The sequence below is a fragment of the Heterodontus francisci genome, chromosome 3 (assembly GCF_036365525.1).
Source record: "Heterodontus francisci isolate sHetFra1 chromosome 3, sHetFra1.hap1, whole genome shotgun sequence".
In the NCBI taxonomy this organism is placed as follows: Eukaryota; Metazoa; Chordata; class Chondrichthyes; order Heterodontiformes; family Heterodontidae; genus Heterodontus; species Heterodontus francisci.
In genome coordinates, this window is record NC_090373.1 from 67,001,670 (window position 1) to 67,578,385 (window position 576,716).

General features: G+C 43.4%; 1 protein-coding gene across 7 annotated transcripts; it reads right to left on the minus strand.

The window, feature by feature from the left end:
- Positions 1 to 54,644: 54,644 nt before the first annotated feature.
- Positions 54,645 to 320,538, minus strand: LOC137356928 (CYFIP-related Rac1 interactor A). 7 transcript variants are annotated; one of them, XM_068022795.1, is made up of 16 exons: positions 320,356 to 320,538; positions 206,832 to 206,920; positions 165,904 to 165,968; positions 160,252 to 160,297; positions 144,893 to 144,965; positions 141,918 to 142,027; positions 80,565 to 80,643; positions 76,303 to 76,424; positions 75,610 to 75,715; positions 74,498 to 74,634; positions 74,331 to 74,408; positions 74,119 to 74,235; positions 67,731 to 67,810; positions 63,780 to 63,906; positions 62,058 to 62,128; positions 54,645 to 57,537 (listed from the first exon to the last, which is right to left on the minus strand). In XM_068022795.1, exons 7-16 carry the CDS (start codon positions 80,632 to 80,634, stop codon positions 57,468 to 57,470), a joined length of 978 nt encoding a protein of 325 aa, XP_067878896.1. In that variant the 5' UTR covers positions 80,635 to 80,643; positions 141,918 to 142,027; positions 144,893 to 144,965; positions 160,252 to 160,297; positions 165,904 to 165,968; positions 206,832 to 206,920; positions 320,356 to 320,538; the 3' UTR covers positions 54,645 to 57,467. The 7 variants fall into 7 exon arrangements, with proteins under 7 accessions (XP_067878896.1, XP_067878886.1, XP_067878914.1 ...); XM_068022785.1 differs by lacking the exon at positions 160,252 to 160,297; XM_068022813.1 differs by lacking the exons at positions 160,252 to 160,297; positions 206,832 to 206,920.
- Between the last annotated feature and the right edge of the window lie 256,178 nt (positions 320,539 to 576,716).

Consider the following 576,716-nt stretch of genomic DNA (forward strand, 5'->3'; position numbering starts at 1 on the left):
CATTGTCCTGGCTGGGCTTCTTGTTAGACTTGTGACTCCGGTTGGTTCTTGGAATGTACAAAGGTGTTTCAGATGCAAATTGCAGTGGCCATCTTGGCTGCGTTTTTTTTTTAAGTTAACTGTAGGAATTTCCGCAGTAAAAGTCTAATGTAAGTTTCCAACCGATTAATTAATATTTCTCATTTGGCATATAGTATTTTCTTGACGCATAGAAAATTCTTACAGGGCTCAACAGAGTGGATGCAGGAAGATGTTTCCCCTGGCTGGAGGGTCTAGAACCAGGGAACACAGTCTCAAAGAGGTCGGCCATTTAGGACTGAGATGAGGAGGAATTTCCTCACATAGAGGGTGGTGAATCTTTGGAATTCTCTACCCGAGAAGGCTGTGGATGCTCAGTCACTGAGTATATTCAAGACAGAGATCGATACATTTCTAAATATTAAAGATATCAAGGGATATGGGGATAGTGCGGGAAGATGACATTGAGCTAGATCAGCTATGATCTAGTTGAATAACGGAGCAGGCTCGAGGGGCCGAATAGCCTATTCCAGCTCCTATTTTCTATGTTCCTGTGTTTATATGCCACAGGCTTAAACTGCTTTTGGAGCTTTGCTGCCATTGAAGAAAGGCAACTAAGGTCAAAGTATTCTTTGTCCCTTCTCAATGTAGCCCTGAAAGTCAATTGATCTACAGTGGTTTCACCAACAATGCAATGTCACTGCAAAAAGGAGGGCTACAGTTCTTTCAGCAATGCTTGGAATAGGCTATGTGGGGCCATCCAACACATCACTGATGAATATACTGAATAGGATGAGTGGCAGTAGACTATTTTGCTTCATGCCGAGAGAGGTTCAATTGAGACTCCTTTCCACTTTTATACTGATGTTGGAGCTGGTATACACACCTAAAGATAAAATTCAAGATTTGGCCATGTACTCCCATAGCTTCCAGCTTTTTTCTGAGACATCAAGTTGCAGAATTAGCTACAGCAGCCTTACAAAAGGCAATGAAAGCAATGCAAGTGTTTTTTTTTTAAAACCATGTTCCACAATCATCCTCACATATCAAAATATAACCTGTTCGTTTCTGATTTTTCCAATAGGCCTCCAAGCATGAAGGAAGAGATGCTTCAGGCACAGACTAGGTATATTCCAACAAGGGCGAAAGGTAGGGGAACCAAACACAGATGATGAAGAGAGAGATTATGATGAAACAAAAAAAGGGTGCATGATGCATGCCAGGTGAATTATTCAAGTGAGAACCAGGCCAAATACAATAAGTTGAGGAGGGAGGTGAGGAGGAAAATAAGACTGGCAAAGAGAGAATATGAGAATAGAATGGCAGTCAACATAAAAGGGAACCCAGAAGTCTCCACTGGCTTGCAGATAGTAAGAGGTGGATTGGGGACTATCAGGGACAGAAAGAGACAGTATGCTTAGAGGCGCAGGGCAAGGCTAGAATACTTAAGGAGTACTCTGTATCAGTGTTTACGAAGAAAGAGGAATCTGACAAAATATTGGTAGGAGAGAGAGTAGAGGCAAAGGATAGGGTAAAAATTGAGAGGGAGGAGGTACTGGAAAGACTGGCTATGCTTAGGGTAGATAGGTCACCTGGGCTGGTTGGCTTGTATCCCAGGTTGCTAAAGGAATTGGGGATGGAGATAGTGGAAGGGCTTGCCATAATCTTCTATAGATATAAGGGAACTGCCAGGAGACTGGCAAATGTGACCCCATTTTTCAAGAAAGGGTTTAAGGAGAGTCTTAGCAACTATAGGCCAGTTACTTTTTCATCAATGGCGGGTAAGGTTTTAGAAACAATAATCAGGGAAAAGAATCAACAGGCAGTTGAAGAGGTTTCAGCTAATTAAATTTAGCCAGCACAGATTTGTAAAAGGCAGATCATGCTTGACTAATTGAATTTTTTGATGAAGTAACAGAGAAGGTTGATGAAGGGAATGCAGCGGATGTTGTCGATATGGATTTTAAGAAAGCATTTGATAAATTACCACATAAAAGGCTGGTTAATAAAATTGAGGGCTCACAAAATAGGAGGGTCAGTGTCCAATTGGATAAAAAAATTGGCTCAGGGACAGAAAACAGCAAGTCATGGTAAATGGTTGTTTTTCAGACTGGAGTATGGTAGACAGTGCAGTTTACCAAGATTCAGTGCTAGAACCACTGCTTTTTTCTCGCTATATGCAAATGATTTGGATCTTGGAATACAGAGTAGAATTTCAAAATTTGCCAATGGTACTAAACTTGGAGGCGTGACAAACAGTGAGAATAATACCAACTGCCTGCAACAGGACATAGATAGTCTAGCAGAATGGGCAGGCAATTAGTAGATGGAATTTAATACAGACACATGTGAGCTGATGCATTTTGACAGAAGGGATAGGGTGAGGCAATATAGACTTAATGGTGCCGTTCTAAAGAGCGTATAGGGACAGAGGGACCTAGGAGTGCATGTGCATTGATTTTTGAAGGCGACAGGACATATTGAGAGAGTGGTTAGCTAAGGATATGGGATCTTGAGCTTCATAAATAGAGGCATTGAGTACAAAAGCAGGGAATTTATTCTGAACGTTATAAAGCTCTGGTTAGTCCTCAACTACAGTATTGTGTCCACTTCTAATCACCACACTTTAGGAAGGATGTGAGAGTCCTTGAGAGGCTGCAGAGGAGATTTACCAGAATGGTTCCAGGGATGAGGGATTTTAGATACAAGGTTAGGTTGGAAAAGCTGGGGTTGTTCTCCTTGGAGCAAAGGAGATTGAGGGGAGATTTGATAAAGCTATCCAAGATTATGACAGGCTAAGATAAGTTAGACAAGGAAAAACTGTTCCCATTAACTGATGGTACAAGGACTGGGGAACACAGATTGAAGGTTTTGGGCAAGAGATGCAGGGGGAATGTGAAGAAGAACCTTTATTTTATGCAGCGAGTGGCAGTGACCTGGAAATAGCAGCCCACAAGGGTTGTGGAAGCAGAGACAATCATTTCAAAAGGTAATTGGATGGGCATTTGAAGGAAATAAACTTGCAGGTCTACAGGGATCGAGTGGGGGAGTGAGACTGACTGGATTGCTCACTGGAGGGCTGGCATGCACTTGATGGTTTGAATGGCCTCCTTCTATGCTGTAAATGACTCCATGACTCTCTTTTTATTTATATATATATATATATATATATATGTCACACAATCCAAACTATTACTTTAAGAGCACTTGATATCAGTGATTGCTCAGCAGTTTTTAGGATACTAATTACGCCCCCACCCCCTTCTTGCAGACAGAATCTACAGCTTTACACTTTACCATCAAGGATGTGCATGTCACAAAAAGAATCCCAGTCACAAGCCTCAGAAGTGAAGCTCCAAGCCAAGTTGGTGGTTTTTGCCACTGAAAAGCTAAGGGCAAGTCTGACTAGACAAGAAAAACCCTCTACTTGTACAAAGTTTCCATTGAGGAAATCTCCAACAGTTTCCGTGCAATTAAATTCAACAAGTGCATTCCTGACATTAATTAGAAGTTAGTAAACCCTTAACAAGCTTTTTTTCCCCTCTTAAACCACTTTCATTATTTACATCCCAATAGTCAAAACATCTCTGTGATAATAGTGCATTGCACTACTCTTTTATATAAAGATCAATCTTAATTATCAGTTTGTGCACTTGACGTTTTTATTCGGTTTGGGAGGAATATAGATAGATATCCACGATAACAGCCTGCATACATCCTTTCCTTGACTGGGAGAAGCATCTTGGCTCAGCTCTTCAAGATGGCCTTATTGAAATCGGAAAACACTGAGACAATTGTGTACTTTACTGTTCTGCGAAATGGTGAGTTGCCATTGCTACAAACTGGACTACAACAACTTGCCTTTATATAGCACCTTCAACCAGGCCTGTTCTAAGCAAACAAGAATACTTTTCAATGATATGCTGACCAGATGTAACTTCCAACGGTCTGGAATTTATAATTTGGCCAACAGAGGGGACCGTTAATACTTATATTTTGTAAAAGATAAACCAATGATTGTCCTCGTAGTCATTACTTACCTCAACGTTAAAAGGGGCAGAAAATGGTTCAATGACATCAGGGGCACTTTCTTTTATGGTCCACACTTGAAATGCTTTTTATAAGGTGTTGGGCAGTTCTCTGTGCAAGCACAAGTAATTTTTACATGAGCTTTTCACCATTCCTAGTTTTATTTTCCTCCTTGGTCCCAAACAGGAAGTGGCTGGGCCTCACATGACTACCTACAAGTTACTGAAGCACAGTTTTTATGATCCACAGGAATTTGCCATGACATCAACAGTTGTTAGGCCACGCTTGTGTCTTTAAATGGTCCTTTATAAGCTATTTGGTTAGAAGTAGCCATAGTCTTCATTATAAACAATGTGGTTAACCCTGTTAACTTCAAAAGTTAAGTAATGACTGCCAGAACATTGGCCAATTTGGTTTACCAGTAAATACATTGTACCACGGATACTGGGTCTGGGCTTTTACTCTGCTTGGTAATTAGGATTACAAGTGCTTCCAGATTGGAAAGTATTAGATGCTGTGTCTGCCAACCAACCCACTCCCACAAATATTTCAGAAACTATTACACTGGCTGTCAGTGCAAATGAACAGAGACATCAGAATATTAAAACAATCTTCATGGGAATTGCAGCTTAGCTGTCAACTTTACATTCATCAACAGAGTTCAGATCATTTCAAACGATCAACTGCAGTATACAGTTTAAAACCGAAGCTACCTTATTTTTAATTCTGCTGTTTCCTTAATTCCCGGAACCTCAGCCAGTTTTACATGTTTCACTTCCCCAGCCACTAATCTTTGTGGCTGACAATTTTCATAGTGTTCAACTTTTTGTTTGGCTTGTAGTTCTCTCTCCTTGCTCTTCTGTTTCTCAGTGTGGCCACTCATGCTGCATTAGAATTCCACAGGCACCAACAACCCTCTGGTATTAAAAAGTATTAACGGTACAGAAACAGCCCAAAAAGTCCACGTCAGTGTTTATGCTCCACACGAGCCTCCTCCTACTTTCCTTCATTTAAACCTATCAACATACCCTTTTATTTCTTTTTCCTCATGTGCTTATCCAGCTTCCCCTTGAATTCATCAGTGCTAGTCGCCTCAACTATTCCTTGTGGTAGTGAGTTCCACATTCTTTGCACTCTCTGGCGAAATAAGTTTCTCCTGAATTCCCTTTTGTACTTATTAGTGACTTTCTTATATTTATGGCCCCTATTTCTGGTCTCACCCGCAAGTGGAAACATTTTCTCTAGGTCTACCCTATTAAACCCTTTCATTACTTTGAAGGCCTCTATCAGGACATACTTCAGTCTTTTCTTTTCTAGAACATACGAACATAAGAAATAGGAGCAGGAGTAGATCATCGGCCTGTTGAGCCTGCTCCGCCATTCCTTTTTTAAATTCATTCATGGGATGTGGGCGTCGCTGGCCAGGCCAGCATATATTGCCCATCCCTAATTGCCCTTGAGAAGGTGGTGGTGAGCTGCCTTCTTGAACCGCTGCAGTCCATGTGGTGTAGGTAGACCCACAGTGCTGTTAGGAAGGGAGTTCCAGGATCTTGACCCAGCGACAGTGAAGGAACGGTGATATAGTTCCAAGTCAGGATGGTGTGTGACTTGGATGGAAACTTGCAGATGGTGGTGTTCCCATGCACCTGCTACACTTGTCCTTCTAGTTGGTAGAGGTCGTGGGTTTGGAAGGTGCTGTCTAAGGAGCCTTGGTGCATTGCTGCAGTGCATCTTGTAGATGGTACACACTGCTGCCACTGTGCGTCGGTGGTGTAGGGAGTGAATGTTTGTAGATGGGGTGCCAATCAAGCGGGCTGCTTTGTCCTGGATGGTGTCGAGCTTCTTGAGTGTTGTTGGAGCTGCACCCATCCAGGCAAGTGGAGAGTATTCCATCACACTCCTGACTTGTGCCTTGTAGATGGTGGATAGGCTTTGGGGAGTCAGGAGGTGAGTTACCGGCCGGATTCCTAGCCTCTGACCTGCTCTTGTAGCCACAGTATTTATATGGCTACTTCAGTTCAGTTTCTGGTTAATAGTAGACCCTATGATGTTGATAGTGGGGGATTCAGCGATGGTAATGCCATTGAATGTCAAGGGGAGATGGTTAGATTCTCTCTTGTTGGAGATGGTCATTGCCTGGCACTTGTGTGGTGCAAATGTTACTTGCCACTTATCAGCCCAAGCCTGGATATTGTCCAAGTCTTGCTGCATTTCTACATGGACTGCTTCAGTATCTGAGGAGTCATGAATGGTGCTGAACATTGTGCAATCCCCACTTCTGACCTTATGATTGAAGGAAGGTCATTGATGAAGCAGCTGAAGAGGGTTGGGGCCTAGGACACTACCCTGAGGAACTCCTGCAGTGACGTCCTGGAGCTCAGATGATCATCTTCCTTTGTGCTAGGTATGACTCCAGCCAGCAGAGGGTTTCCCCCCTGATTCCATTGACCTTAGTTTTGCTAGGGCTCCTTGATGCCATACTCGGTCAAATGCAGCCTTGATGTCAAGAGCAGTCACTCTCACCTCTTGAGTTCAGCTCTTCAATACGATCATGACTGACCTTCGGCTGCAACTCCATTTTTCCACCAGCTCCCCATATCCCTCGATTCCCTGAGAGATCAAAAATATAAATATCCAGCATTAAATATAGTCAATGATGGAGCATCCACAACCCTCTGGGGTAGAGAATTCCAAGATTCTTTGAGTGAAGAAATTTCTCCTCATCTCAGTCCTAAATGATTGATCCCTTATCCTAAGATTGTGTCCCCATGTTCTAGATTCTCCAACCAGCGGAAACAATCTCTCAGTGTCTACCCTATCAAACCCTTTCAGAAGCTTGTATGTTTCAATGAGATCATCTCTCATTCTTCTAAACTCAAGAATACAGACCCAATTTACTCAGCCTCTCATCATAGGACAACCCTCTCATCCAGGGGCTAATCTAGTGAATTTTCGCTGTACCACCGCCAATGCAAGTATATGCAATGTAGTGAGACCAGCGAAGAGGATAAAAGAGCTCTTTGGGAGCGTGGTGGGGGGGGCGGGGGGGGGGGTGGGGGTGGTAGTCATATGACTTTATGACTCCATCCTTCCTTAAATATGAAAACCAAAACTGCATGCAGTACTTCAAATGTGGTCTCACCCAAGCCCCGTACAAGTGTAGCAAGATCTCTTCATTCTTGTACTCCAATCCCCTTGCAATAAAGGCCAACATGCCATTTGCCTTTCTAATTGCTTGCTATACCTGCATGCTAACTTTGTGTTCCTTGTACAAGCACATCCAAATCCCTCTAAAAATCAACATTTACAAGTTTCATGCCTTTTAAAAAATATTCTGCTGTTCTATTCTTACGACCAAAGTGAATAACTTCACAAATAAAAACAGCAAGTGCTGGAAATACTCAGCAGGTCAGGCAGCATCTATGGAGAGAGAAGCAGAGTCAACATTTCAGGTCTGTGAACCTGAAATGTTAGCTCTGCTACTCTCTCCACAGATGCTGCTAGACCTGCTGACTATTTCCAGCACTTTCTGCTTTTGTTTCAGATTTCCAGCATCTGCAGTATTTTGCTTTTATTGAATAATTTCACATTTCCCTACATTATACTCAACCTGCCACATTGTTGCCCAGACACTTAACCTATCTGTATCTCTGTGCAACCTCTTTGTATCCTTCTCACAGCTTGCATTCCTATCTAGCTTCGTATAATCAGCAAACGTAGATACATTACTGTCTGTCGCTTCGTCTAAATCATTCATATAGATTGTAAAAAGCTTAGGACCCAACACCGATCCTTGCAGCACTCCATCAGTTAAAGCCTGCTAACTTGAAAATACCCTGTTTATCTCTATTCTTTGCATCCTGTCCATTAACCAATCTTCTATCCATGCTAGTATATTACCCCCAACTGCATGAGTCCTTACCTTGTATATTATCAAATTCCTTTTGGAAATCCAAATATACTCGAGTTATAAGAGTTATTTACAGCACAGGAGGTCGTCATTTGGTCCAACGAGTCCATGCCGGCTCTCCGCAGAGCAATCCAGTCAGTCCCACTTCCCCACTCGATCCCTGTAGCCCTGCACGTTTATTTCCTTCAATTGCCCATTCAATCTCCTTTCAAAATCATTGATTGTCTCTGCTTCCACAACCCCTGTGGGCAACAAGTTCCAGGTCATTACCACTCACTGCATAAAAAGGTTCCTCCTCACATTCCCCCTGCATCTCTTGCTCAAAACCTTAAATCTCAGTCCTCTATTCCTTGTACCATCAGTTAATGGGAACAGTTTTTCCTTGTCTAACTTATATGAGCATGTCATAATCTTATACACCTCTATCAAATCTCCCCTCAATCTCCTTTGCTCCAGGGAGAACACCACTAGCTTTTCCAACCTAACCTTGGAACTAAAATCCCCCATCACTGGAAGCATTCTGGTAAATCTCCTCTGCACCCTCTCAAGGACCCTCACATCCTTCTTAAAGTGCGATTAGAACTGGATGCAATACTCTAGTTGGGGCCTAACCAGTGCTTTATAAAGGTTCAGAATAAATTCCCTGCTTTTGTACCCAATGCTTCTACTTATGAAGCTCAAGATCCCATATGCTTTGCTAACCACTCTCTCAATATGTCCTCCCAGCCGCAAAGATCGATGCACATGCACCCCTAGGTCTCTCTATTCCTGCACACTCTTCAGAACTGTGCCATTAAATCTATATTGCCTCACCCTATCCCTTCTGTCAAAATGCATCAGCTCACACTTGTCTGTATTAAATTCCGTCTGCCACTTGTCTGCCCATTCTGCTAGCATGTCTATGTCCTGTTACAGGTGATTCATATCATCCTCACTGTTTGGCGCTCCTCCAAGTTTGGTATCATCGGCAAATTTTGAAATTCGACTCTGTATTCCAAATTATTTGTATATAGCAAAAAAAAGTAGTGGTCCTACCACTGATCCTTGGGGAACACCATTGTCTACCACCCTCCAGTCTAAAAAATGCCGACTTGCTGTTTTCTGTCCTTGAGCCAATTTTTTTATCCAATTGGACACTGACCCTCCTATTTCACGAGCCTCAATTTTGTTCACCAGCCTTTTATGTGGTACTTTATCAAATGCTTTCTTAAAATCCAGATGGACAACATCCACCGCATTCCCTTCATCAACATTCTCTGTTACTTCATCAAAAAATTCAATTAGATTAGTAAAGTATGATCTGCCTATTACAAATCCATGCTGGCTATCCTTAATTAACTCATACCTCTCCAAATGCCTGTTGATTTTTTTCCCTGATATTGGCCGTAATTTTACTTTCACATGGTTACCCCGCCCCACTGGCTAAAATGTCAGAGCAGAGCCCTCCTCCACCAGGCCTGGAGGCCACACTGCAATTTTGCATAGCCCTTAACTGGCCTCGGTTGTGACTTCCGCCCCTCTGAGGTAGTAAGTACTGCCTCCAAGAGCTGCCAGCCAATCAGAGAGCTGGAGCTCCTCAGTCTCAGCAGTGGCCACTGCTGGGACTGCAACCAACAAGAAGAGGACGATGGACGTCGCCCTTCAGGAAGGAAAGTGGGGTTCAGGCCTCACTGGGGATGATTGGCTGCGTCCTGGCGAGTGAGTTGTGGAGTTGGGGTCTATGGTGGGTGGGTAGTTACAGCTGGCATGGCTCGTGCTGCTGGGGTGGTCCTCTATAGGGCACAGGGTGCCCGATCAGTACTGTCGCCCTGGCCCGCAAGGATGCCACCATGTATTACTGGGCAGCCTCCTCAGGTGAAGTGCCGTCCGCCGATGGTAAGGTACCAGCGGCAGTAAGAGGAAGCCCTTAAGTGACAATTAATTGGCCTCTTAAGGGCTTCAATTGGCCTTGGCAGTTGGGCTGTTTGCCACCTCCCCATCTCTAGTAAAATAGCAGCGGGAGCAGGTAGGTGACAGAAATGGTGCCTCCACCTCCCACTCGATTTTACGGACCCCTCACTCCTAGCTTGCTCCTGGGGCGTACAATTCTGGCCATTGTTTCTAAAACCTTACCCACCATTGTAGTGTTTGTCGTGGTTTGAAATTGCCATTGCATCATTGCATTGCACATTGTGTACTCCAGAGGCTGCTGTATAACACACAGGCTAGCAAAGAGAAAGTGAAACTGAGACATAATAAAAGGAGAAGCCTTTATGTTCAGTTGCTGCAGTCTTTGTCTCTCTGTCTTTGCCTCATATTCTATCCCAAACTCGGCTAAACCTCACTCAATTCCTGAGGCCATCACAATGGCGATGTGGTAAACAGAAAAAGGATTTATAAAAAACGGAGACATTGCTTTCAGGTATGAAAATTTGGGAAGGTTTTTGTCTACTTTTACAGACAGCATTTTAACTTGGAGACTGTTAGGCACACACAGAAAGCTAATACAGTATATACTTACACACTGATCTCTCCAAAATAAGCATCCAATCAAAACAAAAATCTCGGATCATTACAGAGAAGTTTTCTCTGAAAGGTACGTGATCCCGGATCCTTTATCACTGCATTGCTGATCAATATGGCGTTGTCTATGCCCAATCTACCACCTTTTGATGTGCATTCAGAATCATCATCCATATGCCCATGTTAGCAAAAGTGGCTACAAAATTTTGAAGGCGCAATGGCACGTTTCACAATCACAGATGACACAAGGAAATTGCCTTTCTCCTAATTATGGAGGTGAAGAATTAGAGGATATCTTTGAGACACTTATGCCTGAGCAGAATGACTACAACGCAGCAAAAAATGCACTGACAACCTACTTCACACCCGAGAAAAATACCACATATGAAACCATTGTCTTCCGATGCACTAAGCAAGAAACAAATGAGACAACTGACCAATATTGCATGCGTTTAAGGCAGCTAGCAACTAAATGTGACTTCGATAATGCTGAACCTGTCAAACGGGAAATCAAAACACAAATAATGGAAGGCTATCTCTCCACTCAACTACTTCGAAAAGCATTCGAGAAAGACAGAAAGCTATCGGAGCTGCTGGAGTTAGCAAAATCACTATTGTGCTCAGAGTCCAGAGCTACTGAAGTTGAGGCTACTAACAGTAGCTACCACAGTATAAGTTCAATTCATTGCTCATGTGCCAGGAAATCACCTGCAACGCAACAATAGCCATCTCACAAACAGATTTGCGACTTATCCAAAGAATGTTTCCATTGTGGTGGTGCTTTCCCACACGAGACAGAATGTCCTGTGTTACGACCAGGTGAGCAATGTGTCTAGGGGTCTCTTGCTATCTTCACCTAGTCTTATTGTAAGAGGGTTTAATTTTAAACACACTGTGTTTTGAGCTTCCCTTTTTGTGAATCCGTGTTCACAGTTTCCAATTATCAGGCAATTAAATGAGCACAAACAGGCTTTCTTTGGTTTAAAGCAAAAAGAGGAAATTTATTAAAACCTTAAAATTAATTATAATATGGTTCATGCCTACGGATATACGACGCGCTCACGCTAGCACGCATATGCGATATTAACATGCAGATAGGAATAGAAAAGAACAGAAGAAAAGATAAGTAGAACAGTTTGAAGCAATATCTTGTTACTGTTTCGCGGGCTTGCTATAGTCCTTGATTGAAGATATGGTCTTGCGTTTCATTGGGGCCCAGTATTAGTCTTGTTCACGTAGGAAATCTTTTCTCTCTCTGAGTTTACGTGTCTTCAGTGGTTTCAGTACCCTGATAGATGAGCAGGAAAGCAGGAGAGGAGATGTTCTTGCTTCAGTTCCAGGAGCACATGGTGTTCTCTCAGTTCAAATCTCTTTGATGGGAGTTCAAATTCAAAAAATTTGGTTGCCCTGCAGGTTAGTCATGTGACTAGTTCCTTAAATGGAACAGTCTCTTCACATTCTTGGTTGGAAGTTCAAATCCAAAAGCTGCAGCCAGCTGGACATGTGACTAGAACTAGTTTGACCACTTCTGTGTATTGGAGGGACAGGGACTGCTAGATCCCCATTGTTTCAACATTGTTTGTTACCATGGAAATGTCTTTCCGGTCAGGGCTTGCAATTTTAAGTTTTAATGTTCATGTGGCGAAATAATGTGTGCCTCAGTCTTGGCAAGTGGGGTTTGCTTGACACCTGGTACCGGTAAACAGTGCAAAGCCTGTGGCAAACCTAACCACTTTGCTCGTGTTTGTTGCTCATCAGAAAAATCAACCACTGAGACCAAAACCAACAGAAAGGAGTCACACATGCGTACCACAGCAATATGTCGAGAGAATGTAGCCAAAGTAGAGGTGGATAACCCTGAACATACTTGTGAGCTCTCTCTCAGACACAGCAAACAGCCACGTGTGACAGTGACAACTGGCTGCTCGGGTGTAAATGCTCTCATAGATACAGCAGCATCTGTCAATGTCATGGGAGACAAAACATTCAACAAACTTCAAGATTGCCCCGCTCTCTGCAAGCCACAGATATCATAATTTTCCCTTCCAACAGTGACAAACTGCTGAAAATCCTCAGAACTTTTGAAATGCCAGTCTCATTCAAAGACAATAGAACAAAAGCTGCCTTCTACGTCATATCTGGAGGTGTCATGTCATGACATGCTTATCAGTTTCCGCATCGCAACAGATCTATACATGATTGCGGTCACATACACGATTCCAGAAATCAACCGCAAGGTAGAGCATAAAATCAATCAGTGTTTGCCATGTCAAGCAACTACAATGTCAAATCTTCATGATCCGATCAACATGTCCGAACTACCTCCAGGACCATGGATTGAATTTAGCATAGATTTTGCAGATTTGCCAAAAGGTGAATACCTACTTGTTGTCACTGACGACTACAACAGATTCCCAATCAAGGAATTAGTTATGTCAACTTCAACGAATTTGGAATCCCTCAAACGGTGAAAACTGACAATGGATCCCCATTCAACAGCAATGAGTTCAGCAAATTCACGAACTGCCTAGGGTTCACTCATAGGAAAATCATACCCTATTGGCCGAGAGCTAATGGAGAAGTTGAGAGATTTATGCGAACCTGAGAGCAAGTCATGGAAGCAAGAGCTATATCACTTTCTTTGTAAGTACAGAGCGACAACTCACTCAACTACTGGAAAACCTCCTGCTACACTCATCTTTGCACATCATATGTATCTACCTGAGCTACCCTGTGGAGCTAATGATCAACGCGTACGCGTTCGAGAACAGAAAGATCGAATGAAAGTACATGCATAGCGAATCATGAAACTTAAGAGCTACATCGCTTAAGTCAGGAGATAAAGTACTTGTGAAACATGATGGTGATAGTGGAAAACAAACAACTCCTTATGACATCCAACCATTTATTGTGACCAACACGAAAGGATTAATGATCACTGCTAAGTGCAATTCACAAAAGGAACTCGCCATTCTTAGAAGCACTGAAAACACCACTCACAAGCCTTGAATCTGATTCCGACATCAACACCTCAGATGAAGAACAAGTCAAATGAGACCACATCTGATGTCAGACGATATCCTACTCATGAGAAAACGTCCACCATACTTAAGTGACTATGTTACAAAATGAACTATTTATGTTTGAGTTTATTGTTTACATTTTTAGAAACGAACCATTGAAACATGCTATATCTCTCATTTACTAATGGGAGGGATGTAATGTAGTGTTTTGAAATTGCCATTGCATTGTGTACTCTGGAGGTTGCTGCACAACACACATGCTAGCAAGGTGAAGGTGAAACTAAGAAATAATAAAAGGGGAAGCCTTTATGTTCATCTGCTGCAGGCTTTGTGTCTCTGTCTTTGCCTCATATCCTATACCAAACTTGGCTAAACCTCACTCAATTCCCGAGGCCATCACAACCACTGATATTAAACTAAGTGGCCTGTAGTTGCTAGGACTCTCCTTACACCCTTTCTTGAATAAGGGTGTCACATTTGCCATTCTCCAATCCTCTGGCACCTCCCCCATATCGAGGGAAGGTTGGAGGATTATGGCAAGCCCTTTCTCTATCTCTACCCCCAGTTCCTTTAGCAACCTGGGATGCAAGCCATCTGGACCAGGCAACTCCTACACTAAGAAAAGCCAGCCATTCCAGTACCTCATCCCACTCAGTTTTTACCCTATTCACTGACTTTACTCTCTGAGCTTCTGGCAATATTTTGTCAGATTCCGCTTCCTTAGTAAACACTAATACAAAGTACTTATTAAGTGTTCTAGCCTTGCCCTGCACCTCAAAAACCCCTCAGTCCCCGCTCCACCTCTTAACTACCTGCTTACTATTTACATGCCGTAGAAGACTTCTGAGTTCCCTTTTATGTTGACTGTGTTATGACTGAGGTGGGAGGAGTGCACTGTCTTTGTCTAGTTCCACTTTTCTACAGGTCACAACATATATTTAAATGTGTACCCAGTTATGAATGCCATCTACTGGTTCCTCTTTATCTACCCTATTAGCTCATCCTCAAAAATCTCTAATAAATTTGCCAAACACATTTCCCTTTCGTAAAACCATGTTGACTTTGTCTGAGCATACTATGATTTTCTAAGTGCATTTTCTAAGACCCCCTTAATAATTGATTCCAGCACTTTCCCGATGCCTGATGTCAGGCTAACTGGCCTGTTGTTCCCCATTTTCTCTTTCCTTCCTTTCTTGAATGGTGGTATTACATTTGCTAACTTCCAATCCACCAGGACCATTCTAGAATCGGGAATTTTGGAAAATCATGACCTCCGCATCCACGATCTCTGTAGCTACCTCTTTTAGAAACCTAGGAGGTAGGCCATCGGGTTGGGGGATTTGTTGGATTTTAGTCCCTTAAGTTTCTCCAGTACTTTTTCTCTGTTGATATCAATTACCTTAATTTCCTCACTCTTATTAGCCCTAGGTTACCCTCTATTTCTGTTAAGTAATTTGTGTCTTCTACTGTGAGCACAGATGCAAAATATTTGTCCAACGTCTCTGCCATTTCCTCATTTCCCATGATAATTTCTCCAGTCTCTAAGGGACCAATATTTACCTTAGCTACTCTGCTTTTTGTATACTTGCAAAATTTATTTATTTATTTAGAGATACAGCCCTTTCGGCCCACCGAGTCTGTGCCGACCAACAACCACCCATTTATACTAACTGTACAGTAATCCCATATTCCCTACCACCTACCTACACTAGGGGCAATTTACAACAGCCAATTTACCTATCACCTGCAAGTCTTTGGCTGTGGGAGGAAACCGGAGCACCCAGTGAAAACCCACGCGGTCACAGGGAGAACTTGCAAACTCCGCACAGGCAGTACCCAGAATTGAACCCGGGTCCCTGGAGCTGTGAGACTGCAGTGCTAACCACTGTGCCGCTCTTATAATCTGTTTTTACATTCCTGGATAGTTTACTCTCAGATTCTATTTCTTCCCTTTTTATCAACTTTTTGGTGGCTCTTTGCTGGTTTCTAAAACACTCCCAATCCTCAGACTTGCTACTATTTTTTGCAACATTGTAAGCCTCTTCTTTTAGTCTAATGCTATCCTTAACCTCCTTAGTAAGCCATGGATAGATCTTTCTTGCTGAGTTTTTGTTATTATTAATGGAATTTTTTCTATTCGTTCATGGGATGTGGGCGTCGCTGGCTATGCCAGCATTTATTGCCATCCCTAATTGCTCTTGAAATGGTAGTGGTGAGCTGCTTTCTTGAACTGCTGCAGTCCTTGGGGTGTAGGTACACCCACAGTACTTAAGTTGAACATTTTAAATTATTTCTTTAAATGTTTCCCACTGTTTATTTACCACCATACCTTTTAGTCTATTTGCCCAATCAACCTTGGCCCAGCTCTCCCCTCATACCCAAGTAATTGGTTTTGTTTAAGTTTAAATTTGTGTTTTGGACTGGAGTATGTCGCTTTCAAACTTAATGTGGAATTTAATTGTATCATCACTTTTTCCCAGAGGATCTTTCACTATGAGATTACTAATTAACCATGTCTCACTGCACAAAACTAGATCTAAAATAGCTTTATCCTTGGTTCCACAACATATTGTTCCAGGAAACTGACACAAAAGCATTCCAGAAGCATTCTAGAGAAAAGAGGCCCAACCTGTTCAATCTTCCAGTACTGTCTGTTCAGGTTTACACATGTAACCTCGCAGCTCTGGTATTTTAGTAAATCATTTTTGCGCCTTCTTCAGTGCCTCTATATCCTTTTTATAATATGGAGGCCAGAACTGTTCATTACTCCAAATGGTGGTGTCTCACCAAGGTTTAATATTACTTCTCTGCTTTTCAATTCTATCCCTCTAGAAAAGAACACCAGTACTTAGTTTGCTTTCTTTAAAGAAAGGTATTATTAACCTGCTTCACTATTTTTAGTGATTTATATATCTGTACCCCCAGATCCCTCTACTCCATTTGGATACTTATTTTCCAAGGAGTATGCAGCCTCCTGATTCATCCTACCAATGTATCTCAGCACAAAGCAATTCTTCACGTGTAAACCTGAACAGACAGTACTGGAAGTCTATTTGATCAAGGAGGGGGAAGGGACATCACGATCAAACCCACCCTACTTGCAGCCAACATGCACACTCCTACCAAGAGCCATTGCATAACATTCACTAGTGGGAATCCTTTGCTGATTTTTTTTAACCTTAGTTCAACGATGCTGAGGCCCAACGTAGGCCCTGCACTGTAAGCCAGCTGGGCTTAGTTGACTTTGGATAAAGTAGGAATCAAAAATGGGGACCTTCCTGGTTGATAGTTTCCTGACGCAGCTCAACCTCCCCACAAAATCTCTCCTACAGGCACCAATTCGTAATAGGATATACTTCAATAGATTCTGGCAGTACACCAGTACCTCTCCTAAATGATCACATAAAGCTATACAGAGAATCTTCAGCTATTCAACCTTGACTGGCATCGCAACTGAGCCTAATCTGATAATCACATGATATGATAGTTGCATACAGGCACATTCCAGCAAGGCCCTGAATGATGACTGGAAAGGGAAACTCTGGCTTTTTTTCTCTTTGCCAGTTTGAGGTTTCTGCCGTCGATTATAATGCCATACCATTGCTCCGGCTGAGATCAGCCAATTGAGCACATTCTGTTAAAGCAGTTCATTAGTAATTAGTTCAAGTTATTGCAAATTTTTTGACAGCTGTTTTACAATGAGAATTTTCGCCCATTCTGTTGTATGCAGATTGTTTGGACAAGACTTCAACATGTTTTTTTAAAAACACAAATCCAAAGGAGTGCAACTCAGCAAACTGACCATGGAATGCTCCCAGGAATAAGGGTCTAGTATTGGCAACCACATTTTCAATACTACCGCCTTTTACTCACAATCAAAACGCACAACCAAAACAATTTTAACGACTTGCATTTATATAGCATTTTTCACGACCTCATGGCATCCCTAAGTGCCTTACAGTCAATGAAGTACTTCAGAAGCATTCTTTTGGGCCTCCTTATCTCGAGAGACAATGGATACGCGCCTGGAGGTGGTCAGTGGTTTGTGAAGCAGCGCCTGGAGTGGCTATAAAGGCCAATTCTGGAGTGACAGGCTCTTCCACAGGTGCTGCAGAGAAATTTGTTTGTTGGGGCTGTTGCACAGTTGGCTCTCCCCTTGCGCCTCTGTCTTTTTTCCTGCCAACTACTAAGTCTCTTCGACTCGCCACAATTTAGCCCTGTCTTTATGGCTGCCCGCCAGCTCTGGCGAATGCTGGCAACTGACTCCCACGACTTCAGAAGCATAGTCACTTGTAATGTAGGAATAGGTTTAAGCAGAGAAAAAGGCGAACAACATTTGCAGATATGGTCATGGTCAGATGGCTAGGCTGATTGGCATGGATGATTTCTTTATAAAAAAGGACTGCTAACAAGTTTTTCAATACAACTTCTAAACTGACTACACAAGTGATGCTCATGCTGGGGATAGGTTCTTATCCACAATGGAGAGGGAGCATCGCTCCCACATGCCTAGTTTCTGTGTCAATAAAGCTATATTCTCCTTCCAGTTTTTGGCACACGCCCCACTCCCTCTGAACCACATCCCCAGCACCCCTCTTATGTCCACATCCTTCCTGATGGACTCGGCAAAAGGCTCAATACACCAAACGAACAAGACAGGGGAGAGAGGACAGCCCTGCCTGACTCCAGATTTGATCGGAAAACTTTCCAATTCCCACCCATTGATTGAAATTGTACTACCGATGCTTATGTAGAGCAGTTGGATCCAATTGCAGATTCCCTCCACAAATCCCATTTTGGACAGCATGTCAGCCATGTAGGTGTGCGATATTCTGTCAAAGGCCTAATCTTGCTCCAAGCTGATGAGGCAGGTGTCTACTCCCCTGTCTCATACATAGGTGATCATAACCCTGATTAACGCGAGGCTGTCAGAGACCTTCCTGTCGGTTACAGTGCAGGTCTGATCAGGGTGAATCACCAACTCCAGAGCATAGAGTTATAGAGTTATACAGCACAGAAACAGGCCCTTCGGTCCATCGTGTCTGTGCCGGCCATCAAGCACCAAACTATTCTAATCCCATTTTCCAGCACTTGACCGCAGCCTTGTATGCTACGGCGTTTCAAGTGCTCATCTAAATACTTCTTAAATGTTGAGGGTTCCTGCCTCTACCATCTCTTCAGGCAGTGCGTTCCAGATTCCAACCACCCTCTGGGTGAAAAAGTTTTCCTCAAATCCCCTCTAAACCTCCTGCACCTTACCTTAAATCTATGCCCCCTGGTTATTGACCCCTCTGCTAAGGGAAAAAGTTTCTTCCTATCTAACCTATCAATACCCCTCATAATTTTGTATACCTCAATCATATCTCCCCTCAGCGTTCTCTGCTCTAAGGAAAACAACCCCAGCCTTTTCAGTTGCTCTTCATAGCTGAAATGCTCCAGCCCAGGCAACATCCTGGTGAATCTCCTCTGTACCCACTCCGTGCAATCACATCCTTCCTATAGTGTGGTGCCCAGAACTGTACACAGTACTCCAGCTGTGGCCTAACTAGTGTTTTATATAGCTCCATCATAACCTCCCTGCTCTTATATTCTATGCCTCGGCTAATAAAGGCAAGTATCCCATATGCTTTCCTAACCACTTTATCTACCTGTGCTGCTGTCTTCAGTGATCTATGGACAAGTACACCAAGGTCCCTCTGACCCTCTGTACTTCCTAGGGTCCTACCATCCATTGTATATTCCCTTGCCTTGTTAGTCCTCCTAAAATGTATCACCTCACACTTCTCAGGATTAAATTCCATTTGCCACAGCTCCACCCATCTATATTGTACTGCAATCTAAGGCTTTCCTCCTCACTATTTATGACACCACCAATTTTCGTGTCATCTGCGAACTTACTGATCATACCTCCTATATTCGCGTCTAAATCATTAATGTACACTACAAACAACAAGGGTCCCAGCACCGATCCCTGTGGTACACCACTGGTCACAGGTTTCCACTCGCAAAAACAACCCTCGACCATTACCCTCTGCCTCCTGCCACGAAGCCAATTTTGGATCCAATTTGCCAAATTGCCCTGGATCCCATGGGCTCTTACCTTCTTAACCAATCTCCCATGCGGGACCTTATCAAAAGCCTTACTGAAGTTCATATAGACTACATCAACTGCTTTACCCTCATCTACCCATTTCGTCACCTCCTCAAAAAATTCAATCAAGTTAGTCAGACATGATCTCCCCCTGACAAAGCCACGCTGACTATCCCTGATTAATCCCTGCCTCTCCAAGTGGAGATTAATCCTGTCCCTCAGAATTTTTTCCAATACTTTCCCTTCCACTGATGTTAGACTCACCGGCCTGTAATTACGTGGTTTATCCCTGCTACGCTTCTTAAATAATGGTACCACATTCGCTGTCCTCCAGTCCTCTGTTACCTCTCCTGTGGCGAGAGCGGATTTGAAAATTTGTTTCAGAGCCCCTGCAATCTCCTCCATTGCCTCACATAACAGCCTGGGATACATCTCATCTGGGTTTGGGGATTTATTCACTTTTAAGCCCGCTAAAACAGCTAATACTTCCTCCCTTTCAATGCTAATAAGTTCAACTATATCACAATCCCCCTCCCTGATCTCTACGCCTACATCGTCCTTCTCCATAGTGAACACACATGAAAAGTGATAATTTAAAACCTCACCTATGTCCTCCGGCTCCACACACAGATTGCCACTTTGGTCCCTAATGGGCCCTACTCTTTCCCTGGTTATCCTCTTGCCCTTAATATACTTATAAAATGCCTTAGGATTTTCCTTTACCTTGCCCGCCAGTGTTTTTTCATGTCCCCTCTTCGCTCTCCTAATTACTTTATTAAGTTCCCCCCCCCCGCCCCCCCCCCCATGCTTTCTATCCTCCTGTAGTGCCTCCACTGTTTTCAGCATTCTGAATTTGCCATAAGACTCCTTTTTTTTTACTGATCTAATCCTCTATATCCCTTAACATCCAGGGTTCCCTGGACTTGTTGGTCCTACTCTTCACCTTTAAGGGAACATGGTGGCCCTGAACTCTCACTATTTCCTCTTTGAATGACTCCCACTGATCTGATGTCGACTTTCCTACAAGTAGCTGATCCCAGTCCACTTTGGCCAGATCCTGTTTTATCATCTTAAAATCGGCCTTCCCCCCCAATTCAGTATATTTATTTCCAGTCCATCTTTGTCCTTTTCCATAACTACCATAAATCTTACAGAGTTATGGTCACTATCCACGAACTGTTCCCCCACTGACACTTCTACCACTTGTCCAGCTTCATTCCCTAGGATTAGGTCCAGTACTGCCCCTTCTCTTGTAGGACTTTCTACGTACCGCCTCAAAAAGCTCTCCTGTATGCATTTTAAGAATTCCACCCCCTTTAAGCCTTTTGCACTAAGACTATCCCAGTTCATATTGGGGAAGTTGAAATCCCCTATTATTTTCCTATTATTTTTACACCTCTCTGAGATTTGCCTACATATCTGCTCGTCTATCTCTCCCTAACTGTTTGGCAGCCTATAGTACACTGCCAGCCAAGTGAATGCCCCCTTTTTGTTTTTAAGTGCTACCCATATGGCCTCATTTGAAGAACCTTCTAAGATATCATCCCTCCTTACTGCAGTAATTGACCCCTTGATCAACAGTGCAATGCCACCTCCTCTTTTACCTCCCCCTGTCATTCCTGAAGATTCTATACCCTGGAATATTGAGCTGTCAGTCCTCCCTCAGCCATGTCTCTGTGATAGCAATAATATCATAATGCCATGTGCTAATCAATGCCCTCAATTCATCTGCCATACTAGTAAGACTCCTTGCATTAAAATAAATGCAATCCAGCATTACATTTTTCACTTGTGCCTTAACAGGTCTATATTTGCTCTGCCTTTCAGACTGACTCAGTTTTTCTTCTTTATTTGACTGTTCATCACCCCCTACTGTACCTCCACTCTGTATCCCATCCCCCACCAAATTAGTTTAACCCCCCCCCCACCAACAGCACTAGCAAACCTCCCAGCAAGGATGTTGATCCCGTTCCAGTTCAGGTGCAACCCGTCCAACTTGTACAGGTCCCACCTTTGCCAGAAACGGACCCAGTGATCGAGGAAACTAAAGCCTTTCCTCCTGCATCACCTCCTCAGCCACGCATTCATCTGCTCTATCCTCCTATTCCTATACTCACTAGCACGTGGCACTGGGAGTAATACAGAGATTAGAACCTTTGAGGTCCTGTTTTTTAATCTGCTACCTAGCTCTCTAAATTCTTGTTGCAGGACTTCATCCCTCTTTCTACCTATGTCGTTGGTACCAATGTGTACCACGACCTCTGACTGTTCACCCTCTCCCTTCAGAATGTCCTGCAGCCGCTCCGAGACATGCTTGACCCTAGCACCAGGGAGGCAACATACCATCCTGGAGTCTCGTTTGCGGCCACTGAAACATCTGTCTGTTCCCCTTACGATTGAATCCCCTATCAGTATGACTCTCCCACTCTTTTTCAACCCCTCCTGAGCAGCAGAGCCATCCACGGTGCCACGAACTTGGCTGTTGCTGCTTTCCCCTGGGAGGCCATCCCCCCCCTACAGTATCCAAAGCAATATATCTGTTTGAGAGAGGAATGACCACAGGGGGCCCCTGCACTACCTGCCTGCACCTACTACTCCTCCTGGTGGTCACCCATCCCTTTTCTGCCTCTGCAGCCATTACCTGCAGTGTGACCACCTCGCTAAACGTGCTATCCACGACGTCCTCAGCATCACAGATGCTCCACAGTGAGTCCATCAGCAGCTCTAGCTGCACAATGCGGTCAGCTAGTAGCTGCAGCCGGACACACTTTCTGCACACATGGTCGCCAGGGGCACTGGAAGTGTTCCTGATTTCCCACATAGCACAGGAGGAGCATGCCACGGGGCTGAGCTCTCCCGCCATGACTTAGCCTTAGATTAAGCTCCTTAGTTACTCCCTTTAATTTTGAGTACTAATGACAATAGGTACCTTATTTTACTCCAAACACCACCTACTACAATCTAAATTCCCTACCTTTACTTTTACCACAGCAATTGATAGTAGTAAAAAAGGGTAGAAATACTCACCTGTTCCTACTCACCAATCAGCTGCCTCCCCTTGCAATGTGTCACTTTCTGAACTATGACGTCAGTCCTGAAACTCTCCCGCTGTCGCTGTGAAAATATGCGAGAGTATGCCTCTTTTAAGTTGCGGGAACTCCCACTCGCCTGTGCCTGTCTCCTCGCAGGTCCGTTCGGTCTCCAGCTGTTTCCCTGGCAGACTTGACCTGATTGGCGATGACCTTGGACAGAATTTTGTAGTCCACGTTAAGCAGCGAAATGGGCCGCTAATTTCTGATTTCCTTCCTCTCCCCCTTCCATTTGTAGTGAGGGTAACGATGCCTTTCCACATGGATTCTGTCATGCTGTTGGCAGAAGCAAACTCTCATACACTTCCAGCAGGTCTGGGCCAATCCAGTCCCACAGAGTAAAATACAACTCGACTGGTAAGCCGTCGCTTCCGGGAGTTTTACCTGTCCAGTGTCTTGACTGCAGATCTAATCCAGTCACCCCGTATAGAATTTCAGGCCATCATCTTACCTTATTTGGTCAGACGTAAACACTACCTTAGCAGTCTTTAATCCAAATAAAATAGCTTTCTACCATATCAGTTTAGCAACAAGTGTGAGGTTAGCATTATTACCTTCATACTATCACGAGTAAATTGCTCATGGTGTGGTCACAATCAGTAGATGAATACAAGTTTTGTTCAAATACAAAAATGGAAATTCAAACTCGATCCACACCACCACCTATTGGCCATAACTTGTAATTATATTGTTAAAGGCAACAAGGTGATTATGTATGTAATTTCAATATTAAATGTTGAAATAAAAGTGTGACCATAACTCGACCAGAGGAAGTGTGCAAATACATATTTTTAATAACATTACAATCATCTTATTTGCTGATGACACAAAAATTGGCCGTGTAGTTAATAGTGAGGAGGAGAGTCATGGACTCCAGAATGTTATCAATGGTTTGGTTGAGTGGGCGGAGAAGTGGCAAATGGAATTCAATCCTGAGACGTGTGAGGTGATGCATTTGGGGAGGGCAAATAAAGCGAGGGAATACACAATAAACGGGAGGATATTGAGAGGGGTAGAAGAAGCGAGAGACCTTAGAGTGCATATCCACAGGTCCCTGAAGGTGGCAGGACAGGTAGATAGAGTAGTGAAGAAGGAATATGGAATGCTTTCTTTTATTGACCGACGTATAGAATACAAAAGTATAAAACGCTGATTAGGCCACAGCTGGAGTCTTGCATACAGTTCTGGTCACCACATTACAGGAAGGACATAATTGCTCTGGAGAGAGTACAGAGGAGATTTACAAGAATTTTGCCAGGGTTTGAAGGTTGCAGCTATGAGGAAAGACTGGATAAGTTGGGGTTGTTTTCCCTGGAATTGAGGAGGCTGAGAGGTGACTTGATTGAGGTGTACAAAATTATGAGGGGCCGAGATAGAGTAGATAGTAAGGACCTGTTTCCCTGGTGGGGAGGTCAGTTACCAGGGGACACAGATTTAAGGTGATTGGTAGAAGGATTAGAGGGAACATGAGGAAAACCTTTTTCACCCAGAAGGTGGTGGGTGTCTGGAATTCACTGCCAGGAACAGTGGTGGAGGCAGAAACCCTCAATTCTTTTGAAAGGTACCTGGACATGTACCTGAAGTGCTGTAACCTGCGGGGCTATGGACCAGGTGCTGAAAGGTGGGATTAGTTTTGGGCGGATAGCTTATTCGGCCGGCTTGGACATGATGGGCTAAATGGCCTCCTTCTGTGCTGTATTTTGTTCTATGTTCCATCTGTGGCATTGCACACGGAAAGCCAAGCGATATCTCCCTAAACCTCTTTGCCTCTCTCTCTTCCATTAAGATTCTCCTTAAAAACTTTGACTAAGCTTTTGTAGCTGAGTAGCATTAATTTTGCTCCTGTGAAATGCCTGAAGATGCTTTTACTATGTTAAAGGAGCTATATAAATGTAAGTTGTTGTTACATTGTTTGCTAATAACAGGAGTCTTAAATGGTACTATTGAAAATGTTTCCATTGTAGTCCAATATAGGAATTATAAAAAGTAAAACAGATAAAATACAATATTGGAAAGTTTTCATACAATTGTAGAAGTTTCAACAAACGAAAATCAGTGCAAAAAAAATGTTAAATATATAAACTGTATAGGAAGATGTATTCTGCATTTAGACATTAAAGTATGTGTATAAATGATTGTAGAATATTTTTTCTATAATGTGCATAAAGTATTGAATACAATCTGAATATAAATGATCCAATAAAAGTATCGATGAATGTTACATTTGCTTGATTGTAAGTTTCATCGTTGTTTTCTACCCAAGTGTGAAGTTGGATACTTGGTGGTTGCAGCGGCAGGTTGGGAGTAACACTTCAGTGATGGAGAGGTATGAAACATCAGCGAAGGAAAAGGAGGAAACGGTAGACTTAAACAGTTAGTAGTAAGTGGAATAAAGGTTGTAACAGTGAGTGCGTAGTAAAAACTGAGTGACAAGAAGTGTTGAAAATTTTCAGAAGGAAAGATGGCATGTTCCAGAGAATTTGGTGCTGGTGAGTATATGTTCGTGGCATGAGATCGAGTAGGTTGCTACAATGAAGAGAATGGTGAGTGAAATCATAGTGAGGAAGGAAAAGTGTCATACATAAATTTAAGAATTTGGGACAAGAGTCATGGGAGCGTTCTTTTTTAAAAGCCAAGAAGACAGACATAAAAAGAACAGGGCAGTAGCAATTTAAAAAAATCAGGAGTGGAAATTACAATAAAGCACCAGACGGGAAGCAAAACTACAAGAAACAGAAAAGCTGGGAATGGGGCTTCAAAATAGGAGCAATGTGGTTCCAAACAAAAATACTGGGAGTGGCTCTAAACAAACACAAGTACTGGGAGTGACAGTAAATAAATAGCTCGACTGCCAGTTAAAAAGAAACCACACAGTTAGGCTAAAAATGAATAACAGCGTTGTAGTTTGAAAAAACCCAGAGAGCAGGAATTAAGCAAGAGTAGAGCTCTGCATAAAAGCAGAAACATTGGGAGCAATACTACATACAAGAGTGAGATAGAAACCCCCCTACCCCCACAAATACCAAGAGGAAAGAGAACAAAAAAACAATTAAAGAACATGGGGGAAAAAGGCAAAAATATGCCTTTGTGGCATGCTGTACAAGATGTGGATGTCATCAATCAGACATAGAGTTATATCTGAAATACATAAACATTATTATTAAAATCAAGTCCAGGAACTGAGCCATGTAACGCACAACCCTGCAGAGGTCGGTTTTGGCTTCGACTTGCATACAGAATCAGATAATGTTATGCCTTTTTAGAAGTATTGCAATATTAGCTGTTTGAACAACATTGGATAAATGAAAAAAACATGTCTGACTCATATTTTGCATAGTATGAAAATAGGACTGAAGTAAATGATACCGTTACCTGTTGATACAATTATGTAATGGAGTAAAATTAACTGAAGATTTCCTGGTGAAAAGCTGTTATGAATATTTCAATAGGTCACTTAATAAAGTGCATATAGGGACATATCAGTAGAAGAGTTCTGATTGTGGTTGAGCCCTTGGCTCTGATGTGGTGTCCTAGATTTAGTATGAATCACACATTGAAGGATAGATTATTTCAGAGGGGTAATTTTGAAGAGTGCTGCAAATTCATACTTTTCCTTAAAAACAGAACACAAAATGCTCACACCACAGCAGAAAAAGTGTTTGTATTCTAAAAGTTCAGTAACATATAGATCTGTAAGCTCCTCATCCTCAATCACTTGTCCAACTTTAAAAAAAAAAATTATTTATGGAATCAGCTTCCATCACCTTTTCAGGTTGAGCATTCCATATCCTGACAACACAACATGTGAAAATAATTCTCATCTCCCCTCTAGATCTTTTGCCAACGACTTTCAATCTATGACCTCTGGTTATTGACCCATCTGCCAAAAGGGATAGTTTTTCTCTATCTACTCTATCAAAACCTCTATTAGGTCACCTCTTAACCTTCTCTTTTGCAAGGAGAACAGTCTGATCTTTTCCAATTTCTCCTGACAGGAGTCCCACAACCCTGATAACCCTGGTAAGCCTCCTCTGTACCCTTTCTAAAGTCTTTACATTTTTGCGGAAGTGTGGTGCACAGAATTGTCCACAATTCTCCAGCTGAGGCCTAACCAGTGATTTATAAATATCTAGCATTGTCTCTTTGCTTTCATATTCTATTCCTCTATTTATAAACATAAGTAGCCGATATGGCTTTTTAACCGCTTATCAACTTACCCTGACATCTTTAAGGATTTCTACCATTTATAGTATACTGTCTTTCAATATTAGTTCTGCCAAAGTGCATCACCTCACACTTCTCCACATTGAACTCCATCTGCCATGCTTCTGCCCATTACACTTTCCTATCTACGTCATCCTGAAGCCTGTAACTATCCCCATCACTATCTACTACTTTGCCAAGTCTCATATCATCTGTAAACTTTATAATTCTGCCCCCTACACCCGAGTCTAGATCATTTATAAAAATTTCAGAGTAATGGACCCAAAAATTGGCCATTGGAAAACACCAATGCAAACAACTTCCTGGTCTGAAAAATATCCATCCACCATCACCCTTTGCTTCCTGTCACTTTTGAATCCATACTACCAATTCCCCCTTGATTCCATGGGCTTCCATCTTCTTAATAAGCCTCCTGTGTGGCATTTTATTGAATGCCTTCCAAAAGTCCACATATGCAACATTTACTGCACTACCTTGGTCAATCTTCTCTGTTGCCTTATCAAAGAATTAAATCAAGTTAGTCAGACACAATTTGCCCTCAACAAATCCATGCTGGCTCTCCTTGATTAATAAATGGCTTTCCAAATGGAAGTTTATTTTGTCCCTGATAACAATTACCAATAACCTCCCCACCACTGATGTTAGGCTGACTGGCCTGTAGTTTCTTGAATAGTGGCATAACATTAGCAACTCTCGGCACTACTCCTGTATGCCTCTGCCATTTCTACGTTTGCTTCTTTCAACAATCTAGGTTGCATTCCTTCCAGACAAGGTAACTTACCAACTTTCAGTAATGATAATCTTTTTATCTTTTTAGTACATCTTTTCTATCTATTATTTTGTCCATAACTTCCCTCTCCACCTTTAGTGTAACCTGCACATCATCCATTTCCTTTGTGAAGACAAATTCAACAAATTCAAAGTACTCATTTAATACTTTTGCCATTCCTTCTGCCTCTCACTAAATCAACGTCCAATATAGTCAATAAATTAATCTTCTCATTTAAAGCTTCTTCACAAAAATGTACATTTTTGCTGTTTTGATTAATAGTAAGCTAAGTTTTTAATGCCTTTATCTTTCCAAAACTGTCTCACTGCAGTGCTCCCCCCACCCCAATGTAAGACAAAAACTGTAATGTGCCCCTGCCCCCCCCCCAATGCAACAAGGTTGGACAATCCCACTCTACATGAAGATTTCCGTTTGGGTCTTAATATGGCCAAATTCTTCACTAGATAACAACTTAAATTTTATATGTTTATAAAATGTTTTTGGGTTGAATTCAATGTTTGCTGATAATCTTTTCTTGCAACCTCTTTACCTCTTGTATTAATCTTTCCAATTCCTTCCTGTACTTTCCATAATCTTCCTATTTATTAACTGAATTTTGCTCCTGACATCTGACATAAGCTTCATTTTTCTTTTTAACTTGTACTTTCTGTCATCCAGGCCGTATTAGCTTTGGATGCTCTACCTTTTCCCTTCAAAGGAATATACCTAGTTTGTATCTGAACTAATATAATAGCAAAATACAGTAGATGCTGGAAATCTGAAATAAAAACAGAAAATGCTGGAAATATTCAACCGGACCGGCAGCATCTGTGGAGAGAAAAACATAGTTAATGTTGCAGAGCTATGACCTATTCAGGCTACTGACCTGAAACACTAACTTTGCTTTTCTCTCCACAGATGCTGCCAGACCTGCTGCGTATTTCCAACATTCACTATTTTTATTTGTACCTGAACTATCTCTTTCCTGAATGCCCTCCAATGCTCCGTTACTGCTTTAACTGGCAATCGCTTTTTCCAATCTACCTGTGCTAGCTCCCTTTATAAATCACTGCAATTAGCTCTTTTCCAGTTCAGCATTTTTACCTTTGATATTTTCTGGTATCTTTCCATAATTATTTTAAACCAAATTATGTTCTGTTTTTTTTTTAACATTCGTTCATGGAATGTGAACACTTTTTAATACTTCGCGTTGTTTTATCTGGAATGCACTCAAAGGGTGGTGCAAGCAGATTTGATAGTAATGCTCAAGAAGGAATTGGATATATACTTGAGAAGGAAAAGAATTGCAGGGCTATGGGGATGGAACAGGAATGTGGGATTCAACTCAACTTGGGAAAACGAACTTAACAGAAGAATGATATCTACCGTTCTTTGAAGTCTTCACTATACAACCTAATAAAAATCAAATAACAAAAGAATAAGATCTTCTCATGTTTGGTGTTGTTTTTATTTATATTGGATTGCAGAATGAATGATTAGAAGTGTGAAAAACAATCTGCAATTTTACTTCCACTATTCAAATCCTGATCTACGGATCATCATGACCCAAACATTCTATTTTCTGACAGACATATCTTTACCAGGATTTGACTACAGACATAGGAAATAGTCATTTAGGTAGACTGGTTGTGTCTGTGTTTGAGAGGCTTGGTTCAACTCAGCTGATGGCAATGTTGCTCCATTACTCAGTCCAGATTTATGTCTAATAATGGTGGACTGCAGAAAAAACTTCAAAAGCAATAGACAATATTACATTTGCAAAGGAACCAGTTTAAATGACCAAACTGACACTTTAAAAAAGACTAACATATGTTCCCTGTGACTACAGAATGACTTGGGAACAAAAATAGCCCAAGAAATTGCCGTAGGAGAGAATTCCTAGCTGATTGCATAAGCTCAACTTACATTGAATTTAAAAAAGAGCATATGAAACAGTTTAGTTTGCTTACCTCGGGGCTCAAAACCACATCTGTGAAACAGTCCAAATTCTTCAGGATCTAGATCTTCTGTACAGGATCCTTGTCCCAAAATTGTCAAATAATTTTGTTTTTTGTATCTTGTGAAAGTTGTTAACTTGCTAAGATGCTCTGGAAACAACCTATTTTGCAAAGACCAAAGCCAAGCCATCAACAGTTGCTGAAGAATGGTCAAGGACACCATCTGCTTACTTTAGCACTGCTTTGATTTCCATTTACTGGTTCAACAGCTCATTCTTATTATGAATGCAAAATTTAGGTAAATGAAGTATGGTCCCCCTGTCCAGTAGTTACAGCAAATTATCAATAATGTGTAGTTCTGCATAATTTTGGAAGAAAATCAGAAAATGTCTGAAATCACTTGTAATGTGCTGATGATACAAAATTTGATACCACTCAATGCTTTTGCTGCATTGTCACATTAAGACTTTAATGCAATCTCTACTTCACATGCACATTATTCAACTTTTACTCAGCCAGCATGAGTTCAAATTCTAGTCTTAGGTGACACATGGGGATGAATTTTTGCCACAGAGGCGGGGTGCCGGATTTGTTTTCGTGACAGAAACCTGCGTCGGGTGGGAAACTGATTAAACTTAAGATTTTTATGGGGGTGAGCCCCTAATTGCCATGGAGACGAGTTTCCTGGCCATTAGAACCCTTGGAGACAGGATCAGATGTGGTCAGATGAAGTGATTTAGACACCCCACGGCAGCCATCACTGAGGCTATTGATTGTGCCAAAGCCTTCCACAGCACCAGAGGGAAGCGAGATGTCACAGAAGATCCGGAAGCCTGGCACCCGGGACAAGGCTGCCCCTCGCTTCATCGATGCTGACTTGGATCTAATATTGGAGGCTGTGAGGGACAGGAAGGAGGTCCTCATCCCAGAGGGTGGCAGGAGGCAGCCTCCACATTGTGCAGAGCAGTGAGTGAGATATTGGATGTGTTCTTACTGTCTCGTCTACTGTTTTCCTCAGCTTGCACTGTATAAAAAAAAAACGACACTTTAAGCCATACGTCTGGGACTCCTTTCATTGCTGCCATTACAGGAAAAGTGGTATGAGGTGGTGAAAGAGGAAATGGGATCCTCCACAGTGAGGGCAAAGACTCTGAGCAGATGTGCTTCCTTCATTGGTAGTAAGTGATTTAATAGTCCAGGCTGCATCTGCCACGCATATGTTAGCACAGGTATCTCAGACTGCCTTCCATGCCATGTACCTCAACCTGGGTCAGTGGGGCTGTGTTGAAATGTTCCTGAATGAGGAGTTGCCTGACATTCATGCATCCTTACGAGCTCTTCGCGCCCAGAGCCATGCCCAGTCACCTCCTTGTGTAGTCGGAGCACCTCTCTGTACAGCATCATCTCCCACCGCCTCCTCTTCCTCCTCCACTCTCACCTCCTGCTCCTGCTCTTCCCCAATTAGCTGTCTTCTTTAGGACCTTACTGTCCTCAAGGTCCACACCTCTCTGGAGGGCCATATTATGGAGAATGCAACAGACCACCATGATGACCAAGACCCTTTCAGGAGGGTATTGGAGGTGTTATGGACAAGTGGGAAATGATGGGGAAGATTTCCATTTTTTAACCTCTCAAGTGACCAAAGACAGTGTGTTTTTATTAGAACTGTATTTTAACCCTTGAGCATTTAAATGGTCAATGAACAGAGAAATAACAGGTTTTCTTGTAGGTTTAAAGATAAATGTTTATTAAACAATACCTGAACATATTCACAACTTCATCCACTCACACACACAACCATGTACACATACAAGAAAAGATGGAGATTAAAAGATAGCATGCATTTAGGTCTGATGGTGTTAACAAGGAGTTTGTTGTGAAACCTTGTTTGTTTCCCCAGGAGGAAGATTTAAAAACGATGCAGGCCTGTTTTTCCTTTTTTCTGGTTCACTGATGTCAAACTTTTGAACGTTTTAGGAGGCCAAATGCTTGTCGGCAGTCACAATACGATGGTAAAAATCCCGTTACAATTGCTCAGGTAGGGAGTTTCAAAGTAACCTTTCGTCTCTACCTCTAGGCAGTTTAAAGATGGCATTCTGCAGGGTTTTTCTTGCTGGGATGGATCTCTTTTTCTTCTGGCTTTCTGGCTGTCTTCATAGAAAATGACTTATTAAAACTCCTTATTAAAGACTTGGTTTCTGTCAGGTGACCAAAGTTTCTCTCCCATTGTGGTTTCATAACTGGTGGTTGATGGTGTGGCCATTGTTAGACAATGGGTTTGGATGTTGCTCATCTCTATGCCATCTTGATAAAGTGGCGTTTTTCACACCCATTATCCTGAGTTTGAGTCTGGAGTCTCTATGTCTGCTAAGTCAGTGTTAGCCCAACCTGTTGAAGAGAGGTAGCCATTAACATTGACATTTCTAATGCTTTCTTCAACACTTGACCAAACATGACAATTGCTTCAGGGTTCCAGCAGTTACCATGTGTATTTGCAGTACAGGAGAGGTCACCTAACCTTTTACTTCATCTTGTTTTGCAACAAAAGGTGTCCATTGAGAGTTCAACTCATCAGTTCATTTAATAGTTCATAATTTCTCCTTACGTGAGCGTGACAGAGGGAACCACCTGACTGGTTCAGGCACCAGAAGCAAATCTTCAGAAGCCTGATGGCCTGCTCAGTGGTTGTCCTACTGAGCAGGTGACATTGATAGTATTGACTGGGGATCCCGTAGAGGGTGAGTAGCCATGTCTTCAAGAGATAACCCTGGTCTCCTACAACTTATCCACGAACCTGGGGGGGGGTTGGAGTGAAGATCTGAGGCAGCCTGAACTGGTAGAGGATGAAGTGGTGCCAGAAAATGAGCAAATACATGGCGGAAACTCTTGTTGTGGTCAGAGACCAGTTGGATGTTGAGGGAGTGGAGGCCCTTGCTGTTGATGGATCTCACTGGCCGGTGACTGGGTGCCTTGATAGCCACATGGGTGCAATCAATGATACTCTGCATCTGGGGGAATCCAGCAATGGCGATGAACCCAATGCCCTCTGTCCCTGCAACGCAGTGTCTATTGTGAAATGAATGTAATGTCCAGCCCTGGAAAAGAGGGCAGTAGTGACCAGCGAGAGGCAGTAGCGTGCAGCTATTTGTGAAATGCCACTAAGATCCGCAATTGATTCTTAGAAGAAGCCAGAAGTGAAGACATCCAAGGTGACAGTGACTTTGACAGCTACTGGCAGGACATGCTGACCAGTGCTGTGAGATGCAAGGTCTTTGGCGATGAGATCTCTGTGACCATCTGCCTGGAGAGTCACAATCTCCTGCGGCACTGAGTCTCCAGCAACTCCAGGTAGCTCCGTCTTTGGCAGTAGATCCTATCTTAAGAGTATGGCCTCTGTGCCTTCCTGCCAGTTTCTTCTCCCGTGTCCTCCTGCTGCTTGAAGATCTCCCCTTTTTGCAGGGGGTGCTGCCCTTCATTGCCTCAATATCCAACAGCCAGCTGCAGCTTTCCTTGTGGACAGGTGGCCACCCCTATTGTGATTGGCAGCCTTGCCCCCTGCTCTTGTGCCCTGCGATGCCAGGGAGGCGACGACCCTGTTCAATGTCCGAGCGCTGACTGGCCACTCTACCAGTCATCTGTGCACCTCCTTTACAAATTCTGAGTCCCCCTTTGCCTGCTGACCTTCTTATGGGGCCGGGGTGATGTCCTAGTGCAGCCATGACTGGTTCCCCACTCTGTACCCGCCTCCCTTCAGCTGATCAAAAACCGACAGCTCCTGAAACCCGTGCGCCCACTTCAAAATGTCATCCTCCCCCTCCAACATGCTCTTAACCAGCTTTTAACTACTTTAATTGGCCCCAATGGGGAGCTGAGCGGGATTGCTGTCCCACCCTCCCGCCACCCTGGTGAACATTGCCAGTGCCAGCAATAGCGTCTTGAAACTGACACGCCCGCCAGCAACAGTATTTTCACTGCCCCAGCCCGCCTCCGTACCCGACCTCGAGGAAGGGGGGAGGCCGAAAAATTTGGCTCATAGCTTCAGCTATAAGAGGACTGTGATGGTTCAAAGCTGAGCCATTATATAAAAGCGCATGGGGCAGTACACTCATTTTTGGCAAGGAGAAAAACAATCAGCCCTGCATGAAACTGACATTGTGTCCAACACTGAGACACTCTGATGTGGTCAAGATGTCGTCTATGGCCAGATCATCTAACCCTTCCAGCAACAGGACAGCATGGAGGAAGAACTGCATTAGAAAGGAATATAATGTTGACCAACAGAATTTCTGACTATTGCTTTTACTTAGAGCAAATGTAAACCAAGGTGGGAGAAGGTGAAGTGCACTAATTAAGGTCAACTATGCTTCCCCATGCAATAAGGCAGCATTACCTCCCTCATTGAAAGCAAAATGCTTCTCATACACAGCATATGTCAGCACTGATAATAACCTACAAATAGCTTAAGTAAAGCAAATGAAATTACTGTTGGTTGTATCAGATTACAGTAACGATAGCTACGTATGTAAATAGATCTGGAAAGTAAGCATGTCTCACTTTCTAGTTATCGACACAGTGTAACATTAGACTATGAAATACATCAATAAACACTCAGGCAAGTGGCTGTGAAGCATTGTGTACGGTCTTTGGTTATCATCAATCAGGTAACACACTTCATTCAACTGTTCTGAGGGTTCATTATTGCTTGCAATCAAGTACAGTGCTTGCAAGCAAACTGTTGATATTTTCCCCTCCTTGTGGTTCAGTTTGGCTGGATAGAATGCAAGGGTGAATATTAACTTTCTATTTAATTATTGTTGTAAATTAATAGCTTAAAATGCCTACAGATGTGTAAAACTGAACAAAATAGCCTATTAACACAAAAACATATTTGTTTTGTGCTATGTCAGAGTGAATTATGGGCATTTAATTAAATCAGGAAAGGTTATTTACCCCCTGTGTAACTCAAGAGTTGAGACCACATTTGGAATATTGTTTGCTATTTTGGCCACCCTATATATTTGAAAATGCATATTAGCGAATTCGAAGAAGGGTAATTCCAATGATTTTGGGACTTATGGAGAATCAGAGCTGAGCTTGTTTTCATGGAGAGAAGATTAATGAGAGACTGCAAAATCACCTTTTATGAGCCAACGAAAGGTTGAGAGGTGTGTCTCAATAGAGCAGCATCTTAATTTGGAAATACCATCAGTCCTCTGTCCTGTTCAACAATGCTGTCTTGAGGTAGGAGATCTCCTGGGGATTCTCACTATAGCATTCAGCAAGGCAATTCTCCAGTTCTCTTCCAACACCTCCGAATCCGAACTCCCCAGCTTGAGCCTGGGCCCAGGCCTTACTCAAAACAGAAACCACCCTGGCTCTTGCCTGCCTCTGCCTGAATCCAGCTCCTCCCAAAGCCAAATGCTTTCAATCAACTGACTGGCTGTAACCAAGCATAGAGATTTGAAAAAAATCACCTGACCAAAAGGCATCCCCCTGCATCATTTATCTCCACAGCAAAGTAGTACACGTGGGATATCCCAGATAGCAATTTAAGCTAATTACTTCCAACTCCAAAACATCTCTTTGATTTCTGATACCCACATAAATCTATATTTATAACAATGACAGAGCAATTCCTCCCAGACTTTCTGGCTACAATTCCCAACTAAATGAGCCCGCCTGCTGTTTTATGGCTTTCACCTCTCTAACTTTGTCCTTGCAAGTACACATAGAAAGATCTTTGAAATGTAAATCTTGCGTGGTCCTGCAGCCCTTTTTAAATTATTACAGCTATATATCTACTTCCCCCCCAAACTAAAAAAATGAGCTCTAAAATATTAATACAAAGATGAATTAGGTGATCGTGACAATGTGGAAAGATACACTTTCACTGAGCAAACACTGACTTATGCTCCTACACTGCAAATACTGAAACTGCAGGATCCTAGTGATCAGCATAAGTGACATTGATAGCTTTGGGAAAAGTATAAATTGCAAGTCCAGGTTTTAGAGATAGATTAAGCTGATATATTAAGACTATTCATTGTAATACTGAAAGGCATATGCTGTGACATATGTATTTTACATATTATTATGCTAGAAAACTTATTTTACCTCTTTGCAGGCTGAGGAGAAAAAATGTATTTTGGAGAAGCTAATTTGTTTTCTATTTTCTATTAGTGATGTTATCCAGACTGGTCATTCAGCATTCATAAATACTTATTTGTTTCTCATTCATACTTTTTGAGCTATTTTACTTTCAACTGATACATTCCCACCTTCTCCATTCTGATTTGTTGTTGTTCAACTTCCAGCCAATCAAATTGCAATGTCAGAGTGTGAAACAGGAGACAGGAACTGTGTGCAGATGCACCAATTTTATAATCTGAATAAATTATAAACCAATGGCCATGACCCTTTTCTACTTGAAGTCATTTGAATGATACATTGACAGTGCTTGTAGTAATAATGAATGTGAACCTTTCCCATTATATATGGATGCATTTCATTGATTTGAATTTCATAATTCAGAGAATGAAGTGCATGATAAATATTTCATCCATTTCATCAATTATTAAAATGCTGTAATGTTTAAAAACCTCTTGAAATACATATAAAATTCTTAAAAATAATGCAAACATTTAAAATACACCAAGCATGGCCAACCTCCCAAATCAGGTGAACAGAACTTTGTACATGACAACTTATATTTATATAGCGCCTTTAACATAATAAAATGGTCCACGATGCTTCAATGGAGCATTATAAAACAAAGTATGACACTGAACCGCAAATGAAGATACTAGGTCAGATAATCAAAAACTTGGTCAAGGAGGTAGGTTTTAAGGAGTGTCTTAAATGAGGAAAGTGAGGTAGAGCGGCAGAGAGGGAATTTCAGAGCTTAGGACCGAGGCATATGAAGGCACGGCCACCAAAGATGGAACGATTAAAATCAGGGATGCACAAGAGGCCAGAGTTAGAAGAGCACAGAGAATCATGGAGGGTTGTGGGGCTGGAGATTAGAGATATGGTTACACATTCCAAAGCTACACTTTAAAACTTGACTTTAGCTCGGATCATCATTTTCCCACTCCTTCCCCCCAGCGAATACGAAGAATAATCGATGAGTGTTCAAACATCACATTTCAACACCAAGGCTTGCACGTCGTAATAAACATTTTTTAAACTTACTTTTTCCAGGAATACTTGAAGATAAGGCCACTGAATCCTATCCTGGATTTAATGAATAAACATTTGTTAGAAGTCTATTTTCAACAGCCCACCAAGCGTGCAAACTCCAATGTAGTTCATGGACACAAATTAATGCTCCTCCACCCTTCACATTGTGATTTCTAAACCTGAGGAACCATTAAACAAAGAAGTAACTGGGAGGAAAAGAAAATATGTCCCTCAAAATTTAACAAAATGGATGAATACGTGTTACATATAATAACAATGTTTGTTGAAGTGGTAGTAGTCCAATCTCCAAATTCTGATAACTGCAGAAACTGCTCAGATAGGATCAGTTTTAAGATTGTGCTACATCCCAATTACATATTCAGCCAACTGTTTTTAGAAGGTTTTAACAAAGTGACCACACATCTAAACACACATCAAATTCATTTAGTCAAAGTGCAATTACATTTAATTCTCCAGGAATTGATATTAAGAAATGACATCAGAGAATAAATGATTGAAATCAATTGAAAAAGATTTGTGCTTTTATTAGAAGTGGTAACAAGTGAATCATAAAAATACAATGGAATTAATATGCTAAGATTCCAGTTGTCTCAATTTATTTGACATTTTTTTAGTGATGTAACCTTTTTGCTGTTTTATTTGCAGTGGCTAAATAAAGGTCAGCTGCAGTTTCACAACTATCAAGTTTCTTTATCGAAACATTGGCTTGTCAACACACAAGAGTGTGCATACTTCATTCCATAGGTTGCAGTGTAGAAGTGCTACTTGACTGTGGGATTTGCAGACTGGCACTTTTCAATGGCACTATAACACTCTTATATTGAAACTAAATAGTTATTTGTCACATGTTTCTGAAGACCTGCTCAAATATTAGTACTGGCAGCATGAGCAAAGCTTGGCTTTTCATGCAACACAGGCCCCAATAATGCTAAGGGAATGTTGAAGGTGATCATTGCTCTGTGACTACAAGGGATCTCTGAATATTAAATTGAAAGGTAATTGGCATTGTTGATGATGGAGTGGCTAAAACATAAGATCCAGACCAGCTTAAATATGCAAGCTGGACTCCAACGACACCGACTATTTTAAAACTATCATTCTCAGGATATGGGCATCGCTGGCAAGGCCAACATTTATCACCCATCTCTTCTCTGATTGCTATGGTCTATGTACTGAGGATACTCTCACAGTGCTATTAGATAGTGAGATCCAGAATTTGGACCCAGTAATGAAGAAGGAATGACAATATATGTCTACATTGGGATGTGTGATTTGGAGGGGAACTTGGCAATGATGGTATTCCCATGCACCTGCTGCCCTTATCCTTCTAGGTTGTGGAGATCAAGGATTTGGGAGGTGCTGAAGCAGCAGCTTTGGCAAGATGCTGCAGTATATCGTGTAGATAGGATACACTGCAATCAAACTGCGCCAGTGATGGAGGGAGTGGTTTATTACACTAGTGGATGGATGTGTCCTAGATGGTAGGAGGATTGTAGCCTCTTCAGTCATGCAGGAAAATGGACAGAATTGCATCACAGCCCTGACTTGTACCTTGTAGGTGGTGGAGAGCATTTGGGGAGTCAGATGAGCCACTCACCACAGAATAATACCCAGCTTTGACCTTTATGTTCAACATGAGTTTTTGGTCAACAGTGACCTGAAGGGTGTTGATGATGAGCGATTTAGCAATAGAACTGCCATTAAATGTCATGGAGAGATGTTTAAGTTTTCGCTTGTTGGAGAAGGCCATTTGCTTTGCACTTGTGTGGCATGAATATTACTTGCCAGTTATCAGCCCGAGCCTGAATGTTATTCAGGTTTTGCTGCATGTGGGCACAGACTGCTTCATTATCTAAAGAGTTACAAATGGGACTGAACACTGTGCAATCATCAGCAAATATCCTAACGTCTGACCTTAATTTTGAAATATGGCTGTAATGAGGTCTGGAGCCCAAACTGAGCATTGGTGAACAGGTTATCAGTGATTAAGTGTCCCTTGTCATGAGAGTTCTTTTTTAATTAAGAGGTCTGTGTGCCTTTAAGACTGAAAAAAAGACTGAGCATTGAATGTTGACTTGGTGTTTGAAGTATGCAGGCTGTAAACTCGTATCCAAGCAACAGAAAGATTTACAACTGTCTTGTGACTTGGTCACTGTGGAAAGCTTTTAGTTTCAGTTCTGCAGTGGGAACGAGACCAGGGAGCTATGATCAGCTAAAAGCCAGTTGCTGTTGGAGACCTGGATTTGCAGACCAGAAAAAGAACCCTCCATGTGAGGAAGACTTGCCTCTTGTAAAAAAAAAAGAATCTTATATTTCAGCTGGGGCTGTGTTCTGCCTGGAGAGAAAGAGGAGTTGCTGCTCTCTGTGGAGAAAGGCTCCTTTGCTGAGAGGAAGCCTACATTGTTAAAGGTAGCAAAATTTCTATTGTCTCCAGTGTCTGGAAAATATCTGCCTCAAGAGTGAGTACTGTTGCTGTTGTGTTTTGGAAGTTCCTGAAATCTCAGGAAAGTTTCTACTGTTAGACTGCTACTTTAAAATTTAAGCAGACCTGTTGCGACAAACTGTTGCTGTAAGATCTGTGTGATACCTGCTGAAGACAAATTGCCTTGAATGCATACACATCACAGACTGTTTATAGAACTTGCCTGGAGAGACTTCGAGTGATATCAGACTATTTAACTCTGGGACACGTCATGATCCGGAAATATCCTACTAGATGTTACCCAGACATTTTATTATTTCTAAGAGACAGTCATAATTTAAAATATTTTTAAAAATAGTTAACCATTGGTTTTTGAATGTATGTGTGTGCATGAGGGTTAGGAAAATTAAGGAATTGTGAAATCTTTTCATACATATTGATTTATCTCATTATCATTTAAAACTTGGTTTATTAATAAATAGTTTTTTTTGTTGTTTAAAGGAACCTGGTTTGGCATGCTTTATTCTGGGGGATAAAGAAAGTGTTTAATTCATCTGGTTTCCAGTAGGTGAGAAACTTTACTAATATGCTGTGACCTGTGGAGTAGTGGGACTGAATTAACAGTGTATTACTCCCGCCTTGGTCATAACATATTAATTGAGGGCTCCTACATGATTCAAATCCAATGCTAATTAAGAGCTGAACTCAAGAGTGAGGTGAGAGTGACTGCCCTTGACATCAAGGCAGCATTTGATCGAGTATGACATCAAGGAGCCCTAGCAAAACTGGGGTTAATGGGAATCAGGGGAAAAACTCTCTGCTGGTTAGAGTCATACCTAGCGCAAAGGAAGATGGCTGTGGTTGTTGGAGGCCAATCATCTGAGCTCCAGGACATCACTGCAGGAGTTCCTCAGGGTAGTGTCCTAGGCCCAACCATCTTCAGCTGCTTCCTCAATGACATTCCTTCAATTATAAGGTCAGAAGTGGGTATGTTCGCTGATGATTGCACAATGTTCAGCACCATTCGTGACGATTCAAATACTGAAGCAGTCCATGTAGAAATGCAGCAAGACCTGGACAATATCCAGACTTGGGCTGATAAGTGGCAAGTAACATTTCTGCCACACAAATGCCAAGCAATGACCATCTCCAACAAGAGAGAATCTAACCATCTCCCCTTGGCATTACCATTGCTGAATCCCCCACTATCAACATCCTAGGGGCTACCATTGACCAGAAACTGAACTGGTGTAGCCACATAAATGCCGTGGCTACAAGTGCAGGTCAGACGCTAGGAATCCTGCGGCGAGTAACTCACCTCCTGACTCCCCAAAGCCTGTCCACCATCTACAAGGCACAAGTCAGGAGTGTGATGGAATACTATCCACTTGCCTGGGTGGGTGCAGCTCCAGCAACACTCAAGAAGCTCGACACCATCCAGGACAAAGCAGCCCGTTTGATTGGCACACCATCCACACCCTCCACCACTGACGCACAGTGGCAGCAGTGTGTACCATCTACAAGATGCACTGCAGCAACACACCACGGCTCCTTAGGCAGCACCTTCCAAACCCGCGACCTCTACCAACTAGAAGGACAAGGGCAGCAAATGCATGGGAACACCACCACCTGCAAGATCCCCTCCAAGCCACACACCATCCTGACTTGGAACTATATCGCCGTTCCTTCACTGTCGCTGGGCCAAAATCCTGGAACTCCCTTCCTAACAGCACTGTGGGTGTACCTACCTCACATGGACTGCAGCAGTTCAAGAAGGCAGCTCACCACAACCTTCTCAATGGCAATTAGGGATGGACAATAAATGCTGGCATAGCCAGTGACGCCCACTTCCCATGAATGAATTAAAAAAAAAACATTAATTGTGAGGGGAGTAATATTTGAAAGACAAAATAAAATAACCAGGTTTCCTGTATAATAGGGTAAAGGCTATACCATCAGAATTGCAGTTGCAGCAGCTTTTCTGGGAAAGGAGAATGTGTCCCTTAGTGAGTTGAAAACTTTAACCAAGGATAAATTGATAGAATTGGCAGCAAAATTGGAGTTAGAATTGAAATCAGATGCTAAAAAAGCAGAGATATTTGATGTAATAGCCCAATATTTAAAATTAGAAGATAGTGGCCGGAATTTTACACCACCCCAACGAGCCGGATGGCGGTGGTGGGTGGGGGGTGGTGGAGTAGAATGGAGCGGGAGGCTCTGGGTGGCTTTTACGACCCGCTCCTGCCTCCGCCCCTCTGCCCTTTACGTAGGGCAGAGGTGAGGGCGAAGAACAGTCTGCCTCCCCCAGGCCAATCAAGGCCCTTAAGTGGCCACTTAACGGCCACCAAAAGGCCTTCGCTTGCCTCCATGTGGATTTTGCACATGGCAAGTGGGCGTCCTGGAGCCGGGGAAAGCCGCCTGTGAAAACCAGGCAGCTGCGATCGTCCCAGGGGGGGTGTTGCTGATTGGGTAGAGGGTGCCCGATGGAGCGCTGCCCCCGCTACCCCAACCACCCCAGGTCCCAATACGTCCCCGTTCCCCTCAAGTGGGTGGAAGTCCCACCTCGGAACAAATAAAGACTGGGGACCTGTAAAATATGGAACGGATCCCCAAGTGTGGCAAAGCAGGTTCGCCACCCACTTTTCAGTCGGTGGCCAGCTCCCGTCCGCCCAACGTGAAATCCCAGCCTGTAAGTCAGAGAGTGATGCAGTGGAATTGGCTAGAATTCAGTTAAAAATAAAAAATCTTGAGCAGGAACAAGAAATGAAAAACTTAGGCTTCAACAGAAAACAGAGAAAGAAATAATAGTAAGAAAACTTGAACTTCTGAGAGAAAGTGAGGAGAGGGGATTTAGGTTAAAAGAGATGGAACTAAGATAAAGAGGTAGTCTTGACTCCAAGGAAAATTCTGGCCAGGAAGTATCTAAATCCAGCCCAGGACCCAACGAAAAGGGACGTAGAGGCATTTTAAATTTCTTTTGAAAAAATAAGCAAACAAATGAAATGGCCAAAGGAAAGCAGGTTGATGGGCACAGCTCATGAAGCTTATGCCATGCTTCCTGAAGAGAATTCTGCAGATTATCAGATGGCAAAAAAAGACTATTCTCGCTGCGTATGCATTAGTCCCTGAAGCTTACCATCAAAGGTTTTGGAACTTATGGAGATTGACTGGGCAGACTGATGTAGAATTTGAGTGGAGAAAGCAAATTAATTTTGATTGTTGGATACGGGCATTAAAGATGGAAGCCACATATGAGAACCTTATAGAACTGATTCTCTTGGAAGAGTTTAAAAATTCAATCCCTTCAGTAGCAATAACTCATATAGATAACCGAAACATTTTAAAAGCCAGGCAAGCAGCAGAAATTGCTGATGATTTTGAGCTTGTGAATAAGCCAAAACCTTTTGTCCATCACCCCCACAAACCCGAGAAGGGTAGAAGGTGGGAGAGTGAAAGGAAGGTGAGTAGCCGGGGACAAGAAGGAACATCTAGGAATGCCCCAGGATCCCCAAGCCAGAAAAGAAGGTGCTGAGGGTAGAAGTGAGGGCCACAAGCCAAAATGTTATCATTGCCACAAGGTGGGACATCTTCGTTCAGAATGCTGGAAGTTGCGAGGTAAACCCATGGGATTTAGATTAGATTAGATTAGAGATACAGCACTGAAACAGGCCCTTCGGCCCACCGAGTCTGTGCCGAACATCAACCACCCATTTATACTAATCCTACACTAATCCCACACTCCTACCAAACATCCCTACCTGCCCCTATATTTCCCTACCACCTACCGAAACTAGTGACAATTTATAATGGCCAATTTGCCTATCAACCTGCAGGTCTTTTGGCTTGTGGGAGGAAACCGGAGCACCCGGCGAAAACCCACGCAGACACAGGGAGAACTTGCAAACTCCACACAGGCAGTACCCGGAATCGAACCCTGGTCCCTGGAGCTGTGAGGCTGCGGTGCTAACCACTGCGCCACTGTGCCGCCCCATTTGTTGGGGTACACAAAACTAATGCAGAGAAAGAGGCTCTGAGTGAGAGTACAGCAGACCAGGCTGTAGCTTTAAAGGCAGCTGTAAAACCAGACACAAAAATTAAAGTGAGTGTCGGGGTTAAGAATAAGATACCTGAAAGTTATAGTCAATTCTTGTCAAAAGGAAAAGTAACTCCACATCTCTCAAGTGAGGCAGGAAAATCTATTATACTTAGGGATACAGGAACAACCCAAACTCTGTTGCTGGGGACAGGTATAACATTTCCACCAGAGCGTGCACTGAAAGCGAAAGTTTTAGTTAATGGTATTGGTGGGCAGTATATACCATACCTTTATATAGAGTGCACTGGAATGTGACCTGATATCTGGGATGGTAACTGTAGGAGTTATCCATAGTTTTCCAGTAGAAGAAATTGACCTACTCCAAGGGAATTGTTACGGCCAGGTGACAAAGGTGCCTAGGGGTCCCTCTCAGCCTTCACCTGGTCTTACCTTAACAGGGTTAATTTTAAACACATCATGTTTTTAGCTCCCCCTTGGTGAATCCTTGTTCACTGCTTTCCAATTTAAGGCAAAGAAACCAGCAGAAACAGGTTTCCTTAGGTTTAAAGAAGAAAAGTTGAAATTTATTAAACTTGAACTTAAACTCTAATTCGGTTGATGCCTACGGATACACGGCACGTCCCCACTAGCATGCATATGCGATACACACATGCAAATAGAGACAGAAAAGTGAAGAAAAATAAAGTGGAAAAGTTTGAGGCAAAATTTGAAGAGTTTTTGTTACGGTTCTTCAAACTCACTGTGGAGTCCTTGATTGTAGGTAGATCTTGCTTTTCGTTGGGGCCCAGTATTCTTCTTAAACCTTGTTCGCTGTAGGAGACTTTTCTTTCTTGGGGTTCATGTGTCTTCAGTGGATTCAGAGGCTTGTGCGAGATAGATGGGAGCAGACAGGAGAGATCTTCAGTCCAGGAGCAAACAGAACAGTCTTTCTGAGTTCAAACTGTTCGTACCAGTCAGAAAATCCCAGGTTGCCAAGCAGGTTAGTCATGTGACTAACTGGTTTGACCACGTCTTGGCTCTGTGCATTGTATCATCTTAGCAGGGCCTGGAATGTGCTTCCCTGCCTTCAATGTCTGGTGCTCAAAGTCCATTGTGGGCTAAATGTTTAAGGGAAGTAACCTCGCTTGTCCCTATTGTTAGGTACACATCTTGCAGTCAAGCGTCTGGCAGCCTTGTAACAGGCCTTCTCTTCTTCCCAGCAACAATTTGAAATTTAATGCCCATATGGTGAAATTAATATGCCTCATTATTGGCAGGTGGGGGTCTAGCATGACAGAATGATTTGGCCGGATCAAGAGTATCAGTTTCTCTCGTAGTCACAGGGAAACCAAGTGAAGTTAAAGAAACAGAACAATTACAGGAACAAGTTCCAGGAATATTTCCTGCGTGTGTAGTAACCCAAGCAATGGCTAAGCATGTTCCATCGTCGGAGGTAAAATTGACACCATTGATAGCCGAGTATCTGCAACTATCCTTGGGGATTTGGATAATCCAAATGAGATGTTTAACAAATCTTCTATATTTGCAGCACAGCAAGCTGATCCAGAGTTACATAGAATAGCACAGTCGGCTCTGACAGAAGCTGAGGCGAAAGGAGTTCCAGAAGGCTACTATGTTAAAAAGAGGGTTTTGGGGAGGAAATGGAGACCGCCTCATAGACCTGCAGACAAAGACTGGACAGTTGTTCAACAGATAGTGGTACTACCCAAATATCACCAGGAATTATTAAGGTTAGTACATGACATTCCTCTAGCAGGACATATGGGAATTCAGAAGACCAAATAACGTATAAGTCAACATTATTACTGGCCAGCCTCACAAAGGACATGAAGCAGTTTTGTAGGAAATACCATACATGCCAAATGGTGGGAAAACCGCAACCTACCATAAAATCGGCAGCACTAATTCCCATACCAGTTATCGAGGAACGCAGTGGTAGACTGTGTAGGACCCTTGGAAAAATAAAAACAGCACTTCAATATATATTTACCGTCATGGATATGGCTACTCTATTTCCAGAGGCTATTCCTTTGAGGACAATTACTGCTAAAGTAGTAGTAGAGAAGTTAACCCAATTCTTTACAAGATATGGATTACTACTTGAAGTTCAATCAGATCAAGGTTCAAATTTCATGCCTAAAATATTTCAAGAAGTCATGGGTAATTTGAGTATCAAAAAGTTAAAATCTTCAGCTTATCACCCACAGTCACAGCAAGCTTTAGAGAGGTATCATCAAACTCTCAAAACAATGATTAGAGCATACTGTCACAAATATCCGTATGATTGGGATAAAGGGCTAGACTTTCTTTGATTTGCCACTGGAGATTCACCGAATGAGTCTACGGACATTAAATAAGAGGTCCTCTAAAACTCATCAAAGATAGATTCTTAGAACAAAGGAATGAATCTTCGATAGTAGGCTATGTATCTGTGTTCCGGGAAAGGCTCACAAAAGCTTGCAATGTGGCTCAGGAACACCTCAAAGTATTTCAAGTTAATATGAAAAAATGGGCAGACAAAAACGCAAAGACCCGAAATTTTCAACCAGGGGATGCAGTATTAGTATTGTTACCATTACCGGGTGAACCATTAATAGCATGGCTCAGTGGTCCATATAAAGTGATCAAAAGAGTGGGTAAGGTAAATTACTTGATTGACACCCCGATCATCGGAAAAAGAATCGGTTGTGTCATATCAATCTGTTAAAGCAATATTATTGCAGGGAGGATAAGCCAGTGCAGGTATGTCAGGCAACAGGGACTGTTGAGAAGGAAAAGGATAGTAAGGATGAGGCAGAAGGAAGCCTATACAATTCTCAGATTGAACCTCCAACTCTCTGGTTAGCAAATAGATTGGCTAGAAAAATTGGACAACATGCTTTTGTACTTAAATGCAGAAATATGTGAAGACCTAAAAAGGCTACTCACAACATTTAAAAGGGTCTTTAGGCATATGCCAGGATGTACAACCTTAACCACACATGATGTGGATATAGGGGATTTCCATTCCTTTAAAACAGCATCCTTACTGCTTAAGTCCAGACAAACAGGCCCAAGTAAAAGCAGAAATTCAATACATGCTGGAAAACAATTTAATCGAACCTCGTCAAAGCAGCTGGAGTTCACCAATAGTATTAGTGCCTAAACCTGAGGTCAACTCAACTTTGCATAGACTACAGAAAAGTCAATGCAGTAACGAAGGCAGACTCCTATCCAATTCTTCGCATAGAAGACTGTATTGACAGAGTAGGCAGTGCCACGTTTCTTACCAAGATAAAAGGATACTGGCAAGTTCCTTTGACACCTCGAGCTAAAAAAAAATCATCTTTTGTCAGACCAGACAGTCGTTATCAGTGCTGGATGATGCCATTCGGGCTAAAAATTGCCCCAGCAACTTTTGAGAGATTAATGAATCAGGTGGTAGCCAGTGTTCCCAACTGTGTAGTGTATCTTGATGATGTAATAATCTACAGTACACTTGCAAAGAACACTTAAAACAACTGGAAACTGTTTAAAAAGTTGCAAGCCGCTTATTTAGTGGTAAATCTGGCAAAAAGCAAATTCAGAAAAGCATAAGTGACCTACCTCTGACACATAGTGGGACAAGGACAAGTATTGCCAAAAACAGCAAAAGTACAAGCCTTAGTGGAGTTCCCTATCCTTAAGACTAAACGTGACATCATGAGATTTTTGGGGATGTGTGGTTTCTAAAGAAAGTTTGTACCGAATTTTAGTGCTGTAGCTGCTCCAACTGAAAAAGTAGTATGGTCAGAAAAATGCCAGGCAGTTTTTGAAAATCTAAAGGCAATATTAACTAATGAACCAGTTTTGGCTGCTCCAAATTTTGCTCAGCCCTTCAAGGTAGTGATTGATGCTAGTGAACTGGGGGTTGGTACAGTCCTATTGCAGGATGATGAATCGGGCACAGAAAACCCAGTAGGATACTTCTCAAGAAAATTGAATCACCACCAAAAGAAATATTCCACCGTAGAAAAAGAAACTTTTGCTGGCTTTTAAACATTTCGAATTATATGTCCAAGACTACAAAGAAACACAGATATACACTGACCATAACCCATTAACATTTGTGAAAAAATGTAAAAACCAAACTGCCAGAATATTCAGATGGAGTTTATTGTTGCAGCCTTATCATTTGAAGATTGCACACATTTCAGGAGAAAAACGTTATCGCAAAAGCTTTGTCATGAGTTTAACCTGTTGAATTAGATGAGCAACAATGGTACAAAGAAAAATTGTGTTAATTACCAGTAGAGTGAATGGGCATGAATGCGGAAATATGTCAAAATGTTTTTTCTATTTTTGTTTTACATTGTAATGAAACACATTCAAGAATGGTGTTTCATTTCACCAAGGGCAGAGGTATCATGAGAGTTTTGTCTTTTTTTAAAAAGAACTGTGTGCGCCTAAGACTGAAAAAAGACTTTCTGTGAACATTGATATTGACTTGGTGTTTGAAGTATGCGGGCTGTAAACTCATATCCAAGCAATAGAAAGATTTACAACTGTCTTGTGACTTGGTCACTGTGGAAAGCTTTTAGTTTCAGTTCTGCAGTGTGAAAGAAACCAGGGAGCTGTGAGCAGCTAAAAGCCTGTTGCTGTTGGAGACCTAGTTTGCAGACCAGAAAAAGAACTCCCTCTGTGAGGAAGAATTGTCTCTTGCAAAAACAAAAAGGAATCTTATATTTGAGTTGGGGCTGTGTTCTGCCTGGAGATAGGAAGACCAGAGAAAGAGGAATTGCTGCTTTCCATGGAGAAAGGCTCCTTTGCTGAGAGGAAGCCTGCATTATTAAAGGTAGCAAAATTCCTATTGTGTCCAGTCTCTGGAAAATCTCTGCCTCAAGAGTCCTGTTGCTTTTGTGTTTTTTGGAAGTTCCTGAAATCTCAAGAAAGTTTCCACCGTTCGACTGCAACTTTAAAATTTAAGTAGACCTGTTGCTACAACCTGTTGCTGAAAGACCTGTGTGACACCTGCTGCAGACGAATTGCCTTGAATGCCTACCCATCACAGACTGTTTAAAGAACTTGCCTGAAGAGACTTTGAGTGGCATCTGATGATTCGACTCTGGGACACCTCACCATTCCAGAAATATCCTACCAGACATTACCCAGTTATTTTATTATTTTTAAGAAACAGTTATAATTTAAAACATCATTTTAAAAACTGGTTAACCATTGGTTTTTGAATGTATGTGTCTGCATGAGGGTTGGGAAGATTAAGGAGTTGTAAAATCTTTTCATACATATTATTTATCTCTATCATTTAAAACTTGGTTTATTAATAAATAGCTTTTTTTGGTTGTTTAAAGAAACCTGGTTTAGCATATTATACTCTGGGGATAAATGAAGTGTTTAATTCGGCTAGTTTCCAGTAGGTGAGAAACTTTACTAATATGCTGTGACCTGTGGCGTAGTGGGACTAAATTAACAGTGTACTACTCCCACCTTGGTCATAATACCTTTGATAGCACTGTCAATGATATCTTCCATCCTTTGCTGCTGATTGACAGTAGGCCGATAGGGGAGTAATTAGTTGGACTGGCTTTGTCCTGCTTTTTGTGGTCAGAACATATCTGGCCAATTTTCCACATTGTTGGTCAGATGTTGGTGGTGTAGCTAACTTGAACAGCTAGTTCTAAAGCACAGATCTTCTGCACCACAGCCAGGTTATTGTTAGGGCCTGCAGCCTTCAGTGTTCCCAGTGCATTCAGCCATTTCTTACTCCCATGTGGAGTGAATTGAATTAGCGGAAGACTGACATTTGTGATGCTGGGGACCTCAGGAGGAGGCCAAAATGGATCATCCGCTTAATATTTCTGCGAACGCTTTAGCCTTGTCTTTAGCACTCACATGCTGGGCCCCATCACATTGTCGATAACTTTCTGCTTCCGCTGTTCAGCGTGCATATTCAGGTATGCCTGCTGCTACTCCTGGTATGCTCTTCTGTACTCATTGAGCTGGATTTTATGCTCCGTTAGAACCAAAGAATTGACATGGAGTTGTCCGCCACAGAACCGGACGCCATAATGCTAGTTTCCAATTTTCTGAGAGGCAGCCAAGTTCTGCCGCACCGCAACAGAATTGTAATTTAAATCTGTTACATATTGTTTTGCATGAATTTTTATCTAATTCACCACAATCCTACCAGGTATTCGCAATCCTATGCATGATGCGTGTCACTTAGGTGCCTTCACTTTCCCGTCTTTGAAAAGCTGGTACCACCAAGGCAAGAGTCATTGATGCCTGCAAAGCTTAGGTAAGTTTTCCGTGCGTATCTTGTGGAAATTTTTTTTCACATCAGACATTGCCACTGAGCTCGATCTGCAGATGTGAGGGAAGGAGGGACCTCTGCAAGTGGATACTGTTTGTAGGGAGCCAGGAGGTGGAACTCTGCAATCCAACATCAAGAGATGCTGTTAATGGCGTCGCCAATACCGACCCCGCCATGTGATTGGGGGGAGTGAATGGTCACCGTCATTATGTTAAATGGCTTCCCGTCGCGTAATCGTGGCGGCACGGCCGCTAATTTCAGAGGCAGGACCCACCACCACCCTTGGTGGCAGGATAATAAAATCCAGCCCATTGAACTAGAGTTTGGTCGACTTACTTGATTATGATAGGAAATTGAGAGATGTGTCAGGCCATGAAGTTCCAGACTGTTGTGGCAAACAAATCTGTTTCTGCAGACAGTACACAGCACCTCATGGATGCTCAGGTTAGAGTTACTAGATCTCATGGCACAATGGATGTTCTCCACAAAGACTGCATGCTTGTCACCGTTGTATGTTTGGTTAAACTAGCTAGGAGAGATTACCAGGTCTTCAGTAAGTTTTAATAATTAGTTTATTACAGATTAAAGAACTATATACAGCCTTACATATGTATCTCTAACTACATTGATGCCATGCTACTTCTCCTTCAAGTCTCTCATGTGATCTCTTACATCATCATAGTGAGAAGTATTACTCACTGTCCCAGACATTAACCCTTTCAAACCTTTAAACTACATTCACTCCACCCCCCCCCCCCACCCACTTCCAGTCTTTGTCCATATTTTGGGACATTCATTTTGATTTTTACATACTACCATCTCCCAAGTCTCTGACATCACAGATTCAATCTGTCAGGAGGTTTCACAACTCTGCCTGATTGTGTTGTTGTCAGACTCAGAAAATCAGTAGTCTTTCTCTGAACTCTTGTTTGTTGACTTGGATGGCCTTCATTGAGGTTTGTAGTATCTGGTGCTTTCTGAATTTCAGGTTCAATATTTGGTTCATCCAAATGTAAGACTGATTGACGTCTTTGATTAATAGAAATAATATTTCTCCTGTTTCTTCTTATGGTACCTTCTGAAGTATCTACTAAATAAGATCTCTGTTGATCATCATCTCTCTGGTTGACTACTCCTTCTCTGCCTTGGTCTCGTACCCATACCTGTTCCCCTTCCATCAACTTGGGTAGGTTCCTGCTATGATATCTCTTGTTATAGTTATAAGTTTGTTGTTTTCGCTAATACATTTGTCTGTCCTGAACTATCTGATAATCCTGGATTTCAAGCCCTGGAAGTAATTTTTTGGGTAGAAGGGAAGTTGTGTTTGAGCGTCCATCCCATCAACAATTCTAATGGTGTTAATCCACATTGGACCTTCCTAGGTGTTAAAAGACATACAGATTTAGCATCTTTTTGCAAAGTAATACCATATTTCTGATGGAAATTGTTGGATGCCAGGACATGGAGTAAATTTAAGGAAGAGATAGACAGATTTTTAATCAGTAAAGGGTTGAAGGGTTATGGAGAACAGGCAGGAACGTGGAGCTGAGACCGAGATGAGATCAGCCATGATTGTATTGAATAGCAGAGCAGGCTCGAGGGGCTGAATTGCCTACTCCTGTTCCTAGTTCTTATGTTCTTATATTCGGTCTTAAGTCTTTCAAGACCAGTAAATAATTTCAGAAAGTATTCTTGGAAGAGCCACCTGGATTCTTGCTGCTTAACTTCTTCCACTTGCCTGATAAGATTAAGGTCTATTCAAGCTCTTCTACTTAAAAGAGAAAATTCTTGATTCTGTAGAACATAGTGTTTTCAACACCTGCTTTCCATTGTACTGAGTGTTGCCTGTAGCTTTCCCTTGACTTTCAGTTCAATCCGTCCTCTATCGTGTAACTGAGTATCTGTCAGTTGCAGACAATGCATTGATAATCACAGTTTGGTGTCTGATAAAACTGCTGCACCTGCTCTAGTGACCAGTTAAAGTTGGTGATCACAGAATCATACAATTGTTACAGTGCAGAAGGAGGCCATTCAGCCCATCGCGTCCGCACTGGCTCTCTGAAAGAGAAATTCCCTCAGTGCCATTCCCCTGCCTTCTCCCCATAAGCCTGCACATTCTTCCTTACAGAAATGTGATATGTCCGTTGACATATATATCTGCATTCCAGAATGCATGATTAGGGTCATTGCTCTCACCAAGTAAGTTTTTTTGATTTCTCTTCTGATGGAAATTGTTCAACTTCATTAATATCTCAATGCATAAAGATTTTTCCATTAGAACTTGTGAAAGTAGAGATTTCACTTTGCCACAGCTTCCCAAAATGGCCAAATTTCTTGCAATTAATGCATTTTGCTTTGTTTGCAGGACCCTATTCATGCCTGTGGGTCTTATTTGCATCTTCAACTTTCCCTCCTCCCCAGTGTACCTTCTTTTCTGGTGCTTCTTTTACAGTCCTGTGCTTAAGCAACTGTATGGTCACTGAAAGTTTCCTGAATCAAGGTTTTTCTTCACTTCTCAGGATTGCTCTGTTCTCACAGACCTCTGCTTGTCTCACCAGCTATATTGCTTTGTCTAAGGTGAGGTCTTCCCAAGACTGCAATAAATCTGATAAAGATTCATCAGCAATACGTACTACAATGAAGTTTCATATTAATTCTGCTTTTATGTCTCCATATTCGCACCCTTCAACTAGCCTATAAAGAAAAACACCTACCAGTTCATCTGGTTTCTGGAGCCTTCTGTTGAATTTGGCCCTTGCTAGAATCTTGTTGCTCCTCAGGTTGAAATAATTATCAAAGGCTTTTAAGACCTCTTCAAATTTATCATTCATGCCTTGTCCTGCAATAACATCGTCTGCTATTGTTCCTATGGAATAATGTACTGTGTTGACTTGTTCTGCTTCAGACTTGCTGTCTAATTTTGAAGCAATTCTGTACCTCAAAAATCTTTCTCTCCAAAGTGATCAGTTTGATTTTGATTTGGTCCTTCCATGTGTCCAATCGTCTCTGATAGCATACATTTAAAATTACATATTAAAGAACTATATACAGCCTTACCAAAGTATGTCAAACTCCACTGATGCCATGCTGCTTCGCCTTCAAGTCTCCCTCATGTGATCTCTTACATCATCATAATAGGAGGTATTACTCACACTGTCCTAGACATTAACCCTTCCAAACCCTTATGCGACAGTCACCAATTTTGCCTTTAAAATTTTGTTGTGTGTGGCTAGTTTTTCCTCAGTGTGTGGTCACTTTAAATTTTTATGTGCGGTATTTAACACGGAATGAGGCCTATATGGGTACCTTCCAGGCTGCTGTGCATGCACACAGTTTAGCGGGAACACAGGTGGTCATCCTGCCAATAGTATCATGGACAGATACACCTGCGACAGGAAGGCTGATGAGGATGAGGTCGATTAGGTTAGCTCTCCTGCCAGTGAGACAGGACATATGCAGGGATGGTGATGAGAAGTCTGGCACGTTAACAGCTATGATTCTGCGTGCATGACTTTTGTCAGCTCCATCAACTTTGGCAGCAGTCCCACGTTGTTACGAACTTTGCAGCGTCCACTGGCCTGGGTGCGTCTTTGTGAACGAATTTGATGTCTAGGTCGCAGCCGAGTGATCCATCATTTTTCCATCATCTTATTCTTTTTGTTTGCAAAATTCAGGTGAAGTAGGAGGAGCATATGTAGACGAGGCACTGCCTAACCAGCTGCCCCATCAGCTCCTGGGATACCCTTCTTCCAATTTTTCTCTAATCGAGCAACCCCCATCGAACTTAATCCTTTACTTCTTGTCCATTAACCAACTTTCTTGCCAAATTGCAACATTTCCTCTTGTAATATGTACCTGAATGTTTGTTACAAGGCTCTTGAGACACCTTGCTGAACACCATTTTGGGCAGATAAACGAAGACGCGTACCCAAACTGAGATACCCAAGGCTCATTCATAAAGAGGCCTCAGGTCTGTGTGCCTCAGAGGTGGTTGAACCATTGTAAGGTTTTAATCTAGGTCTATCTGCTTTGCAGGCAGAAGCCCTAAGGCAAGTCCTGGAAGGGGGAATGGAACGGGGTGGGGGGTGGGGAAGGACAGCTGGAATTGAGCCGATCGCAGGGCAGCTGCAGCCCAGGAGTACTTCTTTCAAACAAGAAAAAGAAAAATGATGGTTTTTGGTGGCTGCTGCTGCAACCTGAGGGGAGCAGGCTTCAGCAAGTTCTGCTCATCGCCAAACAATTTAGTGCAGGGTTCTGAAACTGGTGTTAGATCACTCATTTACACATGTCAGGTGCTTAATGCCTGTTGCAGGCAGGCACCAAAGTTGCTTGGGCATATGCCTGTGCCAGTATGGCGTCACTGGTACCACGGTGCTTGGTAGGTTGGGGGGGGGGGGGGGGGGGGGTGGGAAGCTGCTCACCAAAATTGTCTGTTGCTTTGCCCATTTTAAGATGTGAAGATTCATTTCTGCCCTTTTATCTGTGTAAGATTTGCTTAAAATATATTCAGTTACATTCATGATTTTAATTTTTCTTTCTCTTACAGCTGTTGACCTGCCGGCTGTTCAATTCAAACTTTTGTTTTTCTTGACAGATTAGCAAGTATTTCACAGTGGTTTTAGAATCAGTATGTCAGATTACTGCTGCAATTATAAACCAATATTCCTTCTGCCAGTGCAGGTAACACCAATCACTTTTTATTTCATATAGAACACAAATGCACTTAATAGTTTTATTTTCACTTCACACATACATAAGGTACAAAACAAAGCAAATAGCTGGTTTTGGCTAGAATATGGAAATTGTCTCAGCAAAAAAGGAAAAAAAAAATCCACAGGAAGAATTAAAACAATCCAGTCTGTCAAATCAGTGTTTTAGTAGTTGGTTAAATTCTGAATTAGCAAGTTTCCTGCACAATAGTGGCTTTTAAAGAAGAATGTCCATCTACTGTGGTACTTGTAATACTGCTTTAAGGAACAGCAGCAGTAACAGATCAATTAACTTTTCATTGTTTTTAATCCGTTTTAAGTTAGAATTCAAAATACAGATCAATATACAACGTGTCACAAACAATATCAAAGCTTTTAATACTCATATTAAATTGCAACAATAAATCATAGTGGAATAAAATAGCAAATCTCACACAGGATGAACACTGTTTTAGTAATATGAAATTGAAGTGTCTTGCCACCATTTAAAAGGCCTGACTTCTAGCCCAATAGCCCAACTTTACACACAAGTTTAAAGTGGCAGTATTACTTCTTTGGGGAATGCATATAAGCCACATATCCATTTTCCAGTGCATTCAAAATACCATTCACAAACAGAACTTTGCAAAATAATTCTTCTATTATTATGTGATATTCATGGATTCACAAAAGATGCTGACTTTCTAACACAGTGCCCTCAACTCTGCAACTTTAATGAAAGGCCGCACTACAAAAGAAATGCTATGATAGCTGTATTTCATTAGTACTGGAATTGAGACTGTATGGGCTTACAAGTAAAATATTTGTCTATTTAAAAGGGACTTTCTTGAATCTGACATCACAGTTAAACCCACGCTAATGTGCTACTACAAAGTACAATATGCTTGGGTCCTTTTTGACATCTTATTTGCAGTAGCAGATTCACCGGGCTCAAATCAGTCATTGTGTTAAACTGTATTAAGTTGTAATGGGAGAGCTCTCAAGGCACCTAATGTGGTTTTGACAAGCTTTGGCAAATGTATGCAATCAGATTTAATTTGCTGGCCACTTTGTTACTGAATTCTGTCGGCTATTTATACAAGTGTTCACTTGTACCAGAGGTTGGTAATAATCCATGAAAATATTTTCACATTTCCACAGGTATGCAACATTAACTGCAAGGACTGGAACTACTATCCTACCCATCTTGGTCCAGGCAACTCTTTGCTGTTTTCCCAATAAAATACTTATTGCCATGGAGGTAACGAAACAGTTCTAGATTTGCAACTCAATACTCTAGTTGTGTTTTAAAAAAGTCAAAATCTTATAAAATTTTAATACACAACTAACTTCAACCTTATACTCTTTGCAAGATACTCCATATGTAATGGAGAGGTTTCATACGCATACAATGCTTCACAATAATAGACTTTAGATTGCCAATAAAAATCAAATTTGTGAACTTTAACTTTGCTCATATTTTAAAATTATATTCAGTAGAACAAAGGGCCATTGAGTTAGAATCTCAAATGTATACCAAGCAAGTAAAATATAATGCTTGAAGTGGGGTATCTGTACCTGCCCCAAGGATATTTTCCTCAGTTCATGATGGTGGCTAGTCACCTCTTCAAGGAGATGAGAGCCAGCTTGCATGACCAAATAGGCAGCCTTAGAAATCCCTACTACCACCGTTACCCTCATAAGAGAAGATAAAATTACTTTTTAAATTTAACAATGGTTAATCTGTGGTATAAATAGAATGCATTGTTGGTACGCATGTATTATAATTTACACCTTGACACATGATGCTGACCATTCATGACTTCATCAATTGAGGATGATTCACTCAGCCACATTTATGGAAACAAATATTACGATATGGGTTGCTGTGACCTATCCCCTATTTGCAGAATGCAGGTATGATAGATTTTGTTATAATTCTTAATAAATTGCACTTAATTTATGTGCACTTCATTCACAGAATGCAACACGTGAAATTTTATTGCTTGTATAAAAAATATGTTGAAATAGAAATATAACTTTGCACCAGTGAAGGAGTTAAAGACCCTCTTTTTATAGGCCTATATATTTTTCCTCAACTTTTTTGTTCCTTCTCCCTTCCCTTCATTTTGCTTCCCCTTCCTTAGTTATTTTTGCAGATATTTATTCCAGATTTAATATTGGCCCTCAATCATTAAAATTATGTTTGTTAATACTTTGTGGCATTACACTCTTCTATATAACAAAATTTGGACAGAAGATTGATTTATCAGTTTGTAGTATATATTTGGCAATTACTGAAATTACATTCATCTAAGAGCATGTAACTTTGTACCAATGTTGCCTGTTGCTTACGAGGTACATTTATCTTTTTGCATGTGTATTGTATTCCCTTTTCTTTTAGCTGAAAGTGCATATAATGAGAAATGCACAACATAACATATTTAAAATGCCCATCAAGTCCGGACCAGACTTACAATCTTATTTATACGCTGTGAGGCTTAGAAAAGAAAATCATCTGTAATTCTTTAATGGTCTGATTTGAAATGTTAGCACAGAAATGGTGCAGTTAAAACGGTATGGCTTTTTAATGTTACGGCCTTTTTGACATTTCAGTGTAAAAGCGATTCTTAAATTCCTTGCTGCAGACTAGTAAAAGAGATGCTTTCTCTTCAAAGCTCAAAAGCATGTTTCCAACCAAACATGAGCATCAGATGGAAGTAGGTGCAGATCTCAATGATCTATGCCATAGTAGCTGACTGACCAAACGTGTAAGACAATTTGAAAAATCAGCAAGCTTGTGTGTTGATCTTTGTCACAGTAAGAACTATTTCCCTGAATGCTAAGACACGAAAACACTAGTAAAATTTACAATGAAATTTGCAGAAGTACTGGGTCTTATAGTTATATAGAGAAATTCATGCTGGAGCAAAACAGCATTGTACATCAATTCTGCCAAAAACAAACTGCACTTTGCAACATCAAATATAAGGCTGCAAGTATGTTCCATATTATGCAATGTAAAAAAAAAAAAATTGCCATTCATCAATATTATAAAGGTCTTTCTTCATACGTTAAGTGATGAGGAGGGAATGGTTATGGTAAATAAGACAAATAAGTATTAACACCAACTTGTATTAAATTATGTAAACATGTACATCTTCTGAGGTCAGGACAGGGATCCTCTTGCCCAAGGAGTTACTGAACCTGAAGCATGGTTCGAATCTGTTTGGATGCTGATTCATCATTCAGGTGTCTTGTGGTGTACCTATGAAATATTCAGTAATATATTCATATTATTGAACAAACCAACCAACCATGGTAAACAAGACAATTGTGTGGCTTGCCAAAGTTTTCAGTTGTTAAGTTTGAGAGGATGTGCCCGTTTTTTGGGGCCTGGGAAACCAACATTTTTAAACGTAGCTTTTCCTCTTCTTCCTATGGGAAATATTGTCCCACATTAAATAAAACAGTAGCATATAACAATGCAATGGAGTTTAATGCGGAGAAGTGTGAGGTGATTCACTTTGGAAGGAGTAACAGCAATGCAGAGTACTGGGCTAATGGGAAGATTCTTGGTAGTGTAGATGAGCAGAGAGATCTTGGTATCCAGGTACATAAATCCCTGAAAGTTGCTACCCAGGTTAATAGGGCTGTTAAGAAGGCATATGGTGTGTTAGCCTTTATTAGTAGGGGGATCGAGTTTCAGAGCCACGGGGTCATGATGCAGCTGTACAAAACTCTGGTGAGGCCGCACCTGGAGTATTGCGTGCAGTTCTGGTCACCGCATTATAGGAAGGATGTCGAAGCTTTGGAAAGGGTGCAGAGGAGATTTACTAGGATGTTGCCTGGTATGGAAGGAAGGTCTTACGAGGAAAGGCTGAGGGACTTGGGGTTGTTTTCGTTAGAGAGAAGGAGGAGGAGAGGTGACTTAATAGAGACATACAAGATAATCAGAGGGTTAGATAGGGTGGATAGTGAGAGTCTTTTTCCTCGGATGAGGATGGCAAACACGAGGGGACATAGCTTTAAGTTGAGGGGTGAAAGATATAGGACAGATGTCAGAGGTAGTTTCTTTACGCAGAGAGTAGTAGGGGCATGGAACGCCCTGCCTGCAACAGTTGTAGACTCGCCAACTTTAAGGGCATTTAAGTGGTCATTGGATAGACATATGGATGTAAATGGAATAGTGTAGGTCAGATGATCGGCGCAACATCGAGGGCCGAAGGGCCTGTACTGCGCTGTAATATTCTAATTCTAATTCTAATATAGTTCTCACAGATTTTATTTTATTTAGAGAGATACAGCACTGAAACAGGCCCTTCCGCCCACCGAGTCTGTGCCGACCAACAACCACCCATTTATACTAACCCTGCAGTACTCCCATATTCCCTACCACCTACCTACACGAGGGGCAATTTACAATGGCCAATTTACCTATCAACCTGCAAGTCTTTGGCTGTGGGAGTAAACCGGAGCACCCGGCAAAAACCCACATGGTCACAGGGAGAACTTGCAAACTCCGCACAGGCAGTACCCAGAATTGAACCCGGGTCCCTGGAGCTGTGAGGCTGAGAGTGGCTAACCACTGCGCCACTCTGCCGCCCTTAATCTGGAGACACTTCATTTTCATCATTAAAGGTTTTTCCACGTGTTACAGAATTTCTTGTTACATCTATAAACACCTTCTCCAAAGTTTAAATAAACTTTGGTTATATATTAGAGGCAAGTACACTTAAACATAAATATAAAATTATTCTAAAATAAGCAACCAGCAAAGACACATTGGACTACCAGAATGTTCTTTCATCTCAAGAGCCTGGCTTTAAAACAAACACAAAACTGTTTGTAATCTCATTTAAATGGGATACCAAAGAATTGGCTGTTCTGGACAATAACATACTATACAGCAGGGATGTCCCCCGAGATCAGGGCTGAGGAACATAAGAACTGGTAAGGTGGTACAACCATACTATTAAATCATGGTTGATCGGTACCTCAACTCCACTTCCCGGCCTTTGCTCCAGCAGTCTTGATACATCCTAACCTAACTGTCATGCAGACCCCCACCTGCCAAGAATGAGGCATATTAATTTTGTCATATGAACATTGATTTTAAACTGTTGCTGGTGTGAGGTAATGACTTGTTAAACAGATCAGCCGTGGCTGGAAAAAACATTTACATACTAACGGCCAGTGCTTGTGGAGACAAAGGACCATTCTCTGACACATTCAACCCACAATAGACTTTGATCACCAGACATTGATGGGGAGGAAGCCCACATTACAGGATGACTGCTAAGATGGCTGAATCCACAAACAGACGTGGTCAAACCAGCTAGTCACATGACTAACCTGCTGGGCAACCTGAGTTTTTTTGAATTGTACAGACAGTTTGAGACAGAGCGACTGTTTGCTCCTGGACTGAGAAGACCTCTCCTGCCTGCTCCCATCTCTTTCTCAAGGAACTCGAAATACACGGAAGACATGAACCTCAAGAGAGAAAAGTCTTCTACATCGAACAAGGTTTAGGAAGAATACTGGGCCCCAACGTAAAGCACGATCTACAGCAAGCTCGAAGAACATTAACCAAAACCATTTTCAGATATTGCTTCAAACTTTTCCACTTCATTTCTTCTGCACTTTTCTGCCTCTATCTGCCATGTGTGTTTATCGCGTATGCATACTAGCGTGGGCGCGTTGTCTATCAGTAGGCGTTAACCGAATTAGAGTTTTAAGTTTAATAAAGTTTAACCCTTCTTCTTTAAACCTAAGAAAACTTGTTTGGCTGGTTTCTTTGCCTTACAATTGGAAAGCAGTGAACAAGGATTCACTAATGGGGAGCTAAAAAAAAAAAGTGTGTTTAAAATTAAACACGGTTACGGTAAGACCAGGTGAAAGCGGAGAGGGAATCCTTCTCATCTGGTTGTAACACTAACAAAAATCTAGCCGACCCTTTCCTCAACATTCTAAACTCAAGGCAAAATAAACAAAGGAACATTGTTAGGTCAAAGTACTGGGAATTCTGAATTCTATTCTGCATTTAACATGTGTTATACCTGACCTGAGAGTAAATAATGCTGCCCACTGGTACCTAAATTAAGAAAGTGCTCCACTGTCCACTGGATGAGCAGAAAAATCCAGAAGTACCTACTACATTTAAAACTGGATGTATGTTGGGACAACTTGCCTCATAATCTGACGAAAGTCTGCAATTTGCCTACCTCACAATACATTCATTGTTTTCCTCAATATAGCACATCACTGAAATCCAACAGACTTGGTCTTCAAGTGGGCTCAAAATTTGATATGAGAAATGCATCACAGAACATCACTAATTGCTAGAAATGGATCAAGCCACATCCTTTCTAACAAGTACTAGCTCATCCAGTAAGATGTGTCCTGCCATCCTTGAAACTGCAATTTCTTCTGGAACTCTTGACATACCTCAAAAATGGAGAGTCACTCCTCAACTTTGCAACCACCAAAATACACCACATGACTGCACAATGTTTTCCTCAGTATGTTCCTAACCATGGAAAGCCTTAAGGAGACCTTGGATTGCACCCAATACTGCCCTTTAGAGATGAAGAAACAGAAAAGGGGAAAGATATGGAGACATTCTGAAACCTTGGGCTGCATGTTGTCGGGATAGTGATGGCCCCCGACAACGGGCCTGAAAACCGGGTGGGCAACCCGCCTTGGCCGTTTTCGGGACCGCTAACTGCATTTTGTTCCATCCAGCAACTAATTAGTTGCCGCCGGGGCGCCCATCCTTTTAAGCGATGAGAGCCTGCCTCCAAAAACTGATTAATTGGGGGGCCAGCAGCTCTTCAGTCTTAGCAGCGCCATCTGAAGTGGTGGTCACTGCTGGGACTGCAACCAGCTGAAAGTGATGGATGGCGCCCTCGCAACAACGTGAGTGGAATGGGGAGTCACTGGGGCCAGTCAGGCAGGCCCCGGCAATTGTGGGGGGTGTGCTGAATGGGGTGGGGTGGTGGCCACAGAATGCCCGATTAGGAGCTCCTCCACTCCTGCCCACCAAGCCCACAGGGAGGCCGCCAGGGTTCACCAGGTGGTGTCCTTATGCTGCACAGCTCCCACCCGCTGCTGATAAAATGTCAGCGGCAGCAGGAAGGGACCCTTAATTGGCCTTTGGGCCAAAGGGCCATGCTTCATCACCCCCGCCACTGGTAAAATGCCATGGCCACGGGAAGGCAATGGGAACTCCACCCCCCCACCCTCCCTCAACATTTTAGGGCCCCCCACCACCACCCACCTACAGGGCTGGGAAAATCCAGCCCACTGTGTACAGCTCTAATATATTAAGCTAGAATGCATTGTATGAATGATTTTAAGAATCTGTTGAAAGGAAGATACAGTTACTACAAAAGAGTTCTATGTAATGGCGTGGAATGAACAATTACTTTGCTTGCAATTATAATTGAGTTTCACAGGATAAACGTATTAGTATTTATTATATATGATGGAAAAATTGAGACCTGGTCATTTCCATGCCTCAGGGCTAAAACTGTATGGAATTGGCTAGAGATTAGATACGAGCTATTAAGAAACTAAAGATGAAGCAACCCGCACTCATTTTGCAGTGAGGAATTTCAGGCGTGTGTCCTAATGTTGGAGTCATAGAGTCATACAGCACAGAAACAGGCCTTTTGGCCCATCGTGTCCGTGCCGGCCATTGATTATATTGATTGTTAATATTGATTCTAAAACAGCAATGAGACATAACTATAACATTTCTGGTTGATTGGGAAAAATAGATCTTACCTGAGTGCATTCAGAAGACCTTCCACATTGTTTGGTGGCTGCTCTTTCAAAACTTTTATGCATCCTTTCATCTGAGATACAACAGAAGCAGTCATTAAGTTTCATTAATGATCACAATAAGGAGTACAGACATTTATTATATTTCTCTGGTGAAGTTTGATAGTATTATCTCTTTAAGCTGCTGCTGTACTTTAATGTAATGCCCTATTGTGGTCTTTAATATGCTGGAAGAATTTAAATAATCCATCTCTTCAAAATGTACTCTATTAGAATCCCATTAAAATGCCATAACATGAAGCTCAGAATTCACCTAAATCTGCAATGGGAATCACCCATTCTCTTAACGATCTGGATTTCCATTTGATGATCTAAATGTCTGCAAGCAATATTTACTGTAAATTTATCAAATAAAATTTGGGTTGACAAATCTACATAAGTGCTCAGCAAGTGTAGCATCAGAAATCTGTTGACATTAGTGCCTAAGTATCTGTCATATTGCATGTTGTCTGATACTAACTAAATGTATCTATCTGGCAAGATACCGGGAGCAACAATACCACTGAATCATCTCATTAGAAAAGGGTCGAGGAACATTTCTGATGTTGAATTCAGTCTTTATCTTTTGCTGCCCCACAATATGTTCTAGGTTAATAAAAACAAGAAATGCTGGACAAGAAATGCTGGAAATACTCAGCAGGTCTGGCAGCCTCTGTGGAGAGAGAAGTAGAGTTAACGTTTCAGGTCAGTGACCTTTCATCAGAACTATGTTCTAGGTTGTTGCTTTTCCTCCTCTTCCCCATTTAAGTTACATTTCCTTTTTGTAGAGTGTACTGATAGTGTTACTTTATAGCTAGAAATTCATGGTTATGCTTCTGGCTCTCTTTCCTTTACAGTTTATTTTGATTCATCATTTTACAATCCACCAGCACCGATGTTTAATGCAAAATAATGATATATTGCTGTCTGATCTGGTGTTGATTTAGAAGCAGAACGTCAAGCAGTAAATAAGAGAAGCATTTTTCTCCCAAAATAGTTGCAACTGGTAACTGATCAGTAACGTAGGCCTGGCAACAGGCTGTTCCTATCCACAGAGTACTTACACCACTACCCGCTCACAAATTGGAATAGAGTTTCTTGATATGGCTGTTTAATGTGAGGGCACAGACAGAAGCAAACTATATCACTCAAACACTCAAAAATTGTAAAGGTGCCTGAATTAGGAAAAAAGGGATCTTCTATTCACTCCCCACAACTTGAATGTTCCTGGTTTGTTTTGCATTCCAGAGAGTGGGCTATGGGGAAAATGGACAAGTCACAATGTGATTAGGTGAGAACATTTCCAAAATGTCATCAATGGATATATTTGTATTGGTTTCTTAATAAATAGTAAAAGATATCAATGAACAAAATTGTTTATTTCGGGACTGAGGAGAACAAGTGGAAATGATCATGAATATTAGAGAATATGAAACAGGGATATGGTCGAGGTTGTTGTCAGGAACTGATCACTAATTATCAGGTATCTGGGGTTTGACAGGATGCAAACCAGCATTTTCCAATCTCACAGCAAAGAAGGTAGCTGGTGTCAATAAAAATCAACACTGAATACTATAGTGTATTTAAGACCTAATGAAACACAACAGTCTTTGCATAGCACTCCTATTTTGCATTCTTAATCAGCACAATAGTGATGCTTATTTTCTCCCATATATATTTCCTTACATCAATTTTTGATGTTTTTGCAAATGCTCCCACAGGGTGTACATGATCATAAAGTATGATGACGCCCACCATCACTCTCATACAGAACAGCAGAGTTTCGTCATTAGTGAATCTGCTCTTGTACTCCCTAGTTAAAAGGAAAAAGATAAAAATACAACTTGAAAGTAATATTCAAAAATTACATTTACAATATTGAATAATAAACTGCTTTCCAGTACTTTTCTGCTGTTACCAATAGAAGTGGGCTACTTATGAGTTACACAGGAGACCATTTTAAGTTTCTTCGGTTTTCATGATGATGTTATTTAGTTGACAAAAAATTACTCACCATCAGCAAGTGAAAGAAAGGATCACCAGCATTTATTAAGCATCTAAGGTCATCAAAATATCTTAACACACTGCACACACAGATTTTTTTTAAAAACTGGTAGATTAAGATATATAACGCTACTCATTATGAAAGACTATTTTTCTGTAATCCACTGCATTTCATCACAGCTCTACACAGCCCACATGCTATTAGTACACTCCTGGAATATACAGAACAAAATAGTCAAAAAGGCTAGAATAATTATCTGTACATGTCGCTGCACTTCAGGTCCTCTCTGTGAGATGATTTTTGGGAGATGTATAAAATATCTGTCAGTCATCAGTGCACAGCTATTCACATAGTTTCTCTTTTAGTGATCTCACGTCTATTAGGAAGATGAATCAACAGAGATGCCACAATAATTTGAAAATATAAAATATATCCTAGCCTGAATTTAGTGAGCCCGCTGCAAGTCCCAGTGGTGGACCCAGAAATTTCAGAGGCCAGTTAAGAGTCAACTACATAGCTGTGAATCTAGAGTTACATGTAGGCCAGACCAGGTAAGGAAGGCTGATTTCCTTCCCGAAAGGCATTAGCGAATCGGGTGGGTTTTTACGACAATCGAAGATAGTTTCAAGGTACCATTACTGAGACTAGCTTTCAATTTCTTTTATTACCAAAAGAATTTATTAATTAGTTGAATTCAAATTCCACCAACTGCCGTGTATTACTGTATTATTAGTTTAGCAACATTACGACTACGCCAACATCTCCCCATGTGCTGCATCATCTAGTTCTTTTGTTCAAGCCATTAACCTTCATTGTGTAAAAGTGATTTTTACCATGCATTAATCGTGAGATGCTGACTTCACCTTTCCCCCATAGTGAAATGCCAATGTAGGCACAGCCCTCATTTAAATATGATCTCCCATGGGCACTAGCGGTTGGTTCAGCTGGGCAGAAGGCATGGAACACAAATAGAAAGGAGGCGACAGACTGCATGCTTTTAAGTGAGTCTTTATTGTTTTTTCTCTGGGTGGACATCAGGGCGGCTGGAAGCGGGTAAGTATGAGATTGTCTCTTGCCTCCATGGCCCATTGCTCAATCTGCCTGGACTCCTGCGAGGGCTTCAATATCCAGTGCTACCTGCTCATCTCCCTCCTCCACATCCTCCTGGTCATTGGGGAGTGTCGCTCAGACATCTCATGATCATGCAAGGCCTCCCCCCTCCTCAATCTAGATTGTGTAGAGTACAGCAGACCACCAAGGTACACGAGACCTTCGCTGAGAAATACTGCAGGGCTCCGCCGGATCGATCAAGGCACCAGAATCTCACCTTCAGCAGCCCAATGGGCCAGCTCGATGGGGACTTGGGTGGAGCCATGGCAAGTGTTGTACCTGTCCTCCATTGCATAGGGAGGGTTCCTCACAGGTGTGAGTAGCCAAGTCTTCAATTAGCAGCCCTTGTCCCCGTGAATCCATCCCTGAAGGTGAGCACGGGCTGGAAAAGCTGCTACACATGGGACTGTCAAAGTATGTAGATGTCGTGGCTAATTCCCGGGAAGTGGGCACACACCTGCAGGAAATGTTTACAGTGGTCGCAGACCAATTGAACACTGATGGAACGAAAGCCCTTCTTGTTGATGAAGGCGGCTGGCTGGTCCATTGGAGTCTTGATGGCCACATGTACAGTCTTTCACACCTTGCACCTGGAGGAATACAGCATTTTTCCCAAATCCAATGGCCCTCTCTGCCAGACTATCACGGCCGGTTGGGTGGCGCACATTGTTGCCAGTCCTCTTGAACAGAGCATTGGTCACCTCCTTGATGCAGCGGTGGGCTGCTGCCTGGGAGACTCCACACATGTCCCCAGTGGATCCCTATAAAAATCCAGATGTGTAGTAGTTTAGCGCCACTCTGATCTTCAGTGCCAGTGGCATTGGGCAACCCTCAAATCCCGTAGGTTGCAACTCATCCTGCAGCAGGGCGCATAAGTCAGTGATGGTCAGCCTGGAAAGCCGCAGTCTTTGCTGATAATGCTGCTTGGACATTTGGAGTGAACTGATTCAAGTCCGGTACACACACTGGGGTATGTGGGCCTTTCTGGGCCTCGCTGGTTGCTGCTGCTGTCATTGTGGAGCTTCACAGGCAGGCACAGCTGCCTCTTGGTAATCCCTCTGTCTGAGATGCCGTATCACGCCTATGGGGGAATTTTATGGAGGCGACGGGGATCTCGGCCATTGGCAGGAAAGCCGGTGAGAGACCCGTGCTGCTTTTTTTGGTGAAGACCTATTGTATCATGAGCCAATCTGGCACTTGAGAGGTCACCAGGGGGCCTTTCCTGCGATCAGGACCCCGGGGACAGGGGTTCGCCCGCCGACAGCTGCCAACCAATCAGAAGCCAGCAGCTCTTTTGCTCAGCAGCACCACTGGGTAGATGGTGGCTGCTGCCGCAATGGCACACACTGGAGGCCCAGTTACGCGGAGTGACCGAGGCCAGAAGTAAGTGATGGCAGGAAAGGTTTCGCAGGGTGTGGGTCTTGGGGAGGAGGGTGTAGGGGGGGCCACAGCAAGGGCAGGGTGGCTCTCAGTGGGCCTTCCCTTCCCAATACTGGTCCCTCAGTCAGGCACTGAGTGTCTTTGAATGAGAGAACACCACCACCCCCATCCCCCCCCGCAAGATTCCCAAGAGACCACGAACAACCCCGCACGTGTTTGCATGTCCTGCTCGGCGTGGAAATGGGCCTGCCTGACGCTCGGTTAATACCTTAATTGGGCATTAATCACCCCTTAAGGGCCTCATTTGGTGGCGAGGCGGGAAGACCATCCGTGGACCATTCCACCATGGACCTCCCCACCTCCTGGGGGAGAGCATAAAATACTGCCCCTGTTTATTAGACACATGCCAGGTGACCTGTGGACCGACAGAGCTCTATCAGTGCAGAGATGACCCTGCCTTGGCAACTGAGCTTTTGCCACTCCTCCCAGCTGACTCCCTTCCCTGTTGGCCCTCAGTGCCCACCCTTGCTGACAGCCAACTCTCTCATCCAGCAGTATGGGCAACCAAACATCTCATCCAACAGTTTGGTCACCCAATACAGCCACCCAAACCGAAGCCCCTTCCCCTTGCAAAGTACCTAAATCCTAACCACTCCCTGCAGAGCGCACGAAACCCAGTGCCGCCAGCTTTTAACCACTGGGAGTCGAAGTCACGTGATGGCTGCTTGCTGTCTTCTTAATCCCAAGTCCGTCAGGGAATCAGGGGACATGGCAAGTGGACGGGCAAATGGAGTTGAATCCTAAGATCAGCCATGATCGTTCTGAATGGCAGAGCAGGCTCAATGGGCCATATGGTTTACTCCGACTCCTAGTTATTGTGTTCCTTTTTGAATCGCGATGTATTAAATGCAAATGTATTAAAAGTAAGCATTCAGTAATTTAAATTACATTCCTGCTGTACTGGGGCGGTAATGCTGCCTTGGTGCTTTCCCACCTCTAACTGAGGCCGGAACCGACATCACGACACCAGATTTCTGGGCGAATGCTTCAGACGTGATTCTCTGCCCCACCCCCCCCACGCTATCATTCCCACTCCAAACGGCCGCACTAAATTCAGCCCCCTATTTCTGGATCATACTTACGGTGTTTCCAGCATGACTTTGCATACGCTAGCCATTGTACTTAAACAATCAGTTGTATTTTCTATAGGCAGAGTCTTGTTCTAAAATATAGAAAAATAAACAATTACATTTTAAAACACAAGAGTCCACCTACAGTCCTGAATATTGTGCAATATTAAGAGAAGCATCCACTGACCATTGTGGAACTCAGCTTTCCATATTACTTTATCAACAGCTACAGACAGCCAAAATAATTAATTCTCCATTACGTTGAGTCAGACGGAATCATTATAGATACCCAACATTTTGATTTTATCCATTTTGGGGGACAGCAGGTGCAGTTTTGACTTTGGTCCAATATACCCTGAGCACATGTTGAACAGCTATGGCTAAGATTTTCAATTTTCTATTTTCAACTGAGACCTAACAGACATAAGAAAAATGACAGATGTGATGGACTAAAATAAATTTATGATTTTCACTGGAAGATAGAAATTCTACCAGGATGGAATGGAAACAAACAAACAGTGGATATACTGAAATTCTAGTTCTGATTTAAAAAGTAGTCCAATGCTGGTCATTAAGATCAAACAAACAGAACCTGTCTTTATTGTAATGAGTCTGACAAGTCCTTCATATGTGTAATTCTCTCAGCTACAAATAACCTCTTACAAACATGCAGCCGATAATGTTAACATTAGATAACATCATTAAGTTAATTTTATCCAAAGCAGTACTTTGATGACATATCAAAGCTTTGCAAGTGCTGCCCATGTTCTGATTGATGGGGAAATTATTACAATCCAGGGGCATGTGTAAGGAAGAAGATTTCCAGCATGGCAATCTTCACAGTATTCTATGTCTATACCAAGTCTCGGCAAGGTACTGGTGTACTGAAGTTGTGGAGGAGCAGGGAATTAGGACATCAACTGCTTGATTTGCATGTTTAATTGCACATTTGTCAATGCCCAAAGTTGTTGTATCAATTTATCTCCAATAATGGCGAGTGCCTCACCATTATCTTTACTGCAAAATCCAGACCAATATCTTTCCTACTTCTTTACACTGGAGATTTAATGAGGATTAAAATACAATAGAAGAATCTGACCAAAAAGCAGCCAGTAAAAGATCTAGCAGGCCTGAAATTATCTGTGGGTTCTTTGTATGATGCTTGAAAGTGATTTACAAAGAGAGCGGACACACAGAAAAGCATTGGCGATAACAAATTAAGCTTATTGCCACCTAGGCTCAAGGGTAATACTCCTGACTGGCTCAGAGGGCTGTAGATTCAAGCTCCACTCTAGAAGTTTAGTGTGTAATTTAGGCCGACACTTAGGGGCAGTACTGTTGACGGTGCTATTGTATGGATGTTAAAACAAAGACCTACCTGGCTGCTCAGGTGGATGCAAAAGAAATACAGGGGAGCTCTTCTGGCCGAGAGTAATCCCTCAACCATCACTATGGCTAAAAATTGATGATCTGATGGTCTAACTCACTGCTGCGTGTTGGCTCTGCTGTGTGCAATCCAACTGCTTTGTTTTCCTACATAACAATGAATACACTATAAAAGTACTTGATTGGCTGTGAGGCATTTTTGGGCATCCTGAGCATGTGAACAGTGCTTTTTAACTGTAAGCACTTTCTTTTTCATTGACATATGTCAATTCCCACAGACAGGCGCCTGTGCACTACAGCCTTGTAGGATACACAGAAACATATAACACAGGGCAGCACAGTGGCGCAGTGGTTAGCACCGCAGCCTCACAGCTCCAGCGACCCGGGTTCAATTCTGGGTACTGCCTGTGTGGAGTTTGCAAGTTCTCCCTGTGTCTGCGTGGGTTTTCTCCGGGTGCTCCAGTTTCCTCCGACAAGCCAAAAGACTTGCAGGCTGGTAGGTAAATTGGCCATTATAAATTACCCCTAGTATAGATAGGTGGTAGGGAAATATAGGGACAGGTGGGGATGTGGTAGCAATATGGGATTAGTGTAGGATTAGTACAAATGGGTGGTTGATGGTCGGCACAGACTTGGTGGGCCGAAGGGCCTGTTTCAGTGCTGTATCTCGAAACTAAACTAAACTAACAGTAGAAAATAGCATTACCTCTCTAAGTAACTAGAATTTAGAATAGATACAGCTAAAAATACTAGGAATGTTAACTCGAATGAACATCCAGGTTACATAAATGTATTGCAGTTTAACAGATTTTTTTTTTTAAGTAGATTTACAAATTTAAAAAAAGTTTATTTATGCAGTTATACTAATTGAATTTGTATCTTTTAAACTATTATAAGTAATATCGAGTTTGGGGAGTACCATACATTCTCAACACTTTCATTTATATTCCCCATTGAGGTTCCTTCACACCCTACAATGTTTCCTGGGTGAGTGATCTTCTATACCATTTTGTTATTGACGACCGAAAAGTTCTGAAGAGCAAACTTAAATAGCTTATCCATGAATTCACTCTTTATTCCTCTTTCTGGGAATTATCTCGATTGTTTCTCTTGCTTTCCTACACATGAAAAACTTTCACTCAACTACACCCTGGTGCAGCAATCTAGTGTGCCACCTGGAGGTATGGTGCCTTAATGTTATCTGACGTTCAGAATAGTTGCATAGTTCCTCTTCCTGTGGATAAAAAAACTCATTCCCCTACACCTACCAAAGCACTGTTAATTTCAGATGAGATAATGATCTAAAATAAGATAATTATTACTAAATTTGAAAACAAATGAACTTATTAGCGAGAGGCAGCATGGTTTTGTGAAGGGGAGATCGTGTCTCACTAACTTGATTGAGTTTTTTGAGGAAGTGATGAAGGTGACTGATGAAGGAAGGGCAGTGGATGTTATCTATATGGACTTCAGTAAAGCCTTTGACAAGGTCCCTCATGGCAGACTGGTAAAAAAGTTGAAGTCACATGGGATCAGAGATGAGCTGGCAAGATGGATACAGAACTGGCTCGGTCATAGAAGACAGAGGGTATCAGTGAAAGGGTGCTTTTCTGAATGGAGATATGTGACTAGTGGTGTTCCACAGGGATCAGTGCTGGGACTTTGCCGTTTGTAGTATATATAAATGATTTGGAGGAAAATGTAGCTGGTCTGATTAGTAAGTTTGCAGACGACACAAAGGTTGGTGGAGTTGCGGATAGTGATGAGGATTGTCAGAGGATACAGCAGGATATAGATCGGTTGGAGATTTGGGCGGAGAAATGGCAGATGGAGTTTAATCCGGACAAATGTGAGGTAATGCATTTTGGAAGATCTAATACAGGTGGGAAGTATACAGTAAATTGCAGAACCCTTAGGAGTATTGACAGGCAGAGAGATCTGGGCATCCAGGTCCGCAGGTCACTGAAAGTGTCAACACATGTGGATAAGGTAGTCAAGAAGGCATACGGCATGCTTGCCTTCATCGGTTGGGGCAGAGAGTATAAAAATTGGCAAGTCATGCTGCAGCTGTACAGAACCTTAGTTAGGCCACACTTGGAATATTGCGTGCAATTCTGGTCGCCACACTACCAGAAGGACGTGGAGGCTTTGGAGAGGGTACAGAAGAGGTCAACCAGGATGTTGCCTGGTCTGGAGGGCATTGGCTATGAGGTGAGGCTGGATAAACACGGATTGTTTTCACTGGAACGACGGAGGTGGAGGGGCGACATGATACAGGTTTACAAAGTTATGAGTGGCATGGACAGAGTGGATAGTCAGAAGCTTTTTCCCAGGGTGGAAGAGTCAGTTACTAGGGGACATAGGTTTAAGGTGCGAGGGGCAAAGTTTAGAGGGGATGTGCGAGGCAAACTCTTTACACAGAGGGTGGTGAGTGCCTGGAACTTGCTGCCGGGGGAGGTGGTGGAAGCAGGTACGATAATGGTGTTTAAGAGGCATCTTGACAAATACATGAATAGGATGGGAATAGAAGGATACGGTCCCCGGAAGTGCAGAAGGTTTTAGTTTAGACAGGCATCAAGATCGGCGCAGGCTTGGATGGCCGAATGGCCTGTTCCTGTGCTGTACTGTTCTTTGTAAATCACAAATAAGTCCAGTTTTCTGACACAGTATGTAGACAGGCCAACCAGGGGCGATGCCACATTGAATTTGGTACTGGGTAATGAACCCGGCCAGGTGTTAGATTTAGATGTAGGTGAGCACTTTGGTGATAGTGATCACAATTCGGTTAGGTTTACCTTAGCGATGGGCAGGGACAGGTATATACCGCAGGGCAAGAATTATAGCTGGGGGAAAGGAAATTATGATGCGATTAGGCAAGATTTAGGATGCGTAGGATGGGGAAGGAAACTGCAGGGGATGGGCACAATCGAAATGTGGAGCTTATTCAAGGAGCAGCTACTGCGTGTCCTTGATAAGTATGTACCTGTCAGGCAGGGAGGAAGTTGTCGAGCGAGGGAGCCGTGGTTTACTAAAGAAGTTGAAGCGCTTGTCAAGAGGAAGGCAGCGGCTTATGTTAGGATGAGACGTGAAGGCTCAGTTAGGGCGCTTGAGAGTTACAAGCTAGCCAGGAAGGATCTAAAGGGAGAGCTAAGAAGAGCAAGGAGAGGACACGAGAAGTCATTGGCGGATAGGATCAAGGAAAACCCTAAGGCTTTCTATAGGTATATCAGGAATAAAAGAATGACTAGAGTTAGATTAGGGCCAATCAAGGATAGTAGTGGGAAGTTGTGTGTGGAATCAGAGGAGATAAGGGAAGCGTTAAATGAATATTTTTCGTCAGTATTTACAGTAGAGAAAGAAAATGTTGTCGAGGAGAATACTGAGATTCAGACTACTAGGCTAGATGGGATTGAGGTTCACAAGGAGGAGGTGTTAGCAATTTTGGAAAGTGTGAAAATAGATAAGTCCCCTGGGCCAGATGGGATTTATCCTAGGATTCTCTGGGAAGCCAGGGAGGAGATTGCAGAGCCTTTGTCCTTGATCTTTATGTCGTCATTGTCGACAGGAATAGTGCCGGAAGACTGGAGGAGAGCAAATGTTGTCCCCTTGTTCAAGAAGGGGAGTAGAGACAGCCCTGGTAATTATAGACCTGTGAGCCTTACTTCGGTTGTAGGTAAAATGTTGGAAAAGGTTATAAGAGACAGGATTTATAATCATCTTGAAAAGAATAAGTTCATTAGCGATAGTCAGCACGGTTTTGTGAAGGGTAGGTCATGCCTCACAAACCTTATTGAGTTTTTCGAGAAGGTGACCAAACAGGTGGATGAGGGTAAAGCTGCGGATGTGGTGTATATGGATTTCAGTAAGGCGTTTGATAAGGTTCCCCACGGTAGGCTATTGCAGAAAATACGGAAGTATGGGGTTGAAGGTGATTTAGAGCTTTGGATCAGAAATTGGCTAGCTGAAGGAAGACAGAGGGTGGTGGTTGATGGCAAATGTTCATCCTGGAGTTTAGTTACTAGTGGTGTACCGCAAGGATCTGTTTTGGGGCCACTGCTGTTTGTCATTTTTATAAATGACCTGGAAGAGGGTGTAGAAGGGTGGGTTAGTAAATTTGCGGATGACACGAAGGTCGGTGGAGTTGTGGATAGTGCCGAAGGATGTTGTAGGGTGCAGAGGGACATAGATAGGCTGCAGAGCTGGGCTGAGAGATGGCAAATGGAGTTTAATGCAGAAAAGTGTGAGGTGATTCACTTTGGAAGGAGTAACAGGAATGCAGAGTACTGGGCTAATGGGAAGATTCTTGGTAGTGTAGATGAACAGAGAGATCTTGGTGTCCAGGTACATAAATCCCTGAAAGTTGCTACCCAGGTTAATAGGGCTGTTCAGAAGGCATATGGTGTGTTAGCTTTTCTTAGTAGGGGGATCGAGTTTCGGAGCCACGAGGTCATGCTGCAGCTGTACAAAACTCTGGTGAGGCCGCACCTGGAGTATTGCGTGCAGTTCTGGTCACCGCATTATCGGAAGGATGTGGAAGCTTTGGAAAGGGTGCAGAGGAGATTTACTAGGATGTTGCCTGGTATGGAGGGAAGGTCTTACGAGGAAAGGCTGAGGGACTTGAGGTTGTTTTCGTTGGAGAGAAGGAGGAGGAGAGGTGACTTAATAGAGACATATAAGATAATCAGAGGGTTAGATAGGGTGGATAGTGAGTCTTTTTCCTCGGATGGTGATGGCAAACACGAGGGGACATAGCTTTAAGTTGAGGGGTGTTAGATATAGGACAGATGTTACAGGTAGTTTCTTTACTCAGAGAGTAGTCGGGGTGTGGAACGCCCTGCCTGCAACAGTAGTAGACTCGCCAACTTTAAGGGCATTTAAGTGGTCATTGGATAGACATATGGATGAAAATGGAATAGTGTAGGTCAGATGGTTTCACAGGTCGGTGCAACATCGAGGGCCGAAGGGCCTGTACTGCGCTGTAATGTTCTAATTCTAATTGATCAGGCATACATACCTCTGATACAAACTTGGTTGTTGCATCACTTAATGTTTTTAGCATTGGCGTAGCTTCTGCGTAAAATAAGGACATTCTGTTGGCCATTTCATTGTTTACTTCATTCTCAGCATCTAACTGTTCAAAGCAGAAAAAAAGAGCATAGATTAAATTTAAAGTCCTGTAAACCTATTTAACTAATTACATCTTGGCCTATAAGAGACTCTACTCACATGCATATTGTTAATTCTGTTACGACTAATTGTCCGTCTGTAATAACTAAAGTCATTCTGGATGGCTGGATTTTTCATCTAGGACAGAAAGCAAAACGGTGTTGTAATTTAACATTATTTTTGCACTTAGTAAAAAAGAAAATCACAGGTAAATTTGAGTTTCTGACCTTCAGCTCATCAAAGCGGAGTGTAAAATGCAGAATTTCTGCAAATTGTTTGGCTAGAGCTTGCTCGCGTTCCAGATGTTGCGTTGGTGTGTAAGGCGGATAGGTCAAAGACTCCAAAAGACTTTGCAACGCTTTTTCTGTATTGAGAACATAAAAAAGTAATAAAAGGAGATGGCATTTTCTAACTACAAACTAAAACTAAGCAATTATAATGAAATGAGTTTCAGCAATTGCCATGATTTGCAGAAACCAGGTAATCCAAAGCTCCAGTTTGGACAGATCTAGCAACAATGAAACACTGCATTGACACGAGATTGGTTCATCTGAAGATTTTTTAAATTTATTTTTATTTATTTAGAGATACAGCACTGAAACAGGCCCTCAGGCCCACCGAGTCTGTGCCGACCAACAACCACCCATTTATACTAATCCTACATTAATCCCATATTCTCTACCACATCCCCACCATTCTCCCACCACCTACCTACACTAGGGGCAATTTACAATGGCCAATTTACCTATCAACCTGCAAGTCTTTGGCTGTGGGAGGAAACCGGAGCACCCAGCGGAAGCCCACGCGGTCACAGGGAGAACTTGCAAACTCCGCACAGGCAGGACCCAGAACTGAACCCAGGTCGCTGGAGCTGTGAGGCTGCGGTGCTAACCACTGCGCCCCTGGCTGGGTCAGCAAAATGTTAAGTCAGCAAAACAATTTTAAATCAACGATACATGTGAACCTCAGGCGCAGCTTAATTGTGAATTTGGTTAGGAATTCCCCTGCTTTCAGGAATAAGACTCGTACAGACTAGCAACTTGAAAGTTTATTGTTGGCTTGTATAGGTGAACTGAGAGATCTGCCTGCAGACTCAAGATGGAAACCTGACTCAAGTGCGACTAGTGTCAGCTTTCCAGGCGAGTTCCGGAGTATCTAATAGCAGCGTTGTTACTTAGTTTGGTTTATAGGGTTGTGTCTGATGACATGTTTTCAAACGGAGGCAACTCTGCAAAGTAAATGCGATATTCTAGGTAGCATCAGATAAATAAAGTAGGTAACGCTGAGCTTCCCTCCCTAACTGGTATAGACAAAAAAAATAGAAAATTCAAAAGCTTACCCAATCTTATAGAGAATTCATAGAATCTCTTAAGCCTCCCAACTAGTGGACATACCGAATTCCATGCTCTGTCCTGCAGCTGACCATCACCAGGGTTTTGAATTGCCTGTGGTAGGGTGGGGATAGAAAAAGTTATATCGCACAACATTACACTTTGGGACTTGTAGCTATTAAAACTTGCGACAACACTTTATAAGATGTGTACCTTGAAATGCCAGATGATAGTACCAGCTTTACAGAACATTTACTGTTTTTCATGTCAACATTAAATTTTCATATTAAATTGAAAATCTGGGCCATATTACCATTTTATTCCCAACAATAGAACTTTAGTTCATTATAAAGCATTAAACTAAACATTAGATGCCTGAAAAGAACACTGCCAGTTTAAAGTACTTGAAATGTTTTTCTATGATGCACATCATTGATAAACAATTCTAATCACATTTCTCTGTGGAGCCATAGTACTTCAGATGTTTCATATTACATGATGAGTATTTTTAAACAGGCTGCATAACTTTCTAAAGTCAGTCAAATAAAAAGCCAATTCATTCTATAACTTTCTGTAGAAATGCAGATCTATATATGAATGCAGAATGGTGCAATTAATCTGCAGAAATCAAAATCAACATTCTGCACTTTCACCCTCAAAGTTGAATGAACACTTAAATGAATGACGGTCTGTTGGCATACATCTCTTATCTCTTGTCCAGCTCCTTTATAAGCTTGCAGCTCAGTTAGAATGCTTTCAGAATCCTGCAGCACAGCATTCACTTGGTTCCAAATCTCTCGCTCTCCATCTGTAGGTTGCGCATCTATGAAAAATGAAAAGTAGCAACTGTCAAATGAAGCAAGTTTCCTTATACATTTAATTTCACACTAAGATAAATTTATAAAGAGTAAGATTCACTCAGATTCCAACAAGAATGCTTTAGTGATTTTTGAATTAAATGCTGTTATGCTACAGCATGCATTTAGTAAAAGAGTAATCTAGCCTGGAGTATACATGGCTGCTACCTAATTTTAAATACTTACATTATGCACATTTGTATAAAATAAATGCAAATCTACCTCTCTGGATCTTTCAGTTAATGAGGATATGCAGGTAATGCAAATTATTAGTTTCTCGTAACATTAAGTATCAACGTTCCCTCACATGAATTTAGACGAATTAATCACTATTCATTACTGACACCAATGTCGGAAAGAAAAAAAGATACACCTTTGATATTTCATTTCCTTATAAATATATATCAAATAGATGCAGTTTTTCTCTAGGTCTAGATTACTGAAACTGCACGGTAGAACTTTTGTTCAATCAAAGGTATGTAGCTGTCAGTAGACACCTCTACTTGTCAGAAATTATTCCCATTAAGTTTTCACAAAATGTCTTATTCCTCTCAGTCAACAGTGTGTATGTTAACGTTTTTATTACATTCACTTCAAAATTTGTAAAAATTTAAATAATTAAAGTACACATTTTCGCACTAAAGTTATGCAACAAGATCCAAGCCATATTTGTGGCAGAAGTAACTAATTATACTAATTATATTTTTACTGGATTGAATTCAGCAGAGTGTTTAAATGGTGTGCCTTGTTTTGCAGCAGCTGATGACTGCACACGGGCCTGAAACTTTACTGTAAAATCTTGTTATAAGAGGTAACCATGTACAGTTGTGTGGAGTTAACCAGCTAATATAATTTAGAATTTTTCCAACTGGAAGCTAACATTGCCCTTCATTGTAACTCTTTGGTCAATATTTAGCATATATTATACATAGGGTAGTTTCAGTAATGTTCCACTTGAAAAACTATCAAATGTTTGGAGATAATGAATGGTGCTAATTATTTTAGTCCCTAGACTGACAACTCACACCAGTGAGAAAGAATGCCAGCTGTGTGCAAATTACCACAAAGTAATCCATAGCACATTTTCCCCAACCCATGCCCACCTCATTTGAGGGCAGGATAGTCAAGCCTGCAGAAATGGCATCAGTATAGCTCTCCAGCCACAATCCACATTTGAACAGTCCTTTCACAGTTTTACCACCCTTATAGAAAGTTAGAAATGGATACTAAATCGTTAGAATTAGTTACTATAAATATGTATTACCAAGCCACTTAAATACCTTAGAAGACTTTTTTTTCCATGAATGCCACATCATCTTTTAACATGTTAAAAGGGGAAATTTTTCAGATCACAAGCAACATTGACAGGAAGGAAATATTCAGGAAATATGTTGGATGCCAGCTCAGATTTTTGCTGTCTGCAGTATGTAATAGTGTACAGTATGTGGTGATAACTCTGAATATAAATAGAGCAGTAACTTAATCTAATAAAACAAAATGGTAGCATTTTTAACTAATTTTAAAAATCCCCATTAAAAATGTTGTGCCTAGGTCTGTAATTTCCAACGCTTTTACTAGTCATCTTAACTGCCTCATGTCACCAATTACATTATTAATTTTTTCTGACTTATTAAACCTACCAGATTTGATAAAACAAGCAAATTTGTTTTCAATTAGGTGAGACTGGGAACTGTAATCAATTAAATACCACAAAGAAAGTTCAGCTACCATGACAGTTCCTGTCAATTACATCTGCTAGCCCAAGATAACATTAGAAGGTAAGTGACTGATATAAAACACCTCAATTGCCACCTTGCGCAAACTCTTCCTTTCCCCAATCTCTGGTCACCACTTCCTCCCACCATCCCCTTGGACACAGACTGTGTAACACCTACTCCATGTGTGGCTCAGAACCATCATCCAACCCAGCATGCATTTTTTCCTACCATACCCTTGGCCTGTCCTAGGAACAAACCTGCACCCTTATGGTAGATAAAAAGCAATAACCTCATCAGTAACTTGTCATTAACTTATACCAGAATATCAAGCTTCCTGCAAAGTCTTCAATGTTGTGTTGATTAATTCATTTTTATTTTGTTAATCCATATCAAAAATTGTATTTTTAAAGCCAATTTCAGGAAGTAGCCCAACCCTTACAAATCTACCAGTAATGCAACTCAGCATGTGTTAGTATACGGATTTATATTTAAATAATCAATGTTATGTCACCCATAAAACATTAAAAAGTTGACTTGAGGTTTAAGTGGAATTTTCATTGTGCCAAGTAGCAGGCAGGAAGACTCGATAAGTCATTCCAATAACACCTTTCTGCTTTTTTTATCCAATTTGAACAAATGCTACATGCAATGAGGTTTAAAAAGTAAGCTTTGCAAATATTGAAAGAAATTGATCATTGTATTAGAATTGCTTTAGAGACCAGTAAAGTGTATCAATGGATGTGGCTTACAAGTGAATAAGCAAAATATGTGCAAATACAATTTCAATACAAAATGGGGCAACATGCTCTAAAATTTGAGAAGTTTATTGGGTTAGTACAGAGCAGTTAGATTCCTGTTAAGTATATGTACATTTATAAGCTGTACATTTCCCTATCAAAGTATGAGCCCTCTACATTGTATAGAGCATCAAGCCACAAATGCTGTGATGAGTAATTTCTGCAAAGTATCACCATATACTGTACGTAGCTAACAAAGTTTATTAAAATCATGCAGGAATATTCAATCACTAGCAGGTTCACATAATCAGAGTGGAAAAATTAATAGGAATCTAAATTTTACATCCAAACCTGTTGCAAATAAGTACTGACAAATAGCACAACTAAATTGAAATGTATATTTACTGAGTGATATCGAAACTGTATATTAAAAACCTCATCTAATAGGTTTTCACAAAGCTTCAATTAAATTGATATGCATCATCCCTAAAATAATTTGATTAATTATATAATAGTAAATGGTGAAGAACCACAGATCCATATGTTGAACACATTTTTCCACGCTGATATTAGATATTTTGGCTTTTTTTTTTAAAGGGACATATTCTAAGAAGTCAACCCAAGTTATATAATGCAGTACTGTAAGAGTTAGAAATTAGTTGAAAAATCATGCATTGCATAGTGTCATCCAAGGGGCATGCAAGGAACTAAATGTTACTACCACTACTTCTATGACCTATTTACTATATATTTAAAAAAATCTGACTAATGTACATCAACAAACCATTATCCAATTTATAAGCTGCAGTGACCTGTGTGTACATACAAAACTTTTCCACATATAAATCGTCATACTAATTTAAAGTGTGCAGAATTTCACAAAATCAGTTAGATTATGAAACACACCTGTCTTTGAGTTAAGCAACAGATTAGCATTTTGAATTACTATGGGATCCACTACATAGCAAGCTATTTAATGGGGGTGAAAGACATAAACTGTTTAAAATGGCATGTCCAATCAATGGGGAAAACATGCCTAAATTAATGAAGGAAGCGACTTTTAATTGGCTACAACCAACTGGTAGTTTTAGCAAAACAGAGTAGGATTAACTTCCCAGATCAAATGACCATAACCACAATCACACCTTCACTAAACTTTGCGTTTTGTGTTCCTTTTATATTAGAAGCTCGATTACTGTCCTTGGTTGGAGCGCCAAGAGATAGTGAAGCAAATGCCAAATATGAGAACAGATTTAGGGAAGGTGCAGTATTGTAGACACCCACACCATTTTAGTTCCTTTCACACCCCAATTCCACAGGCACATGCAGAGTGGTTTTATGGTAAAAGTCAAGCAAGAGTCTATTCTCACTTTCAAAGTCAAGAAAAAAATTTGGCCCTTGATCAAACTCTGTGCAAGTGAGAACTTTTAGAAGATTCCCCATTTGGTTCCTGAAAGAGAAGAAAGGGAAGAGAAAGATGCACTATGTGGTGAATATTAAAGACTTTTGAGGGGAAATATGCCATCAACTTTGCTCTGTTGGGAGAAGTGAATGATTTTATTCCTCAACCACATTTTGTGTGAAGGGTTTGATTTAAAACAGCTGAAGCTTAGGCTTATAGAGTCCTTTGCTGCCCGGCAGTACAACTTACTTTCAAAATCCAGGAAAAAATGTGGATAGTTTTCAATCTCCCTGGTTAGGACCTTAAGCAGATTACCCATCCCAGCAACCTGATTAAAATGGAACACATAGTTTAAATGAACATTAAATAATGTAGAACATTTAATAAGTGTAGCTGTGAATTAAATTTAAAAAGTGAAAACATTATACAGTTAAAACACATGTTAAATATCCTTCATACAGAAACTAATCTTATATTAGTAGCTTCCCACAAACAGAGTTTATAGTATACAATTAGAACAGTTTCTATATTTATCACCAATTAAAAAACAATCATATTGATCAGAATCATTTTGTACTTTGTTAGAAATAGCAGCCAAATTTTTTAAAATATCATGGAAAGTGCTGTGAAGAAAAAAAAAATCAAAGAGTGTATAATGAAGGATGTGATTCTGTCTTTAGTATGTTTTGCGGAAAACTATGGGGCAGAATTTTCCCGTGGATTTCGAAACCACGAAGTCGGGACTTCATGGAGTTCCTCAGCCCACGCTTGCAGGCAGTGAGACTGGCATCGCAATCTTCTGGGAGGCAGCCTCCTCAATGGCTGCCTCCATGCTCGCTGTCCTTGTGGGGTCCCAATACTGTGGGCCCAACCAGAGAGCCGGCAGCTTTGGAGCCTTGGCAGCCCCACCAGGAGAGGTGGACGCTGCTGCGGCAGGTCGAGGAATATGAGGGCACATCACTAAATAACTGGGATCTAGACAGGTAGGTGAATCAGGATGGGCCCCTTCTTTTGGATCAGTTCCAGTCGCAGCCCCCCCCACTTAGCGACCTACAGCCTCCGGCTCCGATGGTCCCTCAGCCTCCACTGAACCGGCTTCCTCCACAGGTGGCCGGGGCTGCTCGGCTGGTAGGAAAATGCCAGTGAGGCTGCCAAATTGCCCCTAATAGGGGCCTTAACAATTTTAATTGGCTGCCCAGCTCTGCAGAAGGGGCAGCTAATCCGCTTCTCAGCCCACCCCGAGGAAAGCTCCCTGGTGGCAGGAATGCCTGGGGGAGCTGTCCCAATGTGGCACCCACCCCCCCCCCCCCCCCCTATTTTTCCAGCCATGAATTAGTCATGGCAAAAATCAGGAAAATTATAGTGAACAAAATCATGAATATTCATCAACATGCTTTGTGTGGCTGTTACCACTAATGCCATTAAACCTAAAGCACTGGGTGCTGTTTCCGCTTATGGTCAGAATGGCAGCACAGGAAGAGACAGCAAGGTGTGATCCCTACTGGACATGGGGAATTTTGAGTGGCAGATGTTAAAGCAGACTGCCACGCATGCAGAAGTGCCCGCAACTGAAATTACATGAGCTCAGGAGCACAAAGCAGAGGTGGAGATAATCCCACACATTAAGGATGGAGAGGGGTCCTGGGCACAAAAGGTTTCAAAGTTGGTCTCCTGCTGTGAGACAGGGAGCTGACAGTGGTAGATGAAGTAGTAGTAATTATCTACAGGTCATGGAAAGCAACAGCAGGAGCATTCAGAGCAAGTGATCCTTTCCAACAAATCTGAAGCACTGGTTTCCTGTGGGGAGTATGAGGACTCAAGTCAATGCCATCAATTGAATTACAATGGCATCAAAAAACAAGCTGGCTGGGAGTGGGGAAAATCAGCAATTAACAGAGGTATTTAAAATTATAAAGAAATGGATGCAGTGACTAGAAACAGAATGCTTTCAATGACTGAAGGGTCCAGAAAGCCTTACATGCCCTTGCGGTGTCCTAAAGAACTTAACAGCTGGTGAAGAACTTTAGGAATCTAGTCATTCTTGTAATTTAAGGAAACATGGCAGCCAAGGAACCACAAACAGTAATGAGATAAATTAATCAGAAAATTGTGTTTATATCATGTTGGTCAGGGGATAAATACTGACCCAAACACCAGGAGAACTCCCCAGTCATTTTTAAATTGTACCATGGAATCTTGTACGTACACCTGAAAAGGCAGATGGAGCCCCAGCTTATCGTCTCACTCAAACATCTGCATCTCCAACAGTACAGCACTCCAAGTACCCGAGTGGCGTGTCAGCCTAGGTTTTGTGCTCATGTCACTGAGGTGGGTGTGAATGAGAGGACACTGATACAAGATTAAATGAGAAATTTAGGAAATAGCAGGAGAAACACTTTTACACAGTGGGTTTTGAGGCTTAGGAATGCACCACTGGAGTTAGTGAGTGAAGCAGAAACCATATGAACTTTTAATAATAGGTTAGACAAGTGGTCGAAGAAAAGGGGGGATAATGGGATATGGAAACAAGCCAGGATTGGGACTACTGCTCATGTGGAGGAAAAATATCAACCTGGATTTGCTGGGCTGCACTGCCTGTTTCTGTATTGTGAGTTCTATGAAATCCTTTCTGAAGCTGACCATATGAGGCCACTTCAGATGTTTAGGAGTAGGCAATCCAACACTGCTCCAGATATTGGGTGATGCCAACTTGTGTAGTAGGGGCAAGGATGTGCCTTAGTTCAGGAGCCCTTTGTGAACTTTGTCCAGGGCTGCGTTAGTAGTTGGTTTATTGGTGATGCCAAGCTTAGCAGTTAAGGTCCCAGTTAAGGAAAGGGCAAAGACTGCAGTAGTTAGAGGCTGTTTACTTGACACATTCATTCCCTTACTGTTGCGAGATTTACTTGCTGCCTGGCAGATCTGGAATAGGCAAGATTCCAGGCAGAAAAATATTTTTGCATTGAATCCGTTACTTGGAATTTATGAAATGAACCAGTCCCATTTGAGCACTCAGCTGAGCCTTGTATTTCAATTCCTATGTCAAACATAGAATATCTGAGTGAATACCAATTACAAATGCACCCAAAGCAAGTAATTCCAAACTCGATTCCATACATACTATGCCAACCTAGAAAATGTGGGAAAGCTAATCAAAACATCTATAAACCAAAAAAGTCCTAAATAAGGTCCATGATCAAGGCCACTATTTTAAAGAATATATTGTACCTTTCACGGCTTCAGGTTGTCCACAAGTGCGTTACAGCCAATGAAGTGTTCTTAACATCATCAACATCACTGTTGTGATGTAAGAAACTCAGCTGCCAATTTTTCGTAGAGCAAAGTCCAACAATCAACAATATGACAATGACTAGATGATCTGTTTATAGTAATGTTGGCTGAAGGATGAACATTTCCATCCTGACTTGGAAATATATCGTCGTTCCTTCACTGCCGCTTGGTCAAAATCTTGGAACTCCCTTCCTAACAGCACTGTTGGTATACCTACTCCCCAAGGACGGCAGCGGTTCTAGAAGGCAGCTCACCACCACATTCTCAAGGGCAAATAGGGATGGGCAACAAATGTTGGCCTTGCCAGTGAAGCCCACATCCCATGAAAGAATTTTTTTTAAAAGGTCAGGATACGGTGGGGTGGGAGGGGGGGGGGGGGAATCATTGGGGGATGGGAGAGAGGATTCAAAGTGCTATCAAAATTTTACTTTTTGCTGACTGAGACCTCTAAAAAATTTAAATGGCCCTGAAGGGCTTGAAGCCTTTAAAAATGGTGCTGGCGGTGCGCAATGGCACCGGACACCATTGCCGGGGAAGGAACGCCCGCCCCCTCCATGTAAATGAGCCATCGCGCTAAATATTGTGGCGGCTCAGCGGTGCACATCTCGCCATTTTTGAAGCTTGTCGCCGAGCTGTAAAAATTCAGCCCTATGTCTCTCTTCGAAGATCTTGCTTCTGACATCTTTAATACTCTCTATACTGTTAAAATATGGAAGTTACTCAGGGTGTGCCAAATATTTAGGAGATTGGGTGGTGCATTAGGTTTACACACTACCTTTCCCTATTAGCTAGAAAACTGTTCAGATTGGAATTGAATAGTTGTTCTAAATTTCCCAGTACAGTTGTGAGGCTGAACCAGTTTTATACTACGAGCTCACAAAGAACTGGACGGCACAGTGGCGCAGTGGTTAGCACCGCAGCCTCACAGCTCCAGGGACCCGGGTTCGATTCTGGGTACTGCCTGTGTGGAGTTTACAAGTTCTCCCTGTGTCTGCGTGGGTTTTCCCCGGGTGCTCCGGTTTCCTCCCACAGCCAAAGACTTGCAGGTGATAGGTAAATTGGCCATTGTAAATTGCCCCTAGTGTAGGTAGGTGATAGGGAATAAGGGATTACTGTAGGGTTAGTATAAATGGGTGGTTGTTGGTCGGCACAGACTCGGTGGGCCGAAGGGCCTGTTTCAGTGCTGTATCTCTAAATAAAAAAAAATAAATAAAAAATAAAATAAAAACCACTGATTAAAAATAAAAATTCACACCAATTGAAGGGTGATCAGTAATTTGTGATTTAATTCTGTCTACCCTCCTAGACAGACTTCACCAAAAACCCTGAAGGGAATCATGTTATGCGCAGGTAAATGTGAACAGCCTGTAATATTTGAGTTTTGTGAAGTACAAATGGTTATAAATGAGGCAGATGGTATCTGACTACAATTTGTGAAGACAGAACTCAATGTTTCAAAAATTTTCACTGCACAGATTACAACAACGAAGGAGATCCATGAATAGTTCAGCAATTCCCAGTAGATAGTTCGAAGGACAATTTTATATTTATTTTAAAAATGATTATGATATTCTGATGCAGGACATGCAATCTCTTTTCTAATGGGTCCAGTCTTCATTGTGTTTTATACCTGGTTTAGTCTCTTTTTACATCCTGTTGATTAATATGCTGTGGTAAGAATAAAATTTGGCACAATTATCTTAATTAGATGAGACTTTAGTGAGAAAATTTGCTTTCCAGATTCTATTTCTTCTTGTCCCCTTTCTAGGAGCATTACTTAAAAACACAACATTCTTGTCTAATAAAGCAGTTCAGGTCATGTCTTCTGCACATGCTCCAAGACATTGTGGACAATGTCTTTTACACATGTGCAATGTTTGGTTGAGATAATGCAAATGGCTCAGAATAAATGGACATGTGGGTCCCAGCTTGAGCAAGAGTGTGACCTGGGAGCAAAAATGCTAACTCCTTGTGACACCTCTTGTAACTAATAGTTTACTTTCTCCTTGATAGAGGACAAATGGAAAGAGGAGAACAAACATCACAAGAGATAAAGTGGATAAACCAAAGCATCCATGGCTCCTGGAACAAAGTTACAGGTTATCTATAGCAGATGGATTGGTAGTTTTGCACTGCATTTTTCTCCTCTACTTTGCTTTGATCCACTGTGCCACGAATATGCACCATCTGAGAATGAAAGAGAAGGTGAACAACCTACTCTCACTCAGGCATTCAACACTGCCTCCCTGAAGCAGACTAGTCAGAAACATATGACTTAGGCTGAGTACATCCTCATGCCCCAGCACTATATGTCACAATGCATTACTGCATCATTAGCTGCTATTCCACTGGCTTGTCAATATCTGTTCTTCAATTAAGTTAGATTTATGCCCATTGGATTTACCTGGCTCTGCATTATGCATAAGCGCCATCCCTCATGTGTGCTTTGGCCCACAGCCAGAATGCCAGCAGAGAGACTATCTGCTGTAAGTGATCGGTCACGCACATCAGAAGTGCGATGATGCAATATTCACGGACTAACCCTGAAGCGTTATGAAAAAACGGACTATACCTTTCAAAAATGAACCTTCATTTTAAAAAGTGAACAATGGTACAAAATGGCCAGCGAAGAAAAAGGGGATTTGCCTTTTGTGTATTGAAGCAGTCTGACAAAGACAAAGGACAAATCTTCGAAGCCAAAAGATGTTAATGAAACCCATCTTACACCTACCCGAAAAACATTCCGCATTGAATGTCTTCTTCTAAAACAAAGGAGTTGTGAAGTAGCCACATCCTGGGCCACTGTGTGATCACCATGGGTGAGAAACTAGAGTGACTCCTAACAGGAGGGCAGAGATGATATAATTTCACCTTAAAAACAAAGACAGCCAGAGAGACAGACAGAGAGACTGAGCTAGAAGGTGAAGCTATTTGTAATAGCTGGCATTCCAGCAGGCCAGAAAGCACCTGTCAGGCTGAAAAATTCCAACAACTACATTATACATCAGAAAGAACTGGAAGTGGCTCACCATCTTCAACAGAACCTTCAATCAAGGGAGAAATCTACAATCATCTCAGGCTGCAACTATCTAGAACTCAGCCTGCATCTTACATTGCCGCCACCAATAAATTATTGTCGCAGAGCCGCTGCGATATTAAACCCGGTAGCCCGCACCACCACCATCCCCCACCCTCCCATCCGATGACCTCGAAGGGGGCGGGCGGTCTGTCCCTAGCAACAGCATCAGGTGCCACTGCGCAGGCACCGCCATTTTTAAAGGGCCCCGAGCCTTTCAGTTTAGTTTACATTTTTAAATAGCAATATTAAATTTAATTTTAAAAATTAAAATATTTCTAGCCCCTCTCGGAGCAGACTCGGAGGGCGGAGTTCCAGACCGGTAAGTATAAAAACCTTACCTCGGGGATTCTCGGCTTACATTCTCGGAGCAGACTCGGAGGGCAGAGTTCCGGACCGGTAAGTATAAAAAACTTACCTCGGGGATTCTCGGAGAAGACTCGGAGGGCAGAGTTCCAGAGCGGTAAGTTACCTCGGGTGGGGAAAAAAAAACTGAAAAAGTGACGTCACAGGAAAGCTGTGACCTGATTGGTTGGTAGGGAATCTGTACCGAATTTGAAAATGAAACTGATAAAAATTGATTAAAACACGAATTAACTCATTAATAAGTAGAGTAACTAAACCAGAGGGAGGAGATTACTGTATTTAGACAGCATTTAATATCTATAGTAGGAATCTAGCACGACGGACCACATAGTTAAGTGTATCATAATCCAGGACCAGCATGTTCCTCTGAGGAAGAAAGACAAGTTTGGCAAGTTTCGGGAAGCTTGGATAACACGGGATATTGTGAGCCTAGTCAAAAAGAAAAAGGAAGTATTTGTAAGGGCTGGAAGGCTAGGAACAGATGAAGCACTTGAGGAATATAAAGACAGTAGGAAGGAACTTAAGCAAGGAGTTAGGAGGGCTAAAAGGGGTCATGAAAAGTCATTGGCAAACAGGATTAAGGAAAATCCCAAGGCTTTTTATACGTATATGAAGAGCAAGAGGGTAACCAGGGAAAGGGTTGGCCCACTCAAGGACAGAGATGGGAATCCATGTGTGGAGCCAGAGGAAATGGGCGAGGTGCTAAATGAGTACTTTGCATCAGTATTCACCAAAGAGAAGGACTTGGTGGATGACGAGCCTAGGGAAGGGAGTGCAGATAGTCTCAGTCATCTCATTATCAAAAAGGAGGAGGTGTTGGGTGTCTTGCAAAGCATTAAGGTAGATAAGTCCCCAGGGCCTGATGGGATCTACCCTAGAATACTGAGGGAGGCAAGGGAAGAAATTGCTGGGGCCTTGACAGAAATCTTTGCATCCTCATTAGCTACAGGTGAGGTCCCAGAGGACTGGAGAATAGCCAATGTTGTGCCTTTGTTGAAGAAGGGTGGCAAGGATAATCCAGGAAATTACAGGCCGGTGAGCCTTACGTCAGTGGTAGGGAAACTATTAGAGAGGATTATTCGGGACAGGATTTACTCCCATTTGGAAACAAACAAACTTATTAGCGAGAGGCAGCATGGTTTTGTGAAGGGGAGGTCGTGTCTTACTAATTTGATTGAGATTTTTTGAGGAAGTGACGAAGATGATTGATGAAGGAAGGGCAGTGGATGTTATCTATATGGACTTTAGTAAAGCCTTTGACAAGGTCCCGCATGGCAGACTGATACAAAAGGTGAAGTCACACGGGATCAGAGGTGAGCTGGCAAGATGGATACAGAACTGGCTCGGTCATAGAAGACAGAGGGTATCAGCGGATGGGTGTTTTTCTGAATGGAGGAATGTGACTAGTGGTGTTCCGCAGGGATCAGTGCTGGGACCTTTGCTGTTTGTAGTATATATAAATGATTTGGAGGAAAATGTAGCTGGTCTGATTAGTAAGTTTGCGGACGACACAAAGGTTGGTGGAGTTGCGGATAATGATGAGGATTGTAGGAGGATACACAGCAGGATATAGATCGGTTGGAGACTTGGGCGGAGAAATGGCAGATGGAGTTTAATCCGGACAAATGTGAGGTAATGCATTTTGGAAGGTCTAATGCAGGTGGGAAGTATACAGTAAATGGCAGTACCCTTAGGAGTATTGACAGGCAGAGAGATCTGGGCATACAGGTCCACAGGTCACTGAAAGTGGTAACGCAGGTGGATAAGGTAGTCAAGAAGGCATACGGCATGCTTGCCTTCATCGGTCGGGGCATAGAGTATAAAAATTGGCAAGTCATGTTGCAGCTGTACAGAACCTTAGTTAGGCCACACTTGGAATATTGCGTGCAATTCTGGTCGCCACACTACCAGAAGGACGTGGAGGCTTTGGAGAGGGTACAAAGGAGGTTTACCAGGATGTTGCCTGGTCTGGAGGGCATTAGCTATGAGGAGAGGTTGGAAAAACCTGGATTGTTTTCACTGGAACGACGAGGGGGAGGGGCGACATGATAGAGGTTTACAAAGTTATGAGCGGCATGGACAGAGTGGATAGTCAGAAGCTTTTTCCCAGGGTGGAAGAGTCAGTTACTAGGAGACATAGGTTTAAGGTGCGAGGGGCAAAGTTTAGAGGGGATGTGCGAGGCAAGTTCTTTACACAGAGGGTGGCGAGTGCCTGGAACTTGCTGCCAGGGGAGGTGGTGGAAGCAGATATGATAGCAACGTTTAAGAGACATCTTGACAAATACATGAATAGGAAGGGAATAGAGGGATACGGTCCCCGGAAGTGCAGAAGGTTTTAGTTTAGTCAGGCATCAAGATCGGCGCAGGCTTGGAGGACCGAATGGCCTGTTCCTGTGCTGTACTGTTCTTTGTTTTCTCCCATCCCCCTCCAATAACCATACAGTTCATTTCTTGCCCTCTCCCCACAAAATATTTACCTCGTGTACCTGACCTCCCCCCGCCGCGAAGTTTATAAACTTTTACCTTCAACCCCTTCCCACCATCCCCTAGTTTGAACCCACTCCCCCCACTGTACTGAAATACTGAAATTCCCCCTTTCCCCAACAGTGTCCCACATCAGACCTCCGAACGGAGATCCGATGGCACTGCAGTAATATGGCACCGGAACAGACAGTGGGAGTGGGTAAGTACTTAATTCATTAATTTAACTAAATTACCATATTTAAGTTTGTCCCATTACCGAGCGGCGGGGGGTCACCACCAGCTGGGCCTTCCTGGTGTCCAGGCCCATGGCAGGCCTCTCCCGGCCGCATTTCCAAACAAACCCACCCTGCCATGACCCCCGCGTCATGGGGGGAGGGGGGGGGGCGGGTGCTGTAAAATTCAGCCCCTTGAGTCTTAACAGAATTCAACAGGTTTATTGCAACCCTTCTCTCCCACTAAAACTCACCCATCACTTTCCCTTCTCTATATGTTTCTTCTTGTGTGCACCTGCAAGCGAATGTGAGTGGATGTGGTTGCGACAATTTTGGGATAAGGCATATTGATCAATAAATAATTGACTGACTGTTTTTAAAACCTGCAAGAAAACCTGGTTATTTGAAAAATACAACACCAAGAGGCTAAACTCTAATACAAATACACTTGCTGTGGTCTGGTGGGGAGTTGAATGGTGGGAATCACCCACTTCGCACTATGTGGCCGTAATCGAACCAAGTGAAAAGGAAAAACATAGGAGCAGAGGAAGAAAAAAAATCTGATCACCGCCTTTAACTGTTTTCATCATTATTTAGTTTGTTCTTGGAATGTAGAGGACACTGGCAAAGCCACATTTACTGCCCAGTCGACAGACCCTGCAGGCATTGAGAGTCAACCATGTAGTCTGAGCCTGGAGTCACCTTAAGCCAGGTGAGGCAAGGATTGCAGGCTCCCTTCCTTGAAGGTCTTTGGAGCAGCAGTTGGGTTTTTACCACAAGCTTATTTTTCTGCTGGCAGCACACAACGGAGAGGGAGACATGAAAATGTTTTTTTTTCTTGAAGACAACCCTGTGTATGCACCAACACCCTATGTTGGCATATGTGCAGATTTTGTTAAAACAAAAATACCTTTTCCAACAATGCTAACTTGGCCAGAATGACAATTTAAAGTAAGAGCTGCTGAAATTCTGCTCAGGATGGCCAGGCTGCTGCAGCAGAGGAGGAAGCAAATTTCTATCCCATCGACAATTTGGTAGCTGAAGTTGATGTATTCTGGCAGGCACTGTGGACCTGAAGGTAGAAATTACTGTTGACAATAGGCCCATTTGATCACTTAAAGTACTTGGATATCATGCTTCTCTCCAATTTCTTTGAACTTAATGTGATATTGTGACAGTTAAAACAGCAAACAGAAACATGATAGACGTTTGACACAAGCAATAATGCAACCAGCAGTAATTTCTGCCCTTTCATTAAAATGCAAAAAAAGCTATTGATGGAACGTGTAATGAAATAAAGTAAAAACTCAAATTACTATCATTGTTCTCTGAAGAAATGTAGGCTGATGTATACATGCAGGTAAAGCTTTCGGCAGACAGAATTCCTACTCCATGATGCCTATTGTATACAGTTATACAATTAGTTTCACCAAGTTTCTATGCTGAACAAATTTCAAGTTTCATATTTACTTGCATATAGGCTACACCTTGAATTTTGACTTTTTGTGCGCAGGGCGGCACAGTGGCGCAGTGGTTAGCACCGCAGCCTCACAGCTCCAGGGACCCGGGTTCAATTCTGGGTACTGCCTGTGCGGAGTTTGCAAGTTCTCCCTGTGACCACGTGGGTTTTCGCCGGGTGCTCCAGTTTCCTCCCACCGCCAAAGACTTGCAGGTGATAGGTAAATTGGCCATTGTAAATTGCCCCTAGTGTAGGTAAGTGGGAGGGAACATGGGATTATTACAGGGTTAGTATAAATGGGTGGTTCTTGGTCAGCACAGACTCGGTGGGCCGAAGGGCCTGTTTCAGTGCTATATCTTTAAATAAATAAATAAATAAATAAAATGTGGCCTATATTTAAGTAGGTGTGATATATCAGAAAGGTTAGCAAAAAGCTCCCCATCATCGAGGTTTGTATTACAGTCAGGGTACATGATCACTGACCAATGCAAGCAAATGGACTGCTGGGTGAAGCACTACCTAGAACTGTACTCCAGGGAAAATGTTGTCACTGAGACCGCCCTCAATGCAGCCCAGTCTCTGCCAGTCATGGATGAGCTGGACGAACAGTCAACAAAATCAGAACTCAGTGATGCCATTTATTCTCTAGCCAGTGGAAAAGCCCCTGCGAAGGACGGCATTACCCCTGAAATAATCAAGAGTGCCAAGCCTGCTATACTCTCAGCACTCCATGAACTGCTTTGCCTGTGCTGGGATGAGGGAGCAGTACCACAGGACATGCGCAATGCCAATATCATCACCCTCTATAAGAACAAGGGTGACCGCGGTGACTGCAACAACTACCGTGGAATCTCCCTGCTCAGCATAGTGGGGAAAGTCTTCGCTCGAGTCATTTTAAACGACTCCAGAAGCTGGCTGAGCGTGTCTACCCTGAGGCACAGTGTGGCTTTCGAGCAAAGAGATCCACCTTGACATGCAGTTCTCCCTTCGCCTGCTATAGGAGAAATGCCGCGAACAACAGATGCCCCTCTACATTGCTTTCATAGATCTCACCAAAGCCTTTGACCTCGTAAGCAGACATGGTCTCTTCAGACTACTAGAAAAGATCGGATGTCCACCAAAAGCTACTAAGTATTATCACCTCATTCCATGACAATATGAAAGGCACAATTCAGCATAGCGGTGCCTCATCAGACCCCTTTCCTATCCTGAGTGGCGTGAAACAGGGCTGTGTTCTCACACCTACACTGTTTGGAATCTTCTTCTCACTGCTGCTCTGACATGCGTGCAAGTCTTCAGAAGAAGGAATTTTCCTCCACACAAGATCAGGTGGCAGGTTGTTCAACCTTGCCCATCTAAGAGCGAAGACCAAAGTATGGAAGGTCCTCATCAGGGAACTTCTCTTTGCTGACGATGCTGCATTAACATCCCACACAGAAGAGTGTCTGCAGAGACTATCGACAGGATTGCAGCTGCTTGCAACGAATTTGGCCTAACCATCAGCCTCAAGAAAACGAACATCATGGGACAGGACGTCAGAAATGCTTCATCCATCAATATCAGTGACCACGCTCTGGAAGTGGTTCAAGAGTTCACCTACCTAGGCTCAACTATCACCAGTAACCTGTCTTTCGATACAGAAATCAACAAGCGCATGGGAAAGGCATCCGCTGCTATGTCCAGACTGGCCAAGAGAGTGTGGGAAAATGACGCACTGACACGGAAGACAAAAGTCCGAGTGCATCAAGCCTGTGTCCTCAGTACCTTGCTCTATGGCAGCGAGGCCTGGACAACGTATGTCAGCCAAGAACAACGTCTCAATTCATTCCATCTTCGCTGTCTCTGGAGAATCCTTGGCATCAGGTGGCAGGACTGTATCTCCAACGCAGATGTCGAGGCAGCCAACATCCCCAGCATATACACCCCACTGAGCCAGCGGCGCTTGAGATGGCTTGGCTATTTAAGCCGCATGGAAGATGGCAGGATCCCAAAGGACACATTGTACAGTGAGCTCGTCACTGGTATCAGACACACCGGCCGTCCATGTCTCTGCTTTAAAGATGTCTGCAAACGCGACATGAAGTCCTGTGACATTGATCACAAGTCGTGGCAGTCAGTTGCCAGCGATCGCCAGAGCTGGCGGACAGCCATAAAGGTGGGGGCAAAGGGTGGCGAGTCGAAAAGACTTAGCTTTTGGCAGGAAAAAAGACAGAAGCGCAAGGAGAGAGCCAACTGTGTAACAGCCCCGACAACCAATTTTATCTGCAGCGCCTGTGGAAGAGTCTGTCACTCTAGAATTGGCCTTTATAGCCACTCCAGGTGCTGCTTCACAAACCAATGACCACCTCCAGGTGCTTACCCATTGTCTGTCGAGACAAGGAGGCCAAAGAAAAAGGTACTGCATCTTTTGCAGCATAAACTTTTCTACTTGCTGATATTGTGTCTCAAGACATTTTTCTATAACATGTTGTTCCAGAAGCTGAACATACTCCAAAAACTCGAAGGAGCAACAATGGTCTTTTAAATGTAGTCAACGTGATAGCTGACCTTTATGTTGATATGGCATTTGTTGCTATATAGCAACTTCATCAAATAGCTCCTTATGACACTAACAGCAGTAATAAAACTGTATTAACCAGGGTCTAATGAACACAATGATGGTAAGAGTTGCTGCACATCAGTTTTTCAATCTCCCAAACCTCTCTCCAGCTGTATGTTGTGAAAACGCAGCACTGCACAAAAAAAATGCTTGCGTATAATGAGCTTGTCAGGGAAGAGGACAAAATAACGTTCAACATTTTCTTACAACTTTACTTTGGTACCATGAACATTATAAAATTCTCGTCATTTAAAAAATAAATTCAATTCACATAAGCAACAGAGGAAGAAGAAACTTAGTTTCATTGGTTAACATTTCAGGTCCGTGTGACCTATCACGAGAACATATTTTGGTCGGATAAAAGGTCACATGGGCCTGAAACGTTAACTCTGTTTCTCTCTCCACAGATGCCGCCTGACCTGCTGAACGTTTCCAGCATTTACAGTGTTTTGCTTTTGCATTAGTTTCACTGGAATTCGCTGGTGTTTCAGTATTCGTGGTTTAAACTTTAGGATGCCAATTAATTCTCCTTCTTTCTCCCCTATGCAGAAAAAGCTGGAAAGCACTGTTCCATTTCTGTTTTTCCAGCCCACTTGCAGAGTCAGGAAATATTCTTGCTTTCAGTTATGTGCAAATAAACCCATTAGCTTTGGAATGGATATGCATTTGGAATAGGGGATAATGTAAAAGCTCCTATGCATAAATCTGGCCAGGAATTAAGATACTTACTGTTCACAATTGCTCACTATTGCACAGGGTTTGAGCTAAAATAGACAGTGACTTAAAATAGTAAAAATAAAGATTGATTTTTTCCAACCACAATCAAATTGCATTAGCTTGCGATACCAGGCCAGTCAAGTATCAGCCACTGTAAATGACGCACCAGAGGTTATGTTATGGGAGGAGCACAACCATGCCAAGAAACCTTAATATGTCAAAGCACTGATCCTGTAAGTCTTGAGATCAAAATGTTATTTTATTTGCATTTTCAAGAGTTTAAATTAACATTTTGATCTATGCTGCTCTCAAAGATTAGATAAAATCAAACAAGCTGTAACAAGCAACATGGATAAAGGGAAACCTGTGGACGTGGTGTATTTGGATTTCCAGAAGGCATCTGACAAGATGCTGCATCAAAGGTTACTAAACAAAATAAGACCCCATGGTATAGTGGGTAACATATTAGCATGGATAGACGATTGCTTAGCTAACAGGAAACAGAAAGTAGTGTTATGACTGGGTGAGAAAGGTATCTAAGGGGTCTGTTATTATCTTCACCTGATCTTATTGCAACAGGGTATTATTTTTTAAATACACTGTGTTTTGAGCTCCCCCTTCGGTGAATCCTTGTTCACCACTTTCCAATTCTAAGGCAATGAAATGAGCCTAAACAGGCTTTCTTAGGTTTAAAGAAGAAAAGTGAAATTTGTTGAACCTTAAACATAAACTCTAATACGGTTAATGCCTATGCATATACGACACGCCCACGCAAGCATACACACGCAATACACACACGCAAATAGGGACAGAAAAGAGAAGAAAAATAAAATGGAGAGGTTTGAGGCAGGCTCTAAAGGGGATTTCTTGTTACTGTTTCTGTGTTTCCAGCTTGCCGTAGAGTCCTTGATTGTAGACAGCTCTTACTTTTTGTTGGGCCCAGGATTCTTCTTAAACCTTGTTCACTGTAGGAGACTTTTCTCTCTTGGAGTTCATATGTCTTCAATGGTTTCCAAAGCTGGTGAGAGCGAGATGAGAGCAGACAGGAGAGAGATGTTCTCAGTCCAGCAGAAAACAGCTTTTTGATTTTCAATTTTCTGTTGGAAGTTCAAATTCAAAAAACTCCAACAGTCAGCCAGCCATGTGACCAAACTGGTCCGACCATGTCTGTTTGTGTATTTGGCCTTCTCAGCAGTTAACCTGGAATGCTAGCCTTTCCACCTTCAACGTCTGGTAATCAAAAGTTCATTGTGAATTAAATTGGCGCAGGGCATAGCCCCTTTGTCCTTTGAATTACTGTCGATGGACATGCTAATGTCTCTCTCCAGCCAAAGTTTCCAATTGTTTTTTAAAGCAAGTTCTTTCTTCACCATCAGCAGTTTAAAATCATTGTTCATGTGGCAAAATTAATTTTCCTCATTCTTGGCAGGTGGGGGGGGGGCTTGCCTGACAGTAGGCATAAATGGATTGTTTTCGGGTTGGCAATCTTTAACTAGTGGAGTGCCACAGGAATCAGTGCTGGGGCCTCAACTATTTATAATTTATATCAATGACTCGGATGAAGGGACAGAATGTATGGTTGCTAAATTTGCTGATGACACCAAGATAGGAAGGAAAGTAAGTTATGAAGAGGACATAAAGGAGTCTGCAAAGGGATACAGACAGGTTAAGTAAGCGGGCAAAGATCTGGCAGATGGAGTTTAATCTGGGAAAGCATGAACTTGTCCACTCCAGCCAGAAGAATAGAAAAGCAGTATATTATTTAAATGGAGAGAGATTGCAGAACTCTGAGATGCAAAGGGATCTGGGTGTCCTAGTACATGAAACACAAATAGTATGCAGGTACAGCAAGTGATTAAGGCGGCAAATGCAATGTTGTCATTTATTGCAAGGGGAATGGAATACATAAGGAGAAATGTTTTGCTACAGTTGTACAGGTGGCTGGTGAGACCACATCTCGAGAACTGTGTAGAGTTTTGGTCTCCCTACTTAAGAAAGGACATAATTGCATTGGAAGCAGCTCACAGAAGGTTCACACGACTGACATCTGGGATGAGGGGGTTATCTTGTGAGGAAAGGTTGGACAGGTTGGGTCTGTATTCACTGGAGTTTAGAAGGATGAGAGGTGCTCTGATTGAAACATGCAAGATCCTGAAGGGATTTGACAGGGTGGATGTTGAAAGGATGTTTCCGCTTGTGGGAGAGACTAAAACTAGGGGGCACGGTTTAAAAATAAGGGGCCTCCTCTTTAAGACAGCGACGAGGAGAAATGTTTTCTCTCATAGCGTCGTGAATCTTTGGAACTCTCTTCCCCAGAGACTAGTGGAGGCAGGGTCATTGAATGTTTTCAAGGCAGAAGTAGACAAATTCTTGACAAACAAGGAGTCAAGGGGATTCAGGGGTTGGCAAGAAAGTGGAGTTGAGTCCAAAAACAGATCAGCCATGATCTTATGGAATGGCGGAGTAGGCTTGAGGGGCTGAATGGCCTACTCCTACTCCTAGTTTGTATGTTTGTAAATAAATGTGTGTGTTGTAGATAGCTTTGTAGCTTGAGCCAATCTGAAACTGTTCCTGAATCTCACTCCTAACATTTCCCCAATACTGTCAACAAAGACCTACTTGTGCTTCCAAGCTGCAAGTTGGCAGCATAACTTCTGAAATTTTAACTTTATAATGCAGAGGTCACTGGCTCATATTTCACTAAATGGCAGATAGAGGAAGAACATGAAATTATCTGGCACCTTTCACACCACTTCAATATGTCTCAAAGCACTTTACAGCCAATTAAGTACTTTTCAAGAATAGTCACTATTGTAATATAGGGAAATGAGGCTGCCAATTTGTGCACAGCAAGGATCCCACGAACAGTAAAGAGAGAACACCCAGATGTGGTGCTGGTTAAGGGATAAATATTGGCCTGGACACCAGGGAGAACTCCCTGTTCTTCTTTGAGCAGTGCCATGGAATCATTAACGTCCACCTGAGGGCAGATGAGGGAGGCCTTGGTTCAAGATCGCTTCCAAAAGACAGCACCTCTATCAACACTGAAATGAAAGCCTAGATTATTTGCTCAAGTCTTTGGAGTGGGATATGAACCCAGAACCTTCTGATTTAGAGCCAAGAGTTTTACCATTAACCCATGACTGACACATTCATTCACAAGCAAATGGGTGAAGTTTCCCCAATTTTTCACCTTGACTTCATCAACCAGGCAAGCTCAACGTAGGAGAAAAAAGCTGAAACACAATTAAATCCAATCCTTCTCTTCCTGCTGCAAATTCTTCTTTAACCCTAAAACTAAGATAAATGAAAATTTTAGTTTGAACTCTATTTTGCTGCAGAATATATGGCTTACACTACACCAGTACCTACATACATCAGTAGATACAGAGAACTACCCACAAAGCAAATGTTATTACAACTGTGCCAGAAACAGTAGAAAGCAGCAGCTATGCATCAATCTGGAGATGAACAGAACATGCTGCATAATATGCCAGTTGATGCATTTGCAACTACTGGTACAATGAGAATTACATTCAATTACCGCAGGAACTGAACATAAAATATACTGAGAACTGTTTTTGTTTCGACACCTGGTGCTTCATTTAACTCTGCTACAGTAAAGGCCTGCGACCCGACCCGAACTCGACGACATGTGTTGGGTTGGGTTAGGTTGCACTTCCGGGTCCAGCATTTGGGCTCAGGTCAGGTCAGGCCGGATTGGACATGCTCTATCACAACCGCAGGTATGTGACTTTAATGATAATTTACTTTTTGGACTTTAAAGGTGGTTCTGCTACAGTTATTTTAAGCTTGTGCAGGTAAGGAACAAAGTGAAAAATGGAAGGAAGGTTAACTGATGGTTGGGTCGGGTTGGGCGCGGGAAAAAATGGAAGGTCTCAGGCCGGGTTGGGCTCGAGCTCGGGTCTCATTTGCAGACCCGAGCAGGCCTTTATGCTACAGTAACAATAATAATGGCTTAAGAGAGCCACGAATGCAACAATTTATCTTCAAAGGCAAAATGTCTCCACAATAATTTCAAATATGTACTAAATCAAGGTAGAAATTCAAAGATTCAGCCACAAAAGTTGAAATAGAGTGTCCTAATTTGCTATTGTTGAGTCCATTAATGTCTGGCCACAGAATGAATCTGCAGGATGAAGGAGATTACCAGTGATAAGCTTTATCATTGATGAAAGAGACAAAAGGATTTGTTTTACTTTCTTTTGGTACCTCTACTAGTACCTTTTCTTTTGTGAAACAATATATTTCAGAAGTTACTTAAGCTTTCCATTATGTGTGGGTTTATAATTCCTATTTCTTTTGTACTGATTTTAACTCGAGAACAGCGAGTTTTGTACAATACGAATGACAAAATGTATGAACAATGCCAAAAAAAAGATACTCAGGTAGCATAGTAACAGAGTTTCCAATGGCAACAAGATGCCATTCCGCTGCCTTTCACTGCTGCTTAGAGCATAATTACCAAGTGGAGTCTGCCAGCTGCCAGAGATCATCGCCAAATACATCGTTTGAATTTCAGGATTAGTAAAAGGCAGTCAGAACATCTCTTTTGCTAAAGTTACAGCTAAAGATAATGACAGTAGATTAGGCAAAATGCTAATTCAGCAGCAGGTCAATGCTCTTTCTCTGCAAATTAAAGCATACTATGGCAGATAAAGTAAGCTATAACAAAAAGCCAAGATTTGATCTGTACAGGCAAGATTTTGAAGGAATGCTTTTTAATTGTTGGAACAGCAAGAGATGCTTGGGTCATTTGTTATCATATATTCAGAATATAACAAGACTGCAGCCAGAAGTAGAAATGGGGTAACGTTTGAGAGTGAATCCTACTAAAATATTTTTGGGACTTCTCTTGCCAAGTCACACTTAGAAGACAGTCTTCACCCAGCTTATTTAGTACTTACTGCTTTCATCCAGGAGAGAGAGATGAGTTTTCCTGTGCATACAGTCATCACTGGCTGTATTTAAAACACACGAAAGGCCACATAGTGGTTTCATTTCTTGACTAGTAATCCAGAGGCCTGAACTCTGGGGAATTTAAATTCAATTAATTAAATAAATTTGGAATTAAAAAGTGAGTCACCATGAAATTACCAGATTGTCATAAAAACTCACCTTGTTCACTGATCTCCTTTAGTGAAGGAAATCTGCCTTCCTTACCCCATCTGGCAAAGTCATCCTCTCGAAATGTTTAGGGACATGCACCAAGGTCAAGGAGCTAAGGCTCCTTCGACAGCACCATCCAAACCCATGACCTCGACCACCGAGAAGGACAAGGGCAGCAGATGCATGGGAACACCACCACCTACAAGTTACCCTCCAAGCCATACACCATCCTGACTTGGAATTATATCCCATTCCTTCACTGTTGTTGGGTCAAAATCTTGGAACTCCATCCCTAACAGCACTGCGGGTGTACCTATCCCACATGGACTGCAGCAGTTGAAGCAGTGGCTCACCACCACCTTCTCGAGGGCAATTAAGGATGGGCAACAAATGCCAGCAATGCCCACATCCCATGAATAAACAAACAATTGGGACAGTTGTCCACAGTCTAGTTGCAGTCTGACATAATAACTATACTCACAGAATCACACCTTTCAGCCAATGTTGTCGTCTCCTCCATCACCCAACAGGACAGACCCACCAGAGGTGGCAGGACAATGGTATCCAGTCAGGCGGGAGTGGCCCTGGGAGTCCTCAACATTAACTCTGGATCCCATGAAGTCACATGGCATCAGGTCAAACACGGGCAAGAAAACTTCCTGCTGTTGACCACCTACTGCTCTCCCTCAGCTGATGAAGCAGTTCTCCTCCACGTTGAACACCATTTGAAAGAAGCATTGAGGGTAGCAAGGCACCAAAATGTATGCTGGGTGGGAGACCTCATTGTCCATCACCAGGAGTAGCTCTGTAGAACCTCTATTGACCAAGGTGGCAGAGCCCTGAAGGACAAAACTGCAATTGGGGCCTACAGCAGGTGATGAGAGAACCAAGAGGGAAAAACCTTCTTGATCTTTTCCATGCAAACCTGTCACAGATGCATCTGTTGACAACAGTACTGGGATGAATGACCACCACACAGTCTTTGTGGAGACAGTACTATCTTCACACTGAGGGCACCCTCCATCGTGTTGTGTGGCACTACCACCATGCTAAATGGGATAGATTCAGAACAGATCTGACAGCTCAAAACTGGGCATCCATGAGGTGCTGTGGACCATAATTAGCAGCAGACTTGTATTCCATCACAATCTGTAACCTCATGGCCCAGCATATCCCTCAGTCTACCATCATCATCAAGCCAGGGAATCAACCCAGTGAGGAGTATAGGAGAGCATGCCAGGAGCAGCACCAGGCATATCTAAAAATGAGGCACCAACCTGGTGAAACTACAACACATATTAAACAGTGGAAGCAGCATGTTATAGAAAGAGCTAAGCGAACCCACAACCAACAGATCAGATCAAAGTTCTGCAGTCTTGCCGCATCCAGTCGTGAATGGTGGTGCACAATTAAACAACTAACCGGAGAAGGAGGCTCCAAAAACAGCCCATCCTCGATGATGGGAGAGCCCTGCACATCAGTGCAAAAGACAAGGCTGAAGAATTTGCAAGCATTTTCAACCACAAGTGCCAAGTGCATGATCCATCACAGCCTCCTCCTGAGGTCCCTATCATCACAGATTCCCATCTTCATCCAACTTGATTCACTCTACTTGATATCAAAAATGGCTGAAGGCACTGGATACAGCAAAGGCTATGGGTCTGGACACCATCCCGGCAGTAGTACTAAAGACTTGTGCTCCAGAACTAGTTACAGCCCAAGCCAAGCTGTTCCTGTACAGCTACAACACTGCCATCTACCCAACAATGTGAGAGATTGTCCAGATATGTCCCCTACACAGAAAGTAGGACAATCACAATCCGGCCAATTATTGCCCCATCAGTCTACTCGCGATCATTAGCAAAGTGACGGAAGGCGTTGTCGACATTGCTATAAAGTGGCAGTTACTCACCAATGCTCAGCTTGTGCTCTGACAGGACCCTTGGCTTCTGACCTCAATACAGCCTTGATCCAACATCGACAAAAGAACTGAATTTCAAAGGTGAGGTGTGAGAGTGACTGCCCTTGACATCATTTGAGAGAGTCCAGCATCAAGGAGCCTGAGTAAAATTGAAGTTAATGGGGATCAAGGGGAAAACGGTCTAATAGCTGAGGTCATACCTAGCACAAAGGAATATGGTTGTGGTTGTTGGAGGTCAATCATCTCAGTCCCAGGACATCACTGCAGGAGTTCCTCAGGGTAGTGTCCTAGGCCCAACCATCTTCAACTGCTTTATCAATGACTTTCCTGCATCATAAAGTCAGAAGTGGGGATGTTCACTGATGATTGCACAATGTTCAGCACCATTCGCCACTCCTCAGACACTGAAGCAGTCCTTGCTCCCATGCACCAAAATCTGGACAACATTCAGGCTTGTGCTAATAAGTGGCAAGTAACATTTGGGCCACACAAGTGCCAGGCAATGACGATCTCCAATAAGAGAGAATCTAACTATCTCACCTTGACATTCAATGGAATTACCATTGCTGAATCCCCCACTATCAACATCCTGGGGGTTACCATTGACCAGAAACTTAAATACTGTGGCTACAAGAGCAGGCCAGCGATGCAGACATCCCATGACCAAATAAAAAAATGGCATATGGGTTTGCCAACTATGATATGCAGATCAGAGTTTACTTGAGAATTGCTGTTTCTGTATGTGGTTTCTCAATCATGGTAATTATCATCTATTTGCCACAGTAGTGATGACCAAGCTGAGGTGTTGTATGGATTTAACAGAACAGTCTTGTATGCTTGTAAGTGAGTGGGTCAAATTACGATCATATTTTCTTGACTTAGTCCTCAATGCAAAAGGTGAAATAAAATGTTTCAGTTCACTGTCTAATTCAGTTTGTATTTGGCAGCAAAAAGAACAATGATTTGAAAGGGCGCACGGAGAGAAGACTTCGGCTGAGTGAGATGTAGTCAGAGCATGAAGGGGGGACAAAAACAAGAAATGCTGGATTCACTCAGCAGGTCTGGCAGCATCTGTGGAAAGAGAAGCAGAGTTAACGTTTCGGGTCAGTGACCCTTCTTCATGAAGGGGGGAATTTGGTTCACATGGGAATTCGGTGCAGAGGAGGAAAGCGGTGCTCCTTTTTCAGCCTCCAGTAGCTGTAGAAGACGCAAGTTGCTTTCCGGAAATAGTGGGTAACCTAGAAACAGCAGCGAGAGCTTGACGAGTTAGGGTGGTGAGTCTATGGTTCAGAGCATTCCAAAGAAAACCGATGTGACACGTTACAGCAAAGGTGGTAAGTGATTGTTTGGTGAACATTTTCTCTTCCTCTCTTATCTAAACTAAGGAATTTTAATTGGGATTAGTATGACATCAATTGAAGGAATAAGAACAAGAATCTTCTGAGACTCAGATAACTTATTAGTAAGGTTTTATTAGTAAGCTTTACTACTAATAAAGCTTACTAATAAAACCTTGCTAAAAACTTACTAGTAGTAAAGCTTATTAGTCGTTGTGGGGCTTAGTAGTAGTGGGATGTATTAATTATAAATTAAGAAAAATAAATTAATTAACCCATAATAAAGATGGCAGGGCAAGTGATGTGTTGTGGCTCTAGTATGTGGGAGCTATTGGACGCCAGTGTGATCCACGGCAAACAAGTCGACAGTAAGTGTCTGTGATTCGAGGAGCTTTCAGCTCAGAGTCAATGAGCTGGAGGCGGAGCTACAGACACTGCAACGCATCAGGAAGGGGGAAAGTTACCTGGACACTTTGTTCCAGAAGCAGTCACACCGCTTAGGATAGGGGCTTCTGATTTGGTCGGTGGTCAGGGACAAGAAGGTGTGTCTGCAAGTGAGACAGGTAAGGGAATCGAAAGGCAGAAGTGGAGGATCCTCAGCCCTTGCAATTATCCAACAGGTATAAGGTTCTTTCAGCTTGTTTGGATGAGAGTGTAGGCTGCAGGTTGGATGAGCAAGCTGACCACGGCACCACGGTACAGGACACCATTCAAGCGGAAAGTATATAGGAATGTAGTGGTAATAGGAGATAGTACAATCAGGGCATACACACAGTTCTCTGCAGCCAAGGGCGAGAGTTCAGAAGGCTGTGTTGCCTGCCCGGTGCTAGGGTTTGAGACGTGTTCAGGCTGGAGAGGAACTTGCAGTGGGAGGGGGAGGATCCAGCTGTTGTGGTTCATGTGGGTAGCAACGTCATAAATAGGACTAGAATGAAATTTTGCATAGGGAGTATGAACAGCTGGGGGCTAAATTAAAAAGCAGAACTTCAAAGGTAGCACTGTTAATAAAGGATGAGATCAGTACATTAGTGACAGAGGGTCTTAGACCGAAAGATCAAGATGTAGAATCAGTTTGGGTAGAGCTAAGAAACAGCAAGGGGAAGCAAACATTGGTGGGAGTTGTTTATAAGCCACCAAACAGTAGCGGTAATGTAGGGCATGGTACAAATCAGAAATTAGAGGTGCATGTAACAAAGGTAATTCAGCAATCTGGGGCAACTTCATTCTACAGATAAACTGGGTAAACCTAATTAGCAATAATGTTGTGGAGGATGAATTCCTGGAATGTATGAGATGGTTTTCTAAAACAGTATGTTGAGGAACCAATTAGAGAGTGGGCTATTTTAGATCTGGTATTGTGCAATGAGAAAGGGCTAATTTATAATCTCTTTGTAAAGGAGCCTTTAAGGAAAAGTGATCATAATATGATAGAATTTTACTTTAAGTTTGAAAATGATGGAGTTCAATCCAAATCTAGGGTCTTAAATCTAAACTACGAAGGTATGAGGTGCACGTTGGCTGTGGTAGATTGGGAAATTACATTAAAAGGTATGATGGCAGACAGGCAGTGGCTAACATTTAAAGAATTAATACATGGTTTACAACAAATTTACATTCCTTTGAGGCACAAAAACTCAGCAGGAAAAGTGATCCAACCATGGCTAACAAAAGAAGTTAAAGATTGTATTCGATAAAAAGAAGAGGCTTATAAAGTTGCCAAAGAAAAAGTAGTAAACCTGAGGATTGGGAGCATTTTAGAATTCAGCAAAGGAAGACCATGAAATTGATGAAGAGGAAATAGAATGCGAAAGTAAACCAGCGAGAAACATAAAAATGGACTGTAAAAGCTTCTATTAGTTATGTAAAAAGGAAAAGATTAGCAAAGACAAATGTAAGCACATTAGTGACAGAGACTGGGAAATTTTTAATGGGGAATAAGGAAATGGCAGAGAAGCAAAATAAATATTTTGCATCTGTCTTCACGGAGGAAGGTACAAAAAAAACCTCCCAGAATCAAGGGACTAGCGAGAATGAGGAACTGAAAAAAATTAGTATCAGTAAAAAAAAAGTACTGGAGAAATTAATAGGCCTGAAAGTTGATACATCCCCTGGATCTACATCCCAGAGTGTTGAAAGAGGTGGCTGTAGAGATAGTGGATACATTGGTAATCATCTTCCAAAATTTTATAGATTCTGGAGCAATTCCTGAAGATTGGAAGGTAGCAAAACCCCACTACTTAAGAAAGGAGGGGAGAGAGAAAAAGGGTAACTACAGACTGTTAGCCTGACATCAGTAGTAGGGAAAATGCTAGAATCTTTTATAAAAGATGTGATAACTAGACACTTAGGAAATAATGGTAGGATTGGGCAGAATCAACATGGATTTATGAAAGGGAAATCATGTTCAACAAACTTGCTGGAGTTCTTTGAGGATGTAACTAGCAGAATAGATAAGGAGGAACCAGTGGATGTGGTGTATCTGGAATTTCAGAAGGCTTTCGATAAGGTCCCACACAGGAGGTTAGGTAGCAAAATTACAGCATATGGGACTGAGGGTAATATACTGGCATGGATAGAGAATTGGTTAACCAACAAAAAACAGAGTAGGAATAAACGGGTCACTATCAGGTTGGCAGGCTGTGACTAGTGGGGTACCACAAGGATCAGTGCTGGGGCCCACAGCTATTCACAATCTATGTAAATGATTTGGGTGTGGGGACCAAATTTCCAAGTTTGTTGATGACACAAAACTAGATGGGAAGGATGCTTAGAGGCTTCAAGGGGATTTAGACAGGTTATGTGAATGGTCAAGAACATGGCAGATGGACTATAATGTGGAAAAATGTGAAGTTATCCACTTTGATAGGAAAAGCAGAAATGCAGAGTAATTCTTAAATGGAGAGAGATTGGGAAGTGTTGATGTCCAAAGGGACCTGGGTGCCCTTGTTCATAAGTCACTGCAAGCTAATATGCAGGTGCAACAAGCAATTGGGAAGGCAAATGGTATGTTGGCCTTCATTGCAAGGGGATTAGAGTACAGGAGTAAAGATGTCTTGCTGCAATTGTATAGAGCCTTGGTGAGACTGCACCTGGAGTATTATGCATAGTTTTGGTCTCCTTTCCTAAGGAAGGATATACTTGCCATAGAGGGAGTGCAACGAACATTCACCAGATTAATCCCTGGGATGGTAGAATTGTCCTATGAGGAGAGATTAAGGAGACTGGGCCTGTATTCTCTGGAGTTTAAAAGAATGATAGGTGAACTCACTGAAGCATACAAAATTATTATTGGGCTCGACTGGGTTGATGCAGGAAGAATGTTTCCCCTGGCTGAGGGAGTCTAGAATCAGGGGACACAGTCTCAGAATAAGGGGTAGTCCTTTTAGGACTGAGATGAGAGGAGTTTCTTCACTCAGTGAGTACTGAATCTTTGGAAATCTCTACCCCAGAGGGCGGAGGAGGTGCAGTCATTGAATATGTTCAACAGAGATCAATTGATTTCTAGATATTAAAGATATCAAGGGCTATGGGGATAGTGCAGGAGAATGGCGTTGAGGCAGAAGATCAGCCATGATCTAGTTTAATGGCAGAGCAGGGTTGAGGGGTCAAGGGATCTTGGATCGGTGAGATTTTTCTGCAATTAACTGAATTGGGACAAACCTCTGTACTTGCTTTTGTGTGTAAGGAGAGTGCAAGAAAAAAAAAGGCAGCAAAATAAAGGACTTGCTTCTATTTACTATCCATTGATCCATACTGGAAAGTATGAATGCGCACACACGTACATTGCTTAAAGATAAGTTCAGAGATTGCTTGTGATAATCCACACAGTTAAATAGTCTGCTGATATTATCCAAGCTCGTACCTGAAGAATGGTTATTCTGGTAAGGTAACTCCAAGCTTGTCAGTTCTAGTGGAACCATACCATAGCCTGAGGCTGTCGTCAAAAGAAGAACTTTTTTTTTTATTAGTTTGTGGGATGTAGGCGGCTTTGGCTACATTGCCCTTGAACTGAGTGGCTTGCCATGCCATTTCGGAGGGCATTTTATGAGTCAACCACCTTGCTGTGGGTCTGCAGCCACATATAGACCAGACCAGGTAATGACATCAGATTTACTTCCCTAAAGAACATTAGTGAACCAGATGGGTTTTTACAATAGTTTCATGGTCATTAGACTAGCTTCTTAAATCCAGATTTATTAATTGAATTCAAAATTCACCATCTGCCATGGTGGGTTTACGGTCTGTGGGGTTGGTGATTCGGATGACTTTAGCTGAATTCGGTGGCCCTGAGGCTTTGAGTTTGAAAAAGGTAGATGACTGGTTCAGTGAGTCTCTTGGAAACAGCGACGCGGATGACTTCCTCCAACGGGGTTTCTGATTGTAGCCAGAGTATGCAAGTTGGTCAGTCAACAGGCAGGATTTGAAGCTTGTAAACTGGAATGGAGAAAGGGCTCCCCACTTGGGTCTGAGACCAGATGCTTCTCCATGCTGCTGCAGAGTAAACACAAGCTTAAGACCACAGATGGGGAGGGGCTTGTCACATGACAGTCACTCAGTGATTCAAGCATAGTAGCTAGCAGTATTTCTTCCAGATAAAAGAAACAGAACAAGCAGTTTCCTTAAAGGTCCTGGTTCTTGCTGGGATGAGCAGACATTTAATCTCCCTCCTCACAGGCTTTGCAGTGTAGGATACAGTGTTGCAAATTAGGTAGCCATATTAAGCAGCTAGCAAAGTCATGTTTTATCTGTTCTTTTATAAATTTCTTTAAAAAATTAAAGAAAATCATTCAGCAAAGCAAGTTGGCGTGACAACTGGTACAACGAACAAAAAACTACAGAACTAGAGGAAACTTTAACCAGACCAACCACAATAAATAAAGCATGCATGAAAACCTATAATCAATTAAGATTTTAAGGCCATCAGGACAGTACAGAATAAAAATTACAGACACAAAATAACAGGAATTATATAAAGTTTAATCAAGACATACAACCAGATCATATTGTTCAAAAGTAACAAATATAAGCAACAGGATTTAAAAATAAATACCCGGGGATGTGGGCAATGCTGGCAAGCCACTTTTATTACCATTTCTCATTGCCCTGAAAAATGGTAGCAGGATCTTCTCCTTGAACCACTAATCCTTGTGCTGATGATTCTCCCAATTAGGTAGGCAATTCCCAATTTTGACCCAGTGACAATGAAGCAATAAGTCCAAGCCAGAACATTATGGAAATCTTGCTGTTTGGTGGTAAAGGCGAGAGGTCTAGGAAATGTTGTCAAAGTAATCTTGGTGAGTTGCAGCAGTAAATGGTGCACACTGCAGCCACACAGTACTGGCGATGGCTACCAAGTTCAGTGGTGGGGTGTTGATCAAGCTGACTGCTGTGTCCTGAATGGTGTTGAGTTTTTGAATATTACTGAAGCTTTAGCATCCAGGCGAGTGGTGAGCATTCCATCGCACTCCTGACTTATGCCTTTTGGATGATATAGAGGCTTTAAGGGTGTCACAAAGTGGGTCACTTGTCAAAGTACGCAACCTCGGCTCTCCTCTAACAGCCATTGTGAAGAGGGCTGGCCCAATTAAGCTTCTGACCAACAGTGATCCTCAAGATGAGACTCGATGATGGTAGTGCTATTGATGGCCAGGAGGAGATATTTAGGTTTTTCTGCTGGAGAAAACCATTGCCTGTCATGAATATGACAAACGTGACCTGCTGTTCATCAATCCATGTCTGAAAATTGGCCATGTCTTGCTTTCGGGTGATATGGGCTAATTCTTTATTGGAGTCAGTTTGATTGGAGCTGAGCACCATAGAGTAGTCACCAAACAGCCCTACAACTAACCTTACAAAAGCAGGAAGATCAAATGAAGCAGCTGTATGTGGTTGGGCCAAAGACACTGCCCTAAGAAACACCTGCAGCTATGTCCTTGGACTGCTTTAGTCCTAATATTTAAGCCTTGTCCAATGAGACTAAACTGGAAATGACAGATATTTATTTTGAAGTATTGACAATTTCAAAAAATGAGAGAAACAGTTACATTCATACAGCACCTTTCACAATCTCAGACTTTCCCAAAGTACTTTACAGCCAATGAAGTATGTTAACTAGTCATTGTTGTAATGTAGGAATTGGGGAGCCAATTTGCACACAGCAAGCTACCACAAATAGCAACAGAATAATGACCAGATAATCAGTTTTCTTGATGTTGGTTGAGGGATAAATATTGACTAAAACACCAAGGAGAGCTCCCCTGCTCTTCTTCAAAATAGTACACTGGGATCTTTTATGTCCACCTGAGCACAGACGAGATTTAACATCTCGTCTGAAAGATGGCACTATACAGCTGCCATTGACCCAGAACAATTTTGCCTTCATAATGATGCTACACAATCCTGCTTTTCCACCAGTAGCAGTTCCTAACAAAATGAAGTGATATGTGAAGAGCACCATTTATCATGTCGTTGCATTGGTCTGTACTTCATGCTGACATACACATTAACACTTTCAATCATTAGACCATGAGCAGAATATTTTGTTAAGAGCAACTTGTATTTATATAGCACATGTAACATAGTAAAATGTCTCAAGGTGTTTCACAGGAATGTTATAAAACAGAATTTGACACCGAGCCACATAAGGAGTAGATGGCCAAAAGCTTGGTCAAATAGGTAGGTTTCAAGGAGCAACTTTACAGCAGAAATTCCAGAGCTTAGGGCCTTCGCAGCTAAAAACACAGCTGCCAATGTTGGAGCGATTACTATCGGGATGCTCAAGAGGCCTGATATCTATGGAGCTGGAGGAGATTATAGAGATAGGGAGGAGCAAGGCCTTGGAGGGATTTGAAAATAAGAATGAGAATTTTAAAACTCAGATGCCAGCATAGGTCAGTAAGCATAGGGGTGATGGATGAACAGGATTTGGTGCGAGTTAGGACACAGGCAGCAGAGTTTTCAATAACCTCAAGTTTACGGAGGATGAAATGTGGAAGGATGGCCAAGAGTGTGTTGGAATAGTCAAGTCTGGAGGTGATAAAGGCATGAACGAGGGTTTCAGCAGCAGATGAGCTGAGGCAGTGCGGAGTCGGTGATGTTACAGAGGTGGAAGTAGGCAGCCTGGGTATTTAGCAGATATGTGGTTGAAAGCTCATCTCGGGGTCATATATGACACTGCGGTTGTGAACAGTCTGGGTCAGCCTCAGACCATTGCCTGGAAGAGGGATAGAGTCGATGGCTAGGGAATGGAGTTGGTGGCGGGTATCAAAGGCAATGGCTTTGGTCTTCCAAATATTTATTTGGAGGAAATTTTTGCTCATCCATTACTGGATGTCAATTAAGCCGTCGGATAATTTAAAGACAGTGGAGGCATCGAGAGAGGTGGTGGGGAGGTCGAGCTGGGGATCATCAGGATACATGTGAAAACTAATGCCATGCTTTCAGATGATGTCACTGAGGAGCAGCATGTAGATGAGAAACACGAAGGGGTCAAGGATAGAGCCTTGGGAGACACCAGAGTAATGGTGCTGAGCAGGAAGAGAAGCCATTGTAGGTGATTCTCTGGATGCAATTAGATGGACAGTGGAAAGGCGTCAGAGAAGCATGGTGTGGTCAACCATGTCAAAGGCTGCAGACAAGTAGAGAAGGACTAGGAAGGATAGTCTACTGTCATAGTCACCTAGGATGTGGTTTATGACCTTAGTAAGAACTGTTTTGGTATTTTGGCAGGGGCCGAAATCTGATTGGAGAGAGTCAAACAAGTTGTTCGGGGAAGTACAGGTTTGGATTTAGGAGGTGACAACATGTTCAAGGACTTGAGAGGAAAGTGAGGTTGGAGTTGGAGCAGAAGTTTGCAAGGACAGAGAGGTCAAGAGTTTATTTTGGCGATGGGACGATGAGAGTAGATTTAAAGGAAAGAGGAACAGTACCTGAGGAGAGAGAACCGTTTATAATATCGGCTAACATGGGAGCCAGAAAGTTGGGTGATCAGCAGTTAAGTGGGAATAGGGGCGAGGGATCAGGAAGTGGGTCTCATCGACAAGATGAGCTTGGAGAGGGCATTAGAGAATGATGTGAGCTTAGGGCTATGTGGGCGAAACTTTAGTGTGTTACAGCCACATGGTGAGGGGTGCGGATTGTTCCCGCTGTTCAACTACCACTTGACTGCAGCAAGTGTTTTTTGTTAACACCTTGGCGTTTTATTTGTCAAATAAACAGACAGGGACAGGTTTTCTTGTAGGTTTAAAACAGAAGATCAACTATTTATTGATCAATGCGCCTTATCCCGAAATTGTCGCAATCCCATCCATACACACACACACACACACACACACACACACACACACACACACACACACACAAAGAGACAGTCAGGGAGGAAAGTGGTTTCCAGGTGAGGTAGGGTTTCGGGGTTCAGGGTAAACCTGTTGAATTCTCTCGGAAGTCAAGTTCTCATTGGTTGCAGGTTTGTAGATTTCTCTCTTGGTTGAAAATTCAGTTTGAAGACAGAGGACCATTTCCAATTCTCCGCTGCATAAGTTTTTACAGCAGGGCATCTCCTTCATGGCTTGCTGGATCTTCTCCCAGCCCTTAGCTGGACAAGCTGTTTGGAGATGCTTCTTTCTGGGTATGTCTCTCTCTTCGAGGGCTTCCTTTTTAAGGTAAAAAGTTTTTCACATCATTTTCAGGTAGGAGATGCTCTGGTCTCTCCCCCATGGTGATCACACAATGATCCAGGATGAGAATAATCTGGTTAGGATATTTGCACTTCACTTCCCATGTTCTTGTATAGCACAGCAAATTCACCCCACCTTTCACTCAGTGATTCAACAACATTCATGCTGTGCTTTTGTTCCACAGGCACTGGCAGGCTCCAGTACCTTTCCTAAATTACCATTCTTCATGTTTGAGCCTCAGCAGCGAGCATTGGCAGACAAAAAGGTTCCATTGCATAATTTTCCCATTTTTTATTTAAGCAAGGCATTCTGCAGCTTCATTTCTAGCTTACTCTTTCATTACATTACAATCAGGGTTCATGGTACAGAGAGGCCTCCAACTTACTCAAGAGTTGTACTGTACTGTTCCCAGATGGACTGTTTCATAAGATGGGCAAGATCCTTGGCGGAGGAAACATAATGGCGCAGTATCTTAATCTGTTAATTGTGTATCAATTGTTTGATTATATGCAGGTGGAAGCTGTTAATTGGGGTCTTGAGCACTTATAAGGAGACACTGACTGAGACTGGTGGAGTGTTTGAGTGAGGAACTATATGTTAGTAATCTTTTTACTCTGTACAATAAATATGAAATTGAATAAAGATAAGCTCTAGCATTATCCTTCTATAACAAGCTTTCTGGAGTTTAACATGGTAACAGAAGATGGTTGTCTAAAGCTGAAGGTTGGAAACTAGGACTTTTCTCACATAGAAAACTAAAATCTCACTAGCTATTGTGGAAGTATGGTGAAAAGAAAGTGTAAATTTTCAGGGTCTGATTACCCTCTGATGTTCTGAGTCTGAACCACATGACCAGTGGAAGAATGAAGTGGATATGCGGACATGGGTTACATCTCTACCAAAAAGGAAACAAGGTATGGCCTTGGCATTATCACTTCCCAGCAAAAGTAAAATCAGAAGTAAAATGTTCTGTGAACTAGATGCTCATCAGTTGGATACTGATCAAGGGTTGGATCTTCTGTAAGAACTATTGGATGAAATTTACAAGAAAGATGACCTATTGAATGTGTATGAGCAATGGCCAGACTTTGATAGATTTCGGAAAACAGATGGTTATTCAATGGAGGAATATATCATAGACTTTCACAGACTGTATAGAAGATTGAGGAATTTCAATTTGGAGATCCCTGATTCAGTGCTAGCATTTAAATTGCTAGATTGTGCTCGGGTGTAGCATATGGATAGGCTCCCTGTACTAACTGGGGCTCAATTCTTGGACAAAGACTCCCTGTTGGGTCAAATATCTGCTGCCTTAAAGAAATTCCTGGGGAAAGTCATTTCCTGCAGCCTTGGTAGAACAAACAGGGCATTCTGCAGCGACACAAAGAATGGAGGACTCAATGTTTACTAGATTTCAAAATGGTCCAGCTACTGGAAGTAGGCATAAGAACAATGTAAGAGTTAAAGACAGGAGGAATGAGGATGAAAGCACCTTTAGCAGGTCTGACTATTACAGTGCAAGACAGCATTTGAACAGCAATTATAGGCAAATGTATCCCAGGAATGCCCAAGGAACAGTAAATAGGTGCTTCAAATGTGACTCAAAGTATCATTATTCAATGAACTGCCCCCTTTGCAGAGGGGCAGAGTCCTCGAAATAACACATGACGCAGAGAATTCTAAGGCCGAAGAGTAAGTTACTGATGAATCTGAACGAATTGTACTAGTCACAAGGAGTTTTAGTCCTGTGATAAATATATTAGTTGCAAATTCATTCAATGGTGCTGTATTAGATAGTGCTTGCACGTTGACAATATGTGGAACCGATTGGTTACAATGTTATCTGGATTCGCTCAGTAGTGAGGATCGACACAAGGTTAAGGAATGTAAAAGTACTACCAGTTTTAGGTTTGGTGATAACAACACATTGAAGTCACTGAAGAGAGTAGCAATTCCATATAAAATAGTTGAAGTAAGCCACTTAATCAGTACTGTTGCAGTCTCAAGTGTCTGAACTGTTCAGTAAACCTTCAATGAAAAAGGCACAAAGGGAACTTGATATGGAGCATAATAAGGCAATTGTTTTTGGAAAGTCAGTGAATTTACAGTTTACCCAGTCAGGGCATTATTGTATCCAGTTAACAAAACCTGACGTTTCTCGTCAGTGTTAAAGTATTAATGACATCAGGTGTAAAGAATCAGAGATAAAAAGCAAATTGCCTTAAAGTTACAGACAATTTGCTCACCCTTCTTGTCAGAGTTGAAAAACCCTGCTATAGGATGCAGGTGTGATTGATGAAGAGTATATGAGGATAATAGAAGAGATTAGCGAAAAGTGTGCAATCTGTAAAAAGTGTTGGAGGACACCATCACATCCTATTGTCAGCCTTCCATTGGCACGAGGCTTTAACGAAGTAGTTGCCATTGTTTTAAAGGGGTGGGACAAAAAATACTATTTTCATTCTACAACTTACAGACCTAGCAACTAGATATAGTCTTTCTACAATAATAAATAGCAAGGAAAAAAGGGTGATTATAGACAAAATTATGGAAAAATGGATAGGGCCAACCAAGTTTCTGACTGATAGTGGAGGGGAATTTACCAATAATGAGTTCAGAGTCATGTGTGAAAACATGATTATTATTGTTATGAACACTGCAGCTGGAAGACCTTTCAGCAATGGGCTCTGTGAAAGGAATCATGCAGTGGTTGATGAAATGTTACATAAAATCTTAGCTGACCAGCCAAACTGCAAGTTGACAATTACCCTGCCATGGGTGGTTCATGCGAAGAATTTGCTTCAGATGGTTGGAGGATTATAGTCCCTATCAATTGGTCCATGGGGCAGAATCCCAAATTGCCTTCTGTACTGTGCAACAGTCCTCCTCCTCAAGAAGGTACTACAATTTGTTCCATTTTTTCTGCACACTTGAATGCTTTACATGCAGGGAGACAGGAATTCAACAAGGCTGAGGTCTCTGAGAAAATTCCGAGTGCTCTGAGGCATCGTATAAGGCCATCTGAGGCAGAATTTAATTCAGGAGACTTGATGTATTATAAAAGAGAGGATCGTAGGGAATGGAAGGGTCCTGGTAAGGTAATCAGTTGTGATGGTAAGACAGTAGTTATCAAACATGGAAATCAAACTGTTACGGTTCATTCCTTGTGATTGATCGGGGTTGATTACAAAATCTCAGAATCTGAGCAGTTGATAGAGGGAAACGATGCACCTTGAACTTCAAATACTCATGTGTTTTGTGATGAAGGTCCTGAGGAACAGAATGAGGTAGATCAAGGGTTGGATAGTATCAGGATCATGACTCTCAAGAAAGAGCTATCGCATCCAAAGGACAATTTCCCTCAGTAGGTACTTGGGTGACATATATTCCAGAGGGGTCTAATAAATGGAGGAATGCAACAATTGTGGGACGTGCAGAAAAATCTACAGGCGAGTTTAAATATTGGGTAAATGTTTAAGATGATGGCCAAGAAGCCAGAGCCATGGACTGGCAGAATGGGGTGAAAGAGTGGAGGGTAAGGAACGTACAAATTAGGAGCAGGAATAGGCCACTCAGCCCCTCGAGCCTGCTCCGCCATTCAATAAGTTCATGGCTGAACTAATTACTCCACATATCCACCTATCCCTGATAACCTTTCACCCCCTTATCAAGCAAAATGCAGCGCAAGTTCTGGTTGGTCTGGAAGTAACTCTTGCATAAGGAAGTGATCACGTACTGGAGAAAGAGTCTCCGATAATGTGCAAGGGAGATTTTCTAGCAGTAGTCCCGAAAGACATCAAAGTGCTAATAGAGGCCATAGTTTGAGCAGATTCCACAATCAAACGAAGGCTAGAGAGCAGTCTCAGAATAGAACTAGAAGTCCTCATGACAGTGAAGTTTAAGTGGCTGCCAATAAACTTGAGGATAAATTAATAAGAGAATCAAAACATAAGGAATTAGAGAGTTGGAGAGAGTTTGGAGTTGATTCTGAGATACTGGATAGGGGACAGCCAGCCTTGTCTCACAGATGGATTTGTACTGAAAAAGTCCTTCCCGATGGAACTTATAAGGCTAAAGCGAGGCTAGTTGCGAGGGGTTTTGAAGAGCGACTGGGTGATACCGATGTTAGAGTGGACTCTCCCACAGCTGGAAAAGTAATCTTGAAAATCTTTTTAGCTCTTTTGGCCACATATTCATGGGACTGTAGAAACATTGACATAAAAGCCACATTTCTGCAGGGTGATGCTTTTCAGAGAGATGTGTATCTGAAACCATCTAAAGAGGCAGCAGATGCAGAAGGAAAATTATGGAAACTGAACAAATAAGTCTATGGCCTTAATGATGCTTCCAGGGTGAGGTATTTCTTGGTGAGATCTATGTTGTTGAAAATTGGTTGTATTCAACTAAAAGCAGATTCAGCAACGTTTTATTGGTATCATAAAGAGAAACTTTCAGGCATCTTCATGATGCACCTTTATGATTTCCGATGGGTTGGTACTGCAGATTTTGAGAAATATGTTATTAGAAGGATTAGAGGGGACAGGAGGTAAAGCTTTCACCCAGAGGGTGGGGGGTGTCTGGAATTCACTGCCAGGAATGGTGGTGGAGGCAGAAACCCTCAATTCTTTTAAAAGGTACCTGGACATGCACCTGAAGTGCTGTAACCTTGCAAGGCTACGGGCCAGGTGCTGGAAGGTGGGAATGGATTGGGCAGCTAGTTTTTTTGGCCGTGCAGACATGATAGGCTGAATGGCCTCCTTCTGTGGCGTAATTTAGATTAGGGCAGAATTTAAGATTGGGAGTCAGGCTTGTGTTGGCCTTTAAATATATTGGTTTAGTTATGAAGCAGACTAAGTCTGGAATCACTTTAAATCAACACTCCTATTTAGAGAGTGTTATTCCCATCCCAGTAAATCATGTTAGGTAATCACAAAAAGATGATACATCTAAAGCACAGACTGAGCAATTGTGAAGCTTGGTCAGTCAATTAAACTGGTTGTCACTCAGACCAGGTCTGATGCTAGTTTTGATGTGCTGGAGTTAAGCATGATGATGAAACATCTGTAAGTTGAGAATGTTTTAAGGGCAAATAAAACATTTAAAAAACTAAATCTGGAAAAATGCGTACTGAAGTTCTCATCCATAGGTGACCCAAAGAACATGAAGCTAATAATTTTTAGTGATGCTCACATGCTAATCTTGCTGATGGGTATTCGAGTGATGTGACTAGTGGTGTTCCGCAGGGATCAGTGCTGGGACCTTTGCCGTTTGTAGTATATATAAATGATTTGGAGGAAAATGTAGCTGGTCTGATTAGTAAGTTTGCGGACGACACAAAAGTTGGTGGAGTTGCAGACAGTGATGAGGATTGTCAGAGGATACAGCTGGATATAGATCGGTTGGAGACTTGGGCGGAGAAATGGCAGATGGAGTTTAATTCGGACAAATGTGAGGTCATTTTGGAAGGTCTAATGCAGGTGGGAAGTATACAGTAAATGGCAGAACCCTTAGGCGTATTGACAGGCAGCGAGATCTGGGCGTACAGGTCCACAGCTCACTGAAAGTGGTAACGCAGGTGGATAAGGTAGTCAAGAAGGCAAACGGCATGCTTGCCTTCATCGGTCGGGGCATAGAGTATAAAAATAGTCAAGTCATGCTGCAGCTGGACAGAACTTTAGTTAGGCCACACTTAGAATATTGCATGCAATTCTGGTCGCCACACTACCAGAAGGACATGGAGGCTTTGGAGAGGATACAGAAGAGGTTTACCAGAATGTTGCCTGGTCTGGAGGGCATTAGCTATGAGGAGAGGTTGAATAAACTCGGATTGTTTTCACTGGAACGACGGAGGTGGAGGGGCGACATGATAGAGGTTTACAAAGTTATAAGCGGCATGGATAGAGTGGATAGTCAGAAGCTTTTTCCCAGGGTGGAAGAGTCAGTTACTAGGGGACATGGGTTTAAGGTGAGAGGGGAAAAGTTTAGAGGGGATGTGCGAGGCAAGTTCTTTACACAGAGGGTGGTGAGTGCATGGAACTTGTTGCCGGGGGAGGTGGTGGAAGCAGGTACCATAGAAACGTTTAAGAGGCATCTTGACAAATACATGAATAGGATGGGAATCGAGGGATACGGACCCCGGAAGTGCAGAAGGTTTTAGTTTAGGCAGGCATCAAGATCGGCACAGGCTTGGAGGGCCGAATGGCCTGTTCCTGTGCTGTACTGTTCTTTGTTTGTTCTTTGAGTGCAGCTGGTTTCATAATAGTTCAGATGGGTGAAATGGGAAATATTGTTCTTTAGCTTGGAGGGCTAAGAAAATAAAGCGGGTCGTTAAAAGCACTTTAGCTACGGAAACACAGTCTTGTGGAGGCAGTGGATACGGGATTCTATTTGTCAAATATTTTGGGTGAAATTCTGAAGAAGGGTTATACTGAAGATAGGATACCCATTGAATGATAGGTGGATAATCGTTCTTTGTGGGACAATGTACACTCTACAAAAAGTGTGAGTAAGAAAAGACGACGTATTGACCTTGCTGGATTGAAACAAATGCTGGAGAAATTAAATCTTCAAACTTAAATGGCAAGTCATCAGCTATATGACTGTTTCACAAAAAGAAATGCTAGTACAAAGAAATAGTTAAGGGTGCTACAGGAGGGGTGTCTCATAATGTAATACTTTTTATTCAATATGGAATTTATTTTGATTTATTTTGAAATGTTCTTTGAGCCTGTTAATATTTTGTACGTTATATGGAATTTATTTTTGAAATGTTGTTTGAGCATGTTAACCTACATTGTATTATAAAAGTAAGAAGGGAATCTGTTAATTGTGTATCAATTGTTTGATTATATGCAGGTGGAGGGTGTTAATTGGGGTCTTACTTGAGCACTTATAAGCAGACACTCACTGAGACTGGTGGAGGGTTTGAGTGAGGAGCTACATGTTTGTAATCCTTTCACTGTGTACAATAAAAGTAAAACTGAATAAAGAGAGGCTCCAGCTTTATCCTTCCATAAGCAGCTTTCTGGAGTTTAACACAGTACTTGCTTTAGACTCGAACTGGCCAATATGGGGGGATGGACCACTTGGTCACTTCCAGTCATAACTGTGCTTCATGTCTGCTAAGTTGCAAAGTTGTACTGCTAGCAAGCCAATGAGTCACCAACAGTCCATGTGCCAACACTGAAAACAAAAACAATTCAGCACTCATTAATCATCTGAACTTATACAGAGCAGTTTTTAAACTGGGATGCTTGGACCTTACAGGAGGCAGGAGAGAATCCTAGCAGTCCCATCATATTTCTGTATTGTCCCAGATTTGTTGATTTTGCAGCACGTTATTTCTGTTACTGCTGTACAAATAAAACACATTTTCCACAAAGGTGGTACCATTACACATTGTCTTCTGGCAATGAGAACGGATGGGGGTATTTGGAGGGAGCTCATGACAGCATGTCAATATCGCCAAAAGGGACCACCCACACTCAAAAGTCTCAAAACCACTGCAGTATTCACGCACCATCCCTACTCCTGAAATGATACTGCCATTAAGGCCAAGATTTTCATGTATGACATCAAAAAGCAGCCATTAGAAGGGGAGAACAAGCTGTTCACACACAAAGTTTTCCAAGCAAGGTCACCAAATAGCACACTATCAGAAAGGCTTCAGTTTGATATTGGCCTTGTAATTTGTTGAAAAGGATCCAGGATTTTCCATCTATTTGGAAGAATCACATTAGCTGGTTAACAGGATTTAAATTATTAGGTATCTACACCAAGTCTAGCAAACAACTTGATGTCACCAAGGCTTTCTTTTCCAATAAAATGCAGTTTTTCTGCCATTGCACTCACTGCGATCAGCTGGTAAGAGGACTCGGGTCTATATGCATTAGCACATCACTTCGTGCATTTATCCACTCAACCTAAAAAAAAAACTTATATATATTCTGATGAAAGATCATCGACCTGAAACAGTAACTCTGTTTTTCTCAAATGAATTTTAGATATATTCGTTTGTGGCGTATGGGCATCGCCGGCAAAGCCAGCTTTTATAGCGCATCCTTAATTAGCCTTGAATCGTTGCAGTCCATGTCATGTAGGTACACCCACAGTACTGTTAGGGAGTTCCAGGATTTTGACCCAGCAACAATGAAGGAATGGTGATATAGTTCCAAGTCAGGATGGAGTGTGGCTTGGAGGAGAACTTGCAGGTGTGCTGCTACCTCTTCTAGGTGGTAGAGGTCACACACTTGGCAGATGTTGTTGAAAAAGCCTTGGTGAGTTGCTGCAATGTACCTTGTATATGGTACACACTGCTGCCATGGGATGCCAATAGTGGAGGGACTGAATGCTTAAATGGTAGATGGGGTGCCAATCATGTGAGCTGCTTTGTCCTGGATGGTGTTGAGCTTCTTGATGTTGCACTTATCCAGGCAAGTGGAGAGTATTCCATCACCTTCCTGACTTGTGCCTTGTAGATGGTTGACAGGCTTTAGGAAGTCACAAAGGGAGTTACTTGCTGCAGAATTCTCAGCCTCTGACATGCTCTTGTAACCACATTATTTATGTGGCTGCTCCAGTTGAGTTTCTAGTCATTGGTGACACACCACCCCAACCACCCTCCACACCCCCTGCCACCCCCACCAAAGGTGTTTCGGCAATGGTAATGCTATTGAATATTAAGAGGAGGTGGTTAGATTCTCACTCGTTGGTCATTGCCTGGCACTTAAGTGGCAAGTAATATTCATGCTGAACATGAGTCCAACAATCAACGTATGCTCTAATTTCTTTTTGCAGCTTCATTTATTTAAGTGCATGTGTCCTCTAATTATTTTTTGTACAGCCTCACACGCACACGAACTTAAAGGGGTCAACTTGTGCATGACCTGCATGCAAACTTTTGCAGTTCTGCACAGCTTAGAGGTTTGGTTTGAATATTGTCCAGGTCTTGCTGCATGCGGACAGAGACTGTTTCATTATCTGAGGAGTTGCGAATGGAACTGAACACTGTGCAATCCAATATCGAATGTCCCCAATTCTGACCTTTTGATGGAAGGTAGGTCATTGATGAAGCAACTGAAAATAGTTGGACCTAAGACACTGCCCCAAGCAAGTCCAGCAGTGACATCCTGGGGCTGAGATGATTGGCCTCCACCCACAACAATCTTCCTTTTTGCTGGGTATGGCTCCAACCAGTGGAGAGTTTTCCCCCACCGATTCCAAAAGTGGCTCGGTAGCACCACTACTGACGGAGCTGGCTGAGTCCGAAAGGACACAGCTGCTAGACTGGGTGTGCGGCAGGTGGTGACGGAACCAAGAGGGAAAAACATACTTGACCTCATCTTCACCAATATGCCTGCGCAGATACATCTGTCCATGACAGTAATAGTAGGAGTGACCACCGCATAGTCCTTGTGGAGACGAAGTTCCGCCTTCACATTGAGGATACCCTCCATTGTGTTGTGTTGCACCACCACTGTGCTAAATGGGATAGATGTTGAACAGATCTAGCAATGCAAAACTGGGCATCCATGAGGCACTGTGGGCCATCAGCAGAATTGTACTCAACCACAATCTGTAACCTCATGGCACGGCATATCCCCCACTCTACCATTTCCATCAAGCTGGGAGCCCAACCCTGGTTCAATGAAGAGTGCAGGAGCAGCACCAGGCATACCTCAAAATGAGGTCAACCTGGTGAAGCTGCAACCCAGGACTACTTGCGTGCCAAACTGTGTAAGTAGCATGCGATAGACAGAGCTAAGCGATCCCATAAGCAATGGATCAGATCTAAGCTCAGCAGTCTTGCCACATCCAGTCCTGACTGGTGATGGACAATTAAACAACTAACTGGAGGAGGTGGCTCCACAACTATCCCCATCCTCAATGATGGGGGAGCCTAGCACATCAATGCAAAAGATAAGGCGGAGGCATTTGCAACAATCTTCAGCCAGAAGTGCTGAGTTGATGATCCATCTAGGCCTCCTGCTGAAGTTCCCAGCATCACAGATGTTAGTCTTCAGCCAATTAGATTCACTCTGCATGGTATCAAGAAATGACTGAAGGCACTGGATACTGCAAAGGCTATGGGCCTGACAATATTCCAACACTAATACTGAAGACCTGTGCTCCACAACTTGCCTCGCCCTTAGCCAAACTGTTCCAGTTGAGCTACAACACTGGCATCTACCCTGCAATGTGGAAAATTGCCCAGGTATGTCCTGTACACAAAAAGCAGGACAAGTCCAACCCAGCCAATTACCACCCCATCAGTCTAGTCTCAATCATCAGTAAAGTGATGGAAGGTGTATTGGACAATGCTATGAAGCGGCACTTGCTTAACAATAACCTGTTTTGTGATGCTCAGTTTGGGTTCAGTCAGGGCCACTCAGCTCCTGACCTCATTACAGCCTTTGTTCAAACATGGACAAAAGAGCTGAACTCAAGAAATGAGGTGAGAGTGACTGTCCTTGACATCAAGGCAGCATTTGACCGAGTATAGCATCAAGAAGCCCCAGCAAAACTAGAGTCAATGGGAATCAGAGGGAAAACACTCTGCTGGTTGGAGTCATACCTAGCGCAAAGGAAAATGCTTGTGGTTGTTGGAGGTCAATCATCTCAGCTTCAGGACATCACTGCAGGAGTTCCTCAGGGTAGTATCCTAGGCCAACCATCTGCAGCTGCTTCATCAATGACCTTCCTTCAATCATAAGGTCAGAAGTGGGGATGTTCGCTGATGATTGCACAATGTTCAGCACCATTCGTGACTCCTCAGATACTGACGCAGTCAGTGTAGAAATGCAGCAAGACCTGGACAATATCCAGGCTTGGGCTGATAAGTGGCAAGTAACATTCGCATCACACAAGTGCCAGGCAATTGCCATCTCCAACGAGAGAATCTAACCATCTCCCCATGACATTCAATGGCATTACCATCACTGAATCCCCCACTATCAACATCCTGGGGGTTACCGTTGACCAGAAGCTGAACTGGAGTAGCCATATAAATACCTTGGCTACAAGAGCAGGTCAGAGGCTAGGAATCCTGCGGCGAGTAACTCACCTCCTGTCTCCCCAGAGCCTGTCCACCATCTACAAGGCACAAGTCAGGAGTGTGATGGAATACTCTCCACCTGTTTGGATGGGTGCAGCTCCAACACTCAAGAAGCTCAACACCATCCAGGATAAAGCAGCCTGCTTGATTGGCACCCCATCCACAAACATTCATTCCCTCCACCACCAACGCACAGTGTCAGCAGGGTGTACCATCTACAAGATGCACTGCAGCAACGCACCAAGGCTCCTTCGACAGCATCTTCCAAACCCGTGACCTCTACCACCTAGAAGGATAAGGGTAGCAAATGCATGGGAACACCACCACCTGCAAGTTCCCGTTCAAGCCACACACCATCCTGACTTGGAACTATATCGCCGTTCCTTCAGTGTCGCTGGGTCAAAATCCAGGAACTCCCTTCCTAACAGCACTGTGGGTGTACCTATCTCACATGTGCTGCAGCTGTTCAAGAAGGCAGCTCACCATCACCTTCTCAAGGGCAATTATGGATGGGCAATAAATGCTGGCCTATCCAGCAATGCCCACATCCCAAGAATGAATAATAAAAAAACTATTTCCATTGACTTCAATTTTCGTTGGGTTCCCTGATGCCACACTTGGTCAAATTCTGCCTTGACATCAAGAGCAATCACTCTCACCTCACCTCTGGAATTCAGCTCTTCTGTCCATGTTCATGGAGGATCCTCCTCCTCCCATTGTTTAAATTGTCCACTACTATTCAGAACTGATTGTGGCAAGACTGCCGAGCTTTGTTCTGATCCATTCATTGTGGGATTGCTTAGCTCTGCCTACAGCATGCTATTTCTGCTGCTTAGTACACATGTAGTCCTGTGTTGCAGCTTCACCAGGTTAACATCCCATTTTAGGTATGTCAGGTGCTGTTCCCGGCATGCTCTTCATTGAACCAGGATTGATCCACTGGCTTGATGATAATGGTAGGGTGAGCGATATGCCAGGCCACAAGGTTATAGATTGTGGTGGAATACTGTTCTGGTGCTGATGGCCCATAGCACTTCATGGATACCCAGTTTTGAGCTGCTTGTTAGTTCTGAATCAATCCCATTTAGCACAGCAGTAGTGCCACACAATACAATGGAGGGTGTCCTCAGTGTGAAGACAGGACGTCATCTCCACGAGGACTGTGTGATGGTCACCTCTACCAATACCGTCATGGAAAGGGACTGCTTGACCTGCTGAGTTTTGCCAATATTTTCTAATTTTCAGGTGTCCTGCATTTGCAGCATATTGCTTTAGTTTGTTTCTCTGTTTGGCTCAAGCTATACAATTTACATGGTGGGTGAACAACCGACGAAAAGATACCAAATGCCCTACATGCTGACATAATGCTACCATTCTGTCGTTTACCAAAATGATTTGCAGGTCAGATTGCACCAGAGCAGTTTTCATGCCATCAGGATTCAACGTTCTGTTGAGGACACTGGTTTTAAATGGCCCTGAGAACAGAAAAAGTATGTGTACTGATTGAGCAAAAAGCCAGGATTCAGGGAGTCACCCAGCCAGGCCCACAGCACCGACATGAAAATATGTGCTCAGTATTTATCATACTCAGTTTTTTTAAAAATCCTTCTTCAAAATGTGATATACAACATTCTTGCTCAAGACTGCTAAATTCAATTTGATATGCAAAGGACTTCTTTAACTTCCACAAGTTATTGAGTGCTGATATTTTGTTTTGCAGTAGCTCAGCTATTTATGCCCAAAGATGGGATGAATTCCAATGTCAGTTTGCTTGGGATATTTAACCACATTGCAGGATTAAGTGAACAAAATAAAGCTCCAGACTATGCAGAAGTGCAGTTGGAAGATTACAGTATTCTAGCTTTACAACTTCAGCGCTACATTCACTGTGTGAGGCCATTCCACCATCTAAGTAACACAGCTTCTTTAAAAAACACTGCATAATAAGAAACAAAAGAGCAGGCTGAGTAGATTATTCCCCTGTCTCTCCTGTAAATACTACCTCATGCTTCAGTATAGTTAAACAGGTGCTGGCAGAGCTCCAATACCTCACCCAAGTGGTTATTCTTCAGGTGTGAGGCATATAAATCAGTATTAGGAGGCTCTTTGACACCCTTGAGGAGGGGTGGGTGGAAAAATCAACAAGAACTAGCATTTATATAGCACCTTTAATTAGTAAAACAGTCCAAAGCACCTCACAGGAGCGTTACTTAACAAAATTTAACACTGTGCTGCCACGTAAGGAGATACTAGGGCAGGGTGACCAAAAGATTGGTCGAAGAGGTAGCTTTTAAGAAATGTCTTAAAAGGAAGAGACAGACAGAGGTAGAGAGGACATGGCAGAATCCTAAGGAAGGGCACTAGGGCCTGACCTGGTCTCACCCAGTATTCAGATGCAAACACTTTTCAGCAGACAGTCATTGGATGCTAATCAGGTTCAAGAGTTCTGGCCAATTTCTCACTTCACTATAGCCCAGTGGTGCTGATGCCATAGGCCGGAATATTTCCAAAAAGGGGCCGAAAGCGGGACCCAAACCCGGGAAAGTGGGCAGTAAGACCCTGGGTGGCATTTCACCAGCAGCAGCCAATTAAGAGGCTCCCACCAGGACCACCATCCAATTGAGGGCAGTGGCCCGTCTTCCAGAGCTGCCAACTGGCAACACAACTGATAAAGTTGGCCGCTTCTGAGGATACAGGAAGAAGACGGCACTTCAGCATGGAGGTGTCTTCGAAGGCAAGTAGTTTTTTTTTTAAAAAACAGAACCGGGGCCAAGCAGACAGGCCCCAGCGATTGGGGAATGCAACCTCCAGCAGCAGCACCATAGCGACGGGCGTGGCCATTGCCACCGGGGAACTCCTTTGAACCCTCCTCCCCCTTCCTTGGAACCCACTGGTTTTCCCACGTGGCGGCAGCCCCTCCCGTCACTGGCAAAACACGGGCGGGGGCGGGAAATGGTCGATATTGGCCAATTAATTGGTCAGCCGCCTCCGCTGAGGTTCCTGCCGCTGGTAATGCCCCTTGGCAGTGGGAGCCCGCGCTTTCCATCACCATCTTACGAGGCCTCCCAGCCTCTTCCAGAGTGCTGGCAAAACCCAGCCCTTAATGTCACTACTGCTCCCCAGCTGCCATCAATTAACTTGGCACAGAACATGCACCAAACGTGGGGCATTCTTGGTGTGTATGTGCTCAGCACCAGTCTGCCTATTTATCCACTACACCATTAGGGATGCTGGTTATTCAACTTCAAACTTGACTATAGAGGACGGTGGAAAGAACAGTTCAGGCGCATGGATTCTTAACTTTAACAGTGATGTCCAATAATACAGCCTGTGGACCATATCCGTTTTGTGAGCCAATCCAGCACATACAGCCCAGGCAACTTGTTCCCATTTGTGTTTATTTTTTACTCGCTGGCTTGCCCAGTTTGAACTTCCTGAACCCAGAGCTTTTCAAGGGATGTTCTTAAGGCTGTTTCATCATTGGTGGATGACTAGAATACAAAGATCTGTTATCACCCGCAGCTGGATATTTGGAAATTAATAAGAATGTTGATTTAAACTTGCTATGCACCTCGCATGGGTATACGGTACACACTTAAGCTTAATACAAAGGCAAAAAGCATGGGCACTCAGATGCTATAGCTCAGGAAAAATACCAAATTAGTTTTCAAGTACTCCTCGGCACTAACTTAGTTATTAATTGCTTTTTAAAAATGTATGCCAGACTCGGAGAACAGACCTTAACTCGTACTTGGATATACAAGTATATGGCAGACTTTTCAGCACAACACTGTACCTCTCTTCCATTGACACAGGAAACTTGAGACAACAATCATTTTGAACCCCTCCCCCCCCCCCCATCCCACCCTTCCCCCCCTTAACAGCTCAGTAGGTAAATGCATCAAGTGTGGTACTGGGTCATATGGATAGTCAAGGACAAGATTAAATCTTTGAACTGTGGGGAGTTAGATGACAATAGCTGGGGCACTGGTTAGGCACTGCAATTAGCTAGGGGAAAGACTTGAGGAAATCAGCCACAAGAAAATAAAGACTTGCATTTATTCATATAGCACCTTTCAAGGCCTCAAGACATCCAAAAGTGCTTTACAGTCAATGGAGTACTTCTGAAATGTAGTCACACTTGTAATGTCAAATACCCAGCAGCCAATTTGTGCACAGCAAGCTCCCACAGACAGAAACATGCTAATGACCAAACAAACAATCTGTTTTTTGTGATGTTGATTGAGGGATAAGTAATGACTAGGACACCAGGATAACTTTGAAATAGTACCATGGGATCTTTTACATCCACCTGAGGAGGCTCAATTTAATGTCTCATCCGAAAGATGGCACCTCTGACAGTGCAGCACTCCCTCAGTACTGCAGAGGTGTCAGCCTAGCTGTTTGTGCTCAAGTCCTGGAGTGGGACTTGAACACACAACCTTCTGACTCAAGGCGAGAGTGCTACCAACTGAGCCATGACGGACATCATGGTTCCTGCACTTGATCACTATCCTATATGAAAACTGGAAAATCTGACTGTAAGAATGTTGGGAGAGAATAGAAATAAATACATGGCTTTGATGTTCTTTCATGGTCATTTCGCTTGCCAACACCCACCATTTAGTCTTGTGTGTGAAGAATAACCTTTTTTACAAGGTACCAGAGGGTTATTGTCACCCATGGAACCATATCAAAAAATTAAATACTGTTTTGGGGGTGGGGAAAGTTATGGGGGTGGGTCGGGGGGGGGGGGGGGAGAACACATGGTGGTGGAGCAGAAAGCAATTGAATCCAGTAGGAATACAGCTCCTTCACAGCACAACTTGGCCTGCACAAGCATGATGGACCAAATGGGTTCCTTCCGTCATTTTGACAATTTCCAGTTTCCTGGCCCCAACCGCCTCCTCTTCACTATGAATGTCCAATCTCTCTACACCTCCATCCCCCACTAGGACGGTTTGAGGGCTCTCCGCTTCTTCCTTGAAGAGAGGCCCAACCAGTCCCCATCCACCACCACCCTCCTCCGCCTGGCTGAACTTGTTCTCACATTGAACAACTTCTCCTTCAACTCCACTCACTTCCTTCAAGTAAAAGGTGTTGCTATGGGTACCCGCATGCCTGTCTTTTTGTGGGATATGTTGAACATTCCTTGTTCCAGTCCTACTCAGGCCCCCTCCTCCAACTCTTTTTCCGGTACATTGATGACTGTATCGATGCCGTTTCCTGCTCTCACCCGGAACTAGAAAACTTTATCAACTTTGCTTCCAATTTCCACCCTTCTCTCACCATTACTTGGTCCATCTCCGGCACTTCCCTCTCCTTCCTCGATTCCTGTCGCCATCTCTGGGGATAGGCTGTCTACTAATTTTCATGATAAGCCCACCGACTCCCACAGCTACCTCGACTACACTTCTTCACACCCTACCTCCTGTAAGGACTCCATTCCATTCTCCCAGTTTCTTCATCTCCGACGCATCTGCTCTGATGATGCAATCTTCCATGACAGAGCTTCTGATATGTCTTCCTTTTTCCTCAACTGAGGATTCCCCCCCACTGTGGTTGACAGGTCCCTCAACCGTGTCCGGCCCATTTCCCGCACCTCTACCCTCACCCCTTCCCCTCCCTCCCAGAACCGTGACAGGGTTCCCCTTGTCCTCACTTTCCACCCCATCAGCCTCCATATCCAAAGGATCATCCTCCGCCATTTCCGCCACCTCCAGCGTGATGCCACTACCAAACGCATCTTCCCCTCCCTTCCCCTGTCAGCATTCCGAAGGAATCATTCCCTCCATGACACCCTGGTCCACTCCTCCATTACCCCCACCACCTCGTCCCCGTCCCATGGCACCTTCCCCTGCAATCGCAGGAGATGTAATACCTGCCCATTTACCTCCTCTCTCCTCACTATCCAAGTCCCCAAACACTCCTTTCAGGTGAAGCAGTGATTTACTTGTACTTCTTTCAATGTAGTATACTGTATTCGCTGCTCACAACGTGGTCTCCTCTACATTGGGGAGACCAAACGCAGATTGGGTGACTGCTTTACTGAACACCTCCGCTCAGTCCATATGCATGACCCCGAGCTTCCAGTGCTGGCCATTTCAACACTTCCCCACCGCCACCACCCACCCACCCCCCCCACCCCGCCCTGCTCTCATCTCTGTCCTGGGATTGCTGCAGTGTTCCAGCGAACGTCAATTCAAGCTCGAGGAACAGCATCTCATTTACCGATTAGGCACACAACAGCCTGCCGAACTGAACATTGAGTTCCATAATTTCAGAGCATGACGGGCCCCCCTTTTTATGTTTAGTTCTTTTTTTCTTTTTTATTTGGTTATTATATTTTAGGTTTTAAGTTTGATTAGTTTGTTTCTACGGTGCCTACCCACTGTTTCTATTTTAAAAAATTTTTTTTAATGTTTGTGCTTGGAGTGCTTTACAGTCAATTCACACCTTCTCTGTACTAACGCTTTGTCTTTCAGCACACCATTAACATACCATTTGCCTTTGTTCCATGACCTTCTGGTCAGTTATTCTCTGTGACCTTGTCCTATCAACACCTTCTCTTTTGTGATCTCTTGCCCCACCCCCCACTTTACTTGCTTAAAATCTTTTACATTTCTATTATTTGTCAGTTCTGATGAAGGGTCACTGACCTGAAACATTAACTCTGCTTCTCTCTCCACAGATGCTGCCAGACCTGCTGAGTATTGCCAACATTTCTTGTTTTTATTTCAGATTTCCAGCATCTGCACTATTTTGCTTTTATTTCGGGCTCCTTCTATGGTTATTTAGAATTATAGAATGATAAGCAAACATATAGCACCACTGGGGATAGAGGATGTCGAAGGTGCTGGTTGACAAATCCTGTAATTTTCACCTGATTGAACTACTTTGAACAACTTTTCCTGCCAGTTTCTGTATTTAGTGACATTTTAGTCAGGAGTCTGTCTCTCCCAGCTCAAAAAGTGCGAACAGTTTCCATCCAGTAAATATAACAGCTATTCGCAGTCATCACGTACTGTGCTTACCGACACTTGAATTCACACTCTAAAATGGTGTATTGAGCTTTGCTTGCTTACTGCAAGAACAGCTGTTACAGTAACCAGCTGGGAACTTCCTGTTAGGGAGGCAGAATGCTTCAAAACACGCTGTTTAAAATTGAAGTGCAGATGAAAGGAACAATTGAACGTGCAGGACAAATATTGCTTGCAACTGCCTGCCCTTAAAACCATTTGCCCCAAGCTGGCCCATGATTTTTGTCAATTTTACCATATCATATCACTTGTCCTACTGATACGTAAAAAAGGTAATGGGCTGCTCCAAGCCAAAACCACTGAAACCCAAAATACGTTTTTAAACATTTTCTACTATATTCTTTCTTTTTTTCTTTTGGGCCTCCTTATCTCGAGAGACAATGGATACGCGCCTGGAGGTGGTCAGTGGTTTGTGAAGCAGCGCCTGGAGTGGCTATAAAGGCCAATTCTGGAGTGACAGGCTCTTCCACAGGTGCTGCAGAGAAATTTGTTTGTTGGGGCTGTTGCACAGTTGGCTCTCCCCTTGCGCCTCTGTCTTTTTTCCTGCCAACTACTAAGTCTCTTCGACTCGCCACAATTTAGCCCTGTCTTTATGGCTGCCCGCCAGCTCTGGCGAATGCTGGCAACTGACTCCCACGACTTGTGATCAATGTCACACGATTTCATGTCGCGTTTGCAGACGTCTTTATAATGGAGACATGGACGGCCGGTGGGTCTGATACCAGTGGCGAGCTCGCTGTACAATGTGTCTTTGGGGATCCTGCCATCTTCCATGCGGCTCACATGGCCAAGCCATCTCAAGCGCCGCTGACTCAGTAGTGTGTATAAGCTGGGGATGTTGGCCGCTTCAAGGACTTCTGTGTTGGAGATATAGTCCTGCCACCTGATGCCAAGTATTCTCCGAAGGCAGCGAAGATGGAATGAATTGAGACGTCGCTCTTGGCTGGCATACGTTGTCCAGGCCTCGCTGCCGTAGAGCAAGGTACTGAGGACACAGGCCTGATACACTCGGACTTTTGTGTTCCGTGTCAGTGCGCCATTTTCCCACACTCTCTTGGCCAGTCTGAACATAGCAGTGGAAGCCTTACCCATGCGCTTGTTGATTTCTGCATCTAGAGACAGGTTACTGGTGATAGTTGAGCCTAGGTAGGTGAACTCTTGAACCACTTCCAGAGCGTGGTCGCCAATATTGATGGATGGAGCATTTCTGACATCCTGCCCCATGATGTTCGTTTTCTTGAGGCTGATGGTTAGGCCAAATTCATTGCAGGCAGACGCAAACCTGTCGATGAGACTCTGCAGGCATTCTTCAGTGTGAGATGTTAAAGCAGCATCGTCAGCAAAGAGGAGTTCTCTGATGAGGACTTTCCGTACTTTGGACTTCGCTCTTAGACGGGCAAGGTTGAACAACCTGCCCCCTGATCTTGTGTGGAGGAAAATTCCTTCTTCAGAGGATTTGAACGCATGTGAAAGCAGCAGGGAGAAGAAAATCCCAAAAAGTGTGGTTTATATATGGTTACTTAATTTTCTTAGGCTTACATTACTGAAAATAGCTTAGTACAAAAACCACTCAGATTAAGCAACAATTATTACATGTCTCTTCCCTAAATATTTTATGAAAAGCTGAATTGTCAATATTGATGCCAAACAGAAGTTAATGCAATCATAACTGAAGAATGCACTTGGCTACAAAAGCCACATTCTTACAAATGAAGCTCATCGGGGAAAGCGGATAAAGCTAAATAAATACATGAAAGTGAACAGTGAGCAATGTGTTTTACTGCAGCACAGCAAGGTTACTCAGTTGACTTCCTCTGTAGCAGTCGCAGGCCAACAGCTCAGACATTTGTTCACAAATGTAATTACTTGTTCCGGTGGCGTTACGTTTTATCAAGTTGTGCACCTAATAACAGTCCAACAGTGCCATCTACAGGACATTGTAATATGCACACAAACCCCATGACAGGACAGCATGCATGCACAGAGCCCCAAAGTGTTCAGCTGTCTCACAACAGTCGACGACTCTGAACCAATGAGGCTGATTTTCCATGCTGCTGACATACAGCCTGCGATTATCTCTCTAATGGACAGAAACTCGCAAGCAGTGCATCCATGACATCCTGACATATGTGGCCAGTAGGCAAGGCTCCTCGCTTGCAGTGTATACTTGGAAAATCCTCAAGAATTATTTTGAAAGCAATGCTCATTGCATAAGTTTTTACAATTTTGTACACCTGTAAATCTCAAATTTATGAACAGTAAGACAGCAAAAAGGTGCAATTACATAGTACTCCTCGCAAGTAGGAAGATGACTCAAGAGTGCTTCACAGTAAAGGAAAGACGTGCAGTGGACACAGTATTTGGGGAAAGGAGAGAATGGAGAAGCCAGACCGCAGCAAACAAAGGCATGTTCAAAGATGACTGCTTGAGGACAGTAACCAAATAATGGGAGAGATTAAATGTATCTGAAGTGATTTCTCAAAATTTATATTATATTTTAGAGCAGTATCAAATGAGGAATAAGTGTGCTGCTCTCAGGAGCACGATGATAGGTGAGGGTGCTCCTCACATTTCTTGTAGTTGCCTATCAAGCATAGTATAAACCTAAGCTGGGAACTACTTCATGCTCAGAGATACCATTTCAATCATTGAGTGCAACCACAACCCTTTTGCACACACACTTTCATTGTGCCTAATCTGCATGATGCACTTTTCTCTAAAGCGGAAGTGGAAACTGAGAAACTGTAAACAGATTTTGATGCATCCAGGTCGAGGTACTCCTCCGCTGTTGGAGGATTTCTTAGTGGTGTTAGCCGACATGAATACAAAGGACTTTCTTCCTCAAGAGACATCCGCCAAGCGTTTCTTCCTTTTAAATAGCGCGAACACTATGAAATGCTGCACAATGAAAGCATCTTGGTTAACAACCACCTAACATGCACAAAGGTGATCCTATGGTCAAATACCATCTGAACATTAATTGAGCATAAATCATTGCTCTTTATAAAGAGCAGTGAAGCCCAATGGGTACCACATCTGACTCTTTGCACTTGAAGGATCCCTGCCACTCAATGAAAGTTATGCACCCTATCCAGCTGATGTCTCCTTTCCAAAGGAAAATGTAACAAAGCTTCTGTCCCTGACAAATGTAGCAGCTATCACTTGATTGATATTCCTGCATGTTGCAAACTGTAATGTGACATGTTTCCTGTAACAGATTGGTAGAAGTTGGTCACATGATGTGTCGTTTCTATATTTTACTTCTTCAGGAAGATCCAACCCTGATCCAGGTATTGTGTGCATTTCATTGTGCAGTTGACAATAGCATTTTGTGCAGCCTCTCTTGTAATGCAGAGGCAATGAGAACAGGTCTCCTCTGACATGTCTGGGTACAGGTCCCATGGTAATAACAGGTGTGGCCAAGATGGCTGAAGGTCATTGCACCTGCAACTGTTGGCTCCTCCACATTTACAAAGGCAGCTGCTTCAGGAAAACGTTAGAAAATATGGAGCTGATTTTCCTGTTCTACTCTAAAGTTGCACCCAGAGAATAAAAATCCTTTACTCCATTTCTGCTCCTGTACAGCACTGCACGCAAACTTCCTGGACAGTTTTTCTGAAGGCTGTACTTTTCTGACGCAGATTGGGTGACTGCTTTGCTCAACACCTCCGCTCAGTCCGAAAGCATGACCCCAAGCTTCCGGTTGCTGGCCATTTCAACACTCCTCTCCCCCACTCCATCCCCCACCCTGCTCTCATGCCAACATGACAGCTGTCTTTGGCCTGCTCCAGTGTTCCAGTGAACATCAAGGCAAGCTCGAGGAGCAGCACCTGATCTTTCGATTAGGCACTCTGCAGCCTTGTGGACTGAACATTGAATTCAATAACTTCAGAGCATGACTGGCCTTGTTTTAATATTTTATTTTTTAATCATGTGCCTGCTTTTCACGTGGTCATGTAGCTGTTCATTATTCTGCTATTAACACTCTCTCTGGACTAGATTTAGATTTAGATTTAGAGATACAGCACTGAAACAGGCCCTTCGGCCCACCGAGTCTGTGCCGACCATTAACCACCCATTTATACTAATCCTACATTAATCCCATATTCCTACCACATCCTCACCTGTCCCTATATTCCCCTACCACCTACCTATACTAAGGGCAATTTATAATGGCCAATTTACCTATCAACCTGCAAGTCTTTTGGCTGTGGGAGGAAACCGGAGCACCCGGAGGAAACCCACACAGACACAGGGAGAACTTGCAAACTCCACACAGGCAGTACCCAGAATTGAACCCGGGTCGCTGGAGCTGTGAGGCTGCGGTGCTAACCACTGCGCCACTAATGCTTTGTCTTTCACCAGAAGTATTAACACACGATTTGCCTTTGTCCCAGGACAACTTTGTTATTTAACCTTCCTCTGCCCAATCAAACACCTTCCCTTTTGTTCTCTCCCCCACCTCCCCGCCACCCCTTCACTTGCTTAAAACCTAATTCTTTTCTAACCGTTGCCAGTTCTGATGAAGGGTCACTGACCTGAAACGTTAACTCTACTTCTCTCTCCACAGATGCTGCCAGACCTGCTGAGTATTTCCAACACTTTTTGTTTTTGTTTCAGATTCCAGCGTCTGCAGTATTTTACTTTTATTGATAGAGATTTGTTAGGCAAGGGTATTAAAGGCTATGGAACCAAGGTGGGTAGCTGGAGTTAAGCTGCAGATCAGCCATGACCTAAGCGAAATGGCAGAACCATATGGATTCATGAATTAGAAACTGGACTGAAATAGCAACACTCGAGCTATATATAGTTTTAAAATGTTCTTTGCACTTTTTAATTTGCACTATGGGTAGGGAGAGGTTTTTTTTGATCACTATTGAACAGCCCACTCCTGTTTAATTTTCCTATGTTCTATTTGTCAATTGCAAAGTTTCTGGTTATAGCATCTTAAGTGCTCAGTTTATTGTGGGCAGTAACAGCTGTGTTTACTCACGTTTGCACTGAGCATAATAAAAGAGCCTCTGGCAGTCTTTAATAAAGTATATTCTTTGAAAAAAGAAATTGTTTTCATCCCATTGAAATTATGGTTGATATAATTTTAAATTAATAATGGACATACACATTTCTCAAAGTATTAAAAGTGACAATTAACTGCTGAATCATCTCACAAAGACTCCACAGAACTTTGCATAAAACTGCTGTACATATTAAGGGTTGATCAATTGGTTATTCTTGCATACAATCTTTTACAGGAAATCTTTTAAAAACTTAATTGATAATTTATCAAACAGAGCATGTCTCAGTGAAATGTTATTCCTCTTATTTTCGGTCCACTTTTTGGAGCTCGTATGACAGAGTTTAAAAGAATTTTTGGCAAATGTTTAGGTTAACGAGTGTTTAGTCTAGACTTTGTCTTGCTATCAATGTTGCTCGTCAATGATTTTTTAACTGCCGAGTTATACCAACTATTGCGTATAGTGAGAAAATCAGGTTCACATGAACATGTCCGCTGTACACAGGGAGGTCTGTAACAGTGCTTAGTAATTTATTCCAAAGTTTTTCTTGCATTGGGCCAAGACTTGGATATGCCCATCATTAAGCAGAACATCTTGCTGTTACTTCCTTCTGGTCAGGAGCCCCAAAGTCAAATCACAGTAGTCGTTTCCTAAGGAAATTTTGAAAAACAGTGTTGGCTATATACAGTAAAAATGGCAAAAAACATGGGAGGTGGACGGGGGGGGGGGGGAGGGGGCGTGGAAAGACATAAAATACCAAAGGAAGGCAGGGGGTGGAGTACCCATCACCTTCCTGACACCATTCAATTTTGTTGGGGCGGGGAAAGCTGAGGATGGCCTTCCTGCCCAGAGGCCAACTGATACCCTTAAGGGGGAAACCACCCAGTAACATCAGACGGACTCTCTGTGGGCTGGGAGCAGGGGGGGGCACCTTCCTGTTTGGGAAATCTATGGCCCACGGAGGGCCTTCGACGGCAAAGGCCACCTCTGCGCCAATCCCCAGAATTCTGCCCTCCATCACAGTGCCCCCCACATCGCCGGGGTCTGCCTGGCTGGCACCAGTAAGCCCACTTACTTGCACTCCAGGGCTCCAGCCCTGTTCCTGGTCCCACTGCAGTACCAGAAGTGGTCACCACTCCCCGTGATTGGCTGGCAGCTCTTGGGGGCAAGATCCCTGCCCTTACAGGCCCGAGTGCTGTAAAATGCAGCCAGGGGTTCCCTAGAATGGCAGAGGTTGGGCTCCCTCCACCGCCACCTGCATAAAATTCAGCCCACAGTGTCAAGACACAAACTCCATACATTGGCAATTGAAGTAGTTATAGAATGAATAGAATTGTCTCTAACTCTCAGATTTCAAAGCCTGGCCATCTATAAAAGGTCATCAGCCATTTTTCTGGGCTATGCACACTTCATGTTGTGGGAATTCTCTTTCTAGACAATCCAGTATATCACGACTTGTTATTTCTGTTCTATACTAAAATGTCTGCCATTTTTACTGTGTACAGCCAACACTGTTTTTCAAAATTTCCTCAGGATTGTCAATAGTTGCAGGGGATCCTCCATACGGGAAGCTTCAAAAACCACTACTGTAATTTGACTTTGGGGCTCTTGAACGGAAAGGAATAACACAGGCGTATCCAAGTCTTGGCCCAATACAAGAAAAAAACGTTGTAGACCAGTGGAAATCTTTTGCTCTACTTATGTGCAACACTATGATCCGCGCACATCCATACAATATATATATATATTTTTTTTAAGAGATACAGCACTGAAACAGGCCCTTCGGCCCACCGAGTCAGTACCGATCAACAACCACCCATTTATACTAATCCTACATAAACCCCATATTCCCTACCACATCCCCACCATTCTCCTACCACCTATACTAGGGGCAATTTACAATGGCCAATTTACCTATCAACCTGCAAGTCTTTGGCTGTGGGAAGAAACCAGAGCACCCGACGGAAACCCACACGGTCACAGGGAGAACTTGCAAACTCCGCACAGGCAGTACCCAGAACTGAACCCGGGTCGCTGGAGCTGTGAGGCTGCGGTGCTAACCGTTGCGCCACTGTGCCGCCCATTTGCAAATGAAATTTCCACTCAGACACAATTTTAGACAAAAGCAACTGCACCGTCTTACGAGTACCCACAGCAGATCACCAAAGCATGAAGTTCATTAACTCAATGTGCAGAAACCATATCAACTTCCTTTTCATTTATAAGTTTACTGAAAGCTGTTAGTCAGGCATTTTATCATTTGCGTTACAATCTCAGTAATCATTTATTCAGAAGCGGAGAGAATATAGGAATTGTAAAGTTCATAAATCATGTGCGGGGTTAAAACAGACTTGCATTTATACAGCACCTTTCATCGCCACCAGATGTCCCAAAGCGCTTTACAGCCAATGATGTACTTTTGTAGTGTAGTCACTATTGTAATGTAGAATGTGGGGTTGGTGTTGAGGCTCATCCTTTCCTTCATCGTGATGGTCCCTTAAAGGCATATACTTCCGAATCCAAAAAGCTTTGGGCTCTCATCAACTGTCTATGTGATGCCAACATGCTCTGTTTTGTTTACTTTTGTTTCAGTATTTCGTTGGTGTATTAAAAATTAAAACCCCACCATTTCAAAATGTTAAATTGTCTTTTGGACCCATCAGTTCAACATTAGTGGAAAACTAAAACTATTTTTATAATTACGTTGCGGCACTGCAGATGATAATACTGGCAGTTGTGAAAAATGTCTCATTCAGACTGATATTCTGATAAATAATTGATGGGAATTTAATTTTTTTCACCCAAGGACTTTGACCTAAATAGCAATAGAAATAAGCTGCTTGTCTGAACTGTGAGGGTCTCAACACCACTCAACTTTTGCTTCTAATCCGGTAGCTTGTTGAATAAACAAAAGATCGGTGGAGCTACAAGCACAAAGGTCCAGATCTAGTGTGCTAAATAGAACTACGTGTCGTGGATGATTGAACAGTCAAGAGGTAGAAATTAAAAAGTCAATTCATTCACAGTATGGGACCAACAGAAAATAATGTTGCAATTTTTCTAACAATAATGGAGACTAAAGGTAAATGTAGCTGCAGGTGGGCTGCGGGGAACTTACTAACTACATAACTGTTTCTTTCATAAAATAAAAGCTAAACAAGCCACAGAAAGAAAAAAAAAAATGACAGTATAAACTCTTGACCTAATGCAATTAGGCAACAGTGGTTCACAGTAATCACAGGAGGAAAAGAAAAAGGTTATTTACTATTGAATATGGCCATTACAAATTGTGCACAGGTCATCTGAACGTTAACACGCTGAATTTAGATAAAACTTTAAATGAAGGAGCATGACCTTTGGATTTCCTCTCATGTTTCCCTGTTCGTATATCCTTTAGGACCAAGTCTCTGCCAATGAAAGGCCGATAAGTGACCTGATTTGAGATCACTACCAATCCTACTCTTTGTCCTGCTGCCAAAAGGCTTGCAGTAGCTTGCTAGTAGCTTGATTTTTTTCCCTCCTGCAGGAAACAGCTTGGACTCCATTCAGCAGCTCCCTACCCAAGCAGTTCACATTGGTAACCAAGGCCCTCAAAATCAGCACAGGTGCCCAATGCTGGGAAGTCAGCAATCAGTTGTCACAACCAGACTGCCAAGAGGCATCAGAAGACCTCAAAATCATATTTTCTCCTCTATCAACTCCAGTAACTGTCTGCCTTTAGTCACTCTTTTGTTTAGGTTTTCCTGGACACAATCACAGCATCTTAGTTTTGGCCTTCCAATTGGGACCTACTGCATCATTTTTGAGGCTAATGATCTTCAAGCAGATATCTTACCTAGCAAAACTTATTCCTGCAACACATTCTCAATTGCAACGTCTTCTCTTCCTACTCCTGCACTGTTACCTCTGGTGTCCCCCAAAGATCTATCCTTGGTCCCCTCCTATTTCCCATCTACATGCTGCCCCTCGCAATATCGTCCAAAAGCATGGCATTAGTTTTCACATGTATCCTGATGACACCGAGCCTACCTCACTATCACTTCCTTCAACTCCTCCACTGTTGCTAAATTATCAGGCTGCTTATCTGATGACCAGTACTGAATGAGAAGTTTCCTCCAATTAAATATGGGGAAGACTGAAGCCATTGTTTTCGGTTCCCGCTCCAAACTCTGTTCTCTAGCTACTGACTCCATTCCTCTCCCTGGCAACGGTTTGAGATTAAGCTAATGTGTTCGCAAGTTTGGTGTCACATTTGACCCTGAAATGAACCCCCGCCCTCACATTCATGCCATCAGTATTTCCTCCTCCACCCGACTTGACCTCTGTCTCAGCTCATCTGCTGCTGAAATCCTCATTCATGCATTTGTTACCTCTAGACTTGACTATTCCATTGCACTCCTAGTTGCTCTCCTGCATTCTACTCTCCAGAAACTTGAGGTGACCCAAAGCTCTGCTGCCTGTGTCTCAATTCGCACCAAGTCGCGTTCCCCTATCACCCTGTACTCGCTAACCTACATTAACACACACCAAGTCCCGTTCCCCTATCACCCTGTACTCACTCACCTACATTAACACACACCAAGTCCCATTCCCCTATCACCCTGTACTCACTCACCTACATTAACACACACCAAGTCCTGTTTTCCGATCACCCTGTACTCGCTGACACACACTAGCTCCTGGTCAGGCAATGTCTTAGAACATAGAACATTACAGCGCAGTACAGGCCCTTTGGCCCTCGATGTTTTTAAAATTCTCATCCTTGTTTTCAAATCCCTCCATGGCCTCGCCCCTCCCTATCTCTGTAATCTCCTTCAACCCCACAACCCTCTGAGATATCTGTGTTCCTCTAATTCTGGCCTCTTGTGCATTCCTGATTTTAATCACTTTACCATTGCCTAGGCCCTAAACTCTGGAATACCCTCCCTCCACCTCTCTGTCTTGCTTTCCTCCTTTAAGACAGTCCTTGAAACTTACCTTTTTGACCAAGCTTTTGGTCATCTGACCTAATATCTCCTTTTGTGGCTCGGTGTCATACTTTGTTTTATAATGCTCCTGTGAAGCGCCTTGGGTCATTTTTATTACATTAAAGGTGCTATATAAATATAAGTTGTTGTTGTTGTATATAGGCCATTGATCCTTGCTTATCCAGTGTTGGTCACTGTTCTCCCAGTTGAACGTCAGCACCCACCTTGTACAGTGCATTCCAAACACATCCAACACCTCCTTTGTGCCATTCTCATGATCCAACTCTCAGCAGAACATAGAACCGTCAAATAAATCTCCACCCTTTTCACAATGATTGATTTCTCATCAGAATCCATAATTGAGAAATCATGATTGTGTTCCTCATGATCTTCTGATTAAAACTGATGGGTGATAAATTGTAGGGAGCATGCACATGATTTCCCAACATCTGCATCCAGCAAATAGGACTCTCTGCCTGGAGTGCAATTTCATACACCTATTTTAACTCTGGAAGGAATAGGCTTGATGTTTCCTCAACACATTTTATCATGGCTCCAGCAACTTAATTTAAAAAGGTGATTCTTGTTTGTAAATTGATAATTTGCAAGCTAATAAAGTACATTACTAAATCACTGAAGTAAACACAAATTGAGAGATGACTATAAAGGAAATAATGTATATTTAATAATAGCATGCAAATTTGGGGCATGTAGTACAAAAGTGCTGGGCAAAAAGCTACTCATTAGTTTCATATACATATTACAGCATTACACAAGAGGAAACAGAGCTCCCCGGGAAAGGGCAATTTGACACATTTCACTTGCACACTTTAGAGAAAATAACTGTCGATCTAAGTTTGAACCATACAAAGAAACAAGTATTTCTGCATTTAAGAGGAAAAAGCCAAAAGGTAGTCGATGATCCCTGTTTCTGAGTTACATGAACACGGGCACAGCATCTTTTAACCTGCTAGATACCAAGTGGAAGTTAATTATCAGAGCACTATAGAAACAAGACAATAATCTGGTCACAGCAGGAGGCCGCAAAGCACTGAAAGCAAGTTTAACATGACTCTCTTTCACCTCTGAAACTGAAGAGCCTCTGTAGCACTGACAGCTGCAATATCGATTGGATTAAGCCTCAAGTAAGGGTTTGACTGGCTTTGAACAGTTGCAAAATGCATGGCAGATGCAGTTTCACTCAGACGATGAGATCTCATTGTTCTGCATCACAACCATTGCTAACAAGGAGGTTCACAACAGAAAATACAGTACACCTTAAACAACACCACATCTTATATGGCCTAGTTACAAATAACTATGCCATTGCTATCGGAACCTAAAATTCTTTCAGGTTTATATCAGAAAAATCAATATTAGGTCATATGTCGTGCAGCATTATTTTTTCAAATGGCATCCGAACACCTTCAATGTCAAATATAACAGTCTGCAGCACAAGAGTATGATAACTGTCATACAAATAGATACTTCTAAATTAATTTAAGGCACATGTCTAACCCGAAAGTTCAGATGATGTTCACACTTGACTCTCAAAATTTATAGCATCATCAGAGCATTAAGTACATTACTGTCTTGTAATTTACTTACACTATCTGTTATCCTTTACTTAATGGCAATCACAAACTTAAAGGTGTACTTGTTTCCATTCTAATCACACCACACAATGGGGATAATGATTCTATCCACTAGTTTGAGTAATAATGCAAAGTGACTACACTAACAATGATTCAGAGATAGTCTGGATTGCAAACAATTGTTTCAATTTTGTTTAATGGAATCAGAAGATTAGGGCTGAAGACAAACTTTGCACTTTGGCAACTTTTCAAAGTCCGCCCTTCTGAATATTAACAATCTGATATAATTCAAACATGTTCAAATTGATTTTCATAATCTGATGCCTTGTTACAGATGAATTTTATGATAGAATGTTATCCTGTTTCATGCCATCTACAAGTCCACATGTCCTAAATTTAAAAAAACTAAAGGGCTATCTATAACGAACAGTGCACATTAACAATAAACATATTTTTCATACTGTCATTCAACCCATTCCTTGTTTTTCTTCAAAAAAAAAAGTTAAAAACACTTTAAAGGCAACACAATGAGCAAACTCAATGAAGGACAAATACACCGCGCCACAAAACAATGGGACAGAGATAGCATTTATTCTGCTGAGATATTGATTCAGCTGCCCCACTTTGACAGATGGCAGCAAAGCTTCCCTGAATGCTCATTTACCTACCAGCAGCTGGCCAGAGCAACAGTGGTGAAGGAATGGGTGAACTGTAACCTGCTTGTCCTCAGTTGGTCTGCTGCAGTAGGGTGGGCGGGCAGGTGGGAAGATAACAGGGACTAAGGAGAAAAAGAAGAGGAAAAACCTCAAGCAAATGTATAATACTTCGTAAGAACATTTCATAAAAACAAATGCATTTAAAATTATTGCCTTGTAAGTAAAATCCAATTTAATCTACAAGTTTCTCAGTAAAATAAAGTCAGCCATTCACATTCAATTTACTCTCTAAATGTTTCTCAGACAGGCTGCGGTACCAAACCTGACTACCAGAGGTCAGTATAGATTTATGTACCAATTCTTGGTAACCAAATTTAATATCTTGGTGCTGACCTTTTCTGATAAGAATTGTCAATTAACATAGTTAGAATTGTACTAAGGTTGTTTTTGTAGCAAGCCAGTGAGTAATTTTTAATGGGATACAAAGAACTTTATTTGTGTAACACATCACCTTCAAGCACTTCTGCATTTTTATGTGCAGGCAATCACCTTAATAATATAATTGAGTTCTGAACAAATGTGTACGTCCATAAAGGTCTTTGAACTGATACCTAGAATTGTTCTACTGGTAAAGTGGCTTCACTTTGAATCACATATTTGCATTTTTTTCATAAATTTATGTAGAAAAGTATAACCAAGTATTGTGTACAGCTCCCCGGTGGTCCAGAGTGTTAGCCACTCGATTAGTTGAGACATACATATCAGTTCTGAGCCAGTCATGGTAAAAGCACCGCTCTACCACATACGCAACCCTGAGCTGGTCTCATGGTTCCAGAGTTGAGAAGGAAAAAAGAAAATAGCTTGGACTCCTGCTCCTAACTACTCTCCTGAGACCCTTATTTGAAATGTGTATGTTACAGACCTCAGGTGAGGTCACAGTCAGGTTTAGCGGTGATGCACTCTGCACCATCAAGAGTCATATCTGAATAATGGCCACTTGTCAATCCTAGAGAGCAACTTTTCCCATAACCCAACAACGTATTCAACAAAGGAGACACGTGGAGAAAATTGATAAAACAGTGTATATATTTAAGAAAACGTATAAATATATCAACCCTTTCAGAACTACCAAACCACTCGAAGCAACAACAAAATGTGCAGATTTATTGTTCATCCTTTGACATAATCAGCTACCTGGGCTTTGTACGAATGATCTTCTCGAGCATGCGTAGTGTAAAATGTTAGCTGTGAAGCCACTGTGCGCTCTCATGAAGCCAACAGATCAAACCTGCATGGTTGTGGTTTTTATTGCTGGTTTTATTGCCTGAAAAAGGTTTTGGTAAGCAGGTTCGGCCAATGACTTTTGACTGATGTGGGCCCCCTGCACCACAATGAAAACCAGGACACTGGGTGTGAAGAAAGAATGAAAGACCTTTCATTTAGTGAGAAAAAAAATGTGAAATAAATGCCTAAATATGGAAATCAGACACGAAATGATGAAGGAAGATCCAACAAGGGAAGGAAAAAAGTTAAAAATAATTTTAAAATGTGTGTACAACATCAAAATAAAAGCACAGAACCAGGTAATTTGGTCCACTCAGCATTTACCAGTGGTGATTCTTCAATTAGAGCAATCCATTCAACTCTTATTTCCCTGCTCCCCTTTTCTCTCTCTCTCTCCTTTTCAAATACTAAGCCAATTCCCTTTTAAGTGATGTTACAGTCGTCTTCTCAACGGACTTTTGTAGTAAAGCATTTCTTCTAACATTCCCCTATGTTTTTCTAGTGAATACGCTGAGTCCATGCCCTCTTATTATGCTCTGCCGAACAATGGGATCAATCTTTCGCGTTTGCTCTCTAAAAATAATTGAAACCCCCGATTAGAAGTCCTTTAGCTTTAGCCATTCTAGTTAAAACAATTCCAGTCTTTCCTCATAACTATAACCACCTCTCATGCCTGGTACCATTCCAGTGGATTTTCACTGTAACATTTCCATAGCTCAATTATCCTTCCTATAATAGGGTGCTCAGAACCCTAAGATATATTTTAACATTCCAAAATAGGAATAAGACTTTTAATATTTCAGGGGCATTATCACTGTAATAATAGAAGAGCAACCAGAATTTCAAAATAATTTTCAGATGTGAGCTTTTCCTTTCCTTAAACAGAATTTCAAAAACAAAAATGACGGCACTTCACTAAAAGTTATGCTGCATTCAGTGATACAAGGAATGAGAGTTCCAATGTTACTAAAGACTGGAGGCATTGTTCAATTTCAAAATGTTCTGTCACTACAAAACTGCATGTTTCTCACATCGTCAGCAGTACTGCTGCCTGCAGTCACACTGCAGCACCAATATAACGAACAGGGAAAGTATTGTATTTATTCAGAATAACTGCACATGCTAATTGCTCGAGCACCGTTTTGTTTGTAAATTCTCATCGTAAATAAAGTCTTCTAGTATTTTGTCTCAGAAATTGCAGTTTGTCAGTCACTGTAAAGTAACAGAGTTATCTTTTTTTAAAAAAACATGAATGAAACAAGCTCTTCAAACTTGTGGAAAAATAGAGGCATTTCTGAAAAAAAAAGATGACTGCGAATCACAGTTTACGGAAAGTGCAAAGCAGCCCCATTTAGGGGAAGGGAAGCTGTAGAACAAAAGACTTACTCAACCACCCGTTTCTAGACAATAGTTGCAGATAACAGCTGAGGTTCACAAATGGGTAAGCAGGTGGCAAAAGCATTGCTGTTAGAGTGCTGTGCGCATCCTTGAGTACAGGATTGGAGTTGAGATGGTAATTATGTACATCGCATGCCAGATAGGCATCTGTTATTTCAGGCAACCGAGTATTCTATAAATCACAAGGTAGATATGTGCAACAGACATTCGCTGCGACCAACAGCTGTAACTCAAAATGAAACTAGCATGCTCTAATGTTGTGCTTAATAGTAATTAGCTCATACAAAAAATAACATTTCACCTACCTAGCAACAGCTTTGGAGAAAGTGGCTTTTTTTTTGTCACCCAGCTATGTGTTATGGCTTAATGCATCGGAATCTAAAAATATAAACGCAAGAATTTTAATTAGAGTAAAAATAAGGTGTTTATAGTGGATAAATTGAACAATACTTTCCTGTAGACTAACTCTTTCATACAGACCAATAATAGGTGTTTATCAATTAAAAGAGGTATTAAGTTCCCCCTTCTCAAAGGGGCACCACTAATAAACTAAAACAGAAAATTTAAAGGAAATTAAAATCTGGTTCTGATTATCAATGATGTATTGCAGTCCTGACCGGTCGCGGAAGGCCTCAAGCATACTGGCAATCACCGTGTGCTCCCTCCCCAGGAAAACCCAGGCACAGTTGTAGCCATAGAGGCAGGCAGTTAGGCTGAACGACCCCTCAACTGCCTGGACCTGTTGATGGCTACCTTAGCCAGGCCCAGGAGCAGTCCCACGACCTGCCCGCTCCCCTCCGCACCAGGTGACTAAAGGTCAGAGAGCGGCTTTCTGTAAGCTAACAACCATCTTGAACTCTGCTGATTGAAAAAGGAAAACTGATGTAGAATAGCAAAGAGCTCCTGCTTTCCTGCAAAATATGCAACTAAAAGCTCCTGACATCAGCTGGTGAAAGTCAGTTAATAATCTCCCCAAAACAAAATATAGCTGTTAATGTCAGTAGCTTTTTAGCTTTTGTAGGTTTTGCTACTGTTACGCCAATATGTTTTGTTGAAAGATAATTTTCTTTAATCCACTGACTGGAGATCTGAATTTATATATTTTTTTTTTAAAAAAGATTTTTTTTTTTAAAAAGACAAACTGCCAGCAAAGTCCACCTATGAAAACCTTAAAGAAGTGATCGTCCTCGAGGAGTTCAAAAACTCACTTCCCCTTTCTATAAGAAACACGTGGAAGAACAAAAGGTTCCAAGAGCCAGGCAGGCAGCAATCCTGGCTGATGATTATACACTTATTCACAAGCCCTTTCCCCAAGGGAAACTCTTCCCTCGTCATCTCCGAAAACCTGACAAGGATAGAATGTGGGAGGATGATAGGAGAATGAACAGCCATGATTGAGAAAGGAGAGCTGAAAACAGAGGGGGTCCTGATCAGGCCAAAAAGGAAGATGCTGACAACCGGAGTGACACCTGGAAGCCTGTGGGCTGAATTTTACTGGCCCCTCGACGCCACGGGTCGTGGGCCAGTAAAATGTTGCAGGGAGAGGCCCGCCTCGACCCGCAACGTCAAGACGGCGGGGGGGCTTCGGTGCAGCCCCCCACCCCTCGCCACCTGGCGGTGGGCCCTTCATCTGCATATTAAAATCGGCAGTTATTATATTCAAATTAACTTACCTGCCATCCCACGCCGATTTTACGGCCTCCATTTGGCCTTCGCGCGCCTTTGGAACTCCGCACAGAGTTCCGAGGCGAGAACCTGGTGAGGAGGGGGGGGAGGAATACAAATTTCAGGGTGGGAGGGGTGGAGGATTGGGGAAATCAATTTTTGTTGGATGTGGGGATGGTGGGGAGGGGTTATAGGCCAAATGTTATAAGTTTAGGGGGTAAAGTTCGGGTAAGGAAAAGGGGATGTGTTGGTCATTTTGGCCACTGAAATGACCACTGGCAGGTTGGGGAAGGGGCATCCACATATTTCTCATTGTTTACTAAAAATTTCATACCGATGCTCGTTTAAAAATCTGAAGTAAACCTAAGGGCTTAAAGTCCTTTAAAAATGGCACTGGTGCCTGCGCGGACAATGCCGCTACATGTCATCGGGGCGGGTGCTCAGCCCCCACTATTTAAATGAGCCCCCGCACAAAATATCGCGGGGCCTCTGCAGCGGCCGCTGAATGCTGGCACCCCGCCAAGTTTAGAAACAAAGAAGCATAGAAAAATAGGAGGAGTAGGTCATTCGGGCCTTCGAGCCTGCTCCGCCATTCAATACGATTATGGCTGATCATCCGCTGAGTGGCTAAAATTCAGCCCTGTATGTTTCCATTGTAATAAGGTAGGTCAGCTTCGAACTGACTGCTGGAAGTTATGGGGAAAACATAGATTTAGTCAGGGTACACCAGATCAGTGCGGGAAAAGGGGTCCTGATGGAAAACATAGCAGACCACGCTGTGGCTTTAAATGCAGCCATAAACCCAGTAAACCTACCACTGAGAGTGCGGGAAAACGTAACAAAATCCCTAAGAGTTACCAGGATTTTGCGTCCAGAGGAAAAGTGACCCTATACTCAAGTGAGGCAAGTAAAGTTCATAGTACTTAGGGATACAGGGGGCCCCAGCAAAAGGCATGACCTTTCCCCCAGAGAGTGCATTGAATGCTAGAGCGCTAGTGAATGGTATCAGAGGAAACTACATGCCCATACCTTTATATTGGGTGCACCTGGAGTGCCGCCTTGTTTCAGGACCAGTAACTGTGGGGATTGTCTCTAATTTACCTGTGAACTGGATTGACCTGCTCCTGGGTAATGACCTGACGGGGGCGAAGGTGGTAGCTTCCCCAGTGGTTTGAGAGAGACCGAAAGAGGTCAGGGAGACAGAGCAGTTATAGGAAAAGGTCCCTGGCAATTTTCCTGACTGTGTGACCCAGTCCATGGGCAAACAAACTCCATCAGAGGAGGCTGAACTGGCACTGCAGACAAATGACCCTACTGTCTGGTTTTGATGTATGGTTACCTGAAAGCTTCTTTGAGAAGTTAGAGGACCAAAAGGATGGGTTAAACAGATCAAAGCTCAGCAAGTCAACCCAAGGGTAAAAAAGTTAGCAAAGACTGCCCAAACTGAAGCTGAAGGAGAAGGAGTCCCAGAGTTCTACTACCTAAAAGGTGAGGTGCTAATGATGAAGTGGAGACCGCCTCACAGACCTGTGGAAGAAGAGTGGACAATGGTTCAATAGGTAGTAGTGCTGCCAAGGTACCATAGGGAAATACTAAAAATAGCCCACAAACTTCCAATGGCTAGACATGTCGGTATCAGAAAAACCCAAGCCCACATCAGACAGCATTTTCACTGCCACAACACCACAAGGGTGTGGTGGAGTTCTGTAAGACTTGCCACACATGCTAGGTTGTGGGTAGCCTCAACCTGCAATGAAACCTGCACCCCTAATTCCCATTCCGGCTGTTGGGGGAACTGTTCAGCAGAGTGCTGGTAGATTGTGTGGAGCCTCTGCCGAAAACAAAAGGGGGTTACTAGTATCTTCTCACCATTATGGATGGAGCTACCTGATTTCCAGAAGCTATTCCCCTAAGAACTATCTCTGTCAAGGTAGCGGTGGAGGGGCTAACCCAATTCTTCACCTGATATGGGCTGCCTGCTGAGATCCAGACAGATCAGGGCACAGCTTTTATGTCCAGTATATTTCAAAAGGTCATGGGTAATCTGGGCATAACCCAGCTAAAGTCCTCAGCCTACCACCCACAGTCACAAGGGGCTTTGGAGCAGTAACACCAGATCCTAAAGACAATGATCAGGGCATACTGCTCTGAGTACCCCCATAACTGGGACAAAGGGCTGGGATTTCTTCTGTTTGCTACCAGGTACTCACCCAATGAGTACACTGGCTTTAGTCCCTTTGAATTAGTTCATAGACACGAGGTGAGAGGTCCTCGAAAATTAATCAAGGAGAGGTTTTTGGGACAACACAGGGAAAACCATTGAAAGCCTGGTGCAGTGGCTCATACAGAGTAGTAAAGAGAATTAGCCAGATGAATTATATAACTGACACCCCAGATCGTAGGAAAAGGAGAGTCTGTGCCACATCAATAAGTTAAAATGGTATAAGTTAAAACGGGAAGGGGACAAACAAGACAAGTCTGTCAGGCAGTCAGGAAAGAGAAGGGCGAAAGGGACAGTGAGGACGAGTTAGAGGAAGGCCTGGAGAATTCCCAAATCAAACCCCCTACTGTTTGGTTAACTAACACTGAAATGTTAGGGAAATTAGAGACCGTACCCCCCAATTAAAATGCAGGAGAGAGGAGACCTAACAAGGCTGCTCAGCACATTTAAAAGGGATCTGCAGGAACAAACCAGGGTGCACAACATTAACCCTACACCATGTGGATATAGGGGAGACCCCTCCCATAAAACAAAATCACTATTGCCTAGGTCCCAGAAAACTGACCCAGGTTTGGGAGGAATTTCAGAATGATGATCTCGAAATTAAAGATTTAAATACTGATGGGAGACACAGTTAAAGCTCAAAAGCGCAAAAAAGGTTTTTGTGGCAGATCTGGAGGGTGGTGATGACTGCAAATCAGGTATCCAAACTGAGGAGGAATTGTGGTCCAGGCTGGTGGAGCACAGGAAATACCATGTACAAAAAGCACTGGATGATTTTCACAAAGTTATGAACACCTTTGAGTGCAGGGTTGAGTTCACTCATATAGAGAAACTGGAAAAGGAAGATACTGTAGAAATATACAATATTTCTCCAGTGTATGCTGGAGTTCCCCAGTTGTGCTCATGCCCAAACCAGATGAGAAAAGAAACTACAGCATAGTTATGCCAGTAAGACTGATGAGTGTGTGTATACAGTTTTTATTTTAAATTTGTGACCTCATAATGAAATGTTCCTATTGTCATGTTTCATTTTGCGTGTGGGGAGGTGTTACGCCAAAAGGTTTTGTTGAATGATAATTTTCTTTAATCCACTGACTGGAGATCTGAATTTATATATTTTTTTAAAGACAAGCTGCCAGCAAAGTCATCCTTTAAGCTCATGATCACCTAGTTTGCTACACTGTATCCTACATTGCAAAGGACTGTGAAGAGAGACACAAAATGTCTGCTCAGTCCCAAGCAAGACTAGAAACCCAGGAAGTTTAAAAGAACTACCCGTTCTCTCAGCAAGCAGAGAAACTAACTGCTAGATTTGAATGACTGAGTGACTGTCATGTGACAAACCCCTCCCCATCTATGGTTTTAATCTGGTGTTCTTCCCTGCAGCAGAGAAGCATCTGGACTCTGACATGAGCAGATCCTAAGTGGGGGTCCCTCTCTCTCCATTCCAGCTGGAAAGCTTTAAAATCCTGCTTGTTGACTGACCACCTTTGCGTACTCCGGCTACAATCAGAAACCCCATTGGAGAAAATAAGCTGCATCGCTGTCTCCAAAGAGACCTGCTGAGCCAGTCATCTACCTCTTCAAACTAAAAGTCTCAGGACCACTGAATTCAGCTAGAAGCCAGCGAAATCACCAAACAACACAGACTGTATACTTTTTCTTATGGACTCCAACTCAACCAATCCACCTTTCCCCACTCTGTAACCTATTTGTGTGTGTGTAAACCTCCAGTGTGTGAGAATGAAAGTTGGTGGCGTTGTTTATTTTATTAGTTCAGTTTAGGTACAATAAAGTTAATCTCTCTTTGTTAACTCAAGAAAACGTGTCCGATAACTTGCTTGCTATGATCATAACAAGAATTAATCGAACACCATCTGAATTGGCCAGTACATCCACTTTAAGAATAAAACCCGCCATGGTCAAACAAGGAGAGGAGAAGAGGAAAATCCTTCAACCCCCTCCTCACTTGATCATTACACAACAAAAATAGCTTGTGTGAAAGTCAAGCATTAGACTGCAATATAAATGTTTTTGGAGCCTGAAAGTTTGGCATTGCAGCACACAAAATTGATTTTTCAAATCATTTTCACAGCTTTCGCTCCACACAATCCTTAAGTAATAACAGGCTTCAACTACTATTCGTGTGGCAAAAATGACAGACTTTTGTCAGTGGTAATATTATCTATTAGATTTTCTCTTGTTATAATTGGTTACTACTTGCATTATTGCTAGCCGAAAATATACACATCTCAGACTGATGTCAGCCAGTGGCTCAATGCGTCACACTCTCGCCTCTGAATCACAAGATTCCAGGCTCAAGTCCCACTCCAGAACCTCAGCACAAAAATCAAGGCTAGCACTCCAGTACAGTAGTAAGGCAGCGCTGCACTGTTGGAGGTGCCGCCTTTTGAATCAGATGTTAAACTGAGGCCCCATCTACCTGCTAAGGTGGATGTAAAAGCTGCCATGGTACTATTTTGAAGAAGAGCAGGGAAGTTATCTCTGGTATCCTGGCCAATATTTATCCCTCAAGCAACATATCTGGTCATCATCACACCTCAGTATGTGGCAGTATGCTGTGCAAAAATTGGCTGCCACGTTTCGTACATTACAACAGTGATTACATTGTACTTCATTGGCTGCAAAGCCCTTTGAGACATTCGGTGGTTGTGAAAGGCACTCTCTAAAATTAAGTCCTTCTCTCTTTTACTAATATATGCACTTCAGGCACACAGACATAATCAAGGCCTTCTTGAACAATATGAGTATATTGATTGCTGATTGATGATACAAGCCATTCCATTCAAATACAAACATGCTGTGGAGCTGTTTATAGTAGATGTTTGCTCGGCAGATGTACTTGGGTGGACAAACAGTTTTGAATCCTGTGTGCAGTTGCCCATCTAAATGGTGTTGAGAAATACATTTTTTGATCAACATAAACTTGAGAATTATATCTTAGCTGAATTGCAACCAGACAGTAGTCAGTTTGAAGGTAGAGGCAAAAGGGTTGGTCAGAAGCTTCTGTGATAGCACGTTAATCTATTCCAATAAATGCAAGCACAAGGGTTCTCTGTTTAAATCCTGGGTCTCGCTACATTCATCTAGATATAGGGTAGGTATCCATGAGGTCTGCTCACAGGAGAGGACAGTGATGCTGAACTGAAGGAACTATCTTGCATTAAAATACCAAAATGTGTTCACGAAAGCATTTGGAGTCTGGAAATTTCCTTCAGCACTGCAAACGTTAGCACACATGCAAGGCTGTGCTTCACATGTACTTGTAACATGCTATCCTTCTGCCAGAGTTGACTTCATCCACTATGTAAGCGACTACTTCTCCATTAGCTGAACATTGATTAATACCGCTGAAATAATGAGGTCCAAAGAAATAATCCAGGCTTAGTATTATGAATGTGCATGGGAAGATTAAATGCAGCTTCCCGGATTATTATTTCAAGCTATCAACGGATAAATTCAATTACAAAAAAAATCACTTTTCTCTTCAGGGGTAAACAATTTTTCATCAAAATGTCACAAGACAGGGAGCAAAATCATAAAGAAAATAGATTTAATTGTTGCATTTTAAAAATGGAGCGGAAAAAGATAGTTTCACGTCTGCTGTCAGATTATATTGGCAGTACAATTAAGTTTCAACAAGCAGTTTTTCCACTTGCTTAATCATGATTATTGACTGCTTTGGGGAGATTGTTAACTGCCTTTTGCCATCCAATAAAGACAGAAATCTTCAGCTGTTGTATATTATACATGACTCCAAGAGTTCTTTGCTATTCCAGATCTGGGGCTTTTCCTCCCAGTAAGATTCAAAATGGCTGTTTAACAGAGAAAATCCTTCCTCTAATTCACCATTAAAATTCTGTTGTTATGCCTGAATATGAAACCCGTCTCTGACATGAAATGCATAAAATGAGCTTGAGTAGACAATATTTTAGATGCTGAATTCCAGCTATCAAGTCTGACACAACTTCCAGAAACTCTGGCAGCAGTTAACCAACCCGACTTAATTCTTTAAGTATTGAATTACTTTGCTGCCTTCCTGTTACACAATTTTCATTGCTCTGAGGTTAAGAACCTGCTGTTTTGAGTTTGAAACATCTAAAAACGTTCCTTAAAATCTGACAAGACAGAAAAGGTGTACGAATATATTATCTCAAACTCTTAATATTGCACCAACAAAGAGTACAGAGCCCCTAAATGACCTGAGGACGTAGAGACTGTTGTAAGCCATCAAGTAAAAAGGCACTTTTTTTACTGCCATTAAACATTTTAATTTATTTTTATTCAGAAATTAGAAAAGCTCTGGGGGTATCTAATGCCAGCCTTACTCATCAGCACAGCTCATGTTTTCACTTCTATGTGCAACTAATGCTCACAAATGCAAGCTACTGCTTTCTTATTCATTTGTGGGATGTGGGCGTCGCTGGCAAGGCCAGCATTTATTGCACATCCCTAAATGCCCTTACAAAAGTCAGTCAGCTGCCTTCTAATACCACTGCTGTCCATGTGGTGCGGGTACACCCACAGTGCTGTTAGGCAGGGAGTTCCCTAATTTTGACCCTGTAGCAATGAAGGAACGACGATAGATTTCCAAAATGGGATAGTGAGTGACTTGGAGGAGAACTTGCAGGTAGTGAGTATTCCCATGCACCTGCTGTCCTTTTCTTAGAGGTTGTGGGTTTGGAAGGTGCCTTGGTGAGTTGCTGCGGTGCATCTTGTAGATGATGCACACTGCTGCCACTGCATGCCAAAGTGGAGGGAATGAAAGTTTAAGGTGGTAGATGGGGGTGTTAATCAAGCAGAGTCCTTTGTCCAGGATGGTGTTGAGCAGCTCGAGTGTTGTTGGAGCTGCACCCATCCAAGCAAGTGGAGAGTATTCCATCACACTCCTGATTTGTGCCTTGTAGATGGTGGACAGGCTTTGGGGAGTCAGGAGGTGAGTTACCCACCACAGAATTCCCAGCCTCTGACCTGTTCTTATAGGTACAGTATTTATGTGGCTGGTCCAGTTATGATTCTGATAAATGATAACCCCATGCTGATAGTGAGGAATTCAGTGATGGTAATGCTGTTGAATGTCTAGGGGAGATAGTTAGATTCTCTCTTGTTGGAGATGGTCATTGCCTGACACTTGTGTGGTGTGAATATTACTTGCCACTTAGCAGCCCAAGCCTGAATGTTGTCCAGGTCGTGCCACATATGGGCACAAACTGCTTCAGCATCTGAGCAGTTTGGAATGAAACAGAATATTGTGCAATCATGCCCACTTCTGGTCTTATGAGGGAAGGTCTCTGATGAAGCAGATGGTTGAGCGCAGTTACAGCCCTGAGGAACTCCTGCAGTGATGTCCTGGGGCGGAGATGATTGATCTCCAACAACCACAACATCTTCCTTTGTACTAGGTTTGACTCCAGCCAGTGGAAAGTTATCTCAGATTCCCACTGATTTCAAATTTGCTAGGGCTCCTCGATGCCACACTATCTCAAATGCTGCCTTGATGTCATGGGCAGCCTAGCCTCTCTCACCTCACCTCTGGAACTCAGCTCTTTTGTCCATGTCTGGAGGTGAGTGGTCCTGTGGAACATAAACTGAATATTGGTGAGCAGGTTATTGGTGAGTAGGTGGTGTTTGATAGCACTGTTCACAACACCTTCTGTCACTTTGTTGATGATTGAGAGTAGACTGATTGGGCGGTAATTGGCTGGGTTGGATTTGTCCTGTTTTGTGAGGACAGGACATAGCTGGACAATTTTCCACATTGCTAGGTAGATGCCAGTGTTGTAGCTGTACTAGAACAGCTTAGCTAAAGGGGCTGACAGTTCTGGAGCACAAGTCTTCAGCACTACAGCCGGGATGTTATCAGGGCCAGTCGCCTTTGCTGTATCCAGTGCGCTCAACCTTTTCTTGATATCACGTGGAGTGAATCAAATTGGCCAGTGACTGGCATCTGTGATGGTGGGGACCTTAGGAGGAGGCTGAGGAGGATCATCCACTCATCACTTCTGGCTGAAGATTACTGCAAATGCCTCAGCCTCATCTTTTGCACTAACATGCTGAGCTCCCCCATCATTGAGGATGGAGATGTTTGTGTAGCCTCCTCCTCGGGTTAGTTGTTTAATTGTCCGCCACCACTCACGACTGGACGTGGCAGGACTGCAGAACTTTGATTTGATCCGTGGTTGTGTGATTGCTTTACTCTGTCTATGGCATGGTAGTTCCGCTGTTTAGTGGATATATAGTCCTGTGCTGCAGCTTTGCACCTCATTTTTAGGTATGCCTGATGCTATTTCCGTCATGTTGGTTTTCTCACCACTTGCCGCAGGCAGCTACATCATTCAGGACTCAGCCAGCTCAGTCAGAAGTGGTGCCACTGAGCCACAAAGGTGATGCACATTAAAGTCCCCCACCCAGAGTAGATTCTGTAATCTTGCTTCTTAACCAGGAGGAGTTGATTCATCAGAAGGTGGTTGGCGATAATCAGCAGGAGGTTTCCTTGTCCATGTTTGACTTTATGGAGTCCGGAATCAATGTTGAGAGCTCCCAGGGTCACCCCCTCCCAACTATATACCACTGTGCTGGGACTGTCCTGCCGGTGGGATAGGACACATGCAGGGATGGCGATAGGGGAGACTGGAATGTTGCCTGTAAGGTATGATTCTATGAGTTTGACCAGTCTGCAGAACAGCTCTCCTAATTTTAGCACAAGTCTCCAGATGTTGGATGAGGAGGACTGGGCTGGTTGTGCATTTGTCATGTCCAGTGCCGAGGTTGATGCTGGTCTGTCCAGTTTTATTCTCATTAGTTGTATCCATAGGCTATGAAAATGTCTGAGTGGTTGACTAGGCCATTTCGGAGGACAGTTAAGAATCAACCACACTGTTGTAGATCTGGAGTCACATATAAGCCAACAGATTCCCTTCCCTAAAAGACATTAGGGTGCCAGATGCATTTTTACAACAATCCGGTAGTTTCATGGTCACCATTACTGACACAAGCTTTTTATCCCAGATTTGTTTAATTATCTAAAGTTAAATTCCCCAGCTGCCATGGTGGGATTTGAACTCACATCTTTGGATCATCTGTCCAGTAACATAATCACTGTGCTGCTGTTATGCAGAGAGTCAAGACTAAAGTTGCTATTACATTGCACCCGCTCACGCTGGCTCTCAACAGTAGGAATTGAGCAGCTGGCAATAAAACCAAGGTAAACCTGTCAGCATCACGAACACCATTTAAAAAAATAATAAACTGTGTCTTCCTAGCTTTAGCAAATATGACAACCTTTACTTTGTTGCTGTTGCCGTCTGCATGAGGCCCATGTGTAGAAAGCCAGTAGCATTGGCACAAAATGAGAGCAATATAGAACCAGTTTTTAGTTGCTTGATATGCTTCCACAAAGTAAGGAACCAAAGAAAATTTGCTAATGATGAACAGGATTGGAGGATGGGGGGAGAGGATGAAATAGTCCAATAAGTGTACCCAAAGTAAAGTATAAGTCACAGTTAATATATACTTGATGTACATATAGCATGCGCAGAGCCATAATGACTTAAAGGAATAGAGACCTTGCCAATTACTTCTTTTTTTTTATTCATTCATGGGATGTAGGCGTCTCTGGTTAGGCCAGCATTTATTGCCCATCCCTAATTGTCCTTGAGGAGGTGGTGGTGAGCTGCCTTCTTGAACCGCTGCAGTCCATGTGGGGTAGGTATACCCACCGTGCTGTTAGGAAGGGAGTTCCAGGATTTTGACCCAGCGACACTGAAGGAACGGTGATATAGTTCCAAGTCAGGATGGTGTGTGACTTGGAGGGGAACTTGCAGGTGGTGGTGTTCCCATGTATTTGCTGCCCTTGTCCTTCTAGTTGGTAGAGGTCGCGGGTTTGGAAGGTGCTGTCTGAGGAGCCTTGGTTCATTGCTGCAGTGCATCGTGTAGATGGTACACACTGCTGCCACTGTGCGTTGGTGGTGGAGGGAGTCAATGTTTGTAGATGGGGTGCCAATCAAGCGGGCTGCTTTGTCCTGGATGGTGTCGAGCTTCTTGAGTGTTGTTGGAGCTGCACCCATCCAGGCAAGTGTTCCATCACACTCCTGACTTGTGCCTTGTAGATGGTGGACAGGCTTTGGGGAGTCAGGAGGTGAGTTACTCGCCTCAGGATTCCTAGCCTCTGACCTGCTCTTGTAGCCACGGTATTTATATGACTACTCCATTTCATTTTCTGGTCAATGGTAGCCCCTAGGATGTTGATAGTGGGGAATTCAGTGATGGTAATGCCGTTGAATGTCAAGGGGAGATGTTTAGATTCTCTCTTGTTGGAGATGGTCATTGCCTGGCACTTGCGTGGCGTGAATGTTACTTGCCACTTATCAGCCCAAGCCTGGATATTGTCCAGGTCTTGCTGCATTTCTACACGGACTGCTTCAGTATCTGAGGAGTCACGAATGGTGCCGAACATTGTGCAATCATCAGCGAACATCCCCACTTCTGACTTATGATTGAAGGAAGGTCATTGATGAAGCAGCTGAAGATGGTTGGGCCTAGGACACTACCCTGAGGAACTCCTGCAGTGATGTCCTGGAGCTCAGATGATTGACCTCCAACAACCACAACCATCTTCCTTTGTGCTAGGTATGACTCCAGCCAGCGGAGAGTTTTTCCCCTGTTTCCCATTGACCTCAGTTTTGCTTGGGCTCCTTGATGCCATACTCGGTCAAATGCTGCCTTGATGTCAAGGGCAGTCACTCTCACCTCTTGAGTTCAGCTCTTTTGTCCATGTTTGAACCAAGGCTGTAATGAGGTCAGGAGCTGAGTGGTCCTGGCGGAACCCAAACTGAGCGTCACTGAGCAGGTTATTGCTAAATAAGTGCCGCTTGATGGCACTGTTGATGACACCTTCCATCACTTTACTGATGATTGAGAGCAGGCTGATGGGGCGGTAATTGGCCGGGTTGGACTTGTCCTGCTTTTTGTGTACAGGACATACCTGGGCAATTTTCCACATTGCCGGGTAGATGCCAGTGTTGCAGCTCTACTGGAACAGCTTGGCTAGGGGCGCAGCAAGTTCTAGAGCACAGGTCTTCAGTACTATTGCCGGAATATTGTCAGGGCCCATTGCTTTTGCAGCATCCAGTGCCTTCAGTCGTTTCTTGATATCACGCGGAGTGAATCGAATTGGCTGAAGTCTGGCATCTGTGATGTATCATCAACTCGGCACTTCTGGCTGAAGATTGTTGCAAATGCTTCAGCCTTATCTTTCGCACTAATGTGCTGGGCTCCCCCATCATTGAGGATGGGGATATTTGTGGAGCCACCTCCTCCAGTTAGTCGTTTAATTGTCCACCACCATTCACGGCTGGATGTGGCAGGACTGCAGAGCTTAGATCTGATCCATTGATTATGGGATCGCTTAGCTCTGTCTATCGCATGCTGCTTACGCAGTTTGGCATGCTAGTCCTGGGTTGTGGCTTCACCAGGTTGACACCTCATTTGAGGTATGCCTGGTGCTGCTCCTGGCATGCCCTCCTGCACTCTTCATTGAACCAGGGTTGGTCTCCTGGCTTGATGGTAATGGTAGAGGGGGGGAATATGCCGGGCCATGAGGTTACAGATTGTGGTTGAGTACAATTCTGCTGCCGTTGATGGCCCACAGCGCCTCATGGATGCCCAGTTTTGCATTGCTAGATCTGTTCGAAATCTATCCCATTTAGCACGGTGATAGTGCCACACAACACGATGGACGGTATCCTCAATGTGAATGTTAATGACTTAAGGCTAATGTACGAACTAATATATAAAATGTACCAAATTAAGTGTGTCTATTACATTTATCAATCTTTACATTTAAAGTTTTAGTAATAGTGAATAGGGTGCATTTTAGAATCTGAAGATTGAGGCCTTGAATGTGCAGTCAGAGCCGTAATGGGAGGTGGAGTTGCTGTCACTGGAACATATTTGGTTTGCTGAGTTCCAGTGGAAAAACATTGCAACCAAGAAGACTGGGGTACTCTGTCTGAACAGGGTCCTACAATATCACAACTAAAATTTGGGAATTTATAATGGAACAAAACTCGACACACAAGAAGCCGATATGAGCCAGGAACAGTAGTAATCACTTAAATGAAGAAAGGTATTAAAAATAAATATTTTGAAGTCTAAGTAGGGGCTAAATACTGAAAAGGTTACCACAGTCTTCTTCAAAAATGTTTTTCGGACCTTCAGCTTTTAAGCTGTGATTGTTCAGCTCTCAGACTTCTCCAAATATTGAACACTGCAATCGGTGTCAAGACACCAACTCACAGGACAGATGTCTGGTATTAACAGCTTAAATCCAACAGCTGACATGTGTCTGTTCAGCTTACTGACTAAATCCATGCTTCACTTATGAAATCTCAAATCTGTACTGAATTAGTACACCAAACATCAGATAGATTCTTTAAACTAACATCTCAATGAATTGATCTCTGATATGCTTTTTAAATTACAAATATATTCAAGCCAAGTTTCAATATCTTCATTCTAACCCAATATAACATTTCAAGTAACTGATGCAGATTGCTTCCACCAGGCAAAACCAAGCCCTGTTTTCCTCTTGTGTTTTTTTACTATCTGGTGTATTCTGAAATTATGTTTCTTGAATAGTTTAGTTGTCAATGATAAGATTTACTTCATAAAATGCTTTGTCCTCTCACCAGGAGTATCAAATCATGAGGACAGTAGATGGCATGTCACACATTCCTGTGTAGCGATTGTCAATACACGGCAATCATTCAATTCCATTTAAACGGGGATGTGCCAATATAAAAGACTTGTTTTAAAGTAGATTTATGGAATATATAATTTTACTTAAATAAAAGACAACAAATTCAGACAGCAGCTTTCTGTTCAAATTGACTCCAGCCCACAAGATAGTGGGTTGGATTTTACCTTAGGCTGACGGGAATTTTACTTTTACGTCGGTGGCGAACCCGCTTTCGCCTAGCCCCCAGAGATCTGACCCGTATTTTATGGGTCCCCGGGCTTTAATTGTCCCGAGGTGGGACTTCCACCCACTTGAGGGAGAAGGTCCTGCCTCAGTGAGCTGCCGGCTATTCAGCGGGCTGGCAGCTCCTAGTCCCAGCAGCGCCACCAGGAGTGGTGGCCACTGCTGGGACTGCAGCCCAGCCGACCAGATGGAGCCAGGAGTCCAGGTCAGTTTTGCATGCCTCGCCAGGGATATCGGGCCTGCCCTGGCGCGGCTGAAGTGGTCGTTTGGGGGGAGGGGAGGGACATCTTAGGTCCCAGAGGTGGGTTGGGAGGCAGGGGCAGCACTCAATCGGGCACCCTGTGCCCGACTGTCATGGGCCCCCCCACCGCGTGCGGAAAGGCCAGCAGCTATCAAATGGCGGCTTTTCACGTTCCCAGCACGCCCGCTTGCCACCGGTAAAATACCCGTGGAGGCGGGCATGGGCCCTTAAGTGGTTGTTGTGGCCACTTAAAGGCCTTGATTGGCCTCAGGCGGACGGGCTGTTTCGCAACCTCCCCCCCCCCTTTCCAAACGCTGTAAAGTTGACCGGAGATGGGAGTGGGGCGGATAGGGCTCCCGCTCAATTTTACGCCGCCCCCACGCCACCATCCGACCCGCTGGGGCGGCATAAAACTCAGCTCAGTATCTGCAGGTATGGTATAATAGTTAAAAATCAGAGCAACAAGTTATCCTTCAAATAAAAACAACTTCTTATTGTAATATAAAAACAGAAAGTGCTGGAAATACTCAACAGGTCTGGCAGCATCTGTGGAGAGAGGAAGCAGAGTATTGTACGTGCTGGAAAAAGAGAAGATACTACTTCAATAGATCAGATAATGCTATTGAATCACCGTGCTAATCACAAATGTATATTGTACATTATAATTCAGTAAATCATTAGGTGTGCACAGTGCTAACATTGCTACATGCAAACTTGACATAGTGAGTATATCACATGCAGATCACATTTGCAATCTGTACTGCAGCAACGTTTCTGCACCAATATGATTACACAAGGGATACATTTTTCACCATCGTACTTCACAGCTAAGGTAAAATAGAATACAATCCTCCAGTGTGATGCCACCAAACGCATCTTACCCTCCCCTGTCAGCATTCCGAAGGGATCATTCCCACCGCAACACCCTGGCCCACTCCTCCATTACCCCCAATACCTCAACCCCTTCCCACGGCACCTTCCCATGCAATCACAAGAGGTGTAATACCTGCCCTTTTACCTCCTCTCTTCACACCATCCAAGTCCCCAAACATTCCTTCCAGGTGAAGCAGTGATTTATTTGTACTTCTTTCAATTTAGTATACAGTATTCGCTGCTCACAATGCGGTCGCCTCTACATTGGGGAGACCAAATGCAGATTGGGTGGCCGCTTGGCAGAATACCTCCACTCAGTCCACAAGCATGACCCCGAGCTTCTGTATGTTTGCCATTTCAATTCACCAACCTGCCCACATTTCTGTCCTTGACCTGCTGCAGTGTTCCAATGAAAAACAATGCAAGCTCGAGGAACGGCACCTCATTTTCCTATTACACATTCTACAGCCTTCCGGACTGAACGTTCGCTGAGTTCAATAATTTCAGAGCATGACTGGTCCGTTTTTATTATTATTTTATTTTGTTTATCTTTTTTTTTTAACCATGTGCCTGCCTTAAACTTGGTTTTTCATGTTTGTGCTTTTGGCTACAGCTGTTCATTATTCTGTCATTAACACTCTCTCTGCACTAATGCTTTGTCTTTCACCACACCATTAGCACACTCCCTTTGCCCCATAACCTCCTTGTTAGTTAATCTCTCCTGCCCTCTGTCCTATCACACAGCTTCCCCATTCCCCCACTTCACTTGCTTAAAATCTATTACAATTCTAACCTTTGCCAGTTCTGATGAAAGGTCACAGACCTGAAACATTAACACTGCTTCTCTCTCCACAGATGCTGAAAGACCTGCTGAGCATTTCCAGCACTTTGTTTTTATTTCAAATTTCCAGCATCTGCAGTATTTTGCTTTTATTTTATATATCTAAATATGGATTGTTTTATACACGCCTCTGATTTGAAAAATGTCATTAATGTTTACAGTTTCCCCAGAAATCATAATCTAATCTAATTGTAGCCAGATATTCATTTGCAATGGCTTCTCTTCCTGTTCCTGTATCATTACCTCTTGTGTCTCCCAAGGATCTACCCTTGGCTCCCTCCTATTTCTCATCTACATGCTGCCCCTCAACGACATCATCTGAAAGCGTGGCCTTAGTTTACACATGCATGCTGATGACAATCAGCTTTACCTCAACACCACTTCTCTTGACTCCTCCACTGTTGCTAAATTATCAGACTGCTTATCCAACATCCAGTACCGAATGTGCAGAAATTTCCTTCAACTAAAGGGCAGCACAGTGGCGCAGTGGTTAGCACAGCAACTCACAGCTTCATGGACCCGGGTTAGGTTCTGGGTACTGCCTGTGTGGAGTTTGCAAGTTCTCCCTGTGACCGTGTGGGTTTCTACTGGGTGCTCCGGTTTCCTCCCACAGCCAAAGACTTGCAGGTTGCTAGGTAATTTGGCCATTGTAAATTGCCCCTAGTGTAGGTAGGTGGTAGGATAATTGAGGGAAGGTGGGGATGTGGTAGGGAATATGGGGTTAATGTAGGATTAGTATAAATGGGTGGCTGTTGGTCGGCACAGACTCTGTGGGCCGAAGGGCCTGTTTCAGTGCTTGTATTTCTCTACGACTCTAAATATTGGGAAGACTGAAGTCATTGTTTTCATTGCCCACTCAAAACTCTGTTCTCTAGCTACCGACTCCATCCCTCCCCCTGGCAATAGTCTGAGATTAAACTAGTCTGTTTGCAACCATTATGTTACATTTGACCCCAAGATGAGCTCCCGACCTCATATCCATGTCATCACTAAGACCACCTGTTTCCACCTCCCTAACATCACCTGACTTTGCACCGGTCTCAGCTCATCTGCTGCTGAAATCCTCATTCATGCCTTCATTACCTCTAGACTTGACTATTCCAATGCACTCCTAGCAGGTCTCCAACATTCTACTCTCCGTAAACTTGAGGTCATCGAAAACTCTGTGGCCCGTGTCTTAACTCGCACCAAGTCCCATTCCCCTATCAGCCCTGTGCTCACTGACATGCACTGCCTGCCAGTCAAGCACCGTCTTGATTTTTAAAATTCTCATCCTTGTTTTCAAATCCCTCCGTGGCCCCGCCCCTCCCTATCTCTTTAATCTTCTCCAGCCCCACAATCCTTCAAGAAATCTGCGCTCCGTTAATTCTGGCCTCTTTGCTGTGGGAAGAAACCGGAGCACCCAGTGGAAACCCACACGGTCACAGGGAGAACTTGCAAACTCCGCACAGGCAGTACCCAGAAGCGAACCCGGGTCCCTGGAGCTGTGAGTTGCCGTGCTAACCACTGTGCATCCATGATTTTAATTGCTCCACCATTGGTGGCCGCACCTCAGCCCCAAGCTCTGAAATACACTCCTTACACCTCTCTATCTTGCTTTTCGCCTTTAAGACACTTCTTAAAACCGACCTCTTTACCAAGCTTCTGGCCATATGACCTAATATTTCCTTTTGTAGCTCAGTGTCATACTTTGTTTCATAATGCTCCTGTGAAGCGCTTGGAATGTTTTATTACGTTTAAGATGCTAAACAAATATAAGTTGTTGATGTATGCTGACATCCCTCACCTTGAACATACACAGGCATGTGAAAAAAACATTATTTTTATTTGTCTTCCAGATACCTAACTAGAAACATATTTCAAATTGTTGCACGTTCGGCACCTTTATGAGCTGTGCTTTGTCCTTTTTGTATATCAGTTATTTCTGCCAAACTAAATGGGCTGCATTGTATTGTGGCGATGGGGGTCCCGGCAGCAGGCCAGAAGGCTGGGGGGGAGAAAGAGACCCCACCTTGGCCCTCCATCCGACCCCCGAAGCCGTTCCATGGCAGGCAGCCAATTAACTGCCTGGCCCTTTAGGGGACGAGCTCCAACCGCTGAGAGCTGCCGGCCAACCGGAAGGCCAGTGCCCTACTGGAAGCAGTGGCCCTGCAGTTCCAAGGGCATTGGAGACCTCGGGACAGGTGAGTGGGGTCAGGAATGCCCGGGCCACTCAGGCAGGTCCCAGAGGCCGGGGAAGGGGGGGGGGGGGGGGGCTTGTTCCCAGGTAAGCAGCAATCGCCATAGGGGGCCCTGGATTGCCCTTGAATGTCACCAAGGTCCCGCTGCCGCCAGTAATGTGCAGCGGGCCCTTCTCAACATAGTGGGTCGAGGCAGGTCTCTCCCCGCAGAATTCGACGGGGCCCTCCGCCGCAACCCATACGTCGAGGGGCTTGTACAATTAAGCCCTTACTCTCCAAATTATTACAGTGCCACATTCCACCATATTAGCTAACTCTATAATATTACTGTTACATTCTGCTCACTAGGATATTAATGCTACTCTGTGCCCACCTCCACGGGCTAAAGAAAATTCTGCCCAATGTCTTCAACCTAATTGCATATTTTTGCACAATCTTAAAAAAAGGGTGTACCACTTTCTATCACTTGTCATGTTGCATGTCATGTTTAGTAGCTGGCTCTTAACCAGTTGGCGAAGAAGCTCAGCTTTTGTTTGCAACAGCAGCAGTTGCTTGTACAATGTAAAAAAAAATTACAAACTAAAATAAAAACAATGACTAACAGATTTGGCAAGTGGCAGAACGCGTGTTTCGGAGTAAGGATCGTTTACTGAGAATTCTACATTATAGTTTAATAAAGGCGAAATAATTGAGAAACAATTTTAGCACCGAACACACCTGTTGCACAACAATCAACTGCCGTACTAAATCCATTTGAGACGCTTGGAGTCTTACATGGTCTATTACACTATGTATTTATTAACTGCATCACAGTTATAGCCTGCTCACTGGATAATTAATGTTTGCCAAAGCTAAAATTCTTTCCAATTCCTAGCAAAGCTTAAATTCCCTCTAATTAATTTCTGTTCCTACAATTGATGAAAAATGAGGGTCATTTTGATTGAACATGTGGATTTGCTGTTTGCGTTGTCTTTAGACATTTACAACTGCTATTGCCAATCTCCCAAGGCACTGCTCATAGATTTATATAGACTGGCCTCTCTCTTATTGTTACTAGTGGTAACTTCAGTCGTGCAGTCCTTGCTTTACACCAGTTTACTGGTTCTTCATTTTTTTTTCTCCTGCTGTCTTAGCTTGTGCCGATAAGCACATTACTTTTTCCATTTCACTGATACCTTAATTTATGCAACTCGTTCTCATCATTTCACAGTAGTGTCATGATTTGATTTGCTGTATATTTGCACATCTTCTGAATAAATTGCTATCCAGCACCACTTTCTGTTTGCTCCTCTCAATTATGCACTTGGAAATTAAGCTCGTAGGCAATTCAATTAGATTTACTATGTACTTACTCCTCCACTATTTTCGTCAGCAAATCCCTTCCTTTAATTAGTTGTTTTGCATCAAGAAATAACTTGAAGACGCAAAGTCCAACTTGGCTGCTTTGTATGTTTTTGTGGACTTTTAATTGGTTTGTTGTGGTATGTAGTTAGCATGGTCCCATTCTGGGATCTGGTTGGTCTCCAGTAACCAAGTGACATAACAGAACCCAGCACAGGTCTGTATTAATCATGCAACCATTAACATACAATATTGCTCAATATTATGTTGGTATTACTCTCCAAATTATTACACTGCCACTTTCCACCATATCAGTTAACTCTATAATATTACTGTTACACTCTGCTCACTGGGATATTAGCATTACTGTCTACTCACTACAATATCAGGGTTACTCCTCTCTACAATATTAGTATTACTCGCAACAACACTGTAGAATAACACTTTTATATGTTACTAATTTATATTATTCTACATTATTGTCATTCTCTAGAATACTAGAGTTTTATTTTCACTCGTACATAAAACCTAGCTTTGATTAAAAAGAAAAAACATTATAAAATTACTTTAGAATAATATAACTTCTTGGCAGTGACCGTAAACTCTAAATAAATAGACTTAGCATTGAAACATGCCCTAATTTATTGTATTATCTACTAAAATGAACTCTCAATTTGTGTATGAAACTATAAAATTAGCAACACCCTCAAACGGAAATAGGCTGTTTCTGGAATCCAGTGAAGCCTGTGGATAGTTTCAAATTAATGAAGTTCAGATAGCTGTGCAATTTTGCACAGTTACAAATGTAAGTCCCAGGCCCCGAGATTCGTGAACCTTCATTTCATACATGAGTAAAGGTTAATTACAAATAAAAACAGCTATCACACTGAAAAATGAAGTAAAAAACCATCTGTACAAACCACAGACAACCTACAAAATGGATTTTTACCTTTTTACTCATCAGTGAAGGACTTCCAAAGGCAGCTAAATTCTATTTAATTCACTGGCTGAAATCTGTAAAAAAAAACAATGATCGATGTTACTCAGTTAAACCCGAGCTGAGTGAATTATCAACAGCACTCTGCAATTGTGTAAAATGCGCAGATCTTTTGTGACTTATGAACACTTCCATTAGGAAATGTTATTTTCCTGCAACTCATAACTACCAAGTAACATTGGGTAATTTTTTTTTTTAAATATAGATTTTAAACGTACTGTTTAACTTTTGAAGTGGAAAGAGTTCCAAAAGAAATGGCACCCTACACAGATCAAACTGAGAGGCCTTCAGAAAAGCTGGCTGCTCAATGGGGCTAACTACAGGCATATCCTAAAGGATAATTCTTTAATTACTTCAGTCTAACATGAACAATAGCTCAATATGCACAGAAATCACACTATGTTTATGGGCATTATGTAGTTTAAAAATTCCATCCTAAGGATATATTCCAAATTGAGTGAAACATGCATAAATGTGTGCACTTGAAAATAACAGATTGCTTTGCCATATGGCCTGTTTTGTACTTTCATTCAGTCATGTTCTCAATATTATTCACAGGTGTGAACAGAATTGTGGAATTAAGTAAAATGAATATCTCCTGGATTTTAAAAACAGTATAGTGTAAATCACTTGCTTTAGTTTCAGATATGTGAATTAAACTGTCACATTCATTTGCTGCTGAGAGTTTTTGTGCCCAGCATTTTTCTTTGCTGAGTGCGCACATACTTTTGAAGTCACCTTATAAAAGTATAGCATACTGCAGGATATCAAACTGATGACAGTGTGTTGCTCTTTCATTTACTTTCAAAATGCGTCTTCCTGTTGACCAAAGAACTCTGGACTCTAAGCAGTGGTGCCTGAGCCAATAATAATTAAAGGCTGCCAAATGGCAGTGACAGAAGTCATTATTATGTGGCCCACACAGCCAGCACAAAGAACTGAAGATCAGGGGCAAATAAGCAGCACTGGTGATCGCTTTAGACTGCCAATTAAAAGAGTCAAGAAATGCAAGTTTTCCGAACTTCACCGGATGAATTTTATTAGCTTTCAGTTCGATGAGGGTTGGCAAATTATAAATCCAGTCTAGCCCAATCCTGTCCCCACTCTACATATTACAGTTTTAAATAGGGGTGATGGGGTAGCAAGCAAGAATTCAACCATTGGATGATTGATTTCCTTCATAGCTCAGCATCGACAAGGTTACTTGTAATGTCCCTGTCAGCAGTGCAGCTGAAATCCACAAACTCAGCATAATGATCACACTCTGGCACCTTTCTGATTTGTATGGTTGAGTATTACAAAATGTGATGTCCTGTGCCATCAATCACCACTAACCTTTGTTGCCCCAAGCCTTCCTTTATCTGGTAATAAAAGGTGGTTATCCAGATTGGAGGAAGGTAGGAAGTTCCACAAGGATCAGTGTTGGGACCACTGTTATTCACACTTTAATGATTTGGACTTAGGAACAAGTAACTAACATTAAAATTTTCAGATGATACCAAACTGGTAGCTAACACTGATGAAGAATGCAACATAAAACAAGTTGAGATTAGAAAACTTACAGACTGGGCAGTTAGGTGGCAAATAAACATTAACATAATTAAACGTGAGGTGATGCACTTTAGCAGGAATATTTTAAAAAATTATTTACCCAGATTGTTTCGGATTTGGAACTCACTATCACAGAAAGTGGCTGAGACAAATAGTTGAGATGTTTTCGAACGGAAACTAAACGAGTACATGAGAGAAAAGGTAATGGAAAGATATGCTGTCAGATTTTCTCTCAAACCACAATGGATCTAAACCTTTCAATAAGTTTCAAGGAGTCTCTTATTTGGTAAAACTATTCCTTCCTCAATCTTATCTCTGGAGTTCCAGCTATCCATTCTAAACATTTTAACCCAGCTATATGAAATTAATATTGATCTTCTCATCTCAGCTGTGGTTAATAAGCCAACACTATTTACCTTGTAATTCCATTCACCCCTCAGGTACATTACTTTGTTTCTTACATTAATGTAAAAAAAATTCAGTCATGCTATTTTTACTCTTATTAAATGCTCCTTTATCATTATCTCTTCTATTCCCAAGATCAGATTCTTCATAAGACAAGAGTCTAGAGTTTTCATGCAGCTGCGCTGGTATTTCCAATACAATTTGCCCCTCCCCCCACCCCCCCCCAAAAAAAAAATCAGCAATAACAGTTTAAAAGATCCTGGAAATTCAAACCCAAATTAAGTCCAGTGCAAATCGAGTTTCCACAATCTTTTGAGCAAGTTTTAAAAAACCATGTACTTAAAGATGGCCCTGCCCACAAAATCGGCCACGCCTCTCGATCAAATTAATCACCATTGGTAAGCTTCTGTCAATTGCACCTGTTTGTGGGCCTCCAAAGAGGCTTGTAAAATTAAGTTTTTTTGGATGCAAAAACACTAACGGGCACCTATTAAGTATTATTTAATTTGAGGAACTGACTACTATATGCCACTGTAACCAGTAAATGGTTCTGTATTGTTTTTTAAAGTGACTTTCAGTTGTTTAAAATCAAGCTATTCACGGGTGGTGAACTAGCCACTGATTAGAAATGCTCTTTTTTTTTTTTGCAATAAATCAATTTTCAGCTATCTGAATAAAACTGCACCAGGTTACCACTCTCAAATATATCAATGTTTTATTTAAAATTACATTCTATGATACTCAATTGCAATAGTTTATGGGTGATTTTATGTTTGGCAACAAACAAATGAGCTTGAGCGGAACCTTGAGCAAAAAGTTCTTTTTCAAAGCTAGTACAATTTTCAGTGCAAGTTGCACCTGGATCATCAACTGCGCCCAAAGCAGAAAATCTTGGCAAAGCTCTCCGCAGAACTTGCCTGACCACTAATTTCAATAAATGTAGATTTTAATGCTCTCCCTCATTTCCATGTCCATTTTCCCCAATCACCTTACAACTTCATCCCATCCAATTTAGACAGCGCATTTTTCTCATGCTTTTCCAGTAACATACTTAGCTATCTTCATACGTTTGTTGTTTTAATGCTTTTTCAGTGCATCACTCTAATCTTTCAAAAGAAACCCAGTGATTGGCTGGTTCTTGTTTTTCCTGCCCATCCCCTTCTATCTTTAATTTTATTAGTACTATAATGAAACTTGCTTATCTCTTAGTTCCCAGTTCTGACAAAGGGTTTCTCTTTTCAATTGCTGATGTGGACTTGCAGTACTTTGTTTTTATAATCAACATGGGTACTATTTTTCAGTCCCTGCATACTCTAGCATAGTCCACTACTAGCTTCTCAAAGAATCAGCTCAATTTTAAACATAATGAACTCCTTCTCTACTAAACTTCTTCAACTAAAAGATTACTTAGTTTTACAAAAATTATTGACCGAGCACCCCGACAGCATTCACTTTATTTATTTATTTATTTTTATTTAGAGATACAGCACTGAAACAGGCCCTTCGGCCCAACGAGTCTGTGCCGACCAGCAACCACCCATTTATACTAATCCTACATTAGTCCCATATTCTCTACCACATCCCCACCATTCTCCTACCACCGACCTACACTAGGGGCAATTTACAATAGCCAATTTACCTATCAACCTGCAAGTCTTTGGCTGTGGGAGGAAACTGGAGCACCCAGCAGAAATCCACGCGGTCACAGAGAGAACTTGCAAACTCTGCACAGGCAGTACCCAGAACTGAACCTGGGTTGCTGGAGCTGTGAGGCTGCGGTGCTAACCACTGCGCCGCCATTTGCTACTTTTATCTTGCCATCTCTTAACAGTTTCCCTGTTGGACCTTGGTGTGCCTCTTGCCTATATTATTCATTCCAAAATATAAAACACTGACATGGTAGCTCAGTGCAATGAAATTTTCAAAAGAAATCAGATCAGTCTGCATTCCTGAAGTTCACATTTAGAGAGTAAGTGTTATAAGTTACATCCTTCCAACTCATTCCATTTTGTAGTAAATGGAGTTAATAATGTACAAGGCATCATCACATAAAGCTGTGAAACCTGGGTTTTGCATTTCTGCCATTTTGTGTTTAGTATTACAAAGTGTGGAGAACTACAACAAAGAGGTGAATATTTTGATAGCTGAAGAGAACAGTCTGTACTCAAGGACTTGAAACCACAACAGACTGACTTATAAATGGACAGTATCCGTAATCCACAGATAAGAGTCCAACAGTTGATAAAATATAGCTTTAACAGCTGGTGTTTCGCTTAACATATTTATGGCAGACATTCAAGTTTTCCCAGAGGTTACTTACGCAATGAGTACGAGAGTTGCACATACTCCATCAACATGTTATGTACTGTGTTTTCCATTTACAACTTAATAGGGGTGGTGGTGGTGGAGAAGGGGACTTAATGATTAATTATATAAGCTCAAAATTAAGTCATTAATGGAGACAGCAGCAGCCAAAATTTGTCCATTATGCCAATGAAACCATGGGCTTATATGAAGTAATATTGTGCGATGGTTTATGCATTGGGCTGTGAATAATGAATGGCCATATTTGAAGAACTGCAATGTACACTGTCAGGGCTTCCAATACACATTGATCAGTGTGCCAAAATAAAGGCAAGGGCCAGTCCTAATGAATGTGGGCTGATGATTGCACAATGTTCAGCACCATTCGTGACTCCTCAGATACTGAAGCAGTCCATGTGGAAATACAACAAGACTTGGACAATATCCAGGCTTGGGCTGATAAGTGGCAAGTAACATGCGCGCCACACAAGTGCCAGGCAATGACCATCTCCAACAAGAGAGAATCTAACCATCTCCCCATGACATTCAATGGCATTACCAGCGCTGAATCCCCCATTATGAACATTCTAGGGGTTACCATTGACCAGAAACTGGACTGGAGTAGCCATATAAATACTATGGCTACACGAGCAGGTCAGAGGCTAGGAATCCTGCGGCGAGTAACTCACCTCCTGACTCCCCAAAGCCTGTCCACCATCTACAAGGCACACGTCAGGAGTGTGATGGAATACTCTCCACTTGCCTGGATGGGCAACACTCAAGACACCATCCAGGACAAAGCAGCCCGCTTGATTGTTTGTAGATGAGGTGCCATTCATTCCCTCCACCACCGACGCACAGTGGCAGCAGTGTGTACCATCTACAAGATGCACTGCAGCAATGTACCAAGGCTCCTTAGGCAGCACCTTGGAAACCTGTGACCTCTACCAACTAGAAGGACAAGGGCAACAAATGCATGGGAACACCACCACCTGCAAGTTCCCCTCCAAGTCACACACCATCCTGACTTGGAACTATATCGCCGTTCCTTCACTGGCACTGGGTCAAAATTCTGGAACTCCATTCCTAACAGCACTGTGGGTGTATCTACCCCACATGGACTGCAGCGGTTCAAGAAGGCAGCTCACCACCACCCACTCAAGGGCAATTAGGGATGGGCAATAAATGCTGGCCTGGCCAGCGATGCCCACATCCTATGAATGAATTAAAAAAGGTGTCAGGAAAGAAATCTGCAAAACAAATGGGGGAAACACAAGATCAGATTACATTAACCCTTCATGCACTGATTTGCAAACTTCTCTGTGTGAGGGAAACACCTGGACGCATTGTCACATTACCAGGGAATTCCATCTTAACTTCCGAAACATAGTCAGTTGCCCAAAAGAAATGTAATGCTGTAACTGCAGAATCTAAAATGCTTTTATTAGTATAAAGCCAGGTGCTAGTGAGTCAACCAATCCAGGAAAATACAGAAAAAAGATTATAAAATACAAAATTCACAAGGCAATATACTTGCAGCATGCCAAGCCCTAGAAGAAAAATTCCTTCACGGACTCACTTGGGTACCTTTGGGTTGCAATTTAAAAACTTATGACCTAATAAAACGAGTTGCAACAGTTGCTGTGCTAAGTATATGGAGCATCTGATTATACTGGAGATCAAGGTCAAGTCAAATTATTCCAGATTTGTTCGTTTTCAATCCATTATTAGTGCTAGTTGATCCAGCTCTAAACATATTGACTAATGACAACACTGTTTTTTGACGTTATGTTGCCATAGAGTAATGCCTGCATAGCTAAATATTGGGAGTATTAGTCACAGGACACAATAAATGAGTGGGCCTGACACTGTGAGCAGGTTACCAGTGTACTTTATTTGCATTTACAAGAAATTTTACAAACCTTTACTCTCCTATGGCTTGACAGAATTTTCCAATATAAATCATTTCTAGTGATTCAATTTGAAGTAGCTTCAATCTCAAAAATGTCCGACGGTACTCCTTCTGTTAAACATTTACACTAAAAGTACTTTGAAAATGTAAATATTGAGCTTTCCAGGTGGTTCAGGAGGGGATAAAGCACAAAATTGTACAGCATGAAGTGGACTGAGTTGTAGAAAGCAAAAGGTTTCAATTTTGATCCTTAAACTTGGTGATGAATTAACTAATTTCAGCCACAGTGGTATTGAGGGTACAGTGGCAACAAGAATTTGGAATTGATATTTTGACTTAACAAAAGCGAAGAAAGTAGCACCAGAAGACTTAAATGAAAATGAACAAAAAACAAATTTGGAACCAAATGACATGAAAGCTTCTCCCCCACCCCACGGTGTTTGGTGTTTACAATAGTTACCAATGAAAGTAATAAAGGCAAAAATGTTGAGATTATTCAAAATACAGTTCAATACCAAGAGGAAATATTCATGTATCAATAAGCCAAACAGCTTTTCCCCCTCCTGACTTCCATTATATTCTCAACAAATAATGAGGTGTCATCTCAGCGATGTTGTCAATGGCAGGGCAAAAAACACACAGAAAGCATTTCCCAACGAGAACATTGTCAAAAATTGGAAGACAAGTAAAGCTGGGCTAATCTTTCACACTTCCCAAATTTCAGTTGCAGAAAAGCACTGGCAGCATTTGGGAAAAGGTCACTTGCTCACCCTCACAGAGGAGCCAGGATTTAAAGGTGGAAAAAAATTACAGGCCCGTGGAAGGTAAGAAAAATGCAATGAATGCAGTTTGTAAAGATACATCAAGTATAAAAAGAATAATCAGACATGGTAATATATCTTGGATGTTTTAACCAACCTACAATTCAGAGCAGGATAATTTTAAGCAAGCTGCTTCTATCCTGGTGTGCAGACTATATGCTGGATTTTGCCCATCCTGTACAAAAGTAATTTCAGTGCAGTAGCACAGCAAGGTTGTTGCTGAAATAATAACACAGCTTCACCGCCATTCTATTACATTTCATTCTTCCCTCCCACATGCTGCTCTAGTGTTCAGGAGGCTAACCTGAAGAAACTTCCATGGAAAATATCAATTCACTGGAAGGTGCATTTGAGGAATGCCGGAATCCCCTTTTCCAAATCAGTTTCTCCTCATTCCATTGGATGAGCAATCAACATCTGGAAACAAATGCTCTTAGAACCATAGAGAAGTTACAGCACAGAAAAAGGCCATTCAGCTCATCGTGTCTGCACCGGCTGAAAAAATTAGCCACCCTATCTAATCCCACGTTCCAGCACCTGCAGATTACAGCAATTCAGGTGCATGTCCAGGTACCTTTTAAATGAGTTTAGGGCTTCTGCCTCCACCACCAATCCAGGCAGTGAATTCCAGACACCCCCCCACCCTCTGGGTGAAAATGTTTTTCCTCAAGTCCCCTCTAATCCTTCTACCAACCACCTTAAATCTGTGCCCCCTGGTAAAGCCTGGCTCAGGTATAAAATTAAAATCCGACCCAGGCCTGACCCGACAACAGCCAACTTGAACCCGACCCAGGCCCAAGTCCTTTAATTTTTTTAAATGCCCAACCCAATCCGAACCCGACAAATGTAGTCGGGTTTGGTCGGGTAGCCAGGCTTTACTGCAGAGTGCAGAGTCTGGACTGCACGTTTCCTGCCTTGACGTCCTGTATGTTCATTTGAAAATTACTTCCTGCAGCAAGGCAGCACTGTCCACGTCCAGTCAGACCTGACCCGAGCCCCAATGCTGGACCTGGAAGAGAGACCCGACCCGAACCCGACACGACATCAGGTCTCATCGGGTTCGAGTTGGGTAGCCACGCTTTACCCCCTGGTAAATGATATCTCAGCTAGGGAACCAGGTCCTTCCTGTCTACTCTAGCTAGGCTCCTCATAATTTTGTACACCTCTATTAAGTCACCCCTCAGCCTCCTCTGTTCTAAGGAAATAAAACCTAGCCTATCCAATCTTTCCTCAAAGCTGCAATTTTCCAGCCCTGGCAACATACTTGTAAATCTCTGTCCTCTCTCCAGAGCAATTATGTCCTTCCTGTAATGTGGTGACCAGAATGGTACGCAATACTCCAGCTGTAGCCTAACCTACACAGTTCCAGCATTACATCCCTGCTTTTGTATTCTATACCTCAGCCAATAAGGAAAAGCATTCCATATTCCTTCTTCATCACTCTATCTACCTGTCCTGACACCTTCAGGGACTGTGGGCATGCACTCCAAGTTCTCTCACTTCTTCTACCCCTCTCAATATCCTCCCGTTTATTGTGTATTTCCTTGCTTTATTTGCCCTCCCCAAATGCATTACCTTGCACTTCTCCGGATTGAATTCCATTTGCCACTTTTCCGCCCACTCAACCAAACCATTGATATAATTCTGGCGCCTATGGCTATCATCTTCACTATCAACTACACAGCCAATTTTTGTGTAATTTGCAAATTTCCCAATCCATTACTTGGCCACTTAAAGGCCTCAATTGATCTGGGGTGGCCTGTGCAAAATGGCAGGGGACCTGGGCGACGTCAGGAACAGCATCCCCTGCCTCCGTGCCCATCTCCAAGGGCAGAACAAAATTCAGCCTTCTGTGTTTCAGCTCATGACTGATTGAACTATATCCACAGAAAGCGCTATCAGGCAGGAAAGCAAAGTCAAAAGCTGCATCTTCTGCCACTGACTTTTGCAAACACAGCAATTTGCACTTGTCGGGTTTTGTTGAACCATGTTATTTACACTGATAAATGATAGCTGAACACTGATCCCTCTTCATGCACTGATGAAATCGAAGAGATGATGTTCAATGGCTGGATGTCAGAGAACTATTTGTTTGCAGGTCCAGTTGTGGAGTCAGTAGTATTATCTTTCCTCACACTCGAATCTTCTGAATAATCCTTACTATCAGAGCAAAGGAAATGCATACAGATTTCGGTTTCCAGATCAATTAATTTGCAATAACATACATCTCTATGGTGCTCATGTGGAGAAAAACTACTTCTCTGAGGAACACACCTCATGTTAAATGGTCGTTGAGCAGGAGGCAAAAACAGGATAAGACTGTAGGAGTTGGAAGCACAGCTGAAGAGGTGGTTTTCTTGAAGGCATTTGAATGAAGGGAGGGGACTGGAAAGGTTGAGGGGGGGGGGGGGGATATGGGATTTGGAAGACGAGTTTGAGAATACAGGAGTGCAATAGCTGAAAGACAAGCTGCCAACAGCGATGGAAAAAAAAAGGTGAGGACCAAGGTATACACATCAGGTTATAGATCAACAAAGATGAGGGCAGCCAGACAGCCCCTATAGCTTGTCCTTCCATAGAAAGCTAAGCTGTCCCATCAGAGACAGCTAGGCAGTGGCAGCAATTGATTTGAAAGATTTAAAAATCAATTTATTGGAGCATGGGGAGTCAATGGAGCTCAGCATGGACAGGAGGAATGGAAGCATGGGGCTGTATTTTGATATGGAATTTTGAATGTGTTATTAATTTGCAGAAAATAGAGGAGTTACAAGGGCATTTGAGAAATCAAACCTTGTGGTAACCCAGCAGTGGATTAATATGGTTCTTCAGCATTGAAAAAGAGGCACAGTGCCAGAGATGGACCATGTAAAGGTGAGAGAAGGGTGAAAATTAGAAGAATGGTCCATCTCCGAAACTTCCCTTCCTCGACTTTGCTGTCTCCATTTCCGGGGATAGGCTGTCCACTAATATTCATAATAAGCCCACCGCCTCTCACAGCTACCTCGACTACACTTCTTCACACACTGCCTCCTGTAAGGACCCCATTCCATTCTCCCAGTTTCTCCGTCTCCGACGCATCTGCTCTGATGATGCTATCTTCCACGACAGCGCTTCTGATATGTCTTCCTTTTTCCTCAACCGAGGATTCTTCCCCACTATGGTTGACAGGGCCCTCAACCGTGTCCGGCCCATTTCCCGCATCTCTACCCTCACCCCTTCCCCTCCCTCCCAGAACCGTGACAGGGTTCCCCTTCTCCTCACTTTCCACCCTACCAGCCTCCACATCCAAAGGATCATCCTCCGCCATGTCCAACGTGATGCCACTACCAAACGCATCTTCCCCTCCCCTCAGCATTCCAAAGGGATCATTCCCTCCATGACACCCTGGTCCACTCCTCCATTTTCCCCACAACATCGTTCCCTTCCCACGGCACCTTCCTCTGCAATCGCAGGAGGTGTAACACCTGCCTATTTACCTCCTCTCTCCTCACTATCCATGGCCCCAAACACTCCTTTCAGATGAAGCAGCGATCTATTTGTACTACTTTCAATTTAATCTCCTGTATTCGCTGCTCACAATGTGGTCTCCTCTACACTAAGGAGACCAAACGCAGATTGGCTGACCGCTTAGTGGAACACCTCCACTCAGTCTGAAAGCATGGCTCCAAGCTTACTTTTGCTTGCCATTTCAACACCCGCGCCCCCCCCACCCCCCCCTCACATATCTGTCCTGGGATTGCTGCAGTGTTCCAGTGAACATCAATGCAAGCTTGAGGAACAACATCTCATTTACCGATTAGGCACACTACAGCCTGCCAGACTGAACATTGAGTTCAACAATTTCAGAGCATGACGGGCCCCCCTTTTATTTTCTTTTTTTATTATTTTTTTTTTTGATTTGCTTATTTTATTTTAATTTGTTTCATCATTCAGTTTTTTTTTACCATGTGCCAACCCACTGTTTTTTTTTCATGTTTGTGCTTTGGGCCAGGGCTGTTCGTTTTTCTGTCAATTAACACCCTCTCTGCACTAAAGCTTTGTCTTTCAGCACACCATTAACATACCGTTTGCTTTTGCACCATGACCTTCTGGTCAGTTATTCTTTGTGACCCTCTGTCCCAATAACACCTTGCCTTTTGTCATCTCTTGCCCCACCCCCACTTTATTTGCTTAATACCCATTACATTTCTAACATTTGCCAGTTCTGATGAAGGGTCACTGACCTGAAACGTTACCTCTGCTTCTCTTTCCACAGATGCTGAGTATTTCCAGCATTTTTTTTATTTCAGATTTCCAGCATCTGCAGTATTTTGCTTTTATTTTATGATAATTTCACATTTGGTTTGAGGGAGAGAAATGTGGGTCCATAACTAGTGTCTTAAACTTAAATAAAGGTAATAACAAGGGTATGAGGACAGAGTTGGTTCAAGTGGACTGGGAAAATAGGTTAAAAGATAAGCACTTGCGCTGACATTTAAAGGAGACATTTCATAACTCTCAACAAAGATGTATTCCACTAAAGAAGAAAGACTCTACCAGAAGGATACACCATCTGTAGCTAAGGAAGGAAGTTAAGGGTTGTATCAAATGGAGAGAAAAGACGTACAATGCTGCGAAGATTAGTGGTTGACCAGAGGATTGGGAGAATTTAAGAAACCAGCACAGGATGACTAAACAAAAAGGAGAAATTGGAGTATGAGAGAAAATTAGCAAGAAATATAAAAACAAACTGTAAAAGCTTCTAAAGATATATAAAAAGGAAAAGGGTAGCTAATGTGAGCACTGGTCCCCTAGAGGGTGAGACTGGGGAATTAATAATGGGGAACGAGGATATGGCAGAGGCTTTGAACAAGTATTTTGTATCTGTCTTCACAGTAGAAGACACAAAAAGCATCCCAAGAATAGTAGAAAATCAGGAGGCAAAAGGGAGGGAGGAATTTAAAACAATCACTATCACTCGAGAAAAAGTAATGGGAATACTAATGGGACTAAAGGCTGACAAGTCCCTTGGACCTGATGGCCTGCATCTGAGGAACAGGCTGCAGTGATAGTAGATGCATTGGTGGTAATCTTCCAAAATTCCCTAGAACTTGGATAGGTCCCTGCAAATTGGGAAACCACAAATGTAACACCTCTGTTCAAGAATGGAGGGAGACAGAAAGCAAGAAAACTATAGGCCAGTTAGCCTAATGTCTGTTTTTGGGAAAATGCTAGAATCCATTATTAGAAAGGTAATAGCAGGACATCCAGAAAGTCACAATACAATCAGGCAGAGTCAACATGGTTTTATGAAAGGGAAATCATGTTTGACAAATTGGAAATTGTGCTCGACACATTTATTAGCGTTCTTTGAGGATGTAACAAGCAGGGTGGATAAAGGGAAACCAGAAGATGTAGTGTATTCATATTTCCAAAAGGCATTTGATAAGGTGCTACAGAAAAGGTCATTACACAAGGTATGGTGTTGGGGGTGATATATTAGCATGGACAGAGGACTGGCTAACTAACAGGAAACAAAGAGTCGGGATAAATGAGTCATTTTCAGCATACTAATGACTTGGATGAAGGGACCAACTGTATTGTAGGCAAATTTGCTGATGATACAAAGATAGGTAGGAAAATAAGCTGTGAGGAGGATACAAAGAGCCTGCAAAAGGATGTAGATAGGTTAAGTGAGTGGGCAAAAATTTGGCAGATGGAATATAATATGGGAAAATGTGAGGTTGTCCACTTTGGCAGGAAGAATAGAAAAGCAGAGTATTTAAATAGAGAAAGCCTGCAGAATGCTGCGGTACAGAGGGACCTGGGTGCCTTTGTACATGAATCACAAAAAATCATCATGCAGGTGCAGCAAATAATTAGGAAGGCAAATGGAATGTTGGCATTTATTGCACAGAGGATGGAGTACGAAAGTAGGGAAGTCTTGCTGCAACTGTACAGGGCATTGGTGAGACTGCACATACAGTACTGCATACAATTTTGGTCACCTTATTTAAGGAGAGACATACTTTAATTGGAAACCATTCAGAGAAGATTCACTAGGCTGATTCCTGGGATGAAGGGGATGTCTTACAGAATATTTCCTGACAATACAGAGCATGCGCAGAGCGATTGCCAAAGTTACCAGTGCATCTGCCTGCTTGCCAGTATGGGTCTCCGCATGCGTCCGTCAACGTCACCATGTAATGACATCTGAGTATTGCTTCACCCTTCAATAGCCTCAATCACCCCCTCCATCCGTACCCCGCTCCCTCCTGCAATCGGCACCTCAATCGCCGCTATTCTCTCCCACGCCTGCCTGTTCGTGCTCCATCCTACCGCTCGCTTCCCGCCTCATCACTAGAACCCCACTCACTTGCTCGCCGCCCCCCCACCCCCCTGCCCCGCCCACTGCTTCTCCGGGCGCGAAGCAGGAAGTGAGGGGCGGGATGGAACAGCAAGCAGTCGGGAGCAGCGAGGAGTAGCAGTGATCGTGGGAGGGAGCGGGAAACTGAATGCAGCGATTGAGGCAGCGATCGCAGGAGGGAGTGGGGAAGAGAAGCAGTGAGAGGGAGCAGCGTACCGTTGGGGGAGTGTGCAATCGTGGCCATTGAGGGGTGAGGGATTTGGGTTCAATTCGTTTGTTGCGTCCAATTGAACAGTGCCATTTTTATTACTGGGAGCTGCCCAATATGTTGCAGACAGTAATGTTTCAGTCGATGAGGCTACATTTGCACATGTGCCAGCACTATGCCATCTTGTGGTCGCGTTGTCAACAACCGCAGCCTTTGTTTTATGGGGAAAGGTTGAGCAGGTTGGGCCTATACTCATTGCAGTTTAGAAGATTGAGAGATGATCTTATTGGAACATATAAGATCCTGAGAGAGCTTGACTGGGTAGATGCTGAGACGATGTTTCCCCTCATGGGGGAATACAGAACAAGGAGGCACAGGTTAGGGGTCTCCCATTTAAGACAAAGATGAGGAGCTTCTTGTCTCAGAGGGTTGTTAATCTTTGGAATTCTCTACCCCAGAGAGCAATGGAGGCTGGGTCACTGGATATATTCAAGGCTGAATTAAACAGATTTTTGATTGACAAGTGAGTCAAGGGTTATTGAAGGAGCAGGCAGGACAGTGGAGTTAATGCCACAATCAGATCAGCCATGATCTTACTAAAGAGCAGTCTCAAGCCACATTCAATACTCACCGAATACATTGGAAAGTAAAATCTGGCAAGATGTAAAATGGGGTGGCTATCTGAACCCCTATGTTAGGCAGTTTAGATTAAAATTACACTTTTAATCATGCTGTGAGCCTTGGAATGTTTCAAGTCACCCAATACAGCACACAGTTAGGGCTAGAGTCATTTTCACGTGCCGACAATGCTGTTGTAGAATCACTGCCAGTAACACTAATCGCCAGAGTTCCTGTTGCTAATTGTTATCCAGTGACCCCTTGTGCAACTGCTTGTATGTGGACAGAATTATTTTCTGCTGTGATGTCCCCTGTTGACAAAATGTCAACACTCATTGTCAGGGAAAAGACAAGAATAATAGCACTGAGGCAAGGTACTAGAGATTGTCTGTGAATCTGTAACCCAGCAAGGAGTCAATACCTTCAGGCAAAGCAGAAATAACATTTGATGAGGATACTGAAAAGTTTCAAATGTTCATTTTCTTACCATTATAGTCATCACGTTGTACACAGCTGAAGCGATAAAAAAAAGAGGACATCCAGAACTTTAGCTGATGTGCACAGTGGGCCTCAAGATGTACAATAAGTATTAAAGATGTCTGGAAGTATATTACATTGCCAAATTGAAAGATACTGAAACTCAAGTAGTTTACACGAGCAAAGCCTCTAGTGTTTCCCCTACTCTGTGCTTCCCTTCGATCTCTTAGGAAAAATTTGCAGTCAGAGCTCTGCTTTCATATTCCTACCTTCAATTATTGCCACCAAATGTAATGTTCAGTATTTTTCATGCAAATGTGCCTCATCTCTGACGAGCAGCTGAACATTTTACAGCAAAGTAAAATATTCACTATTTTCACTATACTCTATTTCATATATAAAAATATTTAATTAAAATAAAATGTTATAAAAATACTCAGTTTAGAATTTAAAAGACTCTTATTTAACCCTGTAACAGAGTATGAGAATGATCCACGAGAGTCATACTGTACTATATAGTAAAGCATGTTAACAAGAATCTGCAACGTTACAATGGTTCCTAACACTGTCAATTTCATCAGTCACAGGAACAATAACAGGATGCCATTTTGACAATAAAATTGTCAGTGCTTAGCACCGCAGCCTCACAGCTCCAGGGACCCGGGTTCGATTCTGGGTACTGCCTGTGCGGAGTTTGCAAGTTCTCCCTGTGACCGCGTGGGTTTTCGCCGGGTGCTCCGGTTTCCTCCCACAGCCAAAGACTTGCAGGTGATAGGTAAATTGGCCATTGTAAATTGCCCCTAGTGTAGGTAGGTGATAGGGAATATGGGATTGCTGTAGGGTTAGTATAAATGGGTGGTTGTGGGTCGGCACAGACTCGGTGGGCCAAAGGGCCTGTTTCAGTGCTGTATCTCTAAATAAATAAATAAAGACATAATAACATGAATAGAGGATTGGTTAGCTAACAGGAAGCAGAGAGTAGGGATAAATGGGTCACTTTCGGGTTGGCAAGCTGTAACTAGTGGAGTACCACAAGGATCAGTGCTGTAGCTCAACTATTTACAATCTATATCAATAACTTGGATCAAGGTACCAAATGTATGGTTACTAAGTTTGCTGGTGACACAAAGATAGATGGGAGAGTAAGTTGTGAGGATATAAGGAGTCTGCAAAGGGATATCGATAGATTAAGTGAGTGGGCAAAAAACTGGCAGATGGAGTATAATGTGGGAAAATGTGAACTTGTCCACGTCGATGGGAAGCATAGAAAAGCTGTATATTATTTAAATAGAGAGAGATTGCAGAACTGCAGTACAGAGGGATCTGGGTGCCCTGGTACATCAATCACAAAATGTTAAAATGCAGGTACAGCAAGTAATCAGGAAGGCAAATGGAATGTTGTTGTTTATTGCAAGGGGAATCGAGTATAAAAGTAAGGAAGTTTTGCTACAACTGTACAAGACCTTGGTGAGATCACATCTGTGTAGTTTTGGTCTCCTTACTTAAGAATATGATTGCATTAGAAACAGTTCAGAGAAGGTTCACTTGACTGATGCCTGGGAATTAAGGGGTTATCTTATAAGGAAAGATTGAACAGGTTGAGCCTATATCCATTAGAATTTAGAAGAATGAGAGGTGATCTTAAACATATAAGATCTTGAGGGAACATGACAGGGTGGATGCTGAGAGGATGTTTCCCCTTATAAGAGAGACTGGAACCTGGGGACAGAGTTTAAAAATAAGGGCTCTCCCATTTAAGATGGAGATGAGGAGATTTTTTTTCTCTGAGGCTTGTTAGTCTGTGGAAGTCTCTTCCCCAGAGAGCAGTGGAGGCAGGGTCATTGAATATTTTTAAGGCTGAGTTAGACATATTCTTGATTGGCGAGGGAGTCAAAGATGTTAGACAGGAAAGTAAAGTTGAGACTGCAATCAGATCAGCCACGATCTTTTCAAGTGGCAGAGCAGGCTTGAGGAGCCAAATGGCCTACTCATGCAACTGAAAAAAAAAATTGCGCAAACGCCAAAATAAGCACGGCGGTTAGGCCTTTCCTTGCCAAAGATGATCAATGTCTGGCACTTATGAGATGCAAATGTTACCTGCCACTTATCAGCCTGTACTCCGATTCTCTAACTGGGTAAGTGTGCACTCTATACTGAGCAAAAGGAAACAATGCAGGTGGGCATAGATTTTCTTAGTAACTTGTTGGAGACTGAAACAGGGTGACAGATTACAGCAGGTGCAGTCACCCAGCTGGCTAACAAAAAAACTGCAACAAGGAAACTAATATGTGCTCTGTATGCTGTCTTTGCACAAGAACCTTTATGAAAAAGCTGTTGGCAAGAAGTAATAGACTGAAGTATTTTTAAATGAATTACAAAAGGGCAGGATGCATCAAACACAACAGATTCTAGGACAGGATTTATAATCATCAGATTTATAATCACCAAAAATGTTTATAATCTGTTCTGACAGGCCTGCTTATTAAAAGGTAAGTATGAGGTGTTACACATTGGAAGGAAATATGAGGGATATATTTTCTCAGTATAAGACATGCATTTATACAGCATCATTCATGATCACAGCATGTCCCAAAGCTCTTAACAGCCAGTTATGTCATTTACAAGTGTAGTCACTGTTTAATGCAGCCAATCTGCACACAGCAAGCTCCCACAAACAGCAACGTGACAAAGGCCAGATTTTTTTTTTTTACGATTTGATCAAGAGATAAATATTGGCAAGAACACTAGCGATAATTCTCCTGCTCTATTTTGAAATAGTGCCATGGGATCTTTTACGTCCACCTCAGACAGCAGACACAGCCTTAGTTTTAACGCCTCATCTGAAAGACGGTACCTCCAACAGTGCAGCACTTCCTCATTCCTGCGTTGCAGCTAGTCTTGATTTTTGTACTCAAATCTCTGAAATGGGTCTTGAACCCACAACCTTCAGACTCAGATCAGAGTGCTACCAACTGAGGCACAGTTGACATGGTGAGACTAGTCAGGGAAGAGGCCAGGAGAGATCTGGGGATGTTAATACACTCAGCACTTATCTTGCCCAGTTCACTGCAGAGTAGCAAACAGGATACGGATACTTAATCCATCCCTGATAATTCAAAGCTATTTTGTGTGCTACAAACATTTGAAATATCTAATCTGAATTAAACAATGTAAAACAAAGCAAAGAATTTAGTGCTAAAATGTAAATTATTAGATCATTTGAATGAAGCAACTTTGAATTAAGGCAGCAATAGCCATATTAATGAATTGGCAGCTGTACAGTGCTGTGATCAGAATGTACTCTGAATACTGCAGTGCACAGAAGTGGTCACAAGACTGCTCCCTTAAATCAGAAGACCTAGTTACAAGAAATAATTAGAAAAATGCAAGTGTTTCACCTTGAAATAAGACTTGATATTATTATAGAATTCCAACATGTATTAAAATATTTGTACAGTGAATTCAACCAGTCAATTCTTCTGAAATAAGCATCAACCAGTGTTCTGCTGACAATGATTAATACTTTCAAAAATGGCACTTTTCATTTCTAGATCAATACTAATACCTTTCAAAATGAATCTGCATAGAATACAATCTACACTTATTACAGTATAGTGATGAATGAAAGAAAATCAGATTTTTTTTTCCTGTTATGTGCAAGATTTCAGTTACTCTTTATAAAGCCCTTCAGAGTCATTACTATACAATACAATTTCAACTGGGCCCTAACAATACTGGACTGTCAAAACTAAATAACTTCTAAATACTCTATAAATCCCTCTGAATGACTCAGACTTTAGGCATAGGTCAACTTTACTTTCACAGGCATCTCAATTTATTATTTTCTTTAAGTAGCATTAACTCACAGTACTCATACAAACAATCTTCAAAGGCACTGAGACGCTTTTTTTTTAAGTGCAGTTTTCTGCAATTGATCAGGCATTCTGGACACTCTTACTACAAAAGTAAGAAGCTTCTTTTGCAGCTCTGGAGAAGGTGGCTTTATTAAATCCAAGAATGCATCAAATTACACCAACAGTACGATATTAGAAGAAATGGCTCTGGGGCCTTTAACATCAAATATATACAGCCCATAAGTTACTTTCCTGAAAGTGTTCTAGCTCTGGAGCACTTTAAAAAAAATGTTTTATTGGCAACCTACCTATGAACTTACTGAAGGGCTGAATCTTAGCATGCAACTGACTGTCATTTTAAATATTTGCTTCTGTATAAACAATCAGTAACAGGCTATTTGTAATGAACCACATCTGGTTTGTTGCATTACCAGCTGTATGTTCTTTCACACTTGGTTCACATGAGGCTTAACTCAATCTTTTCTCACATCTCACTCTAACTTCTGAGTCAGAAGGTTGTGGAATCAAACTCCATGTCAGGACACGAGCACATAATCTAGACTAACACTTCAACATAACTGACAAAGTGCCACGTTGCCTTCCCTCATCTGCCTGTGCTGATGATTTAGGTGGGCATTAAAGAGCCCATGTAACCACCCGAAGAGCAGATAGCTCTTCCGATCTAGCTAATCAGAAGAATTTAAACTGGTTGCTTGCAGGATTTGCAAAACAGTTGCTTGTTTGATTACTTAACATTCACAGTGCTTTAAAATAACTCACTGTATGTGAAGTTCTTCTGAGACATTTCTGTTAGACATAATAAGGTGCTATATAAATACAAGCCTTTCAGATACAGAAAGAGGGATGGCCTTGAGGTGATACATGCAGTCCCACAGTGCTATTAAAGGCACCTTATAAATGTGCTGCTGAAAAAACAACAGAGGAACTCAAGTCAGTCAGGAAGTAGCTTGGGTCAGTGATGTCAAGGAACATTGCTCTGGCCCAGCACCCTATAAAAAGTAGTAAGAAATCATCCATCACATACAATCAGTCAAACATGTACTCAACTTGGATTTGAGATCCAAGACAAGTACATGATTATATAAACCATCTTCTGGAAATACAGTTATAATATGACTTGGGTTTAAAATGCAATGATTACTTTTACTTTTGAAGATGGCTTCAAACGGGAAAGCAAATGCTTTTAGCCTAAATATTACAAACATGTGCACTAATCAGGAAATCCCTACATTTTAGTCAGCTGGTCAATCAAAGGGCCAAGGTTTATTGAGGCATGTAATAAAACACAGAAATTCAGCAAATTAAGAGATGGTACAGGGCTTGGCAAGCAGATTATCAGGTTATGCTTTTTTAAAAATTGGTGATGCAAGCAACAAAATTGCCAATTTTTTACTGCTCCTCACCAGATAAAAATTATGAACATTCAGAAACTCCAAGTAATAACCCCTTCAGGCTTTAAATAGCCACATATGATGGTATTATCAGACTATGGGATTTGCAGGCAACATTCTTGTTATATGGACTTACATGTGTATAAAAATTACTTTCAACTAAATCAAATTTAAAGACTAGATTATTGTTCCAGGTATTAATTTGTGCTGCCTGAAAAAGTCAGATTCTGTTTTTATTACATTACATTGATTCTAGAATCTTCACCATTAATGTGAGGATTGAATTCTGATTGCAATTCGATGGCCTTGATTGCTGCCTAACAGAGAACACCATTATGCTTTATATGGTAAGCCTTTGGCTTTCATTTGGACAGCAGATGTGCAGTAGCATCAAGTACCTTGGGTAACCAAATAAATTGAAAACACATTCTCTGACTACATAATAAGCTGTCTATTACTCTAATTTGTAACCTTTGTGCTGTATCATACTTGGAAGAAAAGGCAATAAAACACATTTTCTTCTTTCCCCACCCTTACTTGTCCCTCACATCTCAGGTAGGATTATTGTCCAACTCACTAGAAGGCATTCTCTGCATGAAGCTTGATGTGTTCTTTGAGGATTATTTCACATGTGGTCTCCATAATAAGATGACTGTTACAACAAAGCCATACAAGATTTTACTGGCTCACTCAAAGACGACATGATTAATGGCAGATGTGCGCCACTGTTTTACTACATCAACACAATGACCGAAGCCTTTTGAAGGTACAAAATGTAATATGGGCCTGAAGAAGCAGATGCAACATTGTGGTGTTACCTCACTGATGGACTTCAAGCCACCAGCAATAAAAATCTTCACATTTTCTATATCTACAGACTGAAAAAATTAAAAACTCTTCCAACCGACAATACTATTAAACGTTAAAATGCAGATCTCCCCTCAAAAGCACCTGCATGGAGTCTTTTTATTTAAAACTGCTTTCTGCTGGTCAAGTTTAATTTCTCCATTATTGCACAGATAGATGGAGACTCAGAGTTAAGATGACACAAGAGGGAACAAAAACATCAAGAGCCTGGGTACAATTTTTCACAGGCTTTAATACATTTGGCAACATGTTCAAGATCTCTCCAGAGGGGTTTCAGTTTCCATGCCAGTATTCCTTTCAAATATCTCCCTGAATATTTGAGAATGTTTTTGTCATGGTAAGGAATTTCTAATGTTTACTTCAGCACAGCAAATCCACATTACACATGCCCCAGTTTATAGATAAGGTTCAATTTTATAAAACTTGGAAAATTGTGGGCAGTGCTTGCCCAAATTTACGACACGTAACATCGACAGGTGAGGCTCTCCATCAGGGGCACCATGATGGAAAATTGGTCCTAAGGTACTGTCATTGCACGTGCAATGTATTAAATACATATATTCACTGTACAGCTAAAAGGGTATGTTACTGTCCAAAGCATTCTGAGCAATTACACAAAAGCAAATTCATTCAAATAATCAAATTGTGCTGGTTGTGGTGCCAAGAGTTAGTTGATATTGCATGGGTAATGGCGAGAGCGGGGGCAGAATAACAATGAGTTTCATCTTTTATTACCTATTGACATTTCACTGTAAATCATGTTGACATAAATCACATTGTCAGGCTCTATAGCACGGTCATCAACCTTGGAAACACAAGACAACAAACAGCATGAGAGGCCAAGGTAATATGTTCCATAACCAACATGCTCAACAGCTTTACATCATAAGCAAATCCACAAGTGAGGCGGTGTGGTTAATACATGTGATGGTCAAGATTCACAAAGGAAGCTATTTCTCAGGAAATACTCTAAAAATTTCCACATTTCTAAATTTCCAGCACCTGCAGTATTTTGCTTTTACTCTAAAATGTGCAATAGGTTTTCAAAGTGGGAAATACAAAAAAAACAAATTTGAGTATGGCTTTTTTATGCCTCCCCAAAAATACTAAAGTGGTTTTATAAAGCCAAAAGAGTGAAAACATTCAGTTCTTGCATGCATGTCTGGATAAAAGCTGACATCTGGAGCATAATGGTTCTTCTCAAACTGAGCATCAACGAGGTGCTTATTGATGGATACTGGTCAATTGAAGACATAAGAATTTAGGGAGCTAGGTAGCAGTTTAAAAAGCAGGACCTCAAAGGTCGTAATCTCTGGATTACTCCCGGTGCCACGTGCTAGTGAGTAGAGGAATAGGAGGATACAGCAAATAAATGCGCGGCTGAAGAGATGGTGCAGGAGGGAGGGCTTTAGTTCTCCCGGATCACTGGGTCTGTTTCTGACCAAGGTGGGACCTGTACAAGTTGGATGGGTTGCACCTGAACCGAACAGGACCAACACCCTTGCTGGGAGATTTGCTAGTGCTGTTGCAGTGGGGGGGGGGGGGGGGGGGGCGGGGGTTAAACTAATTTGGCAGGGGGTTGGGATACAGAGTAGAGGTAGAGTAGGGGAAGATGCACAGCCAAATATAGAAGAGAAACTAAGTCAGTCTGGAAGGCAAATATAGAGCTGTTAAGGCACAAGCAAATAATGCAAGGCTGGATGCATCTATTTTAACGCAAGGAGTCTTACAAGTAAGGCAGATGAATTGAGGGTGTTGATTAACACAAGGAAATATGATATTATTGCTATCACAGAGACATTGTTGAGGGAGAGGCAGGACTGTCAGCTCAATATTCCAGGGCGTAGAATCTTCAGGCGTGACGATGGGGTGGGGGAGTGTAAAACAGGAGGTGGCATTGCACTGTTGATCAAGGAGTCAATTACTGCAGTAAGGAGCGATGATATCTTAGAAGGTTCTTGAAATGAGGCCATATGGGTAGAACTTAAAAACAGAAATGAGGCAATCACTTTGCCAGGAGTGTACTGCAGGCCTCCAAACAGTCAGGGAGAGATAGAGGAGCAGATATGTAGGCAAATATCAGAGATGTGTACAAATAATAGGGTTATAATAGTAGGGGATTTCAACTTCCCCAATATTAACTGGGATAGTCTTAGTGCAAAAGGCTTAAAGGGGGTGGAATTTTTAAAGTGCATACAGGAGAGCTTTTTGAGCCAGTACGTAGAAAGTCCGACAAGAGATGGGGCGGTACTGGACCTAATCCTAGGGAATGAAGCCAGACAAGTGGTAGAAGTGTCAGTAGGGGAGCATTGCGGGGATAGTGGCCATAACTCTAAGATTTAAGGTAGTTATGGAAAAGGACAAAGAGGGACTGGAAATAAAGGTACTGACTTTGGGGAAGGACAATTTCAATATGATAAAACAGGATCTGGCCAAAGTGGACTGGGAGCAGCTAACTGTAGGAAAGTCTACATCAGACCAGTGGGAGACATTCAAAAAGGAAATAGTGAGAGTTCAGAGCCAACATGTTCCCATAAAGGTGAAGGGTAGGATCAACAAGTCCAGGGAACCCTGGATGTCAAGGGATATAGAGGATTGGATAAGGGGAAAAAAGGAGTCTTATGGCAGATTCAGAGCGCCGACAACAGCGGAGGCACTAGAGGAGTACAGAAAGTGTAGGGGGGTACTTAAAAAAGTAATTAGGAGAGCGAAGAGGGGGCATGAAAAAGTACTGGCGGGCAAGATAAAGGAAAATCCCAAGGCGTTTTATAAGTATATTAAAGGGAAAGAGGATAACCAGGGAAAGAGTAGGGCCCATTAGGGACCAAAGTGGCAATGTGCGTGTGGAGCCGGAGGATGTAGGTGAGGTTTTAAATGATTACTTTTCATCTGTGTTCACTAGGGAAAAGGACAATGTAGGTGTAGAGATCAGGGAGGGGGATTGTGATATAGTTGAACATATTAGCATTGAAAGGGAGGAAGTATTAGCTGTTTTAGCGGGCTTAAAAGTGGATAAATCCACAGGCCCAGATGAGATGTATCCCAGGCTGTTATGTGAGGCAAGGGAGGAGATTGCAGGGGCTCTGACACAAATTTTCAAATCCTCTCTGGCCACAGGAGAGGTGCCAGAGGACTGGAGGACAGCTAATGCAGTACCATTATTCAAGAGGGGTAGCAGGGATAAACCAGGTAATTACAGGCCAGTGAGTCTAACATCAGTGGTAGGGAAACTACTGGAAAAAATTCTGAGGGACAGGATTAATCTCCACTTGGAGAGGCAGAGATTAATCAAGGATAGTCAGCATGTCTTTGCCAGGGGGAGATCATGTCTAACAAACTTGATTGAATTTTTTTGAGGAGGTGACTCGATGTGTAGATGAGGGTAAAGCAGTTGATGTGGTCTACATGGAGTTCACTAAGGCTTTTGATAAGGTCCCGCATGGGAGATTGGTTAAAAAGCTAAGAGCCCATGGGATCCAGGGCAATTTTGCAAATTGGATTCAAAATTGGTTTAGTGGCAGAAGGCAGAGGGTGATGGTCGAGGGTTGTTTTTGCAATTGGAAGTCCGTTGCCAGTGGTGTACCACAGGGATCGGTGCTGGGACCCTTGCTGTTTGTAGTGTGCATTAATGATTTAGACGTGAATATAGGAGGTATGATCAGTAAGTTCGCAGGTGACACAAAAATTGTTGGTGTTGTAAATAGTGAGGAGGAAAGCCTTAGATTACAGGACGATATAGATGGGCTGGTAAGATGGGCAGAGCAGTGGCAAATGGAATTTAATCCTGAAAAGTGTGAGGTGATGCATTTTGGGAGGACTAACAAGGCAAGAGAATATATAATGGATGGTAAGACCCTAGGAAGTACAGAGGGTCAGAGGGACCTTGGTGTACTTGTCCATAGATCACTGAAGGCAGCAGCACAGGTAGATAAGGTGGTTAGGAAGGCATATGGGATACTTGCCTTTATTACCCGGGGCACAGAATAAAAGAGCAGGGAGATTATGGAGCTGTATAAAACACTAGTTAGGCCAGAACTGGAATACTGTGTACAGTTCTGGGCGCCACACGATAGGAAGGACGTGATTGCACTGGAGATGGTGCAGAGGAGATTCACCAGGATGTTGCCTGTGCTGGAGCATTTCAGCTATGAAGAGAGACTGGATAGGGTAGGGTTAATTTCCTTAGAGCAGAGAAGGCTGAGGGGGGACCTGATTGAGGCATATAAAATTATGAGGGGCATTGATAGGATGGATAGAAAGAAACTTTTTCCCTTAGCGGAAGGGTCAATAACCAGGGGGGATAGATTTAAGGTAATGGGCAGGAGGTTTATAGGGGATTTGAGAAAAGAAAATTTCATCCAGAGGGTGGTTGGAATCTGGAACACATTGCCTGAAGGGGTGGTAGATTCGGGAACCCTCACAACATTTAAGAAGTATTTAGCTGAGCACTTGAAATGCCACAGCATACAAGCTACGGGTCAAGTGCTGGAAAATAGGATTAGAATAGATAGGTGCTTGATGGCCGGCACGGACACAATGGGCCTGTTTCTGTGCTGTACGACTCTATGACTCTAATTGTGGATTTCTTATATTGTTTTTCTGATTGTAGAAGAGATTGATAGGGTGCTAAAAAGCCAGATTAGATTTGTATTTTGGCCTGTATATTGATGATGAACTTTCCACATTTTTGAGTAGATGCCAGTGCCCCAGTTCAGCAAGGCAGCTGACTTGATCTGATGTCCAGTACTTCAGTACTACGGATTCTCTGACCTAGAAGAGAAGTATCCATGTTTTTTGATGTGGGCACATATTAATTGAAATGTACGTGAATCTGGGTGCCAGATCAGGAAGAAGAAAAAAAACCAACATCCAGGACATCTCCCAGTTTTCCAGCCCTATGCCCCCTCATGTCAGAAAATTGACTTCACTGATTGCAGTCCTGACGAAAGCCTGGCTACCCGAATGAACCTGACTAGACCTGACTCCATGTGTCAGGTTCGGCTCTATACTCCGAGTCCAGCATTTGGGCTCGGGTCGGGTCCGGCTTGACAATGCTTCCTCCGGGAACTCACAGTATCAGGCTCACCCATGATTCCCCACAACTCCATCTGCAGGAATAGCCTGCTGCCAGAACGGATGAACAGGATCACTAATACCACCATTTGGACAAGGGAGAGCACAATAACATGTTTGATATCATTAAATTTATTGCAATATCCGTGTCGGGTCGGGCACGAAAAAAAATGAAAGGACTCGGGTCCCGGGTCGGGTTGGCTGTGGTCAGGTTGGGCCCGGGTCGGGTTTCAATTTTATACCCGAGCAGGCCTTTAGTCCTGACACTCTCAGAATCTCATTAGCAATGTGCACAGAGCACTACAAAAGTACACAAATGAGGTGACCTCAAAATATCTGGTCAGCAGTGCTGTATGCAGGGAACAGTATCAGTTCCATGGAGGTTAAATACATATTCCCATTAATAGACAAATATCTGAAGCTGCTGATACAAACAGATTTAGGTGTTCTGATTCAGCACTTGATCACCAATGAGGCAAGGATGCCAAAAACAACTTTTTCAAAACCTCTTGGCTGACAAAATTGAAAGTGTTGAAACCAAAGATAACTGCAAATAGAATCGATTTGACTGGCTTCCAGAAGCAGACTGCCTAACCTCGGGCAACGAGTGCAGTTTAAACATCGTCACGACACCAATCTAGAATTTTTTTTTACTGCAAAATATCACAAAGAAACTTACTTAAAATGTATACTGAAAGAATATGACAATACAGGGTAGAACCTCGCCAAGTCATCTACCCAAGAAATTGGTCAAAATGGTTGGCTTAGGGAATACAAGACTGGAGGACACAATCTAAGCTGATAGTTCAGCATAGTGCTAGTGAGCACAACGTTGTTGGAATTACCATCTTTTGGATGGAACATTAACTAAGTCTTTGTTTTCCTGTTCAGGTGGATTTAAAAGATTGCAAAGCATTATCCAAAGAGAAGGAGAGTTCTTGCAGTCCCCTGCCAACACTTAACCTTCAATCAAATCCATGAAAACAGATGAACTGGTCATTTATCTCATTTGCTGTTTATGGGGCCTTGTTAGGTGCAAACTGGCTGTTGGATTTGCTTCCAAACTGTGACTATATTTCAAAAGCAATTAATTAGCTGTGAAGCATTTTGGGGCCTCCTGAGGAGATAAAAATCATTCTCTCAATGCAGGTTGTTTCTTCTCTTCATACAGCTCACCTGTACACCAATTTCAGCTGCAGATGATGTTATTGACTACTACAACAGGGCCAGGTTGCACAAATGCAGGATAAGAAACAAAGTGTTTTTGTAGCTGCTTTGGTCTAGCATTAGGACACAGTAGCATGTAAATTGGGCTGGATTTTGTGGTAGAAATGTACATCAGACAGTAACCAGCAACAAGCCCACATCCTATTAAATGCAGAAATCCAGAAGTTGTTGTCCTAGATTTCCTGGGCATCCAAAAACCACATTAACAAGGTATTGCACCAACTCACGATTGACGTCAAGGCCTTGGAGAGGGTGCAGAGGAAATCTACCAGAATGATACTAACAATGAGGGACTTCAGATATGTGGAGGAAAGAGAAGCTGGGATTGTGCTCCTTAAAGAGAACATGAAGAAGAGATTTAATAAAAGGTGTTCAAAGTTATGAGGGAGTTTTGATCGATTAAATAAGGAGAAATTGTTTCTACTTGCAGGAGGGTTGGTAACCAGAGGACACAGATTTGAGGTAATCAGCAAAAGAACCAGAGGCTAGTTGAGTTTTTTTTTAAACACAGCCAGTTATGATGACCTGAAATGTACTGCCTGAAGGGGTGGTGGAAGTAGATTCAATCATAACTTTCAAAAGGGAATTGCATATATACTTGAAAAGAAAATATTTTCAAGGTTATGTGTAAACAGCAGCTAGTGGGACTAATTGAATAGCCTTTTTTTTAAATAAAAGAGTCAGCACAGACACAATGGGCAAAATAGTCTCCTTCTGTGCTTCTACTTTTTGTCACATTACAATGAATCCCACTGTTCTGACCCATTAGAGGTTCAGAAAACAAATGGTTCCTGGGGCTCTCATGTTTCTAAAACCAACAATGTGAAGTTGCACGAGAGAGAGTTTGAATTTTACTTGAGAATTTTTCTGGGAAAGTTTCTCACCTCCACTGGGCCTTACCTGTGTGTCACACCTAAGGCTAAAATACTGGGGAAAGGAATCGTTGATGAGTACCCATTTAAACATTTTAACTCAATCTTATACAAAGCAGTTGCACTCACTACTTCTTGTACATTTTACTGTAATTAATCTGTTCTAATCCACCTACAATGCCACATTCTAAAAGTGATCCATCAATAAACCCCTTCAGCTGTTTAACATTGAGGTTAATTTGAATTTCATGAGTTAGCATCTGCAAGATGTGGCTTTCAGCAATAATCATCCTTTCCAATATAATAGCATTTACTGACATAGATATGAAAGCATCAACTCCAAGCTGTCTTGTTTTATTATGGTGTGCATAATGTAAAAAAAGAGATCTTTCGTCATAGTTAATGTGCCACTTAGTTTTCAAGCTTAAATGCTCATTATTTTTGCGTGAAAAATTCTTTGCCATTCAAAATGCTAAATTTTAATTCACCAAGTCTTGAAGAGTATTGTAAGCGAAAACATTACCAGAAAGGTTGAGTGTACCTTTTTACAGCAAGTCAATTCCTCCCCATTACACCAATGGTTGATATATAGGCAAGAACTGTGCAAAAGCTAGAGAGCTGTTTAATTCATTGATTTTAAGGTTTGGTGGGACAATTTATAGTTGACGTTTTACATCACTGGAAAGCAAGTACCTGAAAGTGAGAGATTGGATGCCATCGTGATTTAACAAACTGATGTTTTACCTCTAGGATCAGTGTTTCATTTCACTTAGATGAATGAGATGAAATCTGTCACTCATGGATAAAAAATTCCAATGTTAAACGAGTTTTCCCGAACTCATGACCGTCTCCAGTGGGTCAGGAATTGAACACAAAACTGCCTCTAATTTGGTAATAACCAGCAATCACACTCAGTAGGATAGCTGGTCAAATAAAGGACATTCTCCTGAAGTCAGGGTCAAATATTTTGCTGGAACAGAACTGAAAGAGCTTTACTCTAACGGTCATGTGGACTATTGTGGGCGGCACAGTGGCGCAGTGGTTAGCACTGCAGCCTCACAGCTCCAGGGACCCGGGTTCGATTCTGGGTACTGCCTGTGCGGAGTTTGCAAGTTCTCCCTGTGTCTGCGTGGGTTTCCTCCGGGTGCTCCGGTTTCCTCCCACATGCCAAAGACTTGCAGGTTGATAGGTTAATTGGCCATTATAAATTGACCCTAGTATAGGTAGGTGGTAGGGAAATATACAGGGACAGGTGGGGATGTGATAGGAATACGGGATTAGTGTAGGATTAGTATAAATGGGTGGTTGATGGTCGGCACAGACTCGGTGGGCCGAAGGGCCTGTTTCAGTGCTGTATCTCTAAAACTAAAAAAAAAACTAAAACTATAACTTAATGTCACCAACATCCACACAACACAGTTAGCAAAGGCTTCCTTTTCTACTTCTGCAAAGTCATGTCTGTGGTTTGCAACAGATCTATTTTTAAGTCACCTCTTCATGCTCTTTTCTGCCTTTGTGCAGTCAAGACTGCCTATCTAGCATCTTGTGATGGATCAAGCCTCCCACTAAACACTAGGAAGACCAAAGCCATCATCTTCAGGCCCTGGCACAAATTCTGTCCCTTCGTGAATGATTCCCGAGTCACAATCTTAGGCTGAACAACAGTGCTTGCACCTCAGCATCCTGTTTGACTTAGCCCAATTTCTGACCCCCATATCCACTCCATCATAAAGACCCTACTTCTACAACATTTCTACCTCTACTCAATTCATATACCACTGAAACCCTATACATGCCTTTTCCACCTATGGGGTCAATTACTCCAATGCTTTTCTTACTGTCTTCCCATCATCCATAGCCTACAACTTGTGTAAAACACTGATGCTCCTACACCACTCCCCTCACCCATCATCCTTCATAGGACAACCTTCATAATATCATTTAGAGCACAGAAAGAGAACATTCGGCCATTGAGTCCATGCCAGCAAGCAGGATGGAGTGGGACTTGAACCCGGAACCTTGTGACTCAGAGGCGAGAGTCCTACCAACTGATCCACGGCTGACACTAGTCCAAGTATTCAAATTTAAAATTCGTGCCCTTGGCTTTAAATCCTTCCAAGGCCTTCGCCCCATTCCTGCAACCTTTTCCAACACGCCAAGCCTCCCTTGTTCCTATGACTCCAGTCTCTTGTGCACATCTTCCGCCAAGCTTTTGACTACCCCTCCTAATATAACAAGATGTCAATTTTTCCTTATGCCTCTGTGATGTACCTAGACATTTTTCTGTGCTAAAGGTGGTAAATAAATGCAGGTGGTTGCTATGTGAAATGAGTTTGACATTTTTATCTAGTTCCCAGTGGGCATGGATCTACTGCACAAAACTGTTCCTAATTCAACAATAAATGGCACTCTCATTCAGGCTTAAGATGGCTGGTGCAGGATATGTACAAAATGTCAAACTGGTGCAGTAAGGGTTCTTTACCAAGGTTGGGTCTCAGGCGCCTTCTTCGGGCAGAGAAGACAGAGCTTTACAGTGCATCTGCCTGTATCACAGCTGACTTGGGAGCATTTGATGCTGCCACTGGGGGCCTGAAACAGAAAGCATTCCATTTTCAACACTAACATTCTTCACCTTGATGCGCAAAGAACAAAATGGAAATGCAGAACTGTACAATAGTGGTGCACAATTGCACAGTGGCACTAGAACTGCAGTGTTTCTGAATAATGGGATAGTCCTAAAATGAAAAGAAAATATCTATAATATGCAGGAGAACTTCAAAATGCTTATTAAAATGTGTACACTCTGGAGAGAAGCTTTTTCTTTATTTTGGAAGAGCAGATTGCCAAAATAGGTCAAATACTTTCAAATAGCTATTGTTTGGAAATGTGAATTACTGAACGTCAGAGCTTTAAGCAGGTTACAGCATTCGAGATTAAAAGTTGCTTAATAAAAACAAATGATTAAGATTGGAAACAAATTTTTTAAAAATCAGAGATAGATGAACAGACAGCAGGTCTGCATGGTTTGCACATCTTGCATAAGTCACAGTGAAACCTTGTTACACGGCCATGAATGCAATACTGATCTCCTTAACACTTGCTACAAACACACAGCCTTATCAAATACAAATAATTTTCTGCAGTAAATGTATTGGAATATTATTTAGTACAAGGAAAAAAAATTCAAAAGCTGGAAATTGGAAATAAAAACAAAATCCTGGAAGTACACAGCACGTCTGTCCTGGTAAACTGATTAGTGGAACAAGAGCAGACTGAAACCAACTATTTTCCTGTTATCTGTACTCCATCCTTACCCTCTTGTCCATTCTTTACCCTTCCTACAGTCGATCTTTATCTGCCAATTCTTAAACCATTTTCACAATTTCAGATTCTCCATCTCTAATTGTCTCCTTTTTGCCCACGGATGTACAGTCAATCTATATTTCCGACTCTCACCAGGACTGTCTCTGGACTAAAGTAAAAACAGAAAATGCTGGAAATACTCAGCAGATCTGGCAGGATCTGTGGAGAGAGAGAGAGAGAGACAGAGATAACATTTCAAGTTGATGACCTTTCATCAGACCGAGTCTCTTCCACTTCTTGTGTACAAAATCATGAGAGGTATAGACAGGGTGGATAGCAAGAAGCTTTTTCCCCAGAGTGGGGGATTCAATTACTAGGGGTCACGAATTCAAAGTGAGAGGGGAAAAGTTTAGGGGGGATATGCGTGGAAAGTTCTTTACGCAGAGGGTGGTGGGTGCCTGGAACGCATTGCCAGCGGAGGTGGTAGACGCGGGCACGATAGCGTCTTTTAAGATGTATCTAGACAGATACATGAATGGGCAGGAAGCAAAGAGATACAGACCCTTAGAAAATAGGCGACATGTTTAGATAGAGGATCTGGATCGGCGCAGGCTTGGAGGGCCGAAGGGCCTGTTCCTGTGCTGTAATTTTCTTTGTTCTTTGTTCTTTCTTGAACAGCAGCCTGAACAATTTTCATCCTTCATCAGGCCAAACTTGTTCTCATCCTGAATAACTTCTGTTAACTTTTCTCACTTCCTCCAGATAAAAGGTGTCATTACAGCTTTCAGCCCACCCACCCTCCTCCCACTGCCTCCCGAGTCCTAGTCTTTTTTTCTCTGAAGCACGCTTTTTTCTCTGAACCTATTCAGCCCCTCAACCTGACTTCTGCCTCCATTACAATGATGACTGTGTTGTTATCACTTCCTACTCTTACACTCAGCTTGAAATTTAACTATAATTCCAGTTCCCACCATCCAGCCATCACTCTTATATAATCCCTCACCTGAATGTTTCACCCCTTGCTTTCCTGAACTTCTCTCTGCAGCATTGGCAATGGAATTTCTTTATAAACTAACTGACTCGCATACCAGCCACCCCCACCCTTATTCTCCTTTCCATCCGCATTTCCTTTGCCAAACACTTCGATTCCATCCTTAAGCATCGCCCTGAGCTTCCAGTGGCTCGACACTTTAATTCTCCCTCTAACCTCTCTGCAGTCTGTTGCTGCTGAATTGGCAAATTTGCATTCTGTCTGCGCCATTAAGGTGTACTATTCCAGAAATTCTCTCTGGTGCCATTTGATGGCATATAATAGCTTGATCATACATAATATTTCACAAAGGTTGGGGTGATAGGGACAGTGGGAGTTGCCTGTTGGAACATAAAATTCTCAGGCTATTATCACAAATTTAGGAATCTGTTCAGCAGATCCCTGTCCTAATCTCAACTCAGAATTACAGAAATATTTAATATTTACCATTGGGCTGCTGAGACAGAAAAAAAGACTTCTCCCTGTTGTAATGAGTCTACTTTTGAGTTTGAAACATCAGTGGCCATGTTGAGCAGGTATATTCCTTTTAATTCAATTCAATTAGCCAAATGGAATTCTATATCATAGCAACAAAGTGGAGCTGAAGTGCCCGTATCAGTTCCATTTAAGATCCAGTACAGGAATCTAAAGAACATACAGAAGCATTGGACAGGAAAAGCCTGCCCCATACAGTCATCATGCTCTCTACAACAGAGCTATACAACCTTCTGGGTGAGGCAGAAAAGTTAAAACCCAGGCTAATCAGGGGAGCAAACAAAAAATCTGGAAAATTCCTCTCCAACCGTTTTGTGACCGAAACTAGCCCAGGAGGGCACACTGTCCCATTCATGTATTATATGTCTCAGTGGGCAGACAGCATTACGACTATATGTGACAGGCTTTTCATGTCCAACATTTCTCTATGTTCTTTGGATTCCTGCATTGGAGCTTCAATGGAACTGATATGGGCACTTCAGCTCTTCGAGGATGGAGTGATCTCTTATCCAGTCAGAAGCTAGGCCAGCTTTCTCTTGAAAGTATGCAACAAAAAAAAAATCAGTGTTCACTGCACAAGCCAGCAAGCATTCTCTAAGAAACCTAAATACTGTATTACTCTGCTTTGATTCTGTTTAAACTCAACCCTTACAATAAAAAATATTTATAGTTCAGCTTGAAATATATTTGTCAGGGTGCTGCTTTTCTGTCTATCGGAATTGTCATTCCTAGTGCACACTAACCCATTCACTCCGCACGAGGCGTACAAGTTTCAATTCACAGCAGGTGTGGGCCTGCTGCCGCCTTGCTGTAAGAATGAACAAAGAGTTTTGGGAGGAAGCCCAAATTCTAATAATACTTGGCAGGTAAAGTGAGATAACTATCATCTACAAACTGAAAACATGCTGCTCTAAGTCTAAATTTATCACACATTATCAAAAGCAAACAACTGTAAAAATGAGATCTCACAATTTTGGGGACCAAGAGTTAGAGCTGGCTTGTCTGATTGTGAAACTAAAGGATAGGGACCATGCACAGCTGTAAGAAGAGCCAGGCAAACAAAAAGGCGGTTATAAACTTACATAACAATTTCTTGCTGGAAGAAACCAAAGACCTGTTTGCAGGTATTAATAGGTGCACCTGTAAGGTGTATGATTACAAGACAGAATACTGTTGCGGCCTTTACATGCATTTTATTTTCACAGCAACCCAGTGGAATTCATACATGCCAAAATAACACTCATACATACGAATCCCAGGATGATTCAACAAGCTTATTGGGCGACTGAGGTACATGGACCAAAAAGGCTGCATGTTTGATTGCTGCTCTGAGTTAAGTTAGCAGATCTCAGAAGCAGCAACAGCAAGGGCTCTGAAATTATCAGTGGTCAAGAATTGGGGAGGTGGAAAAATGGTTTGCATTGCTTTTTATTAATCATTATCCTGTTGGAGGTGAGTGTATGTGAAGGTTAAACCTGCAGGATCATTGCAGATGAGAGAGTTGGTCCAAAGAAAGGCTGTAGGGCAGCACGGAGCACACAGCAGCAGGAACAGCAGCGTGAGTAAGCGCAACCTAGTGCGGAGACAGTTGATAGAGTTCTGAAGGACAAGTGCAGCAGAGCAGAAGTTATTCAGCAGCATAAAAGCAGCAACAGCAGCAGGATGGAAACCAGCAAAAGCAGATCAAAGATTGCCCAAGTCTAAAGGTCCATTAGAAGAACAGAAATCGAGTCCACAGTGCAAAGCTTGCATTTATATCGCACGTTTATCATAGTAAAGCATCCCAAAGCACTTTGTAGGAACAGAGCGGGGGCTCTGACACAAATTTTCAAATCCTCTCTGGCCATAGGAGAGGTGCCAGAGGACTGGAGGACAGCAAATGTGGTACCATTATTCAAGAAGGGTAGCAGGGATAAACCAGGTGATTACATGCCAGTGAGTCTAACATCAGTGGTAGGGAAATTACTGGAAACAATTCTGAGGGACTGGATTAATCTCCACTTGGAGAGGCAAGGATTGATCAGGAATAGTCAGCATGGCTTTGTCAGGGGAAGATCGTGTCTAACAAATTTGATTGAATTTTTCGAGGAGGTGACTCGGTGTGTAGATGAGGGTAAAGCAGTTGATGTGGTCTACATGGACTTCAGTAAGGCTTTTAATAAGGTCCCGCATGGGAGATTGGTTAAAAAGGTAAGCGCCCATGGGATCCAGGGCAATTTTGCAAATTGGATTCAAAATTGGCTTAGTGGCAGGAGGCAGGTGGTGATGGTCGAGGGTTGTTTTTGCGAGTGGAAGCCTGTGACCAGTGGTGTACCGCAGGGATCCGTGCTGGGACCCTTACTGTTTGTAGTGTTCATGAATGATTTAGACATGAATATAGGAGGAATGATCAGTAAGTTCGCAGATGACATGAAAATTGTTGGTGTTGTAAATAGTGAGGAGGAAGGCATTAGATATACAGGATGTTCTAGGTGGGCTGGTAAGATGGGCAGAGCAGTGGCAAATGGAATTTAATCCTGAGAAGTGGGAGGTGATGCATTTTGGGAGGACTAACAAGGCAAGAGAATATACAATGGATGGTAGGACCCTATGGAGCACAGAGGATCAGAGGGACCTGGGGTGCTTGTCCATAGATCACTGAAGGCAGCAGAACAGGTAGATAGGGTGGTTAGGAAGGGATATGGGATACTAGCCTTTATTAGCCAAGGCATAGAATATAAGAGTAGGGAGGTTATGATGGAGCTGTATAAAATGCTGGTTAGGCCGCAGCTAGAGTACTGTGTACAGTTCTGGTCACCACACTATAGGAAGGATGTGACTGCAATGGAGAGGGTGCAGAGGAGATTCACCAGGATATTGCCTGGGCTGGAGCATTTCAGCTATGAAGAGAGACTGGATAGGCTAGGATTGTTTTCCTTGGAGTGGAGAAGGCTGAGGGGGGGCCTAATTGAGGTATACAAATTTATGAGGGGCATTGACAGGTTAGATAGGAAGAATTTTTTTTCCCTTAGCGGAGGGGTCAATAACTAGGGGGCATAAGGGGCAGGAGGTTTAGAGGGGAGTTGAGGAACATTTTTTCACCCAGAGGGTGAGTGCAATCTGGAACACACTGCCTGAAGGTCTGGCAGAGGCAGGAACACTCATGACATTAATAAGTATTTAGACGAGCACTTGAAACACCATAACGTACAAGGCTGCGGGCCAAGTGCAGGGAAGTGGGATTAGTTTTGGACAGGTGCTTGATGTCGGCACAGGCGCATTGGGCCTGTGCTGTAAAACTCTATGACTATGACTCTAAGACTCAAATTATTAGACAAAATATGACTTCGAGCTATGAGATATTAGGACAGATGACCAAAAGATTAGTCAAAGAGGTAGGTTTTAAGAAGCATCTTAAAAGAGGAGAGTGAGGTAGAGAGATTTGAGAGGTTTACAGAGAGAATTACAGAGCAAAGGGCTTTGGCAGCTGAAGGCACAGCCACCAATTAAAATTGGGGATGCAAAGAGGCCAGAAGTGAAGGAATGCAGAGATCTTGGAGAGATGTAGGGCTGGAAGAGGTTACAGAGATAGGGAGGGGCAAGACAATGGAGGGATTTGAAAACAAGCATGAGCATTTTAAAAGAGACATATTTTTGGACCAGAAGCAAATGTAGGTCAGAGACCACAGGTGAACGGGAATTGGCATGAGTTAGGACACGAGCAACAGAGTTCTGGGTGAGCTCAAGTTTACAGTCGGTACAAGGTGGAATACCAGCAGGAGAGCATGGAATAGACAAGTCTAGGAGGTAACAAAGGCATGGCTGAGGGTTTTAGCAGCAGATGAGCTGAAGCAGGGGCAGTGATGGAAAATGTTATGGAGGTGAAAGTAAGTGGTCTTGGTGATGGACAGGATATAGGGTCGGAAGCTGAGCTCAGATTCAAATATTACACCAAGGTTGCGAACAGACTGGTTTAGCCTCAGAATGTGGCCAGGGATAGCAATGAAGCTGGTGGCTAGGGAATGGAGTTTTTGGTGGGGACCGAAGACAATAGTTTTGGTCTTCCCAATATTTAGTTAGAGAAAATTTCTCCTCATGCAATACTGGATGGTAGAAAAGCAGCATGACCAATCAGAAGCAGTGGAGAGGCAGCTGTGAGGTAGACCTGAGTGTCATCAGTGTACATGTGGAACCGGAGGTGTTTTCAGATGACAGTGCATGGGGGAGCACGTCAATGAGAAATAGGAGGGGGTCAAGGATAGCTCCTTGGGGGACTCCAGAGGTAACCAAGCAGGAGCAAAAAGAGAAACCATTACAGATGATTCTCTGGCTATGACTGGCGTTACGACCGAGGCGGGAGGAGTGCACTGTTTTTCTAGTTTCACGGGTCACAACATATATTTACATTTTTTCCCAGTTACGGTCAATCATAGACACAATTTTTATCCCAGAATAAAATACATCAGCCAGGTTTCTTTAACAACAAAATTATCAGTTTCTTCTAAAACAAGACATAACCAGTAATGAAGCAAAGCATTAACATACAGAGTCAAATAAAAAAGATCCATTTTCACCTGAGCCCCACACACACACACAGGTTAACTGAAAAGATAATTTACTCTTTAGAGCCCTCTTACAAAAAAACCAGAAAAAGAATATTTTGGCCAAAAACTTGCTAATTCTTGAAGAAAAAAGAAGATATCGAAAAATGTTAGATATCCTTTGTTTTGATTTTATGTCCCAAATACATATAGTCAGCTGTCACTGGGATATTCCTAGACCAGTTCTTGTCAGGCGATGTTGAAGATCAGTTTGGGCAGTTTTTCCAGGAAGAATACAGCAACTGGGGTTTCAGACAGTTTCTTACACTTGCTTCTCAGTGCTTTTCAAAGATCTGGGACAGGCTGAGTTGGGGTTTGCTCCCTTGGCCAGTTTTCCCCAACTGTTTTTTAACACTGTCCATAGCAAAACCAAAAACAATGTCACAAGAGTCAAGCCTCATGACCCCTATAAATCTTGACCTGTCACTTCTTTGTAAACATCTTGCCCCAAGTCAAAAAAAAAACCTTGCTGGGTAATTATCTGAAGACAGGTGCCTTCCAGTAACTGTTATTTACAAGCACAGTCCAAAAGACCTTCTGATGACCTCTTTTTAAAAAACACAAAGTTCCAGCATCTATGGATTTTGTTTTCAGTTTTAACACACAAATCCTCATAATTTAACAAAAAAAATGAAATCACTCATAACACTGGATAGATAGGAATGGAATCCAGTGAGAACAGTCATATCCAGCCGGCCAATGGTGGAGAGGAATTGGAGAAGGATGGTGCGGTCAACTGTGATCAAAAGCTGCAGACAGGTGAAGAAGGATGAAGAGGGATTGTTTACCTTTGTCACAATCATGCAGGATGTCATCTGTTACTTTGATAAGGGCCATTTCAGTGCTACAGCATGGGCGGAAACATAAGTGCAGGGATTTGCAGGAAAGATGGGCATGAATTTAAGGCAGCAGCATGTTGAAGGACTTTGGAGAGGAAAGGGAATTTGGAGATGGGTCAGTAATTTGCAAGGACAGAGGGATCAAGACTGAGTTTTTTTTGAGGAAAGGGGTGATAACGGCAGACTTGAAGGGGAGGGGTTCAGTTCCTGAGGAGGGGGAACTGTTAACAATATCAGCTCACAGAGAAACCAGGAAGGAGATTTTGGTGGTCAGCAGATTGGTGGGAAGAGGGTTGAGGGAGCAGGAGGTGCCTCTCAGGTACAGGATGAGTTTGGAGATGAGGGGAGATAGGAGAGAAACTAGAGAAAGATAAGAGTTCAGAGCTAAAGCAGGCGGGAAACCTTAGAGGAAGTTTGGCCTAGTGGGCTAGGGGAAGGGAGGGAAGATACAGAGGAAACTGAACGAATGGTCTCAAACTTAGTGACAAAGCAGCCCATGAGCTCATCACACTTCCTATTGGAGGTGAGGGTGGAGGAGGGGAGGGGAGAGGGTTTAAGACGTCAGTTTGTAGTGGAAATGATGATAAGGATTATCTTTGCATTCCAGGTTGATCCTAGAATAGTGGGCAGTTTTGGCAGAGGACAGCAGGACACAATATTGCTTCACGTGGTTCATTCATGTCTGGTGATAAATGGTTAAACCATTTGTCTGCCATAAACGTTTAGATCTTAAGGGAGTGAAGAAGTAGACCAGGTAATGAAACAGAGATAGTCCAACAGGGAACAGTCTCAGCTGAATACAGTAGCAAAGTGGAAGTCACAGTAAACTTAACAAACCAGCAGGAAATGCGATTTGGCCAATGGGCAGCATATTTCTGCCCAGGACCCCACATAGCAGCAGGGTAAAGCAGAAAAGCTATTAGCACACTGAAGTATAGTCCAGTAGGCCTGGAGGTAAGAGCTGCAGTGGAATGTGGGCACTGTGCACTTATGTAAGTTAGCTTCAAACTTGAAGAGTGAAAGCACAGCAGCTATGCATACAGTTCAAACTTAACCCCAACAATACTGCAGTCCTAATGGAAGATGAATCTCAGAGCAGGTTTCTAGCTATCAAAAGTAGTACAGAATAAAAAAAAAGTTTTTTTTCATTATTCTTTCATGGGATGTGGGCGTTGCTGGCTAGGCCAGCATTTATTTGCCCATCCCTAATTGCCCTGAAGAAGGTGGTGGTAAACTGCCTTCTTGAACCTCTGCAGTCCATCTGGTGTAGGTACACCCATAGTGCTGTTAGGGAGGGAGTTCCAGGATTTTGACCCAGTGACAGTAAAGGAATGGCGATATATTTCCAAGTCAGGATGGTGTGTGTCTTGGAGGGTAACTTGCAGGTGGTGGTGTTCACAAGTGTCTGCTGCCCATGTCCTTCTAGGTGGTACAGGTCGCGGGTTTGGAAGGTGCTGTCGAAGGATGCGTGGCGAGTTGCTGCAGTGCATCTGGTATATGGTACACACTGCTGCTACTGTGCGTCGGTGGTAGAAAGAGTGAATGTTTAAAGTGGTGGATAGGGTGTTGATCAAGCGGGCTGCTTTGTCCTGGATGGTGTCGAGCTTCCTGAGTGTCGTTGGATCTGCACCTATCCAGGCAAGTGGAGAGTATTCCATCACACCCCTGACTTGTGCCTTCTAGATGTTGGACAGGCACTGGGGAGTCAGGAGGTGAGTCACTCGCCACAGAATTTCCAGTCTCTGAATCAGATGAAGGGCCACAGACCTGAAACGTTAACTCTGTTTCTCTCTACAGATGCTGCCAGACCTGCTGAGTATTTCTGGCACTTTATATTCTCATTTCAGAGTTCCAGCATCCACAGTATTTTGCTCTTATCCCAGTCTCTGATCTGCTTTTGCAGCCACAGCATTTATATGGCTGGTTCAGTTCAGTTTCTGTTCAACGGTAACCCCCAGGATGTTGATAGTGGGGGATTCAGCAAGTGTAATGCCTTTGAACACCCAAGGAAGATGATTAGATTGTCTCTTGTTTGAGATGGTCATTGCCTGGCACTTGTGTGGAGCAAATTTAGGGGAGGGGAGTGGTGGGGGTGTTAGCAATATGTTTTATCCAGGTAGCTTGAACATACAGATTGAGTTAAAATAATATGTCTGTTATTCAGGGTAGAGGGTTCTTAGCAATAGATGTGAGAAGGATGACAATGTATGTAGTTCCAAAGAAGAAGAACTTATAAGGGACCTCGTTAGCCTGGAAGCCAACTTGTTAACATGAAACATTTTGTAATTTAAAGCAGGAACAGTTTGTCTTGTAATATAGAAAGCACCAATATATCAATACAATATAGTACATTACAAATTACAGAAAGTGCAACAGTGTCTTCATTATTACTAAGGTGATCTTTGCAGAGTAGACATGGCAGAACTCCATGTGACACCAAAGGGCAGGGGGGGGGGGGGGGAAACAAAATACTGTTGGTTGTTCTAAACAGCTGCAAATAAAGTAGAATTTGGCCGAGTCAAATATGGAACAATTTTCATGCAACACAATAAAAATGACAAAATGGAAGCCAAAGGATACAGTCATTGTACATTTCATTTCAGGCCACAACAGCCCCATAATATAATTCAAGAAATGCAAAACCTTTAGCCAGACTGTTAGCTGGGTAAATTATAATGCGGCATACCTTAGCTCAAAACATGAATGGATCTTGGTTGCACCATTTCCTGGCTCACTCTGCTTTTAGTATCACTTTCAAAAGAAACAGTTTCGCACCTGTTGCATAAGAGACACATGCAAAAACAAAGTATTATTGTTCTGCTCCCCAAAATGGTTTTTGTTTCAACCTTTAAATACCAAATCACAGTATTCTTTAATATTTAGAACCAGTTTGCTGGCCTTTTTTTCAAATCACTTTACATTAATGCTTATTTTCAGCCTACCTTTTTATATATTTTCTCCTGAAGGCATTAACTAAACTGGAACATTGAACATTCATAACTTGCTCCAGTGGCTATTTGTTGTTTAAGAGCCTCGGGAATGAGTGCAGCAAGGCTAGTTCTCCATGAGAATCATCACAGCCAATGCCAATCCTAGCCCAGGATTGCTGATGAATTACATTGTCCTGTTATTGCCCTGAGATCAGCTAATTCAGTACAGACAGGGCTGTCCTCTCTCCCCTGTCTTGTTTGTTTGCTGTATTGAACCCTTTGCTGAGTCTCTGAGGAAGGATGCGAGCATAAGAGGGGTGACAATCCCAGGCAGTGGAGGCAGTCAGGTTAAAACCTCCCTGTACATGGATGACGTCGCCGTCTTCTGCTTGGATCCGCTGTCCGTTCGCAGACTGATGAGCCACTGCGACCAGTTCGAATTGGCATCGGGAGCCAAAGTTAACCACGGCAAGAGCGAGGCCATGTTCTTTGGGAACTGGGCCGACCGATCCTTTGTCCCCTTCACCTTCAGGTAATCTGACCTGAAGGTGCTGGGGATATGGTTCGGAAGGACCAGGGCGTGCACCAAAACCTGGAAGGAGCGAGTAGCCAGGGTACACCATAAGCTGAGCACGTGGGAGCAGCGATCTCTGTCCATTGTGGGCAAGAACGCGAGGCGCTCACATTGTTGCTGTACGTGGCGCAGGTCTGGCCCATACCCCACTCCTATGCCATGGCGGTCACCCGAGCCATTTTTCGCTTCGTCTGGGGATCCAAAATGGACGGAGTCCGGAGGGACACGATGTTCAAACCTTTGGATGAGGGAGTGAAAAATGTATCCAACGTCACCCTCATCCTGATGACCATCTTCATGTGTAGCTGCATCATGCTGTGCTTAGATCCCCAGTACGCAAACTCCAAGTGTTGCTATGTGCTGAGGTTCTATCTGTCCCCAGTGTTGCGAAGGATGGGCCTGGTCACATTGCCGCGGAACGCTCCATCCAGTTGGACCGTGCCGTACCACCTATCCTTCGTGGAAATGTTTCTGCGGAAAAACACCTTTGACCACCAATCCATCAGGCAGTGGTCTGCATGGAATGCTGTCAAGACCCTACGGGAAAAGGAGATGGTGGATCCTGTCGGATGGTTCCCTGAGCAGACTGCCAAAGTCATTTGGCAGAATGCCTCATCACCAAAACCTTCAAACAAGCACCAAGATGTAGCTTGGCTGGTGGTGAGAAGAGCCCTCCCCGTCAGATCCTTCCTGCACGCCCGGAGTCTCACCCCCTCCTCAACAATGCCCTCGCAGTGGCTGTGGTGGGAAAGAGACGGTCGCCCACCTCCTTCTGGAATGTGTCTTTGCAAAGCAGGTGTGGAAAGAGATGCAGTGGTTTTTGTCGAGGTTCATCCCAAACAGCTCTGTAACACAGAAGTCTGTGCTCTATGGGCTGTTCCCAGGGACGCACACCGAGATAAACATCAACTGCTGCTGAAGGACTATCAATTCGGTGAAAGACACCCTTTGGTCTGCCCGAAACGTGCTGGTTTTCCAGCACAAAGAATTGTCCACAACCGAATGTTGCAGACTGGCACATTCCAAGGTCCAGGACTATGTACTGACGTACGCACTAAAGCTTGGGGCAGCCGCCGTAAAGGCTCAATGGGGAAAGACCCCTGTGTAAGGTCCTCCCGCCATAGTGAACTGAGGGGCTGTACCTAAAGGTATGCTGCCCGACCCGAACCCAACGACGTGTCGGGTCGGGCCTGGTCTTCTGGATCCGGCTGTCGGGCTCGGGTCGGGTTGAGTCCGGGTCGGGCCGGACACACACGGTAAGTGCTCTGCTGGTAAGTATTGAAATTAAAAAAAAAAATACTTACCTGAGCTGGGAGTCCAGGACGAAACGGAGTCTGTGCAGTGAGCGAGTGATGTCACTGTGACGTCATCACGCATGCGCTGCAGCTTCCTGGAGGTTCCAGGTCTGACGATAAGTCAAGGGATGGTCGGGTTCGGGTCAGGTCGGGTCGGGCCCGCTGTGGTTCGGTTGGGTTCTTTTTCCCGACCTGAGCAGGCCTTTAGCTGGACCCATGGGAAACCCATCAGGCTGTATACACCAGATATGGGTTTGCTGTAAAATGTCCATGGCATGTAAAATGGAATGCAAGAGTTGTGAGGCAACTCACCCCTATATTGAAGAAAATTGATTTCCTTTGCACTTTCTGAAATGTCAATTTGGTGCCGTTTTGAACTGTTTGCAACCTTTTTTTTTTAATACAGATTTTTATGAATGAAGTATATTTTTGAAAAAAAAATTAATTCAGCACAGACTAGGGATATTCTAAAAGACTGGATCCCTAGGGTTCAGCACCACATTAAATGATGTACCTACTCAGTAACCTATCAGGCCACAGTGATGCATCCTTTCAAATGTATATTCATTTCACATTCTGCATACTACATTTAATTCACGTTTGAGCAAACGATTACCAATTCCTTGTTCATACAGGCGCTTCACTCAGAGCATAAAGACGTACCTTGAAGAAAGATTTCCCGCTCTCCCCTACCCCCAATTACTTAAGATTCAGCACCAGCAATTAACAGAAATATGCAAAGATGGCACTGGTTGTTGCACAGTACCATTTTTACAACAATCCTGTACGGGTCAGCATAGCATTTTTTTGCATTAGTGATTTCTGCAGACATTCCCCAGACATCTAAGTTGGTCTCAGACACAAAATTAGAAAGCAAATTACATGTGCAGTTTGTTATTTATTAGGTTCTTTATGCTGCCACCGTATAGAGTCTAGTCAGAGAGGTTCTTAGGCTGTATTGTTTAAACATTAATCTTTATTGTATAGTAACTATATACACTCCACACTAGCCTGTGTCTCTCCTTCAAAAGCCATGCTGTAACTGTTCGAGTCTCTCCCACATGATCTCTTATCTCATCATGGTGGGCAGCAATCTTTACATTCTCCCAAGATCAACCCTTCCACTACATCTCCCCCCAAGTCTTTATCCCAATATATATTTACATACATTCACTTTTTTATTTACATGCTATCCCTTCTCTACCCCAAGTCTCTGACTTCATAGGCTGAATTTATCAGGAAGCTTCACAACTCTCCCTGATCTCGTCATCAGATGTGGAAGATAGGTAGTCTTTCTCTGATCCCTTATTTCTTGGCTTGGACAGTCTTTGTTGAAGTTTGTAGCATTCGGTGATTTTTGAATTTTTAGTTCACCATCTGAGTCGTCTAAATATATGACTGATTGACATCTTTGATGTAAAGGAATAAGATTCCTTTTATTTCTCCGTATAGAACCCATAGTTAGGGGAACAGATAGGAGGTTCTGTGGGAACGAGAGAGACTCACGGTTGGTGTGTTGCCTCCCAGGTGCCAGGGTTCGTGATGTCTCGGATCGTGTTTTTGGGATCCTTAAGGGGGAGGGGGAGCAGCCCCAAGTCGTGGTCCACATAGGCACCAACGACATAGGTGGGGAGATGGGGATTTAAGGCAGAAATTCAGGGAGCTAGGGTGGAAGCTTAAAGCAAGAACAAACAGAGTTGTTATCTCTGGGTTGTTGCCCGTGCCACGTGATAGCGAAGAAAGGAATAGGGAGAGAGAGGAGTTGAACACGTGGCTGCAGGGATGGTGTAGGAGGAAGGGTTTTGGTTTCCTGGATAATTGGGGCTCTTTCTGGGGTAGGTGGGACCTCTACAAACAGGATGGTCTTCACCTGAACCAGAGGAGTACCAATATCCTGGGGGCGGGGGGGAGATTTGCTAGTGCTCTTCGGGGGGGTTTAAACTAATGCAGCAGGGGAATGGGAACCTAAATTGTAGTTCCAGTGTACAGGATGTTGAGAGTAGTGAGGTCAGGGATAAGGTTACAAGGACGCAAGAGGGCACTGGCAAGCAAGAACTTGGTTTAAAGTGTGTCTACCTCAACGGCAGGAGCATCCGGAATAAGGTGGGTGAGCTTGCAGCATGGGTTGGTACCTGGGATCTCGATGTAGTGGCCATTTCGGAGACATGGGTAGAGCAGGGGCAGGAATGGATGTTGCAGATTCCGGGATTTAGATGTTTCAGTAAGAACAGAGAAGATGGTAAAAGAGGGGGGGGGGTGGCATTGTTAATCAAGGAGAGTATTACAGCGGCAGAAAGGACGTTTGAGGACTCGTCCACTGAGGTAGTATGGGCCGAAGTTAGAAACAGGAGAGGAGAGGTCACCCTGTTGGGAGTCTTCTATGGACCTCCAAATAGTTCCAGAGATGTAGAGGAAAGGATAGCGAAGATGATTCTCGACAGGGGCGAGAGTAACAGGGTAGTTGTTATGGGGGACTTTAACTTTCCAAATATTGACTGGAAATACTACAGTTCGAGTACTTTAGATGGGTCAGTTTTTGTCCAGTGTGTGCAGGAGGGTTTTCTGACGCAGTATGTAGACAGGCCAACCAGGGGCGATGCCACATTGGATTTGGTACTGGGTAATGAACCCGGCCAGGTGTTAGATTTAGATGTCGGTGAGCACTTTGGTGATAGCGATCACAATTCGGTTAGGTTTACCTTAGCGATGGGCAGGGACAGGTATATACTGCAGGGCAAGAATTATAGCTGGGGGAAAGGAAATTATGATGCGATTAGGCAAGATTTAGGATGCGTAGGATGGGGAAGGAAACTGCAGGGGATAGGCACAATCGAAATGTGGAGCTTATTCAAGGAGCAGCTACTGCGTGTCCTTGATAAGTATGTACCTGTCCGGCAGGGAGGAAGTTGTCGAGCGAGGGAGCCGTGGTTTACTAAAGAAGTTGAAGCGCTTGTCAAGAGGAAGAAGGAGGCTTATGTTAGGATGAGACGTGAAGGCTCAGTTAGGGCGCTTGAGAGTTACAAGCTAGCCAGGAAGGATCTAAAGGGAGAGCTAAGAAGAGCAAGGAGAGGACACGAGAAGTCATTGGCGGATAGGATCAGGGAAAACCCCAAGGCTTTCTATAGGTATATCAGGAATAAAAGAATGACTAGAGTTAGATTAGGGCCAATCAAGGATAGTAGTGGGAAGTTGTGTGTGGAATCAGAGGAGATAGGGGAAGCGTTAAATGAATATTTTTCGTCAGTATTTACAGTAGAGAAAGAAAATGTTGTCGAGGAGAATACTGAGATTCAGACTACTAGGCTAGATGGGATTGAGGTTCACAAGGAGGAGGCGTTAGCAATTTTGGAAAGTGTGACAATAGATAAGTCCCCTGGGCCAGATGGGATTTATCCTAGGATTCTCTGGGAAGCCAGGGAGGAGATTGCAGAGCCTTTGTCCTTGATCTTTATGTAGTCATTATCGACAGGAATAGTGCCGGAAGACTGGAGGATAGCAAATGTTGTCCCCTTGTTCAAGAAGGGGAGTAGAGACAGCCCTGGTAATTATAGACCTGTGAGCCTTACTTCGGTTGTGGGTAAAATGTTGGAAAAGGTGATAAGAGACAGGATTTATAATCATCTTGAAAAGAATAAGTTCATTAGCGATAGTCAGCACGGTTTTGTGACGGGTAGGTCGTGCCTCACAAACCTTATTGAGTTTTTCGAGAAGGTGACCAAACAGGTGGATGAGGGTAAAGCCGTGGATGTGGTGTATATGGATTTCAGTAAGGCGTTTGATAAGGTTCCCCATGGTAGGCTATTGCAGAAAATACGGAAGTATGGGGTTGAAGGTGATTTAGAGCTTTGGATCAGAAATTGGCTAGCTGAAAGAAGACAGAGGGTGGTGGTTGATGGCAAATGTTCATCCTGGAGTTTAGTTACTAGTGGTGTACCGCAAGGATCTGTTTTGGGGCCACTGCTGTTTGTCATTTTTATAAATGACCTGGAAGAGGGTGTAGAAGGGTGGGTTAGTAAATTTGCGGATGACACGAAGGTCGGTGGAGTTGTGGATAGTGCCGAAGGATGTTGTAGGGTTCAGAGGGACATAGATAGGCTGCAGAGCTGGGCTGAGAGATGTCAAATGGAGTTTAATGCGGAAAAGTGTGAGGTGATTCACTTTGGAAGGAGTAACAGGAATGCAGAGTACTGGGCTAATGGGAAGATTCTTGGAAGTGTAGATGAACAGAGAGATCTTGGTGTCCAGGTACATAAATCCCTGAAAGTTGCTACCCAGGTTAATAGGGCTGTTAAGAAGGCATATGGTGTGTTAGCTTTTATTAGTAGGGGGATCGAGTTTCGGAGCCACGAGGTCATGCTGCAGCTGTACAAAACTCTGGTGAGACTGCACCTGGAGTATTGCGTGCAGTTCTGGCCACCGCATTATAGGAAGGATGTGGAAGCTTTGGAAAGGGTGCAGAGGAGATTTACTAGGATGTTGCCTGGTATGGAGGGAAGGTCTTACGAGGAAAGGCTGAGGGACTTGAGGTTGTTTTCGTTGGAGAGGAGGAGGAGGAGAGGTGACTTAATAGAGACATATAAGATAATCAGAGGGTTAGATAGGGTGGATAGTGAGAGTCTTTTTCCTCGGATGGTGATGGCAAACACGAGGGGACATAGCTTTAAGTTGAGGGGTGATAGATATAGGACAGATGTTAGAGGTAGTTTCTTTACTCAGAGAGTAGTAGGGGTGTGGAACGCCCTGCCTGCAACAGTAGTAGACACGCCAACTTTAAGGGCATTTAAGCGGTCATTGGATAGACATATGGATGAAAATGGAATAGTGTAGGTCAGATGGTTTCACAGGTCGGCGCAACATCGAGGGCCGAAGGGCCTGTACTGCGCTGTAATGTTCTAATTCTAAAAAGAACCTTCTCGAGTTCGTCCTAGATAAGATGGCTATTGATTCTCGTCTATCTGGAGAATTACCCCTCCTCTATTTTGGTCTCATGTTTGCTAGGTTTCTTGTATGGTATCTTCTGTTATAATTATAGGTCTGTTTGTTTCCAACGACTTTTCTTTGTCTTCCACTTTCTCCTTCTCGCTTTTGTAGTCTTTAAGCAGCATGGCAGGCTGTGCTGTGTTGTGCAGGCTCTCTCCACATTGTGCGGGCTCTGGCAGAATCCGGACTCTCTACAGTGCTCAGGTCAGGTTGGGAGGCACTTCCTCTGTCCCGGTTCCTGGAATCTTCTTCAACTTTCTTTATAAGATGAAGATCAATACAAGCTCTTCTACTCAAGAGTTAGAACTCCTGATTTCTTAGGACATAGTGTTTCTAATATCTACTTTCCCATATTTTGAAACATCGCTTCTAACTTCCCCTTTACTTCAAGTGCAACACCTCCTGCGCCACGTAACTGAGTTTCTGTTGGTTGCAAGATGTCTGTGGATAGCCACAGCTCTTTGTATGACAGGACTGTCACGCTCTGGTGTCAAGTTTGAAATTAATGATACGTCCATTGACATATAGGTCTGCTGACCAAAATGCTTGTTTTGGATCACTGATTTTGCCCAGAAAATATTTCGATTAGTCTGCTGCAGGAGGTTGCGTAACTTCATTTACCTCTCTATTCTTAACCTTTTCCTTTAGAGGTTGAAGCAGTCGAGATTTTATTTCAGCACATCTTACTGAAATGCCCTATTTTTCTGCAATAAAAGCATTCTGCTCTATTAACAGGACATTGTTCATGCCTATGGTAAGTTTTTCCCACATTGGCACTCCCCAGCACTGGCAGGGTTTGAAGGCGTCTTTCGCTCTTCACCTCCCACTCCACCCCCGCCCCTCCTCAGTGTACCTTTTTTCCTGGCGCCTCTTTTTCAGCCCTCTGGTGAAGGAACTAAACAGTTGCAGGAGGTTTCCAGTACCAAGGTCTTTCGACACCTTACAGGATTGGTCTGTTGTTCTTTCTGTCCTCAGCTTGCCTCACCAGCTGAATGGCTCTTTCTAGGGTGAGGTCTTCATTAAACTATAAAAGGTCTGATATGGAATCAGCTACAACAACCAACAATATGATCTCTTATCAATTCCTCTTTAAGGTCTCCATACTCACATCCCTCTGTGAGTCTGTAATGGTCATTGATAAAAGTATTGACCGTTTCGCCCAGTTTCTGGACCCTTTTATTGAATTTAGCTCTTTCAAGAATCTTATTACTGCACAAATTGAAGTAGGAATCACAAGTGTTTAAGACTTCGTCAAATTTTGCTGATGTTTCATCAATACGTTGTCTTGCTATTATATCAGCTACAGCACCAATTAAATATAATAATGTATTCACTTGCCCTGTTTCAGACTTGCTGTCCAATTCAATGCAATTCTGTATCTGAGGAACCTTTTCCTCCATAATATCCAGTTTTGAGTGGAATTGGACCCCTTTGACTTCTAAAATTCTCTGGCACTCCCAAATTTGGATCCATTTTTAAAATTTTTATATACTTTTTTTTAGAAGAAACTTTTTTTTAGGCTAGCTTGCTTTGATAGAGTGTATTAGGTGCTTGACAGTGTTCTATGTTTGCTTCTTTTATAGGCTTCTGGTAGGAACCTACACTTTCAGCAGTTCAGTTTTATATTTAGACAGCTGCCTATTGGAATTGACAGAGCTGTTTGATAAACAGTTCAAGGGTTTTCCCCTTAGCTTTTTTTTTAAGCTCGAGTTTATTTATTTTGTTCAAGCTTGACAGCTTTAAAGCTTTTTTTTCTCTTTAGCTTAGCTGCATTATTGGCGACTCTGCTGTATTCAGGGCTTTCCCGCGCTTTTTTTCTTCAATATCAGAATTTTTTTTTCAGTTCACGCACTTTTCAGGGGTTCCCACTCTCTGCCCTTGCACTCAGCCCAAATGAGGGATTGGGTTTTCTCCTTTTTTTTTCTTTCGCTCTTCGAAAATTAATCTTTTAAGCTCTTCAAAGACTTTTTTATTTAAACCGGGATTTCTCGATCATCGGCACAATGACTCACCCGATCACTTGCTTTTCAGCCACACTTCTGTTCTATGGAGCTTCTCTCAGCCTTCTAAGGTCTGTTTTTTTTTTTTCTCTTCAGCTACTTGTTTTAAAGTTTCTTCTCTTCTGGCCAAAGGATGGTTGTTGCTTCAAATTTTCTCTTCTGGGTATCGGACTTCGATCCCAGCGCTATTCACCATGTTATATATTTGGTTCTTTATGCTGCCATCGTATATAGTCTAGCCAGAAAGGTCCTTAGACTGTATTGTTTAAACATTAATCTCTATTGTATAGTAACTCTATACACTCCACATTAGCCTGTGTCTTTCCTTCAAAAGCCAAGCTGTAACTGTTCGAGTCTCTCCCACACGATCTCTTACCACATCATGGTGGGCGGTAATCTTTATATTCTCTCAAGATTAACCCTTTGATACCCTTACATTAGTGACTTGTGCAGACTTTTCCCAGACATTTAAGTTCTTTTCGGACACAAAATTAGAAAGCATTTTACACATGCAGTTGTTTCTAAATTGCAATGATACAGAGACCGACTCACAGACAATGCAATGGGGGAACTGGTGATGTAGTGATAATGTCACTTGACTAGTAATGCAGAGGCCCAGGTTAATGCACTGGGATACAGGTTTAAATCCCACCATGGCAGCTGGTGGAATTTAAATTCAATTAATTAATAAATTCAAGTCATTAATAAAAAAATCTGGAATGAAAGCTAGTCTCAGTAATGGTGACATAAAACTATCATCGATTGTTGTAAAAACCCATCTGGTTCACTAATGTCCTTACCTGGTCCGGTCTACATGTGACTCCAGGTCCACAGCAATGTAACTGCCCTCTGAAATGGCCCAGCAAGTTACTCAGTTGTCAAGAGAAATTAGGGACAGGCAACAAATGCTAGCCTTGGCAGTGACGCCCACCTCCCATGAAATTTTTTTTTTTTTGAAAAGCTTCATAATCTCACTCTGATCACTGCATCTTCTCCTTTGGTGGGCTTTATTTCAGAACCCCCCCCCCCCCCCCACCACCCCACTCCAAATAGCAATTGTTGTCGACATTTGCAGACATCGATCAGCATAAAGATGAGCAGAATTATTCAAGGATTTTTTCCACTAAAAAACAATATAAACAGAGCAGCTTCACTCAATTGGCAACATCTTGATTACCGTGCCCAGTCCATAATAAATGTAATGGCACCATTCCCAAGTGTGTGCTGATATAGTAAGAGAGACATGCTCATTTCTGCTCTGTGGATGTCTCACGTACTGGGAACAGCATTTAACTATTAGATTTTATGCTATCAGTATCCAGCTGTAGCTAAAGTATTAGATATACAGTCATGGTTACAGCATGCTTTAGTTCGCACAATGCCTGGGTTTTAATGAGCCCAATTCCATTATTCAAAATGATCCATCAGCAGTACAAACCAAGGTTAGAACATCACATGTGCAGCATAAGCACAACCTATAAAAGATACATTTGTGAGTATGTTTTGTCAAACCTTTAAGCTACTCATCTTGACTCCTGTTGTTTATGTAGAGCTGTGATGTTGCAGGGAGGTTGCCCTCAAGTTGGTGACAATTGTTTACAATGACCAACCACACCAGTTATGTCCAATGTAATTTATTAAATATGAACTCACCAGCACACTATTTTTTAAAAAATGAATATATCAGGCTCTATTCATGGTTTGATCAATAGCTTTTCAGTGAATATTGTCACCATTTAAAAAAAACTCTGCATGTGCTAATTTACTGATTTATACTTCACTGATAATCAAGAAGGCATACTTTACATAGATTATTCTTTCATTTAACTATGCACATTGCATTTTTTGACATTTTCAATGCTACACCCCCTCAAGATCAAATCCAGAGACGCTGGGTATCACAAGATGTCTCTCAAATGTACTGAAAACATTGGGTTTTTGCACGAAATGGAATGGGTAGTGTTTGACTCTAGCTATATCACAGAAACAGAAAAGGCCATTGAAATCTCAACTTTTCCCCAAATCTTCTTCCCTCATTCCGACTATGCTGAGATATACAGCCAGTAGTTGCCTCCCTGTACCTTGCCATTCTTGACACTGATCTGAAACTGAGTGAATTAGTAAGTTATTTCACCACAAATAACAGTACACATAAGCCCAGTCCTCTCAATCACCACGCACACACAAGGACTTTCCAGCAGAAATCACTGGAGCGGAATGAGAAGTGGAAATTCAGGTTTTTCTCCCTTGACCAGAGGCACCAAAGACAACTGTAGTACTCCCAGCTGTCCCCCAGCTGAAACAAGCTAAAACATAGACCACTTATCGAGTTTGCCTTCTGCTCAGTTAGGTAATTTCAGTCTCAGCTCTCTGCTTTTTAACGAGCTCCTTCAATCCTTATGTTCTTCAGAAATAACATGTCTCTTCATTCCACATGTCCATTACATTTTGTGCAAAATTGTTTTTCCTGAACTTCCTATTTACTTTTAATATTTTAAAATTACAAGCCTTCTAGTTTTTGAAATAATCAACAGCATTAAAGGGTTAGCAGCATGGAATCAAAATTAGCTAAAGCACAGAAACCAGAGAGTCCTGATGACCATTAAAATAAAAGCAAAATACTGCGGATGCTGGAAATCTGAAACAAAAACAAGAAATGCTGGATTCACTCAGCAGGTCTGGCAGCATCTGTGGAAAGAGAAGCAGAGTTAACGTTTCGGGTCAGTGACCCTTCTTCGGAACTGACAAATATTAGAAAAGTCACAGATTATAAACAAGTGAGGTGGGGGTTGGGCAAGAGATAACAAAGGAGAAGGTGCAGATTGGACCAGGCCACATAGCTGACCAAAAGGTCACGGAGCAAAGGCAAACAATATGTTAATGGTGTTTTGAAAGACAAAGCATTAGTACAGATTAGGTGTGAATATACTGAATATAGAACATCAGCAAGTGCAAACCTGAAGAAAAACAACCTGAAAAAAAACAGTGGGTAAGCAAACTGAACAAACTAAGATGAAATGAAATAAATGCAAAAAATGTAAAAAGGAATGCAAAAAAAAAAAAGGAAGAAAAAATAACTAAAAATGACTAAAAATGAAAGTAAAGTGGGGGGCTGTCATGCTCTGAAATTATTGAACTCAATGTTCAGTCCGGCAGGCTGTAGTGTGCCTAATCGGTAGATGAGATGCTGTTCCTCGAGCTTGCGTTGATGTTCACTGGAACACTGCAGCAATCCCAGGACAGAGATGTGAGCATGAGAGCAGGGGGGAGTGTTGAAATGGCAAGCAACCGGAAGCTCAGGGTCCTGCTTGCGGACTGAGCGGAGATGTTCCGCAAAGCGGTCACCCAGTCTGCGCTTGGTCTCCCCAATGTAGAGGAGACCACACTGTGAGCAGCGAATACAGTATACTACATTGAAAGAAGTACAAGTAAATCGCTGCTTCACCTGAAAGGAGTGTTTGGGGCCTGGGATAGTGAGGAGAGAGGAGGTAAATGGGCAGGTATTACAACTCCTGCGATTGCAAAGGAAGGTGCCCTGGGACGGGGACGAGGTGGTGGGGGTAATGGAGGAGTGGACCAGGGTGTCGCGGAGGGAACGATCCCTTCGGAATGCTGACAGGGGAAGGGAGGGGAAGATGCGACTGGTAGTGGCATCACGCTGGAGGTGGCGAAAATGGCGGAGGATGATCCTTTGGATATGGAGGCTGGTGGGATGAAAAGTGAGGACAAGGGGAACCCTGTCACGGTTCTGGGAGGGAGGGGAAGGGGTGAGGGTAGAGGTGCGGGGAATGGGTCGGACACGGTTGAGGGCCCTGTCAACCACAGTGGGGGGAAATCCTCGGTTGAGGAAAAAGGAGGTCATATCAGAAGCACCGTCATGGAAGGTAGCATCATCAGAGCAGATGCGTCGGAGACGGAGAAACTGGGAGAATGGAATGGAGTCCTTACAGGAGGTAGGGTGTGAAGAAGTGTAGTCGAGGTAGCTGTGGGAGTCAGTGGGCTTATAATGGATATTGGTAGACAACCTATCCCCAGAGATGGAGACAGAGAAGTCGAGGAAGGGAAGGGAAGTGTCAGAGATGGACCATGTAAAGGTGAGAGAAGGGTGGAAATTGGAAGCAAAGTTGATAAAGTTTTCGAGTTCGGGGCGGGAGCAGGAAACGGCACCGATACAGTCATCAATGTACCGGAAAAAGAGTTGGGGGAGGGGGCCTGAGTAGGACTGGAACAAAGAATGCTCGACATATCCCACAAAAAGACAGGCATAACTAGGACCCATGCGGGTACCCATAGCGACACCTTTTACTTGAAGGAAGTGCGTGGAGTTGAAGGAGAAGTTGTTCAATGTGAGAACAAGTTCAGCCAGGCGGAGGAGGGTGGTGGTGTTCCAGGAAGAAGCGGAGAGCCCTCAAACCATCCTGGTGGGGGATGGAGGTGTAGAGCGATTGGACGTCCATAGTGAAGAGGAGGCGGTTGGGACCAGGAAACTGGAAATTGTCAAAATGACGTAGGGCGTCAGAAGAGTCACGGATGTAGGTGGGAAGAGACTGGACCAGCGGAGAAAAGATAGAGTCTAGATAGGAAGAAATACGTTCAGTTGGGCAGGAGCAGGCTGACACAATGGGTCTGCCGGGACAGTCCCGTTTGTGGATTTTGGGAAGGAGATAGAAGCGGGCTGTCCGGGGTTGCGGGACTATGAGGTTGGAAGCTGTAGAGGGAAGATCTCCAGAGGAGATGAGGTCAGTGACAGTCCTTTGGACGGTGGCTTGATGTTCGGTGGTGGGGTCATGGTCCAGAGGGAGATAGGAAGAGGTGTCTGTGAGTTGGCGTTGAGCTTCTGCAAGGTAGAGGTCAGTACGCCATACAACAACAGCACCACCCTTGTCTGCAGGTTTGATGACCATGTCGGGGTTAGACCTGAGAGAACGGAGTGCCTCAAGTTCAGAGGGGGACAGGTTAGAGTGAGTGAGGGGGGCAGAGAAATTGAGACGACCAATGTCTCGCCGACAGTTTTCAATGAAGAGATCAAGAGCGGGTAAGAGGCCAGGGTGAGGGGTCCAGGTAGACAGAGAATGCTGGAGGCGGGTGAATGGGTCTGCTGGTCGGGGGGAGGACTCCTGGTCAAAGAAGTGAGCCCGGAGGCGGAGGCGACGGAAGAAGAGCTCAACGTCATGCCGAGCGCGAAATTCATTGAGGTGGGGGCGTAAGGGGATAAAACTGAGTCCTTTGCTGAGTACAGAACGCTCAGCATCAGAGAGGGGGAGGTCAGAGGGTATAGTGAATACACGGCAAGGGGTCAGATCAGAAGGGGTGGGGTCAGAGGGAAGTGAAGCGGAAGGAGGATCTGGAGGGGCATTAGTCCCCATCAGCTGCTGGAGCTTGCGTTCCTTAACACCTGAAAGGAAGAAAAAAAGTTTTTTGTTAATGCGTCGGATGAGACGTAAGATGAGATGAAACTGCGGAGTAGAACAGCTTTGAGATAAGGTGAGGCGGTGCTGCTGGAGAGAGAGGTCCAGTGTGTGCATATGGCGGCGCATGGCACTGAGTGTAGATCTCAGGATGCGGCGAGAGTAGCAGTCTGAGGAACGTTGTATTTCTCGGAGATACCTGTGATCCTGGGTGGTTTCAAAGCATGATGGGTGAAACTGCAGTTGGAATCCACGTGGAATCAGTCGGAGCCGGAGACAGTCACTGAGGAAGGAGATGTGGCTGTGAAAACGTGTTTTGGTAGATACCTTATCAAACACCAGGAGGGAAATAGAAAGCAATGAAGGTGAACAAGGTAAAAGAGACAAACGAAAATCCCGTCGGAGAGAAGAGCAGAACTTCTTCAAGGTAGGCATTCCTGGAAGAGAAGTGGCAGTGAATTAAACACTAAAATAAAAGCAAAATACTGCGGATGCTGGAAATCTGAAACAAAAACAAGAAATGCTGGATTCACTCAGCAGGTCTGGCAGCATCTGTGGAAAGAGAAGCAGAGTTAACGTTTCGGGTCAGTGACCCTTCTTCGGAACTGACAAATGGGGACTAATGCCCCTCCAGATCCTCCTTCCGCTTCACTTCCCTCTGACCCCACCCCTTCTGATCTGACCCCTTGCCGTGTATTCACTATACCCTCTGACCTCCCCCTCTCTGATGCTGAGCGTTCTGTACTCAGCAAAGGACTCAGTTTTATCCCCTTACGCCCCCACCTCAATGAATTTCGCGCTCGGCATGACGTTGAGCTCTTCTTCCGTCGCCTCCGCCTCCGGGCTCACTTCTTTGACCAGGAGTCCTCCCCCTGACCAGCAGACCCATTCACCCGCCTCCAGCATTCTCCCTCTACCTGGACCCCTCACCCTGGCCTCTTACCCGCTCTTGATCTCTTCATTGAAAACTGTCGGCGAGACATTGGTCGTCTCAATTTCTCTGCCCCCCTCACTCACTCTAACCTGTCCCCCTCTGAACTTGAGGCACTCCGTTCTCTCAGGTCTAACCCCGACATGGTCATCAAACCTGCAGACAAGGGTGGTGCTGTTGTTGTATGGCGTACTGACCTCTACCTTGCAGAAGCTCAACGCCAACTCACAGACACCTCTTCCTACCTCCCTCTGGACCATGACCCCACCACCGAACATCAAGCCACCGTCCAAAGGACTGTCACTGACCTCATCTCCTCTGGAGATCTTCCCTCTACAGCTTCCAACCTCATAGTCCCGCAACCCCGGACAGCCCGCTTCTATCTCCTTCCCAAAATCCACAAACGGGACTGTCCCGGCAGACCCATTGTGTCAGCCTGCTCCTGCCCAACTGAACGTATTTCTTCCTATCTAGACTCTATCTTTTCTCCGCTGGTCCAGTCTCTTCCCACCTACATCCGTGACTCTTCTGACGCCCTACGTCATTTTGACAATTTCCAGTTTCCTGGTCCCAACCGCCTCCTCTTCACTATGGACGTCCAATCGCTCTACACCTCCATCCCCCACCAGGATGGTTTGAGGGCTCTCCGCTTCTTCCTGGAACAGAGGCCCAACCAGTCCCCATCCACCACCACCCTCCTCCGCCTGGCTGAACTTGTTCTCACATTGAACAACTTCTCCTTCAACTCCACGCACTTCCTTCAAGTAAAAGGTGTCGCTATGGGTACCCGCATGGGTCCTAGTTATGCCTGTCTTTTTGTGGGATATGTCGAGCATTCTTTGTTCCAGTCCTACTCAGGCCCCCTCCCCCAACTCGTTTTCCGGTACATTGATGACTGCATCGGTGCCGTTTCCTGCTCCCGCCCCGAACTCGAAAACTTTATCAACTTTGCTTCCAATTTCCACCCTTCTCTCACCTTTACATGGTCCATCTCTGACACTTCCCTTCCCTTCCTCGACTTCTCTGTCTCCATCTCTGGGGATAGGTTGTCTACCAATATCCATTATAAGCCCACTGACTCCCACAGCTACCTCGACTACACTTCTTCACACCCTACCTCCTGTAAGGACTCCATTCCATTCTCCCAGTTTCTCCGTCTCCGACGCATCTGCTCTGATGATGCTACCTTCCATGACGGTGCTTCTGATATGACCTCCTTTTTCCTCAACCGAGGATTTCCCCCCACTGTGGTTGACAGGGCCCTCAACCGTGTCCGACCCATTCCCCGCACCTCTACCCTCACCCCTTCCCCTCCCTCCCAGAACCGTGACAGGGTTCCCCTTGTCCTCACTTTTCATCCCACCAGCCTCCATATCCAAAGGACCATCCTCCGCCATTTTCGCCACCTCCAGCGTGATGCCACTACCAGTCGCATCTTCCCCTCCCTTCCCCTGTCAGCATTCCGAAGGGATCGTTCCCTCCGCGACACCCTGGTCCACTCCTCCATTACCCCCACCACCTCGTCCCCGTCCCAGGGCACCTTCCCTTGCAATCGCAGGAGGTGTAATACCTGCCCATTTACCTCCTCTCTCCTCACTATCCCAGGCCCCAAACACTCCTTTCAGGTGAAGCAGCGATTTACTTGTACTTCTTTCAATGTAGTATACTGTATTCGCTGCTCACAGTGTGGTCTCCTCTACATTGGGGAGACCAAGCGCAGACTGGGTGACCGCTTTGCGGAACATCTCCGCTCAGTCCGCAAGCAGGACCCTGAGCTTCCGGTTGCTTGCCATTTCAACACTCCCCCCTGCTCTCATGCTCACATCTCTGTCCTGGGATTGCTGCAGTGTTCCAGTGAACATCAACGCAAGCTCGAGGAACAGCATCTCATCTACCGATTAGGCACACTACAGCCTGCCGGACTGAACATTGAGTTCAATAATTTCAGAGCATGACAGCCCCCCACTTTACTTTCATTTTTAGTCATTTTTAGTTATTTTTTCTTCCTTTTTTTTTTTTGCATTCCTTTTTACATTTTTTGCATTTATTTCATTTCATCTTAGTTTGTTCAGTTTGCTTACCCACTGTTTTTTTCAGGTTGTTTTTCTTCAGGTTTGCACTTGCTGATGTTCTATATTCAGTATATTCACACCTAATCTGTACTAATGCTTTGTCTTTCAAAACACCATTAACATATTGTTTGCCTTTGCTCCGTGACCTTTTGGTCAGCTATGTGGCCTGGTCCAATCTGCACCTTCTCCTTTGTTATCTCTTGCCCAACCCCCACCTCACTTGTTTATAATCTGTGACTTTTCTAATATTTGTCAGTTCCGAAGAAGGGTCACTGACCCGAAACGTTAACTCTGCTTCTCTTTCCACAGATGCTGCCAGACCTGCTGAGTGAATCCAGCATTTCTTGTTTTTGAGTCCTGATGACCAGTTGTTTTTCAGACTGGAGGGAAGTATACAGTGGTGTCCCCCAGGGGTCAGTGTTGGGACTACTGCTTTTTTTGATAAGACATTAATGACCTGGACTTTGGTATACACGGCATAATTTCACATTTCGCAACAGACTCCAGGAAGACAGACTGGTGAACTGGGCACACATGTGGCAAATATCAATTTAGCATAGCATAGTGATTTAACTTGAAAGGAAGAATGAGGAGAGGCAATATAAACTAAATAGTACAATTTTCAAAGAGGGTGTAGGAACAGAGAGGCCTGGGGTGTCTGCACACTCGTCTCTGAAAGTGGCAGGACAAGCTGAAAGGGTATATGGCATCCTTGGCTTTATAAATAGAGGCACAGAATATAAAAGCAAGGAAGTTATGTGAAACCTTTATAAAACACTGGTTAGGCACCAGCTAGAGTAATGTGTTCAGTTCTGGGCACACGCTTTAGGAAGGATGTCAAGACCTCAGAGAGGGTGCAGAAGAGGTTTACTAGAATGGTACCAGGTGGAGAGATTTCAGTTGCATGGAGAGTCTAGAGAAACTAGGGTTGTTCTCGAAGCAGAGAAGATTAAGGGGCAATTTGATAAAGATGTTCAGCATCATTAATGGTTTCAAAGGGTCGATGGAAGAAACTGCTTCCTGTGGCAGATGAGTTGGTAACCAAATGACACAGATTTAAGGTAAATAGCAAAAGAACCAGAGGCAATGAAGAAAAAAAATATATACTGCAAGTTGTTATGATCTAGAGCGCAGCGCCTGAGGGCAGTTGAAACAGGTTCAATAACTTTCAAAAAGAAATTAGATAAATATTTGAAGTGGAAAAATTTGTCACGCTGTGTGGAAAAAGCAGGGGAGCAGGATTAATTAGAAGGCTCTTTTCCAGAGCTGGCACAGGAACGATGGGTTGAATGGTCTCTTTCTGCGTTGTATTATTCCATGATTCTAGGAACAACTTTACGTGATCAATTTCATCAATCCCTTCACAATGTTGAAAACTTCTATTGATCACCGCAAAGTTTCTTCTTCTCGAATGAAAACAAGTCCAGTTTTGTAAACTTCTCCATTTCTCCCAATTTATCCCATCTCAGCATTGCGAATATGAGAATGCAATTCCAGAATCGGGTCCAAACACCAGAGGAGCGATGACACATCTCTGGAACATACATACGAACATACGAATTAGGAGCAGGAGTAGGCCACTCGGCCCCTCAAGCCTGCTCCACCATTCAACAAGATCATGGCTGATCTGATTGTAACCTCGACTCCACATTCCCACCTACCCCCAATAACCTTTCTTCCCCCTTGCTTATCAAGAATCTATCTGCCTCTGCCTTAAAAATATTCAAAGACTCTGCTTCCCCCACCTTTTAAGGAAGAGTTCCAAAGACTCAGAAAAAATAATTCTCCTCATCTCTGTCTTAAATGGGTGACCCCTTATTTTTAAACAGTGACCCCGAGTTCTAGATTCTCCCACAAGAGAAAACATCCTTTCCACATCCACCCTGTCAAGACCCCTCAGGATCTTATATGTTGCAATCAAATCACCGCTTACTCTTCTAAACTCCAGTGAATACAAACCTAGCCTGTCCAACCTTTCCTCATAAGACAACCCGCCCATTCCAGGTATTAGTCTAGTAAACATTCTCTGAACTGCTTCCAACGCATTTACATCCTTCCTTAAATAAGGAGACCAATACTGTACAAAGTACTCCAAATATGGTCTCACCAATGCCCTGTATAACTGAAGCATAACCTCCCAACTTTTGTATTCAATTCCCTTCGCAATAAACAATAACATTCTATTAGCTTTCCTAATTACTTGCTGTACCTGCATACTAACCATTTGCGAGTCATGCACTAGGACACCCAGATCCCTCTGCATCTCAGAGCTCTGCCATCTCTCACCATTTAGATAATATGTTTATTTTTAATTCTTCCTGCCAAAATGGACATTTTCACATTTTCACACTTATACTCCATTTGCCAGATCTTTGCCCACTCATTTAACCTATCTATATCCCTTTGTAACCTCCTTATTTATGTCCTCTTCACAATTTACTTTCTTACCTGTCTTTATGTCATCAGCAAATTTAACAACCATACCTTCGGTCCCTTCATCCAAGCCATTTATATAAACTGCAAAAAGTTGAGCCCTAGCACTGATCCCTGTGGCACACCACTCATTACATCTTGCCAACCAGAAAATGACCCATTTATGCCTACTCTCCCACACCATGAGCTTTTATTTTCTGCAATAACCTTTGATGTGGCACCTTAGATGTTCCCGATGGTAGGGGAGTCCAGAACCAGGGGTCATAGTCTAAGGATACGGGGTAAACCATTCAGGACTGAGATGAGGAGACATTTCTTCACCCAGAGAGTGGTGAGCCTGTGGAATTCACTACCACAGAAAGCAATCAAGGCCAAAATATCGTATGTTTTCAAGAAGGAGTTAGATATAGCTCTTGGGTTTAAAGGGATAAAAGGATATGGGGCAAAAGCGGGAACAGGTTACTGAGTTGGATGATCAGCCATAATCATAATGAATGGTGGAGCAGGCTTGAAGGGCCGAATGGCCTACTCCTGCTCCTATTTTCTATGTTTCTTATCAAACGCCTTCTGGAAATCCAAGTACAGTACATCCACCGGTTCTCCTTTATCCAGAGCACATGTTACTTCTTCAAAGAACTCCAATAAATTGGTTAAACATGACTTCTCTTTCTCAAAACAGTTTTGACTGCCTGATTACCCTGAATTTTTCTAAGTGCCCTGTTGTAAGAGAAAGAAGGCTTACACAATCTTAGGGTTGAAAAGGAGTCCAACTCCAGTGCAGTTCCAAACCAGGCACAATACTCAGGAATCCTTTGATTTAGTTTCAGTTCATAATGTAAGCTATGAGAATAGTCAAACACATTTGACAGATCTCTGGGTTTGGGGAGTGCGGGCATGAAGAGGTAGGTGGGAAAGAGAGGGAAGAATCATAAAAGCCCTCTTGCTGTATGCCTTTGAAATGGAATACATAAAAGTAACATATGACACCCCCTCAATTTTTCCCTCTTCGAGTTTGTAGTACAAAGTACATTGGCAGCACACATTGTGATTTACTGTGACTTCACTATTCACCTTGAAATTTAAAAAGCAGACATATTCTGTTTTCAACAAGATGTTTAAAAGAAAAACACAAACAAGGCTAAAAAAAAATGTAGGTTTCTGGCCACTGATAATGTGACCTGCAGACTAATTCTGGAGAAAATTCAAGTCACAAAAAACATTTTACCTTATATGGTCATAGGCAGAAGGAAGTTGCTAAGGACCACAATGGCTGTCCATTTCCTTTCCAGCAAGCTGAATTAAGCTGTGTGTTTGTGCTCACATCTCCCATCGCTCAGCCCACCCACGGTATAGCTCCTATGTACAGAAACAGCTCAAGGAATATTTTTTAAAAAGTCTATGTTCAATTGCCTGCTGAAATGTGAGTTACCATGACAATATGCTAGAGAAAAATACAGCCTACGTGTGTATGTGTGGGCGTGGGAAGGGAGTGTGGAGATGAGAAACGAAGAGAAATAGTAGGCTCCATTCTACCTACTTGTTTGCTGAAAGCTTTTTTATCCAATATTAACTATCTCAGATTTTATCAATTGGTCTATTGACGACACTGTACACATAGCAACTTACAGATGTGAAGCATGCATACCATCACTTGCTCGTCTATTCAGCCATTCATTGCTTCTGTCATATTCTCACATAATTCGGCATTTCAATATGCCTCCCACATATCAACCATTTAAATGAGAGCTCTGTTTGATCTCATCTATACAATTCCGGACCAACTTCATATTTCCCTTGCTGTGCTGAATTCATCTTCAACATAAAGCGACTGAAAAATAATTCTGTGGGTTGTGATTCACTGATGATGCCACTCAAAAATTCTGAAAAAAAAATCAACTGAAGTGGTTGAGTCACCAGCGTTAGAGTAAAGGGCAGAAAGTACTCAGCAGTTCTGCTATTTAGCAGTCACAAAATGCAGCTATTTAATGTTTAAAAATAAATGATCACGAGAGAGTTGGATTTCAGTACAGGAACAAACTATGCAAGCATCATCCTGAACTTTCTGCTTCAGAAAAAAAGTGTATTGGCTGCTCAGTAACAACACTTTTTCTCAAGGGCATCATTTGGGACAAAATATTTAACCGCTTCTATAAAAGGAGTATTCTTCTTCGAAAACATTACCTCCTACTCTTATTCATGTGTGGTTCTGTAATTTGTTATCCTGGCTGTTCTTTTTTAAACCACCTCAGACATAAATCAGAGACACGACGATCAATGAATACCACCACAGCATTACAATACTGACTGATGATGAATTTTTTTAAAATTTGTTGCCCATCCCTAATTGCCCTTCACGACTGAGTGACTTGCTGGGCCATTTCAGAGGGCAGGTAAGAGATGCTGTGGATCTGGAGTCACATGTAGGCCAGACCAGGTAAGGACAGCACATTTCCTTCCGTAAAGGACATGAGTGAACCAGATGGGGTTTTACAACAATCGAATATAGTTTCATGGTACCATTACTGAGACTAACTTTAGATTTATTAATTCATTGAATTTAAATTCCACCAGCTGCCATGATGGGATTTGAATCCATGCCCCCAGGGCACTATTCTGGACTTCTGGATTGCTAAAATAAAAGTAAAATACTGCAGATGCTGGAAATCTGAAATAAAAACAAGAAATGCTGGAAATACTCAGCAAGTCTGGCAGCATCTGTGGAGAGAGAAGCAAAATTAAAGTTTCAGGTCAGTGACTGATGAAGGGTCACTGACCTGAAACATTAACTCTGCTTCTCTCTCCACAGATGCTGCCGGACTTGCTGAGTATTTCCAGCATTTCTTGTTTTTACTTCTGGATTGCTAGTTCAGTGACATTACCACAATGCCACCATCTCCCCGCTGGTATACTAGCTCTTGCCACTCACTAAAATGAGAAATCTGGCATTGCAAGAACAACTGCTTGAGAATTCATGGTACTCCTGATTTCCCAGACATTTATTTCACTAGCTAGGGAGTGCCACAAATTGGACAAACTGATCTCAGTGCCCCTTTGCCCAATCTGCATTTCCGTTAAGCAAAAATGGACCATGTGCAACATTTCTCAATGTATGGACTATAAAATCGAATAGAGCAGATCTGTAAGACATGGATCCTAGTAGCAGTTAAAGTAGCAAATAAATCTGAGCAATTTGTAGAATTTCAACTTCTTTGCCAGAATTTTATATTTTCTTTCGCATCATGGGGCTGCATGATTATTAAGTCACAAAATCAACTAGATGAAGCATCCTTGTTGGTACATCTTTGTTCACAGAAAAACTACTAGCTCCATCTTCAAAACAGACCTTGGTTTTCACAGATCAGGTCAAATGCAGTTTCCATACTGATTCCCAATCTTCATGGCAAGCTTCTGGTTCTTTGACTACCAGCAGCAAAGAGAGAAGCAGTCACCGTAAGCGCAGATGTAAAAGCATCTGTAACCATCCTCAGCCAGAAGTGCCAAGTGAATGATCCATCTTGGCCTCCTTCTGAGGTTCCAGCATCACAGATGCCAGAGTTCAACCCATTTGATTCACTAAGCGTGATTTCAAGAAACATCTGAAGGAACTGAATGCAGCAAAAGTTATGGGCCCTGAAATCATCCCTGCATTAGTACTGAAGACTTGTGCTCCAGAACTAATCACGCCCTGAGCCAAGCTGTTTCAGTACAGCTACAACAATGGCATCTACCCAACAATGAGGAAAATTTCCCAGGTATGTCTTGTACACAAAAAGTAAGACAAATCCAACCTGGCCAATTACTGTCCCATCAGTCTACTTTCAATCATCAGCAAAGTGATGGAAGATGTCATCAACAGTGTTATCAAGCAGCACTTACTCAGCAACAACCTAAATACCAAAGCTGAATTTGGTTTCTACCAAGGCCACTCAGCTCAAGACCTCATTAAAGCCTTGGTCAAAACATGGACAAAAGAGATAAATTCAAGAGGTGAGGTGAGAGTGACCAAAGTGGCAATATGCACGTGGAGCCGGAGGACACAGGTGAGGTTTTAAATGATTACTTTTCATCTGCGTTCACTAGGGAGAAGGACGATGTAGGTGTAGAGACCAGGGAGGGGGATTGTGATATACTTGAACAAATTAGCATTGAAAGGGAGGAAGTATTAGCTGTTTTAGCAGGCTTAAAAGTAGATAAATCCCCAGGCCCACATGAGATGTATCCCAGGCTGTTATGTGAAGCAAGGGAGGGGATAGGAGGGGCTCGGACATAAATTTTCAAATCCTCTCTGGCCACAGGAGAGATACCAGAGGACTGGAGGACAGCGAATGCAGTACCATTATTCAAGAAGGATAGCAGGGATAAACCAGGTAATTACAGGCCAGTGAGTCTAACATCAGTGGTAGGGAAACCACTAGAAAAAATTCTGAGGGACAGGATTAATCTCCACTTGGAGAGGCAGGGATTAATCAGGGATAGTCAGCATGGCTTTGTCAGGGGGGGGATCGTGTCTAACAAACTTGATTGAATTTTCAAGGAGGTGACTAGATATGTAGATGAGGGTAAAGCAGTTGATGTAGTCTACATGGACTTCAGTAAGGCTTTTGATAAGGTGCCCCATGGGAGATTGGTTAAGAAGGTAAGAGCCCATGGGATCTAGGGCCAATTGGATCCAAAATTGGCTTAGTGGCAGGAGGCAGAGGGTGATGGTCGAGGGATGTTTTTGCGAGTGGAAGCCTGTGATCAGTGGTGTACCACAGGGATCGGTGCTGGGACCCTTGCTGTTTTTAGTGTACATTAATGATTTAGACGTGAATATAGCAGGTATGATCAGTAAGTTCGCAGATGACATGAAAATTGGTGGTGTCGTAAATAGTGAGGAGGAAAGTCTTAGATTACAGGATGATATAGATGCGCTAGCAAGATGGGCGGAGCAGTAGCAAATGGAATTTACTCCTGAGAAGTGTGAGGTGATGCATTTTGTGAGGACGAACAAGGCAAGGGAATATACGATGGATGGTAGGAACCTAGAAAGTAGAGGATCAGAGGGACCTTGGTGCACTTGTCCAGAGATCACTGAAGGCAGCAGCACAAGTAGATATGGTGATTAGGAAGGCATATGGGATACTTGCCTTTATTAGCCACGGCATAGAATATAAGAGCAGGGAGGTTATGATGGAGCTGTATAAAATGCTATTTAGGCCACAGCTGGAGTACCGTGTACAGTTCTGGTCACCACACTATAGGAAGGATGTGATTGCACTGGAGAGGATGCAGAGGAGATTCACCAGGATGTTGCCTGGGTTGGAGCATTTCAGCTATGAAGAGAGACTGGATAGGGTAGGGTTGCTTTCCTTGGAGCAGAGAAGGCTAAGGGGGGGACCTGATTGAGATATAAAATTATGAGGGGCATTGATAGGATGGATAGGAAGAAACTTTTTCCCTTAGCAAAGGGATCAATAACCAGGGCGCATAGATTTAAGGTAAGGAGCAGGAGGTTTAGAGGGGATTTGAGGAAATAATTTTCACCCAGAGGCTGGTTGGAATCTGCAGCACACTGCCTGAAGGGGTGGTAGAGGCAGGAATCCTCACAACATTTAAGAAATATTTAGATGAGCACTTGAAACGGCATAGCATACAAGGCTACGGGCCAAGTGCTAGAAAATGGGATTAGAATAGATAGGTGCTTGATGGCTGGCACAGACATGATGGGCCGAAGGGCCTGTTTCTGTGCTGTATAACTATGACTGCCCTTAATATCAAGGCAGCATTTGACTGAGTGTGGCATCAAGGAGCCCTCACAAAATTGAAGTCAATGGGAATCGGAGGGAGGGGAGCTCGCCACTGATCGGAATCATACCTAGTGCAACGTTAGATGGCTGTGGCTGTTGAAGGCAAATCATCTCAGCCCTAGGACATCTCTGCAGGAGTTCCTCAGGGTAGTGTCCTAGGCCCAACCATCTTCAGCTGCTTCAATGTATGATCTTCCCTCCATCATAAGATCAGAAGCAGGAATGTTCACTGATGGACGCTCAATGTTCAGTACCGTTCATGACTCCTCAAATACTGAAGTAGTCCATGCCTGTGTGAAGCAAGACCTGGACAACATTCAAGTTTGGGCTGATTAAGTGGCAAGTAACATTCACGTCACACAAGTGCCATGTAACGGCCATCTCCCCTTGATGTTTAACAGCATTCTGTCACTGAATCTCCCACCAACATCCTGGGGGTTACCATTGACCAGAAACTTAACTGAACCAGCCATATAAATAGTATGACTACAAGGGCAGATCAGAGGCTGGGAATTCTGCAGTCAGTAACTGATCACCTGACTCCCCAAAGTCTGTCCAACATCTACAAGGCACAAGTCTGGAGCGTAATGGAATACTCTCCACTTGCCTGGATGAGTGCAGCTCCAACAACACTCAAGAAGCTCGACACTATCCAAGACAAAACAGCCCGCTTGATCGGCATCCCATCCACCACCTTAAACATTCACTCCCTCCACCACTGGCGCACAGTAGCAACAGTGTGCTATCTACAAGATGCACTGCAGCAAGACAGCACCCTCCAAACCTGCGACCTCTACCACCTAGGAGAAGGGCAGCAGTCACATGGGAACACCACCACTTGCAAGTTCCTTCCAAGCCACACACTACCCTGACTTCGAACTATATTGCCTTCCCTTCATTGTCGCTGGTCAAAATCCTGGTACTCCCTCCCTAACAGTACTGCGGGTGTATCTACCATAATGGACTGCAGTGCGTCAAGAAGACAGCTTACCACCACCCTGATCAAGGGCAATTAATGTGGGCAATAAATGCTCGCCTTTCCAACACATCCCAAGAACGGATAAAAGAAAACAATTTCCGCTACCGGATTGTGTTTGCTGATGGCGATGTTCTCCTATAAATGATCTGATCTTTGAGACGCACCATTCTGCATGTCTTAAAACCAACAATTGGGTTTCCAATTGAATGCAAAAGTATAGACTGGGATTAGCTCTGGAAACTTATGTCCTTGGTCTTGAACTACAACACTGGCAGAAAGGGAATGTGGCGCCTGGAGACTACTTTCAGCACATGAAAGTGCTGTAACATATATTTATAATAGGTCATACAAGTTGGGCTCCTACCTGGTAGTTTGAACAAAATATCATAAGCAAGTGTATTCCCACCACAGTTCCAAATCAATGCATCCAATGTTCATTCAAACTAATTTTAATTTCACAGGTGGAGAAATCCGAGGGCAAGCTTTAGTCTTCAACATACATGGATAAGCATTTGGACTTAGCACAAATTCCATTCAATATATTTAACTAATGGAGGAAAATCTGTTCCAAGATGTCAAAGGTAGTATCAGAACAAAACAATTAATAATTTGCAGAACCTAGGAAATCCACATAAATATCTAAATAGTCATCGTGACTGTAAGGAAGATTTTGAGTATTAACACATGGGTAAACACCAGTTATTACAAGTCTATCACGTTAAGGTGATGAATTTAACTGTGTGAGAGAAAGGGTACATCACATCTGCAGCACTGCAACATATTGGCTTGAGAAAACTTTTCTCCCATATTCCAGTAATAACACTGGGAATTAAAAATCCAAATGATCCAAACGCAGTTACAAACAAACTTTTGAATCAATTATAACTGTCAACTCAACAACCTAGAGAAACAAAATGCTTTAATTTTAAGTATCAGAATACCTACACAATGTATACATGTATAATAACTGCTCTTTTTTATGGACATAGATTTCGGATCAATTTTGGAATGTAAAATTATGCAAGTTTGTGTGAAAAATTATAATACACTTCATAAGAGACTTCCTCTCAAAAGTACACTGACAATCCTGGGTCATGCATAGTGGATGTGCAGCCACAAATGTTGATTTGCTAATTAATTTCTTTAAAATGCTTTTAACCAGATTTCAAGAACTGCTTCCTCTTACGAGAGAGACAGCAGATTCATATGGGAACAGTCATGGCAGAAATGGTCTCCGATTACAATTACCACAGAATTAAAATGTACAATTGATTTTCTGTTCAAAGTAGTCAATGAAACATTTGTGTAAATTTGGTATTTACGGTATGTCACTTAAAAGGAAGAAACCAAAAGTTGAACTAACCACTTGCCACAGCCAATCATTCTTATAGAAATACCCGTTACAAATGTGTGCTGACCCTGAGCAGCATAATTCTGTTATACAAGTGTAATTTCAGAACTTGGTGAAGTACTTCCACTTACACAACTTCTTTATTTCCAACAGCAGCAAGGGGAGTGACATAATTAAATTTAAGCCAACACTTGTAGTAGAAAACCATCCAAAGACATGTCAGGTTCTATGCTGACAACATCCAGCTTTTCCTTACAAGCACCTCTGTTACTGCCGCTGTGCTATCAGTCTGTTCGTCCGACATCCAGTCCTCAAATATTTCTTCCAATTAAACACTGACGAGACCAAATGCATCGTCTTTGGCGCCAACCACAAACTCTGGTCCATTGCCACCGATTCATTCCGCCTCCTTGACCACCGCCTCAAGCTGAATCAGATTGTTTGCAACCTTGGCGTCCTATCTGACCCTCAGCTGAACTCCAACCCCATATACTGTCCATCACAAAGACAGCATTCCTTACCCATCTCCAAAACCTGCCTCAGCCATCTGTACTGAAACTCTCATTCATGTCCTTGTTACTTCCAGACATGACTATTCCAATATTCTCCAGGATGGTCTCCCATTTTCCACCCTCCTTAGACTTGAGCTCATCCAAAACTCTAATGTCCACATTCTAGCTTGCACCAGGTTCCACTCAACCATCCCCATATGCGCGTTGTCCCACGCTCGTCCACCAGCGACTCGAATGTAAAATTCTCACTTTTGTTCCAATCCCTTTATGGTCTTGCCCAACCCTATCTTTATAACCTCCTTCAGCCCAACACCAGCACCACCCCACACTCCGCCATGAATTCTGGCTGCTCTCACATTCCTTACACCCATCCCCTGCGCCCCCACCCCATAAACTGGTATGCCTTCAGGCCTCTGGGCCTTGAGCTTTGGGATTCCCTTCCTAAACCACTCCACCTCTCCTTCCTCCTTAAGACCCTCCATAAAAACCACCTCTTTGATCAAACTTTGAATCACTCCCTCCATAACTCCTCCCTTGGCTCTGCATCAATAATTATAAGAGTACACCCCTGTGAAGTACCTTGGCATGTTTTTCTAACTTACAAGCACTATACAAGTGCAAAGTGTTGCGAAAAAGTGGAAAATTAAGCTGTTGTTACCTAAATCCAATAATTAAGATTCAGAATCAAAAGTCATTTGCACTGGACGGTACAGTGAGTGAATAGACTGTTATTTCACCTCTGCAATTTTGATTCAAATCCATTCCAGGAAAATAGGATGAAAGTCTTCTTTATATGCCAACTACAAGTGAAAAGAATTTGAGCTGCTAACTATGGTTCCTAGTGAGTGCTGTCTCACAGCAAAGCTAATTCTGACTGGCGATCTCACTCTGGGTGCCTATGGATAGTTGGTGTAGTAAGTGGAAATTTTAACTGGTGCAGCAAGTGATCTTTTGAGGTTGAGATTAAGGCACATAACTGAGGCAATTATTGGGAGTTTTAAGAAAACATTAGCTTGTGAATTGTAACATACATGCAGTATTTCTGATAGATGAAGTGAATAACAGTAATACCTGGAATTCTATCTTATTTGCATAAATAGATTACTATAAAATAAATGGATGTTGGAACAGGGTCAAGAAACTGAATGTTCCACTTCTGTTCCTATGTCTTAGAACAGGGGTCGGCAACCTTTTTAACCTGAAGAAATCTGCCTAAAATACAAACTGTTCGGAGCCGCAAAACAAAAAAAGATTAAAATCAGCAAAATAATAATTTTCTACTTGGGATAAAACATCAATAACAAATTTACTTATAAAAAATGAAAGGTTTTTTGTCTTTGTGTCTTTATAATCGACTTTGTAATAAATGAATTTTTTTTATTCTAAATTTGTCAGCAAAACCCGAGGCTGTAATACTCGAGGTACCACTCGTTCCTGCGACTATGGACTTAAATAACTCTCTCGAATTTTCTAATACTATCGGGTCCCACAGCCGCTCTAGGTGATCCATTCCATATATCCAGCAGACTCTGCGTTAAAAAAGTCACATCCAAGCATTTTGCTCATTTTATACCCAAGGTCGGGAAGAGCATCGGCCTCTAATAGTGGCAGGAGGACCCTGACCATCAGCTGTCTTATGTCAGGTTTACATTTCTATTTTTTATTTCAAATTGTTGTTTTTCCCCTTTGTACATTTTTATTTGAGATTACTGCATTTACACTTTTTCCTTTCATAGGTCATTTCTGTTTATATTTCAAAATACTACAGATTTTGCATTTAAAAGAAATTCTGAAAACACAGTTACTGTGGCTTCTTTGACAGGTACATACATATGAACATACGAATTAGGAACAGAAGTAGGCCATTCAGCCCCTCTATCCTGTTCCACCATTCAATAAGATCATGGCTGATCTGTGTGTCTCGAATTTCTCACTCCCATCTACCTCTGATAACCTTTAGTTCCCTTGCCTAATAATAATCTATCTACCACCGCCTTATCATTATTCAATGACCCTGCCTCCACCACCTTCTGAGGCAGAGATTTCCAAAGTTATCATCATCATCTTGTATAGCACAGAAAGACACCGTACATGCGCCATGCCAACACAAACCACCACTGCCTTGGCCACAGACCAGGCCTGGGGATTGGGCCGAGGATGATGGTGGTGGCCTTGAATTGGCTGCATTGTGCTGGGCCCTGGGGGAGCTGCGGTGGGTGGGGGGCAAGGCCTATAGAGGGAGGGCTGGCATCCAGGAGCGGCCTGAGCTGTGGTCCTCTAACTGGCTCCTCGAGGCCGTTTTTCATTGAGAAAATCATTTGAAACCGTGAAGTTTATCACAATTATTAACCTTTGATTCCCACAGGAAAATAGTGTTACCCTAAGTTCTTTGATTTGACATTCTCTTGACTTAATGGGCAATATTTTACATAGGCGACAGGGATCTCGGCCACTGGCTGAAGAGCTGGCAAGAACCCCACAACACCTCTTTTCGGGAAGGCCCGCCGCATTACGTGCCAATAAGGCACTTAATTGGACAGCAGCAGGCCTTCCCCAGCAATAAAGGACTCCGGCAATGGAGGTCCCGCCTACTGAGAGCTGCTGACCAATCAGAAGCCAGCAGTTCTTTTACTGAGGAGAGGCACCGCGGAGGCTGCTGCCGGTAATGCACCTACGCAAGGCCCAGAATTGTCAATGGACCCAAGCGACAGGTGAGTCATGGCAGAAGGGGTTTTGCGGGGTGGGGGTCACAGGGGTGGTTGAGTGTCCTGGTATTGGCAGCAAGGGCAGGGCGGTGGCTCTCAGTGGTGCCCCCACCCCCCGCACCACACACTTCCCGATGCCGGGTCCCTCCATCAGGCAAGGCACTAAGTGCCTTTGAACAAGTTTGCTTGTCATGATTCCCACAGGGCCATAGGCCAGCCCACCGCTGAGCTAATACTGGCGGCAGAATAATACCCACTTAAGGGCCTCAATTGGTGGGGCTGGAAAGATGTCCACAGGTCTTCCTGCCACAGACTTAATCAGGGTGGAGGCGGGGTCCCCACCTGCCACCATCCTGCCCAATTAAATGCTCTCCCCGCCTTCAAACTCACTATGGAGGAGAGCATAAAATCCAGCCCAATATTTTTAGAATTTTTCATGAAAATGAGGACTGTCCAATAAAGGTTGGGTGTCGCAAATGAAATGTTAAGGAAACACTTGAGGCTTTGTGCTGTGGGTTGCTGACCCCTATTTTAAAATTACTACAGTGAAAAAGACATGGTGCTTCACTCTTCTTGACAATAAAGATAACCAACAATTGAGTTGCTTTCGTGAGAAATTGCACCACAAGGAGCCCAAAATGCCTCTCAAAACATTTGAAAATGGCAGTTCATTCTCCACTAAGGGAAAAAGGATAGAAATTATTAGGAAAAGAACAATAATTGGCCAAAACCAATGAAGAGCATTGTTTACAGCTGTTCCATCTGCAGTATGGGAAAGACTCACTACTTGTCCATGTTATTTATTTCATTATTCTTCTGGTCTTCGAATTCTTTTCATCCCCTATTTCTATACAAACAATGTCGGGAATGTAGGACCAATCTGAAACGAGGAATTAAGAGGGCTAAAAGGGGTCATGAAATATCTTTAGCAAACAGGGTTAAAGAAAATCCCAAAGCCTTTTATTCATATATAAGGAGAAAGAGGGTAACTAGAGAAAGGATTGGCCCACTAAAGGACAAAGGAGGAATGTTATGCTTGGACTCAGAGAAAATGGGTGAGATTCTAAACGAGTACTTTGCATCGGTATTCACCGAGGAGAGGGACATGACGGATGTTGAGGTTAGGAACAGATGTTTGATTACACTAGGTCAAGTCGGCATAAGGAGGAAGGAAGTGTTGGGTATTCTAAAGGGCATTAAGGTGGACAAGTCCCCAGGTCCGGATGGGATCGATCCCAGGTTACTGAGGGAAGCGAGAGAGGAAATAGCTGGGGCCTTAACAGATATCTTTGCAGCATCCTTAAACACGGGTGAGGTCCCGGAGGACTGGAGAATTGCTAATGTTGTCCCCTTGTTTAAGAAGGGTAGCAGGGATAATCCAGGTAATTATAGACCGGTGAGCCTGACGTCAGTGGTAGGGAAGCTGCTGGAGAAGATACTGAGGGATAGGATCTATTCCCATTTGGAAGAAAATGGGCTCATCAGTGATAGGCAACATGGTTTTGTGCAGGGAAGGTCATGTCTTACCAACTTAATAGAATTCTTTGAGGAAGTGACAAAGTTGATTGATGAGGGAAGGGCTGTAGATGTCATCTACATGGACTTCAGTAAGGCGTTTGATAAGGTTCCCCATGGCAGGCTGATGGAGAAAGTGAAGGTGCATGGGGTCCAAGGTGTACTAGCTAGATGGATAAAGAACTGGCTGGGCAACAGGAGACAGAGAGTAGCAGTAGAAGGGAGTTTCTCAAAATGGAGACGTGTGACCAGTGGTGTTCCACAGGGATCCGTGCTGGGACCACTGTTGTTTGCGATATACATTAATGATTTGGAGGAAAGTATAGGTGGACTGATTAGCAAGTTTGCAGACGACACTAAGATTGGTGGAGTAGCAGATAGTGAAGGGGACTGTCAGAGAATACAGCAGAATATAGATAGATTGGAGAGTTGGGCAGAGAAATGGCAGATGGAGTTCAATCAGGGCAAATGCGAGGTGATGCATTTTGGAAGATCCAATTCAAGAGTGAACTATACAGTAAATGGAAAAGTCCTGGGGAAAATTGATGTCCAGAGAGATTTGGGTGTTCAGGTCCACTGTTCCCTGAAGGTGGCAACGCAGGTAAATAGAGTGGTCAAGAAGGCATACGGCATGCTTTCCTTCATCGGAAGGGGTATTGAGTACAAGAGTTGGCAGCTCATGTTACAGTTGTATAGGACTTTGGTTCGGCCACATTTGGAATACTGCGTACAGTTCTGGTCGCCACATTACCAAAAGGATGTGGATGCTTTGGAGAGGGTGCAGAGGAGGTTCACCAGGATGTTGCCTGGTATGGAGGGCGCTAGCTATGAAGAGAGGTTGAGTAGATTAGGATTATTTTCATTAGAAAGACGGAGGTTGAGGGGGGACCTGATTGAGGTGTACAAAATCATGAGAGGTATAGACAGGGTGGATAGCAAGAGGCTTTTTCCCAGAGTGGGGGATTCAATTACGAGAGGACACGAGTTCAAAGTGAAAGGGGAAAAGTTTAGGGGGGATATGCGTGGAAAGTTCTTTACGCAGAGGGTGGTGGGTGCCTGGAACGCGTTGCCAGCGGAGGTGGTAGATGCGGGCACGATGGCGTCTTTTAAGATGTATCTAGAAAGATACATGAATGGGCAGGAAGAAAAGAGATACAGAACCTTAGAAAATAGGCGACATGTTTAGAGAGAGGATCTGGATCGGCGCAGGCTTGGAGGGCCGAAGGGCCTGTTCCTGTGCTGTAATTATCTTTGTTCTTTGTTCAAATCAAAGTGTTTCCTTTTTGACAGAAACAAATCTCTCAGATTAAATAGGAATTAGAAATGGAAACAGAAGCCACCTTACGTATAACAGAAGCAGAAATATCCTGCATCTTCCCCTATTGCTAACGGAATGCCTGGTACTGCATTGTTCAGGTCTGCTTTGAGTATTTGTAAAAATTTGCTTGTTACAGCATTTAAAAATTGGAAGCACACTCGTGGCGAAATTATGTTCCAAACAATCTGTCAGTTAAAGGGAAACAGCCATCTCTCTGATTGGAACAAGACTTAAGAATAAAATGCAGTAGATTTTTGTTTTTAAAAGATTATTCAGCATCATCACGTCAGAAACATAATGAAACATCAATACCCAAATATCAGGCTCATCCAGAAAAGCTACACATTTCTAATCCAGACCATTTCTGTTTTAAATCAACTCCAACAAACTTGAAATATATACTACTAAACCTTATTCGTTTATCGAGACATTCTTACGTGTACAATTCTATTAAATTTTGAGTGTTGAAATTAAGCGTAAGGATTTTATAAACAGTAGAAATACTTACTTTTCTAGTTTACCAGGAAGTGGCAATTGGCCTAATTGGACAAACTTTTCTTTTAAAAATAACCATCAGCAATTAACTCTACCAGCAGACTTTGCATTACTGGACAGTGTTCAGGTCTTGCACCAAAATGAAAATTTAATTAAAGAAAATAAATTAAACTGGTAATGTATAGTGAAAGTTCCACAGCCTGTGACACTACCATCATTGTTTGACAGATCTCCAAAACAACTCAAGTATTGAATGTTTATGAATTCCCTTCGAGTTAACAAACTGAGCTCGTGCCAGTCAATAGTGAGCCCTATTAGTTAAGCTGATGTCATGCGCATTCCTTGTTACGAAGAGAATGAGATCACAAAGGCTACTTCAACACATCTGCCTTCAGCAGCGAGGGTGTGCGATGCCCTCCACAACGTCTAGCACCAAAGTTTACTTCTTGTTTTGTCAACTGTAAATATGTTGGTCTTTGACTATTAATGATCACCTCAAGTATTTTAAAAGATTCAACTATCTATTGCCACTGCTGCTCAAATCTCAAATGACAGCAACATGAAGCAACTGCCTTCTAACTACTGGGCCCTCAAGACATTTTACAAACAACAGCCCACAAAGCCCTCCTTTTTGAAAAGACGAAGCCGCAAGATTTACAGAGGTTTGGCAGGTGTACTTTTCCATGCAAGAGTTGGATAATGTTCAAACAGTGAGGACACAGCATTGATGCTTTCCCCATATCAGCCATTTAGTTTAATCCCGACCACTCACTACCCATATCCTTTTATTGTTCCTCTTTTTTTTCCGCAAATAACTAATTCTATCCAAAAAACCTCCAACGATTTTCCACTAGACAAGCTTCATCTTTCCCTTCTGCTCAGATTCTTCAACATTGATCCAGGAGGTGGGTATTCACTAGTTATTTTTAAAAAAAGCAAACGCCATCCCAGGGTCAAGACTCTACATCCTAGGAACTAATTTGCAGGATACCGGACACTAAAATGCATGCAGGGACTTTTAGAGAAATGCATGCCAGCAGGTCTGTCCCATGCTGTGCAAAGGCCCTATTACCTTGGCTGGTCACTCTGTCCTTCTTCCTCAGCTTGTCGTCTTCTCTCCTCACCGCAAGTGCTGACAGATCCCAGGCTGCCCACTCTTCAAGTTCCTGCCGCCTCTACTCACTATCCCACGCATCAACCACAGGATTCAGCCTCCAGCTATCCCTCCTGGCCTGATCCCCCGTTTGTCTATCATTGATTAGCACAGAACCAGATCCTAGGTATACTTTCCAAAGTGTGTACACAAATATACACTAATCTGATTGAATTTTTGACGAAGTAACAGAAAAGGTTGATGAATAGAATGCAGTGGATGTTGTCTATATGGATTTTATGAACGCGTTTGAGAAGGTACCACATAAAAGGCTGGTTAACAAAATTGAGGCTCATGGAATAGGAGGGTCAGTGTCCAATTGGATAAAATAATTGGCTTAAGGACAGAAAACAGAGTTGTGGTAAATGGTTGCTTTTCAGACTGGAGGATGGTAGACAGTGGTGTTCTCCAAGGATCAATGCTGGGACCACTGCTTTCTTTGCTGTACATAAACGACTTGGATCTTGGAATACAGAGGAGAATCTCAAAATTAGCAGATGACACAAAACTTTGAGGTGTGGCAAACAGCGAGGACGATATGAACCACCTGCAACAAGACATAGATAGACTAGCAGAATGGGCAGACAGGTGGCAGATGGAATTTAACACTGACAAGTGTGACGTGATGCATTTTGGCAGATGGGATAGGGAGAGGCAATATAGACTTAATGGCATAGTTCTAAAGAGCATGCAGGAACAGAGGGACCAAAGTGTACACACTTTGGAAAGTATGCCTAGGACGTGGTTCTCTGCTAATTGATGATAGAAAAACGGGGGATCAGGCCAGGAGGGATAGCTGGAGGCTGAATCCTGTGGTTGATGCGTGGGATAGTGAGTAGAGGCGGCAGGAACTTGAAAAGTGGCAGGACATATTGAGTGTAGTTAGTAAAGCATATGGGATATTGGGCTTCATAAGTAGAGGTATTGACTACAAAAGCAGAGAAGTTATGCTGAACCTGCATAAAGCTCTGCTTAGGCCCCAACTAGAGTACTGTGTCCAGTTCTGGTCACCACACTTTAGGAAGGATGTGAGGGTCCTTGAGAGGGTGCAGAGGAAATTTACCAGAATGGTTCCATGGATGGAGGATTTCAGTTACAAGATTAGGTTGGAAAAGCTAGGTTTATTCTCCTTAGAACAAAGGATATTGAGGGGAGATTTAATAAAAATATACAAGACTATGACAGGTTAAGATAATTTAGACAAGGAAAAACTGTTCCCATTAACTAATGGTTCAAGGACAAGGGGACACAGATTGAAGGTTTTAGGCAAAAGATGCAGGGTGAATATGAGGAAGCATTTATTTTTTACTCATTGGGTAGTAATGACCTGGAATTTGCTGCCCACAAAGGTGGTGGAAGCAGAGATAATCAATGACTTCCAGAGTAAGCGGGATGGCCACCTGAGAGAAAGAGACTTGCAGGGCTACAATGATCGAGCGGGGGAGTGGGACTGACAGGATAGCTTCGTGGAGAGCCAGTATGGACTCAATGGACCCAATGTGCCGTCAATGACTCTATATGCCAACAATGAATAATCTCAGGGTTTAGAAAAACAATGCCAAATGCTCAAGCTGCACCTTGACCAATGGTGACATCATGTCAGCTTTTTGATGCTTTTTAACAAACCAGTCTCAACACAGCCCTTTATTTTTAAAGGGATGTCAATCAATTCCAACAGTTTATCAACCATTATCTCAACTCCCATGTGTGTCAGTCTTCGAACATATTCTATAGTGTGTTATCCTTTACAATATGTAGGAAATAATATTAGTGTTTTTGGTTTACTGTTTTACATTTACCATTAGGATATTCATGGCCCCTGCTCATGTATTAGGACAGAACCTGATAGGGAAAGATCATAGTTTCTCGATTATAAATATTTCAGTTGTGTGTTCTTAATAACTAAAAAATTGCTTAAGATGCAAATCTGGCAATTCAAACTCTGTTAGTACTGTGTAGTACAAATCAGGAGCCCACACTGTTTCTTTGTGGGCCACGCACTAAGAACTGGATATGAATTGTGCAGTAGAGATGACACTAGACTGCAATGTCACACAGATTATCTTTTCTGGAATCAGTTGGGTTTATTAACTGTATACTGACATAATCAAACCAGTCATACAGTTCCTTCATTGCTTCCTTAAAAAGCATCAACATTTTTATTCAGTCTTAGATACAGTCAAAACATCATTTGGGAGGTCATTCTGATTGCTAACTGAATGTCAATAACGAGGTTGTTGATGGCCTGAACGTCTAGTGAGGCCATTTAACAGGCTATGATAGAAGAGGCAAAACGACAGAGCTTTAACCATAGTGGTCAGTGACCTGGGTTAAAGTACAGGTTTACAGGTTCACATAATAGTGCCTTTGCCACAAATCTGGAAAATATATCTTAAAAAAAGCATTAAGCTATACAATTCTGTTATGACTGTAGAAGATGCATAATTCCAATAGGTTTACAATAATTCTATACTCAATGTTGTTGTATACTAAAACGAGAATTAAGGACTGCATGCATCTGTTTTATTTTAAATCACAATGTAGTTTCACTACATTGAGCTAAATAGAGAATGACTTCCTTAAATCAGTTTGAGTAACAAAGGCAAACATATCCAACACTATCACGTGCTGTCTGGGAATCCGGGTCAGGCTGCAAGATGCCGTCCATTCAGTCTCCCTACCGAGAAAACATTAGCGTTCAGGGTAGAGATGCAATGAGCCTGCATTAAATAAATCACACGCTGGCGCTTCTGTATATGTTAACACGCTATCTACAAAAGGACACATCTGATAAGAGTCCGTTTGTCTAATTGTGCATATTGGTAGAACAGTTTCACACACATCAAGATTATACTTGCCACATGGAGGAAAGTTGGACAATGGTGCATAGATGCTGTCCTACCTTTGCTGAAGCATGCTGATTGCATGGCTTTTCCTGTACTACTGGGAACACGTAGGTGCTTACATGTTCTCACCTCCCCTAATGCAACAGCCTACACACAACACCCTCGCCACCCCCCCCACCCCCTGCCCCGCCCCGCCCCCAACTGTCTGCAGCGAACTGTTGAGCAGTTAGTGACGTTTGACCTATTGAGTCCGTCTCCAAGAATGGGACTCTGGCTACTTGGGACTAATGCTGTGTTTGACTAAAGCAATATAAGTCAGGGTGCAGTTTCAAATAAGAGTGCACAGTTCCTACCAATACTCTAACTGAGGTTCATGCTCTTTGTATTCAAAACTTATTCGGTCACTAAATTCTGATTCATACCATATGTTGATTGTAGGTTAACTGTAGGTGTCGGCACCTTTTCCCAATGTTTCGTCTACATTTTGTCCCACAAAACGGTCAGATGATGTGACAACATTTTCAACTGCTTCCCACGCCTCCAGTCTCCATACTCTCAAAGCCAATAATGCTTCCTGTTGCAACAATTTGCAATACAGTATGTTGACAACATGTGGGGGAGGGGAGGGGAGAAGAGGGAAAGGATGAAAGGAAACTAACTCCACAATGCAATGACTACTTTTTATTTAAAATTTACTTTCTTTTCATTACTAATGGTGGCCCAAAAGTCTAACAGTGCAGGAAGTTTACTAAACACAACCAAATACCACAACTTCCTTTAATATACTTGCCACCTTTGGAATAGGTTGGCTCATGGATTAACTTTAAGGTGTAATAATCTCGCCACAGTGAACCATTTATCATGAAGCAGGTGGGGCGGGGGTGGCAAGAGTCAACTTCATCAAACAAACAATCACCTCCCCTATAAACTCATTGCAGGTCAGTACTGACAGCAGTCAAGGTGACATCCACGGTAGTACACTGAAGGAAGACAAACAATGAAATCTTCAACTGTTTTCCTTTTTGTATTTTTATAATTATTTTGGAAGAGCCGAGGTAAAATATTTAAGGTGAATACAATCTTTTTATTCCTGGGATAATTCTGTTAAAACCCCGAGCTCCCCGTCACTCAGCACTTTAATTCCTTGTCCCACACACATTCTGACTTCATCTATACTGTTTCACTGAAGTTCAACACAAGTTCAAGGAACAGCACTGCAATTACCTACAGGTCACTTTGCAGGCCACTATCGTGAATTTCAGACCTAAACTATAGCTTCCCTTCAGCAAGAAGTGCTGGAAATGCGTGTACAAATGTTTCAGGTAGAGGGCAGAAATGTTGGTGCTTGGGTTGAGGGCTCTTTCGGAGCACCATACTGGTGGGCGGCGGGGGCCTTTACCCTTGGCTGTTAACATGCTTTCTTCCCCCTCCCAGGCAGCTGCAATCTGCTCCACTTTGCCAGTTTTACATGTTTCCTTTTCGATCTGCCTCATCAGCCACCTCCTTCAGCTACTCACATGGTGTTCATATCTTGTAAATGTCTGTTATTTCTTTAATTTCTCTCATTATGCCTCCTATTGTCACATGTTATTATCACATCTGTTAATTAACCATCTTCTGTTTTCCACTAAAGCATTTTGCAGGTCATTCAATATATTTTCTTGGCCTGTTTGTGCATTTTACCTCTCCCGTTCCTTTTTAAGTGCTATTCATTATAAAATCCTCCCATTCTGGCAAAGGGTCCACACCCGAAATATTGTCATCTGTTCTCTCCATAGACGCCGTCTGATCTGACAAGCATTTCCAACATTTTTCATTCAAAGCGCAATTTCTTCGACAGTTACTTATTGTCACAGGAAAGCATTTGAATAGCCTTTGCCAGTTGATGACCTGAAAAGTTAACTCTGCTTCTCTCTCCACAGATGCTGCCAGACCTGCTGAGTATTTTCAGCACTTTGTTTTTATTTGAATAGCCTTCATTTAATCTCCAGTTGGGAAGCATCTATTGTACAAGTTGCTCACCGCAACAGAAATTACACTAATTCAACAAACTAAAACATAATGGAAAGGATAAGCAACTAGAACAGAATAGTTACAATGATACACCAAGGACATTCATAAAGTTAGCGTGATCCAAATGGGTAAGCAACGTGCAGCTGAGACACAAAGACAGGAATGCAACACATCACGACAACAGATAACAACGACAAGTGTTTTACTTCCAGGTTTCACTGAAAAGTGAAAAAACTTTCAGACAAATTTATGACACGAGAGAGATAATATAGTTTCACTCACACCAAGACAATTTTTTTTCAAGCAGTACTTGTTGATCAGGAAAGTTTCAGTTTCAATCCCTCTTTTTGTACTTTGCCAATCTCAGCTGAGGCAACAGTAAAGCGATCTTAATTGGCCTCAACATCCCCAAGTTACGGAGGGAAAGAAGAAAAGAACAGGATTTTTGCTCTTTGCAATCTGGCACCTCTTCTTGGAAATATGCTCAGTGAGCGAGATCAGGATCAGACAGTTCTGTGATAGCCCTGTAGTCAAATAGCTCATAACAGCCCACACAAGAATGGACTTTGGGCAGAAAAGTGAATCTTAGGGTGAAGGAGTGTAGGAATATAAAACAATGGACATTTCTTGCTTCCTGCATAGGAGCTGTTTTGCATTTACATTAAATAGGCCTCATCACTGCAGATGTATTGGTGTTCCGATGTACTGCTTGATTTTGCTAATCGTTTGCTCCCATTCCTGCTTGCCTTCAAGAGAAAACAAATCTACTTCCTCCTTGAATTCTAACAGATGAAAAGATGAAAGACGACATTGCCGTATGTTAATATCACCCTTGTTAGCAAAATTAATGCCCTTGGGATTGAAGGGACAGTGGCAGTGTAGATACAAAATTAGCTAAAGGACAGAAAGCAGAGAGTAGTGGTGAACAATTATTTTTCAGACTGGAAGAAAATGTGCAGTGGCGTTCCCCAAGGGTCAGTATTAGGACCACTGCTCTTTGATATATATTAATGAACTGGACCTGTGTATACATGGCACTATTTCAAAGTTTGCATTTGACACAAAATCATAAATGTAGTAAAGAATGAGGAAAATAGTAACAGACTTCAGGAAGGACATAGACAGACTGGTAAAATGGGCAGACATATGGCAGATAAAGTTTAACACAGAGAAGTATAAAGTGATGCATTTTGGTAGGAAGAATGAGGAGAGGCAATGTAAACTAAATAGTACAATTTTAAAGGCCTGTAGGAACAGACACACCTGTATGTACACAAATCTTTGAAGGTGGCAAGACAAGCTGAGAAGGCTGTTGCAAAGCAAATGGGATCCTCAACTTTACTAATAGAGGAGTATAAAAGGAAGGAAGTTATGAAAATCTTTATAAAAGACTGGTTAGGCCTCAGCTGGAGTACTGTGTTCAATGATGGGTACCACACTTTAGGAAGGATATCAAGGCCTCCAAGAGGGTGGAGAGGAGATTTACCAAAACGGTTCCATGGAAGCTGAAGTTGCTCTCCTTGGAGAAGAGAAGGTTAACAGGATATTTGAGAGAGTAAATAAGGAGAAACGGTTTGCAGTGGCAACCAGAGGACACAGATTTAGAGGTGACTGGCACAAGAAAAGAACCAGAGGCAACATGAGGAACCTTTCTTTTCCCCTCACACAGCAAGTTGTTGCGATATGGAATGCACTGTCTGAAAGGATGCTGGAAGTAGATTCAACAGTAACATTCAAAAGGAATTGGATAAATTCTTTAGAGGATTTTCTTTCTTCACAGGGTTTTTGGGAAAGAGCAGTAAGTGGGATTAATTGGATAGCTCTACCAAAGAGCCAGCACAGGCATGATGGGCTGAATGGCCTCCTTCAGTGCTGTATCATTCTACCATTTTTATGAAAAAACTGTTTTTAGCCCCATATAAACTAAACTTCATTAAACAGAACGCTTGTTATGCATCTCTTTCTGAAACTAGGATAATCGTTATTTCAAACCTCTTACACAAAAGCTTCCAGGGTACTGTCAGTCTTTTAGATAAATGATGAAGCCTAAATATTAGTTTAAACAAAAAGCACATTTGTTTTAGCCATAACTGTATTGGTCACTTTGAGGCAAAACACCCATGGGAATAGTGATTTCACAGTCGAAACAGCCAGTTGTGTTGGGGGAGTAAAAGTTTTGGCTGAATGCTTCAACAAAATTCAAACATCCACACTGGAGCCATCAGTGCAGAAAAAGATTTTTTTTAACAGAAGAGTTACAGATGGGTTTGCAGCTAGTGTAATGAAGTGTAAAATAGTGCAGTTATTTACTCTAATTGCCTTTCAGAGTGAAAGCTCCCAGTTCAAGAGCTGAGCTAAGTTGTGAAAGAAGGACCTAGTCTCAAACTGGTACAAATGCCTCATATAAACTCCTGCCATAATGTGCAAAAAAAATTGAGTACATGCATTGAATCTGAATAGCTACCATACTACGTTGAAAAGAACAAATTCAATTTAGGCAATCCCGATGATAACTGAATAGGATCTTAGGAGTTGCAAGACACACACACACGCACAGTAATTGTAGAACATACATTCCGTGTGGAACAGAAATGAGGTATAGGACTGCTATTTTTACACAATGGTATTCCCTTTTAAATCCATTCCATATATAAGGCTGCCAACTTGATATCCATGCCAAGTGATTTTAGTTGCAGATCAATAGCAAAGTAACAGATAACAATAACAACTTGCATTTTAACAGAACCACCGTCCCAACACACTTCACAGTGGAGCAACAGAAAAGCTGGGGAACATTGCTGATGGCCAGGCCACAAGACAGGTTTTGAGGTGGCTTTTGTTGTATGTGGGTAAAAAGGTGACTGACAGCATTCCAGAGTGCAGGACCAAGGACACCCCGGAAAGTGTACAAAGAAAGTTTTACAAGTGGTATTCATGTGTTATATTTTGAAACACTGCCATGACAATCAAAGATAACTTAATAAAAATTAAATCAATACATTATTTGGAATTTATAGCCACAAATCACTATCAGAGCCAACTGTCTGAAAACGAGTGTCGACTAGAAAATAGTTCTGAATTTCTGGGCCATTCCATAAGCTGCTGGCCAGCATTTGTTGCGTACTTTGTGTGTTGCAGTTACTATCTTTATTACTGTTCCACAACACAATGGCAGGCTTCTGAAGGCAATGATTATCAGGCTCAGAAAGCTTTTTGTCACTCTATAGTTGGAACAAAAGACGTGGTTGCCAAGCAGCGCCTTTGGTTAACCAAAAGAACTAGTTTTCCCACTGAGGTAGCTTTCATACACAGTGCAACACTTCTGCTCTTGCAGCACACACAGCAGAAACACAAGTGGCTCAGTTTAGCGAGCTGAGCTGCGCTATTTTAAACTTAATACTGGATAGCATTGGTGCTGTACGCAACTTCCAGCATTAGTGGCTTTCTGTTTAAATCGCAGAAATTCTTTTCCACCTTTGGTAAATACGTTTGTCAAATGTACAGCATCTAACCTGTAGATGTATAAGCCACTTGTTACATTTATTCTGCAAAAAGAAATACACATGGAATCAAATAGAGTCATACAGAGATACAGCACTGAAACAGGCCCTTCGGCCCACCGAGTTTGTGCCGACCATCAACCACCCAATTTATACCAATCCTACATTAATCCCATATTTCCTACCACATCCCCACCTTCCCTCAATTCTCCTACCACCTACCTACACTAGGAGCAATTTACAATGGCCAATTTACCTATCAACCTGCAAGTCTTTGGCTGTGGGAGGAAACCAGAGCACCCGGCGGAAACCCACACGGTCACAGGGAGAACTTGCAAACTCCGCACAGGCAGTACCCAGAACCGAACCCAGATCGCTGGAGCTGTGAGGCTGCGGTGCTAGCCACTGTGCCGCCCCTGAATGAATTTGTATTTTTTAATAAAGTGATTCCCAATTTATTCTAACTTCTTCCAAAATTTCTGAACTTTTATAAAGCATTTCCCCAGTGACTAAACAGACCACAACTGCAACATGTTGAGTCATATCATAGGTCTGAATTACACAGAAGTGCTGATAATCACAAGCTATCAATAGTATAAATTGGTCGCAGTAGGAACAGGTTCAAACAATACCTGAAAACAAGGTCAAATTTTCAGTTCTAAATTGGGAATTGAATAAGTACCCGAAGATAAAAAAAATTGCAGCATTATGGGGAAGGGGCAGGGGAGTGGAACTAGCTGAATTGCTCTTGTAGAGAGTTGACACAGACTCCACAGGCTGAATGGCCTCCTTCTGTGCTGTAACCATTCTATGATTCTACACATTTCCTGAAATAAAATTTGATGCATTTTCAAACGTGATCGTTTATCAATTGCCCGCTGAAATGGCCTAGCAAGCCACTCAGTTGTCAAGGGCAAATAGGGATGGGCAACAAATGCTGGCCTTGCTAGTGATGTCCATATCCCATGAAAGAAAAAAAATTGAAATTTAAAAGAGAAAAAAAGTGGAAAAATATGGATTTTACTTTTAATACCTTTTAAAAGAGTTGTGCAACAGGAAACAGGCAGGAGCAATTACAGAGAAGACAGAGATGCCCCACAAAGTTGATTGTGTGATAGTTGTCAACAGCATGGAACAACTTGAAGAAATGATACTTTAGCGGTAGTAAGCAAGACAAGGATTCCTTTAGCCCAACACACAATCCATCAAGCGCTGTATAAATGTGCATTTGAACTTCCATACAATATACAAGGGTTGGCATTCCAGTTAAAAGTTTTTCCCATGCAGGAAGGACAGTGTGTGAATTTTTACTGCAGTTATCCTGAATCACTACAAAATACTGCACCAGAGCAGCTCATGTGCTCTTGACATAAACATGGAGGTTTGTCTAATGCAAGAGCAACTTTTGTGGTACTTTTTCCAATGTTAATCCCAAAAGCCTGGTCATGGAATGCTCAAAGTCTGTCAAAGATTCAGCTTTTCCATCAAATACAATGGTTGGCACTCCCTTTGGGACACAACAGTTTAAGTAAAAAAGATGGATGTTCTCTACAAAAGCGACTACAATTTATCACTGAGCAGATAGTGTAGGACACTGAAGCTACCAACAATGGCCAAAAGGACTGGATTCCTATTCTAGCAGATTTTCCATTGATAAAGCAACTAATAATCTATTATCCCCATTTAAAAAAACACACAGGAGTACTCCACAAGTGTTTGATTAGAGATTAGAGATACAGCACTGAAACAGGCCCTTCGGCCCACCGAGTCTGTGCCGAACATCAACCACCCATTTATACTAATCCTACACTAATCCCATATTCCTACCAAACATCCCCACCTATTCCTACCAAACATCTCCACCTATTCCTATATTTCCCTACCACCTACCTATACTAGTGACAATTTATAATGGCCAATTTACCTATCAACCTGCAAGTCTTTTGGCTTGTGGGAGGAAACCGGAGCACCCGGAGAAAACCCACGCAGACACAGGGAGAACTTGCAAACTCCACACAGGCAGTACCCGGAATCGAACCCGGGTCCCTGGAGCTGTGAGGCTGCGGTGCTAACCACTGCGCCACTGTGCCGCTTTGAAGCAGCCTTTAACCAGCAGTTATAAAGCATAAAACAAAGTAACATGGGTTTTTGTTTAGAGATGATAATTATACAAGCACCTTCCCTTATAATGGGAAATGGGATAATTCAATAGAACATGCTTCCCCCTTTAAAAGGTACAAACAGTGGCCAATATCACATTTCTTTTCTTTCACTCAATGTCACAATATACATCACTCAACAGCCTCTCATTACATTATTTGGTTAAGTCAAGCTGAAATTAATGGATCACAGGGATAATGGACAAATTTTATAGAAGTTAATCATCTCAGTTATACGAATACCATACACATTGGGGATTAGCTCTTTACATTCATGTCAAACCCGAGCTAACTTCTGAGTGATGTTACAAAATTGGCACTTTTTTTTATTCATTCATGGGATGTGGGTGTCACTGCCTAGGTCAGGATTTATTGCCCATCCATAATTGCCCTTGAGAAGGTGGTGGTGAGCTGCCTTCTTGAACCAATGAAGTCCACGTGGGGTAGGTACACCCACAGTACTGGCAGGAAGGGAGTTCCAGGATATTGAGCCAGCGACAGTGAAGGAATGGCGATATTGTTCTAAGTCAGCATGGTGTGTGGCTTGGAGGGGAATTTGCAGGTGGTGGTGTTCCCAACCATTTGCTTCTAGGTGGTGGAGGTCGTGGGTTTGGAAGGTGCTGTCTAAGGAGCCTCGGTGCGTTGCTGCAGTGCATCTTGTAGATGGTGCACACTGCTACCACTGTACATTGGTGGTGGAGGCAGTGAATGTTTGTAAATGGGGTGCCAATCAAGCAGGCTTGCTTTGTCCTAGATAGCGTTGAGCTTCTTGAGTGTTGTTGGAGCTGCACACATCCAGGCAAGTGCAGAGTATTCCATCACATTCCTGATTTGTGCCTTGTAGATGGTGGACAGGCTTTGGGGAGTCAAGAGGCGAGTTACTTGCTGCAGGATTTCCCGCCTCTGACCTGCTCTTGTAGCCACGGTATTTATATGGCTACTCCAGTTCAGTTTCGGATCAATGGTAACTCCCAGGATGTTGATAGTGGGGGATTCAGCGATGATAACGCCATTGAATGTCAAGGGGAGATGTTTAGATTCTCTCTTGTTTGAGATGGCCATTGCCTGGCACATGTGTGGCACGAATGTTACTTGCCACTTATCAGCCCAAGCCTGGATATTGTCCAGGTGTTGCTGCATTTCTACACAGACTGCTTCAGTATCTGAGGACTCGCGAACATCCCCACTTCTGACCTTATGAATGAAGGCAGGTCATTGATAAAGCAGCTGAAGATGGCTGGGCCTAGGATACTACCCTGAGGAACTCTTGCAGTGATGTCCTGGAACTGAGATGATTGACCTCCATTTACCTTTGCGCTAAGTATGACTCCAACCAGCGGAGAGTTTTCCCAGATTCCCATCGACTCTAGTTTTGCTAGGGCTCCTTGATGCCATACTTGGTCAAATGCTGCCTTGATGTCAAGGGCAGTCACTCTCACCTCACCTCTTGAGTTCAGTTCTTTTGTCCATGTTTGAAGCAAGGCTGTAATGAGATCAGGAGCTGAGTGGCCATGGCCGATCCCAAACAGAATGTCACTGAGCAAGTTATTGCTAAGCAGGTGCTGCTTGATAGCATTGTCGACCACACCTTCCATCACTTTACTGATGATTGAGAGTAGACTGATGGGGCGGTAATTGGCCGGGTTCAACTTGTCCTGCTTTTTGCGTACAGGACATACCTGGGCAATTTTCCACATTGCCGAGTAGATACCTGTGATGTAGCTGTACTGGAACAGCTTGGCTAGGGGTGCAGCAAGTTCTGGAGCACAGATCTTCAGTACTATTGCCAGAATGTTTTCAGGGCCCATAGCTTTTGCAGTATCTAGTGCCTTCAGTTGTTTCTTGATATCATGCGGAGTGAATCGAATTGGAGGAAGACTGGCATCTGTCTTGCTGAGAACGTCAGGAGGAGGCCGAGATGGATCATCAACTCGGCACTTCTGGCTGAAGATTGCTGCAAATGGTTCAGCCTTATCTTTCACACTGATGTGCTGGACTATCCCATCATTGAGGATGGGGATATTTGTGAAGCCACCTCCTCCAGTTAGCTGTTTAATTGTTCACCACCATTCACAACTGGATGTGGCAGGACTGCAGAGCTTAGATCTGATCATCACATGCTGTTTACACAGTCTGGCACGCAAGTAGTCCTGGCTTGTAGCTTCACCAGGTTGACACCTCATTTTTAGGTATTCCTGGTGCTGCTCCTGGCATGCCCTCCTGCATTCTTCATTGAACCAGGGTTGGTCTCCTGGCTTGATGGTGATGATAGAGTGGGGGATATTGCAGGCCATGAGGTTACAGATTGTGGTTGAATACAATTCTGCTGCTGCTGATGGCCCACAGCGCCTCATGGATGCCTAGTTTTGCACTGCTAGATCTGTTCGAAATCTATCCCATTTAGCATGGTGGTAGTGCCACACAACATGATGGCGGGTATCCTCAATGTGAAGGTGGGACTTCGTCTCCACAAGGACTGTACGGTGGTCACTCCTACCAATATCGTCATGGACAGATGCATCTGCGACAGGCAGATTGGTGAGGACGAGGTCAAGTATGTTTTTCCCTCTTGTTGGTTACCTCACCACCTGTCGCATACCCAGTCTAGCAGCTATGTCCTTTAGGACTCGGCCAGCTCGGTCAGTAGTGGTGCTACCGATCCACTCTTAGTGATGGACCTTGAAGCCCCCCACCCAGAGTATATTCTGTGCGCTTGCCACCCTCAGTGCATCCTCCAAGTGGTGTTCAATATGGAGGAGTACTGATTCATCAGCTGATGGGGCGGTAGGTGGTAATCAGCAGGAGGTTTCCCTGCCCATGTTTGACCTGATGCCATGAGACTTCATGGGGTCTGGAGTTGATGTTGAGGACTCCCAGGGCAACTCCCTCCCGACTATATACCACTGTGCCACCATCTCTGCTGAGTCTGTCCTGCCAGTGGGACAGGACATGCCTGGAGATGGTGATGGCAGTATCTGGGACATTGTCAATAAGGTATGATTCTGTGAGTATGACTATGTCAGGCTGTTGCTTGACTAGTCTGTGGGACAGCTCTCCCAACTTTGGCACAAACCCCCAGATGTTAGTAAGCAGGACTTTGCAGGGTCAACAGGGCTGAGTTTGCCGTTTTCGTTTCTGGTGCCTCGGTCGATGCCGGGTGGTCCATCCAGTTTCATTCTTTATCAACTTCGTAGCGGTTACATACAACTGAGTGGCTTGCCTACCATTTCAGAGGGTAGTTAAGAGTCAACCACATTTCTGAGAGTCTGGAATCACATATAGGCCAGACCAGGTAAGGACAGCAGATTCCTTCCCTGAAGGACATTAGTGAACCAGATCGGTTTTTACAGCGATCAACAATCGTTTCATGGCCATCATTAGACTAGGTTTTAATTCCAGATTTTTATTAATTGAATTCAAATTCCATCTTCTGCTGTGGTGGGATTCGAACCCATGTCTCCGGAGCAATACCAGTTATTGGGTTACTAGTCCAGTGACAATATCACTACGTCACTGCCTCCCCTTTGTGTAGCTGGTTATAAACCACTGCTCCCACCCCCATATATATGCTCTATCATTTACTGCATAAAGAAACTTCAGCCATTACATTGACCAGAAAAAATCCCAGTGTGAAAACACTGCAGTAAAAGCTCCTCAAACAAACATAGCAACAAAAAGCAAACATATTACATAGAAATTACAACAAAGAAACAGGCTTATGGCAGCACTAATTGATCCACACTAGCCTCAACCCAAGGTATTTCACCCAACCTCCTTGTGGAATTCTACGCCCAGTTTTGGTCTCCTCAAATGGTTGGAGATAGAGATATTTGAAAGGAAGGTGCAGAGGAAGGCCACTAGACCAACTTCCAGTTTTAAGCATCTTAAGTTATCAAGCATAACCTTCTGTTCCTTTCACCATCATGTATTCATCTAGCTTCCCCTGAAATGCATCTATGCTATTCATCTCAACTACATTTAATTCATGGATTTCAAATTTTAAAAAATTAATAGACACTTCACAGAGGCATAATAAAAAGGAGAGAAGGTATTGTAGGCAGACTGAAGGTAGAATAAACCAAAATTCCTACTATCACTGTATTTACATTGTGCATTAAACGTAGAAAAATATCCAAAGACACTTCACAAAGATGCAAGAAAATAATGGACGCCAAGCCAAAGAATTTGCTATTAAAAGGGGTGACCAAAATCTTGGTCAGAGGTGGGTTTTAAGGAGGGTCTTAAAGGAGGTTCAGAAGTGGCGAGATTTTGTCAGGGAATTCCAGAGCAGTGTATTGAAGGCGTTACCGCTAATGGTACTGCAGTGGCAATTCAGCTGTGGGAGGGTTGAGTAAGATGGCAGAGAGGCAGAGCTTGATGCCATCAGCGTGTTTAAGTAAAAAAGATGGATGCTCTCCACAAAGGTGACTACAATTTATCACTGAGCAGATAGCCAGGACTGGTATCGCACCCAGTCCCCCCGGGACGGATATCGCACCCAGTCCCCCCCGGGACGGATATCGCACCCAGTCCCCCCCGGGACGGATATCGCACCCAGTCCCCCCCGGGACGGATATCGCACCCAGTCCCCCCCGGGACGGATATCGCACCCAGTCCCCCCCGGGACGGATATCGCACCCAGTCCCCCCCGGGACGGATATCGCACCCAGTCCCCCCCGGGACGGATATCGCACCCAGTCTCCCCGGGACGGATATCGCACCCAGTCTCCCCGGGACGGATATCGCACCCAGTCTCCCCGGGACGGATATCGCACCCAGTCCCCCCGGGACGGATATCGCACCCAGTCCCCCCGGGACGGATATCGCACCCAGTCCCCATGGGACTGATATCGCACCCAGTCCCCCCGGGACGGATATCGCACCCAGTCCCCCCGGGACTGATATCGCACCCAGTCCCCCCCGGGACGGATATCGCACCCAGTCCCCCCGGGACTGATATCGCACCCAGTCCCCCCGGGACTGATATCGCACCCAGTCCCCCCGGGACTGATATCGCACCCAGTCCCCCCGGGACGGATATCGCACCCAGTCCCCCCGGGACGGATATCGCACCCAGTCCCCCCGGGACGGATATCGCACCCAGTCCCCCCGGGACGGATATCGCACCCAGTCCCCCCGGGACGGATATCGCACCCAGTCCCCCCGGGACGGATATCGCACCCAGTCCCCCCCGGGACGGATATCGCACCCAGTCCCCCCGGGACGGATATCGCACCCAGTCCCCCCCGGGACGGATATCGCACCCAGTCCCCCGGGACTGATATCGCACCCAGTCCCCCCCGGGACGGATATCGCACCCAGTCCCCCCGGGACGGATATCGCACCCAGTCCCCATGGGACTGATATCGCACCCAGTCCCCATGGGACTGATATCGCACCCAGTCCCCCATGGGACTGATATCGCACCCAGTCCCCATGGGACTGGTATCGCACCCAGTCCCCATGGGACTGATATCGCACCCAGTCCCCCCGGGACTGATATCGCACCCAGTCCCCCCGGGACTGATATCGCACCCAGTCCCCATGGGACTGATATCGCACCCAGTCCCCCCGGGACGGATATCGCACCCAGTCCCCCCGGGACGGATATCGCACCCAGTCCCCCCGGGACGGATATCGCACCCAGTCCCCCCGGGACGGATATCGCACCCAGTCCCCCCGGGACGGATATCGCACCCACTCACACGGTAAGTTGACTCCACATTTGCTGATGGTGTTGCCAAGGGACAGCATGCAAGCAAGGAAGAGGAGGGGTCAAGGATTCCTTGGAGGAGTCCAGAGCTTTCAGTGCCACAGTGGGAAGTAAAGCCACTGAAGGAGAGGCTCTGGTTACAAACAAATAAGGAAGACTGGAATGAAGCAAAGGCAGTCCCACAGAACTAGACAACAGAGGAGAAGCACCGAAGAATGATTGCATGATCAACTGTGTGGAAGGCTGCAGAAAGGTCAAAGAACAATGATGGATAATGTACCAGTCACTGAGATTATCTATCAAAAACAAGTCTGCAAAAGGACAATTTATTCCTGCTACAGCATACTTCAAAAAATTGCCTGCAGCTATAGAGTACAGTATCTGCATTTACAGCTAGGTTCACAGAACAATTCCATTTTAATAATCTGTAAAAATTGTTACTGCTACTGAAATAACAGCAAGATACCTCATTGTTAACACTTAGAAAAACGCCTGGCTTCTTTTAGTTCTTGGCAATCTTTAATTACTAGCCGTTAGCATTTATGGTCACAATGGCTGAAAAATGAATAATTAATCAAAATCGAACAATTTTACAAAAAAAAACATCTTCCATCTGTTCCTTTTACACAAATCTACCTGCCAAATAATGTAGTAATACAGGTAATAATCACATGCAGTTGAAAAGTGAGCAATATTTTGCTGCAGAAAATTGGTTACCCAACAAAAACTTTAAATGGCAATGGGGAATATATTACTCACCTTCAAAATACTGAACATCACAGTTGAAATATTAGTTCTGACAAATTACTGGACAGTTTATGTTTGGTTATCTAATCAGATGATCAGGCTGGTTACAGAATTAGTTGAGTAAACACAACCCATTTTCAAGAACTTCCTGCCAGAGAAAACGGTGACATCATCAACATCACCACAAGAACAACCTGCATTTATATAGCACTTGTTATGGAGAAAAAGCATCCCAATGCATACCACAGAGGTGTAATCAGACAAAAATGGTGTTTTAAATAGGGTCTTAAAGAAGAGAGGTGTATGAGTTTAAGGAAGGAATTCTTGGATAGCTCAAGGTACGGCTGTCCAGGGTGGGGCAAAAGGAGGGTGGAATGCACAGGAGGCCCAATCTGGAAGAACAGAGATATCTTAGGAAAGGGTAATGTGGGCAGACACAGCACAGTAACAGGCCCTTCGGCCCATCGTGTCCGTGCTGGCCATCAGGCACCTATCTATTCTAATCCCATTTTCCGGCACTTGGCCCGTAGCCTTGTATGCTATGACATTTCAAGTGCTCATCTAAATACTTCTTAAAAGTTGTGAGGGTTCCTGCCTCTACCACCCCTTCAGGCAGTGTGTTCCAGTGTGTTCTAAGACTGGCAAAGGTACAGAGATAAGAAGGGATTTAAACACAATGATGAGAATTTTAACTTAGAGGTGCTGGCGGTTTAGGAGCCAGTGTAGGTCAACAAGAAAAGTAGAGATGGATGCGTGGGACTTGATGAGAGATAGGATATGGACAGTAGAATAGTGAGGGCGGTGTGGGAGAGAAGAAACAGAAACAGGTTAGTTTTATGTTAAAAATAGTTACGGGGTACAAATTTATCTCAAATGAAGTTGATGTCTTTGTGTTCCAGATTCTTGCACTCACTTCTTCTGCTTCAGCTCCCCAAGCTTGTTCCATTATTTAGTTCCATCATCGTTGATCTGTATCTTAAATCCATCTACCTGCTTTGGTTTCATGTCCCTTAATAACTTTGCCCAATAAAAATCTATCCATGTCAGTCTTGAAATTTTCAACAGCCCTAGCCTCAACAGCTTTTTCCAGGAAGAGTGTTCCAGATTTCCACAACCATTTTTGTGAAGAAGTGCTCCCTGACACCACCCCTGAATGGCCTAAGTCTAATTTTAAGGTTATGTTCCCCTTGTTCTGGACTATCCCCACCAGAGGAAATAGTTTCTCTCTATCTACCCTATTAAATCCTTTAATCATCTTAAACACTTCAAATACATCACCTCTTAATCTTCTCTGTTCAAAGAATTACAAGTCTAGTCTCTGCAACTTATCGTCATCATTTAACCCTTTAAGCCCCAGTACCATTTCTGCAAATCTATTGTGCACACCCTCCAAGGCCTAAATATCCTTCCCGAGGTACAGTGCCCAGGACTGAATGCAGTGCTCCAGATGGAGTCTAACCAGAGCTCTGGATAGCTGCAACATAACTTCCATCCCTTTGTATGCCAGCCTCCTTGAAATAATGACCAACACTTCATTAGCCCTTTAAATTATTTTTTTGTACCTGTCCACTAGCCTGTAGTGATTTCTGTACTTGGACTCCTACATCTCTTGGCTCATCCAAAGTTCCTAGCTTCTCACCATTTAGAAAATATTCAGATTTATCTTTCTTAGCTCCAAAGTGAATGAACACAAGAAATAGGAGTAGAAGTAGACCACATTGCCCATCGAGCCTGCTCCGCCATTCAATACGATCATGGCTGATCTTGGGCTTCAACTCCAATTTCCTGCCCACTCCCCATATCCGTTGGTTCCCTGTGAGACCAAAAATCTATCAATCCCAGCCTTAAATGTATTCAATGATGGAGCATCCACAACCCTCTGGGGTAGAGCATTCCAAAGATTCACAACCATTTGAGTGAAGTAATTTCTCCTCATCTCAGTTCTGAATGATTGATCCTGAGACTGTGTCCCCATGTTCAAGATTACCTGACCAGCAGAAACAATCTCTCAGCTTCTACCCTATCAAGCCCTTTCAGAATCTTGTATGCCTCAATTAGATTGCCTCTCATTCTTCTAAACTCCACAGAATATAAGCACCATTTATTCAGCCTATCATAGGACAACCCCTCACCCCAGGGACCAATTTAGTAAACCTTCGCTGCACTGCCTCCAGTGCAAGTATATCCTCTCTTAAATGTGGAGACAAAAACTGCACAGAGTATTCCAGGTGCAGTCTCACCAAAGCCCTGTAAAATTTTAGTAAAACCTCTTTATTCCTGTACTCCAATCCCCTTGCAATAAAGGCCAACATGCCATTTGCCTTCCGAATAGCCTGCTGCGCCTGCATGTTAACTTTGTGTGTTCCTTTTACGAGTACCCCCACGTCTCTCTGAAAATCAACACTTACCAGTTTCACACCTTTTAAAAAATATTCTGCTTTTCTATTTTTACGACCAAAGTGAACAACTTTACACTTCCCTACATTATACTTCATTTGCTATCTTGTTGCCCACTCATTTAACCTGATTATATCTCTTTGCAGCCTCTATACGTCCTCCTCGCAGCTTACCTTTCCACCAAGCTTTGTATTATCAGCAAACTCCAATACATTACTCTGTCTCTTCATCCAACTCATTAATATAGATTAGAAATAGCTGAGGCCCCAGCACTGATCCTTGCTGCACCCCACTATTCACTGCCTACCAACTTGATAATGCCCCATTTATGCTCACACTCTGCTTCCTGTCTGTTAACCAATCCTCTATCCACGCTAATATATTATCCCCCAACATGAGCCCTTATCTTTCCTATTAATCTTTTATGTGGCACCTTATCGAATACCTTTTGGAAATCCAGGTATAACACATCTACTGGTTCCCTTTTATCTACCCTACTAGTTACATCCTCAAAAAACTCTAATAAATGTATTAAACAGGATCCCCCTTTAGTAAAACGATGCTGACTTGTTCTGATCATACTCTGCTGTTCAAAGTGCAATGTTAAGACTTCTTTAATAAAAGTTTCCAGCATCTCCCAACAACTGATGTTAAGCTAACTGCCCTGTAGTTCCCGTTTTCTCTCTACCTCCTTTCTTGAAAAGTGGTGTAACATTTTCCAACTTCCAATCTAACGGGACCATTCGTGAATCAAAGGAATTCTGGAAAATCATAGCTAGCAGATCCACTATCTCTGCAGCTATCTCTTTTAGAACCCTAGGATGTAGGTCATCTGGTCCCAGGGATTTGTCAGATTTTAGTCCCTCAAGTTTCTCCAATACTTTTTCTCGACTGATATCAATATCCTTAATTTCCTCACTCTTTTTAGCCCCTAGGTTACTGCCTATTTCTGGTATGGAACTTGTATCTTCTACTGTAAAGACAAACAGAAAATATTTTTTCAATGCCTCTGCCATTTCCTCATTCTCCATGATGATTCCTCCTGTCTCTGCCTCACAGAGACCAATGTCTACTTTAGCTCTCATCCTTTTAATGCACTTACAAAAGCTCTTACAATCTGTTTTTATATTGCTGACTATATTCTCATATTCAATTCTTTCCCTTTTTATCAATTTTTTGGTGGCCCTTTGCTGGTTTCTAAAACACTCCCAATCCTCAGACTTGCAAATATTTTTTGCAACATTTGTAAGCCTCTTCTTTTAGTCTAATACTCTCCTTAACTTCCTGAGTGAACCACGGATGGGTCTTTCTTGACGAGCTTTTGTTTTTGAATGGAATGTACTTTTGTTGAACACTTTGAATTGTTTTTTTAATGTTTCCCACTGTTCATTTACTGCCATACCTTCCAGTCTATTTACCCAATTAACCTTAGCCAGTTCTCCCCTCATACCTTCATAATTGGCTTTAAGTTTAAGATTCTTGTTTGTGATTGAAATGTGTCACTTTCAAGCTTAACATGAAATTCAATGGTATTATGACCATTTCCCAGTGGATCTTTTACTATGACATTGCTTATTAACCCTGCTTCGTTACATAATATGAGATCTAAGATAGCTTTAACCGAGTCAGTTCTACAATGTATTGCTCCAAGAAAATGTCACAAAAACATTCTACAAACTCATCTTCCAGACCACTGTTGCCAATTTGATTGTCGCAGTCTATATACCTATACAACCTCACACTTTCCCCTAATTGTGCCCACTCGCTTAATCTAATGTCCCTTTGAAACTTTCTGTCCCTGTGTACACTACTTATTTTTCCATCTAACTTAGTGTCGTCAGCAAAGTCTATATTCCTGCATCCAAGTCATTTACGAATATAGCGAAAAGTTGTGACCCCAGTGCAGATCCCCGAGACACCACTAGTCACATCCTGCCAATTTGAGCATCTACGCTTCATCCCTACTCGGTCTCTTACCGCCTAATAAATTCCCTATCCAAGCCAATAAGTTGTCTACAATTCCATGTGCTCTTATTTTTGTCAACGGGTGAAACCTCAGCAATGCCTTCTGGAAGTCCATGTAAATAACATCCACAAACACTCCCTTATCTACCATAATAATATAAAAGCAAAATAATGCGGATGCTGGAAATCTGAAACAAAAACAAGAAATGCTGGAATCACTCAGCAGGTCTGGCAGCATCTGTGGAAAGAGAAGCAGAGTTAACATTTCGGGTCAGTGACCCTTCTTCGGAGTTCCGAAGAAGGGTCACTGACCCGAAACGTTAACTCTCCTTCTCTTTCCCCTTATCTACCATGTTTGTTACCTCCTGAAACATTTCAACTAGGTTGGTGATGTATTTTTCTGACACATTTGATAAAAAAAAATTTCTGAACAAACCACATCACAGCAATAGCAACAATCATTAAGGTTTTGCCATCTATAATTAAGCAACAAGCTGTGACTGTCGCAAATAGAAGGAGCTCCCTTATCACAGAAAAGGTTCGGCAGGTCTGTCACCACATGAATATTTTTCAGTTATTTTAATCACGTTTGGGCGATGAAACATTGAATATATTTAACCCTCTTGGCATTCCTTCGTGGATGAAGATTTTGGGAAGGTTGTACTCGTGCAGTTGACTTTGCAGGAGGATGGCCTCGATGCTGGTGATGTTGGCTGTTTCCAGAACTTCAATGTTTGTGCTGCGGTCCAGCCAGTGGATCTTGAGGATGCTGCGGAGGTAGCGCTGATGGAAGCGCTCTAGAAGGTGTACATGATGGCGGTATAGGACCCATGGCTCTGCACCATACAGAAGGATGGTGAGGTCTACAGCTTTGTACACTTTGACTTTGGGCTGTGCTCTGAGGCCGTGGTTGCTCCACACCCGTTGGTAGAGTCTTCCGAATGTACTGTTTGCTTTTGAAAGCCTATTGTCCACTTCCTTGACTATGGTGGCATCAAACGCGATGACGATATTTAACCAACTGCAATGTATAACTATGATCCAACAATGAAAAGAAGATGCGCCCAGTGAGTTCAGTTAAGACTTGGCCTATTGAGAACATATACACTGCAAAATTTAGAATCCACACATGTGGATTAAAGCATTCTACGTAAGGTTACTTATATTCTTACTTTTGTAGGGACTCAGGTTTTTCAAAAAAGGATTTTCTTCAATGCATCTAAAAAGTGGTTACATGGCGATTGCTTAAATGTCCACCCTCTCCCTGCACCCTTGCATGATGCTGCCAAACTTCACATTTCCTCTTACAGCCAGGCGCAAGCGGGAATTCTGGGCCAGACTTCTCAAAGGAACCTAGCACCAGTCCACTCCAAACTGGCCAAAATGATGGTCATTACTCCTCATTCTAACATCTTTGCATTCTCACCCTCCATTCCCCATCAAAGGTAAGTGCATGCCTACTGTGAAGCATTCTAAGAACTAGATGGAAAAACAGGTCCGAGCGGCAATCCAGCCTTGGACTCTCTCCACAGTCAGAATCACAGAATCGTTACAATGCAGAAGGAGACCATTCGGTCCATTGTGTCCGCACTGGCTCTCTGAAAGAGCAATTCCCTCAATTCCATTCCCCTGCCTTCCCCCCATAACCCTGCCCATTCTTTTTTTCATATAACTGTCTAATTCCTTTTTGAATGCTTCAATTGAACCTGCCTCCACCACACTCTGAGGCAGCGCATTCCAGACCTTAACCACTCGCTGCATGAAAAAGTTTTTCCTCATATCACTTTTGCTTCTCTTACCAAATACTTTAAATCTGTGCCCTCTCATTCTCGATCCTTTCACGAGTGGGAACAGTTTCTCTCTATCTACTCTGTCCAGACCTCTCATGATTTTGAATACCTTTATCAAATCACCTTTCAGCCTACTCTTCTCCAAGGAAAACAGTCCTACCTTCTCCAATCTATCTTCATATTTGAAATTCCTCATCCCTGGAACTATTCTCGTGAATCTTTTCTGTACTCTCTCCAATGCCCTCAAGTCTCTCCTAAAGTGCGGCGCCCAGAACTGGACACAATACTCCAGCTGAGGCCAAACTAGTGTCTTATAGAAGTTCAATATAACTTCCTTGGCTCTTGTACTCTATGCCCCTATTAATAAAGCCCAGGATAATGTATGCTTTATTAACTGCTCTCTCAACCTGTCCTGCCACCTTCAATGACTTAGGCACATATACACCTAGGCCTCTCTGCTCCTGCACCCCCTTTAGAATTGTACCCTTTATTTTATATTGTCTCTCCATGCTCTTCCTACCAAAATGAATCACTTCACATACAAAGGGACCTGGGTGTCCTCGTCAATAAGTCACTGAAAGCTAACATGCAGGTGCAGCAAGCAATTAGGAAGGCTAATGGTATGTTAGCCTTTATCGCAAGAGGATTTGAGTACAGGAGTAGTGAAGTCTTGCTTCAATTGTATGGAACCTTGGTTACACTGCATCTGGAGTACTGTGTGCAGTTTTGGTCCCCTTACCTTAGGAGGGCCATGATTGCCATAGAGGAACTGCAACTAAGGTTCACCAGACTTGTTCCCGAGATGGCGGGACTGTCCAATGAAGAGAGATTGGGGAAACTGGGCCTGTATTTTTGAGTTTCGAAGAATGAGAGGTGAACTCATTGAAACCTACAAAATACTTAAAGGCATAGACAGGGTAGATGCAGGTAAGATGTTTCCCCTGGTTGGGGAGTATTAAAACCAGGGGACAATTTCAAAATAAGGGGGAAGCCACTTAGGACAGAGATGAGGAGAAATGTCTTGACTCAGAGCGTTGTGAATCTTTGCAATGCTCTACCCAGAGGACTGTGGAAGCTCAGTCATTGAGTATGTTTAAAGCAGAGATTGACAGATTTCCAAATACAAATGACATATGGGGATATGAAGATAGTGTGGGTAAAAGGTATTTAAGTGGAAGATCAGCCCTGTTCATATTGAATGGTGGGGCAGGCTCGATGGGCTGAATGGCCTACTCCTGCTCCTATGTTCCACCAACTTGTCTACATCCTTTCGAAGTTCTACACTATCCTCCTCACAGTTCACAATGCTTCCAAGTTTTGTATCATCAGCAAACTTTGAAACTGTACCCTGTACCCCAAGGTCTCGGTCATTTATATCAGGAAAAGCAAGGGTCCCAAAACTGATCCTTGATCCCGGGGAACTCCACTACATACCTTCCTCCAGCCCGAAAAACATCCATTAACCACTACTCTTTGTTTCCTGTCACTCAGCCAATTTTGTGTCCATGTTGCTACCATTCTTTAATTCCATGAGTTATAGGTTTACTCACAAGTCTGTTGTGTGACACTGTATCAAACGCCTTTTGAAAGTCGAAGTACACCACATCAACAGCTCTGCCCTCATCAACCCTTGCTGTTACCTCCTCAAAAAACTCCAGCAAGTTAGTTCAACACGATTTTCCCTGAAGAAATCCATGCTGGCTTTCCTTAATCAACTCGCATTTGTCCATGCGACTACTGATTTTGTCCCGAATTATGTTTTCCAGAAGAGTCAGACGCTCTACCACAAGGAAGTGCAAGAGATATTTCAGTATTCAACATATACTGATTATTGGAATATGTTCAAATAACTATCCATTTCAGGCATCATATAGCTTTAACAAAATATCCACGACATCTCTGCAGATGCAGTACTGGACACAGCATTCCAACTGAGACCTGACCAAGGTTTTAGAACATAGAACATAGAACAGTACAGCACAGTACAGGCCCTTCGGCCCACGATGCTGTGCCGAACCCTTAACCTACTCCAAGATCAAACTACCGACCTACCCTTCATTCTACTATCATCCATGTACCTATCCAAGAGTCGCTTAAATGTCCCTAATGTATCTGCTTCTACTACCACCGCTGACAGTGCATTCCACACACCCACCACTCTCTGTGGAAAGAACCTACCTCTGACATCTCCCTGAAACCTTCCTCTAATCACCTTAAAATTATGCCCCCTGGTGATAGCCCTTTCCACCCTGGGAAAAAGTCTCTTTCTATGCCTCTCATCATCTTGTACACCTCTATCAAGTCACCTCTCATCCTTCTTCGTTCCAATGAGAAAAGCCCTAGCACCCTCAACCTTTCTTCGTAAGACATGCCCTCCAGTCCAGGCAGCATCCTGGTAAATCTCATCTGCACCCTCTCTAAAGCTTCCACATCCTTCCTATAATGAGGCGACCAGAACTGAACACAATATTCCAAGTGTGGTCTAACCAGGGCCTTGTAGAGCTGCAGCATAACCTCGCGGCTCTTAAACTCAATCCCCCTGTTAACGAAAGCCAACACACCATACGCCTTAACAACCTTATCAACTTGGGTGGCAACTTTGAGCGATCTATGGACATGGACCCCAAGATCCCTCTGTTCCTCCACATTGCCAAGAATCCTGTCTTTAAGCCTGTATTCTGCATTCAAATTCGACCTTCCAAAATGAATCACTTCACACTTTTCCAGGTTGAACTCCATCTGCCACTTCTCAGCCCAGCTCTGCATCCTGTCAATGTCCCGTTGCAACCTACAACAGCCCTCCACACTATCCACAACTCCAGCAACCTTCGTGTCATCGGCAAACTTACTAACCCAGCCTTCCACTTCCTCATCCAAGTCATTTATAAAAATCACAAAGAGCAGAGGTCCCAGAACAGATCCCTGCGGAACACCACTGGTCACCAAGCTCCAGGCTGAATACTTTCCATCTACTACCACCCTCTGTCTTCTATGGGCCAGCCAATTCTGTATCTAGACAGCCAACTTTCCCTGTATCCCATGCCTCCTTACTTTCTGAATGAGCCTACCATGGGGAACCTTATCAAACGCCTTGCTAAAATCCATATACACCACATCCACTGCTCTTCCTTCATCAATGTGTTTTGTCACATCTTCAAAGAATTCAATAAGGCTTGTGAGGCATGACCTGCTCCTCACAAAGCCATGCTGACTGTCTCTAATCAAACTATGCTTTTCCAAATAATCATAAATCCTGTCTCTCAGAATCCTCTCCAATAATTTGCCCACTACCGATGTAAGACTGACTGGTCTATAATTCCCAGGGTTATCCCTATTCCCTTTCTTGAACAAGGGAATAACATTTGCCACCCTCCAATCATCTGGTACTACTCCAGTGGACAGTGAGGACGCAATGATCATCGCCAAAGGCGTGGCAATCTCTTCCCTCGCTTCCCTTAATATCCTTGGGTATATCCCGTCTGGCCCCGGGGACTTATCTGTCCTCATATCATTCAAAATTTCCAGCACATCCTCCCTCTTCACATCAACCTGTTCGAGCATATCAGCCTGTTTCACGCTGTCCTCACAAACGACCAGGTCCCTCTCACTAGTGAATACTGAAGCAAAGTATTCATTAAGGACCTCCCCTACCTCCTCTGACTCCAGGCACAAGTTCCCTCCACTATCCCTGATCGGCCCTACCCTCACTCTGGCTATCCTCTTGTTCCTCACATAAATGTAGAACACCTTGGGATTTTCCTTAATCCTACCTGCCAAGACTTTTTCCATGTCCCCTTCTAGCTCTCCTAAGTCCATTCTTCAGTTCCTTCCTGGCTACTTTGTAACCCTCTAGAGCCCTGTCTGATCCTTGCTTCCTCAACCTTAAGTAAGCTTCCTTCTTCCTCTTGACTAGCTGTTCCACATCTCTTGTCATCCAAGGTTCCTTCACCCTACCATCCCTTCCTTGCCTCATCGGGATAAACCTACCCAGCAGTCGCAGCAAGTGCTCCCGAAACAACCTCCACATTTCTGTCCTGCATTTCCCTGAGAACATCTGTTCCCAATTTATGCTCCCCAGTTCCTGCCTAATAGCATTGTAATTCCCCCTCCCCCAATTAAATATTTTCCCATACCATCTGCTCCTGTCCCTCTCCATGACTATAGTAAAGGTCAGGGAGTTGTGATCACTATCACCGAAATGCTCTCCCAAGAGATCTGCCACCTGGCCTGGTTCGTTGCCAAGCACCAAATCCAACATAGCCTCCCCTCTAGTCGGCCTATCTACATATTGAGTCAGGAAACCTTCCTGGACACACCTGACAAAAACTGCTCCATCCAAACTATTTGCACTAAGGAGGTTCCAATCAATATTAGGGAAGTTGAAGTCACCCATGACAACAACCCTGTTACTTCTGCACCTTTCCAAAATATGCCTCCCAATCTGTTCCTCCGTGTCTCTGTTGCTATTGGGGTGTCTATAGAAAACTCCCAATAAAGTGACTGCTCCTTTCCTGTTTCTGACTTCCACCCATAATGACTCAGTAGACAAACCCTCCTCGACGACCTCCCTTTCTGCAGCTGTGATACTATCCCTGATTAGCAATGCCACTCCCCCCACCTCTTTTACCTCCCTCCCTATTCCTTTTGAAACATCAAAACCCCGGAACATCCAACATCCATTCCTGCCCCTGTGATATCCAAGTCTCCGTAATGGCCACAACATCATAGCTTCAAGTACTGATCCATGCTCTAAGTTCATGTACAAGGAGGTAGGGTGAAGTAGAGTAGGAGGAAGTTTGTAGGCAGCATAAACACCAGAATAGACCCATTGGGCTGAACAGCCTGTTTCTGGGCTCTAATTGTAGAACACAGGTCAGAATTCTCATTTTTGAAAGAACAATGTCAATACTCCCCGGTATATGAGAGTATTAATGAATTCATTAATTAATGAATTAAATGAATAATTTAATATGCAATAAGTGAGGTCGTCTCGAGAATACAGTATAAGACCATAGAACTCCCTCTATCCAGTTATACACTTAACATGTTTTTTCATCCCCAAACTATTCCTTCCTAAAAGATAGATTCCCCCTGACTTGGTATCAACGGGAAAATACTGCCATCAGCCTCCATATCTCACCACCACAAGGTTGATGATATTGGGAGCTCAAGTTAAGATCTGCTTGTGGAAACACAAACCAGTTATTTCACACCTTAGGTTCCCTCCATCCTAACACAGTAACATAATCAATGGTTATGAAACAGTGAAACTCTCTGATTAAGAAGAAACTATTGATGCAACTCATTATCATTGGAACCTTGCATCTTTTGCAAGCAGGTTTCATCAAAAACATTATACTGGAAGAACTAAACACTATATAAATATTTCCAATGCATTAATTTAATTATTAAACTCAACCATTTCCCCTGGTACAACAGATATTTGGGATGTCTCCATGAGGGTGCATTTCCTAATTAATATTTTTTTAGATGAAAACAGCTTCTCTATTAATGGTATGTTTGACTTTTGTGCAGACTGAAGCACTTTTAGAAATGGTTTTAGATTAATGCATTTGAAGCGTATAGTCCTGCTGGACCAAACTCCATCTACTAAGGAGTGCTGAAGGAAATGGAGGATGCCCTGTGAATCCCTGGCTCATATGTTCATTAGTTCACAGATGTCTGAGCTGGATTTGGGAGAGGATTACATGGTTCCATTATTGATGAGGAAAAAAATAAGACCCTGGTAATTATAGACACATGAATTTGACATCACTTATCTTGAAGGAATTAAGAAGATGTGATTTATGATCACTTGGTGGAGTTATAGAAGTCTCTGGTATGTCTGACCTTTGGACTCGTGTCCGCTTTATTGGCCCCACACAGAGAATATATAGAGTCATTGGAGAAGGTACCAAGGAGGATGACCAGGATGAAACTTCAACTTTAGATTGCTAACTTATGAGAATAGACTCCAAGAGTTAGGGTTATTTAGTTTGGAGAAAAGCAGACGTAGAAGGGACATGATCAAGGATTTTAAAATGAAAGCTTTGGATTTATAGCTGCATAGGATATTTGAGATAGAAAGGGACGGTAGGACTGGAGATCAGCCTTTTAAAACTGGAGGCAACAAGTTGTGCTCGATGACATAAAATATTTCTTTTCACAGTGACGTAATGCCCTCTGGGACAAACTACTTAAACATGCACCAGGTAAACTTTGACACAGTTACTTAAGAGCGAATGTGACAAATTCCTGAAAGGAGACCATTTCAGTTATAAAGAATAGTGACTATGAGGTGTTACAGGCTACCAAGGTTGCTTGCAAGCTGCTTCATTGGCGTGAACTTGATAGGTGTGGCCAGCGTGGGCAGGGAGAGTTTGTCAGGAAATCTGGAAGTTCAGCCCCGAGAGCAAGTTGGCTCCCCATCCCTTGTCCCACCTCTGTTAAACCCAGGACAGATTAGAGTACGGTTGAGATTTTTAAAGTTTTTACATCTCACCTGACCCCAACCCACCTGTTTTTTGGGGGCTAAGATTCAATCATTGGTCTTTGGGAGTCAGAGAGGAATTTCCCAGAGTTTATCCTGGGTGGACCACAGTATTCCCCCCACCCCTCACATTTTTGCCTATCCCAGGAGATAGCACTGTTAGGGAAAAGGTGAACAACGTGTGAGATTTCACCATGATCCAGATGGATCCGACGGCACTTCTCATTATTCTTTTAATGTTAAAAAAAACTCTAAACAGATTATTCATTGCAGCCTGCTTTTATGTTACTATTGAGATTTTGATTATTTTGGTTAAAGGTATGAAGTAGAATAAGATGAAATGGATTGAAAATGTAATTTATTAGCTGTACCTAGAACTCAAAATGAGAAAGCTCTCGTTTTAATTACTAACACAAAATTTGGGATTGGACAAGCTGAGCAGACTTCCGACTGTGCTGTAATCACTTTGTCACATTAATTATGCATTAAAGCAGTAAAAGCTAAATTGATTCTCACTGGAAGTGAGTGGGCTGCAGATGGTTTTGACAAAGTGTCACCTGAAACCTGCTTCCCTATTATTAACACTCTCACATAGTCATTACAATAAGTGCCTGTTCAAGCAGCTAGAATACGGTGTCCAAACTACAGTCCACGGCTATAATGAGCCCATGAGCACTGGCATTCTGGTCCACAAAGCCTAATTCATCGGATCATAGAAACTTACTGCACAGCAGAGGCCATTTGACCCACAATGCTTGCTTTTTGTTTGTAACCCTGTATGTTCCCCGTCAACTACCTGTCCAACTCCCTTGTAAAATTACTTACGGAATCAGCTTCCACCAACTTTTCAGGTAGACCATTCCAAATTCTGACAACTCAGGGAAAACATTTCTCTTCTCCTCACCTCCCCTCCAGATCTCATCACTGATTTTGAATCTATGAGCTCTGGTTATTGATCCACTTACAGGGTAATAGAATTTCTTTACTCTATCAAAATCTCTATTAGGTCACCTCTTAACCTTATCTGTTCCAAGGAGAATAGTCCTAACTTTTCCAATTTCTCCTCATAACTGCAGTTCTCATCCCTAGTAACATCCTGGTAAACCTCCTCCATCCCCTTTGAGGTCTTTACATTTTTCCTGAAGGCTGGTGCCCAGAATTGTCTAAAATACTCCAAGTGAAGCTTAACCAGTGATTTATAAAGTTCCAGCCTGATCCCTCTGCTTTTATATTCTATTCCTCTATTTATAAACCCACATAGCCCATATGCTTTTTAAACACCTTATCAACTTGCCCTGACATTTTTAAGGATTTGCATACATAGCAAGGTCTCTCTGCCCAAACAGTTCTCAAAATCGTGCCATTTATAGCATATTGCCTTTCCATATCACCTTTTCCAATGCACTTCATTTTACACTTCTCCACATTGAACTCCATCTGTTATGCGTCTGCCCATTTCACGATCCTATCTAAAACTACCCTCAACACTATCTACTACTTTGCCAAGTTTTTGTATCATTTGCAAACTTCATAATGTTGCTCTTTACCCAAAGTGTAGGTCATATATAAACACTGGAGAGAATAAATTGACCTTTGGAGAGCATCACTGAAAACCACCTCCCAAACTTAAAAACATCCATCCACCACCACACTTTGCTTCCTGTGACTGAGACAAATTTGCATCCATACCATCACTTTTCCCTTAAGTCCATAGGCTTCCATCTTCTCAATAAGCCTCCTGTGTGGCACTTTGTAGAATGCCTTCCCAAAGTCCACATAGGCAACATCTACTGCATGCACTATCATGGTCAAAGAACAAAGAACAGTACAGCACAGGAACAGGCCATTCAGCACTCCAAGCCTGCGCCGATCTTGATGCCTGCCTAAACTAACACCTTCTGCCCTTCCGGGGCCCATATCCCTCGATTCCCTTCCTATTCATGGATTTGTCAAGATGTCTCTTAAATGTCGCTATCATACCTGCTTCCACCACCTCCCCTGGCAGCAAGTTCCAGGCACTCACCACCCTCTGTGTAAAAAACGTGCCTCGCACATCCCCTCTAAACTTTCCCCCACGCACCTTAAACCTATGTCCCCTAGTAACTGACTCTTCCACCCTGGGAAAAAGCTTCTGACTATCCAATCTGTCCATGCCGCTCATAACTTTGTAAACCTCTATCATGTCGCCCCTCCGTCGTTCCAGTGAAAACAATCCGAGTTTTTCCAACCTCTCCTCATTGCTAATGCCCTCCAAACCAGGCAACATCCTGGTAAACCTCCTCTGTACCCTCTCCAAAGCCTCCACGTCCTTCTGGTAGTGTGGCGACCAGAATTGCACGCAATATTCTAAGTGTGGCCTAACTAAGGTCCTGTACAGCTGCAACATGACTTGCCAATTTTTATACTCTATGCCCCGACCGATGAAGGCAAGTATGCCGTATGCCTTCTTGACTACCTTATCCACCTGCGTTGCCACTTTCAGTGACCTGTGGACCTGTACGCCCAGATCTCTCTGCCTGTCAATACTCCTAAGGGTTCTGCCATTTACTGTATATATCCCACCTGCATTAGACCTTCCAAAATGCATTACCTCACATTTGTCCAGATTAAACTCCATCTGCCATTTCTCCGCCCAAGTCTCCAACCGATCTATATCCTGTTGTATAAAAGCAAAATACTGCGGATGCTGGAAATCTGAAACAAAAACAAGAAATGCTGGATTCACTCAGCAGGTCTGGCAGCATCTGTGGAAAGAGAAGCAGAGTTAACGTTTCGGGTCAGTGACCCTTCTTCGGAACTGACAAATATTAGAAAAGTCACAGATTATAAACAAGTGAGGTGGGGGTTGGGCAAGAGATAACAAAGGAGAAGGTGCAGATTGGACCAGGCCACATAGCTGACCAAAAGGTCACAGAGCAAAGGCAAACAATATGTTAATGGTGTGTTGAAAGACAAAGCATTAGTACAGATTAGGTGTGAATATACTGAATATTGAACAGCAGCAAGTGCAAACCTGAAGAAAAACAACCTGAAAAAAACAGTGGGTAAGCAAACTGAACAAACTAAGATGAAATGAAATAAATGCAAAAAAAGATTGTAAAAAATGTAAAAAGGAATGTAAAAAAAAAGGAAGAAAAAATGACTAAAAATGAAAGTAAAGTGGGGGGCTGTCATGCTCTGAAATTATTGAACTCAATGTTCAGTCCGGCAGGCTGTAGTGTGCCTAATCGGTAGATGAGATGCTGTTCCTCGAGCTTGCGTTGATGTTCACTGGAACACTGCAGCAATCCCAGGACAGAGATGTGAGCATGAGAGCAGGGGGGAGTGTTGAAATGGCAAGCAACCGGAAGCTCAGGGTCCTGCTTGCGGACTGAGCGGAGATGTTCTGCAAAGCGGTCACCCAGTCTGCGCTTGGTCTCCCCAATGTAGAGGAGACCACACTGTGAGCAGCGAATACAGTATACTACATTGAAAGAAGTACAAGTAAATCGCTGCTTCACCTGAAAGGAGTGTTTGGGGCTTGGGATAGTGAGGAGAGAGGAGGTAAATGGGCAGGTATTACACCTCCTGCGATTGCAAGGGAAGGTGCCCTGGGACGGGGACGAGGTGGTGGGGGTAATGGAGGAGTGGACCAGGGTGTCGCGGAGGGAACGATCCCTTCGGAATGCTGACAGGGGAAGGGAGGGGAAGATGCGACTGGTAGTGGCATCACGCTGGAGGTGGCGAAAATGGCGGAGGATGATCCTTTGGATATGGAGGCTGGTGGGATGAAAAGTGAGGACAAGGGGAACCCTGTCACGGTTCTGGGAGGGAGGGGAAGGGGTGAGGGTAGAGGTGCGGGGAATGGGTCGGACACGGTTGAGAGCCCTGTCAACCACAGTGGGGGGAAATCCTCGGTTGAGGAAAAAGGAAGACATATCAGAAGCACCGTCATGGAAGGTAGCATCATCACAGCAGATGCGTCGGAGACGGAGAAACTGGGAGAATGGAATGGAGTCCTTACAGGAGGTAGCGTGTGAAGAAGTGTAGTCGAGGTAGCTGTGGGAGTCAGTGGGCTTATAATGGATATTGGTAGACAACCTATCCCCAGAGATGGAGACAGAGAAGTCGAGGAAGGGAAGGGAAGTGTCAGAGATGGACCATGTAAAGGTGAGAGAAGGGTGGAAATTGGAAGCAAAGTTGATAACGTTTTCTAGTTCGGGGTGGGAGCAGGAAACGGCACCTTTTACTTGAAGGAAATGCATGGAGTTGAAGGAGAAGTTGTTCAATGTGAGAACAAGTTCAGCCAGGCGGAGGAGGGTGTTCAACTCCATGCATTTCCTTCAAGTAAAAGGTGTCGCTATGGGTACCCGCATGGGTCCTAGTTATGCCTGTCTTTTTGTGGGATATGTCGAGCATTCTTTGTTCCAGTCCTACTCAGGCCCCCTCCCCCAACTCTTTTTCCGGTACGTTGATGACTGTATCGGTGCCGTTTCCTGCTCCCGCCCCGAACTCGAAAACTTTATCAACTTTGCTTCCAATTTCCACCCTTCTCTCACCTTTACATGGTCCATCTCTGACACTTCCCTTCCCTTCCTCGACTTCTCTGTCTCCATCTCTGGGGATAGGTTGTCTACCAATATCCATTATAAGCCCACTGACTCCCACAGCTACCTCGACTACACTTCTTCACACCCTACCTCCTGTAAGGACTCCATTCCATTCTCCCAGTTTCTCCGTCTCCGACGCATCTGCTGTGATGATGCTACCTTCCATGACTGTGCTTCTGATATGACCTCCTTTTTCCTCAACCGAGGATTTCCCCCCACTGTGGTTGACAGGGCCCTCAACCGTGTCCGACCCATTCCCCGCACCTCTACCCTCACCCCTTCCCCTCCCTCCCAGAACCGTGACAGGGTTCCCCTTGTCCTCACTTTTCATCCCACCAGCCTCCATATCCAAAGGATCATCCTCCGCCATTTTCGCCACCTCCAGCGTGATGCCACTACCAGTCGCATCTTCCCCTCCCTTCCCCTGTCAGCAATCTGAAGGGATCGTTCCCTCCACGACACCCTGGTCCACTCCTCCATTACCCCCACCACCTCGTCCCCGTCCCAGGGCACCTTCCCTTGCAATCGCAGGAGGTGTAATACCTGCCCATTTACCTCCTCTCTTCTCACTATCCCAGGCCCCAAACACTCCTTTCAGGTGAAGCAGCGATTTACTTGTACTTCTTTCAATGTAGTATACTGTATTCGCTGCTCACAGTGTGGTCTCCTCTACATTGGGGAGACCAAGCGCAGACTGGGTGACCGCTTTGCAGAACATCTCCGCTCAGTCCGCAAGCAGGACCCTGAGCTTCCGGTTGCTTGCCATTTCAACACTCCCCCCTGCTCTCATGCTCACATCTCTGTCCTGGGATTGCTGCAGTGTTCCAGTGAACATCAACGCAAGTTCGAGGAACAGCATCTCATCTACCGATTAGGCACACTACAGCCTGCCGGACTGAACATTGAGTTCAATAATTTCAGAGCATGACAGCCCCCCACTTTACTTTCATTTTTAGTCATTTTTTCTTCCTTTTTTTTTTACATTCCTTTTTACATTTTTTACAATCTTTTTTTGCATTTATTTCATTTCATCTTAGTTTGTTCAGTTTGCTTACCCACTGTTTTTTTCAGGTTGTTTTTCTTCAGGTTTGCACTTGCTGCTGTTCAATATTCAGTATATTCACACCTAATCTGTACTAATGCTTTGTCTTTCAACACACCATTAACATATTGTTTGCCTTTGCTCCGTGACCTTTTGGTCAGCTATGTGGCCTGGTCCAATCTGCACCTTCTCCTTTGTTATCTCTTGCCCAACCCCCACCTCACTTGTTTATAATCTGTGACTTTTCTAATATTTGTCAGTTCCGAAGAAGGGTCACTGACCCGAAACGTTAACTCTGCTTCTCTTTCCACAGATGCTGCCAGACCTGCTGAGTGAATCCAGCATTTTTTGTTTTTGTTTTATATCCTGTTGTATCCTGACAATCCTCATCATTATCCACAACTCCACCAACCTTTGTGTCGTCCGCAAACTTACTAATCAGACCAGCTACATTTTCCTCCAAATCATTTATATATACTACAAACAGCAAAGGTCCCAGCACTGATCCCTGCGGAACACCACTAGTCACATCCCTCCATTCAGAAAAACACCCATCCACGGACACCCTCTGTCTTCTATGACCGAGCCAATTCTGTATCCATCTTGCCAGCTCACCTCTGATCCCGTGTGACTTCACGTTTTGTACCAGTCTGCCATGCGGGACCTTGTCAAAGGCTTTACTAAAGTCCATATAGATAACATCCACTGCCCTTCCTTCATCAATCATCTTTGTCACTTCCTCAAAAATCTCAATCAAATTAGTAAGACACGACCTCCCCTTCACAAAACCATGCTGTCTCTCGCTAATAAGTTCGTTTGTTTCCAAATGGGAGTAAATCCTGTCCCGAATAATCCCAATAGTTTCCCTACCACTGACGTAAGGCTCACCGGCCTGTAATTTCCTGGATTATCCTTGCCACCCTTCTTAAGCAAAGGCACAACATTGGCTATCCTCCAGTCCTCTGGGACCTCACCTGTCGCCAATGAGGATGCAAAGATTTCTGTCAAGGCCCCAGCAATTTCTTCCCTTGCCTCCCTCAGTATTCTAGGGTAGATCCCATCAGGCCCTGGGGACTTATCTACCTTAATGCTTTGCAAGACACCCAACACCTCCTCCTTTTTGATAATGAGATGACTGAGACTATCTGCACTCCCTTCCCTCGGCTCATCATCCACCAAGTCCTTCTCTTTGGTGAATACTGATGCAAAGTACTCATTTAGCACCTCGCCCATTTCCTCTGGCTCCACACATAGATTCTCATCTCTGTCCCTGAGTGGGCCAACCCTTTCCCTGGTTACCCTCTTGCTCTTTCTATTGTATAAAAAGCCTTGGGATTTTCCTTAATCCTGTTTGCCAATGACTTTTCATGACCCCTTTTAGCCCTCCTAACTCCTTGCTTAAGTTCCTTCCTACTGTCTTTACATTCCTCAAGTGCTTCATCTGTTCCTAGCCTTCCAGCCCTTACAAATACTTCCTTTTTCTTTTTGACTAGGCTCACAATATCCCGCGTTATCCAAGCTTCCCGAAACTAGCCAAACTTATCCTTCTTCCTCACAGGAACATGCTGGTCCTGGATTCTAATCAGCTGACATTTGAAAGACTCCCACATGTCAGATGTTGATTTACCCTCAAACAGCTGCCCCCAATCTAAATTCTTCAGTTCCTGCCTAATATTGTTATAATTAGCCTTCCCCCAATTTAGCACCTTCAACCGAGGACTACTCTTATCCTTATCCACAAGTACCTTAAAACTTATGGAATTATGGTCACTGCTCCCGAAATGCTCCCACACTGAAACTTCGACCACCTGGCCGGGCTCATTCCCCAATACCAGGTCCAGAATGGCCCCATCCCTAATTGGACTATCTATTTCAAGAAGCCCTCCTGGATGCTCCTCACAAATTCTGCCCCATCCAAGCCCCTAGCACTAAGTGAGACCCAGTCAATATAGGGGAAGTTAAAATCACCCACCACTACAACCCTGTTACCTTTACATCTTTCCAAAATCTGTCTACATATCTGCTCCTTCCCTTGCTACCCTTTCAAAGAATTCAATCAAGTTAGTCAGACATGATTTGCCTTCAGCAAATCCACGCTGGCTCTCCTTGATTGACCCACATTTTTCCAATGCATTATACTTTTCCACACATCAGTTTGTCATGTTTTAATTTCTTGGCCGTGGAGTTTTAGATAGGGATGCTCATGGTTACTGTTACTTCATGGTAGATAAATCCTAAATCGTAACACTTCGATCTCTTAAAATCTGCAGCTTGAGGTATATTCAAATTGATGGGAACATTGATTTAAACTTTATATGCAGCTCACAAGGATCTATGGTGCTCAGACCTTTGTGCTCAGAAAATCAAAAGGTTTGGACAATGAGCCAGAAGAATAAGTTTCTGTGTGACCTGTGCCTCAAGAAAAGTTCATAAACATGAAGATTACAAAGTATTAAATTCATTTTGGCAAATTTTTGTGGTCATCATGGTGAATGCCATTAGTCTTGGCAAATGCTGCACTTCAAAATTTCAGGGATCCCAGTGTCACTGTCAACAGCTCCCAGGTGTAGTATAGCAAAGGCAATAGTTGTTACACTGCATTGACAATTTGCACCCACTTGCAAGCCAGGAAGGCAAACCAAGAAGGTGCTGCCACCAGAGATCATACACACCACCGAAAGAGACGGATTTAATGGACAGAGATGCACAGCTAGGTTGAGGTTGGGGGTGGGGGATAGAATGAGAGAGACACACACAGATATCAAGGGGCATTTTGAACTAGGAGGAGGAGGAGAACATACATTTGGGGAAGGTGAGGAAATTGATCCCTTTCCCACCTTGACTGCACTCTTAGAAGGAACTTCCAATTATGACTTTGTCATACTCAGTAAGAAAATCTCAGAACACTTCATGTACATTGGATTACTTTGAAGCAATAGTGCCTGTTGTGTAGATGAACATAGCAGCCATATTGAACACAGCAAGATCCCACAAACAGGAAATACCAGTTAGCTTGTTTTTGGTGACACTGTTTGAGGGAGGAATGTTGGCTAGAGCACCAGAAGAATTCACTGATCTTCTTCCAATTGTGCTGAGATCTTTGGCATCCACTGCACCTTCATTTAGCATCTTACTTGACAGATGGTACTTGCAAAAATGTAGCGCTGCCCCTGTACTGCAATGAACCACCAGCTTATCTTACATATTCATGTCTTGGACTGGGACACGAATTTGCAATTCACTTTGACTCAATAGCAACCGAGTCAGACTAACACTTATTTCCCAATGACAACATAAACACAAAAGGGTTTGTCATCAAAGGAAGTCATACTTTCTGACTGTCAGTGAGCTGACTGACTCAAATCTCCTGAATGATTCTGCTCTTGCTGTCTTGTGCAGACTTTTTCTAACCACAGAGTTATAGTGGTCAACTGCATTGCTGAGAATACAGGCTTGAAAACTGTCCAGTGCCCCAACTTGATGTCCTATCTGGAAAGAGCTCCAGATAATGAAATGAAACTTTTCCAATCCGCTCACCAGCGTTGCTAATTTAATGTCAAGTTTGGAGAAATTCAGTTCTGTACACAGACCCACAAAGAACTGAGTTGAGATAGTCTAAACCTGTTTATGTAGAAGGCTTACCATTACCAGAGACCACGGTTTTTCACATCATTCTCGACTAGATTTGAATCGCTATCTCACAACTAAAAGTGTGTTACTTCACTGCGACATTCAGCATCTGCCCCACCCACCCAAATATGCTTTAGAACAGAAAGTTCTTTAGTTTCAGATATTTTGCCTTTAGGGAAAAATACATTTATAAATTAGACAGTAATTATTTTACCAACTCGACAGAAATACCTGTTAATTGCTTTACAGGCACATATTTTCCAAATAGTTTCTCCAAGACACAGTAAAAAGTTAAACCATTTCAAATGTTCTTTCGGCATCAGATCACAACATAGAACCAGAAAGAGTTATTATGGCATGGAAGGAGGCCATTCAGCCCATCGAGTCTATGCCAGCTCTCTATAGAGCAATCCAGTCAAGTCCCATTCTCCCACTTTAACCCATAGCCCTGTAAGTTTATTTCCTTTAAGGCCCATCCAATTTCCTTTTGAAATCAATCAATTGTCTCGCTTCCACCACCCTCGCGGGCAGAGAGTTCTATATCATTACCACTTGCTGTGTAAAAAAGTTCTTCCTCACATCGCCCCTGCATCTCTTGACCAAAACCTTAAATTTATGTCCCCTAGTCTTTGAACCATCAGTCAAAGGGAATAGCTTTTGTCTATCTTATCTAAATCTGTCATAACTTGAGACACCTCGATCAGATCTCCCCTCAACCTCCTTTGCTCCAAGGAGAACAACCCCAGCTTCTCCAACCTAACCTTGTAGCTAAAATCCCTCATCTTTGGAACCATTCTGGTAAATCTCCACTGCACCCTCTCAAGGATCCTCACATCCTTCCTAAAGTGTGGTGACCAGAACTGGACAAAATACTTCAGTTGTGGCTAACCAGAGTTTTATAAAGGTTCAGCATAACTTCCCTGCTTTTGTATTCAGTACCTCTATTTATGAGCCCCAAGATCCCATATCTGTTGCTAACTACTCTCTCACTATGTTCCCCCAGGTCCCCATTTCCCTGTATACTCTTTAGAACTGTGCCATTAATTCCATATTGCCTCTCCCCATCCGTTCTGCCAAAATGCATCACTTCACACATCTCTGTATTAAATTCCCATTCTGCTAGCCTATGTCCTGTTGCAGTCGATTGGTATCATCCTCTCGGTCTACCATCCTCCAGTTTAAAAGAAAATTATCACAACTTGCTAGTTCGGTGTTTAAGCCAATTTTTTATCCAAGCTGACACTGACCCTCCTATTCCACGAGCCTCAAATTTTGTTAACTAGCCTTTTATGAGTTACTTTGTCAAACTTTTTTTTAAATCCATGGAGATAACATCCACTGCATTCCCTTCATCGAGCCTCCTGTTAATTCATCAAAAAGATCAATTAGATTAGTCAAGCATGATCTGCCTTTTACAAATCCATGCTGGCTCTCCTTAACTTATTCAAACCTCCCTAAGTGCCTGTTGATTTTTTCCGCTTGACTTTTGTTTCTAAAACCTTACCCACCACTGATGTTAAACTGACCAGACTGCAGTTACTATGAATGTCCTTACAGCCTTTCTTGAACATTTGTCATTTTCCAATCCTCCGGCAACCCTCCCATCTCCAGGAAAAATTGTAAGATTATGGCAAGCTCTTCTGCTATCTCCACCTCCAATTCCCTTCTCAACTTGGAATGCAAGCCATCCGGACCAGGCAACTTATCCACTGTAAGCATAGCAAGCCTTTCCTGTACATCTTTCCTATAAATTTTCACCTCATCCATTAGCCCTACCATCTCCACTTCGACCAATGTTTTGCCAGCAACCTCTTCCTTTGTAAACACAAATTCAAAGTGCTCATTAAGTATTGTGCCTCTAAGCATATATCACCCTCTTTGTTCCCAATAGGCCCCACCCCACCTCTTACTACCCACTTACTATTTACATGCCGCTAGAAGGTTTTTGGGTTCCCTTTAATGTTAATTGTCATTCTGCTCTCATATTCTCTCGTTGCCAGTCTTATTTTCCTCTTCACTTCCCCTCTCAACTTATTCCATTTGACCTGGTGCTCACTTTAAGAATTCACCTGGCATGCATCATACACCATCTTTTTTTTTATTTAATCATATTCTTCATCTCCTTCGTCATCCAAGAAGCACTGGCTTTAGTGCCCCTCCTTTCCCTCTTGTATGAATGTATGTAGCCTGTACCTGAAACATCTCTTCCTTAAAGATCACTCATTATTCCTTTTACAGTTTTTCCTGTCAGGCTTTGGTTCCATTTTACACTGGGTAGATCCCTTCTCACCCCATTGAAGTTAGCCATGTTCCAATTGAGAAGTTCTACTTTAGATTGTTCCTTGCTCTTCTCCATTGTTAATCTAAACCTTATGATACAATGATCACTCTTACCCACGTGTTCTCCCACAGACACTTGGGCCACTTGACCCACCCCATTCCCCAGCACCAGATCCAGCAATGCCTCCTTCCTATGGGGAACACTGATGAAGAGTCGCAGACCTGAAACGTTAACTCTGTTTCTCTCTCCACACTTGCTGCCAGACCTGATAATTTCCGTCACTTTCTGTTCTCAATGCTGCCATCCTAGTTAGACCAAGAACATACTGGTCAAGGAAGCTGTCCTGAACACATTTCAGAAATTCCACCCCCTCCTTACCCTTTACTCCAACATCATCCCAATCAATATTTGGATAATTAAAGTTCCCCAATATCACCATGATGTAGTTCCTGTACATCTCTGCAACTTCTCTGCAGATTTACTCCTTTCTCCCTAACTATTTGGAGGCCTCCAGAATATCCCCAGTAGCGTTATCAAATCCTTTTTGCATCTCGACTCTAACCAAATGGATTCTGTCCTTGCCCATTCAAGGACATAGAACGATAGAAACATAGAAAATTTACGGAATAGAAAGCAGCCATATAGTCCATCATGTCTGCGCCACCCGAAAAAGAGTTATGCAGCCTAAACCCTCTTTCCAGCTCTTGGTCCGTAGCCCTGTAGGTTGCAGCACCTCAAGTGCATATATAAATATTGTTTTAAATGCAATGAGAGTTTCTGCCTCTACCATCCTTTCAGGCAGTGAGTTCCAGACTCTCATCAAACTCTGAATGAAAAAAGTTCTCAACTCCTCTCTAATCCTTCTGACAACTACTTTAAGTCTATACCCACCAATTAGTGACCTCTTTGCTAAGGGAAATAGATCCTTCCTCTAATTAAATCTCCCATCAGCCTTCTCTGTTCTAAACAATCCCAGCCTATCCAATTTTTCCTCATAGTTAAAATTCTTCATTCCTAGCAACATCCTCGTAAATCTCCTCTCCACCCTCTTTAGTGCGATGACATACTAATTGTAATGCGGTGATGGGAACTGCACTGCTCATTCTCCTGGTCATGCTGTAATACAGAGGAATCCATACTACTGCACTCATGCCTGGTAACACGTCGTTTGTGCAGAATCCTTGAAGTCAGGACAAAGTCAGGTGGAGGGTATTGGAAGTGACTATATTTTCAGGTGCAGATAACCCATGGAGGCTAAAGGTATCCCATCATCACAATACTATTCCCAGGCCAAAGAGGTCTGCAGCAGCAGCAGCAGAAGCAGTGCCTACTCACTTTGGAACTTTTAACCTGCTATCCAAAAAAGACGGCCAAAAGTGTGCACCCGTATATCAGTCCTGCCTTCGGACTCACCTCCAAAAAGTTTCCACCTAGGTGCTCCAATCTAAATAAGCAGGCACTAAAGACTTCCTAGGTTTGGCAGAGGTCTATAAGCATGAGGCTGGAGGTGACGCGATGTCCCAACAACCTCAGCATTGTGCAACTTGAGCCCGTTTCCTTGGGGGCAGTCCCTGGATATATCAAGACAGTATGAAGGAGGTAGAGATCTTGCCTCACAGGTCTCAAATATGACAGTCCATTTTACATCATGCTCACCTCACGCTATTGTCGCCTATACACAAGTCTAGATCAATTTTATATATTGAGAAGAGCACTGTTCCAAAATTGACCTTCAGGCTACACTATTACTCAAAGCACCCTTGTATCCACACTGCCACCTTCTCTATAATCCTGACTTGGAACTATATTACTGTTCCTTCACTGTCGCTGGGTCAAAATCCTGGAACTCCCTACCTAACAGCACTGTGGGTGTACCTGTCTCACATGGATGGCAGCGGTTCAAGGACGCAGCTCACCACCACCTTCTCAAGGGCAATTAAGAATAGGCAATAAATGCTGGTCTAGCCAGCGGCATCCACATCCCATGAATGAATAAAAAAAACTGTGTTTTCATTTTATCAATAAGCCTCACATTAGCAATCTTATCAAACACTTTATGAACAGCCATATACACAACATCCACAACATTTTCTTTACCGTGTTATGACCAGGTGAGAAAGGGGTCTAGGGTTCCCTCTCAGCCTTCACCTGGTCTTACCGTAACAGGGTTTTATTTTAAATACACCATTTTTTTTTAGCTCCCCCTTACTGAATCCTTGCTCACTAACTTCCAATTATAAGACAAAGAAATTAGCCAAACAGGTTTTCTTAGGTTTAAAGAAAAAAGGTGGAACTTTATTAAACAAACTCTAAATCGGTTAACACGAACGGATACGTGACATGCCCACGTTAGCTTGCATATGCAATACACACATGCAGATAGAGAAAGAAAAGAGAAGAAATAAAATGGAAAAGTTTGAGGCAATATCTGAAGATGGTTTTGGTTACTGTTCTTCGAGCTCACTGTAGAGTCCTTGATTGTAGGTAGGTCTTGCTTTTCGTTGGGGCCCAGTATTCTTCTTAAACCTTGTCCCATATAGGGGACTTTTCTCTCTTGAAGTTCATGGGTCCTCAGTGAGTCCAGAGGCTTGTAAGAAAGATGGGAGCAGACAGGAGAGGTCTTTACACCCCAGGAGCAAACAGTCTTACGGAGTTCAAAAAACCCTAGTCATGTGACCAGCTGGTTTAACCAGTCCTGGCTTTTGTGGATTGTATCACCTTAGCAGTCTCTGGAATGCTCTTTCTTATACCTTCAATGTCTGGTGATCAAAATCCATTGTGGGTTCAATGTGTTAGGGAATGGTCCTTTTGTCTCCACAAGCACCGTCTGTTAGTATGCAAATGTTTTTCAGCTAAGTGTCTGGCAGCCCTTGTAACAGGAATTCACCTCTTCCCAGCAAGTTTAAAATCGATGTTCATATGACAAAATTTAATGTGCTTCATTCTTGGCAGGTGGGGGCCTGCATGACAATCGATACACTATTATTTCCTCAAAGAGCTCTTAAATTTGTGCGGCATAACTTGCCTTTTACAAATCAATGCTAGCTGGACTTAATTAACCCATTCCTTTCTAGGAAAATATTCATTTGACCCCATACTATGACCTCTGGAACTTACCCACTACCGATGTCAGACCGAGTTGTCTGTCATTGCCTGGTTCACCCCCTTTTCTTCATTGCTGGTGTTTAACCAATTCCTCCAACCCTTCCTCCCAGCAGATTCATCTTTCCATTGTTTCTCTTTCTAAATATCCTGCGGACAAGGCTCAGTGATTATGTGGTCTGTGCTACTTTTTATTGGAGGGTCCGCTTTCCCAGCCAATGAGTTATTTCAGGATCAGTCTGATCTTTGCAACAGCGACTGGGGTCTGCTGCTGTCATGCCCCACATCATGAGCTTCAGATTTGAACCATACCACTAGTGAAGACGAGGCGCTTCCTCACATTAAAGGATTACTACTATTTTAATGGCAATTGGAATATTTCAAAAGGAGAGGCAGAGCGCTAAACACCAGCTTTCTAAACATCCCACGGGCTTGGGGGTCACAAAGGACAGACCAGAGCACATGAAATGGAGTTGCCTGAGGGAGCTCAGGCTATAAATAGACTCTGGTCCATATAGAGTCATACAGAGATACAGAACTGTAACAGGCCCTTCGGCCCACCGAGTCTGTGCCGACCATCAACCACCCATTTATACCAATCCTACATTAATCCCATATTCCCTACCACATCCCCACCTTCCCTCAATTTTCCTAGCACCTACCTACACTAGGGACAATTTACAATGGCCAATTTACCCATCAATCTACAAGTCTTCGGCTGTGGGAGGATACCAGAGCACCCAGCGGAAACCCACGCGGTCACAGGGAGAACTTGCAAACTCTGCACAGGCAGTGCCTTGCTAGAGCTGTGAAGCTGTGGTGCTAAACACTGCGTCACTGTGCCTCCCATAACATACTGAGTGTCAATTTGCTCAGTATTGTGAGGGGTAATGATCCTTGAATCGCTTTCCAACACTACACTGTCTTCCCTCATCGGTAGTGCCAGGCCACCTCCCTCTCTTCCAGAACACTTTACATCCATGAATATTAAGCACCCAGTCCTCACAATTTTTAAGCCATGTTTCTGGGGGGTTTTTTCGATCATGGGACGTGAGCACCGCTGGCAAGTCCAGCATTCGTTGCTCATCCCTAACTGCCCTTGAGTCATAGAGTTATACAGCACAGAAACAGGCCCTTTGGCCCATCATGTCCATGCCGGCCATCAAGCACCTATCTATTCTAATCCCATTTTCCTGCACTTGGCCCGTAGCCTTGTATGCTATGGCGTTGAAAGTGCTCATCTAAATACTTCTTAAATGTTGTGAGGGTTCCTGCCTCTACCACCCCTTCAGGCAGTGTATTCCATATTCCAACCACCCTCCGGGTGAAAACATTTTTCCTTAAATCCCCTCGCCCCTTACCTTAAATCTATGCCCCTCGTTATTGATACCTCCGATAAGGGAAAAGTGGTGGTGAACCGCCTTCTTGAACTGCTGCAGTCCATGTGGTATAGGTGCACCCACATTTAGGGAGCAAGTTCCATATTTTTGACCCAGCAACAGCGAAGGAACGGTGATATAGTTCCAAGCGAGGATGGTGTATGGCTTGGAGGGGAACTTGTAGGTGCGGGTGTTACCATTCATCTGTTGTCCTTGTTCTTCTAGGTGGAATAGGTCGAGGTTTTGAAGGTGCTGTCGAAGGAGGCTTGGTGAGTTGCTGCAGTGCGTCTTGCATATGGTGCACACTGCTGCTACTGCGTGTTGGTGGTGGAGGAAGTGAATGTTAAAGTTGGTGGATGGGGTGTCGACAGTGTCCTGGATGGTGTCGAGCTTCCTCAGTGATGTTGGAGATGCACTCATCCAGGTAAATGGAACGTATTGCACCACACTCCTGACTTGTACCTTGTAGATGGTGGACAGGCATTGGGGAGACAGGAAGTGAGTTACTCGCAGCAAAATTCCCAGCTTCTGACCTGCTTTTGCAGCCAGTGTTTATGTGGCTGGTCCAGTTCAGTTTCTAGTCAATGTTTTTGGTGAGAGATTCAGCGACGCTAATGCCATTGAATGTCATAGGGAGACTGCAAGATTCTCTCTCATTGGAGATGGTCATTGTCTGGCACTGGTGTTGCACAAATGTTATTTGCCACTTATCAGCCCAAGACTCCAGGTCTTGTTGCATGCAGGCACGGACTGTTTCAGTATCTGAGGTGTTGCTAATGGTGCTGAACATTGTGCAATCATCAGCGAACATCCCTACTTTTGACCTAATGATTGAAGGAAGGTCACTGATGAAGCAACTGAAGATGCTTCAGCCTAGGACACTACCCTGAGGAACTCCTGCAGCGATGTCCTGGGATTGAGATGATTGGCCTCCAACAACCACAACCATCTTCATTTGTACTCGGTATGACTCCAATCAAATAAGAATTTTCCACCTGATTCCAACTGACTTCAATTTTACTAGGTCTTGATGCCACACTCGGTCACATTCTGCCTTGATGTCAAGGGCAGTCACTCTCACCTCACCACTGTTTTGTACACATTTGGACCAAGGCTGTAATGAGGCCTGGAGCCAAGTGGCCCTGGAAGAACCCAAACTGAGCATCGGTGAGCAGGTTATTGCTAAGTATGTGCCACGTATAGCACTGTTAATGCTGTCAAAGGAAAATCATGCTTGACAAATCTACTAGAATTCTTTGAGGATGTAACTAGTAGAGTTGATGAGGGGGAGCCAGTGGATGTGGTTTATTTGGACTTTCAGAAGGCTTTCGACAAAGTCCCACATAAGAGATTAGCATGTAAAATTAAAGTGCATGGGATTGGGGGTAGTGTATTGCGATGGATAGAAAATTGGTTGGCAGACAGGAAACAAAGAGTAGGGATAAATGGGTCTTCTTCCAAATGGCAGGCAGTGACTAGTGGAGTATCGCAGGGATCGGGTGCTAAAATCCCAGCTATTCACAATATATATTAATGATTTAGATGAGGGAACTAAATGTAATATCTCCAAATTTGCAGATGACACAAAACTGGGTGGGAGGGTGAGTGGTGAGGAGGATGCAGACAGGCTTCAGGGTGATTTGGACAAGTTGAGTGAGTGGGCAAATGCATGGCAGATGCAGTATAATGTGGATAAATGTGAGGTTATCCACTCTGGTAGCAAAAACAGGAAGGCAGATTATTTCTGAACGGCTATAAACAGAGAGGGGAATATGCAGCGAGATCTGGGTGTTCTTGTACACCAGTTGCTGAAGGTAAACATGCAGGTGCAACAGGCAGTAAAAAAGGCAAATGGTATGTAGGCCTTCATAGTGAGAGGATTCGAGTACAAGAGCAGAGATGTCTTGCTGCAATTATACAGGGCCTTGGTGAGGCCACACCTGGAATATTGTGTGCAGTTTTGGTCTCCTTATCTGAGGAAGGATGTTCTTGCTATAGAGGGAGTGCAGTGAAGGTTTACCAGACTGATTCCTGGGATGGCGGGACTGACGTATGAGGAGAGATTGAGTCGGTTAGGATTATATTCGCTGGAGTTCAGAAGAGTGAGGGGGGATCTCATAGAAACCTATAAAATTCTAACAGGACTTGACAGGGTAGATGCAGGAAGGATGTTTCCGATGGTGGGGGAGTACAGAACCAGGGGTCATAGTCTAAGGATATGGGGTAAACCTTTCAGGACTGAGATGAGGAGAAATTTCTTCACCCAGAGAGTGGTGAGCCTGTGGAATTCGCTAGCATAGAAAGCAGTTGAGGCCAAAACATTGTATGTTTTCGAGAAGGAGTTAGATATAGCTCTTGGATCTAAAGGGATCAAAGGGTATGGGGCGAAAGCGGGAACAGGTTACTGAGTTGGATGATCAGGCATGATCATAATGAATGGTGGAGCAGGTTCGAAGGACCGAAAGGCCAACTCCTGCTCCTATTTGTTATATTTCTAATGACACCTTCCAACACTTTGCTGATGATTGAGAGCAGACTGATGGGGCGGTAATTGGCCAGTGTTGTAGCTGTATTGGAACAACTTGTCTAGGGGCGCAGCTAGTTCTGGAGCACAGGTCTTCAGTACTACAGCCAGAATGTTGTCAGGCTGCATAGTCTTTGCTGTATTCAATGCCTTCAGCCGTTTCTTGACATCACGTGGAGAGAATCGAATTGGCTGAAGACTGGCATTTGTGATGCTGGGGAACTCAGGAGGAGGCTGAGATGGATTATCCATTGACACGTCTGGCTGAAGATGGTTGCAAATGCATCAGCTTTGTCTTTTGCACTGATGTGCTGGGCTCCCCCATTGTTGAGGATGGGGATATTTGTGGAGCCTGCTCCTCCTATTAATTGCCCATCACAATTCGCGACTGGATGTGGCAGGACCACAGAGCTTTGATCTAATCTGTTCGTTGTGGGAGCACTTTGCTCTGTCCATTGCTTGCTGCTTTTACACACATGTAGTTCCGCATTGTAGCTTCACCAGGTTGACCAGTCATTTTTAGATGTGCCTGCTGTTGCTCCTGGCATACCCTCCTGCACTCCTCATTGCACCTTGGTTTATTCCTTGGCTTGATGGTAATGGTAGATTGAGGAAATGCGAAGTCGTGAGGTTACAGATTGTGGTTAAATAAAATTCTGCTGCTGCTGATGGCCCACAGTATCCCGTGGGTGCCCAGTTTTGAGCTGCTAGATCTGTTCTGAATTCATTTAGCATAGTAGTAGTACAAGGCAACACGATGGAGAGCATCCTCAGCATGAAGACGCAACTTTGTCTCCACAAGGATTGTGTGATGGTCACTCCTACCAATACTGTCATGGACAGATGCATCTGTGACAGGTAAATTGCTAAGGGTGAGGTCAACAAGGTTTTTTTCCTTTTGTTGGTTCTCTCATCATCTGATGCTGCAGGCACAGTCTGGCAGATGTGTCTTCAGGACTTGGCCAGCTCAGTCAATACTGGTGCAAATGAGCTAGTCTTGGTGATGGGCATTGAGGTTCCCCACCCAGAGTACATTCTGTGCCCTTGCTACACTTCGTGCTTCGTCCAACTGGTGTTAATCATGAAGGACACTGATTCATCAGCTGAGGAGGAGAGTAGATGGTAATCAGCAGGAGGTTTCCTTGCCCATGTTTGACCTGCTTGCCACTGCATCATATTCCCACATGGCTATTTGCGCTTGTAGCTCACAAATCTTATTCACCACACTTTGTGCATTTACATACATGCATTCTAAACTTGTCTTTGTATTTCTCAGTCCTTCTTAGTCTGCTACTACTTTCTTCTCTGGTACTATCCAACCCTCACTCCTTTATGCACATCATTCCTCTTTTCTACGCTGGTACTCACCCGTCAATTTAGTTTAAACCCTCCTTCCATATTAGTGAATCTCCTACTCCTCCTCCCCTGCGAGCATATTGGTCCCAGTCCTGTCCCTTTTGAATAGGTGCCTCCTACCCCAGAACTGATCCCAATGCCCCAAGAATCGAAATGTGCAGCATGCCTCAAGCCACGCACTAATCCTCCCGATCTTCCTATTTCTACTCTTACTGGCACTTTCCAAGCAGCTCTACACCTTGTGTTTGACTCTAACAGAAGAAACCCCAGTTGTAGAATGGAAGCCAGCAGCGTATTACACCCAAATTAACACAGTGCAAAAATGTCACTATCTTCATAACACGTGGCTTTAGGTGGAAATGATCATTTTTGAACAGATGCCTTTATATCGCCCCTACTGGTCATTTCTCATGGATGGAAACAATTTTTAAGCAACAATGGAGTCGCGAAGTGTTTAGAACTACTGATAACTTGGATTCATCACAGAACTTAGAATGTCAACTTAGTAAGACAAATTGAGTCTTGTAACGAAACTGCATTACACAATGAAGTAAAATTCAATGACATAATACTGCAGAACTTACAGGACTACAAATATTTTTAGAACAGTTTTATCTGATGTTCATCTTGTTGGATTAACTTACCTAAAATATTTATGTTACAAAATATTTGAACCCTTCATCATAAACAGCCAATATGCTTTTCTTTATTGATCTTAAGACATAAAAGGAAGAATGAATAGCTTCTCGGTGTTCAATTTCTTTTTCCCTGAAGCCATGACTTATGCTCAGATGATTACACAGGAACCTACACATCTCCAGTGTGTTACTACTCAAGTTTCTATTCTTTTGTGGGACCCCCAATTAGTGAGTGAAGGTGTTACTATTAAACTTGATTATTTTCTCAGCTGACGTTCATACAGGGACATTTTCCAGAATGGTCACAGGATAACAATCAGGAGCTAGAACCCTGGCTGACTTACCTTCTCCCTAAGTGAGGGGCATTGAAGCAAATTCTGGAGTCTCGCCATCTGCCTCTCTGGCTTAGATCAGCTAACTCAGTCTAGAACTGGATGGATCCTTGGATCAACCTGCTTTGTAAGGCTCAAGGCCAGACCAAATGGCCCATTTAACCATCCAGCAAACAAGTCTAAGTAAGTTTGACGTGATCTCTCCCTCGCGGGGCCTCAACACTTTTCTGTGCAAGATACTTTCACCTAATAATACGAACATTTTAAAATAAATATTTTGGTAATCAACTGAAATTGAATATTTTGATAATTTTGCTTTTGCCTGTTGACTCAGTGTTGAGAAACGCCTCGGTGGCTGGTTTTTTGCACTCCAATCTAAATCCTACCAATGAACAAAGAACAATACAGCACAGGAACAGTCCATTCGGGCCCTCCAAGCCTGCGCCAATCTTGATGCCTGCCTAAACTAAAACCTTCTGCACTTCCGGGGACCGTATCCCTCTATTCCCTTCCTATTCATGTATTTGTCAAGATGCCTCTTAAACGTCGCTATCGTACCTGCTTCCACCACCTCCCCCAGCAGCAAGTTCTAGGCACTCACCACCCTCTGTGTAAAGAACTTGCCTCGCACATCCCCTCTAAACTTTTCCCCTCGCACCTTAAACCTATGCCCCCGAGTAACTGACTCTTCCACCCTGGGTAAAAGCTTCTGACTATCCACTCTGTCCATGCCGCTCATAACTTTGTAAACCTCTATCGTGTCGCCCCTCCACCTCCCTCGTTCCAGTGAAAACAATCAGTTTATCCAACCTCTCCTCATAGCTAATGCCCCCCAGACCAGGCAACATCCTGGTAAACCTCCTCTGTACCCTCTCCAAAGCCTCCACGTCCTTCTGGTAGTGTGGCGACCAGAATTGCACGCAATATTCTAAGTGTGGCCTAACTAAAGTCCTGTACAGCTGCAGCATGACTTGCCAATTTTTATACTCTATGCCCCGACCGATGAAGGCAAGCATGCCGTATGCCTTCTTGACTACCTTATCCACCTGCGTTGCCACTTTCAGTGACCTGTGGACCTGTACGCCCAGATCTCTCTGCCTGTCAATAATCCTCAGGGTTCTGCCATTTACTGTATACTTCCCACCTGCATTAGACCTTCCAAAACGCATTACCTCACATTTGTCCGGATTAAACTCCATCTGCCATTTCTCCGCCCAAGTCTCCAACCGATCTATATCCTGCTGTATCCTCTGACAATCCTCATCACTATCCACAACTCCACCAACCTTTGTGTCGTCCGCAAACTTACTAATCAGACCAGCTACATTTTCCTCCAAATCATTTATATATACTACAAACAGCAAAGGTCCCAGCACTGATCCCTGCAGAACACCACTAATCACATCCCTCCATTCAGAAAAACACCCATCCACTGATACCCTGTCTTCTGTGACTGAGCCAGTTCTGTATCCATCTTGCCAGCTCACCTCTGATCCCGTGTAATTTCACGTTTTGTATCAGTCTGCCATGAGGGACCTTGTCAAAGGCTTTACTGAAATCCAAATAGATAACATCCACTGCCCTTCCTTCACCAATCATCTTTGTCACTTGCTCAAAAAACTCAATTAAATTAGTGAGACACGACCTCCCCTTCACAAAACCATGCTGCCTCTCGCTAATAAGTTCGTTTGTTTCCAAATGGGAGTAAATCCTGTCGCGAAGAATCCTCTCTAATAGTTTCCCTACCACTGACGTAAGGCTCACCCGCCTATAATTTCCTGGATTATCCTTGCTACCCTCTTAAACAAAGGAACAACATTGGCTATTCTCCAGTCCTCTGGGACCTCACCTGTAGCCAATGAGGATGCAAAGATTTCTGTCAAGGCCCCAGCAACTTCTTCCCTTGCCTCCCTCAGTCTTCTAGGGTAGATCCCATCAGGCCCTGGGGACTTATCTACCTTAATGCTTTGCAAGACACCCAACACCTCCTCCTTTTTGATAATGAGATGACTGAGACTATCTACACTCCCTTCCCTCGGCTCATCATCCACCAAGTCCTTCTCTTTGGTGAATACTGATGCAAAGTACTCATTTAGTACCTCGCCCATTTCCTCTGGCTCCACACATAGATTCCCTTCTCTGTCCTTGAGTGGGCCAACCCTTTCCCTAGTTAACCTCTTGCTCTTTATATATGTATAAAAAGCCTTGGGATTTTCCTTAATCCTGATTGCCAATGACTTTTCATGACCCCTTTTAGCCCTCCTAACTCCTTGCTTAAGTTCCTTCCTACTGTCTTTATATTCCTCAAGGAATTCATCTGTTCCTAGCCTTCCAGCCCTTACAAATGCTTCCTTTTTCTTTTTGACTAGGCTCACAATATCCCGCGTTATCCAAGCTTCCCGAAACTAGCCAAACTTATCCTTCTTCCTCACAGGAACATGCTGGTCCTGGATTCTAATCAGCTGATGTTTGAAAGACTCCCACATGTCAGATGTTGATTTACCCTCAATCAGCCGCTCCCAATCTAAATTCTTCAGTTCCTGCCTAATATTGTTATAATTAGCCTTCCCCCAATTTAGCACCTTCACCCGAGGACTACTCTTATCCTTATCCATAAGTACCTTAAAACTTATGGAATTATGGTCACTGTTCCCGAAATGCTCCCCTACTGAAACTTCGACCACCTGGCCGGGCTCATTCCCCAATACCAGGTCCAGAATGGCCCCATCCCTAATTGGACTATCTACATATTGTTTCAAGAAGCCCTCCTAGATGCTCCTTACTAATTCTGCCCCATCCAAGCCCCTAGCAGTGCAAGTCCCAGTCAATATAGGGGAAGCTAAAATCACCCACCACCACAACCCTGTTACCTTTACATCTTTCCAAAATCTGTCTACATATCTGCTCCTCTACCTCCCGCTGGCTGTTGGGAGGCCTGTAGAAAACCCCCAACATCGTGACTGCACCCTTCCTATTCCTGAGCTCCACCCATATTGCCTCACTGCACGACCCCTCCAAGGTGTCCTCCTGCAGTACAGCTGTGATATTCCCCTTAACCAGTAATGCAACTCCCCCACCCCTTTTACATCCCCCTCTATCCCGCCTGAAGCTTCTAAATCCTGGATCCAGAATATTACAAAACCCACATATGCAGCAATGTGCAGTAAAATCTGCTGCAGTTCTGTGATATCCTGTTTGGTTTCTCATGCTTTATACAGTACAATGTACAAAATTATTCAGCTATTAATTTTTTTTAATTGTTAACAAAGAAAGATGGCAGAAATATCAACATGTATCTGTGCAGTGGTGTACATGCCGCATTTGTTTAAATGTCTGTATTTGCTGAGTTTAATGTCTGCCAAATTAAAGCCAAATGTATAAGTTGTTTTACTTTCAAAATCATCTCTCAAAGCTAATAGTTGCAAATATTTCATTTTGACCAATCACTAGGTTTAAGTAGCATTTTACAAATTAGAAGCTTCTCATTCTAATTTCAGGCTTTCCACCACCACCCCCACCCACCACCCTCTGCCCACCCCTCCCCCCAAAATTTCTGTGGAAACCAAATACCAAATAATTCTTAAACATCAGCAAGCTGAAGGAAAAAAAAATGCCTCTTTAAATACATGAAAGTGTTTCCAGATGCCCGTGAGGACGACCTTACCAATTACTGTCAAACTTTTCATTTCTGCATGCACATCCTGACAAGTACAGGGCAATGCTACCTACACAGGGGAGTGCCGCACACTTTGCAAAAAATTGTACAGAACTATTGAGAGTTCATTTGAAAATACATACATGTACCAGACAAAATATTTTATTTGGTGTCTTTAATGTAGTAAAACATCCAAAGGCATTTCACAGGAGGATAATCAAACAAAACCTGACACTGAACCACAAGAGGAGATGTGAGAACAGATGACTAAAAGTTTGGTCAAAGAGGCAGGCTTTAAAGATAAACAGGCAGAGCTGAGGGTCTTGGCAGCTGAAGGCACAGCCACCAATGGTGAAACGATTAAAATCAGGGATACGACAGAGGCCCTAATCTCATTATAAAAAACCCCCGAAAAAGTTAAGCCTTGTTCAATGAGGTAACTAAGGTGTACTAAGTCATAATTACTGCTGAAAAACCTCCCTGGCCCTGAAAAAGTAATAGTATTTGTGGACTGTCATATTTCATTAATTTTTGTTACATCTATTGTTATGACAGTGCTTCTATTTTTTATTGAGTTAATGCTTTGCTTCGTTACAGGATAAGTCTTTGTTAATAAGCGTATAATTTTGTTGTTTATTAAAGAAACCTGGTGGTGTATTTTATTCTGGGATAAAAATGGAGTCCATGACTGACCGTATTGATAACTGGGTAAACATTTAAATATAAGTTGTGACCTGTGGAGAAGTGGAACTAAAAAAAAACAGTGCACTCCTCCCGCCTCAGTCATGCCAATATGGAATTTTAATCAAAGTTTATATTTCATCTTCTACCTAATCCTATGTGTATGTCCCAATATTTATTTTGCTTTCTGTGAAATTTATTAAAAGCAAATGATAAAACCACCTGGTGACTTACGAGTTTGCTGTCTATGAGAATTCTGGTTTTCTCTCTAAGAATTCTTCAGTGTGATTGGCTCTTTAGCCTGGTTGATGACATCACCCTTTTTTGGACACTGGAGATCCCCTATAGCTGATGCCTAAATGAAATTATTGATAGGAAGGGTGAATTCCAAGCCACAGAGATCGTTAGAGCTTTGAGGGCTGCTTTCTTCAAGGTCAGCGGAAAGTGCTGTTACTTTGCCCCTGCCCGCAAAATCCAGGCCAATGTAAATATCTGAAATGTCAATGCACTTCAACTGTGAATCACAGAATCGTTAGAGTGCAGGAGGAGGCCATTCGGCCCATTGTGTCCACACTGACTCTTCGAAAGAGCAATTCACCCAGTTCCATTCCCCCACCTTCTCCCCATAACCTTGCACATTATTCCTTTTCACATAACTGTCTAATTCCTTTTTGAATGCGTCAAATGAACCTGCCTCCACCACACTCTCCGACGGTGCATTCCAGACCTTAACCACTCTCTGTGTGAAAAAGTTTTTCCTCATGTCACTTTTGCTTCTCTTACCAAATACATTAAATCTGTGCCCTTTCGTTCTAGATCCTTTCATGAGTGGGAACAGTTTCTCTCTATCTACTCTGTCCAGACCCCTCATGATTTTGAATACTTCTATTAAATCAACTCTGAGCCTTCTCTTCTCCAAGGAAAACAGTCACAACTTCTCCAATCTATCTTCATAACTGAAGTTTCTCATCCCTGGAACCATTCTTGTGAATCTTTTCTGTACTCTCTCCAATGCCCTCACATCTTTCCAAAAGTGTGGCACCCAGAACTGGAAGCAATACTCCAGCTGAGGCCGAACAAGTTCAACATAACTTCCTTGCTCTTGTACTCTTATACTCCTATTAATAAAGCCCAGGATACTGTATGCTTTATTAACTGCTCTCTCAACCTGACCTGCCAACTTCAATGACTTATGCACATATACGCCCAGGTCCCTCTGCTCCTGCACCTCCGTTAGAATTGTACCCTTTATTTTGTACAGTCCCTCCATGCTCTTCCTATCAAAACGAATCACTTCACATTTCTCTGCATTGAACTTCACCTGCCACCTGTCTGCCCATTCCACCAACTTGTCTATGACCTTTTGAAGTTTTACACTATCCTCCTCACAGTTCACAATGCTTCCAAGTTTCATATCATCTGCAAACTGTGAAATTGTGCCCTGTACACCAATGTGTAGGTCATTAATATATATCAGGAAAAGCAAGGGTCCCAACACTGATCCCTGGGGAACTCCACTACAAACCTTCTGCCAGCCCAAAAAACATCCATTAACCACTACTCTTTGTTTCCTGTCACTCGGCCAATTTCGTATCCACGTTTCTACTGTCCCTTTTCTTCCATGAGCTCTCACCTTGCTCACAAGTCTTTTGTGTGGCACTGTAACAAACGCTTTTTGAAAGTCCATGTGCACCACATCAACAGCATTGCCCTAATCAGCCCTCTCTTTTAGCTTCTCAAAAAACTCCAGCAAGTTAGTTAAACATGATTTTCCCTTAAGAAATCCATGCTGGCTTTCCTTAATTAACTCGCATTCGTTAATTTTGTCCCAAATTATTTTTTCTGGAAGTTTCCCCACCATCGACATTAAACTGACTGGCCTGTAGCTGCTGGGCTTCTCTTTACACCCTTTTATGAACAAGAGTGTAACATTTGCAATTCTCCAGTCCTCTTGCACCACCCCCGAGTCTCAGGAAGATTGAAAAATTATGGCCAGTGCCTCTGCGATTTCCACCCTCACTATCCTTGGATGCATCTCATCCGGTCCTGATGCTTTATCTACTTTAAGTACAGACAGCCTATCTAATACATCCTCTTTAACAATTTTAAACCCTGCTAGTGTCTGAATTACCTCACCTTTCACCATTGCCTGGGTTGCATCTTCTTCCTTGGTAAAGACAGATTCAGAGTACTTATTTAATGCCTTGGCTATGCCCTCTACCTCCATGCGTAAATCCCCTTTATGTTCCTTAATCAGCACCACTTCTCCTTTTACCACCCTTTTACTGTTATATGTCTATAGAAAACTTTGATATTTCCTTTAATGCTATCTGCCAGTCCATTTTCATGCTCTCTCTTTGTTTCTCTTATTTGCTTTTTCACTTCCCCTCTGTACCTTCTACATTCAGCCTGGTTCTCAATAGTATTTTCTACCTGGCATCTGTCATAAGCACACTTTTTCTTCTTTATCTTAATCTCTACCTCTTTTGTCATCCAGGGAGCTCTGGATTTGTTTGCCCTACCTTTTCCCTTCGAGGGAATTCTCTCTTCTTTGAAGGTAGCCCATTATTCAGCTCCTGGTTTTCCTGCCAACTTTTGACTCCAATTTATTCACTCCAGCTCCATTCTCACCTCATTGAAGTTGGCCTTCCCCCAGTTAATTATTCTTACCCTGGATTGTTCTTTGTCCTTTTCCACAGTCAGCCTAAACATTATGATACAATGATCACTGTCCCTTAAATACTCTCCTACTGATACTTCATCCACTTGGCCCACCTCATTCCCAAGAACCAGGTCTAGCAGTGCCTCCTTTCTCATTGGACAAGCAACATACTGCTGTAGAAAATTTTCCTGAACATACTCTAGGAACTCTTGCCCCTCACACTATTATCCCAATCTATGTTTGGATAATTAAAGTCCCCCATTATAACTACCCTACATTTTTGCACCTCTCTGTAATTTTCTTGAAAATTTGTTCCTCCATGTCTTTCCCACTAGCTGGTGGCCGATAGACAACACCAAGCAATGTAACGGCACCTTTTTCATTCCTTAGCTCCATCCAAATTGATTCTGTCCTCGACCCCACTGGGACATCCTTTTTCTCCAGCACTGCAATGCTTTCCTTAATCAATACCATCACTCCTCTCCCTTTTTCCCTTTCCTATCTTTCCTGAACACCTTGTATCCAGGAATTTTTAACACCCAGTCATGCCCTTCTTTGAGCCAGATCTCTATCATAGCCACAACATCATATTTCCACACAGCAATCTGCATCTGTACCTCACCAATCTTATTAGCCACACTCTGTGCATTCATATACATGCACGTTAACCCTGATTTAGACTTTATTACTTTCTCCCTTACTCTGACCCCACCTGATAACTTACTATTTCCTACTCTAGTACTATCTATCTCTCTCAGTATTCTGCGCACCTTGGTATTTCTTTCTGATATTTGCTCCTAGTTCCCACACCCCTGACAAGTTAAATCACAGTAGTAGGTTGGTCTAAAGAAAACTCTGATGTACTAGGGTAACATACTAGAGGTTATAGATCTGGTGATGGTGGTGGTATAAGAAATTTGAGGTGATAAATTAAGAGTATGGAACAAGAAGCATATCACACAACATTTAAGCATACTGGCTTTGACGCAATTTATCTTACAGCAATTTATCTGGTATCAATAATCTAATAAGCCTTGTGAGACAATGAAAATAAAGAACTGCTGCATATAAACAGAAAGGCAGGAGGTGGTGATTGACAGGCCGCATTCCACTAGTAGTTCTCAGTTATGTTATTCAACTTCAGACCTCACTGCTACTTTCTTCCTCCACACATTTGCAACCTGAAGAAAAACAGACACTGGAAAACAATATTGGCAATGATGTTTGCTGCCTTATCACCACAGTGCAAAAATTCAATTCTTCAGTTATCTGCAATGTGAGCAGAGTTTTCAAGGGACATATTATACTAGAAAACCGAAAGCAAAATACTGTCAAAGTAAAATAATGATTGCATCAGATACTTTACACTGGTATGATTTAATTGCATCTAAAATCATCCATATTCCATCAGATTGGCTGCTTTACTGCTGCCCAATTTGAAATGCTCACACCAGCATAATGAAGCAGATGGATCATGAATAAATACTAAGTTCTTGTTGCAATATTCAGAATGATAAAATTGCCAATTATCGCATTTACATGCAATTTTGATACTCAAACACAAGGCAAATATGTTTGAAGATTTCATAACAGGCTGTGCAGTAAACCACAACAGGCAGTTGATGTGCTATAGAAAAAAATAAATCAGACTCAAGCCAATGAGCTTTAAGCTGAAATATGCTACTTGCATGACACAGTACTCTCGTGAAATGCTCACACCATCACCACAACTAAGAAACTCCACCCAGAATGTTGAACTGTCTTTACAGACACCAACAACCCTGCTGTGTATTTCCAACATCCTCTGTTTTTACGTCACAGAACATATTTCAGATTCCAGAGAACAATTAACCAATTTAACACCAAGGACAAAATTATTGGTGTCCGTTTTGTACAGTTTCAAATACAAATTCCTTTCATATCACAAAGAAAGGGAACCTGCCATCAATGTATTGTGTTATCACTTTCGCAAACCCTTTTTCTAGACGTTTAGAGAGGTTTGCTTATTTTATGCTTACTGCAGTGAAACTTGCTGACAGTTACCATCTTTCCACTTGCATTGGATATTACTTTACTCCTGGAGTAACCATTGACTTTATTTTCAATGGTCATAAGCTGTAACAAACAGATGGGGAAATAAAGCACATGACATATTAAATTTGTGCCTTGAGCATACAATCTCTCACCACTCAATTCAGCTAAGTCATAGCTGGAACAGTTTTCATTTTGAAACTGAATAATCATCAGTCATCGACTGAATGCCTGCAACTCATGAGTGTGTTAACTCTAATTTGCACCCTTTCTCCTCAAAACTAAAATATCAAAATTTCTATTCCAGTCATGAAGTCACCTTACTTTCTTTTACTTTTAAGAGAACAGGCCACCTTTCAGTCAGTCATCAGACAAGGAAGCAACATACTATACCCATAACAGGCTTGGGTAGTTCAGACAAAGCACTGTGAAAGAGGAAACACCAAAACACAATGAATATAATCAAACGCTTTCATTACATAAAGGAAACCAGTCATGGAACTGAGACAGTCACCTAATAGGAGCTCAATTTGATTTTTTTTGGACATAGTACAAATTTGCTGACAGCTGTTTTATAATTAGCAAATGTTCTTAACAAATTTATCAGAATCAAAGGAAAACCAATTGCAATATTAGGACTGAATGGTGGGAAGCTAAGAAACCAAGCCATGGCCCTTTAAGGAAGTGCTTGCTCCATGTTAAAGCTTGGCTCACACTGAAAACAATCCACAATTTAGCAGAAGGCTCGCATCAAACCTGAGCCTTGTAACAGAGACTACAAACTTCTGAAACTATTCACAATGCCGCTGCCTTTCAAACACACCATGCTTAGAAATTAGAGCTACAGAAGAACAAAGTCTACTCTTTCGAGCCTTTAAACTTTCCCAGGCAATGCTGGAACTTAGCCTTACACTTCCAAAGCATATTCATTTTACTAAAGTCTATTTATTGGTTTGGGTTTTGTAGCACGCAACTAAAATGTTTAATTACAGACTATAAAAGGATCTGAGTTTCTGGTGTACAGTAAACACATATCCTGTCAATGGTTCTATACTTGTTATTAAAGCCTGGCTTGGGTATAAAATTAAAACCCGACCCAGGCCCAACCCGACAACAGACAACCCGAACCCAACCCGGGCCAGAGTCCTTTAATTTTTTTTAAATGCCCGACCCAACACACGTAGTCGTGTTTGGTTGGGTAGCCAGGCTGCAGAGTACGGAGTGCACGTTTCCCGCCTTGACATTCTGAATGTTCATTTGAAGATTACTTCCCTGAGCAAGACAGCACTGTCCATGTCCAGCACGACCCGACCCAAACCCGAATGCTGGACCCTGAAGAGAGACCAGACCCGAACCTGACACTTGCCATTGGGTCTGGTCAGGTTTGGGTCAGGTAGCCACGCTTTACTTGTTACAACTCAACAACAACTGATATTTATATAGCACCTTTAACATAATAAAACGTCCCGAGGTGCTTCAAAGGAGCATTATAAAACAAAATATGACACGTAGCCACAATAGGAGATATTAGGTCAGATGATAAAAAGCTTGGTTTTACAGAATATCTTAAAGGAGGAAAGCGAGGTAAAGAGGCGGAGAGGTGTAGGGAGGAGAGTACAGAGCTTGGGGCCTAGGCAACTAAGATGCAGCCATCAATGGCAGAGCAATTAAAATCAGTGATGGTCAAGAAGACAAAATTGGATGAGCGTAGATATCGCACAGGGTTGTGGGATGAAGGCGATTACAGACAAAGGGAGGGTTGAGGCCATGGAGGGATTTGCAAACAAGGATGAGCATTTTTAAAATCAAGATGTTGCTTGACCGGGAACCAATGTAGATCAGCGAGCACAGAGGTAATAGGGGAAACAGGACTTGATGCGAGTAACGACACAGGCAGCAGAGTTTTGGAAGCCCTTAGGTTTATGGAGGGTAAAATTTAGGAGACCAGCCAGAAGTGCCAGGGCTCAGGTGTAAAGTGTAAAGGCAACTGCTCCAAAGCAAACTTTGAAATAAGATTTTGTCCTTTTCATGTGAATAGTGAAGCCAACTCCTCAATCAGTGCTTTACCGATGGTAAAACTCTACTGGCATTTGGACATATGTGCAACATGGAGGTAGCAGTATAATTCAGATACAAATCTCAATATGGCATTGAACTATTCTAGCAAATTTAAGATTATTTTTAGTTCAGGATACTACAAATATCAAGTAGAACAAACTTTTCAATCCATACTAAAGTTGCACTGTTATATTATTTCTGTTGTATTTCAATACTTTAAAATCAATAAATTAGGCAATTCAATCTTAAAAGCTCACACTACTATTTTTAAGAAATGTTATTAATTGGACTTTAATATTTATAGTCAACAAAATGTCTAGTGGTTACAGTACTGGGACAGCAATCCAGAGACTGAGTTCAAATCCCCCCAGTTTAATCCAATATATTGTGCAATCATGCCATGAATGCTTTTGGATTGCCATAAAAACCCAACTTGTTCCCAACCAAACATCCTTCAAGGAAGGAAGCCTAGCTTACTAGTGAATTCAGTCTCACTATGTGGTTGACTCCTAATGCCCTCTGAAGGGCCTAGCAAACAACTCAGTTGTAAATAATCCATGCAAAATGCAAAAATTTAAAAAAGTTGGATGGACATATCAGCAACACATGGTAAATTTGGATAAATACCATTTTTAGAGCCCAAGCTATTAATTGCTGACCTCTCAAAGGCTATTATTTTATTCATAACATTGGGCAAAGCTTGTTCTCTTATGAATAAAGAGCACTTTACATGACTCTATGATCTCACTACTCTCCTCAATGCCATTTCTGCTTCAGCCCTGCTATCTCTACTTTCTGCAATCCTCTACCTTCTTCATTCTTTCTCCTTTGCATAGATTTATTCCCATGTGGTTCCCCCTCGTGTTTACTTGGTTCCATTATGTGTTTCTATCTCCTCCAGCCCTATTCTTCCTCCATAGCTGCATCTGTCCAATTTGTCAATGCTCGCGCTGCACTCCTTGATGCCTGTCTAGGTCCATGTAGATAGTCCTCTCTCCAGTCCTCCATATCCTTTTATCCACCAAATGCTAAATCTCACCATTTATATTAATTTGAAATTGCTCAGTTTACCTGTCTTAGATGCCACATTCTACCTCCTTCATATTCCCCAAAGATATCTGTTACTACTGTCAGGCAAACCCCCCACCTGCCAAGATTGAGGCACACAGTATTTCGCCACATGAACAAAAACTTAAAATTGCAAGCCCTGACTGGAAGGACATTTGCCTAGTACCAGACAATGTTAAAACAATGGGGACCCAGCAGTTGCTTCCCCAATGCACAGAAATAGTCAGACCAATTTTAGTCACATGACTAACTGGCTGTTGCAGAGAATCTGAACTTCCAACAAAGGATTTTGAACTCAGACACCGTGTGCTCATGGACTGAGAACATCTCTCCTGTCAGTCTGCCTCCATCTCTTCCCATGGAACTGAATCTTGTGAAAACACGTGAAACTCAGAAGAGTTTCCTACATGAACAAGGTTTTAAGACGACTACTGGGCCCCAACGAAACACAAGACCATATCTTCAATCAAGGACTACAGCAAGCTTGAGAAACAGTAACAAGCTATTGCCTCAAACTGTTCTACTTATCTTTTCTTCTCTTTTCTGTCCCTATATGCATGTTTATATTACGTGTGCATGCTAGCATGGGCAGGTTGCATATCAGTAGGCATGAACTGTATTAGATTTTAAGTTTAAGGTTTAATAAATTTCATCTTTCTTCTTTAAACCAAAGAACGCCTGTCTGGGCTCATTTCTTTGCCTTATAATTGGAAAGTTGTGAACAAGGATTCACAAAGGGGGAGCTCAAAACAGTGTGTTTAAAATTAAACCCTGTTACAATAAGACCAGGTGAAGATAGTAACAGACCCTTAGACATCTTTTGCACCTGATTGTAACACTACACACTACACCCACCAGCTTATCAGTACACATGACCCACTTCCAAATATCCCTGCCCCAAATATCCATTACCGCCATCTCCACCAGCTACTGACAAAATTCCCTCCTCCCTTTCAGCTACCCTCTCCACAGTACTCATTTTCCACCGTTTCAACCATTCACTGTGCCTATAGCCACAAACCTTCTCTTATACACAAAGTACCAGATTATGCTCTAAGCACCGCTTGCAATGGCCCACAAACTTTCTGTTGGAACTTACTGTAAATTACAGAGTCAAAAAGCACAGCACCCTCCAGGGCAGCTGAGACCTGTGAGACCAGGACAAGCAACTGGGTATCTCTTTAAACAACCAGATTGAAGAATTTTTAATGAACAAAGTCTGAACTGGGAAATCAGTCAGAATATTTTATTTGAAGTCAAATCAGGTACAGAAGTGAAATAGAGGGGGAAAGAAAGGTTGGATTGAGAGAAATGTAAGGGAAAAGAGTTTTAAAAGTTAAATATCGTTAAAATATCCAACATTAAAAGTTAAAAGCTGAAGAAATGAGACTCTGCACTGGTAAAAGTTAATTTTCAGTGCCAGAGAGGTTGTTGGGTAGTAATTAAGATTTATCATGCCGTTAATAGGCACTTACACTGGAATGATTGGACAAGCCCTAACTTTCTGATGACAAATTTTGCATGTACCTCTGAGGCAAGTCCAGCAATTTCACACCATTCAATATATTTTGAACAGTGAGTACAAGAGGGTGAGATACTATCATAGTACAGCTTTTGGAACAGCAGGGCATCTCAGACAACAGCACCCGAGTTCCTCATTTAACTGCGCATCTGCGGTTGCCAGAAGTTGCTGTCGGATTTCCACGTCGGTGAGTGCGGATAACCTCACCATTAGTTCTACTGCAAAACCTGACCCTATATACTCCTTCCACAATTACCCACTTACTTCAAATTAATTTTCACTACCTCATGTTGCTCACCTTGATTACTCACTTCTCCATATCCCAATACTATTCACAGTACTTTCTATCCCAGTTTGCTCATTCTTCCCAAATTAATTCAATCCAAGCTCTTCCTTTCACTTTCTCAAGCACTCCAACAGACCACGGAAAAGCTAAAACAAACTGAGAAGCAATTAAACAGCTCCAAGCTAGTTGTGAATGTAGGAATGCTTTCAAATTTTTAAGCAACAATTCTGACAGTTTTGACAATTTATACTTTCTTCTTCCTGGACTCAACTCTTAAGGAGGCAAAGCAATTGTTGAACACTCGGTTTCACTTCCCTCTCCAAGAATGTAATGCTTCCACAATACCTCCAACTTCTTAACCTGTCAACCAAAGAAAGCCAGTGTTGGCATGTACATCTTGACATTCAAGTGAACCCACCGTTCATTCTAAGAATGCAGGGTAATTACACCTCCCAACATAAAGGAGAAACACTTATGTTCTATTTTGTACAATATAATGTCCCTTTCCTTATTAAAGAATATGTCTGACTTACCAGCTGTGCCATAGAAGAAATCACAAGATAATAATGGATGAGGAAGCCTGATTTGGCCCTTGTTCATTCATCCATACAGAAAGACCTCACATGCCCTTCACTATGCCACCTTAACATTAATGATTTGAATTACTGCTCTACTATTCCATTTGGAAGCACATTCCATGTGTTGATCACTCTTTGAGTCCTAATATAAGTCCTAAATTTGATTTATGAGTTTGAAGCTGTGTCCCCTTGTTCTGCTCTTGTAATTTATTTTAAAGTAATGCTGAAGATTTACCATTGCAACTGTCTTAGCTCTCACATTCCCTGGTTCGACATGTTGACCATCGGGTCTACTAGGACTCCCAGGTCTCTCGCAATTTTATCCTCACCTATTACAGCACTATTCTTGGAGTACAAATTATCCATTTTTCCTTTCTATGTGCAATACTTTACATCTGGCTGCATTAAACTTCATCTGCCTCTGTTTTACCTGCATACATATGTTGTCCAACTCAATCTGTAATTTCTGAGAGGCGCCTTCCTAATTCATTGCTGAGAGATTGGCACTGTTTGCAAATTTGACCAATTTGTATTTAGTTTCTGAATCTAGGGCATTGATGTAAACTATAAACAGTACTGGTGCCAACTGCAATTCCTAGATCACCCACACACAATATAATTCCTCTGGCAAATACCCATTGTCCCATTATTTTCTATTCTTCAGCCAATTTCTTATCCATTTTTAAGACTTCCTGAATTTCATAGCTTCAACTTAACAAATAAGCCTTTCATGTAGAACTTTGTCAAGGTGAACCCAAAGATGTTTTAGCGATACATTAACAGTAAGCGGATAACTAAGGAGAAAGTAGGGCCCATAAAAGACCAAAAAGATAACCTATGTGTAGGAGCAGAAGATATTGATATGGTTCTTAATGAATACTTTGCATCTGTCTTCACAAAAGGGGGGACAATGCAGATATTGTAGTTAAGGAGAAAGAGTGTGAAGTATTGGATGTGATAAACATAGGGAGAGAGGAAGTAATAATAGGATTAGCATCCTTGGAAGTTGATAAATCACCAGGGCCAGATGAAATGTATGCTAGGCTATTAAAAGAAGCAAGAGAGGGAATAGCAGAGGGTCTGACCATCATTTTCCAGTCATCACTGGATACAGGTGTGGTGCTGGAGGATTGGAGAATTGCTAACGTTGTACCTCTGTTTAAAAAGGGAGCGAAGGACAGACCAAATAATTACAAGCCAGTCTAACCTTAGTAGTGGGCAAATTATTGGAATCTATTCTGACAGACAGGATAAACTGTCACTTAGAAAGGCACAGGTTAATCAAGGATAGTCAGCATGGATTTGTTAAGGGAAAATCTGGTTTGACCAACTTGATCGAATTTTCTGAAGAAGTAACAAGGAAGATAGATGAGGGTAGTGCAGTTGATGTGGTCTACATGGATTTTAGCAAGGCTTTTGACAAGGTCCCACATGGCAGACTGGTTAAAAGAAATAAAATCCCATGGGATCCAGGGAAATGCAGCAAGATGGATACAAAACTGGCTCAGTGGCAGGAACTACTGTTTTAGCGATTGGAGGGCTGTTTTTATTGGCGTTCCGCAGGGCTCAGTACTGGGTGCCCTACTTTTTGTGGTGTATATTAACGATTTGGACATAAATGTAGGGGGCATGATTAAAAAGTTTGTGGATGACACAAAGATTGGCCATGTGGTAGATAGCGAGGAGGATAGCTGTAGGCTGCAGGAAGATATTGATGGTCTGGTCAGATGGGCAGAAAAGTGGCAAATGGAATTCAAATTGGAGAAGTGTGAGGTGATGCATTTGGGGAGGTCAGACAAGGCAAAGGAATACACGATTAATGGGAAAATACTGACAGGTGTAGAGGAAGTAAGGGACCTTGGAATGAATGGCCACAGATCCCTGAAGGTAGCAGGACAGGCTGATAAGCTGGTTAAGAAGGCATATGGAACCTTTTGCTTTATTAGCTGAGGCATAGAATATAAGAGCAGGGAGGTTATGCTGGAACTGTATAACTCATTGGTTAGGCTATAACTTGAGTACTGTGTGCAGTTCTAGTCACCTCATTACAGAAAGGATGCAATTGCACTAAAGAGGATACAGAGGAGATTTACAAGGAAGATGCCAGGACTGGAAAAATGCAGCTATGAGGAAAGATTGGATAGGCTGGGGCTGTTCTCCTTGGAACAGAGAAGGCTGAGGGGAGATCTGATTGAAATGTACAAAATTTTGAGGGGCCTGGATAGAGTGAAGGTGAAGGGTTTATTCACCTTAGCAGAGAGGTCAGTGACAAGGGGGCATAGATTTAAAGTGATTGGTAGAAAAATTAGAGGGGAGAGGAGGAACTTTTTCACCCAGAGTGTGGTAATGGTCTGGAACTCATTGCCTGAAAGGGTAGTTGAGGCAGAGACCCTGAACTTATTCAAAAGGAGTCTGGATATGCACCTCAAGTGCCATAAGCTGCATGTCTACAGATCAAATGCTGGAAGGTGCGATTAGAATAGGTGGATCGTTTTTCGGCCGGCACAGACACGACGGGCCAAGTGGCCTCTTTCTGTGCCTTAAACTTTCTATGATTCTAAGTGCCTTTTGGAAGTCAAGGCACACCACACTGTAGCGTTTTTCAGATACACCTGGCATTATCACTTTTGCCTAGAAATCCAGGAGATTAGTTAGCCAGGATCTTTACCTTCCGACATCATGCCATCTGCCTTTTAATATGTGATTAGACAAATAGATCTCAAATTTACGCCTGATAATTAATTCCAATATTTTACACAGTATTGAAGAAAGACCAACAGATCTAAAGTTGCCCGTATCTGCTTCATCATCCTTTTTGAAAATGGGCATCAATAAATCTATTTTCAATCTACTGATACCTCCCTAGTGATTCCCTCATAATGGCACCAATGTCTCACAAACCTCCTCTGTGACCTCTCCAATGTTCTGGGGTAAACATCACCTATCCATGGGGATTAATTTTCTTTGAGCGTTTGGGTAGTCTAGGACTCCCGACTCATTTATATCAATAATCAATTTTGTTTAGGTTACCTCTACTGAGGGAGGGCATGCTGCACACATCTTCTCTTGTGAATATTTGGAGGAAGTAATCACTTTAAATATGAACTATCTTGCACTCATCTTCAGTTGAAGCCTCCAAGAATTCACTGATGGCCCACAACTCTTTTCTGATTGCCCTCTTACTGAAGTACTGTAAGAATTTATTAACACTCTGGCTTGTGTCTCTTGCTGTGCTTTATTCCATGTCTTGCTCTCTGTCCCTCTGACCGACCTTTTAGCATGTTTCTGCATACTCCTGTATTTGGCCCAGTAGACCCCTTCCTCTTCCTGCCTATAAAATTTGTAAAGTTGGTTCTTCCTTCTGATTAGTTTATTTAATTTAAGATCCTGGTTGCAGCTTTAGTTTTCTCCCCTCTTATTTATTGAGTATATATATTTACAAAGGTAACATACAAAAACTGGACGGCACCCTCAAAAGGACAGCAACCACATAGAAATTAAGTTCAGCAGAATCTGGGTTTCAGAAATACTGAGACCATGGGGCCAGATATATACAGCTTTAAAATGGCTGACTTCAAAGAAATAAGGGAATAGTTTAAGCAAATAAGCAAAGTGGGCAAGTAAACGGTGAGGAGAATGCAAAGGGATATAAATAGGTTAAGTGAGTGGCCATGAAGGTGGCCTATGGAGTATAATGTGGGGAAATGTAAAATTATCCACTTTGGTAGGAAGAACAGAAAAGCAAATTCTTTTTTTTTAAAGTGAGAGATTGGGAAAGGTTAGAGATTTATTTTTATTTTATTTTAATTTTATTTAGAGATACAGCACTGAAACAGGCCCTCCGGCCCACCGAGTCTGTGCTGACCATCAACCACCCATTTATACTAATCCTACATTAATCCCATATTCCCTACCACATCCCCACCATTCTCCTACCACCTACCGACACTAGGGGCAATTTACAACAGCCAATTTACCTATCAACCTGCAAGTCTTTGGCTGTGGGGGGAAACCGGAGCACCCGGCAGAAACCCACGCGGTCACAGGGAGAACTTGCAAACACCGCACAGGCAGTACCCAGAACTGAACCCGGGTCTCTGGAGCTGTGAGGCTGTGGTGCTAACCACTGCGCCGCCCACTGTCTCCTTGTACACGAATTAAGGAGCATTAACATAAAGGTATAGCAAGCAAATAGGGTAACACAAATGGTATGTTAATCTTTATTGCAATGGAGTTGGAGTACAAAAGTAAGGAAGTCTTGCTGCAATTATATAGGACTTTGATGAGACCACATCTGGAGTACTGTGTACAGTTTTTGGTCTCCTTACTCAAGGAAGAATATACTTGTCTTACAGGAGTGCAACAAAGATTCATTGGATTGATTCCTGGTGTGAAAGGGTGGTCATAGGAGGCGAGATCAAGTAGAACAGAGCTATATTCTCTGGAGTTTAAATGAAAGAAAGATTATCGCATTGAAACGTATCAAATTCTTAGAGGGCCTGACAGAGCAGACGCTAAGAGGCTGTTTCCTGTGGCTGGATAATCCAGAATTCAGCATCATTCTCTCAGGATAAGAGGTCAGCCACTTAGGGGATAAGGACAAATTTCTTCATTCAGAGGGTTAATGAATTTTTGGAATTGTCTACTGCAGAGAGCTATGGGTGCTCAGTCGTTGAGTATATTCAAGAAAGAGACTGATTGATTTTTGGCCAAACAGGTGAATCAAGGGATACAGCAAGAAAGTGGAAGGTGAGGCAGATCAGCCATGGTCTTACTGAATGGCGGAGCAGGCTTGAGGGGCCATATGACCTACTCCTGTTCTTATATCTTCTGTTCTTAAATGATTGGAGATGTTATTCAGCAGCACTTCAGCAAAAGACAAGTACATTTTTTTTTAAACACTACAAGTTCAGTCTTTAATACATAATGAAGACAGAGTTTATGCTTAGGGTATAAGTGACTATCCAGGCACAAACTGCGCTCCAGATTGCACTAGCTTTGCAAAGTGAAGTTATGGCTCAGGTTTCTGCCCAAACTCATTTGCATAATCAGAAATGTAAAATCTTCTTGAACCAGCGTAATCGGCAGCATTTCAGAACATAATTGTTTACTTTTTTCTCCCCTCGCATTAAAACTATTCACGGATATATTTAAGGGTGACAACCTGGTGCACTTTTATTAATAGAGCTGAAAATAGGTTCATCTCAGAAAACGCATTTTTAATGAGTGTCGGTTGACCATCTGCGAATATGCCAATTTTAAATAACTGAAAATGACTTCAGAAATTATACAGAACCATTTACTAGTTTGATTGGTGCATACTGATCAATTTTAAATCTTTTTTTAAAAAAGTGCCTACTAGCTCCCTTGCACAAAAAATTGCTTAATTTTAAGAGCCTCCTGGAAGGCCTACAAACAGGCATAATTAGTGGAAACTCACAAAGGTGACTAATTTGATTGGGGGCGGGGGAATTTCTAGTTTTGTGGGTTAGGCCAGCTTGGGGAACATTTTTTTTTAAACAAGCACAAAAGATCGCTGAAATTCTATTTGCAATGAATGTATTTCTTGATCTTTTACAGTGGTTTGGTCGATACTGGGTGAATTGCAAACTCTACCCCCTATCAGACCTACCCAATTGTCGCATTTCTCAAAGTGGAAGTCATGTAATTTCAACTGTACAGAGCACTACAGCTTTTATCCTTCCTCATTAATTTCTACATAAAAGTACAAAAAAGCAAAAACCACATTTGATATACAACAAAGGCAAAGTCTCCCAAGAGTTCAGCAAGTAAACTAATTATAATTTGAATGTTTATTTTCTGCATCTTTGAAGCCATTTTCCCCCATTCTGATCAGCTACTCCCTTGACTTTCTTCCTAAAACTTGATTAATTCAAAGTTGAGATATTTTCTTTGATCATGGTATTTTACAGATTACATAGTACAGGAGAAGGCTCATTGTTCATTACTTATTTTATTCTCTATTCATTATTTTCATCTTTAATTCTTCACAAAAGTAGCCCTGGCACTAGTCTCCAAAAACCAACATTTATCTATGAGCTGGATTTTGGGGTTAGCTGCAAAGTGATAGTGCTCACCACTGACCACAAAGAAAGCCACCCACAAAGATTTCTGTGGCATGGATTTCCCCTTAGTTTGAACCTAGCACCAAGTCAAGGGGATCTCCAGGCATCCAGCAACAGTGGTCCAGCATCAAGATGGGTAAGCAGCCAACCACAACTAAAATATTCTCATAGAAAGCAAACCAGAAAGTTAAATGCACTGATTATGCTTCACCTTTTAGTTATAATTTTACAGACAGCGAAATACATGATTGGGACATACATATGGAATTAAGGTAAAAACTGAAATATCACAATCTTAAAAAAAATTAAAGGTATGTGAAATTTTATCATAATGGAGAAACTTGACATTCCACAAACAAAAATTAGTTTTTTCAGGATCAGACAGGTCTTTCAGCAGTAATTATAAACTCAGTAAACCGTTAAAAACACGGTTATACTTCAGTGAACACGGTGTAACTTTTTCAATGGTTTTTACAGCAATAGCATAAAACAGCACGTTCTCATCAGTTCAGTGATTTGGAATTGACTGCAGTCTGCGGGGACTTCAACAGAGCACCCAATGGAGACGCGTAGAATCACCAACAGCAACTTCTCAGTTTCCATGTTTAACTTCATATGTGCGAACTCCAGAAGTTGCTGTCAGTTTCAGAGGAGTAATGACGGCAAACGCTAACAGCTTCACCGTTGTTACTACCGCAAAATCTGGGCTAATGTCTTTCTTCCTGACACAATGTTTCAAATGCTAGTGGACACAAACTTAAAAATTAGAAAAAAGGAATATCAGGCAGATTTTCTTTGCTCAAAATATTTTTTTAACCCAAAGGGTTAACCCAATTTTTCTTAAGCTACTAGGGAAGGTCCTGCATATGAAGTAAATCAGTTCAACTGCTTACAGTATCAAATTATTTTATTAGAACATAAAATTATTTTGCACTAATGATCACAATTATAGCAAACATTTCAAAGTAGGCAAACGCAACATTATGAGCAATGGAACAGGAAGAACGTACACAATGAGAAAAGGACATTCGTAAAAGAAAAAAGATTAAGGAATGTCGTGATTGCTAAACTAAAATATACTAAAAATCTTAGATTTATACAGACGTCCTGTCAACATACTCCCCATTATGAATTTCTTGGTCCACATTTATGCAAAAAGTGCATGCTGGTCATAGCATGATCACCCATTTCTTGCATACCCTCTCCCCATTCCCACCACACCCCGTGAAGGGGCTGCCGTGCAGTGCAACGGTGATGGTAGGGCTAAGTGCCAGTGTAATCATAGTATTAAAAAAATGACATAAGCAATTTCCATTGTAAACGCAAACACAGTAACTTATAACAGAATTTTTAAAATAAGGACAAAATTGAGTCTGAATTATGTCTAAGCCCCTTAATCCAATTATCTCTATGTCACCTTAGCAGTACACTAGGTCGTGCCTCTCCATTTACAGCACCATAGAAGACCTTCCAGTAACTCACTAAAAGTACAGAGTCAATGGGAAGTTATCAACAGGACTATATGACTAGGATGCCTTTCAAGGGCATTTTACTAGAACTGAAAATACTGCACATCATTGAAATATCTAAAACTCGAAACTTCTGCGAAATTCTGAACACGTAACCTTAAATAGTACATTGATAACATCAGGAGGAGTCAGCAAGAGCAAGAGGATGATTCTTAGACTCTCAGATGGCTCAAAGAATTTAATCAGTGCATAGCTGAGCCATAAAGTCCCAAGACCCTTGCTGTTATCCAGCAAGGGTAGCTAGATAGCGATTGGAAGTCGGATCACTTTTATTCTCTAAGCTGGGGGGTGGGGAGGGGGGAAGGCCAATTGTATTGCCATGACTGGTGCTCTGGCTAAAATCTGACTGTCTCTAAGATCCTAAAGTCAAACTCTGGTCTATGTCAGATTTTAGCCAGAGCACCAGTCATGGCAATACAATTGGCCTTCCCCCAGCTTAGAGAATAAAAGTGATCCAACTTCCAATCGCTATCCAGCTACCCTTGCTGGATGACACTTGAGTGGACATGGAATGAAGAAAGTTTCACACTCATCTGTGATGCCCCCTACAGTCAAATAGCCTGTTTATACATGCTGTCAGGATTTCTCTAGGAACAATGGAGAGTTTGATGAGGTGTTGAAAATTTTGAAGGTGCTATTCTCGATAAGAGGACAAAGGAATTTACAAGCAAATAAATTATTTAACGTGGACCATATGCACAAAACTAAAAACCAAAAGTAAAAATAAATTTAAAACTTCAAAGACTTAAGGGCACAAACATAAAAAGGGAAAAAGTTAAGGTTCCAGATATATCTTTATTTAAATTACACCACAAATACAACCCTACCTGCTGAGCCTTTTCCGACATTTGATGTTTTTTGTTTCACATTTCCAGCATCTGCAGTATTTTGCTTCTTGAGATTAGGATATTTTGTATTCACAGAGCAATGTAACAGAGTGAATATTGGATAACGCATTAAATGCTATGCTAACAGCTTTAAAAAAAAAGAACTGGCCTTCGGGTTAGAATGATCAATAGATGGAGATAACAAAAGGTAGTGTGAACATGAAGTTTCCTAATGTGCTAGCATTATGCAAATCTCATATCAAAGAATAAACTGATCTAGTCTTATGGTATTAAGCTTAGAAAGGGAATTTGCAGTTGCTTGATTTACCTTGTCAGGCAAACAAAATCTTTGTAATATCTTTCCTCAAGCAATTAAATGTATTGGATAGAGAATCTGATCTGTGAAAGAAATGGGTTCAAAGGGACAAATAACTTGTCCAGTGCTCCACGATTTCTTGTGTACTTAACCTGCGTCCAAAGTTTTGCATAAAAACTTCTTTTTTTTCCCCCATACAATATAGGGCAACTGTTTTCACTTAAACAGTTAACTGCGCCCGAGGAGGATGGGTGCAGCAAAACTGTTCACATTGCGGCTGTAGGGAATGAGTGTGTAGTTGTAGAAAATATTACGAGGCTGTGTGAAAAGAGTTTAATATTGAACGTTGATTTAATTACTCAAACCTATAAATGAAATTCTGGAGCAGGTTCAAAAATCAGCAATGCCAATAATTTCCACCATTTTATTCCTATTACCCATATAAGCATATTGGCAAAACATTGCTGCACTGTAGCTTGAAAGGTAACACTATAGTAAAATTGAAGACATTTACACTATCAGCATTTTGCTCAAGAACTGATGGTACAACTGAAAACCAGAGTGGTATCCCTTCCCAAAAAAAAAATCAGAAGAATCAGAAATATGTCGGAAATGTGCCAAAAAAATGAAGTGAACTTGTCCGGCAAAATACAATCCAACAGAGGTCTATTTTTTTTTTAAACTACCATGTCACAGACTTATCTCAGAACATATCAATAATGTAAATGGCTGAAACACACCAGTCCAGCAAATTTCCTGAAATCAGATATGTAATCCAAAACTTCTGCCAATATAAAAATTTGAAAAATGTAATTAGCATACACTGCAGGTTTCTTGAACATTATATTCTCGATTAATTCAGTCATGTATATTTCTGACAAAACCTCCTACAACTTAGTGCTATCCAAGGAAACACAATTTATACCCATACTACCTAACAGTAAGTGGCAAGTCCACAAATAGGATATTGCATCTCTAATAGGTGTTATCTTCTCTGATTTATTATCCAACTTGTGTAAAGACACAGATACATAAAATAATAGTGACTGGTCCAATAACTTATTTACTCTAGAGTCATTATTCAGGTCAAGCTTGAAAGTGTTACACAACAATGTACATGCAAACATGCAATGCATGACAATAGCTAACAATTCAGATGTTTGAATTAGCTTATTAGGCAAAGTGGAATAAAGATGCATAACAAGGAGCCATGGGATAAGAATTAGCTGTCATGAATTAGAAATAAAAAAATCATATCTGAGTCATGGTCAATATCAACAGTGAGATAGGGATAACATTCCACTACGTTTAATTGTGTATTTTTTTACTAGTAGATGGGCAATTAAATAAAAATTATAAATAAATAGTAAAGTACATTAAATAGGAACTAATTTCACACAGTTTGCAAAGCAATTTCAGTGATAACACTGTAAATTCCCCCCCTTGATCTCATTTTTATCTGCATGGGAGATATTATTACATGTGGTATGATTATTCCTACACAATGAGTGTTCTCAGCTAAACAAACAAAATGCCCAAGGGTTCATTTTAAACCCCAATGACAACAACTACTTGTATGTATATAGCACCATTAAAATTTGGCACTGAGCAACATAAGGAGACATTAGGACAGATGACCAAAAGCTTGGTCAAAGAAGCACATTTTCAAAAGCGTCTTAAAGACAGGTAATTCCAGAGCTTAGGGCCGAGACAGCTGAAGGCACGGCTAAGAAAGGTGGAGCACTTAAAGTCGGGGATGTGCAAGAGGCCAGAATTGGAGGAGCACAGACATTTGAGGGTTATAGGGCTGGAGGTGGTTACAGGGATAGGGAGGACCAAGGCCGTGGAGGGAACTGAAAACAACCGCGGAAATTTTTAAATCGAGGTGTTGCTCAACCAGCAAGCACAAGGTGATAGGTGAAGGGAACTTGGGAGTTAGGATATGAGAAGCAGAGTTTTGGATGCCCTTAAGCTTATGCAGGGTGTCAAATGGGAGACCAGCCAGCAGTATGTTGGAATAGACAAGTCAAGAGGTTACAAAGGCATGGATGAGAGTTTCAGCAGGAGATGAGCTAAGGAGGGGTACCACTTGCAATGTTACAGAGGTGGTAGTAGGCAATCTTAACAATGGTGCATGTATGCAGTCAAAAGCCTACCTTGTGGTCAAATATGACACCAAGGTTGCGATCAGTATGGCTCAGCCTCAGTTGCCAGGGAGTGGGATGAAATCAGTGGCTAGAGAACAGAGTTTGTGGCGGTGACCGAAGACAATAGCTTCAGTCTTTCCAATACTTCATTGCTTTTGATTGTCCAGTACCGGATATCGAACAAGCAGCCTGACACTTCAGAGACAGAGGGAGGGGTCAAGAAAGGTGTTGGTCAGGTAGAACTAGGAGTCCTCAGTGTACAAAGATGTGGAAACATGTAAAAATGAGACCAACATTCAAAAAAAGAAAATATGGATCAAACAGTAAATGAAGAGATACAAATGACAATGAGAAGAGGCTGGCACATTAGTGTGTATGAGAATGACAAACCTAAGAAGAATAGTTAGGAGGTAAGAAAGTCCTTTTCCAATGATGAGATACACATGGAAGCCATACAGGTTGAAACTGGTCATATGAGAAAAGATGAAGAAAACATGTTTGAAAGGGTTGATGAAATTGAAGTCGGGTGTGATGGAGCGATGTTGAAGAGTTACAGGAAAGGGAACATGTTATAAAACTTCATTACCTGCTGAAATTTTGAATGAAGCAAATAAACTGCATAAATGCAGGAAAGGCTACAGTGAATCCTCAATTATAGTAAATTCTAAATTAAAGGCAGTCTACTTAAACTGTTATATATATCATTTTAGTGCTGAGCTTATACAGAGATCAGCACAAATCCACTAACAATGCACTAAAAATATTTAAATCTACAAACAAACTAAGGCTAGTATACAACCTAGTATAAGGCTGTTTGCTCCAATTTAACAGCTGGAACCGACAATGCACCATAAACTTAATCTAAGTGCCAACATGTCCTATTCCCCCCATCCCCACCTCCTCCCCCTCCCGTAGGACATAACATTTTCACTTGTAATTAAATTTCAGCGTGCAGTGGGGCAAAGCAGCTAACACACGAAGCACAACTCCTCCAAAAGCCCAGATGATCATTGTACATAGACCTCAGCATGCAGTGACACCCCCAAAATGAGAAAACCATAGGGCCTCCGATCACAAGAGGACAACCTAGTATATGTATGCAAGGTAATATTGCTCAGAGCACCCAATTTGCAAAGCAGTACCAGTGGTGCTGTTGCACAGCATTACCTCCCTAAAATAAAAACAGAAATGCTGAAATATTATTTCCCTAAATCTGTAGGCCATCATTTACCCATTTAGAAAAGGTCTTCAGACTATATTTATTTCAACGTGACAAATATTGCTGCTGGATACATGTAACCAGACACTGACAATCAGCTTTAATCTATTCTGCTCATCTCTAGGCAACAAGAAATGCCACTGTGGCAAAATGAGATCAATGCATTGCCTTGCCCATGTTAAGATCTGCAGCAATGTCAATGCTCTGCAGATCATAACAGTGCCCAAAATGAAACCATACTGTTCTGATTTAAAGCTGGCAGAATGGGCAGAAGTTAACGCGCACAAGGCTCTCATAAAACTTCAGTAGAGGCTACAATAATTGGGTGTGTATTGAGGGGGGGGGGGGGGGGGGGGGAAGAGAGATCACATTAAGCCATGCGGCTACACTGGGGTAACGGGCACCAAGCCATCCCTCAATCTGTGAGCCCACTTAATGCACTTTCCCCGGAGTCGTTTCATTAACATCGTGCCAGCAAGCCTCAAGAAGCGGATCAGTCCAGTTCTTCTTCCCACACAGCGAACTCTGCGCTCTCAATCACTACTTTCCTTCCCACGACAGGCTACTGGAACTGGGATGGGAGTGAGGTGGGGGGAAATAAACACCCCTTACCCGTGTCTGCTTGCACTGCCCCGAAACCTCACGTTGCAACCATCAGTGTTTGACATGTATATCCGCGCCCGCCAGCAATTCCTTTCCTTTTTCTGCTGCTTGTTAACGGTGCTGAGCTCCAGCTCTCAACCCTCTGCAGTCGCTGCACAGACACAGTGCGCGAGCCCTGCCCCGGCCCCGGGAATCCGCCCAGTTCCCCTCCCATTGGCCCAGGAGCCGTCTGATTGACAGTTCCCCCGCCCCGCGCTCCCAGGGACTGGAGTCCCAGAAAGACACAGCACAGCAGCAGAGTAATCAACCAGACACTCCACCCAGAGGCTTTCCTTACCGGGGGGGGGGGGGGGAATTACACGTCATGATGGTTGCACCAATTATTTCACCACAGTTATCGAACTACTCAGCTGCAATCATGTGGATCAGAACGCGGAACCTGTTAATAAGCAATGCTGACATTTTGTGGAAGTGTTTTTTTTGCCAAAAAAGCAAAGGTCTTTCTCAGGCTGGCTCCTATGGAGACTGACTGAGGATTCATTTGTAGCACCATCTTGTGGCAGCGCTGTGCAGCAATCGCTCCTATCGCTAATGAAATTTCGTAATAAATGGTTGATGTTCAGAATTTGTGTTCCTAATCAAGATTTCATTGGCTGCCCTATGAATACTGCTAATCCATTTGTCTGTTATTGAAAGGACGAGCAAATGAAATATTTCTGATGAAAGGTCATCGACCTGAAACGTTAACCTCACCTTTTCCTTTTCTCCACACATGCTGCCTGATCTGCTGAGTAGTTGTAGCTTTTTCTGGTTTTATTTCAAATCTCCAGGGACTGGAATATTTTGCTTTTACCAAGCTAAATATTTTCTTCTCGACCAAATTATAACATAAACAAATATAAAATCGAGTAATTAACCCAATTTTTCTTTATTAAACTTAGTGAAATTGCAATTGTAAAGCATTAGCACAAAAGGACTGCAACAATAAGCATCCCACACGCACACGAAATATAATTGAGGTGCTAACTGGGAGTGAAATCACATCTCTTAATTCGAACACAGCACTTTGATCCTTGTCCTGTATGCAGAGGAATCCTATTATCCATATCTACGATCTGTACCTCAGTTCCTTGAATCCAATCTGAGCAAATAGAATTTTAATTACAACATCCCCATATGTACTGCATACTGTAACCACATTAATCATGTCTCTAATACATAGTGCAGCCCATTGCTGTGGGTCTCAACTCTGATGCTGAATCTGATTAGAACGCAACATCTGGGTCAACTTAGCTCTGTAATTTCTTTGTATGCTGAACTAGACTGGAGCCCTGATCCTATTTTGGCTTTGCTCTGTTTGGTGCACTGTATTTTAACTCTGCCTTTGTGACCTTCATTCCAGTTAGCCACTATGATTTGGTAATGAAATGAGGTAATAATAGAGCATTTCTGTCTGTGCCTACTGGTGATTGCAGTTCCAAGCCCATTATTATTTCCTGCTTGCTGGAACTCAGTTGTTGTGTCAGATACTGGTTTCCAGTCTTTCCTAGGAGCTTAAAATAGGATTTCCTCTTGCTTCGGTTTACGGTGAAAGTATTTTAGTGTAATGCTATTTTTAGGGATGTTCAGAGTTCAGGCTCATTACTTGCCTAAGTCCCATTGCAGAAATATAGGAATCTTTGCTTCCTCTGTGCACATCTCCCAAGTCCAAAGCCATTGCGCCTTTATTTTTGACAAATTGACGTGAGGTTTGACATTGCTACTAAAATAAGTTTGCTTCTGCTTTGCAGAGCTCATGGATATGCAAGTCACTATTATAGTATATATGAGTCAATCACTGTGGCACTGCATAGAGTCAAAAACAAGTGCAGCTGGGTCACAAATGGGTGATATTTGTACCAAGGTATACAGATGTAATTCAGTCTCCAACTTAAAGTCTGTCCTCATATATTCTGTCCTCATTTTTATATTGTTTTTATAAATTCCTATGTCCACATTTATAAGGAAAATTGCCTGGACAAACTTAATGTGTTTCCCGACATTGCAACAGTGATTACACTTCAAAAGTACTTCATTGGCTGTAAAGCGCTTTAGGGTGCCCTGAGGTCATAAAAGACGCTATCAAAATGCAAGTTCTTTTGTTCTATTATGCTGCTATTACACCATCTTGTCAGTATTGCTGCAGTGCCTCTACTGGGGTAGGGCGTAATTACAGTGTGACAAATTTTCACAGAAACCTTCTGTTATAGATACGGACACAGGATCATATCATGGAAAAATTGACAGGAAGTGTGTGCAGACATAAGACTTCTAGTATATTTCTAGTTGATCTCCTGTTGCACTGCAGATGGGGAGTCAAAATCAAGTGCAGTCTTTAGAGCAAGCAGGATTGGAGGATGAAGGGACAATTGGACCAAGGCAGAGAGATGTAAAGGGTAACAGTTTTATTAAATTGTTTTGCTGGGTCCCATTTTTCATCATTTTAAATCCTTCCAATTTGTTAGGATTTTACTTCACTCTATTTTTCTCACCTCATACTGCTCCTGATTTCACAGGACTATCGGGACTGATTGTTAAAAATTTTTTACTCCTTTAGTTTAATCTTTCCTTTTCCTACTCCAGATTTCTTATAACATTTCCTTCTACTGTTTTTCATCAACTTATGCTGCTATGGATTTTTTAAGAAGCTTTTTTTAGTGCAACTGATCTCTCCAAAAGAATTGTGTGCAAGCTCTGTCACAGATTTACCATCTTGGTTGTTATACATGTTTAAAGTCCCTGATTTTTGTAGCATTTTACTGCCAATATTTTCAGAATGATCCACCTTGTAAAACTCTTCATTTTATTCAATCACCAATAGGTACAGAGAGGATCGCTCTATCACTAACTGATTCCATTACCAAATCTGAGTGGAATTAGGGCCAGAAAGGCGGAGTTAAAATGCAATGAGTCAAGCCTGGCAAAGCCAACATATTGTATTCTTTTTGATTCATTCTTGGGCTTTGGGCATCGCTGGCAAGGCCAACATTTATTGGCCATTCCCAGTTGCCTTTAAGAAGGTGGTGGTAGGTCTTCTTCTTGAACTGCTGCAGTCTGTGTAGTGAGGTACTCCCACAATGCTGTTTAGTAAGCATTTCCAGGAATTTGACCCAATGGCTGTGAAGGAATGCTGATATATGTCCAAATCGGGATGTTGTGTGACTTGACAGGGAACTTGGAGGTAATTGTGTTCCCATGTACCTGTCTTTCTAGGCGATAAGGGTTGTGAGTTTGGGAGATGCTGCCAAAAAAAGCCTTGGGGAGTTGCTGCAGTGCATCTTGTAGATAGTACAAATTGTAGCCACGTTGCGCGGTGGTGAAGGGACTGGATGATTAAGCTGGTGGATGGGGTGTCAATTAGGTGGAGTGCTTTGTCCTGGATGGTGTTGAACTTCTTGAGTGTTGTTGCAGCTGCACTCATCAGGCAAGTGGAGAGTATTCCATCACACACCTGATTTGTGCCTTATAGATGGTGAAGATGCTTTCGGGAGTCAGGAGGTGAACCAAGCCTTCAAATACCCAGTCTCTGACCAGCTCTATTAGCCACAGCATTTATGTGGCTGATCCAGTTCAGTTTCTGGTAAATGGTCAACTTTTGTGTCCATGTTTGGAGCCAGGATGTAATAAGATCTTGAGCTGAGTTGTCCTGGCAAATCCCATTGCATCAGAGTTTCAGTCTAGTCCATGCTTCCAATCTTTTTCAGATCTTACGAACACAGTTTTGCTTTAAGAAAGATAGCAATAGAGTGGATATACATAAAGGGAGCCAGTCACATTATAACACATAAAATTTGAAATTCCTATCATAGCACCACATCCAAGCACGACAAAAATTCCAGGCAAATATGACCCTTTTATAATGAATTTTCTCACAGCGTTTTCAAAACATTTTTAAATCTAATGTGCTGACCCAGTTATGGATTTTAATATTGCTCTAGTCAAAAAAAACAGTCCCACTGGCATCTCTCGCCATTAGAGAGAGATAGTTGATGATATATAGCTTGAGGGTCACCACTCCTCATGCATGGGTAAGGCAAGGAGGCAGGCCTCCATGAGATACCACAGCTAGTACAGGGATTGAACCCATGCTGTTGGTGTTTTTTCTGCATCACACTCCAACTGAGCTAACCAACCCCCCAATATACAATACAGATAAATATTAAATAGACAATATATGACTTTGCTTCTTGTCATTTTGAGATGGACTAGTTATAGAGGCCCCCTCTCTATTGATAATGTTACCCTAATAAAACAAAACTAACACAATAAAATTTAGTTCAAACACCTCCACTGCACAGTCACACACACTCTCTCCCACACAGCTTTTCACCAATCCACCTCCCTGCATCCAGTCCTCCGACATTTACACAATGAACCAGAGTCAACATTTCATCTGCCCACAGTTGTTCACCCATTAGTTTCATCTATTAACACAATAAGGCAATCTCTCACCCACACACCGAGTCACGAATCCAGTCAATTACACTTAAGATCACCACAATCACGAATGTGCAATGTACCTACCTGCATTGTTACGGATATGGTATCACACATTTAATTATAATCTACGCAAGAAGATGAATTTTTACTCAACTTAACCAGTTAATACTATAGATCCTGGACCACAAATTAATTGTAGCTTTAGATCTTGCACAACAGTATCAATGTACTTCAGATCCTATGCCTTGTAATATCTTCAAATAGCAACAGCAATGTGTATCTGCAATGATAAGAATCTGCCAATATACATTCCTAGCTTTATTAATATTACAACTAATACATTTTAGAAAATTTAAAGCACTAATAATCCCATCTTTAGGAAAAGAAGATGAACATAAACCACTTGGAATTTCACTTGTTTTGTCATTTATCTGAATCCATTGCTTGGATTGTTTCCTTGTAACTCAATGAGCTGTTTCCTTCAGAGCAAGTAATCAAGTTGAGTGTAAAACAAAAATACTTAAATATTTTCACTTAGTAGCCAGCAGAAAGATTATATGCCTCTTCTAAGCAACCAGTCATAATGTACTATTACTGAGTCTGAAGAGATACTTGATTTCCACAATCCTACTGTAATATGTATACTATAAATAATTAGAAAGGGAAAGCGATTCAATGGAATAAACATAAGAACATACAGAAATAAGTTAAGGGGGTAGTCTGAGGAGCAAAGAGAGAACTAGAAAAAGCATAGCAGCAGAGACTAAGCACGACAATAAGGAATTTTTTCAGTACTACAACAGTAAGAGGGCAGTCATTCCTGTGCCAACAGTCTCAAAACTGAGAATAAACACAAAATAATAAATATTCTGAATGACTACTTCCTCCAGTTATTCACAAGGGACTACAAGAGTAACATGCTCTCTCCAAACAGTAATCCAAGTAAATTTGATGACATTGATATGAATGAGATAGAAGCCATAGGTAGACTATAAGGGCTCAAAAATTATGAGAAATAGAAGTATTTATGTAGTGCTGAAAGAGACTAGGAGGTTAGGGTACTGACAATTTTCATGAGGGAGTTACTGGGCATTGGGGAGGTACCAGTTGATTAAAACGGGCCAGTTTGGTGCTATATTCAAAAAGGGCAACAAAATAGACACAAGTATCTACAGATCTCATTGTCTCACTTCCATTCCCTGTAAAATAATGACATTGGTTATTAGGTGTAAATTTGAGGAATATCTCTGCAATAATTTGCTGGTAAACAGCAATCAATATGGATTCAGAAAGGGCAGATTGTGCACTGAAATCTTCACAACTTCTCTGAGGAAGTGATATTGCTTACATCTTATACTAAACTACCTATTGTTATCAAGTATATATTTTTCCCTGTTAGGTAATGGGGTTATCCAACTACAATCTCCAGGAATTTCTCATAAATTTAATACATTTTTAACAAGTGTCAGGTAAACCTTTGTCAATTTTTATCTGCACTTTCTTAAATATTCATAGGTAAGTGTTTACTGGGCCTAGTGCCTCATCTGGACATGAACCTGATTTAATCCCATATTACAGAATGATTCTAAAATTAATTATGAGTTCATCACCCATAAGGTAGCTTTCTCAATTATTGGATAAAAATGGTCTTGCACTGTTACCCATTGAAAATATTCGATACAGTTTGATTTTTTTTTGTTGCCGATTGGTCTTCAACTGGCTCTTTTCTGCACACAACCATGGATCATTTTTCATATGGCTGAAGAATACTAATTAAGAGGACTGCTTGTAAATTTAATATATCCAATATTTTGCCAGTTCCTAATGAATGCAACTCCACAACAAAAATGCCCATCTATTAGCATTAATCATCTCTAATTTTGCTTTCTCTCTCAAATTGTTACAAGACTAATCAGTGCACCAAACAGAAATAATGCATTATTCTAGCTATGTTCCTAACCAACGTATACCTAACTTTGGGATGATCAATGCTGATATTTATTGCTTTGTACATCACTGACATCTTTGTTTTCAGGAACACAAAAGTGTTAATCATTCAAGCACTGATGTCACCCAGAGTAATTTCTAGTTTTTATGATTGTTTGGAAAGTTGGAGGCCAATGGTGATCTTTTTTGGGGGAAGGGAGAGGAATAGAAGATGCAACCTACAGAAACATATGTATTGTAACTCTGATAATCCTAATCTGGATACCTGTCTTAATATTACATTATTCCATTTAAGGTCCATAATTTGCAGCCTGATGGCAACATTAGCCTAGCAGTAATTAGATTTTTTCCTTTAGCTTTCAAAACCATATTATTACAATCAGGTGTCTGCAAATAATAATGGAAGAATCATTTAAACGCCATAACATATTATTGTAATATTCGTCCCTTAGTTCATGAGTGGCAGAGTTCCATGTTATTCACAGAATAATTGCTGACAATCAGTGATCAGCTCATCAATTTATTATCTGCTGCTGCAGAAGAAAAGGTAATTTGAGGAATCCAATAAATCACTGACAATTAGACCTTTGCACTATAGAGCTTTGCAACATCTCTTGGCACTCATTTTTTTGTTGTGAAGAATTTATGTTCAGATCTGTGGGCTCTCCCAGCAAGCAGAAATTGCACACAAATAGATTGGGTACATTAATATTCCACAGCCAAATGAAAGGGTTTTAAGGGTTGCAGTCTAACAGCGACAGTAGTCTTGCTGAAATGTAGCTCTGCTGTGGAAGCTTTCATTAATAAGGCGACCAGTCACAGGGGTGAACTGATCATGCTCTTTTATGGATGTCACAGGGACATTATGACAAGATCTTTCAGGATACAACTAGACATTGTGATAAAATATGGCAGGGTACAACTATAATTTTTTAGTGTGCAGTTATTTTTCTGTTGACATGGGAAATCATATTATTTTCCTAGATTATCAGGGGCCTGTAAATCGTCTTCAAGCATGATCTCAGATATACATTAAAAAGAAAACTGTAAATGCTGCAAATCTGAAATAAAAACATAAAATCCTGGATTTACACAATACACAATCTACAAACAGAAAAATGGATTAACATTCCATCGTCAGAATTGGAAACTGGAAGATAATTAAATTCGTAAATGGACAGGAAAAAAGGGAGCAGAGAACAACAAAAAGAGCCGTGAATCAAGAATTTTGACTCCAATCATTAAAAATATATACTTTTTTGAAAATTTTGGGAAGGTGAAAACCGGTGGCTATTATAGGAGGGTCATCTCAGTGAGGCAATTGAAACGGCATTAAAAGAATATAAAGGTAGGAAATATTGAAGACAGTTAAAGGCGTCAGAAAGATATAGAGAAATAAAAGCAAGAAAATGGGAGAGTTAAAAAGGAAAAAAAATTGTATAGATCTGAAATAAAAACAGAAAATACTGGCAAGATATTGCACCCAACAAATTTGTTAGATCACAAAGCCGATTTTGTAGCTGTCCACACCAATAAGTTGGCGCACAAATCTAACTTCATTAAGTGTGCCCAACAAATGGTTCAATACATCATAATCATGGAGCATAGATAACTGTAATAACAGCAGTGAGAGAATTTTTTAAAACTTACCTACATTCTTCACACAAAGCTTCCACGTTATTTGATGTTCTCAACTTCTCTGTCCATCCAGTTAAGAGGGGCAGTACTGTGCCATCCAATTTATAGCAATAGTATGGCACTGGTGACTAAATTTATCAATTCCATTGGGTTTGGGTTGAACAAATTCTGTGTGATCACTCTCATGAAAAGAAGCCATGTCAGAATGATCACTGTCATTTTAGTTCTCTTTTTCTATTTTTGTAGTTGTTGACTTTGAATTCCAAGTTTTTGCAATGCTGTGAATATCAAAACTGTCTCTTTATTTGAAATTTCTTGTGCTTTCACAATTAGCAAAAGCAAATTGTCTAAATTTTATGTGGGCGCTATTCAAAAACATAGGTGTTGTGCAGCTTAAAGTGGACTCCTGAAATGACAGATGAAATATCTGCTCTGCTGCGTATTCAGCCACACTGGACTGCCAAATGGTGATATGTAACTTTTGACCTGCTTTTACTAATTCCCACTTAATAAACAGGCAAAATGACATGGAGTACTATTCTTTGTAAATGCAATGGAAATGAATTACACTGCACAATCTTTTTGCACTGATTTCCTTTCATTTACCTGTAGGCAGGAAATAATGGGAAAACCTAAGTGATTTAAATGACCTGAAAACACAAAGGGACATTGTTTTGGAACACTTAGATTAATTTATGAGAGAAGTTTTTGCTTTTCCTTGGGATTAGTGACCCTTATGGATATTAAAGAGATTACTCAAGTGCATCTCTCCTTGTAAGCACAAACAGAAAGGATTAAACATTTAAGTAAATGCTTGTCAGTGAAACAATATAACATTGGCTGGAATTTTACCTCCACAAAATAGGTGCCCTCCAAGGCAGCCGAGGCAAAAAATGGCGGGCCAAGATGTCGGGTCGGATCCCCGACGTCATGATGCTCAATCCCCATTTTACGTAGGTCGGATGGCAGGTGAGATTGAGGTGCCACTCGCCATCAGCTTTGCAGCAATTAAGGGCCAATTGAGGTAGTCTACAATCCAATTGCCAGCCACGTTAAGTCAGCTGTCACATTTTACATCTGTCAAAACAAGTGAAAGGGGTGTCAGGAACCCAGCAGCTTTAAAAGAGCGGCAACCAGTGTATCTGTGAAGGAGTTGGAGGTACTGGATTTTTCATTACTCTCTGATAGATTTTTGCGCTGTTTTGAAAGTTGGGGCTGTTTTTGCTGCTTCACCAGGGTTCATCTGAGTGTTTGAAATGCCTGGTAGGGCCACAGCAGCACTGATTTATTCTGTGTAGGCGAGGTGGGTTGTGAGTGCCTGTCCTTGCAGCAGGCTGCAAATACCTGTCCTCATAACATCTCTGGGACACTGCAGTCATGGGATTTGTCCACTCTGGAGGCGGCTCATCTAGTGAGGAAGAGAACGCCACAAGGAGAAATAGGAGGACAAGTGGCCAGGGAAATCAGCAACCTGCTGGCCAAGTGAAGCCTGGTAATGGGGGAGGGGCAGAAGGTCACAGCGTGCGCCAGGAGCAACCACCTGTGAGGAGACGAGCCTACCCAGCAGGCAGGGTTGAATGTTCTGCAAATGTCAGAGCTCCAGTGCCAAAGGAGACTGCACCTGTCCCGAGAGACTATCACATAGCTTCCAACTGCGTGGGTGGCATCCAATGCCGGTCGCACTAAAGCTAACAGTCACTCTAAACTTCTACGCATCAGGCTCCTTCCAGGCTTCATCAGGAGACATGTGCGGAGTCTCGCAGTCATCAGCACATCACTGCATTAAGATGGTAACTGATACCATAGTCAGGCGTACCAACCAGTTCATCAAGTTCCAGACGGACTCCGCCAGTCAGGCCAAGTCAGCCAGAGGCTTCAGCGCCATCGCTGGGTTCTCCATGGTCCAAGGTGCTATTGACTGCACACATGTGACCATTAGAGCATCTACAGGTCAGTCAGGGGCCTTCACTAATCGAAAGGGCTTTCACTCAATGAATGTGTAACTTGTCTGTGACCACCGTAAGGGTATATTGTAGGTGTGTGCTTGTTATCCTGGAAGCAGTAACAACGCATTCATTCTCCGGATCACTCAGGTGCCAGCACTATTCAGTCCCTCCAAGTGCTTGCAAGGATGGATACTTGGCGACAGGGGTTACCCACTGAAGACATGGCTGATGACACCAGTGAGAAACCCATGGAATGAAGCAGAGGAACAGTAAAATGCGAGCTATGCAACCACCAGAGTCACCAGAGAGACTTTGTTCAATGCGAGGCATCCTCAGACGAGGATGGTGAAATGGCTGAGGAAGAGGGGGAGCAGCCACCTGAACGGCAGGGGGAGGGAGCTGGAGGTTTGCGGGAGTTTAGTGCAAGGGAGGCCTGGGAGGCTCGAATACTCAGGCGTTTCTCCTGAAGGGAGGCTCATCACCCAGTGACTGACATGGCAGTCTGAAATGAGGCATTCACATCAGCTGGAAACACAGAAGTACCTGCAGGTGGAAATCTCAGTCGCAACGGCCCATCTTTCCCTCAAACACCACAAGGCCCGAATGTGCCACCTCCCCAAGTCTCCATCTCATGCAGAACAACCAGATTGCCTAAAACATCAGCATTGACTTGTGACAGATGAAAATGCCAAGTGAAAAATTTAATAATTTTTAGTGAGTTATAACAGCAAATAAATATTTACAAATTACGCCAGTGACCCCTCAGTTATTGTGATTGCTTAAAACGTTTGTGAGTGCTCATGCATGTGGACGACCCCTCTCCGCCAGCCACGGCAGAGGCAGGTGGCTGTTCAGGATGCCCCGTGGTTTTGGATGACTTTCGCGGGCGTCCTCTGCCTGCCCGAGGCCATGCGGGCTCCGGCATGTTAAGGTGACCCTGAGCAGTCTCAGGACCACCCTCTGACACCCTGGGAGTATGAGGTGCTGATGTTACTGGCGGAGGGGATAAGCAGCTGCTGAATGCATTGGGAATGCCCTGAGAGGAGCCCCCATATGCATTCCGCTGTTGCTCCTGTGCCCCCTCGAGGCTCAATTGGGCCTCCCTGCGGATCTCAGAGGGATGAGCAGCTTCTGGATGTCACAGGAGCCTCATAGACAGCTCGCTAAGGCAATGGTCCATGGAGCTTCACTTTCTCTGTGAGGTTCTGCAGGTCCTCCAGGATTGGGCCTTGCACAGCAGCCGACAATCTGTCAATGGAGGAAGCCAGATGCACAGTGGACAGGGACTGTGTGTTACTCATGGCCTGGATGGAGATCTCCAAAGTCAGAGCCAGAACAAGCAATGTCTCTGGTAACTCTGCCAGATCTCCACGCACTGCACGCTGCACCTGCAGCATCTCCCGCCAAATAGATATCATCAGAGGCTCATCAGCAGCATGAGGCTCAGCATCAGTGTGGCCTCCCACAGTCCTTCGAGTGTCAGAGGCATCGGCCGATACTGCCTCTGGCAGCTGGCCCAGCATGTGGGGTGCTGGCACCAAGTTGCAATCACGAATCTGAGGAGGCACACATCCCAACCTAGGTTACTGTCTCTGAGCTGGCGCTTGGTGAGGGGAAAGGATGTGCTACTGCACCCTCTGACGTCCACTCCTCCTCCTCCTCAGAGGTGGACGAATATGCCCCGGAGACGCTGCCTGGCCGCTGCTATGTTTCACCTGCAGGGGAAAAATGAATGATCAATTGTGATCAACACTCCTGACTGAAGGACATATCATTGACTGCAATGTGGCCACATGTGTGTGACTTTGACCTTGCGAACAACTTTCATTGCTTGATCCAAGCCGTCCCCCCCACCACCTGCCCCTCAACCACACTCTGGGGAACTCACCCTCCTGACCATGTGCTCTGGCCTCACCATCAGCTACTGAGTGTCCTCTGTCCTCTCCTGCAAGCATCAATACATCCTCCTCCGCTCTGATGAGAAAGGCAAGGTTGACCACCCCACCGCCAGTCCGGGCCTTCTCTCGGGCATTCTGTGCCCTGTTCCGGGAGCCGAACGGAGTGGAGCGGACCTGCGGGGAGAATCACTGACCCAGGAGAAGATAAATAGAGGCCAAGGATCGCGGCCTGGTTACTTACCTTCCGGGAGCCGAGCGGACCTGCAGGGAGAATCACCAACTGAGGAGAGGATAAATAGAGGCCGAGGATCGCAGACTGGTTACTTACCTTCCAGGAGCCGAGTGGAGTGGAGCAGACCTGCGGGGAGAATCACCGACCAAGGAGAGGATAAACACAGACACAGTCCAGGCGCGCCGGAGTGTTTGAAAAAAAACATCAACAGTGGCATCACAGGAAAGCTGCAAGGTGATTGGTTGGTGAGTAACTGCTGTTAAGGAATAGCTCTAAATAGTTGGCTTAGTAACTAAGGTAAGAAAGGTCTACAGTTTATTTTCATATGTAGTAAGCAATGTTATTTAGGGAGTTCTGTAGTAATGAGGACCAGGGAGGAAGGGCCCTAGAGTAATTAATATTATTTGATATTAAGCATCTTCCAAAAGATTTAATTTAAAGGGTTAAGTCATGGCAGGAGAGCTCAAAGCTGTGCTGTGCTCCTCGTGCTCTATGTGGGAAGCTGGGAACAATTCCAGTGCCCGGGACCAGCATGTGTGCAGGAAGTGTCTCCAGCTGCAGCTCCTGGAAGCCCGGGTTTCAGAGCTGGATCGGCGGCTAGGGACACTGTAGAGCATCCACGAGGTGGACAGTATCATGGATAGCACTTATAAGAGAGGTGGTCACACCCCAGGCTCAGACTCCACAGGCAGGAAGGGAATGGGTAACCACCAGGCAGAGCAAGAGGACTCGGCAGGCAGTGCAGGAGTCTCCCTTTGCTATTCCTCTGCAAAACAGGTATACTGCTTTGGATACTGTTGGGGGGAATGGCCTCTCAGGGGAAAGCAGCAACAGCCCAATTCATTGCACCATGGTTGGCTCTGCTGCACAGGGGAGGAGTAAAAAGTGTGGGAATGTAATAGTTATAGGGGATTCAATTGTAAGGGGAATAGATAGGTGTTTCTGTGGCCGCAAACGGGACTCCAGAATGATATGTTGCCTCCCTGGTGCTAGGGTCAAGGATGTTTCAGAGCGGTTACAGGAAATTCTGAAGGGGGAGGGTGAACAGCCAGTAGTTGTGGTACACATTGGTACAAACAACGTAGTAAAAAAAAAGGAGGTCCTAAAAGCAGAATATTGGGAGTTAGGAAGTAAGTTGAAAAGTAGGACCTCAAAGGTAGTGATCTCAGGATTACTATCAGTGCCACCTGCCAGTCAAGTAGAATTAACAGGATATATCGGATGAATATGTGGCTGAAGAGATGGGGAGTGGGGGACTGTTTTAGACCCCTGGGACATTGGGACCGGTTCTGGGGGAGGTGGGACCAGCACAAACTGCACGGGTTACACCTGGGCAGGACCAGGACTGATATCCTAGGGGGAGTATTTGCTAGAGTGGTTGGGGAGGATTTAAACTAAAATGGCAGGGGGATGTGAACCTGTGCAAGGAGTCAGAGGAGGGGGGAATCAAAGACAAGAACAAAAGATAGTAAGGGGAATAAAAAAAGTGATAGGCAGAGAAATCAAGAGCCAGAATCAAACAGGGCCACAGTGAAAAATAGTGGGAAGGGGACAAGAAATGTTAAAAAGACAAGCCTTAAGGTTTTGTGCCTTAACGCATGGAGCATTCGCAATAAAATGGATGAATTAATCGTGCAAATAGACGTAAACAGGTCTGATATAGTCGGGATTACGGAGACATGGCTGCAGGGTGATGAGGGATGGGAAATGAACATCCAGGGGTATTCAGTATTTAGGAAGGACAGACAAAAAGTAAAAGGTGGTGGAGTTGCATTGCTGGTTAAAGAGGAAATTAACACAATAGTGAGGAAGGATATTAGCTCTGACGATATGGAATCTGTATGGGTAGAGCTGAGAAACACTAAGGGGCAAAAAATGTTAGTGGGGGCTGTATATAGACCCCCAAACTGTAGTGGTGATGTTGGGAATGGCATCAAACGGGAAATTAGAGACACATGCGATAAAGGAACATCTGTAATTATGGGTGACTTTAATCTGCAAATAGATTGGGCAAATCAAATTAGTCACAATACTTTAGAGGAGGAATTTATGGAGTGTATATGGGATGGTTTTCTGGACCAATACGTTGAGGAACCAACTAGAGAACAGGCCATCCTAGACTGGGTATTGTGTAATGAGAGAGGACTAATTGACAATCTAGTTGTACGAGACCCCTTGGGGATGAGCGATCATAATATGATAGAATTCTTCATCAAGATGAAGAGTGACGTAGTTGATTCTGAGACTAGGGCCCTGAATCTTATTAAAGGAAACTACGAAGGTATGAGGCGCGAGTTGGCTATGATGAATTGGGAAATGTTACTTAAAGGGATGACGGTGGATAGGCAATGGGAAACATTCAAAGAATGCATGGATGAACTGCAATAATTGTTTATTCCTGTCTGGCACAAAAGTAAAATGGGAAAGATAGACAAATCATGGCTTACAAGGGAAATTAGAGATAGCATTAGATCCAAGGAAGAGGCATATAAATACGCCAGTAAAAAACAACACTCCGAGGATTGGGAGCAGTTTAGAATTCAGCAAAGGAGGACCAAGGGATTGATAAAGAAGGGAAAAATAGAGTACGAGAGTAAGCTTGCGGGAAACATAAAAACTGACTGTAAAAGTGTCTATAGGTATGTGAAGAGAAAAAGATTGGTGAAGACAAATGTAGGTCCCTTACAGTCAGAAACAGGGAAATTTATTATGGGGAACAAAGAAATGGCTGACCAACTAAATGCATACTTTGGTTCTGTCTTTACAAAGCAGGACACAGATATCATACCAGAAATGTTGGGGAACACAGAGCTTATTGAGAGGGAGGAACTGAAGGATATCAGTATTAGTAGAGAAATGGTGTTGGGAAATTGACGGGATTGAAGGCCGATAAATCCCTAGGTCCTGATCGTACGCATCCCAGAGTACTTAAGGAGTTGGCCCGAGAAATAGTGGATGCATTGGTGGTCATCTTCCAAGATTCTATAGACTCTGGAACAGTTCCTACAGATTGGAGGGTAGCTAATGTAACCTCACTATTTAAAAAGGGAGGTAGAGAGAAAACAGGGAATTATAGACCATTCAGCCTGATGTCGGTAGTGGGGAAAATTCTAGAGTCCATTATCAAAGATTTTACAGCAGAGCACTTAGAGAACACAGAGAACAGAACAGAGTCAGCATGAATTTATGAAAGGGAAATCATGCTTGACAAATATACGAGAATTCTTCGAGGATGTAACTAGTAGAGTTGATGAGGGGGAGCCAGTGCATGTGGTTTATTTGGACTTTCAGAAGGCTTTCGACAAAGTCTCACATAAGAGATTAGCATGTAAAATTAAAGCGCATGGGAATGGGGGTAGTGTATTGCGATGGATAGAAAATTGGTTGGCAGACAGGAAACAAAGAGTAGGAATAAATGGGTCTTTTTCCGAATGGCAGGCAGTGACTAGTGGGGTACCGCAGGGATCGGTGCTAGGACCCCAGCTATTCACAATATACGTTAATGATTTAGATAAGGGGACTAAATGTAATATCTCCAAATTTTCAGATGACACAAAACTGGGTGGGAGGATGAGTGGTGAGGAGGATGCAGAGAGGCTTCAGGGTGATTTTTTTTTTAAATATTACAGCGCAGTACAGGCCCTTCGGCCCTCGATGTTGCGCCGATCATCTGACCTACACTATTCCATTTACATCCATATGTCTATCCAATGACCACTTAAATGCCCTTAAAGTTGGCGAGTCTACTACTGTTGCAGGCAGGGCGTTCCACGCCCCTACTACTCTCTGCGTAAAGAAACTACCTCTGACATCTGTCCTATATCTTTCACCCCTCAACTTAAAGCTATGTCCCCTCGTGTTTGCCATCCTCATCCGAGGAAAAAGACTCTCACTATCCACCCTATCTAACCCTCTGATTATCTTGTATGTCTCTATTAAGTCACCTCTCCTCCTCCTTCTCTCTAACGAAAACAACCCCAAGTCCCTCAGCCTTTCCTCGTAAGACCTTCCTTCCATACCAGGCAACATCCTAGTAAATCTCCTCTGCACCCTTTCCAAAGCTTCGACATCCTTCCTATAATGCGGTGACCAGAACTGCACGCAATACTCCAGGTGCGGCCTCACCAGAGTTTTGTACAGCTGCATCATGACCCCGTGGCTCTGAAACTCGATCCCCCTACTAATAAAGGCTAACACACCATATGCCTTCTTAACAGCCCTATTAACCTGGGTAGCAACTTTCAGGGATTTATGTACCTGGATACCAAGATCTCTCTGCTCATCTACACTACCAAGAATCTTCCCATTAGCCCAGTACTCTGCATTGCTGTTACTCCTTCCAAAGTGAATCACCTCACACTTCTCCGCATTAAACTCCATTTGCCATCTCTCAGCCCAGCTCTGCAGCCTATCTATGTCCCTCTGTACCCTACAACACCCTTCGACACTATCCACAACTCCACCGACCTTCGTGTCATCCGCAAATTTACTAACCCACCCTTCTACACCCTCATCCAGGTCGTTTATAAAAATGACAAACAGCAGTGGCCCCAAAACAGAACCTTGCGGTACACCACTAGTAACTAAACTCCAGGATGAACATTTGCCATCAACCACCACCCTCTGTCTTCTTTCAGCTAGCCAATTTCTGATCCAAAGCTCTAAATCACCTTCAACCCCATACTTGCGTATTTTCTGCAATAGCCTACCGTGGGGAACCTTATCAAACGCCTTACTGAAATCCATATACACCACATCCACGGCTTTACCCTCATCCACCTGTTTGGTCACCTTCTCGAAAAACTCAATAAGGTTTGTGAGGCACGACCTACCTTTCACAAAACCGTGCTGACTATCGCAAATGAACTTATTCTTTTCAAGATGATTATAAATCCTGTCTCTTATAACCTTTTCCAACATTTTACCCACAACCGAAGTAAGGCTCACAGGTCTATAATTACCAGGGCTGTCTCTACTCCCCTTCTTGAACAAGGGGACAACATTTGCTATCCTCCAGTCCTCCGGCACTACTCCTGTCGACAATGACGACTTGAAGATCAACAACAACGGCTCTGCAATCTCCTCCCTGGCTTCCCAGAGAATCCTAGGATAAATCCCATCTGGCCCAGGGGACTTATCTATTTTCACTCTTTCCAAAATTGCTAACACCTCCTCCTTGTGAATCTCAATCCCATCTAGCCTAGTAGGCTGTATCTCAGTAATCTCCTCGGCAACATTTTCTTTCTCTACTGGACAAGTTGAGTGAGTGGCCAAATGCATGGCAGATGCAGTAAATTGTGGATAAATGTGAGGTTATCCACTTTGGTAGCAAAAACAGGAAGGCAGATTATTATCTGAACGGCTATAAACAGAGAGAGGGGAATATGCAGCAAGACCTGGGTGTTCTTGTACACCAGTCGCTGAAGGTAAGCATGCAGGTGCAACAGGCGGTAAAAAAGGCAAATGGTATGTTGGCCTTCATAGCGAGCACAGGAGCAGGGATGTCTTGCTGCAATTATACAGGGCCTTGGTGAGGCCACACCGGGAATATTGTGGGCAGTTTTGGTCTCCTTATCTGAGGAAGGATGTTCTTGCTATAGAGGGAGTGCAGCGATGGTTTACCAGACTGATTCCTGGGATGGCGGGATTGACATATGAGGAGAGATTGAGTCGGTTAAGATTATATTCGCTGGAGTTCAGAAGAGTGAGGGGGGATCTCATAGAAACCTATAAAATTCTAACAGGACTTGACAGGGTAGATGCAGGAAGGATGTTCCCGATGGTGGGGGAGTCCAGAACCAAGGGTCATAGTCTTAAGGATATGGGGTAAATCTTTCAGGACTGAGATGAGGAAAAATTTCTTCACCCAGAGAGTGATGAGCCTGTGGAATTCGCTACCACAGAAAGAAGTTGAGGCCAAAACATTGTATGTTTTCAAGAAGGAGTTAGATATAGCTCTTGGGGCGAAAGGGATCAAAGGGTATGGGGCGAAAGCAGGAACAGGTTACTGAGTTGGATGATCAGGCATGATCATAATGAATGGCAAAGCAGGCTCGAAGGGCCGATTGGCCTACTCCTGCTCCTATTTTCTGTGTTTCTATATTTCTTCTGTGGAGACACATGGCAATTAGTTCAGTTCCTTGATTTGATAGAGCATCCACTCACTCCCTGTGCTGCATGCTGCATCTGGAACTAATGCCATTGATGTGCACAGTTGACACACCTCTGGACCATTGTGCATCTCAGATGTGCCCAGTAAATGGCACAAGGCAGGGCTGCAGCCAATCACTGAAGATGGATAATTTCGACTTTGCAGCATCAGCACCAATTGACTCTCCCATATCAGTTAAAAGCTGCAATGTCTGCGGAATGCCCCCTACCCTAGCAGAGCACAGAAGGTCATTGACCCACTTTCCACACTGGAGCCATGTCCTCCTCACTACCCCACAGTTGCTAACCTCCTCTGCTACCTCCAGCCACACCTTCTTGGTGACGTGGGGCGGCCTCCTCCTTCCATCTGGCTGGGAACAGGACCTCCCGCCTTGCCTCAGCCGCTTGGAGGAGGATATACAAGGAATCTTCAGAGAGCCTGAGTGCCATGTGATTACATCTCTCTGCCATTGCCACAAGCAAGTTCTGGTCTGTCTCGGGTGTATTAATGTTTACTGGAGGAGTTGCCCCTTTAATTCCTATTGCACTCCTTTCACCCTCAGGCAGTTCTATTCCTTCTTCTCATATGCTGCTCCTACAAATGTCCTCTATGATGCAGGTAAGCCTTTCAAAGCCACTGAGGTTGCTGAAAGCCCTTTTAAATGGTTTTCAGCACCTTCTTCTGGCTCTAGCCTTGCCCCCACCAACGCTCACCATCCCACCCATGCGTGCCCTTCACTGTCATAAATACGTTGCCGAGCCGCTAGTTGGGTGTTTAGTGCTCGATTGGGGTGGCAGCTAGACGCGGAACGGGAGCGACTTTGGCACACAGAGCCACTGAGAAAAGTAAAATTTTGGCCTTTGTGTGTTTAAAGATTACTTTGAACCTTATGAAATAAAATTGCAATGCAAGTGGGTGAAGTATAAGGTCCCAAGTCCATGTTTAGGCAGGGGAAGCTACTCCATTACCTGGATGTCTATCCATGTTACCTCAAGTGCAACTTACCACAACTGAATAAGACTGATGGGAGCTGCATTTAAATATTAAAATTTGGGCAGAGTCATCCATTCATAATTATGCCTATGTAAAATAGGTTTCCAGGATTATTAGGTGGTCATAGGTATACAGAAGTTCATTGAAAGGGCACAGATGTGTTCAGGTAAGTTTATTTCAGTCATTTTCTTGACAGCTTTTATTCGATTTCAGGGAATAGTTGCTGGCACTTGGTTTTTCACGAGTCTTTTTGCCAATTGTTCCTCTGCATCTTTTTCCCAATGTCAACAACAATATCTTTTATTTATATAGCACCTTTAACACAGAAAAAACCCACCAAAGAGCTTCATGGAGGAGTAAAGAGAAAATCAGTGTCAAACCAAAGAAAAAGATATTTGGTCAGGTGACTATAATCTTATTTGAACAGGTGAATTTTAAGGAGGAGAGAGGAATAACGAGGTAGTAGAATTTCAGAGTGTGAGGCCTAGGCAGGTGAAGGCATGGTGAGGCGCTGGGGAGTTGTACAAGGGATCATGGACAGAAGAATGGAGAGTTTAGGAGCAAGAGGAGATTACAGAGATCGGGAATGGGGAGGGGCGCTGCAATGGGGGTGGCGAGGACACGAAGAGACTTAAACATAAGGATAAGAATTTTAAGGCTGAGGTATATTGTGGGTTTGGGAGCCAAAAGTATATTCCAATGGTAAGGAAAAATTCTAAGGGGAGGACTCACCATCCGTGGTTAACTAAAGAAGTTAATGAAAACATCAAACTTAAGGAAAAAGCATATAATTGTGCAAAGGTGAGTGGCAGGTCAGATGATTGGTCAGAATATAAAGAATGGCAGAGAATGACTAAAAGGTTAATCAGGAGAAAGAAATTAGAGTATGAGAGGGAGCTAGCTAGAAATGTAAGAACGGATAGCAAGAGTTTCTACAGGTATTTAAAAAGGAAAAGAATAAGTAAAGTGAGTGTTGGTCCTCTAGAGAATGAGAATAGGGAGTTAATAGTAGATAATAGGAAATGGCAGATGAAATGGACACATATTTTGCTTCAGTCTTCACTATAGAGGAACAAATAACATTTCAGTAATAGCCGTAAAACAGGAGGTGGAAGGAAGAGAGGAACTTGGTGAAATTACAATCACCAGGGAAGTGTTACTTAGCAAACTGATGGAGCTGCGGGCTGACAAGTCCCTGAATCCTGATGGATCTCACCCTAGGACCTTAAAAGAGGTGGCTAATGAGGTAGTGGATACGTTGGTGTTAATTTTTCAAAATTCGCTAGATTCTGGAAATGTTCCATCAGACTGGAAAGTAGCTAATATCAAAGAAGTGGGGGAGGCAGAAAATGGGTAACTATAGGCCAGTTAGCTTGACATCTGTCATGGGGAAGGTGTTAGAATCGATCATTAAGGAAGCTATAGCTGGGCACTTAGAAAAACTTGAAGTAATCGGGAATAGTCAGCATGGTTTTGTGAAAAGGAAATCGTGCTTAACCAATTTATTGGAGTTCTTTGAAGGAGTAACACGTGTTGTGGATAAAGGGAAGCCCAGTGATGTACTGTACTTGGATTTCTAGAAGGCATTTGACAAGGTGCCACAGAAAAGGTTATTGTGCAAAGTAGGAGTTCATGGTGTAGGGGGTAACATATTAGAAGATTGGCTGGCTGTCAGAAAACAGAGTGTATGCATAAATGGGTCCTTTTCTGATTGGCAGGATGTGACGATTGGAGTCCCTCAGGGGTCTATGCTGGGGCCTCAACTTTTTACAATTTATCTCAATGACTTAGATGAGGGGAGCAATGGCATGGTAGCTAAATTTGCAGATGGCACAAAGATCGGCAGGAAAGTGTGTTGTGAAGAGGACGTAAGGAGGTTGCAGACCAATATAGATAGGTTGAGTGAGTGGTCAAAAATCTGGCAGATGGAGTATAATGTGGGAAAATGTGCAGTTGTTCACTTTGGCAGGAAGAATAAAAAAGCAGAGTATTACTTAAATGGAGAATGACTGCAGAATTCTGAGGTACAGAGGGATCCACGTGTTCTAGTGCATGAGTCACATAAAGTTAGTATGCAGGTACAGCAAGTAATAAAGACGACAAATGGAATGTGATCCTTTATTACGAGAGGAATTGAAAATAAAAGTAAGGATGTTATGCTTCAGTTATACAGGGCATTGGTGAGACCACATCTTGAATACAGTGTGCAGTTTTGGTCTCCTTATTTGAGGAAGGATGCAAATGTGTTGGAGGCGGATTCGAGGAGGTTTACTAGATTGATACCTGGAATGAACGGGTTGTCTTATGAGGAAAGGTTGGACAGACTGGGCTTGTTTTCACTAGAGTTTAGAAAAGTGAGGGGAGATTGAAGTATATAAGATCCTGAACACTCTTGACAAGGTGGATGTGGAAAAGATGTTTCCTCTTGTGGGGGATTTCAGGCCTCGGGGCACTGTTTTAAAATTAGGGGTCGCCCCTTTAGGACAGAGATGAGGAGAAACTATTTCTCTCAGAGGGTTGTGTGACTTTGGAATTCTCTGCCTCAGAAGATGGTGGAGGCAGGGTCATTGAATATTTTTAAGGTGGAGGTAGATAAATTCCTGGTAGGCAAGGGAATCAAGGAGTATTGGGGGTAGATGGGAGTGTGGAATTTGAGTCAGAAACAGAGCAGCCATGATCTTATTAAATGGTAGACCAGGCTTGAGGTGCCGAATGGCCTACTTCTGCTCCTAATTCGTATGTTCGTATGGTCCTGAATTGTGCCTTGTAGGTGGTGACGAGGAGTTAAGTCAGGAGGTGAGTCACTCACTGCAGAATACCCAGCCTCTGACCTGCTTCTGTAGCCATGGCATTTATGTGGTTGGTCCAGTTAAATTTCTGGTCAATGGCAACTTTGAACGGTAGGGTTGTCGGAAATGGTGATGCCATTGAATTACTGTCTAATTTTGACTGATAATGCTCCAGTGAAGTGCCTTGGGATGTTTTACCATGCTAAAAGTGCTATATAAATTGTTGTTGTTGTTGAATGTCAAGGAGGGGTGATTGGACTCTTTTGTTGGAGATGGTCTTTGCCTGGAATAGTGAGCACAAATGTTTCTTGCCACTGATAAACCCAAGCCTCAATGTTGTCCAGGCCTTGCTGCTTGCAGGCCAGGACAGTTTTATTATTTGAGGAATTGAGAATTGAATTGAACATTTTTGAATCATCAGTGTACAGGTATGACTTCATCCATTGGAATGCTTTCCCTCTGTTCCCAATTGATTTCAATTGCTCCTAGCATGCTCTTCTACATTCCTCATTGAACCAGTTTTGGTCATCTGGCTTGATGGTGATGGAGGAGTGATGGCTATGTGGGGTCTTAAGGTTACAGATTGTGGTGGAATATAATTCTGCTGCTGCTGATAGCACACAGAACCCTGGAGCTGCTAGATCTGTTTTTAATCTATCTCATTTAGCACATTGGTAGTGCCCACAACATAATGGAGTGTCTTCTCAATATGAAGATGGAACTTGTTCTCCACAAGGATTGTGTGATGATCACTTTTATCAATACTGTCATGGACGGGCGCATCTGCAACAGGTAGGTTGGTGCGGATGAGGCCAAGTAGGTTATTCCATTCTGTTGGTTCTCCCACCGCTTGCTGCAAGCCCAGCCTGACAGTTACATCCTTCAGGACCTGGACAGGGCAGTTATTGGTGGTGCTACCAAGCCACTCTGGTGATGGACGATGAAGCCCCCCACAAAGAGTGCATTCTGTGCCTTTCCTACTCTGAGTGCTTTCTCCAAGTGTTGTTCAACATGGAAGAGTGCTGATTCATTGGCTGAGGGAAGGCTGTAGGTGGTTATCAGCAGGAGGTTTCCTTGCCCAGGTTTGTCCTGAATCCATGAAACTTCATGAGATCCAAAGTCAATCTTAAGGACTCCCAGGACCACTCTCACCCAACTGTGAACTACAGTGCCATTGCGACAGGACATACACACGGATGGTGAGGGAGGAGTTTGGAACTTTTGCTGATAGGTATGATTCTGTAAAAATGACAATATCAGGTTACTGCTTGACTAGTCTGTGGGACAGCTCTCCCAACTTTGGCACAAGTTTCCAGATGTTAGTGAGGAAAACTTTGCAGGGTCGTTTGTGCTTGTTGTGCTTTCATTGTGTCTTAAATTAATGCCTAGATCACAACCAAATGGTTTTTTTCTGGTTTTATTTTTCTAATTTTTTGCAGTAGTTTTGATACAACTAAGTAGCTTGCTAGGCCATTTCACAGGGCCGTAAAAAATCAACCATATTGTTATGCCTCTGAAATCGCATATAAATCAGACTGGGTAAGGACGGTAGGTTTCCTTCCTTAAAGAGAGTTATGTGTGAAGAATTATAAAGAAGGATATCTTTTGTTTGATGCTGTGTTCTTCTTTCTCATGGTTGGTCTCAAACTGTGATTTTAATGATTTTTCTTCCTTTTGCTGATCAAATTTTAAAAGAGTTGTTCTGTGTAAACAGGAATACCTGTTATGGGCTGAATTTTACATGTCAGCAGATGTAAACTATGTGGGTGGACCACTTGTCGTGGAGCCTCCGTGATATTAAACATGGCAGCTCATTTAAATGGCCAGGGCAGACCGCCACCCCCACCCGATGACGTGGAGGGGGGCAGGCGGTCCGTCCCCAGCTATGGTGTCAGGTGCCTGTGCGCAGGCGCTGACACCATTTTCAAAGGGCTTCCAGCCCTTCTATTTAATTTCAATGTTTAAAGAAAAATGACTTTAAAAAATTGAATAAAGTTATCCAGACCCACTCCCAAGCTCCCCCAATGACGATCAAATTGATGACTTGTCCTCTCCCCCAACAAAAAACTTACCTTCTGCTCCAGACCTTCCCCCCACCAAAGTTCATACACTTTAAACTTTACCCCTTCCCACCACCCCCTAGACCAATTAGATACGTTTGACCCTGCTCCCCCACTGCCCTGAAAACTAACTTACCTGCTCCTCCCTCCTCACCAGTGTTCCACCTCATATCCACGAATATCGCACCAGGACCAATGGCAGGAGTGGGTAAGTAATTAATTCATTACTTTTAAAAAATTTATATATTTAAATTTTGATCCCGCCGCTTGGTGGGGTGGGGGGTGGGGGTGGGTGCGTGCCACAAGGCCTTGCCGCCACCAGCAATATGGGGCCGGGCCTTCCCGGCATCGAGGCCCATAGCGAGCCTCTCCTGTTGGCATTTTCCGGCCCCCACACCCACCCCCACGCCACGACCCCCAATGTTGCTGGGGTCTGTAAAATTCGCCCCAGTATCTGGGAACCTGCAGATTGCTGTAAGGCAGGAGTATAGTGCAGCTCATAAACAAATCGGTCTAGGTGTCTAACCAAAATTGCAGACACTCTTGATCACTACTGGAGTAGTATGGTGCATACTATTACACCTTTTAGAAATGGGAAAATTAGGATGGTGAAAGCCTTGGAGAGCAGAGTGTTATTAAGGAAGGTTTGAAGCTAGAACCTTTGCCTAACTGAGAATAAAGAGAAAATAAATCACAAAAACAATGCCTACCCACACCATCCTATAACAGCCTGCTAGCTACAATGCATTTAATTGACAATCATCTCCTGTAATATTGTATGGGCTATTGCATGCATGCATGACTCATGAGCTAACCCAGATTTGTGCTTGTATGCTTGGAATATGACTGCCTGCATGGCCATGGTGAAGTGGGTTCTAATCCCAGCCCCATTTTGGGACTAGCGTGGATCAGGCGTACTTCCCAAATGGTCAATCTCACTTAAGGTTGACAAAGACGGAGCTCACATACACTTGAATGGGTCTGAAGAACTGATCTAGCTCTCCCCAAAGGAAAGGAACCAGCTGAGGATATTAGCGTCCTCCAGGTAGCCTTTAAACCAGTTTTGGCCAGATTATAATAACCCGGATATTATAAGGGTCTGGGCATCTCTCCTCAATAATGTAAATCCCCACTGAAGAGTGTACAGAGACGGGTTCTCGAATTTGCAATACAGAAGACTATATGAGACAATATATTTTCTAAATTATATAATAGTTTATTAAAGAACCGAACATGGAATTCACGTGATGGGAAGACAATCGCAACGTTAATAGTTCTAGGAAAATAAAGTGTAATTTTATTTCTAGTAGAGAATCCAAGTTTTAAGTCTAAATACCATGAAAGTAAAATATTTAAGATATCCATCAATATTTAAAGCAGCATTTACCTTAAAACCCCGAGTAGAAAGCTACAGAGTTTAGTGAGATACCTCTACCCTAATTAAGGGGAGAACTGTTGTTGCCACACCACAGTAGCAGTACCTTTACCGTGAGAAACGCTGGATTGAATCCAACGATCCGCTGTGTGGTTCCAATATTTATACTGTTTTTAAACTGCATAATAAGTTTTTTACATATGGGGGTTTTACCTCTCTTCCAAGTAGGTTTGTCCCCTTTTATTTTCCAAATAAGGCTGTATAACTGTTAATTTCTAGTTAAAATCCACTTTCTTTGATTTCTAAGATAGTCTCAGCCAGCAGCATGGTGGTCAATTTCCTTAGTCACCTTACTGTGTTTTCAAGATTATAATTCAGTTTCTTGGGTTTGGTTAGTTTTGTCAAAATTTCAGTTGACTGTGGTTTAGGGCAGTCCGCATAAGACCATCTGATCAACTAATACTCTGTGGTCACTAACGTGATCGTTTGCAAACTGTGATATCAATGTTTTACCGTGCAATGAGGTTTGTGACTTTTTAGGAGAATCTGTCTTATCAGAATTTGCCTCTCTGCTCTAAGATAAGGTAAGCCCTACAGGGGCTTGTTGAGTCATGCCTCTGAACTTCTTTTAACCTGTTAGGAAGATGAACCATGCTTTTAATATTTTAATCCCTAATTCATAGAAAAATAACTTTTAACTTGATAACCCCTTATTATGGCCAGATTTCTTCACAATGGAACAGAGAAAGTTTTTCATATTTTCAGAGATCTCAGTGTGTCCAGCTGTTTGAAGAAGCACCTGCTTCCAAACAATTGCTCTCAGAACTTATGGAATACCAAAGGTGTGAAACTCGGATCTGTAGCACCGCTGGAGATGGTGCTACAGAAGCCGAAAGCCCTCCTAGAGGGCCGCACAGAGCCTCCAACCCCTTCTGGTACTGCCCACGTCGCGCTCCATGCTGGGAAGACCATTCACATGGACATTCCCTGTGTGCATCGGAAACCTCCCAACTGGTGCTGTCAAGGATCTCTGATTAGATTTCTCAGAACCTAGTATCACTGGATGGAGTGTGTGGTCTACACAAAAATGGTGTCAGTGTCCTACAACTGATGTAGGTCCCCGATTTAAACATTGAAATAAGGCTCCCCTGTTTCTGGCAGGATTGCCGGCCACCCATTTCGAGGCCCACCTGAAAATCAAATTAAGTGGGTGACCAATGGGGAGGAGATTTTCTTTTTTAACTTTTCGTCAGCCAATCACCTTGATTTGCTACATGAATGATGTGTTAGGCAGATGAAAATTGCAGCCAGGCTGTAAAATGTAGCTGTAGCAACCTTTGCAGCTGTTCCAATGTTTCTGATGAGGGGCAGCTGTGGTCCTTTTGGATCATTTTCTTATGGGTATTGGCATGTGTGCCCAATTCAGCTAATTCCCCTCATGGAACCAGTTACACTGATCACCTGCTTTCACTTTTATTAACAACTCTGGCTGACTCACATATTTTGACATGATGTACATTTGAAATAAAAGGAGCTCATGAAATGAAGACAGCGCCATATAAGAGCTTCTGTTAAAGGAAGTTCTTAGAATTCTCTGACTGGGATAGTATGGCTAGACTACTGAAGGTCAATACCAAATCAATCTTTATATTTGAATGGCAAAATCAATAGTCATTTCCACTCATTGTCACATTGCAGATTGGCAAGTCCCATGTTACCAGTTTCTTCCCCCCTAACAAATGTTCAGTGTGCACATGCACTTCATTATACATTCCTTTTTTTCAAAGTCAAATGTGCATATCTCTGTCAAAAAACCAATTTAATTAAAGCTACACAGAATTGTAGTAATGTGGCAGGAATTCAGTTAGGGATTTTCCTGAAAAATATTTATCATCAGTGTTTCTCTGACAAGCATTGCATCATTCTAGAATGAAGACTAATTAATCAGCAGTTGTATGCAGTGGCTTTATATCAAACTGTTTTCTACATTGGCATACCTATCCTGAACTTTGTGAAACATCATTGGACAACGCTTTTTGGTTTTGGAAGGTAAGTTATATCGGAAAAAGAAACAGAAATCCCTGTATTACATTTGTCAGGCTGGTGAGTTATGGAGTCATGTGACAACGCATTTCAGTGCAACTAACAATTTAAGTTACATGGAGAATTCTTTGCTCTTTTCCCCTGCCCCAGCTGCTCCCTTCACTCTAATCTGACTATCTGTGTAGTGAAGTAACTGATCTGTACAGATTCAGGGTATTGAAGCCAAGTGCATCTTTGCTCATAACATCTGTCAATGAACATTGGCAAAAACAACATAATTGAAAAGAATTCACAAATGCTGATCTCTTGAGCCTCCAAAAGCTCACTCTCCTGGTCCTCATAAGGCCTGTCCAATAAGTTGAATACTGCTTCCTTATCTGGAAAAGCCATTCTAGCACCTCTCTCACATTCATAGACAGAAAAAAAGAAGCCTGCTGGTGAGGAGGTCCATCTTTCCTTCAAAGAAGACTTCCTTAACTTTCTCTATTTTGTCATATCACTGTTCCTCTCAACTTCCTTCTCTTGTTCCTTTTAAACTCCAAATGTGTCACCTTACACACTCTTCCTCACCCTGAAATCCCCACTGTGCTGAAATAACAACATGCCATCGTCTCCTACATTCTCAACCTCGGACTTTAAAACTGTGGCATTCTTTACCTCGCTCAACCTTCCCTTCTTTCTACAATCAACAGTAGTTAAACCACAGCTACATTAAGAAATAGGTTCCAAAGTAACTCAATAGAATGTTGTAAATTAGTCACTTTGGTTGATGAGCAGATAGCTTTTGGAGACCTAAACTACACAACTCAAAATAACTGTGTGATTTGTTTATGTTATGTCTATGATTGGCAACTCCTTATGAATATAGCAGACAACTATTCAATTCCACAAAGCTCTGTAACTGTTTTGGGGATATTTCCAATACTTTTTAATTTATGTTTACATTATTTTAAAATGGTGGAATGAATGTGATTAGGATTAAGGATTGTGCAGCCCTCATGTTAAAGCAAATTAAAGGAGAAGGTAATTCCTTGGGTAGTACTGACTTGGGAAGTATTATTCAATATGTTCTATTAATTCAATTTCCCACAAAAAAAATCTCACTTTAAAATAACCAAATTTCCATGACTTTTTCATCAACCTTGGGTTGGATTTTACCTTAGGTGGATGGGAATTCGCCACCGACGTAAAAGTCAGTTGTGAACCCGCTTCCGTCTAGCCCGGGGATCCATCCCGCATTTTACGGGTCCCTAGGCTTTAATTGCCCACAGGCAGGACTTCCACCCGCTTGAGGGAGGAAATCCCGCCTCAGTGAGCTGCCGGCCAATCAGTGGGCCGGCAGCTCTTAATCCCAGCAGCACCACTGGGAGCGGTGGCCACTGCTGGGACTGCAGCCTAGCTGACGCCATGGAGCCAGGAGGGAAGATAATTGGGCATGCCTCACCGGGGAGATCGGTCATGCCCTGGTGAGGCTAGAGTGGTTGTTTGGGGTGGCCCTCAATCGGGCATTCTGTGCTTGACTGCCTAGACCACCCCCCCCTCCCCCCCGGCATGCGGAAAGGCTAGCAGGTATCACTGGGCGGCCTTTCATGTCCCCAGCACACCCACTTCCGACGGGTAAAATACCTATGGACGTGGGCTAGGGCCCTTAAGTGGCCGTTAAATGGCCACTTAAGGGCCTTGATTGGCCTTGGATGGGTGGGCTGCTCCCCACCTCCCCACCCCCCCCACCGCCCGACCGCCGTAAAATTGACTGGAGGCAGGAGTGGGGCGGGTAGGCCTCCCGGAGCCTCCCGCTCAATTTTACGCTGCCTCCATCCTCCCCCACGCCACCATCCAACCCGCTGGGCGCGGTGTAAAATTCAGCCCCTTTAATAAGATGAAAAATAATGTATCCTTTGACTATGAATTGGTTAAATTCAATCTGTCGAAACATTTGAGTTTTCAGATCATAAGAAAACATGAGATTAAGGAATGAGAAGATACCATGCCATCGTCTGAGCTTGCTTTTCCCCTGACCATTTTCAATTTATCTTATTATAGATTCTACCCAGCCCACTTCATCACCCGTGGGAAGGTTTGAAAAAAGCACTCCCTAAGGTTATCATCCTTTTCCACAGCTTTACTATTCAACCTTGACCTACTCACTGGATAGCACAGAAACCACTGTGCCCTATGATCATGTCAGCCCATACCCGTCCTTTGTTGACTCAAGGCAATATTGAGCTTCAGTTGTTTGAGCATACATGCTACAGTTCAAAAATTCAATGCACCACCACCTGCAAGTTCCCTTCCAAGCAAAACACCATCCTGACTTTGACCTATACTATGGTTCTTTCAATGTCACTAGGTCAAAAACATGGAACACCTTTCCTAACAGCACTGTGGGTGTATCAATGCTACATGCACTGGAGAAATTCAAGAAGGCAGCTCACCATAACTTTCTCAAGGGCAATTAGGGATGGACAACAAATTGCCAGCGACAGTCACATCCCAAGGCTGAAACAAAAAAAAGGAGTCAAGATAGTGCTTTAATTTGTCCTATCAAGGAACAGTGGCATCTGATCTTGTACCTGTTGTTCCCCAACTTGCAATTTTCCAATCCCAATGAAAGTACTGGAGCTAATCATCACAAGGAGAGGTTGAAAGCCTTCTCCCAGGGGAAGGCGAATGAACCACCTCCGCCTGGTTAGCTCAGCAGAACACTAAGAGTCGGCACTCTGCCACACTCTCAATTGAAGTTGTGTGAGAAAATGACTGCAGTGTTATGGAAGCTGAATCTAAGCTCGCGATTGACAATGTTATAGTGGATTGTTCTTTGCGTAGAACAAATTCTTTGCCATATTTATTAAAGGCTATCCTCTGGAATTCAAATGAAATTTGAAACAAATTAGAATAAGATTCTTTGCAGCTGTTGCAGTATATTCTACATGTGCCTCTTATTTAATTGCCTATAATTCTGAAGTTTATCCAATCACCCAATAAATAATATATAAAAAGCACAAAAAGGCAGCCTGCCAAACTGATATCAAAGCAAAAATTATGATTCTTCGGTTGTTAGGGACCTGTTCCAAAACTGAAATTAAATTCCTAATATATTGTGCCACAAAAGTCACAGATCATAAAACTGAACTGCCTGAAGCAGTCATCAAATACACATTTTGGTATGAAGCCCTAATCATTGACTTCACTAAGAGGTACATGCCTTCGTAGTTTTTGAACATATTGAAGTTCAGCATGGTTTTGTTTTTCTGCTGAAATAAAAGGTATCCCAGAGAAAGCGATTCTAGGAAGACCATTTTACGTAAGTCGATTAATGGTGTAAAATTAATGACACTACGGAGAGGTGGGGCCACTTACTTTTTAATTCTGGGTTTATGCCCGATTCCTAGCTAATGTTGCTCAGCTGGTTGGCAGCCCATTCAAGAGTACAGTTAAAGACCAGCAGATGGCATCCATTACCAGCTATGAACACGATTGGGAGCTGGTATGAAAAAAGATTTTTCAGACTCAGATATTCTCCTTACATTATGCCCTTCAGTTTGCAGCGTTAAAATAGTGGGATTCAGTTCAGTACTTTGGAATAGACGTGAGATTTTCTAAAAAAACAAGCAAGTGAGTGATTTTGATGGCTTGGGAGTTTTAAATGCCACTACTGCTTGTTTCTGTGTTTAAAGTCAGGATATAGCAATTGAAATGGTACAGTTGGAAGGTGTAACTTTCATCTGTAGATAATGCAACCGAATGGATAAAGTCAGGCGCACAGTCAGGCATGTGCAATTAAAATGGATATTTTTGTAGGGCTATGTGGAGAGAGCAGGGGAGCGGGACTAATTAGATAGCTCTTCCAAAGAGCCACATAGACACCAAGGATTGAATGGCCTCCTTCTGTCCTGTATGATTCTAGACCCCGATATTAATATGAAGGTGGCTTCCAAACGGGCTGCCGAGTACTGAGGGTGGGGGTTGGGAGATGGGGGGGTGGGGGTGGGGGGGGTGGGGGTGGTAGTTGGAGGTGGATGTTGTAGACGAAACCCAAAAGTCAAATGAACGGGTTGGACAGTGATCGCAATTCAATTAATTTTGACTTTCAGGCTTGGCATCTTCTAGCTGTTCAGTGGCCGTAAGACGTTCTTACATGATGTGATCTCAGCTGTATTTAAAGGGACATTGCACAGATGGATATTGGAGGTGTTCAGGATGGATGGTGGACATAGAGTAGGGGCAGTACCCAGATTTAATGATGCAACACTTGAATTACTGCTGGGTGCAGTCAGGAGCAGGAAGGACATACTTTTCCAGCAATGGAGGAAAAAACCTGTGGCTCTCACCAAAAAGGCATGGTTGGATGTAGTTGATGAGGTGAGCGGCAGAACAGTGAAACCTAGGATATAATGTAGGAAGTAGTTTAATGACCTAACCAAGTCAGGAAATTGAGTACATTTGCCTATATCCTGTGCATTAAGGCCGACCCACTTTCACTCTGTCTGACTAAACGTTCTTCACATCACTCCTCATGCCCACACAACTCTTAGAGCAGTACCCAGCCTTCATTTTCTATGTTCTTCCTCACCTCCCCATTTATCCATCCGCCATAGCCACTCATCCCAATCCAAATGTAAAGTAATGCATCTATCTCATAGTCAACCTCACCAAATACACTGCATCCATCAGTTGAGTATCTCACCTTCACTCATGCACAGCTCTGTTTTTTTTCTCCTTGTAGGAGAAAAGAGCACAAAACGCGAAGGGAAAGGTAGAGGACTGCAGGCGGGTCAACACAAATAGTTCAGCTCACAGATGCAAAGGAGAATTCCCTGGAGATAACTGGCACATCTACGTCCCCTTCAGTTGGAGGTGGAGATACAGCGAGCTCATAGATAGCCGGTGGCAGAATTACAAATATCTCTGACACGCACATGCTGACTTTCTTCCTTCAATGACTGAAATATGAGAAGACTGAATATGGTGATTGTCAGGATCGTAACTTTGCCATGACTAAATCAAATTCCTTTCTTTTGTCTTCCAGAACCTTCACACATACAGTAGTGCCACAGGACATCCATGAGGACAATTCTCAGAGGGGTTCATTCCTTCTGAGGGTGCACTGACACAGGATGTGCAGTTGTGGACCAGTACTTTGGTGGGTCCACTTAGAGAGTTAGTTGGGTTTTCACCTGGTGATTTACGCCTCAAGTGAGCACGAGCAGACACTAGTGACAGGGACCGCTGTAGAGAGTCTGTGACAGGGATGCAACCCTCTACAAGCTCTGCTCAGCTGGACACAGGTGTTGAAGCCCAGGGGCTATAATTATGAAGGAAAATGCTAGAGATGCATCAGCAACTTAGCCAGGTATTAGCAGATCTGCCACACACACTGTCTACAATATTGGATAGGATGGAGGTGTCCAACGTGATCGCTGGTGCAAGCACAAGGAATTGCGAGTATGTCTGTCATGGCGATAGTAGCCATCTCCGTGGAGCTTCAAACACAGCTCTCAAATGAATCGATGTTGGCCATGACCATAGCCATGCTGGAGGTTTCTGCTCCTTTAAACAGGATGACAGAAAGTGTATCCATGGCCTTACAATGTACCAGTGATCTCTACTAAGCTGGTCTGCAATAGAATGGTAGGAATGATGTGGTGCTGACCTGGGGAAGGGATAACAGTGAAAGAGGATCAGGAATTGGGAAATCCACTTGAAGCGCTCCCACTTCCTACCTGTTGACACCACCCCAACCCCGACCCCAGCCAGAATTCACATGCTACCTTGTTTATTTTATTTTATTTTATTTTAATTTTATTTAGAGATACAGCACTGAAACAGGCCCTTCGACCCACCGAGTCTGTGCCGACCATCAACCACCCATTTATACTAATCCTACACTGATTCCATATTCCTACCAAACATCCCCACCTGTCCCTATATTTCCCTACCACCTACCTATATTAGGGGCAACTTTATAATGGCCAATTTACCTATCAACCTGCAAGTCTTTGGCATGTGGGAGGAAACCGGAGCACCCGGAGAAAACCCACGCAGACACAGGGAGAACTTGCAAACTCCGCACAGGCAGTACCCAGAATTGAACCCGGGTCGCTGGAGCTGTGAGGCTGTGGTGCTAACCACTGCGTCACTGTGCCACCCTTGTCTCTCATTAGCCGAGCCCACCCCTGCACAGGTGCAGATGGAACAGTCTTTGCAGGTCCCTCAGGGGCTTCAAAATCCAGAGGTCATAGGCCAAAAGCCTCCCAGTAGACTGTTGAAGCGTAAATTAAATAAATTGTAAGCCACCAAGGGTATGCATATGAGTGTTTCACAAAATGTTATGTTGTTAAGCTTCCTTTTTTTATATCAGCACATAAAATTTATTGATTAGCACCATGTCCACACATTTCCCATTATTACATCCGAGTTTCAATGCACCCATTCACTTGTTTCAGGATAAATGTCAATACATGACAGGATCCATTGGCATTTTTTTCTTATTCATCCATGGGATGTGGGCATTGCTGGCAAGGCCAGCATTTATTGCCTATTGCTAGTTGCCCTTGAGAAGGTGGTGGTGAGTTGCCTTCTTGTATTGCTGCAGTCCATGTGATGTGGGTATACCCACAGAGCTGTTAGAGAAGGGGTTCGAGGATTTTGACGCAGCAACAGTGAAGGAATGGCAGTATAGCTCCAAGTCAGGATGGTGTGCGGCTTGGAGGGGAACTTGCAGGTGGTGGTGTTCCCATGCATCCGCTGCCCTTGTCCTTCAAGGTGGTAGAAGCTGGGGGTTTGGAAGGTGTTGTTGAAGGAGTCTTGGTGTGTTGCTGCAGTGCATCTTGTAGATGGTACACACTGCTGCCACTGTGCATTGATGATGGAGGGAGTGAATGTTTAAGATGGCAATGTGGTGCCAGTCAAACAGGCTGCTTTTTCCTGGATGGCGTCAAGCTTCTTGAACATTGTTGGAGCTGCACTCATCAAGGCAAGTGGAGAGTATTCCATCACACTCCTGACTTGTGCCTTGTAGCTGGTGGAAAAGCTTTGTGGAGTCAGGAAATGAATTACTTGCCGCAGAATTCCCAGCTTCTGACCTTCTCTTGTAGCCACAGTATTTATATGACTGTTTCTGGTCGATTAAATTTCTGGTCAATGGTGACCCCCCAGGATTTTGATAGTGGGGGATTCAGCGATGGTAATGCTGCTGAATGCCAAGATGAGATGGTTAGATTCTCTCTTAATGGAGATAGTCATTGTCCAGCACTTGTGTGGTGAGAATGTTATTTGCCACTTATCGGCCCAACTCCAAATGTTGTCTTGCTGCATGTGGGCATGGACTGCTGCAGTGTCTAAAGAGTTACGAATGGAACTGAACTGTACATTCATCAGTGAACAGCCCCACTCTGACCTTATGATGGAGAGAAGGTATTTGAGGAAGCAGCTAAAGATGGTTGGGCCTAGGACACTATCCTGAGGAACTCTTGCAACAATATTCTGGGGTTGAGGTCTTCAACAGCCATAACCTTCTTCCTTTGTGTTTGGTATAACTCCAGCCATTGTAGAGTTTTTCCTCAATTCCCATTGACTTCCATTTTACTAGGGCTCCTTGATGCCCCATTTGGTCAAATGCTGCCTTGATGTCAAGGGCAGTCAGTCTCACCTCACCTCTGGAATTCAACACTTCTGACCATGTTTGGGCCAAGACTGCAATAAGGTCTGGAGCAGAATGGCTCTGGCAGAACCCAAACTAAGCACTGGTGAGCAGATTATTGCTGTATAAGTGCTGCTTGATAGCACCGTCGAAGACAACTTCCATCACTTTGATGAAGATTGAGAGTAAACTTATGGGATGATAATTAGCCAGATTGGATTTGTCCTGCCAGTGTTGTAGCTGTACTGGAACAGGTTGGTTAGGGGCTTGGCTAGTTCTGGAGCACAAGTCTTCAGCACTACAGTTGGGATGCTGTTAGGGCCCCAATAGCCTTTGATATAAACACTGCCTTCAGCCATTTCACATGGAGTGAATTGAATTTGCTGAAGACTGGCATCTGGAATGGATCATCTACTTGGCGCTTTTATTTTTATTTATTTAGAGATACAGCACTGAAACAGGCCCTTCGGCCCATCGAGTCTGTGCCGACCATCAACCACCCATTTATACTAACCCTACACTAATCCCATATTCCTACTACATCCCCACCTGTCCCTATATTTCCCTACCACCTACCTATGCTAGGGGCAATTTGTAATGGCCAATTTACCTACCAACCTGCAAGTCTTTTGGCTGTGGGAGGAAACCGGAGCACCCGGAGAAAACCCACGCAGACACAAGGGGAACCTGCAAACTCCACACAGGCAGTACCCAGAATTGAACCCGGGTCACTGGAGCTGTGAGGCTGCGGTGCTAACCACTGCGCCACTGTGCCGCTTCTGGCTGAAGATTGTTGCAATTGCATCAGCCTTGTCTTTTGCACTCATGTGCTGGGTTCTGCCATCATTGAGAATGGGCCTGTTCATGGAGGCTCCTCCTCTCATTAATTGTTTAATTGTCCACCGCAATTTATGATTGAAGGCGGTAGGACTGCAGAGTTTTGATCTGATCTGTTGTTTGTGGGATCACTTAGCTCTGTCTATAGCATGTTGCTTCCTTTGTTTAACATGCATATAGTCCTGTATTGTAGCTTCACGAGGTTGGCACCTCATTTTAGGTATGCTTGGTGTTGCTCCTGGCATGCTCTCCTACACTCCTCATTGAACCAGGGTTGATCCCTTGGCTTGATGGTAATGATAGAGTGAGGGATATGCCGAACCATGTGGTTACAGATTATGGAGGAGTACAATTCTGCTGCTGCTGATTGTCCACAGTGCTTGGATGGTTGCCTGGTTTTGTGTTACTAGATCTGTTCTGAATCTACCCCATTTAGCACGGTGGTCGTACCATGCAACACGATGGAAGGTATCCTCAGTGTGAAGACAGGGCTTCATTGCCACAAGGACTGTATGGTTCTTACTCCTACCATACTGTTATGGACAGATGCATCTGGGACAGGTTGATTGGTGAGAACAAGATCAAGTAGATTTATCCCTTGCGTTGGTTCTCTCACCACCTGTTGCAGGCCCAGTCTGGCAGTTATGTCCAACAGGATTATCCAGTAGTTGTGCTACCAAGTCACTCTTGGTGATGGTGTTATGGACAGGTGAAACTTGAACGGGATGGTTCCTCCTTTTCCCCCTCTCGACTGACTGAAGACAGTGTGTTTTTTTTTCAAAAAAGGTGTTTTTTTAACCCGAGTGCTTTAATTATCAAGGACGGAGAAATGACAGGTTTTCTTGTAAGTTTAAAAGAAAGGTATAACACCCAAAATATACACAGCAACACCAGTTCTCACACTCATGCAGATATACACACACTCAAGAAAAGATAGAGATTATAAAGATAACATGCATTAGCTCTGATGATTTTTAAAGAGTTCTCTGTTAAGCTTGCTTTTCCCTTGGGTGAACACTTGAAATGGTGCAGGCGTGTAATCTTTTCCTTTGTTCACTGAAAAAAGACTTGGGAGGTTCAGGAAACGAATGTTAAGTTGCAGACTGCTCTTGTTATATTCCAGCCAAAGGTCAATGGCAAAGCCCTGGTATGTTTTCTCAGGTAGGGAGTTCAAAACCAAATACAGTTACTGCCGACATGTAATACAAAGCTGGTAATCTCAACCAGGGCCCTTTCTCTTCGATGGTTAGATGGATCCCTGTTTGTCTGCCCAGAATATGCCTTTATTAAAGCTACTTATCAGAAACCTAGTTTCTGTCATGTGACCCTAATTTCTCTTTCCATTTTCCTGAAAAATGGTTTCTGATGGTGAGGCCATTGTTAGACAATGGAGTTTGGATGTCATTCATCCGCACCTCACCTTGACAAAGTAGGGCTTTTCACACCTATTCTTTGAAATTTGAGTTTGGAGTCCAAACGTCTATGATAGCGTTGCCAACCCAATTATTTGGAGAGAAGCAGCCATTACAAAAGAAAAGGTCATTTGAATTATGATGATTTTTCAGGGATGTGGTCAGAAAGATAATTTGTATTTTAATGACTTCTCCAAGACTTGTCCAGACATGAAAATTAGCTCAGGGTTCTTGTAGTTCTATGTGTATTGACAGGAAAGGAAAGGTCACCTGACCTCTTACTCAATTTTGTTTACAAGAAAAGTGTCCATTTTAAATTTATTTTTATTTAGAGATACAGCACTGAACCAGGCCCTTCGAGTCTGTGCCGACCAACAACCACCCATTTATACTAATCCCATATTCCCTACCACATCCCCACCATTCTCCTACCACCTACCTACACTAGGGACAATTTACAATGGCCAATTTACCTATCAACCTGCAAGTCTTTGGCTGTGGAAGGAAACCGGAGCACCCGGCGGAAACCCACGTGGTCACAGGGCGAACTTGCAAACTCCGCACAGGCAGTACCCAGAACTGAACCCGGGTCGTTGGAGCTATGAGGCTAACTACTGCACCACTGTGCCGCCCAACTTATTTCATAAGTTTATTTTATTGTTCATAAGTTTGGATTATGTGGGCGTGACAATGGACATTAAAGTCCCCCATCCAGAGTACATCAGTGCCCTTGCTTCTCTCAGTGCTTCTTCCAAGTGGTGTTCAACATGGAAAAGTACTGATTCATCTGCTGAGGGAGGACAGTAGTAGGTGGTAATCAGCAGGAGGTTTCCTTCCCCATGTTTGACCTGATGCTATGAGATATCATGTGGCTCAGAGTCAATGTTTAGGACTCCCAGGACCACTCCCTTGTTACTGTATACAACTGTGCTATCAGCTCTGGATGATGATGGAAGAGCGTGGGACAATGGCTGTAAGGTATGATTTAGTGAGTATGACTTTGTCAGGCTGTTGCCTGACTAGTCTGTGGGACAGCTCTCTCAATTTTGACACAAGTCCCCAGATATTAGTGAGGAGGACTTTACAGAGTGTGCCTTTGTCGAATCCAATTCCCAGGTCAATGTTGGGTGGTCTGTCCCATATTTGACTTCTTTGTAGTATCTTGATGCAACTGAATGGCTTGCTCAGCGATTTCAGAGGACAGTTAAGAGCCAAACACATTGTTGTGGATCTCAGTCACATGTTGACCAGACTAAGTAAGGATGCAAGATTTCTTTCCCTAAAGGGCATTAGTGAGCCAGATGGGCTTTTACAACAATCTGGTAGTTTCCTGGTCACCTTTATTGAGACTAATCTTTTTTATTCCAGATTTATTGAATTAAATTTGAATTTCTCAGCTGCCACAGTGGAAATTGAACACATGTCAAGGTCTCTGACTTACTAGTCCAGTAATATAACCTCAATGCTGCTGTGGGTGGGTAAGTAGTTGAAGCTTTGTTTGATTTGAAGCAAGGAAAGTGGGTGGAGGTTGGGCAGGGGGCAGTGGTGTTGCTGAGCTTCCACTGCAGCACTCAGACCCTTGATGGAAGCTATTTGTTGCTGCAATGGAAGCTGAGCATCAGCCATCATACGCTGCATAATGGTGGGTTCTGCAGTTGTGCTGATGGAGGTGACCACCTGCTCAATGTGTGAAAGGATGGGCTCCAAGCTCTGCACAAAGCCATGTGTCAAGTTGTAGCTTTTTTCTTATTCATTCACAGGATGTGGGCATCACTGGTAAGACCAGCATTTATTGCCCATCCCTAATTGCCCTTGAGAAGATGATGGTGAGCTACCTTTATTAAAGTACTGCATGTGGCAAAGGTACTCCCAGAATGCTCTTATGTAAGGAGTTCTAGGATTTTGTCCTGGCAATGAGAAAGAAACAACAAGCTATTTCCAAGTCAGGATGGTGTGTGACATGGACGGGAACTTGCAGGTGAGTTGTTTCCTTGAGCCTGCTGCCCTTGTCCTTCTAGGTGGTAGAGGTCCCGGTTTAGGAGGTGCTGTCTAAAAAGTTGCTACAGTGCATCATGTAGATGGTACACACATGGTTCGTCAGTGGTGGAAGGAGTAAATGTTTAAGGTGGTGGATGGGCTGCTGATCAAGTGGAATGCTTTGTCCTGGATGGTGTGGTGTCAAGCTGCATGAGCGTTGTTGGAGCTGCACTCATCCAGGCGAGTGGAGATTGGAGGAACTGGACTCCTCCATACACCTTGACATTGTGTGCAGGCTTTCTGGGAAGCTTTCCAGTGCACCAAGCATTTGGGTGTATACACTCATCAGCCTTCTGCTATAGCCTGACACATTGAAGTCCCTTTCTGACTCTGCAGCAAAACTAATGTGCGATGTGGTTCTCCAGTGAGCTGGCACCTGCCTTTCCCTTTCCTTCAACCCTCGCTCCTGCATACTTGTGCACAGTGTCCCACCATGTGTTGGGTACAACAGAGAGCAGCAGACTCAAGTTGTGACTGGAGGTCAGGAAAAGCTAAAAGAAAGAAATAAGAACTATGTTAAATTTTAAACTGAATTAATGGTTAGAAAACTGGGTGATTCCATTACTTGTGTGTGCCCCTCTTGACTTACTGTGCCCAGGTGAACCAATAACTCAGGGGCAGGAACAGGAAAATCTCCCCATATGTATCTAATTTCATAATCTTAAATTTGTTTCTGGCAGATGGGGCAGGAGATCTTTTACCAACACTAAAACTCCTATTACCTATTTGGGTGCTGGCAAGCAATCCGTTGTATATTTAAGATATTAAGTGCGCTGCTTGCTCCACCCTGATTTGAAAGTAGTACAGCTCAGTCAGGTGGGTTTACACTCTTACCAGTGTAAAACTACTTGCTGCAGTGAAACAGTGGCATTAAGGACATTCTTGGACATAGGGGATCCTCCCCTCCCCCTACCCCCACTCTGTTACGTTATATCAACTGTAAAGAGAGAGTGATCCAAAAAATCTGAATATATTGTGCCTAATATTGTGCAGTTTATCTTACACCATCTGCTTTACAACATAATATTCTTTCATTTTAATATACAGTTAGCCGAACAGGTTTTTTGTCTCTCCCTCTCCGGTCAATCTGTCAACTGCATTGGTCTGCCCTTCAGCTATCTCGATGCAGCTGCTGTTGTTGTTTTACAAGGGTTTCAGCAGCATATGGACTGAGGCAGGGACAGAGACGGGCACTGTTACGCCAGTGGAAGTTGGCAGTCTTTGTGATGGACAGGTTATGGGGTTGGAAACTCATCTCAGGGCCAAAAAGGACACCAAGGTGGCAAATTGACTGTTTCAGTCTGAGGTGATGGTGAGGAGGGGGATGGAATTGATGGCAAGGGAATGGAGTTTGTGATGGGGGCCAAAGACAATGGCTTCAATCTTCCTGTTAATTAATTGGTCAAACTTCTACTCATGCAGAACTGCATGCTAGACAAGCAGTCTGACAACACAGAGGCAGTGGAGGGGTCAAGAGAGGTGGTAGTTATGTCGAGTTGGGAGTCATCAAGATACATATGCAACCTGACATTATGCAACTGCAGTCCTTAGTAACCACTAGTAGTCAATTTGGTGGCAGTGTACGGAGAGATGATCTCAACTGCTAATGAGACTAATGCCCCTTTTTAGTCAGACTGTTGGCCTAGTGGAGGTTCATTACAGTCAAATTAACCAAGAGATACACATTATCCGAATTTGTAAGTTACATTAGCTGCTAATTTAATTGTTTTACTACATAAAATGTAATATCATGTATTTCCCTTGTCATTGACAATTTGCTAAATAAAATGCTATATATAATTAAGTATGATTTATAGCTCTTATTTAATGCTCATTTAGAACATATCATAAGTGGCATAGTTTATCAACATCCAGCTGGGTTTAACAACATGGAGAAATGTGGACTTCTGATCATTATCAACTATCACAATAGTTGCCTTAGCATCACTGGCAATATACGATGAGATACGGTAAGCATACAGGGGTTTTTATAAATTCGTATATGTTGACACTCCAATTAAGACAAAGATTACGGAACAAAATTTCTCATATTCAGCTTATAGTGTAAGATAGTTTGGCAAAAGAAGGCAATTTGGATTGCAATATGCCCATTTTACAGGTGCCTAAGTGTCCTATTTGGCAAGTGGTGTGCATGCACTTGGCCTGCAGCAAGAGTGGCATCCAATTCAGGCATCCAATTACTAGGCCGATATTCCTTTTAAATGACCTGCAAATTTTGTATAAATCAGTTCTTCAAGAATAAGTTTTTCCCATTGAAAACTGAACTCTGCACAATTTAACAAATCTTTTTACTTGCATTTATCATTAAGTTAATAAAGCAAATAAAAAAAGCAGGTGAAATTTATGATTTTCTTTTTAATATTGCACTGATTTCCTGTAATTTACTTTTCAGTTGGTTGAACTTTGTAAATGCATTTATAATTAAGTTATTCAATGATACATTCAGATTTGAAAGCCTCTAATTAGGTACAAAATATAAATCATCCAATGGCACTAGAGGTCATTGTTTATTTAGACTGGAGTCATATTATATTGAAAATAATCATCACATTTGCCTTCTGATAAATATTCATACCAGTGCAGAACAAGCATCATTTTGTGAGCGTGCATTTAAAGCTGGAATACCAAGGCAACAGCACAATTTTATCAGTTACTGAATTCATTACAATCTCAGTATTGTCTGTTATTACCATATTAAACATATTAACAAGCCTTTTACAGGTTTGGAATAGTTATTTTTATGAAGTAAAAAGGTTTTAGTGTGCAGCTATGACAATAGCTGTAGCAAATAGCATTGTTCTGAATAATGGTACTGAAGCTTTCTGTTGCATTATCAACAAGCTTATTTAATTTCCCTTTTTCACTATGTTCTGCTCTTAAAGAGGCAGGGGGCCAAGCTCAATAGCACCCAAAAGCAGGCACAGGGATTGCAATGTGTGATTAACCCGTGCCCGTTGATTGCGATGCAGGCAGCACACCAACTTAATGCTGCCTGCTCATTTCAATGATTTCAGTCTCCAGCCAGTGCTAACTGCGCTGTTGATTGGCTGGCCACATCAGCAGGGTGCCAATGCCGTGAGTGGTTAGCACCACTTAAAGCTAACCTGCACTACTTAAAGGCAGCCTGCTTTCAAAAGGGGCCATGCATTGTAGCTGAAGCAGGTGCTGGCAGTTGTGCGGGAGGTGAATTTGACCTGGAGAACAGTGAAGAATGGCACAACATGGGAGAGAGAAAGCTTCACCTTTTTTAGATGCTGTACTGGTCACTTTGGTGGAGCAGGTGGAAAGGAGGAGAGATGTCCTATATCCAGAGGGGGCCAGGAGGACCTCCAGACACGAACTCAAAAGGCAGTAGGACCAGATAGCTGTGGAGGTCAATGCCAGGAGTCAAGCCCCAAGGATCTGTATGCAGTGTCGCAAGAAGCTCAAAGACCTCACACAAGTGGTCAAGGCCAGTGAATGCATCTTTAAATGCCATATCTTACCAACTGCACCACTAGCCTGACACAATGCCCAAATCACCACACTCACCTACCAACAATCTCTAGCAATTAGGACTCACACCTAACATTCATATGCTTCACCTTATCCTCACACATTTAACACTGCTGCAAAACTCACACCCACATCTCACAGCTTCCTCACACTGTCAGCTGTTCAACCACGACAGTCACATCATCTAAACAGATTGTATGACACTCAGTGACGCACTTCCCTCTCTTGGGCAGAACAATGAGGCACACAACTGAGGAAACAGATGCTAACCAGAGGGGGACAGGCAGTCCTGCATGTCCTAACCCCGATGGAGGAGATAGCTATCCATTACTGGGAAAGCCATTGCTGAGGTTGTGGCCAGCGATCGGGCTGAAAACATTGAAAATGACAGAATCCTCATACCTAATCCTCCATCTCACATTCCATTGCCCTCTCATCCAACACTCTTCTGAATTAAAAACTGCAGATGGTATAAGCATGCACCTCTGACTTACCCACCACACCCCATAAACGCCTCCCTGCACAATAGCCTTACCCTTGTGCCTTTCACTTTTTAGATACCCAAGAACTGCAGCATGGCCAGACAGTGGACGAACAGCAGAAAGACAGTGATGATGAAGATGCACCATCACTCACTTTCACAGTCGCAGCCATCAGCTCAGATGCTGACATCATGTGTAATTTGGAGGATAGCATAGAGGCGGGATCTGGATGTGGTGAGTGGCTTGCCTTCCAGATAGCAAGGTTGCACATGAGTTCTACTGCAGAGGACTTAGTTGGGCATTTTGATGAGGTGGCCTACAGAAGAACGCTGATGTTATGCACAACAAAAATGCTTGGTGCATTGGGAAGCCTTCCAGAAGGCCTGAGGTCGATGTCAAGTCTTTGCACAGAGCTTGGTGCCCAATCTCTCCAACATGGAAGTGGTGGGCAACTGTATTGGCACACTTGTAGATCCAACCATGATGCAGCACCTGATGGCCAATGTCTCAGCTTCCATTGAAATATAAGCAGCAGCCACTGAGTCCTGCAGTGGAAGCTCAGACTGCTGTCATGCAAACTCAGCTTGCTGCTATGGAAGCTTAGACTGCTGCCATCATGACTGTCGATTACAGTGTGTAAAGGAGCTTGCAGGGTCTCACAGCTGTCCAGCAATCTGTCCTTCAATGAAGCATCCCCCCCCGGGAGAATGGAAGTGGCTCCATGGAGCAGGAACCTACTGTCCTTTCTTAGGAAGAGACCATTTGTCCTCCCAGACCTGCCACTCGGCCAGTGCCCTTGCTATTGCCTGTCAGCTAGCCAGCACAGACTGCCGCCGCCCAAGTCGAGATGGTGCATTCACAGTCGGGTGCTATAGGGCTAGAGCTTCTCGGGAATATCCTGCAAGACCATCTGCAGTCTCCCCCATTGAAAGTCAGCAGCCTTCCGCCAGTCATGCTAGTAGCACTACATAGGAACACTAGGATGGACAAAGGCATTTGGAAGACAGGCACTAAGGAAATGTACAAGGGTGATTAGTTAACTTTTGTATTCAATATGGAATGATTTCATTTATAAATTTGGTTTGGAATATTTATTTTTGCATTGTGACTAAGCAGATGCTGTGATGGTCAGTAACAGAGGGAAGGTAAGGTGTGGGACATAAGAACATAAGAAATAGGAGCAGAAGTAGGTCATTCGGCCCCTCAAGCCTGCCCCATCATTCAATAAGATCATGATTGATCTGCCCCAGACATCATCTCCTCTTTCATGCCAGCTCCTCAAAGCCTTCAACTCCCCGATATTTAAAAAATCTATCTACCTCCTCTTTAAATACTTTCAGTGATCTAGCCTCCGCAACTCTCTGGGGTAGAGAATTCCAGACATTCACTACCGTCTGAGAGAAGAAATTCCTTCGCATCTCAGTATTAAATGAGTGTCCCCTTATTCTGTAACTATGTCCCCTAGTTCAAGATTCCCTCACTAGTGGAAACATCTTCTGAAGATCTACCCTGTCGAGCCCCTTCAGAATCTTGTATGTTTCAATAAGTTGGTGAATTGGGATGCATTAACTGGTATCACACTCGAATGAGCTGTTCATGACAGACTGGATAGAAAGAAGCTCCCTAGTTGCCTCCTCATTTCCTCTTCTTTTTCCTCCTCCTTCTTCTCAGCTGCTTGCCATATAGCTGGTGGCACGAGTTGTTCCCTCATGAATGGTGAGGTTCTGCAGCATGCAGCAGACCACCACGAATCCTGACACCAACTCTGCCAAGTACTGCAGAGCTCCTCCAGAGTGGTCCAGGTGGTGGAAGTGTTGTTTCAGCACGCAATGGTCTGCTTTATCACATTTCATATGGCAACATGGCTTTTATTGTGTGCCGGCTGTGCACATGTGCATGGGTTATGTACCTAAGTCATCAGCCATGGCATCAGCGGATAGTCTTTGTCACCCATTAGCCTCCTTTGGTTTTCTGTGGTGGTTAAAATGTGGCTGGCACAGTGGACTGCTGCAGAATGCTGCCAGGATACTGGACATTAATGCATGATACGCTGCCTATGGTCAGATGCCAGCTGAATGCTGGAGTGGAATCCCTTTCCATTCTATTTTAGGGCACAGTTGACATATGGCACCCGCAAAGTGATGTATGTGCAGCCAATGGCACCTTGCACCATGGGAAAACCTGGAATCCTAGTGAAGCTATGTGCTTGCTCCGCCTGCTTCTCTCTCTCTGTATAGAGAACACCAGTGACCTTCCATACACAACAATTAATGACAAACTGTGAGATGTTACAAATATCTTCAGCTCCAACCTGGAAGGAGTCAGACACATAAAAATTCATCACCGTAGTTACCTTCACAGCCACTGGTAATGTGATCCCTGCCTTGCTCTGAGGTTGTTGTTGTGGCTGCAACAGGTCACAGATTTCAGTGAGGACGTCCTTATTGAAGCACAGACGTCTCACACATTGTTCCTTGCTGAGGTTCAGGTCACAGGATTGCTCCTAAAGACCCTGGGTGGATATGACTTCCTGTTGAGAACCCTTCTCCCCTCCTCTTCCTCCCCCTTCCAGCAGCTTGTCCTGCTCTGCATGGCCTCTCTTCATTCTCCAAGTATTGCAAGAGGAAGGCCTACTGCAGCACCCATGTCTAGGAGCAATTATTTTGTGTAGAAGCCTTGAAGTCTGCAAAAGCTCCCTCAGCACCTGCCACACCACTCCCTGTAGACCTTAGCAACTTTAATCAACCAAAGCACCAAAACACTTGTAGATGGATAGAAACAAACCTAATTTCCCACCCACAATATCTCCAGGGTGAAATATTTCATGTAAATTTTTTGTCTGCAAGGGAGAAGAGCTGGAAGGGTTGAAGATCACTTTTATTACAACAATGCATTTTGATGCGATTTATGTAACAGCACTGTATGTTTAAAAGCGAATGGAAACCTTTTTTGCCAAATCCTTTCACAAAGATTGTAATCTCTTAACAGTGTGCACCCAGCATGATATTGACATTTTCACTTACTTAGGTATTTTCGTATTGAATGAGCTTATTTGACTTGGTAAACAATTGTTACGATCTGGTGAGGAGGGGTCATGTCCCTCTCCTTGTTTGACCACAACAGGGTTTATTTCTTTTCAAAAGTGGATATGCTTGCCAATCAGTGAGTGCTTAACTATTTATGTGCTATGATAATAAAAGAATCAATTGGACAGGTTTTCTTGAGTTTAACATAGCTTTATTATACTTAAACCAATCTAAGTAAAATAATAAATGATGCTCCAATTTTCTCACATACAAATGTACTCGAGGTTCATACACATACATAAATAAGTTACAGAGTGGGGAAAGAAAGATTGGTCGGATTAAAGTCTGGGGCAATAAAAAGAGGTATAAAGTCTGTGAAGGTTGGTGACTCAGTTGTCTTCTGGATGAACTCGGTGGTCCTGGCTTCTGGCATGCAGATGTGGACAGCAGATTTGGGGTTTTCCTGGAGAACAGCAATCTAGATGGTTTCCTTCACAGGGTCTCTGTCTGCAGCAATGATAGGCTTGAGTGGTTACAGCCAGCAGGCAGGTTTCGAAGTTTGTAAGGTGGACTGGAGAAAGAGAGAGAGAGAGTGAGGGGGACCCCACTTGGATCTCCTCTGATCAGTCCAGTTGCTTGTCTGCTACAGGGAGAGAAAAGCCATCTTAAGACACACAGATGGTGGGCCTGTCACATGATGGCTTAGTGTGTATTTTGTCTTGTAACTTACTTAGTTCATGTCTAGGAATTCCCTTCTCTCAATCAGGGTCCCATTGTTCAAATGATTACCTTTGAGTGGTTTGTCGCCACAGTTTAATGTCTCAAGTAATTTCGTTAAATTGTCTTGTTAATGGGGACTGGCCATGTGATTCACTCCAAACATCCCAAGGCATTGTTCTGGGGGGAACTAGCCAGATAATTCAACTCCCTCTCGATACATTGGAATGTAGGGGATTTTGATCAAATTTTGGTGGCCATTTTAGCTGCTAGCAGTCACCCTTTTTAAAATTTTAATTCTGGTTTCCAGACAATGGATTAAAAATTCATCATTCGGCATAGCACATGTTTGTGACACAATGCATGCAATAGTTGAAAAGCAATGTTAAACTTGACACCAAACCAAATTGCGGGTTTCTTTTAGCACAGGTGCCAATGATGTTTTAACAGCAGTGTTGCACCAGTGTGCTTTGTGGAATGATAATTTTCTTTCTCCACTGATTGGAGATCTGAATTTATATTTTTAAAAAGATATTTGAAAAAGACCAGCTAAAAGGATGACTTTGCTGACAGCTTAAAATGGCTACCTAATTTGCAAAACTGTATCTTCCACAGCAAGAACCAAGACCCAGGAAGTTTAAAGGAACTGCCTGTTCTTTTTAGCAAGAGAAAAATACTGCTAACTGCTGTGTTTGAATGACTGAATGACTGTCATGTGATAATCCCCTCCCATCTGTGGTTTTAAGCTTGTGTCTTTCTGAAGCAGAGAAAGGAGAAGCAACTGGACTCTACATGTGCAGACCCAAATGGGGGTCTCTCTCCATTAGAGCTTGAAATCTTTCAAATCCTGCTTGTTGACTGACCACCTTTGCATAGTCCGGCTACAATCAGAAACCCCATTGGACGAAATCATCTGCATCATTGTTTCCAAGAACCCACCAAACCAGTCATCTACCTCTTCAAACTAAAAGCCTCAGGACCACCAAATTCAGCTAGAAGCTGGCCGAATCACCAAACATCACAGACTGCATGCCCATTTTTTTCTATGGACTCTAACTCAACCAATCTACCTTTCCCCATTCAGTAACATAATAAGAACATAAGAACATAAGAATTAGGAGCAGGAGTAGGCAACTCAGCCCCTCGAGCCTGCTCCGCCATTTAATACGATTATGGCTGATCTCATCTTGGCCTCAACTCCACTTTCGTGCCCATTCTCCATAACCCTTCAACCCATTTCTAATTAAAAATCTGTCTATCTCCTCTTTAAATTTACCCAATGTCCCGGCATCCACTGCACTCTGGGGTAGTGAATTCCACAGATTCATGACCCTTTGAGAGAAGTAATTTCTCCTCAAATCTGTTTTAAATCTGCTACCCCTTATCCTAAAACTATGACCTCTAGTTGTAGATTGCCCCACAAGAGGAAACATCCTCTCTATGTCTACTTTGTCAATCTCCTTAATCATCTTATATACCTCAATTAGATCTCCTCTCATTCTTCTAAACTCCAGAGAGTAAAGGCCTAAACTGCTCAATCTCTCTTCATAAGCCAAGCCCCTCCCATCTCTGGATTCAGTCTAGTGAACCTGCTCTGAACTGCCTCCAATGCAACTCCATCCTTTCTCAAGTAAGGGGACCAAAACTGTACACAATTCTCCAGTTGCGGTCTCAATGCCTTGTACAGTTGCAGCAACACGTCCCTACTTTTATACTCTATCCATTTAGCAATAAATGCCAAAATTCTATTTGCCTTCCTTATCACCTGCTGTACCTGCAAACTAGTTTTCTGTGATTCATGCACGAGGATGCCCAGATCCCTCTGCACTGAAGCACTCTGAAGTTTCTCTCCATTTAGATAATTTGCCTTTCTATTCTTGTGACCAAAGTGGATAACCTCACACTTATCCACATTAAAATCCATCTGCCTAATTTTGGCCCATTTATCTAATCTATCCGTTTGTAGATTTCTTATTTTTTCTTGCAACTTACTGTCCCACCTATTTTAGTGTCATCTGCAAATTTGGTTATAGTACCTTCTATCCCTGCATCCAAGTCATTTATATAGATTGTAAATAGTTGGGGTCTGAGGACCGAACCCCATGGCACCCCACTAGTTACATCTTGCCAACCAGAAAAAGACTCATTTATCCCGGCTCTCTGTTTTCTGTTGATTAGCCAATCTTCTATCCAAGCTAATAAATTGCCCCTAACCCCATGTGAACTTACCTTGCGTATTAACCTATTGTGTGGCACCTTATCAAATGCCTTCTGGAAGTCCAGATAAACTGCATCTACAGGATCCCCATTATCCACTTTCCTTATTACAGCTTCGAAGAACTCTAGCAAATTAGTCAAACACGATTTACCCTTCATAAAACCATGCTGACTCTGATGGATTGCGTTTTGACTTTCTAAATGTCCTGTTATTACTTCCTTAATAATTGATTCTAACAATTTCCCAACGACATATTAAACTAACTGGTCTATAGTTTCCTACTTTCTGCCTCCCTCCCTTTTTGAATAAGGGCGTTACATTAGCTTTTTTCCAATCCACTGGAACCTTTCCCGTATCCAGAGAATTATGGAATATTATAACCAATGGATCCACTATCTCCACTGCCACTTCCTTTAAGGCCACAGTGTGTAGGCATCAGGCCCTGGGGACTTGTCTGCCTTCAACCCCAATAGTTTGCTCAGTACTTTTTCCCTTGTGATGATTGTTCTAAGTTCCTCTCTTTTGATAATCTCTGCAATTCTTGGTATTATTGGGATGGTAACAGTGTCCTCCAACGTCAAAACTGAAGCGAAATACTGATTTAGTGTCTCTGCCATTTCTGTGTTCCCTTCTATTAACTCCCCAGTCTCATCCTCCAAGGGACCAACATTCACTTTAGCTACTCTCTTACCTTTTATATACTTATAGAAGCTTTTGCTATCTATTTTTATATTTTGCACTCGTTTTCTTTCATAATTTACCTTTGCTCTTTTTATTACTTTTTTAGTAATCCTTTGTTGATCTTTAAAAGTTTCCCAATCTTCCAGCCTGGCTCTGGCCTTTGCAATATGGTATGCCTTAGTTTTTTCTTTATGTTATCTTTAACTTCCTTGCTCAGCCATGGATGTTTTTTCCCCCTCCTAGAATCTTTCTTTCTCTCTGGAATATATTTTAGTTGGGATAAATTGAATATCTCCTTAAACATCTGCCACTGCTCGTCAACTGTCCTACCTTGTAGTCTTCCTGCCCAGTCCACTGGGGCCAAATCTGTCCTCATGCCTATATAATTACCTTTGTTTAACTCCAGAATGCTCGTGTGGGATTCCAGCTTCTCGCCCTCAAACTGAATTTGAAAGTCTAGCATGCTATGATCACTTTTCTCGAGAGGATCCTTAATAATGAGATAATTTATTAATCCCACCTCATTACACAACACTAAATCTAGAATAGCCTGCTCTCTGGTTGGTTCCACAACATATTGCTCCAAACAACAATCTCTAATACATTCAATGAACTCTCCCTCGAGGCTACCCTTCCCAATTTGACTAATCCAGTCTATAAGCATATTAAAATCACTCATGATTATTGCCGTACCTTTCTTACAAGCCCGCAGTATTTCTTGGTTTATACTGTGCCCCACTACAGAACTACTGTTTGGGGACCTATAGATTACTCCCACCAGTGACTATTTGTGTGTATGTGTAGACCTCCAAAGTAAGTGTGTCATGCAGGCCCCCACTTGCTAAGAATGAGGCATATTAATTTTGTCATATGAACATTGATTTTAAACTGTTACTGGAGTGAAGAAAGGACTTGTTAAAAAAATCACCAGACACTTGGTTGGAAAAACATTTTTGCATACTAACAGGCAGTGTTTTGAGGGACAAAGGGGCTATTCCCTGCTCCAATTTAACCCACAATGGACTTTGAGCGCCAGGTATTGTGTGTAAGTAGAGACATTCCAGGGTCGGCTAAGACAAGAGAATCCACAAACAGACTTGGTCAGACCAGCTGACTAACCTGCTTGGCAACCTGGGTTTTTCTGAATTGTACAAACAGTTTGAACTGAGAGACTGCAGAATGCTCCTGGACTGAAGAAGACCTCTCCTGTCTGTCTGCTCCTATCTCTTTCTCATGGAACTCCAAATCCACTGAAGACACATGAACTTCAAGAGAGAAAAGTCTCCTACATCGAACAAGGTTTAAGAAGAATACTGGGCCCCAATGACAAGCAAGACCTACAGACAATCAAGGACTCTACAGTGAGTTCTAAGAACGGTAACCAAAATCATCTTCAGATATTGCCTCAAACTTTTCCACTTTATTTCTTCTGCTCTTTTCTGACTCGATCTGCATGTGTGTATCACGTTTGAATGCCAGCATGGGCATGTTGTGTGTTTGTAGGCGTTAACCGAATTAGAGTTTAAGTTTAATAAAGTTTAACCTTTCTTCTATAAATCTAAGAAAACCTGTTTGGCCAGTTTATTTGCCTTATAATTGGAAGTTAGTGAACAAGTATTCACTAAGGAGGAGCTAAAAAAAACCCAGTGTGTTTAAAATTAAACCCTGTTATGGTAAGACCAGGTGAAGGCTGAGAGGGAACCCTTGGACCCCTTTCTCACCTGGTTGTAACAGTGTGTGTGAGTGAAAGTTGGCGTGTTGTTTATTATATTTATTAGTTCGGTTTAGGTATAATAAAGTTAACCTCTTTCTTTGTTAACTCAAGAAAACCTGTCCTATTGGTTCTTGTTGCAATCATAGCAAGTAAGTAATCAAACACCTACTGAATTGGCCAGGAAACCCAGTTTAAGAAAGAATTAAACCTGTTGTGCTCAAGCAAGGAGGGGGAAAAGACGGAAGCTCTTTGACCCCTCCTCACTTGACTGTAACAGCAGTGATAACAACTGCCATTTACATCCTGGTAAATGACGCAAGTTTTCATATTAGATTCCCTACATTGCAATTACATGATGTCAGCTGTGCTCTTGGTGTCAGCTGGTAAGTGGAGCCTTGCTGTTTCCTGACCATGAAAGAGGGAAATTAAAGAATGAGTTGTTTTAATTTGAGATATAAATAGTAATAAGTAAGTCGCATAGACTCCAAAATGTCAAATGTCAGATTGGAATAATAGAATAGTTGTAAATCATTGTGTTCCCAATCTGATGTGAGAAACTTCCTATGTAAAATTAAAAACATATTATGTTAAACCTATGATTAAAGATGCTTATCAGAAAATGGTTTTATCTGAGTGTGAAGAACCATTAACTGGAATTATGGGGGGAATTTTATGCAGTCTGCCGTGATGGATTTGTTGCCTTGCAGAGTGATATAATTAGGCAGGAGGTGTATTTTCAGATTCCCGACTGCGGGATATTTTAGAGAAATTAAGTCATCGGCAGGTTTGCGGCATTTCGGGGTTTTCCCAGTACAGTGGCAGATTGTAGCTTTACATTCCTTTAAATAACATGAATACTCATTACCTACACATAGTTACGGTTTTGTCCTACCTGCCAGATTAAGTGAATGGCGAGTGATATTCCCCTGCCATCCAGTTTGCAAATGTTTCAACATGACGTGCAGCAGTCAGATTTGTGCAGTTGGGTCTCAGGACTTTGCTCTTCTCTCTTTAACTCAGCCGCTAAACTAACACTAGCATTGGAATGGATGTTTTCCTCCAGGCCAGCATTGGAATGGATGTTTTCCTCCAGGCTTGGCACTAGCAAGGATGAATCATCTCAGGAGATGGCAACGACGGCATGGGGTAGGGGCTGCATGGAGGAGCAGGGGAGGGTAGTCAGGGAGGGAAGGGTTGGGTGATCAGGAACATGGAGGAGCAGGGGAGGGCAGTCGGGTTGGGAAGGGTGGGGTTGATTGGGTGTATGGAGGAGCAGGGGAGGGTGGAGTGGAGTGTCCAGGTTGTTGAATGGTTGATGTTGATGGTGAAGATGCATTTTGTCGACTGTGAGGATGGTGGGTGGATTAGATCAGTACTGTGTGAAGATACTTAACAAGGATCTAAAGGGAGGGATAAGTGCTGTCAATGTCTGGGAGCTGTGGGGCAAATTGAGGGTAGTGGCTAGCAGAGGGAATGGTCACAGTCAACGGGGGCAAATGGATTCTGTAGGGGGAAAGGTCAAGACTAATGGCTGTGTATTCGACAGCTTCATATGGAGGGGAACGGGTCTCTGCAACAATGGTCAGTTCGATGTGAGGAGGTTCAAAGATAGGAGTCAGCACATTGATAGTAATGGGAGTAGGAACAGGGTTGAGGGATGGCATGAATACATTTATGATTACACTGTGCACGATAATGTGGGGAGGCTCAATGGTAACAGAGAGAAGGGTAATGGTAACACTGGGTGGGTCAAGGGTGATGGGTTCAAGCTGTGAGATTACAGGAGGAGGTTGGAAGATGGGGAGACTTGCCCTGAATTCCACGCGCACCATCTTCTCCAACAATAATGGAAACCATGTGGCACTCAATGGTAACAAGGAGAGTGCGAGGAGGCAAATGATAGTGGGTGTGTCTTCTACCTGGCTGCAATTTGAAGGCAGATATAAGGGAGCTGTTCATTGCCTCAATGTTTCAGCTCACTAGCAATAGAGGCTGAATGGCCATGCTCTGCTTATTTGTTGTTCAGAAAAGCCAGAGCGACATGGGTCTCATATACACAATTTGTCTAGTGCCACGGGAAGAAGAACAAAGAGAGAAACTAAGGAGGGCTCTTTTCCCTCAACTCATGATGCCTGAGCACCAGCAACAGGCACAACAGAAAGGTGAGGATGCTCTGAATGATAACATCGAGGAATGGCCTTATCGAAGACAGGCACTGGCACGCCATTGCATCCTCAGGGCAAGAACAAATTACCTTCACATGCCAGAGATGCCTAAGATGTGAAATGGTCATGGAAATTTGCAGGATCCTGCAGCATGACCTGCAGCCACTCAGCTTTGGTTGGAATCCCTTGCCATTCAACCTCAAGGTGACAGCTGCACTCAATTTTTTCTCCAGCGGCTCCTTCCAGGGATCCAAGGGCGATATATGTGGCATCTCACAGTCGGGGACCCACTGGTGTCAAAGAGGTGCCCTTTATCGAAGTGCCAATGATTTCAATTAAAAACAGGAAGTGCTGGAAATACTCAGCAGATCAGGCAACATCTGTGGAGAAAGATGCAGAGTTAACGTTTCAGGTCTCTGACCTTTAAGCAGAACTGGCAATGATTGTCAATGATTTCATCTACTTACCTGTAGGTGAGGCTAAGCAGCAAGGTCTGTGGCCTTCGGCACCATCGTTGGGCTCCATAGAGTGCAAGGGGTGATCGACTGTACTCATTTGGCCATTAGAGCTCCCTGGATTCAGCCGGCTGTCTTTGTCAATTGCAAAGGCTTCCACTATTTAAACGTTCAACTAGTTTGTGACCATAGGAGAAGAATCATGCATGTTTGTGCATGTTTCCCAGGGAGCTGTCATAACTCATACATTTTGAGGAACTCCCAGCTGCCAACAGTTTTCAAGGAACCAGTTGAAGTGGACGGATGGATCCTGGATGACATGCACTTTGTACATGGTTGATGACACCAGTACGTCATCCCCAAAGCGCTGCTGAAGAGAGGTACAATGTTGCACATGCATCCACCAGAGCTATCATTGAACACACCATTGGCATGCTGAAAATATGATTCTGTTGCCTTGACTGGTCTGGACGAGCTCTTCAGTACACGCCATAGAGGGTGTCATGAATAATTGTCACCTGCTGTGCCTTGCACAACCTTGCAATTAGATGTGGCAACATTCTGCAGGTGGAGAACAGGAGGAACACCAGTCCTCCACAGATAAGGATGACTTTGAAGAGGGTGAGGAGGCGAACAACAATGACAATGATGTTGTCATCAATATGAGGGCCATGGAGAGATACACACGGGACATCAGGGAGAACCTAACTGATGCATGTTTCAGACAACAATAAGCCACATTATCAAGGAATGTTGGGAGGGGAAACGTAACAATTCCCCACAGAAAGTCCCTTTTGCATAAGGTCTTGTTCATCTCTGCAATCTTAATGAAGCATTGCTGCACTTTCATTTGATTGGTATTTGAAATCATCTATGGGCTACAATGAATGTGACTACACACCACTGCAAGCAGTGTTAAGTTATGGGGGTAGAAAGCAAAAGTAAGGCATGACAGTATTGGGAAAAGTTATTCATCATCAATTAGAAAACAGCCATCATTGAAGACTGAACTCTCAAATTCCAATGAGATATGGACACTGGATATTTCCTGAGATGCTTTGCAAGCATTATTGCGTTCCTGCCACAGGTCTCCAAAAAACTTCTTTGTATCCATCTGTAACCAAACATGGTTTGCATGAAATAAAAATGTTTTAATACATCTTTGCAAGTGTGACAATTTGTACAGCACCCTTGCCACCTTCGTGATCAAAACTCTCGCAATTTCCTTTATCTCCCACTACATCGAGGTGTTACTCCGACATTAGCAGCTGAGGTAGAGGCAGTCTGTTCAGTGCGCTGCTCTGTTGCTGTGGATGCCCATGGCAGGCGTCCTCTGGAGGAATGGGGCCTTGATGGCTCCATCCTACTGGGAGTCTGCAGCACTGATGCTTGAGTATCCCCCATGGCTCACCTGCTGGAGGTAAGGGGGTCAATGTCAGATCTGCAGATTTACAAATGATACTAAGATCTGTGCGAGTGTTCGCTCTGTAGTCGATGCTGAACTGCTTCAGGCAGATCCTGATGTGCTGGGGCATTGGGCTTGTGTGGGGAACATTCTGTTTAATGCTTGTGGACAGCACCCTTCAGAGAAAAGCATTCAAGAAGTTGGAGAAGGAAAGAGATCTGGATGTTTTAGTGCAGAGATCTCCAAAGATTGATGAGCAATGCTGTTATGTGTTAGCTGGAATGAATAGAGTGTAGAGGTGCAATTATCAACCAATTATAAGACAAAGCATACTACTTTGTCCATGTATAAGCCTTGGTCAGGCCTTAATTAGAATACTGTGTCCACTTTTGGTCTCCTCACATGGTGGGTGATACTGAGGCTTTGGAAAGGGTGTAAAGGAGGGCCACTAGACTAATTCCCAGTACATAGGAAACAGCACCTCATCTTCTGAATAGGCACTCTGTAGCCTTCTGGACTCAACATTGAGTTCAAAAATTTCAGACCATGAGCCCGTTTTTATGTATTTATTTATTATTTTTGTATATTTTAATTTTTCTACGTATTTATTTTTCCACCACATACTCGTCTTAAACTTGTTTTTCATGCTTTTGCTTTCGGACAGAGCTATTCATTATTCGGCCATTAGCACTCTCTCTGGACTCATGTTTTGTTTTTTACTACAACTATTTAGCACTCCATTTGCATTCTGTTCCATGATATCTCTGTCATTTAATCTCTCCCCCCTCCATCCTATCACAGTCCTTCCCTTTTGTTCTTCTTACCCCCCTCTCCCCTTTAACTTGCTCAAAGACTGTTAGATTTCTAATTTTTGCCAATTCTGATGACAGGTCACTGACCTGAAACATTAACTCTGTTTCTCTCGACATGGATGCTGCCAGACCTGCTGAGTATTTCCGTCACTTTCTGTTCTCATCCCAGTATAAAGAAAATTTGCGAACAAGCTGGGATTCTACACTTTAAAATGCATAGGGATGATCTGATCGAGATTTAAGATGGCGAAGGGAACAGATTGTGTTTCAGATGACAGTTTGTTCCAACTAAATAGATTATGGAGGACCAAGGCTCACATTTTTAAGTTCAGATCTCAGTTGGTTGTCAGGAGGTGTATTTTTCTCCCCAAAGAATGGTGGGCTGTGGAACAACAGACTGCTGGCTTGTGTGGTGGATTCTGATTCACTGAACTCCTTCAAGTATGCGCTGGACCTAGGGCGAAGATCATCTCTTACAAAATTTACTTACTGCAGGGAATTTGGGCTAGAGTGATCTCCTGGACTAGTTTTGGTGGCCTAATGGGTGTCGAGAGGAATTGCCCAGATTTTCTTCCTCAAATTGGACTGGATTTTTAACTGTTTATTAAACTGTCACAGCAAATCATATGTTTTTTGGGTGGACTGGAGTGAGTAGATTGTGATACACAATGTATCACAATTGTGTGGGACAGGTTTCATAGTCTGTTTTTCTCGTAGGGTCATCGTTATTTATCTGTATTGTTACGGTCAAGTGAGGAAGGGTCAAAGGACTTCCCTTTTTTCCCTCCCCTTGTTTGACTGTTGGCAGTTATACAGGCCTTGGTGAGACCACATCTGGAGTATTGTGTGCAGTTTTGGTGTCCTAATCTGAGGAAGGATGTTCTTGCCATTGAAGGATTGCAAAGAAAATTTACTAGGCTGATTCCTGGGATGGCAGGATTGATGCATGAGGAGAGATTGGGTCGACTAGGCCTGTATTCACTAGAGTTTAGTGGAATGAGAGGGGATCTCATAGAAACCTATAATATTCTAACAGGATTAGACAGGCTAGATGCAGGGAGGATGTTCCTGATGGCTGGGGAGTCCAGAACCAGGGGTCACAGTCTCAGGATATGGGGCACGCCATTTAGAACTGAGATGTGGAGAGACTTCTTCACTCAGAGGATGGTGAACCTGTGGAATTCTCTATAGCAGAAGGCAGTGGAGGCCAAGTCATTAAATATATTCAAGAAGGAGATAAATATATTTCTTAATGCCAAAGGGATCAAGGGATATGGGGAGAAAGCGGGAACAGGGTACTGAATTAGATGATCAGCCATGATCTTTTTTGAATGGCGGAGCAGGCCTGAAGGACCGAATGGCCTACTCCTGCTCCAATTTTCTATGTTTCTATGACCACAACAGGTTTATTTCTTTCTTAAAGTGGATGTACTGGCCAGTTCAGTCGGTGTTTGATTACTTGCTTGCTATGATCATAACAAGAAAATCAGACAGGTTTTCTTGTGTTAACAAAGAAAGAGGTTAACTTTACTGTACCTAAACTGAACTAATAAAAATAATAAACAACGTGCCAACTTTCACTCTCTCACACACACTAAAGGTTTACACACACACAAATAGGTTACAGAGTGGGGAAAGGTAGATTGCTTGAGTTCAAATCCATAAGTCCTGAAGCTTTTAGTTTGAAGAGGTAGTTGACTGGTTTGGTGAGTCTCATGGAGATAGCGATGCAGATAATTTCCTCCAACGGGGTTTCTGATTGAAGCCGGAGTATGCAAAGGTGGTCAGTCAACAGCAGGATTTGAAAGCTTTCAACCTGGAATGGCGAGAGAGAGAGAGAGGGACCCCCAATTAGGGTCTGTTTATGTCAGAGTCCAGTTGCTTCTCCACTGCTGCAGAGAAAACACCAGCTTACAAACCACAGATGGGGAGGGGCTTGTCAAATGATAGTCACTCAGTGATTCAAACATAGAATTTAGCAGTATTTCTTCTTTTTGCTGAGAGAACAGGTAGTTCCTTTAAACTTCCTGGATCATGTTTCTTGCTGGGATATTAGCAGTCATTTTCTCTCTCTCCTCACAAGCATTGCAGTGTAGGATATAGTGTTACAAACTAGGTGATCATCTTAAGCTGAAAGGATGACTTTGCTGGCAGCTTGTCTTTTTAAAAATGTCTTTTAAAAAAATACAAATTCAGATCTCCAGCCAGTGGACCAAAGACAATTATCATTCAACAAAACACATTGGCGTCATAGTATATTTACATATTTTAAGACTTATTTTGTCTGAAGTAATTACTTACATATCGGGGCCAGTGTCCAGACCGTTGATCTATTCAAAAAAAACTAGACACACATACCAGTTATTTTCTCATGTCACATTGACACAGATGGTCAATACCAGGAGCAGTTTTCTGTTATGTGAAATTAGAGGTTAAGGAAGATAAGTGGAAATTGACCAAAGGAGGACCCCAGCACTGGAGGCTGGGGGTAGGGGGGTAATAAAGTGGAGAAGGAAGGAGGGGAAAGGTAGCGCAGATTCGGAGGGCGAGAGTGGGATGGAGGGAAGTAGCAGCAGAGGTTGGGGATGAAGAGAAAGGTAGAGACATGATTAGAGGCTAAAGGGAGGAGAAATGTGTAATGCACAGCTGACTTGTTTCAACATCCCTGTTACATAGGTGTGCTGGTATTGATGGGATGGTGTATTCTGGTAGGAAGAACAAGGAGACCACATAGTGCTAGAATAATAAGAGTCTAAATGCAGTAGGAGCAAGGAGATCTAGGGGTACAGATACACAAATCACTAAAAACAGGTTAATAAGGCCATAAAAAAGGCAAACGAAGCACTGGGGTTCATTTCTAGAGGGATAGAATTGAAAAGCAGAAAAGCTATATGAAACTTGTAGGAAACATTAGTTAGACTACACGTGGAGTATTGTGTACAGTTCTGGCCTCCATGTTATAAAAAGGATATAGAGGTATTGGAGAAGGTGAAAAAAGATTCACAAGGATGATACCAGAACTGAGAGGATATACTTATCAACAACAACAACCAGTTATATTTATATAGCGCCTATTACATAATAAAACTTCCCAAAGCGTTTCACAGGAGTATTATAAAACAAAATATGACACTGAGCCACATAAGGAGATGTTAGGTTAGATGGCCAAAAGATTGATCAAAGAGGTAGGTTTTAAGAAGTGCCTCAAGGGAGGAAAGTGAGGTGGAGAGGTGTAAAGAGGATATTCCAGAGCTTGGGCTCTAGGCAACTGAAGGTGTGACCACCAATGTCGGAGTGTTTAAAATCAGGGATGCTCAAGAGGTTAAAATTGCAGGAGCGCAGATACCTAGGAGGGTCATGGGGCTGGAGGAGATTACAGAGACAGGGAGGGGGTGAGGCCGTACAGGGATTTGTAAACAAGCATAAGAATTTTAAAATCAAGATGTTGCTTGATCGGGAGCCAATGTAGGTTAGAAGACACAGGGGTGACAAGGGAATGGGACTTGATGTGAGTTAAGACACGTGCAACAGAATTTTGGGTGGTTTTAAGTTTATGGAGGGTAGAATGTGGGAGACCAGCCAGGAGTGTGTTGGAATAGTCAAGTCCAGAGGTAACAAAGGCATGAATGAAGGTTTCAGCAGCAGATGAGCTGAGACAGGGGCAAAGTCAGGCAGTGTATGGAGTTGGAAAAAAGGAGGTAGATTTGGGGTATGGACAGGACTGTCCTGGCAGACCCATTGTTTCAGCCTGCTCCTTCCCCATTGAACTTATTTCTTCCTATCCCGACTCTACCTATTTTCCCCTGGTCCAGTCTCTTCCCACCTACATTTGTAACTCTTCTGAGGCCCTACGTCATTTAAACAATTTCAGTTCCCTGGCCGTAACCGCCTCCTCTTCACTATGGACGTCTAATCTCTCTACACCTCCATCCCCTACCAGGACGCTTTGAGGGCTCTCCGCTTCTTCCTTGAACAGAGGCCCAACCAGTCTCCATCCACCACCACCCTCCTCCACTTGGCTGAACTTGTTCTCACATTGAACAACTTCTCCTTCAACTGCACTCACTTCCTTCAAGTAAAAGGTGTTGCTATGGGTACCCGCATGGGTCCTAGTTATGCCTGTCTTTTGTGGGATATGTCGAACATACCTTGTTCCAGTCCTACTCAGGCCCTCTCACCCAACTCTTTTTCCAGTACATTGATGACTATTGGTGCTGTTTTCTGCTCCCGCCCCAAACTGGAAAACCTTATCAGCTTTGCTTCCAATTTCCACCCTTGTCTCACCTTTACATGGTCCATCTCTGACACTTCCCTTCCCTTCCTCCACTTCTCTGTCTCCATCTCCGGGGATAGGCTGTCTACTAATATTCATTATAAGCCCACCGACTCCCACAGCTACTTCGACTACACTTCTTCACACACTGCCTCCTGTAAGGACTCCATTCCATTCACCCAGTTTCTCCATCTCTGATGCATCTGCTCTGATGATGCAACCTTCCACGACAGTGCTTCTGATATGTCTTCCTTTTTCCTCAACCGAGGATTCCCCCCCACTATGGTTGACAGGGCCCTTGACCGTGTCCGGCCCATTTCCTGCACCTCTACTCCCAGAACCGTGACAGGGTTCCCCTTGTCCTCACTTTCCACCCAACCAGCCTCCACATCCAAAGGATCATCCTCCGCCATTTCCGCCACATCCAGCATGATGCCACTACCAAACGCATCTTCCCCTCCCTTCCCCTGTCAGCATTCCAAAGGGGTTGTTCCCTCTGTGACACCCTGGTCCACTCCTCCATTACCCCCAACACCTTGGACCCTTCCCATGGCACCTTCTCATGCAATTGCAGGAGGTGTCATACCTGCACTTTTACCTCCTCTCTCCTCACTATCCAAGGTCCCAAACATTCCTTTCAGGTGAAGCAGCGATTTTTCTTTCAATTTAGTATACTTTATCCGCTGCTCACAATGTGGTCTCCTCTACATTGGGGAGACCAAATGCAGATTGGATGACTGCTTTGTGGAACACCTCCACTCAGTCCATAAGCATGACCCCGAGCTTCAAGTTGCTTGCCATTTCAACACACCCCCCTGCTCTCATGCCCACATATCTGTCCTGGGATTGCTGCAGTGTTCCAGTGAACATCAATGCAAGCTTGAGGAACAGCATCTCATTTACCGATTAGGCACACTACAGCCTGCCAGACTGAACATTGAATTCAATAATTTCAGAGCATGACGGGCCCCCCATTTTACTTTTATTTTCAGTTATTTTTTTCTTTTTTCTTTTCTCTTTTTCTTTTATTTTATTTTGTTTCATCATTCATTTTTCTTACCATGTGCCTGCCCACTTTTTTTCATGTTTGTGCTTTGGGCCAGGGCTGTTAATTTTTCTGTCAATTAACACCCTCTCTGTACTAACGCTTTGTCTTTCAGCACACCATTAACATACCGTTTGCCTTTGCTCCATGACCTTCTGGTCAGTTATTCTCTGTGACCTTGTCCTATCAAAACCTCCCCTTTTGTTATCTCTTGCCCCACCCCACTTCATTTGCTTAAAACCTATTACATTTCTAACCTTTGCCAGTTCTGATGAGGGGTCACTGACCTGAAACGTTAACTCTGCTTCTCTCTCCACAGATGCTGCCGGACCTGCTGAGTATTTCCAGCATTTCTTGCTTTTATTAAAGACTATCGGGTCCTGCTTCCCTCTGCTAAAACTGCTTTCCAGGATCATCTTGGAATGAACAGATAAACCCCGGCTTCTTTCCTCTACTGAAAACCGTCTTCTTAAACCCCTCTCCCTTGTCCCCTCCACCCTCACCTCCACCAATATCATGGACTTCTTTGTCACTAAGATCGAGACCATTGATCGGCTGCCTCTGCTGCATCCCTTCCTTCCAGTAGCCCACCTGGCCAAACTTCTTATAATGCTCTCCCCGGCCCTAGCCCTGAACTCACATCTTTCTCTAGTTTCTATCCTATCCCCCCTCATGCCCTCTCTGAGCTCATCTTGACTATGAAACCCACTTCCTGCTACCCCTCAATCCTATTCCCATTAAACTGCCGATCATTCAACTACCCCTCCTGGTCCCCATGTTAGCTGATATTGTAAACGGTTCTCTCTCTTCAGGTGTTGTCCCTCTCTCTCAATCTGCCATCATCACCCACTTTCCTCAAAAAAACCCTTTACCCCACTGTCCTTACAAACTACCATCCCATCTCCAACTTCCCTCTCCTCTCCAAAGTCCTTGAATGTGTTGTCACCTTTGAAATCCATTCCCATCTTTCTAGGAACTCCATGTTTAAATCCCTCCTATCAGGTTTCTGCCCCTGCCGCAGTACTGAAACAGCTTTAATCAAAATCTTTAATGACATCCTATGCAACAGTGACAAATGTAAACTTTCTCTCCTTGTCCTTCTCGACCTGTCTGCAATCTTTGACATAGTTGAGCACACCATCTTCCTCCAATGCCTCTTCGTTGTTGTCCAGATGGATGGCACTGCTCTTGCCTGGTTCCATTCTTATGGACCTAATCGTAGCCACAGAATCACTTGCAACGACTTCTCTTCCTGCTTCTACACCATCATCTCTGGTATCCCCCAAGGATCTATCCTTAGCCCCTGTTGTATGTTTGGTTAGTCTGGCTAGGAGAGATTCCTGAGTCGTTGGTAAGTTTTAACAATAACTAGTTAATTACATATTAAAGAACCATATACAGCTTTACAGAAACATGCCTAACTCCACTGAAGCCACACTACATCTCTTCTCTTCAAGTCTCTCTCTCATGTCATAGAACCAGAGAAAAATTACAGCATAGACGGAGGCCATTCAGACCACCGTGTCTGCATCAGACAAAAAAACTAGCCGCCCAAACTAATCCCACATTCCAGCACCTGGTCCATAGCCTTGCAGGTTTCAGCACTTCAGGTGCATGTCCAGGGACCTTTTAAAAGAGTTGAGGGTTTCTGCCACCACCACCATTCCTGGAAGTGAATTCCAGACACCCACCACCCTCTGGGTGAAAATGTTTTTAATCATGTCCCCTCTAATCCTTCTACCAATCACCTTAAATCTGTGCCCCCTGGTAATTGACCTCTCTGCTAGGGGGAATAGGTCCTTCCTGTCTGCTCTATCTAGGCCCCTCATAATTTTGTACACCTCAATTAACTCACCCCTCAGCCTCCTCTGTTCTAAGGAAAACAAGCCCAGTCAATCCAATCTTTCCTCATAGCTGTAACTTTGAAGGCCTGGCAACATTCTTGTAAATCTCCTCTGTACTCTCTCCAGAGCAATTATTTCCTTCCTGTAATGTGGCGACCAGGACTATGCAATACTCCAGCGGTAGCTGAACCAGCATTTTATATAATCTCTCACATCATCACTGTGGGAGGTGTTGCTCCCACTATCCCAGATATTAACCCTTTCAAACTCTTATACTACATCTCCCCCTAAGTCTTTGCCCATATATTTTGTTGTACATTCATCTTTTACTTTTACCTGATCTCTCCCCAAATCATTTTTCTATTATTCGTTCGTGGGATGTGGGCATCATTGGCTCGGCCAGTATTTATTCCCCATCCGTAATTATCTTTGAGAAGGTGGTGGTGGGCTGCCTTCTTGAACCTCTGCAGTTCTTGGGGAGTAGGTACACCAACATTGCTTTTTGGAAGGGAGTTCCATGATTTTGACCCAGCAACAGCGAAGGAACGGCAATATAGTTCCAAGTCACGATGGTGTGTGGCTTGGAGGGGAACTTGCAGGTGGTGGTGTTCCCATACATCTGCTGCCCTTGTCCTTCTAGGTGGTAGAGGTCACAGGTTTGTTGCCACTGTGCATCGGTGGTGGATGGAGTGAATGTTGAAGTTGGTGGATTGGGTGCCAATCAAGCAGGCTGCTTTATCCTAGATGGTGTCGAGCTTCAAGTGTTGGAGCTGCACCCATCCAGGCAAGTGGAGAGTATTCCATCATACTTCTGATTTGTGCCTTGGAGATGGTGGACAGGCATTGGGGAAACAAGAGGTGAGTTACTTACTGCAGAATTTCCCGCCTCTGACCTGCTCTTGTAGCCACATCATTTATGTAGCTGGTCCAGTTCAGTTTCTGGTCAATGGTGATCCCCAGGAGGTTGATAGTGGGGGATTCAGCAATGGTAATGCCATAGAATGTCAAGGGAGATGGTTAGATTCTCTCTTGTTTGAGATGGTCTTTGCCTGGCACTTGTGTGGCGTGAATGTTACTTGCCACTTATCAGCCCAAGCCTGGATGCTGTGCAGATCTTGCTGCAATTGGACACTGGCTACTTCAGTATCTGAGGAGTCGTGAATGGTGCTGAACATGGTGCAATCATCAGTGAACATCCCCACTTATGACCTTATGATTGAAGGAAGGTCATTGATGAAGCAGCTGTTGATGGTTGAGCCTAGGGCACTACCCTGAGAAACTCCTGCAGTGATGTCCTGCGACTGAGGTGATTGACCTCCAAAAACCACAACCATATTCCTTTTAGCTAGGTATGACTCCAACCAGTGGAGAGGTTCCCTCTGATTCCCATTGACTGCAGTTTTGCTAGGGCACTTTGAGGCCATACTTTGTCAAATGCTGCCTTGACATCACCTCACCTCACCTCTTGAGTTCAGTTCTTTTGTCCATGTTAGGACCAAGGCTGTAATGAGGTCAGGAGCTGAGTGGCCCTGACGGAACCCAAACTGAGTGTCAGTGAGCAAGTCATTGCTGAGGAAGTGCCGTTTGATAGCACTGTCGATGACACCTTCCATCACTTTGCTGATGATCGGGAGTATACTGATAGGGTGGTAATTGGCCGGGTTGGATTTGTCCTGCTTTTTGTGCACAGGACATACCTGGGCAATTCTCCACATTGCCAGGTAGATGCCAGTGTTGTAGCTGTACTGGAACAGTTTGGCTAGGGGCGCAGCTAGTTCTGGAGCACAAGTTTTCAGTACTATTGCTGGAATGTTGCCAAAGCCCATAGCCTTTGCAGTATCCAGTACCTTCAACCATTTCTTGACATCACATGAAGTGAATCGGATTGGCTGAAGACTGGCATCTGTGATGCTGGGGGCTTCAGGAGGAGGCCGAGATGAATCATCCACTCGGCACTTCTGGCTGAAGATGGTTGCAAATGGTTCAGCCTTGTCTTTTGTACTGATGTGCTGGGCTTCCCCATCATTGAGGATGGGGATATTTGTGAAGCCACCTCCTCCTGTCAGTTGTTTAATTGTCCACCACCATTCATGACTGGATGTGGCAGGACTGCAGAGTTTAAATCTGATCCATTGGTTGTGGGATCACTTTGCCTTGTCTATTGTATGCTGCTTCTGCTGTTCGGCATGCAAGTAGTCCTGTGGTGTAGCTTCACCAGGCAATCACTCATTTTTAGGTATACCTGTTGCTGCTCCTGGCATGCCCTCCTGCATTCTTCATTGAACCAGGGTTGGCCCCCCAGCTTGATAGCATTGGTAGAGTTGGGGATATGCTGGGCCATGAGGTTACAGATTGTGTTGAATACAATTCTGCTGTTGCTGATGGTCCACAGCGCCTCATGGATGCCCACCTTTGAGTTTCTAGATCTGTTCAAAATCTATCCCATTTAGCACGGTGGTAGTGCCACGCATCATGATAGTGGGTATACTTGATGTGAAGACGGGACTTTAACTGCACAAGGATGTGCGGTGGCCACTCCTACCAATACTGTCATGGACAGATGTAACTGCGACAGGTAGATTGGTGAGGACAAGGTCAAGTATGTTTTTCCCTCTTGTTGGTTCCCTCACCACCTGCCGCAGACCCAGTCTAGCATCTATGTCTTTTAGGACTCAGCCAGCTCAGTCAGTCGTGGTGCTGCCATGCCACTCTTGGTGATAGACATTGAAGTCCCCGACCCAGAGTGCATTTTGTGCCCTTGCTGCCCGAGCGGGTTGGGGGCAATAGGTGGTGATCATCTGGAGGTTTGCTTGTCCATGTTTGACCTGATGCGGTGAGACTTCATGGGTCCAGAGTCAATGTTGAGGACTCCCAGAGCAACTCCCTCCCAACTGTATACCACGATGCCGCCTGCTCTGGTGGGTCTGTCCTACTGTTGTGACAGGACATACCCAGGGATGGTGATGGTGGTGTCTGGGATATTGTCTCCAAAGTATGATTCCCTGAGTATGACTATGTCAGGCTGTTTCTTGACTGGTCCGTGGGACAGCTCTCCCAATTTTGACACTAGCCAAGATGTTAGTAAGGAGGACTTTGCAGGGTCAACAGGGCTGGGTTTGCTGTTGTCGTTTCCAGTGCCTAGGTTGATGCCATGTGGTCTGTCCATTTTCATTCCTTTTCTTAGGCTTTGTAGCAGTTTGATACAACTGAGCGGCTTGCTAGGCCATTTCAGAAGGCATTTAAGAATCAACTACATTGCTGTGGGTTTGGAGTCATATGTTGGCATGACCAGGTAAGGATGGCAGATTTCCTTCTCTAAAGGACATTAGTGAACCAGATGGGTTTTTACAACAATTGACAATGGTTTCATGGTCACCACGCGACTAGCTTTTAATTCCAGATTTATGAATTGAGTTCAAATTTCATCATCTGCCATGGTGGGATTCGAACCCATGTCCCTAGAGCATTAGCCTAGGTCTTTGGATTACTAGTCCAATGACATTACCTCTATGCCACCATCTCCCCTGACATCACAGATTCAATCTGTCAGGAGGCTACACAACTCTCGCTAATCAAGTTGCTGTCAGACTTGGAAGAGGAGTTGTCTTTCTCTTGTTATGACCAAGGCGGGAGGGGTGCATTGTCTTTCTCTAGTTCCACTTCTCCACAGGTCACAACATATAATTAAATGTGTACCCAGTTACTGATGGGGGCAATTATATACTCTATCTATTTTAGTTTCAGAATAAAATCCACCAACCAGGTTTCTTTAACAAGCAACAAAAGTATTAATTTGTTATAAAACAAGACTTAGTCGATAAAGATGCAAAGCTTTAACACACACTTTGAAATATGACAGTAAATATATATATTCCCTTCTAAATACCCAACACATACACACACGTTGGTTAAAGGAAAAATAAAGATGTTTTGGCCAAAGTACTTGTTAATTCTTGAAGAAAAAGGATAAGATATGTTATGTTCCAGATGGCATACAGTCTGGCATCCGAGTACGTGTAGACGGATCACTGAGATCTTTTCAGAAGCAATTCATTCAGGAGATGTTGAGAGGAAGTCTTCCAGAAGCACACTGGATTTTTTTGCAGGGTTTCTCAGAGAGGTGGAGAAAAGATGAATTGGGTGTTTCTTTCAGCAGGCTACAAACCCAACTGACTCAAAACAGAATTCAAAAATGAAACCCACTCTTGAGCACCATAAATCTTGACATGTCACTTCTCTTGTAAACAACTCGGATAGTCACAAGGCACCTGTTGTTTACTTAGCTGAAGACATGAGACATCCAGTAAATGTTCTTTTTAAACAGAGTCCTTCCAGTGACCCTTTAAAAAAAGTCCAGCATCCATTGAATCACTTCAGTCCTTCAATGAATCCATCTCCACAATTCTAAAACACAAGTCCTCAAAAAATATATTTTTTAAATGGAAGCACTTTTATCACACTCTGAGCCCTTGTTTCTTGACTTAGATGGCCTTCATTGATGTTTGTTGTATCCTGTGCTTTCTGAATCTCAGGATCAATATCTGGTTCATCCAAATTGATGTCTTTGATGAATAGATATAAGATTTCTCCTGTTTCTTCTTATAGTACCTTCTGAAGTATGTACTAAAAAAGATCACTGTTGATTATCATGTCTCTGGTTGATCACTCCTTCTCTGGCTTTGTCTCTTACCCATACCTTTTCTCCTTCCATCAAGTTGGGTAGGGTCCTAGTTCAAAATCTCCTGATATGCTTGTTGTTTTTTGATAAGACTTTTCTCTTTCAAGCTCTCTGATAATCCTGGACTTCTGGCCCTGGAAGTAATTTTTTGGGTAGGATGGGAAGTTGTGTTCTGAGCTTTCTTCCCATCAACATTTCTGATGGTGCTAATCCCCATTAGACTTGCTTCATTAGTGATATCTTTCTAGGCATAAAAAGACATACAGATTTAACATCTTTTCACAAAGTGATACTTTATTCTGTCTTAAGTCTTCTTAGACCAGTAAATAATTTCAGAAAGTCTTTTTGGAAGTGACTCCTGGATTCTTGCTGCTTAACTTCTTTCACTTTTTGTTAAGATTAAGGTCTATACAAGCTCTTCTACTGAAAAGAGAAAATTCTTGATTCTGTAGAACATACAGTGTTTCCAATATCTGCTTTCCCATGTACTGGAGTGTTGCTTGTAGCTTTCCCTTGACTTTCATTTCAATCCCTCCTGGACTATGCAACTGAGTTTCTGTTGGTTGCAGGCAATGCATTGATAACCATGGTTCGTTGTTTGATAAAACTGTTACACTTGCTCCAGTGTCTAGTTTAAAGTTGGTGATATGTCCGTTGACATATATATCTGCATTCCAGAATGCATGATTAGGGTCATTGATCTCACCAAGGATGTTTTTTGATTTCTCTTCTGATGGAGATTGCTCTGCTTCATCACGAACACTGTTCGTGCCTGTGGGTCTTTTTGGTGCCACAGTGCTGGCAGGGTTTTATGGCATCTTGCATTTTCCCTCCCAAGTGTACCTTCTTTTCTGGTGCTTCTTTTACAGTCCTATGCTTAAGGAACTGTATGGTCACTGGAGGTTTCCTGAACCAAGGTTTTTCTTCACCTCCCAGGATTGCTCTGTTCTGCTTACAGACCTCTGCTTGTCTCACGAGCTGTTTTGCTTTTTCTAGGGTGAAGTCTTCCTGAGACTGCAATAAATCTGATAGGAATTCATCAGCAATACCTACTACAATGCGGTCTCATATTAATTCTGATTTTAGGTCTCCATATTCACATCCTTCAACTAGCCTGTTAAAGGTCATCTATAAGAGCATCTATTGTTCACCTGGTTTCTGGACCCTTCTGTTAAATTTGGTCCTTTCTAGAATCTTGTTGCTCTTCAGGTTGAAATAACTATCAAAGGCTTTTAAGACTTCTTCAAATTTATCTGATGTCTCGTTATTGCCTTGTCTTGCAATAACATCATCAGCTATTGATCATTTGGAATAATGTAATGTATTGAATATGTTGACTTGTTCTAAGTCAGACTTGCTGTCTAATTTTGAAGCAATTCTGTACTTCAAAAATCTTTTTCTCCAAAAGTGACCAGTTTTGAATTTGATTTGGTCCTTCCATGTGTCCAAACCTCTTTGGTATCATAAATTTAAGATCCAAGACTTTTCTAAGGTCTCGAGGTAGTTTACTTGATCTAAATTTGCCTTCCCATATTGGAAGTTTTCCCAGTGCTGCTCAGCCTTGCACTGACTCCTGCTGTGGTCAATGTCTTTCCCTGGGTAATCTCTCTGCTAGACTAGGTATATATTTCTTGAACGCAGCTTTGCAGCATTATTTCAATAATCTCATTACTCCCTTCTCCCGGAGTATCGAGTTTTTGCAGTCACTATTTTTTCTGCTGCCTTGCAGTCGCCACATGTAATGGCGCCGACCTGGGATTCATCGTTGCTAGGGATTTCGTTTTCCCAGTTCCGGCTTCAAATTTTGTTCCCTAGTTACTGACTCCATCCCTCTCCCTGGCAACAGTCTGAGATTAAGCCAATATGTTTGCAACTTTAGTGTCTTATTTGACCCCGAGATGAACTTCTGACCTCATATTGGTGTCATCACTAAGACTGCCTATTTCCACCTCCGTAACATCTCCCAAATTTGGCCCAGTGTCAGTTCCTCTGCTGCTGAAACACTCAATCATGCCTTTGTTGCCTCTAGACTTAGCCATTCCAACACACTCCTGGCATGTCACCCACAGACTACTCTCCGTAAACTTGAGGTCATCCAAAACTTTGCTGCCCATGTCTTAACTCACACCAAGTCTCATTCCCCTATCACCCCTATGCATGATGACTTACATTGGCTCCCAATCAAGCAACCTTTAGATTTTAAAATTCTCATGTAAAATCCCCTCATGGCCTCGTCCATCTGTATTTCTGTAATCTTCTCTAAGGCCACAACCCTCCAAAATATCCTCTAATTCTGGCCTGTAGTGCATCTCTGATTTTAATCCTCCGCCATTGGTGGCTGTGCCTCAGTTCCCTGGGCCCCAAGCTCTGGAATTCCCTCGCTACACCTCTCCACCTCTCCACCTCACTTTCCTCCTTTAAGATACTCCTTAAAACCAACCTCTTTGACCAAGCTTTTGATAATTTCCCTGTAGTTTCTAGCAGTCAGCTCTTAGATGACCTGCCTTATTATAATGGAAGCACACAGGTCTCTGGGTCTCACTCCTACTTTCAGCACTGTCTCTTTTGGCTTGTGGAGGGCTCCCTGTCTGTCCTGCTTTTTTTTCTCTCTTAGGACTGCTTGGGCTCCCATCACCTTCCCACCCTTTGTCCTTTTAATATTTTTGGGGGTGACTAAGAAAGATTTTCCCCTGGGGAACCGACTTGTACATTAAAGCAAACCCATCGCCAGAACTGTGGCTTGCCTCACTCTATGTACTTTTTTTTCCTTCACATGGGTCTTTATGGAGAGGGGGAGAGAGTTTTGAAATTCCTCGAGGAGAATTACCTCTCTGAGATTTTCATAGTTGGGCTGCACTTTAAGAGCCCTCAACCACTGGTCAAAAGCCAGTTGCTTACTTCTCTCAAACTCCAAGCAAGTTTGATCAGCTTTTTCTGGAGGGTTCGAAACTTCTGGTGGTAGTCTTCCGGGACTAGCTCATATGCCCTGAGGATAGCACTTTTGTCAGTTCATAATTTGATGAACTCTCATCTGGCAACAGTGAATACACCTCATGGGCTTTTTCCTGTTAGCTTGCTTTGTAGCAGTAGAGTCCAGTTCTCAGCCAGCCATTTTTACTGCCTTGCAAGCTTCTCAAAAGATACAAAAAATGTTTCCATGTCTCACTCATTGAAATTTGGAATCAATTGGAAAAATGTTTAAAACTCAGCACACAACCCCGCATTACTTGTATTCTCAATGCTTTCACTGGCATTACCCTGTTGCCCCATAGCTAACTCAAGCAGCCTCAGCTCTCTTTCCTCCCGTTCCTTCTGGAAGGTTCTTTCTCTCTCTCTCTCTCTCTTGTCTTTCTTTCTCTCTCTTTCTCTCTTTTTCTTTCTCTTGTCTCTCTCTTTCTCTCTTTCCGTGTCTTTTAATTCAAGTTTCCTCTGTTCCAATTGTATCTTTGCTAGCAATACCCTGTCAGAGTCTATTTCTAACCCTATCTCTGGTTCTTCAGATTTGAGGCAAAAATGGTTGGCCACTAGTCTTAGGGGGTTCCGGTTTCCTAGCTTTGGCATGGAAAGTGATCCCACACTGCTCAGCCATATTCCTCAACTCCTCCATAGATAGTGCCTTTAACTTATCCCAAGTTACTTCACCCTGGCTTGTGAGTGCACTGGCTTTGGCCGTGGACATGTTCATATTCTAGCACACACAACTGCAAGAAAACCTGTATTGAAATCTTTTCTCTTTTTGATTGGGATCAATTTAATTTCCCATTTCCAATTTCTCGTTTGTCTGTGGGTCCAATCTCGGACGCTAGCCCTCAAATTTCTGTTACGACTGGGTGAGGGCGGGGTCTCAGGCTCCCTTCTTGCCCCTTTCCTGGTTTGGCGTAACAGGGTTTAACTTTTAAAACACAGTGTTTTTAGCACAACACCTCAGTGAGTCCTTGCTCACTGCTCCCTAATTGTAATTGCAAAGGCACCACTCAGAGAGGTTTTCTTAGATTTAAACAAGGAAGATGTACATTTATTATCCTTAACACTCTAACTCACTTAAAATTACTAAAAATATGTGAAACAACCACGCTAGCATGCATATGAGATAAATACACACCCAAATAGATAAAGAGGTGGAGAACAAAAGAATCAAAGGGATAGGTTGAAGTAGTAAATGGAATTCAGTTACTGTCTTTAGTTTTGCTGCTAAGTCTTTGGTTGGAATTGTGATCTTGTAATTCTCGCTGCGGCCCATTGCACACTTTCAAACTTGCTTCTCTGGTACCAGAAGGCTGAAGAGGTCCTCTGTCTTGAGGCTTAAGCTGCTTCAGTGGGTCCCTGGGACTTTGCTAGAGAGAAAGACAGGGAAAGCGAGCTTCCTTCTCTTTGGTCTTCAAATTGCAGTCTGCTCAAATCTTTCAGTGAGGCGCAATTCAAACAGTTCTCAGTCTGGCCAGCAGGTAATTCATGTGACCAGCTCTTTGTTTGAAACAGCATCTTCTGTGAAGGTTGTTGATTCTCCAGTCACACTTGGTGGGGTGTGGAGCTCTGGTTCTTAGACAAAGAAGGTTGATTATTATGATTGCCCAGACCAATCTTGTTAATTGAATCAGTGAGCACTTCCCTTGCCTCTCTATTCAACTGTCTCTCAGAATACAAATGTGCAGCCATGTTTCAGCTACCCAACTATGTGGTCTTTTTTAATCAGGTTCTGTGCAATGTCCAGCAAAAGGGTTAAAGTAATGTTCCATCTGACAAAATTAATATGTTTCCATCACAGTATGCATCACAGACTAACTGCAAGTTGCCATGAACACATGTTATGCCGAATGGTGTCTTTTTTTAAAATCTATCGGTTGGAAACCTGAATTAAACTTTAAAAAGAAAGGAGGAGACAAAAAAACTAATGAAAGAATCACTGCTAGCAGCGGAAAGGGCCACTGCAATTTGCGTTTAAATACCTTACATACCAATGTATTGAGGTGGAGACATAGGTCTGGCAAAATCTCCCACCAGAACAATGGTTTGCGAATTTTGAATGAGCTACCTGCCTTGCCTTCACTAATAAGACATTCAAAGCCATCTTGGAACATTAACACAGTTGGAGATGAACCACTCAAAGGGCAATCCTGGAACAATGGGACCCTGAGAAATTGGGAATTCTTAGACCTGATCTAATAAAATTGCAAAAGAGAGAATACATTGGACAATCATGTGACAGTCTCTCCATTTGGATGAAAACCTGGAGTTCCTTCTCTCTACAGCAGATAAGCTCCTGAAATTGACCTATGCAGGACCCAAGTGGGGGTATATCTCTCTCTCTCTCTCTCCAGGCCACCCCACAAGTTTGGACCTTGCCTGCTGGCTGCAAAACAGCCAAACCTATAATTGCTGCAGACAGAGGCACCAGGAAGAATTCCATCTGCATCATTGTCTCCAAGAAATCCCTGAACTAGGTGGCCACCTCTACCAACCGTAAACTTCAGGACCATGAGTTCAGCTGTGAGACAACTGAATTACCAGACTCCACAGACTGTATATTCTTTTTTATTGTTCTGCAATCTAACCAACCAATCTATTCCTCTTCAGTCTGTAACCTATTTGTGTGTGATTCATGTGTGTGTGTGTGTATGTGAAAGTTGGATCATAGCTTATTACTTTACTTAGATCGGGCTTTTGGTTTTAAGTACAATAAACTAACCTCGTTCTCAGTTAAACTCAATAAAACCTGTTCAATTGGTTCTTTTATGATCATAGCACATAAAGGGTTAAACAATCACTGAATTGGTAAGCATATCCATTGTTTAAAAGAAATAAAACCTGTTGTGGTCAAACACAGAGAGGGACAAGAGGGAGCATTTCGACCCCTCTGTTGTATGATTGCTTCAAGAGTGATGTCCCGTTAAGAACGCAGTATGCTAATGAGCTAAGTGCCAGGATGTAGTCATGTGACTAGCAGCCATAGTCACTCTGCAACTATAACTCCCTAGACGAAGGTTCTGTATATAGTTTGCTCTGTATTGTCTATAATAGTTAGTTGTTAATAAACCTGTTTGAGATCTTCAAGGAATTGGAATCCACATAATTCATTGTGTTACTTAAGACAACACAAAGAACACATTATACCCTCCTCACCTGATCGTAACAAAGTTTATAAGACAAACTTTTACTGACTCTGGAACAGGTGTGTATTCTGAGGAATTGCATGTAAGCAATTTGTTATCTCTAGGTTACAAGAAAGCTAATAAAACACAACTGTTTTATGTTATAGCTGCCCTGTAGGGAGGGTGCTGATGTGTCCTTTATGCAGAATAGCATTCAATTGGGTTATGCCCATGTTATAGTTCAGCTATCAACATGAGTGAGTTGTATTGAATACTGTGTTAGTTACATGGATCAAGTTATACTGATCACAGAGTATTAGCTGCTTTAGCTTCCTTCAAAAATCAGAGCATATTTGCTAATAGTCTGCCACGTCTGAACTGCTGTTTTATCAGCTCAACCAGTAAAGGTTTTACCGTGGATCTTTCATGTTTTGGAATTTTTGATCATTCTTCAACAGAAAGGATTTGATAAAGAGATACATTTAACCATTGGGGATTTAAAGGAGCATAGGAACAGGAGTGGGCCATTCAGCCCCTTGAGCCGCCATTCAATAAGATCATGGTATCCTAACTCCATCAACCTGCCTTGGCTCCATATCCCTTAATACCCTGTGGCTAGCAAAAATCTATTGATATCAGATTGAAAATTAATTGAGAAAGTATCTACTGCTTTTGAGGGAGAGAGTTCCTCAATTCTACACCTCTCTGCATGAAGAAGTGTTTCCTAACCTCTCTCCTGAATTGCCTGGCTCTGATTTTTAGTAGCATAGTAAGTGGTGTAGACCGGAACAATCCCTTCATTTTGGACTGCCCCACCAGTGGAGAAAGCTTCTCATTATCAATTCCTTTCAAATTCCTAAATACCTCAATCAAATATCCCCTTAACCTTCTATATTCCAGGGAATACAAACCCATTTATGCAACCGTCTCCTCATAATTTAACCTTTGGAACCCTGGTAACATTGTGGTGAATCTGTGCTGCGCTTTTTCCAAGACCAATATATCTATTTTAAGGTGTGTGCCTAGAACTGTACACAGTACTCTAGATGTGGTCTAACCAGGGCTTTGTACAGCTGTAGCAAAACATGTCCGTCTTTATAACCTAGCTATCCAGTTACAAAGGCTAACATTCTTTTTCTATTTTTGTACTTGACTACCACATTTTATCGATTTGATTGCATGGACCCCTAAAACTCTCTGGACCTCCAATGTTCCTTTGGAGTGTGTCCTTTCTTGGTCCAAAATGGATGACATTGCACTTACCTTCATTGAAATCCATCTGCAACAGTTTTACTCACTTACTTAATCAAGCAATGTCCCTGTAATTTTATGTTCCAGTCTACACCACTTACTATGCTACCAAACTTTGTGTCACTGGAAAGCTTGGATATATGGTTCTCTCTTGTATTTTCTAAGTCATTAATAAATGTCTCCGTTATAAAGACGTCTGCAAACGCGACATGAAATCGTGTGACATTGATCACAAGTCGTGGGAGTCAATTGCCAGCATTCGCCAGAGCTGGCGGGCAGCCATAAAGACAGGGCTAAATTGTGGCGAGTCGAAGAGACTTAGTAGTTGGCAGGAAAAAAGACAGAGGCGCAAGGGGAGAGCCAACTGTGCAACAGCCCCAACAAACAAATTTCTCTGCAGCACCTGTGGAAGAGCCTGTCACTCCAGAATTGGCCTTTATAGCCACTCCAGGCGCTGCTTCACAAACCACTGACCACCTCCAGGCAATTACCCACTGTCTCTCGAGATAAGGAGGCCCAAAAGAAAGAAAGAAAGAATAAATAAAATGACTAGTTGAGGCCCCAGCATAGATCCCTGGGGGACACCACTAGTCACTTTTTTCAAATTTGACTATATACCATTATCCCTACCATTATCTACTATTGCCCAACCAATCTCCTAAACAGATAACATTTTGCCTTCAATTCCATGAGCTTTAATTTTAGCTAATAGTCTCTTATGTGGATCCTTATTTAATGCCTTCTGAAAGTCCATATAAACTACATCCATGGATATTGCCCGTCTACTAATTTAGTTACTTCCTCAAAAAATTCAATGAGGAACATTAGACATGACGTTAGACATTAGACAATCCATATTGGTTCTCTCTAATCAGCTCAAATTTCTCTATACTTTTTGTCACTCTGTCTTTAATTATAGATTGCAATAACTTCTCCACAAATAGGTCCATAATTCCCTGGTTTCTCTCTCTTAGTTTTCTTAAATAATGGAGTCATGTTTGCAATTTTTTAATCTAAAGGAACACTTCAATCAGAAGAGCTATTGAAGATTATAGCTGAAGCATCTGCAACTTCCACACCTACATCCTTTAAAATCCTAGGGTGGAAACCATCAGTTCCTGGGGATTTATCAGTCTTCAGTGCCATTATTTTTTCTGATACAGTTTTCTTCCTTACATAAACTTAATGAGCTCCAGTCCTTGTTTCATTATTAGTTTCTCTGGAATGTCGAATAAAGCAAAGATTAGTCACACATGTTTTTAACAAATGGTTAAAACGCTAATATTGAGGCAATGAGGGCTGTTTCTCCAAAGACTGAAAATAATATGCAATTCGTTATTCTATCTCAGTAATCAGTAAACAGCTCACACCCACTGTGTTGACAAGTCACTGATCCCAACTGCTTGGTAGGGGTTGTCTGGTATAGGCCTTTCCTCTTGTGGTGACACATAAAATATGGACCATAACATACAATAACAGTCATTGTTTTCATGTAAAGTTTCTAGGGCAGGTTATTGCCATACACAGGTGGTTATGACACAAGAAGGGGTTAGAAATTATTTTAATTTAAGCAAGACAAGCCACTGATGTGGGGAAGCATGGTTAGTTCATTGTTTTGCATGAAGCCAACTTGTACTGATGGAAGTAAGTTGCCCTAAATCTTCACTTCCTGTCTGAGAAATAAAACATCTTATTATTTTGTTCTGTTCCCTTCTCCCTAAAATTGAAGTCTAATTTCTGAAAAATTGAAGATTCTAATATTAGGACAAATGTGAAAGACATGAATATTTAGTTCATTTGTAAAGGGAGGGCGCGTTATTTTTTTTTGCTGCATTATGCTACTGTATATGTTTATATTGGCAAATGTGAGCAAACTCCAGAAGATAAGGGAGGTGGAATTTGCTTACAGGAACAACTGATGGCACTGAATCAGAGAAGATATTTAAAGCAAGTCCACACATATCACACTATCTTCTTATAGCCAAGCATTGCTTAATGTCCCAGTTTCTCAGAAATACCTCAAACATTTTCTAAAACTATTTTCAATCAGAAGTGTTGTCCTTTGCGAAAACAGTTTTTTTCAGATTAATCATAATTCACAATGATACTGACATTGGTTTCTTTAGGATTAGCTCCCTCTAGCAATGGAGTCAGAAGCAAAATTATCATCAGTACTACCCTTAGCTTAAGTTATCTTTCCCCCCACCCACTGCACCCCCAGCTCCATTTACCGTTTGAGTTCTGATGAAGCATTTCTACCTGAAATGTGAAGCTATCTTTCCACTTTTCAAATGTTAAGAGACTGGCTATGAATTTCCAGCATATATTGTTCTTTTTCCCTTTGCCATTCCTGTACAAGACAATGAACAAAAACCTGTTGTGGAGCCTCCATCAAGACTACTCTGAAACTGGCTGATTGGTGGAGGCAGAGGATCTCTGGGTGAATGTCAGGTTTTCTATCCCTCTTGCTGGTGAATCTCTTCACTTTCACTTTGCTTCTCCCTCCAAAGATTTGCTTTGAACCAAAAACACATCAGGTGAGAGATCATAGGGATAAAATCATCTACTGCCACTCTATACAGTACACCAATGTACATTGATTCCCAGCTACTTAAAATCTCTGTTTATTCAAATTCCTAATATTGCCGAGTAAACTATTTTGGTAGCAAATTGATACATTAATCTTTGCGGCTTTATAACTTTAAGGAAATTAAATGCAAAACATGACAATTGTAGCATAGGAATCAGCAGTTTTATATTATTTTTAAGCATGTGAACATTCCAGTATAACCTCTATGACATTGGAAATTTTCCCGTACATTATTACTTGCATATTTTCGACAAATTGATTAATCAGTTATATGGTTTGTTTGTAATTTACAATTCAAAAATCATCATCCTATTCCAGTGTTACTAGATTTTGAATTCTAACAATATTTGATGGGATATCTGAAAAATGTAATGTTTTTTCTGATATAAAATGAGTTACGAAAAGATCGGGTCTGAGAACACAGTATTCATCAATCCATGCCTTACAACTCTGTTAAAGCAATTTTCAATCTAAATTATTTAAGCTAGTTGCTATCCCAAGTATAACTGTAAAGTAAAAGGAAAGGTTCTCCTACAGATATAATAATTGTAATCATCATTCCACAGAATGTTTATTATATTAATTTTGATTTTTCATAAAAAGTCTCTTCTGTGACTGTGTACTTAGTCTGATGCCTACTCTACTCAAAATTATTCCGTGCTTTCTCTCCTTTATAAATGTAACAAGCAGGGTGAACAGAAAAACAGCTTTGCTTTGAATTATCAGATCTGAAAGATGTTCAAATCATGAAGTTCAAGGAGGATATTGCAGACAGTAAAACAAGCCAAAGGCAACAGTTAAAAAGTGACAGGAGCCATTTATCAGAACTAGCTTCACAGAATTCTGTTCTGAGCCTTTCATGATAGAGTAGAACATGGATGTAGTGCATTTCAGGGCAGTGGCTTCATTACTTAGCCAAGCATCAACAACAGTGGTCTGAGGAAATCCAGGGAACCCATGTCCAACTCAGAAACTAACAAGATACAAACATCACTCAAACTTACATCTCCATTACATAAACTACCTGGGGACATGGGTTCAAATCCTACCATGACAGCTGGTGAAATTTAAATTCAATTAATTAATAAAAATTAAATTAATTAACAAAAAATGGAATTGAAAGCTAGTCTCAGTAATGCAGCTATGAAACTATCATCAATTATGATAAAAATCCATTTGATTCACTAATATCCTTTAGAGAAGGAAATCTCATATCCTTACCTGCTATGGTCTACATGCGACTCGAGACCCACAGCAATGTGGTTGACTTGTAACTGCCCTCTGAAATAGCCTAGCAAGACACTCAGTTGTCAAGGGCAATTAGGGATGGGCAACAAATGCTGGCCTTGCCAGCAACAACCACATCCCATGAAATAATAAAAAAAGGAATAATTTATTCATACGGAAGTAGACAGCAATATTTTCAGTGAGTTTATTTTGGGAAAGAATATACAATATTGTTTGGTGTTTTGGAGTATGAAGATGAGGAGTTCATCTTGCATTCCACTAACTCAATGTTGATTTCCCCACAGCGATTTCCTTCAATGTGCTCTCCTTTTCATCGTGACTCTTTTGGGTAGGCTCAACTTTCCTGATGTTCTTTCTTAAAAAAAAAAGCAGCTTGCATATTGCAATGGATATATTGGCTCTGATTTTGCTGAAGAGGGGCATCTTGTGCTGCATGTTATCTGTTAGACATTTTCCTGTATCTTTCAGCTCAATTTTTTTTTGCGCCATGATTTGCTGGAAGTGTGAACCTAGAATGGCACAGTGAGGGTAATGGGGCATCTGGGACCTCAGTGAACGCTGGGATCAACAGTGCATCTCCTTAACCAATGAGTTTTAAGGATTGAGAAAGGAACAGAGGAAAGAAAGAGAAAAAGGGTGAATTGGTCAAATCAGGGTTTCCTCAGCTCCTCTGCTAAAGTCAAATGAGTGACAGATTCCACAGAACTTCCTATGCTTTTAAAAACACGACATTAAAGTAATTCACTTTCCAAATCTCTTCTGTGAAAAAATGGTCAAAGAAATTCCCGAAACATGATAGGGATTTTGGCAGAATCACTTACATCCCAAGAAAAAAAAGTTGAGATTTTTTTTCTTTACAAGCTGTCAGGGTGGGGTTATTCTCACATCACAAGAGATTGAAGACACTGTAGAGTGTTCACTTGGAGCATTTGCTTATTAATTTTTAAAAGAACATTTTACATATGCACATTTTTATTTGACAGATTGTTAAGAATAGAATCGCAATGTAAATGATTCCCTAGCTCACAATGCCAAATTAAGGCATGTAGCTCTTTTAGATAAAAGATATTCACCATATGTCCAACTGCCTTGTAAAATTCTCAGTGTAGGTAGTGTTGGCTATCATTACCTAATATGGAGATAAGAATATCAAATGTGTCGGTGCACTTTGTGTAGATATCAGTGCTGGAAAATGTTTTCAATGTTACTCAGCACTTGGCATGTAGAACTCATTTTGATTTCATTGAACATTTTACTTCCCAAGATCTATTCTTGAATTTTGACCACTAGTCATTAAACTTGAAGAGGAACAAAATATTAATTTGGTAAATATGAAAAGCTAGTTACTGTGTTATGGAAGAACGTCAACAGCCATGAATAATCTAATATAATAGTATGGGGGATGCTAGCCAGCTGGTGAGTGGTTTTTTCTTCGTTCAGGGAATGTGGACATTGCTGGCTAGGCCAGTATTTATTGTCCATCCCTAATTGCCCTTGAGAAAGTGGTGGTGAGCTGCCTTCTTGAACCACTGCACTTCATGTGAGGTAGATACACACACAGTGCTGTTAGGAAGGGATTTCCAGGATTTTGACCTAGTGACAGTGAAGTAACGACAATATAGTTCCAAGTCAGGATGGTGTGTTGCTTGGAGGGGAACTTGCAGGTGGTGATGTTCCCATGCATCTGCTGCCCTTGTCCTTCTAGGTGGTAGAGGTCGCGGGTTTGGAAGGTGCTATCGAAGGAGCCTTGGTGAGCTGCTGGAGTGCATCTTGTATATTATACGTACTGCTGCCATTGTGTGTCGTTGGTGGAGGGAGTGAATGTTGAAGGTGGTAGATGAGGTGTCAATCAAGCGGGCTGTTTTGTCCTGGATGGTGTCAAGCTCTTTGAGTGTTGTTGGAGCTGCACCCATCAAGGCAATTGGAGAGTATTCCATCACATTCTTGACTTGGGCCTTGTAAATGATAGACAGGCATTGGGGTGACAGGAGTTGAGTTACTTGCCGCAGAATTCCCAGCCTCTGACCTGCTCTTGTAGCCACATCATTTCTGTGGCTGTTCCAGTTCAGTATCTGGTCAAAGGTAACCCTCAGGATGTTGATCGTGGGGGATTCAGCAATGGTAATGCTATTAAACGTTAAGGGGAGATGGTAAAATTCTCTCTTTTTGGAGATGGTCATTGCCTGGCACTTGTGTGGCACGAATGTTACTTGCCACTTATCAGCTCAAGAATGGATGTTGTCCGGGTCTTGCTGCATATGGACATGAGCAGCTTCAGTATCTGAGGAGTTGTGAATGGTGCTGAACATGGTGCAGTCATCAGCAAACATCCCCACTTCTGACCTTATGATGGAGGGAAAGTCATTGATGAAGCAGCTGAATATGGTTGGGCCTAGGACACCACCCTGAGGAACTCCTGCAGTGATGTCCTGGGACTGAGATGATTGACCTCCAACAACCACAACCGTCTTCCTTTGTGCTAGGTATGACTCCAACCAGTGGAGAGAATTCCCCCTGATTCCCACTGCCTTCAGTTTTGTTAGGGCTCCTTGATGCCATACTCGGTCAAATGTCAAGGGCAGTCACTCTCACCTCACCTCTGCTGTTCATATCAGTAGAGGTGGCAGTTAATATCCCAGGATGAATTGGTGACTGGAATTTTCCCCATTCTGCAGGATATATACAATGAAATTATATAATTGATGAATCATCACCATTTTGGGGATTTAGAGATGAGTTAAGTGCCGCTATCTGCCAATGTGATTGCAGTTGAGATAATGTTAAGGACATGAGGGAGCCAATTTTCACACATCTGTTTAAGTCAGTTCTAAATGGATAGGAAATTATGAAAATCTTTCCAGAATGGTAATGTGCTAATGGCATTCAATTTTCATGAGTCAACCATGTGTAATTATTTATAGCTCCCCAAAAATAGAAGTGAAAAATTGTGTGATACTGAAACTTGAAGAGATATGGACAATTATACACAGAATGACGGAGGACAAAAAAATCTGGCTACCTTTAGAAAACTCATAAAGCATCTCAATCCTCTTGCAGGTTTTTCCAGGACCAAATTTCCAGAACAAAATTGACAGGCCTGAATGAAAGGAGAGCAAACCAAAAATGTAGATGTGAGTCAGCAGGTAAGTGATTAGGCAGTCCAGTACCTTATTCGCAGTTTGACAAGTACTAGAATGGAGGAGGTGCTATATGATGTAGTTGTGAGGAAGGTCTGTTTGCAAAGCCATGGTGACACCTTCATAGGTCAGCCTTGCAGCATGCCTGCAAGGAGATGGAGACTGTTATCAGAACATAGTTGGTTGGTCCTGCCACCATGCAAGCACTCTACTACGCATGTCACTGTAGCACAGGGTATAGCTCGGCATGGATCTCTCAGCTGACCCTGAGCCCACAAAGTTCCATTCATGTCCATCTTACCATAGCCAGAGAATTGCTATCTACGGCTTCTCTTCCTATTCCCGTACAGTTACCTCTGGTGTCCCCCAAGGATCTATCCTTGGCCCTCTTCTATTTCTTATCTAAATGCTGCCCCGCAGGGATATCATCTGAAAACATGTCAATTTCCACATGACAGAAAGCTTTACCTCACCATCACCTGGCTCAACCCCTCCACTGTCTCTAAATTGCGTATCTGACAACCAGTACTGCAGGGGCAGAAATTTCCTCCAACTAAATATTGGGAAGGCTGAAGCCAATGTCTTCGGTCCCTGCCACAAACACCGCTGCCTCACCACCAACTCCATCCCTCTTTCTTGCAGTTACAGTTGATGACATCTTGGTGGGTGCACAGAATCAGGTTATGGTGGTTGTTGATCACCTTAGCTTGCCATTTTCAATGGAGTACGAGCAAAAGCATAAAACACTGTGCTTGCGAGGAAGCATCCAGCATTACGATTAGACAGGTATTCACATGTAAAGATTATTTGTGTCATTGGGCCTGCTCTCCCAGCTTTCCTTTGGGAATGGGAACTTCCCTGTTAAACTGAGATATTTAGACCTCTGTGGGCACAATGATATAGGCAGATAGGTGCAACGTGCGAATAAATTATTATTAATTTTGACATTTATTCCCAATTTTCTTCTATTTAAATGCTATTTCCCTTGAAGGATTTAGAGCTAAGCACAAACATTTTCTTTTTGTTTGGAGAAGGAGTAGATCTGCAAGAGATGTGTCTTTTCATTCATGACGACATCAACAAAACATGTATTTGTTTTGCATTCCTCATATGTGGGGAGATGTCACAAAGCACTTTACATTAAGGAGATAAACAATAGACATCAAGCAGGAGGGGAAAGTGGAGAGGGAGAGGGTGGGGAGCTAAATGCTCGACAGAAGAGAAGGATTTTGGTGAAATTTCTGAAAGCAGGAATTGAAGTGGGAAGATGAAGTGAGCTAGAGAGGGAGTTGCAGAGAGCAGAAGTGTAGTGGTCAAATGGGTAGCCACCAAAGGGGATTGAGAGACAAGGATAAATCTAGTCACAAAAGAGAGAGCAGACACCGCAAGGTTGAAGGAGATTGCTAAGGTGAGGATGAGGTGAGATGATGGACAGGTTTAAAAGCAAATATAGGAATTCTGAAGTCAGCTCACTGACATGGAACCAATGCAACTTAGAGAGAATGAAATTGAAGTGCAGGACTTTGTGCAATTGAACTGTAATGTTATGGCCACATGATGAGATGTGGGTGGTTCCCACTGTTTAACTCCACACCTTACTGGAGCAAGTGTGTTTTGTTATTAGGGATTGACCATAAAACCATAGAAAAATTATGGCACAGAAGAAGGCCATTCAGCCCATCATGTCAGAGCGGCCGAAAAACTAGCCGCCCAATCCATTCCCACCTTCCTGCACCTGGTCCATATTCTGGCAGGTTAAAGCACTTCAGGTACCTTTTAAAATAGAGGGTTTCTGCCTCCACCACTGTTCGTGGCAGTGAATCCTAGACACCCACCACCCTCTGGGTAAAAAGCTTTTCCTCATGACCCCTCTATTCGTTTGACCAATCGCCTTAAATCTGTGCCCCTTGGTAATTGACCTCTCCGCTAAGGAAAACAGGTTCTTCCTGTCTACTCTATTTAGGCCCCTCATAATTTTGTACACCTCAGTTAAATCACCCCTCAGCCTCCCCTGTTCTAAGGAAAACAATCTGAGCCGATCCAATCTTTTCTTATAACTGCAATGTACTCTGGGTGGGGGACTTCAATGTCCATCTCCAAGAGTGGCTCGGTAGCACCACTACTGACCAAGCTGGCCGAGTCCGAAAGGACATAGCTGCTAGACTGGGTCTGCGGCAGGTGGTGGGGGAACCAACACGAGGGAAAAACAGACTTGACCTCGTCCTCACCAATCTGCCTGCTGCAGATGCTTCTGTCTATGACTGTATTGGTAGGAGTGACCACCGCACAGTCCTTGTGGAGACGAAGTCCTGCCTTCGCATTGAGGATACCGTCCTTCGTGTTGTGTGGCACTATCACCGTGCTAAATGGGATAGATTTCGAACAGATCTAGCAATGCAAAACTGGGCATCCATGAGGCGCTGTGGGCCATCAGCAGCAGCAGAATTGTACTCAACCACAATCTGTAACCTCATGGCCCGGCATATCCCCGACTCTACCATTACCATCCCTGGTTCAATGAAGAGTGCAGGAGGGCATGCCTGGAGCAGCACCAGGCATACCTCAAAATGAGGTGTCAACCTGGTGAAGAGACAACACAGGACTACTTGCATGCCAAACTGCGTAAGCAGCATGCGATAGACAGAGCTAAGCGATCCCATAACCAACGGATCTGATCTGAGCTCTGCAGTCCTGCCACATCCAGCCGTGAATGGTGGTGGACAATTAAACAAGTAACTGGAGGAGATGGCTCCACAAATATCCCCATCCTCAATGATGGGGGAGCCCAGCACATCAGTGCGAAAGATAAGGCTGAAGCATTTGCAACAATCTTCAGCCAGAAGTGCCGAGTTGATGATCCATCTCGGCCTCCTCCTGAAGTCCCCAGCATCACAGATGCCAGTCTTCAGCCAATTCGATTCACTCCGCGTGATATCAAGAAACGACTGAAGGCACTGGATACTGCAAAGGCCCTGACAATATTCCGGCAATAGTACTGAAGACCTGTGCTCCAGAACTTGCCTCGCCCCTAGCCAAGCTGTTCCAATACAGCTACAACACTGGCATCTACCCTGCAATGTGGAAAATTGCCCAGGTATGTCCTGTACACAAAAGGCAGGACAAGTCCAACCCAGCCAATTACCGCCCCATCAGCCTACTCTCAATCATCAGTAAAGTGATGGAAGGTGTCATCAACAGTGCCATCAAGCAGCACTTGCTTAGCATTAACCTGCTCAGTGACGCTCAGTTTGGGTTCCGCCAGGGCCACTCAGCTCCTGACCTCATTACAGCCTTGGTTCAAACATGGACAAAAGAGCTGAACTCAAGAGATGAGGTGAGAGTGACTGCCCTTGACATCAAGGCAGCATTTGACCGAGTATGGCATCAAGGAGCCCGAGCAAAACTGAGGTCAATGGGAATCAGGGGGAAAACCCTCCACTAGCTGGAGTCATACCTAGCACAAAGGAAGATGGCTGTGGTTGTTGGAGGTCAATCATCTGAGCTCCAGGACATCACTGCAGGAGTTCCTCAGGGTAGTGTCCTAGGCCCAACCATCTTCAGCTGCTTCATCAATGACCTTCCTTCAATCATAAGTCAGAAGTGGGGATGTTCGCTGATGATTGCACAATGTTCAGCACCATTCATGACTCCTCAGATACTGAAGCAGTCCGTGTAGAAATGCAGCAAGACCTGGACAATATCCAGGCTTGGGCTGATAAGTGGCAAGTAACATTCGTGCCACACAAGTGCCAGGCAATGACCATCTCCAACAAGAGAGAATATAACCATCTCCCCTTGACATTCAACGGCATTACCATCGCTGAATCCCCCACTATCAAGATCCTAGGGGCTACTATTGACCAGAAACTGAACTGGAGTAGCCATATAAATACCGTGGCTACAAGAGCAGGTCAGAGGCTAGGAATCCTGAGGCGTGTAACTCACCTCCTGACTCCCCAAAGCCTGTCCACCATCTACAAGGCACAAGTCAGGAGTGTGATGGAATACGGTCCACTTGCCTGGATGGGTGCAGCTCCAACAACACTCAAGAAGCTCAACACCATCCAGGACAAAGCAGCCTGCTTGATTGGCACCCCATCTACAAACATTCACTCCCTCCATCACCAACACACAGTGGCAGCAGTGTGTACCATCTACAAGATGCACTGCAGCAATGCACCAAGGCTCCTTACACAGCGCCTTCCAAACCCACAACCTCTACCAACTAGAAGGACAAGGGCAGCAAATACATGGGAACAGCACCACCTGCAAGTTCCCCTCCAAGTCACACACCATCCTGGCTTAGAACTATATCGCCGTTCCTTCACTGTGGCTGGGTCAAAATCCTGGAACTCCCTTCCCAACAGCACTGTGGGTGTACCTACCCCACATGGACTTCATTGGTTCAAGAAGGCAGCTCACCACCATCTTCTCAAAGGCAATTAGGATAAATGCTGGACTGTCCAGTGACGCCTACATCCCATCAATGAATTGAAGTCCTGGCAATATTCTTGTTAATCTCCTCTGTACTGTCTCCAGAAAAATTATGTTCGTCCTGTAATGTGGTGACCAGAACTATACGCAAGACTCCAGCTGTGGCCTAACCAACGTTTTATACAGTTCCAGCATTACATCCCTGCTTTTGTATTCAATGCCTCAGCCAATAAAGGAAAGCATTCCATATGCCTTCTTCACCATTCTATCTACCTGTCCTGCCATCTTCAGGGATCTGTGGACATGCAGTCCAAGGTCTCTCACTTCCTCTACCCCTCTCAATATCCTCCTGTTTATTGTGTATTCCCTCGCTTTGTTTATCCTCCCCGAATGCATTACCTCACACTTCTCAGGATTGAATTCCATTTGCCACTTTTCCGCCCACTCGACCAAACCATTGATATCATTCTGGAGTCTACAGCTATCCTTGTCACTTTCAACTACACGGCCAATTTTTGTGTCATCGGCAAATTTCCGAATCATGCCTCCCACATTTAAGTCCAAATCATTAATATATACCACAAACAGGATCAGGATGGTATGTTGCCTCCCTGGTGCTAGGGTCAAGGATGTCTCGGAGCGGCTGCAGGACATTCTGAAAGGGGAGGGTGAGCAGTCAGAGGTCATGGTCCATATTGGTACTAATGACATAGGCAGGAAGAGAGATGAGGTCCTGCAAAGTGAATATAGGGAGTTAGGCAGAAGGTTAAAAAGCAGGACCTCTCGGGTTGTAATCTCAGGATTACTCCCTGTGCCAGGTGCTAGTGAGGGTAGGAATAGTAGGATTAGGCAAATGAATGCGTGGCTGAAGAGCTGGTGTCGGCGGGAGGGCTTCAGCTACTTTAATCATTGGGATCTCTTCTGGTGCAGAGGTGACCTGTACAAGAAGGACGGGTTGCATATAAACTGGAGGGGGACCAATATCCTTGTGGGGTGGTTTGCTAGTACTACTCGGGAGGGTTTAAACTAGTCTTGCAGGGGAGTGGGACCCAAAGTAGTAGTCTCTCAGATGAGATAGTTGAGGCAAATGTAGAGGTTAAAGCAAGCAAGTCCAGTAGGCAGGCCGGGCGGGGGCAGGACAGGGACCATGGAAGGTCTGATAGGCTAAACTGCATTTACTTTAATGCAAGAAGCTTTACAGGTAAAGCAGATGAACTCAGAGCATGGGATTGTCATATTATAGCTATTACGGAAACGTGGTTGAGGGATGGGCAGGACTGGCAGCTCAATGTTCTGGGGTACCGATCCTTCCTGCATGACAGAGGTGGAGGTAAGAGAGGAGGGGGAGTTGCACTATTGATTAGGGAGGACATCACGGCAGTACTTAGAGAATGTCTAAGAATGGGGGGAATGTCCAGCGAGACCATATGGGTAGAACTTAGAAATAAGAAAGGGGTGATCACTTTGATGGGATTATACTATAGGCCCCCCAATAGTCAGAGGGAAGTGGAGCAGCACATATTTAGGGAAATCACAGATAGGTGTAGTAATACAGATGTAGATAGTGTTGTAATAGTAGGTGATTTTAACTTCCCTAATATTGACTGGGACTGCCTAGTGCTCAGGGGTCAGATGGGGAAGAATTTGTTAAGTGTGTCCAGGATAGTTTTCTGAAGCAGTATGTGGATGGCCCTACTAGAGAAGGGACTACACTCGACCTCCTCTTAGGAAATGAGGATGGGCAGGTGGTTGATGTGTCAGTAGGGGAGCACTTTGAGACCAGTGACCATAATTCTATTAGCTTCAAGATAGTTATGGAAAAGGATAGGACTGGTCCTCAGGTTGAAGTCCTAAATTGAGGGAAGGCTAATTTCGATGGCATCAGATATGAACTCTCAATAGTTGAATGGGAGAGGCTGTTTACAGGTAAAGGGATGTCTGGCAAGTGGAAGGCTTCTAAAAGTGAGATCGAAAGAGTTCAGGGCCGGCATGTTCCTGTTAGATGGAAGGGCAAGGCTGGCAAGTTTAGGGAACCTTGGTTGACGAGGGATATTGAGGGTCTGGTCAGGACAAAGAAGGAGGCATATGTCAGGTATAGGCAGCTGGAATCGAGCGAGTCCCTCGAGGAGTATAGGGGATGTAGGACTACACTTAAGAAGGAAATTAGGAGGGCGAAAAAGGGGCCATGAGATTTCCCTGGCAGATAAGATAAAGGAGAATCCTAAAAGATTCTGTAAGCATATTAAGAGTAAGAGGGTAGCTCGGGAGAGAGTTAGTCCCCTTAAGGATCAGTGTGGCAATCTATGTGTGGAGCCACAGGAAATGGGCGAGGTCTTAAATGAATATTTCTCATCCGTATTTACCATAGAGAAGGTCATGGAAGCTAGTGAGTTCAAGGGAGAGAACACCGATATCCTGGAGCATATCAACATTACAAAGGAGGAGATGTTGGAGGTTTTGAAGCGCCTTAAGGTGGATAAATCCCCAGGGCCTGACCAGGTGTATCCCAGGATGCTATGGGAAGCAAGAGAGGAGATTGCTGGGGCCCTGGCAGAGATTTTTGTATCATCGTTAGCCACGGGTGAGGTACCGGAAGACTGGAGGATAGCTAATGTTGTGCCTTTATTTAAGAACGGCAGCAGGGATAAGCCAGGGAACTACAGGCCGGTGAGCCTTACATCAGTGGTGGGAAAGTTTTTGGAAGGGATTCTGAGAGACAGGATTTATATGCATCTGGAAAGGCATGGTCTGATGAGGGATAGTCAGCATGACTTTGTGCGTGGGAAATCATGTCTCACGAATTTGAATGAGTTTTTCGAAGAGGAGACCAAGAGGACTGACGAGGGTAGGGCAATGGACGTTGTCTACATGGACTTTAGCAAGGCCTTTGACAAGGTCCCGCATGGTAGGCTGGTCCAGAAGGTTCGAACACATGGGATCCAGGGTAAGCTAGCAAATTGGATACAAAATTGGCTTGGTGATAGGAGGCAGAGGGTGGTAGTGGTGGGTTGTTTTTCAGATTGGAGACTGGCGACCAGTGGTGTGCCGCAGGGATCAGTGCTGGGCCTTCTATTGTTGGTTATATATATTAATGACGTTGATGGGAATGTAAGGTGCATGATTAGTAAGTTTGCAGATGACACCAAAATTGGCGGTATAGTGGACAGTGAAGAAGGTTGTCTAAGGTTACAACAGGATATAGATCAACTGTGAGTTGGGACGTCATGTTACAGTTGCACATAATGTTGGTTATTTGGAGCATTTGGAGTACTGTGTGCAGTTCTGGTCGCCGCACTACAGGAAAGATGTGATTAAGCTAGAGAGGGTGCAGAAAAGATTCACAAGGATGTTGCCTGGTTTGGAGGGCTTGAGTTATAAACAGAGATTGGATAGGCTGGGTCTATTTTCCCTGGAGCGAAGGAGGCTGTGAGGGGACATGATAGAGGTATATAAAATTTTTAGAGGCATAGATAGGGTAGATAGCCAGAGTCTGTTTCCCATGGTAGGGGTGACTAAAACTAGAGGGTATAGATTTAAGGTGAGAGAGAGGAGGTTTAAAGGGGATCAAAGGGGTACATTTTTCACACAAAGAATAGTGGGTATCTGGAATGAGCTGCCTGAGGAGGTGGTGGAGGCAGGAACAGTAGCAACATTTAAAAGGCATCTGGACAGGTACTTGAATGAGCAAGGCATAGAGGGATATAGAATTAATGCAGGCAGGTGGGATTCGTATAGATAGGCATTATGGTCAGCATGGACGCGGTGGGCCGAAGGGCCTGTTTCTGTGCTGTATGACTCTATGACTCTGTGACTCTATGACTCTAAATCAGGTATAGAGTAAAGTTACTGGCAATGAAGAATTATTCAGTGCAGAGACTGAGATTTGATCGGAGGGAGGGGATTTTGGTGAACAAGATGTCTGGGCCCTGGGTGGGTCTTCCATGAGCCTGGGTGGTGATGGACAGTGGGGGGGGGGGAATGGTGGGGTTGGTGGGAAGTCAATTGAGGAGGGAGATCTTAAAGAAGAGATGGGAGGGTGGAAGAGGGTGAGGTGTTCAAACACAAAAGACAGGATTTCATGTGGCCCCCTGAGGTGGAGTCAGAGATGGGGGGGGCAAGGTGTATCGTGACGGGTGGTGGGGGTGGTTGGCAGAGGGCTCGTTGTCTCCCTGTCGCCAAGCGATCTGCCTGGGGGCGAAATAGGCCAATGGCAGCCTTCCCACCCAAAGGCCAATTGAGGCCCTTAAGTGGGGTATGAATGACCAATTAAGGCCTGGTCCCACTGCTGTTAGAATCCTACCAGTGGTGGGGGTGCCTTCGCCACGCAGGGAGGACACTTTGTAACATGAGGCACCCTCCCTGCCGGCTTGGGGGGAGTCCCTCCTTGGTGGGCAATTTGTGGCTCATGGAAGACCCACGCTGGGACCAATTTACTCCTCAGGAGCCCCTTCCCCGGACTGCACGACCACTCACCCGCCCCCCTTGTCAGGCCCTTCCAGACTGGCCTCGGCAACCCTGCCTCACTTACCTGAGGTCTGGGGTGCCAGTGTTGGGTCTGAGGCCTCTGTAGTACCGCCAGTGGCCACCACTCCCCCCTTTAAAGGATGGTGTCCCAGCTTGTGAATCTTAGAGATTAAAAGACCAGTGGTTTGCTCTGGGATGGGGCTGTGGGAGGGAGGGGGTGGTGGGCATGAAAAGGCTGAAGCTGGGTTTCCCCTGCCTTTTCGGCCCAGCGCTGGAAATCCTGCCTCCAACACAAAATCCAACCCAAAGAAGGAGTTGGAGGATGGTAGGGTAGGCCAAGGTAGGATCTGGAACTGCTGTCACTGTGGTGGTTTGGGTGAAGGATGAAATGTGAAATTACGTAGACAAGCCTCAATGAAGTGAAGGAGTCGCAGCCATAGGCCATGTTTCAGTTAGGCATAGGTTATTGATGTGACTTCATACAAACATGGCATGATGATGTCTGTTAAAGTAATATATATGATCGTGTTGTACAAATGAGAAAAGGTATCATGAAATTAATCGTCTTTTCAATGTGAACACTGATAGCTGTAAGAAAACAAATTTGGAAGTGATTTTGAACATAAGCATTCAAGAGAAGAAAACTAACACTGCTAAATAAATTTAGTTTATTGAATTCAACAATTTGTTACTTTAGGTCCATCATGCTCTTGGGCTCTACATTCAGTTCCTTCAATGCTCTTATCAGCCATTTAAATTTCATCAAAACATTCAAAAACATTAAGAAAAGAGTACAAGGAAAGTGAAGTAAAGTGAATAATAATTTTACACTGATTTTTGTTTCAGAGATATAGCACTGAAACAGACCCTTCGGCCCACCGAGTCTGTGCCGACCATCAACTACCCATTTATACTGATCCTACTAATCTCATATTCCTGCCACATCCCCACCTTCCCTATGTTCCCCCTATCACCTACCTATACTAGGGACAATTTATAATTGCCAATTTACCTATCAACCTGCAAGTCTTTGGCTGTGGGAGGAAACTGGAGCACCCGGATATGATTTTTATAACAACTCGAGTTGATTTTAATCTGTTCTGATCATGATGCCTTTTTAGGGCTGTGGTTATAGCTTAGCTACAATCCCATATTGTGTCTATTTCTGCCTGGTTGTCCCTAATTTATATTAGCTCTTTGGGAATTTGACTTTAGAACCAGGAGAGAGCTCAGGTTATATGTTAATACTTACATTAGCAGAGTTCCACTCCTGACTGGTAAATTTGGAATGTCATGAGAGTACAGACAGGAGTATTTAGAACTTTGTGTAACTTTATGTAGTTCTCAAGCTGTCCAGCAGATCCCTTGAACACATGGTTTTAATACTGCACTAGATTTCTATTTCATAAGCAGCTTCCCCTTGGCAGTGTCACATTGCTTTACACCGGAGTAGGGTTGGAATCTGACTCCTAAGTCATACTGTCACTTTTGCATTACTACAAAGCAGAAAACACTTCTCAGCAATGTAAAAGTGCCAGTATCTGTTCCCAGAGAGGTGAGAAAACGACTAAAACATCTCACAGTACATCCCATTGGTACAGCAGTATACTCATCATTCGATTTTAATTGTATTCATCAATTGCCTCAGCAAAACACAAGCACTTCTATCTAGGTAAGTGTGTGATGGTGTTTGACAAATTGGAAATGGTCTTTGACAAATTTATTAAAGTTCTTTGAGCATGTAACAAGCAGGGTGGCTAAAGGGGAACCAGTAGATGTAATGTATTTGGATTTCCAAATGGCATTCGATAAGGTGCCTGTTACGATCAGGCGAGGAGGGTTCGAAGGACACCCCTCTTTTCCTCTCCTTGTTTGACCATAACAGTTTTTTTTTAAGTGGATATATTTGCCAATTCAGTGAATGTTTAACTGTTTATGCGCCGTGTTCATAAAAAGAGCCAATCAGACAGGTATTCTTCTGTTTAACAAAGAAAGAGGCTAGCTTTATTGTACTTAAACCAATTTAAATAAAATAGTAAAATATGCTCCAGCGTTCTCACACTCTCACACACACAAATAGGTTACTGAGTAAGGAAGGATAGATTGGTCAAATTAGAGTCTGGAGAAATAAAAGGGATATACGGTCTGTGTAGGTTGGTGACTCGACTGGCTTAAGGCTGAGTTCGGTGGTCATTTAACTTTCCTTTGGTGGTCCTGAGGCTTCCAGTTTGAGGATGTGGATGCTGATTCAGTGGTTCTCCAAGAGGCAGCAATGCGGCTGATTTCCTTTGAGGGGTCTCTAACTATTCTTTTCAGAAACTTCTCTATTCACTAGCACCACCCTCAGGCTTAATTAATTAAGCACAGTGAGCATCTATCAGCGAACAGACTAACACAATCAAACACAAATCAATTAAACCACTGAACACTACAGTCTGCAGCAGGGAACATGCCTTGGTGTTCACAGTCAGCAGGCAGACTGCGAAGCTTGCAAGGTTTGAGTGGTTCACTTCCACAAGTTTAGTATTCAGGTTTCCAGCCAGTGGATTAAAAACATCATCATTTAATCCAGCACATTTTCGTGACAGTGCCACATAAAAGATAAGAGGTCATAGTATTGGGGTAATGTATTAACATGGGTAGAGGATTGGCTAACTGACAGAAAACAGAGAATTGGGATAAATGAGCCATTTTCAGGATGGCAAATGGAGTGCCATCGGGATCAATGCTGGGCCCTCAACTATTTACAATCTATATTAATGACTTGGATGAAGGGACCGAGTGTATTTTAGACAAATGTTTGGATGATACTAAGAGAGGTAGGAAAGCAAGTTGTGAGGACGATACAAAATGTCTGCTAAAAGATATAGATAGGTTGTGAGTGGGCAACAATTTGGCAGATGGAGTATAATGTGGGAAAATGTGAAGTCGTCCGCTTTGACAGGAAGAATAGAAAACAGAATATTATTTACATGGAGATATTCTGCAGAATGATTCTGGGTGTTATGATCAAGTGAGGAAGGATCACAAGGCTCCCCTCTTGTCCTTCTCCTTGTTTGACCACAACAGGGTTTATTCTTTTTAATACAGTGGATGTGTTTACCACTTCTGTGAGTGTTTTACCTTTTTCCTTTGTTGTGATTGTATAAGAACCAATCAGACAGGTCTTTTTGCGGTTTAAACAAGAAAGAGGTGAGTTTATTGTACGTAAAAAAAAAACAATCTAAACAAAATAATAAAACTACACTGCACTTTCATTCACATATGCACATGAGAATCACACATACAAATATAATACAGAGTGATATGGAACAGTTTGATTTGGATTAGAGTCCAGAACAAGTAACAAATAATATACAGTCTGTGAGGTTAGGTAATTCCGTTGTCTTCTGGCTGAAGTTGTGATCTTGAATTCTTTGGCTGGTGGAAGTGCACTTTGTGGCTGGCCCACCTGGGTTAGGTTTTCTTGGAGACAGAGTTGTAGGTGGCTTTACTCCCCAGGGTTTCTGTCTGTAACACTGGTAGACTTGGGGATTCCAGAGTCGCAAACAAGTTTCAAACTTTCAATGCTTTCTAGAGAGAGAGAGAGACACACACACACACACACACACACACAGCCCACTGGGGTTTGGTCTGGTTAGCAGTCAAAGCTTGTCTCCTTCCAAGTCTCAGGAACTTGTCTTTTTGCAAAAGACTTAGTTTTTTCACGATGCTGGGAGTTGGTCATATGATTGTCTAGTGTCCTCGTTTGCAAGTTAGTTGGATTCGAGTCTATTATTTTCAATCTCTCTCTTGAGTCCCATTGTTTCAATGTTCACTCGCTGCAGGAATGGTTCTACTGGTAATGTTCCAAAATGGCTTTGAATGTTTTGCCATTTAGCTGTTAGCTGTTTCCAAATTCATGAGGCATTGTCCTGAATGCAACTTCATTAGACACGCATCTCCGATTCTATGTCTTGGAATGTGAGGTATTTTGATGCAAATTGTGGTGACCAGCGTGGCTGTCAGGTTTTTTAAAAGTTAACTGTAGGATCCCAGCTTCTTTTAAAAAGCTTAATGTTCCAACTGATGAATTAAAAATCCTCATTTGGTATAGCATGATTTCTTGACACCTCCACACCACGCGGAATGAAATGTGATGACAGGATTATTTCATTATAAGGCTTTAGGGAAAAAAACACATTCATTCTCAAACACTCACTTTTCAAACTCACACTGCCATAGCTAGACTCTTTTTTTTGGAGTTTATCATCATCCTTCCTTTGGATGAGGTACCATTAAAAAATTGTATTTCTTTTGGTTAACGTTGTCAAATGGGCTTAGAGTTTCTCTAGCATCAACCGATAGTATTCGGGGAATATTCATTTCAATAAACATGTGGTTGTTGATGAAGATTGTGGTATGCAAATTTCCGTTACTGCTGGTGGCAAGGTTTTATGTCTGAACAAGCTTTAACCCCATAACTGCTGTTTCCACAACACAAGGCTTTAACCATTCAGGTTCCAGTGCATTGATAATTCTGATTTCTTTAGTGATAGTGGGTAATAACTTGTTTTTTTAGTCCTTGTGGGTGTCTGACATTTCCTTTGGGCCTTTGTTCTTGCTGAGTTCTGAATCTAAATTGTTAGGTTTGATTAGTTCTGGATTTGGGATCTGGTCATGGGATTTTTCAGTGGGTAGATGCCCACTGATCTCGCTTTTTGTTCTCTGGTGATTTACACAAGTACTGTTTACTTTAGGGCATTTTTTCTTTCTTTTTCCCTTTACTTTGGGGAGGGTTTTTTCTCATCTGCCCTATATCCTCTGGGACATCACCTATTGCAAGTGTCTGACCTGCTTTCACTGCAATCCCCTGTGGCATTTCAACTAGGTGAGGCATCTCCCTCACTTTTGTCTTGCCCTTTTGTGAACTTTTCTTGTCCCTGCAGATTTCTGTAAATACTGTGATCAGCCTTGGTAGGGTTTCTCTTTGCTCTGCAGTTAAATAGGAGAGTCGGGTGTTTAATTTTTCTAACATTTTAGTGTTGGTTAACCGGACAAGAGGGGGTTCTATTTGAGAATCCTCCCGGCCCTCCTCTAACATGGAAGGCTCATCCCTCTGTCCCAAAAACCTCTCCTTGACTAGTTTAAGAGGACCTCTCACCTCATGTCCATAAACTAATTCAAAGGGACTCATAGGGTGAGTTCCTGGTGGTAAACAGGAGAAATCCCAGCCCTTTGTCCCAGTCATGGGGGTATTCATAGTAGTATGCCTTGATCATTGTCTTTAGGGCCTGATGGGACCATTCTAAAGCCGCTTGTGGCTGTGGGTGGTAGACTGAGGACTTTAGCTGGGTAATGCCCAGAGTACCCATGACTTGTTGAAAGACCCCAGACATGAAATTTGTGACCTATCCATCTGGATCTCAGCAGACAGCCCATATCAGGTAAAGAATTGGGTTAGCCTCTCCACCACTACTTGACAGAGATACTTCTTAGGGGATTGGCCTCTGGGAATCGGGTAGCTACATCCATAATGGTGAGAAGGTACTGGTAGCCCATTTTGTTTTCGGTAGGGGTGCCACACAATTCACCAGCTCTGCTGAATGGTTCCCCAAAAGCTGGTATGGGAATTAGGGTACAGATTTTATTGAAGTTGGGGCTTCCCCACAACCTGGCCCATGTGACAAATTTTGCAGAACTCCACCACATCTCTGTGGAGTTTTGGCCAGTCAATTTGCTGTTTGATGTGGGCTTGGGTTTCACGTATACCAACATGTCCAGCCATTGGAAGTTTGTGGGCCATTTTTAGCATTTCCTTACGGTACCTCAGTGCCACCACTATCTGGTGAACCACTGTCTACTCTTCATCTGCAGGTCTGTGAGGAGGTCTGCACTTCCTCATCAGCACCTCATCCTTTAAGTAATAGCACTCTGGAACTCCCTCTGCTTCGCTTCAATTTGGACAGTCTGTGTTAATTTTTTTAACCCTGGGTCAGCATGCTGAGCCTTGACCAAGGAAGACCTGTTTAATCCATCCACCGGGTCCTCTAACTTCCCAAAGGTTTCAGATAACCAGACAGTCAGGTCACCTGTCCGTAGTGCCAGTTCAGCCTCCTTTAATGGAGCTTGTTTGGTCATGGACCGGATCACCACACAATCAGGGAAAATGTTGATGACCTTTTCCTGTCTCCCTGACCTCTTTCGGACTCTCTCAAACCACTGGGGAAGCTACCACCTTCGCCCGCGCCAGATCATTACCCAGAAGCAGGTTAACCCTATCCACAGGTAAACTAGGGACAATCCCCACAGTTAACGGTCCTGAAACAAACTCGCACTTCAGGTGCACCCGGTATATACTTTCCTCCGATACCATTCACTAGCACTCTAGCATTCAATGCACTCTCTGGGGAACAGGTTATGACTTTTCCCAGCAGAAGGGATTGGGTGGCCCTGTATCCCTAAGTATGACTGTAGGCTTGCTTGCCTCACTCGAGGGGTATGGGGTCACTTTTCCATGGGACACAAAATCCTGATAAGTTTCAGGGATTTTGCTAAGATTTATCACACTCACAGCAGTAGGTTTACTGGGTCTTACTGTGCAGTTAAAACCACAGCCTGGTCGGCTATGCTTTCCATCAGGGTCCCTTTTTCTGCACTGGTCTGGTGTGCCCTGATTAATCCTGCAGGTTTTCCCTGTAACTTCCAGCAGTCAGCTCGAAGGTGACCTACCTTGTTACAATGGAAACACAAAGGATTTTGGGCGTTGCTCCTGTTCTCAGCACCATCCTTTTTGGCCTGAGAAGGGCTCCCCTCTGTGTCCAGCTTTCACTTCTTGCCCATGGCTGTTCAGGCTCCTATCACCCTCCCACCTTTTATCCTTTTTGGATTAGTGGGGGTGACTCGGGAAGGCTTTCACTTGGGGTAAGAGCTTGTGGACAAGTGTAAATTCATCAGCCAGGATTGCGGCCTGCCTGGCTCTTGGAACCTATTGTTCCTCTATGTGCATTTTATTGGGCAGATAGAGCGAGTTTTTGAACTCCTCGAGAAGGATCACCTCTCTAATGTTTTCATATGTGGGCTGTATGTTGAGTTCCCGTATCCACTGGTCAAAAGCAAGCTGCTTAACTCTTTCAAACTTGAAGTAAGTTTGTTTGGGCTGCTTTCAGAAGGTTCAGAATTTTTGGCGGTAGGCCTCCAGCACCAGCTCATATATGCCCAGGATAGCATTTTTAGTCATTTTATAACCGTTTGAACTCTCATCTGGCAATGCTGATTAAACCTCATGTGCTTTTCCTGTTATTTTGCTTTGCAATAACAGTGTCCAGCTGTCCGCCAGCTATTTTAGCTGTTTTGCAAGCTTTTCAAAAGAGACAGAAAATGCTTCCACAACCTCCTCATTGAACTTTGGTATCAACTGGGAGAACTTTAAGAGCTCAGGACTTGGTCCTTAGCGAGGGGTAGCTCCCTCACTAGCAATGCCTTCACTGGTTGTATTGGGTCTTTCCCTAGTTAGATCAAGCCGCCTTAATTCCCTTTCCTCCTTCTCCTTCTGGCAAGCTCTTTCCTTTTCCCTTTCCTGCCTTTCTTTTTCCCTTTCCTGGAACATTCTCTGCTCTTTCTCTCTCTAGAATTCTGATTCTAGTCTCCTCTGTTCTAGTTGAATCACAAAAAGTTAGCATACAGTTAAAACAAGTGATTCGGTATGCAAATGGAATGTTGGTGTTTATTGCAAGGGTGATCGAGTATAAAAGTAAGGAAGTTTTACTGCATTTGTACAGGGCCTTGGTGAGACCACATCTGGAGTAATATGTACAGTTTTGTCTTCTTATCTGAAAAGAGATATAATTGCATTAGAAGCAGTTCAGAGAAGGTTCATTCGACTCAGTCCAGGGATGAAGGGCTTACCTTATGAAGAAAGATTGAACAGGTTGGGCCTATACTCATTGGAGTTTAGAAGAATGAGAGGTGATCTTATTGAAACATATAAGATCCTGAGGGGACTTGATACAGTGATACCGGGAGGATGTATCCTCTTGTCGGGGAACTAGAACTAGGAGACACAGTTTAAGAATAAGAGGTCTCCTTTTTAAGACAGAGATGAGGAGAAATATTTTCTCTCAGAGCACTGTTATTCTATGGAATTCTCTTCTCCAGAAAGCAGTGGAGACTGGGTCATTGAATTTATTCAAGGCTGAGTTAGAAAGATTTTTCATTTATTTATTGATACAGCACTGAAACAGGCCCTTTGGCCCACCGAGTCTGTGCCAACCAACAACCACCCATTTATACTAATCCTACATTAATCCCATATTCCCTACCACATCCCACCATTCTCCTACCACCTACCTACACTAGGGGCAATTTACAATGGCCAATTTACCTATCAACCTGCAAGTCTTTGGCTGTGGGAGGAAACTGGAGCACCCGGCGGAAACCCACACGGTCACAGGGAGAACTTGCAAACTCTGCACAGGCAGTACCCAGAACTGAACCCAGGTTGCTGGAGCTGTGAGGCTGCAGTGCTAACCACTGCGCCACTGTGCCACCCTTATTTTTGATAGACAAGGGAGTCAAGGGTTATGGGGGACAGACAGGAAAATGGAGTTGAGACCACAACCAGATCAGCCATGATCTTATCAAATGGTGGAGCAGGCTTGAATGGCCAAATGACCTACTCCTGAGTCTTATGTTCCTAAGTACATGAGGGAGAAAGGAGTGGAAGGATAAGTTGATGGGGTCAGATGATGAAGGGTAGAAAGAGGCTCATGTGGAGCATAAACACTGACATGGGCTTGTTGGGCCAAATGACCTGTTTCTGTGCTGTAAATACTTTGCAACTATGTAACACTGTGTGCTAAAGGCTGCATCTTGGGAAAGTAGCCTAAGAGCGCCACTATCCTGAATTTGAGTTTAAATCGCACCACTGGTCTTGTGAATTGACTACAAAGGGAAAGTGCAAAGTGACAAATTGACCACTGCACATCCTTAACTTAATTGTATCATGATGTCATCAGTTTGTGGATAAATTCAGGGGCTTTTTTAATTCAATTCGAACATTGATTTTGAGAAAAAAAGGATTGCAATTAAGTGGATCTACAGGTCCGTTTCTTATGTATTGACTGCTCTCTGTATTCCGTTATTCTCTGTCTTCCAGAATCCATGTATAATTCATTCTCACTTCAGTCTTGATACCAATGATCATTGTGGGAAGCCTTTGCTAGCTTTATTTTACTGCCAATTCTAAAACTACATTAGGCTTTTGAATTTAAAAGAAATTGATGTTACATAAAATAAAGGGCAAATAATATGATTGCGCCAAACAAAAGGAACAGACTTACTGCAGACTGTGCAGATATGAAATACAATCGCTATTTTTGTAGATGGATACATAAGTTGCATCTAAATTTTTTTCATGTATGGAATTTCTAACCGAAGATTCTGTTGCATTTTTATTGGTATATTAAAGATGTATCCTGTTAATTGAAAAAAAAAATTAAACTGAGTACAGTCTCTGGCCTTTAACGTTTCTATTTAAACACATGAACAACTTTTCAAAAGGATAAGCTACCACGAATTATGAGTATACAGTAAAACTTTTTTTTCATTGTACAAGGTATGTGGGTGTCACTGACAAGGCCAGCATTTACTGCTGTTGTCTTCATTAATAATACCTTTAATGTAATAGCCTGACTAAAATACTGGAATTTGCATCAAGTGCTAAGCGAACAATTAAGGCCCCCAAAATGGTGGGCAGGAAGTGATTGTGCACTTCTCTCCAGAAATGTGCCACCCACCATACAGGGTAAAGACAAATCCTTTAGCTACACCTGAAGCAGATGTTAGATCCTTTGCACATACATAAGCCCCCTTGAGGGTTCCTTTCAATGACTGGTTTGTCCTGAGGCAGCCAGTGCCAGTTATACTCAGGAAAAACAGTTCTGCAATATTAGCGCAAATAACTTACCTGAATGGAGTCCTCCACCCCACCCCATATTTAATTACCCTCCCAATCGCTGCTGCTACTGACCTTCCAATCCTTCTCCACCACTACCTGCTCCCCTAACAGGCAGCCTCTTTTCATGACCCCCGATCATGGAACCCCTGGCCTCCTCTCCTGACCCCGATCACACAGGCTCCCAGCCCAGATTCCCAATCACCATGAACCCAAGATCCCCGACCCCCTATCTCCCTGCCGTTGGTACTGACTCCTGAGCTCCCATGCTACTGACCCCTATCCACCACCATTACATGTGCCCTGTGACCCCAAGCTCCGAACCTGCATTCCCTCACTACCTCCCACAAAAATCCTGATGCTAGCAGTGGCCTGATTTTTTGTCAGTGGACTGTTCCGCCATGCTGGCTCTATTACAATGAGGGCCGAGACCCAATATCTGGGGAGCCTCAGACTTCATCATTCTGGTGCAGTGGTGCAGGGTATTTACCCTTTGCACTTTCTCCAACCCCTGAATGTGTCCTCAAATGGATCTATATATTGTACTTTAATTTATATACTACACTAAAATAAAAATTATTTGCTGGAGACTCAAGAACACTGAAAACAACTATTATTAAATAATAAAAGCCAAATCACATGAATTAAATCAATAGATACATCCAACAATGTTGTAATACTTGGGCCTCACATCCAGTGGCTCTATTTACAAAACTTCAGTACATGAAATTAAATTAAGCTTTACTGCTATGTTGTAACATTTATGAGAGTACATGGCTGAATACTTTCAATTGAAATATCAAAAGTTGAAAGAGAAGTAACAGGGCCATATTATCATCAAAGATTTCTAGTTTTTTTTCCCATGATTGTTATCAATGGCTATAATGCTTTCTCAGTAGGTGCAGAGATATTATTAATTTCTTTATTCAAAGAACAATAATTCTTCATTTATACATTAGATAGTCATTGTAAATTTGTAATAAAGCATGAATTGATTGATAAAAGAATTATTCCCATTTCAGCCTGCAGCAAAATCAAATGGCTGACTAGCGTCAAGGAACTCACAGATGTACTGACAGCAAAAAAAAAACTCTCCTCAATTTATGTTATTGATCTGGGCCTCAGAGTGGCAGCACAAACACTGAATACTGATGAAGGAGAGGAATGTGGGAGGATTTGGATTACTAAACTGCGGCATTGGAGCCTGAAGGTTGTTGAATATGTGTCACATCCTTCAAACTAAGCTGCTTTGTGTGTTAGTGGGCTGGGTTAAGTAAAGAGAAGCTGAATCAAGACAGAAAGAAGTGGTGTTGGAAATTGCGAAAAACAAGGTAGAAAATTCTTCTGACCTCTGAAGGAAAATTTTGAACTGTCAATATTGTTCATTGGGAGTCAGCTCTTTGCACAACTGTAAAATGGACACAACGATAATAAATGTAATGGTGGGAAGGCCTATGCCTGATTTGCGCCTGCTTGGACCATTGCTAAATTCATCAGGGCTTTTTTTTCTTAAAGATTAGTTAACTTCCTTGCTTTTATGCTTATGCCTCTATTTTTAAAGCCAAGGCTCCTGTATAGCTTTTTTAACCATCTCATCTAATGAGGGATCGGGAATAGCAGGTGTCCCTACCTGTATTTGAATGCAGTTTGCACATTGTTACAACCAGGTGAGAAAGAGGTCTAGGGTTCCCTTTCAGCTTTCACCTGGTCTTACTGTAACAGGGTTTAATTTTAACACACCGTGTTTTTAGCTCCCCCTTGGTGAATCCTTGTTCACCACTTTCCAATTATAAGGCAAAGAAACCAGCACAAACAGGCTTTCTTAGGTTTAAAGAAGAAAAGTTGAAATTAATAAACTTAAACTTATACTCTAATTCAGTTAACGCCAATGGATACATGCTGCACCCAATGCTAGCATGCATAGACAATACACACATGCAAATAGAGACAGAAAAGAGCAAAAGAAAAATAAAGTGGAAAGGTTTGAGGAAATATCTGAAGCATAGTTGTTACAGTTCTTCGAGCTCACTGTAAAGTCCTTGATTGTAGGTAGATCTTGCTTCCCAGTATTCCTCTTAAACCTTATTCGCTGTAGGTGACTTTTTTCTCTTGGGATTCATGTGTCTTCAGTGGATTCAGAGGCTTGTGAGAAAGAGATGGGGGCAGACAGGAAAGAGATCTTCTCAGCTCAGGAGCAAACAGCTTTCTATCCAAACTGTTTGTACAAATTCAAAAAACCCAGGTTGCCCAGCAGGTTAGTTATGTGACTAGCTGGTTTGATCATGTTCGTTTGTGTATTCGGCCATCTTAGCAGTCAACCTGGTATGCTAGCTCCCCCACCTTCAATGTCTGGTGATAAAAAGTCCATTGTGGGTGGAATGTCAAGGAATGGCTGCTTTGTCCTTCCAAACACTGTCCGTTAATATGCAAATGTTTTTTCCAGCCACGGGTGATCTGTTTAACAAGTCCTTTCTTAACTCCAGAAACAGTTTAAAATCAATGTTTATGACAAAATTAATGTGCCTCATTCTTGCCAAGTGGGGGCCTACCATGACGCCTCCACACTCAACGGAATTAAATGCGATTTGAGAAAAGCGCATTTCATTAATAGGGGCGAGAGAAAAATGTAAGGTACAGAAAAACCCATGCATTTCTCTCATTCATTCCCATTCATTCATAAATCCTAAAACTTATTATAGCCTATCTTCTCTTGGTGCCAGTGCTGCTTTAATTGTCCCCTTTTGGCCTCCCAATACACATTTGGTTCTTTTTTTTGGAGACGTTTCTCTTCCTTTTGCCCATTTCCATGGCTGCCTAGTGTTTCGTTCCTGCTGAGGTTTTTTTTTAAAAGTCAGTAGTGGAAGTGTCTATCCTGAACTCTCTTTCAGTGCTTTGCTGAGTCATGTAAAAGCTTTTGACTTCAGGGGATGGGTGTTTCACTTTTTTTTGACTGTGGGGGAGGATTCTTTGCTAATCTTCCCTTTGTCCCAGAGGACACTCCTGCCTGCAGGTATTTGTGCAGACTCTACTGTACTCCCTTGTGGCACTTCAACTAGGTGAGGCATCACCCTCACGGTTTCTCTGCCCCCTCGAGGTCTTTCTTTGTCTCTGCAGGTTCCTGGAAATGCTGTTAACAACTCTGGTGGGGTGCTTTTAGTGTCTGCATTTACGTAGGAGGATATGGGGTCTAACTTTTCACATTTTCCGGGGTTGGCTGACCGGACAGTAAGGGTTTTCATCCGGGATTCCTCCTGGACTTCCTTTCACCTGTCCTCTTGGTCATTTTTTCCCCCTTCTCTGTCTAACCTTGTGCCAGCCTGTCCCTTTTTGTTCTCGGCGGGGGTCCCTTACAGTTCACCAGCTCTCTGTTGGAGGGTCCTCTTAACACTGGTACAGGACTTAGGGGTGCAGGTTTCACTGTTGGTTGGGGTTTTGCCTCAACCTGGCACATGTAGCAACTCCTGCAGTACTCCACCACATCTTTGTGGAATTTTGGCCAGTCAAATTACTGTCTTATGCGGGCTTTGGTCTTTCGTATACTGGCATGTACAGCCACTGTAGTCTCTTGGGCTTTTCTTAATATTTCTCTCCGGTACCTCTGCGGCACCACTAACTGGTGAATTACTGCCCACTCCTTGCTCTCAGGTCTGTGAGGAGAACTTCAATTCCTCATCAGTACCTCATTTTTTAAATAGTAGCAATCAGAGACTCCCTCTGCTTCACTTTCAGACTGGGCAGCCTGTGCTAACTCTTGCAATACTGGGTCAGCTCGCTGAGCCTCAGCTCGGGAAAATCCATTTAATTCATTCACTGGGTCTCCTAACTTTCCAAAGAAAGTCTCAGACAGGCAAACCTCTGGGTCATCTGCCAGCAGTGCCAATTCAGTCTCCTGCGAGGGAGCTGGTTTGATCATGGCTTGATCCACTACACATTCAGGAAAGCTGCAGGGGTTTATCTCCTGCCACTGCCCTGTCTCTCTGACCTCCTGCGGTCTTTCTTTCACTACTGGGGGGGCTACCACCTTCACTTCCACCAGATTATTACCTAGGAGCAGGTCAACCCCGTCCACAGGCAAACTAGGGACAATTCCTACAGTCACCGGTCCCGAAAGTAGGTCGCACTCCAGGTCCACCCGGTGTACAGGTACAGACACATACACTGCCCTCCAATACCATTCACCACCATTTTGGTATTCACTGCACTCTCTGGGGGAAAGGCCAGGCCTTTTCCCAGTAAAAGGGATCTAGTTGCCCCTGTGTCCCTGAGAATTACTATGGGTTTGCTTGCCCCACTTGAGGGGTATAGGACTACTGTCCCCTCAGACACACAACCCTGATAACCCTCAGGAACCCTATTAGATTTTCATGCACTTGCAGCGGTAGACTTCCTGGGTCTTACTCTTATTGCAGTTAAAGCCACACCTTGTTCTGTTGTGCTTTCCATCAGGGTCCCTTCTTCACTGAGCGGGTGTGCTCTGATTAACCCTACAAGTTTTCCTTTTAGTTTCCAGCAGTCAGCTCTTAAATGCCCTGCTTTATTACAATGGAAGCACACAGGTCTCCGGGTTTCACTTTTGCTCATAGCACCTTCTTTGTTGCCTAGAGGAGGGCCTGCTGTGTGTCCTGCTTTTCTTTATCTCCCAGGACTGCTTGGGCTCCTATCACCTTCCCACCCTTTGTCCTTTTTGGATTTGTGGGGGTGACTAGGAAAGGTTCTCCCCTGGGAAACTGACTTATAAATTAAAGCAAGCTCATCAGCCAGGACGGCCGCTTGCCAGGCTCTCTGGACCTGCTGCTTCTCTACATGGGTCTTTATGGAGAGTGGGAGAGAGATTCTCATAGCTGAGCTGTACTGTCAAAAGCCAGTTGCTTATTTCTTTCAAACTCCAGATAAGTTTGATTAGCTTGCTTCTTGAGGGTTCTAAACTTTTGGTGATAGGCTTCCGGTACTAATTCATACGTCCCGAGGATAGCATTTTTGGTCAGTTCATAATTTGATGAACTCTCATGTAGCAACGGGGAATAAACCTCATGGGCTTTTCCAGTTAACTTGCTTTGTAGTAAAAGAGGCCAGGTCGCAGCTGGCCATTTTAGCTGCCTTGCCAGTTTCTCAAAGAGCACAAAATATTTTTCTACATCCTCCTCATTGAATTTTGGAATTAGTTGAGCTAGTTTTAATGATTTTGTACCAAGCCCTGAATTATGCTCCTCCATATTGGCCATGCTTTAACTAGGGTTACTCTGTCTTCCCATAGTTAACTCAAGCTACTCCAACTCTCTCTCTTCGCATTCCTTATGGAATATTCTTTGTCTCTCCCTCTCCTCAAATTCAAGTCTCCTCTCTTCTAATTGTATCTTTGCTAACAATACCCTGTTGGATTCTGCTTCTAACTCTGTTTCTGCTTCTTCAGATTCAAGGGAAAAATGGTTGGCTGCTCGCCTTAGGAATTCAGACTTATTAACCTTGCCAAGTACACTGATCCCACACTGCTCAGCCATTTTCCTCAACACCCCTTTAGACAGTGCTTTTAACTTATCCCAAGTTACTTCACCCTAGCTTGGGGAGCTACTAGCTTCACTTGCAGATATGTTAGTATTCAAGCACAAACAACCATAAGAAAACCTGTATTGAAATCTTGCTCTTTTTTTGCTTGGGAACAATTTGGCTTCCCACTTCCAATTTCTCGTTTGTCTGTGGGTCAATTCCAGACGCCAGCACCCAAACTTCTGTTACAACCAGGGTGAGAAAGAGGTCTAGGGTTCCCTTTTAGCCTTCACCTGGTCTTACTGTAACAGGGTTTAATTTTAAACACACAGTGTTTTTAGTTCCCCCTTGGTGAATCCTTGTCCACCACTTTCCAATTATAAGGCAAATAAAAAAGCACAAACAGGCTTTCTTAGGTTTTAAGAAGAAAAGTTGAAAGTTATTAAACTTAAAACTCTAATTCAGTTAAAGCCTACGAATACACGTGTGCCCAGGCTAGCATGCATACACGATAGACACATGCAAATAGAGAAAGAGAAGAGAAGAGGAAAAATAAAGTGGAAGGGTTTGTGGCGAAATCTGAAGAGTTGTTGTTATGGTTCTTCGAGCTCACTGTAAAGTCCTTGATTGTCAGTAGATCTTGCTTTTCATTGGGGTGCAGTATTCTTCTTAAACTTTGTTCGCTGTAGGAGACTTTTCTCTCTTGGGGTTCATATGTCTTCAGTGGATTCAGAGGCTTGTGAGAAAGAGATGGGAGCAGACAGGAGAGAGATCTTCCCAGTCCAGAAGCAAACAGCTTTCCACCCAAACTGTTCGTACAAATTCGAAAAACTCAGGTTACCCAGCAGGTTAGTCATGTGACTAGCTGGTTTGACCATGTCCGTTTGTGTATTCGGCCATCTTAGCCGTCAACCTGGAATGCGAGCTCCCCCACCTTCAACACCTGGTGATCAAAAGTCCATTGTGGGTTGACTGTCAGGGAATAGCTGCTTTGTCCTTCCAAACACTGTCTGTTACTATGCAAATGTCTTTTCCAGTCACGACTGATCTGTTTAACAAGTCCTTTCCAGTAACAGTTTAAAATCAATGTTCATGACAAAATTAATGTGCCTCATTCTTGCCAGCCTAGCATGACAACATTTTAAAGGGAGGTGCACTTTGGCTGCAGGCAACTCTGTCACTGAATGCTTTTCACAGTGGACAAAAAGAAGCTGCAGGGCTCCCTGATTCTCAACACTGCTTTAGAAGTATTGGTGGAGGTAATCAGCAGCTGGGGGATGACCACTTCCGGCTGAGTGGCAGGACGCCTTTGGCGACAAGTTGCTCAGCAGCAGTAGGTTGCAATGGCAGAGCAGGTCAGTGGAAGGAGCAGCACACCACAGACCTGGTTGCAATGCAGGAAGAAGTTTAATGATTTGACCAGTGCTGCTAATGTAAGGCAATTAAGTCTGAATGCACATTATGCTGTGCTAAACCCTATATTACCTACAACCCCAATACTCTATCCTGATTACCAGCACTCTTCTCTAAACACTGCAACACACTTCACTTTCCTCCTGCTGCTTTTAATATCACATGCTGCACCCGTTACTGTCCTTGCTACTACTTTCATCAACTCCTCACGTCTCCGCTAGCTTTCACACACAGTATTGTGACCGTGTAGTCAACCATGGAGAGAACAGTCAGCTCTATGAACACTGCAGTTGGGCTAATAATGATAGCCTGAACTTTGGTAACAGCTTTGACAGCTTTTGCTGGGAGCTCAGGCTGCTGTCCTCGTTGCCGTGGGGACTAACATCTCAAGCTTGCAATCCATGGTGCGAGCATGGACAGGGCTTCCAGATTATCACTACACTCCTTCAGTCTGTTCTCACACAGAACAGAGGGAGTGTAGAGGTGCAGTCCCATTGGTAGTGGCATTGGCTCCATGGGAGAGACTCATGCTGTCCTGTCTCAGGAAAACAGCATACTTGCTCTGTGGTATCTTCAGACTTCGTACTCTTGTTGGTTCTAAATTGCCAGCTGTTTTGGTTGATGCCATGACACAGCACTCCACAGCTGGGCCCCCAAGGGTCAAAGCTGCTCGAGGTTGCCCAACATGGCCATCTCAAGTACCCTCAGTGGATAATCAGCAGCTTTTGAGCTCCCAGGGGCTAGAAGCAGAGGAATCACCAAAGGAGTACCAGAGTAGGTAAATGAACACAAAGGACAGCCAGGAAGGGATGGCACTACAGTGATTTCATTTTAATATTAAGAAAACAAAAATTTGTTAAATCCAGAATGTATATGTTTTGGTAAAGAGGATTTTTACTTGGCATTGACTTTGGTCTTCATATTCTTAGTTACACATGTTTGAGGGCATCAGAAGGAGGTGGAAAGTCTGATATTTTAATTAATTGCCACCAAACATATATGCTACACCCGTAAAACCCAAAATGTGGCTAGGTGGTCGTCTTAATACATTTTCTAGTGCTCCTATGTAGTGCAAAGCCTGTGACATCAGCAGGGCTGGAGGTAGGCTGCAGATCAGGACGCCCTTTGGCCTGTGATGACTTTGGCGGCTGTCCTCTGGCTGCCTGAGGCCTGGAGGGCCCGACTGCCTGAAGGTTTTCTGCACATGTGCAGGACTCTCCTCAGGCGTCACATCTGCTGGAGCTGGGCTCACTGGCGGAGGAGCTGAGGAACCGGTGGCCACACTTGGAGTGCCTTGAGGGGAACTCCTGTTAATATGTTAATTGTGTATCAATTGTTTGATTATATGTAGGTGGAGGGTGTTAACTGGGGTCTTATTTGAGCACTTAAAAGCAGACACTTACTTATTCTGGTCGAGGGTTTTGAGCGAGGATCTACATGTTTGTAATCCTTTTATTCTGTACAATAAATGTAAAATTGAGTAAAGATCGTCTCCAGCATTATCCTTCCATAACAAGCTTTCTGGAGTATAACACCCGCAGATGTGGATGGCAGCCTCTCCTCTCGCCTTTGAAGGCTTGCTTGAACCTCCCTGCTCACCAGAGGACCAGGAGGTGGAGAAGCCTCTAGGCTCCTGTTCCTTCTCTCAGCTTGAAACTACTGCCTCAAGCGCATGGCCAAGGCGATGGTGTGCAGGTCTGCGTGCCTTTGTGGTATCTGGCTCTCCATGAGGGTTGCCAACCTCTCGATGGAGGAAGAAGTCATGTGCTCAAATGCCTGGCACATGGCAACCGTCATGGCATGGATGGACTCCTCCAGCTTCGCTCATTACTGTGCATGAAATAGTTATAGATCCATTTACGGCACAGACGAAGACCATTCAGCTCATTAAGTCCATGCTGGATGTTGCCTTACATCTCTCTGAAACTCCAGCATAATCTGTGCTGTCAACACCAGAAGCTCATCATCATCCTGGGCTCAGCATGGGCCTGGCTACCCTCAGTCCTCTGACTGTCAGAGACATTAGCTGTCTCAGCCTCAGCCAGCTGCTTGAGTGCGTGTGTGGTGCTCTCACCAGCTTGTGATCCCTTCTAAAGCTGAGCAAAAACCCACCGAGGTGAAAGTATCTGCGCTGGTGGAGGGTGCAGGAGAGTCATGGGATGGCGCATCCTCTGAGTGGTCCTCCTCCTCAGAGATGAACGACAGTCCCCCTGTGGCTGCAGACCCCTGAGCATTGCAACCTGCATGAGAGAACACAAAGATGTGTGAGTTAGGCTGTGCAGACCTCCTGATGCCAACCACACGTGATGTGAGTCTCCAACATTAATCCGCATGTCAACGGGAGACAATCCTCACTCTTTTGTGCAGGGACTTCAATCTCCCTGGTCGATATTGCGCATCCTGCCTGGGTGCCCACCAGCTCCATGCCTCTTCCTTGGCGGAGGTGAGTGGACACAGATCTGGGAGTCCTCCTCCAGTCCGGGCCATCTCCCTTCTATTATGGGCCCTCTAGTCATGCGAGAGGAAGGATGGAGATAGTAGAGAATGGCAAACAGATCAACTTGACGTACATGCTCATGTCAGCCTCTCGTCCCTGACTGGGGAATCTGTTGTATCTCATGCTGACGCTGTAGGTTAGGGGAGTTAAGAGGGAAGGGGTGAACTATGAAGGAAGGTGGCCTATGGTCAAGATGCAGCCATGCATCTTTCAAGATGAGATGAAACTCTAGCCCCTCAGCCAATGCTGTTGCAATGCTATCCTCCCCATAACACGCTCCCTCCTGTGTAGTCACATGCAATCCTCAAAAAGGCGAGTGGTATGGAGCACGCAGGAGGTCATTGACCCTCTTCCTACACTGGACCCAGTTGAGATGGGTGACCCCACAGCCGCTGACCTCCTCTGCGATCTCCACCCAGGCTTCCTTGGTCAGGCGGGAGGACCTGTTCTTGCCATTGCGGGGGAAGAGAATCTCCCGTCGTTCCCTTGCAGCCTGGAGGAGAGTCTGCAGGAAGACATCACTGAACTGTAGGTCACCCTGCGTCTTGCCTTGGCGATCATCTACTGCATCCTTGGAGGGTGGGGTGGGTTACATGAACCAGTCAGGCAGAGTTTTAAGTAGCACAAAGCTCCAAGGCAGGAGTGAATTCAGGGCTGGCAGGCCTTTAAATATGACGCCAGCACCTTTTGTGGAGTCATCTGACGATGCAATCAACGACTCGCCTCCTGCTCCCGACATGTGACTTGGGGGGACCCGCACCACCCCTATGCAAAATGACCACATGCCACGCAATCGCAATGGGGCCACCACTCCTGTGATGTACAGGATCAGTGTCCTTTTCCGTGCCCGCCATTGGGACCAGGGGTGGGCTCATTAAATTCAGCCACATGTGTGCAGCCAATAGACATTGAGGACATCCAGTGATGTGGGCAAATCCAAGCGTTCTCTCCTCCTGATTCGCAGCTTTTATAAGGATGGTGATGTATTGCTGTCTCCTTGCAAATAGGCCATCTATCACCCGTCTGATGGCCATATGCAAAGCAAACTAACTGATGTTGCTAATATCACTTGTTGGAGCCTGAAAAGAGCCAGTGATGCAGATGTTGAAAGCCATCACTACCTTAAGAGCCACAGATATGCCCTGGTGTTTGGCTCCAATTCCTTCTGTGACAGATAACGTAGGTCAGTACCTGCCTGCCTGCTGAAGCACAGCCTCCTCCTACATGGCCCCTCTGTCATATCCAGGTATGACGTGCTGTTCCCAAAGACCTGGACGAGTTTAAGTATTATCAGGCACCAATTTCCCAAAAGTGTCCTAATACATGCATAGGATCCAAATTTAAATATTTTAAGGAGCCCAGTGTTCATTTTAGGAGCCCTTCCAGGGACACCTCAGGCGTGCCTTAACCAATGTGGCAGCTGCCGCAATTCATGCACACTGTAGTCACAGGCTGTCGCTACATGAAATTGAGCACCCAAGCAGGACCCAAACACTGGTCCAAATGCAACTGAATTTCTACCCCTTAATGTAGAGCCAAGAGGAGCTGAAGTGCTCGTCCTGCCTCCACATTGAACCTGCAGCTGCTGCTGGCTCACGCCTGACATGATCCCTCCCTGACCCCCATCAGCTCCCCACGCCCCTCCACTACGTCACCTGTGGTCAGGCCCCAACTCGTAAGTCATGTTGGAGAATGCGATTGCTGCCCACAGCCCAGAAGACTGAGCATGGTGAGGCCCAAGGCATATGCAAACAAGGGGCCTAACACATGTTTAAGGACCACTGCAAGCTTGCTTTGCCTCGATACAGCACTCAGGAAAACCAGGCTGCAACCAACAAGGTAGGGTTTTAAAACATACTTACCCGCACATGGAGTGGAGTGCTCAACTCACCATGCGCTCAAAAATGAGAACATTTCTGGGGCAACATCTTTTTCAACTTCACCTTTGGCTATTTTGAGGTCATTTATAGAATACTTAATTTTCGTCCTATGTACAATCTACAAACTTGATTAATTTTCGTGGAGCTTGTAAATCCATGGGCTGAATTTTGTGGTGAGACCAAAGGTCATGTTGGTGGCACTGACAGCAGGTGTCGTTTCCATTTGGTCGTTCACTACATGCGATCTTGCAGCAGATGGCCAATTAAGGAAGGCGTGGCGCAGGGGCCATCCAATCCATGTCGTGAGGCAAGATGTAAGGTGGTGAGGTCAGCGTCGGCTGACACTGCAGCAGGTGTTGGCACTATCCTGTTCCTGCTTTTCCCCCACTGCAGCCTTGCACCATCCTGTTCTTGCTTTTCCCCCACTGCAGCCTTGCACCATCCTGTTTCTGCTTTTCCCCCACTGCAGCCTTGCACCATCCTGTTCCTGCTTTTCCCCCACTGCAGCCTTGCACCATCCTGTTCCTGCTTTTCCCCCACTGCAGCCTTGCACCATCCTGTTCTTGCTTTTCCCCCACTGCAGCCTTGCACCATCCTGTTTCTGCTTTTCCCCCACTGCAGCCTTGCACCATCCTGTTCCTGCTTTTCCCCCACTGCAGCCTTGCACCATCCTGTTCCTGCTTTTCCCCCACTGCAGCCTTGCACCATCCTGTTCCTGCTTTTCCCCCACTGCAGCCTTGCACCATCCTGTTACTGCTTTTCCCCCACTGCAGCCTTGCACCATCCTGTTCCTGCTTTTCCCCCACTGCAGCCTTGCACCATCCTGTTACTGCTTTTCCCCCACTGCAGCCTTGCACCATCCTGTTACTGCTTTTCCCCCACTGCAGCCTTGCACCATCCTGTTACTGCTTTTCCCCCACTGCAGCCTTTAAACAACCAAGGAGCTGACCTGAAGGCTACGGCAAGAATGGCAGAAGAAAGACCCCAGGCAGTCCCACTGTTCAGTGCTGCCTCCCTGCAGGCTCTCCTCCAGGCTGCATGGACAAATCAGGAGATCTTGCCCAAGGGATGGGAGGAGGAGAGGGTCCCACCTGAACAAGCAAGGCTGGAAAGAGATTGCAGAGGAGGTCAGCAGCCGTGGAGTCACATCCCGAACCTGGATCTGGTGTCGCAAGCATGTCAATTACCTAATTCGGGCTGCTAAAGTGACTACTCCCTACTTCTTTTTCCCTTTGGGACTTGCATGTGGCAATGGAGAGGTTGCACTTAGTGGACAGGGAGTGACCATGCAGTGGTGGCAAGAGGGTCAGGCAGCAGCATTTTCTGTTCGAGACATGCTGCATCTTGGTAAGAGGCGCCTATCTGGTTTTGCTGACCCCCTACAAGGTCGATAGTGGCCTTTTGCAGGTGGCATTTATGTGCCCCCATCGTGGATGGCTGGCTCCCACCAGCAGAAGTGTTGTGCTTCTCCCTATGGGGAAACTAACAGTATTCTTTTTTGTGACCGCAGGAGAACACAAAAAAGAGAGGGCTAAAACTGGCAGAGAGCTACCGTTCCTTCACATCCTGATGCCTGTGGAGGAGGACGCCTTGGAATGGGCGGGCCACCATGGCAGCTATGTGATTGCTGATGGTGAGACAGGAGTGCCCACCCAAGAGGGTGAGTGAACAAGTGCAGGTACACAAGGGTGCATTTGACACACACAAGGCAGAGTTCTCATGTGACCATTACTGGACACATGCAGCTCCATTGCAAGATTAGTTGGGATGGGAAATGGGAAGCCCTTAACCATTAAATGTTTCTGTTCGCTCATGCAGGTCAGGGTCAAGGTGAGGTACGTGGAGCTCAAGAGACTGGGGGCCAGTCAATCACTTCTGAGGAAGAGGAGGGATCTTCAAAGGGTGCAGCGTCACATCATTCCCCCATACCTTCCACCAGCGCAGATACTGTCACATCAGTGGGTATGCACCATGATTAGATTCAAGGTCACAACCTGGTGAGCACAGCACAGGTGTGCCCGAGCAGCTGATGGAGGCTATGACAGCCGAGGCCACTGACAGTCGGAGGACTGTGGGAGGACAGGCCCATGCTGAGCCCCAGGCTGATGACATGCCTCTGGAGTTGGCCGCAACACAGCAAATGCTGCAGCTGCAGTGAGAGATGAACATCTGGTGGAGCTTCCAGATGCTATGTGCAACCTGTGCAGATGATGAAGAAACCATCCAGGCCATGAGTGCTGCCATATCTCTGGTGTGTGTGTTTGCATGCCTTCCTCCATGGAAAGACTGGCTACCCGATGGAGAGCCTGATCCAGCAGACCACTCAGTGGATGCTGGAGATGCGTGCAGACCTGCATGCCATCACCTTGTCCATGAGGTCCATGCAGCAGTGGCAAGGTGAGAGCAGGACAAGGCACCTGGAGTCTCTCCCAGGTCCTCGTACTTCTCAAGTCAGCAGGGAGAGGAGCAGCCGACATCTGCTTCAGAAGCTCCTTTTAGGACGCTCCTGGTGTCAACAGCGGCACCTCAGCCGTCCCTGCCAGTGACACCATCATCTCAAGTAGCTGTGATAACAGGGGAGGGTCCTCCACCTGTGCAGAAGCCCCTCAGTGAGTCTAGGCCCTCCAGGACTCAGGCAACCAGAGGATGGCCACCAAGACACAGGGCAGGACAATCAGCAGCCTGCCTCCACCTCAGCTGCAGGAGCAGGGGGAGCACCACGTAAGAGCACTTGCAAGAGAGTTAAGAAGAGAACTTATCTGCACTGGAGTTCATGGGTGATTGCAATATGGAGATATTAAGTCTCATTTCTGTTGTGCTGCTCAAAAACTCTTTCCTTCACGTTTACTGCTTCTTATTCCAATTCTTGCTGCCCCATGAGATCTCATCTACAGCTTTGCTCCCTCGATGTGCTTGAAGCGATGGACGAAGGTGCATCTGTTTAGCTCCTCAGCCTCTCCATTTGCACTGAGCACTGGGGCCCTGGGCAATCAAGTGCAAAATGAAGGGGGCAACAGCAGCACTGATTAAAGGTAAGGCTTTGTTGGAATGTTTCCGAGAGGGCAAAAAAGTCACAGAAAACAGCTTTGTATTAGGGCCTCCTTTGCACATATCTCATTGTGCCTTGCCTGTGGTCCTAAGGGTCCCTCATCTTGCACTGCCTGATTAGCTGGCTCCTTCATATTCTCATCAATGGAGGAGGCATCGTGATCAGCAATGTCCTCATTATTCAAAGCCTCACGCCTGTGGTACCAGGTTGTGCAGTGCATAGTAGATCACCACGATTCATGACACCCTTTCTGGGGCATACTGAAGGGCTCCATCGGACCACCTAGGCACCTGAATTGCATCTTCAGAAGCCTAATGGCCTGCTTGATGGTCGCTCCAGTTGACGTGTCAGGTATTGTACCTTTCCTCTGCATCCTTGAATGGGTTCTTCACAGGCATTAGTAGCCATATGCTTAGTGGGTAGCCCTTGTCTTCAAGTATCCATCCATGAAGGCATGCAGGAGGCTGGAAAAGCTGAGCACCTGGGTCTGCCGAAGTATCTAGGTGTCTTGGCTGCTACCCGAGAATCTTGCACACACCTAAGGATCCGCTTTTGGTGCTCGCAGAACAGTTGGACATTGATGGAATGGAAGCCCTTCCTGTTGATGAAGGCCACTGGCTGGTCCCTGGGAGCCTTGATGGCCATTTGTATGCAATCGATTTCACTCTGCACCTGGGGGAATCCAACGATGGCCCAAAGCCAATGGACCTCTTTGCCTGACCTTCTGGATTAATGAGGTAGTACACATAGTTGCTGGCCCTCTTAAACATGGCATTGGCCACCTCCTTGATGCACCGATGGGCCACAGACTGGGAGACCCAACACATGTCCCGAGTGGATACCTGGAAAGAGCCAGAGGCATAGACGTTGAGAGACACTGTGACCTTTAGCACCACTGGCATTGGGTGTCCACTAACCCCCATGGGTCTCAGTTCGTCCTGCAGCATGGTGGAGAGATCAGTGTCAGCCTCCTGGAGAGCCGCAGTCTTCGCTGAAACTGACGCTCGGACATTTGGAAAAGGTTCAGCCTCAGATGTTAGACTGTCTACTGGGGATAGCATTGTCTGCGTGCAGGTGCCTGGTGGCACGTGCTCCTCTGTACCCTTCTCTGGTGTGCCCACCCTGAGGCTGGTCCTCTTGCTGGTCCTGAGGTTGCTGATGTGCCTCCACTGGTGCCTGGATCTTCCTCCTCTAGGCTGCCGCGCCTCCTCAATGGGGTCCTTGAAGCCTGTGTGAACGAGGCCCATGGCAGGAGGCCTTTCTCTTATTCCTAGGCCTTCTATCCAAATGGCCCTCTACCCCCACCTAAATCTGTCTGAGTTCTTTCCTTGGAGCAAGTGCCACTGCCCCTAGGTGATCCTGGTGACATGACCCCACAATACTGGTACCTTCTTCCCCCTCTGTCAACGTCTGGCTGTCCCCTCTCTGCACCACCCATCCTGCTACCACATGTTGGCTCTCCTGATGGCTTCCTGAGAGAGCCAGCCCTTAGCCCCCACTTCCTTGTCACCTTCATTAACCAGGCAGGGTTACGAAGCACTGTGGTCCCTGTTGACCCTTGGTAAAATGAGAAATGTGCCGCAAAATTGCAGTTAATTGGCCTTTCAACTACCATAATTAGGGCGCTGCCACCTCAATGTCCGGAGTCCGCCCTCCATAGTTTCTGCTGTTGGTAAAATCTGGAAGCAACGTCAAGCTGTCGGACTTCCAGCCAAACGTGGTCTGCCCCCATTGTACGGCAGCCCCCACCCACACCAGCCTCCAAACTCACTCTAAATGGCCCGGTAAAATTCCGGCCCATGCTGCTAATGTCAATAAGCAACAGTCGGGTCTCAACACAGATCTTTGGGGCATTGCATTCAAAAATCCATCAACCACCCCAACATAATCCCTTGAATAGGTACCCAAGTTTTCACAAAATGTAACCGAGTTGAAAATATTTGTACTCTTTATTTCCTTTTGATCATGGTTTTTTCAGCACCGCTTCTGAAGTACCAACTTAGTTCTGAAAAAAATATTGGTTGTAAATCAAGGAATTTGTATTTTAAGTAGCCCAGCAGACAGTTAATAGAAGTCCATCAATAAAAAGATTAAAAAATGAGTTGATAATGTTTGTGTCTAAAAACAATAATTACGTACATTGAAAACAGTTTGTGGATGAATATCTGTTTGGATTACTTCTCATATTCATCATAACTTCAGTGGAGAAGCCACACGTAAGTTCTGATAAAAGGTGATTATGAGATTTTTCTAGAGTGTCCGTGCCTCTTCCGTTGAAGTTATGGCGAATGATCAGGAAATTCCACCCTCAATATTTTATCATAATTCATTTACAAAACAATACTTCAATCATTGATTTTTCTGAGAAAAAGACATCTTTTACCATAACTTAACCTTATCAGAGAATAGTTCCAGGAAAATCTTCATGAGCTTCAACAATCAGATGGTTTCTTAATCTCTTATTTAATTTTGGATATCAACGCTGGACACAAGGTACCATCCTTTTTACCATTTCAAAAGGACCATAGGAACAAAGGAACAGGAGTAAGTCATTCAACACCCTTCCACCAGCCAATGAGGTCATGTCTCACATGCATAACTACAGGCAAATACATTTAGAAAAGTGATAAGGAATTAATATTAATAACTACCTGCAGCTGAGTGGCCTGCTTGAATTCCCTATTTGCACTCATATCATGCAAAGCTCTGAGCTAGGAACAGTAATTCATAAAATTTACCCAGAGAAACAGCAGAATTGTGAGAGGCAACCTGAGACACAAAAAGAGACATAAAAGTAGAAAGCACGAAAAGACACATAGAGCGCAATAGAAAGAATGAGAGAGCATGAGACGGGTAGGGAAACAAAGGAAGAGAAGGACAACATTTCTTTCTTTTTTTTAATCCATGAGCAACATCTTGGAAGAGAGACTATATTATGTACGAAGTTATGGGAGTGAAGTAGGTCTTCGTTAGCAGTGTGAAACTGACTTGTAGCAAATTGGAAGCACTTTTTTTCTTTTCTTCTGTTAGCTATAGTTCAGTGGGTAGCACTCTTGTCCCTTAATCAGAAGGCTGTGGGTTCAAATCCCACCCCATGACTTAAGCACAAAAATCTAGCCTGCCACTTCAGTCCAGTATTGATGGAGTGCTGCACTGCCAGATGTGTTGTCTTTTGCCTTCTCAGGTGGACGTAAAAGATCCTGTGATGCTATTTTGAAGATTAGTAGGGGATTTATCCCTCGTATCCTGGCCAATATTTATCACTCAATCAACATCACAAAAATAGATTATCTGATTATTATCACATTGCTGCTTGTGGGAGCTTGCTGTTTGCAAATTAACAGCCTCATTTCCTAAATTACAGCAGTGTCTATACTTGAAAGGTACTTCATTGACTATTAAAGTGCTTTGGGAAGTCCTGTGGTCTTGAAAGGCGCTATATAAATGCAAGTCTTTCTTTTTTGTTTTCTGACAGGGAAAACAGTCTCCCAAAGTGGATTGCTGAAGATTCCAAGGTGATTTAGATCATTTAATTGCCTGTCTAATTTCCTGGAAGCTAGATAATACTCATCACCTGCAGGCTGTCCTACTGTGTTTTAATTTAGTTCAGTTTGTTTTAAAGGCTACTCTTCACACAAATTATTGCATCCCTGTTAAGTTGTTATCTTCTTCTTTGTCTCACACTGTTCTCTGTTCCTGAATTTTAAATGCAACAGCTTTGGATTGCAGAGACTCAATTGGATTTTTATGGAACTACTAAATAATTTCTCATTATTATGAAAACAACCCTTAATGAATGCCTTGCTGACATAATTAAGTGGTTTTATCTGTGTTAATTGTACCACCGTTGTTCCAGCTTCAGCAGACATCCATGAAACAGTTATCAACTGCTGTTTGCCTCCCTCTCATCTAATAGCTAATGAGAATATCAGTCGGTTAATTATTAATTTTGCCCTGATGCATTTAACCTTTTCTCGCTCATTACCCATGTAATGTAGACTATTTGACATTTTTAAAACATTCATATATTTTTCTCTTATTAATTCTCCCTTTATGCTTTTTATTTGATTCTTCTCCTGTTTTGTTCTTTCCAAAACAAAAGCAAAATACTGTAGATGTTGGAAATGTAAAAAAAACTGAAAATGATGATGACCTGAAATGTTAACTCTGTTTCTCTCTCTGCAGATGCTGCCAGACCTGCTGAGTTTTCCAGAATTTTCTGTTTTTATTTGTTCTTTGCAATTGCTATGCAAATTGAATGGGTGATTTACACTGGGTTTATGGGTCCATGGTGAACAGCACCTTTCTACTGCATAATTCTCCATGTGTAAGCTTAGGCAGTGAGTGTCAGGGTGCTATTTCACACTAAGGATCATCACAGTCAAGCCGAATCATGTCAATGCTTGCACTGTGCCAGAATAGTTTGGTGAGTAACAGAAATAGGAACCTTGATGGAAAGCCTGACAACACTAAGCACAATTATAACAATATGAATGCTACCTTGGCTGAGATTCACAAACTCAGTAACAATCAGGGATTGAAGTTAGGACCTGCATGGAATTTATGAATCAGCATCACACAGCATTGTGTATTTGCTCTGTGAGTCATCAGTGGCTTACAGGCTGCTATTTTCTATCACCATATATCTTACTTTACTAGAGGAATCTGCAACAGCTACTCTGCATTGGCAGTGCATATTTAGACTTATGTGATTATTAGGATAATGTTCTTGTGTTTCTGTAGATGCAAAGTTTTCATCCAGCTCTACTGCATCCATCAGCAGAAAGGATGTTAGGCTATTTTTATAAAACACTGTTTGGGCCTCAGTTGTAATATTGTGTGCAATTCTTGATGCCACACATTAGGAAGGATGTCAAGCTCTTGGAAAGGATGCAGAGGAGATTTACTAAAAGGGTACCAGAGATGAGGGACTTCAGTTATGTGTAGAGACTGGAGAAGCTGCAACAGGATTGTTCCCCTTTGAACAGAGAAGGTTAAGAACAAAGAACAGTACAGCACAGGAACAGGCCATTCGGCCCTCCAAGCCTGCGCCGATCTTGATGCCTGCCTAAACTAAAACCTTCTGCACTTCCGGGGACCGTATCCCTCTATTCCCATCCTATCCATGTATTTGTCAAGATGCCTCTTAAACATCATTATCGTACCTGCTTCCACCACGTCCCCCGGCAGCAAGTTCCAGGCACTCACCACCCTCTGTGTAAAGAACTTGCCTCGCACATCCCCTTTAAGGGGAGATTTTATATATTTATAGGGTTTTTGACTAAGTAAGGAGAAACTATATCCACTGGTAGGAGGTACAGTAACCAGAGGACACAGATTTAATATACTAGTGTGATGAGGAGCTTTTCTTCACACAGTGATTATTTTTTCTTTATTCTTTCATGGGAAGTGGGTCTCACTGGCAAGGCCAGCATTTGTTGAGTTGTTATGATCTGGAATACCTTGCCTGAAAGGGTGATGGTAGCAGAATCAATACTAATTTTCAAAAGAGAATTGGATAAATACTTGAAAAGGAAAAAAAATGCAGGACTGTGGGGAAAGAGCAGGCGAGTGGGACTAATTAGATAGAACTTTCCAAGAACCAATACAAGCACAATGGGCATAATCGCCTCCTTCTGTGCTGTATGATTCAATGATTCATGAGGTTTTAACTGTCTCAGAGGAGCAGGACCAATTATGCCAACAATTATCTGTTATAGTTCCATAATTATTGATACAAACTAACATTAGAACTAGGGTGTTGTTTATTGAGGAAGCATAGCTGAGAAAGCAAACCAGGCCCAGTTCTTCAACTGCAGCCACCTACTCTTGTGAATCATATGATGAACGATTTTGAGATCCTATTTATAATACAAAGCCTGCTAAATCAAATCATTTCAGAACTAGTAGTGGTCCAATTCAACCAATATAATTTGTCTTGTCACCTTGACTACCTCAATTGCATTCCTGTCCACAGGGGGAAAGTTCTCTAACAGCCTTTTTTTGAGGCTTCCTGAAAAAATTAAGCCTGACCATATTATCCCTTACACAAAAACAAGAAATGCTGGATTCACTCAGCAGGTCTGGCAGCATCTGTGGAAAGAGAAGCAGAGTTAACGTTTCGGGTCAGTGACCCTTCTTTGGAACTCCCTTACACTGGTATGACTAGGAAAGGAAATGACCTGCATTTAGATAGCACCTTCCACCACTTTAGGATATCCCTAGGCGTTTCACAGCTAATGAAATACTTTTGAAGTGCAGTCACTGTGGTAATGTAGGGAAACACAGCAGACAGTTTGTGCACAGCAAGATCCACACCAGCAATTAAATAAATGACCAGATAATCTGTTTTAGTGATGTTGATTGAGGGATAAATATTGGCCAGAACACTAGGCAGAACTCCCCTTCTCTGCATGAAATAATGCCATCGAATCTTCTACATCCATCTGAGAGAACAAATCGGACTTTGCTCTAACATTTCATCTGGAAGATGCAGGCCTCCAAAAGTCAGCATTCACTTAGTACTGTACTGAAGTGTCAGCCTAGTCTCAAGTCACTGGAGTAGGACTTGAACCCACAACATTCTGACTCAGAGGCAAAAGTACCACCACTGAACCAAGGCTCCGAGGAGAGGAGAAGACCCACATGGACACATCTTGGATTTGGATACTTGAATCTCGAAGTTACACTTAAAGGAATTTAACATACAATTAGTTTCAGTTGTGAGTGGATATGTTGGACGTGGCAGGGGATATAATGAGCAAATTTTTGCAGATCTGCTACTAACCCCACTGACCAATTACAAAAGATCTTTCATAACAAACCTATGGTTTGAAAACTGAGAACCGGTTTAAATTTGTAAGATCAAAACAGTCAATGCTGTTAAGGCAACTTTAAGACCTTGATATTAACCACGATAGGCGGAGTTAAAAATTTTAAAAACTGGGACCGCTTCCTCATCCAGTCACGTGTGTGCCAATTGCTGTTTTTATGGCTGTGCAAGTGTTCTGCTCTGGCGAGGTGGGAAACTTATTAACATATTTAAATCAGACTCACAGTGCAATTGGGAGCCTGATATTTAAATTTTATAGCAGCTGGCTGGGTTTCTTAGAGCTTGGGAAACTGGGCAGAAAAAAGGAGATGGGAATTGCTGTCTCAGGAAAGTAAGTTTCTTTTACAGCAAGCCTTGTGGGTCAGGAGAACCAGGACTGCTCCTCCGGCCCTGCAATGAAGCCTTCGACTTCTCTCTGCTGGGGTTTCCTGCGTTCCCCTGCACCCTTGGGGCCTATAATTGAAGAAATATACAAAAAGCCTACACCAGGCACACGTGACAAACTTGAATGTGTCTTCCACCAGAAAAGTCTGGCAGTGACCCCTGGAAAACCTAAGATTAATAGACTTGTTAATGACTTGGGTCAGCTGAGTCAAAGTATGAGAGTAATTCATATCATTATAGTTCTCTACAAACTCTTCAATTTATGCTAATTCAAACTGTCCCGGAAACTTTTCAATATTTAGTTTGAACCTTGAACAATAGGGCAGTGGGAGATATATAACAAATGAAAAAGATAAAGCTGGCAAAAAATTGGTGGAGATTGGAATAGAAAAATGATTTTACACAGTTAAAATGAGTGTATGCATCATCAGTTTTGTATCAGTGTTGAATTGAGTGTTTAATGGATAAGTGTGTTTTATTCAGCCTTCTAAACAGAATTGTTTAAAGGCATAAAGAGAAAGCACAGTCTTTTGGGTATCTAAAAGTTGCATTTCCAGTTTAACTTTTAGAAAAACTGGCTTTTAGTCAGACCATGATAAAATATAAAAAGGTTAAATTCAGGTGAAAATTAGAAAAAAAATCAATGTTTTGAGGAACAAAACATAACAGTAACTTTTCAGTTTAAAAAAATCAATAAATCTGTTCATACAGAATTCCACTTGTGCTATTAAGCTTTGCCTTGAGAAAGCGAAGTTGTATTGGTAACTAACGAGGAATGGAAAAAACTCAAAGGTACAAAAGAGTTTTAGTTCAACTCCTGAATTTGAATAAGCAGGCAGATGACAGCAGGTGAAAATTTGTTAACTCTTCCCACAGGAAGTGTTAAAATGAGATTGCTGGCCTTGGCCTACTATTAAATCGAAGAAATAAGAAATTGCTGTGTCACCAATTCAATTACCCAAGTCTGACAAATGTGGCACTGATAGTCATCAGTCCACAGGATAGGTCAGTAATGCTACTGCTGTTGCCATGGTTTACTATAATGAGAAGGTCTAGTGAAGGAGAGAATTAATTACATGAAGATATACCATGAATGCTTCTTTTGACCAAATAATAAAATAATTTCATGCCAGTGAACAGGAGTGATGTTAATAGGATTCAGTGCTTTCAAGGTACATTTGTTCCAACATTGATTTATTCACTGTATATTTTTAGAGCGCTTTCTTAAGGCAAATGAAAAGACAAAGGGAACATTTTATTTGTAATGGGTTGTTTCCACTAAGACGTTTTCTCTATTCTTTAATAAACTATAAGATGGCAGCAAATCCTTGTCCAAACAAATTGATAAAGTCTAAACTATATTATCACAAGGACTAACATTTTAAGATCTCTGTTAGAAAATTCTGAAAATATCAGCGCCTTTACGAATTCCTGTTACAGTCTGCAAATTCTTTGTGATTTTATCATGTGAAACAACAGGTAGGCTTATTTTCAATAGTTTAATGTTATCAAATCAAAATTTTAACCCAAACCAAGTGCAGTTAATCCTAATCTCCCTCACATGCAACAAGCAATTCCTTGCAAGGTACAATTAAACATTATGGGCTGAATTGTACCGGCCTCTTGACGTCGCGGGTTGCGGTGCAGGGGCCAGTAAAATTCTGTGGGGAGAGGCCCGCCTCGACCAGTGACGTCGAGAATGGCCTGCCGCATATTACCAGTGGCGGGGGGGGGACCTCTGTGCGGCCCCCTGCCGCCTGGCGGTGGGCTCTTCATCTAAATATACAGTTCAACATTAAGTGGATGCAAATAAACTTACCTGAAGGCGGCGACTGTCCCACATCGATTTTACAGCTGCCATCTGTGCTTTGCGCGCCTTCGGAACCCCGTATATTTCCGAGGCGAGAACCTGGTGGGGAGGGGGAGGAATAAAATTTTCAGAGGGGAGGGGTGGGGAGAGTGCGGAAAACAATTTTGATTGGTTGTGTGAATGGTGGGAAGGGATTGAAGGGGAAAAGTTTGAAGGTTGGGGGTGGGTAAAGTTAGGTTCGAGAAAATGGCATTTTGTGGTTCTCCCGGGCAATAAAATTACTATTGGGTGGTGCTGGGAAAGGACCTCCATCACAACAGTTTTTAGTGAAAAAAAATTAATAATGCTGCACCTTCAAAATTGTAATTTCATCTAAGGTCTTAAAGCCCTTTAAAAATGGAGCCGACGCTTGCCTAGTGGTGCCGGACGCTGTTGCTGGGGACGCTAAGTCATTGGGGGTGGCCGCTCCGCTCCGTCTATTTAAATGAGCCCCAGAGCGTAATATCGCGGGTGCTCTTCAGCAGCACTTCCATGTCGGAAGGCCAGCGAGTTGAAAGCGTGCCGCTGCAGAGCGTGGCGTACGATCAAAATTCAGCCCAATTACGGGCTGAATTTTACTGGCCCCTCGATGGCACGGGGGCTGGTAAAATGCTGCAAGGGGAGGCCCGCCACGACCTGCGACGTCGAGAAGGGCCCGCTGCATATTACTGCCGGCGAAGGGACCTCGGTGCAGCCCCCTGCCGCATGGTGGCGGCACCACAATTAGCATGTGGTAAAGAGCACTTACCTTTGCTGATTATGCAGCCCACTTACTCTCCACTGACACTTCCGGATTTTTCGCTGAACGGGTGGCCATCACGTGCCGTCCCGTTCACGATCTGAAAAGCCGACGGGTCCTTAGAGGTAGAAATTATCACCAGCGAAGGTAAGTTCTGTTATTCAGGGGTCTAACTCTGCATTCTTGGAGGGAGGGGGGGATATTCAGGTGTCTAACTCTGCATTTTGGAAGAGAGGAGGGAGGGGAGTATATGCAGGGGTCTAACTCTGCATTCCTAAAGGGGGGGAATACACAGAGGTCTCACTCTGCATTCTGGAAGGGAGGAGGGAGGGAGGATACGCAGGAGTCTCACTCTGCATTCCTAAAGGGAGGGGGTCTGGGATTACTGGAGGAAAAGCTGTGCTGGCATGAAGGGAGGTACCTTGTACCATCCCTCCGTTTACAGTGTACGCTCTGTGTTTGTGAGGGAGCAATGGCACACTAGGCACCCTGTGTGTGGGGAGGGTGCCAGAAAGGGCAGGAGCATGAATGTTATGTGGATGGTGGGGACAATCGATTCAGCTGGTAGAATCTTGATGTGGTCATGCTGTGCCACTCTGAGGGTTGGCCAAGATGGGCAATGCCATGGCACGCCACATAGTTGATCCAGGAAAGCAGCTGATGTACCCGTCAACACCAATCCCTGCCCTGTTAGGAACCTTCGAATACATGCAGGGTTCAACATTATTTATCACCTGGTAATAGTTATGGCTAATCCTACATTGTCTGATCCTCTGCATGTGAGGATCCGTATGCGCCAGAGGCAATACCAACAGGCAGGTGCGATCCACGTAGAAGCTCCCAGTCATGAACGGCGATCTCCCAAGGGTAGCCCACCATTACGTTTGCCGTGATCTACAGGCCCAACAGGACATGCCATCGGATGTCAGAGCACCCCAGTGTCAGAGGGGATTGTGCATATAGAGAGGGTGGTGGCACGTCTCTGTGCTCTGCTCAAGGATGGCCTGCAGCCCATGGGCTCCGGTGGACATTCCATGCCTTTGTTCCTCATAGTGGCAGAGGTTCTCAAGCCTGATACCTCTGCAGCCTTTTAGGGGCCCACCAGAAACCTTTGTGGAGTCCCACAGTCAGCAGTGCACCGCTGCATCAGGGAGGTCACTAATGTCCTGCACTGGAGGGCCAATGAGTATGTCTGCTTCAGGACAGACTCTCACAGCCAGGCCCAGAGGGCCATTGTTTCTGGCACCATTGCTGGAGAACCATAGGTTGTAATGTTCATAGACTGCACTCATGTGGCCATCAGGCCTCCTGCCAGGCTACCACCTGCAGACGTCACCATTAAAGGAGCCTTCTCAATCTAGGTGAAGCTGGTATATGAACACCACAAATGCTTGCAGCGAATCTGTGACCACTTCTCAGGCAGCTGCAATGACACCTGGATCCTGCGCCAGTCCCGGCTGCCACCGTTGTTCACTGAACTGGCTCAGATGAAGGGGTGGCTTCTTGGGGATCAGGGCTATTCTTTGCAGACATGGCTCCCGACACCAGTGAGAGACTCTACCACTGCTACAGAGGAAAGATACAATGCCAGCCACTGAGCTACATGAGACACCATTGAACAGGAGATTGGCATGCTGAAAGAGTGCCTCCAATGCCTGGATGGATAGGGTGATGCCCTGTACTACGGGCCGAAAAGGCCAGCTCCTTTCTTTCCTGCTCTGCACAACTACGCACCCAATAGGGACCAGGCCTGGCATGATGAGGCGAGACGTCGACAGGATTCCTCCTTGGACTATGAGGACGCTGAGGACCTACAACATGAAAGATGCATGGGAGGGCAGATGGCACCCAGGCTCTGCACACAGGGCTAGCAGTGAGGTAGGGATGTATGGCAGTGGCTTATCAGACAAAGGCTGTCTGCTCCATAGGAACCGACATGAGCTCTGCAAGCCACACATCACCCTCGCTCACCTGCTGTGCATCAGTCCACATCTGCAGCAACCCTGTGTAAACCATTAGAGGCAGCAGCTGACTGAGTCAATGTCCATGTCACTGCATCTGTGGAGATGTTCATGTGTAATGGTGGCATGGCAATGATGTTATTACATACATTGGCTCTCCTGATGGGCCAACGGTGCAAAGGGATGTGACATTAGCGCTACATGCTGGCACACATCATTCACACAGAGAAAAGGACACACATGTTGGTGAGGAACATCTAGTGAAAGACGTATTTACATTGCTGTAGCACCCGTGCATTCCATTTGTTTCAGTGTGTTCTCTGTAAACCTCTATAATAACTTTTATGATCTATTTAAGTCTCACGTCCTAGATTGTGCAAATGTACGATTATTCACCCAGGTGCAGCACGCCTACAAGAAGGAATGTTATAACTGAGTGGGAGAAAAGGATCACAACTTCACAGGACACTGGGACACAGCAGGGTATGTATGTGGCGGCAAAGCGGAACGTGCTGGGGTCACTCAGCAGGTCAGGCAACATCTGTGGAGAGAGAAGCAGAGTTAACTTTCAAGTCTGTGAACTTGGACAAGTTAACTCTGCTTCTCTCTCCACAGATGCTGCCTGATCTGCTGGATTTCTGCAGCACTTTCTGCTTTGCTGCCAGATTGACAGCAGCCCCACTCTTCAACAGTCAGGTAAGTATTTCTTTGACAGCTGTCAGGATGCTGGTGCCGGGGTGCTTAAAATAGGGCCCCAGCACCTGCTGCACAACTGTCAAAACTCTTGTTGCGCCGAATGCTCCGCCTCTCCTGACCTAATATGGGAGGGGTGTCGCGTGGCCTCTATGGAAATGTGGGCGCGCCGCCGAGTTCAAAGGGCACTGCCGCGGAGCACGGCGCCCCAATAAAATTCAATCCTACTTGTGCATTAAAAATCAGCTCCCAAGTCAAGAGGTTGGGGCATTAATCTAATGTTGGTCGACACAATGTGGTCAGCTGTATCAGGATTGGATTTCTGCCAGTATTGGAGTGTATTGCAATTGGATGTGTACTGAAAAGTAAAGCCAGTAGCAGGTTTTAGAATTTGTACCTCTTGCTCACAGTAATAGAAGGGAGATAAACTATAGCTCAGGCTAGTCTGATGTGTTGTGTTAACAAGGTGTCTGGTTCATTTTGTGCATTTATGTGATGTTCATACTAGCAGCAAGGATAAAATCAGATGGAGGTGACAATTAACAATTGATTTGAAAAGAACACCTCTTTTGTTCAAATCACTTCCTCAATGATCTAACAAAAATTACTTCTAAGCAACAGTATATAATTTCAATAGCTGGGAACAGCCAAAAACTTTGGCACAATAATTGGAGTACCATTCCACGAAATGCCTGTGAATTGCTTGTTTCTTACACACATTAGTTTTGAGGCTTCACTAACATAGCTGTAGTTCAATTAATCAGCATTGGCTTTGCAGATTTGAGCTGATAATCTGTATAGACACCACTAACCTGCAACGTAGCACGTGTTTCATACCCCACCCCTAATAGACCGTAGAATCACGCAACAGACATCTGGCTCAAACCCGCTCCTTTCCATTAGGCAAGTTGGGTTAAAATTTGGGCTAAGATGTTATATTCAGGTCGTACCAGCTCAAGTCTGTTCCATTTCATATTGCATTCTTCATAACTTATCTCATGTATAAAATAGAACAAAGACAATTATTGTCAATGTGATCTAAGAAGTGACTTTTAAAACACTAAGATTTTAAAACAGTTTCCAGACGAAATCAAGAACTTGGACTCAGTGTTGCTATTGGAAAGCCAGTCTCCACAAAGAGCAACAATAATTTTCTCCCAGTCTACAGTGTGCAGGATGCACACATCACATGTTTGAGCAGGTTGCAAACAAACGGCTGTTCACGTGACCCTACCAAATCTGATGTGAGCGAGCAACTAGCAGGTAGTGGCATAGGGATTCTCACTGTGAAGAAGTGTGTGAACTATATTTAACTATATGAATCTTCCATTAACTAGAGGACACAGATTTAAGGCAATTGGCAAAAGAACCAGAGGTGACATCAGGAGCCTTTTATTTTACATAGTGAGTTGTTAAGATCTGAAATGGACTGCCTGAAAGTGTAGTAGGTGCAGATTAAATCATAACTTTCAAATGGGAATTGGATAATTACTTGAAAAGAAAATGGAAAAAGAGCAGCAGAGTAGCACTAATTGGATATCTCTTTTAAAGACATGATGGGTGAGATTTTAACTCACTCAAAACTAATTCTCTTACACAGAGTTAAAATTGGGCCCAATGGGCTGAACGGTCTCATTCTGTGTTGCATAATTCTATGATTCCACCTGTGACTAATGGCACAGAGACAGAAGGGAGGACTAACGGGTGAGGTGGGGAAATGAATGAGGGAATTCACCATTGTGTTGGCACTCCAATTCTCTGTACCACTGTTACACCCTCATGGGGGAAGACTTAATTAATTCACTATTTCGCTAAATTTTCACTTTAGTCACCCATAATGCGGTTAAAATAAATTATTGATAAGATTTAATTTTACAGTTATCACAATCTTAATTTCATCATTTAACGTGTTTTTTTTAGTGTTTTACCACATGCCTTGCAATGAAGTAGAGAAAGAAACAATGCAATAGAGGACACTGATGAATGGTTTGCAGAACGCATGGAGTTTTATTTGTGACCTGTATCAAGCCGAAGCTGCAGTAATGCTGCTGAGTGTATTAATATTCATCTAATTAACTGATATAATGATCCTTGGGATTATTGCTGAAATGACTTGTAATGTATTCTATGGCTGGTTGCAGCTTTCAAACGCAACCTATTTCCTGATTACAGTAAGATTGGTGTCTGATAGCTGATCTCTCTCTGAGATCCAGATATCAACCTTTCTGTCTCTACTGCAACCTTCTTTATTTCTAACAAATTTTAGCAATGCGACTATTCCGAATGTTCTCATTTCTCCTCACCTTCAAATATTTCATCTCACATGTTCTCAGTCCTGTTTGCATCCTCACCATGCATCAAATTTTGATTACTCAAACTCCTTCCTTCCATACATCTCAAGATTTTGGAACTACTTACTTCCCTCAGTCTTTACTTTTTCTGACAATTTGCATGCTTTTAAAATCAAGCTTCATGTATTGCTGAGAGTATAGCAGGCTTGGCACTCTTGATTATTTCAGGGGTAATGCTGTCCTTCCCAGGGGCTTTTCCGCTGGCTAGAGAATCAATGGCATCACTGAGTTCCGATTTTGTTGGCTGTATGTCCAGCTCATCCATGACTGGTAGAGGCTGGGCTGCATTGAGGGCAGTCTCAGTGACAACATTCTCCCTGGAGTACAGTTCTAGGTAGTGCTCAACCCAGTGGTCCATTTGTTTGCGTTGGTCAGTGATTATGTCCCCTGATTTAGATTTGAGGGGGACGATCCTCTTGATGGTTGGCCCAAGAGCTCTCTTAATGCCATCATACATTCCTCTGATGCTTCCGGTGTCTGAGGCCAGCTGAATATGACTGCATAGGTGTTGCCAGTAGTCGTTTGCGCAGCGCCTGGCTGTTCTTTGTGCAGTGCTTCTGGCTGCTTTAAGTGCTACGGATGTTAACTCGCTGGGGGCTTTCTTATAGTTCAACAGTGCAATGCGCTTAGCGGCTATGACAGGTTCCAGCTCTTCATTATGAGATTGAAACCAGTCTGCATTTCTCTTCGCACTTTTGCCGTAGGTGGTCAAAGCTGACTCATAGATGGCGTCTCTGATGTGGACCCACTTGGTCTCAGCATCCCCTGTGGGAGTGTTTTGAAGGGCTGTTACAAGTGAATTTAGAAATTTTTGTGGACGAGGGAGCAGTACCTCAGGACATGCGCGATGCCAATAACATCACCCTCTATAAAAACAAAGGTGACAGCGGTGACTGCAACAACTACCGTGGAATCTCCCTGCTCAGCATAGTGGGGAAGGTCTTTGCTCGAGTCGCTCCAAACAGGCTCCAGAAGCTGGCCGAGCGCGTCTACCCTGAGGCACAGTGTGGCTTTCGTGCAGAGAGATCCACCATTGACATGCTGTTCTCCCTTCGTCAGATACAGGAGAAATGCCGCGAACAACAGATGCCCCTCTACATTGCTTTCATTGATCTCACCAAAGCATTTGACCTCGTCAGCAGACGTGGTTTCTTCAGACTACTAGAAAAGATTGGATGTCCACCAAAGCTACTAAGTATCATCACCTCATTCCATGACAATATGAAAGGCACAATTCAACATGGCGGCTCCTCATCAGAGCCCTTTCCTATCCTGAGTGGCGTGAAACAGGGCTGTGTTCTCGCACCCACACTTTTTGGGATTTTCTTCTCCCTGCTGCTTTCACATGCGTTCAAGTCTTCAGAAGAAGGAATTTTCCTCCACACAAGATCAGGGGGCAGGTTGTTCAACCTTGCCCATCTAAGAGCGAAGTCCAAAGTACGGAAAGTCCTCATCAGGGAACTCCTCTTTGCTGACGATGCTGCTTTAACATCTCACACTGAAGAGTGCCTACAGAGTCTCATCGACAGGTTTGCGGCTGCCTGCAATGAATTTGGCCTCACCATCAGCCTCAAGAAAACGAACATCATGGGGCAGGACATCAGAAATGCTCCATCCATCAATATTGGTGACCACGCTCTGGAAGTGGTTCAAGAGTTCACCTACCTAGGCTCAACTATCACCAGCAACCTGTCTCTAGATGCAGAAATCAACAAGCGCATGGGAAAGGCTTCCACTGCTATGTCCAGACTGGCCAAGAGAGTGTGAGAAAATGGCGCACTGACACGGAAGACAAAAGTCCGAGTGTATCAAGCCTGCGTCCTCAGTACCTTGCTCTATGGCAGCGAGGCCTGGACAACGTATGTCAGCCAAGAACGATGTCTCAATTCATTCCATCTTCGCTGCCTCCGGAGAATACTTGGCATCAGGTGGCAGGACCGTATCTCCAACACAGAAGTTCTCGAGGCGGCCAACATCCCCAGCTTATACACACTACTGAGTCAACGGCGCTTGAGATGGCTTGGCCATGTGAGCCGCATGCAAGATGGCAGGATCCCCAAAGACACATTGTACAGCGAGCTCGTCACTGGTATCAGACCCACCGGCCGTCCATGTCTCCGCTTTAAAGACATCTGCAAATGCGGCATGAAGTCCTGTGACATTGATCACAGGTTGTGGGAGTCATTTGCCAGCATTCGCCAGAGCTGGAGGGCAGCCATAAAGGCGGGGCGAAAGTGTGGCGAGTCGAAGAGACTTAGCAGTTGGCGGGAAAAAAGACAAAAGCGCAAGGGGAGAGCCAACTGTGTAACAGCCCCGACAAACAAATTTTTCTGCAGCACCTGTGGAAGAGCCTGTCACTCTAGAATTGGCCTTAATAGCCACTCCAGGCGCTGCTCCACACACCACTGACCACCACCAGGCGCTTACCCATTGTCTCTCGAGATAAGGAGGCCAAAGAGATGGGAGCATCAAGCTTGCCATGTCCTAGGATCTTATTTTTCCTCTGGGTTTTCAATTTAATGAAAAGAAAACAGATACAACCAAACCGGTGAAAAAGATTGCTGGAAAATATTAACTGAGTTTTCTCATTTTGTTACCGCAACTCTGACCATTGCTACATCTTAAAGTGAAGAAAAGTCTCATTAAAGGCTTGTTTAAAGGAAATAATGATGAATTTGTGTGCGAAGGGGTGGAAAGTGAGCCCTAAACTTAATCGGAACTGGCATTAGCTATTTGAAGGCAGATGAAGCCTTTGAGATTATTAGCACAACTAGCCTTAATATTGTTTATAAATAATCCAAGCTATCTTATTGTCCAATAACAACACCATCTACTGATAACTCAGTTAAAGTTACTGGGTAATTTGACTTTGTTTAGCACTAAAAACCCTTACTTAGAGATTTATGGCGTAATTTGGATTGCTGGATAATTTGTATTTTTTAAGCACAAATAACCAAATTGCATAATAAATACAGAAACTGCTGGAAATACTCAGCAGGTCAGGCAGCATCTGTTAGAGAGAGAAATTGAGTTAACATTTCGGGTCAATAACCTTTCATCAGACCTTCCATGTTTTATGTGCTGGCCTGAAGAGCACAATGGATAATGCAGATTTATATTTTATAGAAATATCCTTACATAGGCAAAATAATTTAAAGCAATATTTTAGTAAGCTGTAATGCAGTTTTTATGTGTCCAATATATTGTAAGTCTTCAATTAGTTAAAAAAAACATATAAATGAATCAATTACAAGAATGTGTCACATTGATGTGAATGTGCAGTGAAACGATTTCTGTGTTGGCTCAAATTGAACCATAAAATGATTCAGGAGAAGGTCTCTAAATTTCTGTTTGGATCTCTTTTATTCTAACATGAAACCACTTTTTCATTGATAGCTCTTAACTCGAAGTTGCACAAGGCCATGCAAAGATTTTTTCTTACATTTGTTAACCTGAACTTGTCAATGGTCAAGTTATGCTTGATTACTTTAACTAAGTTCTTCAAGAAATTGTTGAATGCCTAGATGAAGAGAATGTAGTAAGTGCTGGAATTATTGGTCGGAATTTTACACCCCCCACGCCTGCCCCTGGAGCAGGCCGGGAGGCGGAAGGGCGGGCGGGGGGAGGTCATAAAATCGAATGGGAGATGATGGTGGCGGGGGGTGGGGGGGGAGGTGGTGCGCCATTCCTGTCACCTACCTGCCCCCGCTGCTATGTTACCAGCAGCAGGGGAGGTGGTAAATAGCACCCACTCTCCCACCCCAGGCCAAATGAGGCCCTTAAGTGGCCAATTAATTGCCACTGAAAGGCCTCCTCCACTGCCATTGGCATCTTTTATCAGTGGTAGATGGGCACTTCAGCACCTGAGGAGGCTACCCAGTAATGCCTGATGGTCTCCTTGCTGGTTGGGGGGGGGGGGGGAGGGGCAGGCGGCCTCCTGATCAGGCATGCTGTGCCTCAGAGGGTCACCTCCACCCGCCAGCAGCATAGGCCACCCCCACTAAAACCACCCCCCCGCCCTAGACTCTGACCCTCACCGCCCTCGGCTGGGCCCAGCCACTTGTCCCCGGCAATGCTTGATCCCCACTTATCTTTTCCAAGGACAATGTCCATCGTAGCTCCTCTCGCTGGGTGCAGTTCCAGCAGTGGCCACCGCTCCTGGTGACACTGCTGGGACTCAGTTGCTGCCGGCCCTCTGATTGGCTGGCAGCTCTTGGAGACGGGAATTCCTGCCTCAGATGAAGGCCGACCAAGGCCAATTAAGGGCCTGGGCCACACAAAATTGCTGCATGGCTTCCAGGCCCAGTGCAGGTGGGCTCTCCCCCAACTTTTTAGTTGGTGGGCAGGGCCACCGCCTCAACGTAAAATTCCAGCCATAGAATCATAGAATGATATAGGAGCCCATCGGCAAATCATGCCTGTGCCAGCTCTTTGGTAGAGCTATCCAATTAATCCCACTACCCTGTTCTTTCCCAATAGCCCTCTATATTTTTTTTCTTCAAGTATATATCCAATTCTGTTTTCAATGTTACTATTGAATTTGTTTCCACCATTCTTTCAGGCAGTGCATTCCAGATCACAACAACTTGCTCTGCAAAAAAATGTTCTCTCACATTGCCTCTGCTTCTGTTGCCAATCACCCTAAATCAATGTCCCCTGGTTACTGGCCCTTTTATCATTGCAAACAGTTTCTCCTTATTTACTTTGTCAAAACCTCTATCAAATCTCCTCTTGATCTTCTCTGCCCAAAGGAGCACAGTCCCAATATCTCTAGTCTCCACATAACTGAAGTCCCACATCCCTGGTACCATTGTAGTTAATCTTTTCTGCAGCCTCTCTAAGGTCTAAACATCCTTTCTAATGTTTGGTGTCCAGATTTGAACACAATATTCCAACTGAGGCCTAACCAATGTTTTATAAAGGTTTAGCAGAACATCCTTGTTTTTGCATTCTATTCGACTATTAATAAAGCTAAGGATCCCGTATGCTTTTAACAAATTCTCAATTTGTTCTGCCACTCCTCAAGGTCTTTCTATTCTTGCCCTCCTTTAAAATGTGCCATTTAATTGATATTGCCTCCTCTCATTCTTGTTGCCAGGTTTATCCCTTTCCACTTTTCTTAAACAGAGTTGTAATTTTTGCAATCCTCCTGTCTTCTGGCACCCCCAAATCCAAGGAAGATTGGATGATTGTGGCCAGAGATTTGACAATTTCCACTTGCTGGTAGTGCAGGAGGCCTGGGACCAGAAGCAGCACAGGAGCTCCAGAAAGCAGGTAAGTGGGAGCAGGCTCACCAGGGCCAGTCATGCATCTGGACTGTGTAACTTTTTTATTTTGGAGACTACCAACTTTTTAAGTACATCCTCATTATTTTTATAAAAGCAAAATACTGCAGACGCTGTCAATCAGAAATAAAAACAGAAAATGCTGGAAATACTCAGCAGGTCTGACAGCATCTGTGGAGAGAGAAGCAGAGTTAAGGTTTCAGGTCAGTGACCTTTCATCAGAACTTTCTCTCTTTATTTTTATCCTATCCAGTATCATTCCTGTCTCCTTCTTTAATATGACATTGGTAGCATTCTCTTCTCTGGGGGAAACAGATATAACATATTCATTTAGTACCTCAGTCATGTTCTCTGTCTCCACAAGAAGATTTCCTTTTTGGCCACACCCTTCCCTTGAGGACCTTTTTACTATTAATGAGTTTATAAAAGACTTTTGGCTTCCCTTTTATGTAAGCCATGAATCTATTTTCATACTCTCTCTTTGCCCCTCTTATTCCCTTTTTAGATCTCCTCTGTACTTTCTATATTTAGACTTCCAAAAAGGATTTCCAAATATATTAATTAAGTAATCTGTTGGATAGTGTAAGGCCCAAATCATGAAAGGATTTTTTGAATTATTGGAAAGATATCATGTAAATTCACTAGGATGGTACAAAAGTTGAAAGGATATAATTATGATGAGAGATATATAAAACTATTGCTCTTTCACTAGGATAATGAAGATAAAGAGGGGTCTGGATTTTATGGAGCCAGTGGGAGTCCTGCTGCCAGGCCAGAAAGACAAGGGGAGCCTTGTCTCGGCCTTTAGGGTACCACTGGCTGTATTTTACGGTTCTCAGGGAGTTAACTATCCAGCGCCTGGGTTCCCATCCTTTTAAGGATGGGAATCCCACCTCCAAGAGCTGCTGGCCAATCAGAGGACTGGCAGTTCAGCAGCTCCAGCAGTGCCACTGGGAGCAGGGGCCATTGCTGGTACTGCAGGAGGCCAGAGACCAGGAGCAGCACCGGAGCTCTGGAAAGCAGGTAAGTGGGAGTGGGCTCGCCAGGGTCAGTCATGCAGCACCCACTGAGGGAAAGGTGTATGGTTGTTGAGGTGGGGGTAGTGTTGGCGCAGGGGCGGCCTTTGCCACCAGGGGCCCTCCCTGGGTCACAGAGTGCCCAAGCAGGAGTGCCGCCACCCACCCCAGCCCACATGGAGGCCACCCAGTGTTACTGGGCAGTCTTTCCATATGGCGGAGGGCCCCTCCACCGCTGATTAAATGCAAGTGGTGGTGGATGAGACCCTTAAGTGGCCACCACTTAAGGGCCTGAATTGGCCTCTGGGCGAGAAGACTGTCCTCGACCTTCCCCTGTCCTGACAATTAGCGGGGAGTCGGGAAGGCGTTGAGAACTCCACCTCCTGCCTTCCCTCCCAATTCTACAACCTCCCTTCTGCCCCCCAGCCCGCTTCAGAGGGGGGAATTAAATTCCATCCAGGGATGTTAATGAAAGTGTTCAAAATTACAAAAGTTTTGAGAGTAAATGGTAAAATGTCATTTACACTGATTGGTAAATTGGTAACAAAGAGGGATAAATGTAGGATTGTAACGAGAAGCAGAAAGGGGAGATTAAAGGATATTTCACTCAAAAGATTATTGGAACATGGAATGCATTATTACAAGTGGCTATTGAAGTCAAGTTACTGTGACATTAAGAGTGAATAAGGTGAACACTTGAAGAAGAAAATATTAAAGAGTACATAAAAAGCACAGAGAACTGGTTAGAATAGATAGCTCTGATGTGGAACTGGTAATGCTGCAGGCTGAATGACTATCTTATTAGCTGAAATATCTAAGATATCAGTTTGACAAATTCAGCATTAAATTTATTGTTCGAATGTGGGAGAATTTCTAAACACTTCGGATCTACTCGTTCTTATACAAAGGAGACAAATTGTCATGGGAGTTCTCCTGCTTATCCACCATAACTTTGGTAGAAGAGCCACAGAAATCTGGAGAAAATGTGGAAAGCAGTATTTGCATGCTTCTTCCTGGGATTCCTGTGGCTCTTCCCAAAGTAATAGTGGATTAGCAGGAGAAACACTGTAGGAATTCAAACCCAATGTGACAAGAGCCACTGCAACCTGAAAAGATCTGAAGTCTTCTCCTTCTTCGGCCTCCTTGTCTAGAGAGACAATGGGTAAGCACCTGGAGCTGGTCAGTGGTTTGTGAAGCAGCGCCTGGAGTGGCTATAAAGGCCAATTCTAGAGTGACAGACTCTTCCACAGGTACTGCAGATAGAATTGGTTGTCGGGGCTGTTACACAGTTGGCTCTCCCCTTGCGTTTCTGTCTTTTTTCCTGCCAACTGCTAAATCTCTTTGACTTGCCACTCTTTAGCCCTGCCTTTATGGCTGTCCGCCAGCTTTGGCGATCATTGGCAACTGACTCCCACGACTTGTGATCAATGTCACAGGACTTCATGTCGCGTTTGCGGACGTCTTTAAAGCGGAGTCATGGACGGCCGGTGGGTCTGATACCAGTGACGAGCTCGCTGTACAATGTGTCCTTGGGGATCCTGCCATCTTGCATGCGGCTCACATGGCCAAGCCATCTCAAGCGCCGCTGGCTCAGTAGTGTGTATAAGTTGGGGATGTTGGCCGCCTTGAGGACTTCTGTGTTGGAGATACGGTCCTGCCACCTGATGCCAAGGATTCTCCGGAGGCAGCGAAGATGGAATGTATTGCGACGTCGCTCTTGGCTGACATACGTTGTCCAGGCCTCGCTGCCGTAGAGCAAGGTACTGAGGACACAGGCTTGATACACCCGGACTTTTGTGTTCCGTGTCAGTGTGCCATTTTCCCACACTCTCTTGGCCAGTCTGGACGTGGCAGTGGAAGCCTTTCCCATGCGCTTGTTGATTTCTGCATTGAGAGACAGGTTACTGGTGATAGTTGAGCCTAGGTAGGTGAACTCTTGAACCACTTCTAGAGCGCGGTCGCTGATATTGATGGATGGAGCATTTCTGACGTCCTGTCCCATGATGTTCGTTTTCTTGAGGCTGATGGTTAGGCCAAATTCATTGCAGACAGCCGCAATCGTGTCAATGAGTCTCCGCAGACGCTCTTCAGTGTGGGATGTTAATGCAGCATCGTCAGCAAAGAGGAGTTCCCTGATGAGGACTTTCCGTACTTTGGTCTTCGCTCTTAGACGGGCAAGGTTGAACAACCTGCCAACGGATCTTGTGTGGTGCAAAATTCCTTCTTCTGAAGACTTGAATGCATGTGAGAGCAGCAGGGAGAAGAAGATCCCAAACAGTGCAGGTGCGAGAACACAGCCCTGTTTCACGCCACTCAGGATAGGAAAGGGGTCTGATGAGGCACCGTTATGCCGAATTGTGCCTTTCATATTGTCATGGAATGAGGTGATGATACTTAGTAGCTTTGGTGGACATCCGATCTTTTTTAGTCATCTGAAGAGACCATGTCTGCTGACGAGGTCAAAGGCTTTGGTGACAACAATGAAAGCAATGTAGAGGGGCATCTGTTGTTCGCGGCATTTCTCCTGTAGCTCGCGAAGGGAGAACAGCATGTCAATGGTGGATCTCTCTGCTCGAAAGCCACACTGTGCCTCAGGGTAGACACGTTCAGCCAGCTTCTGGAGCCTGTTTAAAGTGACTCGAGCGAAGATTTTCCCCACTATGCTGAGCAGGGAGATTCCACGGTAGTTGTTGCAGTCACCGCAGTCACCCTTGTTCTTATAGAGGGTAATGATATTGGCATCGTGCGTGGCCTGTGGTACTGCTCCCTCATCCCAGCACAGGCAAAGCAGTTCGTAGAATGCCACAAGTATAGCAGGCTTGGCACACTTGATTATTTCAGGGGTAATGCCGTCCTTCCCAGGGGCTTTTCCACTGGCTAGAGAATCAATGGCATCACTGAGTTCCGATTTTGTTGGCTGTTCGTTCAGGTCATCCATGACTGGCAGAGACTGGGCTGCATTGAGGGCAGTCTCAGTGACAACATTCTCCCTGGAGTACAGTTTTAGGTAGTGCTCCACCCAGCGGTCCATTTGCTTGTGTTGGTCAGTGATTGTATCCCCTGATTTAGACTTGAGGGGGGCACTCGTCCTGATGGTTGGCCCAAAAGCTCTCTTAATGCCATCATACATTCATCTGATGTTTTCGGTGTCAGAGGCCAGCTGAATATGACTGCATAGGTGTTGCCAGTAGTCATTTGCACAGCGCCTGGCTGTTCTTTGTGCAGCGCCTCTGGCTCCTTTAAGTGCTACGGATATTAACTCACTGGGGGCTTTCTTGTAGTTCAACAGTGCAATGCGCTTAGCGGCTATGACAGGTTCCAGCTCTTCAAAGTGAGATTGAAACCAGTCTGCATTCTGCTTCACACGTTTGCCGTAGGTGGTCATTGCTGAGTCATAGATGGCGCCTCTGATCTGGGCCCACTTCGTCTCTGCATCCCCTGTAGGAGTGTTTTGAAGGGCTGAAGTAATTGGCTAATATTTATTCTAAGGTCTTGCACGGGAAATGAATGAAATTACAAAGAATTTTACAGCGCAGATACAAGCTGTTCGGCCAAACTGATCCTTACCTATGTTTATGCTCCATTTGAACTCTTCACACCTTAATTCATCTCACCCTATCAGCACATCCTCCCATTCCTTTCTTCCTTGTGTACTTATCCAGTTTCCTTTTTAAAGCATCTATCCTATTCATCTCAACCGTTTCATTCTCACCACTCGCAGAGTAAAGCATTTTCTCCAGAATTTATTATTGGATTTATTAGTGACAATTTTATATTCATACCTCCTAGGTCTGGATTTTGTGCACAAGGCAGGACTCCTGGCGCCAGGGCGAAAAGGCGGGGAATCCCTGTCTAGGCCTTTTAGCGCCCCTCTGCCCCTACCCCCGGTGTGATCCTCCATTGTTACAGAGATGATGTTTTTGCCACCCGGGAACCCCGTCCCTTTAAAGACGGGGATCCCACATCCAAGAGCTGCCAACCAAAAGCTGCGGCCAATCACAGGGCCGGCAGCTCAGCAGCGCCACGGGCACGGTGGCCACTGCTGGTACTGCAGGGACTTCGGATTCAGGCCCAGCCCGGAAACCCTGGACCCCAGGTAAGTGAGGCAGGGTCACCGGGGCCAGTCTGGAAGGCCCCAGCAAGGGACGGTGGGGGGGAGTAGTTGTAAAGTCCAGAGGGAAGGGGGTCTTGGGAGGTGCATTGTTCCCCGGCCAGAGCTACAGATTGCACTCCCCCAAGCCTGCAAGGAGGGGACCCCCCTCTGCCAAGCCCACTGGGAGGGCAACATGTTTTACAAAGCGTCCTCCCCGCATGGTGGAAGCCTCCCCAGTCACTGGTAAGATCCCAGCAGTGGGGGAAGAAGCCCTTAAGTGGCCATTAATAGGCCACTTAAGGATCTCAATTGGGCTCTGGGCGGGAAGGCCATCGTCAGCCTATCCTGCCCCTGAGAAAATCATTTGGCATTAGGGTGGTGACGGGACCTGCTCCCCAACGCCCCTCCACTGCCTATCGTGATTCTCCATGCCCCCCTCCTTCCGACCTCGCCTTGGAGGGCCCAGAAAATCCAGCTCCTAGTTTTGGACTACAGGATATACTTGAAATACAAACTCAGAATAGTGATTTAGTAACTGTTGTGAAAACCACATGTCTGGGATTTGTGAGAGTCTAATGATTTTACAAGTGGTGGATTGTTACGACCAAGTGAGAAAGAGGTCCAGGGTTCCCTTTCAGCCTTCCCCTGGTCTTACTGTAACAGAGTTTAATTCTAAACACACAGTGTTTTTAGCTTCCCCTTGGTGAATCCTTGTTCACCACTTTCCAATTGTAAGGCAAAGAAACGAGCACAAACAAACTTTCTCAGGTTTAAAGAAGAAAAGTTGAAATTTATTAAACTTAAACTCTAATTCAGTTAACGCTTACGGATACACGACGCGCCCACGCTAGCATGTATATGCGATACACATATGCAAATAGAGACAAAAAAGAGCAGAAGAAAAATAAAGTGGAAAAATTTGAGATAATATCTGAAGAGCTGTTGTTATGGTTCTTCGAGCTCACTGTAAACTCCTTGATTGTAGGTAGATCTTGCTTTTCGTTGGGGCCCAGTATTCTTCTTAAAACTTGTTTGCTGTAGGAGACTTTTCTCTCTTGGGGTTCATGTGTCTTCAGTGGATTCAGAGGCTTGTGAGAAAGAGATGGGAGAAGACAGGAGAGATCTTTAGTCCAGGAGGAAACAGACACTCTGACTTCCAACTCTCTGTGGCCAGTTCAGGTAGTCGAACAGCCAGGTAGTCATGTGACCAGCTGGTCTAACTGGTCCTGGATTGTATCTTCCTTAGCAGCCCCTGGAATGCGCTTTGATGTTTGTTAGAATGTAAATGTTTTTTTCCCAGCCACGGCTGATCTGTTTAACAAGTCATTTCCTCACTCCAACAACAGTTAAAAATCAATCTTCATGACAAAAGGGGGCCTAGCATGACAGGATTTTTAGACCATTTACACCCAAGAGGGCAACAATGACAGGAATCCCATCTTTCTTGTCTAGACTAACCCAAACCTAATTGTTACTACAAAACAAATCCTATACCTTATTCCATTCTGGTATGTTTGGGAATGTTTTAGGCCCAATTGTATATCAGATAACTTGTTTACTATCAAGTCTTGTAATTTTGGAATTGTATTAAATAGAATGCATTATATATTTGTATATGCAAAACTTTTGTAAATCATATATGCAATAAAATTTGCACTGTCAAAAGTTATGCAAGAATTATTCTGTTTAACTCTCACAGATCATAAGTTTATTAATATGCAGCAGAATGTAATTATAAATTATCTGTTATATTAAACTGTCATCACGGTAACCACAGCAACAGCTACTGCCTTTTGGCTAATACTTGTTTACATAGACAGGTTGTGAACATTTTCTTTTCAATGATTTTGCAATTTGGCAAATGTAGATCAACAAAGGACATATGGTGCCCATAATTATTTGGACTTGGAACTTATCCACAGCATTTCTGTGCTAGTTTAAAGTCCTGTAGAAATGTTTCTTTCACTGAAAAAATGTATGAGTGTAGTAAAAACATAAATAATAAAATTTTGTATAAAAAGAAATAAAATTGGCTTTGGACTGGCTGAAGTCAAGAGGATTGCTGACTCATGCCTCATGCTTCCTGCATAATAAGGGCTCATCAGCCTGGAAACCTGCATATCTAAGCCATCTCAAAGACAATAGAAAAAGGGAGTGTCAATCATTTCCTGAGCTGTCTTCAAGGAAGACTCTAGGTGGTAAGTAATCACTCCAAATGTGTGGTCCCTATCAATGAGACTTGATAGGGACAGTGGCGCAGTGGTTAGCACCGCAGCCTCACAGCTCCAGTGCCCCGGGTTCAATTCTGGGTACTGTCTGTGTGGAGTTTGCAAGTTCTCCCTGTGTCTGCGTGGGTTTTCTCCGGGTGCTCCGGTTTCCTCCCACAAGCCAAAAGACTTGCAGGTTGGTAGGTAAATTGGCCATTATAAATTGCCACTAGTATAGGTAGGTGGTAGGGAAATATAGGGACAGGTGGGGATGTTTGGTAGGAATATGGGATTAGTGAAGGATTAGTATAAATGGGTGGTTGATGGTCGGCACAGACTCGGTGGGCCGAAGGGCCTGTTTCAGTGCTGTATCTCTAAACTAAACTAAACTAAACTAAACTATAAAAATATCTGAACAACTTTGTGGATGAAGATTGTTCTCTGCTCCGCTGCTTCTCCAGCTTCCCTCATCCATGGTCATCCTGATCCTGCGAAGAGAACATATGCAACTCCACTACCTGTGAGCATTGAGACATCACAAGGCCTTAACAGACCTCAAAGCCTGAGCTAACCTTAAGTACATGTAAATCCTTCTTTGAAGGGGTTAGTATAGGGTATAGGCCTTTTTCTCCAACAGGAATATGTATTTTGGAGTCTGAAGGTTTTTTTTCATTAAAGCAATTCAATTCAAAAGGTTCAATTGAAGTATTCAAAAGGGAATTAGACAGTTATATGAAAAGGAAGCATGTGCAGGGTTATGGGGAGAAGGCAGGGAATGGAACTGAGGGAGTTGCTGTTTCAAAGAGCAGGTGCGGACACGATTGGTTGAATGGCCTCCTTCTGCACTGTCACGATTCTATGATTCTGTGATCTTGCACTGCCTTAGCTCCCAATCTTGTATAGACTGGTCTGTGCTCCAGATCCTTATTTTTCTGGTATGTAATGACTGGCCAAGAGAGTGTGGGAAAATGGTGCACTAACACGGAACACAAAAGTCCGAGTGTATCAAGCCTGTGTCCTCAGTACCGTGTTCTATGGCAGCGAGGCCTGGACAACGTATGTCAGCCAAGAGCGACGTCTCAATTCTTTCCATCTTCGTTGCCTCCGGAGAATCCTTGGCATCAGGTGGCAGGACCGTATCTCCAAAACAGAAGTCCTCGAGGCGGCCAACATCCCCAGCATATACACCCTACTGAGCCAGCGACACTTGAGATGGCTTGGCCATGTGAGCCGCATGCAAGATGGCAGGATCCCCAAGGACACATTGTACAGCGAGCTCGTCACTGGTATCAGACCCACCAGCCATCCATGTCTCCACTTTAAAGACGTCTGCAAACGCGACATGAAGTCCTGTGACATTGATCACAAGTCGTGGGAGTCAGTTGCCAGTGATCGCCAGAGCTGACGGGCAGCCATAAAGGAGGGGCTAAAGTGTGGCGAGTCGAAGAGACTTAGCAGTTGGCAGGGAAAAAGACAGAAACGCAAGGAGAGAGCCAACTGTGTAACAGCTCCCACAACCAATTCTATCTGCAGCAACTGTGGAAGAGTCTGTCACTCTAGAATTGGCCTTTATAGCCACTCCAGGCGCTGCTCGACAAACCACTGACCACCTCCAGGCGATTACCCATTGTCTGTCGAGACAAGGAGGTCAAAGAAGAATGAATGATATTTTTTAAAATTATAAAGTCATGGTTTATGACTGCACATACAAGGAGGTATCTTCTATTCCAGCCCTGTAGGGGCTCCAAGGTAATTTTCATCCGCTGCATTCTGCAAAACTTTGTCACCCAGTGTAGTTTAACAATAGAGAAAACGGAGGATTAAGAGGCTCAACCACCGCTGAGAGTAGATAAAGATACTGTCAGTCAGAGCATATCCCTGTTGAAAGTTCTTGGCAGGCTGCAAGAGCTATACTGCAGGCACTCAGATAAGACTTGCAGCTAAATGTTATCCCAATACATTAACCGTGCACCTTCACACATGTGCACAATAAAAGCCTTCAGCACATAGGCCTTTGCATTAACCACCATGGATACTATTCCTTGGATCTACTAATACCTTATTCTACATCCTTAGAAGAAAATTCTCTGGACACAGTTTATTTTTTTTATTATTTTGAGATACAGCACTGAAACAGGCCCTTTGGCCCACCAAGTCTGTGCTGACCATCAACTACCTATTTATACAAATCCTACATTCCTACCACATCCCCACCTTCCCCGGGGCAATTTATAATGGCCAATTTACCTATCAACCCACAAGTCTTTGGCTGTGAGAGGAAACTAGATAACCGGCGAAAACCCATACGGTCACAGGGAGAACGTGCAAGCTCCGCACAGGCAGTACCCAGAATCAAACCCGGGTCGCTGGAGCTGTGAGGCTGCGGTGCTAACCACTGCACCACTGTGCCGCCCTAGTTGAAATAAAAGGCAAAATAAAATCACCAAAAGTGATTCGTGTATGTCCCTGATGGTTTTCTATTATAGTCTGTTTTCTTGCTGATAGTGTATGTTCTGTGTGTTGCAGTGCTGGGATCTTTCAAGATGATTCCTCCAGTGGTAGGAATAAGTGAGTGGCTAGATGATGGGTGTATGTGGGAACCTCTTGGGATAGAGATGTCCCTGAACCTCCTTTTGATGGATCTGCAACTACTTCCATCATGCTTGATGTTGCACTGCTTGCCTGGTCCTGCACACTTTCTGCCATGTGCTGTTGGTGGAGCAGCAGTACTGATGGGTCTGGATACGGACAATGCCTTAGTGTGATGAGTGATCTTTGCAGGACCACACCTCCACAGAAATAGTGCATGAATCCCTGTTAAATAGCTCTTGCCTTCTGATCTGCTCCCCCACTCCAACATTGTTAAAGCTTTAAAGGGCAACCTCTTGGAGATGGGAGCCTAAGGCCTCCACAACAACTGCATCAGCATTCAGAAGAGATTTTCCTCTGTGGGGCCTCTAATGCAGATACACACGATGTTGCTGAGTAGTGCATACTGGACTACATTTCAGATAGCATCTATGCATGACTGCTGAGATATGAATAGCTGACTTCTCCATGGTCAATGCCACACGGTGCTTGACAAAATGTTGGTGCTCAGATTGTATCCTTCTTTCAAATGTGTGTCTCTTGAGGGACAACTCCCTGGACTTTGCAGATAATGAAAGATGCGGCCCTCTAGCTAGAAGATTCCCAAATATCTTCCACTGCCACCTCCTTAATGTGCTCCTGCTCATTGGTGCTTTACGATTCACCTAATGCAACCTCCTCAAACTATCTGAGTCTACAGGTACCAGATTCTTAGTCACCTGGGCACGTTGGGGCTTGTTCTGGGGTTGGTGTGGGGTTGGCGGGGGGCGGTTGCAATGGCCGGCTATACAACTAAAGAGAAATGTAATTTTCAATGCTGGCTGCAAGAGTCTCCTGTAAACAAGACAAACTTACTGTGAGTGTGAGTTACAGTGGTGAGTGTACAAATGAAGAAACAAAAAATCTGCAAATCATGGTGCTAGCCCTCGACTTTATCATGACAAATTCCCTCAATCTTCTTTGGCCCCAGCATTTCCCAAAAGCTCTATTTGAACGAATATCCCTCATACTATTTACAATCTATCTGACAGTGGCTATTATCTCATCAATGATCAACTGCCCCCTGGTGTGAGTATTAAATACTGCCTAAATGGAGAACTCTTTAACCTCAATCACCTCCTTGTCAAAACAAAACTGTCCGCCATAGACATACATGATCTACAGTTTGTGGATGACTGCAGTGTTGTTGCCCATTCTGCACCAGATTTGCAAGCTGCTCTCGATCTCTTCAATCCTACATAAAAGAGACTTGGCCTGTCCTTGAATGTTGCAAAACAAAACTCATATATCAACCCACACCCGGTCTGCCAAATATTCCACCTCCCATATATGTTGAAGGAGAGACTTTAGAATATGTTGAGTACTTCCCATACCTTGGCAACCACCTCTCTCAAAAGGCCACCATTGATGAGGAGATCCAACACCAGATCTGCTGCGCCAGTTCAGCCTTCTACAAACTACGGCAGCGAGTGTTTGACAACAAAGACCTCTGCAAGTCAACAAAAGTCCTAGTGTACAGAGCAGTTGTTGTCACCACACTCCTATATTGCAGTGAGACCTGGACTGTGTAGCAGCGACACATATGAACGCTAGAGAAATTCCATCAGCAATGCCTCCACGGCATCCTCCGGATTAAATAGGAGGACCATCGATCAAACGCTCGTGTCCTTCTTGAAGCTAGCTCCACAAGCATTCAGGCAAAACTCCTGCAAAACCAACTTCGATGGACTGGACACTGGACTTAATTTTACAGACCCCCCCCACCGACGTCGGGTTCCGTGACGGGGGGTGGGGGGTGCCTGTAGATGCCTCCAGGAAAGGGCGGCCACGCACCCCGATAACGGGAGGGGGGTGTCTGCAGATGCCTCCAGGAAAGGGCTGCCATGCAGCCCGATGCCAGGAGGGCCCAGCCTGACAGGAGCCCCATTAAAATATTTAAATAAATTAAAATCCATGAATTAATCCATGAATCCATAAACCTTTACACTCCCGCCGTCTGTCCCGGAGTGATCTTTCTGCCGCTGGACGGCACTCCCACACCTTTGGATCCCCGTCTGGGGAACTGCTATGTAACACTGGTTGGGGGTGGGGGGCAGGGCGGGGAACGGGTGGAGGTAGGTTCCTCAGTGCGGGGCTGGAGGGGAGCGGGGTCCAAGTAAAACCATTGGTGTAGGGTTTTGTGGGTACGGTTATAGTGTAAGGTTTATGTACTTTGCGGGGGGAAAGTCAGGTAAACAAGGTAATTGTTTTGCGGGGAGGGTCAAGTGATTAATTTAATTGTTATGGGAGGTGGTTGAGGGGCAGAATAAATGTATTTAAATATTTAAAATTAACGGTAGGGCTCGAAACCCTTTAAAAATGGCGTCAGTGGCTGCGCACAGGCAGCTGATGCCATTGCCGGAAACGGACAGCCCGCCTCGGTTATTTAGGTGAGCCGCCACACTTAATATCATGGGAGCTCCGCAATGTGCGGCTTGCACGGGCGGGCCGCCATTGTCTTCGCATAAGTTTCAGTCCACTGTGTCTGGATGGCCAAAAACTGTCTCCCTCACCAGGTCTTGTTTTCTCAACTCTAAAATGGCCAGCATTACAGAGGATAAAGAAAACACTTCAAAGACACTCTGAAGCTCTCTTTGAAGAGTGGCAGCATTGACATTAATGACTGGGAGGAACTTGCTACAAATCATTCAAAAAGGCGACAACTTGCCCATCAAGCTGCATCATGCTTTGAGTCCAACTGCCTTAATGATGAGGCAGAGCGGAGACAGAGAAGAAAAGAAAAAAATCCTGCAATCTGGATCCCACTACCTCGTGGGAGATTCTGCTCCATATGCCCAATGATCTGTGGGTCCAGAATTATCCTGTTCAGTCACATGAAGACCCATGGCTGAAAGTCACAACCCTGATTAGACATCATCCTCAAATTGAGGGACAGCCGACAAGGAAGATTTGAATAAATAACTATTTGAAAAAAGATAAATTTGAAAGGGCTGTGGGAAAGACCAGGGAAATGGGAAAACGTGGTTTGCACTTTCAGAGGTACAATGGACTGAATTAAACAAACAAAGAACAAAGGGCCCTCCAAGCCTGCGCCGATCTTGATGCCTGCCGAAACTAACACCTTCTGCACTTCCAGGGCCCATATCCCTCTATTCCCTTCCTATTCATATATTTGTCAAGATGTCTCTTAAACGTTGCTATCGTATCTGCTTCCACCACCTCCCCTGGCAGCAGGTTCCAGGCACTCACCACCCTCTGTGTAAAAAACTTGCCTCGCACATCCCCTCTAAACTTTGCCCCTCGCACCTTAAACCTATGTCCCCTAGTAACTGACTCTTCCACCCTGGGAAAAAGCTTCTGACTATCCACTCTGTCCATGCCGCTCATAACTTTGTAAACCTCTATCATGTCGCCCCTCCACCTCCGTCGTTCCAGTGAAAACAATCCGAGTTTTTCCAACCTCTCCTCATAGCTAATGCCCCCCAGACCAGGCAACATCCTGGTAAACCTCCTCTGTACCCTCTCCAAAGCCTCCACGTCCTTCTGGTAGTGTGGCGACCAGAATTGCACGCAATATTCTAAGTGTGGCCTAACTAAGGTTCTGTACAGCTGCAACATGACTTGCCAATTTTTATACTCTATGCCCCGACCGATGAAGGCAAGCATGCCGTATGCCTTCTTGACTACCTTATCCACCTGCGTTGCCACTTTCAGTGACCTGTGGACCTGTACGCCCAGATCTCTCTGCCTGTCAATACTCCTAAGGGTTCTGCCATTTACTGTATACCTCCCACCTGCATTAGACCTTCCAAAATGCATTACCTCACATTTGTCCGGATTAAACTCCATCTGCCATTTCTCCGCCCAAGTCTCCAACCGATCTATATCCTGCTGTATCCTCTGACAATCCTCATCATTATCCGCAACTCCACCAACCTTTGTGTCGTCCGCAAACTTACTAATCTGACCAGCTACATTTTCCTCCAAATCATTTATATATACTACAAACAGCAAAGGTCCCAGCACTGATCCCTGCGGGACACCACTAGTCACATCCCTCCATTCAGAAAAACACCCATCCACTGTTACCCTCTGTCTTCTGTGGCTGAGCCAGTTCTGTATCCATCTTGCCAGCTCACCTCTGATCCCGTGTGACTTCACCTTTTGCACCAGTCTGCCATGAGGGACCTTGTCAAAGGCTTTACTAAAGTCCATATAGACAACATCCACTGCCCTTCCCTCATCAATCATCTTCGTCACTTCCTCAAAAAACTCAATCAAATTAGTAAGACAGGACCTCCCCTTCACAAAACCATGCCGGCTCTCGCTAATAAGTTTGTTTGTTTCCAAATGGGAGTAAATCCTGTCCCGAAGAATCCTCTCTAATAGTTTCCCTACCACTGACGTAAGGCTCACCGGCCTATAATTTCCTGGATTATCCTTGCCACCCTTCTTGAACAAAGGAACAACATTGGCTATTCTCCAGTCCTCTGGGACCTCACCTGTAGCCAATGAGGCTGCAAAGATTACCTTAATGCTTTGCAAGACACCCAACACCTCCTCCTTTTTGATAATGAGGTGACTGAGACTATCTGCACTCCCTTCCCTAGGCTCATCATCCACCAAGTCCTTCTCCTTGGTGAATACTGATGCAAAGTACTCATTTAGCACCTCGCCCATTTCCTCTGGCTCCACACATAGATTCCCATCTCTGTCCTTGAGTGGGCCAACCCTTTCCCTGGTTACCCTCTTGCTCTTTATATATGTATAAAAAGCATTGGGATTTTCCTTAATCCTGTTTGCCAATGACTTTTCATGACCCCTTTTAGCCCTCCTAACTCCTTGCTTAAGTTCCTTCCTACTGTCTTTATATTCCTCAAGTGCTTCCACTGTTCCTAGCCTTCCAGCCCTTACAAATGCTTCCTTTTTCTTTTTGACTAGGCTCACAATATCCTGTGTTATCCAAGCTTCCCGAAACTTGCCAAACTTGTCTTTCTTCCTCAGAGGAACATGCTGGTCCTGGATTCTAATCAGCTGACGTTTGAAAGACTCCCGCATGTCAGATGTTGATTTACCCTCAAACAGCCGCCCCCAATCTAAATTCTTCAGTTCCTGCCTAATATTGTTAAAATTAGCCTTCCCCCAATTTAGCACCTTCACCCGAGGACTACTCTTATCCTTATCCACAAGTACCTTAAAACTTATGGAATTATGGTCACTGCTCCCGAAATGCACCCCCACTGTGCTGTAAGTCGCTTCTTTATATTGGGTTAGATTCCGTCATGGTTTAACAGGGTGAGATGAAACTCAAATGTATTTAATCTGCTCATCTACATTCTGTAGTAAAATTATGAATAATAAAAGTCGAGAAGGATATGAATCTCTGGAAGGGGGATATTGACAAGGAAGAAGTCGGGAAGCAAACTGTAACGGAGTCGTCTTCCTGACAAATAGCCTTGTATATGACCTCATGGTAACTAACACCCTGTTCCACCAGCAAGACAAACACAAGACCTCATGGCTACACCTGTGGTCCAAACACCGGCATCTACTTGACAACGTCATCGTTCGAGCGAGGGTCTGTAAAGATGGCCACATCACCTTTGCCGTGACAGGTCCGGACTGTTGGACCAACAACTACCTCATCCGATCTACGATCCCCATCAGCCTAGCCCACAAGCAGCAGTAGCAACAAAAGCAATGCACAAGAAAATTACCATTGAAGGCCTCAAAGATCCCACTAAAGTGGCTTTTCTCAGTCGGTGCCTTACTGCCAACCTCTCAATCTGCAACCACTAGGAGCCGCTGTGAGCCATTAGTGTCTGGACAACCCGAAAGACCAACATAACAAGCACCTTTGGCTTCTTCACCAGTCACCATCGTGACTGATTTGATGAAAACGACCAAGAAATACAGGAGCCAATCGAACGTAAACACAAAACCTTTGCAGGCAGGAAACTTCACTACATATCCAAAGTAAAGAAACAATACTATAGGTTCTTGGAGGCAGCAGTGCAGCATAAAACCCAGGAGATAAAAACAAATGGTGGGTAGAAAGAGTGAAAGAGATCCAGAAACTTGCAGACATCAACAATATGTGTGGTTTCTTCAGCGCTGTCAAGGTGATCTATGACTCAGGCATTCAACAGCACACCCTGCTGAGAACTTCTCAACCGAGACTCTGTCTTTGACTTGAATGTTCTCAACTCCATCGCTCAACACTCCCTCTGGCTCAGTCTCGATGATACCCCAGTCTGGAGCGAGGTCAAAAAAGCCATTCAACAGCTGAAGAACAACAAGGCCTCTGGAGCAGATGGGATCGCTGCTGAAATCCTGAAGCACGGAGGAGATAAACTCCTGGCACCTCTGTATAACCTCATATCCCTTATCTGTGTTGAAGAGAACTTGGTAGGGGACTTCAGGGACGCTCTGATTGTGACAGTATTCAAGAAGAGAGACAAGACTGATTGCAGTAACTACAGAGGAATCTCCCTGCTGTCTGCCACAGGGAAGATCATTGCAAGGATCCTCCTCAATCACCTCCTCCCATTGGCTGAAGAGCTCATTCCAGAGTCGCAGTGCGGCTTTCACCCATTGAGAGGCACCACGGACATGATCTTCACCGTGCAGTAAATCCAAGAAAAATGAAGTGAACAACGCTAACCACTGTAAATGGCCTTTATCAACCTCACAAAAGCCTTTGACTCTGTCAACCATGAAGGCTTATGGAGCATCGTGCTCAGATTTGGCTGCCCTCAGAAGTTTGTCACCATTCTCCGTCTACTCCACGATGACATGCAAGCCGTGATCCTCACCAACGGAACCACCACAGACCCTATCTCAGTCAAGACTGGGCTCAAGAAAGGCTGTATCATCACACCAACCCTCTTCTCCATTTTCATCACTGCAATGCTACACCTCACCTCCAGCAAACTACCCGCAGGCATGGAGATAATTTACAGAACAGAAGGGAAATTGTTTAAACTAGGCTGTCTTCAATCCAAAACCAAAATCACTCCAACCTCAGTCATCGAGCTTGAGTATGCAGATGATGCTTGCATGTGCACTCATTCTGAACTCAGCTCTAGATCGTTATGTATTCCTTCTCTGAAGCATATGAGAAAATGGGTCTTTTACTTAACACTCGGAAAATGAAGCTCCTTTTCCAACTCGCTCCCATAGCACAACACCTCCCCACCATCAATCAAGATCAATGGTGAGATCCTGGAAAATATGGACCATTTTCCATATCCTGGGAGCCTCCTCTTGGCAAAGATAGACACAGACGACAAGGTTCATCAATGTGTCAGCTCAGCTTTTGGCCGACTGGGGAAGAGAGTATTTGAGGATCAGGATCTCAAACCCAAGACTACGATCATGGTTTACTGGGCAGCAGTGATCCCTGTGCTCTTACATGCTTTGGAGACTTGGACAACCTACAGCAGGCACCTCAAAGTGCTGGAGAAGTACCACCAGAGCTGCCTCTGTCAGATCTTCCTAGTCTGGTGGAAAGAAAGGCAGTCCAACAGCAGTGTCCTCTCCCAAGCTAACCTGCCTAGTATCGGGGCGTTAATCACCCAAGACCAGCTCCACTGCGTGGGACATTTCGTTCGCATGCCTGACACCAACTCCTGAAGCAGCTGTTCTACTCAGAACTTGGTTGCAGCAGGAGATTCCCAGGAGGACAGCGGAAATGCTTTCGAGATGCCCTCAAAGCATCCCTGAAGAGATCAGACATTCCCATTAACTCATGGATGCCCCCTGGCTCGTGATTGTCCTAGATGTAGAAACCTCATTTGGGAAGGCATCTCACACCTCCAGGGAATTCCTCGGGAACATGCGAAGGCAAAGTCGGAGGGAGCACACAAACCTCCAAACTACTTATTGAAATGACTCTACAAGCATCCTCATGTGGCAGAGACTGCAGATCACGCAATGGATATATCAGCCATTGAACCAGAATGGAGGCAAGTCATCTTCAATCCCAAGGGACTGCCCAAGAAGAAGAAGAAGACTTGTTTCTTGGCAGACCCCACTGTGTTCAGCGCCATTCGCAACTTCTCAGATACTGAAGCAGTCCGTGTAGAAATGCAACAAGTCCAGGGTTGGGCTGATAAGTGGCAAGTAACATTTGCTCCACACAAGTGCCCAAGCAATGACCATCTTCAACAAGACAGAATCTAACCTTCTCCCCCTAACATTCAATGGTATTATGATTGCTGAATCCCCCACTATCAACATCCTGGGGGTACCATTGACCAGAAACTGAACTGGAGTAGCCATATAAATACCATGGCTATAAGAGCAGGTCAGAGGCTAGAAATCCTGAGGACAGTAACTCACCTCCTGACTCCCCAAAGCCTGTCCACCACCTAGAAAAATAGAAACATAGAAAATAGGAACAGGAGTGGGCCATTCGGCCCTTCGAGCCCGCTCCGCCATTCATTATGATCATGGCTGATCAGCCAACTCAGTAACCTGTTCCTGCTTTTTCCCCATACCCTTTGATCCCTTTAGACCCAAGAGCTATATCTAACTCCTTCTTGAAAACATACAATGTTTTGGCCTCAACTGCTTTCTGTGGTAGCGAATTCCACAGGCTCACCACTCTATGGGTGAAGAGATTTCTCCTCATCTCAGTCCTGAAAGGTTTACCCTGTATCCTTAGACTACGACCCCTGGTTCTGGACTCCCTCACCATCGGGAACATCCTTCCTGCATCTACCCTGTCAAGTCCTGTTAGAGTTTTATAGATTTCTATGAGATCCCCCCTCACTCTTCTGAACTCCAGCGAATATAATCCTAACCGACTCAATCTCTCCTCATAAGTCAGTCCAACCATCCCAGGAATCAGTCTGGTAAACCTTCGCTGCACTCCCTCTATAGCAAGAACATCCTTCCTCAGATAAGGAGCTGAAAACTGCACACAATATTCCAGGTGTGGCCTCACCAAGGCCCTGAATATTGCAACAAGACATCCCTGCTCCTCTCGCAATGAAGGCCAACATACCATTTGCCTTTTTTACCGTCTGTTGCACCTGCATACTTACCTTCAGCGACTGGTGTACGAGAACACCCAGGTCTCACTGCATATTCCCCTCTCTCAGTTTATAGCCGTTCAGATAATAATCAGCCTTCCTATTTTTGCTACCAAAGTGGATAACCTCACATTTATCCACATTATACTGCATCTGCCATGCATTTTCCCACTCACTCAACTTGTCCAAATCACCCTGAAGCCACTCTGCATCCTCCTCATAACTCGCCACCAACTCCCCCCACCCCCACCCAATTTTGTGTTATCTACAAATTTGGAGATATTACATTGAGTTCCCTCATCAAAATCTTTGATATATATTGTGAATAGCTGGGGCCCTAGCACCGATCCCTGCAGTACCCCTCTAGTCACTGCCTGCCATTTGGAAAAAGACCCATTTATTCCTACTCTTTGTTTCCTGTCTGCCAACCAATTTTCTATCCATCACAATACACTACCCCCAATCCCATGCGCTTTAATTTTACATGCTAAACTCCTATGTGGGACTTTATCGAAAGCCTTCTGAAAGCCCAAATAAACCACATCCACTGGCTCTCCCTCATCAACTCTACTAGTTACATCCTCGAAGAATTCTAGTAAATTTGTCAAGCATGATTTCCCTTTCATAAATCCATGCTGACTCTGTCCGTTTCTACTGCTGTTCTCTAAGTGCTCTGCTATAAAATCTTTGATAATGGACTCTAGAATTTTCCCCACTACCGACGTCAGGCTGAATGGTCTATAATTCCCTGCTTTCTCTCTACCTCCTCCCTTTTTAAATAGTGGGGTTACATTTAGCTACCCTCCAATCTGTAGGAACTGTTCCAGAGTCTATAGAATCTTGGAAGATGACTACCAATGTATCCACTATTTCTAGGGCCACTTCCTTAAGTACTCTGGGATGCATACCATCAGGCCCTGGGGATTTATCGGCCTTCAATCCCATCAATTTCCCCAACACCATTTCTCTACTAATACTGATTTCCTTCAGTTCCTCTCTCTCACTAATTCCCGTGTTACCCAACATTTCTGGTGTCTACAAGGCACAAGTCAGGAATGTGATAGAATACTCTCCACTTGCCTGGATGGGTGCAGCTCCAACAACACTCAAGAAGCTCGATACCATCCAGGACAAAGCAGCCCAATTGATTGACACCCCATTCACTACCTTAAACATTTCACTCCCTTCACCACCGATGCACAGTAGCAGCAGTGTGTACCATCTACAAGATGCACTGCAGCAATGCACCAAGGCTTCTTAGACAGCACCTTCCAAACCCGCAAACTCTACCACCTAGAAGGACAAAGGCAGCAGATGCATGGGAACACCACCACCTGCAATTTCCCCTCCAAGCCACACACCATCCTGACTTGGAACTATATCGCCGTTCCTTCTCTGTCACTGAATTAAAATCATAAAACTCCCTTCCTAACAGCACTGTGGGTATACCTACCCCATATGGACTGCAGCAATTCAAGAAGGCAGCTCACTACCACTTTCTCAAGGGAAATTAGGGATGAGCAATAAATACTGACCTAGCCAGCGAGGCTCACATGCCATTAATGAAGTAAAAAAAAGTTGGTGGCATGTTTGTGTTCCACTCTCAAGAGACACCTCATCATGATATTGAAATCAGGCTCCCACAGTGCAGTTGGGAGGTTAAATTAAATTTAACCCAGGCTGACTCCTTTCCCAGGGCTAGGGAAACCTGGTAGTGAAATCCTGATGGAAGCAGCTAGATTAAGCAGTTAAATGCTTTTTATAGCACTGCTCGTGAGGCAGGAGAAGCAGGAATGCTTCCCTCAGCCCCTCCAGCAAACCTTCTGACGTTCACAGTCGTTCCACATTTCCAGGATCAGCTGACCCCGCCCTCCAAACCCATGATATTTGTCTCTGTCCCGATTACCAAGCACTGAGACCACCTCCTCCCCAGACAATGCCCTGATTTCTGCCTCCCTCCCTTCCTCCCTGCAATGCTGCAATGCTCTAAGCTCTGAGCTGTTCTGACTTGCCTGGAAATGTACCCAGCAGTCCTCACCTGCGGCCTTCTACCGCTGGCTTTCCTGCCCTGCTTCTGGTTAGGGCGGGGAACAGAATAAAAAATGATAATGATGTTAAATTTGGAAGGACAATCATGTTCCTGTTATTTCCACCTTTTCCCCCAACTATCGAGTTCCACCGCTCACTCCCGCCTATCTCAAAAATTTTAGAGCCAATGAGGCTAACTTCAGGAAATTCCATGCGGTTGATTCATGAAATATGGTGGTACGTGTTCCACTTGGTTGGGCTGTTTCTTTCAGTGCATGTCGCTCAAAATCGGCCAAGCCAGCTCAAAGGAATTTCAAGCGCAAATTACTTCCAATACAAATCAAATTTGTGTGATCTTTTGTGCAAGTTGAAAATTATGGCCCCACCCATAAAGCTGACTACACCTTCAGATGGAATTAGGCACAAGGGTGAGTTTCCACTAATTGGGCTTGTTTGTGGGTCTTCAAGGAGGCTCTTAAAATTCAACTTTTTTAGGTGCTTTTACAAGCTGTTAAATACTCAATTTACTCAGAACAGGACTACTGTAACAAATGAAACTAGTAAATGGTTTTGTATATTTTTTAATGTCATTCTCAATTATATAAAATCGGGTTATTGACAGGATCTGGACTAGACACAGATTAAAAATGCTTATTTTTCCACCATTTTCAGCTATATTAACAAAATTGCACCAGCTTATCACTCTTACATATATCAAGGAAAAGTTTTGAACGCAACATTTTAGAATAAAATTATTTCCTAAAACGCTGCCCATTTGCGTTGGCTAATGGAAAATTTTATGTTCGGTGATATGCAAATGAATTTAAGCAAAAAAGGGTCACTTCTAAAAACTAGCACAATTTGTAATGCAATTAGCATCCAGAACATTGATTGTGCCCAAAGCAGACACCCTGTATATTTGTTTGCTATTCTCCAATACTGCTTCTTTAGCACCAAGATTGGAAATGCTACCCTGGGATTACTTTCTGCACCTGTTACATCCAGGCTGGAGGTGTGAATATAAATAAAGAGCCACAGTTCAGCTACGAAAGGAGCCCTGTGTGACATGAGTCACTGGTGGGACTTCAAATCATAAGCTTCTGACTCTGAGGTGGGAATGCCATAAACTGGAGTTGATGCTTTTGCTGATTTTTCTTTGTTGCTGAAACTTCAACACAAAAGTGAAACCGTTTTCTATTCTGTATGCATTCATTCTGTACTGCTGTGCCAAGCTGAACAATCCAATCTTATTTGTATGGGGACACTGTCTTTTACAGACAGAATTTTTGCCTGCCTCTTCCAGACAGCATTGTACAATGGTGTCTGCTTTTCCCAGTCACAATCAGAGAAGAAAATGAAGATTCAAACATATGTTGGCACATTGATCAGAGAACATATATATTGTGCATTGCCACTACAGCTGTAATCAATTCATTTCTGCACATCATTTAATTTGCAACCACATGAAGGAGTCATTTGCTTTTCAATAAGTCATTTAACTTATAGAATTAATGGGCTGAAATTTCTTGGTCTCCTGCAGACTGGTTTGGAGGCTGGAGGCCAGGAAAGTAGTGGGAAACCCTGTTAGGGCGGCTCCCCAATGTTGTCCTGCCTCTGGGAGTCTTTCCCAGGGGTGTGGTGCCAAGGGAATCAGCAGCCCGCTCCACAGAGGTGGGCAGGCAATGAAGCCAATTAAGGGCCCAATCAAGGGCCATTTACCCACCATCACGTGGGTCCCCCACTGAGTTGGGAGCCCAGAAATGTTCTGGAGGCGGTCTCTCGCTGGGAGGTTGGGTGGCTGAATCAATTGGTAACCTCAGAGTGCCGTAATACTCACAGCAACCAGGCTTTCAGCTGCCAAGGCCTTAATTTTGGAATTCCCTCCCTAAACCTCTCTGTCTCTCTTTCCTCCTTTAAGAATCTCCTTAAGATTACTCTTTGACCAAGTTTTTGGTCATTATGTGGCTCTGTGTCAAATTTTATTTGATAACACTCCTGTGAACTGCTTTGTGACATTTTACTATGTTAAAGGCGCTATATAAATGCAAGGTATTGTTGTTGTTTATAGCTGTCACAGCACAACTTTGTCTACAAATGTTGCTTTCTGTTGCAGTGCTTCTCCATAATTGCAGTTTCCTAATATTTTGGTATGATGCCAAATAAATTAGTTTTGATTAGCATTACATTATTTTACAGGGCCATATCTGAGGGTCTTTGCCGAGTGCGAACAGGCGGGAGCACCCAGAAGTCATGTATCACTATGCTGTGAAAAAGCTCATCGGGGCTCTGTGATGTACATTGCATTGTGATGCAATTTTGAGGTATCAATAGGCTGAGGGTGCACTGTGCACATTCCGTCCAGTGGTATCAGGCCTTTACTGGAGCAGCCTGCAGTGCTCATTGCCTGGCACCAATATAACGCTAATATAACACCCTTATTCAAAAGGGAGGGAGGCAGAAAGTAGGAAACTATGGATCAGTTAGTTTAACATCTGTTGTTGGGAAATTGTTAGAATCCATTATTAAGGAAGTAATAACAGGACATTCAGAAAGTCAAAATGCAATCCATCAGAGTCAGCATGGTTTTATGAAGGGTAAATCACGTTTGACTAATTTGCTAGAGTTCTTCGAAGCTGTAATAAGGAAAGTGGATAATGGAGATCCTGTAGATGTAGTATATCTGGACTTCCAGAAGGCATTTGATAAGGTACCGCATTAAAGGTTAATACACAAGGTAGGATCATATGGGGTTAGGAGCAATTTATTAGCTTGGATAAAGGATTGGCTAACCACCAGAAAACAGAGAGTCGGAATAAATGAGTCCTTTTCTGGTTGGCAAGATGTAACTAGTGGGGTGCCACAGGGTTCAGTCCTCAGGCCCCAACTATTTACGATCTATAATAATGACTTGGATGCAGGGATAGAAGGTACTATGGCCAAGTTTGCAGATGACACGAAAATAGGTGGGATAGTAAGTTACAATAAAGAAATAAGAAATTTACAAATGAATATGGATAGGTTAGGTGAATGGGCCAAAATCTGGCAGATGGAGTTTAATGTGGATAAGTGTGAGGTTATTCATTTTGGCAGAAGAATAGAAAGACAAATTATTATCTAAATGGAGAGAAACTTCAGAGTGCTTCAGTGCAGAGGGATCTGGGTGTCCTCGTGCATGAATCACTGAAAACTAGTTTGCAGGTACAGCAGGTAATAAGGAAGGCAAATGGAATTTTGACATTTATTGCTAAAGGAATAGAGTAGGGAAGCGTTGCTGCAACTATACAAGGCATTAGTGAGACCGCACCTGGAGTATTGCGTACAGTTTTGGTCCCCTTACTTGAGGAGGGATGTAGTTGCATTGGAGGCAGTTCAGAGGAGGTTCACTAGATTGATTCCAGAGATGAGGGGTTTGTCTTATTTAGAGAGATTGAGCAATTTAGGCCTTTTCTCTCTAGAGTTTAGAAAATTAAGAGGAGATCTAATTGAGGTATATAAGATGATTAAAGGGATTGTCAAAGTAGACATAGAGAGGATGTTTCCTCTTGTGGGGCAATCTAGAACGAGAGGTCATAGTTTTAGGATAAGGGGTAGCAGATTTAAAACAGATTTGAGGAAAAATTACTTTTCTCAAAGGGTCATGAGTCTGTGGAATTCACTACCCCAGAGTGCGGTGGATGCCGGGATATTAAGTAAATTTAAGGAGGAGATAGACAGATTTTTAATTAGTAATTGGTTGAAGGGTTATGGAGAACAAGCAGGAAAGTGGAGTGGAGGCCGAGATACGATCAGCTATGATCGTATTGAATGGGGGAGCAGGCTCGAGGGGCTTAATTGCCTACTCCTGCTCCTAGTTCTTATGTTCAATTGCTTGAGTGTGTGCAGTGCCCACGCTGGGCTGAATTTTATGGGCTGCCTAGGAATGGGAATGGGGGCAGGTGGAGCCCATAAAATTGCAAGGAAAGGCAGGGGGCGGAGTGCCCGCACCTTCCCAATGTCATGGAATTTAGCCCAGAGCAGGGAAGACCAAAGATGGCTTTTCTACCCAGAGTCCAATTGAGGCCCTTAAGTGCCCAATTATTAGCCAAATAAGGGCCTCTTCCTGCCACTGCTGGTATTTTACCAACTGCTGGTGGGAGCCTCACCATGTGGAGAGGTTGCCCAGTAAAACAAGGTGGCCTGCCTGTAGGCTTGGAAGGGGGTGCCTCCTCCACAGGCAATCTATAGCCCACGGACGGCCCCCGGCAGAAAAGGCCATCCCTTCTCTAACAACCCCTCCTCTGCCCTCAATACTCACCCACCCTACCTGGAGTCCAGGGCTATGCACCACAGAGAGCTGCCTCCGAAGTCCTGACCACCCCCAATGCACAACAGTCCCCCACCACCCCCTACCGACACCCCCCTTGCCTCGCCGGGTCCCTGCCGATTGTCCCCGGCAAGGCCCTGAATACTTATCTGAATTCCGGGGCCATCCTTCCTCTTGTCTCCAATGGCTGCGTGCAGTCCCAGTAGTGGCCACTGCTCCCAGTGATGCTGCGGGGACTAAGAGCTGCTGGCCTGCTGTTTGGCCAGCAGCTCCATTAGGCGGGACTTCCTGCCTCAAGGAGGTGGAAGTCCCGCCCAAGACCAATTAAAGGCCTGGGGAGTGAAATAAAACCCGACGGAGGCGGGCTCGCCCCTGACTTTTTGGCTGGTGTATGGGGCCTCCCGCCCAACGTAAAATACCGGCCCCTATTTCAATGTGAGTCTACCCAGGGTGCTTGCCCGTTGTTACGTGAGCCCATATGACATTAACATATTGTTAGAAACCTGACATTCATTGTGGAACTCCATTATCCTTACTCGAAATAACAATAGATTTTATTACAGGTCAACATTTCTAAAGGAACTTGGATACCAATGGAAAGATGCAAGTATTCATTATATTTTATCAGTATGCTGCTCGATAATATGATTGGAACTATAAGAGTATTATGCAAGAAACATTGGGGGTTAAATTAGGTAGCTGTGAAACACTGCATGGGGATTGTGATATCCGATTAACCTGTTCCCATTGATTGTGATGCAGGCGGCACTCCAACTCTGTGCTGCCTGCTCATTTCAATGATTTCAGCATCCAGCCAGCGCTAACTATACTGTTGATTGGCTAGACATATCAGCAAGGTGCCAATGTTGTTGTGGCTGGCACCACTTAATGTTGGCCTGCACCTCTTAAAGGGAAGGTGCATTATGACTGAAACAGGTTTGGCAGGCATGGTTGAGGGGAATCTGACTTGGGAAACATTGAAGAATGGCCCAACATGGGAGAGAGTGGGCTCCAAGGTTTTTGAACTCTGCACTGGAGGCCTTAGTGGAGGATATGGAAAGAAGAAAAGAAGTCTTGTATCTACAGGTGTCTAGGTGGCCCTCCAGACACAGAGAAGTCAGTGGGAGCAGCTAGCTGTGGAGGTCAATGGCACAGTCAGCCTCTGAGGACCTGGATGCACTGCTGAAAGATGTTCAATGCCCTCACACCAATGGTCAGTGAGTGCATTCTCAACTACCATATCCTACCAGCTGTCTCACTAGCCTCAGACACAGCACAATTTAGTACACCCCTGTCACTCACCTACCACACTCTCTGTTAATCCAGACTGACACCTGACATGCATATGCTCCAGTATGCCCTCACACACAGCACTGCAGCAAGCTTCACATCCACATCGCACAGCTTGCACACACTGCCAGCTATTCAACCACGATAGGCACATCACACAAACAGTTGGCACGACACTCACTGACAAACTTGCCTCTCTCTTGAAGAACAAGGTGATACATAACTGAGGCAGCAGGAACTAAGCAGAGGGGGACAGACACACTTGCATGTCTTCACCCCCACAGAAGAGATGGTGCTGGACATTATTGGGATGACCATTGCTAAGGCCGAGGTCAGCAGGAAGGCTGAAACCATCGAAGATAACGGTATCCTCATACTTAATTCTCTTTCTCACATCCCATCTCTCTGTCATGGCGCACTCTCTTCTGATTTACAAGCTGCAGATGATGTAGCCATGCACCTCTTACGTTCTCCACTTCCCCTCATCACAACTTCACAATTGCATATTTCTCCTTCTAGATATCCAAGAAGTGCAACCTGGCCAGGCAGTGGAAGAATACCGAGAAGACTGTGATGGTGGAGACGCACCATCACTCGATTTCACACCCGCAGCTACCATTTTAGACACTGATACTATGGGCAGAATTTTAATGGCCCCATGGTGGTGGAAATGGAGGTGGAGGGGAGCCATTAAAATGGCATTGGACCACATCAGGACAGCTCCCTGAAGTCATCCTCCCGCTGAAAAATTTTATGAGATACGGGTGGTGCTATGGGCCAAAGGCTGACAGATTGATGGCAGGCAGGTAATTAGAACTGTTAAACTGCCAACTGTTTGGGATTTTGTGAGCTTACTTTGATTTTGTGAAGGGAGCATGGGTTCTCGGAGGCTCAACATCTCGTCTCTCAAAGCAGGTGAGATTTGTGTACCAGCTCAGTAGTGAAGCTAAGTAGAAGGCATTGTTTGCAGCTTTCTCCCAAGACAGGCAGGCTATTTGTTGAAGATGCAAAGGCTATCAAGTTAGGTGGCATTGCAAATGGTGAGTCCAAATGTAAGTGCTGCTGGAGGGAGGATGTCTCCCACATCCACAGCAGCCACTGGAGGCAGGAAAAGTTCATGAGAGGCTCATCACAGTGGACTGCATTTGACTATGGGATCTTTGGTTTCAGAGGTTGACTCCTCCAGTGAGCATCAGAGTGGCAGAAAGATGGGGTGCAGCCACCTGGACTGCCTGTGCAGCAGCTAGGGGAGCTCCACTGAAAAAGAAAGACTATGAGAAGGATGCACCGTCCATGGCTAACTAAGGAAGTTAAGGATAGTATTATATTGAAAGAAAGGGCATACAATGCTGCAAAGCTTAGCGGTAGGCCAGAAGATTGGGAAAAGTTTAGAAATCAACAGAGGATGATTAAAAAAAGGGAGAAATTAGAGTATGAGAGCAAACTATCAGGAAATATAAAAACAGAAAGTAAAAACTTCTACAAATATATAAAAAGGAAGAGAGTAGCTAAAGTAAGTGTTGGTTCCTTAGAGGATGAGACTGGGGAATTAGTAATGGGAAACAAGAAAATGGCAGAGATTTTGAAAAAGTATTTTGTATCGATCTTCAAAGTAGAAGACACAAAAAGCACCCCAAGAATAGCAGAAAATCAAGAGGAAAAAGTGTGGGGGGGAGGGCTGCGGGGGAAGGAACTTAAAACAATCACTATCACTAGAGAAAAAGTACTAGGCAAACTAATGGGACTAAAGGCTGACAAGTCCCCTGGACCTGATGGTCTGCATCCTAGAGTCTTAAACAAAGTGGCTGCAGAGACAGTCGATACTTTGATCTTAATTTTCCAAAATTCCCTAAATTCTCGATAGGTCCCAGTGGATTGGAAAACCGTAAATGTAACACCTATATTCAAGAAAGTTGGGGGGGTGGGGGGGGGCGGGGTGGGGGGTGCTGACAGAAAGCAGGAAACTGTAGGCCAGTTAACCTAACATTTGTCATTGGAAAGTGCTAGAATCCATTATTAAGGAAGTAGCTGTAGGACATTTGGAAATCATAATGCAATCAGGCAGAGTAAACATGGTTTTATGAAAGGGAAATCGTGTTTGACAAATTTATTAGAGTTCTTTGAGGATGTAACACGCAGTGTGATTAAAGGGGCACCAATAGATGTTGTGTATTTGGATTTCCAAAAGGCATTTTGATAAGATGCCACATAAAAGGTTACTACACAAGATAAGAGCTCATGGTGCTGTGGGTAATATATTAGCAAGGATAGAGGATTGGCTAGCTAACAGGAAGAAGAGAGTCGTGATAAATGGGACATTTTCAGGACGGCAAACTGTAACTAGTGGAGTGCCACAGGGATCAATCCTGGGGCCTCTACTATTTATGATCTATATTAATGGACAGAATGTATTTTCGCCAAATTTGCGAACAATACCAAGATAGGTTGGAAAGCAAGTTGTGAGGAGAACACAAAGGTTAAGTGAATGGGAAAACTTTTGTCAGATGGAGTATAATGTGGGAAAATGTAAGGTTGCCCACTTTGGCAGAAAGAATAGAAAAGCAGATTATTTACATGGAGAGAAACTGCAGAATGTTGTGGTTCAGAGGGATCTGGGCGTCCTTGTACATGAATCACAAAAAGTTAGCACTCAGGTACAGCAAGTAATTAGGAAGGCAAATTGAATGTTGCCATTTATTGCAAGGGCAATCGAGTATAAAAGTAGGGAAGTCTTGCTATAACTGTACAGGGCATTGGTGAGACTGCACCTAGAGCTCTGCGTACAGTTTTGGTCTCCTTAATTAAGGAGGGATATACTTGCATTGGAAGCAATTCAGAGAAGGTTCACCATGCTAATTTCAGGGATGAATGTGAGCAGGTTGGGCCTATACTCATTGGAGTTTAGAAAAATGAGAGGTAATCTTATTGAAACATATAAGATTCTGAGGGGGCTTGACAGGATGGATGCTGAGGGGATATTTCCCCATGTGGGGGAATCTAGAACTAGCAGGTACAGTTTTAAAATAAGGGGTCTCCCTTTTAAAACAGAGATGAGGAGGAATTTCTTCTCTTAGAGGATTGTTAATCTTTGGAATTTTCTTCCCTGAGAGCAGTGGAGGCTGGGTCATTGAATATATTCAAGGCTGAGTTAGACAGATTTTTTATCTACATGGGAGGCAAGGGTTGTCGGGGTCAGGCAGGAAAGTGGAGTTAAGGCTGCAATCAGATGAACCATGATTTTATTGAATGGTGGAGCAGGTTCGAGGGACTGAATGGCCTACTCTTTCTCCTATTTCTTATGTTCTTATGCTTATTAGGTTGATACAGCCATTGGACATGGATGAGGAGGCTGCATGGGGGCAAGAGGGCAGCCTTATTGTCGCAGAAGGTGCTACCCACTCAAAGGGAGTACCATCAGAGGCTCAGTATCATGGAGATATCCAAGCACCAATGTCGACGAAGACTGTGTCTCTCCAGCAGGTGGTGGTGGAACTGTGTGATATTCTGGAGCAGAAGTTAATGCCAGTGGGAAGTGGCAGACACCCAATCTCTGTAGCATTAACGGTAATATTGGCACTCAACGTTTTTGCCTGTGGGTCATTCCAGGGATCATCTGGAGATCTATGTAGTATCTCTCAGCCAGTGGCCCATTGCTGCATAAGGGAGGTCACAGATGCCATCTACCATCGAGCTGGCTAATATATCAAGTTCACAACCGATCAGGCCAGTCAGGCCAAGAGGGCAGTCGGCTTCAGGACCATAACTGGATTTCTCCAGGTGCAGGGGGTCATTGACTGTGCTCATGTGTCCATCAAGGCTCCCTCAGAGCAGCCAGGTGCTTTCTGAAAGGAAGGGCTTTCACTCCCTGAGTTCTCAAATAGTCTGCTACCCCCATAAGCAGATTATGCAGGTGTGTGCAAGGTTTCTAGGAAGCTGCCACGATTCATACATCCTTAGACAGTCCCAAATGCCTCAGCTCTTCAGCCCACCTGAATGCCTTTGTGGCTGGAAACTGGGGGACAAGGGGTTACCACTGAATAAAAGAGTAGAATACTGCTGATGCTGGAAATCTGAAATAAAAATAGAATGTGGTGGAAATATTCAGCAGGTCTGGCAGCATCCGTGGAGAGAGAAGCAGAGTTAATGTTTCAGGTCAAGAACCTTTCATTAGAGCTGGGAAAAATTAGAAATGTTTTAAGTAGGTCAAATGAGGGAGGGTGGAAAAGAGAAAAAGGGAAGGTCTGTGATAGGGTGGAAGACAAGAGAGATTAAATGACAGAAGAGTTAGCTATGCATGGCCAAAAGGAGTGGTAACGGGGTAAGAAAAGAAACACAGAAACAAATATTGTGCTTAGAGCAGGTTTATTGTCATGTGAAAGCAAAAACAAGAGCAAAAATGAAACATGCAAAGTAAAGGAAACAAAATGGGGGCAGAGATTACAATCTGAAATTGTTAAACTCAATGTTGAGTCCAGAAGGCTGTAAAGTGCCGAATCGAATGATGAGGTGCTGCTCCTGGAGCTTACTTTGAGTTTTATTGGAACACTGCAGTAGGCCGAGGACAGAGGGGTCAGCTTGAGAACAAGGTGGAGGATAAAATGACAGGTGACCGGAAACTCAGGGTCATGCTTGTAGACTGAACAGAGGTCACACAATCTGCATTTGGTCTCCCCAGTCTACAGACGACCCCACCTTAAGCAGCCAGTACAATATACTAAATTGAAAGAAGTACATGTAAATCGCTGTTTCACTTGCAAGGAGTATTTGGGGCCTTGGATGGTGAGGAGAGAGGAGGGAAAAGGGCAGGTGTTGCATCTCCTGTGCCTGCATGGAAAGGTGCTGTGGGTAGGGGAGGCTATGTTAGGGGTAACTGAGGAGTGGACCAGGGTGTCGCAGGGAGAAAGGTCCCTTCGGAATGCTGAAAGGGGAGGGGAGGGGAAGATGTTCGATGGTCGCATCACGTGGAGGTGGCGAAAATGGCAGAGGATGATCAATTTGAATATGGATGCTGATGGGATGGAAGGTGAAGACAAGGGGAACCCTATTATTAGGCAAACCCCTCACCTGCCAAGACTGAGGCACACATGATTTCACCACATGAACATTAAAACTTAAACTTGCAAGAACAAAAACAAGAAATGCTGGAATCACTCAGCAGGTCTGGCAGCATCTGTGGAAAGAGAAGCAGAGTTAACGTTTCGGGTCAGTGACCCGAAACGTTAACTCTGCTTCTCTTTCCACAGATGCTGCCAGACCTGCTGAGTGATTCCAGCATTTCTTGTTTTTGTTTCAGATTTCCAGCATCCGCAGTATTTTGCTTTTATTAAACTTGCAAGACCCTGACTGGAAGGACATTTGCACAGTAAATAGCAGTGTTAGAACAAAAGTGACCCAGTCGTTGCTTCCCCAATACACAGAAGAAGTTGTCAGACCAGTTTTAGTCACATGACTAGCTGGCTGTTGAGATTTGAACTTCCAACAAAGGATTCGAACTCAGAAAGCTCCTGGCTCCTGGTTTGATAAGACCTCTCTCCTGTCTGCCCTCATCACACTTTCACTAGCTTCGGAAACCTTTGAAGACACATAAACTCAAAGAGAGAAAAAGTCTCCTACTCGAACAAGGTTTAAAAGGAACACCGGGCCCCAACGAAACGCAAGACCATATCTTCAATTACGGACTACAGCGAGCTTGACGCACAGTAACAAGAGATTGCCTCAAACCGTTCTATTTATCTTTTCTTCTGCTCTTTTCTGTCCCTATTTACATGTGTGTATTGCATGTGCATGCTAGCGTGGGCGCGTTATATATCTGTAGGCGTGAACCGCATTAGAGTTTAAGTTTGAGGTTTAATAAATGTAATCTTTCTTCTTTAAACCAAAGAAAGCCTGTTTGTGCTCATTTTTTTGCCTTGTAATTGGAAAGTTGTGAACAAGGATTCACAAAGGTGGAGCTCAAAACACAGTGTGTTTAAAATTAAACCCTGTTACAATAGACAAGGTGAAGATAGTAACAGACCCCTAGACACCTTTCTCACTGGGTCATAACACTATCATTGTTCTGGGAGGGAGGGGAAGGGGTGAGAGCAGAAATGCAGGAAATGGCATGGACACAGTCGAGGGCCCTGTCAACCATGGTGGGGCAAATCCTTCGTTGAAGAGAAAGGAAGACATATCAGAAATGTTGGTATGGAAGTGGTATGCATCATCAGAACAGATGCGATGGAGATGGAAAAACTGGGAGATGGAATGGAGTCCTTACAGGAAGCAGAGGGTGAGGAAGTGTAGTCAAGGTAGCTGTGGGAGTCAGTGGGCATATAGTGAATGTTTGTTGATTGCCTATTCCCAGAAATGGAGACAGAGGAGTCGAGAAAGGGAAGGGAAGAGCCGGAGAAGGACCATGTGAAGGTGAGAGAACAGTGGAAATTGGGAAGCACAGTTGACAATGTTTTCCAGCTCAGGGTGACAGCAGGAACTGTACCGATCTAGTCATCAATGTACTGGAAAAACCATTGAAGACATGGCTTCTGACCCCTGTATGCAACACCAACAGACAGGCAGAGGACACATATAACTGCTGCCACATGATTACAAGGGCTAACATTGAACAGGCCACTGGCCTTCTGAAGATGAAGTTTAGATGCCTTGGTAGATCTGAGGGAGCCCTGCAATACACCCCATCAAGGGTATCCCACAACATTGTCATCTGCTGTGCATTGCACAGCCTGGCACTCCAGAGGGAGTAGTGCTGGAGCCAGAAGACACTGAACGAGAGGCATCCTCAGAGGAGGAGGGTGAGCATGAGGCCCCTCAACAGCTGCCAACTGATGAAGATGGTGCCATGGGGCGTATCTCACCGAGCAGTGACATGCATGGCATGGAGACTCGCAACTCTCTGATCAGCATACGCTTCACATGAGGTCAAGTGCAAGAGGTCATCAAAACAAGTTCTGTTACAGAGTTGGCATTTTTCTCATGTGCTTTCCCCTCTCTCCCTGAACTGAAAGTAAAGGGGAAGCTACAGGCAACACTGCAGTACAAGGGAAAGCAGATATTGGAAACACTGTATGTTTTACAGAATCAGGAATTCCCTCTCTTAAGTGGAAGAGCTTGTATTGACCTCCATCTTATAAGAAAAATGGAAGAAGTTATGCAACGAGAATCCAGGAGTCACTTCCAAAAAGACTTTCCAAAATTACTTACTGGTCTAGGAAGACTGAAGACCGAATACAACATTATGTTGAGAAAAGACACTAAACCTGTATGTCTTTTCATGCCTAGGAAGATACCGTACCCACTAATGAAGCAAGTCCAACATCACCTAGAAGAGATGACCAGGATGGGAGTCATTTCTCCTGTCACTGAACCTACAAAGAATGGTGCCAGTTCCTAACCTAACGGTAATCTTCACATTTGTGTAGACTTAACTCAACTTATTAAGGCTGTGGCAAGAGAAGATCATCTGATCAGTGGACGAAAGCTAGGCGAAGTTATCCAAAAGTACCATGTTCACAAAGCTTGATGCTAATAGTGGCTTTTGGCAAGTTCCATTGGATATGAAGTCAACATTATTGACAACCTTCATTACTCCGTTCGGAAGATTTTGTTTTAATCATTTACCATTCGGCATAACATCTGCACTGGAAATATTTCAAAGAACTATGTCGAACATTCTACAGGGCCTTAAAGGAGTAGTATCCCATATGGACGACATCTTAGTCCATGGTGAATCCATCGAAGAACATGCCCTGAGGGTTAGAGCAGTTTTGAATTGTCTACAAGATGAAGGCCTAACACTTAATGAAAAGTGTGAGTTTTCAAAAATGTTTATTCATTTTTTAGGACATATTGTCAGCAGCAACGGCGTAATGGCAGACCCGCAAAAAACGAGTGTTATTAGTGAATTCCCACTTCCTACTCTATCCAAGATCTTCAACGATTCCTTGGAATGATTAATTAGTTAGCAAAATTATTACCCAATCTAACGCAAGTTACGGAACCCTTATGACATTTATTAAGGAAAGCCCAAACATGGTGTTGGAATGCACATCAGGAGCAAGCATTTCAACAGATCAAGAAAATGCTAATTTTGCCGGATATCTGAGCACATTATAACCCCTCTCCTCCAATCACGATTGCAGCAGACGCCTCATCAACAGGGATAGGGGCAGTTATTTTTCAAGAACAACCAGATGGATGTTGAAGATCAGTTTATTATATATCATGAGTATTGCCTGAGACTGAGATGTGGTATGCTGTCACAGAGAAAGAAGCTCCCGCAGTCATGTGGGCTTGTGGGAAGTTCTCAGATTATATTATAGGCTTAAAGGTTGTCATACAACCACAAACTCCTAGTTTCCTTACTTGATGAAAAGGAACTCACTAGGATGCCTCCAAGGATCCAAAGATTCTGGTTGAGGCTCATTAGGTTCACGTATGAAACGGTAAACGTACAGGGCAAACAACAAACGACAGCAGATGCAATGTCCAGAGTTCCTGTCAACCATCCTACACAACAGGATGTTAATTTGGTTAATGAGATTCAGTAATATTCATGGTTCACTGCATCACAATAGCCGACAAGCTCAAAAAAGCTCCAAGAAATTCATCATGCTCAGATGCAAGATGAAAATTGCATCTATATCCTCCTATTGTAAGCAAGGCTGGCCGAAGCAGTGTCCCAGTGATAAGAGGATGAAAATCGTCTTCGAACACAGAAGGCACAATACTATTGTGGATGATTTGCTGGTATATTATGAGAGACTGGTGATTCCAGAGTCAATCTGGGTAGACATCTTGGAGAAAATTCACCAGGGTCATATGGGCATAACTAAATGTAGAGCACAGGTTCAGTCATCCACATGGTGGCCTGGAATATCAAAACATAGAAACACAGAAAATAGGAGCAGGAGTAGGCCATTCGGCCCTTCGAGCCTGCTCCGCCATTCATTATGATCATGGCTGACCACTCTCTGGGTGAAGAAATTTCTCCTCATCTCAGTCCTGAAAGGTTTACCTCGTATCCTTAGACTATGACCCCTGGTTCTGGACTTCCCCACCATCGGCAACATCCTTCCTGCATCTACCTTGTCAAGTCCTGTTAGAATTTTATAGGTTTCTATGAGATCCCCCCTCACTCTTCTGAACTCCAGCGAATATAATCCTAACCGACTCAATCTCTCCTCATATGTCAGTCCCACAATGCCAGGAATCAGTCTGGTAAACCTTCGCTGCACTCCCTCTATAGCAAGAACATCCTTCCTCAGATAAGGAGACCAAAACTGCATACAATATTCCAGGTGTGGCTTCACCAAGGCCCTGTATAATTGCAGCAAGACATCCCTGCTCCTGTAGTCGAATCCTCTCGCTATGAAGGTCAACATACCATTTGCCTTTTTTACCGCCTGTTGCACCTGCATGCTTACCTTCAGCGACTGGTGTACGAGAACACCCAGGTCTCGCTGCGTATTCCCCTCTCAGTTTATAGCCGTTCAGATAATAATCTGCCTTCCTGTTTTTGCTACCAAAGTGGATAGCCTCACATTTATCCACATTATACTGCATCTACCATGCATTAGCCCACTCACTCAACTTGTCCAAATCACCCTGAAGTCTCTCTGTATCCTCCTCACAACTTACCCTCCCACCCAGTTTTATGTCATCTGCAAATTTGGAGATTTAACATTTAGTTCCTTCATCGAAATCATTAATGTATATTGTGAATAGCTGTGGTCCTAGCACTGATCCCTGCGGCACCCCACTAGTCACTGCCTGCCATTTAGAAAAAGACCCATTTATTCCTACTCTTTGTTTCCTGTCCACCAACCAATTTTCTATCCATCGCAATACACTACCCCAATCCCATGCGCTTTAATGTTACATGCTAATCTCTTATGTGAAACTTTGTCGAAAGCCTTCTGAAAGTCCAAATAAACCACATCCACTGGCTCCCCCCCATCAACTCTACCAGTTACATCCTCAAAGAATCCTAGTAGATTTGTCAAGCATGATTTCCCTTTTGTTTATCTATGCTGACTCTGCCCGATTCTACCACTGTTATCTTAGTGCTCTGCTATAAAATCTTTGATAATGGACTCTAGAATTTTCCCCACTACCGACGTCAGTCTGACTGGTCTATAATTCCCTGCTTTCTCTCTACCTCCCTTTTTAAAATGTGGGGTTACATTAGCTACCCTCCAGTCTGTAGGAACTGTTCAAGAGTCTATAGAATCTTGGAAGATGATCACCAATGCATCCACTATTTCTAGGGCCACTTCCTTAAGTACTCTGAGATGCATACCATCAGGCCCTGGAGATTTATTGGCCTTCAATCCCATCAATTTCCCAACACCATTTCTCTACTAATACTGATTTCTTTCGGTTACTTTCTCTCACTAAACCCTGTGTTCCCCAACATTTCTGGTATGATATTTGTGTCCTCTTTTGTGAAGACAGAACCAAAGTATGCATTTAGTTGGTGAGACATTTCTTTATTCCCCATAATAAATTCCCCTGTTTCTGACTGTAAGGGACCTACATTTGTCTTCACCAATTTTTTTCTCTTTACATACCTATAGAAACCTTTACAGTCAGTTTTTATGTTCCTTGCGAGCTTGCTCTCGTACTCTATTTTCCCCTTCTTAATCAATCCCTTGGTCCTCCTTTGCTGAATTCTAAACTGCTCCCAATCCCTCAGGTCTGTTGTTTTTTCTGGCAAATTTATATGCCTCTTCTTTGGATCTAATGCTATCTCTAATTTCCCTTGTAAGCCATAGTTTGGCTAGCTTTCCCGTTTTACTATTGCGCCAGACAGGAATAAACAATTGTTGCAGTTCATCCAGGCGCTCTTTAAATGTTTGCCATTGCCTATCCACCGTCATCAATAGAAGAAATTATTTGAAATTGTCAGGTATGCTCAGTGCACAGACAGGATCAGAGGGAACCCTTTATTTCGACTCAATTCCCAACCAGACTGTCAGAATGTCTGGAGATGGATCAATTCATGTTTAATGGAAAATCCTACCTGATTGTCATCAACCATTTTTCAAGGTGGATAGAGGTCAAACGTTTGTACACAACGACAATGGAGACAGTATTTGAGTGTTACAGGAAATCTTTGCAACACATGGCATACCTGACCAGATAGTTTCCCATAATGGACCACAAGTTGCAAACAACTACTTCACGCATTTTGCGGAAAACTGTGAATTTGTACATCTTACAAGTTCCCTAGATATCCACAATCTAACGAAGAAGCTGAGAGAGGAGTCAAAACTATCAAAGCACTGTTAAAGAAAAATGAAGATTTTCAAACAGCACTGCTAAACTACAGATCTGCTCCATTGTTATGTGGATTAGCACCATCAGAACTGTTGAAAGGAAGAAGCTTCGAATACAACTTCCCATCCTACCCAAAAGGTTACTTCCAGGGCTAGAAGTCCATGATGATCAGAGAGTTCAAGATGGAGAAAAGTCTTACCAAAAGCAACAAGCTTATAACTTGAGGATGGCACAGTGGTTAGCACCACAGCCTCACAGCTCCAGCGACCCGGGTTTGGTTCTAGGTACTGCCTGTGCAGAGTTTGCAAGTTCTCCCTGTGACTGTGTGGGTTTCGCCGGGTGCTTTGGTTTCCTCCCACAGCCAAAGACTTGCAGGTTGATAGGTAAATTGGCCATTGTAAATTGCCCCTAGTGTAGGTAGGTGGTAGGAGAATTGAGGGGATGTGGTAGTGAACATGGGATTAATGTAGGATTAGTATAAATGGGTGATTGTTGGTCAGCACAGACTCGGTGGGCCGAAGAGCCTGTTTCAGTGCTGTTTCTCTCTGTGACTCAACTATAACAGGACATATACCAGGAACCTACCCAAGTTGATGAAAGGAGAAAGGGTATGAGACTAAGGCAGAGGAGTAATTGTTCAGAAAGATGAGAATTGACAGTGATCTTATTTAGTACATACTTCAGAAGATACCATAAGAAGAAACAGGAGACATTTTATTTCTATTCATCAAACACATCAATCAGTCACACATTTCGATGAACCAGATGTTGAACCTGAAATTCAGAAAGCACCAGATACCACAAACCTCAATGAAGGCCATCCAAGTCAAGAAACAAGGGTTCAGAGAAAGACTACTGATTTTCCGAGTCTGACAACAATATGATCAAAGAGAGTCGTGAAGCCTCCTGAAAGACTGAATCTGTGATGTCAGAGACTTGGGGCGAGATGGGGGTAAGTATGTAAAAATAAAAAAATGAATCTATTAATGTATATATGGACAAGGACTTGGGGGGAGATGTGGTATAAGGGTTTGAAAGGTTTAATGTTGAGACACCATGATGATGTAAGTGATCACATGTGAGAGAGACTGGAGGGAGATGCAGCATGGCTTCAGAGGAGTCACACAGGCTGGTGTGAAGCTGTACATAGTTATAATGTAATAAAAGAGTTAATGTTCAAAGTACTGAAGACTCAGTGATCTCTCCTAGCTAGACTAACCAATATACAAAGGTGGCAGCAGACTAACCAAACATACAACACCCTATTAAAGTAGTCCTGTTAAAATCACAGATTGGTCCTGATGACATTATTGAAACCATAGAACCATAGAAAAATTACGGCACAGAAGGAGGCCATTCAGCCCATCGTGTCCGTTCCAGCCGAAAAAACTAGCCGCCTAATCTAATCCCATCCCACCTTCCAGTACCAGGTCCATAGCCTTGCCATTTGCAGCACTTCAGATGCATGTCCAGGTACCTTTTAAAAGAATTGAGGGTTTCTGCCTCCACCACCATTTCCCGCAGTGAATTCCAGACACCCACCACTCTGTGGGTGAAAAAGTTTTTTCCTCACGTTCGCTCGAATCCTTCTACCAAGCACCTTAAATCTGTGCCCCCTGGTAATTGACCACTCCACTAGAGGAAACAGGTCCTTCCTGTCTACTCTATCTAGGCCCCTCATAATTTTGTACACCTCAATTAAGTCACCCCTCAGCCTCCTCTGTTCTAAGGAAAACAACCCTAGCCTATCCAATCTTTCCTCATAGCTGCAACTTTCAAGCCCTGGAATCATCTTGTAAATCTCCTCTGCACTCTCTCCAGAGCAATTATATCCTTCCTGTAATGTGGTGACCAGAACTGTACGCAAGACTCCAGCTGTGGTCTAACCAGTGTTTTATACAGTTACAGCATTACATCCCTGCTTTTGTATTCTATACCTCAGCCAATAAAGGAAAGCATTCCATATGCCTTCTTCACCACTCTATCTACCTGTCCTGCCACCTTCAGGGACCTGTGGACATATACTTCAAGGTCTCTCATTTCTTCTACCCCTCTCAATATCCTCACATTTATTGTGTATTCCCTTGCTTTATTTGCCCTCCCCAAATGCACTATCTCACACTTATCTGGATTGAATTCCATTTGCCACTTTTCTTCCCACTCAACCAAAACATTGATATCTTTCTTGAGTGTATGGCTATACTCTCCACTATCAACTACACAGCCGATTTTTGTGTCATCAGCAAATTTCCCAAACATGCCTCCCACATTTAAGTCCAAATCATTAATATATACCACAAACAGCAAGGGACCCAACACTGAGCCCTGTGGAAAACCACTGAAAACAACTTTCAATTCACAAAAACATCCGTCGAATACTACCCTTTGTTTCCTATCACTGAGCCAATTCTGGATCCAACTTGCCACATTCCCCTGTATCCCATGGGCTTTCATTTTACTGACCAGTCTGCCATGTCAATTGCCTTACTAAAATCCAAGTAGACCACATCCACTGCACTACCCTCATCAATCCTTCTTGTTACTTCCTCAAAAAACTCAATTAAGTTAGTAAGACATGACATTCCCTTAACAAATCCATGCAGATTAATCCATGCCTTTCTAAGTGGCAATTTATCCTGTCCCTCAGAATATATTCTAACAATTTACCCACCACTGAGGTCTGACTGACCGGCCGATAATTATTTGGCCTATCCCTCGCACCCTTTTTAAGAAATGATACAACTTTCGCAGACCTCCAATCGTCTGGTACCTCGTCCGTATCTAGTGAGGATTTGAAGATGATGCTCAGTATATCTGTTATTTCCTCCCTGGCTTCCTTTAACAAGATAGGATGCAATCCATCCAGCCCTGGCAATTTTTCCACTTTCAAGGATGCCAGGCCCTCTAGTACTTCCTCTCTCATTGTGCTTTTTAAAATTTATTTAGAGATACAGCCCTGAAACAGGCCCTTCAGCCCACCGAGTCTGTGCCAACCATCAACTTATACTAATCCTACATTAATCCCATATTCCTACCCCATCCCCACCTTCCCTCAATTCCCCTACCTATACTAGGAGCAATTTATAATGGCCAATTTACCTATCAACTTGCAAGTCTTTGGCTGTGGGAGGAAACCGGAGCACCCAACGAAAACCCACATGGTCACAGGGAGAACTTGCAAACTACGCACGGGCAGTACCCAGAATTGAACCCGGGTCGCTGGAGCTGTGAGGCTGCAGTGCTAACCACTGCGCCACTGTGCCACCCAAGGTCATATCTAATATTTCACACTCCTCCTCTTTAACTACAATGTCTACATCAACTATCTCCTTTATGAAGACAGAGACAAAAAACTCATTAAGAACCCTGCCCACATCTTCTGCATCCATGCATAAGTTCCCTTCTACATCTCTGATGGGCCCTACGCTTTCCTTAGTTATGCTCTTGTTCTTAACGTACTGATAAAACATCTTTGGGTTTTCCTTGATTTTATCTGCCAATATTTTTTCATGTCCTCTCTTTGTTTTTCTAATTTCCTTTTTTACTTCACCCCTGCACTTTCTATACCCCTCTAGATTTTCTGAAGTATTAAGATTTTTGTTATCGTCACAAGCTTTCTTTTTCTGCTTTAACTTACTCTGTAAGCTTCTTTAGGGACATGCCTATACTATGCCTGTAGAATCTCGCTTTTGAATGCTTCCCACTGGTTTGACACTGATTTTCCTTCAAGTAGCTGTATCCAACCACTTTCGCCAGGTCACCTCTCAGTTACATAAAATTTGCCTTCCCCCAGTTTAGAACTTTAACTCCTGTTTTATCTTTGTCCTTTTCCATGATTATGCTAAAACTAACTGTATTATGGTCACTATGTCCAAAATGGTCACCCACTGCTACTTCATCCACTTGCCCAGCTTCATTACCAAAGAATTGCGCGCGCTAAGCTTGGGGAGGGTTCCCTTGCTGCCTGCAATTTTAAACTGGGAGGGGAAATAGAGTTGGTAAGTTCTCCACTACATTTTAACTCCCCCACAATTGGCGGGAGAGGGTCAGGGTGAGTTGCTAAATTAGTAAATATGTAAAACGAGACCACATCTACTTCCGTTTTAACCACAGCAGGTTTGGATCTGAGTGACCCCTTCTGGAGAGGTGGGATAGTGATTATAATATGTAAATGAGGCTGCATTCACAAACTTTGGCAACCGTGTAAATTTAACAGCTAAAAAAAGGTGGGAGCTGCTAGCTCCAGTAGGTAAAAGCTTTCCCATCACTGCTTGTAGGCCAGGAGGTGTGCATCCCCCATCAAGCCAACCTGCTGCAATCTGATCTCTGCTCCGCCCCCATGCCTCTCCCTCCCTCTGTTCTCTTCGCCAAGCTCCGAGCACCTACCCACCGCCCACCCCCCCCCCAACCCCACACAATACTTGATCTCAATTGCCATGTTCCATACACAATGGTCCCTGGCTGTGGCCTACTACCCAGGCCTTCCCACCCGGCAACCAACTACCCTCTCAATCTGGCCGGCTGAAAGGTGGGAAATGAAGTAAAAAAATTCTAATGAGATCACGCTATTAAATTCAGCAGGACCTCCTCCTTCCTGGCATTTCCAGGTTTCCTGGCTGCAGCCATGTGTCCTTCTGCTCCCTTCCCATAAATATCAGGGCCTAACACTTTATATAAAAAAACTTAGGGATTGTAGCATAATTCACTTATGAGCCATGTGGTTCTGGTATTGCTAGCTAGACCTTTAAAAAAACTCACTCTCCTCCAAATGTATTCGTCATTGCCTGGAAATTGCTGCCAGTGGTTAGTCCCAGTGCCTGTGATATTGATGGGTTCCTGTAATTTCTGGTGTGTAGTTTGATGCATATTTTCCACCCATTTTTTTTCACAAACTGCTCTTCAGAGAAAATTTGTTTTCAGTTTACAGTGGCATTTAAGCTGGTTAAAGTTGGCATACGGGACAGCTGTAAGAAAATGCACTATGTTTCAAAGCTGACACATGGTACATACAGTGCATTGGTAGTCTTCATTTATCTGTCGCTGTTGCAGAGGCTTCAGCCTGCTGCTTGATTGGCGACTGGAAGTTGATGGTTGTTTTCGCCAGCTGAATCCTACATTTTCTCACACTCCAAAAGCATTCCAATTTAACAGAGATGGGCTGACAACAGTGGAAAATATGGCAAGTGCCACACAAGGGATACTGTCAGGTCTCAATGCTGAGCAACACAGTATAGTGTGCCAGCCACAGCTACCTTGGAATGATGGAAGGGAACTGCCTAAGGAGCTTAAGGTTAGCAGAGAGCCTGTGCCATCACCTCCAGGAAAGCTTCCACACAAAATCAAACATCCACACAGTGCTGTCAGTGGTCATCAGTCATCAATACACTCAACTTTTATGTGCCTGATCCTTTTAAGCTACCACTTGGAACATCTTCTAGTTATTTGCCCACAGATGTATCAAAAGATCACAGATTGACTATTCAAGCAGGCAAAAATGTCATCACTTTTACTACCAAATAAAGGTGGCAACATGATGGGGCTATAACATTCTACATTTTAACTGTCTTCCCCAGAGTCCATGGGTCACTAATTGCACTCATGTTGTTATTTGGACCAATGTACAGATTGCTGTGACCTATATGAATGGAAAGGAATGTTATGCTCTCAATGTCTGGCTGATATGTGATCACCAGTACAAAATCAGGCTGATCAATGTCTGGGTCTGTAGAAGCTTTTGCAGTGCCTTTATTGTGAATAAATCTTCTATGCTGTCTTTATTCGACTGACTCCATCTCTCTCCCTGGCAACAGTCTGAGATTAAACCAGTCTATTCGCAATCTTGGTGTCATATTTGACCCCGAGATGAGCTTCTGACCTCATATTCATGACGTCACTAAGACCACCTGTTTCCACCTCCATAACATCGCTCAACTTCACCCGTGTCTCAGCTCATCTGCTGCTGAAATCCTCATTCGTGCCTTCGCTACCTCTAGACCTCACTTCATTCTTCTTTCTTTTGGCCTCCTTGTCTCTAGAGACAATAGGTAAGCTCCTAGAGGAGGATAATACCTCCTATGCAATTCCATCTGATCTCCCACATTCTGCCATCCATAAACTTGAAGTCATCCAAACTCTGCTGTCCATGTCTTATCTCGCACCAAGTCCTGTTCCTCTATCACCCCTGTGCTCGTTGATTTACATTGGCTACCGGTTAAGCAACGTCTTGATTTTAAAATTCTCATCCTTGTTTTCAAATCCCTCCATGGCCTCACCCCTCCCTATCTCTGTAATCTCCTCCAAACCCACAACCCTACAAAATATCTGCAGTCCTCTAATTATGGCTTCTTATGCATCTATGGTTTTAATCGCTCCACCATTGGTGGCTGTGTCTTCAGTTGCCTAAGCCCCAAGCTCTGGAATACCCTCCCTGCACCTCGCTGCCTCTCAACCTCACTTTCCTCCTTTAAGACACTCCATAAACTTAAAACCAACTCTTTGACCAAGCAGTTGATCATCTGACTCAATATCTCCTTATGTGGCTCGGTGTCATACTTCATTTTATAATGCTCCTGTGAAGTATCCTGGGACATTTCATTACATTAAAGGTGCTATATAAGTATAAGTTGTTGTTATTGAAAGAGTAATTCAGACTCCATGGGGATGAAGGGGCTCCTCTGCTCAAGGCTCAAGATATCCTGTGTCAATTCCAGACAGAAACAGAATGCAGATACAGTGAAATTCACGATATGGCCAGAATAATTAACCAATGTACCAATGGGATTTCAACCAACCACGGGGCACTTTACAGTGCAAGTGCCTCAAGGATTCTACAAATCATTAGCATTTTCCGTATGGTTCCAAACTTTCTTTTCTGCAAAGAGACTGCGCTATGCATGTCAAAGAACAGAATGCTGAAACCATGGCAGAGCAAGAGACATCAGTAGGCAAACCAGCGATGCAGCAAGGAAGTCTAGTGTTCTAGGCATTAGCTGATCCCTTCTAATGAGCATTGAAGTGACTCCATTTATTAAAGCTGTAGGACAAGTTTCCAACATTGGCAGGGCTGGTAAATGGGTGGTAAATGGATGGTGGAGGATTGGCTGCTGTTGTACACCTTGCCCCATTGACATTGGGAAGGGAAAATCAGGTGTAGTGTATAACGGGCCACTGAAGTTGAAAGTTTAGTCCTACATTTTTAGTATGACACTGCCAAAACCACCTCTATCTCACAATCCTAAGCAGTTTCTCTTCCATCTATTTATGTATTTTGATATCATTTGCCTGTAATACACTCTCTCTGATATTCAGTTCCATGGACTTCAATATAGCTGAATATCGGGCGTATCATATAATGGTTGGCAAATGTGATTCCACCCACTTTACATTCCTGCCCATGTTCAATTTCACCTCAAACATGTCTGACATTTTCTTCTGTGCTCTCGAATTCAGGAAGTAGTTTTACCTTTTTCTCTTACTTGTTCCAATAATGAGTAAAATCGGAAGCGTGGAAAATGAATATCTGGGCTGAATTTTATAAGCCCCTGACATCAGGGGTCATGGTGGGGGTCCCGGAAAATCCTTCCAGGAGAGGCCCGCCACCAGCCTCAATGCCGGGAAAGCCCCACCCATTTTACCGGCAGTGGTGAGGCCTCGTGGTGGACTCCCTGCTGCATGGTGTTGGAGACTTTATTTAAATATGTTAATTACATTAAAATGAATGAATAATGACATACCTCATAATGATGGCTGTCCCATGCCGGTATTCCGATTGGTTGCTGGAACTCTCGCGCCTTCGGATCACCTTTCGGAGATCCGGCGTGTGACACAGGTGGGGAGGGGGGCTGGAGTAAATTTTTCAGGATGGGGGAGGGGGGGAGATGCCAGAACCAATGCAATTGGTTGCGGGGATGGTGGGAAGGAGTTTAGGGTCAAAGGGAATAAAGTTCAGGGGAGAAGGTCGTGAATGAAAACTTACTTTTTTGGGGTGATAGGACAAATAATCAAAGGTTTATTCATTGGGAGGGTGGGAGAGGGGATTGGAAGTGTGAGTATAAGTTTATTTTAATCTTTTGCCAAAACTGTCCCTTTAAAAAGTAAAATGACCTATCAGGGCTTGAAGCCCTTTAAAAATTGGGCTAGCGCCTGCGCGGTGGTGCTGGATGCCGTTACCGGGGATGAAGTGCCTGCCCCCTCTGCATCATAGGGGTGGGGCATCCGCCCCTTCCATGTTACTGAGCTGTTGTGCGAAATATTGCGGCAGCTCTGAGGCACACATCTCGTACGTGCGCCATACACTTTTTGAAGTTCGCTGCAGAGAATGGCGGCGAGCTAATAAAATTCAGCCCTCCGACTTCAATCTGCCCCCTTTCTGCCAGATGGGTTTGGTTAAAATTAGATAGGGAAAAAATGTTTCCATTGGCAGAAGTGTTGAAAACCAGAGGACATCAATTTAAGATGATTGGCAAAAAAACCAGAGGCATGTTTCTGTGAAAGGGAAATAATGTTTAACCAATTTATTGGAGTTCTTTGAGGGAGTTATATGTGCTGTGGATAAAGGGGAACTGGTGGATGTATTGTACTTAGATTTCCAGAAGGCATTTGATAAGGTGCCACATCAAAGGTTATTGCAGAAAATAAAAGCTCATGGTGTAGGGGGTAACATATTGGCATGGATAGAAGATTGGCTAGCTAACAGGAAACAGAGTAGACATAAATCGGTCATTTGCTAGTTGGCAAGATGTAACGACTGGTGTGCTACAGGGATCTGTGCTGAGGCCTCAACTTTTTACATTTTATATAAATGACTAAGATGAAGGGACCGGAGGTATGGTTGCTAACTTTGCCGATGACACAAAGATAGGCAGGAAAGTAACTTGTGAAGCAAACATAAGGGGGCTACAAAGGGATATAAATAGGTTACGTGAGTGGGCAAAGTCCTGGCAAATGGAGTATAATGTGGAAAAATGTGAAATTGTCCATTTTGGCAGGAAGAATAAAAAAGAAGCATATTATCTAAATGGTGAGAGATTGCAGAGCTCTGAGATGCAGAGGGATCTGGGTTCCCCAGTGCATGAATCGCATAAGGTTAGTATGCAGGTACAGCACGTAATTAGGAAAGCTAATAGAATGTTATCGTTTATCGCGAGGGGAATTGAATACAAAAGTAGGGAGGTTATGCTTCAGCTATACAGGGCATTGGTGAGACCACATCTGGAGTACAGTATTGGTCTCCTTATTTAAGGAAGGATGTAAATACATTGGAGGCAGTTCAGAGAAGGTTTACTAGACTAATACCTGGAATGGGCAAGCTGTCTTATGAGGAAAGATTGGACAGGCTGGGCTTGTATCCACCGGAATTTAGAAGCGTAAGAGGCGACTTGATTGAAACATATAAGATCCTGAGGGGTCTTGACAGGGTGGATGTGGAAAGGATGTTTCCACTTGTGGGAGAATCTAGAACTAGGAGTCACTGTTTAAAAATAAGGGGTCACCCATTTAAGACAGAGATGTGGAGAAATATTTTCTCTCAGAGGGTTGTAAGTCTTTCGAACTCTCTTCCTCAACAGGTGGTGGAAGCAGAGTCTTTGAATATTTTTAAGGCAGAGATAGATAGATTCTTGATAAGCAAGGGGATGGAAGGTTATCAGAGGTAGGTGGGAATGTGGAGTAATCAGTTCAGCCATGAACTTATTGAATGGCGAAGCAGGCTCGAGTGGCCTACTTCCGCTCCTAATTTGTATGTACGATGTGAGGAAACACCTTTCTGTGCAATGAGTGGTTAGAATCTGGAAAGCACTTCCTGAGATTGTGGTGGAGGCAGATTCTATCATGCTTTTCAAAAGACAATTGGATAATTATCTGAAGAGAAAAGATTTGCAGGACTACAGGGAAAAGGCAGGGGAGTGGGACTAGTTGAGTTGCTCTTGCAGAGAGCCAACACAGACACATTGGGTCGAATAGCCTCCTTGTATTCTCTAACCATTCTATGAAAATTGGAGCTTAAATATTTCAAGTGAAATGTCTTGGCACTATCAGTCCAAATCTAAGTGGGAGATATAGCACTCTATTTCTTATAATCTGAAAAAAACACAAAAAGAGAAAATCAAATAAATGTAGGGAAAAACACATAAATAAATTTGCCTGTCTAGATCAAGGCTGTGATGAGGTCTGGAGCTAAATGGCTTGAGCAAAATCCAAAATGAGCATTGGTGAGTAGGTATTGATGAGTAGATGTCACTTGATGGCAGTATTGATAACTCATTCCATCAGTTCACTGATGATTTGGAAGAGTTTGATAGGACAGTAATTGGCCCAATTAGATTTATCCTTTTTATTGTTGCAAATGGAACAAAATCTGGGCAGTCTTCGACATTGTAGCATAGATGCCAGTGGCATGATGGAACAGCTTGGCTAGGGAACGGCTACCTTGGGAATGCGGATATCGGCATTTTAGCTAGGATGTGGTCAGGGCCCGTAGTCTACTGTTTCAGTGCACTCAGCCACTTCTTTATGTCGCATGGTGTTTTACTGGAATATGTACTGAATCTTCAGCAATTTGCCAGTATATTGGGTATGTTCAGTGCCGAAGCATTAAACTGCCCTGAAGCTGATCAGGACTTTGCAATGTTAGCTCTTAGTGTTTGGGCTTATTGGACAAGGAATCTTATTAGAATACTGTGTTCAAATGCTTCATAGAATTCCCATTATCTTCGCTTTTAGTTCACCAGCCTCACAATTGTGACAGCTAAAAGGAGACATCAATAATATGGCTTCTAAATTATGTTATTTTCTTTTGGAAAAACTTTCAAAAGGAATCATTTTGCAATAAAAGGCACTATACAGCAGAGTTTCTATTTAAGTCAGGAAGTGACTACTACTGCATTCTTACACAGATTGTCATTACACTGACAGTTTGGAAAGTACTTGCATCTGAGTGATCTCAAAGGAAAATAATTCAGCTGGATCCTGCAAAAGTGTTTCAAAAATTATTAAAATAAAATCTTGTGATTTAGGTAAAAAAAAATCAGTAAAATGATGAGTCCAAATGTAGGGGTCTAATGGACAGAATGCAAATCAAAGTGAAAAGGCTTTAACCTAAAGAAGCCAGGGAGTAGTTCTGGGTTTGTAAAACAACTGGGAATGCTGGAAACTGGAAATCAAAACAGTGTTTTGGGTTTGACTCTTCATAACTTTTAAAAAAGGGGAAATTAGATATATACTTGGAAAGGAAACATTTGCAGGGTTAAGGGGAAAGGTTGGGGGAGTGGGACTAATTGGATCGCTCTTTCAAAGAGCTGGCACAGGCACGATGGGCTGAATGGTCTTTATCTGTGCAGTAATGACATTTACCCATCTTTATCTTTCAGATGTTGATTATCGTGCTGGTCTATTTTAGCCTTTTCATTTTTATTTCACTAGATCTGGGGCAGTGGCCAGCAGTATTCCGGACAGGATAATACATAGGTCACCATTTCAAAATACTGAAGATAAAGTCGCCAAGTTATAAATTTTTGTGTCATTTTGTTTAATTAGTTATTAAGTAATTTCTTCTTTGGCTTCCTTGTCTCGAGAGACAATGGGTGACGATTGAAAAATAACATACACTTTCTATAAAAGTAAATAGAATTTTAAAATGCTCTGCTACAGGAAATATGTGCTGTAGATTGAATAATTTTATATCTAGATCAGTTTTTCAACTACACTTGTATTATGAATTCTATACGACTAGGATGTGTGGCATGAAGTTTAGTACATAGGATTTTCGTATTTGTATCAGATTCATATTTGCATCAATTATGTATTTATCCTGACTTAGTCGAGTAACTCACCTCTTGACTCCCCAAAGCCTGTTCATCATCTACAAGGAATACGACAGGAGTGTGATGGAATACTCTCCACTTGCCTGACTGGGTGCAGCTCCAACAACACTCAAGAAACTCAGCACCATCCAGGACAAAGCAGCCTGCTTGATTGGCACCCCATCCACAAACATTCACTCCCTCCACCACCGACGCACAATGGCAGCATGGGATGCACTGCAGCAATGCAACAACGCTCTTTAGACAGCACCTTCCAAAACCGTGACCTCTACCACCTAGATGAACAAGGGCAGCAGATGCATGGGAACACCACCACCTGCAATTTCCCAAGCAAGCCACACATCATCCTGATGAAACGATATTGCCGTTCCTTCACTGTTGCTGGGTCAAAATCCTGGAACTCTCTTCCGAACAGCACTGTGGGTGTATCTACCCCACATGGACTGCAGTAGTTCAAGAAGGCAGCTCACCACCACCTTCTCAAGGGCAATTAGGGATGGGCAATAAATGCTGGCCTGGTCAGCGATGCCCACATCCCATGAATGAAGAAAAGTTAACGATAATGGTTTTAGTGGGTTATATAGTGTGGTACTAAGAACACAAAGCAGAGGAATTCCCCCATTTATTCTCAAAGTACCAAGATATTGTTCTCAGACAAATGATGTGGAGGCTCCACATTTGGTCTCAATATTTCAGAGCTAAGAATGGGGGAGACATCAGGCTAAATTTTCCCAGCCCCGCCGAATTGGCTTTTGAGATTGGGGGTGCGGGGGCAGGGGGGGGTGGTGGTTGTGGTGGTGGTGTGGGTGGTGTGACGAGGAAAATGTGACATGCTCCTGCCTGTGTACACATTTCTCTGAGGCGGGCTCCCAGCAGCAATGGCTACCTGCCCGGCAGTGGCAGGTAGCCAATTAGGGCACATAATGGGGCAATTAGTCCCGCTTGTGGAAAAGGATTACATTTTTTTCAGGGGGCACATCTGCCTGCCTCTGTGTCTGGAGCCCGTAAGTTGAGCAGAGGCGGCTTTACAGGGGGAGGTCTGAGCCACGAACCATGTGCGGCCTTTTATTAACTCGCTGGCATTAAATCGCTCAGATCTCCCCAAGCAAAAGGCGTGCCATTGCAGTCACTTCTTGGAGACTGATATCTTTGCTAATGTAGCTCTTGCAGCAATGGTAGTCATTGCATTCCTACTGAAGACACCTTCATGATGCCGCTGACACTCCTGCTGCTAGCTCTTCAACAGCGGCCACACTGCGAGGGTAGCTGGCAACCCTACCCATGGGTGGCACTGAATGGACCTCTGATCATTAGAACCTGGCTGCCATCCCTGACTGGATGGGACTCCTGGAGGCGGCTTCTTAATTGGCTGCCACTAGGAAGATTGATGCTTGCCAGAACAACTTCCGGATTCCCAACGTGGAACTGAGGCTGATGTCGGGATTGTGGCCCAATCGACAAAATTCAACCCATGCTGTTCCAGATTGTAGATCACTATCCAAACAATTATCCCTGCTGGAAATTTATGTGGTTGGATGTTGTGTGAAGAAAACAGCTGGCTGTTATAATGAGATTCACAATTAAATGGCTGACTATAAGAATATCCACTTGGGCTGCTGGTGTCTGTGGAACAGTCCCCAGAATGTCACTACAATCTGGAGAGGAAAGGGAAAAGAGAAAATTGAAGGTCAAAAATTGCATTTATTACTTGGAAGGAGGGTGGGGTAGGAAATGAACTTTGAGTTTGTCAGGCACAAAATAATTGGGAATTTATTGAAAACAATTAGGATGCTAAAAAGCAATATTAAGTAGAATGGAACAAGTAAAGAAATGAAAGGTCATTGACCTGAAGCATTCGCCCTATCTTTCTCTCTTCACAGATGCTGCCTGGCCTGTTTTTATTTCAGGTTTTCAGCATCTGTAGTGTTTTACTTTTCATTTTAAAGTAAAATCCTGTTCTGTTACCAAGCAAAGTACTGTAGCAACATATAGTGACTAAAGTAAAGTTTTTATTCCTGTAGTACAGCAAATCCTTTCAAAAATCACAGAGTATTATTTCTGATAGGAAGTGAGCTGCCTGCATACGAAAGCAATACCATCGCCGTATCTAGAAATTGGCTTTTACACTTGCTGATATAATAGGACCAGCAGTGGATCCAGCACAAATCCTGAGGTATAAGAACTGGAAGAGATTGGAAAAGAGATTCCATTTTTCTAATAACAACTTTCTATGAGTGGATATACAGAATTTTAGTCATATTACTGTTATAGAGGATACACCAAAAGGTTTGTGCATGATCAATCAAGAGCTAAAAGTGTCAATTATCTTTTTAAGAACCAAGAAAATGGCATCAGGTTTCTTGGAATTAATAGGTGAGAAGATTTCATCTGTGAATTCAAACAAAGCTGATGTAATTGAATAGAATGTTTGATAACAATCTGATGACTGTCTAGGTTCTTGTTAAATGATGGGTATTTTTGAATTACTGATTTTCTCTAATCTTCAATCCGGTGCTACTGGTAAAATGGAAATAGACCCTGTCAGCGGCAGCAGTTAATCTACCCAAATGGAATGGAGTAAACTTCAGCATATTTCCATTCTCAGGGCATTGAGCCTCCCAGGACATTTGGGTTACTCTGCAGAAATATTTGAATAAGTTTGAACCAACCATCTGCAGACAGTTACTACTTTAGACATCAAAAGGTTCTTGAGCTCTTTATCAATAAGGGGAAAACATAGATGAAATAAAATCCACAAATAGATTTGGAATGGTGAAAAAGGTCTGTTTGTTTGCAATGCAGTCTGGCATTAATGATTTTCAAGAAGTGTTTACAAACTAGAGTAATTAACCTGTCAATAATGGTCGGCTTGTGTTAGATGACAAAAAGCTGTAAAGCTAACATTTAAAGCTTGATCTGTTATGAGGATGAAGAATGGAATAGAGTGATAAAGAAAATAGCCAAGCCCTATTGAAATTATTTGACCTCCTCAATCCCCAACCATTTCAAACAAGTATCCACCTCATATCTGTTATATGAAAATATCAAGAAGCTATTAAAAATCTGCTTAGTTATGCTAGTTACTTATTTTTCCTTTCATGATCCAGCAGAACCAAACCTTCTAGTAACGATTTAATTACTGATTCTTACATTTTGCAAATGCATATGTCTGCTAGTCATTGGCTATTTAGAATTAATAGGCAATCATTTTTAGTTATTGTGTAGAAGGGTTTCCTGTTGAAGGAAAAAACAGGATGAGGGCTGCTTTTCTGGTCATTGCTGCCTGTTGTGCTGAAATCAAACAATGATCTGATGCTGGGATATTGGTGGGGTGTTCATTCTTGCTGAATCTCTGCGTATTGCGAATCGTGCATCATCTTCTGGCCAGATCTTTCAGTTGGCTGAAAGTACTCTTGACCAAAATTAGTGCAAATCTCATTTTAATATGAAAATCAATGGAAACCAAATAGAACGTAGCTCAGATCATTCATATAAAATGGACAATCATGTTCAGGCATGTTCTGGTATGAGACAGTCAGGAGTCATTATTCCACCCCCTCCCCCCCACCCCAAGAAATTGCCGCAGTCTCCGTAGCGTTGCTTGAAACGGACTAGATTTCCCCCCACAGTGTTTAAATGAGAAACAACTTATTTGAACCATGTGTGAAAGTGAACATTAATTTTGCATTTGTTACAGCTGAATTGTTTAGTGTTTATTTGGAGCACTTTGCTTTTCAAGATATTTGCCGTGATTTTTGCATGCATTATTTATCATTGCTGCAGTTAAAAATCCGGACTGGGAACTTTCACCCTTTAATTTTGTTATTTGGAGAAGACAGAAGAGGATGAAAGGAGGAATGCAAGGCAGGATCAATTGCAGCAAGGGCTTTTACTCACTCTTATCCACACTGCTGTGTTTATAGACCCAGTTCTGTTTCAGTAGTGAGGCAGTGACAGTTTTGTGCTTGTGATATATTTGGGTGGCACTAACAGACAAGATAGACACCAAGCATGGCCAGGTCAAGGACTTGTTTATTTACGTCATGAATTCATCACATTATATCATCACATCATTAGCATATTATACAAATACATTACAGTGCTGTTTGCTTGAATCTGACCTGCAGGTAACTTCCATCACGAGGAACATTTATGCCTTAGGATCTGTTCTCAGTTACCATAGGAGGCAGCAGCAATTTCAATGAATCCACTGTGCACAGGTGCATCAAGCATGCCACTCATATATTGTTCTGCAGAACAACCAACTTCATTATTTCCTCCTCAATAAATGGAATGAGAATAAAGGGCACTGCATTTTTTTCCCACAGCAGGATTCCCCAATGTCCAGACTCCATTGATGGCACCCATGTGACCATCCAGGCTCCAGCACACAATCCTCTGGTCTTCATTAGCAGGAATGGTTCTACTCCATTAATGGTCTGGTGGGTCAATGACCAGCCATGATTGATCACGTACATCAATGCCAGTTTCTTAAGTAGCAGTCATGACAACTTCATCCTCTGTAAACAGGCTATTTGAAAGAGAATAAAAGCAAAATACTGCGGATGCTGGAAATCTGAAACAATTTCCAATTTCCACCCTTCTCTCACCTTTACATGGTCCATCTCTGACACTTCCCTTCCCTTCCTCGACTTCTCTGTCTCCATCTCTGGGGATAGGTTGTCTACCAATATCCATTATAAGCCCACTGACTCCCACAGCTACCTCGACTACACTTCTTCACACCCTACCTCCTGTAAGGACTCCATTCCATTCTCCCAGTTTCTCCGTCTCCGACGCATCTGCTCTGATGATGCTACCTTCCATGACGGTGCTTCTGATATGACCTCCTTTTTCCTCAACCGAGGATTTCCCCCCCACTGTGGTTGACAGGACCCTCAACCGTGTCCGACCCATTCCCCGCACCTCTACCCTCACCCCTTCCCCTCCCTCTCAGAACCGTGACAGGGTTCCCCTTGTCCTCACTTTTCATCCCACCAGCCTCCATATCCAAAGGATCATCCTCCGCCATTTTCGCCACCTCCAGCGTGATGCCACTACCAGTCGCATCTTCCCCTCCCTTCCCCTGTCAGCATTCCGAAGGGATCGTTCCCTCCGCGACACCCTGGTCCACTCCTCCATTACCCCCACCACCTCGTCCCCGTCCCAGGGCACCTTCCCTTGCAATCGCAGGAGGTGTAATACCTGCCCATTTACCTCCTCTCTCCTCACTATCCCAGGCCCCAAACACTCCTTTCAGGTGAAGCAGCGATTTACTTGTACTTCTTTCAATGTAGTATACTGTATTCGCTGCTCACAGTGTGGTCTCCTCTACATTGGGGAGACCAAGCGCAGACTGGGTGACTGCTTTGCAGAACATCTCCGCTCAGTCCGCAAGCAGGACCCTGAGCTTCCAGTTGCTTGCCATTTCAACACTCCCCCCTGCTCTCATGCTCACATCTCTGTCCTGGGATTGCTGCAGTGTTCCAGTGAACATCAACGCAAGCTCGAGGAACAGCATCTCATCTACCGATTAGGCACACTACAGCCTGCCGGACTGAACATTGAGTTCAATAATTTCAGAGCATGACAACCCCCCCCCCACTTTACTTTCATTTTTAGTTATTTTTTCTTCCTTTTTTTTTTACATTCCTTTTTACATTTTTTACAATCTTTTTTTGCATTTATTTCATTTCATCTTAGTTTGTTCAGTTTGCTTACCCACTGTTTTTTTCAGGTTGTTTTTCTTCAGGTTTGCACTTGCTGCTGTTCAATATTCAGTATATTCACACCTAATCTGTACTAATGCTTTGTCTTTCAACACACCATTAACATATTGTTTGCCTTTGCTCCGTGACCTTTTGGTCAGCTATGTGGCCTGGTCCAATCTGCACCTTCTCCTTTGTTATCTCTTGCCCAACCCCCACCTCACTTGTTTATAATCTGTGACTTTTCTAGTATTTGAAAGAGAAGGTGGACAGCACGGTTGGTTTCTAGGAGACTAAGTCTGTCGTGTTCAGCCCTGGCTTATGACACCATTGACACGTTCACATACAGCAGTGGAGCAAAAGTACAATGAGACTTACACAGCCACGAGGACAGTTGGCCAATTCTGCTGCTGAACAGCTCTGTGCCCAAAGTTCCTCTATGAAGTTTCTGGTGTTTGTACCTGATTCCCAAGTATGGAAGCAACTGGATTTTGAACAAGTTTTTAAACCACCGAAAAAACACCAGCACTAGTCAGACGGCTCCCTGTAGACTACTGAAACTTTTGCCAAGAAAAGCTCTTACACAGAATTGCACCAGCAACCAGAAAAGAAATCAAGCAACCAACCTGTAAGTAGTTGATGATCTCTTTAAATAGCACTGGTGGGGTGCCCATCATTCCATTTAACATTGTGTTGAGCTGTGCAAGGTTAATAGAGGGTTTAGGCTGGAGCATGGAGCTCAAAAATGGCAGAATTGGCATCAAATCAACATTTCACATTGATTGGCGTTATGATCTGTCTGCCCTACATGCTGATGGTGTTGATTTGATGTCTGTGCACAATGTCCGATATGTCGCCCGGTGCATTCCACACCAGAAGCATGTGTGCGCATCACAGATGTTAATTTGGAACTTTGGGAAGCCTCTCAGAGCCCAAAGAATAGGCACTGCAGAGCCCAATTTCTTCCCCTGAGGTCCATGTATGATCATGCCTTCTTTAAGCAGTGCTCAATAAGGATAACTGTGTCACTGGCTTTTGGAAGACAAGTGAATCTACTCAAATATTGACTGATAACACCAGACCAGAGCCTGAACGACAAAATTGAAAGGCTCTACAATCAAGTCTATGAAACTGGGGTTGATAATGTGATATTTAATGTCATAATATTGATTTTTATCAGGCAGAGGTGATCCATATTAACAGCACTGCAGCCTGCTTTGTACCTATTATGTATAAAGTCTGTGGACTGAGGGATTGTATACCAGGCACACGCTAAGCTCTTTAATGCACCATTAATAAATAAATGTTAAGGGGTTCATGGTCTCATAATGTCTCAGTACCCAAACACAGTTTCTGGAACTCACTAGTCATATAAAATGGAGCTGCATGGTTGGCCCATTCAGCCATGTTTGCTCCTGCTCCTTAAAGGGAAGTCCACTGGTAGTTGCATCAAGTAGCTGTATGTTGATGTTTTGATTTCATGATTTATTTCATGGCATCTTTGGATTGCACTACACCAGCTACTTACACCTTAAACCTGCACCCCATCTGCTATGTGTGGTTGTTGGCTGAGAGAACTCTAGCTGAGTTCTGTGTAAATGGTTTCTATATATCTGTTCCACTATAATCTAGGTAGGCATCAAAGGAGGCATGCACTATGGAACACACTGACTATCTAAGATGATTGCAACCTAGTTCATTTTAAAGTACATAGCTCTTCAAAGGCCTATTGCCACAGTATATATGGAGAAGAAGAGAACCTGCTTCAAGCAGTAGCAGAACGGGACCCTTATCATCAGCTACCTTACTGACCATTCAACAAACAAATACATTGTTTTGGATGCATTTTTGCTGTTTATTCCTTGCCACATTTCATTGCTGTTACACAGCTATGGAATACAATGCTAAAGCATAGCCCTTGCATTAGAAAGTGTGCAGCACTCTCCCTCTCAGATGCTTCCACCAATCCTGTAGTGAAATGGCTTTACAATCCACTCTAAGACAACATTATAAGATTAGACAAAGTGCAAGCATACTTATTTCGGTAATCTCCTGAAATTTCTTCTTCATTAGCTCCTAGGCACTGTTCTTCAGAAGAAGTCCTTCTCTGTTCCAAAAATACTATTTCTCTCTAGAACCTCCTGCAGCTGAATTTCCAAAACTGAACCCTGGAAGGCTATCATTCACCACTGTGATTTTACTGCTGTTTTTTCCACTCCATTACAGCTTTAGGGCAATCAGCAGCCCTTTATGAGGTATTAGCATCATATCATTTGATAGTGCTGTAAAATGTGACCCAAAGAAAATCTGTGAGACCATTGTGATTAGCTATCATGCCGGAACTGGACAGTAGGGAGTAGTGCATGCCAATGGATTGGTGAGGTGCAACTGAATGAAATGCAATAAAACAAAGAGGAGGTACAACCACCACCACCAGAGGTGATGTCTTGAAAATGGCTAAGGGTTTCTGAGGTTATCTGATAGATAACATTATAGTACAACCTTATGATAAATGACCTATTTTTCTGATTACTCTTAAGACATGTTTCTAAATATTACTTGCTGTATGTCGTTCAAATTTATATTTGCATTTTTGTACAGGAAAAACACATAGTAGTACTATAAACATCATAACACAGCCAAATAACCCATGTGAATGAAAATTATTGCTGTATTAAAAGACCTCTAGGATGATAGAAGGCAAACTAAATGAACCTTGTCTTATTTTCATTGCGGAATTTCTATGTTCCTATGGTCCTAAACACTACATGGCACGGCAATGAGCTATATAGTCCAGCCAAGTCCAAAGTTTGGTCCCCAGTCTATGTTGAGTTAGATGGTTTAGCTGAGGCAATGGTGAAGACATTCCTGTGTAGGGGAGGAATAAGCGGGTGAATTTGGTCTGTGTCAGCTGCACGTAATGATTTATCGCCATACTTGATCTTCTTTCCACTGAAGTTCACAAAATGATGGAGACTCACTTCCTAGTCTCACTGTCACTTTTACTTGGTTTGAAATTAAAAATGTTGACAATATTTTCCAAGTCAATGGAAAATAAGCTGACGTGGTGAAAAATTGGCTGCCGATTTGTTATGAGCCCATTTTGCGTTGCTGGCATAAACCAAATACACCCCAAACTCTACTAAGGTACTCACACCTAAAATCTACCCAGTGATTTCTGTTGGAAAGTACATGTACATTGATTTTGGGTGAGGATAACACTGGGTTCAGGTGTAAAGTGCTTCCTACCCGTAAGCCTGTTATTGCTTTTATAAAAGCAAGCTCCCTCAAAACAGCAATGTGTTAATGACCAGATAATCTGTTTGTCTAATTCATCAGACATTCACATGTCTCACTGGTACCATTAGATTGACTGTCCGAACTTCTTTTGGGAAAAGGAGCCTCTGCACGCACTAGTTGCTTCCCAGAGTGAGAGCAAGCCACCTCTCTCTGCAGTTATGGGTGTGAGGATCCTGGCAGATGTGCATTGTCTTTCAGTCAAGTGAGGAGGGGTCGAAGGGCTTCCCTCTTTTCCCTCTCCTTGTTTGACCACAACAGGTTTAATTCTTTCTTAAAGTGGATGTCTCAGTCAATTCAGTAGGTGTTTGATTAATTACATGCTAAGATCATAACAAGAATCAATCGGACAGGCTTTCTTGAATTAACAAAGAAAGAGGTTAACTTTATTGTACCTAAACTGAACTAATAAAAATAATAAACAACGTGCCAACTTTCACTCACACACACACATTAGAGGTTTACACACACACAAATAGGTTACAGAGTGAGGAAAATTAGATTGTTTAAGTTAGAGTCCATAGAAAAAAGGAGTATACAGTCTGTGGGGTTTGGTGATTTAACTGGCTTCTAGCTGAATTCGGTGGTCCTGAGGTTTTTAGTTTGAAGACTGGTTTGGTGGGTCTCTTAGAGACAGCGAAGCAGCTGATTTGATTTCCTCCAACAGGGTTTCTGATTGTAGCTGGAGTATGCAGAGATGGTCAGTCAACAGGCAAGATTTGAAAGCTTTCAAGCTGGAATGGAAAGAGAGAGAGACAGACCCTTTCTTGGTTCTGCATGTGTCAGAGTCCAGAAGCTTCTCCTTTTCTAGAGAAAATACCAACTTAAAACCACAGATGGGGAGGGGCTTGTCACATGACAGTCAATCAGTGATTCAAACATTGCATTTAGCAATATTTCTCTCTTTCTAGTAAGAACAAGTAGTTCTTTTAAACGTCCTGGGTCTTGGTTCTTGCTGGGGAATGAACAGACATTGTGTCTCCTTCCTCACAGTTCTTGCAATTTTGGATACAGTGTTGCAAATTAGGCGGTCATCTTAAGCTGTTAGCAAAGACATCTTTTAATCTGTTCTATTTAAATGTCTTTTAAAAATATGACTTCAGATCTCCAGTTAGTGGATTAAAGAAAATGATCATTCGACAAAGCAAGTTGGCGTGACAACTGTGTATCACTAATGCAGTCTGACCTATGTCCCTTGAAGGTCACCCATTTTCTTACAAACATCTCAGATGGGGGAAACCTATTGGCACCAGTAAAGGTGCTGGGGCTAAAACAAAATTGAAATAATTGGCACAAAGTTTCCTGAGAACTTAGGTGCCATTAGAAAATAAAAATGAGCAAAAACAGTTAAAAACAGATAAACAACTGTACTGGAAAGATTTGCAGGGCTATAGGGAAAGAAGAGTGAAGTGCGACTAATTGAATTGTTCTTTCAAAAAGCCAGCACAGGCATAATGGGATAAATGGCCTTCCTCTGTGTTGTATCATCCTATGATTTTATGATCACAACTGTATACATTATTGATGTCTTAGACCCCATCATTGTTGCATGGCAATTGACCTGGTTGGCTTAAAGTCAATGTTTAGCTTATATAAGTACACATTGAGGTTTGGAGCAGGATTTTGATCCAGTGACAGTGAAGGAATGGTGATATAGTTCCAAGTCAGGATGGTGTGTGGCTTGGAGGGGTGATGTTCCCATTTGTATGCTGTTCTTGTCCTTCTGGGTGGTAGGGGTCATAGGTTTGGAATGTGCTGTCAAAGAAGCCTTGGTGAGTTTCTGCAGTGCATCTTGTATCCACTACACACTGTTGCTACTGTGCATCAGTGGTGAAGGGAGTAAATGTTGAAGGTGGTGGATGGGGTGCCAATCAAGCGGACTACTTTGTCCTGGATGGTGTTGAGCTTCTTGAGTGTTGTTGGAGCTGCACCCATCCAGGCAAGTGGAGAGTATTCCATCACACTCCTGACTTGTGTCTTGTAGATGGTGGTAAAGGCCTGCTACCAGACCCGAACCCAACCGGACGTGACGACATGTGTCGGGTTCGGGTCGGGTTCCATCGGGCCCATCTTCCGTGTCGGGTCGGGCCCCTCTTCCGGGTCCGGCTTTCGGGCTCGGGTCGGGTCGCGCTGGGTCCGGATCGGGCTGGACACACACAGTAAGTGCTCTGCTCGTAAGTATTAAAATTAAAAAACTTACCTGAGCTGGGAGTCCGGGACGTCAAGCAGGGAAACTGTGTCTGCGCAGTGAGTGAGTGATGTCTCTATGACGTCATCACGCACACGCTGCAGCTTCCTGGAGGTTCTGAGTCGGAAGGTAAGTAAAGGGATGGTTGGGTCAGGCTCGGGTCAGGGCCGGGCTTGGGTTGGGTCAGGCGTGGGGCAAAATTGGAGGGACCTGGGCCGGGTCGGGCTCGGGTCCGTTGTGGTTCAGTTGGGTTCGGGTCGGGTTCTTTTTCCCCAACCTGAGCAGGCCTTTAGATGGTAGACAGGCATTAGGGAGTCAGGAGGTGAGTTACTCACCACAGAATTCCTAGCCGCTGACCTGCTCTTGTAGCCACAGTATTTATGTGGCTAGTTCAGTTCAGTTTCTGGTCAATGGTGACCCCCAGGATGTTATATAGTGGATTGCCACTCTGTATTTTATATTAGTTCTACATTTTGACAAATTGTTTAAAATATATTTATTCATGTCATCTGGGTGTCGCTGGCAAGGCCAGCATTTATTGCTCATTCCTAATTGCTCTTGGGAAAGTGGTGGTGGGCCACTTTCTCGAACCTGTCGGTACTCCCACTGTCCTGTCAGGTAGAGAGTTCCAAGACTTGGACCCAGTGAGGATGAAGGAATGGTGATATATTTCTAGTTCAGATTGGTGTGTGACTTGGAGAGGAACTTGGAGGTGGTGGTGTTTCCATGAGGGTATAATTCCAGCAGCATACTCCCTATGTCGTGCCACAACTTCAGCGGAAGAGCAGCAGAAACCTGGCCTAAATGACCATTTATGCTGTTTATGTGGTGTTATTGCCGATCTTTCACCAAAATTATGAAAGGAGATCAGGAGAAGGTCCCACCTTTCCCACATTGTTCCCACTACTACCCCACCCCCCAACTGCTCCACACTAAACCAGGTGCTGATGCTTTCCTTCGGCACAATGAAGGAACAAAAGACTACAAGATAGATTAAAAGTGAATTCATTTCATTCAGTGCTTGAATGCATTTGGTGTACATGTTCATCAATCTTTTGTGATGTTTTACTTGTGAACTTCTGTAAACTTCTATGCCTACGTGTTTGCCTAGATGAAGGAATAGCAGTGTCAGGTCATTACTCAGTCAACCAGCATGTGATACAGGTGCTGTGCGACCCAAACATTTATCTCAATGCTGTTTAAGGGCTGTTGCTGACACTGAATGCCTGACATGTTTACTTATATAACAAACACCACTGCACTTTAGAAGTTATACTTTTTGTGACATTTCAAGGTGATGAGTCACTGTATAAATAGAGTTCATTTTCCAGCTTGAATCTTTCACTTAACACTGATGTAATGATGAACATGCTTTGATGCCAGTCGTCTCCTTTGCTGCAGTTGCAATACAGGGCTTCATGACAGTGTGGAACTCCAGAACCAACTGTACTTCTCCATACATGTCACAACTGGAGGCCATCTCCTTAGAGTGCCCATTGACGTGCCTGAGCACTGAATCCTGGGTTATCTATGAATTCTCTAACTCCTTCACTCATGGTTGTTTATAAATTGATCTCCATGTGAGTTGAAGTGCTGTAAAGTCAGTGGTGTCTGCAGGCCTGAGGCCCAAGACAAATTCAGCTTCGGGTCTCTTTTAAGTTCCATTGACGAATATGGGTGCCCTGCTGTTGCTCACTGGGTCCAGGTTGTTGGTGGGGGGTGTGGGGTGGGGTGGGTGGGGTGCGGGTGGGAGGATGGGAGGTGATCCCTTGGGGGACTCAAATGTGCCGGAGTGGTCCGGAATTTTTTAAAATGAGCTCAAAAGTAAAAACTGAAAATTTCCTTGGCTTTTTATTCAGCGCACTAACAATACAGGCCTTTGTCTGGCCAGAAGGAGGAGCTCAACACCTGCTTGACAACAGGAGCTGAAATTTCCTGCCTGTGGCACAGAGCCACTGCTGGCAATTCATCAGTAATTAAGACTCATCTACCAGGAATCCCAAATTGTACATATTTACAGGATGTGAACAGCAGAAGCATCAACCACAAATGATCAATCTGTAGAGAGTATTTTCTAATATTAAAACATGCTAGAAGATAACCAGAAAGATTTAAATAAGATGAACAAAACAAATTGCCCCTTGCTCCAAGGGACAAACCATAAAACTAACAACAAAACATTTTCAGAGCAAAATGACTGCATAGTAGAGGTAAAATAGTTTTGAATTTTTAAAGGAAGGAAATTTGTTAACGAACATGTGAAATCTTAGAAGTCTCTCCCTTTCTTAGAAAGCTCTGACTATATCAGATTTGAAGTACAAAATATTTATAGCTAACAGAAATTTAGGGTATGTCACCAATGAAAGATAAAAAATATCTGGGATAGCAGGGCTAAAGTCCAGTTACTTAATAGGCAAATCAGTGTATATTTGATGAAATAATAAGTAAACCACCAAATAATAAAGACATTTAAATGAATAAACACAGTGACAGTTGTGATGGCTCAGTGGGTAAATAAAGAGGAAGGTCTAAAGAGGGCTCATTTCCTGATTGCCACTCCTGTCGAGGATCAGTGCTCGAGGTAGAATCGCTCAGGAAATTGTGAGTCTACAGATCCTGATATTCCATCCATCTAAAAAGAAAATGATGGGCTGGATTTTCCAGCGGGAGTCGGGACCCTGACAACGGGCCCATATGTGATATTTCTATGACAAAGACATGGTCCAAGGAAGGGCAGGACTGGCAGCTCAATATTCCAGGGTATAGAATCTACAGGCATGATGGGAAGGGGTGTGTAAAAGAGGAGGTGGCATTGCACTATTGATCAAGGAGTCAATTAGTGCAGTAAGGAGGGATGATATCTTAGAAGGTTCCTCAAATGAGGCCATATGGGTAGAACTTAAAAACAAAAAGGGGACAATCACTTTGCTGGGAGTGTACTACAGGCCTCCAAACTGTCAGGGAGAGATAGAGGAGCAGCTATGTAGGCAAATCTCAAAGAGGTATAAAAATAATAGGGTAATAATAGGAGGGGATTTCAACTTCCCCAATATCAACTGGGATAGTCTTAGTGCAAAAGACTTAAAGGGGGCGGAATTCTTAAAGTGCATCCAGGACAGCTTTTTGAGCCAGCACGTAGAAAGTCCTGCAAGAGAAGGGGTGGTACTGGACCTAATCCTAGGGAATGAAGCCGGACAAGTGGTAGAAGTGTCAGTGGGGCAGCATTTCGGGGATAGTGACCATAACTCTGTAAGATTTAAGGTAGTTATGGAAAAGGGCAAAGATGGACTAGAAATAATGGTACTGAATTGGGGGAAGGCCGATTTCAATATGATAAAACAGGATCTGGCCAAAGTGGACTGGGCGCAGCTACTTGTAGGAAAGTCGACATCACATCAGTGGGAGCCATTCAAAAAAGAAATAGTGAGAGTTCAGGGCCAACATATTCCCGTAAAGGTAAAGGGTAGGACCAACAGGTCCAGGGAACACTGGATGTCAAGGGATATAGAGGATTGGATAAGGGAAAAAAGGAGGCTTATAGCAGATTCAGAGTACTGAAAACAGCGGAGACCCTACAGGAGTATAGAAAGTGTAGTGGGGGGTACTTAAAAAAGTAATTAGGAGAGCAGAGAGGTGGCATGAAAAAAACACTGGCGGGCAAGATAAAGGAAAATCCCAAGGCGTTTTATAAGTATATTAAGGGCAAGAGGATAACCAGGGAAAGAGTAGGGCCCATTAGGGACCAAAGTGGCAATCTGTGTGTGGAGCTGGAGGATGTTGATGAGGTTTTAAATTATTACTTTTCACCTGTGTTCACTATGGAAAAGGACGATGTCGGTGTAGGGATCAGGGAGGGGGATTGTGATATAGTTGAACAAATTAGCATTGAAAGGGAGGAGGAAGGTTTTAGCGGGCATAAAAGTGGATAAATCCCCAGGCCCAGATGAGACGTATCCCAGACTGTTATGTGAGACAAGGGAGGAGATTGCAAGGGCTCTGAAACAAATTTTCAAATCTTCTCTGGCTGCAGGAGAGCTGCCAGAGGACTGGAGGACAGCGAATGTGGCACCATTATTCAAGAGGATAGTAGGGATAAACCAGGTAATTACAGGCCAGGTGAGTCTAACATCAGTGGTAGGGAAACTATTGGAAAAAAATTCTGAGGGACAGGATTAATCTCCACTTGGAGAGGCAGGGATTAATCAAGGATAGTCAGCATGGCTTTGTCAGGGGGAGATCATGTCTAACAAATTTGATTGGATTTTTCGAGGAGGTGACTCGGTGTGTAGATGAGGGTAAAGCAGTTGATGTAGTCTACATGGACTTCAGTAAGGCTTTTGATAAGGTACCGAAAGGGAGATTGGTCAAGAAGGTAAGAGCCCATGGGATCCAGGGCAATTTGGCAAGTTGGATCCAAAATTAGCTTAGTGGCAGGAGACAGAGGATGAGGTTCGAGGGTTGTTTTTGCGATTGGAAGCCTGTGACCAGTGGTGTACCGCAGGGATCAGTGCTGGGACCCTTGCTGTTTGTAGTGTACATTAATGATTTAGACGTGAATATAGGAGGTATGATCAGTAAGTTCGTAGATGACATGAAAATTGGCGGTGTCGTAAATATTGAGGAGGAAAGTCTTAGATTACAGGATGATATAGATGGGCTGGTAAGATGGGCAGAGTGGTGGCAAATGGAATTTAATCCTGAGAAGTGTGAGGTGATGCATTTTGGGAGGCCGAACAAGGCAAGGAAATACACAATGGATGGTAGGATCCTAGGAAATACAAAGGGTTAAAGTGACCTTGGTGTACCTGTCCATAGCACACTGAAGGCAGCAGCACAGGTAGATAAGGTGGTTAGGAAGGCATATGGGATACTTGCCTTTATTAGACTGGTGGAAGAGGTACAGTGAAGGAGGGATGTCCTGTACACACAGTGGGGAGAAGGACACAGAGGCAACTAATGTGACAGATGTGGGAGGAGATCACCTGGGATGCCACCGGCAGGAGACCTATACCCCAGGACATCGCTCCAGTGCTGTAAAAAATTTAACAATTTGACACCAGTGAGCAAGGTAAGATCCCATCTCACAAGCACACTCTTCAATAACTGCACCACTACGAGCATCACAATGTTAACACACTTCATCCATCGTCTAACTATGAACTGACATTCATACACCCCACTATTGCATCCTTCACAGGCACTAGTCACACCACAGACACATCTCACAGCTCTTCAACCATGTGAGACATCACACACTTGCCAATACATTCATTCATAATCACCACTCCTTCTCTTTCAGGACAAGATAACACATATCAGGCGGCAGCAGGACCTGACCAGGGAGTGGGAAGAATGACTCCATGAGATCACTCCCCTTGACAAGGCAGTGTTGCTGTTAATCGGGAGGGGCATGGCAGATCCCATGGCCATAGACAGAGCAGGGAGATATGTGGCCACTCCAGCTCCCTTAAATATCCACAAATATTCTTGATCCCACAAACCTATGCCCAGTCACAATCTCCATATGGTCTCATCACACACTTCCTCCTCTAGTGGACACACATGCTGCACCCAAACCCTTCTCTCTTTATCATTGCAGGTTCTCAGGAGCAAGATCCACCTCATCCTCCTGGAGGAACTGGAAAAGGAGGAAGAACCACCTCACACTATTCACTCCCCCATCCCCCAACCCCCTGAAAGAAGAGGAGGAGAGCGAGGAGGAAGGCACTGTGTCAATGATTACCACTGTCGCAGGCACCAGCTCAGGGACAGGTACTACATGCAACTTAGAGGCTAGGATAGAACAGGTATTAGGTATCCTCACAGTGGCATTAACTGGGCACTAGTGGGCAGCAGCTAGTCTGGCTGGAAGGGACACTACAGGTGCCATTTTGCCAAAGAGCAATGTTGAGTACGAGTTCTGCTGTGGAGGAGTCAGAGAAGCATGTTGCAGGCCAAGCTTCAGAAGAAGGCTGATGGGTGAGACCAATCAAATATGTGGTGCAATGGTCAACCTGCCTGAAAGCTTATGGGTGGTGTTGGGGGGATGAAGGAGTCCGCCTCCAGCTTGGCCCGTGGCTTGACGCAGCGCCTGGAACCCCTACTTTCCAGTGTGGAGTGGCTGGCCAATTCCATCAGAGACCTGTGGAGCCCAACATCATGAACTGTCTGATGACTGAGATTGCAGTTCCGCCTCAGTCATTGCTGCTTCCATGGAATTCCAGACAGCTTCTATGGAATGGCACAGTGCTGCGATGGAAGCTCAGGCAGCTGCCATGGTGGCTCTGGGCTCCTTGGTTGAAAGGGGCTTACAGAGTGACTGAGCTGCCCTGAGATCTGTCCTCCAGCAGATTAGTGGGCTGGTTGAACAGACGTCCTGAGATATTTATTTATCCTTTCATGGGATGTGGACTGGCGATGCCGCCATTTATTGCCCATCCCTAATTGCCCTTGAGAAGGTGGGTGGTGAGCTGCCTTCTTGAACTACTGCAGTCCATCTGGTGCGGGTACTCCCACAGTGCTGTTAGGAAGGGAGTTCCAGGATTTTGACCCAGCAACAGTGAAGGAACGGCGATATAATTCCAAGTCAGGATGGTGTGTGACTTGCAGGTGGTGGTGTTCCCATGTGTCTGTTGTTCTTGTACTTCCAGGTGAAAGAGGTCGCGGGTTTGGAAGGTGCTGTCTAAGGAGACTCAATGAGTTGCTGCAGTGCATCTTGTAGATGGTACACACTGCTGCCACTATGAGTCAATGGTGGAGGGAGTGAATGTTTAAGGTGGTAGATAGGGTGCTGATCATATGGGCTGCTTTGTCCTGAATGGTGTTGAGCTTTTTGAGTGTGGTTGGAGCTGTACTCATTCAAGTAAGTGGAGAGTATTCCATCACATTCCTGATTTATGCCTTGTAGATGGTGGACAGGTATTGGAGAGACAGGAGATGAGTTAATCGCTGCAGAATTCCCAGCCTCTGGCCTGCTCTTGCAGTATTTATGTGGCTGCACCAGTTCAGCCTCTGGTCAATGGTAAACCCAAGGATGTTGATAGTGGGGGAGTCAGCGATGGTAATGCCATTGAATTTCAAGGGGAGATGGTTAGATTCTTTCTTATTAGAGACAGTCATTGTCTGGCATTTGTGTGGCCACTTCTCAGTCCAAGCCTGAATGTTGTCCTGATCTTGCTGCATTTCTACACGGACTGCTTCAGTATCTGAGGAACTGCAAATGGTACTGAACATTGTACAATCTCCTGCAGCAATGTTCTGGGGCTGAGATGATTGACCTCCAACAACCACAACCATCTTCCTTTGTGCAAGGTATGACTCCAAGCATTGGAGAGTTTTCCCCTTGATTCCCATTGACGTCAGTTTGGCTAGGGCTTCTTGATGCCATACTCGGTCAAATGCTGCCTTGATGTCAAGAGCAATCACTCTCACCTCACCTCTTGAGTTCAGCTCTTTTGTCCGTTTGGACGAAGACTGGAATGAGGTCAGGAGCTGAGTGGCCCTGGCAGAACCCAAACTGAGCATCAGTGAGCAGGTTATTGCTGTTTAAGTGACGCTTGATAGCACTGTTGATAACACCTTCCATCACTTTGCTGATGATTGAGAGCAGACTGATGGGGCGGTAGTTGGCCGGATTGGATTTGTCCTGCTTGTTGTGCATATGACATACCTGCGCAATTTTCCACATTGTTGGGTAGATGCCAGTGTTGTAGCTGTACTGGAACAGCTTGGCTAGGGGAGTGGTTAGTTCTGCTGGGATGTTGTCAGGACCCATAGCCTTTGCAGTATCCAGTGCCTTCAGCCATTTCTTGATATCACGTGGAATAAATGGGATTGGCTGAAGATTGGCATCTACGATGCTGTGGACCTCAGAAATAGGCCGAGATGGATCACCAACTCAGCAATTCTGGCTGAAGATAGTTGCGATTGCTTCAGCCTTTTCCTTTGAACTGATGTGCTGGGCTCCCCCATCATTGAAGATCAAGATATTTGTGGAGCCTCTTCCTCCTGTTAGTTGTTTAATTATCCACCAGAATTCGCAACTGGATGTGGCAGGACTGCAGAGCTTTAATCTGATCTATTGGTTTTGGGATCACTTAGCTGTGTCTATCGCATGCTGCTTTTGCTGTTTGGCATGCAAGCAGTCTGTGTTGTAGCTTCACTGGGTTGACACCCCATTTTTAGGTATTCCTGGTGCTGCTCCTGGCATGCTCTCCTGCACTATTCATTGAACCAGGGTTGATCCCTTTGTTTAGTGGTAATGATAGAGTGGGGGATATGCCAGGCCATGAGATTACAGATTGTGTGTGAATACTATTTTGCTGCTGCTGATGCCCACAACGCCTCATGGATGTCCAGTTTTGAGCTGCCAGATCTGTTCGAAGTCTATCCCATTTAGCACAGTGGTAGTGCCACAAAACATGATGGAGGGTATCCTCAGTGTGAAGATGGGACTTTGTTTTCACAAGGATTGTGCGATGGCCACTCCTACCAATACTGTCATGGACAGATGCATCTGCAGCAGGCAGATTGGTGGGGACAAGGTTTAGTAGGTTTTCGCCTCTTGTTGGTTCCCCAACCATTGCCACAGATTCGACCTTCAGCACTCGGCCCGCTCAGTCAGTAGTGGTACTACTGAGCCACTCTTGGTGATGGACATTGAAGTGCCCCACCCAGAGTACGTTCTGTGCTCCTTCCAAGTGGTGTTCAATATGGAGGAGTACTGACTCATCAGCTGAGGGAAGGCAGTAGGTGGTAATCAGCACGAGGTTTCCTTTCCCATGTTTGACCTGATACCATGAGACTTCATGGGCTTCGGAGTTAATGTTGAGGAATCCCAGAGCAATTCCCTCTCCACTGTATACCACTGTGCCACCACCACTGGTGGGTCTGTCCTGCCAAGACATATCCAGGAATGGTGATGGTGGTGTCTGATACATCAGATATAAGGTATGTTTCTGTGAGTATGACTATGTCAGACTGTTGCTTGAATAGTCTGTGGGACAGCTCTCCCAATTCTGGCATAAGCCCTCAGATGTTGGTAAGGAAGACTTTGCAGGGTCGACAGTGCTGGGTTTGCCGTTGTCATTTCTGGTGCCTAGGTTGATAGTGGCATTGGAACCATGGAGCAGGAACCTACTGGCCTTTCTGCAAATGGCAGTATTCCTACTCCCTCGCCCACCACTCCAACACTGTCCATGCAGTTTTTTGTCAGCCAGGTGAAGCTGCCTGAGGTAGGGCCATCATGGCCCACAACCTCAAAAGGGCATTACAGGAAGACATCCGAACTGTCCTCTTCAGATTCTCAGTCGCTATCCACCTTACCTGCTGCTGTCATTGGGGTTAAACTTTGCAGAAGCACCAGAGTAGGGAAGAGCACTTATAATATAGACAAGAAGGTCCTATTGGTTGTGTTATGCTTTCTTTATTTGTTTTTGCTCTAGATAAAGAGTGATTATGGTAATTGGGAAGTGTTGGACTTGATGGTATTTTTAATTGTGTTGTTCATCGGGAAGGGGTTGAAAGGGTTGAGTGCAGATGGACCTCTTAATGGATCTTTAGTCCTGGAAGGTAAGGCAAGTGGCAACAGTGCTTCAAAGTCAGATGGTGGAGCACGTCTTTCAAAAGCTGTCTTCAATTAGATGTCAGAGAACATCCTCCCAGAGGCAGCCCATCTACCTGGAATCCTCTGGTGCTCCCTTATCTTCCTCCTCCTTAACCCCCTCCTCCTCTTCTGCCTCTTGTGACTTCTGAGCTTGACTGGCACAATTGCTGGTGGTAATGGCTGGTGTCTCATTATTGCCCACATTGTGGAGCATGCAGCAAGTCACCATGATTCTGGTTTCCTCCTCACCCCCCTCTCCCTCTCTTCTCCAGCACTGGTGCTGCTCTGCCTGGACTCGTCGTCTCCTCCCGTTCCTCCTCGAGATCAAGGGAGGCCCTTAGCAAGATCCCCATGACCAAGCAGTCCCTTTCTCCTTGTGGCTCCTATAAGGTCTCCAACAAGTTAGAGTTGCACAGCACTCACTCTCTTTAGGTGAAGTCCTCAGAAAATCACTGGAATAAATGTTGATAGAGTGTTGGTGAAGTCTTGACAATGCTCAGAAGTCTCCTGAAGTGTATCAAAAATCCACTTAAAACACAGTGTAGTCAGTCAATCTCAACCAGTAAGTGAACAGTGAAAGTTGAGCATGACTTTGAGTAGTGCTCACAACCCTCACCATGACTTGTTTACTCCTGTTCAGCTAATCACCATTAGGAGAGATTGGTAATTGCAACACTAGCCAGCAAAATAATGTGCAACCTCTTTAATGAGCTTTGGGAGCCAATTTAATTAGTAATCAGAAGATTAATCATTCTCAGGGTGGCTGTTCCTCGTGGGCATATCAACTCTTTTACCAAGATGGCATCTTGCGGTAAAGGAAGGCTAACTAGGTGTTGGAGTTCAAATCCCCATGCTAGTCACCTTGGAGTTTCCTTAGCACCTAAAGTACCCAGGGAATACTGTCCCCATAATGTTTTACCATTATTTTAGTTGTACAGAGCCTCGATCAGGCCCCCATCTGGAGTGCAGCATCCAGTTTTGGACATGAAAGATCAGGGAATATATATTGGCCTTTGAGTGCAGTGCAGGTACACCGGAATGATACCAAAGTTAAAAGGGTTAAGTTCTGAGGACATGTTGCATACATTTGGTTCGTATCCCCCTGAGTATAGAAGGTTAAGTCGGGAGCTAATTAAAGAGTTTGAAATGATAAAGGAATTCGAGAGGGTGGATACAGAGAAGCTAGTTGTAAAGTGTCCAGGTGATCTGCTGGATCTTCTGCTGAACTTTACAAACTTCAGCAGATCTTTCTTAATGTTTAGAAAAAGGAAATGTCACAACTGCAGATGTCCTGGAAATTCTGAGACTTGACATCATTGTTGTATGAAGACATTACCTGTCCTTAAATATGCAGAGCTCGGTGCCTATAACAATGTGTTGCAAAAACTCAATTGGTTTCTTCTGAAGCTCTAGACCTTAAACTGGTAGAATGCCATTTGATGAGATATGTTGTATGTCTACACTGTGATTTCAAGGATCCTAACATATATTTTTTGTTGAATCATACTGCTCACCATACCACCCATAAGTTCCTGGTATCCTTTGGTGAGCAAGGATTCAAAATCGTGCTAAAATAAAAGCAAAATACTGCAGTTGTTGGAAATCTAAAATAAAAACAAAAAATTCTGGAAATACTCAGCAGGTCTGGCAGCATCTGTGGAGAGAGAGGCAGAGTTAACGTTAAGGGCCACTGACCTGAAACGTTAACTCTGTTTCTCTCTCCACAGACCTGCTGAGTATTTCCAGCATTTTTTGTTTTTATTTCAAAATCGTGCTTGTCAGTTGTTGACTAGCTAGGATTCATATCTGCCAGATCCCTGGTTGAATGAAAAAAAGCAGATACTTCATAGAAGAGTAGATGTAAAATAGGTGCAGCATGCTCTGTTTATCTCATGCTGCAAAATCATTATAAGTTGGACTAATTATTATTCAGTGATATTGATTAACAGCAGACCAGCTACAGAATAGCAGACTAATGACATGCAAAGTGCTATGTTTAATTCTTTTAACTGCATAACTATAGACAGTAAATTTGGAAGACAAGTAAAAGTAATAAAGAAGCTGGTTATATTGTGGAAGACTGTGCCTCAAAGAAGAAATGCAGGAAATCGTACTTACGTAATGGGAAACACCTCCCATATATGATTTTGAAAGTTCTATTTCTGATCCTAAGAATCTCTGCATTGTACAATGTATAGCCATGACTTCTGTATTTGCTTTCTGGCAGTGATTTCTGTTGCCTTTATGAGGAATGAGTACACACTGGGGTTGATAATGTGATGGCCAGTGCGTGCTGTGCTGTTGTGCCTTGGTTGCTGGTTCTCTGTGTTATCAGACAAGGAGACCACTGTTTAAAAAAGGAGAAAGGGATAAACTAAGTAAGTACAGGCCAGTCAGCCTAACCTCGGTGGTTGGAAAATTATTGGAAAAAGGATGGATGGGGATCTGGAACCCACTGCCTGACAGGGTGGTAGAGGCAGAAACCCTCGTAGCATTTAAAAAAGTACTTGGATACGCACTTGATGTGCTGTAACCTACAAGGCTATGTATAGGCTATATAGATACTTGTCAGCTGGCACTGACTCAAAGGGCTGAATGGCCTCCTTCCATGCTGTAAATTTCTATGATTCTAGGAGGCTTGAGGCTAACCATGTTCCTGATGCGCTCAGCACACACCATTGTGACAGGCCAGCATGTGGTGCATTGGGGCTTTCACTTTTAATTTCCACATTTCTGATCCTAGCAAATTTGGCCATGTGTGTGACTATAGTGTCTGCACTGACCCAATTTTACAATTTAGGCCCCTCCTCCCTACAGCTTTAATTACATAGAATGTACAGCCTCCAAACAGAGCATTCAGCCCAACTGGTTCATGTAGTCTTTTTATGTTCCACACAAGCCTCATCCCACCTCGCCTCATCTAATCCCAAAGGGCTTGCTGTGCATGGAAAACATTTGGGTAGATCTTGACTTTATGTGATTATGTAAAACAGATGGTAGCAAGATGGCCCTACATTTTACATCTCTCTTGATTTTTATTTTCATTGACTTCAAATGAAATAAAAATTGGGATAGATATAAAACAGGTTCCTACTTGCCATCACTCTTTATACACAATTGCACAAAGTCAAGGTCAACCCCATGGAGTCAGGTCTGGACGCTGCCTGGGTGTAGGTTGCATCCAGAGTGAATGCAATCTTCACAGTTCACCGATAGAAGGCTGGACATAAATCTGACGGCTGGAGATTGCTTCAGTTTGCATGACTTAGCCAATTTGCATGAGTGGGCCAGTTCTCAGTGATGCTTAACATGTGTTTTTTATAGCCTCAGTTGAAGAGGTCTGAGGGACTCTGAGTAATGTATTGTTTTTTAATTTGATTTATTCTTGCCTCTATATAATTTAATGCAATAAATTTAAATTAACAGTTTAACTTATTTAAGGAGAGATGAATTTTTTTTTTTTACACAGTGAGTTGTTATGATCTGCAATGCACTGCCTGCAAGCAGATTCAGTATTCATTTCAAAAGGGAATTGGATATAAACTTGAAAATGAAAAAGTTGCAAGGCTGTGGGGAAAGAACAGGGGAAAAGAGCTAATTAGATAGCTTTTTGAAAATGCCGACACAGCAACATGCAAAAAAGGTCACATTTATATTCATATAAAGTGCAGGTTTGCTGATGGGAACTGACTTGTGGCGAGCACAAATACAAAGGTTTGGGAAGTAGCCTGAATTTGAGCATCCATCGGCTGATCGAGTTGCAAACTAGCGACAGAGAGCCTCTGCAGTCTGGAAATTACAGAGCAATGGTTGTTATGGTTACTGTGAACTGGAAATGCTGCTCGGTCACGAATCCATCAATTATTGATGTTGTAAATGTTAGCAAAAGGAGGAGAGAGAGAGAAAAGATATATTATGACAAGGCTTTCTTTCTCTTTTTATTTCAGAGGAAAATTGGATTTTTGTCTTCAAGACTAATTTTGAGAGCTAGTTAAAAGAACTGCGAAGCCATCAGACAGGTCATGGACTAAAAACGGACAGTAGAAAGATTGTTTTCTGTTCATCTAAACAAAAAAAATTCTTACTGCCCAAGTCCATGATTTACAGAATTATGCTTCTTCCATGTTCTGTTTCGGTATTGCTGCCTTATTCAGGGTATGAGTGAGTGAAGTATGGGAAGAAAAATTGGATGCCTTTAACAGATCCTTTCAAAATTCCCATCAATGTCAAAATCCTTTTCCTCCTGTACAAGTCTTTTCATGGCCTCATCCTTCCTATTTCTGCAACCTCATTCAAACCAATGTTCCTGCTTGCATTCTTCCAACTCTGGCCACCTTTGTATTCTCCTTTTCCTCCTCTGCACTTTCAGCCAGAGGGTCTTCAGCCATCTTAGTCCCACAGTCTAAAATGCTCCCCCTAAATATATATATTGCTATGTCTCTTCATCTTCAAAAACTGCCTCAAAACCAACCTCTTTACTCTTGCTATGATCAGTACCAATTGTTCCTCAACACTGTTTAACATTCAGTTATTTTCATCAATTTTGAAGTACTGTATTATGTTAAAAATATTATATAAGACCAAGTTGCTCTTATTATATGAAAGCTACATTCAGTTACCAGTGGGGATAATTATCTCCAGTTTTCAGAACATTTCAAAACTGAGACTGATGGATTTTTGTTAGGCAGGGGTATTGAATTTCCTACAACAGTGACTACACTTCAGAAGCACTTCATTGGCTGTAAATCGCCTTGGGACATCCTGAAGTTGTGAAATGCATTATATAAATACAAATCTTTCTTTTCTTTATGAAACCGAAGAGGGTAGATAGAGTTAAGCTACAAATCAGCAATGATCAAATTAAATGGCAGACAGGCTTGATGGACTGAATGGCCTACTCCTATTCCTACATTCCTATCTTATGTGTAGTGACATTGTACCTAAATGCAGGAAGGTTTTCTTGGAATGGCATTTGATAAAAGAAAGAAACATATAAAAACAAGTGCTTATAATTTCCTTAAAAATACCAAGCAGAGGAACCTTCCCTTATTTGTTAATATTATGCATAACTAAAGCAAATCATCTCCACAGGTACTTTCATCTGCTGTAATGGCTACTTTCACACATCTTGCGACTGACAACTGGCGAGCAGGAAGCCCTTGAGATCAGTGACGTCTGGCATCCCCGGCCATCAGAGATGGGGAGATGGGGATCCCATTAAATACAATCCACAAACATGTCAAACAACACTCCATGTTGGCTTAATTTCAACAGTGACTTCTTGAAGTGCTGAAATTTTCAAGCACTGTTATGAAAGGTGGACATTATAACATGATTATATCTTAAAGATTGTGATTTTTAAAAGTTCAAGATGGAGTCCAGAAGGTCAGCTGACCTCACCTCCACTCTGTAAAAGGTTACTTGGACAATAGTGGGAACAGATCAAAGACTGTTTTCTGAAGAACAGAGACTACATCACTAACACCTGAAGAACACTGAGTTTCATCCTCCTAGAGCTTTGGGTTGTAAAACAAGGGGCAGGATTTTGTGCTGGAGGCGGGGCTCATGGCGCTGGATCCAAAAGGGGGCAGGAAACCTACCTCTGCCTTTTCATACCATTCCCCCCCTCTGCCTCCCAGCGTGAGCAATCCTCCAGTCTTTTTAAATCAAAGATTCAGCAGGCGGGATCCCCATCCCTTTAAAGTCTTTAAAGGGATGGGGATCCTGTCTCCAAGAGCTGCCAGCCAATCAGAGGGAAAGCAGCTCAGCAGTATCGTCCACCGGGAGCGGTGGCCACTGCCGGTACTGCAGATGCCTCAGACTCAGGCCCAGCGGTGGAACCCTGGGACAGAGGTAGGTGAGGCAGGATTGCTGGGGCCAGTCCAGAAGGCCCTCGCGAGGGGGCGAGTGGGAGGGTGGTCGTGAAGTCCAGGAGGAGGGATCCTGGGGTTAAGTTGTTCCTGGTGGGGGTTCTCTGTGGGCCACAAATTTGTCTACAGAGGAGGGACACTCCAAGCCCATAGAGAGGGTGCCTCATTTTACAAGGCATCCTCCCTGTGCAGCAGAGTCTCTTTTGCTGCTGGTAAGATCCCAGCAATGGCTGGAAGAGTCCCTTTATTGGCCATTAATAGGCCACTTAAGGGCCTTAATTGGCCTCTGGGCGGGAAGGCCATTGTTGGCCTACCCTGCCCACGGGAAGATCATTGAGTGACAGGGAGGCAACATGCCCTCTGCCCTGCCGCCCTCCCGGCACCCGATGCAATACTCTGTGCCCCCACTCGCCTCCGACCCTGCCTCAGGGAGTCCTGTAAAATCCCAGCTAAGCAGTCAGCCGTTGAGAACATGCAAATGAACAGGCAGGTGGTAGCACTTGGGGACAATGGATAGGCTGAGTAGCTTTGTGAAACTAGACTTCTGATCTTTATATTTTGGAGGAGAACAATAAACTATTGAGTTCTAGGACCAGATAAATTTAACAGACTTTCTGGAGGAAAACAGGCAGTAAAGAATGAACTATCATGTTGTGTCCTCAAGCAGCCTGTAAGAAGGGAACCCATTAGCGGTGGCAGCCTCTCAGAGAAGATCCCTAGCAGTGGCAGCTGGAGAAAGAGAGAACGCTTGCTCTCTGAAGATATATAGCGAAAGGCTGTCGAGATTTGAATCTGTTTTGAGATTCGAAGCATGCGGAGGAGTGAAGGGCCCATAGGATCACCAGAAATCACATTATCCATGGATGCCCACGATGGACGTGCTAGGAGAAGGGAATAAAGAAAATATTGATTTTTGCAAAGTCCAGCAGATCCAACCCATTGCAACTGAGAGGAGTTTTGGACCTTTAATGCAAAGGATTTTGTCATCAAAAAGGACTGTGTTATGTATAAGTGTTTCCAAATTGTAGTGTTCAGTTAGTCGTGTTGTGCTTTGTTTAACTCTTTAGTTTAGTTTAGAGATACAGCACTGAAACAGGCCCTTCGGCCCACCGAGTCTGTGCCGACCATCAACCACCCATTTATACTAATCCTGCACTAATTCCATATTCCTACCACATCCCCACCTGTCCCTATATTTCCCTACCACCTACCTATACTAGGGGCAATTGCTAATGGCCAATTAACCTATCAACCAGCAAGTCTTTGGCATGTGGGAGGAAACCGGAGCACCCGGAGGAAACCCACGCAGACACAGGGAGAACTTGCAAACTCCACACAGGCAGTACCCAGAATTGAACCCGGGTCGCTGGAGCTGTGAGGCTGCGGTGCTAACCACTGCGCCACTTGTGCAGTAAAGTTTTTTGTTTAAAGTGGGAAATCCTGTGGCGTAATACTTTCAATAATAATTGGGAATTTGACTTTCTCTTTTTAAAAGTTAACGGCTCCTAACGGGATCGTAACAACTACTTTAACCTCCTCCCGCAACTAAACCCACATACTGCTCCCAGTTAAAATTCCCCCTGCTATGAGTCACCGACAGGCTAGACAGTGTAAGAGTGACAGGTTTACTTCCCTAAAGGACAATTAGTGAACCAATTAGGGTTTTATGACAATGACTTTTACTGATACAAACATGTTATTTCCATATTATTTAAAAAATCATTTCAAATTTTCAAACTGCCATGACAGGATTTGAATTCACATGCTCTGGATTATTAATCCAGCAATATAGCCATCACACTACCATACCCTATGAACTTAGTTATCGCAGCATTTCCCTCTATTAGTGGTTCTCAGTACAATGCGTTCAAAAAAGTATGCAGATGCTTGGACTTACTATATGAAGTTGAACTATTACAGATTTTTGCAGTCAAAATGAAATTTAGGAGAATTTTATACGACAAAAGATAATGTTTTAAAATATTATGGTGCTTCTGCTTAACAGCCATAATTCAAACACTTTATTTTAAATTGTTGAACTCTCTTTAAACTGGAAAGAAGTATAATTCATTGAAATTAAATGCACTAATATATATGATAAATTTAGTTCAGCCAAATGAGAATTTTCAACTGACTGATGGAAGAATGATTAATTTATCAAATTAATGAGCAGTGATCCAAGTTTTCAAATGCTAGTCTTAAGGTAATTTTACAAGTCCTGTTAGATGTTTCCATCTGTCAGAGAACACTCTTCATTAGGAGTTGATTGTTTGTCTTATACCAGATTTATTACAATTAGTCTAGTAACAGCTATATTAGGGAATTAAGTTTGAACAATAAGTTGATATGCTGTAATGGAAAAAAAAAGAAAGACTTGCATTTATATAGTGCCTTTCATGACCTCAGTGCATCCCAAAGTGCTTTGCAGCCAATGAAATACTTTGAAGTGTAGTCACTGCTGTAATATATGAAACGCGACAGCCAATTTATGCACAGCAAGCTCCCACAAACAGTAATGTGATAATGACCGGATAATCCTTTTTTATGATGTTGATTGAGAGATAAATACTGGCCAGGACACCAGGGATAACTCCACTGCTCTTCTTCAAAATAGACCCTTGAGATCTTTCATGTTCACCTGAGAGGGCAGACAGGGCCTCGGTTTAATGTCTTGTCAGAAAGATGGGAAGCTTGAAATATGTTAGTTGTTGGGGGTCCTTGAAATGATTAAAAAAAAGAGACTGCACTGATGGGTTTGGTGTTTTGCCCAGTTAATTGGATAATCTGGTACAACGTGTAAGTCTCTGAACAAAATGTTAATAGAGGTGCCTTTTAAATATCCAGATTTCAATGACTGACTGCTCACATTGTTCATATGCTTTACCCAGTCTCGCTGTACCTTTTGAAGTATAAAATCATAATTTGTTAAGTTACCACTAAATTAAATCTAATTTATCATTTTGTAATAATTGATCTGAAACACTAAAAGTGTCCATCCCTGTCCCATTCCTTTTTTGCCTTTAGACGCGACTGTTCTAAGACTCTCCTGGTTGGTCTCCCATCTTCCATCCTCCATAAACATGAACTCATTAAAAACTCTGCTGCCCATATTTTAACTTGCAACAAGTCCTGAACACTCATCGCTCCTCTGCTCACTAACCTACATTGGCTCTCAGTCTGGCAATGCCTCAATTTTAAAATTCTCATCTTTGTTTTAAAATTCCTCCATGGCTCACCCCTCCCACTTTCTGTAACTTCCTCCAGTCCTGCAACCCTCCAAGATCTCTGCGCTCCTCTTGGTGGATGTACCTTCAGCTGCCAAGGCCCTAAGTGCTGGAATTTTCCCCCTTAAATCTCTCCTCCTCTCTCACACTCTCTCCTCCTTTAAGACATTCCTTCCAAGCCTACGTGTCCTTATGTGGCTTGGTGTCAAAGTTTGTTTGATAACACGCCTGTGGTGCCTTGAGACATTTTATTACGTTAAAAGCACTAGATAAATACAAGTTACTATTGTTGATTGAAAATTTCCTGCATTTAATGTTGTATATAAATGTTCATTATTGTTTTTCTGTTGCACTTCAGATCATATAGGAACACTACTTATATCTTAGAAGCCTCTCGAATAATCTGCAAAGATTGAGGAAGACTAGCGATGAGTTGATGTGCTGCCACATTTTTGGGTTTTTATACAACAAAATTTCACTGGTTCAAAGTTACTGGTAGTAACCCCTATGATCCAGAGTGAATCTTTTCTTGCCCAAAACTAGATAAATGATAGGAAGACCTAGAGATTGTAACAAAGAATGCTTACTCTGTAAAACAGCTGTGGGAATGTGCCACATACTGCTATGTGATATTCCTCTCCTCAAAATGTAGATTCAACATACACACTATCAGACATGGACAGTTTACTGAACTAAAACAAGTAAATGAACAGTACATATAATAAAACAGTGACTACCTTCACTTGCACCCGCTGCGGGAGAATCTGCCGGTCACTGATAGGCCTGCAACCGACGAGTACAACCTTCCCAAAATCTTTGTCTGTGAAGAAATGCCAAGACAGATAATAAAACAGTGAATCACATACTCCAATAAATCCTTTGATAGATAAAATAATAAAAAGAACACTCACTTTCTCGCTAAACATAAGGACTGAAATTCCAGTCGACCTGCTTCGTGTGTACAAGTGAGGCTAAGCAGATCCCATGGCCACACAAATGGAAGGACGCAACCCTGTACAACATTGTGAGTCAGACTGCTTGCATATTTGGGAAAAGCAATCCATGTACTTCAGAGGTGCCTGGCTTGATTTGCCTGCTGGAAGGTGAAGTGGCACCCAGCCCCCAAAGCCCTGTCTGAGCCACAGATAAAGTTGCACTAAAGCATCTTCACCTTCAATGAAAGCATGACATAATCCACCACAGAGCAGTTTAATTACCTTATTTTTGGCAGGGTCTGGGTCATGCGTAGATCTCAGGAGATATCAGACCATTTGACAGCTGGTGAGAATTCCAAGGAGGCTTTTTAAGGTGTAAAGGGTGGAATTCTTGGGGTAACCTGGAACTCCCCCAGATATGGCCCTGTTGCAGATGGGGAGTCCACTGGGAGGACAACTGAGCCACTTAAGTGGACCATTAAAGGCTTCTTAAAGACAGCCTTCCACCTCCACTATTATTTAGCCAATGTCAGAGGGGCCCACCACTGCATGGAGACAATGGCTGGTAGTCTCATAGCAAGCTTGGTGGGAGGGGGCCCTCCAACTCAGCCACTGTGTAATCCACGGGGGGCCACCGACCCCAACCCACACCCCTGATGTTAAGGGAACCCCTGCTGAAAGACTCCCCCCGCGCCCTCAGAAACAACCCCCAACGCTCACAGAGGACTGCGTGAGTGGTCCCAGCAAGCTTGACCCAACTCACCTGTTTTCTGGGCCCTCCTCCATGGCTGCTGCTCTTGGCCTTTTGCAGTACCAGCACTGGCCACTGCTCTCAGTGGTGCTGCTCAGTCTGCTGAGCTGCCAGGACTGCTGAACCGCCGGCCCTCTGATTGTCCAGCAGCTCTTTGGGCAGGATCTTGTTCCTTAAAGGGCTCCATCCCCAACGGCGGGCAGCTAATTGCTTTCCTACCGTTGAATTCGGAAGGGAATCTGATAAAGGGCTGAGACAGTGTCGTTATCACCTCCCCCCACCTACATCCCCCTACCCCCCTATCCCCCACACCTTCCAGCCCATTGCTGGGAACCTCGCCACTGAAATAAAATCCAGCCCAAGGTTCATGAATGGCTCATGGGTGTGCTAATTGGAAAAATTGTTTGACCAAAAGCACAGGCCAGAATCCAAGTGCAACCTGCTCCATGAGGTGATTCCCTGCAGATCTTTGACACAAGCATACAACTCTTGCCATGCGATATGAAGTCTGGAGCCAATTTGCACAGTAGACTTCCGATTTTGCTTTCACTAATTCAATGGAAATACACATCAGGAATGATGTAAAAGAGGCTGCTATTACCTATTTCACATTATCAAACCAAGTCAAAATTTCCCAAATGTGATGCTTTATAAGGGCAGGGCAATGTATTATGTAGGTTAGGAAGTATCATTGTGCTTTTAAATTTTAATCACCATTGGGAATAAAGTGAATATTGCTGAATGTAAAGTATGTTCATTTGTATACAGCAATTGAAAAAAAATTAATTAATTACATTATAGTGTATATAAAAATGCTTTTTCTAAAATTTTAGAGCTTTATCAATAAAACAAGTGGTCATTAAAAATTATTGAATGAATGTAAAATAATGAAATTGCATATTAACTATGAAGCTGCTTATGAAATTACAATAATGAACAGGACCAGCCATTGTCCCTTAATGTAGAAGAGAAGCAGGCCATAGAGGAAATTTTACGAGAAAAGCAGAAAAGAGAGCTGAGACAAAGTAGTGGACCGAGAGGGAAAAGGAGATTGTAGTTGCCGGAGATTCTTTGCTCAGGAAAATGGATAGCCATGTATATCACAAAGACAATACCTATAGTAAGGTGAGTTGTTTATCTGGAGTTCGAGTAGATAACATTGAGGAAAATTTGGAACATCTATTGAAGAGAAGAGGGAAGATTCTATTTTGGTCATCCATGGAGAGGTAAACAACTTCAAGAGAAATCATAAGGATCCTTAAAAGGTTTAGTTTAGTTTAGAGATACAGCATTGAAACAGGCCCTTCGAGTCTGCCAACCATCAACCACCCATTTATACTAATCCTACATTTCTACTACATCCCCAACTGTCTCTATATTTCCCTACCACCTACCTATACTAGGGGCAATTTATAATGGCCAATTTACCTACCATCCGGCAAGTCTTTTGGCTGTGGGAAACCAGAGCACCCGGAGAAAACCCACACAGACACAGGGAGAACTTGCAAACTCCACACAGGCAGTACCCAGAATTGAACCTGGGTTGCTGGAGCTGTGAGGCTGCGGTGCTAACCACTGCGCCACTGTGCCACCCAGGTATGTGAGGATTGTTTGAAAACTTAGACATAGGTGATGCAAAGTAACTTTCACTGGGATAACTCCAGGGTTTGGCAAAGTAGGGGAGTTTACCAAGACAGCTGAGGTTTTAAATAAGTAGCTGATAAAATAATAATATAATTTCATAAATATTTTCAAGCCATTGAAGGATTGGTTCAGGAGACACGCTACACTTGAATACTGCAGGGACAACAAGACTCGCTAAGGGACATTGACGCAGTTATTGAGAAATATGAGGAGGAAGAGGTAATAGAACCCAAAATGAGACTGGCTAAAGAGTGGAAAGTAGCCAACAGCTGGTTACATACACAGAGGGGTAACTGGTGTGAAATGGCGGCAGGTTTTGAATGTGCGCCCGAATGCAATGGCCCAAGGCCTGATCAAAATTGAGCCACATGCCTCCTCTGCATGGCACCTGTGAGCTGTGGGTTCCAATCAAGCATTCCAATGTAGCTTGCTGGTTGGGGCCTCAGCAACTTTGGCTTTCTCTTCTGATGATCTCCATTCTAGTAGTGTAAGAAAAGCTGGTGTTTTTGTGGACATGGGGCAGGTGGGCACCAGAGATCCTCCCACAGTAGTGCTTCCACCCAGCTGTTGCATAGTAATAGCTCACCAACCGCACAAACTCTGGGGCTGGGGAAGGATGAGCACTGGATGAGCACATAACTGCTGCGAGTGCCACTCAAGGGATTTCAGAGCCTTAAAATCTTAGTAAGGCTTCGATTTTAAATGTTTGAGGTATTGTCTAACAAATTCCAGCCAAGCTCACATGTGCAAAATGTTCTCTATCGAATCTCTGAAACAAATACATTGGGGGTGAAATTGGTCTCGGATGGTAGCACTACGCGGACTATAGCAAATCACATGCCTGCTTTACAACCTGTTGATTGTCTTTACCATTTATTTTCACGGAAAAGTCAAGAGCAATGAAAGTCAGTGTAAAAGAAAATCGTGCAGAGTGTAAAACGGGCTGCCAATTTGCTACTGCCGACAACAATTTCACCCTCATTGGTTGGACTGTGACAGACTTCAGAGGCAGCGCAGTTGACTTAGTAATAATACAACAATGTCAATACAATTCACTATGCCGTTTTGAAGATTGCCAACAGTTTCTGTATTGAAATTGTTTTTGTATGGTGTGACTGCAATATATATTCTCATCTCCAATGATACTTCTGGGCACAGCACATTCAAGTAACACGGCACTCTGATTTCAAACTATAATAGCACATCCAGATGGATAAGTGTTACAATAATAGCAAAATGTATTTCTGACAAATAAGGCTGGCAGATTCCTTCAGGCAGCTTTTACCCATCAAATTGTATTCTGCAGCCATCATTCACTAACACGGCTAGCTGACCAATCTGTGCAAAGGACTTCTCATGGAAATGTGGTGCTAATAATCTGCTCCAAATTTTAAAAAAACAAAGCAAAACAAATTGATTTTTCGTCACTGGGAATGAATGAATAGCAAACAGATCTTAATGTGAATAAATATAATGTTTATGTAAGTATGTACACAAAATCGATAAGTACCTTCTGGCAAAGATAGGAAAGGATTTTGTTGTGACGAGCGACTATTCACTACAAAATTCTCGTTCGAGGCAGTCAACTAGAATGATGCATTTTTGAGAGAATTTCATTGTAAGCATTGTATAAATCCTTGTTATACAAGAGGGCAACTCCAAAATACACTTTCAGCCAGTTTCAGACAGTAATAATATAATAGTAATATAAACGCAAAATACTGCAGACACTGGCAGCTGGATTTTAAGAGCCCACCGTGGCTCCCAATGGCGAGCTCACAAAATGGAGGCCCACATGCATGGGCCACACGCCGAAGAGCAGCTGCAGTCTCTCGCGTGGTGGCTCATTTAAATAGCTGGGACAGCCCGCCCCACCCCCCACAATCACATGGAAGAGGCGGGCTGTCCGGTGCCAGCAATGCGTCAGCTGCCTATCCGCATGCATGGAGACATTTTTAAAAGGCAGCCAGCCCTGCCGGCATATTTAAATTTTTAAAGAAACACCTCCCCAAAATTTATCAAATAAATTTCTAATGCCCCTTTCCCACCCCTCAATAACAATTACATTAACTATTTGCCCTTGCCCCTCAAAACGCTTACCTGTCAAATCTGACCTTCCTTCCCCTACACTGCACAAAGCTTAAAGTTCACCCCTTCCCACCATCCCCTACACCTATTATGTTTATTTGACATCGTTTCCCCACCCCACAGTGAAAATCTTACCCCCTCCCCACCAGTGTCACACCGGCTTTCCCCAGATGAGAAATTGAAGGCACGGGAGTACTGGCCGCCACACTGAGGATCAAGGCGGGCCTGGAAGAGTAAATTTATTCATCCCGTTCATTTAAATATTTAGATTCAGTTCCCATCGCCCAGTGGCGGGGTGGGGGGGGGGGGCCACCACGGAACCTCGTCACCGCCGGAAGGATCGGGCCGGGCTTTCCTGGCGTTGGCCTCTGTGGCGGGCCTCTGCCAGAACAATCTTCACGCCTCCCAACCCCAGAGCCGGAACGTCATGGGCTTGGCAAAATCCAGCCCTGGAAATCTGAAACAACAATAACTTATATTTATATAGCGCCTTTAACACAATAAAACATCCCAAGGTGGTTCACAGGAACATTATAAAACAAAATATGACACTGAGCCACAAAAGGAGATATGAGGTCAGATGGCCAAGGTCAAAGAGGTAGGTTTTAAGGAGTGTCTTAAAGGAGGAAAGTGAAGTGGAAAGGCGGAGAGGTGTAGGAAGAGTATCACAGAGCTTGGGGCCTGGGCAACTGAAGGCACGGCCACCAATCATGCAGTGATTAAAATCAGGGATGCACAAAAGGCTAGAATTAGAGGAGTGTAGATACCTTGGAGGGTTGTGGGACTGGTGGAGATTACAGAGAGAGGGAGGGGCGAGGTCATGGAGAGATTTAAAACAAGGATGAGAATTTTAAAATCAAGATGTTGCTTGACCAGGAACCAATGTAGGCCAGCGAGCACAAGGGCGACAGGTGAATGGGATTCGGTGCGAGTTAAGACACGGGCAGCAGAGTTTTGGATGACCTTAAGTTTATGGATTAGAATGTGGGAGGAGACCAGCCAGGAGTGTATTGGAATAGTCAGGTCTAGAGGTAATGAAAGCATGAATGGGTGTTTCAGCAGCAGATGAGCTGAAACAGGGGCAAAGTCAGGCGATGTTATTAAGGTGGAAATAGTTGGTCTTAGTGATGGCACAAATATGAGGTCGGAAGTTCATCTCAGGGTCAAACATGACACCAAGGTTGCAAATAGACTGGCTTAATCACAGACAGTTGCCAGGAAGAGGGATGGAGTCGGTAGCTAGGGAACAGAATTTGGAGCCCTATATTAAATTGGAGGAAATTTCTGCTCATCCAGTACTGGATGTTGGATAAGCAGTCTGATAATTTACCAACAGTGGAGGAGTCGAGAGAGGTAGTGGTGAGGAAGAGCTGGGTGACATTACCCTACGTAACCAGTCACTGCACTTGAGGAAAATCATTCATTGTGCAAGTCATACCGAGGTATTTATATGTGACATAAGACTATATAAATGCTAATATCGTTATATTGTAAAGTATGCAAATTCTTTTTGTTTGTGTTGTCTGAGTTTGCTATGCAGAAGGAGATCACCTTAAATAACAACAAGGATTGGACAAATAGCTCAGCTGGGAGTGAGGGAAGAGCTGCAACAAGCAATCAGCTATTTTTGGCAGGGCAGGTCTGTAAAAATCTCATTCACACCTATTACAGCTGATTGTGTCATCCACCTGCTCTGCACATTTCCTGTCATTGAAAACCCCTTGCTAATCAATCACAGCTGAAAGATATGACTTGCAGCCAATCTGAAAAGGTCACGAAATAAATGTCTACATTACCTAGCAACAAATTCCTCTGTCTGTTTCCTATGAGTTCCAAGCACATTTAACTCAAACTACCTTTCCAGAATTCTTCCGTGAAAGCTCTGACAGCTACTCACATTACCACAGTAACGATAAAATAATGATGCTTCGTAGTTGCTGTTCAACTGCTCTGCTAGTTTATCCAGGGAGTTGCTGAGACATACAGATCAGGAAGGTCTCAGGTTTAATCCCTGGCTTGTGCTGGGATGATGATAGGGGTGTTACAATTGGCCTTTGTGCTCCTGCAGTAAACAAGGGAAAAATCAGTCTTTCTACTGCCTGGCTGAGATCAACCAATTTAGATAGAGTCTAAGACCTTTCTGATCTGCTTAACTGTGTTTAAAAACTTGGCAGTGCGCCTTACCAGCTGAGCTACCGGGAGAGTGGTCCATAATGGGGTTATACTGCATACTTATGATAGTGGATCATGGTACAACTGCTCCTTCCACAATTTCCCCAAAGATGCAAAGTATTGCAAAATGCATTAAATTCTTTTTTTACGGATCCAAGTTTGAAAATTTATGATATGTATGATTCTGTTCTGAAGGAAATAAATACATATAAAATAAGCACGGCCATTTTATTATTAATGAATATTACACATTTTCCACAGAGTGCATATTGTGACAAAATCCCTGCATCTTCCAAGGTTAGGGATCTATTGGGGTTTATGTTCAACCCATCCACTGGGCGTAAGCCTGGCATTGTACCCAATTTCTCTTGGGCAATGGAAAGGAACTTTGGGTGGATTCTATCATAGCCAATTGATCAACAACACTTGTTTTACACTGGCAAGTTGGGAATCTATCACAATGCATTTTATAGAAATGTTTCCCATAGACTACAGGAGACTTCTACAAAATATATCACATTCCCCTCTGCCACTGACGTAAGAAAGCTTCAGAAATTCATATTAAAAAAATGAATTCAAAATGTGCAACCCTATCATCTGTAGTAATCATCTTTTTCTAAGGGGTTAGAAACTTCCTTTTGCTTCACCCCAGATAAAAACTAGTTTTGAGAATAAAGAGTAGCACCAGTTCCAAGATGCTGTGCCATAGGTGGTCAGATACAGATTATTGCCCATGTTCTCAATCATGTTGTTTTGGGGATGAACAGGCCCATCGCTCGACCAAAGCAATCTGATCCTGAACGAAAGCCCCGTTGTTTAAGTACAGAGGCAAAATATTTGTTAACAGAGAGCAAGAGTCTATCAGTGCTATTTACATATGTCTCCTATAGGCCAGTCATAATGTGGCATTGGCTGAGTCCTGTGAGAATTCAGTCAAGTGAGTTGAAACATAAAGCCTTCTTTTAATAACTTGCAGAACATTCACAAAAAATTTCAATCATAATTTAGAAAAAAATGTTCAAATCATACTAGAGGCCACCATATTATGGCTTTTCTGGCACGCACCTACTATACGTTTGTCAGAAGTGTGATGGAACATCTGCCTACCTCTTACAGGGTTGGTGATGTGGCAAGGAAGAGAACATCCCTCACAGTAAGAGGCCCAATGCATCTTCAGAGCCAATGTGTCAAGAAGGAAGAGGAGTGCTAATCCCTTCAATGGTTGGGAATCCAAGCCTGGGTCTTTGGTCTGAATTCCTGAAGAACAAAGAGGATCACAAAGTAATTTATGATCCTCTTGCAAAGAGTATCATGAGGGCAATTTTTGTTCTTTTTGGTTGAGGGTTCTAGCACACACCCCTCACTGTTATTATTATATACCCCATTATTTGCAGCCTCAAATGGATGGTGGAGATGTGATCTTAGTAGTGTGAGTGCTTGTAACCTATATCTAAATTAGGTTACCTCCCCCGGCCCCGTGTATTTCAATAGGTATAGCAGTGGTCTAATCGGGGATCGAGGGCCGATGGGAATTCTGGATTCCATTGTTTATTTATGATATTATGACATCTCCCAGGCTTTGTGCATTGTGAATCCAAGGATATGCTACTTTGTCAAAAAAGCATGCACCATAACTGTCTTCCCTGCTCCTAGCAGAATGTGATTAGTCAATAATTAATCAATTAGAAAGAAAATAAATGATGTTCCACAGACAAAACAGATGCAAAACATTTTCGTATAAAGATGGATTTGAAAGCTGTGATGAAAGTTAATATATTGAGTTAGGATAAAGGACACTGTTGAGTGTATTATTTGAATGATTTGAATAAGCTTAACCAAGCAAAGTTTCAGTCCTATCCTACTTTGAGACAGTGAAAGAGATCCAACATTGTACTGAAAATCTTTTTAAGTTCATTCCAATAGCTTACTGCTGTTGCTTGGAGATTTTAATTGTGATGTGGGAAACAGCATAATACTTAAAACGTGGGATGGAAATCTGATTATCATCTCTATTGATGGAAATCCATCGTGACTTTTGGATCTGTCACTAGTACCTGTCCTTATAAAAGAGCTCTGCGATGAATTCTTATTCAATGCAATAATGTGAACATATATATCTTATATATATCTTGGCAGTACCTCAAAGAGTTTTGAGGCCATTTCTGAACAAACCTGAGTTGTTTTAAGCATTATACTTGAATGATTCAGTTATGATAATGAATAAGTATACGTATGGCTCCTTCAGAGTCTAATATATTTTAAACGCAAGTCATAAAGAAGCTGTCAATGTGACTGTAATATTAAATATTTGAAAAAGAACAAGCCTGGAGGATAAGAAAAAGTCATAAAATCCTGCTGCGAAATTCATAAATCTCAGGTGGCCAAGGTTAGATAGGCTTTCACGGTCGGAGTAGTCATAGTCAATACTCATGAAATAATATGACTTAAAGCAAAGTTTATTTTTACTCATTTTTAACAGTTTTTACTTTGTAGTGCCTCACTCCAGTTTTAGAGATAAAGTGTTCTTCAGAAGACAAAATGTTGGCGAGAAAGAGAGAATTAGTTAAGAATGAGGAATTTCCTACTAGATCACACACAGTTTGCTGCTCTGTTCACCAAATGGTAAGAGTTCAAATCCAACAATTGAAACACTGCATTTAATATATGAATGGATCCCATTGTACTTCTGAAAGAATATTATATCCACCTTCCTATTAGCTTCTGAAGATCATATAATTCAATGGTTTTAGGCAGAATGCAGGTCTCCCTCTTTGAAGAATTACCCACTAGAAAATGTTTTAATCCACAACAGATATTTATTTTGTAATCTCCCTTCAACCTACCATGGTCGCCGCCAACCCACCCCACACCACTCCCCCCCTCCCCCCAACACCACCCCCCCAACCCCATAATCAATGTTATCTTCTTCATTATGTCATTCTGTGGCAATTAATTGAGAGACACCACCTTCCCTTTCTTTTAAGTCCTGCTGATAGTAGCTAGTGTAGCTTGATTAAATTAGTCAGGCTCTCATTTTTAGATTTCTGATTGATGATTTGGGTGTGTATAAGAACATATGAGTGCGTTTCAAATTAGCTTCAATTAATTGCCATAATCACTTACACCAATTTATTTGACCACAAATTATAAACACATTTGCCTGGAATTTGCAATAAAAGAAAAAATGAAGAATGAATTGCATTTATATAGCAAGATGAACTCAAGATGTCCCAAAGTGCTTTACATGCAATGAAGTACTTTTGAAGTGTAGTCACTGTTATAATGCGGGAAATGCGGCTGCTAATTTGTGCACAGCAAACTCCCATAAACAGCAATGTGATAATGACCAGATAATCTGTTTTTGTGATGTTGATTGAGAAATAAATATTGGCCAGGACACCAGGGATATCTGCCCTGGTCTTCTTCAAAATAGTGCCATGGGATCTTTTATGTCCAACTGATAGGGCAGACTGGTCCTTGGTTTAATGTCTCATCCGAAATATGGCACCTCCAACTGTACCTCCATCAGTATTAGACTGGAGTGTCAGCCTACATTTTTTTCTCAAGCAATAAGTAAGAAAAACGGTGAGACTATCAGTGCTCACTGTTATTAGGGAGACAATTGGACAGCAACTCCTGGCATCCGTGCATACACAGTTAAATGCTGAAATCAGACAGTTGCTGTACGAGTTGCCCTGCTCCTCCACAAGTTTTGTTACACCAGCACCTCACCGATAGACTCAACATTCAAATTCATAAAGGGCAGCATGTTGTGGTATGTACCCACTTGATATGTACTAAGCATGCTAGAAATAGTTAGGACTTGTCTATTCAAGTGTAAGTGAATTATTAATGGTGCGATAATTACCACTAGACAATCTTTCTGGCACTGAAAGTTAACTTTTACAAGTGTGGAGTCTTCTTCCTTCAGACGTTAATTATTGTCGGAGATTTAAAAAAATACATTCTTTTACTTTTCTTTCTGTTTCGTTTATCTCTCTCTTAATTCCATCTTTTTTCCCTCTCTTTATTTTGCTTTCTGTGTATGATATTGCATTGAATTAAATAATCTAGCTTATACAACCTGATTTAGACTCTGTAGCTATGAAATTGGATATGGCCCAAAAACAGGCATGGCAGTTGGGATATAGGACTACCTCGTGCCCTTTGCTTCCAGTGCAGGAGGCACGGAAACTTTGTGCTGCCTTCTAATCCGAATGATTATAGTGTGCAACCAGTGCTAAGTGTTGAATGGCTACAAGCCTGCACAAAATTTTAATAGACTAGCACTAGATAAAGCTAGCCTGCACTACTTCAAGCTAGCCTGAACATCTTAAAGGTGAAGGTGAATTCTGGTGCACCTTCTAGTGGTCTAGGTCAGTGAATGTGTCTTCAAATGCCATATCCCACCAACTGCACCACAGCCTCAAACATCCCCATCACTCACCTAACAACAATCTCTTTCATTCAAGACTTATACCTCCCATTTGTAGCTTCACCTCACCCTTACACACATAGTACTGCTGCAAGCCTCACATCCATAATGCACAGCTTGCACACACCATCAGCTATTCAACCATGACAGCCACATCACCCAAACACATTGCACCACACTCACTAACACACTTTCAGCTCTCTTGCAGGATAAGATGGTGCAAAACCGGAGGCAGCAGGACCTAACTGGTGGAGGACAGGCACAGCTGTGGGTCCTTATGCCAAAGGAGGAGATGATGGATAGCATCACTGAAAAGGCCATGGCTGAGGCCATGAAATTATCAAAGACAATGATATCCTCATTCCCAATCCTCCTTCTCTCATCCCACTTCCCCCTCATCCCACAATGTCCTCTGAGTTACAAGTTGCAGATGATGTAGCCATGCACCTCTTGGGCTCGATTTAGTCATGGACTCAGCCCTTTGGAGCCCCCCACACTCTCCCCCCATGCGATTCAACAGCACTCAGGCACTTAAGTGACCAGTGCTGAATCCTCGTCCCTTTAGGGATGGGGATTCCGCCTCCAAAAGCTGCCAGCCAACCAATTCTCCAACAAGAGAGAATTTAACCATCTCCCCTTGACATTCAATGGCATTATGATCACTGAATCTCCCACTATCAACATCCTGGGGGGTTACCATTGACCAGAAACTGAACTGGAGTAGCCATATAAATACCGTGGCTACAAGAGCAGGTTAGAGACTAGGATTCCTGTGGCGAGTATCTCACCTCCTGTCTCCCCAAAGCCTGTCCACCATCTACAAGGCACAAGTCAGGAGTGTGATGGAATACTTTCCACTTGCCTGGATGGGTGCAGCTCCAACAACACTCAAGAAGCTCTACACCGTCCAGAACAAAACAGCCCGCTTGATTGGCACCCCATCCACCACCTTCAACATTCACTCCCTCCACCGCCATGCAAAATGGCAGTGGTGTGTACCATCTACAAGATGCACTGCAGCAATGCACCAAGGCTCCTTAGACAGCACCTTCCAAACCCACTGCCTCTACCACCTAGAAGGAGAAGGGCAGCAGATGCATTGCAACACCACCACCTGCAAGTTCCCCTCCAAGCCACACACCATCTTGACTTGGAACTATATTGCCGGGTCAAAATCCTGGAACTCCCTTCCTAACAGCACTGTAGGTGTACCTACTCCACATGGACTGCAGCGGTTCAATAAAGCAGCTCACCACCACCTTCTGAAGGGCAATTAGGGAAGGGCAATACATGCTGCCCTAACCAGCGACACCCACATCCTGTGAATGAATTTTTAAAAAAGCTCAATAATTTTGGCAGTGCCACCAGGAGCGGTGGCCATTTCTGGTACTACACTAGGTCTGGGAGCAGGCCCATCGCTCGAGACCAGGACAAGAGGGTGGTGAGGCAGGGTTGCTAGGACCAACCCGGAAAGCCCCAGGTGGGCGATGAGGGAATGGTGGGGATGTTAACAGAAGCGGCAGCCTTCTTTGGCCACAGATTGCCCATGGAGGAGGCTTCCCACCCAAGCCCGCAGGGAGGTTGCCTCACTGGGCAACCACCCCATGTCAGGGAGGCCCCGCCCCCACTACTGACTTAATTCCAGCGGCGGCGGGAAGAGGCCCTTACGTGGCTACTAATTGGCCACTTAAATGCCCCAAATGGCCTCTAGGCAGGAAGGCCGTCTCAGGCGGCACAGTGGTGCAGTGGTTAGCACCACAGCCTCACAGCTCCAGGGACCCGGGTTCGATTCTGGGTATTGCCTGTGCGGAGTTTGCAAGTTCTCCCTGTGACCGCATGGGATTTCGCCGGGTGCTCCGGTTTCCTCCCACCGCCAAAGACTTGCAGGTGATAAGTAAATTGGCCATTGTAAATTGCCCCTAGTGTAGGTAGGTGGTAGGGAATATGGGATTACAGTAGGGTTAGTATAAATGGGTGGCTGTTGGTCGGCACAGACTCGGTGGACTGAAGGGCCTGTTTCAATGCTGTATCAATAAATAAATAAACATTTTCTGCTTCCACCTTTATCCTGGTGTGACGGGCCCTCCGCCCCCTGCCTCCCGTCATAATTCTATGGGACCCCCCATCTCCCAGCCTTTCTCCAGGGGTCCATTAAATACAGTCCTTGGTTTCCACCCTACTCTTGTAACTCTCTCCTTTTGGATAGCAAATAACTGCAACCTGACAGTAGTGGAAGAGCAAGAGATGGAAGATCAGAAAGACAGTGATGATGAGAAAACACTGTCACTCGCTCTCATGCTCAAAGCTACCAGCTCAGATACTGACACTATGCATACTATAGAGGGCAGCTTAGAGGCAGGATCTGTTCATGGTGAAACACAAGGCATGAGTGGCATGCGGTCAGCGCACGGTACAAGGGTAGTGCAGAAGGGCAAGGTTACTCACATGTTTTACTGCTGAGGACTCAGATAAGGATTTCGATGAGGTGGTCTACAGAAGGAGGTTGCTGGGCATGCACAGTGAAATGCTTGCTGCATTGGGAAACCATACCTAAAAGCTCACAGTCAATGACAAGGATTATGGAGGAGGCCCAGCATCAAATTGGACAGGGCTTTGGACAGACTTTGAGCCCATCCTTTCCAGCATGGAAGTGGTGGCCAACTCCATTGGCACACTTGCAGAAACAATCATGATACAGCATTTGATGGCAAATGTCTCAGCTTCCATTGAAGCACAAGATGAAGCCATTCAGTGCGAGGGTGCTGAAGTGACAACTCAGACATCTGTAATGCAAGATCACATTGCTGCTTGCAAATTGTTACAGCAGTTTAACAATCTGTCCTCCAATAAATTACTAGTATTGCTAAGGTATTACCCCCGGTAAGTGGCAGTTACTCCATGGTGCAGGAACTTGCTGTCTTCTCTCAGGAAGACGGCATTCATCCCCCCAGCCCTGCCACTTCACTGTTGCTTGTCAGCTAACCAGCCCAGTCGCTGAGATGGTACAGTGTGAAGCCATGCCCTATATGGCCAGAGATGCTTGAGGTTGGCCAGCAAGGCCATATGCAGTCTCACCCACCGAAAGTCAGCAGGACTGCACCAGCTTTGCTGCAGTCACTGTGTAGGAGCATTAGAACAGGCAAAGGCACCCACAAGACAGGCACTAAGGGAATGCACAAGGGTGATTAGTTGACTTTTGTATGCAATATGGCATGGTTTAATTTATAAATTTCACCACTTCCTCTTCCTTCTCCTCCACAGCTGGTCGCCGTATAGCTGGTGGTAAGGACTGTACTCTCATGATGACGAGGTTGTGCAGCATGCAGCAGACCACCACAAATCTCAACAAGCGTTCTGCTGAATAGTGCAGAGCTCCACCAGTGCAGTTCAGGCAGTGGAAGCATTGTTTAAACACCCCAATGGCCTGCTTGATCACATTTTGTGTGGCAGCATAGCTTTTGTTATGTGCATGCATCCCATGTATGCATGGGTTGAAAACCAGTGTCATGAATCATGTCATCAAAGAATAGCTTTTCTTGCCCAGTAACCACCCTCTGGCTTGTCATGGTGACTCAAATGGAGATGGCACAGCCAGCTGCAACAGAATGAAGGCATCGTGATTACAGCCAGGATACTGGACATTGACCTGCATAATATGCTGCATCGGGTTACACTGCAGCTGGACTTTGAGCAAGTGGAATCGCTTTCGCTTGTTGTACATTTTGGAGTTGACATGCAGCTCCTGCAAAATGTCGTATGTACAGTCAATGGCACTCAGTACCCGGGGAAAGCCTGTAATCCTCGTGCTCGCTTTGCCTGCTTCGCTCTGGCAAGAAAGAAGGAAATGTATTCAGCTGTCCTGGCGTACAGAGCTTCAATGACCTCCCTTAAGCAACAGTAGATGATGAACAGGCAGATGTTGCAAATGTTGCTGTTCAAGCCGGGAAGGAACCACAATCACCTTCACAGCCACATCTAGCTGATTGCAGTGGTGACATCCTTAATGAAATAGAGACTTCAGGAGAACAGTTCCTCGCTGAGATTTGGATAGGAGAATTCCTTCCTGAACACCCTGGGTGGATATGGCCTCCACTGAGAGCCCTTCTCCCCCTCTTCATTTTCCTCCCTCTTCCAGCAGCTTCCTGCTCTGTGGTACCTCTGCTCATTCTCCCTGTCATGCTGTAGTCCAAGGGGAATGTTTTCTAGTGCACTCATATCTTGGAGGAAGAGTTTGTGTAGACTGCTTGAAGTCAGGACAAAGTCCTGCAACATGTAGACTTCAGCAATTTTAAGCAACTCTAGAAACCACCAAACACTTCTATAATTGTAGCAAGATCCAATAGAAATCAATCAGAAACCAACCTGAAAGTAATTGATGGCCCTTTTAAACAGTGCTTATTTTTGGGGTGGAGGTGGGTGTTTTGTTTCTTCCTTCTGCTGAACATATGTTCAGTTGTGCAAGGTTAAGAGAGGATGTTAGCTGGAGCATTTAGCTCCAAAATGGCAGCGCTGGTGTGAAAACAGCTTTTCATGCTGATTGTCTTCATCATCTGAATACTCTGCATTCTTCCAATAGACACTCACTACACACACGCTAACCAAAATGGCATTCAGTACGACTCACAACAAAAGTGTGCATGTGCACTGTGGACACTATTTTGGACAAAAAGTGGCACTTGTAGCACCGACAAACAGGGCAATAAGGACCCAAATTTTGCAGCCTGCATGTCTCAGTATGGATAAAACATATGAACATAAGAAAAAGGAGGAGTATGCCCCTTTAGCCTGCTCCGCCATTCAAAAAGATCATAGCTGATTTTCTGCCTCAACTTGACTTTTCTGCCCTGATACTCATATGATAGTTTGAAGAGACATGCGGTTGCTTCCTCTGTTCTCACAGGTCCCATATCCCCTGTAGAGTGACTGTCTGGTAGCCGCAAATTGCAATTTTAAAGGCCACAGACTTTCTGTGGGCAAGTGTAATTGTAATGAATGACATGCGCTGTTCATTCACCGTTGACCACAAAAACTGGCCCATTGCAAATCGATCTTTCCAGTTCTCATTCCCTTCTGTCAGTACAAAAATGTTGTCCCACGTGTGCAATAGTTCAATTCATTGACTGGCAAATGCCTTTTCTCCCCTTTTTAAAATTGACCAATTAAACTTGATATTATCTGGCAAGAGTTGCCATCAGTGGCTATATACTCATTTCAATTATAATGTCTAGGATAGGTTTGATAAGGAAAGGAAGAAAATTGTTTCAGACTCTGAAGTTCAAAATTTATTAACCTTTGCACTCATCATCTTATTTTGCTATTTCTCTCCTGTATTCATTGAGAAGCCACAGGAGTGAAGTACAAGCAGGATCCTAAAGCACAGGCAATGGAGTGTAAAAGCACGGCAGAATAAAATATTGTAAAAGTGGTGAGGAACAAGGGAGTAAAGACAACAACTTCGCTGAACCATTAGCTAGCTCAATTGGCAACACACAATGACGTGGGTACTTCATAATCTACTTGTCATGAAGACAGTTTAGTAGTTTGTTCCAGAATTTGGTTCATATTTAATTATTTAAGTGAGATTTTCTTAGCAAGAGCACATTGCAATTAATTTGCTAATTTAACAATGGTTAATTGCAATAAATTATTTCGGGTACCATGTGAAATTTCCTTGATTAGTAGTGAATATATATTTTACAATTTAGTTATATTAAATACAATCATAGGGCTGGATTTATTATCCCAGGTTGGGAGTGGCGGCGGGTGTGCAAATTGGTGGCAGTTCCGCCTGTGACATTAGCGGCCGCATCGCTTCGGTAACTTGGTGGGCGGCCATTTAGCAAAATGATGGCAGCCGTCCACCCAATCACCTGGTGGGGGTGGCAATGGCGATGCTTTTAACAGCATCACCTGATGTTGGACCAGGTGCTGGCGCCATCTTTAAAAGGCTGCCAGCCCTACATTTCCTCTCTGCGTGCATTGAACAGCAGCTTATTGAAGCAACACTTCTGTGGTTTGCAATAATTTTTTTTCTCAGCAAGCAGCCCACGAGCACCATTCTGCATGTCAGATGTCAGAGCAAGGGTGGTTCCACAATTCACTGATGCCTCCCTGTTGAATCTCCTCCAGGCTGCCAGGGAAATGTGGCAGGTCCTCTCCCCAGCGATGGCAAGAGGAGGTCCTCCTGCCTGACCAAGCAAGCCTGGCTAGAGATCGCAGAGGAGGTCAGCAGTTATGGGGTCACCTGTCATAACTGGCTGCAGTGCAGGAAGAGGGTCAACGACCTCCTATGGTCAGCCAAGTTAAGTAGCGCGATTCCAGATAGCTTGTTGTGATCTGCTTGTCCACCAGTGTAAAGCCGCATGGTTGCCACAGCTATTCCAATGGTAGGAAGGTCATCGCATAATGATGACAGAAAACTGACTGCATAAGTGGGACCAGTCTCCCTCATTTCTAACTTAGCCCAATTGAGACCCATGACAAGTAGAGTTGGTATAAGAGCAGGTATAGCCCCCAGGTCCAGATGAGGAGCCCATGTTAGTATTTACGTGATGTAGATACGATTGGAACTTAACAACAGCGGAATCCTTGATCTTTCAGGAGAAGAGGGCACACAACAGTGGGGAGGAGGCTGTTGTGTGTTGTTGTTGTAGTTGTAGCAAAGCTAGGGCATTGTTGATAAAGTCTCGGAGTCTGGATAAGATCAACGAATAACTCTTTTATGATTTACACATCACTATTTACAATCTCCACAAGCCTCTCTAGCTAGTCTGTCATCATAAACTAGCAAATCGTCAATGATTGTGAAGTATTTTCCAACTGATAATGGGTCACTGACCTGAAATGTTAACTCTGTTTCTCTCTCCACAGATGCTGCCAGACCTGCTCAGTATTTCTGGCACTTTCTGTTCTCATTTCAGAGTTCCAACATCCGCAATATTTTGCTTTTATATATCTGAGAAGCAGGAACACAATTTGTAGTGAAAGGATTTGAGAGAGTTAATGTCTGGGACATTGTGAGTAATACCTCCCACTATGATGATGTAAGAGATTACATGAAAGAGAGACTTGAAGGAGAAGAAGCAGCATGGCATCAGAGGAGTTAGATAGACTCTGTAAAGGTGCATATTGTTCTTCAATATGTAATAAACTAGTTATTGTTAAAACTTACTGAAGACTCAGTAATTGCTCCTTGCTAGACTAACCAAACATACAGCACATTTGTAGGAAGTGCTTTCTATGGTCACATACTAGTTGGACATTAATTGAATGAAACCCCTTACTGTTTATGAAGGTGGCTGGTTGGTCTGTGTGAGCCTTGATGGCCACATGCATGCAATCGATCAAACCTTGGACCTGTGGGAATCCTGCAATGGCCCTGTTATGTTTATGCCAGGTTGCAGGGTTTAGTTTGTAATATCCAAATTCACTCAGAGCAATTCAGATATCACACTTGTGTTAAATAACCAACTGGTTTATTTACAAGACTTGAAACTACATTAGTTCTTATACAATTTCAGTACATGTCTCTCAGAGCAGCCAGTGTGTGTGTTCAGCAGAGATCCAAGCTGTGTGTGTTTTTAGTTTCACTTTGGGCTCTGCAGCCTCGCCCATAGGAAATCAAATGCAGTGAACACAGATATGTGGACAGACTGATACAATCAAACTCTAATCAATCAAACACTACAGGCCCTAAATCCAATGGCCCTCTGGCCTGACTCTCAGGGTCTGTCCTGTAGCATACACAGTTACCAGCCCTCCTGAACAGAGCATTGGTCGCCTCTTTGATGCAGCAGTTCACTGGTTTGAGAGACCCCACACATGTTGCTGGTGGATCCAGGGAACGATCCAGAGGCATAAAAGTTTAGGGACATGGTAATTTTGAGGGTCACAGGCATAGGGTGGCCACCAAAACTCATTGGTCGCAAATCATCATTCTGCAGTGCACAAAGGTCTGTGACGGCCTCTCTGCACAGCTGCAGTCTTCTCTGGCAGTTGCAGATATGTCATCTGAGTCCTACAGACTTGTTGGCGAATCTGGGCTCTTCTTTGCATTGGCAGCTCCTGATGCTCACATCCAGGAGCATCCTGTTGAGCCGCAGCTACCTTTTGGGCCCAACTCTGGTTGGGACACCTCAGCACAGCAAGGAAATCCATCTCCAACCTCCTTGGATCTTCAGCTTCCTTCAAAAGGTACCGTACACCTATCTGAGGCAAAGATTTGTGTTAATTTTGGTTCTGCAGGATTTATGCATGAGCTTTATGGCAGGAATTGGTGTTGCTCTCCCAACTTTTCAATAAGTGCAAGCCATCATGACTATACCAATACCATCTAAGTAACATGGACTGGACCCATCCCAACAAAACAACCTATACAGTTGCCAGGTTTTCCCTCACGCAACAGTGTCCACTTGCAGAGTTCCCCCCTTCCCCCCAACAGTATCCACTTGCAGAGCTCCCCCCTTCCCCCCAACAGTATCCACTTGCAGAGTTCCGCTTCCCCCCTTCCCCCCAACAGTATCCACCTACAGAGCTCCACACTTCCCCCCCAACAGTATCCAATTATAGAGTTCCCCCCCTTCCCCCCAACAGTGTCCACTTGCAAGGTTCCCTCCTTCCCCCCAACAGTGTCCACTTACAGAGTTCCCCCCTTCGCCCCAACAGTATCCACCTGCAGAGTTCCCCCCTTCGCCCCAACAGTATCCACCTGCAGAGTTCCGCCCTTCTCCCCAACAGTATCCACCTGCAGAGTTCCCTCCTTCCCCCCAACAGAATCCACTTACAGAGTTCCCCCCTTCCCCCCAACAGTGTCCACTTGCAGAGATCCCTCCTTCCCCCCAACAGTATCCACCTGCAGAGTTCCCTCCTTCCCCCCAACAGAATCCACTTACAGAGTTCCCCCCTTCGCCCCAACAGTATCCACCTGCAGAGTTCCGCCCTTCTCCCCAACAGTATCCACTTACAGAGTTCCTCCCAACAGTATCCACTTGCAGAGTTCTCCCCTACCCCCAACAGTATCCACTTGCAGAGTTCCCTCCTTCCCCCCAACAGTATCCACTTGCAGAGTTCTGCCCTTCCCCCCAACAGTATACACCTGCAGAGTTCCGCCCTTCTCCCCAATAGTATCCACCTGCAGAGTTCCGTCCTTCCCCCCAACAGTATACACCTGCAGAGTTCCGCCCTTCTCCCCCCAACAGTATCCACTTACAGAGTTCCCTCCTTCCCCTCAACAGTATACACCTGCAGAGTTCCCCCCTCTCCCCCCAACAGTATCCACTTGCAGAGTTCCCCCTTCCCCCCAACAGTATCTACTTACAGAGTTCCCTCCTTCCCCCCAACAGTATCCACCTGCAGAGTTCCCTCCTTCCCCCACAACAGTATACACCTGCAGAGTTCCCCCCTCTCCCCCCAACAGTATCCACTTGCAGAGTTCCCCCTTCCCCCCAACAGTATCCACCTGCAGAGTTCCCTCCTTCCCCCAAACAGTATCCACTTACAGAGTTCCGCCCTTCCCACCAACAGTATCCACCTGCAGAGATCCCCCCTCTCCCCACAACAGTATCCACTTGCAGAGTTCCCCCTTCCCACCAACAGTACCTACTTACAGAGTTCCCTCCTTCCCTCCAACAGTATCCACTTACAGAGTTCCCTCCTTCCCCCCAACAGTATCCACTTGCAGAGTTCCCTCCTTCCCTCCAACAGTATCCACCTGCAGAGTTGCCCCCTCTTCCCCCCTAACAGTATCCACTTGCAGAGTTCTCCCCTTCCCACCAACAGTATCCACCTGCAGACTTCCCCTCTTCCCCCCCAACAGTATCCACTTGCAGAGTTCCCCTCTTGCCCCCTAACAGTATTCACCTGCAGAGTTCTTCCCTTCCCACCAACAGTATCCACCTGCAGAGTTTCCCCCTCTCCCCCCAACAGTATCCACTTGCAGAGTTCTCCCCTTCCCACCAACAGTATCCACCTGCAGAGTTCCCCCTCTCCCCCCAACAGTATCCACTTGCTGAGTTCCCCCCTTCTCCCCAACTGTATCCACTTGCAGAGTTCCCCTCTTCCCCCCCAACAGTATCCACTTGCAGATTTCCCCCCTTTCCCCCAGCAGTATCCACTTGCAGAGTTCCCCCTTCCCCCCAACAGTATCCACCTGCAGAGTTCCCCCCTTTCCCCCAACAGTATCCACCTGCAGAGTTCTCCCCTTCCCCGCCAACAGTATCCACTTGCAATGCTCCCCCCTTCCCCCAACAGTATCTAATTATAGAGTTCCCCACTTCCCCCCAACAGTATCCACTTGTAGAGTTCCCTCCTTTCTCCCAACAGTATCCATTTACAGAGTTCCCTCCTTCCCCCCCAACAGTATCCACTTGCAGAGTTCCCCCCTTTCCCCAACAGTATCCACTTCCAGAGTTCCCCCCTTCCCCCACAACAGTAACCACTTCCAGAGCTCCCCCCTTCCTCCCAAGAGTATCCACTTACAGAGTTCCCTCCTTCCCCCCCAACAGTATCCACTTGCAGAGTTCCCCCCTTTCCCCAACAGTATCCACTTGCAGAGTTCCCCCCTTCCTCCCAAGAGTATCCACTTACAGAGTTCCTCCTTCCCCCACAACAGTATCCACTTACAGAGCTCCCCCCTTCCCCCACAACAGTATCCACTTACAGAGCTCCCCCCTTCCCCCCCAACAGTATCCACTTGCAGAGTTCCCCCCTTTCCCCAACAGTATCCACTTGCAGAGTTCCCCCCTTCCTCCCAAGAGTATCCACTTACAGAGTTCCTCCTTCCCCCACAACAGTATCCACTTACAGAGCTCCCCACTTCCTCCCAAGAGTATCCACTTCCAGAGCTCCCCCCTTCCTCCCAAGAGTATCCACTTACAGAGTTCCTCCCTTCCCCCACAACAGTAACCACTTCCAGAGCTCCCCCCTTCCTCCCAAGAGTATCCACTTACAGAGTTCCCTCCTTCCCCCACAACAGTATCCACTTCCAGAGCTCCCCCCTTCCTCCCAAGAGTATCCACTTACAGAGCTCCCCCCTTCCCCCACAACAGTATCCACTTACAGAGCTCCCCCCTTCCCTCACATCTTCAGATTGAGCTCAGCAACAATGTCCAATGCGGAAAAAAAATTCCACACGATAAAAACGGATAATTTGCCTAACCTTTGCAGGCATCGAGGGCTCACACTTCGGAGGTGCCTGCTTTTCAAAGATTGGAATGTGCAGGCTTGAGAGTGCCACATGTCATGCACAAGATTGCAAATGCATGGTAGGATCGCCGTGAATTAGATCCAGATTCTCGCAAAATAGTATGTAACAGATTTAAATTACGATGCTGTCATGTCATAGCAGAGGTGCTGCCACAGAGCTTTGCTGCTTCTGTGAAAATTGGAAACCCGCATTTCAGTGTTGGGTTGTGTGGCAGATAACTCTGTGCCGACTTTCAGGCCCCCGCCAAAAAACCTGCCTTCTAACAGAGCATAAAATCCAGTTCATAGTGTATATTTTATTAAGACATTGTTCTGGAAAATCTATGGGGACTTGATCTTGACAGTTACACCAGGGTTACGCCTGCAGTGAAAATCAATACTGATCCTGCTTAAGGTATGTTGTCAGGAGTGAGCCTTTGGCAATCTGTGGCACATAGTTGCAGCACATTCCTGTCAAAGAACTCAGAGCACTCTGAGTGCCTGAGTGGCCACCTTACCAAGAACGTTCACCCCACACACCACACCGCACCCCCCCACCCCCCGCACTCCCCCACAAGACTTTAAACATTTGGGCTCCTCCTCTTTGGCATCCAGTCCCAACTCCAACGTGGAGGGGTCTCTTCTCTGCGATTGGGAAGGTACTGTGTTAGAGTATTTTATGAAAATAATTTAAATAAATAATAACAACAATTTGAGCTTCTGACCATAAATATGCACCATAACGAAGACCACCTATTTCCACCTCTATGACATGACCCGACTCCTCCCCTGCCTCAACTGATCTGCTGCTGAAACTCTTATTCATGTCTTTGTTACCTCAGGACTTGACTATTCCATATCTGCTTGCCCTTCCGCATTCTACCCTTCTTAAACCTGAGGTCAACCAAATCTCTGCTGCCCCTGTACTAACTCACATCTGTCCTGTTCACCCATCTTCCTGTCCTGTTCACCCATCACCCTGTGATCCCTGAGCGACATTGGCGCCTGGTTAAGCAATGCCTCGATTTTAAAATTATCATCCTTGTCGAATCTTGGCCCTAAGTGTGAACAAATAGAAGTTAAAAGGCAGAGAATGCCGAATTCTCCAAAGCCCTGATAACTCCCAGGTCAAGAGATTGTCCGTACTTACAATAAGAAAGCTGTTAGCTTGGAGACCCACTTTTCTCACGTCAGTGGTAGGGAAACTATTGGAGAAAATTCTGAAGGAGAGGCAAAATTTGATTAGGAATAGCCAGCATGGCTTTGTCAGAGAGAGGTCATGCCTAACAAATTTGATTCGGAAGTTCCGAAGAAGAGTCACTGACCCGAAACGTTAACTCTGCTTCTCTTTTCACAGATGCTGCCAGACCTGCTGAGTGGTTCCAGCATTTCTTGTTTTTATTTCAGATTTCCAGCATCTGCAGTATTTTGCTTTTATTTTAGAGGCCATGTTGGAGTTGTACAGAACTTTGGTAAGGCCACAACTGGAGTACTGTGTGCAATTCTGGTCACCACATTATAGGAAGGATGTGATTGCACTGGAGGGGGTGCAGGGGCGATTCACCAGGATGTTGCCTGGGATGGAACATTTAAGCTATGAACAGAGGTTGGATAGGCTTGGGTTGTTTTCGTTGGAGCAGAGAAGACTGAGGGGTGACCTGATCGAGGTGTACAAGATTATGAGGGGCATGGACAGGGTGGATAGGGAGCAGCTGTTCTCCTTAGTTGAAGGGTCAGTTACGAGGGGTCACAAGTTTAAGGTGAGGGGCGGGAGGTTTAAGGGGGATTTGAGGAAGAACATTTTTACCCAGAGGGTGGTGACGGTCTGGAATGCCCTGCCTGGGAGGGTGGTAGAGGCGGATTGCCTCACATCCTTTAAAAAGTACCTGGATGAACACTTGGCACTTCATAACATTCAAGGCTATGGGCCAAGTGCTGGCAAATGGGATTAGATAGACAGGTCAGGTGTCTTTAATGCATCGGTACAGACTCGATGGGCCAAAAGGCCTCTTCTGCACTGTATTATTCTGTGATTCTGAGACCCACATACCCAACATGGGAAACTGCTCTAGCTCATAGTATTTGAAGGCATAATGCAAGGCCAAAAGTAAGCTGCTATGCTGCTAACATAGTCTCACATATCCCTGAGAGGTGCATACTCTTTCTCCAGGCAAGATATCAGGTCTGGCAATACATGGCAATATGTCGCACGACCGATCTGAAGTCAGCTAATGCAGAGTCAGCATGAAGGGTTTAAATAATGAGTAGAAGATAGGAGCAGAAGATGAGTATGTGTTGCCCAGGCAGTTTAATTGTATAAAGATGGAGCATGCCCCTTTAGAAAGTTCGAACTCCTGGGACAGTCAGAAGTCCACAGCCAAGCAGGCAGCCTGGAATGTTGAGTCTAATCAATTTGGGTTCTATGAACCAGGTCTTACTACATGCTTCTAATTCATGCTTGTCAAGTAATATAATCTGAACAGTTATATTATAGCATGGTTGAGTGCATAAATATTAAAGCTTGTTGAATATAAATAAAGGAAGGATAAAAAAGGAGGGGGGTGTCACACTGTTGATCAAAGAAGCAATTATAGCTGTGAGGAGGGATTATATGGTTGAAAGATCATCAAATGAGGCCATATGATTTGAAACGAAGAACAAAAAAGGGGCGATCACACAACTGGGTATGTACTATAGACCTGCAAACAGTCCGAGGGAGACTGAAGAACAAATATGTAGGCAAATCTCTGAGAAGTGCAAAAACAATAGGGCATTTCAACTCCCCGAATATTAACTGGAATAGAATTACTATGGAAGGCACAGTGGAAGCAGAATTCTTAAAATGTATTCAGGAGAACTTTTTTTAGCCAGTACGTAGCAAGCCCAACAAGAGAGGGGGTGGTTCTGGATTTAGTTTTAGGGAATGAAGCTGGGCACGTGGAAGTGAGTACTTGATGGAAGTGATCATAATCACTTAGTTATGGAAAAGGACAAAGATAGACCAGGAATAAAAGTTCTCAACTGGGGAAAAGCTAATTTTTCTACGCTGAGATGTGATTTAGTTAAAGTGGACTGGAAACAGCCAATGAAGGAAAATCAGTGCCAGATCAGTGGGAGGCATTCAAGGAAGATAGTGAGAGTTCAGATCAAGTATGTTCCTTTAAAGCAAAAAAGGTGGGACCTACAAATCCAGATCACCTTGGATGTTAAGCAGTTTAAAGGAGAGGATAAAGAAAAAATGGGAAGCTTATGATAGATACCGAGGACTCAATACTGTAGAAAACCTAGAGGAGTATAAAAAGTATAGGGGTGAAATTAAAAAGAAAATTAGGAAAGCAAAGAGAGAGTATGAAAAAATATTGGCAACTAAAATCAAAAAAACTCAAAGATTTTTTTATGAATCCATAAAGAATAAGAGGAAAACTAAAGAAAGAGGAAGGGAACTATTAGGGAACTTAAGGATAACCTGTGGGTGGATATGGAGGACGTTGGTATGGTTCTTAATAAATATTTTGCGTCTGTTTTCACAAAAGAGAGAGGGATGGTGGTGTAGTGGTTATGTTATTGGACTAGTACTCGAGAGGCCCTGACTAATGCTCTGGGGCGGGAGTTCAAATCCTACCATGGAAGCTGGTGGAATTTAATTTCAATTGTTTAATAAACCATCTCCCCTTGATGTTCAACGGCACTACCATTGCTGAATCCCCCACCGTCATCTGGGGGTTACCATTAACTCATCGCCTGACTCCCCAGAGTCTGTCCACCATTTACAAGGCACAAGTCAGGAGCATGATGGAATAATCTCCACTTGACTAGATGAGTGCAGCTTCAACAACACTCAAGAAGCTCGATACCATTCAGAACAAAGCAACTCGCTTGATCGGCACTTCATCTACCACCTTAAACATTGACTCCCTTCACCACTGGTGCACAGTGGTAGCAGTGTGCACCATCTACAAGATGCACTGTAGCAACTTACCAAGGCTCCTTCAACAGCACCTTCCAAACTCGCGACCTCTACCACCTAGAAGGGCAAGAGCAGCAGATGCATGGGAGCACCACCACTTGCAAGTTTCCCTCCAAGCAACACATCATCTTGACTACTATGCTTGTCTACATATTGATGACTGTATTTCAAAGTAATTCACTGTGCAAAAAATGTTGAGTTGTTTCATCATGACAGAGTGCCAAATAATTGTGAGTGTTTTTATCTTTTTTTTGTTCTTTCTTGTAATTGTGGCTCACTACTACAGAAACGTAGGGCTGGATTTTATATTGGGTGGATGGCAGCTGGCCACCAACGTAAAAGTCAGTGGCGAACCCATTTCCATCCAGCCCAGTGATCCATCCTGCATTTTACTGGTCCCCGGGCTTTAATTGTACTGAGGTGGGACTTCTACCCACTTGAGGGAGGAAGTCCCGCCTCATTGAGATGCCGACCAATCATCGGACCAGCAGCTCTTAGTCTCAGCAGCGCCACCAGGAGCGCTGGCCACTGCTGGTACTGCAGCTCAGCCGAGGACATGGAGCCAGGATTACAGTTAAGTTAGGGTTGACTCGCCAGGGTGATCGGTCGAGCCGCAGTGAGGCAAGGGTGGTCGTGTGAGGGGAAGGGGGTGTACGTTTCGGGTCCTGGGGTGATTGGGGAAGCGGGGGTGTCCCTCATTCAGGCACCCTGGGTCGCTTCCACTGGGTGGCCTTTCATGACTCCCGGACATCCTCTTGCCATGGGCAAAATCCCCGTGGAGGTGGGCAAAGGCCCTTAAATGGCCATTAAGTGGCCACTTAAGGGTCTTGATTGGCCTGGGGCGGGCGGCCCCGTTTCTCGCTCCCTCCCGGCCCGCGTAGAATGGGGCGGCGGCGGGAGCGGGACGGGAAGGCCTCCCGGAGCCTCCCACTCAATTTTACGCCACCCCCCCGCCACCATCTGGCTCACTGGGGAGGCGTAAAATTTCAGCCATATTGTTGATATGCGGCAACATGCTATGAGATCAATTATTCTACAGTCATCACAATTCTTGGAAGGCAGCAATTGACAATTGAATGGCTTGAAATCTGAGATTGGCAGTGGATGGAGAGAAACCAGATAATTGAATGCCATTGGTAGGTATTGAAAACTGAATTAAACAGGATTTGGTTAAATCATAAATAGTCGGGGAGTATTGACAAATGGAAAAAAAACAATGATATGCTAGCAGATATTTTCTTTAAATATCAGATCATACTGTAATATCCATATAGTAGATTAAAAATCAGATTGGCAAGAGTAGCCTGGAAGAGGAGTTCATAGAATGATTTCGAGATAGTTTCTTAGAGCAGCACCTTCTGGAACCAACCAGAGAGCAGGTTATATTAGAGTTTGTATTGTGAAATGTGACAGGATTAATTAATGACCGCAGAGTAAAGGCACCTCTAGCTGACAGTGACCATAATATGATTGCATTTTACATTCAGTTTGAAAGAGAGAAGAGTGGGTCGAAGACTAGTATTTTAAACTTAAATAAGGGAAACTATGTGGGCATGAAAGCTGAAGTGAACTGAGTTACTAGGCTAGGAGATAGATCAATAAAGAAGCAGTCGTAGACATTTAAGGGAATATTTCAGAATACTCAGATAATTATCCTTCTTCTTTGGCCTCCTTGTCTCGAGAGACAATGGGTAAGCGCCTAGAGCTGGTCAGTGGTTTGTGCAGCAGCGCCTGGAGTGGCTATAGAGGCCAATTCTAGAGTGACAGACTCTTCCACAGGTGCTGCAGATAAAATAGACTGTCAGGGCTGTTACACAATTGGCCCTCTCCTTGCATTTCTGTCTTTTTTCCTGCCAACTGCTAAGTCTCTTCGACTCGCTACTCTTTAGCCCCGCCTTTATGGCTGTCCGCCAGCTCTGGCGATCACTGGCAACTGACTCCCATGACTTGTGGTCAATGTCACAGGACTTCATGTCGTGTTTGCAGACGTCTTTAAAGCGGAGACATGGACGGCCGGTGGGTCTGATACCAGTGACGAGCTCACTGTACAATGTGTCCTTGGGGATCCTGCCATCTTCCATGCAGCTCACATGGCCAAGCCATCTCAAGTGCCGCTGGCTCAGTAGGGTGTATATGCTGGGGATGTTGGCCGCCTCGAGGACTTCTGCAATGGAGATACGGTCCTGCCACCTGATGCCAAGGATTCTCTGGAGGCAGCGAAGATGGAATGAGTTGAAACGTCGCTCTTGGCTGACATATGTTGTCCAGGCCTCGCTGCCATAGAGCAAGGTACTGAGGACAGAGGCTTGATACACTTGAACTTTTGTGTTCCATGTCAGTGCGCCATTTTCCCACACTCTCTTGGCCAGTCTGGACATAGCAGTGCAGTCCTTAATTTTAACTTTTATTGCTGGGCATAAAAATGAATGATAATGAATGGGCCACCTACTTTACATATCGCCTGATTATTTCCTTCATCGAATTCAGTGGAAAAGGAAGTCGGGCGAGATGTAAAACTGGCAGCCCATTTGCTATCACCCATTTTACCCTGGGCGTTAAAATGAAAATTACTCGCCATGTGCCTCTTTACTAATTTTCTTTTCCAACTGATTTTTGCTGTTTGTTTTTTCCATTACTTTCCATTACTGTTCTCTTTTGTTTTTCATCGTGCTATTTTCTTCTTTGTTTCTCTCACTTTCTCTGCTCAGCATTATTTATATATAATGCTCTTTCAGCTTAATTGGTTACTTGTCCCTTCCATTTCTGATCCATCTGCATTCAGTTTCCAGTCGCACAACAAGACAGGATGTGTAACTAGGAGGTGGAGTCTTTCTTCTGAGTGGAACTGTTTCATTCCTTATACAGACAGTGGAATAATTTTATAATAACAGAAACTGATTTCTTCATAATCTGTCAGCAGATTACTTAGAACAGTAGTCTCCATGAATATACTGGGGCTAAATTTCTGCAGGGCTCCTCACACACATCTGTGTAACTTCAGCATTTACCGGCGCAAAATTCGATAAGATCCAAAAACGTGCACAGGGATCATCATGCACAATTAAGCCATGCCCCATTGCTTCCGATGAAGGCAGCATGCAATTTTTGTGCCGTTTGCTTATTTAAATGATTATTACATGCAGCCAGCACTAAGCACACTAGTGAGTGGCTGCATGCCTGAGCACGCTGTGCAAAATTGTGAGGCGAGCACCACTTCATAGTTGCATGCACTACTTAAAGCCAGCCTGCACCTTTTAAAAGGAGGTGGAACAGATGCTGGAATTGGCTGCAAAAGAAAGTGTCAGAAAGAAGAACACTGAATGATGGCACAACATGGCAAAGAGTAGGCTCCAAAACTTTCTGCACTGCACTGGAGGACTTGGGCGAAGAGGTGCAAATGAGAAGATGTGCCATCTATCTGTAGAGGGCTGGGAGGCCCTCCAGACTAACTCTCAGAAGGCAATGGGAACAAATAGCTGTGACAGTCAATGACAGGAGTCAAGATCTGAGAACTTGGACAGTGCCACAAGAAGTTCAATAACCTCACATGAGTGGTCAAAGTCAGTAAATCCATCTCCAAATGCCATATCCCACCAAATCCACCACTAGTCTCACCCACTGTTCAATTCACCACACCCCCATCACTCTCCTGATCAATGCTGCGACCCTTGCTGTTTGTAGTGTACATTAATGATTTAGACATGAATCTAGGAGATATGATCAGTAAGTTCGCAGATGACACGAAAATTGGTGGTGTTGTAGATAGTGAGGAGGAAAGCCTTAGATTACAGGACGATATAGATGGGCTGGTAAGATGGGCGAAGCAGTGGCAAATGGAATTTAATCCTGAGAAGTGTGAGGTAATGCATTTTGGGAGGACTAACAAGGCAAGGGAATATACAATCGGTGGTAGGACCCTGGGAAGTACAGAGGGTCACTTGTCCATAGATCACTGAAAGCAGCAGCACAGGTAGATAAGGTGGTTAGAAAGGCATATGGGATACTTGCCTTTATTAGCTGAGGCATAGAATATAAGAGCAGAGAGGTTATGATGGAGCTGTATAAAACGCTAGTTAGGCCACAGCTGGAGTACTGTGTACAGTTCTGGTCGCCACATTATAGGAAGGTTGTGAATGCACTGGAGAGGGTGTAGAGGAGATTCACCAGGATGTTGCCTGGGCTGGAGCATTTCAGCAATGAAGAGAGACTGGATAGGCTAGGGTTGTATACCTTAGAGCAGAGAAGGCTGAGGGGAGAAATGATTGAGGTATACAAAATTATGAGGGATAGAGATAGGATAGATAGGAAGAGACTTTTTCCCTTAGCGGAGGTGTCAATAACCAGGGGGCATAGATTTAAGGTAAGGGGCAGGAGGTTTAGAGGGGATTTGAGGAAATGCTTTTTCACACAGAGGGTGGTTGGAATCTGGACCACACTGCCTGAAGGGGTGATAGAGACAGGAATCATCACAACATTGAAGAAGTATTTCGATGAGTACTTGAAATGCCATAGCATACAAGGCTACGGGCCAAGCGCTGGAAAATAAGATTAGAATAGATAGGTGCTTGATGGCCAGCATGAACACGATAGGCCGAAGGGCCTCTTTCTGTGCTGTATGACTCTATGACTCCTACCAAAATCTCTATCAATCATGACTCATGGCTAACATTCATAGTGTCACCTCACCCGCACACACTTAGCACTGCTGTAAGTTTTACACTCACATCACAGAGCTTGCACTATTGCCAGCTATTCAATCATCATGGCCACATCACCCAAACACATTGCACTGCAATTACTGACACACTTCACTCTCTCTTGCAGAACGAGGTGGTTCCTAACCAAAGGCAGCAGCAAAGAACCGGCAGTGGGGGGACAGGAACAGCTGCATGTCCTAACTTTCATGTAGGAGACAGTGTTCGCCATCACAGGAGAAATCATAACTGAGGTTGTGGCCAGCAGTGCGGCTGAACCATCAAACATGATTGTATGCTCATACCTAATCCTCCTTTTCACATTATACTTCCATCCCATAATCCCACAACCTCTTCTGATTTACATGCTGCAGATGGTGTAAGCATGCACCTCTTACTTTCCGCCCACCACCTCCCTTCACCACAACCCTATCTTTGTGTCTTTCTCCTATCTTCAATCTGGCCAGGCAGTAGCAGAAGAACAAGAGGTGGCAGATGAGGGAGACAATGATGAAGAAGAAATACCGTCACTCACTCCCACACTTGCAGTCACTAACTCAGGTATTGACACTCTGCATACTTTAGAGGAAAGCTTAGAAGTGGAATCTGCACATGATGCAAGTTGTAGTAGATTATAATCCTAGCCCTTTTTGGGGCTGTCCTGGATCAGGTGTACTTCTCAGATGATCATTCTCACTTAAGTTTGAGAAATACATATCCCAAAGGCACTTGAATGTGTCTGAAGGACTGATCTAGCTCTCCCCAAAGGAAATGAACCAGATGAGAATATTACCATCCTTCAGATAGCCTTTTTAACAAGTTTCAGCTAGATTATAATAGCTGGATATTATAAGGGTCTGGAATCTTTCCTCAGTAATGTACCTCCCCACCAAAGTGTGTATGGAGATGGGTTCACAAGTTAGTGATACCGAAGACTATGTGAGAAAATATAAATTTAATTTATATAAAAATTTATTAAAGAACTGAACATGCAATTCACAGTTGGTAAGATAATCAATCGTAAAGTTAATCGTTATCGGAAAAGAAAAAATGTATAATCTTGTTTCTAGTAGAAAATCCAGTTTTTAAATCTAAATACTGTGACAGTAAAATATTTAAGTAGGACATCCATCAATTATTAAAGTAACATTTACCTTAAATCCCTGAGTAGAAAGAGTTAACAAGATACCTCTGTCCCAGTTAAGGGAAAAATTATGATCACCTTACTCCAATAGTTGTACTTTTACCATAAGGGATGTTGGATTGTGTCCAATGAATCTAAAAATCCAATGTGTGCTTCTAATATTTATATTGTTTCCAAGTTGCATAAATAATTTCTTACGTATGGGGGTGTTACCTCAACTGCAAGTAAGCTTGTCTTCCTTTATTTCCCAAATAAGGCTGTATAACTATTAATTTCTAGGTAAGGTCCGTCCCTCTTTGATTTCTAATGAAGGTAAACTGTGAGTGTCATGATGGTCAATTTTTCATTAGTCATCTAACTGTTTCAAGATTATAATTTAGTTTTTGGGTTTGGTTAGCTTTGTCAAAAATTAAGTTGACTGTGATTTAGGGCTATCAGCATAAAACTATCCTTTCAACTATTACACAGTGGTAGCTTTTGTGACAGTTTGCAAAACTATGCTGTCAATGTTATACCGTGTGATGTGTTTTATGACTTTGGAGAGCATATCTTCCTTAGCAGAAGTTGCCTTTATGGTTCTAAGTTGAGGCAGTTTTTTCACTCAAGCTTTTAATATTATAGAAATGAACTTTTTTTTTAACCTTTTAGGAAGATGAACTCTTTAAAAAAAAATGTAATCCCTCATTCATAGGAAAATAATTCTTTTAACCTTATAATCCCTCATTATGGCTGGATTCCTTCATAAAGTGACCTGCAGCCAGGGCAGCTGACAAGTGTAACACAGAAGAGTCAGGTTGAACACGTGTTCTGCTGCTGAGGACTCAGATAAAGATTTCAATGGGGTGGCCTATAGAAGAAAGTTGTTGTGTACGCATACTGAAATACTTGGCACATTAGGAAGCCTGCATGAAAGCCTCTGGTCACTGTCAAGGAGCATGCAGGAGTCCAGCACCAACTAGACACAGGGTTTCGCACAGAGCTAGAAGCTATCCTTTCCAGCATGAAAGTGATGTTCAACTCCATGAAAACACTTGCAGACCTAGCCATGATGCAGGGTCTGATGGCCAATGTCTCAGTTTGCATTGCAGCACAATCAGAAGCCACTCAACACCTAGGTACTGCTGTGGAAGCTCAGACTGAAGTTGTGCCATGCAAGCCCATATTGTGGATACCAGTGTGTAAATGGTTTGCAGGGTCCAAAAGCTTTCCAGAAATCTGTTCTCCAACACATTGATAGGAATGCTGAGGTGTCACCCACTGCTGTTGCCTGTCAGCCAGCCAGCCCAGACTGCTGCCACCCATGCTTCATTGCAGCCACTGGGTGATACTTGTATAGGAGCACAATGACGGGCAAAGGCACACAGATGACAGATAATAAGGGAGTCCACAGGATGAATAGTTGACTTTGTATAGAACATTGGATGATTTGATTTACAAAGATGGTTTGGAATGTTTGTTTTGTGGTGGCTTTTATTTCAGCATTGTGGCCAAGAAGATGCTGTAACAGTCAAAAACAGAGGGAAGGGAAGGTGCGGAACTGTTAGTGATTGGGGAATTGGGGTTGTCTTCACTGGTACTGCAGTTGAATGAGTCAATATGGACAGCCCAGCCAGAAAGAGGATGTGTTGGTTGCCTCCTCCCACTTTCTCCTTGTCCTCCTTCTCATCCTTCTATCCTCCTCAGCTGTTTACTGTATAGCTGGTGGTAAGTGCCTTGCCCTCATGATGACTGAGTTGTGCTGAATGGAGCAGACCATGCTGAATCATGAGGCATGCTCTGGGGGAAACTGCAGGACTCCTCTAGAATGGTCCAGACAGCAGAAGCATTGCTTAAGTGCCCCAATGGTTTGCTCAATTGCATTTCTTGTGGGAGCATGGCTTTTGTTGTAGGCATCCTGGCCACATGTGCGTAGTTTGCACACCAGAGTCTTAAGCCAGGTGGTCAGCAGATAGTGCTTGTTGCCCAGTAGTCTCCCTCTGGTTTGTTGTTGTGACTCAAATGTTCAAGGTACGGTAGACTGCCACAAAATGAAGGCATCATGAACAACTGCCAGGATACTGGGCATTGACCTACATGATGCACTGAGCATGTTTACACAACAACTGGACAGTAAGCAAGTGGATCCGTTTTGGTTGTGATATATCTCAGGATTTACATGTGGTGATCGCAAAGCGATGTGCATGTGGTCAGTGAAACCCTGAACCATGGGAAAGCCTCAATCCTGGTGCACACACCACCTGCTTCTCTCTGGCAAAAGAAAATAAAATCTATTCAGCTGTCCTTGTATTCAGTGCCTCCCTTACACAACAGTTGATGGCGAACTGGGTGATGTTGCAAATTTTGCCTGCTCCAGCCTGGAAGGAGCCCGGTGTGTAGAAATTTATGACCACGGTTACCTTTACAGCCACTGGCAATGCCATGCTTGCCTCCTCTAAGGTTACATGTTGTGCTGCAACATGTGGCTGTTTTCAGTGAGGACCTTCTTGGTAAAGCGGAGATGTCTGACACATTGGCCAGAATTTTATGTTAGGCCACCCACCGGCCAAAAGGTCGGGAGTGAGCCTGCCTCCACCGGGCCTGGGAGCAATGCTATGATTTTACATGGCCCAGGCCCTTAATTGGCCTCAGGCGGGAATTCCGTCCCTCTGAGGCAGGAAGTTCCACCTCTAAGAGCTGCCGGCCCATCAATGGGCCGGCAACTCTCAGTCCCAGCAGCACTACTGGAAGCAATGGCCACTGCAGCCAGGGAGAGGAGCAAGAGGGATGCCGGCCCTGGAAAAATGATAAGTGTGTGGGGACGCGCCGGGAATAGTTGGCCAGGCCTCAGCAAGGCAAGAGGGGGTTGGTTGTTGACGGGGGGGTGGGGAGGGAGAACGGTGAAATGTAATGCAGTGGGGGCAGTTGGGCCATGGGGGAGCCCTCCGCGGGGCATAGGGTGGCCGATCAGAAAGGTCCCCTCCCCCGCAGCCCGCAAGGAGGCCACCAGGTTTTACTTGGCAGCCTCCTGGGGGTCCTGAGTGCCCGCACACCACTGGTAATATACTAGCGGTGGCGACAGGAGGCCCTTAAGTGGCAGTTAATTGGCCACTTAATGGCCTTAATGGGCTTGGGGCAAGCGGACCATTTGTCGTCGCCGCTCCCCCTCGTAAAATTGCAGCGGGGGTGGGAAGGCAACAGGTAAGGCACCCCCTGCCACCTACTCAATTTTATGATTCCCCACCTCCAGCCCACTCCTGCAGGGGAACGTAAAGCCACGGCCATTGTTCCTCACTGAGGTGGAGGTAAGAGAATTTCTCCCTGAAGACCCTGGGTGGATATGGCCTGTTGCTGAGAGCCCTTCTTCCCCTCGTCCCTTCCTCCTCCGTCTTTGAGCAGCTTGTCCTCTGTGTTGCCTGTGCTCATTCTTATTGTTATGCAGGGTAAGGGGAATCCATGTGACTCCAACAATGTTTGGGAACAAGTAGTCTGAGCAGAATCCTTAAAATCAGGAGCAAGGCCTTGAGCACATGATACACCACTCCCTGGGCACTTCAGTACCTTTAAATAGCAGTACAAACCTCCAAACTCTGCTATAAACTCAGCAACGGCCAGTAGAAATCAATCATCAAGTAACCTGAAAGTCATTGATGACCCCTTTAAATAGTGCTGGTGGGGATCCTTCCTGCTGCTGATTGCATGTTCAGCTGTGTGAGGTTATGACAGAGCATTAGTTGGAGCGTTCAGGTCGAAAATGGCACTGCTGGTGTCAAATCAGCTGATTGTTGTCACAATCTGTCTAGTCTGCATAATTCCTGCGCACACTGCCTGTGCCCACACTAATGCCCTTACCAAAATGACATCCAGTGTGGCCAGCAGCAGAAGTGTTCACATCTGTTGCGAATGTCTTTTTAGTCCTGAAACAGTACCTATTACATTGAAAATACTGGTGCCATGCAATTTTGCGACCCACGCCTTTTCCGTTGTTCATTACTAAATTTGAATAGAGCGTAGGTTCATATATAAACCTAGACAGATAATTCTCCTAACTATTCAGATACACCACACTGAACATAATCTTAACGTACAGTCTCATTCCTGTGTCACCAGGCTCAGTTCCATCTTAGTAAATGTGGTTTAACCTATTGCAGAAAAGATCCCCTGGTACTATTTTGAAGAAGAGCATGGGAGTTGTCCCTTGTGTCCTGGTCAATACTTATCCCTCCACCAACATCAAAGAAAGAAAGGCTTGCATTGATATCGCGCCTTTCATGACCACCAGATGTCTCAAAGTGCTTTATAGCCAATAAAGCATTTTTGAAGTGCACTCACTGTTGTAATGCAGGAAATGCTACAGCCAGTGTGCACACAGCAAACTCCCACAAACAGCAATGTGATAATGACCAGATAATCTATTTTTTTTGTGTGTGATGCTGATTGAGGAACAAATATTGGCTCGGATACCAGGGATAACTCCCCTAGTCTTCTTCAACAGTGCCATCCAACCAAATGGACGGAGCCTCTGCTTAACATCGCCTCCAAAAGTCAGCACAATACTACAGTACAGCACTCCCTCATTGCAATGTCAGTCTTGATTTTTGTGCTCAAGCCCTGGAGTGAGACTTAAATCTGAAACCTTGTGATTCAGAGGTGAGAGTCCTACCAAGTTAGCCACAGCCGACAACTGAAATGCAAATTAATTGGTCATTATCACATTGCTGTTTGTGAGACCTGTCTGTGCACAGATTGGATGACATGTTTCCTATATTATAACAGTGGCTGCACTTCAAAATGTACTTCATTTAACTTAAAGCACTTTTGGGTGTCTTGCGGTCCTGAAAGGTGCTATTTAATACAAGTTTTTTCTGTCTTATTACTTTGAATAGAGTTATTTATTCCCAACACGGTCTATTATCATAAAATCTTAGCCTTCTAAATTCACAGATGGTGGCAAGATTACATTCCTATACTAACCCTGCATCAAGGCAGGAAAAATAACCTTTGTTTTATGCAAATATGTAAATGATCACAAGGAGCGACATCATCAGCTGGCCTTAATATCCAACATATAATGAAAGCATTCTCTTTATACCCCATGCCATATACAAGACATTACATCACAAGCACTGCACCTATTGATCTGTTGTTTTCTTAAAATATTATGTAATATAATTCTATCTCATCTTATCCTGACATGCAGATGGCGTATTTGCTAAAGTTAGCCATATTCTTGAACTTTAGACATAAACGCTAGGCTCAGAGAGCTACAGAAAACTGCTTTGTGGCAAAACGAAAATGACATTTTGAAATGCAAGCTCCAGGCTATTTCAGGCTCATTTCCCAGAACATTCCACAAAAACACACAAAAGAAAACCATACAATCTCTTTGCCGCATCTGCAAATCAGAAATTGCTAATCCTGGAAAAAAAAATGATTCCCTCTGCTTTTAGCTTTCGAAGCCTTTCACCATGAATTTCAATAGAAGGGGATATCTAATGCCAGGTCAGGCTAAGATAACTCTGTAATTTTAACACACTTGATTGTCTCCTAACAATTTAGGACCACAAATCTTTCCTTTTTTGACTTTGAATTATACAGTAAGCCAAATGCTTGCAGAACCATAGAAATTTACAGCGCAAAGTGGGGCCCTTCAATCCATCAGAACTTTTCTGGCTCTTTGTTAGAGCAATCTAAAATTAATTCCATTATTCCTTGCTCTCCTGTTAGCTCTATCTTCCTTTGCTTCAAATATATAGCCAATTTTCAATCAGGTTTTTGCTCATTACTATTGTTTCCCATCCTGGACATCAACTTGATAAAGCTACATTATAGCCTAAGCCTTTAATGTCCTGTCTATAATGGGGTGCCCAAAACTGCACACAGTGTTTTAAATTCAGCCTAACTAATGCTTTTACTTCTTTACCCTATTCCTTTATGCCTCTATTTATAAAACTGATTGAGCTGTTGCGAATGTATGGTTTAATTCACGTGCACTCACACTTCCAGGTAATTGTATATTGAGCCCCTCTCTGTTTAGCTGCACCCTCAGCATCTATCCTTGACTGTGCACATCCATTCCTTGATTTTCCTCCTAAAGTGCATTAAATCCACAATAAATTGCATCTGCTATCTGTCTGCTCGTTCTGCCAATCGATTTATGTCTTGCTAAAATATTTAACAGTGCTCTTCACGGTTTGCCAAATCTTCTACTTTTGTGTTTTCAGGCATTGTTTTCCCTATTCCTAAGTCTAAATCATGTATATATTTCAAGAAAAAAGTGGACTCAACACTGACCCCTTCTCCAATCAGAGCAACACCCACTTACCCAAGCACTTTGCCTCTCAAATTCCATAGGGTTCCTCCTAATCATCCGCTGTAGTGAAAACTGAAACTCGCAGAGATAGAAATCCTAGAATGGTTGCAGCACAGAAGGAAGCCATTCAACTTGTCGAACCTATGCCTGCTCTCTGCAAGAGGAATTTAGCTAGTCCCACTCCTCCAACTTTTCCCTGTTGATCTGCAATTTTTTTCCCTTCAAGTGCTCATCCAGTTTCAATTCATATCAGTTATTTGCCCTGATTTATTTTGCATTAATTAATTCAATCAATGCTTCCTTCCTTGAGCTGAGTAATGGGTGTATGGACAGTATTCTGATATGTATCCTTATCATGCAATGCTCTGTGCTGGGAGAGAGAATGTGAAACATTCACCATATTAATTCTGCTGCTTCTCTCTTTTCACAAACATTCCCTTCATGGTCTGATATGGAAAAAGTGTTTTAATACTTGAAAGAACTTTACTTTGCATCCATTAAAATGAATTGGATAGTGTCTCTGCAATTTCCTGTATTGTGACTTTGACAGGCATGTTTTCACATTGTGAGTGTCCGTTTGTAAAATCAGCCTTTAAACACTAAATAAATACACAGAACATCAACTAAGATAAATATATATATATATATATATATATTCCAAAATTTAGCTGAAAAATATAAATAGTAAAGCTTTTAATTACTTCCTTCAGTCCCTTTAAATTGGTGCTTTAACCAGCTTCTCTTCACACTTATTTACAATGGATGGAAATTATGCTGGGCACCCAATCATTGGAATTGTGAATGAGTCTGCTAATGCCCTTCATCAGTATGACTTCCATTGGCTTACATGTGGTAAATGTTGCATGCTTGGGAGGAAACTTTTGACTTATGGTACCCAAAGCATTCCATCAATGGGGTTTTCCTCAGTTCTTGTCTGAGTCTGTTTTAGAATAATTGATAGAGATTGATTGCTATGATTAGTCAACATTTCTATTATCATTATATCATATGACGATCACATTGGTAGAAAGCAAACTAGATGGACCTTGATCTTTTCTCATCTAGCAATTCCTATGTTTCAAAATCACTGCAGAGTTTGTTTGCAGCAGGGATCAGACAGAATGCACTCTCTACCTAATTTCTGAGTGTCAGCTCACCCATATCCTGCCAATGGTACTGACACCACTGGGTAGAAAATGGTCACTACTGTCTTTTGGATTAGGTGTTTGATTGACAGTCGATTTTATCTGGAAAGTAATGAACACTGCAGTCTCACTCAAAGTCACCAAGAATAGCTGTTGTTGAAAATGAAAATTCTCAGTACAGCATGAGGGGATTGATCGACTGAGATTGAAATTAAGTTCACCATGCATCTAACCAATGTTTTACTGGATTTGGGTGAGCTTGATTCTGACACTGGGGGGGAGTGGGGGGGGGGGGATGGG

What these genes read in the sequence shown, in the direction of transcription:
- LOC137356928 (XM_068022838.1), bottom strand. Translation starts at nt 80,634, where the DNA reads ATGGGTAATCTGCTTAAGGTCCTAACCAGGGAGATTGAAAACTATCCA. An exon ending in CAACCAAGTTTGTATCAGAG is followed by an intron (nt 67,811 to 74,118) that starts GTATGTATGCCT and finishes TCTATATTTTAG; the next exon opens with AACAAGACTCTGCCTATAGA. An exon ending in AAAGTCATGCTGGAAACACC is followed by an intron (nt 63,907 to 67,730) that starts GTAAGTATGATC and finishes CCTTTTAACTAG; the next exon opens with GGAGTACAAGAGCAGATTCA.